This window comes from Lepus europaeus, chromosome 15 (assembly GCF_033115175.1).
Source record: "Lepus europaeus isolate LE1 chromosome 15, mLepTim1.pri, whole genome shotgun sequence".
NCBI lineage: Eukaryota > Metazoa > Chordata > Mammalia > Lagomorpha > Leporidae > Lepus > Lepus europaeus.
In genome coordinates, this window is record NC_084841.1 from 24,105,692 (window position 1) to 24,682,407 (window position 576,716).

Below are 576,716 nucleotides of genomic sequence, written 5' to 3' on the forward strand. Positions count from 1 at the left end.
ACAATGATGAAGTCAGGATTCCTGAACTCCATTTAGTTCTCTGAGTGATGACAGAAATGCACGCACTTGAGCCATTTCATGCTGCTTCTCAGGGTGCCCAAAAGTAGGAAGCTGGATCAGAAGCAGAGTTGTGTGGGACTCAACAGGCATTCTGGCATAGAATATGGGCATCCCAAGTGGCTGCTTAACCTGCTGTACCACAATGCTCACCCTATTCAAGATTTCTTTTATGGACTATTGGGCATTATTAAATGTGTTATTGCCAATGTACTTCATATGCTGTGTGCTTGTCACATCTCTGCAACACCCTTAACTAAAGTTATCCAATGTACCCTTGCAAGGAGAATTCCTACCAGGGCAACCCAACATGTGAGGCATTATGTACTAAAGCATAAAGATGAGATCATTGCAGAAGAACACTGGTTTCAAAAGCAGAATCTGGAAAAGAAAGCAGCAAAAACAACAAAAGCCCACAAGGAGAGATGAAGAAATAAATGTTTAGTAGAATCTTGTAACAGCAAGTCTGCACCACCCAACAAGACAGTACTGATCGTTCCCCTCTGTTGGACAAAATGGTGGCAGCAGCTGGGAAATGCTGTGGTACAGCACAACACATAGGGCTAACTTTAGTGCCCAGCAATATTTCCCCTTTAGCTCAATTCAAGGCATAAGCCATGACACAAGCCTACGTTTAACAAGGTCAATGGCAACTTAGGTGGGCCAGAGGGTCCCCAGACTGAGACAAGCAATATCTGATGCACTCTGGAGTAACAAACCATTTGAGTTTCCATTTAGTTTTCCACTCCCCTGGAATTAGCATCTGCAGTGTACAAAAGAGCAACACTGTCTCATCCAACTCAGGCAGCACAACAGCTGGATGTACTTGTTGGACACAGATGGCATTTGGTCTGGGGCTGGATACATTAAGCACTCATAAGGGGTAGGCATGCTAGACATGTGGGTATTTAAAATCATTAATGTTTCCCCAAGGACTTCAGTCCAGTCAGCCAAGGTGGATTTACCTCACAGGGTCATAACTGCTTTAATCAGTTTTTTTCTCGCCATGACTGCTGCCTGGAGATTATACGGAGATGGAAGTACCATGATGCATCATGAGTTTGAGCCCAGTGTTGGATAGCGTGTTCCATAAGATGGGTACTTTGGTCCTTATGAGTGCAGCAAGGATACCCACATATCACACTTAATTTTTTTTTTTCAAGATCTTTCATGATGTGACAACTTGGTTAGCTCCTCTGTTTGGAAAGGCTTACCTGAGGCCAGTAACTTTAGCAACCCAGGTTAAAGTATATAAGGCCAATCTATCTAATGTGCCATTCTCACACAAGTTGGATGGCTTAGTGCATCTGTCCATGCTTGCAGGCCAAGTGGTGGGGCTGGAGGTGCATTCACACCTGAAATTGGGTGCAGTTGCCATAAAACTACCGTATTTGGGGGATAATTCTGCACCCTTAGCTACATTCCATCCTGCCTTAGCATCATTATGCCCTTTCTATGTACAAACAGATAAGCCGCTTGGATCCGAGCCAGGGCCCACACTTTCATCAAGATATCTGTCTCCATGCATCCAGGGGCAGAGGTTTTAACATGAAAAGATATATGATATATAATTAATTGTATCCTAGATTCACGTAGCCATCCCTGTGTTTGTTGCCACATCATGGTTTCTCAGCAAGTCTTTCCTAATATGAACATCTCTCTTCTTGCCATTGTACCAACTACCATGTAAGTCCTCAGTACACTGCCCAACAACCAGTGGCCATGGCTCATGAGTTTACTAGTTATACCTCCTACAGTCTTGCCCATTGCTTGCTCTGATTTCCCCCATCTAAAACAAGAGTATAAGAGACACATTTTGCCACGGTAGCAGCCCAGACACTCAGGTTCCCCCTACTGGACCATCTGTATCCTAAGCATTTTAGATATGGAAGCCACCTCTGTTGCACTTGTGAAATCAGAGGTACCAGGGCAGCCACCAGGAGTGGACAGGCAGTGTCATCAGTCATCATGTCCAGTACTGTTCTTCGTTTGGGAGACTATAAGGTGTGAGATAAGACACTTTGTTGTTGTGAATACACACATCATTGATTCATGGTAGGGATCTGTGCCACGGCAGATTGGGGCTGGGAAAACTGGTCTTCCACTCACCTCTTGATGGGTGGGACAAAGTGCACTGTAACTAGAGAAATCTTGGTTAGTGTCCCCAACTGTAATAGGGCATTTCACACTACTGGGAACTGTTGCTCTCAAGGGGTATATCTAGTTTCCTTTCCCTTCCAGAATTACCTTTGAATCCTTGTTTCTCTGGCCAGAGTGCCCAACTATGCCATCTGCTACACTGTTGGCATCTAATTGCAGTGTCACACTAGGTGGAAGGGTTCCCAAGTTCTGTGTATGTTCTATCAAAACCTTTCTGTTTTTGAAGTCTTTCTGTTTGCGGGCAGCCCACGTCCCCCCCCCCCCCCTTTTTTTTCATTTATTAAACTTTTATTTAATGAATATAAATTTCCAAAGTACAGCTTATGGGTTACAATGGCTTCCCTCCTCCCATAACTTCCCTCCCGCCCGCAACCCTCCCCTTTCCCACTCCCTCTCCCCTTCCATTCACATCACGATTCATTTTCAATTCTCTTAAATACAGAAGATCAGTTTAGTATATATTTATTTATTTTTTTTATTTTTTTTATTTTTTATTTTTTTTTTATTTTTGACAGGCAGAGTGGACAGTGAGAGAGAGAGAGAGACAGAGAGAAAGGTCTTCCTTTGCCGTTGGTTCACCCTCTAATGGCCGCTGCGGTAGCGCGCTGCGGCCGGCGCACCGCGCTGTTCCGATGGCAGGAGCCAGGTACTTCTCCTGGTCTCCCATGGGGTGCAGAGCCCAAACACTTGGGCCATCCTCCACTGCACTCCCTGGCCACAGCAGAGAGCTGGCCTGGAAGAGGGGCAACCGGGACAGGATCGGTGCCCCGACCGGGACTAGAACCCGGTGTGCCGGCGCCGCAAGGCGGAGGATTAGCCTGTTGAGCCACGGCGCCGGCCAGTTTAGTATATATTAAGTAAAGATTTCAACAGTTTGCCCCATATAGCAACACAAAGTAAAAAAACTACCGTTGGAGTACTAGTTACAGCATTAAATAACAGTGTACAGCACATTAAAGACAGAGATCCTACATAATATTTTTTTTAAATTAATTAATTTTCTATGCCATTTCCAATTTAACACCAGGTTGTTTTTTTTTTCATTTCCAATTATCTTTATATACAGAAGATCAATTCAGTATATAATTAGTAAAGACCTCATCAGTTTGTACCCACACAGAAACACAAAGTATAAAAATACTGTTTCAGTACTAGTTATAGCATCACTTCACATTAGACAACACATTAAGGACAGATCCCACATGGGGTGTAAGTACACAGTGACTCCTGTTGCTGACTTAACAATTTGACGTTCCCCTTTTTAATTACCTGATATGATGGGCATAAGCACTGAGCTACATTGGGGACTGAATCTCAGCAAAAGCCCAAGAATCACACAAAGGCCTTTGTCCTACATGGGATAGGGAAGGTTTGTACTCTATCAAACACCATTCCAGGTTTAAATAGGTATCACTTAACCAGATTATCCCAAGAAACTTGATGGATGATCCTGGACCTTGAAATTCTGGGAGATTAATTGCCCATTCTCTTACTTGGAAGTAGGTGCAAAGGAGATCCACTGTGTCCTCTAAGAGACATAACTGGCACCAGTTAGCAGAATACCACAAATATAATGAAACCGAGCACAGACATTAAGAACTGGGTGAAGTTCTTAACTACTGTGCTATGACAGATTGTAGGACTATGCATATTTTCTGGGGACAGGACCTAGAAATTCCACCATTTTCCCTCCCATATGAAAATGAACTTCTCTTGTGAATCTGCCTGAAAACGGCATAGCTTACTGTAAAACAGTAAGAACATAACAAAGAGAGGACATTAGTCTTCCTAATGCCTGGGTAATATTGGACAAGCGCATGTATGGAGACACTATTTTTATATTTCTTAATAATCTATGATAATCCTCCAAGTTCCATCTTGTTTTCTTTAAAAAAAAAATGTGTATTTACCTTCATTTTATTTCAAAGACAGAGAGAGAGAAAGAGACAGACAGAAATTTTTCATCTGCTGGTTCACTTCCCAAACGCCCACAAAAGCCAGGAATGACCAGTTCAAAGACAGGAGTCCAAAATTCAATCCAGTCTCCAACGTGGGTGGCAGGGACCCAAGTACTTGAGCCATCATTAGTTGTCTCCTGCTGTGTACATTAGCTAGAAGCTCGATCAGAAGGACAGGAGTCAGGACTAGGACTACATGCAGGCATCCAAGTAGCATCTTTACCACTGCGTCAAATGCCCACCTCTGTGTTGCATACTTTCTATACACAGTTGGTGAATTCAGAGGTGTTGAACTCTCCCACATAGAGGGCCTGGTGTGTGTATGTATGTGTGTATATACTTATATGTATAGGTATGTGCATACACTCTCAACATACGTGTATGTTTTTACACAAAATTAGATCAGATATAAACTTGATTATCTTGTGTTGAAATATTTCTAGAATATGCAGTTTTGTTAGAAATGCATTTGGAGATAATAATGCACTTTCTCAGGTAGCAAAATGACAAAATCTTATGATCAGATTTCAATTTGAAGAGGGCTTAAAATGTGCTATTTTTAACTAGTTAATTTCAATTATATTACAGGAATACCAATAACTCAATAAAATTCACAAAAATCTAAGGTTATACTAATTGAAAATTTATTTCTCTATAAGTTTGCTTGTAAAGAATATTTCTGGGTATAGGGAGAATTTTAAATTTAATCTTACATTAAGATATTGATCAATTTAATGAAAGGAGCAACTCCCATTTTCCATATTTTATTTCTTACATTAAAATCCAAGCACATAGTTCTATGGCATTGCCCTTCATTTGTTCTTCTCAGTTGGAATGCATGGCTAATCTCTCAAGGGAATGTTCTTGCTATTTATTATTGATTTTATAGCTCAAAAATGTAAGTGGGCAGTGAATGGCTGGATTTCAGATTAGGAAATAACCACTTAGAAGAAGAAACCAGCTGGACACTTGTGATAAATTGCTATTTTCTGTCCGAATTTTATACCTAGTTATAGGTAGTTTGCAGAATTAAGCTCCATATGGACAAAATGTTACTGAGGGGATACAACATAACCTGTGCATGGTTACAGATGCTTCTCTCATTCTTTTGGGACACATTGTAGGAGAAACATGTCATAATCAGGGATTTAGAAATAATGAAAGATTTGGCTTTCATCTGTTTTTCATGGATTTACCAGAGCTGAGATAAAGAAAACAAACATACACAAATGTTAGCTGTGATAGCATTAAAGCAGACTAAACAAATGCTTCCTCAATGTGATTACACACACACACACATGCATACAGAGAAATAACCCATACTAGCTCCACTGATAGCACTGCAATTCCCAGTATGGAAATAGTTTTAATATTTTAACTAATGTAGAAATAAATTATCCATTATAAAACAGAAGGATCTTGATCAATACAAATTGTTTTTTTGACTTTATACTTTTGTCACTTCAGGCTGCTAAAACAGAATATCACAAATTGAGTGACTTTAACAACAAGTACTTATTTCCTACAGTATCAGACATGAGAAGTTCAAGATCAAGGTTCTGACATTTCTGGTGTCTGGTAAAGAACTCTTCATGTTTTTAGATGGCTGTCTTTTGTTAGTATCTTTGCATGTTGGAGAAGAGTGAGAGGAAGAGCCAGAAAAGGATAGAGTGTGTGCATGCAAGCAGGTGTCTTCTTGTAAGGGTACTAACCCCATTCATTAGTGTTCCATTCCCATGATCTAATCACTCAGCTAAGGCCCTACCTCCTAATACCAGCACATGACCAGTTAGGGTTTCAACGTACAAGTTTGTCAGGGACATAAATAAACATTCAATATAAAATAACAAGTATTTAAACATAAATAATGCAGATTTCCCAACAGCTGATCTATAAGAGTCTTCTGATTGATTATACTAATTTTTATAGATTACCAATCTTTATTTTTTATGATTTATTTATTTGAAAGGTAAAGTTACAGTGAGAGAGAGAGAGAGACAGAAAGAGAGAATGAATCTTCCATCTGCTGGTTTACTCCCCAAATGGCTGCAAAGACCAGAGATGGGCCAATCTGAAGCCAGGAGCCAGGAGCTTCTTCCAGGTCTCCCAGTCTCCCAGGTGGGTGGCAGGGACTTAAGAACTTGGAACATTTTTGGCTGCTTTCTCAGGTCCAGTAGCAAAGAGCTGAATTGGAAGTGGAGCAGCCAGAACAGGAACCCATTCCCGTATGGGATGGCGGTGCTGCAGTTGGCAGCTTTATCCACTGTGACACAGTGCAGGCCCCTAGATTACCCCTAGATTACTAATCTTTAAAGTTAATAGAATGAGAGCCAACATTGTGGTGCTGTGGGTTATGCTGCCACCTGCGATGCTGGCATCCCATACAGGCACTGGTTTCTAGTCTGGCTGCTCCACTTCCAATTCAGCTCCCTGCTAATGGTTTGGGAAAAGCAGTGGAAGATGGCCCAAGTGTCTGAACCCCTGTGACTGATATGGGTGATCCAGAAGGATTCCAGGCTCCTAGTTTTAGCCTGGCTCAGCCCTAACCATTGTGACCACTTTGGGAGTGAATCAGTAGATGGAAGATGTCTCTTTGTCTTTCTCTCCTTTTCTTTCTTGGTAATACTTTCAAATAAATAAATAAGTATTTTTAAAAAATAAAATTAATAGAATGTATTAGCCAGGTTTCATCCAGAACACTGAAAATAAGCCTTTAAAACTGATAATATTTAATGCAAGGGACTTATTATACATAGAAACTTATTATACATAGAACTGAATGACCAAGTACGATAGAGGCAGCAACACAGCGATTAGCAAAAACATGAAGTCACCACTATCTATAGGCTAGAGAGACAAATGTGGCCTCAAGGCTAGTTCAGGGTTGCCAGGATACTGAGGCCAAGTCACATCCATCTACCTGGAACCGTGCCCACACAGAAGCTGCTGGAGAAGCTTCTGGAAGCAGAGAGGGAGTGGAAAAAAACTTGGCTTCTCCCTTCCCAGCTCTCCAGTTGCAAACCAGTACCACACCCACAGTGGCTAATCTGGCCAGAAGACAATTAACACATTGGAAACACCCTCTGCTGGAAAAACCTCCCTGTGATTTTCATTTCTGGGGGAAAAAAAGGCAGGGATGCGGGAGAAGGAATCGTTTGAGAGTAAAAAGGCACAGAAACATCACAGATATTCATCATTTTTATATTATAACTTGTCAAACTTCAAACTATTTAGGATGCAATAGATGGTATTTCAGATAAATACAGAGTTTGATTGTTAAGCTATAAAAAACAGAAAAAGAGTTGGGTCACTGGAAACGGACATGCCCTGGAGTCGAAGGGCTCCAGGTCAGAGCCACAGACCTTGTTCTCTCCAAGCTGAAAAGCCCTTCACTCACCCCAGCTTCCAAAGTAATCACTGCTGTCAAGGGGATTGCCAAGTAGGGTCAACAACATTGCAGGCAGAACTGTATATTAACTAATAAATGTTTTCCTTTTAGACATGCCACCTACCTTCTCTTCAAGCCAGCTCTCCTCCCAGGCCATCTAGGTAATGGAAGTCAACAGGGTACCTCCTTTATGATGTACCACATGTGAAGAGATAGATCTGAGCCTCATAACTGACATGGCCTTAAAGCCCACCTGATAATTCTCAAGCCCTTTCTGTAAATTTCTATTTGCCTCTCAATGAAAAAAAAAACTTGCTCATGGTTTAGACTCCTTTCTTAGGGCCTCTAATAATGACTCTGTCCTCAGCTTGAGATCCTGTGAGTTTAAACTGCTTGTTAGATTCATTTTCTTCTGACTTAAAAAAGTAAAATTCTGGGTGGCCATGCACATGAAACCTCCGATAGAAGCAGTGTCTGCAAGCTGGCACTGCATCCCCCTGGAGAAGCCACTTCCTGCTGAGAAGCCACCTCCTGCTGGAACCCTGTCTTGGACTCCCCTTCCCAAAGATGCCCCTTTTCAGCATGAAGCAGCCACAGCAATCATCATCCAGTTCCCCCTAACAGATGTTAGGGCTTCCATCTTCCAGGAGGTGGGAACGTGAGGAGTCAGATGGGATAACAGATAGTCAGGGGATCCCAATGGAGGCTGCCCTCCTTCCTTCAGAATCTCCAAATTTACCATGAGAAGAACAAGGGAGCTCTTCCTGAGCACACAGCTTATTGTGAAAAGGCCAGGCAGGATGGAGAATTGTAAATGAGGCCTTTTGATGGTTTTTGTCCCCACCTGGCAACTGAATGCCAATCTGAGTGTCAAGTTTTTTTTTTTTTTTTTTTTTTTCCCCTTCAAAATTGTACTTTTAAAGCCCACTGCCACCAGTCCCTTTGGGTTTTTCCTTTCTTGAAAGCCCCCTTCCACACTGTTCTGGCTGGAGGTTTTTGACTCTAACAAATAATTTTAAATCTCAAAAAATAAAAATAAAAAACAAAAAAATTGAAGCAAAAAATTATTTTACCATCAAAAATGTTAGATACATTCCATGTTAATGTCAACCAAAAAACCTCAATTTTAATTGTAGTTTATCAGGCAAAGATAGTGATTATGCTAAATTATCTGCACACATATAACATACTTTACATATTTTATTTTTACTCATCAATGTACGTTAGTGTTTATGTGATCATCTTTTCATAAAATTAAATATGGGAAAATCACGATGGGTTTTTAAAATATATTTTGTTCAATATAATGATTCTGTGAATTATATATTACTGTGTTTGAACTGAGAAAAAACAGGAGCTTTGTTAAGTTGCTATTTAAGCTTCATTTAATATTTATTTAGGAAATAATGGCTTAATCATGTCAAAGATAGACCATAGGTTTGATATTCTGAAGACTTCACTATAGGTGTCAATCCATCTACAAGTTAAAATGATAAATACAACAGCATCTCTCTAAACAAATACAAAACTTATTTTCAGTGACACATTGTAATTAAAAATCACATTTGAGTCCATGGGAATAGGATCAGTAAAAATAAACTTGTGGTATTTTTCTCAATTTATTTCCTTTATTCCCTGGTGTCTCACCAATGACCCATTTCTTTCGGAAATTATTTTCTTGAAAAAATCTTAGAAATTTCAAGAAGACTATTTATGAAAAGAAGTATAATTTTTACATATTTCTTGTATAATAATCACCATTAAATAGCAAAATTTGCTTTTATTGTAAGATGACCCAGAACATTGTGCACAATCACATATAACAACCACATCTAGGCTACCATGATTTAGCACATACATCAGTTCTACCACACTTTAAACATATACTCACCTCCTTGTAGACTACCAGGTTAACCTTGAAGACACTGAACTTGTGGACCATCTTGGAATAATCTAAACAACGACATGTGATAAACAACTATGATAAATTGAACAAAACCAAGACACAAGTTTTTCTAAAAACATTAAGACAAGAAATATTCCCAGGCAGCATCACTGAAGCAGAGTTCTTAGGCAGACTTCCTGGCAAACATACCATCAGAACAGAATATCCCAGATTTTTCTAGATTGTTAGAATTTAAGGGTTCTTAGAAGAATGCCCAGCCTTGCTAGGACTAGAGAGGAGGACCATTTTGGGAGCTGTATTGGTGGAATGGTACTTCTCCAAAGGAAGAAGCATCTGTCTGTGTCTTACACACCACTGTTTTAATGAAAATAACCTCCTGAACTATGAGAGGTTTGAGGAAAACTAACACCCTGCAGTATTCCTGAAACTAGATATGGGCAATATTACAGCATGAGGCTTGAACTATTCTCATACTGTCATTCCATCCTTCATATCAGCAATACACAACATGAATTCAGATCCCCAGAATACATGGGATCTAGAATTCAGGAGCTTCTCTCCACTAAAATATAACTACCAAGCCTAGAACACTGCTTCCTGAGAAACAGAAACTCTGAGTAAACCCTGAGTTTCTTATTTGCACATCTAAAGACAATGAAAAAAGAGCTCCTTAACATCTGGAAAATGTATCCATTTTTATTCACAATTATATATTTAAAGTAGTTTAGAAACATCCTACATTTTCACTTTAGAAGGAAGTGATCTTAATCTGTCATCTCTTCATTATTTCTAGTTTATGAAGAGTAAACAAATTAAAAATCCAAATATCATCTGACAATCAGCAAACTGGGAATATTCTGTTTAGAAAGGATTTGTATTATTAAAAGATTAATCAGGGTGTTCTCAAAGTGACTGTAATGTTTTGATATGAAGGAATTTAAAGGAAAGGAAATTAAAACCTCAAAACCTCAAAATCAGAGTTTAGGGGCTGGCATTTTGATGTACATTAAACTGCAGCTTGCAATGCCAACATCCCATATTGGAGCACTGGTTCTAGTCCCGGCTACTCTGCTTCCAATCCTGTTCCTTGTTAATGCACCTGGGAAATCAGCAAATGATGGTCTAAGTACTTGAGCCCCTGTAAACCCCTAGGAGACACACATGGAGTTCTGGGCTCCTGGCTTCTGCCTGGCCAAAGCCCCAGCCGCTGTGGCCATTTAGGGTATGAACTAGCAAATAAAGATCTCTGTCTCTCTGTCTCTCCCTTTCCCTTTCCCTTTCAAATAAACAAAAACCAATCTAAAAAAAAAATCAAAGATCTGGTCCAGCACTGTGCCACAGCAGGTAAAACCGCTACCTGCAGTGCTGGCATTTCATATGGGCACAGGTTCAAGTCCCAAACTCTCCACTTCCAATCCAGCTCCCTGCTAGTGTACCTGGGAAAGCAGTGGAAGATAGTCCCATTTCTTGGGCCCCTGAAGCCACATGGGAGGTCCAGATGAAGCTTCTCTCTCTCTCTCTCTCTCTCTCTCTCTCTCTCTCTCTCTCTCTTTTCTCTCTCCTCTCTTCCACTGTCTCTTCCTCTCACTAACTCCTTCTAATAAAATAAATCTTTTGAAAATTTAAGATTATTTCACACTTTCAGGTGGAATAAATCTTCAGTAAGACAATTTTGCACATAAAATTTCAGGTTTGATGATGAACCAGAATAGATATATCTAATGGAGAAGAAAGAGGAAGAAGCAATGTAAAGAACTCAAAAAAAAATCTCAACTTTTTTCTTGTTATTCATATTTTTCTTTAGTTTATTCTTTTTTTTAAGATTTTATTTATTTATTTGACAGAGTTACCGACAGAGAGAGGTAGAGACAGAGAGAAAGGTCTTCCTTCCGATGGTTCACTCCCCAAATGGCTGCAACAGCAGGAGCTGCACCAATCCAAAGCCAGGAGCCAGGTGCTTCTTCCTGGTCTCTCAGGTAGGAGCAGGTGTCCAAGCACTTGGGTCATCCTCCGCTGTTTCCCCAGGCCACAGCAGAGAGCTGGACTGAAAGAGGAGCAACCGGGACTAGAACTGGGGCCCATATGGGATGCCAGTGCAGCAGGTGGAGGATTAACCTAGTGCGCCACAGTGCTGGCCCCCTTTAGTTTATTCTTTATAAAACAAATTTTAAAAATTAAACCACGAGCCGGCACTGCGGCTCACTAGGCTAATCCTCCGCCTTGCGGCGCCGGCACACCGGGTTCTAGTCCCGGTTGGGGCGCCGGTTCTGTCCCGGTTGCCCCTCTTCCAGGCCAGCTCTCTGCTGTGGCCCGGGAGTGCAGTGGAGGATGGCCCAAGTCCTTGGGCCCTGCACCCCATGGGAGACCAGGATAAGCACCTGGCTCCTGCCATTGGATCAGCGCGGTGCGCCGGCCACAGCGCGCCAGCCGCGGCGGCCATTGGAGGGTGAACCAACGGCAAAAAGGAAGACCTTTGTCTCTGTCTCTCTCTCTCTCACTATCCACTCTGCCTGTCAAAAAAAAAAAAAAAAATTAAACCATGTACTCACATAAAACAGACCAATATGAAACAGATACAAGGCATTTGATTCATAATGACACTATATAAGTAATGATAAGATACACCATATTCATATCTTGTGTTACATATATCTACAGGAATACACATAATTTTAATAGTTTATACCAATTTTTAAAATATACCCTCCCAAACTTAGTTGTCCAAATACATATGTATGCCAACAAATTCTCATACAAAAAGTGACTACTCTATCTAATTCCAAGTTGATAGGTTAGACCCATTCACAGACACATACACATTGTAGTTGCAGTATTTCATTTGTGCTGTAATTGGAGTAATACAAAAATACATGTTAATATATATGTGCAATCGATTCCTGCCCACATACACTCACATAAACACTTCCAGAAGATCAAAATAATGGTTTATTAACTGAGTGAATTAAGCATTGTAGGAAAAAATAACTTTTGCAATAGCCATGTTAGAGTATCTCTCATGATCTAGAGATAAGACAATCACACTTCAGTGGAATATGAACCCGATTATGTGTGAATAGCTTAGCATCATCAAATTGTAGATGTTTTCCTCTTGAACTCTACTGTTAATGTTATTTAGCTACCAATTCCAAGTACCATGTTTCTCAGCTACAATTTTCAAATGAGAGGATGTGAATAGCCCCCACTTGAACGGGGCACCTATTCATTATACACCATTCAAAAGTTATTGAGCCTCCACTACACACAATGATAGCACAGAACAGATTGTTAATTACCAATCTCAAGAGAGCACTCCCACTGCATGAAGGATTTCAAAGATCATCACTATGCCAACCACTAAGAAGAGGAGTCCCAACATGTCTGCCCACTTCATTTTAGCAACTGGTGAAACAGGACACAGTTTAATCAATTGGTGAGACACAAACACTCATGCAACATGTTATATGAAGCAGGTTCATTTCTTACAGATAGGCATCAAGGGACAAAAAAGGAGCCTGCAATCCATTATGAGTCAATCGTAGAGCACTTGAGAAAGCTACTCAGGGCAATTCAGTTTCACTTAGAGTATTCTACTGGCACCACAGTTGAGGGACCCCAAAAGTCACCACAACCAGGTTATATACTTCAGGGGCAATGGTATTCACTTGGCAAAACTTTGAAAGACACCCTGCTTCCAGGAGAGCAAGGAACAAATCTTAGGCTATCTTGGGTCTCTCCTCCCTGTCTCAAGATGCCGCATTCCCAAGGATGGGCAAGAACCACGCCGAGGCTATTTCAGGATTTCTCCCAATCTCAAGATATTTCATTCCAGCATATCAAGTTATTCTAAGAGCCACATGCAGGAAAGAGAGAACTAGGTCAGTCTAAGACTTCCTGAAAATCTGTCCTGAAAAAGGGTTAGTAAAGCAGGCAGGGCATAGCCACAAAGGGGGGTCAGCAGGGACATACAGAACACAGGGCTGTCCAGGACCTACTCGTGGGGAGCAGAAATGAGCTCTAATTATGAAAGAGTAGAGATGAGAAGTCTATATATTCAAATAGGTATCCACTACATAGATATAATAAGATAAAATAGAGGTGGATATACAGATAATTACTAAAAGACTACATCAGGCAGTCTGCATACTACAGCATGGTTAGTTAACTGGACACAAGAAAAGAATTTGAGGAGAGCAGTGAGTGAAGTTTCTTGCCAAGCTATCCTAAAAAAAAAACACTTCATGGATAGATATTTGAAATCAATGTTTTCATATTCTTTCATTCATTCATCTGTTAGTTGCTGTTGGTAACAGAATTCAAGGTCAGTGGTTTCAAATTCATCTTCCTGAAGGACCTGATGTTGAAAAATGTTTCTCTAAGAAAATTTCCTTCTTTAGCCTAGCATAGTCAATTTACAGGATGTAAGTATCATACTTCAGGTCTTTGTACATTGTAAAATTTTACTAATAAACTATAATTCTAAAAAAAGATCATAAATTATTGTGTAGTTTAAACTTACTTCTCTTATCACTCTTGTTAGTAGTTCCAAGTCAAGGAACACTTGAATTTGAGGAAACAATTGTTGAATCTCATGTTTCTATCACATAAAACATTCTACTAGATTGGAGAATTAGTAATAACTTCATATACTGATAAAACACCATTTACTAATGCTATGAACCCTTTTGTGCAATGCTTTATTGGTAAAACAGTACTCCACATAGCTTTTTACCATATTTTCACTTCATCATAGAGGGATCTTAGTATAATTAAAGGGATATTATTGCATCATTAATAAAGGGGAATTGAACCATTTATTAATTAATTGAAATGGTTAAGTAATTTTGAAACTTCTACCTCCCCATTGCCCAACAGCATTAACAGAATTAAAAGCCACAGAACTGGACTTTTCCAATTAAATAAATCTAAGGCACTATAAGCTATGAATAATAAAGTAACATTTTGAGGTCACTGTCAGTGCACGTAAAAAATCAAACAGTGACTCATTTTTCTCAACAAAGACAGTTTTAAACAATAATCACAAGATAGCTGAGTCTGAAATACTAAAAGAAATATGATAAAAATATAGTCTTTAATAAATTTAGAAAGCTCATAACATTGATAGAGAAAAATATAGCATTTTACCTCCATAAACAAGGGTTTTTTTTTTTTTTTCAGAGACACACTGCCAAATGAAAAATAGGAAACCATAAAAATTATACAGGGAGTAACTATTTACTTTATAAAAAACAATTGTGGCCGGCGCCACAGCTCAATAGGCTAATCCTCCGCCTGTGGCGCCAGCATACCGGGTTCTAGTCCTGGTCGGGGTGCCGGAGTCTGTCCCGGCTGCCCCTCTTCCAGGCCAGCTCTCTGCTGTGGCCTGGGAGTGCAGTGGAGGATGGCCCAAGTCCTTGGGCCCTGCACCCACATGAGAGACCAGGAGAAGCACCTGACTCCTGGCTTCGGATCAGCACAGTGCGTGGGCCGCAGCGGCCATTGGAGGGTGAACCAACGGCAAAGGAAGACCTTTCTGTCTCTCTCTCTCACTGTCTACTCTGCCTGTCAAAAAAAAAAAAAAAAAAAAAAAAACAATTGCATGCTCCCAGATAGGTAGGAAAGGTAATGGTATAGATATTGATAGCCTAGCCTCACCAAATTCCAAAGAAGGTGAGTAACACAACCAAGAGGACAATAGAGTTCAGTGGGATAAGATTTAAGACAAAGATCTGAGTGGCATTGTGGCACAGCTGGTAAAGCCTCTGCCTGCTGACACCAGGATCACATATCAACACTGGTTTCAGTCCCGGCTGATCCTCATCCTATCCAGCTCCCTGCCAATGCACCTGGGAAAGTAGTGTGCACCCACGTGGAAGGCCAGGATAGATCTCCTGCCTCTGGCCTGGCTTAGCCCTGGCCATTGTAGCGATGTAGGGAATGAACCAGCAGAGAGAAAATTTCCCTCTCTCTCTCTCTCTCAATTAATTAATTAATTAATTAATTTAAAGGTCAGAGTTACAGAGAGAGGGAGAGAGAAGGAGGGGCTATGTTGGTGTGGTTTTAATTTGCATGTCTCTGATGATTAGTGATCCTGAACATTTTTTATGAACCTAATAGGTCATTTCGATGTCTTCTTTTCAGAGATGTTTGTTCAGATTCTTTGCTCATTTTTAAACTGAGTTTTGTAGGGTACTGAGTTGTCTGAATTCCTCAGTTTTATTTGATATTAACCACTCATTAGATGCATGGTTTATCTTTTCTCCCACTCTCTTGTTGTCTCTTTGTTAATTTTCTCTTTGTTGTGCAGAGCTTTCTAGTTTGACACAATCCCATTTGTCTGTTGTGCTTTTTTCCTGTGATTTTGGCTTTAAAGCCAGAAAAAATAACTGCCCAGACCAATGTCATGGGGCCTTCTCCCTATGTTTAATCTAGCAGTTTCAGTTTCAGGTGTTATATTTAAGTCTTTAATCCATTTTGAATAGACTTTTGCAAATGGTGTGAGTTAAGGTCCTCATTCTTCTACATGGGAATATTGGTTTCCCAGCATCATGTATTGAATAATGTCCTTTCTATTGTGTGTTCTTCTTATCTTTGTCAAAATCCAACTGTGGGTGGGTGTTTGGCATAGCAGTTAAGATGCTTACATCCCATGTTAGAGTACCTGGTTCAACGCCTGGCTCCAGATCCCAATTCCAGCTTCCTGCCAATGCACATCTTGGGAGGCAGCCAGTGATGGCTCAAGTAGTGGGGTGTTGCTACCCATATGGGACACCTGGAGTGAGTTCCTGGCTGCTGGCTTCAGCCTGGCCCAGTCCTGGCGGTTGCAGGCATATGGTAAACCAGGAGAAGATAGAATGTTTCTCTCTCTCTCTCTCTCTCTCTCTCTCTCTCTTTCTCTCTCTCTCTCTCTGTGTGTGTGTGTTTCTGTGTCTCTATGCCTCTCCAGTAAGTAAATAATTTTTTAAATACACATTTTCTTTTAAGAAAAAGCAATTGACTGTAAACATGTGACTTAATGGGCTTTCTAACTTGTTCCACTCATCAATGTTATAGTGCTTTCATTCTGTTTTGGATATAATGCCTCTATAATATGTTTTTAAATCATGAAATGTGATGCGTCCAACTTCGTTCTTTTTGCATAAGATTGTTTCAGCTACTTGGGTGTCTTGCTTTTCCACAGACATTGTCTTATAGTTGCTAGAATGGGTATGAACAAAATAAATGAAAGATGAAAGGTGTTACGGATAATGTAAAGAAAACAGAACTCTTCCACACTATTGGTGGGGATGTAATTAGTGCACAAAGTACGGAAAACAGTACAGAGATTTCTTAAAAAAACTAAAAACAGGGGTAGGTATTTAGACCAGCAGTTATGAAGCCACACCCCATATGGAAGTACCTGGGTTTGCTTCCCAGTTCCAGCTGCTGATTCCAGCTTCTTGTCAATGTAGACCCTGGAAAACAGCAGTAATGATTCACATAATTGGGTTTCTGCCACTAATATAGGAGATTTGGATCGAGACCCTGCCTGCTGGCTTCAGCTGCAGCCCAACCCCAACCATTGCGGGGGTTTGAGGAATGAACCAGAATATAGCAGTCTGTCTCTCCTCTCTCTCTCTTCCTCTCTCTCTCTTTCTCCTCTCTCTCTCCTCTCCTCTCCTCCCCTCTTCTCTCTCTCTCTCTCTCTCTCCTCATGTGTCTCTCAAATAAAAAAGTTTTAAAAATGTCAAATCTAAAAATATAATTTCTGTACAATCCAGAAATTCTACTTTTGAGTATATATTCAAAGGAATTAAAATCACTATGTTAAAGAGATACCTGCACTCCCGAGTTCATTACAACATTAAATCACAACAGCCAAGGTATGCAGTCAATCTACATGTCTAGCAATGGGTGAATGGATAAAGAATATGTGGAAGATGCACATAATGGAGCATTCTCCAGCCTTAGAAATGAAGGAAATTCTTTCATTTGAGACATAATAGGTAAACCTAGAGGATATTATGCTAAGAGAAATAAGCAAGGAATGAAACACAAATCCATATGATATTGCTTATACATAGATCTGAAAATGCCAAACTCATAGATACAGCAAGCAAACTGATGTTAACCAGAGAATGAAGGTGGAAAGGAGGGCTAGGATGAGGAGTTCTTGTTCAAAGGGTACAAGGCTTCAGGAAGATAGGAGGATTTTTTTTTTTAAAGATCTATTCATTTATTTGAAAGGCAGAGTTACAGAGAGGCAGAGGCAGACAGAGTCTTCCATCTACTGATTCCTCCCAAATGGCTAAAACGGCTAGAGATGGGAAGATCTAAATCAAGGAGCCAGGAGCTTCTTCTTGGTCCCCCACAAGGGTGCCAGGGCCCAAGGACTTGGGCTGTCTTCCACTGCTTTCCCAGGCATATTGACAGGGAGTTGGATCAGAAATGGAGGAGCTGGGACTTGAACTGGCAATCATATTTTAAGAAAAAGCCACCACTTAAGAAAAAGCCACACTGCTGGTGGTGGCTTTTACCTGCTAAGCCATAGCACCAGCCCAGGAAATTTTTTTTAAAAATTTATGTATTTGTTTGAAAGAGTTACCCAGAGAGAGAAGAAGAGGCAGAGAGAGAGAGAGAGAGAGAGAGAGAGAGAGAGAGAGAGAGAGGGAGGTCTTCTATCCTCTGGTTCACTCCCCAAATGGCCACATTGGCTGGAGCTGTGTTGATCCAAAGCCAGGAACAGGAGCTTCCTGGGTCTTCACACATGGGTGCAGGGGCCCAAGGACTTGGGCCATCTTCTACTGCTTTCTCAGGCAACAGCAGAGAGTTAGATTGGAAGTGGTGTAGCCAAGACTCAAACCAGCTCTCATATGGGATGCCGGCACTGCAGGAGGCAACTTTACTGCTACACCACAACGCCAGCCTCAGGAATGAGTTTTAAGAACTGATAGAATTAAAAAGGAGAGAATGATCCATCATGGGAAGTGGGATACACAACAGACTCATAGAATGGCAGATATCCTAAACAGCCCTCTGGCCTCAGAATCAGCCCTTAAGGCATTCAGATCTGGCTAAAAAGCCCATGAGAGTATTTTAAGCATGGAAAGCCAAGACACTCTGGGAAAAAAAAAATGACCTAAATGGAAGATCTCTGTGAGTGAGATCCCAGCAGAAAGAACAGTCCATCAAAGAAGGAGGTACCTTTCTCTTAAGGGAGGAGAGAACTTCCACTTTGACTATGGCCTTGTCTAAATAAGATTGGAGTTGGCGAATTCAAGAGGCTTCCATAGCCTTGGCAGCTCATGAAGAGCCTCGGGTGATTACTGACATCATAAATAAGAGTGTCAATTGTTAAATCAACAATAGGAGTCACTGTGCACTTACTCCCCATGTAGGATCTCTGTCCTTCCTTAATGTGTTGTACTATGTGAATTAACAGTATAACTGGTACTCAAACAGTACTTTATACTTTATGTTTCTATGTGGGTGCAAACTGTTGAAATCTTTACTTAGTGTATACTAAGTTAATCTTCTGTATATAAAGATAATTGAAAATGAATCTTGATGAAGAATGTGATAGGAGAGGGAGTGGGAGATGGGATTGTTGCAGGTGAGAGGGAGGTTATGGGGGGAAAAAGCCACTATAATCCAAATGTTATACTTTTGAAATTTATATTTATTAAATAAAAGTTTAAAAATAAATTAAAAAATAATTTAAAAAATTTTTAAAAGTGGAAAAAAAAAGATCTGTTGCACAGCAGGATGACTATAGTCAATAATAATGTATCATACACTTCACTATAGCCAAGGGACTAAATTTGAAAGCTTCACCACATAAAATAAGATGGATTTGTTGATTAGCTTAATTTTTTCACTTTGTATGCCATAAATATATATAATTGCATTTTATCAATTTAAAATAATATGAAACGCACAGAAACAAAAGCAATTAAAAATCAAGTGAGAAGGAAATAAAGGATTTCATAGGGAAACATGGCCTGGAAATTAAGCTTCCTGGTGTTAAGAGAGTAGAGGCTGGGTTCCAAAGACTTCATGAAGTTTGTTCTTGGAGGATGAGTTAGAAAGAAACAGAAAGTGAGTGGGGCAATACAGTTAGGGAAGGGAGGTTTCCAAACAAATATCTTTGCATGCAAAATGTTAGGAGATTAAGAAAGAGAAAATGAGATTTGTTTGAAGACATGAAAGAAATTCAGGAGGGCTGAAGCCTAACCACTTTAAGAAACTTTAACTTTTCCCAAGAAAGATGGAAATAACTGAGTTTTCATAAAGACAACAAGTTTGATGAGGCTTCCAATATAATCATGGACAAAACTATTTGGACAGAGGGATGATGAGCTGGGAAAGAACTGTTAGTTTTCTCACAAAGGTTAGTGAGCTGATGAAAGCCAATGGAACAGCAGCAAGGAGGAATGAAATGGGTCGAAACAAGAGATGCTGGAGAATGTCTTGAATGTTATTGGATACAGAGAGTGAATGAAAAATAAGAGTAAAAACTGTGATACACAATAATTACTTAGGCAACCTACTGGAGTCTCTTTGTTAACAATGAAATGCTGGGGAGGAACAATTTGTATTCTTATCATTCCCTCAAAAGTATGAGGAACAACAAAAGCAACAAGGCTAACAGATTTCTGTTTTAAATTAAGAGTTAAATAATATAAAAAAGTGGCAATTATTCAACTGTCATATAAAAAGAATATAAGTAAAAAAGAATAATGTCAGAGACACCATAGCACAAGGTAAAAGATTCCCCAAAATAAAAATATATATGAATTGTCTAATGTGAAAGGTTAATGAAGGAGAGTTGAAGGCTTGAGTGTCAATTTTGACTTAGTTAATGTTATGCAAATCTTACAAAAATCCTGCAAAGGAAAACCCAAAAGGAATTTAAAATTAAACAGCTTCAACATGGTAAAACCATCTAAATTATGTTCTGTGAAATCCATCTAAGAAATACCCTGAAGAATATGTATTCCTGTGATATCCTAGGTGACCAAACAAGACAAAACAATACTGGAAAGAGTAACCCTGGCTAAAATAAGGATATACAACCAGTGAGACATAGTTCCCCTCCTCAGGAATCTAATGAAAAATGTTTTCTCATACTAAAGTGAGATGCATATGTTTGTCAAACAGTAAATCATGTCAAGCATGTGTTTTTCTTTGATCTTTTAGGTAGGAAAATGTTGTATATGTTATGTGGGAATTAGTCTATCTTTGAACATTCACACTTGGCAAACAAAGATTGGCAAACAACAAGACTGATAGCTCTCTGGCATATCAAGACTGTCAAAGAAGAAATCTCAAAAAAATTAGACAAGAATCTGTATTGAATATAAGAAAGTGGGGAACTTTAAAAGAAAGGATTATTTCTTTCTGTAGTAATGACAAAAATAAAACCATGTGAGTAGATTTAATGTAATGGAATTTCTTCTTTCAATTAAGATTAGATTTTATTTTTGGTTAAAGCAAATATAAGAATTACAAAATGATAATTAAATTGAATTGGTTGAATATTCAGTGAGTTTTAAGTGTCTACCATATACTAGGCAAAACTCAGGATACAAAGACAAAAGATATTCTCTTCATCCTCATGAAAATTGGAGTTTATCAAGGAACTAGTAAGTAAATAAGAAATATGACTTATGATTGAGTAAAGACAAGGATGCATGAAAGTATATGGAAAAACAAGCAACCTTATGTATCAGGAATATATTCTGAGAAAGAAAAATTATAACTGAGATTTGCAGGATGCATCAAAACTAACCAATGAGAAAAAGGAATTAATTCCAAGCAGAGAAAACAGACTGTATAAGGTGCCAGATAGGAAATTTCATATGTTCCAAGTTAAATAACAGAAGAGGGCCAGAGGCAGGTCTTTGGCACAATGATTAAGACACTGCTTGGGTGCCTACATCCCATTATCAGGGTGCCTGTGTTGGAGATCTGGCTCTATTTGTTATTGAAGCTTCATGCTAATGTATACACTGAGAGGAAACAGGTGATGGCTCAAATGGCAGGGTCCTTGCCATCCATATGGGTGACTTGGATTTAATTCCTGGCTCCAGGCTTCTGGCTTAGACCTCCCAAAATCCTGGCCTTTGTGATTCTTTGGGAAGTGCAAAGGCTGAGAGATCTTTTTTTTCTTTCTTTCTCTCCCATTTCTTCTCTCTCTCCTTCCCTTTGTGTGTATGTATGTGTCTATCTCTGTCTATTGATTTATCTCTCTCTTTCTCTCTCTTGCTCGCTCTCTGCCTTTCAAATAAATATAGAAAAATATTTTTATAAAAGAGGAGAGAAAGGGAATAGAGGGAGATGTGACTCAATGAGGTGAATACATTCGACACTAATGCCATACATACAGTAGTATGTTTTATCTATTATACTATAATTAATCATGGTTCATTGTATACTTTCTCAAAACAATGACAAAAATACCCCCAAATATCTTCCCTTAGGGCTGGCATAGGACTGCTCAATTTCTGAACCGTAAATTTATTCATTATCTGTCTGGAGTTAAAAAGGTAAATAGTATTTCTATTGCTTAGCAAATAATGTTCAGTGCCTTATTCTCGTTGTTTTGTTTTGTAGATTTATTTTCCTAAAAGTGAAAGGTCATCAATAAAATCTCTTGATAATATATGTCAAACTCCTCCTCTCGAATCATGTATCTTTTTAATATAATTCATATGTTCCAAAACCCATCACAGGCTGAAAGAAAAGAAAATGGTAACAAGAATGAAAGAAAGGACAAAGGGATGGAGGGAGGGACCAGAGAGGGACAGTGAAAGAGAGAGGAGAGAACACTATTTAAGCAAAATGAATTCTGTCTCTAGTAAAAATATCAAACTATTAACAGCTTATCATGAAGAGGGTACTTGCTTAACAAACATGTATTTGTTTACTTGTCTGGAAAGAAACCTGGAAGAAAGTGATTACTGTTATTGGATTAGTGTCTCAAAAATATAAGAATCAGCATCACTGGTTTTCATGTCTTTTCCCTTATTGTAAAAATGTAGATAAAGGCTACCATGCTGGGAATTTTGAGTACAGCTATGGTTAGAAAAGAAAATAGAAAAGACAATACCAACCTCATCTTTCCTTTTCAGCAAAAATCAGAAATCTTTCCATAATACTCCCAGAGGACTTCTGTTTGTGATTTATTGGCCAGAAATGTGTTACATGCTAGTGCTTGGTTACAGGAAAAGTGGGAAAATAATTATGGCTTCTCTGAATATTTTATTTGTATTAGTCAAGTGAATCAAGTGAAAAGATACTGGGAATGAATGTAGGGTCTACCATTAAACTTTAATACAATAATGAAGGACTCGGAAATTTACCACAGGAAAGGACATTTTTGAACTTACAAGGACTGAACACCTGTATTTCCAATCCTCAATCCTTTTTTGGAAAAATGTTTTAACCTCTTTGAACTTCAATACTTTCATGGAAGGAAAGAAACAGCATGCACAAAGCAACACAGCTTGTATTGTTAAGATCGGATGAGATATTGCATATGAAAGTGCTGTGTGAGCTAAGAGGACTATAAAATACTATTTATTATTATGGTGGGACTGTGATAGGCTTCAGATGTGGATATGGGTAGCCAAATAATTCATAGTAGGAATGATTTTACTTCTACTTTCTTTCTGTTGGATGATCTATAGGCCAGATAGCCGATACAACCCATTCTAATGAAAGCAACCATGCCTCCTATATTTTTTCACCATTTTGTTGGTCTATTTCAGCCACCAAATCCAACTCCTAAAAATTAAAATCAGAATCAAAATATATTAAAGTCATCATTTTTCTATAGGAAAAATGAAATATCTCTAAATATTTATCCTGAAAAGTACTCATTGTGGTCATATCAGGACTCATTGTGGTCATATTACCAGTCTTTAAACAATTTGAAAGCCTACAACGGGGAGAGAGAGACAGAGACAGAAAGAAAAATAACACATATATACACAGAAGTCAGAGGTGTGGTGCAATGAGTTAATCTACCTTTGGCAATGCCAGCATCCATACTGAAGTGCTGGTGAAAGTCCAAGCCACTGTACTACCAATCCAACTTCCTGCTAATGTACCTGGGAAGGCAGCTGATGGCTCAACTATTTGTGCTCTTACACCTTATGTAGAAGGCCAGAATGGGGTTTCTGGCTCCTGAGTTTGGCCTGGCCCACACCGGGCTGTTGTAGCTATTTGAGCAGTGAACCAATGAGTGGAAGATTCTCTCTCTCTCTTTCTCTCTCCCTCTCCCTCTCCCTCTCCCTCTTTCTCTCCACTTGTCAAGTAAATAAATGAATCTTAAGAAAAAAAGGAAGATTTTGAGAGTTTAAACTTTTACATGTGACCCTAATTATTTCAGAAAAGAAATGATAGAGAAATGAATTCCATCTTACTTATATGGGGAAAAAAAGTATGGAACCCAATGTGGCTACTGAAATTTTTTAAAGATGGAACCAATACTTTGTCCTATTCCACATGCTGTTTAATCAGCAATGTAACCTTGCCATACCAGCTGTCAAGACATAGAATCTGTTTTTCCAGCTTCTTTATTCTGGTCAGGTTCTGTGACTTCTTGGGAAAATAGGGCATAGCAGAGTGTGGGATGTGTAACTTCTGGTGGTGGTAATAACATCTTTCAGCTTCCAGTTGAAGCTCCTGTGACACTTGATCTTAAGAAGCTCCCACTCAAATCCCAACCATCACAATTTAAGACGCTTAAGTCACAAGGAGAGGCTAAATGTGGACTCCCTAATTGAAAGTTCTAGCTGAAGGTGTCAGTCAACAACCATTTCACTTGGCAGCCATAAGTGTACACCTATGTACAACCTGGGCAAGTTTTTGGATAGCCTTCAGGTCCCCTGAGACTTGACAAATACATGTGAGAAACCGGACTGAGAACAATGCAGCTGAATTCAATCAACATATAGAAAAACAAGAGAAGGCACTGAGTGGTTCATTATGTAGCAAGAGATAACCAGAATAGTCAAGGATAATCAGTGTAGGAAAGGCTGTTTGGAACAGCATCAATTCAAAACAATTTAGTACCATATGCCGGACACTATTCTCAGGTACTTAATACACATTATGGCATTGGGTCTTCAAATAATCATCTCAGGTAGGTACAATTATTATCCTCATTACTGTAGATAAGTAAACTGAGACACACTGAACTTCAGGGGTCACCTGGCTTAGTAAATCCTTAAGTTATACTCTACTGAGATTCCTTTATACAGGTTAGTGGAGAGAAAAGGTAAAGTTACCTCCACTATTCAAACTCTTATGTATTAGGTTCTTGTTTCCAGCATGACCAATTTCTATGTGTGTCTCTGGATGAAAGGAGGAGAAAGGACAAAAGAAGTGAGGGATACAGAAGGATGAGAGAAAAGGTGAGACATATTGTTTTATGCCACAGTGATTGTGCTGTCATGTAAGAGTATTTCTCAGTGACCATTCATTAATTCTTTCAAGAATTGTGTGACATTTTAATATACACTAGACACTATTTAGGCTCAGGATGTAACAATGAATACAAAACAGAACAAAACACAGAGCCCACTGCCTCAAGGTACTTACATCCTCATGAATAGTGAGTCTCTTGCTAGGAAATGGACCTAAAATCATTAGAAATCAGAAAACACCTGAAAATCTATTGAAGGCAAACTTCAAGAATTAGGAAGAGCTACAATAAAAAGCTGTTAAGTTTCATTTTTGCCCCAAGACTTTCTGATTTTATTTTGCAAGGGACTCATATCCACTTTTTATGGTTTGATAATCTAGGTCAGATAGATACAGTCCTGGTTAGCAGGGGAAAAAACTGTTGGCGGTATCTTTTAATTCCAAGGAGCTTTCTGTGATTTGAATCAGGGATATTATTTTGTAGGGTGTTTCACCATCAGACTGCTCTTTCCTCCCCCGATGGGGTTGACCTCAGAACCAAATGACATATTTCTTCTTAGTATCTGCACTGCCACAGAAGTCCCTAATGACACCACAGCTATAGAACAAGGAGACTCAAATAATGTCTATTTTTGGAGGAAACATGAGCTTTATCGCTTTTTTGAAGGTGACATAGGAAAGTAGGGCAGGACTAATCACAGGTAAGATTGGATTTTGAAAAAGAAAAAAAAATCTTTTCATAAAACAGAGAATGTTATAAGAGAAATGATTCATAGAATTTGTAGGTAAGGGTAAGAAATCATTACTAACAGAGCAAAATCTTCAATAAGAGCAGTGAGAGATCTTTTTACAATGAAATAAGGCATTTTTAAAATAGCTTCAAACTGTTTTATTTCTTTTTAAAGTAATTCCTAAGGCCTCCCCACACACACTCAGTGAATAAAATATTATATTTTAGCTCATCTGAAGTGCGAGGATTGTGTTTCATAGGCAAAACATTGTTTTCCGTGATCTAAAGTTAATTTCATTGTAAAAGACTCCCCTAATAATTCAAAGAGTTTCTTTTTACAGCGAAGACCCTTTGATTCAAGTTATAGCAGCTTTAGATGAGCCAAGTGGCAGGAAGGAAATTCTACCATGAATGCTGCCGACACAGGGTTGCGCTCCATGAGGGCCTGAGGCAAGCCTTGTCAGTGCTCTGAGCTAAGATTTCTTTTACTTAATCTGTATGGTTTTTATCATTTTTGGTGAACCTGATTCTCATTCCATTCCACATCCTTTGAGGCATTTTCATTCAGAGAGCTCACACTGACTTCATTAAGAGGAACAGCCAAGCACAGTTCCACTTGGGCCCTGAAAGCTTCTACTGCCTTGAGACTCAGAGCAGCAAGCTTTAGGAGTATAATGTAGCATCCACAAGCACAATGCCTGGACAACTGCTACACACAGAGAAATATTCTTGTATGACCTGATTTTTACCCTTAACTCTGTCTGACGCATATCCTCCACGTAGAAATAGCTGACATTTCTAGGTGGGCTTTTTCCCCCCTTTTATTCTGAAGATTACCAAAATATGTTAGTCTAGATATACTTTTTAGATAAGGGGAGTTAAAGAAATGGAAGAGGGAAATCTAAATTCAGAGCTAGGTCTTTATTTTCCAGTGAAAAACAGCAATTGCTTATTTCAGGGTCAGCTTTGTACTAACTGGATAATAGAAAATTTACTTGTGCCAGGAAAAGCCTAGAAAATTCCTTATTGAGTCATCCTGCTCTAGTGGAGAATTCCAAATACTAAAACAATTCCCAACATGCCGGGGCCACAATGCAGAATGACTCAGTGCAATCAGATGTCCTAAAAGTCAGGCTAGAGTGAAAAGAATCTACTTTGGTTGGTCTAATTATTGCCCCAGGCCTGGATCTCCCTAGGCATATTATAGACAGGACCTCATTTCTCAGCCAGCCTTGGACTGCTGTCATCCCTCAAGGGACACTTGAGGAGTATCCTCACTCAGGAATGATTTAAGAATATTCCTTTGCCTACTTTACAACTAACTAAAACTCAACTTCTCTATTGTGGTTTATAATATGTCAGAAATCTGTTTGTTCTTGTGGAAGGTAGTATAATGAACTTAGACCCAGTAATCATTGCGCCGTGCAAGCAGAAAAATCAGTATTCAGCCGACTAATACCTGCAATTTTGCTGCATACTTTATATTTATTAACTAATTTAATCTTGCAACAAACTTATGATTCAGATGTTCTCAGCTCCATGGCTCACACATGCACACATGCCCATACACATAGATAGATACACACACACACATACATATATACACACAAACAAATCTTAGGGGTAGTAAATACTAACTCGACTATTACGCATATTGAGGGCAGCGTGAACATTAAGATGTGAGTCTATAGGAGTTTTGAGACCATTCTCTCCTAAGGTTCTGTCCTATTTTCACTTTCTGAAAGTAATTTAACTTTTTAAAATATCTTGCTTCTTCACCCATAATGTGAAGATAAAATACTTTCCCTTTATGTAATTTTTATAGAGATGAAATAGAATAACATATGCATAAATCTGCTTCAACCAATCCTAGAAGACAGCCCTTCTTAAATATTAGCTCATTTCCTTAACTTTTTTCACTGAATGAGTCCAGAATTTCACATTACACTTCACTTAGAGGCATAGCCAATCTCTTTGAAGTGACTAAAATTTTAAGTCATTCTTTGAAAATGCCTGTGCCTACTTAAGACATGGATCTATGGATTTGTGTTTTTCATTATTTCTAATGCTCATTATTTTCTTTCAGTCTGTCAGTTTTTAGTTCCACATGCGTTCTCGGGCTACACAGTCTATTCCAGGCCCTGTAGGTGGCACTGGAGCTGGAAAGATGAAAACAAGCTCTTCATTCAAGACGTGGCTGTCTTAGTCTGCAAGTCTGGAAAACAGACATTTGCAGTACAATGTGGAAACCACTATAATGAAAGAAGGAAATCACAGAGCAGAACCCTAAGTTAATACTCACAAAATCTTCAAAGGTTTTGGGGAGGAAGAGTGAGCAGGAGGTAGCCAGGCAGCAGAGGAGGAAAGGTACTGCCAGCAACAATGTGAGCAGAGCAGCAGAATCCAGGAACTGTAAGTAATTCGGCTCTGTCTGGATCTCATTACTGACCTCTGATGGAATGGACAACATCCAAGAGTCCATGCAGCCCATGTTGATTTGGACTGGTATTTCTTACTCACCAAGGAGTGCTGACAGCGGGAAGTGTCTCAAATTGGGTGGAAAGTAGTGATATTTGTTAAAAAGCCCATGGGAAGAAGGTAGTCACTATCTAACATGTGAATGTAGTCAGATTAATATGGAGAAAAGATTGCAATCTTTACCTTGTCTGGCAAGGAGAGGTAGAAGAGATAATATAATCAAGGAATAATAATCAACAACAAAAGCTCTCTCAGTTCAGGGAACAGAATGAATGCAATCAGAAGCCTCATACAACACAGGCTTGCAGAAGAGTGGCAAAAGGCAATAGGTCCACTGGACCATGTCAGATACATCCCACATACTCACAGTACAAACCTCTTCTGGCTGCCTCGCTGGCTGCCATGGTCAGCTGTTGTGCTATATTGAAAAGCAAGGGATGCAGTACTCAATGAGAAAACAGGAAATCCAAAAGTCATGTGCTTTAGATTCGGAATCAGATTCAAATTTCAATTTGGCCAGCAACTCTGTGAGCCCTAGAGCTGTTAACTATAAGCCAGTCCCAGGCTCAGTTTTGTCATCTGTGAAAATAAGCTTCAGACACTGTATGATGAAGATTTTGTGAGTAGCAAAAATAAATAGAAAAGAATTTTGCAAACTGAAAAGCATTGCATATTAACATGGGAAAATACTTAAATCTGAGCACATTTGATACACAAGAATTGCAGTTTGTATTGCCTTAAAAATATCCATTTTGAGAATTTTTAAACAGAAGAAATCTACTATGCATATACAGAATATTTAAACCTTTATGGCTTATTTGCTTTCTGAATATAGACTTTGATTTTGAGTAAAAGAACCAATTTGGCTTCCATTGCATTACTCATTTTAAGGTTAACTTTTGTATTTTCTAAATTCAGTTATTTGTACTGATTCTGTTTTCAACATCCATAGTGCTTTTATTTGCTAACTCAGTTATTTTTAATACAACTGGAATATCTAAGAGCAAATCAATATATTCATAACAATGTCTTCATGATTTTTATATCATAAATGACAAAATAAACCTATAGATATAACAAAAATTGATTTTTAAGAGTTAGACATAGACCTCTAAATGTCTCTATTATTGGTTTGTTGCTTCTGAATGGGAAACAGCAACAAAGAAATTTAAAAATCATTCAAACTTTGTATTTTATTTCCTTAATAGATTTGCCCAAGGCAAAGCTGACACTGTCAGATGTCTGTTTAAATGCTTCCAATAGCTCACCATTGACTTAAGAATTGAGTCCAGGCCGGCGCCGTGGCTTAACAGGCTAATCCTCCACCTTGCGGCGCTGGCACACCGGGTTCTAGTCCTGGTTGGGGCACCGGATTCTATCCTGGTTGCCCCTCTTCCAGGCCAGCTCTCTGCTGTGGCCAGGGAGTGCAGTGGAGGATGGCCCAAGTGCTTGGGCCCTGCACCCGCATGGGAGACCAGGAGAAGCACCTGGCTCCTGGCTTCGGATCAGCATGATGTGCCGGCCGCAGCGGATATTGGAGGGTGAACCAACGGCAAAAGGAAGACCTTTCTCTCTGTCTCTCTCTCTCTCACTATCCACTCAGCCTGTCAAAATAAATAAATAAATAAATAAATAAAAATTAAAAAAAAAAAAAGGATTGAGTCCAAATTCCTTCACTTGACAACCAAGGTCCTCCTCATGATCAGGTCCCTTATCTATCTTTCAACTCATCCATACCACTGATCAGCCAATGTCCTAAATTCCTAGGCATTCCAGATTCCTGAAGTCCCAGATGCATCATACTCTATGTTTCCTCCCTGAATTTATTTTGGCTGCTCTCTCCCTAGAAAGTCATCTTTTCAACCAATGATTTCATATTTATCTGAAAAATAGCTCCCTGTGTTAACCTCCAGAAATTCAGTCAATGACATTAACTTTCTATTTATTTTCTGGCTTTTCTCCAATTCCACCTCTTTAGCTTTGTTTTCAAACTTTCTTCCTAGGACAGCAGCACAACCACTGTGGATCCCAGTTCTCCACATTCTGTTGTCATGCATCTCCCCAGATCTCCAGCAAAAATCCCCAGAGAATCTCTTACTGGTGCATCTCTGGTCAGCACATATCTCAGAACCAATATTTGTGGCCACAGGAAGAATGAACTTTCCTTCCTGACTCTGAATAATATCATTATATCCATTTTGGTGGGAGGGGAAATACCAAGACTGTTATAAATATACAAAATAGTATGGAAGAGAGGAAGGATGATCTGGGTCCTCAAAAAAAGGTACTCTGGATGCTAACATTGTGATGCAGCAGGTAAAGCCTCCATCTGCAACACCAGAAACCCATATGAGTGTTGGTTCATGCCCTGGCTGCTCTACTTCCTATCAAGCTCCCTACTAATGACCTGGGAAAAGCAGCAGCAGATGGTCCAGGTGTTTGGGGCCCTGCCACCCACATAGGAGACCTGGAAGAAGCTCTTGTTTCCTGTGGGGATATTTGGGGAGTGATCAAGGAATGGAAGACATCTCTCTTTCTCTTTCAAATAAATTTTTAAATATAACAATTGTATAAAATAATAGAATAATTATATCATCATCAATCACTTCTTTTGTAAAGTCAATAATATTTCAAGGTCAAGGAACTAAGAACCTCTTATTTACTGTCACTAGTATCTTTCAAGCTCTATTTTTTAGTCTTTCTACTTCATTTTCTTATTGGACAGAAGAGATAATGTTTTAGCTTAATATGTAAATATTAGAAATCCAATTATCATGGTAATGGTTAATTAAAGCACTTTTAAAGTAATACTTGCTCACTGTGAATATAAGTAATTCTAGCATGAAAGAAAACAGAGTTACAACAGTAGCAAATATTGGAGATAAATATTTCTAAAAGAGAACTACAAGGGTGGGGAAAGAAGACAGAAGAAAAAAGAGAGACAGAAGGAGTGAGGAGGAATAAGAAGAAAACACGAGAGAGGAGATACAGAAAAGAAAGAAATGAAGAGAAAATAGAGAATAGCTAAGGAAGGGGAATCTTTTTAGAAACTACATTTTTGTCTCTTTTCATGCTACATATCAAACTTGAAACATTATGGATCAACATTCACAGATTTTCTTACATACCTATGACCCCAAAGTTGTCTTATTCTATTTGACGGAAGTTAGAAATAAGAAAATAAATCCTTCCTTATGCACAAAGTTAATTACATAGTTTAGCATGGTTATGGAAGGCATCAAGTTTTCATTGACTTGTAAATTGAATTCTTTTGCATGAATCACCCAGAAAGTACTAATTAGAACTTAAAGTTCTTGTTTGTAAATCATAGGGATCCTATAAAATATGCTTTTGCCTTAGAGAAACATTTCCTAACGGCCACCATATGACCAGAGTGTGGAGCAGATGTTCTCAAATGGGCAAACACAACCTTTTACAGTTCAGAGCAGCCGGTGAATAGCTGGGGTGGTAAAGCCCTATTGGGTTTCTGTAAGTAAGCTCTAGGAAAGGAAAATGTTTCCCACTAAGTGGTCCACTAGGCTTTTAGTTAGGTAAGCATCTGTACTCTGAGGTCTTGGACCCTGAAAGTAAATAAGTTTAAATACCTGATTCAGCTAAGAAAACACTAAAATGATCCACTTATACTTGGAGGAAATAAGCAGAAGCCAGGACTAAGATTCAATTGGAACTCAATCTTTATTGATCTGTATGTAAATTGTAGGCTAAGAATGGCTGGTCAGGGTCTCTTCAAACAAAGGATCTCTTCAAACAAAGATTGTTATGCTTAGCACTGGGAAGCCATGTGGCAAGGCTGTAATATATAATCACGCTCTAAGAGGCCTGGAGTATTGAATATGTTTAATGTTCTTTCTGAAAACACCTCTGCCATGTGTACATTGACTTCGCCAGACTTCCTAAGCTGATGTTGCTGTCCATTGTCCTGATTTGGAAGTTTCATCTAGATATGTGTCCTTTGCGCCTGCTAACTTTGGTATCTCTAAGCTTAACTGTGATCATCTGGAGCACATCTCAAAATCTGGGCATGAGAACATTTTTCTGATTGCAGTAGATTCTGTATCTCTTCTACTTGCCCCATGCAGTAAAATATTATTTTTAAATCAAACTGAAATCGAATCAGAATGTAAATGTTTAGAATGTATTCTTCAACTTCCACTTATTTTCCCTTTGGCCTTGATGGATTCTCTACATTTCCTGATATCTGCCATTTTCCTTTGTATTTTTTTCACTCATAACACTAATAATAGAACTGATCTTGAATACTCTCCCATAATCTCTTCAGTTACACTAAAACCAGATGATATAATCTTTGGGTTCAGTAAGAGAATGGATCTATTTTATATATACTTTGAATAGCAAAGGTCAGAAATATAACCAAAAAGATTTTTTAATAATCTTAACTCTGTCTTCCCTTCTGCATTTCCAGCATAGCTACCCCACACATCAAGAGCAAAGATTTAGTTCAAATGGCTTATAAGCTCCATTTCTTATTTATTTGCCCCCTTCTCAAGTGATTGATGAGTTTCTCCTATGAATCCTAGTATTATTTGTTCTTAGAAGAGCATGTTTTGGATGAAAATAATTTTACTCATCAAAAAACCAACTTGAAAATAAACCATGAAACTAAAATAGGTATTCTCAGGTTTTTAAGAATCATGTAATCTGTCCTGTATTTTTGAGACTCCCCAAAGTTCAGAAACCAAAAGCAAAAAATCTAACAATACATAACATAAGCATATCATACCTTCTGTTTTCCTACTGGTCCCCATAATTTAGTAAAACTCTCCTTAACTCACCAGACAAGAACAGCGTACACGTTTGTGGTTTCAAATGACAATATCAGAACAATGTACCTGTATCATCAAAGAGGCACAGCTGCCAAGTTCATAATTACCTTATCCTGTAATCTGAATTTGTCTTCAGTCTCTCAAGGTTTCAGGAGAAAAGGAGATACTAGATTATCTTTTCTGGCAGTATTTTCCCTACCGTAACAAAGTAAAAATTGCTATTATCCTAATAATATTCCACTTAAAGTTTAAAGGGAAGATTAGGTCTTTTTTGGGGGAAAGAATCTTGATAAAGCAGTTAGTGAGGAATGTTAAGACCCTAAGAGCATGGATGGCAGTAGGAGGAGCCCCAACCAAGGTTTAGGTTGAGCAAGCCTACCTGAGTGGATGAGGAGCACCACTGGAAACTTCCTGAGAATGAGGGACCAAAGATTATCTTAAGATAATGGGGTTCGACATGAAGTTATTTCCATTATGAATATGCTTTATATTTTCCCAAACACCCCAATTCTACTATTCCTGCAGATACTTTGAGAGGTTCATGTTTTTGGTGAGGCCAAAGTCTATTTCGTGTCTGCACCAATTCCACTGAAATGAAAGCACGTAAAAAAAAGAAAGAAAAGAGAAAAAGGAGCTGGAAAACATGGGCACTGAATTTCCCTCAACTTGCAGAAGGCTTGAGGCTTTCTTTGGCCTCTGTTGGGTATGAAGGGTATGAACAGATGTCCAAGCACATCTCATGGGATCATAAAATCCCATTTGACATCTAGCTTACACTTGATTATCTCATTTCCTGGCTGGCACCATTTTTCCATCTGTCAAGAGTTTTAATAAATAAAACACTAAGGTGTTTTATGAGAGAGCTTCATCCCAGCCTGTCTGGGAATGGTATGCTTGTAACCTCTCACTTCCACTGCTACCCTTAAGACAAATATAACAGGGACTAGATAAGGAACAGCCTTAAAAAATTCACTATGGCTTTATGAATCTGTAAAAATAAACCTCAACAGATACAATATGTGCATAAGCAACCAGGTCTATTTTTAGACAACTGAAAGTGGAATGAGAAAACAATCGATTATTAACTGGGCCATTTTATCATCATAGTCTATGTCACACTCAGTTATATGTGTCATAGACAGTTTGTCATGAACAAACTTAAGGTTGAAGAAAAAATAGGAAGTTTTTCAGTCAATGCAAAGAATTGAGTTAATATTCTCCGAATTAATGAAAAACAATAATTATTGAAATAATTATGACATCAGAAACCACAGCAGAAAGCAGACAGGGAAAACCTACACCTTAGTCACCATATAAAATTGGAAGGAGCGTTTTCCATTAGAAATGGGGGGGGGCATAAAACACTGAATCACTGTTAAACTACCCATGATACAGACTTGGAGGAAAAAATACCCAGCCCACCAGCACGGAGGGTTAGAGCGCTTCTGAGACAAGGGCTGTAAAATACTGAGAACTCCCTAGAGTGGGGAGTAGCCTAGGAACAAGATTTTATTAATTGCAGGGTTTATTAAGCATGAATCAATTCTCTGTACCTCCTCATATAACTTGGGCTTATAGGAATTTTTTGGTCCATAATAATTTTTACAAGCCTTTATCTCTCAGGCCATATGGAGAATGGGATGGAGAGTAGCTCTTACTATATATTTTCTATGAATGAATATTTTATACTTAATAATGTCTTTGCTGTTATAGTGAATTTGTTCCTTTGTTTTCCTTAGTCCTTTTTTTAATTTCTGAATTTCAAGATATAAGAAAGGAAACAGAAAAAAACAAAGGTTGTTTCTCATTCCCAAGAATTATTTTCCGCTCCTATGTGTATCCCCAGTAACTAGCCAGCGTGTATAGTATATAGTAGATGTTCAACAAATATTTTCTGAGTGAATGCCTATATTATTCTTTTGGGCCCACATGCTATACATGCTCTGTTTCTTTCCAGGATTTCATTTCTCCTCGTCTCCACTGAGCTCTGTGTCTTGGGAATGAAGCCAGGCAGCAGGAACTGTGGCAAGGATCCCTTGCCCTCTAGATTACCCTTGACTTTAGCTGATTGGAGGTACCTCAGGGACCCAAGGGTGTGAGAAAGGTGAAGTCTGGTGTTTATTTTCTATGCTCTCTCCTTGACAGATTACAGCCAAAGATCACAACTCCTGCAAAAGTGAATACAACGATTTTCTGTTTCAGAAACCACTTCTCCCCTGAGGGTTGCTAGTCCCAGAGGGCTTCAATGTGCCTTAATGGAATTCCTAAATCCTGTCCATAACTTAGGAACTATTTTCTTTATTGAATTCTTCTCAATGACTCAATTGAATATGTCATCTCTTTCCTGCTGGGATTCTAATAGAGCTTTATAATTTATAAAATACTATCAAAGTTCACATGGTAGTTAAATGAAAAATTCAACTTTTGAACATTTAATAAAAATGACAGCTGAGTCTGTTGATCATCTACATACCTAAGGCTTTTTTTAATTGAAGGCAGAATCAATTTTCATTTATTCCTCAAAAAATGTTTAAGCAGTTTTATTGAGCTAGTTATGATATGAGAGCTTTATTCTGTTAAGTGTGCTCAGAGGTGTTTCATGGCTAGCAACTGCAAAAGCTATAAAACTATCTTTCTGTTTAAAATGCATATTAAATTATAATTCTGTGAAATTTTTTGCTTGAAGTAAGAATACTAAGAGAAAAGGAAACTATATAAAATGTATTGTTATACAGTTATTTAGATCATCTTATATTACAGCAAATTTTTACTAAATGTAAAAGCTGCAAGCTATATATTATTGCACATGATTGAATCAATGTGATTATGTGCTTTTGAGTATAACAATAAAATATGTATGTAATAAATTAAAAGAATACAATTACTTTCTAAATAGCTACTTCCTGAATTTTCTCTTAAGTAAATTATTTGACTGGAATTTACTTTGCATACCATATCTTTGATAGTTAGTTTAAAAAGCTATATTAAAATCTACATTGATTCAACATTAGAGAATGTCATTTATATTATTTCTGAATATGTTTAAATTTTGATAAATCAAGCAGAAAAAGAATCACAGCATTTTCCCATTCATCTTCATGTTAGTTTTTGCAAATACAAAACTAAACAATTAGTTGTAAGGGAAAGGACATAAGAAACGAAAACTAGTAGAGGAGAGGAACTTCAAACTATAATTTTCCTTCTTTCCTCATTGTATTTAAACATCAGAAATCTCTATGCCGGATGGAAGTTTTAAAACAGGGTTACAGTGGACTGGATTAAACTCAAAATGCCACTCAGCATCACTCTTGTTGTTAGGTGGGTGAAATACCTTTTTTTTCTGGCATTATCATTTGTTCATACTTGCCAATGTGCTTTTTTAAAAAAAAATTTTTAATTAATTTATTTTATTTGAAAGGCAGAATTTCACAGAGGCAGAGAGAGAGAGAGTCAGTCCTGTATCTGCTCGTTCACTCCCTCAAATGGCTGCAACAGCTGGAGCTGGGCTGATTCAAAGCCAGGAGTCAGGGGCTTCTTCCAGGTTTCCCATGTGGATGCAGGAGCCAAAGGACTTGGGCCATCTTCCACTGCTTTCCCAGGCCATAGCAGAGAGCTGGATTGGAAGTGGAGCAGCCGGGACTTAAACTGGCCCCCATAATGGATGCCGGCACTGCAGGCAGCAGCTTTACCCGCCCCAGAAATGTGCAAAAGCAGGGTGGGAAATGGAGATGGTAGGTATGGCAGTACTCATATCTTTTTCAATTATAAAAAGGCACTCTTGTTTTGTTTTGTTTTTTTTTTTCTTAGTGAGTTGCTCCTTTTCACTTTTCCTTGCATTCTGGTCTGTGAACTTCTTGCTCCCACTAAGCCTAGATTGAAATATATATTATGAATGATCTAAGAGCACAACTAAGGATGCAATAGCCAGAACTTTTGTGTCTCATACTGGTGCACCCTGTCATTAAAGATCCATTGACTAATCTGCCAGCATTTTTGGTGTCACACACTTATCACCTTATAAATCTCTCTGTTGTAAAAAACCTTATATACATTTGTCAAACTGAGTTTCCTAAGAAATTAATTTTACAATGTAAGAAATCAAACTGGTTCTTCATGGTTCATTGCTTCTAATCTTAACTTCTCTGAATGAGTGGTCTTCATTATAATCTTAACTTTTTGTAAAATTCCCCAAAGCTGCTTGATTTGGTTGCTGACTTTGTGATCAACCAAATGCCTGCTACTTCCTATCCAATATCCCTGCCCAGAAATCAAGGACAAAGAGAGAATTCTAAAAAGAGTAAGAAAAAGGTGTCAAGCCATATCTAGGGAATCCCTATTAGACTAACAGCAGATTTCTCAGAACAAACCCTACAGCTCAGAAGACATTAGGATGATATACACAGTCATGAAAGAAAAAAAAAATTGTAAGAATACTATGTCCAGCAAAGCTACCCTTCAGAAATGAAGGGGAAATATATAGCCGTTCCCACATGACCAATGAGTGAGGAAATTCACTACCACAAGACCAGCCCTGTTAGAAATAACTGAGGGAGTCCTACACTGGAAGTGAAAGGACCATAACTACCATCATGAAAATACAATGAGGTCCAAAACTCACAGTACAATGAATACACATGAGATATACAGAGCAAAAGCAAACGTTATCACAACAGAAAATTACCAATCCTCAAAGATAAATAATAAGAGGTAGCAAGGAACAAAGAGTATATAACTAACAAAGTGACAGGCATGAATTCTTACTTATCAATGATAACCTTGTCTATAAACAGATTAAATTCCCTCGATCAAAAGATGTAGACTGGTAAAATGTATAACAAAAAAAAACAGACCTAACTGTATGCTGCCAACAAGAAACTCACTTCACTGGTAAAGACACACATAGACTGAAAGTGAAGTATTGGAAAAAATATTATACACAAATTGAAACCAAAAGTAAGTAGAAGTAGCTATACTAGTGTCTGATTAAAATAGATTTTAAATAAAAAACTATAAAAAGAGATAAAGCAGGTTATTATATATTAATAAAAAGATCAATTCAATAAGAATATATAACTACAATGCTAGTTGGAGACTTAAGCACTCCAGTTTTTTTTTTAAAGATTTATTTATTTGAAAGTCAGATTTACACAGAAAGAGAGGAGAAGCAGTGAGAGAGGTCTTCCATCCATTGGTTCACTCCCCTTTTTAGTTCTGTCTATTATTGTTTACATACACTTAGTCCTATTTATATGATCATTTGATCACTTGATCATATCTATATAGTCACTTTACCACTTAATCCTATCTATTTGGCCTAACAGACACTTAATAACATCTCATCTAACAGCCTTGGAATGCAAATTCTTCTCATCAACATATTAAACATTCTTCTCCAGTTTATACCCATGTTAGACATCAAATAAAATCTCAGTAAATTCTTTTTTTTTTTAATTTTGACTTTTTCATTCTTTTTTATTTTTATTTTTTATTTATTTATTTTTTTGACAGGCAGAGTGGACAGTGAGAGAGAGACAGAGAGAAAGGTCTTCCTTTTGCCGTTGGTTCACCCTCCAATGGCCGCCGCGGCTGGCGCACCGCGCTGATCCGATGGCAGGAGCCAGGTGCTTCTCCTGGTCTCCCATGGGGTGCAGGGCCCAAGCACTTGGGCCATCCTCCACTGCACTCCCTAGCCACAGCAGAGAGCTGGCCTGGAAGAGGGGCAACCGGGACAGGATCGGTGCCCCAACCGGGACTAGAACCCGGTGTGCCGGCGCTGCAAGGCGGAGGATTAGCCTAGTGAGCCACAGCGCCGGCCAAAATCTCAGTAAATTCTAAAACCTGAAATCATATCACATAGCTTCTCTTCACAGAATAAAACTAGAGATCAAAGCATAAGAATAATGAAAAATTAAAAAAAAAAAACATGGAAAATGAACAACGTGCCCTTGAGTAACCATTGGGCCATTGAAGAAATTAAAAGATAAATAAAGATTTTCAAAGCAAATTACAATGAAAATAAAAATTATCAAAACCTGTCAGAAACAGCAAAATCAGTATTGAGAGGGAAGTTTATAACAATACATGCATAAATTACAATTTCAAGTAAGCAACGTAATGATTCATTAAAGGGATGCAAAAAGTAGAAATGAAACCCAAAATCTGTAGAAGGAAACAAATAAAAATCAGAGCAGAATAAATGAAATCCAAGCAAAAAAAAATACAGAACATCAACAAAATGAAAATCTAGTTTCTTAAAAAAAGATAAGGAAAATAGACCTGTAGTTTGCCTAACCAAGAATAAAAGAGGTAAATGCCAATACCCCCTTCATGATATATATCTTAATAATTTAGATATAGAAGAAATCCCTCAACATAATAAAAAATTAAGTCAATATTATAACAAAAGGGAAAAGTTGAAAGTATTTCCTATAAGATATGGCATAATACAATGATGTTCACTTTCACCATTCCTATTCAACTTATTGTTGGAAGTCTTAATAAAAGCAAGTAGATTAGAGAAAGGATATTCAAATTGGAAAGGAAAAAGTGTGGGTTACATGAATTTTATCCATAGAAAAACCTAAAGACTTCATAAAAAAGCTGTTAGAACTGATAAAGGAGTTAAGTAAAGTTCCAGAATGTAAAATAACACAGAAAAGAACATCTCTTTACATTCCAATGACAAGCTTACTGAAAAAGAAATCAAGAATGCAATTCCATTCACAGTCCCCTCAAAACAAAATATGTAGTGATAAATTTAACTGAGTGAATTATCTCCACAACACAAAAAATTATAAAACAAATTACAAAATTCAAAGACACCAAAAACTGAAAAACTATTCCATGTTCAAGGATTAAAAGAATGAATGTTAAAATGGCCATACTTCCCCAAGTGATCTATATGTTCAATGTAATTCCCCATCAAAATATCAATAAAAATTCATTCTCCATAGAAATAGAAAAATAAATCCAAAATTCAAATAGAAACACAAAAGCCCCAGAATAGTCAAAGCAGCTCTGAGCAAAAATAAAACTAGAACCATCACAGTAATGTATTTCAAAGCATATTACAAAGCTATAGTAACAGGGAGATTGTCAGAAGATGGTGGCACAGCAGCTGGAGGTTCTGAGTCGTGTGGGGAAAAACAGATAATTAGCTAGCAGAGGGGATACAAGCCGATGCTGGAATCACAAGTTCATGAGGAGTGGCCCAGGAGCAAAGAGGAGGGAGAGGTAGCAAACGTGTGAGTCCATGGAACTGCGAACAGTAGCAGGCGGGGAAAGTTGGTGAACTGCACTGCATTTGAAACTCGAGACAGGAAGAAGAACAAATTGTAGCGGAACGGGCAGAGAAGTTGTACATGCCATGGTCCTCCTGTGTCTCTCCCGCTCCCCTCAATTGGACCTACAGACCACAGGGAGAAGTCATATTGATTGTTTACATTTTCAAGTGCAAGCAGAGGACTGCCACAGCTGCCTCCCATGCACACAACCATCAACTGTGGGGGCCACCTCACAACACAGTCCACCTGGGAACAAGGATCACAACATTTCAGAGGGATTTCCTCCCCACCATGCAAGCTGTACAACAAGGAGTAGTCCCAAACAGTGAAAACCTGAGCTCAACTCAGGCACCAGGGAGAAGCGCCCTGGCTCTAGTAGCGGGGTTTAGTGCACCAAAGCCCTGGTCTCCATCAGGATCAGAGGTAAACTGAGCTCCAGGAGGTGGGGCTGTGTGCTTCCACCTGCAACACACAGACACATAGCAGCACATAGCAGAGGGAAATCAATTCAAAAACTAAATAAAAACAACCAGAAATCAACCAGAAATGCTGAAGAATAAAGGAATAATCCTGAATAAGGAAGACCTTATGAATTCACCAGAGGACTGATACAATTCCTCAATAATGGAGGCTGAAGAACGCATAGAGGATATGCCAGAAAAGAAATTCAGAAAATTAATAGATTACTTAGAGCAATCAGAAACAAATTCATGATTAAATGAAAAGCACTCCCAAGAAACTGAGATTTTAAGAGAAGCCAGAATGAAATAATGGAATTGAAGAGTTCAATAGACCAAATAATAAATGCAGTGAAATCTCTCAACTATCAGCTATAGAATAGATGAAACAGAAGAAAGAATATCAGAACTAGAAGACAAACTTCAGGAAATAATATAGTCAGATCATATACAAGAAGAAATTAGAAAACTAAAAATCATGGTTGGAGAGTTACAAGATTCTATCAAACAACCAAACTTATGGATCTAGGATTTCCAGAAGGTATGGAAAGAGTGAAGGGATTAGAAGGCCTTCTTAACAAAATAATAAAGGAGAATTTCCACAATTCAGAGAAAAAAAGAGACATTCAAGTATAATAAATACACAGAACTCCCAATAGGCAGAACCAGAAAAGAACTTCATTATGACACATTGTAGCAAAACTCAGCTCAGTGTAACACAAAGAATAGATCTTAAAATGTGCACCAGAGAAAAAACAAATCACATTCAGAGGAAACCCAGTTAGACTAACCCCAGGCTTCTCATCACAAACACTACAGACAAGGAGACAATGATGAGACATATTCCAAGTCCTAAGAGAAAAAAAAAAAAAACTGTCAACCCAGAATACTGTACCCTGCAAAACTCTCATTTATGAATAAAGGAGAAACAAGGATCTTCCACAACAAGCAGAAATTCAAAGAATTTTAACTACATGCCCAGCCCTACATAAAATGCTCAAAAATGTTTTTGACAAAAAATACAGAAACAGGAACATCACTACAATAGAAGATGAACACAGAAAAGGACCCATCAAAAGCACGAAGGGAGGAGAGAACTTCCACTTTGACTATGACCCTATCGGAATAAGATCAAAGTCAGCGAACTCTAAAGGCTTCCATAGCCCTGGCAACTCATGACTAGAGCCTAGGGAGATTACTGACGCCATGAACAGGAGTGTCAAATTGTTAAATCAGCAACAAGAGTCACTGTGTACTTACACCCCATGTGGGATCTGTCCCTAATGTGTCGTCTAAAGCCAAGTGATGCTATAACTAGTACTGAAACAGTATTTTTATACTTTGCGTTTCTGTGTGGGCACAAACTGATGAGGTCTTTACTAATTATATACTGAAGTGATCTTCTGTATATAAAGAGAATTGGAAATGAAAAAAAAAAAAAAACAACCTGGTGTTAAAATGGAAATGGCATAGAAAATTAATTAATTTAAAAAAAATTATGTAGGATCTCTGTCTTTAATGTGCTGTACATTGCTATTTAATGCTATAATTAGTAATCCAATGGTAGTTTTTTCACTTGATGTTGCTATATGGGCAAACTGTTGAAATCTTTACCTAATATATACTAAACTGATCTTCTGTATACAAAGAGAATTGAAAATGAATCTTTACATGAATGGAAGGGGAAAGGGAGCGGGAAAGGGGAGGGTTGCGGGTGGGAGGGAAGTTATGGGAGGGGGGAAGCCATTGTAACCCATAAGCTATACTTTGGAAATTTATATTCATTAAATAAAGTTTAATAAAAAAAAAGTACAAATGAAATCCAAAATACAAAACAGGACAATTTAAAGAAGCAAGGCAGGGCAAAGACAGTATTTAACAGTAGCCACACTGAATGTAAATGGTCTCAACTCCCCAGTTAAAAGAAAGACTGGCTGAATGGATTAAAAAAAGTAAACCCATCTGTTTGCTGTCTACAAGAAATACACCTTACCAACAAAGATGCACACAGACTGAAAGTGAAAAGATGGAACAAGATAATCCATGCAAACAGAAACCAAAAAGAGCTGGTTTGGCCATCAAATATCAGACAAAATAGACATTAACAAAAATTGTTAAAACAGATAAAAGAAGGACACTATATTATGATTAAAGGATTGATTCAATAGGAAGAAGTGACTATTATAAATGCACATGCACTTAATTACAGGACACCTGGATATTTAAAAGAATTGTTAAGGGACTTAAAGGGAAATATAGACTCAAATACAATAATAATGGGGGATTTCAATACTCCACTTTCAGCAATGTACAGATCAACCAGACAGAAAATCAACAAGGAAACAACAGAGCTAATTGAAACCACAGACCAAAGAGACCTGGCAGATATCTACAGAGCCTTGCACCCCACAGCCACAGAGTACACATTTTTTTCTCCAGTGCATGGATCTTTCTCTAGGATTGACCATATGCTAAGCCATCAAGTGAGTCTCAGCAAATAAAAAAAAATCAAGGGGCCAGCGCTGTGGCTCATTTGGTTAATCCTCCACCTGCAGTGCCGGCATCCCATATGGCCACCAGGTTCTAGTGCTTGTTGCTCCTCTTCCAGTCCAGCTCTCTGCTTTGGCCTGGGAGAGCAACGGAGGATGGCCCAAGTGCTTGGACCCCTATACCCGCATAGGAGACCAGGAGGAAGCACCTGGCTCCTGGCTTCAGATCAGCACAGCGCCAGCCGTGGAGGTCATTTGGGGAGTAAACCAATGGAAGGAAGACCTTTCTCTCTGTCTTTCTCTCTCTCTCTCATTGACTATAACTCTACCTGTCAAAGAAAAAAATTAAAAAATGAAAATCATACCATGCATCTTCTCAGACAACGATGCAGTGAAGATTGAAATTAACAACTCAAGAATCTCTACATCATATGCAAACATATGGAGGATGAACAACATGTTTCTGAACAAACATTGGGCCATAGAAGAAATCAAAAGAGAAATAAAAAAAAATTCTGGACTAATTGGGATTTATCCCTGGTATGCAGGGATGGTTCAACATTCGAGGATCAAACAATATGATACATCACATTAATAAATTGAAGAATAAAAACCATATGATTATCTTAATAGATGTAGAGAGAGCATTTGACAAAATGCAACACCCTTTCATGATGAAAACTCTTAGCAAGTTGGGATTAGAAGGCACATTTCTCAGCACAATCAAGGCAATTTATGACAAACACATGGCCAGCATCACATTGAATGGGGAAAAGCTGGAAGCATTTCCACTAAAATCTGGTACCAGACAAGGATGCCCACTCACCACTGCTATTCATACAGACCTGGAAGTTTTAGCCAGAGCCATTAGGCAAGAAAAATAAATCAAAGGGATACAAGTTGGGAAGGAGGGCACTTTGAGAAACAATGACCTGAACAGCCCTTGTCTTGACTGTCAAGGAAGTTTCTTCTTTTTACTATTTTTATTTTTTATTTACTTATTTCTTTTCTTTTCTCTTCTTCATACTCTATGTTGAATTCTTTATTTAATATAAAGTTAATCATATCTATATAAAGTCAATTGAAAATAGATCTCAAGGCCGGTGCCACAGCTCAATAGGCTAATCCTCCGCCTGCGGCACCGGCATACCGGGTTCTAGTCCCGGTCGGGGTGCCGGATTCTGTCCTGGTTGCCCCTCTTCCAGGCCAGCTCTCTGCTGTGGCCTGGGAGTGCAGTGGAGGATGGCCCAAGTCCTTGGGCCCTGCACCCACATGGGAGACCAGGAGAAGCACCTGGCCTCCTGCCTTCGGATCAGCAGTGCGCCGGCTGCAGCACGCCAGCCGCGGGGCCATTGGAGGGTGAACCAACAGCAAACGAAGACCTTTCTCTCTGTCTCTCTCTCTCATTGTCCACTCTGCCTATCAAAAAGGAAAAGAAAAGAAAATAGATCTCAGTGAAAAATAAGAGGGGGAATAAGTGAGGGAGAAAGAAGTTTCTAATTGTAAAGTTGTAAAATTTCATCTTAATTGTTAAAGTGATCATATTAAGTTTTAAAGAGACCATATAAATAACATCAAGTGCCTGGTAATAACAGAAGACAGAATTAAAAAGGAGGGAATGTCCAACATGGGAAGCAGTCCACACAGCAGACTCACAGAATGACAATTGCTTTATGTAACACTCTCACCTCAGAATCAGCCCTTAAGGAATTCAGGTCTGGCTGAAAAGCCCATGAGAGCAATGCAGTCATGGAAAGCCAAGACACTGTGGCAAAAATATCCTACATGAAGGATCTATGAGAATGAGACCCCAGTGGAAAGAAGGGGCCATAAAAGAAGGGTGTACTTTTCTCTGAAGGGAGGAGAGAACTTCTACTTTACTTATGGCCATGTCTGAATACTGACAGAGTTTGTGGTCACAAAAGGCTTCTGTAGCCTTGGCAGCTCATGTCAAGAGCCTCGGGTGATCACTGAGGTCATAAATAAGAGTGCTAATTGTTAAATTAATAACAGAAGTCATTGTGCACCTACTCCTCATGTAGGACTTATGTCCTTAATGAGTTATACTATGAGAATTAACTGCAAAACTTTTTCTCAAACAGTAGTTTTTACATTGTGCTTATGTGTGCAAACTGTTGAAATCCTCAGTTAGTATAGAGTTGGTCTTCTGTAAATAAAGTTCATTAAAAATTAATCTTAAAGAAGAATGGTATAGGAGATGTAATAGGTGGTGGGACTGGAGTTGGGGAGGGAAGGTGGTTATGGGGTAAAGCCACTATATTCCTAAAGTTGTACCTATGAAAATTGTATTCATTAAATAAAAGCTTTTGAAAAAAAAAGCTATAGTAACCAAAATGGCATCAAAACCAACTCATAGATTTTTTTTAATTTTTTTAAACTTTTATTTAATAAATATAAATTTCCAAAGTACAACTTTTGTATTATAGTGGCTTTCCCCCTCATAATCTCCCTCCCACCCACTACCAGCCCATCTCCAGCTCCCTCTCCCATCCCATTCTTCATCATGATTCACTTTCAATTATCTTTATATACAGAAGATCAATTTAGTATATACTAAGTAAAGATTTCAACAGTTTGCACCCACACAGATACACAAAGTAAAGTACAGTTTGAAATCTAGTTTTACCATTAATTCGCATAGTACAACACATTAAGGACAGAGATCCTACATGGGGAGTAAGTGCACAGTGACTCCTGTTGTTGATTTAACAATTGACACTCTTATTTATGACATCAGTGATCACCTCAGGCTCTTGTCATGAGCTGCCAAGGCTATGGAAGCCTCTTGAATTCGCCAACTCTGATCTTATTTAGACAAGGCCATAGTCAAAGTGGAAGTTCTCTCCTCCCTTCAGAGAAAGGTACCTCCTTCTTTGATGGCCCATTCTTTCCACTGGGATATCATTCACAGAGATCTTTCATTTAGGTCATATTTTTTGCCACAGTGTCCTGGCATTCCATGCCTACAAAACTCTCATGAGCTTTTTAGCCAGATCTGAATGCCTTAAGAGCTGATTCTGAGGCCAGAGAAGCACATAGATTAATAGGAAAGAATAGAGGTCCCAGAAATTAATCTGCATTCACAAAGCCATCTTATTTATTATAAAAGAATCAAGAAATGCAATGGAGAGAGGGGCCAGCGCTGTGGCACAGTAGGTTAATCCTCCATCTGGGATGTCAGCATCCCATATGGGTGCCTGTTCTAATCCCAGCTTCTCCTCTTCCAATCCAGTTCTCTGCTATGGGAAAGAAGTGGAGGATGGCCCAAGTGCTTGGGCCCCTGCACCCGCATGGGAGACTGGGAAGAAGCACCTGGCTCCTGGCTTCAGATTGGTGCAGCTCCAGCTGTTGCAGCCATTTGGGGATTGAACCAATAGAAGGAAGACCTTTCTCTCTGTCTCTCCCTCTCACTGTCTATAACTCTACCTCTCAAATAAATAAATAAATAAATCTTTAAAAAAATACAATGGAGAGAGTACAATCTTTTCAATAAATGGTCCTGATAAAATTTGATGAACATATGCACAACAATAAAACTAGATCCCTACTTGAAATGATTAAATTACCAGAAGAAAGCATAAGAGAAAATAAGACATCAGTGTAGCTAAAACATTTTTGCCCACGATCCATGAAGCATGGTCAACAAAAACAAAAATAGACAAATGAGAGTATGTCAAACTAAGAGACTTCTGCAGAGCAAAGCATCAACAGAGTGAAGAGACAACCAGTATGATGGGAAAGAATATTCACAAAATATTCAACCAACAAGGGTTATGCAAAGTTAAAAAATGATCTCACTGAAGACAGTGAAATAATGCTCAACAGAGTTTGAAGGGCAAGGGGGAAACAGAAGGAAAGATGTCAGATAAGTGGCACCAAAACACAGCTGGATAACAGGTATTTGGTAATGAAGTATCAGCTGTTCTGTAGCCTGGTAACATAAACTTCAAAAATCTATGATACATTGAAAAATTACTACAAAATTAAAGTCCAAATTTTCTCAACACTAAGAAATGATTAATGTTTGAGGAAATAGAAATGCTAATTACCCTGACTGGATCATTAGACATTGTATACATGTATCAAACTATGGTGCTATACCTCATAAATATGCACAAATATTATGTGTCAAACCAATTTGTGAGGAACTCTTTAGTCTGGTGGTTAGGATATCCACATCCCATATCAGAGGGTTTGGTTAACATTCCAGCTCCTGATTCCAGCTTCCCAGTAATGTAGACACTGGGAGGCAGTAGCTCAAATTGCTGGGTTCCTGCCACTTATGTGGGAGACCTGTACTGCATTCCTAGCTCCTGGCTCCAGCCAGAGGTCAGAGCCCCATCCTTTGCTGTCACATGGGGAGTGAACCAAGACATGGGATCTCTCTTGCCCTTGCTCTCAATCTATGTCTATGCATGTGCCTCTCAAATTCATAAAGAAATTTACAAATTTAAAAGACATTAAAGCTTCATTGAAATATTTTAAAAATAATATCTCATGTAGTGGATCTGGGGAGACTTGAGGAGAATGACTTAAGCAAGTAAACGATTTATTATTAGGTACAGGATTCTTGAAATTATTGACCTTTGACTTCAATAGCAGTGACATAAGAGATGCAAAAGCCACACAAAGCCTGAGATCTTTTGGGATTAAAGAATTGCAAAGCCTTCAAATTGAAACTTATTTTTAATGTTGTTTCCCTTTGGCCATAGAAGGTTGTCCATAGCTACCAATTATTTGGTATTATCTAAGACTTTCTTTGAGGGATGAAATGAGGTCAGATTTTACAACTGTTCCACATTCACCTGAAAGGTATGAATTTAATCTGCTTATTGCTGGAAGTACTACATGCATATGTACACACACACACACACACATAAATGTGATGAGGATAGTTCATTGTGCTGCTCAAATTCTCCAAATCTCAAATGCTTTCCCAGTTTGATCTTTAAGTTATATTAAAATTTGTTAAAATTCCTAAGTGGAGATTTTTCAGTTTCTTTTTTTTTTTTTTGTACCTATTAGATTTTTAGCTAAGCATTCAAGACTGTGTTTACAAGGTATTCTTGGCTCTTTTTGTCAGTGAATCCCAGTGATGTAGCACTATGACAGGACTGTGTCACAGGCATCAGATACATTGGACTAGAAACATGCTCAAGAACTACTGGCATGGTTGATGCCTAGCAAATTACTGGATAAGCATGATGAGATGGTAGAAATGATGTCTGCATTGCTTACATGTACAACTGTCAAGCAGTCTTTCCTCTAAGGGTTTGAGGACAGCAAACTACAGCCAGGACAAATCTGCCTAATCCATTGTCGAATATCCAGTTCCCAACTTAACTTATGAAAAGAATGCTTCAGGGCCTGCACTCTGGTGCAGCGAGTTTAAAGCCCTGGCCTGCTGCGCCAGTTTGGGTCCTGGCTGCTCCACTTCTGACCCGCTCTCTGCTGTGGCCTGAGAAAGCAGTGGAAGATGGTCCAGCTCCTTGGGCCCCCTGCTCCCACATGGGAGGCCTGGAAGAAGCTCCTGGCTCCTGGCTTCAGATCAGCTCTGCTAAGGCCATTGCAGCCATCTGGGGAATGAACCAGCAGATGGAAGACCTCCCTCTCTAGCTCTGAAGTGTGGGGAAATCAGCAGTACCAGGAAAAAGGATAGAGAAAATAATATACAGTAGTATAAAAATTATATTTTAGCACATTTTGTGTTTTGGCATTAGAGTACTTTATATTGCTTATATTGATCAATGTTAACAATCTTATAGTAGATTTTCATATTTCTTTTTTTTTATTAAACTTTTATTTAATGAATATAAATTTCCAAAGTATAGCTTATGGGTTACAATGGCTTCCCCCCTCCCATAACTTCCCTCCCGCCCACAACCCTCCCCTTTCCCGCTCCCTTTCCCCTTCCATTCATGTAAAGATTCATTTTCAATTCTCTTTGTATACAGAAGATCAGTTTAGTATATATTAGGTAAAGATTTCAACATTTTGCCCATATAGCAACATCAAGTGAAAAAACTACCATTGGATTACTAATTATAGCATTAAATAGCAATGTACAGCACATTAAAGACAGAGATCCTACATAATTTTTTTTTTCAAATTAATTAATTTTCTATGCCATTTCCATTTTAACACCAGGTTGTTTTTTTTTTTTCATTTCCAATTCTCTTTATATACAGAAGATCACTTCAGTATATAATTAGCAAAGACCAGATGTCCTAAAGAACACTCTGGCCTCAGAATCAGCCCTCAAGGCATTCAGATCTGGCTGAAGAGCCCATGAGAGTATAGCAGGCATGGAAAGCCAAGAAATCATGGGAAAAAAAAAAAGACCTAAATGAATGATCTCTGTGAGTGAGATCCCAGTGGAAAGAACGGGGCCATCAAAGAAGGAGGTACCCTTCTCCGAAGGGAGGAGAGAACCTCCACTTTGACTATGACCCTATCGGAATAAGATCAAAGTCAGCGAACTCTAAAGGCTTCCATAGCCCTGGCAACTCATGACTAGAGCCTAGGGAGATTACTGACGCCATGAACAGGAGTGTCAAATTGTTAAGTCAGCAACAGGAGTCACTGTGTACTTACACCCCATGTGGGATCTGTCCCTAATGTGTCGTCTAAAGCCAAGTGATGCTATGACTGGTACTGAAACAGTATTTTTATACTTTGCGTTTCTGTGTGGGCGCAGACTGATGAGGTCTTTGCTAATTATATACTGAAGTGATCTTCTGTATATAAAGATTTTCATATTTCTTATAGTAGATTTTATAAAGAAAAACCAAAGACCAAAATACCTAATAATTTATTCAATTTTAAGTAACTACTAAGAAGCTAAGGCAAAGATAAAAAATAATGTCAATATCATTCAAGCAAATATATTGTAAAGTTGATGATTTGGTTTATTATTGTTGCATTGGCAGCCATGGGGTATCTCAATAAATTGTCTTTGAGTGACCTGGAAGAGAATCTAGGGAGCAGAGTCTCACTTTAGAATGTAAATTGTCAGAAGACAGGGGAACATCCATCATTTAATCTCAGTAAACCTGACTGATAAGGAAGAAACACCAGAAGAGAGATAAGGCTTTAATTGATAAAGAAGTAGCAGTAACATATTTTGGATAAGTAAGGAGGAGTTTGATAACTTGTAGGTGATATAGTGACCTCATTTTTATCTATGCTTAGACATAATTATGAAGTGGCCTTGCTTTATCTCCTTTTATCATGATCTCAAAGTAACCTTGTCTGTGGTTAGTATTCTGTGAGAGTATTTATGGCTGGTCAGAGAAAAATCAGACTAGCTATGAGTCAGGCCAGCTTCTGAAAGTCAGGGATTGCTCTGTTTTTTGTTCCTAATGAGAACTCAGATCATATTTATTCTAATTACACCATATAAAGAAAATGGAAAGAAAGTTGAGGAATGATTTCACATGTCTGTTTTCCACCACTCCATTTACTATTAATAGTGGCACAGTGAGTAATATCAGATAACAAAATGTTCTGTTTCTCAAAAGGGAAAAATAAGAGTCAACCAAACTTAAGAATTCTATTCTGAACACAGAATGCTCAACCAAAAAGAGATATTCACCAGTTACTTTTTCATCGAAAGACACTTCCTTTTACCATAGGAAAAAAAACAAAAGGAACCTTGTAAAACAACATAGAAGTAACATTTGACAAAAGCTGTCTACTTAGGTCTGAACTTTTCTGCCTTCTCTCCTTTTAAAATTCTAGAACACATGGTAAAAGAATAAAGGTTGACTCAGATGGCTATAAAATTAAATAGATCAGAGGGTAAGGTGAAAAAGCAATGATCTGTTCTTCCTTACAATGGAAAATGGTCTTTGTGCTTCATTAATGCAGACAGCTGTCATTTATCTGTGACAGAAGCCAGAGGACATAATCCCTAAAACAATATATCCAGTTAAATATGGAGATAAATCCAGAGGACCTAGTTTAGTGAGAAGCAAGTAACTACACAAATTTTTGCATGAATTATGTACCATGTTATTTGGCAAAATTTGATGAAATTTTAAAGAACATATTCCTTCTTGCCATTAAGAGTATTTATGGACAATATGGTTTGATGTTTGGGAAAAAATGAAGGTGATAGTATTTATAGAGTGATTCCATGTTCTACCAAAGGCTAATCTGCGACTTATCAGCTATGCGAAGTGATCAAATGACCTTTCAGTAACCTTCAATTTCTTAAATAATAAAAAATACTCACCTCACCATCTTTACAGACATTTCTGGAATCACATAAGAAAATATTTATACACTGCAAAAAGTCACATATCTCTAAATTAATCCTTACTGATTTATTCACAAATAAGGGATATTTTTATACTTTCACAATATTTCCTTCAGTATGACTTTACACCTTAAACTCAGTATGATCAATATTGGATAGTACTTACTGAGCATGGGTTCACATGCCAAATGTTTGAACCTCACATGCTACTTTGAAAAGTTAAACACAATATCGTTTGCTTTCTGGTACAAATAAGCAGAATAAAAGTATGTGAATTAAATTTTTAAAAGCAATAAACAATTTATTCATTACTCTACTGTTTACATGTTTCAGATGTTTAAATTAGGACCCAGTTCAAATAAGCAAGGAATGATTAAATGATAAAATCATGGCGTAGCTAACTTTCTAAGGAACTGTTACTTTTATGAAATATTCCTAGACCATGGGGATCAACAGCAAGCCAATTTCACTGAATTTAAATGCAAAATAAAATCATAAAAATTTGACTTTTACATTCTATTGTTCTTCAAAATTATTATAATATTATTGCATTTTAATTTTAGAATTCCTGAAGATAAAATACAGACAATGAATAAATTCTGAGGTCATCTGTGATCAATATACATAGCCTTGGAAACACTGCTGTCCATAACAACTCTAGTGTCAATACACTTTTGCATACCTTTGCACAAATCATAACACAAAGATGATCTCTGTTATGGCAGAAATTTTAATGATGGTTTAAGACCAGTTTGGCACAGACCTTCATCTGTTCCTTTTACTAGACATCAGGTCAGAGCCAAAGTTTAGATTGCAACAGGTAGTTAGGAAGCAATTTCTCACAGAAAGATGTCTACAAACTTGTTTACACGATGTTCTTTGTATCTACTTTAAAAGCATGATATTAGATTCCTGGCTTTAAATTTATAACACCTGTTCCTGATTATAACTTCTTTTGCCATTAAACTTTTAAGTCTTTTAGTGATAGATTTCCCAGGAGTTGTTTCATGATAGGGACCCTTTAAGACAACATCTCCATTTCTGAAATTAACACTTTAATTTTAGATATAATTCCTCCTCTCCTGAGTTATCTAAATAATGGAAGCCCATGATTACTTAATTAATACGAGTATAGTATTAGCTATCATTACACTACTCTGTTATTTGAGCTGAGAAAATACAGCTGTTGACTCAACCTACAGGTGCAACCTTGTTCTTTTTTCTCTGATACATATAACAGCTGTGCCCTTTAGTTCAACTCCGCACTGTTCAAAGGGGAATCTTCTACAGAATCAGCTCTTGCTGGAGGCCATTGTTTAATTGGCTACCCTCTCATCCAGATCTATCAATTCTCAGACTATACTTCACAGGTGCAGTGACGTGGAGGCATAGCACTATTAACAGAGAGTCTCAGGAAAATGATTGTGGTTATGATCAAAAGATAAAGAAATATGTTGTTTTCTCTGATCCTATTCTCTGGCAAGTTAGAGCAGAAGAGGCAGTAGAAGTGATTTTAAATGATCCCTAATATTGGATTTTTGCTGCTGCTGCTCCTGCTGTTGGTGATAAGAAGTGACAGTTGTGGTATCAGTAGCATCTTAGTCACACGTTGATAAGTGGAAGATTCTGGAGTTTATTCCTTCAATAGAGATTAACTGAATACCTTCTAAGGGCCAGAATCTCAGCTGGAATTACTACCTGCCATTATTCTTTGCAAACCATTCCCGCCCAAATACACAATGACAAATTGATAAACATTAAGTAAGAAACAAAGTTAATTGTACTGCTGAAGCCGAGTAAGATAGAGAGGTAAGGGAATATCTGCAAGCTGGAATATCTGGATACTACACCATAATACTATCTGGAATCATGTCATCACTCTCATGATGTGACTTTATATGTGGGTGAAATTATTTACCACTGACTTAACTTGGTAACTGTGATCCCAAATGGCATTTATAAGTAGCATCAGTAAAGTGATGGATGGAGCAATCTTCTGAATATTACAGTCCATTATTGTTGGTAGCTAAAGTAATTGTGGAATTTGAAGTAAATGGACTCTCCTTCTGGAATCAAGGAATGAAGTTATCAAAATATAAGCAACAATTAAAAATGGAATATCATCCCTGAATAAATGTTGCAAAAAATTAACCGTAAGAAATGCAAGGAGGAGAGCTGAGTGTAGACAAATGTTCAGTCTTCTCAGAGTAGAAGAATATGCATTTGATTTTAAAGAAAAGGTAGAGATAAAATTAAGGGAAAAAATCTATATCTTTAGTTTCTATTTCTTGATTTGAAAGTTCCAAGTCAATACTAGAAGGATCAATTTATTCTAGACAGCGTGCATGGATTTTAGAATAAACTGTACTAAGTAAAAGTGGGATGTTATATGTTAAATCTTTGAAACCCAGTCACAGGTATCTGAATCTTCCATACAACTTGTATACAACTAACCAGATATGACTTTTCTGGAACAAATGTATTCATTTAATGAGCACATGTACTCATTAAAATGTGTTCACTAATAAATATAATTGTTGTGCACTGGCTTACTTTGATAAGTAAAACAAAAGAATTCCTGTCTTCACGGATGTCTTCCAATACAATGAAAAAAGTAAATAGTAAAAATAATAAAAAATAATTCTATATTTTTAAAACACGTAAGTGATAGAAAAGAAATAGGCAGGTTTCTGTGAGGAAAATTCTGGGTTGAAAGAAGGAGAAGATAGGATAAGAAGACATTTCTCAGGAGGAAATATTTAGTCAATGAGGAAGAGGCAATTTTTAAAACAGAAGGGAAGATTGTGCATGCAAACACCCTAAACAGGAGGCTTTCTGAAGCCCTTGCAGGAAAATTTCATTTCATTTTATTTATTTTTGCAATGGCTCTGAAGTCATGCAGACCTTGTAGTGTTTGCAGAGCAGACACGAATCCAGTACGATGAAGTGGGAAAACAGCAAGAAGTGAGGGTGTCAAGATTGGCAGGGGCCTATTAGATTCAATAACTCTAGAATAAGTGAAATTGAAGGTACTTTCAATAAATGAAAGGTGGCAATATCAAATGTATGCTATCAAAAGCACTACTCTAGAGGAAGGAAAGTGGTAAAAGGCAGAATCCTCATCAGGGGCTAGCACAGTCATCAGAGCAAGAAACAATGTGGGCTGGGTCCCAGTTGAAGGCCCAGAAGTAGTTTTAATATTTATATTAGAATCAAAGTCCACAGGACTGGCTCAAAGATTGTATGTGGGGGATGCATAAAAGGGGTACCAAGGATTGAGCAAATGGGAGAATGAAAGTGCCATGGAAGGATTCCATTTCATGGGAGAAATCAAAACTGAGTTTTCAGCCACTGTGGTGGTCTGAATGTATTTCTCCCCCAAAACGTGTATATTGAAATGAAACCCCAGAGGGGATAGCATCAAGAGGTGGGGCTTTGTAGAAATGCTGGCATCACGTTAGTGCAGTCCTCATGAATAGGATTCATCCTTATAAAACAGCCCTGAAGAAGCTCATAAACAAATATCAGAGATGTACAGCGGTTAGCAAATGGTGGTCCAGGCTTGACCACTCAGAAATATAAGGGTTGAAGAACCCTCAGCTATTGTGGATTTCCCCTATGATTGTCACATGGCTGCTCAGTCTCAGCCATCAAATTTTTTTTTTTTTTTTGACAAGCAGAGTGGACAGTGAGACAGAGAGACAGAGAGAAAGGTCTTCCTTTCGCCACTGGTTCACCCTCCAATGGCCACTGAGGCTGGCGCACTGCGGCCGGCGCATTGCGCTGACCCAAAGCCAGGAGGAGCCAGGTGCTTCTCCTGGTCTCCCATGCGGGTGCAGGGCCCAGGGACTTGGGCCATCCTCCACTGCACTCCTGGGCCACAGCAGAGAGCTGGCCTGGAAGAGGGGCAACCGGGACAGAATCCGGTGTGCGGGTGCTACAGGCGGAGGATTAGCCTATTGAGCCGCGGCGCCGGCCAGCCATCAAATTTTGTTTCAGAAACAGGAAGGCATCACCAAAAGGAAAATAAGTGTTTGTTTTAGGAAAGCAAGAATTTCCCAGATGCTCAAATGTCTATTTTTTTGATATTAGGTCAAAGAGTCATATAATCATGGATAAAGCAAGGAATGCCAGAAAATGCAAGAATTTGACAAGACACTTTGCTGCTAAGGACATAATCATGGAATAGCTCACACAGAGAGAAGGATGAAAAGATACTGAATAGGCAATTAGCAGTGGCTGCCTAATGAAGCAACAGAATAATCATCTCAGAGATGAAGAAAGAATGTATTGGCAAATTTCAGAAGGATTTTCTGAAACTACTGGCGTCTAGGGTGATTAATTTCAAGTAAAGGGTGATGATGATATGTAGAAGTACTTCCACTGAAGCTCCAATTCAGCTCCCAGGTGCAGGCACAGACAAGGTGAAGAAATCAGACTGCCAATGGTTAGCACTTTAGAGCCCCAAGAGGCAATACTGTTAGAGTATGTATGTCTTAAAAGAATAATTGAAAGACTATGTTCAAGATTGGAAGTAGGGCAAGCAATGTGGGAGCAGTCTTGCAGTGCTGGCAACCCACATGGGTACCAGGTCAAGTTCCGGCTGCTCTACTTCAGATCCAGCTCCCTGTTAATGCATTTGGGAAAGCAGCGGAAGATGGCCCAAGTCCTTGCACCCTTGCACCCACATGGGAGATGCAGAAGAACCTCCTGGTTCCTGGCTTCAGCCTAGCCCAGCCCTGATAGTAGCAGCCATTTCGGGAGTGAACCAGTGATGGAAGATCCCTCTCCTTTCCACTACTCCCCTATCTCTCATTCTTTCTCTCTGTAGCTTTGCCTTTCAAATAAATCAATCATTTTTTTAAAAAATGCAAGTAAAAACATAAACAGTAAGAAAATAATGGAAAGCAGGTGATGATAGAGGTGCATTTTGAAATATAAGTTGTGCCAAAGGAGAAAAGAGAACAAGAAATGACTACAGAATGAGATATTTCTGAGCTCACTGGGTTAGAGGTCAGAATGTTATTCAATTTATCAATAAATCAATAAATTGTTGTATGATTGCTGAGCAAAGAAGAGGGAGAGAAAATCGTGACTACAGAGAGAGCTGTTTGCAATTCTGATTTTGGAGGTCAGGATTGAGAATGTGGAGATGAGTGACTAAAACAAAACCAACAAAATGGTCATGAGAAAAAAAAGACCATGAATCTATATTTAAAAGAGTAGTGATACACAGAGATTGAGACCAACAAAAATTAGGACAGTTGTTGGACTGAAATAGAAAAATGTGAATTAGAGCCTATGAGGTTGAAGGAATAATGGGAATCTCTAGAATGTTTGCAGATAGCAGTAATGAATAAGGGACAGTGCAGAATTTTTACAAGGAGAAGAAATGGTCTGGACACATATCAGGAGCTGAGAACACACATTTTCCATCTTATAGCTGTACATGGGGCATAGCAGAGAATACAACTAAGAGCATACTTTTAAAAGATCATGGGAAAATGGAAGTTGAGTACTGTGGCAGTGTATTAAGCTGCTGCTTGGGACAGGGGCATTCCACATCAGAGTCCCTGAATATTCCTCTCATATTTGAGTCCTGAGTACTCCACTTTTGATCCAGTTTCTTGCTAAAGCACATCCTGGGAGTCGGCAGATGATGACTTAAGTAGTTGAGTCCTTGACTCCAGATGAGGTTCCAGGCTCCTGGCTTCAGCCTGCTGCAGCCCTGGCTGTTGCAGGAATTTGGGCATTTGGGCATTTGGGCATTTGGGGAGTGAACCAGCAGATAGAAAATTTCCTTCTCCCTCTCCCTCCCTCTCTTACTCTCTTTCTTCTCCCACTTCCTCTTCCCTCTCCCTGTGTTGCTGTTTCCAGTAAATAAAAATAAACAAACATGTTTAAGTTTGTGAAAAATGAAATTAAAAGGAAAGTTTATTTTTTATGCAAAATTAAAATCCATGCATGGCTTTTCAGTAAAGTTCATGAGAAACACATACTATGAAAAACCTATACATGAATTTCAAAAATTTTTGTACTAAAATAAGCATATCTTTTAATTCCACTTTCCAAAAACTCTTTGAAGTACCCTCATAAAACCTTCACAGAGATAGAATCTGTGGAAGCAGTTTCCTCGGGGAATTCTCTTCTCTTTTAAAGCCAAGATATGAAGAGAAAATTCTCAGAGAAGGTTAAGGCTATAAGAGACTTTGTTGATTACAGAAATACAGACTCAGTCAAATATTATAAATGAGGGGCACACTGGGTTAGGCAGTTGCTTCCGATGATGGCATCCCATATTGGAGTGGCAGTTCAAATCCCAGCTTCTGACCCAGCTCCCTGCTAATTTGCCTGGGAAGGCTGTGGAAGATGGCCCAAATACTTGTTTCTGCCATCCATGAGGGAGATCCAGATGGAATCTCTGGCTCTTGGCTTCAGCTTGGCCCAACCATAGCTACTACAGCCATCTGGGGCGTGAACCAGCAGATGGAAGATCTGTGTGTGTATGTTTGTTTGTGTCTTTGTTACTTTGCCTTTCAAATAAATTAATAAATAAATCTTTTTAAAAATTAGAAATTACTTAACTATATAACTTCATTAGTTATAAACACATTTAAGAAGAAAAAAAGCTGAAAGATTTATTTAAAGAAATATCAGCACTTAAGAAGTAAATTATACACTTATATTTAATGACTGAATTATTTAATAAACATATACAAAGTTCAGCTTCCTTTTCAAACCTTAAAAAAACTTTAGTAGCTCTCATCTGTTCTTTTTAACTTTTGAGAGACTGAATAACACTGAAAATTTTTGATCAGGCAGTACTTTCAGGAAATCACTTGAATGACATACATTAAATTTCCTTAGATTGATAATTCAAAAAATGAAAGGGTGGGCATTTGGCTCAATGGTTGATGCTGCTTGGAATGACTGCATCCTATGCCAGAGCACCTGGCTTCCAGAACCAGCAGTTCTTTGGATTCCAGCTTCTTGCTTTGCAGAACTTGGGAGGCAGCAGATGATGGCCCAAGTACTTGCACCTATGTGGGAGACCCTGATTGAGTTCTGGGCCCCTGGTTTCAGCCTGGCCCAGCCCTCACTGTTGTGAGCATTTGGGAAGTGAACTAAGGGATGGAAGATCTCTCTCTCTCTCTGTCTCTTTCGCTGTATCTCTATACTTCTGCCCTAAACTAAAATGAAAACAAATGATTTTTTAAAAAAATTTTAAAGGTACATTAATATCCTGGTTTGTTTGTTTGTTTATTTATTTATTTATTTTTGACAGACAGAGTGAACAGTGAGAGAGAGAGAGACAGAGAGAAAGGTCTTCCTTTGCCGTTGGTTCACCCTCCAATGGCCGCCGCGGCCGGCGCACCGCGCTGTTCCGATGGCAGGAGCCAGGTGCTTCTCCTGGTCTCCCATGGGGTGCAGGGCCCAAGCACTTGTGCCATCCTCCACTGCACTCCCGGGCCACAGCAGAGAGCTGGCCTGGAAGAGGGGCAACTGGGACAGAATCCAGCGCCCGGACCGGGACTAGAACCCGGTGTGCCGGCGGCGCAAGGCGGAGGATTAGCCTGTTGAGCCACGGTGCCGGCTAATATTCTGTTATGTTCTATGAACTATATTAGATTCTTGAAGCATATACATGAATAAAATAATATTCTTGTGTTCATAGTGCTTATATCCTACAGATTATAACACAATAACCACAAATAAATTCATGAATTATGTTACACATTAAAAAAAGTAAAACAGAAAAACAGACACAGAAAAGCAAACAACAGAGATTCACAGTAACGGACTGCAAATTTAAATGTGGTGTTTAAGTAGACTTCAACAAAGAAGCAACAAAACCCTGAAGGAGTTGACAAAATGAGGCAAATATATATAAGGAAGGGGTCCAGGTGAGGAGGGAGGCAGGACAGAGTAGGGTCAATGCACTGGAGGGGAATGAGAAGCCAGTGTGTCTGGGCAGAGAGACTAAGCAAGGATCAACAGAAGATTCAGCAGGACAGACACCAGAGCCACATTGCACTGGGCCCTTAAAAGACAGGATTTTATTCTCAATAGAGTGGGAGATTTGGGGGAGAGAATTGAGATGGTTTGGCTGGGTGTTATGCTGAAATGATAGAGACTCTAGCACAGACTTACAGAAATCAGTAGGCATGGAAGTAACTCAATGACAGTTTTTAAAAAGGATGGTGGCATTAAGTGGAATGCAAATTGCCAACATTTAGGATCTACTTGGAAGGTACAGCCAGGAGATCCCCAGGAATTTGAATGTGGATGTAAAATATAAAGGAGAAATAGGTGATTCTGATGTTCCACATCTCACAGACAAGAATGGAAATATCACCAAGCATAGATAAAAACACACTGGCCACAGAGATCAGATACTTTGTATTGTACATATTGAGTCTGAGACATTTCTTAGACATCTAAGTGTAGACAGTTTACTTTTCCTTTTAAAATGAGTATGGGCCGGCACTGTGGTGAGTGAGTTAAGCCATCGCCTGCAGTGCCAGCATCCCACATGGGTGCCAGTTCGAGACCTGGCTGCACCACTTCTCATCCAGCTCTCTGATACGGCCTGGGAAAGCAGAAGATGGCCCAAGTCCTTGGGCCCCTGCATCCACGTGGGAGACCTGGAGGAAGCTCCTGGCTCCTGGCTTCAGATCGGTGCAGCCCCGGTCGTTGCAGCCAATTTGGGAATGAACCAGTGGATGAGACCTCTCTCTGCCTCTCCTTCTCTCTCTGTGTAACTCTGACTTTCAAATAAACAAATAAATCTTTTAAAAAATTAAAAAATAAAAAAAATGAGTACCTATCTGCTAGTATTAGGCACAGAAGATTCAAAGATGGTACAAAACATGGGGCTTAAGGAAGTCACACTTCCTTAAAGCAGATGTCAACAAAATTCTGTGACTTGATAGCAAATATTTTAACAAACCTTTATATCTCCTTCAGAACTACTATATCACAATAGAACAAGAGCAACCATATACAATACATAAATCATTTATCATGGCTGTGTCCCAAAAAAGCTTTATTTGGAAAATCGGGAAATGGGCGCAATTTTACCTGCAGGCTGTAGTTTGTAGCTGCTGCTTTAAATAGAAATTTAAGAGAAAACTTTGACTCTCTAATATTTTCCCAGATTGTGGATGTATATCTCTAGTTGTACCCAAAGTTATTTTAAGTGATACACAGACATGACATTAAATAGCCTTCCATAGCAAAGTGATATTTTGTTTAACAGTATTATTCTTTAATAGTCTTCTATCAGATTATTGATTGTATCACTGAAAATGGTTAATTTGGTACAAATATGACCTATACCAGCTTGATACTCGATAATCTCCCTTTAAAATATAAACATAGGGGTTGGTGCTGTGGTGCAGTGGGTTAAGCCATCATCTGCAGTACAAGCATCCCATATGGGCACAGGTTCGAGTCCTAGTTGCCACTTCAGATTCAGCTCCCAGCTAATGCACCTGGGAAAGCAGTGGTTGATGGTCCAAGTCCTTGGGCCCTTGTACCCACATGGGAGTCGCAAAAGAAGCTCCTGGCTCCTGGTTGTGGCCTGGCCCAGTCTTGGTTGTTGTGGCCATTTGGGGAGTGAGCTAGCAGATGGAGCCTCTCTTTCTCTCTCTCTCTCTTTCTCTCTCTCTCTCTCACCTCTAACACTAACTTTCAAATAAATAATTATTTGATAAAATATCTATACTATCTACATATATATACATATATATATATGAACAGAAAGTCTTTGGTTTTAAAGTTTTTGGTTTTTAAAGCTAGAAATATAGCCAGAGTTTAATAATGATTTGCTAAATCTACTTATCAGGTTTCTAGTATCAGTAATTATTTACACCATCTAAAGTGATATGATGTATCCACCTTAAATAGATTTAACTAGGAGTGAGTGGTTCAGCAGTTAAGATACTACTTTAGCTGTCCACATCCCCCACATGAGTGCATGGTTTGAGCCCAGGCTCCATTTCTGATCCAGCTTCCTATGAATGGAAATCCTGGGAGAAAGTGGGTGATGGCTCAACTTGATTCTTTGTCACCAACACAGGAGGCTTGGATTGGATTCTAGGCTCCAAAAATCACTTATCATGGTGTGGGCCTCTGGGGAGTGAACTAGCACAAGGAAGATTCCTCTCACTCTTTGTCTCTGTTTCTCTGCCTTTCAAGTAAAGTAAAAATAAATAAATAAAAACGTAAATAGACAACTAAAAATTGTAATTTTATGAAAAAGTAAAGCACAGTGGAGGTAGCATTTACATGTAATAAGTATATTAAAGCTGGTTGGTGAAGCTCTCTTGCAATGCAACCCATTCAATGCAAAAGGGGAGAAAGAGGCAGACTGGTTCCTTGGAATTTCCTTTGTTCCCACAGCAAGCAACTGACAGAACTAAATTTAGAAGCCCTGCATCTCGCCCAGTACTTTATCCACATCACCAAAATGGCCTGGTTTCCTTATTCTGGAATGAAATTGTACAATTATTAATTAGCTGCTTGCCTAGAAAAACCACTGTTAACCTCAAACTGCCATTTCCTTATTAGGTCATAAACATAGGAGACAATAGAAAGAGTAACGATTTCTTTTCCTTGCAAACAAACAGTGTGTCTGGAGGTGGATGTGCCAGGAAGCAAATGAAGCTGAAGTTGTCAGGTCTTTCACTTTTCAAGGCCCTAGCAATTTCTTCAGTTGGCTTTTTTTTTTAAGGATTTACTTAATTATGTGAAAAGGCAGAGTGACACAGAGAAAAGGAGAGACAGAGAGACCTTCTATTTGCTGGTTCACTCCTCAAATGACCACAACAGCCAGGACTGGACCAGGCCAAAGCCAGGAATCAGGAGCTCCATCCAGGTCTCTCATATGGGTGGCAGGGGCCCAAGTAGTTGGTCTACCAGTTGCCTTCCCAGGTGCATAACAGGAAGCTAAATCAGGAGCAGAGTAGCTAGGACTACAACTAGCGTTCCAGTGTGAGATACTGGCATCACATCAGTGGTTAAACTGCTGTACCACAATGCCAGCCCAACTTTGTCATATGTTTTGCAGAAATATTTGTGTACATGTGTTCTTACACATACCTTCAAAACTGCAAAGGCGGGCCAGCACCGTGGCTCACTTGGCTAATCCTCTGCCTGCGGCACCTGCACCCCGGGTTCTAGTACAGGTTGGGGCGCCGGGTACTAGTCCCAGTTGCTCTTCTTCCCGTCCAGCTCTCTGCTGTGGCCCAGGAGGGCAGTGGAGGATGGCCCAAGTGCTTGGGTCCCTGCACCCGCATGGGAGACCGGGAGAAGGCACCCAGCTCCTGGCTTCGGATCAGCGCAGCGCCGGCCGTGGTGGCCATTAGGGGAGTGAACCAATGGAAGGAAGACTTTATTTCTGTCTCTCCCTGTCACTGTCTATAACTCTCTATCTCTCTCACTGTCTAACTCTGCCTGGCAAAAAAACAAACAAACAAACAAACAAAAAAAACTGCATAGGCTTCATGTTCCACAAAACCCAGATCCACTTTTCAGTGTACCCATTCCTATGATAATTTCATCGCAACTTCAAAGAAAAAGTGATCTTGTCTGCCAAATAATAAACCTCTCCTTACCTATTGTTTTTCAGAAATTTTTAAATGTTGGGATCCCTAACAGATATCAAAATCTCCTTAGGAACAAGGAATTCCCAGTGAGTATTTATGAGTAGGGATGCCCACGCCAAGGCATTACCCTATTTCCAATTCCAGCTTCCTGCTAATGCACACCCGGGGAGGCAGGAGGGGATGGCTAAAGTACTTGGGTCCCTGCTACCCGTGTGGAAGAGCCAGATTGAGTTCTAGGCTCTGATTCAGCCTGGCTCAGCCCTAGCTATTGTGGGCATTTTGGGGGGAGAACCCACAGATGGAAGATTTCTCTCCTGTCTTTCTCTCTTTCTCTTTCCTTCTGCTTTTACAATATAAGTAAAATAGGAAATTCAACTTGGCTTAAACACTGTTAATGTTTTTCTGTAATTTCTTTTTTCAGATTTCCAGGTAGCTCCCTGTACTGCTTCTTGGCTTCATGCCACTCTGCTCAAATGTCACACCATGAAGAGCCCTGCTTCAATACTGCGTATAAAGTACTGTTGCCCAATCTTGTTCCCATATCAAGTATTACTTTTTGTTATTACATTTATGATCACTGACATATTTCATATTATTTATTTATCCATGTATTGTGTCTCTCCCCCATTTCAGTGAGAACTCCATGAAAGAGCAGTCTGCATCTGTTTTGGAATAAAACAATAGAATAGAATATTGCTATCACACCACTGTATAGAACAGTGCCCTTTACACAATAGAATAGCAATAGAAAATTGTGCAGCAGATGAATATTTATAGAACATCTACTCTGGTCAGGACTGCGTGAAGTACTGGGGGGTGTCTTCAGGGGTAGCCTCATCACAGATGTTTACAACTAACTTCTAGTGACACAAATACTCAAACACAAATACAGGTGCTAATGGAGTGTGAGGCAAGAGCATCAGCTTACCCTTTGAGGCCACAAATTCTCTCTGAGACAGCCATGTGTCTTTTACATACCTCCAGAAGTCAATGTCCAGCACGTGGTCATTACACACAAGGCAAAGAAGACAGGAGCACTTAGCTCTCATTTCAATTCCTTATAAACAGAAACTTTTCTTAAGAGTTAGAAAAATGCCGCCACACCAAACGTGCTGCCTCAGAACAGGCTGAATTTTTCACGTGACAAGAAATATTCAGACAAACTGTTGAACTGGCTAATGCAATGAATAAAGGGTTAGATTACTTGGACTTCAATTTTTTTTATTAACTCAAGGAGTCTATATTTCTTACTTTATTCTTTCAATACATAAACATTTATTAAGCACCTATAAAATTGCAGACACTGAAAAGCTGAAATTAGAGAGTATCTTGTGAATAAAGCATGTCTTAATGGAACTCAGTTCTTTCTCTTATGCCTTACTTCAGCTCACAGACAACTGCCAACCAATCAGCATTAAATCAAATGCCTCCTAACCCTGACTCTGAACTTATTTCCCATTACAAATCAACTCTACCCTATGATGTGATTCTGTGTATTTCTCTGAAACACATGGGCAGGAATATGCCTCTATATTGTTATAAACCTTCCCAGTCTCTGTAGGCCCTTTCACTTGTACAGAAAAACACATCACTCTGGGGGCTCTAGTCTGTGCTAGTGCCAGAAACAAATTTGGACATCCCTTATAAGACGCAGAAACTGGAACTGTGTTGGGGATAAAATGCTTCCTCATGTAAAATGAGCATCTATTGCAGGCTCCTAACCTGCACATTTCCTGGGTCCTCTGCCTCCATGACCAAGAAACAAGGATTCCACCTCAATTTTTGGTTTCAGTTCCACCTGATATTCATACGATAACTGCTGTGAGCTCCAGCCTTCTTGATGAGGGCTCTTACCCAGTGTCTAACTCTTGCCAGCTAGCATCCAAGGTAGGATGGAATCCTGGATCCCAATTTCCTTACTCACAGCTGCTGGATTTGGACTCTATCTAAGGAGGGCTGAGATAAGCCTGTGCAATGGGGATCTACAGATGAGAGCTCAACTGGACAGAATTGTGACCTGGAACAAATCCAAACTGAGCCAGAGGGGCCAGTGAGAGAGAAGGGGAAGAGGTGAAAACTGGGGCCAAAAACGGCAAGAAAAATAGAGGCATTCGGGAGCTAATTAGGTACCAGAAAATGAGAATGAGGCGGGAGGAAAAGTCATGTGGGGAAACGGAGTGAGAGAAAACAAGGCCTTTGCCATAATGAGGGCTGGTGTGCCCAGTTTGTCTATTGATGGGTGCCAGCTTCACGGCTCATTGGTGGTTTAGCAGAGGATGTGAGGCAAACAGCTGGTCTTGTTCCAAAGTAGATTGATCATCCCAAAACAAAAAACTGACATCTGTGATCAGGGAACATCACAACTGTCTGATAAACCCACTTACCTTTCCCCTTAGATATCAAAACCCAATTCTAAACATGCACACGTTCATCACACTCTACCCCTTAGCCCACTAAGTTTACTTGGTTGTTCTGGTCAGAGTAAGTCATGCTGCTGGGCCAGTTTGTGCAGACTTGATCCCAGCTTGCTCCTCTTCCTTATATGTTTGCTACTGAAAACCCATGTGCCTGGAGACCAAGCCTGCACGACAACATATTTTACCCTATCCACTCAAAAGTCTTCTTTGTGCTTCTCTTCTGCTTTCATGACCTAACTCAAATTTTGCCTTCTCCATGTATCATAAGTCACTGTAACCGTGTACAGGTGGCCTCTCCATCTACTGAAAATGATAATCCTAACTGGAAATATCCATTAAGTTTCTTAACATTTATATAGTATCTACCATGTGCCAGGGGCTAAGCGTGCTGTAAATAATAGACCATTTAATGAGTTAAGCATTATTGAAATTCCCACTTTGCACAAAAACTGAGTCAAAGAAAGCTTAAATACCTTGCCAAAACCCTCAGTTAGTAAGATCCAGGGCCAAATTTCAACTGAGCCCATCTCACTATAGCGACCATGCCTTTAACTACCTAATATTCTAGGTCGCTTTTCATTTTGGATTGTAGATTAAACAATTTGTAAATACACAAAAAGTAAATGCTAGATTTACAGCTTTTGGCTTAACTTGTTATGCCACAGCGCTGGCCCTCATTACAGCTTATGAAAGTATGGATTGCGGCTGGTGCTGTGGCATAGAGGGTAAAGCTGCCTCCTGCAGTGCTGGCATCCCATATGGGTGCCGCTTTGCATCCTTGCTGCTCCACTTCCAATCCAGCTCTCTGATATGGCCTGAGAAAGCAGAAGAAGATGGCCCAAGTCCTTGGGCCTCCGCACCCACGTGGGATACCTGGAAGAAGCTCCTGGCTTCTGGCTTCAGATAGGTGCAACTCCGGCCATTGAGGTCATCTGGGAAATGAACCAGCAGATAGAAGATTCACTCTCTCTCCCTCTCTCTCTCTTTCTGCCTCTCTGTAACTCTGCCTTTCAAATAAATAATCTTTAAAAAATTATGGATTGCATATTTGTCTTTCATTGACACTTTATACAAATAATACATAAATATAACACATGTTACTATCTCCATGTGCACATAGTCTTTATATACATGTATATATGTTTTATACATGCAAAACACCAACAAATGTTTATTGGCTATGGTGATATTGAAAATAACATCCATGAAATTAAAGAGTTTAAATTCTATTGTTTAATTAGCAGTTACTGCAATCAAAAATAAGATGACTCTAACCTATTTTTCTTTGAAGCATCCAGATAATTTTCACATGCCACCTTCTATTTATATAGGCATCTTTTTAGTCCATTTGCTAGCACTTTGGGATGATTCATCCATGAAAATTGCCATACAAAATAAAATTTGATATCTTTCCCTCTTGACAGTAAAGCTTATATAAACAAACCATATTTCCCTCAGACAGAGGGCTAGCTTTGATTAACCCATGGATTAGGGGACATACAATTTTTACCTCCACCATTAGTGGCCACTCTCGTAATTTCCAGAATCTTGTCCATTGCTCTCGATAGTGTGAATAAGGACAAGCATACAAAATCACTTGACAAAGATGGATAAAAGCTCTCCTAGCAGAGTGTCAAAGAATAGATTGAGTTTTCCTTCATGAAAATTGTAGAAGGAAATTATAAGCAATAGGCAATTTTCAGGTTGTCAAATATCCATAATCACTATGATTTCTAAATTTAATACAATGTAGCTGTGATTATATTGCTTTGCTGCCTGCAAACCTCATAGATTTTTGCTTAAACATGCATTTTACATTTATGAAAATGCACTAGAAATGATGCAGTCAAATTTCAAAATTAGTTATTTTAACTTCTAATACATAGTTTCCATTCCCTTTAACATGGCTATTATAAGGCTATTATAAGGATTTTTACCTTATTACCAAAGCTAAAATATTTAAACATCTGAAAGAAATACACAAATGTTTCTATATAAAAAGAAACAGTGTTCTTTGGAAAACATGAATTATATAAACTATAATTAGAGCTTCAAAATTGAAAGTGTTTAAGATTACAAATTACTGTGTTAAAAGATACTGAAACATTCAAGGGGGAAAATTAAATGCCAACTAACTAAATTAATTCTCTCACATCCCAAGCTGTTCTCTCTCCTCATGTACTTCCTCTTCCATCATTGATGATCATTTGACATTAGAACCAATTTCTACAATGAATTTATATTATAATATATTCAAGTTTGATTTTCCTGATTCTCTTACCATTATAGGTGGCATTTTCTACTTGAAAGTATAATTTCTATTAGCAATCTTCAACTTAATATGGTCCATTAGAAAAACTAAACCTATAAATAATACAAACTGATTCCTACATTTTCAAGCTAAATTATAAATAACATGTTCATTTGTGAGGATGATGATGATGATGATGATGATGATTTGAGAGGAAGAAAGCAAGAGAAACAGAGAAAGAAATCCTTCCATTTGCTGGTTCACTTCCCATATGCCCACAGCTGCAACCCAGAGAGATGGAGCTAGTTTTCCCAGTGAGTGGCATAGACCAAAGTAAAGCCTTCACTGGTGCCTCCTAGGATCTGTATTAACAGGGAGCAGGAATCAGGAGCAGCTGGTAATCAAACTCATGCAGTCAGATATGGGATGTATATGCATTAACTGGAACTCACAATTGCTAGGTAAAGTGTATAGCCTATTTTTTTTTTTTTTATAATTTCAGAGAGAAAGAAACAGGAGTACTTTTTTTTTTTTTTTTTAAACAAAATGGGCGGCCGGCACCATGGCTCAATAGGCTAATCCTCTGCCTGCGGCGCCGGCACACCGGGTTCTAGTCCTGGTCAGGGCCCCAGTTTCTGTCCCGGTTGCCCCTCTTCCAGGCCAGCTCTCTGCTGTAGCCAGGGAGTGCAGTGGAGGATGGCCCAAGTGCCTGGGCCCTGCACCCCATGGGAGACCAGGAGAAGCACCTGGCCCCTGCCTTCAGATCAGCACGGTGCGCCGGCTGCATTGGAGGGTGAACCAACGGCAAAGGAAGACCTTTCTCTCTGTCTCTCTCACTGTCCACTCTGCCTGTCAAAAAAAAAAAAAAATGGGCTTTGTGCATTTTTAAGAACATATCATAGAGATCTAGAAATTAAATAAATTTTATTAATCTAGGTTTATACTACTTAAATATACCTGGAGGTATAGGGATAGGGATAGGAATAGAATGGGGCTTGAACTTTCTAAAAGAGTAACTCTAAATATAAGCAATGAACACTTAAATAGATAACTGCCAAATTATTACTTTTTTGGGGCTGACTGGTCTGTTTTTTTTTTTAATCTAATTTCAATTCTATTTCTGAGTAAATCTTTGAGTAGTTTTAAAAATTCAGGGGAGGATATTTGGCCTAGTGGACAGAACATCAGTTAGGACATTCATGTACCACATCAGCATACCAGGGTTCAACTCCCAGCTCCACTCCAATTCCAGCTTCCTACTGCTGTGGACCCTGGAAGGCATCAGGTAATGACTCAAATAGTTGAGTCTTTGCCACCCATGTGGGAGATCTGGAGTGAGGTCCTGGCTTCTGACTTTGGCTCGGCCCCATTCCAGCTGTTATGGGCATCTGGGGAGTGAATCTATGGATGTTAGTGTGCTCTCTCTCCCTCTCTCCTGCTGTCATTCTCTCTGCCTCTGAATGAAGATTTAGAAATAAGTTTTAAAATCCAGAAATGATTGAAAGTTCTAAATCTACACAGCATAGTCAAATGACTATACAGTTTACAATTTTGGTTTGGGACTATAAGATTAGGACCACTACACTGATTTCTAAGAAACAAGTATACTTCATATTGAAAGAGCACAAAAGTTCATTTAATTCTCTTATACTTTCAAAATATACTTAAAGGAAAAAATAATGACTCAATTTCAGAAATAAAGATATGTGACTAGATTTTTCCAAATTAAAATTGATGCAAGCTTGAATTCCTGATGTCCTTCCAATCAGATGCTTTTGAAATCTATTATGAGCCCATTGTAAACATTTGTCACAATGTTATGTCACAGGTGTCATTAAGCCCGATTCTCCATTAATATCATATCCCCCAAATACATGTTTTGATCCAATACTAGAGCAAAAGTATCTGAATACAAATGCCCCATTTAACCAATGGGAAAATCCATTTTGCAGACTGAAAAGAACATCTTGTTTAGGCACTAATGGAATAGGGCTGAAAAAAAAAATAACAGCAGAAGCAAAGCCAACATCAGATATTCCAGTTGGTTCAGATTATACAATTGTGAATGAAAAATTAAAGCTGAAAAAGCTTTCTGCTCAATGACGACTAATACTGTTATTCCCAGATCAGCTGCAGACAAAAGCAGAGCTTTCAAGTGGAAATTTTAAACAAGTGGTATCCAGACCATGAGGTATTCTTTCAAAGAATTGTAAGAAGCAACAGGCCAGCGCCGTGGCTTAACAGGCTAATCCTCCGCCTTGCGGCACTGGCACACCGGGTTCTAGTCCCGGTTGGGGCGCCAGATTCTATCCCGGTTGCCCCTCTTCCAGGCCAGCTCTCTGCTATGGCCCGGGAAGGCAGTGGAGGATGGCCCAAGTGCTTGGGCCCTGCACCTGCATGGGAGACCAGGAGAAGCACCTGGCTCCTGGCTTTGGATCAGCGTGGTGCACTGGCCACAGCGGCCATTGGAGGGTGAACCAACGGCAAAAGGAAGACCTTTCTCTCTCTCTCTCTCTCTCTGGCTATCCACTCTTCCTGTCAAAAAAAAAAAAAAAAAAAAAAAAAAAAAGAAGCAACAAAACATGCCTTTTCCAGTATGATCTTGAAGACAAAACCCAATACAAGGAATGCTTACCAAAAGTAGTTGTTCAGTCAATGCAAAAACAGAACAGTCAAGAGTATAGTCATGGTAAGCTTTTTGGAATGCTCAAATCATTTTGCATACTGATTTTCTGGAATGTTAAAGCATAATAACACCTGCCTACCAGGACAGTGGTTAGAGAACATTAGTCAAACTTTTAGGGGGAAAAATCACCTTGGAAAGCTTCCACCAGAGTACTTCTCTACCACAGTAATGATCTTATTCATTGCTCTCATCAAATAAGGGAAATGAGAATTTTGATGAGAAGTCACTAGGCATCCACCTTTCAGTCTGATTTGACTCTGCCTGCTTGTTGTTTCCTAATCTTAAAAAATCTTTAAAGGGCATCCATTTGTCTTCAATTTTTAATGTAAAAGGAAATTCATTGGTGTGGTCAGACACTAAGCTGTGTGTTTTTTTTTTTTTTAACAGACTAAGTGACAAATATCATCTAAAATAGTGTCTTAAACTTGATGGAGTTTACAGTGATAAATAAAATTTTAATTTTTACTCTTTAATTCAATTTTCCAAAGAATTTATTGTTCTTTGTATTTTCATGGCATATTTTTCACCTCTGAACTTACTTAATTCGTCATTTCTTATTTATTGATTTTTATGTATTTATTTATTTTATTTGAAAGGCAAGGACAGAGGCAGAAAGAAATTTTCCATCTGCTGATTCACTCCACAAAATTTGTCTTCTCCCTTCTCCATCTTTGGGGACCTCAAAATTCAAATACTTAATTCATTAATGGTTTCAAGGGCTATATTCCTTCTTTTCTCCTTTTTATTTCCGACTGGGATAGTTCATAGATTCTGCTTTCAATTTCAGATATTCTTCACTCTGCTTCACCCAATTTGTGGTTGTTGTGGCTTTTAACTGCATTTTCATGTGACTTACTAAGTTCTTCATTTCCAAGATTTCTGTGTTTTTTTTTTAAGTTCTCTTTATTGAATTTCACATTCATATTTTGAATTCCTTTCTTAATTTCATTAAACTCTCTATCTGAATTTTCTTTTATTTTGTGAGTTTTCATCTAGTCAATCTTTTGAATTCTTTATCAAGTATTCCATGAATCTTTTCTTTGGTGTCTGTTGCTAGAGATACTGACTTCCTTTGAAGGCATCCTGTAACCTTGAGACTTGTACACCAGAAGGATCAGTTCTCTCTAACACTTTTATAAGGTGGTTTTCACAGTAAATGACATTTTTCTAAAGATGTGAGTTAAGGTGTTTGGTGGCCTTTTTCTTTGCTGTATTAGGTTTGGTTCCAGTTGGATGCCTTAACGTAGTATTCTTTGGGTGTGCTGTATATGCTTGTGGTTCTGAGAGCCCTTGTGACTCTGGGAACCACATAGGAGAAGGAGTATTCTAGTATCGCAGGCAGATGGGGTAAATACAGCAATGGTGTTGAAATATGCACTACATGGCCGCTCTGCCAATGGGAACGGTAAGATTTACCTCAACAATAATGGCACTGAGTATGGTGTGTGCATGTCCATGGGATGGTGGTACCAGAAACAAGTGTTAGGTTTTCCCTCAGCAGTGGCAGCTTTGGGTGTGATGTGTAAATGCTCCCACTGATCAGAGTCATAAGCTACAAGCAGTCTGGTAATTGTAGCAGTGACTGTGTAGCATAGAACACAGCTCCTAGTGTAGTGACAGCTACAAGGAGTGTTTATCATTGAATTTGTGCCCTCAGCCCAGGGCCAAATCCAGGTGAGCCATGATGGCAGCTGTGTCAAGTGAGCTGGACTGAATGCGAACCCTCTAACAGCAAACATAGAAAGCATTTAAAATAGAACATATGGCCTTGGCTGATGGCAGGCCAGCAGTGTGGCTCTACCTCTAGTATGTTGTCATTTTACAGTATCCTGGGCTCTGAGGAGTTTGGAGGGAGACAACGCAAGAAACTTCTGTGAAGTATAACTGTGGTGCACACTCCAGATTGCTTCCCTATGTGGGTTCCAAGACTGTGACATCTTTGGAATACTCTGTCACTTGAGTTGCTGGCTTCTGTAACAATGGGTCCAGCTAGAACTCTATTCTTCATCTTTTCCCCTGTAATGGGTATTTGTCCTGTGGAGGGAACTGGGACTACAATATCTAATGTGACATATTCCATTTTCCATGCCACTATCTCAGGTCTCCATGTTTTATAGGGTTTCTCTATATTTTGATGGATTCCAGTGGAACTCATGTTGAGATATCTTTTTGATTTCTTTTCCTGGTTCTTCATTGTGGAGGAAGAAGTTAGCACTGAGCCCTCTAGTAAGCCATCTTGCCAGTGTCCCCTATCTATTACAAGTTCATAAAGGAGAGAACTCATACCATACATTATTGTAACTTCAGTATCTACCATAGGAAGTATATACAGATACCCAATTATAAGTACTTAGTTCCTTGTATTATTCATCAAAGGAAAATAGTGATGTTCCTCCATTTAAGTCATTTTTCTATGTTCCTATTAACATAACTCGATACTGTTTTAAAATAGCAGGGAGAGGATAGTGGGAATAGTAAATTGATATATATATATGTTGATTAAATTACACATGAAGAGATGAAATAATGAAAACTCATTAAACCAAATAGTTGTTCCAAATATTACCTTTATTGAAGTAAGACACAAAAATCATAATATACTAAATACTCTGTTGGCATGTAGGAAATATTTGTGTAAAGAAGTCTTACTCCAGCATTGTAGCTGGAGTAAGGTTTACAAAATATCCCTGTGAAATGGTACTACCTCAAACCAATCAAAGTTAAGCAGCACCAATCAAGAATCAATTTTCCTGGTTTAACAAATGTCCAAAATGTTTACTGTCACTCTGAATTTATATTCGCTATTTAGAAATGTTTGCAATGGAATCTGGCACACTGAGCACAGCAAAAATATAACAGGGTTATAAGATGACAGTTTTATGGAAATATAGTTATTAAATCAGAGTTTTTAGAAGTATACATACAGATGTTATAATGATTATGGAAAAATGTTAAAACATTGTATTATTTGTTTTAGATGGTACTTTAACAGCTGAGTAAGGTACACTGTATTAATGCAAATATTTCTAAAGTCAATATTTAAAAATACTAGAATCTTCTACATATTAGAAATATTGGCCAATATTTCTATGTGAAATGTAAGTTAGGACAGAACAGTGAAAGTATATGGAGAGATGTGTCTTCCTTCATTTCATCATCACTTAGTCTTTGACACTCACTCTTTCACTGGAATCTCTATAGGCTAAAAGACAATCTGGGCTCCTTTCCCACTTTCCTTCAAAGGTGTGCTGAAACTCATAGACTTGATAGTACCTCACTGAATTTACTTTCTCCCTTAAGCTAAATAGTCATTAAGGCCTACTTTTGTGAACATCAAGAGAATCAGTACAACCTGGTGCGCATGATTCGGTTAGCTGACTCATAATAGCTATTCCCTAACCTACTGAACTAACTTTCAAGTAGCAGTCTTTTTTTTCCCTTTTTAATGTGTGTGTTCTTGAGGCAATGGCTTTTTAAATTTATTTTCTAAGCTTTCTCCCAAGTCTTAATCTTATCACATCAAAGAAAAGAAATGAGACTGTCTTTTTCACTGGAGGCTTTCTCAATAGATACCTGGAAATTTATGATTCTATAATCAATCAATCAGGCTCAACTGCATAAAGCCAAAACCTAACAAAATAATGGTACCTAAATTTCTACAGTGTTTGATAGTTTACAAAGCATCTTCATAGATGTTATTTTATCTGATCATCACAAAAAAAAAAACTTTGGGATGGGCAAGGCAGATAAAATAACTATTTTTCAAATGAGTCACTATATTTGCACAGCTAATGCACTGGCAGATTTAAAACTAGAAAGCAATTTTCAAATCCTGTATGTCCAACCTTTTTTCCCCCAAACATAGTTCCTATTATATGTGGGGAACTGCATAAATATCTCTCTGGTCTTATATATGTTTATAAATGCTGGTATGGAAATATAAGGATTCTCAGTGTTACTCAAATAAATTGGTAAATAAAGATTTTATGTCTTCTGAAGTTGGTGATATATAAGGAATGAAAACTAATTCATCTTTCCTCAATATAATTAATGTTTCCAACAGCAAAACTAATGAGAAGATTTATTTTCAAACTATAAATATTTAGTATAAGGTCTTGTTCTCTAAGTTCCAATTTTGCATTTACTTTCAATACAATAAATCAATGTTATAAAGGCTTCACTTTACGGAGAAAATGTATCTACTGAGTAATTTCAGTGAAAGGATATTTCCATGTAACTTCTTTTAGCTTTTGATACCTTAAATATTTACACATCATGCACAAGTACATTGCATATGCTACTCATTCCTGATGCCTTATCATGACAGTTGGATGTTGATGTCATGGAAACACGGATGCTCAAGTGTGTAAATATCACCAGAAAAGCACAGAGTAAGCACAAATGAGAAATCACAGTAGAGCACTGTGCAGCCTCTTCCCATGTACCAGTCTGGAGCCATACATAATGTAGCAGGGTACCTGTATACCACAGACTCATGAAGAAGTTCCAAACCGGAACTGGACAAGATTCAGAAAAACCTAAATCTAAACCCATAAAGACTTAGTGGAAGCCAATTATTCATACTTAAATCTGAGGCCAAGAAACGAACAACCACCAACGTAGTAGGGGGTGGGGAGAAGGGATCACTTTGACTCTGCATTTCCTAACTCAATGAGAGTTTATAATGTCACAGGAAAGAAGAAATATACAATTATGCCGTGAATTGGTTTTGATCAAAAGAACCAGTCTGGATAATTGAGGCCTTGTGATCTACTTCCACTTGAATTGTCCTGAGTGCATTCAATATAATATGCAATTATGCAACTCTCTACTTCATTTCTAGTCATAGATTCATTGCTAAGTGTGCATTAGGGTTGTGAGATTATATTAATATAAAATGATTATAGACATCATCAAAGTTAACTTCTTTTGAGCCCTTATTTTTTCCAAGTTTATGGTTTAACACTGTATCTTGTCTGTCTCTACATTAAGGAAAAACTCAAACTTTAATCAAAGACTTAAAATTGAATTAAATCAGTCTTCTCCATAGCAGATTGATTTCATGTTGCTTTGATGCATCTAATTAGTTATGTTTCAGATACAAACGTGCAAAGATATTTGAATTCACTAGGCATCACAGGCTTCTCAAAAATTGAGTCCAAAAGTCATTTATTGACTGTGTATACATCTGGCCTTTCTCAAAATTACTTGTCATATCCTTAAAAATTTCTTACAAAATAACTTTGCATTTCTTCCTCATGAAAAAAGTAGGATGTAAAAAGGGAAAAAAAGTCTAGTATATTCATTTTGGGTGAGTCAGAAGTCACACTTCATAACAAAGACAACTTTATGCTATTTCTCAGTGGAAGAAAATACAAGGATTTATCTCTGTAGGTTTCATGACAACACTGCCAATTTTATTATTTCCTCAGGCTTTGTCCCTATATAAAAGTATTCAATAACTCAAAACTAAGACTTGAGCCATTTACTTATTTTATTATGAAGATCAAGCTATATTATTATTATTATTATTATTATTATTGGATTAGATTCCTTGGGGCTGTGAAAAAGCTTCCTGAGAAAAAGTTTAATTAACTGCACTGACTCAATGGCTTGTTTATAATTCATTTTCTTGTTTTATTTCAACAAACATTGAGCACATGTGTATATTAGGTCCAGTAACATGAGTTTGAGTTGTACAAATGAATACTGTCTTGCCCTTGACTTCAAGAAATCAAAACCAGCACAAAACACACACACACACACACACATATCAACGTAGTACAACAGTGGTATGCACAAGATGCCATCAGAGAACATATGAGGGGCAATATTTCAGTTTGAGGCAAGGATAGTGAGAGACTAGAGTTCAGAAGGCTTTTTGGAATAGATAAAGCCTGAGACTTGTTTTGAAGCATAAGGCACAGTTTGAGCTTGAACAATCTTTTCATGAGAATCTCCTATATTTTATGCTCCCCCTTACCCACTTTACTGCAGTCTCAAAAAAAAAGAAAAAAGGCTTTACATCACCATCTTGGATCATGGGCTTAAAATAGATAACATAGAAACATTGTTCAGACTGGGAGTGTTTCATGTGCGATGTGGTATTCAAAATCACTAAAACAGATGCTTACAGCTGGATTTTTTTTGTTCCATTCACATCTTAAATAAACAGGCATGCCAGAGACCCTCTTCCCAATCATTCACCTCATTATTAGAAAAAAATGGGACATAGCTGGCACAATGGCTCACTAGGCTAATCCTCCACCTGTGGTGCCGGCACCCCTGGTTCTAGTCCCAGTTGGGGTGCCAGTTCTGTCCCGGTTGCTCCTCTTCCAGTCCAGCTCTCTGCTGTGGCCCGGGAGTGCAGTGGAGGATGGCCCAGGTCCTTGGGCCCTGCACCTGCATGGGAAACCAGGAGGAAGCACCTGGCTCCTGGCTTCAGATCGGTGCAGCGTGCCGGCCCTAGTGGCCATTTGGGGGGGTGAACCAGCAGAAGGAAGGCCTTTCTCTCTGTCTCTCTCTCTCACTGTCTAACTCTGCCTGTCCAAAAAAAAAAAAAAAAGGAAGAAAAGAAAAAATGGGACATGCACGCAGTTGTTCACTATTCTCACAAACAGGATCTCTAAAAATTTCACAACTGGTAATTCCTGGGGAGACTGTTTAATTTACTATCCAAACCAGAATCTGAGGAGGAAAGGGAGTACTATTTATCGTTTTGCCATGACACATATAAACTAAGGCTCTTCCAGACAAATGAGGGCATGTGGCTACTTAATTACTGCCATAATGGTCATCAACTACAGAATTATGAGAAGGTCACCAGAAGCTTGTAAGACAAGGGAAGCTTTCTCCTCGAAATTCCTGCTGTAGGAGGCTTGGTGCCAAGCAGAGACTTTTCTTTTTCCTTGGTCTCAGACAGCATGGACTCACAAACACACACTTGAATGTGTTTTGATTATCCCTCCTCAACTATAAATGTGAATCAACAAAGGATAGTCTGGGGAGTTCATCTCACATGAATAGACATATTGGAGTAGGTCAGACAAGGCATGCTGTGGAAGACTGCTTTTGCTCAGCCTGTTGGAGATTACTGACTCGGAGCTACTCACTTCCTTCAGCAAAAACATTCCTGCCATTTGTCACTCTGACCCATCTCAGCTGGGTCATTTTTTAAAGGGTGTTCAAGTTAAAAAGAAACTCTTGTTGCTTATATAATAAAGGAAACAAAAAAGTAGGGAAAATAAACACAAACTCAAAAGTCAAAATGGATTGTTTGAAGCTTTTCTTCCTTAAGTATCTTGAGACACTGAAAGACCCAAGTGGAGTCAAAGATGAGTAAAGAAAACAGGGAATCTATTTTTAAAAAAACTATTTTATTAATATAAAGAGAACACATTTCATGTACTTCATGGATATAATTCTAAGCATATAATGATACTTCCTCCCCCCTTCCTTTGAAAAGAGGCAATTTAGATTGTACTTTTAGCCTACTTCTTACTTCTCTTATTTTTTTTTACCCATTTCATTGCCTCTTTGGTGTTAGTCTTCACTCCCTCTTGATAACAAGGCAACTCCAGCTGACAGAGAGCTCCGCTATTGACTGAGATGTTTTCTTCCTTTATTTTCAGAGGAATCTCAGAGGTAGTCATAAGTCATGAAGATTCTCTACTGCCTCCCAAAAAGACCAACTGAGTTGGTTTTAGCCTGTGGGTGAATTATTACCTGCAGAACCTCATGTTCCAAATTAATTATTTAGCATTAATTCAGAATCTTTGATTTTTCACATACTGGGGATATCAAAATGAATTAGGCATATTTTGTGCCACTGAATGAGTTTCTTATCATCACTTCAGGGGATAAAATGTCAAAAGCAAAGGCTCTTGTTTTCTGGAGTTTCACTATCACAAATCAGGAAAATCCCATGAGCTAGATATGAAATTGGGAGATAAACATGAAATTAGGAATCTAATAATTCTTAACATTGCCCTAGGGTGACAACCTATGAAAAGTTAGACTATGGGAGCATAGTTAGCATTTTATGTGCCAAATATGATGAGCTATCATATTACCCTGTGAAAATCATGTACGCTTAAGAGTTCTTATGTCAGTCATCTCACAAATACAATACCTATGTAATTTATAAAGATAGTGCATCATTCATTGATTATTTAGAAGGACCTTTGGAAAAACTATTTTCTCCTCCTCTAACCCTATTAATTGAAAGTACCCCATGGAACTCAAGTTTACAAATTCAATTAATAATATTAAATACTATCTTAAAATTTCCTTTTAGTTTATATTACATGGTGTTTATTATTTTTAAATAAGTGATATTATTTACATGGGTCAAAACACAAAAGGATACAAAATAAAGATTTCTCCTACTTTGTCCCCCATTCAATTCCTTTAAATCTGATGTTCATTTTGTATCTCTCCTTCCACCCTGTTTTGTAGTTATATAATCCAGGCAAATATACATTACCCTTTGATAGGATTAAGAGTCAAAGGGATCACATAAAAAAGACTAGTGTCTGCTAATACTAACTGATAGAATTACAAAGGAGAGAACAATTCAACATGGGAAGCAGGATACACAGCAGACTCATAGAATGGCAGATGTCCTAAATAGAACTCTGGCCTCAGAATCAGCCCTTAAGGCATTCGGATCTGGCTGAAGAGCCCATGACAGTATTTTAGGCATGGAAAGTCAAGACACTCTGGCAATAGAAAAAAAAAGAGGACCTAAATGAAAGATCTCTGCGAGTGAGATCCCAGCGGAAAGAATGGGCCATCAAAGAAGGAGGTACCTTTCTCTGAAGGGAGGAGAGAACTTCCATTTTGACTATGGCCAAGTCTAAATAAGATCGGAGTTGGAGAACTCAAAAGGCCTCCATATCCTTGGCAACTCATGACAAGAGCCTTTGGTGATTGCTGATGCCATAAACAAGAGTGTCAATTGTTAAATCAACAACAGGAGTAACTGTGCACTTACTCCCCATGTAGGATCTCTGTCCTTAATGCATTGTACTATGTGAATTAACGCTATAACCAGTACTCAAACAGTACTTTACACTTTGTGTTTCTGTGTGGGTGCAAACTGTTGAAATCTTTACTTAGTATATACTAAATTGATCTTCTGTATATAAAGAGAATTGAAAATGAATCTTGATGTGAATGGGATGGGGGAGGGAGCGGGAGATGGGATGTTTGTGGGTGGGAGGGAGGTTTCGGGGGAAAAAGCCACTGTAATCCAAAAGCTGTACTTTGGAAATTTATATTTATTAAATAAAAGCTAAAATATGTACATATATATATATTACCTTTAAAATTTATTTATTTATATTTGAAAAATGTAGATAGCTAATAAATGTTCTGCCATGTATTGGTCTACTCCCCAAATGTCCACAACAGCAAAGGTGGGAGCCAGGAACTCAATCCAGATCTTTCACATGGTCACAAAGACCCAGGTACTTGAGCTGTCGCCACTGTCTCCTAGAGTGTGCATTAGAGCAAGCCAAATCAGGTCAAGGGCTAGGGCCCAGGGACCCTGATATTGGATGTGTATGTATCAAGCAGCATCTTAACCACTGTGCCAAAATATATATTCTTAATGATTCTTTAACTTAAAAGAATAATATACAACAGTTCTTGCCTCTGAAATGTTAGTTCCTTATTTTTTTCTCTTTTCAAATTATGTAAGTCCCAAGTTTTAGCTCTTTCTATGATTTTTAAAAACTTCCTTCAGACTGTTTTGCAATCACCTTTCTTCTTTTGTGAATTTAAGGCTGTGGCAGAGACTCAACTGTTTACCAGTTCTGTCTCATCATCCTCCTGTGTCGTTCCCTCAGCTTTATACTTCCCAATCTTCCTTGCAGTGAGACAGGCCCATGAGAGGGACCAACCAACAGGACATGAAGTAAAGTGATGCAATCTCTCCCCTGTGTGTGTCTTCCCTATTTTCTAGTTGCTGGAATGTGATAAAGAAGGCCAGTGATATGACAGAACCACAAAATTAAAGAATCATTGCTGCCTGAATTGGTAGATTTATCTGAAAAATCTTCACTAACCATTACAATCCATTAGAAAAGAAATAAACTTTGTTACTTGATTTTCATTACATCAATGAAGAAAATATATTTACCTATCCTGATATTTAGAAGTCATAGCATGTTGGTTGGATTGGGTACATAATAACTAATTTATACTTTATGCATAGCCATAGCACTCTATTTCTTAGACTCTATTTACATGCTCTATATGATAAGTGATGATAAAATTAGCAATTTTCTTGTTTCTTCTTCATTTCCTTCTCTTCTATCATATAACATTTTTCAATAGTAATATTTTATTTTCCTTTAGATATGCTTTATTATCTTCTTACTATAATTTATTGAATAGAAGCAGCTCTTCTTTCACATATTAGCATTTCTAAAGTTGAGATGTGTCTTACCACCAATGATCTCAGTGGTAGATCTTAAAATAGAGCTTTCTACTAGTGACAACACCTTAGATTTGTTAGAGATATTTTGAACTCTATGAGATTTCTGATATTCTATTGAAGGGGGTTATAAAATGACAATTTCATATTATTTGACCTAATACATTTTTCTGACTCTAAATTAAAGTTTGCCTCTCAGTTATTACAAAGGAAGCCATTATCAAACACAGTTCTTTCCATATTCTCTCCTTCTTCCTTTACTGATTCTGCTAAGTAGAATCATTCCTCCTCTATTATAACAACTAAGATTTATATTCAATACCACCACTCTAGTCTCCTCTGCTATTTGATTCTTTGCTCTAGCATTAGACATATTCGAGTTGTATTTGCTGAAGTTCTTCCAGTTGATTCTCACCACCTACCAGACAGCTCTGCAGTGGTTCCCTCCTCTTTCTCTTTAGAGACAAATTGCTTCCCAGAAGCATTGCATCATTCTGCAATTGCCTTTCCTTTGCAGAGATAAACTGAGTCAAAAAAAGGTTTTGGAATCTAGGCTTATCTAGCTGCAGCAACACTGTGAAAACAAGGATAAAGCTTTGTGAGTTTTAGGAGGTTTTATTTGCTTCTATTTTCTGAAATCTGCTTTCTTGAATCCTCTCATTCCTCTCTGTGCCTCTTCCTTTGAATTCTTTTTTCATGGCCTCCACCGGATCTCAGATGATGCAATTCTCACATATATTTGCACTATGTGTGTTATATCTGCTCCTGGTTCAACCGTAAAGGAAATTTGTAGGATTTTTGTTTCTTTATTTTCTGTGCTCCTTATTGTACTTCTTATTTCCAGGGGGAGGATTAAAATGTTAATTTCACTGCAACTGTATTCACACTAGAAGTCAACTTTGTATATTTCAGAGCATTTCTATATCCATAGATGTGATGATCCAAATGTAACAGAAAGTAGAATTTTATGATTTAGAATTAAACTGAATTCACTTGAATAAGATAAATGTAGTTTGGAATAGCAATACAGAGCTAATCAATCTCAAATCTTTGTGTTATATGACAATTCTGGGGATACGCACTTGTGTAACTGATTTAAGTTGGAAATAATAGTATGACATTTTTCTTGAAATTATTTAGTACTTGGGTAAGCAAACTCAAAATAGTTACTTTTTAAAAAAGTATCTTAAAATATTACATATATTTTCTCAAGTGCTCAATAAGTTTCCAAATCAAAATGCTATCCTGCCTATGGAAAAACAGAGTGCACACCTGTTTTTACTAATTTGTTCCTTTAAACCATCAGGGTAACAACTGAAAAAAAGTATATTTGCAGTTTCTCTAAAGGAGATTATCCATAAAGTTGTTATTTTAACATTACTAATCTCTCAAACTTGAAACATCCTAAGAAAATATCAACCTACTTCTCTACTAAAAATAGTGAATATCAATTAAGGTTAAGAGTGTATCAGTAAAACTAGAAATAAAAATCCTTAACTTGCTATATCATTAATTTTTCAGCATTTATTTTTTCTTTGGAAACAATCCATCAATAGAAAAATTAAAACATACAAATTTGAAGGAATCTGATTGCCAGAGTTTTATGCAATTTTAAACATAAAGGATTACACTGCCTCATAGAAAGTAAATAAAAAAAGGTGGTTTATTTTCCAGACCCAGGGTCTAAACTATTAAAGTATTACTTTTTGTTTGTTTCCATCATTTACTGCCATAAACATGTAAAATTTACATTATCATATAGTGTAGATTGCTACAGAAATCCCCAATACTCTAGAAAACACATTAAAATATTATGATGTATGGGCATTTCTTCTCAGAAACTCATCTTTATTGCTTTCGGCAGAATAATGCAGCTACTTGACTAAAGAATAGTTTCCATTTCAAGAGAGCACACATATTCAGGATGAGTGCATAAAGATTAGTGAGGAAAGGAGGATTTATGAAAAATAATTTGTGGATAATAAATGTCACATTCAAACCAAGTGAATAATCTGTTACTACTTCTGGTGCAGTCGTGACACATAAATGGCCTGAATTATACCAGCCCCCCTTTCCATGACCATACCAGACATTGCTAAGTGATGGCAGCAAGTGTTCTTCTGGGTTTTGATGCAGACACAAAACCTTTTTCAAAATAGCTTGGCCAGTAGCCACCTCCACGGGATCAGATGGAACTCATCTCCCAATCCCATCTAATGTAGCACCCTCTGCATTCTTCTTAAACTAACCAGTCATACCCCCACTATATTTTTGAAGACATACTTGAGTGTCTTATAAGATTTATTTAAATTTTCAAATATATAATGAGCTTTTTTTTACATCTTTCCTTGAAGTTCTAAGGTCTGGATTAATTTCAGTTAATCAAACCATTGTCAGGTACAAGGCAGACTCCATGACACTGCTGCCTTAGATTTATACCAAGAGCTCAGACAGGGTCTGGGGAATGGACACTTCCATTTCAGTCTAGTATTCCAGCCTTGGTCTTTCCCTGCTATGATGGCTCTGTGGCTGGAAGAGTACATTTCAAGACCCCAAGCACACTGTAGAGCCTTGAAGAGTGTAAAGCAACGAAATAGAACAAGGCCGGCACCACAGCTCAATAGGCTAATCCTCCGCCTGCGGCGCCGGCACACCGGATTCTGTCCCGGTTGCCCCTCTTCCAGTCCAGCTCTCTGCTGTGGCCAGGGAGTGCAGTGGAGGATGGCCCAAGTGCTTGGGCCCTGCACCCCATGGGAAACCAGGAGAAGCACCTGGTTCCTGCCTTTGGATCAGCGTGGTGTGCCGGCCGCAGAGGCCATTGGAGGGTGAACCAATGGGAAAAGGAAGACCTTTGTCTCTCTCTCTCACTGTCCACTCTGCCTGTCAAAAAAAAAAATAGAACAAAAACTTGACTCAGCATATTTGGATTCTAGCCCTTCTGCTGCTATGCATACATATTATTAACTTAATTGTTCTTACATTGGCTCTTCTCTACATATGGTGTTAAAAATCTTTCTCATGGCCTTAAATGAGGACTGACTGAAATGATACATGTTAGAATGTCTAACAAAATTCTCTCCTATTTCAATTTGAAAAATTTCAGTTCAAAGTGAGGAGGAATCAAAATTTGCCACTATTTTTCCAGTAGTGTCTAATCCAGCCCTCTTCAAAATACCTAAATTTATGACATAATGACATAAGGTATTATAATGCAAATAATAAGTTACCATCTATTGTGCATGTATTACCTGCCAGAAAATAAAATGTATTTAATGCTTACAATTACTCTAAAATTTGGTTAGTCTGATTATCTTCATTGTACATACAGGAACAATATGGGACAGAATGGAACAACATATTTCCCCATGATTTATGACTTGCAATGCTTTGAATCCAGAAATTTTGTCTCCTTGACCTTAATCACTATAATTCTTAATCTCTACACATAACTGGGATTCATTCCAAACTAAAAATTATTTCATTTTTCTATAAATATCCTGGGTTTATTTGGTGGGAAAATGGATGAGGTGAAAAATCTGTACTCTCTGGTGCAGCAGGTTAAGCCACTACATCAGATGTCCGCATTTCATATTGGTGTGCCTGGTTAGCATCCTGGCTTCTCTGCTCTGACCCAAGTCCCTGCTAACATGCACCTTGAATTACAGCAGATGATAGCTTGAGTACATGGGAGCCCTGGACTGAGTTCTTGGCTGCTGGCTTGTGCCAGGCCTGTCCCTAGCAGGTATTTGGGGAATGAACCACCAAATGGAAGATCTTTCTCTACCTGTTTCCGTCTCTCTCTGTCCATCTCTGCTTTTCAGATAAAAAGAAAATAAATATTAAAAAAAAAAAAAACCTTTGAAGTCTCTAGAAAGGAAAGGAATCTCACTATGACAATGACTACAACTGTTACTATTATTCTCACTGTTGCTTTTATATACTGGGATATAACCAAGTTCCAAAGAAAGGTTTGGACAGAATGTATCATTAGACACCTAGGTCGCATCAGCCTCCAGAAACAAAACATGTCTGTGGAGGCCAAGAAGTGTAAGCTGAATCTCAGAATGGCTCATTTGACTAATAACAGAAAAAGAGTTGATTATTCTAAAAAGAAAATCTGCTCTTTTATATTTGGATCAAAAATGATGTGTCATATTTTCAGGAAATAAACTCTTTGTCATAATTTAGTGGCATGTATCTTACTTGTTTCTGCTTTCTCTCCCATATACGTAGAGAAAATCAAAGACAGCTCCTTTCCTTATCTCAAAATCATTGGTAATAAAATATCATAAGGATCATATAAGCCCTTTTTCTATCCTTTTTTCTTTGCACATGAAATCTAACAAGATCCAGCAATCAAAGATTTGGGTTCTCCCTGTGTTGTTAGTGAAAATAAAAGTAAAAGACCTTTGAATATTTTGACATCTTCTATGAAACTAGAAAAGGATTTTGATGGAATTTTACCCCCAACACACTTCCTTCTTGATAATACCTTAAATTGTGGGGGGAATCTTCTGTAATCCTCTTTTTTATTTCCTAAAAATAAACAGCTTAGACTTTGTTTATGTATGGATTTGTTTTAAAGCTAGAGCTACAGCTTGCTTATATTACAGCAGTGGAAAAAAGAGACATCTTTCTCTGTTACTATACAAATAATATGACACAGCTGAGTTCACCTCAAACAGGTTCTACTACATTTAATATTCTTAATGTGAATGTGAGCCTTGCAATAGCTACATATAATCATTCCTATTTCATCCAGTATTTGTACCCTGCCAACTTCTGTACCATGAAACATCTCATGGTCTATTGTATATGAACCTATTGTTCACTTGTTTTCATTCTTTTTCAAAAGCCAAAAAAATATTGAACACCACAATGCATTCAGATGTTGAGACACCTGTTCTATTCTGATGTTTTGACATGAACAATCTGTGGATTTGTTTTCATTGCACAGAGAATGAATCAGCCTTGTCAGAAAACTATTGTTCTAGTTTTCCTAGCCCCTTCATATCACACATCTATTCGCTTTATACAGTAGTTAGTTTCTCTTAATAATTCTACTCAGGTTTTCATGACTGCTTTTGATATTGCTACTGCTGCTACTTCAGCACTGTAAGTATAATCAATAGCTGGATGGACCAAAAATTAAATCATTTAATGGATTTCTGGTTGAGTTCATTTGGGTCACTAGGTTTCCACTCCTGCTGGCAGCCAGCATGATTTTATATCCCTGTATTGTCATAACAATACATGTTTCCACTTGGCTGCTGTACTATGGCATGTCATACCGAGGCAGTTTAACTGTATTGTTGCAAAGGTACTCGATATCAGCTGTGATCAAAACATCTGGAGAATGCTGGTGGAGAACACATGGTTTCCTCCCTCCAGAGAGAGTCATTATAAGAAACTATCCTTAGTCTACAGGCTTATACGTTATCTGCTTCAGTGTAAGCCTTACAGTGTGAATGTATGTATAAAGCAGAGGCACTATGACAAACTCACGGCCTCAACTGAGTACTGTATAACCCTTAATTGCACCACAGATGTGTGCTGATAAACTCTATATACAGAACTAGCCAGAACAGAAATAAGTCAGATAACATTACCAGCCACATACATAAGCAGATTCGAACTGAAGGTTCATAGCTACTCCTAACTTGGTTATTACATTTTGTTTTCAAAGGAAACGTAATGTTCATGAAATGGCAGATTCACTCCCTTGTTTTTCAGATGGTTCTTGTAAGTAATTTGACCTGAAGAGAAAGGAGTCAATTAAATGGTAACTTATAACCTCTAAAGTCGACCTCTGACCAATCTGCTAAGATATCTCACAAGGGTTCCACTGTTGTCTTGTGAAAAGTCCTTTCATAAAGCCTAGAAGATATAAAATAGACATGTATGTGTGCCCCGGATGAACCCTCACTGCCTAAGAGGCGAGCTACAGCCTTGAACCGCATCTCACTGCTCCTCACTAAATGTGCCCATCAGCACCTTATTTGACCCATGACTTCTACCTCTGACCACAGAGTGAAAAAGAGGATCTCGCTCTCATGCTGTTCTTCTCAACTCATACATAGTTGGGAAGAACAAGGGCTCAGAATAGCCAGTATCTATCAGTAAGGAAGCATATGTTCATTCAAGAAGTCCAAGGCTCTCAGCAAGGGGCATTTTTACCTTCTTCCAACTCCTCAAATGTCTGGAAACCTTTCTGGGCATCATAACTTGGGTAAGGATACCACTGGCATCTATTGGGATATTGTTTGTCAATAGTGTGAAACATGCTACAATTCACAAGACAGTACACAAAAAGAATTCTCCAGCCCAGATGGTCAATAGTAACAATGATGAGAAATCCTGCAGTAATGCTCACCCAGTGCATGAAGTTTTTTGCCAGGGATTAACTTCACACAACACCTGTTTATTTGGTTAGCAGCTTTGAGTTCATGGTAGTAACTTCACTTCACAGATAGCCAGTCACCACAATCATGCACCTCTGTCACAGTAAACCCCAAATGGCATGTTTTTTTTTTTTCGATTTATTTATTCATTTGAAAGTCAGAGTTACACAGAGAGAAGGAGAGGCAGAGAGAGAGAGAGAGAGAGAGAGAGAGAGAGAGAGCATGCTTCCATCTGCTGGTTCATTGCCCAATTGGCCACAACGGCCGGAGATGCGCTGATCTGAAGCCAGGAGCCAAAAGTTTCTTCCAGGTTTCCCACGTGGGTGCAGGGGTCCAAGGACTTGGGCCATCTTGTACTGCTATCCCAGATCATAGCAGAGAGCTCAATTGGAAGTGGAGCTCCATATAGGATGCAGGTGCTTCAGGCCAGGGTGTTAACCCACTGCACCACAGCACCGGCCCCCAAATGGCATATTTTATCCTAAGGCCCATTTTCTCAGGACTCATGTCCCTAGTTCTAAAGGTCTAGTTTTGTGAGGGTTTCTGTATTATTATATTAAAATACATTTCCATAGTTGTGATACTTTGGTGGAGAAAGTAATACAACTATATATTCAGATGTTTAAACTCAATTTAACTCTCTCCATCTCATAGTTTTCTCTCACACATACACACATATATCATACATAGTGCTTACACACACACACACACACAATATCCCTACACAAATAATCCATAGTTCCAATAATCCTTTGAGGGTGTCTGATTATGATTTTAGGGAAGGAAGGAGATACTTCTGTTTGATAATATTTTATATAAAATACATTCCCCAAATTGCCATTTCTTCACTGTACTTAAGCTTCTTAGCCTACTAAAAATCCTGGTGAATAATCAGTGACAATCAAGTTCATTATATACTGAAGAAACAGTATATGTAATCAGCTGATTTCTTTTTTTTAATTATTTTTTCTTTTTTTTAACTTTTATTTAATGAATATAAATTTCCAGTGTACAGCTTATGGATTACAATGGCTTCCCCCTCCCATAACTTCCATCCCACCCACAAGCTTCCCCTCTCCCACTCCCTCTCCCCTTCCATTTGCATCAAGATTCATTTTCAATTCTCTTTATATACAGAAGATCAATTTAGTATAAAGATTTCAACAGTTTGCACCCACATAGAAACACAAAGTGAAACATACTGTTTGAGTACTAGTTATAGCATTAAATCACAATGTATAGCACATTAAGGACAGAGATCCCACATGAGGAGCAAGTGCACAGTGGCTCCTGTTGTTGACCCAACAAATTGACACTCTAGTTTATGGTGCCAGTAACCACCCTAGGCTGTCGTCATGAGTTGCCAAGGCTATGGAAGCCTTCCAAGTTTGCCGACTCTGATCATATTTAGACAAGGTCATAAAAGACAGGGTGAGGATAGTAACCAATGATCCTAAGAGTGGCATTTACCAGGTTTGAACAATTATACAGCATTAAGTGGGGAAGAGGACCATCAGTACACACAGGTTGGGAGTAGAGCCATTGGTGGTAGAGTAGAGGTTATGATTACAAAGGAATGAGGCCCAAGTGTGCTAGACAGGGTCTAGAACAAAGGACAGAGTCATTATTAGAGGAGCTAAGAAAGGTGCTGTCTAAGCTACAAGTAATTTTTCTGATTGAGAGGCAAATAGAACCTGATAGAAGGGGCTTGATAATAATCTGGTGGGCTTTAGGCCTTGTAAGTTAAGAGGCCCAGACCTATCTATCTCTTCACATGGGGTATATCCTAAGGGAGGTGTGAACCTCCTAGGGGAAGGCACTCTGTTGACTTTCATTACTTGGCTGGGCTGGGAGGAGAGCTGGCCAGGTAAAGGCAGGGGGCATCTCTAACAAGAAATTTACAGTTCTGCCTGCAATGTTGCTGACCCTACTTGACCATACCCTCAGCTGCAGTGGTCACTTTGGAAGTTGGGCTGAGTGAAGGGCTTTTCAGCTTGGAGCCAATAAGATATGTGGCTCTGACCTGGGCATCCTTCGACTCCAGGGCAGGTCCATTTCCAGTGATCCAACTCTTGGCAGAGCTGCCATGGCTCTTCACAAGTTGACTTCTGCTGAAGCCCAGGCTTACCACATTGAAAGCCACTGCAGTGGACTGGCCTGTTGGGTCTCCTTGAGGGCAGATCACTGTACAGATCAGCCATTAATAGGCCTGCCACCCATTGCTTCTGATGCCTAGCTTTCTTTTCCTCCTGGTTTGTGTTAAAGCAGACCAGAGGATGCAAGTCAAGGGAGCGCCCATGTCCCATCTCTAATCTTCGGTGGCCTGAACTACAAGTCTATAGTCACAGGCATATTCTGTAGTAGTTTTTCTAAGGTAGACAATGCCCATGAGGAAAATTATATTCTCACTTAAAAACTTTCTTTCCCTTTGGTCTGAAAGGGAGGTTTTTTCTACTTACTGTATACTTGGCTGATGGCGAAGTGAATCTAGCTATGAGATTATTATTTAAGTTCTTATTTTGGCTATGCTATTACAGAAAAATGTTAGCCATCTCTTTTATAAGGTCTAAAGATTAAATTGTGTGTCCTACAGATTCCTTCATAATAGAATTAGTTTCCTACCTTGAAGAGAATAGAGAAATGAAAGAACAAGTTGGGCTTAGAATAGAGAAATGAGGGAGCAAGTCCTAGATCGCTTGCTGACAATAGCAATATCACATGAATACTTAGCAAACCGTTTCAACCATTAGATAACAACTTAAGAAAACATTTACCAGAAGGTCCAATGCCTTCTATAAATTTTAAGAATCATGTATTTGAAAACACCTCTTAAATATCTAACATGGTGTAGTTTGTTTAGCCAGTAAACTTAAGCACAACCATCTAAAATGTTTTTAGTTTCTTTCTACCAACAAGTCTAAAACATATGATACACAGATTCAGGTCCCACAAATTAAAATGTATCTTTGATTGATTTTAGCAGCTTAAATTTATGGACAATCTTATCTATAAGCCATTTAAAATAAAACTCTTAATAAAATTTCCTATGTGGACATACAATATGTACACACATACAACATAGCATAATGGACCAATATAGCAATTTTAATAATAGCTTTTAAAATCTTTAACTCTTTTTGTAGATTGCCAATTGATTTGAATTGCTTTTTGTTTTTAGATTACTTTAACACATTGCTTTAACAGAGCATCAGAGTTTAATTCTATGTCAAAGAGAAATTGAGCTTCCTGTGATCTTTTGCTGGGAGGTTTCCTTCCTTTACCCTCTTTCATATTGGTGACCATGTTTCTGTGTTTCTGTGTGTAACACATCTTTAAGCATCTTTTGCAGGGCAGGATGAGTGGCAACAAATTCTTTCAGTTTCTGTTTGCTATGAAAAGTCTTCATTTCACCTTCTTTCACAAATGAGAGCTTTGCAGGATATAGTATTCTGGGCTGGCATTTTTTCTCTCTTAGTACCTGGGCTATGTCTCGCCATTCCCTTCTAGCTTGTAGGGTTTCTGATGAGAAGTCTGCTGTGAGTCTAATTGGAGATCCTCTAAGAGTAATCTGACGTTTCTCTCTTGCACCTTTTAGAATCTTTTCTTTATGTTTCACTGTGGTGAGTTTGATTACAATGTGTCGTGGTGAGGATCTCTTTTGGTCATGTTTATTAGGGGTTCTATAAGCTTCCTGTACTAAGATGCATCTGTCCTTCTCCAAACCTGGGAAATTTTCTGCTAGTATCTCACTGAAAATGCCTTCTAATCCTTTCTCCCTCTCCATGCCTTCAGGAACTCCCAGAACCCAAATGTTAGGTTTTTTAATAGTACCTTGTAGATTCCTGACAATATTTTTTAGATTTCTATTTCCTCTTCTTTTCTTTGGTTTGCCTGTTTCCTTTCCTGTTCTCTGTCTTCTAAGTCTGATATTCTCTCTTCTGCTTCGCCCATTCTGTTTTTAAGGCTCTCTAATGTGTTTGTCATTTGATCTATTGAGTTCTTCATTTCATTGTGGTTTTTTGTCACTATCATAGTTTCATGTTCTACTAGTTGTTTCATTTCATTTTGATTCCTCCTTAATATTTCATTTTCACGAGAGAGATTTTCTATCTTGTCCATTAAGGATTTCTGTAGTTCAAGAATTTGTTTTTGAGAACTTCTTAATGTTCTTATCAGTTTTTTGAGATCTGCTTCTTGCATTTCCTCTATCTCTTCATCTTCATAATTTTGGATTGGGGTGTCTTTTTCATTTGGGGGCGTCATAGTGTCTTCCTTGTTCTTGTTACCTCGGTTTTTGCGTTTGTTGTATGGCATGTTGGAGATATTTGGTTTCTTCACTGTGGTGTTTTTTCTTGTTACACTATGGCTCTATATTAAGTGGACTGTCTGCTTTCGGTGGAGCCTTAGAGGCTTGAGATAAGTGTGGACTGAGAGCTGTGTTTGGTTCCTCAGGGGGTTGAGGGTGTGTCAAAGATGACACTCCCAGGTTAGGTGTGGTAAATCTCTCTCTTTTTTTTTTTTTTTTTTTGATTCAAAAGGGAAGTAATTCCGCACAGCTGAATGTAACTGGAGGTAGTTAGCAGGTGAATGATATACCCACAGGAGCCAGAGATCGGAAGCTCTTTCCCAAGGACCACACAGGGAATCTCTGCTGCCCTCAGTGTGGGCTCCAATTCTCCTGCAGTCTCCCACTGGATTGCCAAGTTAGATCCTAATCTCCTGTTATTTCACCCCTCCCCCCAGAGTCAGGTGTTTCTGCTAGGCTCAGGGCCGGTGCAGACCTGAGGTCGCCCTGCTTATGACGTATGTCCAAAATGGCGCCTGCTCTTTGTCTTGCTCGCCTTTAAGGGGTGAGCAGAGAGAGAGAAACTCGTGTCCGTATCGGTCACTTTTTTTTTTTTCCTCTCTCTCTTCTAGTTATCCTGGTGAACTTTTCCCCACGTAGTTTCAAGCCTCGTTCCCTCTAGTCTCCTCTTTCTGCTTGCCCGCTGGTGTCTTGGGCTATTGAGGTTCGGCTCACCTCGCGTTCCAGCACTGGTGTGTTGAGTCTGCCGCTGGTGTCCCGAACTTGGGCTCCCACGCTCTCCACGCAGGTCCACTGTGAATCACTAGTTCCGGAAGAGTTTCCTCTGCTGTTTCTTCCCCTACTCTTCCTTGACCCTGCAGTATCTCCACTTTTATTAACCTGTGTGTCTTGCTGAACTATCAATGTGCTCCCTTCCTATTCCGCCATCTTGCCGCCAAAAATCGTAATCAGCTGATTTCTAACAGAGTCATCTTGGACCAGGAAAGAATGAAGATCACTCACTTAATATACAATCCTTCCGGGTCTCCCTTGACAAATTCTCCAAATTTGGCCTCAATAACAATCAGATTCCACCAACTTCCAAATGCACACCTTCTGGCTAGACCACATCGCTGTTCTCCAAAACAATCTACATATTGTCAATTCAGCATCACCAGTTCAAATAACAAATCAGAAACTAAATGCATGAGCCCCGCTGCACTCTATTTTTCTCCACCCATAAGTTAAAAAAAAAAAAAAAGTCTTGTCCATGTATCCTATCTTAGAGGTATTTTTCCTGTGTTAATAAATTTTTTCATTTATTAAGTTGTAGAAACTAAAAAACCTGGAAGTAGTTCTTGAGAGAACTCTAGCCTGTCCCCATATATCAAATCTATCACCCAGTACTATAAATTCTCTGTTCATTATTATGTTTCGCATCCCACTACTATTCATTGTTGCTCCCAATACTACTGAAAGCCAAGCACCTCGTATCTCAACCATGCTGGTTTCCCAGGACCTTGGAGAAAGGCACAGTCCTGGCTTACTGTGTACTAAACTTCTGTGCTTTCCATGCTCTACCAGCTCAATCTGTTTTTTCGTCTCAGTTGACCAGGCTCTTGGCCACCTTGAGGCAGTTTATTTAACGTTGCCTCTGCTTAGAGTGTTCTCTATCCAGTACTTTAACTTTCCTTTTCATGATTCAGACTTCAACTAAAATTTCCCTTCTTTAAGTATTTCCTCATTCTTGCTCACCACACAACCTTAATAGCCACAAACTACATAAAAAATATACTGCTCTGGGAACAACTTTTTTCATTTGATTTTTTATCAAAAAGGATAAATTACTGTTCAATGGAAGTGTGGTTTCTTCCACTAAACACCAAACTCCATATTCTTTCCTTTGTTCCAGTTGCATAGAACACAGTCAATATCTTTTTGTTGGAGAAAAAGAATGCTTGTAATTTAGTTATAACATAATTATATGCCAAACTCATGTATTTTGTTAACAAAGGCAAATGTCAAAAAAAAAATTCTTTCCTTCCATTCATTCTTTGCTTTTTAAAGATTTCATTGTAATTTTCAGTTTATGAAGTCAAATGACATCATTTATCCATAGAATGTTGTAACTCAGAATGCACAGGTTATAAAGTGCTCACAAACAACTTTAAAATCATATTCAGAAATCTTTGTGTAATATGTGCTTTTCCTATGAAAAGAATTCAAAGCTTTCAGCAGATTGTCACTTTGATACAAGAAAGGTTAAAAATGTTATTAATGTTTAACATTTTAACATTTACTGTTAAAATATCACAGTTACTGGAGCTACCAAAAGTGGGTGACAGAGTTAATGATTGATATTATCTCTAAAATATGTTTCTGGCATTATTTGTGCTATATAAACACTTGGTTTATGAAAAGGGTACATGAAATAATCAGTGGGAAAAATAATCGTCTTTTTTTTTCTAAAGATTTATTTATTTTAATTTCAAAGGCAGAGTTACACAGAGAGAAAAGGAGAGGCAGACAGAGTGAGGGAGGTCTTCCAGCCACTGTTTCACTCCCTAATTAGCTGCAACGGCCAGAGCTGCGCCGATCCAAAGCCAGGAGCCACGAGCTTCCTTAGGGTCTTCCTATGCAGGTGCAGGGGTCCAAGGACTTGGGCCATCTTCCACTGCTTTCCCAGGCCATAGCAGAGAGCAGGATTGGAAGTGGAGCAGCCAGGTCTTGAACCGGTGCTCATATGGCATGCTGGCACTGCAGGCGGTGGCTTTACTCGCTAGGCGACAGCGCCAGCCTGAAGAATGGTCTTTCAATAAATCATTCCAAAGAAGCTGAATATGGATAGATAAGTGATTGATAGCTAGCTAGCTAGATATGTAATATCTACTCTATCTATAGATATTTTTATCCACAGAGAGTCATGTATATAATCACAAAAAAGCAGCCTCACACAATATTCCCAAATCAATTTCAAATGTATTGAAAATATAAATCAAAAATATTACAAAATTTCAACTGACAACATAAAAAATATATTCATATGGGTCAGCACTGTGGCATAATGGGAAAAGCCACTGCTTTTGATGCCAGTATCCCTTATGGGTGCCAGTTCATGTCCTAGATGCTCTATTTCCAATCCACTCCCTACTAATGGCCTGGGAAAAGCAGCAAAAATGGCCCAAGTGTTTGGGTCCCTGACACACATGTGGGAGACCTGGATAAAACTCCTGGCTTCTGGCTTATCCTGGCCCAGCCGTGGGCATTGGGACCATCTGGAGAGTGAACCAGCAGATGGAAGATCTTCCTCTCTCTGCATCTCTCTCCTTCTGTCTCTCTGTCTCTCTCTCTCTCTGTAATACCTTTCAAGTAAATAAAAGTTTTAACTATATCTATATATATACATATATATATTCATGACTTTGTGATAGCAAAATAATTTTAAATAGGATAGGATGCAAAAAGCATATATCAAAAAGCAATATATTGGGGGCCAGCGCTGTCACTCACTTGTTAATCCTCCACCTGCGGTGCCGGCATCCCATATGGGCACCGGGTTCTAGTCCCAGTTGCTCCTCTTCCAGTCCAGCTCTCTGCTGTGGCCTGGGAGGGCTGTGGAGGATGGCCCAAGTGTTTGGGCCCCTGCACCTGCATGGAAGACCAGGAAGAAGCACCTGGCTCCTGGCTTTGCAACAGCATAGGGCCGGCCATACTGGCCATTTGGGGAGTGAACCAATGGAAGGAAGACCTCTCTCTTTCTCTCTCTCTCTCTCTCTCTCTCTCTCTCTCTCTCTCACACACTGTCTATAACCCTACCTGTCAAAATAAATAAAAAAAGAAAAAAAGCAATATATTAAAAAATAAAAGCTTTACATTAAAAGAATACAACAGAGTGGGAATAAGCTTATTTTACATTTCATTCCCACAAAGATTTATATATAGAATACATAAAGAACTTCTAAAAAATCAATAAGAAAAACAAAATTCCATCATACAAATGAACGAAGACATAGAGAAGCACTTCATGTAAAAATGATATCCACATGGTTGAAGAATATATGAAAAGGCACTCAACTTCATTGTCATCAAGAAAATGTTCATTTATATGACAATTCCAGGAAAATCTCACTTGGAGAGGTAAAATTAAAAATACTGACAATATTGAGTATCAGAGAAGAACTCAAACAGCAATTTATACTTCAACAATGCTGATAGATGGGAAAGTTGACATGATGCCTTTGGGATGTATCTTGTAAGGAAGTATATACAAATACTCTATAACTCAACATTTCTACTTCTAATATATACTCAGAAATGAAAATATACATCTTAAAACACATACACGTGGAAGGTCATAGCATTATTTTTATAAGCCAAAACTGAAATATATTTTCCATCAACAGTAAAATAAATACCTTATATATCTAAGATCTCTAAAATAATCTATAAAATGGAAACATACACATCAATTTAAAAGAACCACTGCTACACTGAACAATGTGGATTAACCTCAAGAAGAAAATGTTGAACAAAAGAAAGAAGACATAGTGTATGACTCCACTTACATAAAACTTTAAAAAGTAATGAAAAATTATCTATGATATCAGAATTCAGAATAATACTACCTGTAAAGATGAGGGTTACTGTGAATGGGGAGGGTGAGAAAAACAAGATCACAATGAATTTACTTATGAATCCAGATGATAGTTTCATGGATTTACTCATTTTCTAAAACTACCAAGATGTATATTTCATAGTGCGAACTTTTCTCTATATATGTTATACTTACACAAATAAATTTAATTTTTTTGAAGGGAATACATGTGACCTAAGTGGAAAATGTATTCATAGAATAAACATATGGCACGGACTCATATGGATTGGCTACCCTTTTTATTTGAATCATAAAAAAATGATGATCAAATATGTAGTCCCTAGAGAAAGTGACTGATTTAGGAAACAATTTCTCTTTCCCTAGCACTTATACCTGTAGCTAGAGTATGCATAAAAGAGAGGGAGAGAGGGAGAGAGGGAGGGAGAGGGAGGGAGAGGAAGAGGGAGAGGGAGAGGGAAAGATAGGTAGGTGGGAGGGGGAGAAGGAGAGAGGGAGATGGGAGAGGTAGAAGAAGAGAGGGAGAGGGTGAGAAGGAGGGGGAGGAGGAGAAGGAGAGAGGAAGAAGGGGAGGGAGAGAGGGTAGGAGAAGGAGAGGGGGAGAGAGAGAGAGAGAGGGAGGGAGGGAGAGGGAGGGAGAGGGAGAGGGAGAGGGAGAGGGAGAGGGAGAGGGAGAGGGACAATAACCAAAAAGCCAGGAAAATCTCAAGGAAATGAACTTGTTCCCCTGATGAATTTTAGTTACTCCGCATATAACTCTTCTCATGTAATATTCAGGTGAGCAAAAGAAATACATCGTTTAATTATGTTTTTCAATTTAAGAGGAGACAACTATCTCTAATAAAAGCTGAGAAAAAATTATCTAATGAAAACATATTCCCATATACAGAAAAATCATAAGACTAGATAAAATTATAAAGGTATAGCCTAACTCCCTCTTTCTACTGATATGATCATTGAGTACCTCCACCCATTATAACTACAGAGAATCAAGAGGATTCTGTAGGTCCCTCCATTCTGGCACAGAAGAACTACCTGCTTCTCCTCTCTCATCTCTATCCTCATGTTGCATCTCTCGCTAACAGAAGGTAGTAAATATATCTGAATGACTATAGTATAGTGGGGAAGTGATATGGATTCCCAGCTGCTAGAATTTCATTCACCAACTCATGCAAAAAAAATACCTATTAAGTTCCAACTATGTGTCAGACACTGAAGTAGATTCTTCTCTTCCAGGAGTTCTTGCATTCTAGCTATGAGTGAATGAGTGAGGGAGAGGAAATGGGAGGGGAGGGGAGGGGAGGCGAGGGGGAGAGGAGGAGGGAGGGAGGGAGGGAGGGAGGGAGAGAGAGAGAGAGAGAGAAGGAACCAAGAATTCAGTCCTTTAGTCAAGCACATTACAAGAAGGGCTGAGTGTTTAAGATAAATAATATTTAGCATGTGAACTTCTAAACACTTCCCTTTAATTCTCAGAGCAACTCTGTAACATAGGTGTGTTTCCATAGGTATGACAGCCTAAGTGATTTGCGCATTTGGCAAGTGGTATGGTCAGAAGGCAAAGCCTGTATGCAGATGGCAGGCCTTTAAGGTACTTGCTCTCTAGCAAGGAGCACCATTAGACAGGAAAGAAGTTCTGAAGGCATGTAAAGATGGAACAGAGTCAAAAATTGAGATTAGAGAAACACACTGAGGCCAGATTTTGCCTGGTGTTATAAACTATGTGACAATTTTAGACTCCTGTGTAAATTGGGAATCACTGAGTGACTTAACAATGTGATACAGTTTTATAATTTGTACTTCTGAAATCTCACTCATTACGCTTCTGTCTGGAAAATGAATTTAAAGGACTTAGGGAAGAAACAGGCCAGCTTGGGGCAACTGTCATAATCTAGGAGATACACAAGAATATCTCCAAAAAGGTGGCATGGATGAAAAGAGGAAAGAGTAGATGATTGCAAGATATATTTTTGAAAGCAGAGCAAACATGATTTATTGATGAGCTGAAGATATGGGATGATAGTAGAGCCCACAGTGACATGTAAGATTCAAGCTTGAACAAGTGGATGGATGGAGTTTCTGACATACGCAGTGGTCTGGTAAGACACACCAGCTGACAAATGAAGACTTCCTTTTTGCAATCCATGTTTACTTTGAGGTGCTTGTGAGACATCTAGAAAGAGATGTCAAGGAGGCAACAGCAGATCTCAGGGGAGTGCTTGAGGCTATAGACACAAAGCAAGAAGTTACCAGCCTACACAAAGAATATAAAGCCATGGACACAGTCACAGTTACCTAAGAAGACAGTAGACAAAGAAGAAAAAGCCAAAGGTATCGCAAATAAGAGGGCCCACAAGAGAGGTGTTAAAGGAGAATGAAGTGATCAATGTCACCTTACTAGTTTGAGTAAAGTGAGGAGAAATAAAACACTATTAGATTTGGCAATATCAATTTTGTGGAATGTTAGAGTCTAAAACAGACTGGAGAATGAATGGGAGCCAATAACATAGAAACAGGAAGTATAGGCCATTCTTTCTGCTGTGAACAGTTATCACTGTCATTGGTCTAAGTTCTTCCTCAGGGTCCAGACTCTAGAAACCATGTTTCCTACTCACAAATACAGAAAGATGTTTCACACTAGGAAAATGGAACACAATAATCACATAAATCATAACAATAAAAAATTGTTTTTCTGTGCGTAAGAAATGAATAAGGAAAATTATTTATAATAAATTATCAAAAATCAAGGAAATATTTGTAGCTCCTTTACTATTCTGATTGGTATAGTATTTCATGCAGTACAAAACAGGATACATATTTATCAAGTTTGGTCATGGTATATGTAGATATTCAATCACTCCTCCAATGTTTATTTCCTACTGTGATCCTGGCACACAAGTAGATCATAGAATTCAAAGACATAGATGTGAACAAAAAATAAATCCTGTTCTCAAGGAGGTAATAGTTTAGAGGGGGAAGAGAGAAGAAAACTATTATGGGTAGTGTAATTTCATATCATAATCATAACATAAAATATGATATAGCAAAGTGACAAGCTAAAAAATATGTTAAAGCATGGATTTACTTTGATATTTGGGCCTATCCCTTGGGTCTTTCAAAGAAACTGTCAATCACCTGAAGTAGGACCATTTCAACGGCCATTTTGAACAATAAGTAAAATTATGCTAACAGTAGGCTCACTAAATTTTAAATCATTATAGTCTTTTGGGAAGAGGTATTGCTCTATACATAATTATAGCATTTTAGAATGGATTTTTCTTGATGCTAAAAATATATGCACACAAATCTGCATCACTGCATTTCCTGGTTTATTTTACTTAAACTTTTTGAACAAGGAAAGATTAAAGAACATTAATGAATAGGAAACTTTTAATTCTGTTAACTAAAATATATACTTTATGAAAAGGAATAGCTGTTTTTTAAATATTATAAAAATATACATAATTTACATAAACTACAACTATCTTTGCAATTTATCAAGAATGCAATAATTTATATTCAATATGAATCCTAATGAATTCTGTTTCTTTTTAGAAAAGTATAATGTTCTAAGGCATTGGCAGCCTTGGCTAAATTATTCATCAGGGAAAAGCATGCTTTATCCCCATCAATCATTTTAAATAACCTAACCTTTTCAGAACAACCAAGGAACACCTTTGGATGTGCAGGTGGAAGAATAGTGGGGTAAGAGGTTCTGTGTTTCTATGCAGTAAAATTTAATAGAGCAGCTTCTGAAAATATGAGACAAAAATTGGAAACAACCTCAATATCTATCAACATGAAAACATACCAATAAATTGTGATACACCCGCACCCTGGAGTACTAAATAGCAATATATATTTCTACAGATACATGGGTGGATTGTGTTGAGCATTGTGTTGAGTGTATATTGTATGATTCTGGTAACATGAAGTTCTAGATCACGTGAAATGAATATATGGTGATAGAAATATGAACATGGTTGCAACTGCTTATAAAGAAGGGATTACTTGAAAAAGTCACAAAGAAACTTTCTGGGATGGCAAAGCATTGCATTTTATACAAATATGTGGTCAAATCTTATCAAACTAGAATCCTTAAAAGCTATACTTTTTACTACACACAAATAAATATTCTTCAGGTAACAAAAAACAAACAAACAAACAAAAAAACCATTTTTCTGGTAGCTTAGAAAAGAGTATTTGGGAACAGACTTTTTTTTTTAACTTTTATTTAAGGTATAAAAATTTCATGTATTTCCTATATACAGATTCAGGAACACAGTGATAATAGAATGATAATAGACCAGGTAGCCCATACTTTTAAAAAATTCCTCTTTTGAATTTATAAGTGATTATATCTTCTGAAATCCTCTTTTTGAATTTATTATTTTTTTAATTAAAAGAACAAGAATTACTGAAGATCCTTTAAAATACCATATCAAGTTTTAGTCTTTCTATTAACAGAGCTATTTAAAATTCTTTTTCAGGAAGATCAACTGACACTTTGATGTTTATTTTAAAGATGCAAAATTCCCCCATTTGAAAAAAACAGAAAAAATCCTGCATCAACAATTTTGGAAATAATGAAGGACCTCATTTCTCATTTTGACTTCTTTCATTCTCTTCATGGAACACTTAACTCAATTAAAGTTGTTGACATGCCACAATCCAATTTTTAATGTCATGATGCAGCAATTGACCTCTTTTGCTCCAGGGTGTTCTTTTATTAATCACATTTATATGGCACATGTTGGCTCAAGCCTCGGAGTGACAGGGCCCTCATGAGTGACTGTTAATTAATTGATTTTACCAGAAACATCTTCTCAGTAGAGCAGGACACGGAATGTTGAAACAAACAGTGGGATTTAATGTTTTGAAACTCAAATGTGCTGCACTCATTAAAAATTAAGTAACAGTGGACAGTTCTTATTCAATTACCATTCATTGGATATGAGATTAAAAAAATGAAAGGGATTATGGTTACTAGATATTTCTGCCTAAGGAAGGTCCTGTCTGAATTGAGAGTTCCAGGACAACACTGTTTTCCATGAACGTGGTTCTCAAATTGGCCCTTTGGGTCACTACAGCAAAGCTCAACAGGTGTAGAAGGCCATCAGTAAGCTGTACTATAATAAAATTACCAGTTCAATTTCATTTCACATATCTTCAAAGAATTTTCACATGTGCTTTACTTAAAAAAAAAAAAGATATGCATACAATGTGGTACAGCCGGGAGGGTTATTATAATTTTTTCATCTACAAAGACATTAGAACACCATGAATGCAGATTGACCTTTTGCCCCATACCAATTTGCTCATCTTCTCACCAGGACAGCAAGTCAATTGCATATGTCCCCTGATGGGAAGAGCAGACTTTAGCATGTCTGATATATGCTGCTTAATTTATAGGTTGGAGAGCTCAGAGAAAAAGCAGGAAAATGGAGTTTGGGCTACAGAAGAGATAAAAAGAAAGATCACTGTCACAGCCCAATTGACTTTGTAAATAATGCTGGGCTCCCTGTGGGGGGATTCATTGTTACCACTGAATTTACATTTTAAAAATCTCTAGCATTTCCTTGCTGGTGAAACTTTAACCTGAAACATAAATCCTACCCAATTACAACATGTGAAAAAGTGATTGTTGGCTAAACAGTAGATTTCAATACACAGAACATGGTACTTTATCTTTGTATTACTATCATTGTTTCCCCAACTTTGTTGGATTTTAAAATTGCTTTACTTTTTTTAGGCAAAGACCTAGTCTCCATGATATAGGTACTCATTATTTCTACATAATAATGCTGATGTTTGTGCAAATAAAAAAGAATCTTTTATAGGCAGCCAAAGGAAAGTAAAACTGTAAATCGCCATGCTTTTTTTCCAGAGAGTATATTTCTATTCCCTTACCTCAACTGCATTAAAACAATTTAACACTTCTCTTTTCAGACCCACCCAGCATGATTCTCATCATTTAGGTGGTTAGAGTTTATTGCTTGTGCATGGAACAGCAGTCTCACAAATTGTATACATAATCTCCTTGTTTACAGATTGGGTCAAGATCAGTGTCATGATGTCTAGGAAATAATTTTTCTGAATATCTGAGACACCCTCCACAACTACTCCAAGAACTAATAAGAATCTTAAAGGTGTATCAGCCACCTTTCGGGGATGCATTAAAACATATACTTACTTGCAGCAGGAGAAGAAAATCTTAGTAGATACCACCCACGGAGGGACTCTAGTCTAAGGATGACATACAAGAACACAGAGACCTTTGAGCAACTCTGAAGCTGGTTAGAAAGATAAAATGCACTCCATTAAAATAGAGAAAAACATGGGAGGTAAAGACATCTACAGTGGGAGAATAGTGCAGGGAAAAACACAACCACGTGCCTTTATGAGAAAAATATAGCTTGAGAAAAAGACTGCTATGGAATAATTTTCTTATAGAAGTGATAATTGAGATTTTTTCAAGAAAGTAGTTCAGGGCTGGTGTTATGGCACAGAGGATTAAGCCATTGCTTATGACACCAGCATTCCATATCAGAGCACCAGTTCAAGTCCCAGCTCCTCTATGTCTGATGCAACTTCCTGCTAATGCACATGAGAAGGCAGCAGATGATGATCCAAGTACTTGGGTCCCGCCACCTATGTTGAAAGACCCAAAGAGTTCTTGGCTCCTGACTTCAGCCTGGCCCATCCCCAATTGCTGCAGACATTTGGGAATTGAACCAGCAGATGAAAGGAAGATCTCCGTCTCCCTCTCTGTTGCTTTGCCTTTCAAATAAATAGATTTTTTTTAAAAAAGGTCGGTCAATAATGACACCAAAGAAGCAAAATACACAAGCAGAAAGAGAGCAAAAGCAAGGAGATGAGAAAATGCTCCTGGATTGTGAAAATCCTTTGTAAATGCTGAAACCTTACATGAAAGCAAAAGTTTATGTTTTTTTGAATTATATTGATGCTGACAAAGGAGGATGGCTTGAGTGAGATGAGCACATGCACCTGGGAGCAGGTGGATGGATTAAAATAGGTAAGGTTGGACCATTCACTCTAGAAAAGACAGGAAAAGCTGATCTTAAATCTTCACAAAGCGTTAGGAAGCTCTTGAAAATTCTTAAATTGGAAGAAAAATCATAAGAGCCCTGCTTTATTTATATTCATCCATCAGCTGTGTACAAGATGCATCACAGTGAGAATGCCTTGGAGGCAGGGACATCAGTTATGAAGCTCTTGCAGCAATCTTTGAAATCATAAAGAACTTGGAATAGTCACCAGGCACTGTACTGGACTCTGGGAGTAGACGGATGGTAGGGACACTGCCCGTTAAGAACCTTGTTGAACTTCATTCTCCCTGCAACTTGGCAGTGAGAGTGTTATGATAGAGTTGCTATGGAGGCAAGGGAAGAGTCACTTTAGCTCAAGCTAAGTGGGAAAAGGAAGGTCATTGGAGCAGGTTATGCTTTGAACTCACTTTTGAAGTTTCAGTACAACTTACTAATGGCAGGAGGAGAAAGACTGTGATATGATATGGAGAACAAAGGCAGGCCGCTAGGTCATATTATGGGGCTCAATATTGATTTTATAGATGAAGGAATATCATTGTAATTATAATAGCAGTATAGTCAGATTCATGTTTTAAAAGTACCTGTCAAGCAAATGTTAGGATGAGGCAAGATTGGGAAGAAGGAACCTAGTTAGGTTACTAGAATAACAATCCTGATGAGAAGAGAGTATTAGGCCTATGCAGAAATGGTAGTAACAGAAAAATAAGGAAATTCCAGATACATATGAGATGCGAAATAAAAGGGTTGACTGGGTTATATGGTTGATGGGATAGGAAAATTAAAGAAAGAAGTATTGGAGCTGGTGTTGTGGCATGGCAGGTAAAACCACCACCTGCAACACCAGCATCCCATTTGGGTACCGGTTTAATTCCCAGATGCTCCACTTCTGACCCAGCTCCTTGATAATGGCCTAGGAAAAGAAGTAGAAAATGGCCCAAGGGCTTGGCCCCCTGCCACCTACATGGGAGACCCAGAAGCTCCAAGCTCCGAGCTTTGGGCTGGTCCAGTCCAGCCACTGTGGCCATCTGGAGAGTGAATCAGCTGATGGATGATCTGTGTCTCTCAGCCTCTCTATCTCTCTGTCCTCTGGCTTTCAAATAAATAAATACATCTTTTAAAAGATAAAGAAACAAGTATTTAGGATGAGTGCTGACTTTTGGTCTTTGTCAGGTGGCTCATGGCTGATGTGTTTGTAATCTTCAGAATACCAGGGGATGATTCGAGGGAGGGAAGAACAGCAAAATCTATTCTCAACGTGTTTGATGTGCAGTATCTAGGAGGCCCAGATAGACAAGATGGGCTATATAAATCTGAATCTCAGTGCAGTGGTCAAGGTAGGATCTATAAATCTGGGAATTGCTAGTATTTAGGTAATTTTCAAATGATGAGTGAGAAGAGATATCTAAGGAAAAGTAGGAACCTGAGAAAGGCAGTGGGCAGATGTCAAAATTCTGGGAACCGCAGCGAAGGGATGAAAGAAAAAATAAGAAATGAAGAAGGAGACAGACAATAAACTGGCAAACTTCTAGAGAGAAAACTAATAGGACAGAGACACGTTGGAAGCCGAAGCAGAGAAACTGCAGGAGTCCAGCAGAGAAAAGCCTGCACTTGATTAATAGACAATGGAGGCTGATTTGATTCAGAGGGGTTACTGGAAAACTGAGTCCTAATTCCTCACCAGGACTTGAGTCCTGGGAACTGGGATGAATACACTCCCACTGAGTGAAAAAAGCCTTTGAGGTACATGAGCTTAAGAGACACCTTATGGGCATGAGTTTGTTGCCAGTCTTCATTTGCCGGCCTGCCAATTGATGCGGGTCTACAAAATACTGGATGGCTTGCGACTCAATTGCATTAAAACTCAGCTCCATCCCTGTGTTTAAGGATTGTTAGGCTCAATCACGGAACTCTTAACAGTTGGTAGACTTCACAAATCAGAAGGAACAAGACAATTTCCACGAAAGACTGTGAACCTTATAGTTGTTTCCTTCCCTCACTTTATAATGGTGTCATTAGTTAGACTTCCAGACACCACATAAAGTGAAACCACTCACTCAAGCTGACACTTATGCAGGCTAATCAAATGCCTGTGAGGTATAGCAAATAACTAGCCATAGTATGTGAAAGAAGTGAACAAAATCATAAAAGACACTCGTAATATCTTGTACAGAGCCAACAAGTAAGGCTTCTCTCGGCAATGAGATCAATTTGAAGGTGAGTATTTATGCAGGCAGTTCAATTCCTACTGAAGTGCCTGGGATGAACTACACCCACATCAGCCAGTGTGTACCAGCAGTGTGTACAACATCCTAAAGACAGAGCAAGCCTTAATCAGCGACAGTATCAACACACACTCTTTTCCTCTTGCACTGACAAGAACAGCCATCTGACTGCACTTTCCCACGTTTCACAGAGTCGTGCAGGTAAGGATGTCATTGAAACTGTCATATTGAAGGGGAACGTGGAAGGCAGGAGTATGCCACACCAATCAGGAGGTGCTGCAGGTGGTGTCACCTTTCCTGCAGCATGTTTCCAACATCAGTGAAGGGCACTCACATGTGTGTGACTATAAGGGGAACCTCCTGGTGGCCTTACGTGAGTGTCAAATGTTACTTTGAGGACATCCCCAGGGTATTGATCTTTGTTATTAAATCAAAGCTGGACCCAAAGATAGTTTTACGGCCTTGAAATTGTATGGATCTGTTTATATTCATGGGCAGTGAAGAAACACTAAACAATACCAAAAAAAAGGAATATCTTAAAATGCACTGTGAAATTGGCCATGTGGCACAATGTTCTTAAAACAAAATAGAACAATTTTCTTTGATCTCCACTACTTCCTTCATATCTAGCCATCAGTAAAGCCAAATAGAAGAAGTGTTAAGTAAACTACACAAACCACTTTAGCCTGTAGAGTTCATGGGTGCAAGATGTTCAGTCACTTGAAAATAATGCTTTGCACTTCAATAGCATCTTTAGGTCGAGGGTCTTGGAGTACTGACAAACATGAATTACCCCTACAAAACTCTGTGAATCTACCCACACTTTGGACTGGCAGTAGCATGCCCCACTGCACTGCAAGTCATTGGCAGAGGCGGAAATAAATCACAAGATTCTTTTGCTGCCTGTGCTCTCCTCAAAGCATGGTTTGATATTTCTGCCTCATTTTGAATGACTGGTTCTTCAAATATTAGAAGATGCGACCTCAAAGACAGGACATTTCTAAAAGTAAAATGTTGACTCTGAACACAAAATTTAGAAAACACTATATGACTCAAACTATTACCTTTCAAAAGAGTATGTCCAGGGCTCTGTTTAAGGGTTTCTCACAAGGTTGCAATCAAGACTCTACTGGAAAGGATGTGTTCCAGGCTTCCATGGAGGTGTCATAGGTTAATGAATTAGATTCAGCTCCTCACTGGTTATTGGACAGAGGCTTCCTCAGTTCCTTGTGATGTGGGCTTCTGTGTGTTAGTGTTCTCCAGAGAAACAGAAATTATTTTCAATACAGCATTATTTTCAATACAGTGTGTGTGTGTGTGCGGGGCGGGGCGGGTGGGGGAGAAGATGTAAATTTTAAGGACCATGTTCATGCCATCATGGGAGCTGAGAATTCCAAAATCGACAAAGCAGGCTGGCTGGAGACCTAGGGAAGAGCTGATGATGCAGCTGCAGAACAAAACATTTGCAGTGGCAGAACCTCTTTTCCCCAGGGATCTCACACTTCTCCCTAAAGGCATTCAGCTGATTGGATGAGGACCACCCACATTATGGAGGATAATCTGCTTCCCTCATGGTCAACTGATTTAATGATTCATCACATCTAAAATGTATCTCTTTTTTAATTTTTTTTTTATTTGAAAGGCAGAGTTACAGACAGAGAGGGCAACACATAAATTTTCTATCTGCTGGTTCACTCCCCAAATGACAACAATGGTCAGTGCTGGGCCAAACTGAAACCAGGAGTCAGGGGCTTCATCCAGGTCTCCTGTTGGGTACAGGTGACCAAGCACTTGGGCCATCTCATATTGCTTTCCCAGGTGCATTAGCAGAGAGCTGGATTTGAAATAGAGCAGCCAAAACACAATCTGGCTTATTTTGCTATGCTACAAATGCAAGCACCTAAAAAATATCTTAACATCTGTACTGTTGATGTTGACTACAAACTGGGCATCATGACTACATTAGGCTGAATGTTTCCATTCTCCCAAAATTCATTTTCTGAAATTCTTAAAGCCAAGATGATAGTATAAAGATGTGCAGCATTTGAGAGATGATTCAGTCATGAGAGCAGAGCACTCATGAATTTGATTAGTGCATTTATAACGGAGACCCCTGGGAGACCACTTGCCTCTCTGCTATGTGATGTTACAGTGAAAAGACAGTCCCGTATAAACCAGGACGTGGACCCTCAATTAGACACTGAATGTGCCAGTTCCTTGATCTTGGACTTCCTAGCCTCCAGACGTGTAAGAAACAAATATGTGTTTATAAGCCACCCCGTCCACGGGTGCTTGTTACAACTCTTGTAATGGATGAAGACAATGATTTAACCAACTTGACAAATAAAATTGGCCATCACACTATCGAGCAAGACAGCTTTCCTTCTTGAGAGCCTAGAAGCCAAGAAGTCAAGTGAGAATCTGGAGGAAAATTGAGAGTTGCAGTCTTCATAGTCTAATCATGGGTATTTTGCTGTATTCTATTGGTAAAGAGTCATGAGATGCAACCCATATGCAAGGGAAGATCATTCAAAGGCATGAAACCCAGAGAGGAAAATATCAGCGGTCAACTTAAAAGTCTGCCTATCATACTAACCCAATTTTAAATATCATTATTTATAAACTTTTGTTATTAACCTCTATCTTATTTGAAAATTAATGCTAGTTTATAATTTAGAGTAGAAGCTAAAATTCAAAAAACAAACAACAGAAAGAAGAAAGAGAAATGTCCATGTATCAGCTATGCTGCAAATATAGTGTTATAAACCTTTATACTTTTGTGAAACCAATGGTTAAGAATGTAGTTTTAATGATCTGCGATTACTTTAAAATTCACTGTATATGGGTAAAAAAAATAAAGAAGAAAACCTAATGTGACAATCATTTTTTAAAAAGGAAGCACCAAAATGCTACAAAATTACAGAATTTACAGAAAACACTTTTTAATATTTTTTCCTTATTATGGTCCTTTCAGGCAGTTGAGACTGTTCTGTAAGTACAAAATAAACACTGACTTTATCATCAGGAACAGTAGTTGCTGATCTTTAAATATAGTCTTTAAATATAATATATATTACATAATATATATTATATATTTAGTATATAATATATATTTATATATAAATATAATCTTTAAATATAATCTCCTGGGACTGGTGCTGTGAAGCTACCATCTGAAACACTAGCATCCCACCTGGTGCTGTTTTGTGTCCCTGCTGTTCCACTTCCAATCCAGCTCCCTGCTGATGTGCCTGGGAAAGTAGTGGAGGATGGTCCAAGTGCTTTGGGCACCTGTACCAGTGTGGGAGACCTGGAGGAAGCTCTTCACTCCTGGCTTCAGCCTGGCCCAGCTCTGTTGCAGCCAGTGGGAGTGAACCAGTGGATGGAAGATAGCTCTCTCGGGCTCTCTCTCTAACTCTGCCTTCCAAATAAGCAAAAATAAATAAATAGATAAATGTAATATGCTACAGGCATAACTCTTGACATATCATTTAGAAGAGTGAAGTTAATAACTAAATGCTAGAAAAGAATAAAATTTGAGAAGACATGATGAGGTAACATCTTAATAGTAGGGACTCCATTTTGGAGCACCTGAGACCCCATCCTGGGAAGGCAGCCCCTTCCCCCACCATGAGACTCTGGTCTGAAACTATGATCTAAAACACTCAGACAATAGCGGTCCACTACATCACACTTTGCAAACTGCATCACACTTGGCAAAGCATAGAAACCCCCTAGCATGCTCACTCAAGCTTGGAAGCGGATACGCTGCACCTGGGTTAATGATAAAAATGTAATTTGTCTATGTCCTACATATGATTTAAGCCAATACCAGGATTAATGTCAAGATTATAACTGAAATTGTTAAATTGTAACTGTATTGTTAAGATTATAATTGATATTAGTTTCCCATAGGTTTTAGGCTAGCTTGACCCCAGTATCGATGTATTCCCCCCTGATCCTAGCAACCATGTATTCCCCTTCCAGTTTTGTGGCTTTTGCCTTTATAAACCCTGGTGCTTTGGGCTTTGGGGTCAAGAGTTCTTTAGGGCATGAGCCTACTCTCAGCCACTGGCAATAAAGGACCATCTAATTTTATCAGAGTGTGGTGCTCCTCCATTTGTATTTGCTCAGGTACAACAATGTAGTTCTCAGACGGTCTAAACTGTGGCAAATATAAATAACATATTTGTCACTTTAACATTCATTCATAAATGTATAATCCAGTGGCATTAGACACACAGGGTTGTTTATCACTACTATCTATACCCACAACTTTTCATTATTCTCAATAAAAACTCTGAACTCTTTCAATAGTAACTTCCCTTTTTTTTCCTTCCTCAACCCTTGGTAACCTCTATTGCACTTTCTGTCTCCATGAATTTATCTAAGCATAATGTTTCCAAGCCCATCAGTATTGTAGCACTTACCAAAAAATCATTCTTTTCTATGGCCATAGGACATCCCATTGTGTGCTATATTACATGTGTTTATCCACATATCTGCTGAGAGACAACTCAGATTGTTTCTAGCTTTTGCCAATTGTGAATAATGATACATTTGCTCAAGTCCCTGCTTCCAATTCTTTTGGATACATATATAGGAGTGGCATTCTTGGTTAATATAGTATGTTATGTTTAATTTTATAAGAAACCACGGCTTCAGTAGCGAGAGGGGCTGAGAAAGTGATGACACCGCCGGGGTGCGGAGGGAGTCCCTGAAACTTCTCCCAACAGCCCCAGGGCCAATCTCCCCTCAGCCCACTCCCCTCTTCGCCAGCTCCCAGGGACCCCCGAGGCGGGGAGGGGGTGGGGAGACGGACCGACAGACAGACGGCCGGGCACCCACCCCAGCGGGCAGGCAGGCAGGAGGAAATTAAAAAAAAAAAAAAAAGAAAAGAAAATAAAAAAAAAGAAACCACCAAACTGCTTTTCATAGCATTCCCAGACTTTTCAATTTCAAGAAATAAACAAACACATGCATACAAGCCCACAAATTACAATCAATATGAAGTTTTTAATTTTTCCAGAGAAGCAAAGATCTTAAAAATATATAAATAAAACTCTTCCCTTCTATTACCACATATAACAAAAAAAAAAATGTTACTACCAAAAAAGGCAAGAAAAGCAATCTCAGAATAAATACAGTTTATCTTTTCACATTACTGTCGTCTTACCTTTTTTAATTTTAGTATTTTTAATAATAACATTTTGCTCACTGCTAAAAGTGATTGTGAATTAAAATCTAGAAATTTCCCTTATACCACAGAAATCTTTATTAAAAGGTAAAAGATTTATACATGCTGAAGAGAAACCAGAGTGCAAAATTTCCTCTTTTTTAATCCTCTAAAATCTGATATTTTTCTTAATACTTTTGCCAAAATACTATATATGTGTCCAGTCTCTCCTGCTTTTTTCTGTGTGGCTAATCACTTGCACCAACACCTCATCGTTCCATACCACCCTGCAGGTGCAGGAATGGCACTGCCATATCTGTCCCTGTGTGTATCACAGTCCCTGCCACTCCCACAGCTTCACTCTGGTGGCACTGTAGGTAGTTCCAGGCTTAAATCATCAGCTCTTTCACACTTCCGATTTGTTCTAACAGTTCCTGGGCCAGCAGTTTTCTTTCACAGCATCAAAAATGCTTAAAGTGTAAAGTAATGTATTCCCATACTTTTGCTGAATCTATTGTTATCTCAAAATTACACAGTGTTGATTTTGAGTAATCCTCAGCTCTTCACATGTAGGTTTTCACTCTTAAGGTTTAAGTGACAGAAATGTCAATCTGTGAAATTATAGTTAAAATTGGCAGTGCCCACCCCAACCTCTCAAAATCACTTAATTGAGAAGCTTTCCAAATTAGATACTCCATGAATACACACCAGATATCCTAACTAAAAACTTCAGAGAAAGTGGTCAGAGATATTTAATCTGAGGGAGAAAAAAATTGCCAAGGAGTTTTGATGTCCAAGAGGACTCTGAAATCTATAGTTTAACAAAAATGATCCCAAAAAAGGTAAATACAAAAATCTGAATGAAATATATTGCTGGAAATACAATAAATGTCCCCATGCAATTGCTAGTAAGCATATCAATGGATTAAGTCAGTTAATGAATTGACCAAGTATACCACCTTTGCAGGGTTTCCCATTGAGTGATTGATACCTGAGCAAAACAGAAATATTGAGGGGAAAATTGACTTACATGGGCTTCAGAAAGTGAGACCTCTGATTAACTGTTCAAAGTTATTTATGGAAGGTGTCCATGCCCCACAGAGCACTTCACTAGAAGGTAGATGCACTATATAAAGAAGAACAACCTGTGAGGATATGAGGAGGTGCTGCTCTGGAGACAGGACACAAACTAGCAAATGCAGATGGTGGAGAGCCAGCTCCAGAGCTCGGGAGACATTTTAGGAGACAATTTTCCACGGGTCTTTCACATTTCCACACATATATCCTCTGAGCAGAGGCATGGACTGCATTTTTTCTGGATCATCTTATTGAAGATATTTGTTTAAAAAAAAAAAAAAGTCTTGGGAGATACAGAAAGGGTCTCCACCCAGACCAGAGGGCAGATCTGTTTCCTGACCAGGCTAATAAAGATAACATTTTAGTATCTTAGTACCCACTGTGTGCAGAGCATCCTCCTGGATCCTTTGCATGTCCTCTGTGGGACTGTTGGTTGTGGGGAGCCAATGCTAATGTGACACTCATGCTCCCTGCTTTAGGAGTCTGTGTCTTCCACCAGTGTCTACTGAAATTGTGGCAGGCTAACTTTCTAACTTGCCATTTGTGTAAGATCTCCAACCCGTCACAGTTCTTGACAGATTCTTGCATTTCTAAGTTCTGCCTTATAACTGGTATCATATCTCTACGCCTTCATGCCATTTCTGGTTTCTTTTGCTGCCTCCCAATAAAGAATTCTTATTCTACCTCCACTGTAGCACCAGCAATTTTCTGTACAATATGAGAGCAGAAACTTCAAATGAAATGACTTTGCCATTGAGCTAGATTTTGATTGAACACTGTGGCAGCAGACTGTGCATCAGTAAGTGGAAGAGAACTCCCAACACTGTCCTTTGCTGCATAAAAGTGAATGGCTGGTAGTTCTGGTTCTTCATATGAAATTTGTGGTCCTCTACTTAATGCTGAGAACCAAAGATGCTTCACATAGGTTTATATGGAAATTCCCATATCTAGATAGTGGTCACTCAAATTTTAAGAGCTTGGACCCGCTCTTTACATTGGCAACAGAAGCAAAGTAGCTTTTTAAAGTATCAAGGGCATTAGGGAGCTAAGGACAGGGCTGAAGAATTTCAAGTTTAAAATACTTCCACATGGGAGCTACACTGTCATGGTAGCCTTGATTCTCAGAGATAAAATCCACAAACAATATTTCTCCTTTAATCTCCACATCACCACTGTGAAAAGCAAAAGGGCAAACATTATTTCCATGCTGTAGAAACTGATTGGCAAAGCAGTAAAGTAATACACCTGCTGTTATGTTAATCATTGGCTAAGCTGAAATTCCCTTCTCTTTCCAACAGTTTGAAAGCTATTCATTTTAATGCTGAAAAAAGGGAACACATATATAGCTTCAAAATCTTTTTAATCTGGAGACCAGACTTGAAAAAATTCTGACAAGTGGAAATTCTACTTGTCAAAGAAAAATAAACATTGTATTTTTTTAAATAATTCTCTAAGGCAAAAGTTCCAGAGCTGAAAATGGGATATCTATAAGGAATAGTTAGGTCAAAAGTTAATTTCTATGGAACTGAGGAATTAAAAGGACAACTCACTATTCAGTCAACAAATATTTACAAAGTGTCTACAATGAAACCAGTCCTGATGGATGCTAGGCATTTGGTACTAAAGAAAATGCTTGATAACAATCTGGAGCACCTGATAAGGAGGTGGTGCGCGTTTACTGCAGAAGAAGTTAGCCAGGTAAGTGGTGGATATGCACAGCATAATCAATAGGTGGAAAAAACAGTTTCCAGAAGTTATATGGCTAAGAATCCAAAGAGGCAACCGTGCTGGTTATGACAATGGTGGAGAGAGTTGACTTCAAAAAGCATTTAACATGATGGTGGAGTCATGGTGACATAGTATGCATATATAGAATTCCATAATGTTGGAATAGGGAACAGTGTACTGCACTAGGTTAGGGATAAGTGGTAAAAATTTAAGAAAAAAAAGTGTAGGAAGTAAATTCTCAGGGGAGAGTTAGAAAACTACAGTGGACATTCTAGGGAAGGAAGAGGCATGCCTTGGATCTACATCCAAGGTATGGACATCCAGCACAAACATGGACACAGCACACAGCTCCAGCAGCCAGGAACCCAAGAAAGCATGAGCTTCAGAGACTGAGGTGAGACCAGGCTGCAGGAACCACTGCTGCTGCTGATATAGCTGGAGGGAAAGCATGGCAGGGGTCCATCCTGCAGCCCTAAGTGAGAGAAAGTACCCATGGACCCAGTGGAAGTAAAAGGGGTATGTTTATCTTACCACATCCACCACACAATGGTACCCTGCAACCAGAGGAGAGAGGGCAGGCACCATTTGGGGCATAAGCAACAATCACGGAAGCCCTTGTGTGTATGCATAGCAACTGGCTGAGACAAGAAGGCATCTTCTCAGTAATACTGGCAGCAGCAGCTCTGGTGCAACCGGCAGGGAGAAGGCAACATTTGGACAGAAGCTCTTATGTACACACATGATCCAGAGATTCTAGCAGAGGGAAAAATCTAAGTTCCACACTGACATTGAGTCTGGCTAGAAGGACTGACAGGGGGGCTCAGTACCCATGTAGGACTGTGAGGTGCTCCTACCCGTTCAACATATCACAGGCTCTAGGGCTCAAACCAGATAGGTGGAGCACCTACAGACAGCTGGTTCTGGGAATGTTTGCCTCTTTGTGAACCAGAAAGCCTAGTAGGGCAAAGCAGATCCTCTGCACCCTGTGACTGCAGAAGCCATGTGTGCTGATACTGTGGGGACTTTGTGACTGCACAAGAGACTGCAGGTATAGCTGGGTCTCTGTGCAATCTCTGTGTGGAGCTCCACATTCTCGAAATTTCATGATTGTCTGGTAAGGGTCACTGTAGCAGGATCCATGCTCACAGTGAGGACTGCACAGATCCTATGTGCAGTTCATACAGCAGTGAAGGTGAGTATTGGACCCACTGAAGGCTAACACCCAGGCACTGATCACTTTGGAAGAGAGGAGGTGAGGGTGTGATCATACCAACACAGATGATCATACCCCCCTTTCTGTTAATAAGAGGAGATCTGCCACATCCAACTTGGGTAACACTTGGATACTCACTCCACCTAGGAGCACTGACCAGAGCTCCCTGGCCACACCCAACACACACTTCTTGGTATTCACTGAAAGTGCAGATATTTCACTAACCCACAGGGGCACAGAACATAGATAAAAGCCTTCGGAAGAAAAAACAAACAAGTATCTCCATAAATGTATAAAATTCAAGAAACAAGAATAAGGAAGACAACATGACACCCCAAGAGGAACACAGCAATCCTTCAATATTAGAATGTGAAGATGAAGATTGATGAATTTCCTGAAGTGGAATTCAAAACATTAACACAGGATTACTCAGAAACAAACAGAAGGAAATCAATGAATTTAAGAAATCACACATGACATGAATAAAAAGTTTTCCCATGAAATTGAGATTTTAAAGAGAAATCAAAATGAAATATTAGAAATGAAAAATTCAACAGATCAAATGAAAAATGCAGTGGAAAGCCTTAACAATAAACTTGGTGAAGCAGAAGAAAGCATATGTGAGCAAGACACAAATTGGAAATTTTTCAGTCATTTCAAAAAAAAAAAAAAGAGGAAGAAGGTATTAGAAAAATTAAAAACAGTGTTGGAATTTACTATATACTATCAAAAGACACAACACACGAGTCTTAGGAGTTCCTGAAGGAGTGGAAAGAGAGAATGATATAGAAGGCTTATTTAGTAAAATAATAACAGAAATTTTCCAATTCAAAGAAAGAAATTGATATTGAAGTATAGGAAGTATATAGAACCCCTAATAGACATGACCAGAAAAGATCTTCACCACAACACATTGTAGTCAAACTCTCCACAGTAAAACTTAAAGAAAGGATTCAAAAATGTGCATTAGAGAAATGCCAGATTACTTTCAGAGGATCTCCAATTAGACTCACAGTAGACTTCTCATCAGGAACTCTACAGGCTAGGAGAGAATGGTGAGATATATTCCAAGTCTTAAGAAAAAAAAACTTTCAACCCAGAATACTGTACCCTACAAAGTTCTAATTTATGAAGGAAAGTGAAATGAAGACCTTAGATAACAAACAGAAATTGAAAGAATTTGTCACCACTCATCCAGCCTTAGAAAAGATGCTGAAGGATGTGCTACACACAGAAACACAGAAACATAGTCATCATTATGAAAGAATGTGAATTCAGAAAACCTCCTACTACAAGTACAAAGGAAATCCAAAGTAAACAATAGGAAAATAAACGGAAAAATGGCAGGGCTAAGACGTTAGTTATCAATAGCTACCTTGAATGTTAATGGTCTAAATTCTCCAGTTAAAAGAAACAGACTGTGAATGGATTAAATCACAAAACCCATCTATTTGCTGCCTAACAGAAACACACCTCACCAGCAAAGACACATAGAGACTGAAAGTGAAAGGATGGGAAAAGGTATTCCATGCTGACAGAAAGCAAAAAAGGACAGGAGTAACCATCCTAATAGCAGACAAAATAGACTAACACAAACACTGTTAAAAGAGACAAAGAAGGACACCATGTAATAATTAGTGGATCAATTCAACAGAAGATGTGACTATAATAAATGTATATGCTTCCAAATTCAGGGCACCTGGCAATTTAAAAGAAATGTTAATGGATCTAAAGGGAAACATAGACTCTGATACAATTGTAATGGGAGACTTCAACACCCCACTTTCGTCAATGGACAGATCAACCAGACAGAAAATCAACAACAACAACAACAACAACAAAAAACCAATAGAGCTAATCAACACTATAAACCAAATGGACTTAACAGATATCTACAGAATGTTTCATTCTACAGTTGCAGAATGAACATTCTCCTCACTGGTGTATGGAATTTTCTCTAGCATTGACCACATGCTAGCCCATAAAGTGAGTCTCAGCAAATTCCAAAAAATTAAAATCATACCAGGCATCCTGTCTGATCAAAATGGAATGAAGCTGGAATCCAACAACTCAAGAATCTCTAGAACATGTGCAAATACATGGAGACTGAACAACATGTTCCTGAATGAACAGTGGGTCAGAGAAGAAATCAAAAGAGAAACCAAAGAATTTCAGGAAATGAATAATGGTGAAAATACAACATATCAAAAACTTATGGAGCCGGCGCCGCGGCTCACTAGGCTAATCCTCCACCTGCGGCACTGGCACCCTGGGTTCTAGTCCCGGTCGGGGTGCTGGATTCTGTCCCGGTTGCTGCTCTCCCAGTCCAGCTCTCTGCTGTGGCCCAGGAGTACAGTGGAGAGTGTGCATCCGCACAGGAGACCAGGAGGAAGCAACTGGCTCCTGGCTTCAGATCAGTGCAGCACGCCGGCCACAACGCACTGGCCGTATCAGCCACTTGGGGGGCCAACCAATGGAAAAAGGAAGACTTTTCTCTCTGTCTCTCTCTCTCTCACTGTCTAACTCTGCCTGTCAAAAAAAAAAAAAACTTATGGAATACAGCAAAAGTAATATTAAGAGGGAAGTTTATAGCAACTGGTACCTACATAAAGAAATACGAAAGACAGCAAGTAAATAAGCTATCAATGAATCTTAAAGACCTAGAAAAACAACAACAAACCAAATCCAAAAACAGTAGGAGAAAAGAAATAACTAAATTGGAGAATAAACAAAATTGAAACAAAAAAAGTATAAAAGATTTGTGAGACAAGGAGTTTTTTTTTGAAAAAATGAAAAAAATTGACACACTGTTGGCAGAACTAACCAAAATAAAAGAGGAAGAAGACCTAAATCAATAAAATCAGAGATGAAAAAGGAAATATAACATTAGATATCACAGAAATAGAGAGATTCATCAGAAATTACTACAAAGAGTTGTATGCCAACAAATTGTGAAACCTAGAAGAAATGGATAGTTTCCTGCACACATACAACCAAAATTAAGTCACGAAGACAAAGAAAACCTGGACAGACCAATAACCAAATGGAAACTGAATCAGTAATAAGGACCCTCCAAACAAAGGAAAACCCTAGTCTGGAGAGCTTCATTGCTAAATTCTACCAGACATTTAAAGATGAACTCATTCCAATACTTCTCAAGCTATTCAAAACAATTGCAAGGAAGGGAATCATTGTAAACACCTTCTAAGAAGCCAGCATATCCTGAAATCCTAAACCTGAAGAAGATACAAAACAGAACTATAGACAAAATTCCCTGATGAACACAGACACAAAACAAAATATTTTGCCAATATAATTCAATAGTACGTCAGAAAGATCATTCACTCAGACTATGTGGGATTTATCCATGATATGCAGGGATGGCTCAACATTCACAAATCAATAAATGTGATACATTATGTTAACAAACTGAAGAACACAAACCTTGTGATTATCTCAATAGATGTAGAGAAGGTATTTAATAAAATACAACACCCATTCATGATGAAAACTTTAAGCAAACTGGGTATAGAAGAACATTCATCAACACAATCAAGGTGATTCAGGACAAACCCACAGCAAGCATCTTATTGAAAGAGGAAAAATTGGAAGCATTTCCACTAAGATCCAGAACCAGACAAGGATGCCCATTCTCATCATTGCTATTTAATAAATGCCTGAAAGTTTTAGCCAAAGCTATTAGGTAAGAAAAAGAAATGAAAGGGATACAAATTAGAAAGGAGGAAGTCAAACTCTCCCTGTTTGAAGATGACATGATTCTATATATAAGGGATCCAAAAGACTCCACTAAGAGACTAGTGGAACTCATAGAATTTGGTAAAGTGGCAGGATTTAAAACCAACACACATAAATCAATAGCTTTTGTATGCACAGAAAATGCCACAGCTGAGAAAGAAATTCCAATGCCAATCCCATTCACAATAGCTAGCAAAAAAATCAAATAACTTGGAATACATTTAATCAAGGATGTCAAAGTTCCCTCCAATGACAATTACAAAACAGGAAAGAAATAAGTAGAAAAAGACACACAACAAATGGAAAAATCTTCCATGTTCATTAATTGGAAGATTCGATATAAGCAAAATGTCCATATTATAGAAAGCAATTTACAGATTCAATAGAATGCCAATCAAAATACCAAGGACTCTCTGATAAAGAAAAAATGATGCTCAAATTTATGAGGAAGTACAAGAGGCCTGAATAGCTAAAGCAGTCTTATACAACAAAAACAAAGCCTGAGGCATTACAATACCAGATTTAAAAATATACTACAGGAAATATATTACCAAAACATCCCAGTACTGGCATAAAAACAGACTGATAGACCAATGGAACAGAATAGAAACTCCAAAAAATAATCCATGAATCCAGTACCAACCTATCCTTGACAAAGGAGCTAAATTAACCAAGGAGAGTCTCTTCAACGAATGGTGCTGGAAAAATTAGATCTTTGTGTGCAGAAGTATGAAACTAGACTCCTGCCTTACACCTTACATAAAAATCAGCTGAAAAAGGATCAAAGACCTAAATCTACAACCTGATACCATCATACTACTAGAGAATATTGGAGAAACTCTCCAAGACATTGGCATTGGCAAAAACTTCCTGGAAAAGTCCTCCAAAGCACAAGAAACCAAAGCCAAAACTGACCAATGGGATTACATCAAGTTGACAAGCTTCTGCACTGTAAAGGAAACCCTCAGCAAAGTAGAGGCAACCGACAAAATGGGAGAAATTACTTGCAAACTAGCACTTGATAAAAGATTAATATCTATAATCTATAAAGATCTCAAGAAAATCAACAACCCAATTAAGAAATGGGCAAAGGACTTGAACACGCATTTTTCTTTCTTTTTTTTTTTTTTTTTTTTTGACAGGCAGAGTGGACAGTGAGAGAGAGAGAGAGAGAGAGACAGAGAGAAAGGCCGTCCTTTGCCATTGGTTCACCCTCCAATGGCCACCGCGGTTGGCGTGCTGCGGCCGGCGCACTGCACTGATCCGAAGGCAGGAGCCAGGTGCTTCTCCTGGTTTCCCATGGGGTGCAGGGCCCAAGCACTTGGGCCATCCTCCACTGCACTCCCGGGCCACAGCAGAGAGCTGGCCTGGAAGAGGGGCAACTGGGACAGGATCCGGTGAACACGCATTTTTCAAAAGAGAAAATTCAAATGGGCAATGAACTAATGAAAAGTTGCTCAGAGCCTCTAGCCATCAGAGAAATACAAATCAAAAACACAATGAGGTTTTACCTCAACCCAGTTAGAATGGATCTCATACAGAAGTGAACAAGCAATAAATGTTGGCAAGGATGTGGGAAAAAAGATACCCTAATCTACTATTTGTGGGAATGTAAACTTGTGCAGTTACTATGGAAGGCAACATGGAGATACCTCAGAAATATGAATATAGACCTACCATATGACCCAGCCATCCCACTCCTGAGAATTTACCAAAACAAAAAGAAATCAGCATATGAAAGAATTATTTGTACCCCCATCACAACATCTAAGATATGGAATCAACCCAGGTATCCATCAATTGAAGACTGGATTAAAAAATGATGGTAATATACATTATGGAATACTACACAGTGGGAAAAAAGGAATGAAATCCTGTCTTTTGCAACAAAATTTATTCAACTGGAAATCATTATAAATAACTCTATCCCCAAAAAGACAAATACCATGTTTTCCATGATCTGGGGTAACTAATAGAGTACCTAAAATGTAATGTATTGGAGTGAAATGAACATTTTGAGATTCGATGATATTTACAGCCCTGTCTCTACCCTTGAAGAATAGTATTTTTTTTCTTTTCATACTAATTGTTGAACTCTTTACTTAGTGTTGGGTACCTTATGAGTATAAAGTATACTGAAAATATATCTTTGTAAAAATTGAGTGGGAATAGGAGAGGAAGGAGGAAGATGGATTGGAGCATGGGTGGGAGGATACTGTAGAAAGTACCATTATGTTTTTAAATGTGTATATATGAAATAGATGAAACTTGTCTACCTTAAACAGAATTTTAAAAAAGAAAAAAGAATGCATATATCAAAATTAGTTTTTGATGCAGTTGTAATATGTGATGTGTGGATTTACAACATTTGAGCAAAAACAAGGCAAGTGTCCTAGTCCAATTTGTATTGCCATAACAAAATAGTTCAGACTGGGTTACTTATAAAATGAAAGGATTTTATTTGGATCACAATTCTGGTGGCCATAGTTCTCATAAAATTTCTCTGGATACATCTCGACCTAGAAAAGAAGCAGAAAGGAAGCCACCTGTGTGCCAAAGGTGCACATGTGCAAGCCAGAAAGTAAGAGACTAGAGAGGGGTCAAGCTTGCTCTTTTGGCAACAATTCATTCATTTGGGAACTATCAGATCTGATCCACTTCTCCCAAGACAGCATTAATTCCTATTAATCCCTTCATGAAGGTGCAACTTCATAGTCTAATTACCTTCCACTACCTCCACACTGCCACCCTGGAGACCAAGCTCGATTCCTCAGGGAATAAATCATATCTAACACATAGTTGTATGTTGTCTTGTTTGATCATCTGTAAATGTCAAAAACTTTAAGGATGTTTTATGCTACACATATTTCATAGACCTACCGTGGACTTAAACATAATGTTGGGGCCAGCACTGTGGTGTAATAGGCTAAGCCTCAGCCCACAGCTTGGGACACCAGCAGCAGAACCTACACACCAGCACTGGAACGCGAGGTGAGCTGAACCTCAATAGCCCGAGACACCAGCAGGAAAGCGGAAGGAGGAGCCTAGAGGGAATGAGGCTTGAAGCCCCGTGGGAGAAAGCTCACCAGGCTAAGACAAGCAAGACAAAGAGCAGGCGCCATTTTGGACATACGTTAAAGTGGCACGATTTCAGGGCTACGCCTGCCCTCAGCCAAGCAGAAAAAGCTGACTCTGGGGAGGTTAAATAAAAGGAAATTAGGACCTAGTGAATGGTGGAGCTAATGAACTGAGACTGTGAAAAAAGAGACGGTGGGTGAGAGAACTCACAGAGTTCACGTGAGTACTCTCCAGAGATGCTACAATTCGGTAACCTTGGCAACCCAGTGGTAGACTGCAGGAGAATTTGAGCCCACATTGAGGGCAGCACAGATTCCCTGTGTGGTCCTTGGGAAAGAGCAGGTGAATGTTATACCCACAGGAGCCAGAGATTGGAAGTTGAATACATTCAATTCTACTCAGCTGTGCAGAATTACTTCCATTCTGAATAAAAAAAAAAGAGAGAGAAAAGAGAGAGATTTACCATGCCTAACCTGGGAGTGTCACCTTTGGCATACCCTTAACCCTGAGGAACCAAACAGAGCTCTCTGGCCACACCCATCTCAAGCCTCTAAGGCTCCATCAAAAGCAGACAGTCCACTTAATACAGTCATAGTATAACAAGAAAAAAACACCACAGCGAGGGAAGAAGAATCCAAAGAATATCTCCACAATGACAAACAATAAATGCAGAAACCAAGGAAACAAGAACAAGGAAGACATTATGATGCCCCCAAATGAACAAGACACCCCATTATGTAGATGATGAGATGCAAGAAATGCAAGATATGATTTCAAAAATTTATGATAAGAACATTTAGAAGTTTTCAAAAACAAAAAATCTCTCTCATGCAAATGAAATCTTAAGGAGGAATCAAAATGAAATGAAACAACTAGTAGAACAGGAAAGTGTGATAGTGAAGAGAAATCAAAATGAAATGAAGAACTCAATAGATCAAATGACAAACACATTAGAGAGCCTTATAAACAGAATGGGAGAAGCAGAAGAGAGAATATCAGACTTAGAAGACAGAGGACAGGAAAGTATACAGTCAAACCAAAGAAAAGAAGAAATTAGAAATCTAAAAAATATTGTTGGGAATCTACAGGATACTATTAAAAAGCCCAACATTCGGGTTCCAGGAGTTCCTGAAGGCATGGAGAGGGAGAAAGGATTAGAAGGCCTTTTCAGTGAGATACTAGCAGAAAATTTCCCAGGTTTGGAGAAGGACAGAGACATCCTAGTACAGGAAGCTCATAGAACCACTAGTAAACATGACCAAAAGAGATCCTTTCCACGACACATTGTAATCAAACCCACCACAGTGAAACATAAAGAAAAGATCCTAAAATGTGCAAGAGAGAAACGTCAGATTACTCTCAGAGGATCTCTAATTAGACTCACAGCTGACTTCTCATCAGAAACCCTACAGGCTAGGAGGGAATGGTGAGACATAGCCCAGGTACTAAGAGAGAAAAACTGCCAGCCCAGAATATTATATCCTGCAAAGCTCTCATTTGTGAATGAAGGTGAAATAAAGACTTTTCATAGCAAACAGAAATTGAAAGATTTGTTGCCACTCATCCTGCCCTGCAAAAGATGCTTAAAGATATGTTACATACAGAAACACAGAAACATGGTCACCAATAAGAAAGAAGGTAAAGGAAGGAAACCTCACAGCAAAAGATCACAGGAAGTTCAAAGCATATATTAGAAAATCTTTGGCAAATGGCAGGGCAAAGTTACTGCTTATCAATAGTCACATTGAACGTTAACAGCCTCAACTGTCCAGTTAAAAGACACAGATTGGCTGATTGGGTTAAGGAACAAAACCCATCTTTTTGCTGCTTACAAGAAACACATCATTCCAACAATGATGCATACAGACTGAAAGTGAAAGGTTGGAAAAATATATACCATGCCAACAGAAATGAAAAAAGAGCGGGCGTAGCCATCTTAATATCGGACAACATAAACTTTATCACAAAAACTGTCAGGAGAGACAAAGAGGTGCACTATATAATGATTAAGGGATCCATTCAACAGGAAGATATACCGATTATCAATGTATATGCACCTAATTACAGGGCACCAGCTTATTTAAAAGACTTGTTAAGGGACTTAAAGGGAGACTTAAATTCCAATACAGTAGTACTGGGGGACGTCAATACTCCACTCTCAGAAATAGACAGATTAACTGGACAGAAGATCAACAAGGATACAGTAGATTTAAATGACACTATAGCCCAATTGGATCTAACAAATATCTACAGAATTTTCATCCTACACATAAAGAATGTACATTCTTCTGAGCAGTACATGGAACCTACTCTAGGACTGACCACATATTAGGCCATAAAGCAAGTCTCAGCAAATTCAAAAGAATTAGAATCATACCATGCAGCTTCTCAGACCACAAAGGAATGAAATTGGAAATTAGCAACTCAGGAATCCCTAGAGCATATGCAAACACATGGAGAGTGAAAAACATGCTCCTGAATGAACAATGGGTCATAGAATAAATTAAAAGAGAAATCAAAAACTTTCTGGAAGTAAATGAGGACAACAGCACAACATAACAAAAGTTATGGGATACAGCAAAAGCATTGTTAAGAGGAAAGTTTATATCAATAGGTTCCTACATCAAGAAATTGGAAAGGCACCAAATAAATGAGCTTTCAATTCATCTCAAGGATCTAGAAAATGTGCAGCAAACCAGATCCAAATCTAGTAGGAGAAGAGAAATAATTAAAATCAGAGAAGAAATCAACAGGATTGAATCCAAAAAACCAAAAAATCAGCCAAACAAGGAGCTGGTTTTTTGAAAAAATGAATAAAATTGACACCCCACTGGCCCAACTAACTAAAAAAAGACCCAAATCAATAAAATCAGAGATGAAAAAGGAAATGTAACAATAGACACCACAGAAATAAAAAGAATCATCAGAAATTACTACAAGGACTTGTATGCCAGCAAACAGGGAAATCTATTAGAAATGGATAGAATCCTGGACACATGCAACCTACCTAAATTGAACCAGGAAGACATAGAAAACCTCAACAGACCAATAACAGACAGAAATTGAAACAGTAATAAAGGCCCTCCCAACAAAGAAAAGCCCAGGACCAGATGGATTCACTGCTGAATTCTACCAGACATTTAAAGAAGAACTAACTCCAATTCTCCTCAAACTATTCAGAACAATCAAAAAAGAGGGAATCCTCCCAAATTCTTTCTATGAAGCCAGCATCACCTTAATTCCTAAGCCGGAAAAAGATGCAGCATTGAAAGAAAATCACAGACCAATATCCCTGATGAACATAGACGCAAAAGTCCTCAATAAAATTCTGGCCAATAGAATGCAACAACACATCAGAAAGATCATCCACCCAGACCAAGTGGGATTTATCCCTGGTATGCAGGGATGGTTCAATGTTCACAAAACAATCAATGTGATACACCACATTAACAGACTGCAGGAGAAAAACCATATGATTCTCTCAATAGATGCAGAGAAAGCATTTGATAAAATACAACACCCTTTCATGATGAAAACTCTAAGCAAACTGGGTATGGAAGGAACATTCCTCAATACAATCAAAGCAATATATGAAAAACCCACGGCCAACATCCTATTAAATGGGGAAAAGTTGGAAGCATTTCCGCTGAGATCTGGTACCAGACAGGGATGCCCACTCTCGCCACTGCTATTCAATATAGTTCTGGAAGTTTTAGCCAGAGCTATTAGGCAAGAACAAGAAATTAAAGGGATACAAATTGGGAAGGAAGAACTCAAACGATCCCTCTTTGCAGATGATATGATTCTTTATTTAGGGGACCCAAAGAACTCTACTAAGAGACTACTGGAACTCATCGAAGAGTTTGGCAAAGTAGCAGGATATAAAATCAATGCACAAAAATCAACAGCCTCTTTATACACAGGCAATGCCGTGGCTGAGAAAGAACTTCTAAGATCAACCCCATTCACAAAAGCTACAAAAATAATCAAATACTTTGGAATAAACTTAACCAATGACATTAAAGATCTCTACGATGAAAATTACAAAACCTTAAAGAAAGAAATGGAAGAGGATTCCAAAAAATGGAGAAATCTTCCATGCTCATGGATTGGAAGAATCAATATCATCAAAATGTCCATTCTCCAAAAGCAATTTATACATTCAATGCAATACCAAACAAGATACCGAAGTCATTCCTCTCAGATCTGGAAAAAATGATGCTGAAATTCATATGGAGACACAGAAGACCTCGAATAGCCAAAGCAATCTTGTACAACAAAAACAAAGCTGCAGGCATCACAATACCAGATTTCAGAACATACTACAGGGCAGTTGTTATCAAAACAGCAGGGTACTAGTACAGAAACAGATGGAAAGACCTATGGAACAGAATAGAAACACCAGAAATCAATCCAAACATCTACAGCCAACTTATATTTGATCAAGGATCCAAAACCAATCCCTGGAATAAGGACAGTCTATTCAATAAATGGTGCTGGGAAAATTGGATTTCCATGTGCAGAAGCATAAAGCAAGACCCATACCTTTCACCTTACACAAAAATTCACTCAACATGGATTAAAGACTTAAATCTATGACTGAACACCATCAAATTATTAGAGAATATTGGAGGAACCCTGCAAGATATAGGTACCGGCAAAGACTTCTTGGAAAAGACCCCAGAAGTATAGGCAGTCAAAGCCAAAATTAACTATTGGGATTGCAACAAATTGAGAAGTTTCTGTACTGCAAAAGAAATAGTCAGGAAAGTGAAGAGGCAACCGACAGAATGGGAAAAAATATTTGCAAACTATGCAACAGATAAAAGGTTAACAACCAGAATCTATAAAGAAATCAAGAAAATCCACAACAACAAAAGAAACAACCCACTTAAGAGATGGGCAAAGGACCTCAATAGACATTTTTCAATAGAGGAAATCCAAATGGCCAACAGACACATGAAAAAATGTTCAAGATCACTAGCAATCAGAGAAATGCAAATCAAAACTACAATGAGGTTTCACCTCACCCTGGTTAGAATGGCTCACATTCAGAAATCTACCAACAATAGATGTTGGGGAGGATGTAGGGAAAAAGGGACACTAACCCACTGTTGGTGGGAATACTAACTGGTAAAGCCACTATGGAAGTCAGTCTGGAGATTCCTCAGAAACCTGAACGTAACCCTACCATACAACCCAGCCATCCCACTCCTTGGAATTTACCCAAAGGAAACTAAATTGGCAGACAAAAAAGCTGTCTGCACCTTAATGTTTATTGCAGCTCAATTCACAATAGCTAAGACCTGGAGTCAACCCAAATGCCCATCAACAGTAGACTGGATAAAGAAATTATGGGACATGTACTCCATAGAATACTATACAGCAGTAAGAAACAACGAAACCTGGTCATTTGCAACAAGATGGAGGAATCTGGAAAACATCATGCTGAGTAAATTAAGCCAGTCCCAAAGAGACAAATATCATATGTTTTCCCTGATTGGTGACAACTAACCAACCACAAAAAAGGAAAACTGTTGAAGTGAAAGGGATACTATGAGAAACAGTGACTTGATCAGCCCTTGTCCTGACTGTTGATGTATAACTTAATACTGCATCCCATTTAGTATTTTTTTGTTCTACTTAATACTATTGGTTGAACTCTCTAATTAACATACAATTATTCTTAGATGTTTAAATTTAACTGAAAAGTGATCCCTGTTAAATATAAGAGTGGGAATAAGAGAGGGAGGAGATGTACAATTTGGGACATACTCAAGCTGACTTGCCCAAAATGGTGGAGTGAGAAATGTGCCAGGGGATTCCAATACAATCACATCAAGGTTGCATATACCAATGCCATCTCACTAGTCCAAATGATCAATTTCAGTTCACAACTGATCATACTGAGATGATAGGTCTAAGAGTCAAAGCAATTACACAAACAAGACTAGTGTCTGCTAATACTAACTGATAGAATAAAAAAGTGAGAGAATGATCCAACATGGGAAGCAGGATACACAGCAGACTCATAGAATTGCAGATGTCCTACCTAAAGAGCACTCTGGCCTCAGAATCAGCCCTTAAGGCATTCGGATCTGGCTGAAGAGCCCATGAGAGTATTGTAGGCATGGAAAGCCAAGACACTCTGGGGAAAAAAAAAAAAAAAAAAAGAGGACCTTAATGAAAGATCTCTGTGAGTGAGATCCCAGTGGAAAGAACGGGCCATCAAAGAAGGAGGTACCTTTCTCTGAAGGGAGGAGAGAACTTCCATTTTGACTATGACCTTGTCTAAATAAGATTGAAGTTGGCGAACCCTAACGGCTTCCATAGCCTTGGCAACTCATGACTAGAGCCTAGGGAGATTACTGATGCCATAAACAAGAGTGTCAAATTATTAAGTCAACAACAGGAGTCACTGTGTACTTACTCCTCATGTGGGATCTCTGTCCTTAATGTGTTGTCCAATATGAAGTAATGCTATAACTAGTACTGAAACAGTACTTTACACTTTGTGTTCTGTGTGGGTGCAAACTGATGAAATTTTTACTTAATATATACTAAATCAATCTCCTGTATATAAAGATAATTGAAAATGAATCTTGATGTGAATGGAATGGGAGAGGGAGCGGGAGATAGGAGGGGTGCAAGTGAGAGGGAATTTATGGGGGGGGGAAGCCATTGTAATCCATAAACTGTACTTTGGAATTTATATTTACTAAATAAATTTTTTTTAAAAAATAGGCTAAGTCTCTGCGTGTAATACTAACATCCCATATGGGCACTAGTTCAAGTCCCTGCTGCTCCACTTCTGATCCAACTCTTTGCTATGGTCTGGGAAATCAGAAGCTGGTGGAAGTCCCTGGGACCCTGTACCCGCATGGTAGACCCAGAAGAAGCCCCTGGCTTCTTGCTTTGGCTTGGCCCTGCCTTGGCCACTGTGGCCATTTGGGGAGTAAACTAGCAGATGGAAGACCTCTCTCTGCCTCTGCCTCTCTGTAACTGCTTTAGAAATAAATAAATAAATCTTAAAAAAAAAACATAATGTTGACAGACTCTTAGAGAGTTTTGAATACATGTAATATACATAAAAATTGGGGGCAGACTTTTGGTCTAGTGGACAAGATGCCAATTAGGATGTCTGCAGCTAATATGGGAGTGCCTGGGTTTGATACCTACCTCCAACTCTTGATTCCAGCTTCCTGCTAATGCAAACCTTAGGAGGCAGTGATGATGGTTAAAGTAGTTGGATCTTTGCCATCCATGTGGGTGACCTCAGTTGAATTCCTGGATGCTTGCTTTTGCTTTACCCAGCCCTGTGGGCATTGGGAGAGTGAGTCAGCATATGAGAACGCTCTCTCCCAATCCATTTCTCTTGCTCTCAAACAAATAGATAGCTTTTTAATTTCGTTTAACTTGGGTGGATCAATGTATATCAACAATCAATCTAACAGTTATAGAATATTTCCAAACCAACATGTCAAATTGTTGTTACATATAAACATTAGAATTGAGCTGGATGCCAATTGATTTGAATTGCTTTTTCTTTTTAGTAACCTCAGTTAACCATACTTTCTCTCAGTTGGTACTGTTAATACATTATTGGCTTCATCTGTTTACAGAGCCATCCCAAAGTACTGAATACAATAAAAGTGGCTGGAAAAAGTCCATAGGAACCTATAGGAGGACAGCTAAACACAGAACCAACAACGCTTTAGTTTTATGAGCAGCAGATATTCAAATTTTTGAAAAAAGCACATATTTAAATAACCCATAGCTCTTAATAAAAATTCAGCTGTTTTTGAACAATTAGAATTTAACAGACATCAAGAGAACATAATAGATTACTTTAACACATTGCTTTAACAGAGCATCAGAGTTTAATTCTATGTCAAAGAGAAATTGAGCTTCCTGTGATCTTTTGCTGTGAGGTTTCCTTCCTTTACCTTCTTTCATATTGGTGACCATGTTTCTGTGTTTCTGTGTGTAACACATCTTTAAGCATCTTTTGCAGGGCAGGATGAGTGGCAACAAATTCTTTCAGTTTCTGTTTGCTGTGAAAAGTCTTAATTTCACCTTCATTCACAAATGAGAGCTTTGCAGGATATAGTATTCTGGGCTGGCAGTTTTTCTCTCTTAGTACCTGGGCTATGTCTCGCCATTCCCTTCTAGCTTGTAGGGTTTCTGATGAGAAGTCTGCTGTGAGTCTAATTGGAGATCCTCTAAGAGTGATCTGACGTTTCTCTCTTGCACCTTTTAGGATCTTTTCTTTATGTTTCACTGTGGTGAGTTTGATTACAACATGTCGTAGTGAGGATCTCTTTTGGTCATGTTTATTAGGGGTTCTATAAGCTTCCTGTACTAAGATGCCTCTGTCCTTCTCCAAACCTGGGAAATTTTCTGCTAGTATCTCACTGAAAATGCCTTCTAGTCCTTTCTCCCTCTCCATGCCTTCAGGAACTCCTAGAACCCGAATGTTGGGTTTTTTAATAGTATCCTGTAAATTCCTGACAATATTTTTTAGATTTCTAATTTCTTCTTCTTTTCTTTGGTTTGCCTGTTTCCTTTCCTGTTCTCTGTCTTCTAAGTCTGATATTCTCTCTTCTGCTTCGCCCATTCTGTTTTTAAGGCTCTCTAATGTGTTTGTCATTTGATCTATTGAACTCTTCATTTCATTATGATTTCTAGTCACTATCAGAGTTTCTTGTTCCACTAGTTGTTTCATTTCATTTTGATTCCTCCTTAATATTTCACTTTCACGAGAGAGATTTTCTATCTTGTCCATGAAGGATTTCTGTAGTTCAAGAATTTGTTTTTGAGAACTTCTTAATGTTCTTATCAATTTTTTGAGATCTACTTCTTGCATTTCTTCGATCTCATCATCTTCATAATCTTGAATTGGGGTGTCTTTTTCATTTGGGGGCTGAGAGAAAGTATGGTTAACTGAGGTTACTAAAAAGAAAAAGCAATTCAAATCAATTGGCAATCTACAAAAAGAGTTAAAGATTTTAAAAGCTATTATTAAAATTGATGTATTGGTCTATTATGCTATATTATATGTGTGTACATATTGTATGTCCACTTGGGGAAATTTTATTAAGAGTTTTCTTTTAAATGGCTTATAGATAAGATTGTCCATAAATTTAAGCTGCTAAAATCAATCAAAGATACATTTTAATTTGTGGGACCTGAATCTGTGTATCATATGTTTTAGACTTGTTGGTAGAAAGAAACTAAAAACATTTTAGATGGTTGTGCTTAAGTTTACTGGCTAAACAAACTACACCATGTTAGATATTTAAGAGGTGTTTTCAAATACATGATTCTTAAAATTTATAGAAGGCATTGGACCTTCTGGTAAATGTTTTCTTAAGTTGTTATCTAATGGTTGAAACGGTTTGCTAAGTATTCATGTATATTGCTATTGTCAGCAAGCGATCTAGGACTTGCTCCCTCATTTCTCTATTCTAAGCCCAACTTGTTCTTTCATTTCTCTATTCTCTTCAAGGTAGGAAACTAATTCTATTATGAAGGAATCTGTAGGATGCACAATTTAATCTTTAGACCTTATAAAAGAGATGGCTAACATTTTTCTGCAATAGCATAGCCAAAATAAGAACTCAAATAATAATCTCATAGCTAGATTCACTTCGCCATCAGCGAAGTATACAGTAAGTAGAAAAAACCTCCCTTTCAGACCAAAGGGAAAGAAAGTTTTAAAGTGAGAATATAATTTTCCTCATGGGCATTGTCTACCTTAGAAAAACTACTACAGAACATGCCTGTGACTATAGACTTGTAGTTCAGGCCACCGAAGATTAGAGATGGGAAACGGGCACTCCCTTGACTTGCATCCTCTGGTCTGCTTTAACACAAACCAGGAGGAAAAGAAAGCTTGGCATCAGAAGCAATGGGTGGCAGGCCTATTAATGGCTGATCTGTACAGTGATCTGCCCTCAAGGAGACCCAACAGGCCAGTCCACTGCAGTGGCTTTCAATGTGGTAAGCCTGGGCTTCAGCAGAAGTCAGCTTGTGAAGAGCCCTGGCAGCTCTGCCAAGAGTTGGATCACTGGAAATGGACCTGCCCTGGAGTCGAAGGATGCCCAGGTCAGAGCCACAGATCTTATTGGCTCTAAGCTGAAAAGCCCTTCACTCAGCCCAACTTCCAAAGTGACCACTGCAGCTGAGGGGATGGTCAAGTAGGGTCAGCAACATTGCAGGCAGAACTGTAAATTTCTTGTTAGAGATGCCCCCTGCCTTTACCTGGCCAGCTCTCCTCCCAGGCCAGCCAAGTAATGAAAGTCAACAGAGTGCCTTCCCCTAGGAGGTTCACACCTCCCTTAGGATATACCCCATGTGAAGAGATAGATAGGTCTGGGCCTCTGAATTTACAAGGCCTAAAGCCCACCAGATTATTATCAAGCCCCTTCTATCAGGTTCTATTTGCCTCTCAATCAGAAAACTTCATTGTAGCTTAGACAGCACCTTTCTTAGCTCCTCTAATAATGACTCTGTCCTTTGTTCTAGACCCTGTCTAGTGCACTTGGGCCTCATTCCTTTGTAATCATAACCTCTACTCTACCACCAATGGCTCTACTCCCAACATGTGTGTACTGATGGTCCTCTTCCCCACTTAATGCTGTATAATTGTTCAAACCTGCTAAATGCCACTCTTAGGATCATTGGTTACTATCCTCACTCTGTCTTTTATGACCTTGTCTAAATATGATCAGAGTCGGTGAACTTGGAAGGCTTCCATAGCCTTGGCAACTCATGACGACAGCCTAGGATGGTTACTGGCGCCATAAACTAGAGTGTCAATTTGTTGGGTCAACAACAGGAGCCACTGTGCACTTGCTCCTCATGTGGGATCTCTGTCCTTAATGTGCTGTACATTGTGATTTAATGCTATAACTAGTACTCAAACAGTATGTTTCACTTTGTGTTTCTATGTGGGTGCAAACTGTTGAAATCTTTATACTAAATTGATCTTCTGTATATAAAGAGAATTGAAAATGAATCTTGATGCAAATGGAAGGGGAGAGGGAGCGGGAGGGGGGAGGGTTGCGGGTGGGAGGGAAGTTGTTGGGGGGGGAAGCCATTGTAATCCATAAGCTGTACACTGGAAATTTATATTCATTAAATAAAAGTTAAAAAAAAATAAATTAAAAAAAAATGAAAAAAAAAAAAAAAAGAATTGAGCTGGATGTAATTGCTTGTAAAAATTACTTCACAAATGGGAAAATGTCCCTAAAGTGGCTTTCTTCAATTCTAAAATGTGTTATATAATCTAAAAACTATATAATGTGTTTTAGTCTATTTGTGCTGCTGTAATAAAAAATATCTGAGACTTGGTATTGTAAATAATCTAAATTTATTTCTCATAGGTCTGTAGTTAATTTATCCAAGATCAAGACACCAGCAGGTTCAGTGTCTGGCAAGGACCCTCTTGCTGTATGTATCCTCATTTGGCAGAGGAGCAAAAAGAGGCCTAAGCTAGTTCCTTCCATCCCTGTTGTAAAGTGGAGTCTCCATCATTTAAACACTTCCCAGAAGGTCTCACCTCTTGGTACCACCACAGTTGTGATTACATTTCAACATGTATATTGGAGGGGGCACTTTGAAATCATAGCCCATCATCTATCCATGATGCTTATTCTGTGGGTTGGGTCAATAATCACTACTTAGAGATACATGAAGCCTCGGTCTTAGGTAAAATTTCTAATTATATTCCATCTCTAGGATTACTGTGAAGAAAGTGAGATTTGAAGGCTGAATTCTACCTTTTTCTTCACCCATTCCTCCTTTTGCCTATGCCACATCCTAGTAACAATATACCTGAAGGCTTGTCCTACCTGTTCTGCATTTCACATTGCTGAAGCACGTGGGTATACCATCTAGTCGGGACCCTATACTCCACGCATGTCCCTTCTCAGACTTATTCAAAACAATATCTGTGATTCCTATGACATATAAATAATGCCTCTTTTTTTTGTCCTGACATAGACAAAAGAGATAGGACTTGAAAGTCTGGCACAACTAAGTCACTGGCTAAAACCTGTCCCAGGGACATACGAACTCCCTTGTACTTTGACTTCAGTGTTTTCTATGGATTGAATTATTTCTCTCAGAGATTCCTGTGTTGAAGCTCTAAGCTCCAACATAATGACATTCAGAACTGAAGCTTTTAGGAAGTAATTAAGTTTAGATGAAATGAGGATGGAGCTCCATCATAGGATTTGTGCCCTTATGAGAAAAGGCAGTGGAGAGTCTGTTCCCTCTACCTCTACCTGCCCTCGCTCTTTCTCTGCTTTTTCCTCTCTGTTTCTCCCATGGGGAGACACAGCAAGAAATCAGTTATCTACAAGCCCCAAACGGTCCTCCCTGGAGACCAACCATGTTAGCCTCTTGAACTGGGACTTCCAGCCTCCAAATACATTTCTATTGTTTAAGCTACCCTCTCTATGCTATTTTGCTGTGGCAGCCTGAGCTAAGTCAGGACTGCATACTAGCACAGTGGCTGCAGTACTGCAGGGAAGTCACCCAAAAGGAGTTACAGATGCTATATATAAGCATGAAAGAAGCAAGAGATATGCAAGAACAAACAGAAAAATGATTCCAGGGACCCCAGGCAGAACACTGACACACATACTACACAAGTTCAGGATTAGTAACAGCAAGAGGAACTCGATAACAAAGAAATGAGTTTGAGTGATCACACAGACTACATTATTTACAGTTTGTCTTACAGTACAGGATGGAAGCAGAGTAGCTGCCTTCTTGAGTTTAAAGAAACATACATAATGGGCTGTGGGGCCCACTGGTGCAGTGGTAAAAGGTGTCTAAAATATGATGCGATCTCGTGATTTTATAGTTAACATACAAATTGTACCAAGTCCCAGTTCACTGCATGGGTATTACCCTAAATATATCAAGATTTTCAAAACCGTCATGTCAATGCTTACTGCAGGCAGTCTGGTTTTGTCCAAGGTTGAGGACACTCCTCGCGTTTAATAAGGAATGGAAACAGATGGACTAATCCTCGGCTGGTGTCTAGTTCCGTGCAAAATCAAGTTACACCCTTCTTCACCTTGTTGTGTCCTCCAAGGCTGACCTATACAAAATTTATCAGCAAGCCTCCCTGTCCTTTCACTTCTAAGCATTTTTAGCCATTTGGAGGGGAAGGGAGGCAATAGGAGGGCAGGAAAAGTGTAAGTCAGTGTACTTATTCCTCTTATTCTCTGCAAGGTGCATGAGTCCAGAGGGCTATTCTACAGGGAAGGGCACCATTCATCTAAGGCAGCTCTCTCTCCACAACCTATTACTTGGTTCCAAGACTACACAGAGTAAATACCCCCATCTTACTCTACTCTAGTTATTTTAATCTCTTGTTCATTTAAAAAAAAATCCTGCTGACACCTTTAAAAACTATCTCAGAATATCAAATATAGCTGTGTATTCCACTTGACTAATAAAGACCTTCTATGAATGACAGTATCAGAAATCAAGAGTTGTGTGGACTGGACTTATTTGTAACATATTACTAACATAGAGTATATTTAAAATAATACCAGAGCCACCAAAGCAACAATAAAACTAATTTTTCAGTTTTAATATTACCATTAGATAATATGTTAATATCCCTAATATCTAGAATTGCATATTATTCCAAAACACATTTGCATTAGGAAAACATTTCTAGGGATCATTTAGCAATGATAGCTATCACCAAAGAATAATGATCTCTAAATTTTCCATAATTATTATTTTCATTCACAAAATATACTGGTTCATTGAGGCCACCAACCCTTATGATACTTATGTAATTGTATCTCCTCAATATCATTAAAATTCATTGTATGTTAAAGTACTTACTGGACCAGAGTCAGGATCCAAGTTCAAAAATATTTTTGAAATACAGGATTAACCAGATTTATATATTTTTATTGCTGTCATGCTTCCCAGAACCTACAGGGCATAGTGCTACAGTGCACTGTAAATTTTCATGAGGAACTACACTGCTACAGAACACCTTCCAGATAAATTTGACCACAGAAGTTTTGATTAGTTTCATAAAATACCTATTAACATGTCTCTTGTAAAATGAGGATTTGGCAGAACTCTTTTTTGAGAAATACTGCACAAGTGAGAATGGCCCTCAGTGCATACATCTCAGCCACCTCCTGGGCTGTCAGCAACTGGGAGGTAGAGACTACATCACTGCCACCACTTTACTCCCTGCAGTTCCTTCTGTCTAAAGCAAGTCCCCTTGTGATTCTCTATCACAGCTTCTACTTAGTCAATCTTAGCACTCATCACTACCCACAGCATTATTTGTGTGTGTGTTTATTTATCCTATTCCATGTACCCCTGCTAGGCTTATTATGTAAGCACCATGCAGGCAGAGACTTGGTCTATTTTGAACACTGCTGTCTCCCAATTGAAGAGAGCTCAACATTCGCTAAATATTTGAAAGAATAAAAGACTCATGCAGAACACAGGGTCAATATGTTGCCAGTTTGGTACAATTCAACATAGAATATGTAGAATGACTCACTCAAACCACCAGTCATTAGTTCCAGAACAGAAATGCTCTGCTTAATATGTAGAAACAGGGAGCTAGCTTATTACAATGAGGAAATTTTGTTTTGTGGCTTTGACTGTATTTACAAACATAAATATTTTAATTATACATCGCATCCACTAAACCACATGTGATCTTTTTGTAGAAAGCAAAGTAGGGAAAATATCCATAAACTGAATTCTATCACCTCTACCATTTCCTCTGATCCAATTATATAATTTCCTGATCTGTCTACACAACAGCTGCTTCTGAGTGTTAGCTATTCTAACATTTAAAAAGAAAGAAAATGGTTAGATCATTAGATTTTGTTCATGCATGCTTCATATATATTGATGATAAGACTGATTGTGAAATGATAGTTCAAAGGATATGAGGCAATGGAGCAGAGAAGTATATATTGAAACTAGCTTTTATTTATTTATTTTTGACAGGCAGAGTTAGACAATGAGAGAGAGAGAGAGAGAGACAGAGAGAAAAGTCTTCCTTCCATTGGTTCATCCCCCAAATGGCCACTATGGCCGCCACACTGTGCCGATCCGAAGCCAGGAGCCATGTGCTTCCTCCTGGTATCCCATGCAGGTGCAGGGCCCAAGCACTTGGGCCATCCTCCACTGCACTCCCGGGCCACAGCAGAGAGCTGGATTGGAAGAAGAGCAACTGGGACAGATTCCAGCACCTCAACCAGGACTTGAACCCGGGGTGCCAGCACCGCAGGTGGAGAATTAGCCTAGTGAGCCACGGTGCCAGCCTCTAGCTTTTATTTTTAATAGGACTTTACAGGCTATTTTTTGTAAAAACATTCATAACAACAACTGCTTATGTTGGATGCTGTAGGAGAAATGAATGATATTAAGTATATTATACAGAATGTACACTGTAATATTTCATAGCAAACAGCAGTCCCAAGGGCAAGGGGGTACTGATTCAGGTGAGCAATATAGTGAATCTTACATATTAGCTACCAACTTTCTGACAAGTTCACATATGCCAGGAACTATGCGTTAAAAATGTGGCCCGTGAGGCCAGCACTGTGGTGCAGTAGGTTAATCCTCTGCCTGCAGTGCCAGCATCCCATATGGGTGCCGGTTCTAGTACCGGCTGCTGCTCTTCCAATCCAGCTCTCTGCTATGGCCTGGGAAAGCAGTAGAAGATGGCCCAAGTCCTTGGGCCCCTGCACCCGCATGGGAGACCAGGAAGAAGCACCTGGCTCCTGGCTTTGGATCAGCATAGCTCCAGCTGTTACGATCATTGGGGAGTGAACCAACAGTCGGAAGACCTTTCTCTTTGTCTCTCCCTTTCACTGTCTACAGCTCTACCACTCAAATAAATTAATCTTTTTTTTTTTTTAAGGGAAAGGGTTTATTGGGGAACACCCTACAGACCAGAGTGAAGGGGTGGTGAAGGAAAAAGAAAGAAAGAGAGTATGAGAGAGAGAGAGAGAGACAGAGGAGAGAAGAGGAGAGAGGAGCCAAGAGAAAAGAACCAAGAGCCAAGAGAGCACGTGTTCAGGAACAGGCCCTTTTAAAACTTTGCCGGAGGGCGGGCAGGGAAGCAGGAGCAGTGAATCCCATTAGGATGGGGGTGGAGCCCTGTTATTAAACCAATTATTCTAAGCAAGGCTTTGATTCATTACAGCAAAAAAAGATTGGCCAATGGATTTTCCAAAGAGGAATGTACATCAGTACTAACTTTATGTTTATCTTTAAAGGTAAGATTGAATAACACACATAATGGCATAAAATACATTCTACTCTAAGGAGCTTGTATGTATGAAGCTTCTAAGACCATCTTTTTTAACTCTAGTAAAGCACCTTGCACCTTCCAACTTTCCCCTAGTACTGTGATCTTTATTATCAACTCTACAAAATTAATTGGAGGAAATTATACTTGTATTAATAAGTATTACCCAGAAGAAAACAATAATGAATGAAGGGACTTAACCTTGGAATTGGATCACCCAGTTATGCCTGCTAAGAAGTTCTACCATCTGCTATTATAAGCTAGAGATCAGGAAAGTGTCCAAAAGTCTGAGAACCAGGGAACCCATTAAGTTCCAGACCAAACACTTAAAAGTTAGGAACTCCAATATCTGGGGATAACAGTAAGGTATTCCATCACAATAAGAGTGAAACATCACCCTTCTTCTACCTTTTTATTCAAATGTGGCTCTCAACAGATTGGATGGTGTCCACTGATATTCATGAAGATGGATCATTACTTAGTTTTCTGATTTAAACATGAATCTCTTCCAGAAACACCCACACAGACATTCCCAGTAATAATGTTTTGCCAGCTATCTGGACATCCCTTAGCTTAACCAAGTTGATGCACAAAATTAATTATCACAGTTATAAATCTCAACATTGTTTCTATACTAGTATTTCAGTGAAAATCACCAATTTTACTATATCAAATGCTTCATATGGGTAATGAAACTCTAAGTAGTCAAATGTCTCCATTGAGCATGTTAGTATATTTTAAAATAGTTTTACTGGCTGCAAGGCAATTCTAGGGACTTCTCCATGAAGAACACAGCAGCACACTCCAAGGAGTGATGAGTCATTGTAGGAATGTCACAGCCACACCAAAAGGGCAATCTAGTGACTTGTGACCTCACTTGCCGCTTTCAGAGGCAGCTGCTCAGAAGTCTGGACTTGAATTTTAGTTTCTGGGCTCATCAAGCTGACCAGGGACTGTCCTTGAGTGCATTTATGGTGGGAATCCATTTGACACTGAATGAGATTTCCATCTGGGATTATTAGCATGTCTCTGATGCAATCAATGCCACCACAAAAATCAAATGCTACCACAAAAAAAAAAAGTTAAACCAGCAGCATCGTTTCAAGGAAGAGAAAACTGCATTTTCTTGGGCAAAAAATGAACCAATCAGTAGAGAAGAAGGAGGATATATAAGAGAGAAACGTAATACTTTCTTTCCTCATGGTTTCCACTTTACTTGACTTCTGCCCCGTTGAAGAAGCAAGGCAGGCTTAACATATTTCCTCTGCTTCGACCTACCTGATCATGGTTTAGAGTTTATACTTTTTCCTTTTTAACTTAGTAGATCTGAGGTAGATCAACTTAGTGCTAAGCCTAAGCCCCAAAAGCCATATCTATCCCACACCACAGTACCAGACACCAAGATATCTACTCTTAACTACACTTGCTTATATTTAAAAATCAGCATCTTAATCTGTCTTAACAGTGGAACTTGGGGAGCAGTTTTTGACCTAGTAGTTAATAAGCTGATTAAGATACCTACATCCCAGAGTTCCCCAGGGGAGGATTCTAAGATAGTAGAATGGGGAGGGAGCTTGCTGCTCTCGTTTAGGGGAAGATAGTTTTTAAAAAAGTAGAGAGAATGCAATCCCAGGAAAGAGTTAGAAACAAAACTGAAGAGGAAATTCCACACAAGTTAGAACACTGTGGATCTACCTGGAGGGTGTGGCCACGCAGAACTCAGGACCCCAGCAGTCCCATCTCAGCACCAGCTTTGGAGCGTGAGACGAGACCAGATTGCAGTAGCCTAAGCCACTGGCACTAAAGCTGTGGGAAGGGCCTGGCTTGAGCCCTGTGGGGGAATGTGTACATGTCAACATCTAGGAAAAAAAGGGGGCACATTTCTCTCCCCATGATCACCAAGAACCAGCATCTTGTAACTAGCTGAGAGAGGGTGGGCATCATTTTGAATATACATAACAGCTGCACCAGCTTGTGTCTGAAAACACAGCAATCAGTCAAAAAGAGAAGCCTGAATCTGGCTGGGAGAATGGAAAGGGGGCTTGGTGCACGTGCCTGTGGTAGCCTTGTGTGCTGGGGCTGTGAAAACATTGTGGCTGTGTGGGAGGGCACAGGGTGTGGCTAGGTCTTTGGGCAGTCAGTGTGGATGGCTCCACATGCTCGGGGCTCAATGATTCCCTGGTGAGGGTCATTGCTGCGGGATCCATGCTTATATTGAGGACTGCACAGATCATTTGTGTTGTTCTTATGGCAACGTGGATGAATACTGCAACCACTAGAGCTAGCTCCCAGGCGTTGGTTTCCTTGGAGGAGAGGAGGTGAGTGAGACTATGCCAACAGAGCTCAACAAACCTCCCTTTAATACAAAAAAAGAGATTTACCATGCCCATCTTGGATGTCACCATGGATACTCCACTCACCCTAGATCACTGAACAGCACACACCTCAGGATATTCAATGAAAGAGCAGACACTCCAATAACATACAGAGAAGATCTTCACCACAACACTTTTTAGTTAAACTCTCCACAGCAAAACATAAAGAAAATTTTCTAAAATGTGCATTAGAGAAATGCCAGATTATTTTCAGAAGATCTCCAATTAGACTCACAGCTAACTTATCAGAAACTCTACAGGCTAGAAGAGAATGGTAGTATATACTAGTCTTAAGAGAAAAAAAAAGCTGTCAACCCAGAATACTGTACCCTTCAAAGCTCTCATTTATGAATTGCATTGAAATAAAAACTTTCCATAACAAACATAAATTGAAATAATTTCTCACCATACATCCAGCCTTACAAAAGACACCTAAAGATGTGCTACACACAGAAATATGGTAATCACTATGAAAGAAGGGGAATGTAGAAAATCTCCCAGTGAAAGTACAAAGGAAATCCAAAGTAAGCAATAGGAATATTTATGAAAAAATGGCATGCCCCATTCATTACACATTGAATGTAAATGGCTTCAACTCTCCAGTTAAAAAGATACATATCGGCTGAATAGATTAAAACACAAAGCCCATATATTTTGCTGCCTACAAGAAACAGATCTCACTAGCAAACAAACATGCAGACCGAAAGTGAAAGGATGGAAAAAGATATTCCATGCTAACAGAAACGAAAAAAAAAGAGCTGGGAGAGGCATCCTAATATCAGGCAAAATAGACTTTAACAAAAAAATTGTTAAAAGAGACAAAGAAAGGCACCATGTAACAATTAAGGGATCAATTCAACAGGAAGATGTGACTATAATAAATGTATAGGCACCTAATTACAGGGCACCTAGCTATTTAAAATAAAGGGAGAAATAGACTCCAATAGTATAGAAATGGGGGTCTTCAACTTTCAGCAAAGGAGAGATCAACCAGTCAGAAAGTCATCAAAGAAACAGAGATAATTGACACTATAGATCAAATGGACCTGACAGATATCTACAGAACTTCTCATCCTACAGTTGCAAAATACAAATTCTTCTTACCAGTGCATGGAACTTTCTCTAGGATAGACCACATGCTATCTCATAAAGCAAGTCTCAGCAAATTCAAAAAAATCAAAATCATACCATGCATCTTCTCTGACCACAACAGAATGAAGCTGGAAACGAACAACTCAAGAATCTCTAGAACAGATGCAAATACATGGTGACTGAACAATATGCTCCAGAATGAACAGTGGGTCATTGAAGAAATCAAAAGAGAAATCAAAACATTTCTGGAAATGAATGAACAATATAACATATCAAAACATGTGATACAGCAAAAGCAATGTTAAGAGGAAAGTTTGCAGCGATTGGTTCGTATCATGAAACTGGAAAGGCAACAACTAAATGAGCTATCAATGTATCTCAAGGACCTAAAAAAACAACAGCAAACCAAGCCAAAAATTAGTAGGGGAAAAGAAATAATTAAAATTACAGAAGAAATATGGAAGCACCTGGCTCCTGGCTTCGGATCAGCGCAGCACACCAGCCACAACTTGCCAGTTGTAGTGGCCACTTTGGAGGGTGAACCAACGGAAAAAGGAAGACCTTTCTCTCTGTCTCTCACTAACTCTGCCTGTCAAAAAAAAAAAAATTAAATTGCAACAAACTCTAGTGATATAATCAAGTTGATAATGAAAGTTCTCCCTGAAATTTCTGACATTTGACCTTTTAAAATATACAGGTTTGGGAGGCAGAGCCAAGATGGTGGATAGTGAGGACGTGCACCAGTAGTCTAGGAAAATATAGTTTCATAAAAGTGGAATTACTGTAGCCTCAGGAAAAGACTCAAGAAAAAAACTGCAGAGGAAACGCTTCCGGATCTAGTGGATGTGACACAGAGGACCTACAGGGAGCCCACTGCATGGAAGCCCAGCCACAGGAGCCAAGCCACAGAATCTCACTGGTGCAGGAATGGGAGGTAAGAAAAAAACCTCAGAAACCCGAGACATTGGTGGGGAAAGGCAGAGGCCTGAGGCCCCACTGGGCAAAGATCACGAATAAATCAGGGGAACCAGCACCGACACTAGCCTCTCTCCCCACTCACCTAACAAAGCCAAGCAAAACAAAGAGCAGGAGCCATTTTACATATGTAAAGTGGCAACGAGTACACAAACTCAGTAACTTTGGGACTATGGCAAAACTTGAGAACACATTGAGGGCTGCATAAACTCTTTGTGTGGTCCCAGGGGTAGATCAAACGAATACTCACAGAGGCCAAATTTCAACTACCCTCAATTCCACTCAGCTGTGCGGAATTACTTCCCAACTGAGTCAAAAAAAAAAAAAGAGAGAGAGAGAGAGATCCAGCAAGGAGCAAGGGAGTGAGCAATCTGGGTGAGTCACTTTTTGCACAGCCTTAAACCTGAAGAATCAAGCAGAGCTCTCTGGCCACACCCATCAGAGCCTCTAAGGATCCATCAAAGCAGACAGCCCACTTAGAGGCATAGTATAATGAGAAAAAAACACCACAGCAAAAAAAAAAAAAAAAAAAAAAAACACACACATAAATTATCTCCAACATGCCAAACAACAAACGTAGAAACTGAGGTAACAAGAGCAAGGAAGACACTATGACACCCACAAATGAACAAGACACCCCAATTCGAGATTATGAAGATGAAGAGATAGAGGAAATGCAAGATGCGGATCTCAAAAAAATGATAAGAACATTAAGAAGTTCTCAAAAACAAATTCTTGAACTACAGAAATCCTTAATGGACAAGATAGACAATCTCTCTCATGAAAATGAAATATTAAGGAGGAATCAAAATGAAGTGAAACAACTAGTAGAACATGAAACTGTGATAGTGACAAGAAACCATAATGAAATGAAAAACTCAATAGATCAAATGACAAACACATTAGAGAGCCTTAAAAACAGAATGGGTGAAGCAAAAGAGAGAATATCGGACTTAGAAGACAGAGAACAGGAAAGGAAACAGTCAAATCAAAGAAAAGAAGAAGAAATCAGAAATCTAAAAAATACTGTCAGGAATCTACAGGTTACTATTAAAAAACCCAACATTCGGGTTCTAGGAGTTCCTGAAGGCATGGAGAGGGAGAAAGGATTAGAAGGCCTTTTTAGTGAGATACTAGCAGAAAATTTCCCAGGTTTGGAGAAGGACAGAGACATCCTAGTACAGGAAGCTCATAGAACCCCTAGTAAACATGACCAAAAGAGATCCTCACTACGACACGTTGTAATTAAACTCACCACAGTGAAACATAAAGAAAAGATCCTAAAAGGTGCAAGAGAGAAACGCCAGATTACTCTCAGAGGATCTCCAATTAGACTCACAGCTGACATCTCATCAGAAACCCTACAAGCTAGGAGAGAATGGTGAGATATAGCCCAGGTACTAAGAAAGAAAAATTGCCAGCCCAGAATATTATATCCTGCAAAGCTCTCACTTTTGAATGAAGGTGAAATAAAGACCTTTCACAGCAAACAGAAATTGAAAGAATTTGTTGCCACTCATCCTGCCCTGCAAAAGATGCTTAAAGATGTGTTACATACAGAAACACAGAAACACGTGGACATACAATATGTACACACATATAATATAGCATAATAGACCAATATAGCAATTTTAATAATAGCTTTTAAAATCTTTAACTCTTTTTGTAGATTGCCAATTGATTTGAATTGCTTTTTGTTTTTAGTAACCTCAGTTAACCATACTTTCTCTCAGTTGGTACTGTTAATACATTATTGGCTTCATCTGTTTACAGAGCCATCCCAAAGTACTGAATACAATAGAAGTGGCTGGAAAAAGTCCATAGGAACCTATAGGAGGACAGCTAAACACAGAACCAACAACGCTTTAGTTTTATGAGCAGCACATCATATATAACTGTGGATGACAAAAGACTTTAAGTCGCAATGTTTAAAATTATAAACTCATCAACCAACAAGAGGCACTTGCTTACTTCACAGCATTTTTGAAAGCACCTGTAGGATTTTACAAGTATTTAACCCTTTAGGCCTCTGGGGCTTTCTCATTAAGATAACTATCATGTCTAGTAACACAAGATCATTAGACTTTTTAATTCTCAAACATTTATATTAATAGCATTTTCCATTATAGAAACTTAAAATTTAGTACCATGTCACATCTTGACAGTACTTCTAATATAATCCAAATTATATTAGAATATATATATATAATAAATATTGCTATATTGGTCTATTATGTTATGTTATATGTGTGTACATATTGTATGTCCACATGGGGAAATTTTATTAAGAATTTCATTTTAATCGGCTTATAGATAAAATTGTCCATAAATTTAAGCTGCTAAAATTAATAAAAGATACATTTTAATTCATGCGACCTGAATCTGCATCATATGTTTTATACTTGTTGGTAGAATGAAACTAAAAACATTTTATATGGTTGTGCTTAAGTTTACTGGGTAAACAAACTACACCATGTTAGATATTTAAGAGGTGTTTTCAAATACATGATTCTTAAAATTTATAGAAGGCATTGGACCTTCTGGTAAATGTTTTCTTAAGTTGTTATCTAATGGTTGAAACGGTTTGCTAAGTATTCATGTATATTGCTATTGTCAGCAAGCGATCTAGGACTTGTTCCCTCATTTCTCTATTCTAAGCCCAACTTGTTCTTTCATTTCTCTATTCTCTTCAAGGTAGGAAACTAATTCTATTATGAAGGAATCTGTAGGGCACACAATTTAATCTTTAGACCTTATAAAAGAGATGGCTAACATTTTTCTGTAATAGCATAGCCAAAATAAGAACTTAAATAATAATCTCATACTAGATTTACTTCGCCATCATCGAAGTAAACAGTAAGTAGAAAAAACCTCCCTTTCAGACCAAAGGGAAAGAAAGTTTTAAAGTGAGAATATAATTTTTCCTCATGGGCGTTGTCTACCTTAGAAAAGGTACTACAGAACATGCCTGTGACTATAGACTTGTAGTTCAGGCCACCGAAGATTAGAGATGGGACATGGGCACTCCCTTGACTTGCAGCCTCTGGTCTGCTTTAACACAAACCAGGAGGAAAAGAAAGCTAGGCATCAGAAGCAATGGGTGGCAGGCCTATTAATGGCTGATCTGTACAGTGATCTGCCCTCAAGGAGACCCAACAGGCCAGTCCACTGCAGTGGCTTTCAATGTGGTAAGCCTGGGCTTCAGCAGAAGTCAGCTTGTGAAGAGCCCTGGCAGCTCTGCCAAGAGTTGGATCACTGGAAATGGACCTGCCCTGGAGTCGAAGGATGCCCAGGTCAGAGCCACATATCTTATTGGCTCTAAGCTGAAAAGCCCTTCACTCAGCCCAACTTCCAAAGTGACCACTGCAGCTGAGGGGATGGCCAAGTAGGGTCAGCAACATTGCAGGCAGAACTGTAAATTTCTTATTAGAGATGCCACCTGCCTTTACCTGGCCAGCTCTCCTCCCAGGCCAGCCAAGTAATGAAAGTCAACAGAGTGCCTTCCCCTAGGAGGTTTACACCTCCCTTAGGATGTACCCCATGCGAAGAGATAGATAGTTCTGGGCCTCTTAACTTATAAGGCCTAAAGCCCAACAGATTATTATCAAGCCCCTTCTTTCAGGTTCTATTTGCCTCTCAATCAGAAAACTTAATTGTAGCTTAGACAGCACCTTTCTTAGCTCCTCTAATAATGACTCTGTCCTTTGTTCTAGACCCTGTCTAGCACAATTGGGCCTCATTCCTTCATAATCATAACCTCTACTCTACCACCAATGGCTCTACTCCCAACCTGTGTGTACTGATGGTCCTCTTCCCCACTTAATGCTGTATAATTGTTTAGACCTGGTTAATGCCACTCTTAGGATCATTGGTTACTATCCTCACCCTGTCTTTTATGATCTTGTCTAAATATGATCAGAGTCGGCAAACTTGGAAGGCTTCCATAGCCTTGGCAACTCATGACGAGAGCCTAGGGTGGTTACTGGCGCCATAAACTAGAGTGTCAATTTGTTGGGTCAACAACAGGAGTCACTGTGCACTTGCTGCTCATGTGGGATCTCTGTCCTTCATGTGCTGTACATTTTGATTTAATGCTATAACTAGTACTCAAACAGTATGTTTCACTTTGTGTTGCTATGAGGGTGCAAACTGTTGAAATCTTTACTTAATATATACTAAATTGATCTTCTGTATATAAAGAGAATTTAAAATTAATCTTGATGTGAATGAAAGGGGAGAGGGAGTGGGAGAGGGGAGGGTTGCCGGTGGGAGGGAAGTTATGGGGGGAGCCATTGTAATCCATAAGCTGTACATTAGAAATTTATATTCATTAAATAAAAGTTAAAAAATTTAAAACAAAAAAGAAAACAAAAAAAAAAGAAAAGAAAAGAAACACAGAAACACGGTCACCAATATGAAAGAAAGTAAAGGAAGGAAACCTCACAGCAAAAGATCACAGGAATCTCAATCCATATATTAGAAAATATCTTTGGCAAATGACAGTGCAAAGTTACTCCTTCTCAATAGTCACATTGAATGTTAATGTCCTGAACTGTCCAGTTAAAAGATACCGATTGGCTGATTGGGTTAAGGAACAAAACCCATCTTTTTGCTGCTTACAAGAAACACATCTTTCCAACAATGATGCATACAGACTGAAAGTGAAAGGCTGGAAAAATATATACCATGCCAACAGAAATGAAAAAAGAGTGGGCGTATCCATCTTAATATCAGACAACATAAACTTTACCACAAAAACTGTTAGGAGAGACAAAGAGGGGCACTATATAATGATTAAGGGATCCATTCAACAGGAAGATATAACGATTACCAATGTATATGCACCTAATTACAGGGCACAAGTTTATTTAAAAGACTTGTTAAGGGACTTAAAGGGAGACTTAGACACCAATATAATAGTTCTGGAGGACTTCAATACTCCACTCTCAGAGATAGACAGATCAACAGGACAGAAGATCAACAAGGAGACAGTAGATTTAAATGACACTATAGCCCAAATGGATCTAACAGATATCTACAGAACATTTCATCCTACATCTAAGGACTTTACATTCTTCTCAGCAGTACATGGAACCTTCTCTAGGACTGACCACTACTAGGCCATAAAGCAAGTCTCAGCAAATTCAAAAGAATTAGAATCATACCATGCAGCTTCTCAGACCACAAAGGAATGAAATTGGAAATTAGCAACTCGGGAATCCCTAGAGCATGTGCAAACACATGGAGATTGAACAACATGCTCCTGAATGAACAATGGGTCATAGAAGAAATTAAAAGAGAAATCAAAAATTTTCTGGAAGTAAATGAGGATAAAAGCACAATATACCAAAACCTATGGGATACAACAAAAGCAGTGTTAAGAGGAAAGTTTATATCAATAGGTGCCTACATCAAGAAATTGGAAAGGCACCAAATAAATGAGCTTTCAAGTCATCTCAAGGATCTAGAAAATCTGCAGCAAACCAAACCCAAACCCAGTAGGAGAAGAGAAATAATTAAAATCAGAGAAGAAATCAACAGGATTGAATCCAAAAAAACATTACAAAAAATCAGCCAAACGAGGAGCTGGTTTTTTGAAAAAATAAACAAAATTGACACCCCATTGGCCCAACTAACTAAAAAAAGAAGAGAAAAGACCCAAATCAATAGGATCAGAGATGAAATGGGAAACATAACAACAGACGCCACAGAAATAAAAAGAATCATCAGAAATTACTACAAGGAGTTGTATGCCAGCAAACAGGGAAATCTATCAGAAATGGATAGAATCCTGGACACATGCAACCTACCTAAATTGAGCCAGGAAGACATAGAAAACCTAAACAGACCCATAACTGAGACAGAAATTGAAACAGTTATAAAGCCCCTCCCAACAAAGAAAAGCCCAGGGCCAGATGGATTCACTGCTGAGTTCTACCAGACATTTAGAGAAGAACTAACTCCAATTCTTCTCAAACTATTCAGAGCAATCGAAAAAGAGGGAATCCTCCCAAATTCTTTCTATGAAGCCAGCATCACCTTAATTCCTAAGCCGGAAAAAGATGCAGCATTGAAAGAGAATTACAGACCAATATCCCTGATGAACATAGACGCAAAAGTCCTCAATAAAATTCTGGCCAATAGAATGCAACAACACATCAGAAAGATCATCCACCCACACCAAGTGGGATTTATCCCTGGTATGCAGGGATGGTCCAACGTTCGCAAAACAATCAACATGATACACCACATTAACAGACTGCAGAAGAAAAACCATATGATTCTCTCAATAGATGCAGAGAAAGCATTTGATAAAATACAACACCCTTTCATGATGAAAACTCTAAGCAAACTGGGTATGGAAGGAACATTCAACAATACAATCAAAGCAATATATGAAAAACCCACGGCCAACATCCTATTGAATGGGGAAAAGTTGGAAGCATTTCCACTGAGATCTGGTACCAGACAGGGATGCCCACTCTCACCATTGCTATTCAATATAGTTCTGGAAGTTTTAGCCAGAGCTATTAGGCAAGAACAAGAAATTAAAGGGATACAAATTGGGAAGGAAGAACTCAAACTATCCCTCTTTGCAGATGATATGATTCTTTATTTAGGGGACCCAAAGAACTCTACTAAGAGACTACTGGAACTCATCAAAGAGTTTGGCAAAGTAGCAGGATATTTCCCTGATGACCTAGATACACACACACACACAAATAGTCATCAATCGAATCCAACAACACATCAGAAAGAGTGGAATTTATCGCTGGTATGCAGGGATGCTTCAGCATTCACAGATCAATAAATGTGACACATTATGTTAACAAACTAAAGAACAAAAACCATAAGATTATCTCAACAGATGCAAGGAAAGTATCTGATAAAATATAACATCCACTCATGATGAAAACTTTAAGCAAACTAGTTATAGAAGGAACATTGCTCAACATAATCAAGCCAACTTAGGACAAACCCACAGCAAGCATCTTACTGAAAGGAGAAAATTTGGAAGCATTCCCACTAAGATCCAGAACCAGACAAGGATGCCCCATTGTTATTCAATATAGTCCTGGAAGTTTTAGCCAGAGCCATAAGGCAAGAAAAAGAAATCAAAAGGATACAAATTCAGAAGGAAGAAGCCAAACTTTCCCTATTTGCAGATGAAATAATTCTATATAGGGGATCCAAAAGACTCTGCTAAGAGACTATTGGAACTCATAGAAGAGTTTGGTAAAGTAGCAGGATATGAAATCAACACCCAAAAATCAATAGACTTTGTATGCACAGAAAATGCCATGGCTGAGAAAGAACTCTAAGATCTATCCCATTCACAATAGCTACAAAAAAATCAAATACCTTGGAATACATTTAACCAAGGACATCAAAGATATCTACAATGAGAATTATAAAACATTAAAGAAAGAGAGGAAGACACACAAAAAAATGGAAAAATCTCCCATGTTAATGGATTGGAAGAATCAATATCATCAAAATGTCCCTGCTACCAAAATTAATTTACAGATTTAATCCAATACCAATCAAAACATCAAAGACATTCTACTCAGATATAGAAAAAATGCTGAAATTTATATGGAAACATAGGAGACCCCGAATAGCTAAAGCAATCTTATACAACAAAAACAAAGCTGGAGGCATCACAATACCTGACTTCAAGACATACTACAGGACAGTTATAATGAAAACAGCCTGGTACTGGCACAAAAACAGATGGATAGACCGATGATGGAACAGAATAGAAATACCAGAAACCAACCCACACATCTAAAACCAGGTTGTCTTCGACAAAGGAGTCAAAATAAATCCCTAGAGCAAGGACAGTCTCTTCAACAAATGGTACTGGGAAAACTGGATCTCCTCATGCAAAAGTTTGAAGAAAGACCCCTACTTACACCTTACAAAAAAATCCACATAAAATGGATCAAAGACCTAATTTTATGATTTGATACAATCAAACTATTACAGCACATTGGGGAAACCCTGCAAGACATTAGCATAAGCAAAGAGTACTTGAGAAAGACCCCAGAGGCAACCACAATCAAAGTCAAAACTGAAAAATGGGATTACATCAAATTGAGAAGCTACACTGCAAAAGATACACTCAGCAAAGTGAATAGTCATCCAACAGAATGGTATAAATTATTTACAAACTATGCAACTGATAAAGGATTAATAACCAGGATATATAAAAGAAACTCAATAATAATAAAACTAACAACCCAGTGAAGTAAGGAGTAAAGGACTTAAACAGGGATTTTTTCAAAAGAAGAAATCCAAATGTCCAACAGCACGTGAAAAAACGTTCAGGATCACTAGCCATCAGGGAAATACAAATCAAAACTACAATGAGTTTTCACCTCACCACCCTTAGAATAGCTTTCAGAAATCAACAAACAACAAATTCTGGCAAGGATATGGAGGAAAAGGTACCCTAGTCCACTGTTGGTAGGACTGTAAACTGGTGATCCACTGTGGAAGACAGTATCAAGTTACCTCAGAAATCTGAATATAGACCTACCATATGATTCAGCCATCCCAGTCCTGGGAATTTACCCAAGGGAAATGAAATCAGCATATGAAAGAGTTATCTGCACCCCATGTTTATTGCAGCTCAATTCACAGTAGCTAAGATATGGAATCAACCCAAATGTCCATCAACCTAAGACTGAATAAAGAAAGTATGGGATTTGTACACCACAGAATACTACACAATGGTTAAAAAAAATGAAATCTTATCATTTGCAAATACATGGGCAAAACTGAAAAACATCATACTTAGTGAAATAAGCCAGTGCCATGAGGACAAATATCACATGTTCTCCCTGATCTGTGATAACTAATATGGCCCTAAATGGCTATCTGCAGAAGTAAAATTGATACTTTGAGATGTGATGACTTTATACTGCACTTGTCTCAACTCTTGAGGAACATTTTTTTTTCTTTTGTACTATTTGTTGAATTTGTATTGTATAATTAATCATTGTGTATAAAGTTAATTAAAAATATATTTTAGTAAAAAATAAGAATGGGAATAGGAGAGGGTAGAGGAAGAAGGGTGGGAGTGTGGGCATGGAGGGAAGAATCATTATGTTCCTAAATTTATATTTATGAAACGCATGAAGTTTATATACCTTAATTAATAGGTTTCTGGGGGAAACAAGATACCTACATCCCACATTGGAGTGCCAGTGTTCAAATACTTGCCTGAAAGTTCTGACTTCAGCTTCCTGTTAATGCAGACCCTGAGAAGCCACAGTGATGGCTCAATTGATCAGGTTCCTGCCACTCATATGTCAGACCTGAAATTACCAACCAGTCTCAGCTTTGGCAGGTTTTAGGCCTTCATAGTGGAGTAAACCAGCAAATGGGAGCTCACTTCCTTCTTTCCTTCTTTTCTTCCTTCCTTCCTTCCTTCTTCCTTTCCTTCCTCCCTCCAGCCCTTCTTTTCTTCTTTGTTTCTTTCTCTCTGTCTCCCCCTCTCCTTCCCTCCCTCTTCCCTTCCTTTCCCCTTTTTTGTTTCTTTCTATCAGCTATCTCTTTCTCTGAAATAGATAAATTTTAAAGTGGAATTTATTAAAAATAGCATGTTATTTTCAAAAAATAAGATAGGCGGTTTATAAGTACACAGTTACAAATTAAGTTATAGATAAGTATAGCTTTGGAAAATATTTGTATTATAAATGAACTATTTTCATACAGTATCAATAATTTGACAGCCCATTTTGAGTTTTACCTAGTGTGATAGAGATTTTATGAATTCTATTTGAATGAGAAATACTACTTTTCATATGCTAAGATGTGCCACCATTCATTTAAATGCCAATCCAATGAGGCTGTCATCCACTCGTGCAGCTACATTTAAATTATCTAAACAGGATTGCATCTTCTCAATAAATTCTGATATTTAAAAATGAATTTCTTAATTTGTTTTGAAATACCCTAAAATCATTAAGAGTTTTATGGCCTTATTCTCTTTATATAATTGAAACAAATGTGAATTATTTCATGAGGAGAGGGAAAAAAAAGCACGTCAAGTAGCAGCAGGCATCCTGGCACTTAGATAAGGATTCACGTGCCCTGGTCTGTGACATACTGTACTTATTGTCTAGGATTTGTTATTCTTGACCTCAAATGTTTTTCTCTACAAACACTTAAAGGCAATAGATTTGAAAGTACATTTTCCCAACTGGAAATTCTCTTCCAAGAGTACTGTTTCAAAGATCTGTATATACCTGTATAAATGGCCATGTTAACATGTTAGCTCAAAAAGTGAACCCTAATTTATAAACCATTCACATAATATCACCATTTTTCTAAAATTATTTTTATAATTACTGCAAAATCAAGTCAAAAATAAAAAATAATCTCCAGTAGCAATCAACATATTTTGAGAAATTATGACTAATATTATTAAGAATCTATCCAAAAACATGATAGCCCTTTACAAATGCAAGTACTAAATACATAAGATTGGAGATATATGCCTACAGTTTCACAAACTCTGCTAGAGGTTGCTACTGTTTATTAATCTGACATGTCTGCTCTGAAAATGTATAGAAACTAAGGGTCAATATAATATGCATACTCCCTTTCACATAACATCCGTGTTTAAGTAGAATTTGAGTATTAATAGAAAACATCTTTTCTTTCTCAACAAGCAGGTTCTATTTATTCTTCCAAGTAAAGGAGACTCCAATTTGAGTTCTGTGTTTTATGGTTGGTTTCTTTGAAAACTTCCAACAAACTTCAGAAAATTAATATGTATTGATACAATGGTTAATCATGTGCAGCATTAACAGAACTGAGAGAGAGAGGCAAAGCATGGCAGACAGTTCCATAACATTTGAAACCCTTTTTGGCGCCAGCGCTGTGGCACAGTAGGTAAAGCCACCGCCTGCAGTGCCAGCATCCCATATGGGAGCCAGTTCAAGTCCTGGTGGCTCCACTTCCAATCCAGCTCTCTGCGATGGCCTGGGTAATCAGTAGAAGACAGCCAAATCCTTGGGTACCTGCACCCACATGGGAGACCCAGAAGAAGCTCCTCGTTCCTGGCTTTGGATAGGCACAGGTCCAGCTGTTGCAGACAACTGGGGAGTGAACCAGTGGGCAGAAGACCACCCCCAACTCTCTCTGCTTCTGCCTCTCTGTAACTCTGCTTTTGAAATAAAATTAATAAATCTAAAAAAAAAGAAGCCCTTTTGACCTCTCCAGTACCATCCTTCATATCCTTGCCACCATTGGTATCATTCTTACACTTTCATACCACACAAAACATAAATTCTGTTTTGTCCTTCTGGCCTGACAACCATTTCTCGTGTTCCATGGATATTCTTTAGCCCTACGAATAGCCTTCAATATGGATGAGCCTCCAGTCCAGCTCTCTGCTGTGGCCCGGGAAGGCAGTGGAGGATGGCCCAACTCCTTGGGCCCCTGCACCCGCATGGGAGACCAGGAGGAAGCACCTGGCTCCTGGCTTTGGATCGGCACAGGGCGCCTGCCGTAGTGAGCATCTGGGGAGTGAACCAACAGAAGGAAGACCTTTCTCTCTGTCTCTCTCTCTCTCTAACTCTGCCTGTCCAAAAAAAAGATATAAAGGAAGAAAGACAGGCAGTGTTGCAGTGCTGCAGTGCAACAGATTAAGCATGCAACACTGGTGTCTCATATTAGAGTCCCGGCTACTCAGCTTCCAATCCAGCTTCCTCCTAATGTGACTAAGAAGGCAGTGGAAGATGGCCCATGTCCTTGAGCCCATGTCACCTATGTGGAAGACTAGGATGAAGTTCCTGTCTCCAGGCTTCAGCCTGGCCAAAATCTGGCTGTTGCCACCATTTGAGGAGTAACTCAATGGATAGAAGTTCTCTGGGAGTCTCTCTGTCCCTCTTTATCTCCCTCTCTCCCTCTCCTTGTGCATGTGTGACTCTGCTTTTCAAATTAATTGATTAAAGTAAATAAAACAAGAGGACACTGAACCTTCATATAGCAATAAAACAACTAATATTGGGGCTGGCGCTGTGGCGCAGTGGGCTAAAACCCTGGCCTGTGGTGCCAGCATCCCATATGGGCACTGGTTTGAGCCCAGCTGCTTCACTTCCAATCCAGCTCACTGCTAATGTATCTGGAAAAGCAGCGGAGGATGGCCCAAGTTCTTGGGCTCCTGCATCCATATGGGGAACTTGGAGGAAGCTCCTGGATCCTGGCTTCAGATAGGCTCAGCTCCAGCCTGTTGTGGCCATTTGGGGAGTGAATCAGTGGATGGAAGACCTCTCTCTCTCTCTCTCCCTCTCTCTCTCTCTCTCTCTCTAGCTCTCTCAACTAAATAAAATAAATCTTTTTTAAAAGAAACAACTAATATTCCTTTAAAGCTTCTTATGGATCTGATGTGCTAAGATTCTCCTTGAAGCAGCCACAGAAGAATTGAAGATATAGAAAACATTCATGCATTTGTACATTTAATTTTTCATTCAAATGAATGGGAAAAATATTTGATGTACCAGTGTAAAGCTTCACACAGAGTATACTATGATATCCAAAAGATCCATGATCACTACCTTTAAAGAGCTCACAGGAAAACAGTCCCACATAGAAAGTAGCAGGGTTGTGACTTTAACCTTATATCCTCACAAACACTAAAAAATATGGCCTTAACTGTATATTCTCATTAGAGAACACACAGGGCCATTCATATCCCTTTCTACCTAAGTAATTGATCAGGTGGTAAGAATTCGAGCCAAGATCCTTGTTCAAAGCAGTTATGGGCAGTTATGAATTTTACTCCTCGTTGTAACTTTGTAGTTCTTGTCTTAGAGACCCAATTTCCCAATCCCAAATGACCTAGATGACTGGGTGATCTTTGAGTCCCATCTAGCTATAGAATTTTAGATTTTTTGATGGAATTTGGTTCTATATAACAGATGGACTCAGCAAGATTTTTAGCTGAAGCAACCTATGAAATATGGCCTGTCCATTCACAATTCAGGACTTGGGCAAAGCAGGGTAGTTTACCAGGTAATAGGGTCAGTGAAAAAAAAGGGACTCATTCTGTGACACATTTACTTTTATAATATAATTCTGCTCTAAAACTGGGCATCCATTGTGATGATCATAGTATGCCATCTTCTCGTATGGTTAGAATCCTCTACTACTGTAAAGGTAGCAAAAAGGAGGGAGGAAGTTAGAAGAAAGTGGTAGAGGATGTGAGGGAAAAAGAGATGGACCAAGAATCCCATTTATTGAACTATGAAATAAATAGAAGAATACAGGGGTACTGCAAATGGATAGGGAGGTAAGAAATGAAGAAAGTGAACCAATATAAAAATGTTCTTCCTTAATCCTTTAACTTATATAGGATTTCTGAGCTAAAGGGTATTTGGGAAATTAGTATTATGGAAAATACATAGACCTTGAATTCAGACAGAAATAAGTTCAGGACCTAGTTAACTGAAAGCTATGTTTTACTTTAACTGAATCTCCATTTTTATCTAGAAAATGGGAATAATACTATCCATTTGAAATTTAAATACACTATATATATATATATATATATATATATATATATATATAATGACATTTAGAGGCTTTTGCAAATTAGGTTTCCAGATTATTTTAACTCAGAAAACTGCAAATTGGGGTGATTAAATCATCTTCTCATGACCCCATAGCTAGCTAGTGTTTGAGCAAACCCACTGGGAAAATAAAAAAGAATGCTGTTTCCCCACAGCATCGTTTCTTTTCTTTTTCCTCTCAAATCAAGACCCTTTTCCCATTGCAGAAGACCCCGAATGCTAAAGGTGTTAATCTAAACCTCATAGTGAAAGAGATTTTCTAAAAAGTGAGTTTATTCAGTACTGTATCCCTACCACTGCTGTCTCACATACTTGTATTTGACTGGGGTTCTACATGAAGACTGACAAAAGTCACACAGGACCAAAAAAGCATATCAATCAATATAGTATCTGTTGGCATTTTTTTCTCTTGCAGGCACTTTATGACTCTCTAAAGGTCAAGTGTTTTAACCTAATACCTTTGTGAATATTAGTTCATTAGCATTCATGGCTGTCAAACCTTCTCTTATCAACATTTTCTATGATTTCAAAGATATATTTCTAACAGTGCTTAGAAGTATCAGCCAAATATAACCCTACCATGGAAGACAGTAAATTTAGAGAAAATCTGTCTGGATGTGAGTTTAGGATGTAGTTCCCCCATACTAAAAACCTGCCTCATCTCTCCTCACCAACAACAACAGGGCACTAGAAACTAAAGCCATTGACTCCCAATCTACAAATGAAAAACATAACTATATACACCTTTTTGTTTTTAACAATGAAGTTAATAGTGTCATCACCTTTTGTTAACTTAGGTCCCTGGCTTAGTCATTTATAAGTTCTCTCTTCTCTACAGTCAATTTATTTCCTTCCACTGTCTCCTTTCTGTCAACTTCCAAACATGAACAGACCCCTTCCATCTCATAACACCTTCACCCTATATCTGCATCCAATGTGCTCTCATACTTCCTGATCTCTGTCCTCTCCTTGTCCTGTGATCTTGCTGTTTTCAACAAGGTTCCCTTCAGTCTTACCCTTCTAAAACACAAATCCAACTGTATATATATATATATATATATATATATATATATATTTAAAATTACCAGTGCTCACAGGCACATGTCCAAACTTCACAACATGTCCATTTAGCCGTAACTTTTATTATCTTCTTTTCTTCCTTTGCATCTAGATTTGGATGCATTAATGGAACCTTAGTTAGGCAGCACTTGTTGAAGTATGGATCAGATTCTCTCTCTATCCCATAGTCAGGGCAATGACACTGCCTGACAGTTGTCTGTAATTCTTACATGAAAAGAAACAAGATCCAGAAGAGTGAACCTGGTCTATCTTGCTTTTGCCATATCTTCAGCTTTCAACTCAGAAACAAGTACACAGTAAGTTCCTTCCCCCAAAATTGCTACTATATTACCCGTTCCTTCAAGGAATCAACTATTTTCTTATTGAAACTGCTTCGGTTTCATGCCGGTGCCATGGTACAGTAGGTTAATCCTCTGCCTGTACCAGCATCCCAAATGGGCACCGGTTCTAGTTCCAGCTGCTCCTCTTCCAATGCAGCTCTCTGCTATGGCCTGCGAAAGCAGTAGAAGATACCCAAGTCCTTGGGCCCCTGCACCTGTGTGGGAGACCTGAAAGAAGCTCCTGGCTGCTGGCTCCTGGCTCCTAGTTTCAGATTGGTCCAGCTCTGGCCATTGCAGCCATTTGAAGAGTGAACCGGAGGATGGAAGACCTCTCTGTCTCTGTCTCTGTCTATAACTCTACCCTTAAAAAAATAAATAAAATCTTTTTTTTTTTTAAGATAGAAACTGTTTCTGTTTATCACCTAACTACACTTCCTCCTGGTTCACTGCTTGCTTCACCAGCATATTATTTCTTTTACCATGCTCCCTTTGCCACTCTGAACCCAGTCTTTTAAAAAAAGAATGGGACACAATACATAGAAGTGAGGTCTGAGAGGAAACACAGGAACTCACGTTTCCCTAAGTGTTCTTTTCTTATGATTTTTACTTTTTTTCTTCCTCACTCTGATTTGGGGATTTTAAGTCCTTCTTTCACATGTACTTCCTCAAGACTTCAATGACTACTTTTTAATAAATAATTCCATATCTGCAACTCAAGCTTGAACTCTTCTGAGTCCTATATTTGCATCAGTATCTGCTATTAAATTCAGTTTTCATCAGCCCCTTAAATTAAAAATGCACCTAGAAACTCAGATTTTTTTAAACAATTTGACCTCAGAATTGTGTTCTTCCAATCTCTTCCTTATACATGCAACAGTCAAGACTCTTTCTTGGGTTTCATCTGATATGTTCTTGACTTTTTGTCTTTTGTTTCCCTAGTGTGGAAATCCCTCATTTTATATACACCATTTAAAATGGTCATATATCATTATTTTGGGTTACCCAGTACCTGTGAACATTTGGATTCATTTGCTAGAGCTGACATCATGAAGCACCATGGATCAGGTAATCACTGACAAGTTCTCTGCTGCCTTGTACATGGACATCTCCTGAATCTCTACATGCTCTTTTCTCAGAGCAAGCCTGTATCTTAGTCTCTTCTTCTAAGTACACCATTCATATTGAATTAGGGCTCACTCACAATGACTTCATTAAACCTAAATACCTCTTGAAAAAGACCTATGTTTAAACACAGTCGCATTCTGAAGTACTAAGAATTAGGATATCAACAGATAAATTTTGGAGGGGCGCACTTCAGCTATAACAACACTTTTCTGAATTTCAGTGGCAGTGGTGGTTTGGGGATGAAGTGCCTACCTTATAAATCACTCCCTATCTCTGTTGAATTAAAATTTCCAGTTTCCTTGCATGTGACTTGAGCTCACTGAAAAGCTAGAGATGCAAAGAATGGGGTGCTCTGTGCAACTCAGCCTGGGAAAGACAATACAGATACATCTAGCTTCCAGAGGCAGCAGTACCAAGATTCTAACTCGGTACCTAGAACTCAACAACAGTGTGAGTGGTATTTTTCCAGAAAAGGCCATGGTACAATTTGGTGTGTTGTGCTGGAGGGATGGCCTCCACAGCCAAGTATGAGGACTTCTCAGAGAATTCATATGTTACATCTCCTCAAATTTCTGTTTAGCTTAACTAAGTGTCTATTGTTGGCTATTAAGGCCTACAACTAATAACCTGCATTTTTTTAAAAAAATGTATTTATTTATTTAGTTATTTGACAGGTAGAGTTATAGACAGTGAGAGGGAAAGACAGAAAGAAGGGTCTTCTATCCACTGGTTCACTCCCCAAATGGCCACACCTATCCGAAGCCAGGTGCTTTTTCTAGGTCTCCCATGTGGGTGCAGGGTCCCAGCACTTGGGTCATCTTCTACTACTTTTCCAGGCCATAGCAGAGAGGTGGATCAGAAGAGCAGCCAGGACTAGAACTGGTACCTATATGGGATGCGCACACCACAGGCAGAGGATTAGCCTACTGTGCCATAGTGCGGGCCCCCTGCATATTAAAATGACTTACATAACCCTATCCTGACTGAAGTATTGCTATAAAAAAATGACCAGGATCTATCCATGACTAATATTAACTTCAGAAACTATCTTCTTTCTTCCTGCTTTCAATAACTATAAAAAAAAAAAAAAACTCGGAGACTATTATAAACATCCTAATTTCTATCTTACCAAATACAACTTTATCCAATCTTTCTAACTCATTTTCACTCACTACAATAAAACATGCTTATTATCACAAGGTGATATTTAAAATACTTTAAATATTTAAATTTTTTTTAGCCAACTCACTATCTCATCTTAAAAGTTTCAAAATCGGGGCTAGTGCCATGGCTCACTTGGTTAATCCTCTGCCTGCGGCGCCAGCATTCCATATGGGTGCCAGGTTCTAGTCCCGGTTGTTCCTCTTCCAGTCCAGCTCTCTGCTGTGACCTGGGAAAGCAGAGGAGGATGGCCCAGGTGCTTGGGCACCTGCACCCACGAGGGAGACCAGGAAGAAGCACCTGGTTCCTGGCTTCAGATCGGCGTGAACCAATGGAAGGAAGACCTTTCTCTCTCTCACTAATTCTGTCAAAAAAAAAAAAAGTTTCAAAATCTACTGCCTATGGAATTAAGTGCATGTGCCTCTTTCTTCTGTGCCATTCAAGTCTTCTACATTTTAACTCAAATGTACTTCACCTTCCATTAGAAAGAAAAGTAAAAAGAACAATCAAAATTCTTTCTCAAAAGCCAGTTAGGGGAGATCCAGTATTGTGGATCAGTGGGTAAAACCACCACCTGCGAATCCAACATCCCATATGGGCACCGGTTCATGCCCCAGCTGCTCCAATTCTGAGCCAGCTCCCTTCTGATGGTCAGGGAAAAGCAGCAGCAGATGGCCCAAGTACTTGGATCCCAGATGCCCATGTGGGAGATCTGGAGGAAGCTCCTGGCTCCTGGATTTGGCCTGGCACAGCTCTGTTTTTTGCAAGCCATCTGGGGAGTGAACCAATGGATGGAAGATCTCTGTTTGTCTCTCTCTTCCTCTCTCTCTCAGTAACCCTGACTTTCAAGTAAATAAATCGTAAAAAAGTAAAATTTTAAAAAATTTTTTTTAATTTTTGACAGGCAGAGTGGACAGTGAGAGAGACAGAGAGAAAGGTCTTCCTTTACCATTGGTTCACCCTCCAATGGCCGCTGCGGCCGGCGCACCGCACTGATCTAAAGCCAGGAGCCAGGTGCTTCTCCTGGTCTCCCATGCGGGTGCAGGAACCAAGCACGTGGGCCATCCTCCACTGCCTTCCCAGGCCACAACAGAGAGCTGGCCTGGAAGAGGGGCAACCGGGACAGAATCCGGCGCCCCGACCGGGGCTAGAACCCAGTGTGCCGGTGCCACAAGGCGGAGGATTAGCCTATTGAGCCATGGCGCCAGCCTAAACAAAAAATTTTAAAAGCCAGTTAATACATATAGTTTGTTAGCACACAGAAAACTCTGTGGGCTTGTTTCCCCATCCCCCACTTACACTTGGGAAATCTAAAACGAAGAAAATTAACTAAAAGGTCTAAGGTCACACCAGTAATACTATAACTAGGATTGAAATCAAATGTCTCTAGCTTTGTCTCTCAGCAGCTGGTTCACTTTTCTGTTTCCCATATACCTCCCAGTCAGTGAGCTTTTGCTTATTCTGTGTTGTGGCCTCGAGTATTTAACAAATTTCTCCTTTGCTTAGTCCAAGACTTCCTGCCTCAGTGAAGAGTCTTTGATGTCCAAAGTTGATTTTTCTCCTCATAATTAGTACAGTACAATGGCATTTCAAAAGTTCATGTGCTGGGGCTGGCACTGTGGCAAAACTGGTAAAGCTGCTGCCTGCATCCCATACGGGTACCGGTTCAAGACCTGGCCATTCCACTTCCAATCCAGCTCTCTGCAATGCCAAGGGAAAGAAGTAGATAATGGTCCAAATCCTTGGGGCCCTGCACCCCTGTGGAAAACCAGAAGGAAGCTCCTAGCTCCTGGCTTCAAATGGACCCAGATCCACCCATTGTGGTTTGGGGAGTGAACCAGTGGATGGAAGATCTCTTTCTCTGCCTCTGCCTCTCTGTAACTCTGCCTTTCAAAATAAATAAACAATTCTTTAAAAAAAAAAAAAAAAGTTCATGTGCTCACCCTTATACATGGTAGCTAAATTTAAAAAAATCAGGAGACAAAAAAGAAACAACTGTTCATGTATATCAGTGTTGCTGCAAATATAGTTTTATCAAACTTTGTTTTATGTGTTTGCCAAACAAATTGTTAAGAATGATATATTGCTGTAGTTTTAATGATCTGTTATTATTTTAAAATTTATCATAGATGAGTAAAATTGACATCCTTTCATGTCATTATTGTTTATAGGCCTTGTCTATATGCCAGGTCTTTTCATTTTTTGCTTGTTGAACTCTTTATTTAGTGGAACATTAAGCCTTTGAGTATAAAGCAAATAAAAAATACGTTACCTCAAAAATTTAAAAAGAAAGCAAGAAGAAAGAGAGGAAGGAAATATCATTATATTCTTAGAATTATATCTATGAGCTACATTAAATTTATTCTCTTTATGTGAATGTCACAATAAAAAATGAATCCAAAAAAGTTCACAGAAAATAGAATTAAAATTGATTTATTTTTCTGCCAAAAATATTAATATCCATGCACAAGTTTTTTCACAATATACCTTTTCCATAAACTTGGTGCAGTTCCTTTATAAGTATTATCCTTACTACTCTCTTTACTGTTTTAAGATGTATTATTTCATATTAATTGTTTTATTCACATTTATTTTTCTTCCTGTATGTGAGAGGCAGATCTTACAAGTGGGAATACATCCTTGGCATGTCTCCCACGGACCTTGTGCTGTGCACTGAGGGACAATTACTTCAAGCCGTATTGTTAAATAGTCCCCCAACAGTAGGACAAGAAAAATACTAAAATCATGTTTAACATTAATTTTGATCATGATATGGAAGTGTATGCCAGATGCCTTGAATAACTAAGCATCTTACTGCTATTTTAGAAAGGAAAGAAATTTTAGTACATTTTTATCATTTACCTTTAATTGTAGGAGCACATCTTTTCTCAGCAGTATTACTGGTAATTCCAGCACAGTATCTAACAAATATCATTTCTATTGGTAGCCAGGGTAATTTTGGTTTAACTGAAAAAAATTGGCCTGTGGTCAAGGAGGGGAAGGCAATGTACTGCAAATTTAGAGCAGATCATTTAAAAAAAATTTTTGAAAGCAAATGGATCCTCTCATCACCTCTGTATCATAAGCAACTAAAAGGAAAGAACTTTCACAGAGATTTGATATAGGTTTTCCAATGGCTATTAAGGCCAAACAAGTAAGAATACAGGCTCATTAGAAATATTTTATGTTTCTTGCTAATCTACAGAATACAACCATATGGAACTAGTTCTTCAACCTCAGTAATTTGATATTACTCTTCAGAAGACATCAGAAATAAGTTATTCAGACTTATTTGTGCATGACTACATCAAATTTGCTTTTTAAATTTTAAATGGCCATATTAAATGGACCGATTACTATTCTCATTTGTGTAGAATTCCAAGCTCCACTGTAGCCTTTGTGTGGACATAAAGCATGAAAGAATGACTACTGTGACCATAAAGGTGCCTTTTTAGTCACAGTAATATAAGTGTCCTTCCAATTGCCAGTATCAAATTCTAAATTAGAGATTTGTAAATATCATCAAAACTTAAATGTTTTAAACTTCTATGTAAGACTATTGAAGCTACATATCTTAATTACACAGAAGTTTTACTCTCTATTTTGATTGTATATCAGAGCACCCCTTAAAAGGAGTGAAAAATATTCATTCTAATTGCCATTAGAGCTTCTACAATTGTAACCTAGAAACAGAGGCTGGGAAATTTCAATAAATTTCCTCTTTTATTCATGATGTAGCTCGTGTCCACTTAAATATTTGTCTGGTGTCTTTCTATGTCTAATTGATGTGAGTAGATTGTGGGAGAGTGAAATTGTACATTCTGGGAAGTCTTGGCAAATAATTTTCCCTATAATGTACTGCAATATGTTAGGGTACAATGATGGAAAACTGAAAATGCAAAATTAATTATGCCTGAATGAAGTCTCCTATCATACATATCTAGCCTTTATTAGAAGGCTGGAGATTCAGAGCAATCATATGAAAATCATATAGAAACCTAAGTAAAAACTCTTAGCATAATGATTACTTTAGGTATATTTCAATTGCTTATAATCTATCAAATAGGTAAACTTAAGGTGGTCAATATAAATGCATGTGCAGACCACAGTATTGTGGCAGTTAGAAAATGCCTCTCAAGGCTTGAGTTGGAATAAAGCTGATTCGTATTTTTTCTTTAACATGGACATATTTTTTTAAGCAAGTCCTTATACCTCTATTGATGTTTACATAGCCTGGTTTCACAAACAAGAGTGTTTGAAAAGTTTATGTAGGAGCAAATATTTAGTCCAATGGTTAAGCAGCTTGCATCCCACATCAAATCACTTGGGTTATATTCCCAGTTCCAGTTCTAGAATTCAGCTTCCCTCTAGCGCAAAATTTGGGATGCAGGAGTGATGGCTCAATTAATTGAACTCCTATCACTCACATGGGAGACTAGGATTGCATTCCCTGCTCCAGGCTACAGCCTTGGATCAGATCTAGCTGTTGCAAGCATTTGCAGAGTGAATCTGCAGTTGTGAGTTCTCTCTCTCTCTCTTGCTCTCATTCTCTCTCTCTGTCTGCCTCAAGTAAACTTTTTACAAAGTTTATGAGAAAAAATAATTAAAAGGTAACTTTTATTTTGCTACAAAAACACTTTAAAATCCATGAATATTTTTGTTATTTTCATAAAATTTTGAAGTATTTTGTGTAACTATTCCAACCAGGATAAATCCAAACCTTTCTTCTCAACAGCATTCCAGGAGAATACCTTTATAATGCGTAGCCCAATACCTACATTATTCACAAAACTCAGGTACTGTCATTTACACCAGAGTTCCTTTTTGTTAATTTTTCTTAACATTTAACTTTACTAAGAATTGTCTTACATTGTTAACTATTTCTGTCATGCATCCAAATGTCACCTCTTAAATAACGTTTTTCCTCTTTTTATATAGTGTTGGGATTTTTCCCAAAATGCCTAGCACAATCTGCAGCAAAAAGTACATTCTTTTTTGACTTTATTATACTCTCAATACTGGTGGGTGAGCCAAATTTCTGGATGTTGTTGCTGCTGCCTTGATATTCACTGAGATTTATAAGTGAAGTTAATAAAAACCTGTCAAGGAAACCAGAACAAATTTTGTTGTGGGGCCACGTGTTTGTGTTCCACACTCATATTGAGGTTGACCATCAGTGAGGAGGTCTTCAGGCTATCTGCATGTAATTTGAAGTCATGTTGAATGCCACTATGCATGTATCCTCCTCAAGCATAGACTGGATTTATAGATTTGTTTTCATCTTTTATCAGGGCATTGTTTTATATCATATTGCTGAAATGGCAGGATGGTAATGGTTTTCTTTTCTGTGTAGTTAATGGAAAATTTTTACTGCTTTTAGATTCCTTATATAACTACATTTCTTCAGGCTTAAGCCCATTTGACTGTCCCTGCTCTGAAAAATGATGTGTAGGCCCTCACAAGTCTGTGTGGGAGCATTTCTTGATGACTGTCTCTGGATCTTTTCAATGATACCAACAGCATATTGAGTCCTAAGAGCTTTGCCAAAGGTTTGAAGCACAACATAACAAGAGTAGCTCTTGTTCTATGTTGCATGCTCATTGAAGCAAAGGAATATGTGTATAATAAAACTGAACTCACTGCACAATTTAACTTGAGTTTAATAATAATTGGATCAGGAGAATATCGTCAAATATAATAGGCTGTTGAAGCTGCTGCTGTGGCACAATAGGTTAATCCTCAGCCTGAGGCACCGACATCCCATATGGGCATCAGTTCTACTCCTGGCTACTCCTCTTCCCATCCAGCTCTCTGCTATGGCCTGGGAAAGTAGTAGAGTATGGTCCAAGTCCTAGGGTCCCTCCACCCATGTGGGAGACCCGGAAGAAGCTCCTGGCTCCTGGCTCCTGGCTTTGGATGGATGTAGCTCTGCCATTGCGGCCATTTGGGGAGTGAACCAGTGGACAGAAGACATTTCTCTCTGTCTCTCCCTCTCACCATCTGTAACTCTACCTCTCAAATAAATAAATAAAAATCTTTTTAAAAAATTAAAAAAATATATAGTAGGTTGTCACACATTCAAGAAGCCACTTAGAAACTTGATGATACAACAACCCAAGCTACCTCTCACTACTGCTTCCAGGTGAAGTGTTTTTGTGAAGTTGATTAATACTACATCATCTTCATTGCCAAACACATATTGAGAACCCATAACATTAGGTAACACTGAAAATTTGCAATTAGTTCTTGTTCCCATAGTAATTATAGTTTACTTGTAAAGTATAGTCCTTGATACTTTTTTTCTCATTAGTCCTTCTGCCAAAGGAAACATCTTCTAGATTAGAAAAGGCTTAATGTGGAAGCTGTACTGCTAATAGCATCTTCTAACAAAATCACTGAATAACAGAAAAATGGAAATCTATACGAAGCACAACAAGTTGAGTCCCTGCATTTGTTTTCTAAAAATGGTAGCAATTCTCTCCATTGTATATGTTGAAGACAAGCTCTCACATATAAGGGATCAACTTTGACTCTGCTGTCAAAGTGGTGGGGAAAGTTTGGTTAACAGATATTAAACTACAGTTTGATTGGAGAAAGAAGGTCTAGTGTTCTACTGCATGGTGGAGCAACTATAGATGATGAAGGAATTGTATTTTTACTTTAAAAAGATAAAAGAAAGGATAGTGACTGTTCGTATAAAGAAATGATCAATTTTTGAGGAAATATTGCTATTCTGATTTGAATATTAAACAATGCATAAATTTATCAAACCATCCCATATGGGGTAGGCTGTCAGTTAAACATTCATATCCCATATTACAGTGCCTGGTGTCAAGTTCCAGAACCACACTTGAGTCCATATTCCTGCTAATGCATATATGGACAGGCAATGGTGATGGCTCCAGCAGCTGGGTACCTGCCCCTCAATGTGGGAGACTCAGGTTGCAATCATGGCTCTTCCTTCATCCTGGCCCAGCCTCAACTGTTTACGGGCATTTGAGAAGTGAAACTGTGGATAGGAAATATTCTCTCTGTATGTGTCTCTCTTTTTCTCCCTTCCTTTCAAATAAATTAATTTTTAAAAAGCAAAATATCATGTGGTACCATCTATACATAATATTATATATCAGTTAAGAGTTTAGAAAAAATTTAACATTTTTATATCTTAGCAATAAGTTATTCTTCAAAAGTCACTGGGAAAGACATAAAGGAAGTTAACAGAAATTAGCAACAATAGCAATGTTATGTCATTTTCAAGGAGACGTTATTAGAACTCATGAACGACCATAGCAAAAAGGTTTTTTTCTCTATCCAGTGAGTTCTACCACATCAAATTTAAGTTCATTTTTTTCTTTTTCTTTCAAAATGTGAAGATCAACATCTAAACCAATTAGGAGAAGTGTTTATAAGGATCAAGAACAAGAATAAAGATTTTATTCTTTGATGCTCCTGAATCTCATGTCATGTTATAAGTAGAAAAGGTAATGGAGAGTACTCGTCCTTAGCCAACAAAGGGAAATATTCCAATAAATATAACTAAAGCAGCATTTTCTGGCATAGCAGCAAGAAAAGTACTTACTAAGAAATGTTACGTTTTTTTCTTATTTGCAAGTTAACTGTTCTATGAGAAAGCTAGTTTGTAAGAGAAAATTAATTTGCCAATCACTAAAATATTTCTTCAAACAACTAGCTGATAACGTCTTTCTGCTTAAATGAGGACTATTTAAAGGAAGGTTTTAACTGTGTGACTTTTTGATTTCCTCAACTGGGAATGACTAATGCCATCTCTGAAATTATTGTGAGCCAGTGTTTTTAGAGTAGTGAATTGCCTATCCCAGCATGCACACGTTCCTAAGGAAGTCAAGTTTGTTGTGACTAGGAACATTGAGAAGAGAGTCCTTGACATTCTGCTTCATTAACCTTGCAGAGTGCCAGTGCCATGCCATGCTCAGATGGACTGTTTAAAGACTGCTGCTGGATAATGCTGCTGCTGATGATAATGATGATGATGATGACAATGACCACTGGTAAGTTAGTTGGGGACCTTCTGCTATCCCCTAAATATGATTTCCTCCAGTTGGTCAATCATTTTCCTTGTCCTACTAATGATAAAGGGCAATTAAAGTGTATACTAAAAATTCTAATACCTTCTTAAAATATTAGTAAGTGTACAGTTGACAAGGATAATCATTACTCAGGTTAGAGAAGTTCATGTAGACCAGTATTCACCAAAAAATGCATTCACATTTACAGAGTTAAAAAAAAAGAAATGGAATTTATGTTGTTATAAAATAATTTTTTTGACAGGTGGAGTTAGACAGTGAGAGAGAAAGACAGAGAGAAAGGTCTTCCTTCCATTGGTTCACCCCCAAAATGGCCATCACAGCCAGAGCTACGCCGATCTGAAGCCAGGAGCTAGGTGCTTCTTCCTGGTCTCCCATATGGTTGCAGGAGCCCAAGCACCTGGGCCATCATCCACTGCCCTCCCGGGCCACAGCAGAGAGCTGGGCAGGAAGAGGAGCCACCAGGACCAGAACCCAGTGTCCATATGGGATGGCAGCACCATAGGCAGAGGACCAACCAAGTGAGCCATGGCTCTGGCTCCTACAAAATAATTTTAATACAAATTATAAAGCAAAATATTCCATCTTCATTCCTCCTTAAGAGCCCTGCTCACTTCCTCAACCACTTTTCAGACACCTTGCCAAAAACAGAATGATTAAAAGTATATGTGTCCCTCAATCAAAAGGCATGTGAGAGCATTTCAGGTATAGAAAGCCAAGACACTGAAGCAAAACATATCCTACATGAAGGATCTCTGTGAGTGAGACCCCAGTGGAAAGAAGGGGCCATAAAAGAAGGATGCTTTAAAGAAAACAATAAAATAATTTCTAAAATTTTCCAAACACATTGATTTGTAGCTATTCACTTTTTATGACAACTGTGTAAAGTGGTTTCCTAACAATTTACTATTCTGATCTGATAAGAATAAAATTGGAATGCAAAAAACAATTTCTCTAACACACATATGAATCACTAGAAAACATGAGCTCAGGACTTCAACACAGTAATTTAATTGTCACCTTCCTTCATTCCACATTCTCAATAACCTAACATATACCAATCTCTGTTCCAGGGAGCAAAGATGACAAGATGAGAATATAACCCTTTTCCTTCGGGATTGACAATGTTAGAGATATATAGTCTTATTGATAAATGATTACAACACTCTAAGTGCTAAAATAGAGGCATGTACAGGATAAAGTCTTTTGATTTTCCAAAAAAGATTTTTTAAAAAGGCTAAACATTCAACATTTCAGCCAAATATTGAAGGTTCAGCTGGAACATTACAATTAGACAAAAGCTAAAAAGGGAGAGGAGAGGTAGGCTTTCTAGAAAGTGGTCAGAGCTGATGCAAGGGTACCACACCAAAAGAAAAACATTAAATACCACAAATTCTGGTATTTTAAAATTAAATTAAAATCCACACAAACCACCTAAGCCCTATATACCAAAAGGCACCACTAGGGTATTAGCTGGAGTCAGAGAATAAATAGATCATGAAATTTTTGTGTATTACCCCAAGGAGTTTGGACTTCATATTATTTACAGTGAGGAGCTAGGTTGGGGTTTCAGTAAGAAAGTGGTATATTTGCGTTTCAGAAACTAACTCCTTAGTATGAAAGAGAACAGAAATGCTGAACTGAAAGTACAAAACTCCAAGGATTTTTTTTATTAAACTTTTATTTAATGAATATAAATTTCCAAAGTACAGCTTATGGGTTACAATGGCTTCCCCCTCCCAAAACTTCCCTCCCACCCACAACCCTCCCCTTTCCTGCTCCCTCTCCCCTTCCAATCACATCATGATTCATTTTCAATTCTCTTTATATACAGAAGATCAGTTTAGTATATATTAGGTAAAGATTTCAACAGTTTGCCCCCATATAGCAACACAAAGTGAAAAAAAATACTGTTGGAGTACTAGTTATAGCATTAAATAACAGTGTACAGCACATTAAAGACAGAGATCCTACATAATATTTTTTTAAAAAATTAATTAATTTTCTATGCCATTTCCAATTTAACACCAGGTTTTTTTTTTCATTTCCAATTATCTTTATATACAGAAGATTGATTCAGTATATAATTAGTAAAGATCTCATCAGTTTGTACCCACGCAGAAGCACAAAGTGTAAAAATACTGTTTCAGTACTAGTTACAGCATCACTGCACATTAGACAACACATTAAGGACAGATCCCACATGGGATGTAAGTACACAGTGACTTCTGTTGCTGACTTAACAATTTGACACTCCTGTTCATGGTGTCAGTAATCTCCCTAAGCTCTAGTCATGAGTTGCCAGGGCTATGGAAGCCTTTAGAGTTCGCTGACTTTGATCTTATTCCGATAGGGTCATAGTCAAAGTGGAAGTTCTCTCCTCCCTTCAGAGAAAGGTACCTCCTTCTTTGATGGCCCCATTCTTTCCACTGGGATCTCACTCACAGAGATCTTTCATTTAGGTCTTCTTCTTCTTTTTTTTTTCCAGAGTGTCTTGGCTTTCCATGCCTACATCTCATGGGCTCTTCAGCCAGATCCAAATGCCTTAACGGCTGATTCTTAGGCCAGAGTGCTATTTAGGACGTCTGCCATTCTATGAAAACTCCAAGGATATTTTAAGAGATTTTCTTGCAATTTCTGATTCCATGCATAAAGCATGGTGTGTGGTACAATCTCCTTCAGGACTTGCTATGGAGAGAAATAAAACAAAGTATTTACCCTCTGATCACTGCTCAAGATGGATAGAATCTTTTTTTTTAAATTTTTTTAAATAACTCTTTAATCATATGCACATACGGGGAATAAAGGGCAGCACCAGGCTGACAGGGAAAAAGAGCATTGTCTCGATGTCTGCTTGGCACAGTTCTGAGATCACACACACAAGTGGGAGTGGGCTGGGAAGTAGAATAAGAGAGGACGAGGAGACAAAGGCAAGGAGGGAGAGGCAGGGCTTGCAGTAGTCTCAGTCAGTGGACTCCAACACAGATTCACTCAGTGCAAGGTCCCAGTAGTGTTCAGCCCCGTGCTTTTTGAAATGCTCACGAGCCATGTTTTCTGTAGGGCACTGTTTAAATTTCATCTCTCCAAAGCTCCGGTCTTTGGCAGTACCCTCCAAGACTAGTACACATTTGTTGGTTTTCTTCACAGCTTCTTCATCAGATTCCTCATCATCATCTCCCTTCGTGTTAGATGTCTGTTCATCCCACTTTATCCGATGCAGCATAAGACACTTAAATTTCTTCTGGGCCTTGGGGCCCCCTTCCACTACTACCACGTTGACATCCTTGTGGAGTACCATCACCCCTGTCAGGTACAGCTGCCCAGTATTGGCCTCAGTCTTGAACTTCTTGGCTGGGTTGCTCAAATTTCGAACTCTATATACAGATATGTGTACCCCCTGTGAAATGTCTTCTTTAAGCTTTTTAATTTTCTTGACCTTTCTCTGTTCTGCTGTAAGTTTTCGGGCAGCGTTGGCTTCTTCATGTGCTTTCTGTCTTTTTGCCATCTGAGCTCTGACATGGGCTTCTACCTTCGTGGGGTCTTGAACAGCTTCTGTTCCTAACACTCGCATCAAATTAGAAATTCTCACTTTGGGTTCTGGAGGAGGCATCAGGCCCAGCCTGACTTTCTCTTGTAATTCTTTCTGTGCGTCCCTCCTTGTTTGCCTCCGAAGTTTCTTCTGTTCCTTCTTGGTAAGATATACCCCTAGAGTAACTGGTGTGTCATTGTCAACTGGAGGATTGAGCTGAGCTGGATGTTCAACAAGATTTGTGATTCCAAAATAATCTTCTCTCTTGGGATTTTCCTCTGTAAGGTCAAAGCCATTGGGGATGATGTAAGAGTCCCACCACTCAATTTCAGGAATATCTCCTTCCTTTAACTCCTTCTTGGGAGCAATGAGAGCAAGCCTAGTTGAAGTATGGATGCCTATTTTTCAAGCTGCCTGTGAGATCTCTGCTTGAAGCTTCTCCAGTTGAGCCTTTGTCCGTAATCGTTGAGCAATCTTCTCAAATTTGCCCTTGTCGTGAAATTTAAAAGTACGTCTCTGGCGCTGGGAAGGGGCAATTGAGACTCGAGGGTCAAAAAAGGTAATGGACTCCATGTCTTCAGATGGCTTTTCTTTTAGCTGTTGCTTGAACTGTTCCCTCTTCACAGCACGAATATTGGCCTTCAGGGTAGGCATTCGATGTGTTAGCTCAATCTCCTTGCCTGTCGCATCCACAGTGCGAACTTGTTCATCTAGGATTAGTGGTTTAGGTTTCGTTTGGTCTTTTAACTCTACTTTCGGGGGAGCAATGCCCATGGCATGCAGATTAGCCAGGCCCACCATGTTAGCATTTTTTTGTCAATGAGACCTGGCTTCAGTGCCAGCTGGGCTTGGATTCGAGTTTGTAGTTCAGCTGCTTTCCGTGCCTTCTCAATGGCATCATTCATGAAAGTGGCAGCCTGGGAGGGTTGAATAGTGTTGCCAACTGGAAGTCGCTCTGGTTGGGAGGAAGAAGGAGTCTTTGGCTGAGGTGTAGGGGGGCTAATAAAGCTCAGCTGTTTTTTTCTTTCTTTGATTTGTCTTGTCGCTGCCTCCATCATCTGTTTGATCTGGAGCTTGGTCAGTAGGCCAGGGCTCTCTGATGGAGGCCCAGGGATCACCTCCAGCTCTTCTTCCTCCTCCTCAAAGCAGGGTATTCGTCGCCTCTTTACTCCTGAGGATTCCTTGGAGATCTCAGAGTCATCACCAAACACCTCCTTTAGTTCTCGCTTTCTACTCCTGTCACTGCTAGGCTTGGAATGCCTAGAGCTTCAGCCTTCCTCCACAGCCTCAAACAATTTGTCCACAAATCGAAGAGTAGAATCATCGAGAAAGGGTTTCAGATGGTCGGCTGCCTTCTTCTTGTCCATGCCCTTCCCCACACAGTTCAGTGCTGCTGTGACCACTGTAGGCTCTGAGAAACCCAGAACCCTCTTCACTGTCTTCTCTATCCATGATTTCAGTTCATCCAGCTCCCTCTTAGACAGCGCCATTGTTTGGGAAAGGGAAGAACTCAATACTACACCTCACAAACTTCAGCCCCTGAGACGGAGCCCGAATGTTACAAGATGGATAGAATCTTTAAGATCATATATCCCACAACAATTTTATTATTAAATTGTTCAACTATTAGTTTCTCACATATTTATTGAACATCTACAAGATACCAAACCTACTCTCCACGGTAAAGAAACACACAGCTTACTTCATCTGGAAAATAAGAAAAGAACCATGAAACTAAATTGACATTTAAAATAGTGATACATGCCTGGTGATAATGCATGTGCTCCTATAAGAATGTTATACAGGACCCTCATTTGGATGTTGGTCTTGGGAAAGTTGTATTAAAGACTGATTATTAAGATATGAAGAGCAATTATGCTTTGATTACATGAAATGTGAAGAAGAGAAGTAATGTGCTAAAAGCAGGACAGGGAAGAGCAAGCTACATCCCAAAAATCAAAGATAAAGGCAAGTTAGGGATAGGTGAGTGTGGAAGATGGAGGTAAGGGAGATGCTGGGGCATTTGGTGGCAGCAATAAGGAAACTGTGGCATATAAGTAGCATAACCAAGGACAATCTATTTAATTTCAAAGTCAAACACTGATTCTATAAGTCCTAGTCAATGCATTGCCCTTTAGAGCCAAGAAACAACATCAAGTGAAATATATACAAAGGTACCTCAAAAGGTTTGTGGGAAAAATTAATTGAAATATAAGCATTTTTAGTTGCAAAAAATTGAAATTAATGAATAGCTTTTCATAATATACATTTTCCATGAACTTTTTTGAAGATCTGGAGGGGGGCAGTGCTTAGGAGAGAGACTTTCCTGTGATTCAGCATTCTCTCGTGTCATCTACATTGGGAAAATTTTTTGCTTCTAGTCTGAGTCATTGTATATTTTGGTATTTCATTTTAAACAATGGATTTTACAATCTCATGTTAAGTTGTAACAAGTCCTTCTGCCCTGGCAAGCCATGTCATTCTCCTGACCTTCCTACTAACAATTCAAATAAAGAAACAGCAGTAGAGACTATGACCTAAACATCAGAGGTTCACCAGGATTATGAACAGGAAGAAAGAAAACAGGATATGTGGGACTAATAAGTTATTCATGAATTCAAAGTCTACAATAATTAAAATACCTACTTTCTACAAATAAGCCATTAACTGCAATTTTGCTACTATTTAATGATCTAATTCACACTGTTTCAGGAAGTTTCTCTTAATCTATGTATATGATTATGTAAATCAATGTTTACATTTTTGCATTCTTATAGACATGCAATAAAAATGCAGTGCATAAATAGATTGTTCCCTGGTTACCAGAAAATGTTTATATAAAAGAAGCGTGTATTTATTGTAATGATATAATTCAGGGTTTGGGGATCAAAGATGTTAAGCAATCCTTATTCCCAGCATTTTCTCCATTACTTGAGAGCATGATAGAACAATACCCCAAATGTTATTCCCTTTATAATGCATTTCCTAAGCTTCTTCCCAAATAAGTATTGTAAAAGTGGTAAGTTTCCATGACGTGGAGAGAAATGTGTGATTTTTTTTTTTGTTGTTCAGACAGCTTTTTGATCAAGTAACTCAGAGGAGGAATTTATTTTTCACCACTTCAAGCTTGTCATTTATTTAGTCCTCAGTGGGGAATAGTGTCTTTGCTTTGGTGGAACTGAGCAATTTGTAGAGGAAAGGATAAGGTCCCTGTAGTAAGTTCTGAGGCCAATCTTTTATAGATCTCTGGCACAGGCAATGATTGATTACCTCCAAAGGTAAATACACTTAGTTTGTAATCCTATGTCTAAGTTAACTTAATTTTTATATCTATCTTTTTCCTTCTTTTCTGAAATAATAATGTCGATTCTGTCCTTGAATAATATAAATTCTGATGGCAGCCAGTGTAGACTATCTTATACCAATCACATGTGCACATCTGTGCATTTCTTTGAGCTTTAGTTCCTGCAAATTTAATGGCAAAAGAAAAGGAAAGTAGTTTTGGTTGCCTTGAGTACAATTTATATCTATGGCCTTAAGTAATGAACTCTATATTATACATAAGAACAAACTACAATGGAAATATTTTAATGATGAACTTATCATATAAGATTTCCATTCAATAAACATTTGGGGCCTAAATATTTTCCTAAAAGCATTGTGTTTTCCTCTGCCAGGGTGGGGTGGGGGTGCTGGCATAGAGGGGGAAATCTGGAAATAAATAGTGCCAACAAGATGTATACTAATAGATGGACAGAAAATTTCTACATTGTATATACACTTGTAGAGAGTTTATATGATAAAAATAAACAGTGTCCTGGGTATGGAAACCATCTACCTAATGCGTAAATTTAAAAAACTGCTTATATCGTTTTTCAGGTATTTTTCCAAAGGCTGTTATTTGTGCATTCAGTACTTCAGTTTATCTACCTTTGAGGGTAGGTGCATTAATGAATTGTCATATAAATAAATGCCAGAATTAATGAAAATTATTTCCTTTCTCTCCATCCTTTCCCCATGTTTGGAAACAGAAAAAGGAGGATGTAATAAACACAAGAAAAATATCAGTTGTTGGAACCAAAAAGGAGGAAAGCAAAATGAAAGGAAGAGATAAAGGTTTAGAAAATAGTAGGAGAAACAAATAGCTTCACTGTGTAGCAACTAGTGGAATATTACCAAATTTTTCTCAGGAAAAAATTCCCCAAAATCTGTGCAAAGAAAATCTCCTGACCACTTTGAGGGGAGACAGAATTAGACGTAGCCACAACACAGTAATGACTAGAGCGATTCCATTCAGAGTTGTGTCCACTCACATGGACCCTTCATCAAAGAAACTCCTGTTTCTAGTTTCTTATAACAGATTTATTATATCAACTAAGGGGCCTTATGGAAGGTGACAACAATGAGATTCCCAGCACCTTCAGCCATTTTTTTCCAGAAATTCTAATGATATTCTTAACTCAGGGGATAGATTAAGCTCAACCGTGTATATCCATTTAAAGGGAAAGGAAAACTATTTCTTGGATCTATAAAGCTTGAGACTCTTAAATCGATATCTAAGAATCTCTAAACCTACTCTGTATGTAAGCAATCAATCCACAAACTCCTAAGAAGAAATGGAAAGCTATATGTGGCTCTGTGATGAAAAATCACTCCCAACAACTTTAATCTCTTGCAGTAGAAGAATATATCCTATTTTTCATGACTGAGAGTCAGTCTCTAGATATTTTTTCCCATGAGGGTCAAATTAACAGATAAAAATGATCTCCTTTACTCTAAATTCAGGGGATAACTGATGCAGGAAGCTTGATTTCAATCAGAGTGCCCTATGGGCAAAATTCAAATATCCATTTGCCTCCAATCAGTAGTCACACAGATCATAATTAGCCAGGCATAACCTGCTTCTGATACCCTTTGCTGAGACCTACCTCTTTAATCTCTTTTGCACTTTAAAATTTTAAGACGTCGTCTTTGTAGTAAATTAATAGTGTTTGGCATTTTTTTAAAGATCCCATTGTTAATGAATAAGTGACCATTAAAGTAATAATACTTAACACCAACAACAACAAAAGCAAATTTGAGCTTTAAACTAGAAAAGGGTATCAGTCATAAGATTAGTCATTCAAGTGATCTGGAACATGAAAATATTGTATTGTATTGTATTGTATTGTATTGTATTGTATTACTATAAAAATTAAATTCCTCTAGAAAATTTCCAGACTCAGAAATTTTATATGTATCCTATTTAATGATATAATTTGATGAATGTTGGCTAATGTCCTAAATATCCACAGTACATCTGTATTTTAAGAAAAAAGCTGTTTAAAATGTAAAAAACTTTAAGATTCAAGAAATCAGTTTCAAAGGAAGAATAATGAACAGATGGTGAGGAAGGTATTGAGACCTATCAGGCTTTCCTAGGGTTTCCTGAACTGTTTCCCTGAGACAGCCATTGTGTTTTTTCATAAGATAGTGTCAAAGAATAAGCGCCTCCATATGTAAGTTTCTGAAATAGTAGCCAAAATTCTGAAGCAAAATATAAAGTATTTTAATAATGAACTAATTTACTAAATAGCTTAACACCTCAGTAAATTGTGAATAGTCTATAAGAATATAATTTGTCACACATCCCCATTCAAATGCATAAATTCCATTATCTTTTGAAAAGGAATCTGGGGTCTGTATAACTAGTGAGATATATACAGTGATATCAGAAAAGAATTCTCTGCCCTCCATGGAACCCAAAAGTCTTTATAAAGGAGAAAAGGTAAGATTGTCGCTTGAAATTCTAACTAAAAAAATCAATACAGGATGGATGGAAACCCATATGTGCAAAGTTACAATAAGCTAAATTTCTCCCTGGAATGAGCAAAATTTGAGTAATGAGATGATAAGAAGGCAAACTGTCAGGAACCCAGGCACTTATGAGACAGAGTAAACATGTATACATGCATACGTACATTAAAAACAATAGCACTGCCTTTGCTCAAGCAAATTCTTCATTCCCCAAGGACTTGACTTGCTTCATCAGTGTCTCAGGCATGTATTCTGAAGATTGGTCATCTATGCTACTTTGCCAGATCTCTCAGTACTCACACAATTACTAATCCTTTCTGTTCTAATCTCAGTACTACTCAGGAACTTGTATTCTAACGGAGCTTCTTAAGAGGCATGTCTTGAAGAAGGAAGATATTGGCAACAGGATGTGTGTCCAGGAACTTCTTATCATAAAGGAAATCAACTGACATTCTGGTTTTATATATCAGCCTCTATGAACATAGTTAACATGAGTCTAGAAGGATAGAGAGTCACTGCCATTACTCTCCCAAACCAGGATTCTGAACCAGCAGGCTGAGAGTCAGGTTGAGGAGTACCCTGAATTCATAAGGTGGGAAGCATCTAACCCAACCTTGTGAAATTCTAACTTGACCTGGATAAAGGTGAAAGAATTGGTAGGAAGACAAGAGTGAAGTCCAGTGAGCCTAAGAGTAATGTCAACATTACTGGGAGTGATGTGGAGGAACAGAAGGAGGAAATCCTAGATCAAGTTTGATGTAGTGGACAGAAAACGCTGATCTTATTCATGCTCTGAACCTGATGTCTTAGCTATACAATAAATATCATAATGTCCAATACACAAGCTTTTATTGATTTATTTTTATTTGGAGGAACTAAATTAAATAGTAGCTGTTATCACAGACATGGGTGTTTAATACACAATTAATTTTCCCCTTATAATTGTATTCCCAATATTCATCTTAGAGCATCATGCCCCAATCCTATGGAAAATGGTAAAACAGGCAACATGAGTTTCCATACCATATCTTCTCTGTAAAAATACCTCTTTTCCTTGTGAGACTGCTCTTCTACCATTAATGGAGAGAAGCAAAATGGATACAGCAATTTGTTCTCAGTTGTTGGTACCCCCTATTACTATTAATAAGCATTTCACTGAATCTAAAGACATTTGAAATCTTTTTGTCCAACATGTAGCTCAGCTCAATCATTAGACTTAATCTAGCAATAGCATAATTGGTTCACTATTTTGCAAGTCATTGTAAAATATTCAGCTGGGAGACAGCAGTATTGAGCTCAGAGGATGAATGGCTACTTTGAAAGGCAAGCATTTAGAAAATGACATTTCAACCAAGAAATCCTACTTTTAAAGCAAACACTAAGGACAGCAGTTATCCAGTTTTCCCACATGTTCCCAGGAATATAAACATTGCTAGAGATACCAAGAGGCAATTGTCCTTGTGCTAATCTTGGTTTCATCAATGTTTTCCTGGACAAAAAAAAATGGAAAAAGTATAATTCTGTATCATAATTTTGGACATGTGTTATATAATTTTAACTGAGTTTGAGATAGATTAGTCTGTTGATATTACATCTTGTTTCTATTACACTGTATCAATTTCACTTAAGTAAGGGAACTGGCATAATAGGCCACATTTTTTTCAAGAAACATAATTAGAGAAAAATGACAAATAGGAGTCGTAAGTATTTGATGACTCTACTGTACAGAGCACAAGTAACTTGAGGAAATCCAGTTTCAAAGTTATAATTTAATTTAAATAACAGTCTAGTGACTCTCGCCCCAGGAAATTTTAAAAACAGGTCGCAACAATAGTGAATACAGATTCAAAAGACGACTGGTTCCTGAAATTCTACAAAGAAGGCAGGGTGAAGCCTTAAGGGAATATCTATATTAAGGTCCCTGTATGAAGCTATGCCATGTCTCTACATAGCATGATGAACTCTCTTTCAAGTGACTTAGTTGAAGAATAAGTTACTTTATTTCATAATGACAGTTAAAATTGACAGGAAACCTACTATGTGTCTGGAGCTGGTTATCAATTCATCCAGCTACACAATGGCCCAATGAGACAGATTTTCTTATTATCTCCATTCCACTATTATAGACATAAAAGCATTGAATATTAAGTGCCAAGCCCAAGTATACTCAGCTTGAAATGACAAAGCTGAAAATTTCTAGAGCTGAATTCTCAACCAAGCTATTATAGTTTTCCTTTAAATATAAACATTCCTGCTCTCACACTATTTATATGTTTCTAGGGGCAGGAAAGAAAATGTACTTCCTATAAAAACCACCTGGTGAAAACAGCATTGTTTCTAAGGGAAAATAGGATTGGATCAGAGGATTCAAAACTCATTGCCCTGAGATAGCTAATAAAAACAGTATCAATCCTAATACAATCACAATTACAAGTACATCTTAAATATGCTTGACATTGGTATCTAATATCAGTCTCTGCAACTTGCATCGAGACCTATATATTTCCTTGAGATATACTTCCTAGAGTACAATTACAATAGCAATATGTTCAACAAAATCAAAAATATTGTTCAGATTGTTACCTATTTTGTTAATATACTGTTTTAATAAGGTATGTCAGCACATCCTTCATCTAGATTTGCATCTTTCTGTAGCTTAACTTTAGTGGAATGCAGGCATGGCTTACATCACAAGAGACACTTTTATAGAATTGCAGATATTTCAATACAGACTTCGCACATTGCATAGGCTTTTCTTTTTATTTAAAGATTTATATTTTATTATTTATATGAGAGAGTTACAGAGAGAGGCAGAGACACAGAGAGAGATCCACTGGTTCACTCCCCAGATGGCCACAACTGCCAGAGCTGGGCTGATCTGAAGCCAGGAGTCATGAACTTCTTCCGGGTCTTCCACATGGCTGCAAGGTCCCAAGCACTTGGGCCATTTTTCGCTGCTTTCTCAGGCCATTAGCAGACAGCTAGATTGGAAGCAGAGCAGCCGGTGCACATATAGGATGACCGCTCCTCCTGTGGAGGCTTAGTCTACTGTGCTCCAGCACCAGGTCCAAGGCTTTTCTTTAGTTGTGACAAACTTCACCACCAATCACTTAAAAAAAATCATCATTCTCACAGGGTGGGTGTTGTGATGCAACAGGTTAAGTCACTGCTTCAGATGCATATATTCCATATCAGAAAGCCTGTGACTGAGCTGCACCTCCACTTCTCATCCAGGTTTCTGCTGATGCATCTGAAAGTCATAAGATGATGGTCTAAGTACCTGGGTTTTTGCCATCCCTGTGAAAGAATGAGATGGCGTTTCAAGCTCCTGGCTTTGGTAAGGTCCACCTCTGGCTGTTGCCAGTATTTGGGAAGTGAACCAGTGAACAAGAGATTCCTTCCTTAGGCCTTTCAAATAAATAAATGAAACGTTAAAGTTAACACTTTCAGAAAAATAACCTACACATCAATATCTCTTTACCTTAGACCAACAACACTCACAATCTTAGGTCACCCTGCCGTTGAACAAAATACCTGAAACTGAGTAATTTACAAATAAAAAATGTATTTCTCCTGTTTCTGGAAGCTGGGGAAAATAAGATGATGGTATTGACAGGTTGGGTCTCTGAGGAGGACTGCTATCTGCTTCCAAGATGGTACCTTTTTACTGTACCCTCACTTGACAGAAGGAAAAAGGAATATGTGTTCATGCAGAAGAAATGGAAGGATTAGGCAGATCTCAGCCTCTCTTGTAAAGGCACACATCCCATTCATAAAGGTAGTACTCTTATTACTTAATCGCTTCCCCGTTCCTCCACCTCTTAGTACCTCTACAATGGGAATTAATGTTTCAAACAATATTTGGAGGTGATACATATATTCAAACCACAGCTTTCCCCTAGTTATCAAACAAGAAGTTGAAATAATTGCAAAGGAACACATATTATAGAAAAATAAACATGACTTTAACTAGTTGTGATGAATTCTATTATTCTATGTACAAAAATGGCCAAACTACTTGAGCTTTGTCACATTTACTCACCATTAAAACTATCCTGAGGGGGCTAGCACTGTGGCACAGCAGGTTAAAGCCCTGGTCTGAAGTGCCATCATCCCATATGGGTGCTGGTTTGAGTCCCGGCTGCTCAACTTCCCATCCAGCTCTCTGCTATGGCTTGGGAAGGCAGTGGAGTATGGCCCAGGTTCTTGGGCCCATGCATCCACGTAGGAGACCTGGAGGAAGCTCCTGGCTCCTGGCTTAATATAGGCACAGCTCTGGCCGTTGAAGCCAATTGGGAAGTGAACCAGTGGATGGAAGACTTCTCTCTCTCTCTCTGCCTCTGCCTCTGTGTAACTCTGCCTTTCAAATAAATAAATAAATCTTTTTTTAAAAAAAGGACTATCCTGAACATAATTCTTTTCTTCACCTCCCCCCTCAAAATATTTACTGAACATCTACAATGGCTGGAGATAAAGCGGGTCACCAATTGGACATGAACTCTCCCATCAGAAATACTAGAATTTCTCTTTAGTTTTTTTTTAAAAAAATTCTTTGACCAGGATATCACTATTTTAATACAGAAATATGGATTTTGGATAATTGCAATAACCAGAGAATGAACAACCTTTTCATATTCTGAATTTTCTCCCAGTCGATGACAGCCCTCTCATTGCACACAAATACATGTATCTAAAAATTCAACAGACAATTTCAATCTAAATATACATTCTTCAACCCACTTATTTTTGTTTAATATCACTGTGAAACACCTCATCTATCTGACATATTACACAAACACAGTGTTCTATGAGATTTAATTGTCCTAGAAACTGAAACACATCCCAAACTTGGAAATCCTATTTTAAACAGAAAGAATCCTCCTAAGAGTATAATACTCTAGGATTCCTGATCTAGTTTATTAAATAAAATTCAATGTCCCCCCAAAATAACCCTGCTAACTAACTGAAGAATCTCAGTTTATCCATGGCATTCTCACCCTACTTAACATTTTTAGTTTTTTATTTTTAAGATGAAAACTACATTTCCATTTTTTCCCCAGAAACCTTTTATTAGGGAATACAAACTTCATGAATTTCTTAAGTATAAATTTAGGAACATAGTGATTCTTTCCACTGTAACCCACTCTTCCACCCACATACCCACTCTTCTTCATCCTCTCTCTCCTATTCCCATTCTTATCTTTTACTATGATCTATTTTCAATTAACTTTATACACATATGATTAACCCTATATCAAATAAAGAGTTCAAAATAGTACAAAAAAATTGGTCCTAAATGTTGAGACAAGGGCTGTTTAAAGTCATCATATCTCCAAGTTTCAATTTTACTTCTATAGATTGCTTCTTGAGTGCTCTATTAGTTAGCACATAAGAGAGAAGGTATGGGCCGGCGCCGTGGCTCAACAGGCTAATCCTCCGCCTTGCGGCGCCGGCACACCGGGTTCTAGTCCCGGTCGGGGCACCGATCCTGTCCCGGTTGCCCCTCTTCCAGGCCAGCTCTCTGCTGTGGCCAGGGAGTGCAGTGGAGGATGGCCCAACTGCTTGGGCTCTGCACCCCATGGGAGACCAGGAGAAGCACCTGGCTCCTGCCATCGGAACAGCGCGGTGCGCCGGCCGCAGCGCGCTACCGCGGCGGCCATTAGAGGGTGAACCAACGGCAAAAAGGAAGACCTTTCTCTCTGTCTCTCTCTCTCTCACTGTCCACTCTGCCTGTCAAAAAAATAAAATAAAATAAAAAAAAAAAAAAAAAAAAAAAAGAAAAAGAGAGAAGGTATGGTATGTATCTGTTAGGGACTGGCTTATTTCACTAAGTATTATGTTTTCCAGTAGCGTCCATTTTGTTACAAGTTCCAGGATTTCTTTTTGCTGCTATATAGTATTCCATGGTGTACATATCCCATAATTTCTTAATCCAGTATTTAGTTGATGGGAATTTGAGTTGATTCCCTATCTTAGCTATTGTGTTTGAACTTCAATAAACATGGGGATGCAGACAGCTCTTTCATGTGCTGATTTCATTTCCTTTGGGTAAATTTCCAAGAGTGGAATGGCTGGGTCATATGGTAGGTCTATATTCAGATTTCTGAGGTATCTCCAACTGTCTTCTTCAGTGGCTGCACCAGTTTACATTCCCACCAATAGTGGATTAGGGCTCCCTTTTCCCCCACATCTTCTCTAGCATTTGTTGTTTGTTGATTTCTGTATGAAAGCCATTCTAATTGGGGGTAAGGTGAAATCTCATGTGGTTTTGACTTGTATTTATTTCCCTGATGGCTAGTGATCCTGAGCATTTTTTCATCTGTCTGTTGGACATTTGGAATTCTTCTTTTGAAAACTTATGTTTAAGTCCTTTGCCCACTTCTTAACTGGGATCTTTTTTTGGTTGTTGTTGAGTTACATGATCTCTTTATATATCCTGGTTATTATTCCTTTATCAGTTGCATAGTTTGCAGATAAATTCTCCCATTCTGTTGGTTGCCTTTTCACTTTGCTGAATTTTTATTTTGTAGTGCAGAAGCTTCTCAATTTGATGTAATCCCATTTGTCAGTTTTGGCTTTGATTTCCTGTACTTCTGGAGACTTTCCCAAGAACTCCACTTTTACCAATGTCTTCCAGGGTTTTCCTAATGTTCTTTAATAATTTGATGGTATCAGGTCCTAGATTTAGGTCTTTAATATATTCTGACTGGAATTTTGTGTAAGGTATAAGGTAGGGGTCTTGCTTCATATATCTGCATCGGGAGATCCAGTTTCCACATCATCATTTGTTGGAGAGATGGTCCTTGCCCCATGGATTGATTTTAGCTACTTTGTCAAAGATAACCTGGTTTTTTAGACGTATGAGCTGATTTCTGAAGTTTCTATTCTGTTCCATTGATCAATTCATCTGTTTTTGTACCAGTACTAGGCTGCTTTGATTGTAACTGCACTGTAGTGAGACTTGAAACTGAGTATTGTGATGCCCTGACTCCGTTTTTGTTGTATAAGATTGCTTTAGCTATTCAGGGTCTCCTATGTTTCCATATGAACTTCAGCCTCATTTTTTCTATATCTGAGAAGAATTTCCTTGGTATTTTGATTGGTTTCACATGGAATCTGCAAATTGCTTTCATTAGTATGGATATTTTGATGATATTCATTCTTCCAATCCATGAACATGGAAGATTTTTTCATTTTATATATCTTCTATTTCTTTCTTTATTGTTTTGTAATTTTCATCAGAGAGAACTTTGAATCCTTGATTAAATGTATTCCAAGGTATTTGATTTTTTTTTTTGTAGCTACTGTGAATGGGGTTGATCTTAGAAGTTATTTCCCAGCCATGGTATTGTTTGTGTATACAAAGGCTATTGATTTTTGTCTGTTGATTTTATATCCTGCGACTTTACCAAACCCTTCTATGAGTTCCTATAGTCACTCAGAATATCTTGGATTCTCCATATATAGAATCATGACATCTGCAAATAGGGATAATTTGCCTTCTTCCTTCCTAATTTGTATCCCTTTGATTTCTTTTTCTTGACTAATGGCTCTGGCTAAAACTTCCAGGATTATATTGAATAGCAATGGTAAGAGTGGGAATCCTAGTTTTGTTTCAGATCTCAGTGGGAATGCTTCCACCTTTTGCCCATTCAATTGGATGCTGGCTGTGGGTTTGTCATAAATTGCCTTGATTATGTCAACAAATGTTCCTTCTTTACACAATTTGCTTGAGGTTTTCATCATGAAAGATGTATTTTATCAAATGCTTTCTCTTCATCTATTGAGATGATCATACGGTTTTTGGTCTTCAGTTTGTTAATGGGATGTGTCACACTGATTTGTGAATGTTGAACAGTCCTTGCATTACAGGGAAAAAAATCCCACTTTGGGTGAATGATCTTTCTGATGTGTTGTTGGATTCTTTTGGCTAGTATTTTGTTGAGGATTTCTGCATCTGTGTTCATTGGGTCAATTGGTCTGTAGTTCTCTCTGTTGTATCTTTTTCAGGTTTAGGATTTAAGGTGATGCTGGCTGCATAGAAGGAGTTTTGGAGGATTCCCCCTCTTGCAATTGTTTTGAATAGATTGAGAAGAATTGGAGTTAGTTTTTCTTTAAATGTCTGGTATAATTCAGTAGTCATCCGGTCCTGGGCTTTTCTTTATTGGGAGGGTCTTTTTTTTTATTAAACTTTTATTTAATGAATATAAATTTCCAAAGTATAGCTTATGGGTTACAATGGCTTCCCCCCTCCCATAACTTCCCTCCCGCCCGCAACCCTCCCCTTTCCCGCTCCCTTTCCCCTTCCATTCATGTAAAGATTCATTTTCAATTCTCTTTGTATACAGAAGATCTGATTCAATTTCCATCTTGGTTATTGGTCTGTTTAGGTTTTCTGCATCTTTCTGGCTCAATTTAGGTATGTTGTATGTGTTGAGGAATCTGTCCATTTCTTCTGGGTTTCCCAATTGCTGCATACAGTTCTTTGTAGTAATTTCTGATGATTCTTTTTTATTTTTGTTGTATCTGTTGTTACATTTCCATTTTCATCTCTAATTTTATTTATTTGGTCATTTCCCTCTTTTTTTGGTTAGTTGTGTCAATGCTGTTTCATTTTGTTTATCTTTTCAAAAACTCAAGTCTTCATTTTGCTGACCTTCTGTATTTTTTTTTGTTTCAATTTTGTTTATTTCTTCTCTAATGTTAATTATCTCTTTATCCTACTAATTTTGGGTTTGGTTTGCCACTGTATGCATGATAGCTCATTTATTTGGTGCCTTTAAATTTCTTGAAGTAGGCATCAATTGCTATAAACTTCCCTCTTGCTGCTTTTGCTGTATCCTGTAAGTTTTAATTTGTTATATGGTTGTCTCATTTGTTTCTAGAAATTTTTTTATTTCTCTTTGGTTTTCTTCTTTGACCCACTGTTCATTCAGGAGTATGTTGTTCAGTCTCCATTTTTTTCTTTCTTTCTTTTTTTTTTTTTTCATACATTCTTGATACTCTTCAGTTGTTGATTTCCAGCTTCATTCCATTGTGGTCAGAGAAGATGCATGGTATGATTTATATTTTTTGGAATTTGCTGACACTTCCCTTATGGCCTAGCATCATGTGGTCTATCCTAGAGAAAGTTCCATGTACTGATGCAATGATAGGATGAAAAGCTTTGTAGATATTCATTAGGTCCATTTGGTCTCTAGTGTCAATTAACTCTGTTGTTTCCTTGCTGATTTTCTGTCTGATTGATCTGTCCATTGCTGAAACTGGGTTTTAAAGTTCCCCTTACTATTGTATTAGAGTCTATGTTTCCCTTTAGATCCATTTCATTTCTTTTCAATAGCCAGTTGCCCTTTAATTAGGCACATATACATTTATTACAGTCACAACTTTCTGTTGAATTGATCACTTAATCATTAGATAATGCCCTTCTTTGTATCTTTTAACTGTATTTGTGGTCAAGTCTATTTTGTCTATTTTAGGATGGCTACACCAGCTCTTTTTTGGCTTCTGTTAGCACAGAATGTCTTTTTCCATCCTTTCACTATCAGACTGCCTGTATCTTTCTTGATAAGATGTGTATCTTGTAGGCAGCAAATAAATAGGTTTTGCATTTTAATCCATTCAGCCAGCCTGTTGGAGAGTTGAGGCCATTTATATTCAAGTTGACTATTGATAAGTAAGGAGTTGGCCCTACCATTTTTCCATTAATATTACTATTGTTTACTTTGGATTTCCTTTGTACTTTTACTGGAGATTTTTTGTCTTCACCTTCTTTCATAGTGATGACCATATTTCTGTGTTTCTGAGTGTAGCACATCCTTAAGCATCTTTCCAAGGCTAGAAAAGTAGTGACAAATTCTTTCAGTTTCTGTTTGTTATATAAGGTCTTTATTTCACCTTCATTCATAAATAAGAGCTTTGCAATGTACAGTATTCTGGGTTGACAGCTTTTTTTCTCTTAAGGATTGGCATATATCTTGCCATTCTCTCCTAGTCTGTAGGGTTTCTGATGAGAAATCAGCTGTGAGTTTAATTGGAGATGCTCTGAAAGGAATCTGGCATTTTTCTTGTGCACATTTTAGAATCTTTTCTTTATGTTTCACTGTGGTGAGTTTGATTACAATGTGTTGTGGCGAGGATCTTTTCTGGTCATGTCTATTAGGAGTTCTATGAGCTTCCTGTACTGGGACCTCCTTTCTTTCTTCAAATAAGGGAATTTTTCTGTAATTATTTCACTAAAAAGGCCTTTCTAATCCATTCTCTATTTCTACACTGCCACTGAGACCCATATATTGTGTTGTTTGACAATACCCCATAAATCTCCAACACTGTTTTTTAGTTTTCAAATTTTTTGTTTTTCTTTTGTTTTTGTCCGACTGTAAAATTTTCAGAGATTTGTCTTCTAACTTGGATATTCTTTATTATGCCTCACTGAGTCTGCTGTTAAGACTTTACTCTATATTTTTATTTGATCTACTGAATTCTTCATTTCCAATATTTCATTTTGATTTCTTTTGAACATCTCAATTTCATCAGAAAAATTTCCATTCATGTCATGTATGGATTTCTTTAATTCATGCATTTGCTTCTAATTACTTCTAAATAATTCTACAATCAATTTTTTGAATTCTGTTTCCAGCATTTCTCCAATCTCTTCATTTTTACATTCTTGTATTGAAGTGTTGTTGTGTTCCTTTAGGGGCATCATGTTATCTTCCTTATTCTTGTTTCTTGAATTTCTGCACTTATTATTAGGCATTTGTGGAGACATTTTTTTTTCTTTCTTCTTCTTTTTACCCCTGTGATGGTTTTTATATTTGGACTGTGCCTCTGTTGGTTGGTTGGATGTCTGCTCTTTCAGTGAATGCCCTGAGGCATGTGTTGGATGTGGTAATGGAGCTCTGTTCAGTGCTCCAGGGCAGAGGTGTGTCCAAAATGACACTCAAGTTGGCCGTGGTAAACCTCTTTCATTTTTTTTTTAATCAAAGAGGAGGTTTGTTCAGCTCTGTTGGCACAGTCTCATGCTCACCTCCTCTCCTCCAAGGAGACAATGCCTGGGCACTAGTTACACCTGGTACACTATTCCTCCGCACTGTCACAAGAACCACACAATGGATCTGTACAGTCCTCAGTGTGATCACAGATCCTGCAGCAATGATTGATTCTCAACAGGGAATCAGGGAGCCCTTATCTTGTGAAGCCACCCACAGTGACTGCCCAAAGACCCAGCCACATCTTACACCCTTCCATGCAACCACAATGTTTTCATAGTCCAGGCACATAGGCACCCATAGTCATGAGCACTCATCCCCCTGTCATTTCTTGACTCAGGCATCATTTCTTGGCTGGCTGCTGGATGTGCAGCCACAAGCTGGCACAACTGTTATGTGTGCCCAAAAGTGGCACCTACTGCCTCTCAGCTAGTTATAGGATGCCAGGTCGTGTGGTCGGACAGGCAGAGAGAAAAGTGTTCTCTTTTTTTTTTCCCTCTAGTTGGCAGGTACTCTACCTCCCACGGGGCTCCGGACTAGACCCACATCAGTCTCTTCCTGCAGCTTTATTACCAGTGGCTTGGGCTGCTGCATTTTGATCTCACCTCACTCTCGAAAGCTGGTGCTGAGGCTCTTGGCTTCTGGGGTCCTGAGTTGTGCATGTTCACACCCTCCAGATAGGTCCACATTGTCCCTCTAATTTATATGGCGTTTCCTCTGCAGTTTTCCAATTCTTTCCTGAGATTGCACACCCTCCACTTTTTTTTTTTAACTATCTTCCTCTACACTACAGCAGTAAGCTCCCTCCCTATTCTGCCTTCTTCCCTCCTTACCATTCCAACCTCTACAAGCTGACTTCTGAGATGAGGCAAGTGCATTTTATACAGCACAACGTTCAGTTGGGATGAAGTATTTACCACTTGTGCCAGTTCAGGTCTTTAGAAACATCAGTTCCAACATGGCGTTAGATACACTTGAGAGAACTAGTGTGTCAATCACTCATGAAAGTCAGAGGGACAAAGAACAGAAGTAGGTAGAAAGAGCTTTCTGGTAACAATGCAGATCTAACATCCATGAAAGGAGAAATATAAAGGAAAATTGTGTAGGGATAGACTCATAGCCCAGTACCATATTGAGAAAGTCTCAGCCAGGCTAGAAAGGAGCCCCCTGTGTATTAGGAGAGTCCTACACTAAGAGGACTATTCCCATTCTAGTATCCCTGCCATGTTCAGGCATTGCTAGCAAGTTAGCTGACACATGGCCTCAGCATGTAGGCTGTCCATCAACTATGCTCCCTACAGAAGGCCCACTTGAGCAGTGCACATCTAAAGCTTCCATACCACCCAGAACTTTGGGAAAATTAGATATTTCTATCAAGGGATTATGGAGAATAAAATGGGAGTGTCTACCGCTTGGGAAAGCAAATCTCAACACTTTTGGAAGGCACCAGGAAGTACTGCTATAGGGAGGCCTCAGTAATTCTATTAACAGATGCACGACAGCCAGCTCACTTCTGATTCCCAAGACACGACAAGTCACCCTTTCAAGCAATCCTATGACACAATTAACTTTTACCTACTTTTTTTGGAAGGTGTCACTGCTCTCAGATGCTCAACTACCACATTTATACACAGTCTAATCAGAAAGGCATTTATTGCCACCAACTACATTCCTATTTTATTGGCATGAAGACATGAATATGGAGCTACTGAGATAAACTTTGAAGAAGACAGATACTTAAAAGATCAAGGAAGAAAGATGGAAGAGTAGGAGTTTTCTATCATCACCACCACTCTCCCCCAGAAGAACTGATTTTAATGACTACCCAAGAAAAAGCGTACCTTGGCAGAAGTCAGGAATCGAGCAAAGAAGTTCCAGCAGAACAGGGCAGCCAAAATCTGAGAATAAATGCATCAATGAGGGGAGAAAGAATGGTTTGACTTCACCTCTTTTGGTCTTCCTGAAGGAACACAATTCCACTGCCCACAATTTGTCCCAAGGGGAAAAATTAGAGTGCAGTGAGTGAGCTCCTGGCTCCTCCAGCCACGTGACATGCTTTATTTTCCTTGCAGTACACAGAAAATTAGGCCTAGCTGATAGAGCTAGAAGCAGAAAAGAGAGGGTATGGACCCTACTAATTGCTCCATGGATTCCAGAAGGATATAAACCCATGATCCACTTGAGATCCATGATCTGTGGATTCCCTCAACTGATTCCAAATGCTCTATGAGCCTCATCTCCCCCTCACCGAGGCCAACTCCACCAGTACATCCATGTGGGCAGCAAATACATCTGAGACTCTGCAGGACAGAGTATTTCAGGGCAGCACCCGACATAAAACAAACAGGCAATCTCTGAGTACCTAGTCCATCTTTGTGGGATCAAGAAGGCATATACTCTTAAGAACTCCCCCAAAAGGAAACAAGAGGTGTAGAATTGTCACATTCATACGAACAGTATGAAATGGTCCAACTCCCTTACCAGACTGATCAGTCAAAGTGCTTCTCTCCCAAAGCCAACCAGTAAAGATAAGAGGTGATTCCTTCTTCAAATGTAAAATAACAATGCAAGATTTCAAGGAACATGAAAAATCACAGAAATATGACACTACCAAAAGAATACAATGGAATTCCAATAACCAACACCAAATAAACGCATATCTCTGAATTGAATGTTAAAAATTTTTAAAGAATCATTTTTTTAAGATTTTGTATTTATTTATTTGAGAGGTAGAGTTACATACAGTGAGAGGGAAAGACACAGAGAAAGGTCTTCCTTCCGTTGGTTCACTCCCTAAATGGCCTCAACAGTCAGAGCTGCGCCAATCCGAAGGCAGGAGCCAGGTGCTTCTTCCTGATCTCCCATGTGGGTGTGGGGGTCCAAAGACCTGGGCCATCTTCTACTGCTTTCCCAGGCCACAGCAGAGAGCTGGATTGGAAGAAGAGCAGCCGGGACTAGGACCAGTGCCGCAGGTGGAGGATTAACCTATTGCACCATGGCGCCATCCCCTAAAGAATCATTTTTGAGGAAGATATAAAGAGAATGTATAGGGACAACTAAAAAATCAAGGGGTAGGTAGTAGTGGTACAGCAGTTTAATCTGCCACTCAGGAGGCCTACATCCCACATCAGAGTGGCCAGCTGTAGTTCCATCCACTCTGCTTCCCATTCACCTTTCTGCTAATGCATACTCAGAGGCAACAGATGATGGTGCAAGTGTCTGGGCCCCTGTCATCCACGTGGAAGACCCCAGATGCAGATCTAGACTCCTAGCTTTGGCCTGGCTCAGCCTTGGCAGTTGTGGGCACTGCGGGAGTAAACCAACAGATAGAATATCTCTCTCTCTAGCCCCTCCTTCCTATCTGCCTTTCAAGTGATGAAAATAAATATTATTTAAAATTATTCTGTACTCAATATTTTTTTTAAATTTTAAATAAATCGTAAAAATAATATATGAATGAAACTAGAAGTTTAATAAAGCAATCAAAATAATTTACAAAAGAACTAAAGATAAACTCTGGAATTAAAAAATAAATGAATAAAATTTTTAAGATGTAGCAGAGAATATAAACAGCAGACTTGATTAAGTTGAAGAGAAAGAATCTGTGCACTTGCAAACAGGTCACATGAGCATACCCACAAGTCAGAAAAGTATGTGAAGGAATACAGAAATCCAACAAAATTAGTGAGATATCATTAAAAGAGCCAACATTTCATATTAAGAGAATGAAAGGCAAAAAGATAAACAAAAAAAAAAGACAGCTTATTTTTAAAAATAATCATTGAAAATGAACATAATCCAAATCTGGGGAGAGCTATAGAGAAACAGGTACATAACCTGCAAAGGTCTTCAAATAGGTTCAATGCAAAGAAGATTTCACCAAGACATATTGTTATAAACAGTCCAACATCAAAGACAAAGAATTTTGAAAGCAAGAGAAAAAAGGCTTCTGATATACAAAGGAACATTATCAGGCTATCAGCTGCTTTCTCTAAAGAAATCATGCATACCAGGATAGGGTGAAATTATTTATTCAAAGTGCTAATCAAGAACATTTGCTGAGCATAGCTGTCCTTCAGAAATAAAGGAATTATAGACTATTCCAAACAAACAAAACCTAAGGGAATTTATCATCTATGGACCTGCCTTAAAGAAGTTCTAAAAGAAGCTTTTCACACAAAAATGAAAGAACACAACTTAGCAACATGAAAATAAAGGAAATTGTAAAATCCTGAGGTAAACGTAAGTATAGTGTCAAAATCGGATACTTTAATGGGGCAATGATGATGTGAAAATCACTTATAACTTTAGTGTAAAGGTTAAAAGAAAAGTATTTTAAATAACAATGGCTATAATAATTTGCAAATGGGCACACAATATAAAAGATAAAAACTATGGGAAAGAGGGATGAAAACATAGTTTGGTATGCAAAGTTGCTATCAACTTAAAATGGACTATTAAAATGATAAGTTTTATGTAATCCTCCTGGTAGCAACAAAGCAAAAATCTATACTAGACACTCAAAAAAAAAAAGAAAGAAAAAAAAACTCACAAAGAGGATAGCAAGAGAAGAAGAAGGGAACAAAAAGATCTATAGAATAGCTAGGAAAAAAATTTAATAATAGTAAAAATGTATCTATCGCTAAATAATTACTTTAAATGTAAATGGTTTAAATTATTAAATCAAAAGATATATAGAGTGACTGAGCAGACTAAAAGGAAAAAGATTTAAAAAATGTGCTACCTACCAAAGACTGACTTTAGCTTTAAGAATACACATCACGATGGCCATGTGGCACGGCAGGTTAAGTCGCCGCTTGGGATGCTTACATTCCATATTGGGGTGCCTGGAATCACTTCCAGCCTCCATTTCCGATCCAGCTTCCTGTTAACTTGCACATACGGAAGCAGCAGGTGATACCTTAAGTATTTTGTTTTCTGCCACCCATGCGGGAGACCCAAATGGTGTTCCAGGACCCTGGCTTTGCCCTGGCCCAACCGTGGCTGCTTACGGGCATTTGGGAAGTGGCCCAGTGGATGGAAGATCACTCTTTCTCTTTGCTACTCTACTTTTCAAATGATAAAGAAACAAACAAAAGAGTCATTGGATGAAAGTAAAGAGCTAGAAAAAAATATTCCATGCAAATGTTAAAAGGAATGGTGGTTACACTTATGTCAAACCAAACAGACTTTCAGTCAAAAGTGGTAATACTTAGTATAGAATTGGTATTCTGTATATAAAGTGAATTAAAAACAAATCTTAATGAAAAATGGAATGGGAGAGAGAATAGGAAGTGGGATGGGCATGTGCGTGGGATAGCGGGAATGCTGGGAAGAAACACTATATTCCTAAAAGCTGTACATATGAAATTTGTATTCATTAAATAAAAACCTTTAAAAAAGTGGTAATAAAAGTCAAAGAAGATCACTATCAAAAGACAGTCAATTTATGAAAGGAGTCAATCCAGCAAGACAATATAACAATTATAAATATATGTGCTGGGGCCGGCATTGTGGTGCAGTAGGTTAATCCTATACTTGTGGCTCTGGCATCCCATACAGGTGCCAGTTCTAGTCCTGGCTGTTCTTCTTATGATCCAGCTCTATGCTGTGGCCTGGAAAGGCAGAGGAAGATGGCCCAAGTCCTTTGGCCCCTGTAGCTGCATGGGAGACCCAGAGGAAGCTCCTGGCTTCAGATCTGCTCAGCACTGGCCATTACATCCCTTTGGAAAGTGAACCAGTGGATGGAAGAACTCTCTATTTCTCTCTCTCATTGTCTATAACTCTACCTCTCAAGTAAATAAATAAAATCTTTAAGAAATAAATAAATAAATGTGCAATTAACTAAACATAGCAAATATTAACAGATCTGAAGGGATGCATTGACAGCAATATAATCATGGATTTTATATATATATATATATATGTAATATATATTATATATACATACCAATATGCTAATGGATAGATAATGCATATAGGTAATCAATAAGAAACAGATGAGAACTATACATTAGACCAAAAGGATGTAACATACATGTCCAAAACATGCTATGCAACAGCAGCATAACACATGTTCTCAAGTTTACACACAACATTCTCCAAGATAAAGCACACATTGGGTCATGAGTCTTAACAAATTTAAGACTGAAATAACATCATTCATCTTTTCTCAAGCAGAAAATAATGATACATGTTGAAAAATTTTAAAAATATGTAGAAACTGGACAATGCACTACTGGACAATGAATGGGCAAATGTCAAAAACAAAGGGCAATATTTTTAAACGAAAATTGAAAAAAAAAACTGATGGGATGTAGCAAAGGCAGTTCTAAGAAAAAAATTTATAGTAAAAAGTACCTATACTAAAAATAAAGGCTTTCAAATAAACAACTAACATCAAACCTGAAGTAACTAGAAAAAAGAAAAAAGCCTAGAAAGAAGGAAATAATATAGACAGGAACAGAAATAAATGAAATAAAAGCTACAGAGATAATGGAAAAAGTGGATTAAACTTGGAGTTTGCTTTTTGAAAGGATAAAAGTAATGATGAACTGTAGCTAGATTAATCAAGGGGGAAAAGGACGGAAAGAAAGAAATATAATCATAAATTAAAGAGGACACATTACAACTAACAGTACACAAATACCAAAGATCTTAAGAGAATACTTTGGTCAATTACTTGTAATTGTTAGATAACCCAGAAGAAATGATAAATTCTTAAAAACATACTGTATCAGGATCAAATCAAGAAGAAATAGAACAATGCCACGGCTGAGGAAGAACTTCTAAGATCAATCCCATTCACAATAGCTACAAAAAAAATCAAATACCCTGGAATAAACTTAACCAAGGACGTTAAAGATCTCTACGATGAAAACTACAAAACCTTAGAGAAAGAAATAGAAGAAGATACCAAAAAATGGAGAAATCTTCCATGCTCATGGATTGGAAGAATCAATATCATCAAAATGTCCATTCTCCCAAAAGCAATTTATACATTCAATGCAATACCAATCAAGATACCAAAGACATTCCTCTCAGATCTGGAAAAAATGATGCTGAAATTCATATGGAGACACAGAAGACCTCGAATAGCCAAAACAATCTTGTACAACAAAAACAAAGCCGGAGGCATCACAATACCAGATTTCAGGACATACTACAGGGCAGTTGTTATCAAAACAGCATGGTACTGGTGCAGAAACAGATGGATATACCAATGGAACAGAATAGAAACACCAGAAATCAATCCAAACATCTACAGCCAACTTATATTTGATCAAAAATCCAAAACTAATCCCTGGAATAAGGACAGCCTATTCAATAAATGGTGCTGGGAAAATTGGATTTCCATGTGCAGAAGCTTGAAGCAAGACCCATACCTTTTACCTTACACAAAAATTCACTCAACATGGATTAAAGACTTAAATCTACGACCCGAAACCATCAAATTACTAGGGAGCATTGGAGGAACCCTGCAAGATATAGGCACAGGCAAAGACTTCTTGGAAAAGACCCCAGGAGCACAGGCAGTCAAAACCAAAATTAATATTTGGGATTGCATCAAATTGAGAAGTTTCTGTACTTCAAAAGAAACAGTCAGGAAAGTGAAGAGGCAACCGACAGAATGGGAAAAAATATTTGCAAACTATACTACAGATAAAGGGTTGATAACCAGAATCTACAAAGAAATCAAGAAAATCCACAACAACAAAACAAACAACCCACTTAAGAGATGGGCCAAGGACCTCAACAGACATTTTACAAAAGAGGAAATCCAAATGGCCAACAGACACATGAAAAAATGTTCAAGATCACTAGCAATCAGGGAAATGCAAATCAAAACCACAAAGAGGTTTCACCTCACCGCGGTGAGAATGGCTCACATTCAGAAATCTACCAACAATAGATGCTGGAGAGGATGTGGGGAAAAAGGGACACTAACCCACTGTTGGTGGGAATACAAACTGGTTAAGCCACTATGGAAGTCAGTCTGGAGATTCCTCAGAAACCTGAATATAACCCCACCATACAACCCAGCCATCCCACTCCTTGGAATTTATCCAAAGGAAATTAAATTGGCAAATAAAAGAGCTGTCTGCACCTTAATGTTTATTGCAGCTCAATTCACAATAGCTAAGACCTGGAACCAACCCAAATGCCCATCAACAGTAGACTGGATAAAGAAATTATGGGACATGTACTCCATAGAATACTATACAGCAGTAAGAAACAATGAAACCCAGTCATTTGCAACAAGATGGAGGAATCTGGAAAACATCATGCTGAGTGAATTAAGCCAGTCCCAAAGAGACAAATATTTGTTTTCCCTGATCGGGGACAACTGAGCACCAAAGGGGAAACCTGTTGAAGTGAAATGGTCACTATAAGAAACAATGACCTGATCAGCTCTTGTCCTGACTCTAGATGTACAATGTAATACTTTATCCTTTTTAGTATTTGTTGTAGTTGTTGTTGTTGTTCTAGTACTAGTAGTTGAACAATGTAATTAACACACAATTATTCTTAGGTGTTTAAATTTTAACTGAAAAGTGATCCCTGTTAAATTTAAGAGCAGAAAAAGAGAGGGAGGAGATGTACAATTTGGGTCATGCTCAATCGGACTGCCCCATATGGTGGAGTTAGAAATGTGCCAGGGGATTCCAATACAATCCCATCAAGGTAGCATGTACCAATGCCATCTCACTAGTCCATGTGATCAATTTCAGTTCACAATTGATGGCTCTGATAGGTCTAAGAGTCAAAGGGATCACACAAACAAGACTAGTGTCTGCTAATACTAACTGATAGAATCAAAAAGGGAGAGAAAGATCCAACATGGGAAGTGGGATACACAGCAGACTCACAGAATGGCAGATGTCCTAAATAGCACTCTGGCCTCAGAATCAGCCCTTAAGGCATTTGGATCTGGCTGAAGAGCCCATTGAGAGAACTGTAGGCATGGAAAGCCAAGATACCATGGGGGAAAAAAAAAAAAAAGAAGACCTAAATGAAAGATCTCTGTGAGTGAGATCTCAGTGGAAAGAACAGGGCCATCAAAGAAGGAGGTACCTTTCTCTGAAGGGAGGAGAGAACTTCCACTTTGACTATGACCCTATCGGAATAAGATCAAAGTCAGCAAACTCTAAAGGCTTCCATAGCCCTGGCAACTCATGACTAGAGCCTAGGGAAATTACTGACACCATGAACAGGAGTGTCAAATTGTTAAGTCAGCAACAGAAGTCACTGTGTACTTACATCCCATGTGGGATCTGTCCTTAATGTGTTGTCTAATGTGCAGTGATGCTATAACTAGTACTGAAACAGTATTTTTACACTTTGTGTTTCTTTGTGGGTACAAACTGATGAGATCTTTATTAATTATATACTGAATTGATCTTCTGTATATAAAGATAATTGGAAATGAAAAAAAAACCTGGTGTTAAATTGGAAATGGCATAGAAAATTAATTAATTTTTTAAAAAAAATATTATGTAGGATCTCTGTCTTTAATGTGCTGTACACCGTTATTTAATGCTATAACTAGTACTCCAACAGTATTTTTTTCACTTTGTATTGTTATATGGGGGCAAACTGTTGAAATATTTACCTAATATATACTAAACTGATCTTCTGTATATAAAGAGAATTGAAAATGAATCTTGATGTGATTGGAAGGGGAGAGGGAGCGGGAAAGGGGAGGGTTGTGGGTGGGAGGGAAGTTATGGGAGTGGGGAAGCCATTGTAACCCATAAGCTATACTTTGGAAATTTATATTCATTAAATAAAAGTTTAATAAATGAAAAAAAGAATGGATGAGAGATTTCTGTCTCTCTGCCTTTCAAATAGATTAATTAAAAGATTTTAAAGAAAATAGGTGCATGGATTAATCTAGGTACATTATGCTACATGAAATAAGTTAGGATAGATTTTGTCTCCTGCTTGCACATGGTAAAGCTTGTTGCCATCATATAATTTCAATTAATTATTCCATAAGTAACTGAGTTTCTCAAGCAAGAAAATTTTGAATTCTGAAGTAGGGCACAACATGAAATCTTCTAAGAAGTAATTGGTAGAACAACTGACTGTAAAACATAGGGTAAAAAAGAAGAGATTCAAAATCTACTTTCAGAGGAGAAAGGAGAGGTCAGCCCAGCCAGGATCCTGTAACCCAAAGTCATAAAGTTGCATATGATTCTACATTCAATAGAATGCCATTGAAAAGACTTGAGTGACAGAAATACAAGATTGGATTTAGATTTTCAATGAATCACTCTGGCTACTGTATGAAGAATGCATTGGAAGGAGTATAAAAGGGAAGCATGCACACCAGTAAAAGAACAACTAAATAGGCAAGAGAGAGGCAGATATAAGAAAGAAGAGTGGAAATAGAATTGGAGAGGCCAGCACTGGGCTCACTAGGCTAATCCTCCACCTGTGGTGCCGGCACTCTGGGTTCTAGTCCCGGTCGGTGTGTCAGATTCTGTCCCAGTTGCTCCTCTTCCAGTCCAGCTCTCTGCTGTGGCCCAGGAGTGCAGTGGAGAATGCCCCAAGTCCTTGGGCCCTGCACCCGCATGGGAGACCAGGAGAGGCACCTGGCTCCTGGCTTCGGATCAGTGCGGTGCACCGGCCACAGCGGCCACTGGGGGTTGAACCAACGGAAAAGGAAGACCTTTCTCTCTCTCTCTCACTGTCCACTCTGCCTTTCAAAAAAGAAAAAGAAAAAAGAAAAAAAAAAGAAATAGAATTGGGGAAAGACTGATTCAAAGATACTGGTAGAATCAACTGGTTTGGTGAGGGATTCAAAGGAGTGAAAGATAATTCCCAAGTAATCCTGAATGCACTTGGCATCATATACAACAGTTTCTTTCTCCTTCTTACATCCAATCATGGAACTCTGAAAGAAAAGAAGGTCCCAATGACATGCTATTTGTCATCTTTCCTTTCTCAACCCATTTTGTTAAAATGCTTGGTTTCAAATTGCTTCAAACTTGGTGTTGGTACATCTTTGCCACTCTTTGTTCTCATGTTACAGAAGTAGAGAGCAAAAAAGTGTGGCTTTAATTACTTACATTATATCTTATTGTTCCCTCATGTGCATTGAAGCAATATGACATAAATTTGTGAAGAAGAAAGAAACACATCAAGGGTCAAATACCACAGATGTTCCAAAGACAGCTCAGAACATCACATAGCTGGTTTTGGCACTTGTTATGTGCTGCACACTGGACTAGCCTAACTGCTGAATCTTCAAAATTTTCAGGGCAGGTAAGTTTGATTCTCCCCAATTACAGAAGGAGAGAGGTGAAGAGGTTAAATTCCATACTGCCAAGCAGAAAGAAGAGTCAGCCTCAAAGCTAGAGGAAGTCCTCGGAGATTCTTAATCTTAATTACATGTTCATTATTTTTGGAAGGAAAAAAAATTACCATTAATTGATGTCTGTGAAGTGACTGAAATTCAGGGAGGGATTTTGAGAGAGTAGAATAGAAAAACACTACAGGAGGAGACATTTCTGTTTCTTGTTATCTGTACTCCAGACCCTGTGGTGTGCAGCCTTGTTTCTTAGTAACTCTGGAAGGTCTTGTGAGTAAAGTGAATAGAACTGCATCAGCTTGACAAAACAGATGATGCTCTCCTTATTAATCAAGATGGGGGAAAATAATTTTGCTGACAGAGCAGTATTAGCTTAATGCATGCTTTCAAATTAGAGCTGTGAAGAAATTCGGTTACTGCAGTGAGCAAACTGATGGATAAGGGAACAGTTAAAACTGTGTAGGAAACCTGATATCCGATCCATCCACACTGATGCACAGTGAAAAGTGTGCTTTTTCCTTCTGCATCCTGAGAACATTGATATTCTAACTTCAATGTGTACCAGTGGTGGTGCTTATTAAATTTGTTTAATCCACTGTGCTGTGCCCAGAGATTCTATTCTGGTAGATCAGAATTCAGTTTATCAGAATTCCATGGGGGATTCCATTGTGATTGGAATTGCAAGGTTGAAGTCCACCATAATGCTGGGCACATAGCCTGAGAACTAGAGCTGCCTGACTAGGAGAGTGCCCTCCTCTTGGGTAAATCAGGTGGATGTGCTCCAGGCATCCCACGGGAACACTTAAAAGCGTTGTCCATGCTACCTGTCCTGTGAAACAGTTCCTGAGTTCCCCCAAGCTAAATGAGCTCCATCTCCCTTCCCAAGCTCTGTTCAATACCTTTATTATAGCATTTATCAAATTATATTATAATTAGCTTCTTCTGTGAGCACTCCCCCTATCAAAATAATGAGCAATGTGAATATGGCTGATTCATTTTTATCTTGCTGGCATCTAGCACGCTTCTCGGCACAAAACAGACTTTCTACTGGATTACAATTTGCAGGAAAGACCAAAAGTACTAGGACTTATGCAGTTAAAGTATGACAGGTTTGGTGATTATTTCATCACATGAGTGCCCAGAAAATTAGCTTCCTGAGTTTTTTTTTTTTTTTTATTAAGCTAAGTGAAAGGGCAACTTAGTTGCTCAGGATGCCTTAACAAAATAACACAGATGGGATATTTAAACAGCAGAAATTTACTTCTCACAGTTTTAAGGGCTGAGAAGTACAAAGCCAATGTGCCTTCAAGGGAGAGTTCATTCTGCGGTAGACTGCTGCAGGCTTGCTGTGATCACACGACCTCCCCTTTGTGTGCTCCTGGGGAGCGAAGGAAGCAAGCTCTCGGGTCTCTCTGCTTATAATGGCACCAATCCCCTCATGAGAGGACCACTTTCATGAGCTCACCTGACCCTAATTACCTCCCAAGAGTCCCATCTCAAAATACTATCACACTGGGGCTTAAGAGTTCAACACAGGACATTTAGGAGGACACATTCAACCCATAACAAAGGGTAATAAGCCAGTTGTCTGATGCTTGCTGTCCAGTTTGAGATTCTTCCCTTAATATTAAACCACTCGGAGTTCCAGATTCTGCATTTGTAATGTGAACAGTTACTTTCCCCATCAGAGTTAAGTTGAGGCAATTTGCTGAAAGGACTCTGAAAATGGCAAAGCATTACACATCTTTAATTTGGAGGTCGCTGCCATTTGTAAAAAGACTCCTAACTTGGTAGCCGCACCACACACACAAACTCAGCAGGGCTGGCATTCGGTGAAGCTTGCATTTTCTGTCTGCTTAGAGATTTTAACCATGGTGAAAATTTTATTAATTTATTTGAATGATTTGATAAACATAATTTAATCTGTGTAATAATTATCATTAACTTTGTGGGCAAACTCTTTAATGAGGATGCTGAGGGAAATTTTGTGCATTGCATTAGCTTCTGTTTATATTTTTTGGCAGTCATTACACATGGTTGGCTCCTCATAGTGAGGCTTATGCTGACCTAAAATCCTATCTATCATCCCAGTCATATGCCCAGGGCAAATCATACTCTATTTTTTTTTCCTGGAAGGAAAACAAGTGTCCTCTGCAGGCTTATGCAGTATAGGGGATACGAAAGAGGATATCTATTCCTCAAAATGGTAGGAAGGTGGAGGAGAGGAAAAGACTGATTTGGAGATAGATGAATTCCTGGTCTCACTGAACTAACTCCTTGCCCAGTTAAATGACTTGATGCCTTGGAAAACACTGAGAAAAGACAGGAAGAGTCTTCAAGTCACTACACTGTAATGAGTTAAACTGTGGTGGTGATGGTCGTTGGATGCCATAGGAAACTGGAGGGCACTGCAAGAACAGTGCAGCTGTGTCTAACCTTTAAAGTGTAGCCAGTATCTTCTCCCAGTGACTCCTCTCTTGTGTTTCTGTCTCCGTGCAAACTGTTCTTCCCCTCATTTGACCAATCTCTGTTGCTGAGTTGTGCATAAAAGAAAGGGAATTAATGTCTTGGAACAATTTCCACAAAACTGTTTCGAATGTTGTCATCTCAGCACGCTGCACCCCCAGTCTCCCACACTCTGAGATTATTCATTTATGACACATTTTGAATGGAGAGAAACACAGTCAGTACAGTTAGCACTCCTGCACCTGCAGAACAGACACAATGATGGCTTCTGATGCATAGGATTGGCCACTTGAAGTGCCACACACTCAGATGGACACAAACACTCCCAAGTACTACTCGCTGAACACTTGCCTTGCTATTTCTATTTAAGGATTTTTATTTATTTATTTGACAGGTAGAGTTATAGTCAGTGAGAGAGAGAAGACAGAGAGAAAGGTCTTCCTTCCGTTGGTTCACTCCCCAAATAGCTGCAATGGCCCGAGGTGCCCAATCCGAAGCCAGGAGCCAGGTGCCTCTTCCTGATCTCCCATGCAGGTGCAGGGGCCCAAGCACCTGGGCCATCCTCCACTGCTATCCCAGGCTATAGCAGAGAGCTGGACTGGAAGAGGAGCAACCAGGACAAGAACCAGCGCCCATATGGGATGCCGGTGCCGCAGGCAGAGGATTAACCTAGTGCACCACGGCACTGGCCCTTGCCTTCCTGTTTTTATTTTTATCCAAAGTGCTTCTGTGCTCCCATAATTTTGCCTGATCTCAAACTAAATCGCAATGACATGAAAGGGGAATCAATGAATTAAAAGCATTGTTAAAGCAAGATCAGAGTTTAAATTTTAAGACAAAGGCATAATTATAGGTTCTAGATATTTTACTATTTCCACATGTTTTCACATGTTCATCAAGTGCTAGAAAAGTAAAGTGTCCTAATTTGGGAAAATCAATTCCAAATTTAACTTTCCCTTACTTGTTATTCTGCATCTGAAGGATTTTTTTTAAGAATTAAAAATTAGAAAACAGGTAGCATTATTCTTATTATTAGAATTTTTTATTTTTAGCCTAAGTACCTGAGTTTCTGTCATGCATGTGGGAGACCCTGGATGGAACTGCTGCCTTCAGCCTGGCTTCAGCCTGGCTTCAGCCTCCCCAGCTGTTGTGGCCATTTGGGGAGTTGAACCATAGGATGTAAGATCTCTCCACTCCCCTTCCCTCACCTCCCCTCCTCTCTCCCTCCTTCCTTCTTCTCTCCATCTCGCTTTCTTTTTTTTTTTTACTTTTATTTAGTGAATATAAATTTCCAAAGTACAGCATATGGGTTACAATGCCCTCCCCATAACTTCCCTCCCACCCGCAACCCTCCCCTTTCCCGCTCCCTCTCCCCTTCCATTCACATCAAGATTCATTTTCAATTATCTTTATATACAGAAGATCAGTTTAGTATATATTAAGTAAAGATTTCAACAGTTTGCCCTCACATAGCAACACAAAGTGAAAAAATACTGTTGGAGTACTAGTTATAGCATTAAATAACAGTGTACAGCACATTAAAGACAGAGATCCTACATGATATTATTTTTAAAATTGATCAATTTTGTATACAATTTCCAACTTAAAACCAAGGTTTTTTTCATTTTCAAGTATCTTTATATACAGAAGATCGATTCAGTATATAATTAGTAAAGATCTCATCAGTTTGCACCCACAAAGAAACACAAAGTGCAAAAATACTGTTTTAGTACTAGTTATAGCATCACTGCACATTAGACAACACATTAAGGACAGATCCCACATGGGATGTAAGTACACAGTGACTCATGTTGTTGATTTAACAATTTGACACTCTTGTTTATGACATCAGTAATCTCCCTAGGCTCAAGTCTTGAGTTGCCAAGGCTATGAAAGCCTTTAGGGTTCGCCAACTTTGATCTTATTCTGATAGGGTCATAGTCAAAGTGGAAGTTCTCTCCTCCCTTCAGAGAAAGGTACCTCCTTCTTTGATGGCCCTGTTCTTTCCACTGGGATCTCACTCACAGAGATCTTTCATTTAGGTCTTCTTCTTCTTTTTTTTTTTCCAGAGTGTCTTGGCTTTCCATGCCTACAATACTCTCATGGGCTCTTCAGCCAGATCCAAATGCCTTAAGGGCTGATTCTGAGGCCAGAGTGCTATTTAGGACATCTGCCATTCTATGAGTCTGCTGTGTATCCCGCTTCCCATGTTGGATCATTTTTTTCCCTTTATGATTCTATCAGTATTAGCAGACACTTGTCTTGTTTGTGTGATCCCTTTGACTCTTAGACCTATCAGAGTGATCAATTGTGAACTGAAATTGATCACTTGGACTAGTGCGATGGCATTGGTACATGCCACCTTGTCCATCTCCCTTTCAAACATACAAGATACATGTCAGCCATTTTTGGTGCTACCCAAGAACATTCAGGCTCATATGAATCAGAGAAAGACCCTTATTTGTTTGTGGCTGTTGTTTTCCATCTAATCCTTAGAGGAGGATATTGAGATCTTTGGATACATTAGCTGTAATCAGACAAGATTGTTAATGCCTGTGTTTACATCGCCTGACATCTCACACAGCTAACAACAAGGCCTCCTGGTATTATAGTGGATTCATTAAGACAACAATAATAATAGGAGACACTTAAAAATATCTGTTAAATGAATGCAAGAATGAAGGGCAGGTCAGGGAAACAAGCATGAAGATCAGAGTAAGAATGGCATTTTAACTGGTCCAGGGTAAAAGATTAACAGTACAGTTGTGGGAATAGGGGCAAGAAACACAAACTTGTAGAAAGAAGTGAGATTCAGATGGAAAACCAGATAAATAGAAAACAGGATTGTGAAGTCCATGGACTGAAGAAAACATTGCAGTCTAAGAAGGAAAGACTCCTTTCACACATCATACCTGTGACCTCAGAGGCAAGGATAAAAGGTAAGGAGCAAACATACCTCACTAGCAAAAAGCACGTGAAGGAGAAACTCACCACATACCCTCTGCTGACTCTGTAGAACTGCCTGCCAGCAGGTGCCAGGCTAGTAAAGTATAAATCATAATTGAAACTGAAAATTAATTATAAAATTCTGAACAATTTAAAACCAATTTCACTAGTATTATACCATGAAACATGAAGCATTATGAAGACTCCTGATAAGGGAACAAAAGAGAGGAATAAATGCTGCATAATCATTTGATACCAGAGTCAGGTTCAGCAGTCACACTCAGCACAGAACCCCTCAACCCCATGGTTTCCAGTCAAAATCAGTGGGACTATCCCAACTGACTTTCTAATCATGGGGACCAATCCTGAAAAAGGTAGACACATACAATCTCAAAAAGAGGACTTTTTTTAAACCATGCTGATCCAAAGACAGATGAACCACATCATTTAAAAGCATTCTAGGTTTATGGACCTCTTTCAACCCACACTGGAGTTGAACACTTACACTGATTTGCACAGTGTTCATCTTCTACATTCAGCTTATTCTTCTTTCTCTTTTGTAATAGTGTTGAAGTATGATTCATTATATTCCTAAAGGACTCCTTCAATCACAGCTCAGGCCCCAAATGCTAGTATGTCATTGGCTCTGTGAAATGAGTTTGCTACACGCTAGCATGAGCTAACGCTACCTATATCATTCAAAATGACTGTCTCACAGTCATGGATGTGGTGGCTCCAATTAACCTGTTCCATAAATACTTTTTAGGGAAGTCAGGCCAAAGAGATTAATGTATTTCAATTTGGAAATATTGTTTGAAATTGACTGGTCCTGGGAGAGATTAGAAATACTGCAATTGACCACACACACACACAGTCATGAACTTATTAAACTGGCAATGTAATAACTGAGAAACTATTCCTATATTCCATTCCACCATCTGCTGAAAGCCAAAGCAGAAACTTAATAGGATGTATGTAAATTGAAAAAAAGGGGATAGAGGGCAACAGAATTTGGAAATACATCTGTGGTGAAAGATTTATGTGCATTATAATCCCATAGTGACTTCAAAGCAGATTGATTTAGAAACTGTATCTACATACTTCCTAGTTACTATGTTTTGAAAATGCAATGAATGGTTCATTGGACAGTTCTTTCGTAAAGGACACTGAATATGAAAATAGAAATTCAGTTTACTACTATTCTTTCCATACAACCATAGAATAGTTAGACATAATTGAAAAATATTATATCTACAAGAACCACTATTAATGGGATCTTAATGAGACCATCTTAATAAACTACAAGACTGTCTTAATGAGCTAAAGGGAATTATCTTGGCCAAATATTTCAGCAGACCCATCACAGAGTCTAAAATCAAATAAACAAATTTCGAATAATCCATTATTAGCCTGTAAAAATGATTGCTTCCAAACAATTCATGTTCATGGATTAAAAAATAACTGGGAGTGGGCATTTGTTGCAGCTATTTTTTAAAAGTTTTTTTAAATTTATTTTAGAGGTAGAGTTATAGGCAGAGAGAGGGAGAGACAGAGAGAAAGGTCTTCCATTCACAGGTTCACACCCCAAATGGCCACAATGTCTGGAGCTGGGCCAATCTGAAGTCATCTTGGCCCAAGCAATTGGTTCTTCTTTCACTCCTTTCCCAGGCCATAGCAGAGAGCTGGATCAGAAAAGAAGCATCTGGGACATGAACCAGCACCCATAGGGGATGCCAGCACTGCAGGTGTAGGCTTAGCTTATTACGCCCCTGTACCAACCCTTGTGCAGCTCTTAAGACACTGCATAGGATTCCTGCATCCCATAAGGAGTACCTGGCTACAAGTCTCCACTCCATTTCTGATCCAATTTCCTGTCAACACATAATGGGAAGCTGCAAGTGATACCTAAAGTCCTTTGGTCCCTGCCACTGGACTGAATTCCTAAACCCTAGATTTGGCCTTGCCCAGCCCCAGATGTTGAAGGCATTTGGGGAGTGAATCAGTGGATGAGAAATTTCTCTCACTTCTTCTTCCTCTTTCCTTTCTCTCTCTTTCATAAAATGAACAGAAATATCTGATACTCATTTAAAATTTCTGACCCTCATTTAAAAAAATTTCTGACTCATTTTAAAATTTCTGACCTTCATTTTAAAAAATTTCTGACTCATTTAAAAATTCTGACAATAAACCTCATCCCCATATAGCTGCTCTTCCAAGAAGAGCGTTGTGTGTTGAAGTGTGTTGAAGGGAATTCCCTCTGTAATTTTAATTTGGCAGCAAAATTCATAAATAAAATAATTACTGATTTGATTTTTATTTTACTTCATATACTTAATTTTTCCTTCACACTTTTAAAATAATTGTAGTCTTGAATTCCATGTGCCTGGATATTGTTGGGTAGGTTCTGGGATGTTTAGGTTTGTCAGCCAACTCTGTCACTTCACTTTGTTAACTAACTGAGAAAACCACTTACATCTAAAGTTCTGAACTGATAACCAACTGAAGATGCTAAAAGTATAAAAGTGTTTTCCGGTGCCCTCCATGAGTTGTAAATTTCAGATTATAAAAGAAGATCCTTAAAACTCAGAAATATCCAAAGAAACTAAATCCATGTGGACTCAAGTTCCCCAAATTTTTGCCATTTCTAATGTAATATGGCTACTAATATAAGAAACAGAAAAATACTTTAATAACATCAAATCACCTCTACCATACAAAAATAACAGTGCAAAGTCAAACAAAAGCTCTAGTACATGCCACAATTAATTGTGACATTCTGTTCATAATATCAATCACTTTCAGTTTGTAAGTGTGCTGAAAGCTGTCATTCTTAACATTTTTTTCCTTCTGAAATACTTGCTAAATTCATGGTAAATTCATTTCAAATCTATTGTACTGTTATTGTCTCTAAACCATTATTAAATAACAAATTTATATTTCTGGGTTCAAAATCCATACAAATATTTCAAATAATAAAAGACTATCATAAATTATTTTTCATTATGCATTGAATTGTCTCTAAAAAAGGATACATTGAAGCCCTAACCTGCAGTACCTCAGAATATGATTTTGTTTGGAAATAGAGTCTTTGCAGAGGTAATCAAGTTAAAAATGAGATCATTATAGTGGACCAAACTCCACTATGATTCGTTGCTCTACAAAAAGGGAAAATTTGGACCCAGAGCCAGAAACACACATACAGAATACTATGTGAAGTGACATCAGGAAACACTTGTGAAAATGGAGGATTAATGTGATGTATCCACAAACCAAGGGAGACCAGAAATTGACAGCAACCCATCAGAAGCTAGGAAGAGCCAAGGAAAGATTCCCCTTCAGGTCTCAGCAGAAACATAGCACTGCTGACCACCACACAATAAATTTCTGTTGCTTTATCAAAGCTACCCAGTTTATGATACTTTGCTACAGCTGCCCTAGGAAAGTACACATTTTCCATTGCAAAACTAGTGTCAAAGTCCAGAAATAAATCCAAGCATTTATGGTCAGTTGATTTTTTGATAAAGGTGCCAAGAACACATGATGAGCAAAGAACAATCTCTTCAATAAGTAGTGCTGGGAATATTGGATATTCAACACGCAAAAGATTGAACATATACCTTTATCTCACACCACATAGAAAAATCAACTCAAAGTGGATTAAAGACTTAAAGGTAATACCTAAGCCTATAAAAATAGGGGGAAAGCTCCAGGACATTGTTCTAGGCAATGATTTTTCTGGTTATGGCAGCAAAAGCAAAAATAGACAAATGATATTACATGAAATTGAAAAGCATCTACATAGCAAAGGAAGCAATTAACACAATAAAGAGCCAAACCGTATAATGGGAAAAAATTGCAAACTATCCATCTCATTTGGAATATCAAAAATATATAAGGAACACAAACAACTCAATGGCAAGAAAACAACACAATTTATAACTGGAAAAAGGACCTAGGTAGATATTTCTCAAAACAATACAGACAAATGGTAACAGGCATATGAAAAAAATGTTCAACATCACTAATTATCAGAGAACTGCAAATTAAAACTACAGTGATATAGTACCACAGACCCATTAGAATGGCTATAGTAAAGACAAAGATAACAAGTGATTGGATGTAGACAAAAAGGAACCATAGGTGGAAATATGAATGGAAAATGACATAGAAATTCCCCTCAAAATTAGTAACAGAACTGCCAGATGATATAATTATCCCACTACTGAGTATATAACCAAATGAAACAAAAGCAGTATATTGAAGAGAGGTCTTCACTCTCACAGTTATTACAGCATTATTCACATTGGCCATGGTAAGAATCAACCTAAGTATTCACCAAAGAATGGACAGATGAAGAAAACTTGGTATGTATACACCATGGAATACTATCCAGCCTTAAAAACGTTCATTCTATCATTTGTGCCAACATGGATGAACCTGGAGAACATGAAGTGAAGACAGCATAGCACAGAAAGACACATACCACATGATCTCACTTTGGGTAGGATGGGATGTTGATCAAGGGTATAAAATTTCATTTAGATAGGAAGAGTAAGTTCCAAAAATAGAATAGTTAAATACAGCATGATTTCTGGGTGTCACTAGTTTCCTACAAAGCAGGTTTTTTTTTCAAGGAATTATACAATTTCCCTAATCAAAATGTTGAGAGGGTCAGGGGAAAAAAAAGAGGTAGCAATGTCACAACACCTGACAACCTCATACTATTCACTTAGAAAAAATAGAAATTAATATTATGTATAAGTAGACTATTAGAATAGTTAAGATGAAACTGGCAACAAAACTATTATATATACAAGTTCAAACAGATCCAAATTATAGAATGTTATTGCCTAGATACTTAGAGGATTCCAAACCACAAAGCTATCACAAGTTGCCATGGCAGATCAAAACCTAGGTCATCCATAGATAGAGGGACTTTATTTTTCTCTTTATCATAGATGTACTTTTAAAAATAGGCAAACCTAACAAATAAATACATGTATACAAAATATCCTCCAGGGGCTAACAAAACTGATTCCATGAACTTGGTCACTTTTAACACACCACTACCAGTAATTTCACAGAGGAGGGGAATTGCCCATTCTTTTCTTTCAAAGTAAGTTTTACACGTTTGCATAATTATCCTCCCACTTCCTTACAATTCTCATGTTTGCAATAATTATAAGGATGTTCAAGGAGTCTGCTTGCATGCCAAATGATAAAAACAAAGCTGGCACGGGAACTAGCATACAAGGGTTTAATACAAGCTATCACAAGTCAAGGTCACGCTTGATCTCGGCTCCCAGAGGTGCTAACAGGCAACTTTGAATGGATTCAAATTATGGGCCAGATCATTAAACGAGCTGACTGACTCACTCATTCTTGCTATTAATAAAGAATTCATCTTGGAGATTTTCCGCACGGCTGTATGGATAACCTGAATTTATGTGGACCTCAGCAGTTCAAAGCCTGAATTCATTTTCTTGAAACAAGCAGAATCTGAAGTTTATTAGCATGGAAAAGAGTTCTCTTTTCATTAGATTATTCTGAAGTGCTGTCCATTACATAATATGCCACGCATGTGGAACCTTTAGAGTAAAAATTGTGATTGCCACTCAATGGAGGAGTATTTCTAAGATGTGACAGATTTTATAACTGTAAAGAAGGAAATATCTGCCTGTCTGGCTCTCTTAGCCTTTCCAACATGCTCTTTAAATTAAAATTATAGCACATAGAAAACTTCATTACCTGTTTCAGTTGTAGATAATTGTTTCTCCTCTTTGACTGTGTGCCCTTTTCAGGATAAGTTTCCTGGCCTATACAGCGCCAAACAAGTGGTAATGGGCTTCCTTTGCTTCCCTGCTAGATGTCTCAAGGCAATTACCTGCACACTGTTATAAATTAGGTATGAGAAACATTGACCTACATTCAAATTAAGTTTGAAGTAATTTTTACTTATGTTATTTATAAATACAAAGGAAGTTAAGTAATTTAAAGTTATTTCCTGCCAAATTTTACTTAAAAGATGCTAAAGTAATCAATGGCAATGAAATAGAATCAATTTCATTGAAATGAAATGGCTAAATTTAAAAAGAAATGATGAAAGATTGGCTCACGGTCCTTAAAATTATTTAAAAATTGAAAAATGACTCAAGGGTTTATGGACTTCTTTTTCATACTCTCATTTACTCATTTTTAATCTGTTTTTGAAATAATGATTCCTCTGAGTATTGGTCATGTCTCACTCAATATGAGTGCAAAGATAGCATCTGTGTTCAAATAGCTCACCATTTAATAGTGCATACAATATTTAAAAATAGTACAGATATAAAGCAATACTTTATTGTCTTGTGTTTAATGTTGGAAAGGACATATGAAAATGTACACTGGTGGTGTCAGAGGATGGGTCTCAGCATGTGACAAGAGAGCAAGAGAAAACCCTCACAGAACAGGACAATATTGGCCAGAATCTTAAATGATGAACATGGTTTCCATAAGAGGGAGATGTAAGGAGGGGCAATTCATTCAAAGTGAATCATCATATAATACAAAACTGATCTTAAAAGAGTTTGACTTGCTTACAATTAACAAGAAAAGGGCACAAGGAAATGGGTAAAGTCATGGAAGAATTAATGCAGAAGACAGTAGATCTCCTTTAGTTGTCAATCGATGCAAGTAAAAGAGTTTATTGGGGTCTGCCTAATATGTTTTTTGTTATTAAAAGATAACTCTGGGGGCCGATGCCATGGCACAGTAGGTTAACCCTCCACCTGTTGCACTGACATCCCATATGGGTGCCGGTTCTAGTCCTGGTTGATCCCCTTCCAATCCAGCTCTCTGCTGTGGCCTGGGAAAGCAGTAGAAGATGGCCCAGGTGCTTGGGCTCCTGCATTAGCATGGGAGACCAGGAAGAAGCACCTGGCTCCTGGCTTCAGATTGATGCAATTCCAGTCATTGTGGCCATTTGGGGAGTGAACCAACGGAAGGAAGTCCTTTGTCTCTGTCTCTCCCTCTCACTGTCTGTAACTCTACCTCTCAAATAAATAAATAAATAAAAGTAACTCTGGGGTCAGATATTGGCATAGTGTCTACATCTCATATTTCAATGCCTAGGTTCAATACCCTGTTCTGGCTCCAGACTCTAGCTTCCCGTTTAATGCAAAATCTGGGAAACAGCAATGATTGCTCAAGTAACTGAGTTCTTTCCTCCCAGCTGGGAAATTTAGATTGAGTTTCCAGCTCTCCCTTTGGCCTGGCCCCACCCCAGACATTGTAGCATTTTGGGAGTTCATCAGTAGAGAGGAAAGTACTCTCTCTCTCTCTCTCTCTCTTTTCTGTTTTTTTCACTTCCTCTCTCTCTTACTCTGTATGTGTGCTTCCATTTCTCTGTCCTTCTCTGTGTCTTTCTGCCTTATAAATAAACAAACGTGAATAAAGTCAACATGTCAGAGCAGCATAAAAAAACTCTAAAAGCTTTTAGTTAGTAAATTAAATATTTCTACTTATCTTCTTGACTAGAACGCACAAATAAAGTTTTGTGAGCAAAATATGTCCATAAAACAAAATAAGAACAATAAAATCAGTAGCAACAGTAGACCAGAAATATAAGAACAGAAATAAAAGGAAAAACATTAAGAGACTGCATTTTTGTAAGTGTAGTAGGTTGTTAGAGTTGCCATATCAAAATACCACAGTCTGGGTGGTTAAAAAGACAAAATTTACTTGTTCACATTTCTAGAGGCTGTAAGTACAAGACTAAATTGCCAGTACATTTGGTTTCTTTTAAGGTTTCTCTCCTTGTGTTATAAATGGCTATCATTCTGCTGTGTTCTAACCAGTTTGGGCTATTATATCAAAATACCATAAACTATGTGGCTTAAAGTCAAAATTCTACTTCTCAGAGTCCTGGAGGCTGGAATCCCCAGATCAGGGTGCTGGCATGATCAGGTTCTGGTGAGGGCCCTCTCCCAGGTTGAAACTGCTGACTTCCTGTATCCTCAACAAGGCTGGGAGCACAGAAGGGAAATAGGATCTTTCATACCTTAAAAGGCACTAATCCCATCTTTTGAGAGCTCTATTCATGACTTCATCTAATCTTAATTACTCTCCAAAGTCCCTATGTCCTAATACCATCCCATGAGGATGGGATTCCAACATATGACTCAAGAGAATACAGACACTGAGTCCATAACATTGTCTTTACTCTGTACATATCCCTGGTGGATCATCCCCCAATAAGGAAGCAAATCACACTGGATGCCATACCACTATGACATTATTTGACCTTAATTATCTCTTTAGATGCCCGGTCTCCAAATACAGTCACATTCCAAGGTAGTAGAGGTTAGTATTTCAACATTAAACTTGGTGGACACTACTCAGACCTTAATAATAGAGTAAGGCAAGAGCCTCTAAGATGAGAGTTTACTGCTAAAAGGGTTAGAGTTTGATTGGAAGCAACTCATCCCTTTGCCTGCTGCAATCAGTTTATACAGTGAGCATTAAGCAGTTGCAAATAAACTAATAAAGAAGTACAGCTGCTAAGATCAAAGAGGCCTTCATGATAGGGCTATGCCAGATAAAATATAGGATTCCCAATTAATACATGAATTTCAGATAAACAATGGATAATGTTTTATTATTATAAGTATTGCCAAATCACACTTTGCAAAGGGTATACTTATAATTTTAAAGTACCAATTATTTCTCCAAAATTCAAATTTAACCGGATGCCTTATATGATTATTCACTAAACCTGGTTACTTTAACTAGATTCCTCATCCACAAGATAGCACTGAATCAACACTATCAGTGCTCTAAATATAGAGCTTTATGTCTAGCCAAATGATCATTCAGAAAAGTTAATCCCACTAGCTTTTATTTAATAACTAAACAATATATGTAACAAAATGGACAGGTCTAAATATTAGAAACTAAAACTAATAATTTGACATTAAAATCACAAAACGTATCAACTCAAGAAGTAGATGAGAAGGTTGAGCAGAAAATGAGGACAAAAGTGTATCTTATATTTCTGCCTTAGTGACAGGCAGAGTGTAAGAGATGGATAAAAAACATGAAAATCTGCATGTAAAAAATAAGATTTAATTTTATAAAAATATTGATTAGATTCTTCCTGTTCCTTGAATGGCCAAGCAACCTGCTATGCAGTTTTTGACCCTTGCTACTCTGAGACTGTGTAATACTCTTCCCAGATGTCTGTATTCTTTCATCTCTTTCAATACTTTCATGACAGATCACCTCCTCACAGGATCTTCTGAACCACCTTCTGTAAAATTATAACAACCCAGATACTCCCAATCTTTCCCTTTCCCAACTTTAGGTATTTCCTTATCATTGACTAGCACAGTGTATGGTATATAATCTAAGCTCCATGAGAGCTGGCATGTAGGAAGCACTGGATAAACATTGTTCAACTAAATGGTTAAACCAGATTAACAGAATTCAACAAACCACTAAATCAGAGTATAGTAGTTAAAGGAGTGGAGATGGTAGGAGAAAAAGAGGAGCCAAAGATAAAAATAAAAATAAAATAAATAGCTGGCTAGATAGCTAGGCATTTTGAGAAGAACCAGGTATTGGAAATATGACAACACATTTAGTCTCCAAGTAAAAATGTCTAATATACATTTGGCGATATGAATCTACAGTGAACAAAATTAATGCTATGCTGGCAATTTGCATTTGGTTGTCAAATATAGCTGATAAGGAAAAAAAAAACATAGATGAGATCAGATTGCTCAAAGAACCTTTGTAGACTGAAAAGAAGACTAAGGATAGAAACTCTAGAACCACAGTCTTTGACAATTCCTGTGAAAACAACCAAGGACTACCGAGAGTGATCAGAGTCAGAGGGACCATCCATAACACTAATTATGGTAGACACCAGGATCAGTGTTGGAGAAGATTATTCACTGTCAAGGGTTGCTGCAGAATCAAGGAAACTGAAAAGTAAAATTATAAGTCATCAGTAATTTTAATATGATTGGGAGATTTCTTGAAAAACATCCAATCCTCCGCTGGTTCCCTTTGCAACATGATCTGCAACCCCTCCCTTCAAGATACAGTGTCTTTTTTCTTCATGTCTTGAATGTGTCTTTTTGCCTTGTGAATTGTGCTGGAAACAGCAGCCTGTCACTTGCAATCTGAGATCTTTACTTCCACTCATTCTCTTAGAATCTTGCCTTCCAGACTCACAACTGACTACAGATATAACCATACCTCCAACTCTGTCTGGAAGAATCATCCAGGCATCCAGATGCTCCATAGATTTGTTTAGAATCAAAGTCACTAAATCCTGGGCTGGTATTTTATATAGCAATAAATTACAGGTATGAACAGTTAAAGTAGGACTACTCTTTGAAGAATGCACTGGGATAGCAGAACAAAGATTTGAAGATATAGATACCAACTGTAAGATACTCCTAGAAAACCTGTGTGAGAAAGAAAGAAGGAAGAAAGCTGCAGCCGAGTATTGAATTTATGAGCTTCATCATTACTTGTTCTCAGGCTATGAAAAAGGAACTGGTAGACAATGAAAGGTCTTGTTTCAAAAAGGATAAATACATAATGATGAAGAAAGGCCTGAGAGAAGATGGTAAAGGATGACACCCAGAACACAAGAGAATGAATTATCCTTGGGAAGGGACTCCTCCATAGCAAGAGGAATGAGAATTTTGGCTTTAGGTGCAAACAAGCTTACGGACATTTGAAGGGAGTTTAGGGAGGTTAATGGTATATGACTTTGTTTTCCTTTTATTTAAAGATTTATTTTATGTATTTGAAAGGAAGAGTGACAGAGAAAGAGAGAGAGAAACAAAGAGACAGAGATCTTCCAACCACTGGTTAACTCCCCAAAAGCCATAACAGCCAGGACTGAGGGCAGGCTGAAGCCAGGAGCCTGGAATCCCATCCCTGTCTCTCACAAAGGTGGCAGATGCACTTGGGCCATCTCCACTGACTTCCCAGGCATTTTAGCATGGAGGTGGATTAGAACTGGAGCAGCATAACTCAAAAGGGAAGAGAAATGAGGAGAGGGGTAGGAGGAAGAGGAGAAGTGAGGAGGAGGAGGAGGAGGGAGGAGGAGGGGTAGAAGGAAGGAGGAGGGAGGAGGGGGAGGAGGAAGGAGGAGGGGGAGGGAGAAGGAGGGGGAGGAGGAAGGAGGAGGGAGAAGGAGGGGGAGGAGGAAGGAGGAGGGGGAGGGAGGAGGAGGAGGGAGGAGGAAGGAGAGGGAGGAGGAGGGGGAGGGAGGAGGATCATTTGGGGCCATTTGGGGAGTGAGCCAGCAGATGGAAGTTTCTGTGTGTGTGTGTGTGTGCGTGCGCTCACGTGTGTGTGTGTCTTCCTCCGTGTAACTCTTTCAAATAAATAAATAAATCTTTAAAAAAGAATAGAGCAGCCAGGACTGAAACTAACACTCCAATATGGGATGCTGGCATTTCAAGGGGCAATTTAACTTGCTGTACCACAGCTCTGGCTCTTACAGGCTTCATTTCTTCTGTGAAAAAAAACAGCCAAGGAGAAAGATTATCTTCAAGATAGAGCAGTGATAGATTAGGGAACTGAAAACAGGGTTCTCAAGTTTGGCACTACTGACACTGAGGGCCAAATATGTCTCTGCTGTGTGAGGTTATCCTAAACACTACACAACAGTTAGCAGCACCCCTTGGTCTCTGCATATTCCATCCCAGGAGCAGCACTCCCAGTTGTGACAAGGAATATTGTCTTTGTACACTCTCAAATGTCTGTGGGGAGGCAAAAGCACCTCCAGTCGAGAATCACTGGCTTAAGGGAATGGGAGAGTGAGAAAACTCAGGCAAAGGGAAGGTGAGATAATTGAAGAATAACATGTACAGGTCTGGGGCATCGCAAACAGTTCTTAATTGATGAACCTTAAATAGTCTGAAAATAATTCCGCAACTTTGTCAAAATCATGAATGAGTTGTCCCCTGAAAAACACCAAGCTTTAGTACTGTGTCTACAGTCAACATATATACTCATCTTAAAGTTTCTTTGTGCTCAAGAGCTGATCTGCAGGATTTCTAAAAAGAGAAGCCTATAGCAAATACTTGGGATAAAATTAAATCTTCTCCCAAAATAAAATGCAATTTTCCTGGTTTAACCTTCTCCCTTCATTTTACCTGTCAGTTCCCAAACTCTTTGTTCTCCGTGTGCAATAATGAGTCAAACTTTTATATCACAGGCTTCTTATTAAGACTCCTTTTTGTCCAATCCCAAGAAAGCCCCTGCGGAGCACTACAATCTGGTGTGATTTGTAAGAGGTGTAACTGTGGCTTTTGGAGCCTTTTCCAATAGCTTGCATACAAGGTGACAGGTTTGAATATTAAGAGAAAGAGAGGTGATGCCCACACACATGGCTGTAAATTGTGCCTTCATTCATAAAACCACTATACTTTGCTATATTACTCTGCTATCCATTCATGCAAGTGTGGCATCTAGGAAACAAATTTGGTGAATAAGTGAAAACTAAATGACAGGGACAGAGGTACACATATGGAAATCGAGAAGAGATATTTAGTATGCAAATTCTCAAGTCTGTACATTCATCCATTTAGTGATCAAACTTTGGAATAAATTGTAGAGCAGTAAAAGCTACTGACTTTCTCCTCTATTCTGATTTTGAAAGCCTGGGTGGCAGAAGGATGGGAGTGGGTTCCCAGCAGAATTACAGAGCTCAATAGTATAATTGTCAAAATCTCTCCTGAAGAAGGCGAGCTATCTGCATTATCTGTTTTGGGGAAAGTCTTTTCTTTGTTGATGGTGTCTATTTTCAGAATTGGCATTTAACAAATATGTTAATTAAAGCTGAAGACTACATACTATAATGTTGGGCATGCATTTCCTGACAAGTCCTATTGTGTTTTTATGCTAATATTCTTCTTCAGCAGATAACATTGTTCCTGATTCAGTCAAATCAAAATGTTGAATCTGGCCACAGTATCTATGTGGTTTTTTCCCCTTGCTTCACTTTGATTCTGGGGGAGGCAAGAACTAAAAAAGTAAAAGTACTCATTTTATCTAAAACAAACATAATCTCTCATGGAGTTTTTTACTGAGAGGAAGAAAAAATAGAGAAGAAAAAAGAAAAGGAAATAACAGAAAAGGGGGGAGTATATGTACTTGTTTCATGTTTCTGGGAAGAAAAGTGGAACTCTTAGTTACATTCACAGCTTGTAAGAACACCCTAAATAGAGATTCTAGTCAATGGGCAATTTCCATTTTTTTATGTATAGGTATGCATTTCTCATCTTCCATAACACAAACTCATACAACATAAGATTAAGATAAATTGAAGTCTTGCTCTTTCCTTCTTAATTTACTTCCTTATTCCATATACAAGGAATCTGTTTGAACACGAGAGATTTGACCTAAATTCCGTTGTATAAAGAAGGTTGCCTGAAGTTTACAATGAGAAAATAAGGGAGAAGAGAGACGTGTATTTGATTTCCCAGAGTTCAAATCTAGGAAATATTACCATAAACACTTTGATGATCATGACAGGAAGTCTAGATAACTAATCTCTGAAGCAATCAGAATTCAGATCTTCCAACAATTTTATAGATCAGAATGACCTATTTTAATTAATTATTCCAGATACAAAGAGACAGCTGCTTTACACGGAAGATTGTAACTGTTACCTGCTTTCAGGACTAGGTTACCGTGAGTAAACTGCTCTCAAAACCTCACTGTATGTGATTTTTGAGTGATACTTAAATTGGAGAAAAACTATGTAGCCCTGCTGACAGCACAGCATATAACAGAGTCACACTGCTTTCACTCGAATTCTAGCTCCACTGCTTATTAACAGATACTAGAAAAACCATTTAACCTCTTTGTGCCTCAATTTATCTTCTTTAAATGAGGATAGGGGTTGGTGCTGGGGCAAAGCTGGTTAAAGCCCCAGTCTGCAGCACCGGCATCCCATATGGGTGCCAGTTCCAGTCCCAGCTGCTCCACTTATGATCCAGCTCCCTGCTAATGTACCTAGCAAAGCAGCAGAGGATGGCCCAAAGTCCTTGGACCCCTGCACCCACGTGAGAGAACCAGAAGAAGCTCCTGGCTCCTGGCTTCGGATCAGCTCAACTCCAGCCATTGCAGCCAGTTGGGGAGTAAACCACTGGGTGGAAGTCCTCTATCTCTCTCTGTGTCTCTTGTTCTATAACTTTTAAATAAATAAAACTTCTAAAATAAATAAATAAAATGTGGACAGCCATACTACATTCACAAGCAATCCATACAAACCTATAATTAGCTGTATAGCTATTATGATTGTTTATAATAGAAACTGAGGATATATGTAGTTCATAAATTAAAAGGATACCATATTGTGGAAACTCAACATTATATTTCTTTTTTATTATTTTTATTTAGTAAATATAAATTTCCAAAGTACAGTTTATGGATTAAAATGGCTTCCCCCCCATAATTTCCCTCCCACTCGCGCCCCCCCATCTCCTGCACCCTCTCCCATTCCATTCACATCAAGATTCATTTTCAATTATCTTTATATACAGAAGATCGATTTAGTATATATTAAGTAAAGATTGCATCAGTTTGCACCCACACAGAAGCATAAAGTGTAAAATATTGTTTCAGTACTAGTTATAGCATTACTTCACATTGGACAACACATTAAGGACAGATGTCACATGAGAAGTAAGTACACAGTGACTCCTGTTGTTGACTTAACAATTTGACACTCTTATTTATGGCGTCAGTAATCTCCCTAGGCTCTAGTCATGAGTTGCCAAGGCTATGGAAGCCTTTAGGATTCGCCAACTTTGATCTTATTCCGATAGGGTCATAGTCAAAGCGGAAGTTCTCTCCTCCCTTCAGAGAAAGGTACCTCCTTCTTTGATGGCCCCATTCTTTCCACTGGGATCTCACTTGCAGAGATCTTTCATTTAGGTCTTTTTTTTTTTTTTCTTTTTTTCCCAGAGTGTCTAGGCTTTCCATGCCTAAAATACTCTCATGGACTCTTCAGCCATATCCAAATGCCTTCAGGGCTGATTCTGAGGCCAGAGTGCTATTTAGGACATCTGCCATTCTATCAACATTATATTTCTTAAAGAAGCATTATAGGAGCCAGCACTGTGGCACAGTGGGTTAAAATCCTGGCCTGAAGCACCAGCATCCCAAATGGGTGCCACTTTGAGACCCAACTGTTCCACTTCCAGCTCTCTGCTATGGCCTGGGAAAGCAGAAGATGGCCCAAGTGCTTGGGCTCCTGTACCCATGTGGGAGACCCAGAAGAAGCTCCTGGCTCCTGGCTTTAGATGGCGCAGCTCTGGCCATTGTGGCCAATTGGGGAGTGAACCAGAGGATAGAAGACCTCTCTCTCTCTCTCTCTCTCTGCCTCTCCTCTCTCTGTAACTCTTTCAAATAAAATAAATATTTAAAACAAAAAAAGAAGCAATTATAATCCAGCTTCATTCACATTGCTTATCTGATTCACTCTAATTGTTAAAAGTGAACTAACTTTAAAATAAGCAATAATTGTTAATACTTATTGCTGACTTCAGATGAGACTTACCCTGTTCAAAATATGTTTTTTTCAGATGTCACTTAAGGGTCTCAATAAACCTAGGGACTGAGTACTTTTCTCATATTTTCATTTTGCAAGTAAGAAAACTGAGGCATGGAGAACTTGCCTGAGTTCAGTCAGTAGGTGGCAAAGGGAGACCCCAGTTCATAAAGTTAGGTATCTTCTGTCATCTCCTTAATCAGTATCCTGAACTCCAAGTTTCCCAGCTTAAGAAATACTATTGTTGTTATTTATTAGTCACATATTTTTATTCAACTGATTTGGTATGTGGTACAGATCTAAATATGCTGAGAATTGAATGAATAAATGCATGAATAATAATGTATGAGGACTGAATCAATGAAGGAAGTATTATCTTCTTTGAACCTAAGGAAGGCAGGATAAAGAATTATTTCCACAGGTATCCCAGGCATTAGCTTTTATCTAACTCACAAAACAGATCTTTAGCATTCTTAGTAATGTCATTTTCATCCTTTATGTCAGCACCATTTTTCATATCAATAATTGACTTCCATTGTTATGAACTAAAAACCACCATTGGGAAATTTTTTTTCTAAAATGGCCAGCACCAGAAATGGTTGAAAAGATTTAACAAACTCAATGGAATTATATATACATGAGAATTAGCAATTAATAACATATCTGGGTTCTTTTTTGAAAAACATATTAAAAAATTAAAATTATTAAGTCAAAAGACTTGATAAAATAAAAATCTATGAATGTCTAAGGATGTAGTTTTATCCATCAGTTTCAGCCATCATTAGCCAAACTGTCTTCATGCTTTCGGAAGCTAAACCATGTCTAATGGTATCTTCACTAATAGCGGAAAGACATTTGAGTAAATTCATTTTTTAAAGGATCATTGAGTGCCTTAGCTATCTAAACCGGAAGCCCACAGTAATCAGAGAGAAGCATTGCTTGCCTTCTCCTATGGTTTCTTCATTAGCAGTACTAATAATGACAATAGTTAGTTCATAACTAGTACATTGTTAAGACGATCCCTGGGGTGTCCTTATACACTCTATTTAATTTTGGCTTCCGGTTCGGTCAGTTTATTTTGCGAGCCAATTGCCTCCCTGCCATTCCCAGCTCTCCAGAGTTTGCCTAACTTATGGAAATCAAGCTGTTTTCTTTCTGCTTCATGCATCACTGCTAACAACAGCCAAATAGCTGAACACAGAATTTAGTCTTCAGTACTTAGGCTAAGTGAGCATCTGAAAATATATAACTTTATTTTTTTTAAATCAGAATTCAGCCTTGTGGTTTAAAATGTTAAAAGAATGGATGATCTGGGCCAGCACTGTGGCACAGCAGGTTAAAGCCCCGGCTTGTTGTGCCGGCATCCCATTTGGGCACCGGTTCTAATCCTGGATGCTCCTCTTCCAATTCAGCTCTCTGCTGTGGCCTGAGGAGGCAGTGGAACATGGCCCAAGTCCTTGGGCCCTTACATCCATGTGGGAGACCCAGAAGAACCTCCTGGCTCCTGGCTTTGGATCAGTTCAGCTCCAGTCATTGCGGTCATCTGGGGAGTAAACCAACAGAGGGAAGACCTCCGTCTCTGTCTCTACCTCTCTCTGTAACTCTTCCAAATAAAAAAAAAAAGAATGGATGATCTTAATCACTTTTAGCCCATATCTCTGTATTTGCATTTTAGTAGGTGCATTTGGCTTTCTCCCTTTGTTACTAAATAAATGATCTCATATCATTTTGAAGCATCTGGGCAGCCCTAAATATGGCTGTTTGTCTACAATACTTCAGTCTACCTTGGATGTCCTTTGCCCCTAAAACAGGGACCCTGTGCAGTGTCTTTGATGCAGATACTAGATACTACCAACTCCTACTCTCCCATAGTCTCCTAGCTTGCCTCCTTTAGCTTAACATTTCCTTGCCCTACTTTTACTAAATTTACTCAGTGAATTGAAGAGGTGGTATAGCCAGCACTACAGTGTTCCTGAACACAAAACTTATGGGGTCATTTATCACCATTACAGATAACATGTTAATATCCAATTTTGCCTGAAAGGCTGTTTTTCCAGGAACACCACACCCCAAGCAAGAAGTAAATATCACCTGACTGAGGCCCACAAAATTCCCAAAATAACATGATATCATTGACCAGTGGCAGTCCATGAACACTATAGACCAGCTAGGGACTTGCACATAAACTGAACATACACTACTCAACCCCAGCTTCAACCTATAAATGCCTTTGCCCCTCACCATTTGAGGAGCCTATGAATTGAGCAATAGCTGCCCAGCTACTTGCTCTGCACTTTAGAAAAATATACCTACATTCATCTGCCACCCTGATGTCAGTGATTGGCTTGCTGTTCGTGGAGCAAGCTGACCCAGTTTGGTGGGGGGAGGGTCCTGTAGCAATTTTGGAGTAACCAGTTTAGGGAGTGTTCTACTATACCCCTCACTACTCCACACACAATAGGCATCTAATAAATGTTCATTAAATTAATGGCAGCCAAAAGAACCTAATGTGTAGCTCATGCTGTTGCACAAAGATATGGGCACCAAGAAATTCACTTATAATTCTACATTTTTTTTTATTTGAAAAGAGACAGATAAAGTACCCATCTACTGGTTTACACCCCAAATGCCTGCAATGGCCAAGACTGGGCAAGTCCAATGGTGGGGACCAAGAACTCAGTACACGTCTTCCACATGGGTGGCAGGGTCCCAAACACTTGAGCCACCATCTGCTGCCTCAGAGTCTGTGGTGGAAAGAAGCTGGAATTGGAGCTCAAACAAGGAATTGAGTTCTGGCGTTCCAGTATGGAAAGAAGTGACATTATGGACATCTTAAATGCTGAGCCAAATAGCCACCCATTTACTATTTTTAATGTCAAATTTACCACTCCCAAATAATGACAACAGATAGTGCTATTTATATAGTTCTTGGGCAGTGAAATTAATTCAGTTTTCCATTGATTTAGTTTACAGACTAGACACAACAAATTATAGTAATACAATTTCTCCAGTAATTCCTTCCCTATGTCAATTTTTCATTTCTCCTTGAATCAATGCACACTTTATATACTCAGTTACTACAAAAAGTTCATGGAAAATGGAATTAAAATGTTTATTTTGGGGGCCCGCACTGTGACATAGCAGGTAAAGCTGCCACCTGCAGTGCCAGCATTCCATATGACTCTGTGTCAGGTCCTGCTACTCCACTTCCAATCCAGTTCTCTACTATGGCCTGGGAAAGCAGTAGAGGATGGCCCAAGTCCTTGGGCCCCTGTACACGTGTGGGAGACCTGGAAGAAGCTCCTGGCTCCTGGCTTTGGATCAGCGCAGCACTGGCCATTGCAGCCAATTGGGGAGTGAACCAGGGGATGGAAGACCTCTCTCTCTCTGCCTTTCCTTCTCTCTCTGTGCAACTCTTTCAAATAAATAAATCTTAAAAAAAAAAAGCTTAGCATATGTTCTGATATGTTCTAGATGTTATGTGAAAGAAAGGGTTCCTGAAGTTCATGTTGTGGATCAGGAGTTGAAAAACTATCAGCATTCTTTCATCAAAAACAAAACTCTGTATCTCTAAAGCACAAGCTACAGCTCATCGATGAATCTTGGCTCTCACATGTTGTAAGTGAATCCCTTGCATCCATGAGTACTATAGATTCTTCCCCGTGAGCATCTTTCTCCTCTTCCTATGCCACAGATAGTATGATTCCAGCTACCACGGTCTGTCTGGACCACCGGAAACCCTCCAGAAGGTCCTTGCACAGCCACCCCACCTACCATCCCAACTGCTCTCCACTCTGTAGTCAGAGAGGACAGTTACTACTCTGCTTAGAGGAGTCCACAACCTCTAAGTGTTGCCAGGGTCTGGTCACCTGTGTCTCCCCAACTCTGTCTCAGGATACTCTGCTTATATCCTGAACTCTCACCCTCCGGGCCCTCTCAGTTTCATCCTATCACAGGTGATTTTTGGATGCTGCTCCCTTTACCTGGAGCTTCCATGGCATCTTCCATCTCCCTCTGCATCAACCAGCTGCTCTTCTTCAGCTTTAGACTGCACTGTGAATGTCTCAGGAAAAGCTGAGACTCCAGAAGACACTGTACCCTAGTGCATCTCTGTAAACTATTTACATCACTGCAATTTTGCCACTGTGTGATTGGTATCCATCTCCCCTGCTACTGGCAGGATGGAGAACTTCACAGAACTTTAGATTCACAATACTTAATACAATTTTGAGCATATAGGATACACTGAAAGCGTATATGTGAATTTTCTGAAAGTGAATGAATAAACAGTAGTTACTGTGTTGTTTGACTTCTGTATCACTTAAGCATTTTTATTTTTAAAATTTTTGTTTATTTATTTTAAATTTATTTGGGAGAGAGAGAGAGAGAATCTTCCACAGACTGGATCACTGCCCAAATGCTGGAAACAACTGGGGCTGCACTAGGCTGAAGTCAAGAGTCCAGAACTCATCCGAGTTTCCCATGTGGGTGGCAGGGACTCAAGTAGTGCTTGAGCCATCCTTTGCTGCCTTCCAGGGTTCACAATAGCAGAGAGCTGTGTGGTGAGCAGAAGTGGAACTGGAAATTAGGCACTCTGATGTGGGATGTGAGCATCTCAAGTGGTGTCTGCATTGCTGGGACAAAGGCCTGCCCCTCCCTCAAGCACTTGGGCACTTGGCAATTCAGGAAAACCAAGCAACATGTATTAAGCAGACATTGTGTCTGTTATTAATTCAGTGAATCACTGGGACACTTTTTCAACATGCCAGTCATAAAATTGTATTTTTTTCTTATTAGAAATTTATCTATACAAATGACACAATCTCTGATATCAGGTAACAAACAGAGTGGACAAAAATTAACACAGCACATAAGTACATGTACTTTGTTAGAAATGAGCAGAAGGGTCAGTAAAAACTTACATTAAAGGTCCCTGACTTCATTTTTGTTAAGGAAGAGTTTCCTGGGAGAAATAACTTTTTAGCTGAACTTTGAAGGATAAGTAGAAGCTATCAATTGAATATATATTAATAATGATGGCAATTTTGTTATTATATTGAATTACTTAAGTAGCATTGTTTTCCTTTTAACTCATCTTCCCCTCCCCCCGCCACCTGTTAGGCTGGACTATTTTTCAGAATGAAGAATATTTCTATGTATCTAACATATCGTTAAACATATGTTTATACATGATTAGATAAGCATCATGATTTCTCTCACTAATGTTAGGTCACTGAAGCTTTGCAATGTCAGAAAAGGAGACAGAAAAGGGCACTTGAACGTTTTCCACAATGTGCAGTGAGTTATTGAGTTTGCTTAGCTCAAGTGGTCTCCCATAACCCTAATATTTGGAAAGACTTTATGTGGCTCTTACTTGTGGGTATTCATGGATATATTGCCTATTAGGAAATGCTCAGACTGAATTACAATTTTTTATATGTTCCTTTCTTTTTTTAGTCTTGCCTGAAAGCTTTACAAGTATTTCTGCTATCATTCTTATAACTCCTGAATATAGATAAATAAACTTTCTTTGGTCCTAAAATCTGGGACTTTTCATAGGATACAAATAAGGGGCCAGAATGTTTGAAATAATGTTTAATTGATTTTGTCTTCAGGAACGATGTGTATTTAGCAAATTGAGTTGGTAATCAGACTTACAACTCTCTCTTTCCTTTTCTTCTTCCTTTCTTTCATCTGTCACTCTTTCACCCTCAAAATAACAAACATTTAGAAAACTACAAGTGGATTATTTTAATTAAAGAGGGAGCAATTTTTAATTACTGAAAATTAAAGCAGCACCAGGTATCTTGATTCCTAGGGCCATCCTCTGAACCAATGTATGGATGTTTAATTGATCTTGATAGAGTGCAAGATAAAATCTTTCCAAGATCATTGCTGGCTAGGGAAGAAAGAACAACTTTATTAACTGTATTCTTATATTACTTCATTGCGTTTACTCTCTGAGAATATTGCTCCACTGAAATTTATTGTTAAAGATGTTATGTTTATTATTTTTTGTTTTGCTTCTGACTGGTCGCATCTCCAATTGTTTTCATACTTCTGTGTTTCCCTTTCAGATATATTATTTTCTATTAAGTTGTTTTTCTCCACCTACCTAAGTGAGTTTTGAGGAGCTAAACACTATCTATTCACTTAATCTCTCTTCAGAGTTCATATTACCAAGACCCTATATTATTTTTAGAACTACTTCTGTACTTTTCCACACTTTTTTGTTTGGATGACATCCAAACTGTTTTAATATCCCAAATGCAGTTTTCTCATGTTTGGTAGAGTAGCAGTATAACCTCTCATTATGGAGTATTTCTGTTTAATCATGTTGGGGTAGTGCTGACCTTTACTTTTCTTCTTTTTTTCTTTAAGAACACTACTTAGCTTCAGAAGCACTTATGCCAAGTGCCCAATTAAAATGAAGAAATACATATTGTAAAAGAGAAACACACACACGCAGCTGCTTACTCATTGTGGTGTCTCTTATCTGGTAGTTTTAACCATTTTAAATCTTAGCAAAAGCTGCAAAGTAGGAAAGGCTTCTGAGTTGGACTGGTTGTTCAAGCCATACATCCTAGAAAAGTCTGTGGGCAGGGAGTTAGGTGGCTACACGCTGAACCAGACTCTCAGGGTTTCATTTAGGGCCCTTCCACATATTTATGAGTGAGTTTTCTAACATCTCCATCCAACATACTGGAAATAGCCAAGTAGGAATGAGAGTGGAAACAAAGAGCATATACATATAAATAATGAACGCATTGCAAAATTTACTGCATCTTGTGATCGTTCTGATTATAAAAGATAAAAGCATTTTGTTGACATTTTTGCATATATTTTATTAATGGTATAAATGGGTTTTGGTTAAGAAGAATGTTTTTAGTGTAGACTTCAGGAGTTCTTTTTGAAAAATAGGGATATTGGAAGGCAGAAATGTGAGCCATGTAGATAGTTCTTTTTATTAAGAATACTTTATAATCAGAAAATATGATATATTACCACATCTCAAAGACTCTGAAGATTCAGTTATTAATTATACATAAAGTGCACTGAGTACTTATCAGCTCATTATCTTTCCTAATTCAGACTCAGAATTACATTTAACAAGCATTTTTAGCCAATTCTCCCCTCAGAGATTTGAGAGAGTGGTGGCAATTGAACTACTGACCTATGGGAATTATATTTATTTGTTTTAAAAAAGATACATTACAACTAATATAAACATTGACAGTCATTCTATTTTAGGCATAATATGATAATGAAAAATGAGAATGTTTTAGTATAATCTTTGAGTAACTTTGGTCCACATTTTAAGGAGTTTGCACACAGGAAGTATTCTAAGACTAGCTACTGAGGTGTTACAAGTGATACAAGGTGATATAAGGGAGTCATGAGTGCTGGAAATGGGAGGGTCAGAAGGTCCTCTTTCCAAGTGCACTGGTGGTGATGAATATACTCTGAGCATCACCAATCTGTTGTCTAGTTTCACATGTTGTTGACTCTGTCAGCCAGCAGTGTGCCAGACTCTTTATGATGTAAACCCCATGTCATTTGAAATAACAAATATACTTTCTCACAGACAAGCTTTTAAATGCTCTCACTAGTACTAAATTTAGATAAATCACACCCTGTGACAGTCCACTACCAACCAGGCCTCTCAATGCTAGCTCTTCCAAAGGCACATTACTCTATGTACTGCCACCATCTCTGCTTCTCCATGGCCCCAGGAGGCCCTTTTGAGCACCACACCAGTACTTTAATAGCTGGATAAGCCTCTAAGATTGTTGATGGTTTAGTGAAGACAGTCTTCACAGGAACATGTGAAAAAAAGTTTGGCTAGCACAGATGTGCAGCCTAAGTGTCCATCTTTTAAAATGTAAATATTTTTATTTGCAATTATTAATTCTATTTTGAGCCCAGTGATACTAGTTGTTAATTTAGAAATTTAGAAAAGAGAAAACCAAACCAAACAGAGTAAGATGCTTTGTTGCTTTTCTTTGATATTGATTTCTTCTACAGTAAACATGCCATATTCATTTTGCATGGAGATTCTTCTAACCTTCTGCTCCCCCTCCGTAAAAGAAAACAAAGAACATTTAGGCCAAGTATTTCTTCAGTGTAATAGCAAATACAGAAATAGAAGAAAGTGTCTTCTCTCTATGAGTTTCTTTGAAATGACATTCAAGAAACAACCTAATTTTTGACAGTGTTTTTGATCATCCACAGTAGTAGATTAAGATAGATGCCCTCTGAGGTCAGGTGTGTATTTTGACTTGCCAAGTTTTGCACCATCGCAAGTAGATGAACCAGCCAGTCCATCTACAGAGCTGGCAGCATGCTTCTTGCCTGGATGCTGCCCTAGACTCGATTTGGCAGAGGGGAAGCCAAGTGTGGGATTGCTGTCAGCTCCGGGTAATGTGTAGTTGCTGCCAGTGTGTGTCGAGAAATCGGAGTATGTTTCCTGGAGACACCCCAAAGTTAAAAAGATTTTATGTTCCCCTTACACCATTGAGTTGAGTTCAAAGAAGTTGTCAATGTCTGTTTGATATCAGCAGTGTGGTCTTGTCGGGCATGGCTGCATTTTAATCATTTCATGGATATTAAGGGCTTTAGTTCCAGTTTATTCCTGCCTGTCTCTTCCTTCCAAGATTCCCCTTAATCTGGTTCTCGATAGGAGGGACTTGCCTCTAGGGGACAAGCAGAAGCAAAAGATAACAGGAAAGCCCACTATGCCAGGGTGTATCAGAACATGAAAGGTCAGACCCTACATTGCTCTAAAAATAAATCTATCTCTTCCCACAGGGTCAGTAAAACTTCTATCATTAAAGAAGATCTTCACTTTCATTTTATTTTCTTTCTCTCTAGAAAAATATGCCAATATGTCCTAAACTGTGGCTGATTAAATACTAATAGGGTTCAAACCTCACAAGCCCACTTTAAACACCTTTAGAGGGATGACTGATAAGATGTCTAGCGTTGCAATAAACACAGTGCCACTGCAGGCCTTCCAAAGTGTGGTTTTATATTAATATCACCATCAGTATCATTATTATTTTTCCTCCCTTTCTTCACTTTGCATAAATTGAAATTCCTTCAAAACTTCACCACCATGTTATTAAAGTATCTGTATACCTACACACAAAGGGAAAAAAAAAAGCAAATGATTTTTTCCCAGAAGAAAGTGCTGCCGAGAAGCCAGTGCTTTTGTTGTTAATCTGAGAGCCATTGTTCCCTAACAGATTCATACCCTAGGCAGGACTGCTGTGGAACAGTGTGCATAAAACACAGTGAGTGCTCACCTCCTGCGCCTCGGAAAGAAGTAGGACCATCGATGTCCATCAGACAGGAAAATGCGTGGGTCTCAGCATCCACTGCTTTCCTACACAACTGGAGTTGCAAAGCAAATTGCATGCTCTTTAACCCTTCTGTCTGCCCACTGTCGGGGAAGAATAGAAAAAATCCCAAGTCTGCGTCTTCCTCCTGCTACACTGTGTGTGTTAGCTGACTGACAAGACCACTTCCCAGTGTCACCAGAAAATATGTCTGCTCTACTCTTCTGCATGATAAATACACACATGCACGTCAATTTATATATATTAGAAACGCATGTAAACATATTCGTGGGTGATCTATCATCTACCTTTTAAAAAATACCCTCTAGGGAGATGTTGACTAAAAGTGGTTCCAGAAAGAACCGCCTTCAGTGTCAAAGGCATCCAGTAGCTTTAATCTGGCAAAACTTCTGTATGAAGTTTAGTGTGTATGTGGGATGGGGAGAAAGGGAGGTGCTTTGGAGGCTTTTGAATGCGTGTTTATATTCAAAACAATGTAGAAAGGATGCTTTCAATAGGTTTTTTTTTTTGTTTGTTTTTTTTTTTTTTTTTTGGCCTTCAGAGAGATCCCACAGATTTGACTTCAGATAACAGCAAAAGTGGGGGAAATTTCAACCAGTTGTCTGGGACCCCAGATTCCAATCTGGACATGTGCTTCCCAGGGTTTAGAGTCCATTTTTGACATATTGGTGGCACTGTTTGGGGAAAAAATATTATAGGATGGCTGGAGCCACCTCTACTTGGGTGTTTTTTGTTTTCGCTTTTGATTTTTTAGGCTTGGTGCGTTTCTTTGTAAGTCAGAAATAAAAACAGGAATACTTACCATTCATTTTGAGATACTATAATAAAGCAATTTTATTATAAATTATACTCTTTAGAAGGTAATACTCCAAGGTTGTTAGTTATTAATCTTTGTTTATGTTCCTGAAATTTGTTTTTTTAATAAATGCTACATTTTAGCAGATTAAAATGTTAGCAAAAAGCATTTGTGAGAATTCTTTGGAAAATATGTGCCTGATGTAGAATCATCCTTGTCTATCAAATTTATGTCAGTCATTATGAATAATTAATTATAAAATAAAAAACTTGAAAACTTTGAGAAATAACAAACTTTTCCTTAATATATGGTCAATCAATAAAAAAATAAGTACACATATACACATGTATGTACACACACACACATATATATATATCACTTTATATTAGATAAATTATGACTATACTGATTTCCTAAATTTCTTCGGAACTAAAATGGAAAACTCAAATGAATTGTGATTTATAACTGTTTTTTTATTCATTTGAATAAATACTCATATGGAGTTTTAGATGTTTAATACTACATAAATCTCTACCCATGTCCTTTGAGTCATTCAGCTATATTTTAACTTTTGCTTCATGATCCTGAAGTTGACTAAATTTGAAGGGACTAAGCAGAATCAGAATCATTACTCCATGAATCATTCTGAAGTTTTAAACATCCTTGTCCCCGGAGCTAGGCTGGTTCACTGGTTACGGAGAGCTTTTGATGTTGTCTTGACTTTAATGAACTATATTTATAATAAACTATAAATAGAAGTAGTCATTACTTATTGGAGTTATTATTCCTACAGATTCAAGCTCTTCCCAAAAGCTCTTTTGCAACCCAACCCAAGTGCCCTTTAAAGGAATTGGAGGTCAAATATCTTTTAGCAATAGTTGGCTCATCACTGTCTTTCCCATACAAGAAATACACAAACATAATATTACCTTACTTACAGATTAATAATGTTGCTCAAAATTGATTCAGAGCTATTCCTGAAAAGCTATGATATTTTAGTTTGGATTCCAAGGTAATCTTACACACAATAAGCAAAAAAGCAGAAAGCAATTTTTTTCTTAAGAAAATAAATGAATACTTTCAAATAATTTAACTCAAACCAAGTTTGTTCCATAGAGGTGAATTGTAATTTAATTTTATTCAATTAAATTCTGTTCTAATATTTGCTTAGTCAGCTATCTATTGGGCATTTTTCCCCCTAGGAATGTGCTAATCTACTAACAACCAGAGAAAAATCAGTTCCAATCTTTGTTAGGCTAGGTCTGAGGACTTGCAAAATTCTCTCAAGAATCATAAAGTTGTTTGTTTTTCCCTCCTGTTCACCATGCTTAAAATCTGCTCCCAGTTCATTGTATGAATAGAGAACTCTTCCTGTTACTACATGCTAGTGCTGCTCTAAATTTTCCTAGTGCTAAATATTTATTTTGGTGATTTAATGTGTTATGCTAGTCTGCAGGATGAGAAATAAAAAGTAATAACCAAGAAGAGAAATTGCAGATTTTAAAGATGGAAAGAAAAATTTAGACAGTCTTCCTTCCCTAGAGGCTGAATACAACAGTATTTGCTTTTCATTATTTGCTTTTCAGGAATGTGCCTGATTCTGTTAACTGACAAAGACTCCACTGTCAGAAAGCCTTTCTAAAAGTTAATTATATTTTTTTGGAAAAAAAAAATCATTACTATTTTGCTCAATACTCTTGAAATTATTTCCCTTATCTGACTGTATAGTTTCAGAGATGTTTTTGATTTCTGATTTACCTTATCAGTTAAAATATTTTTTCAAATCTGCATCTTATCTGGTTAATCTTATTTATTCTGAAAAGAATAGACTAAATCCACTTAACTGTCCACTTTATTAAATCTTTGTTATAATTTATGTTCCTCTAATAGAATCAGGACAGAAGGAAATTAAATTGCCAAAAAAATATGGAGGAGCCTGCAGCTTTCATAGTCTGTTTTACAAAGTTTGAAATCATTTCATGTTTAATGGGGGAAAAGTAACATTATAAAACTTCATGAAAATGAAAGCCAAAATGACATTTCCTTCTATTCATTTCAAAAGCAACATAATGGTAAATCACTGGATACTCTGGTTAGAGATTTTGATTTCTTTCTAACTTTAGAGAATAACTTCCATAGTCATGCAAAAGTTTTAAGCAGAAGGCTTTTTGGTTATGATTTTGAAATCAATTGCAGTAAGGCAGGGACTAGACTACTTTATTTCCCAGTATTTGTTCCCTGGATAGAAATAAAGTTTTATTGATTATCAATATGATAACTCAATACATACAATTAATTTGGATCATTCAAGCACAAAAGCAATACTCTATTTTATTCTATAATTAGCCAACAGATTTACCTCTTCTTTCCATTTCATTTTTCATGGTGATCCTACTTAGAACGATATACAAAGATACCTTAAAATGGTTTTGGATAATAGAAGTAAAAGACATGTTTATTTTGGTGGAAAAAAAAATTTGAAATCCATGCCTATGAGAGATATTGAAAAAGTTATTGGAAAAATGTGTATTATGAAAAAACTGTGCATGAGTTCCCATTTTTTTGCACCAAAATAAACATTTTTAAGATTTATTTATTGATTTATTGATTTATTTGAAAGGCAGAGCTACAGAGAGGCAGAGAGAAAGAGAGACAGGGATAGAGAAAGAGAGATCTTTCATCCATTGGTTCACTCCCCAGATGGCTGTAACAGCCAGAACTGAGCCGATCTGAAGCCAGGAGCTTCTTCCAGGTCTCTCACATCGGTGCAGGGGCCCAAGGACTTGGGCCCTCTACTGCTTTCCCAGGCCATAGCAGAGAGCTGGATCAGAAGTGGAGCATCTGGAACTCGGACCAGCGCCCATATGGGTTGCCAGCACTGCAGGCAGAGGCTTTATCAGCTATGCCACAACTCCAGCCCCCATATGCTAAGTTTTTATATCACATATATGTACACCCACACCCAGTGATGGGCAGCCCGCATCTAACAGACTATTTTCTTTTTCTCTGATACATACAGAGTTCCCAGATGCCTGCGACAGCTGGGCCTGGGCTGGCTGAAGCCAAGAGCCAGGAATTCAATCCAGATCTCCCAAATGGATGGAAGAACGTGAATACCTGAGCTATTACCATTGTCTCCCAGAGTCTGCAGTCAGAGTCAGGAATCAAACTTAGGTACTCCGATATGGGTCATGGGCATCTTAACTGCTAGGTTAAATACCTATTCCTAATGAATAGAACTTATTAAAAGCCAAAATACATTGTATTTAGTCAGGTCAATTAACATATCAAAATAATCAAGGATCTTTGGCAGATGAACACTAGATCTGTTAAACAAAGAAAAATTGGTGGTGTTTTTCCCCCTTATATGCTAAGGATGCCCTTTTGTGAATGCCTGAAGTCAAAGTCATTGTAGCATTGTAGCATCTCACAGCCACGTGACAATGAAGAGAAGGAGCCCTTGGGTCACTGATGCCATTGCTGAGTCCTCCCTGAAGCCACAGAACAAGGCATTACTTGTTATATCATTTTTCTTTGTTTACAGCAGTTGTTAAATTCCACCAAAGTACACTTCTGAGGTTCAAGTGCAAGGAAAACATGATTCACAATATTCAGATAAAAAGAAAAAAAACTCATCAGAAACAGTTCAGGATGTGTGACACACCCAAAATTCTGGATGAGAAATTTTGTGTGCGCATAATTAAATATTTTATTTGATTAGCATATTTTATGGAAATCTAGGATTGAGAGAGAATCCCACATGTAATAAACCCTTTTGAAAGTTTCTAGATATTTTTGCCAATAATGTAAAGGAAAGGCCTAAGGAAATAGGAGTTTCATGAAACTTCTCTTGACTGCCTTGAAACACTTCCTTTGTTTAGACTCCCATGCTGTGTGTATATCTATTGTTCATCTGTTCTTTCACTAAAAAGAATGCACAATCTTAGAAAGATCGTGCATTTTGCTTTGTTTTCTTTTGTTTTCACCAGTAGTATCAGAAATCCTATCAGATTCATTTAAATTTTTAAGAAAGGAGATGTGACTACATCAGCATGCAGGGGATCTGGATTCTGCACCTGGCCATTAAACAGATCTTTGCCTTAAGGAAATCACTTAGTTTCTCTGAAGTAAAGTTCCTTTATTTGAAATGTAAAGGACTGGTTAGCAACAGAATTATACATCCTCAAAATTCCCAATGTATGGAATGAAGTAACAATTCCACTCCTCTTATAAAGAATGTGGAGCACAAAGCTGTGTTTAACTTCACTCTCACACCTAGCACCCATGCCCTTCCAGTCCGCACTCCATGCATCACCCCTAATCCCTACCTGTGGGGCAAAAAGTGAAGATCACTGGATGTGATCACCTTTAGTGCACCTTCCAGCTTTTAACAATAAGTGAAGATAGGATCAAGGAGGATGGATATTCTCAACTGGACTCATTGCAAGATTCCTCCAAAAGTGGGATAACTAATAACTTCGTTGTGGTACATGGAAACCTTGTGATTGTTAGACCACTACCTTTCCCTGCCTCTGCATTCTAGGAGAGCAAAAATATCATTTACTTTATAGACTCCAAGATAAACAACCACAACCTATCTGAATTTAGAAATGTTCTAATTAATGTACAAAGTTAGGATAAAGTTAGGATAATAGATTTTCTGAGCCCCAAGAAAAATGGACCGAAACATTAAAATTCCGTTCCAAATTAGATACTCAAGTAGACTTACTCTGCAAAGCCAAACAGCATACCTTTGAGGTCGAATAGGAAAGGTAGAAAGTAATTTAATTTTGTTTAATACTTTGCAGAGAGGTACAATCATTATTTTTCTTTCCAAGGCTAAACTTTAGTCTGAATGTTATTGCAAATTATGATTCTGCTCAAACAGAGTGACAAAACTTGAGTGTCAGAGGCCCTGGTGATTTCCACATAGAACATTGCCCCTGAAGCGCAAAATACTGCGCTATTGTAATTACTCTAGTTAATCCTCACTTCAGCAAACTTAGTAGTCACTGTTCCATTTACTGGGAAACATTCACCACAGGAACCTAAACCTTCCAGAGAGGGCCAAATGCCTCCTACACATTCTGGCTATACCATACATAAAAGAAGATGATAAACACATGAGATGAATGGTACGAATAACTTCAAAAAATTCATTCTATACAAGGCATGTGCAACACTGTACTACCAAAGATGGATACTTATTCCAAAAAAGAATTTTTTTTTTTTGTCTGTTTAAGTGTTATCAGCAGGCAGAGAAGCAGAACAACTCTGAAACTATTATCTGGTTACCTGGATTTAGCATCCTTCCTTGAGCAACGTACATGACCTTTACTGTGGTTTTAAGGCTCAGTTACCCGTTCATTAGGTTGACAAACTTGTCACAAGCCTCCAGGACCATGTCAGCTATGTCAGAAACACTTAGAGGAGAGACAGTACATGCCAGGGCTCAACTGAGTCCTGTCAACCATTGCCAAAATGACAAGAAACCCTTCTGGGGACAAAGAGCTGCAGAAAAATCCAAGACCTCCCACTCAGATTCTGTTGACTCACCTGCCTGGTTACCCTTGTGCAGTTCAGAGCAATTCTTTCTCTGCTACTAGAGGCCCTGGCAGTTCTGAATGTATTTTATGATGCATCTGAAGAATCCAAAATTCTTCCAAACGTTTTGGCAGTCAAGATGAAAGCTGATTAACCATAGTTTTTGAAGTAGAAGCCAAACACTTAAGCTCATATGTTGATACTGGACAGTTAAAAATGGATGCATGCATATTTATGAAAATCAGGAAACAGAAAACAATCCAAGTAAATAAAGCTGAAAAATATCCAGTCATAAGAATTAAGTTATTTGTACCTCTACTAGGAACAATGGAATTCCAGTATCTAAAATTATAGCCATATTAAGTATGTTCCCTCATCGAAAAACTTACAATCATATAACCTGTAGATTTCTAGTTAGACACTTTTAAGTGACTCCTGTAAATGTTGCTGACATAACTGACATAGTCCTAGAGTTAGAAATAGTTTATTTTTTTAAGATTTATTTATTTATTTGAAAGTCAGAATTACACAGAGAGAGAGGAGAGGCAGAGAGAGAGAGAGAGAGGTCTTCCATCCGCTGGTTCACTCCCCAATTGACCATAATGGCTGGAGCTGCGCCAATCTGAAGCCAGGAGCCAGGAGCTTCCTCCAGGTCTCCCAAGAGGGTGCAGGGGCCCAAGGTGCCATCCTCTACTGCTTTCCCAGGCCATAACGGAGAGCTGGATGGGAAGTGGAGCAGCCGGGTCTGGAACCAGCGCCCATATGGGATCCTCAGGCCAGGGCGTTAACCTGCTGCACTACAGCACCGTCCCCAGAAATATTTTCATATAATTCTAAATATTTTTAAATTAGAATACTTATATCCCATGAAGGAAAGAGAGGAACAAAGTAACTCAGAACAAAAAGTTGGAGGCTAGAAACACATGCCTTGATGTCTATTCCTTATATTCTCCCTGGGACTGCCAGGGTAGAAGTCTGGAAACGGCACTTCCCAGACTCCCTTGTCTGCTGTGTTCCCATAAGTTTCTCCTGTGGAGGTGCTCATGTGAGAGCAGAAGAAGACAAGAAGACAACAGAGGCGTTATTGATTGTGTGGGCTCCTTGGATCCTACTCAAAACAACCGTAACAGTGAGGGCAGGCTCATTAGGCTCCTGGTAATACCACTTCATCCCTTTTCCTTCTCTACTCTGTCCTCCACAGAGTAGGGTGGGCATTTGGCACGTCAGCTAAGACTCTGCTAGGATCACTCCCATTCCATATTGGAGTGCCTGGGTCCAAGTCCCGGCTCTGCTTCTGATCTCAGTGCCCTGATAATACACGTAACGGGAGACAGTGTTGATGGCACAGGTCATTGAGTTCCAGCCACCCAGTGACTTGACTTCAGTTTGGCCCAGCCATGTCTGTGTGAGGATCTGGGAAATAAACCAACAGATGGAGGCAATCTCTACCTCTCTCTGAGTCAGTCAGCCTCTCTCTCTTTCAAATACAAATGTTTACAATAAAAATCATAAATAAGAACCAATAGAGTGATTCTGTATCCTTGATTCAAAATGGTTGATAAGATCCTCCTGAATCACTCATATGCTACCAAATTAATAAGGGGAGAAAAAAATGCTACCATTCTACCAGTCCCAAAGTAATTTATTATAAAATTGTCTCATACTCATTGTATCAAATGCTTAGTGTAAAATTCCCCAAGCACCCTTAGGAGGCTGACTGTATACAGAGTTTATTTACATTGATGAAATGGCTTTTTTTTTTACACATGACATATATATGTGATTATTATTAGTATCATCTCACATAGCAAACTCAAATATATTAAAAAAAATTGCCTTTGGTGATCAGAAAAGATGTCAGTGAACATAGAATATCATATGTGAATTTTAAGGATAAGCTAAAAATCAATTTGTAGCATTACAATATATTTTGAAAATAATGCGACCTCAGCAACTTGATTGAATGATTCTTTCAAAGATGACTGGATCAATTCATCCCTAAAGCTAAAAGACAGAGCTGAAAATAAATGGGTCCAAAGAGCAAACAGAATCAGAAACAAGACATAAAAACATCATGAATTTGAGTTTCTGTGGTTTTATGTCACAAGTCTGAAAAAAGTTTCACCATAAAATTCTTCTAGTTTAATTACTTTCTTCAGCCACTACTTTTCCTAAGTCAACCATGTAGCAGTTGGCATTAGAGGAAACTATAAAAATATTTTAAAAAGTGGCAAGAAACTTGGATGTGTATTATTCTTAGACTTAAAATATCTCAACATAGAGCTAAAAGAACCAGTGAAGAGCTAATAGCCATGACATAATTTGGTTCAAGCTATGCCTTCACTTCAGGCTTAGTGCTATTTGTCAGCACTACTGTTGCCAATCATAAATAAGTTCAGTACTATGTTCTCTTCATTTGGTGCTCATGAGAGCATGTAAAGATATGCATAACTCTCAGTGCAATTGTTCCCAGTCCCCTCGCCTTTCACTTGGTATCTAACACTGCATGAATCAAGGAAAATAACCTGATAACTATGAGAGGGCCGTGCAACATGGTGCAAACAAGGGGATATCAAGAATCTTCACTAGAGAAGTTCCAACCCAGCGAGGAGCACAAAAATCCAAAATCACTTCTAGTTTCAGGGTTTTGGTTCAGCAGGGTTGACCACATCTCATTCCCGAATCTTGGACATCAGAGCACTGTCCAGCAAAACTGTACTCACTAGCTTTGACTTTTATCTTAAAGACAGAGAGACAGAGACACAGAGACAGACAAACAGAGCTCCCATATGTAGTTCACTCCTCAAATGTCTGCAATGGCTAGGACTGAGCAGAGCCAAAGCAAGGATCCAGGATCTCAATCTATGCTACCATATGGGTGGCAGCTACCCAGTTACTTAAGTCATCACTGTAGCCTCCGAGGTCTGCATTGTCAAGAAGCCAAAGTCCAGATCCAGAACCAGGAATAGAACCCAGGCACTCCAATACTGGGCACGGGCACCTAAACTACTATGTTAAACACCTGCACCTGCACTCATTGCTTTAACACATGAAAAGCCTCACAAGAAATATGGCTCCAACACACATTATGGCAAAACAGAACGCATAGTGTTCCCAAAGCTTTTCATGGTTTCATTATGCTCCCCTCATGAGGGAAAAAAACGTGTTCATCATAGCATTATTTAAAATTGTGAAAAAACTAGAAAAATGGTATGTAAATAAGAATGAAATAACATTATATTACAGAAAATTTTGTGCAGCTCTTAAATATTGTGCTTCCAAAAGTTTCCAAGGGTAAGAAGGAAGTTATCATGCTACCATATCATGTGAAAATGACAAGAGATAAAACTGATTCAAGATCTCACTTATATCAACCCAGATATGGAAAACATTAATAGTGACCGCTTCTAGATGGTAGAGTGAAACATGTTTTTTCAACATCTTATTTTTTTCTGTTCAATCTGAATTTTCTATAGTAAATATACAGTTATTTTTATAGTTGGAGGCTCAAAATTCAAGTTTCTTAAAGAGCAATTGACCTTAATAATATGAATAATGAATTAACTGAGGTTCTTCCCACCAAGAAATTCTGCCTCCCACAGTTCAAAAGGAGAGCATGATCTAAGAAGCTCACAATAGGGAGGTCCTTTTCCTTTGTCAGCACTGGTCATCACAAAGCACAACCTTATAACGGCCTAGCCTAGCAACACTAAAACTCCCTGTGAGCACAAACACCATGAGGAGGTGGCCTTCATTTCCCACTTGCTAGATTCTACTTACTTATCCATCACATACAGGCAACATCTACTCAAATTATCAAGGCAACTTTTTGATGAAAAATGATTAAAATCATTGGCATTTCTGCAGAAATATTCATGATATAATTACTTTTTTTACTCAAATCAATGTTATGTTTGAAGAATATAGGGGATACTATAGGACTTGTAGGAAAATCATGTTTCTTTTAAATAACTCCTATATAATAAGTTGGGCTATTCATAACTCTTCCTACAGTATTATAAGAGAAAAATCTGACATTGCAACAAAAATTTAGGTTGGCAATCTGCAATTATTTTGATTTTGTGCAAACACTCTGTATGCAGAGAGCTACTGTGGGGATAATACATACTTAATATTGGAATAGGCCAGTGCCGTGGTATAGTAGGCTAAGCCTCTGCCTAAAGCGCCAGCATCCCATATGAGCACCAGTTTGTTTCCCAGCTACTTCCTCTTCTGATCTGAGAAAACAGTGGAGGAGGGCCCAAGTGCTTGGCTCCCTGAAAACAAGTGGGAGATCCTGAAGAAGCTCCTGTTCACTAAAGCCAGGCTGTTACATAAAATAAATGTCTGAAGTCACCTGTGAGGAAAATAAAAGGCCAACTTAAGGTTAAGACCAGTTTTGGGGGCCAGTGCCATGGCTCACTTGGTTAATCCTCCACCTGCGGCTTCCCATATGGGCGCCGGGTTCTAGTCCCGGTTGCTCCTCTTTCAGTCCAGCTCTCTGCTGTGGCCCGGGAGGGCAGTGGAGGATGGCCCAAGTGCTTGGGCCCTTGCACCCACATGGGAGACCAGGAAGAGGCACCTGGCTCCTGGCTTCAGATTGGCGCAGTGCCGGCCATAGCGCTCATTTGGGGAGTGAACCAACAGAAGGAAGACCTTTCTCTCTGTCTCTCTCGCTCACTGTCTATAACTCTACCTGTCAAATTTAAAAAAAAAAAAAACTAGTTTTGTCCTGAAATCTATCTGAAGATATGCTGCCACTTTTGTGTGATTACTCCATTGGATTAGCACTATTAGCCCCATCTCACAGAAGAGATAAGTGCGGCTCAGGAATTTTAATAATTTGTTGCAGATCACATGGGTCCCAAATGTCACAAATCCTCACTAATGTCTACCCTGGACTGATAGCCAAAGAATTCTAGAAAATGAAGCAGACATTCTTTTAATCTTGTTTTCCAACTATATCTTCACAATTCTCCATCACTTGTTTCTACTTTGCCCTTATGTATTGAGTTTGAGTTTGTTCTCTAATCACAGACTGTTTCTCAACACATAACCCTCACACCACCAAATATCTCACTCTCTCCCTCTTTAAAAAGGGGGAAAAAAGCTCCAAGGACCAGCATTGTGGTACAGCAAATATTGTGCTGGACTAAGTCCCAGCTGCGCTGTTTCTGATCCAGCTTCCTGCTAGTGAACCTGGGAGAGCAGTGGCAAATGGTCCAAGTACTTGGGCCTCCATGACCCCCATGGGAGACCTGGATGGAATTACCGACTCCTGGCTTCAACCAGCTCCAGCCCCAGCTTTTGGGGCCATTTAGGGAGTGAACCAATGGAGGGAAGCACACATGCTTTCTCTGTTGCTCTGCCTTTCAAATAAATAAATCTTTAAAAAAAATCCAGGGGCCAGCTTTGCATGTAGTGGGTAACACCAGCATCTCACATGGGCACTGGTTCACATCCCAGCTGGTCCACTTCCAATCCAGCTCTCTGCTAATGGCCTGGGAGACTCAACAGATGATAGCCAAAGTGTTTAGGGTCCTGCCACCCACAGGGGAGATCCTGATGAATTTCCTGGCTCCTGGCTTCAGCCTGTCCCAGTGCTGGTGGTTGTGGTCATATGGGGAGTGAACCAGTGGGTAGCAGATTCTCATATTCATATATTCTCTCTCTTCCTCCCCTAAAACTCTCAAATAAATAAATAGAAAATCTTTTAAAAGAATAAAATTTTTAAAAATTGTTCCATAGGCAGGCATTAAGCCTAGCAGTTAAGACACTGGTTAGTTATTGGCCAGCGCCTTGGCTCAACAGGCTAATCCTCCGCCTGCAGCGCCGGCACACCAGGTTCTAGTCCCAGTCGGGGTGCCGGATTCTGTCCCGGTTGCCCCTCTTCCAGTCCAGCTCTTTGCTGTGGCCCGGGAGTGCAGTGGAGGATGGTCCAAGTGCTTGGGCCCTGCACCCCATGGGAGACCAAGAGAAGCACCTGGCTCCTGCCTTCGGATCAGTGCAGTGCGCCGGCTGTGGCGGCCATTGGAGGGTGAACCAACGGCAAAGGAAGACCTTTCTCTCTGTCTCTGTCTCTCTCTCTCTCTCTCTCTCACTGTCCACTCTGCCTGTCAAAAATAAAAATAATAATAATAAAAAAATTTTAAAAAGATACTGATTAGGACACCTGCATCCCACATTGGAGTATCTAAGTTCAATACCTGGCTCCAGCTCCTGACTCCAGTTTACTGCTAATGGAGATTATAAGAGGCAGCAGTGAAGGCTCAAGTAATTGAGTTCTTATCATCGACACAGGAGACCTAAATTGAGTTCCCCATTCCTGACTTCTCCTGGTCCCAGCAATTGGGAATATTTGGAGAATGAATCAGCGGATGAGAGCTCTGTCTCTGTCTCTGTCTCTGCTCTGGCTCTTAAAAAACAAACAGGAAAAAAAGAAGAAAAGAAAAAACAATCCCAGCAAAACTTTAGATTAGAAGTAGCTCTCAGAGGCGGGAAGGTCTTCTAGGTAGCGAAACAAGAATTAAGGTCAAAGTAATGACGTTTGTAGCAGATGTAACTGAGATACAAAGCTCACATCCAAAAGCATAGGGGGAAATTGCACCTTGGCAGAGTCCAGCGAAGACCAAAGAGCTCCTGCACCTCACACGCTACCTCCAACACCCAGAGTTGTGGAAAATCTCCCAAATCCAGCTGCTGCCAAGGGAGAGGAATGAATAAAATGGTAGAAGAGGGAGTCAATACTGACCTGGGAGACTACTTACCCTAAAGTGACTAAGTTTAAAACTGGATGGGACTTGAAAAACCGAAATGATAATGTAGAAATCATGGGTCACCCTAAAATAAAATTTCTGCAACCCAGCATAAATGAAAGCTCATGAGTTGAATAGGACTTTAAAGAAATAAATGCATTGCATTTTTGTACAACTAGAGTTTGACTCTGTAAAATTAATAACTATTATAAATATACAATGCATACACATTGTATGTGCATATATATCTATTTGCACATGTAAAATTAAACACAAGACAATGGATTTAGAGATCTAAATTTAGATTAATTATATTATTTTAATTATGAAAATACTTGAATGGATTGGATTGTTGCTATCCTCAACTAAGCATTGTCCAGTCATGCCATTTTTAAATTTTATAGTAATTAGCTGATTAATATTCTTTACTTCCCTGAATAAAGACTGGGATTCTGCATGTTACTGCATGAATAAATTAATCTATGCAATATGCATAATTTTCTCCAAATATTTATTTTCCATATTTTGAATATCCTTCATATGCATAAATTTCAAAAACTGTTGCACAAAAATAAGCTTATCTTTTCATTTTACTTTCTCAATAACTTTTTGAAGTATCCTTACATAGTGCAGTAACAACTAAATGAAAGAAAGTAAGCATTTTGGCAAGTTGGTGTTACCTGGGATGTGGTCTGACTCAGTTTTTCACTGTGTTTGCTGTTGGGTTCTTCAATGAATTCTCTCTTTTACTTTTGCCCCTGATTCCTGACTACCTCTGGTACATATCCTCTTCCTTCTGCCAGTCATCATTTTCAGGAGCTACCTCAGTGCAGTGATTGGTAATGTGTACGTGTCAACCATGTGATAACGTGTAAATTATATTCTTCTTTACATTTAATACTGACTTCATGTTTAACTATTCACTGATTATTAATGACAAAATAGTGGAATGTGTTTACTCAACATATCACATGCTTGTAAAACTCCATTCCTATTTATTGGAGACACAGGACTTCTTATTTTTCTGTCTATGTTTTACATAAATGAAGCTTGTAACATCGATGAAACACAAAAGTCTTAAAAAAGGATACTATAATTAAACAAGCCAACTCTTAGTAACTTTAGGCATTAAAGGGATATGACAGGAGCCAGCACTGTGGCGTAGCAGGTAAGGCTGCTGCCTGCAGTGCCAGCATCCCGTATGGGCGCCAGTTCGAGTCCTGGCTGTTCCACTTCCCATCCAGCTATATGCTTTGACCTGGGAAAGCAGTGGGGGTTGGCCCAAGTGCTTGGGCTCCTGCACCTGCATGGGACACCTGGAAGAAGCTTCTGGCTCCTGGCTCGGATAGGCATAGATCCAGCTGCCGCTGCAGCCAACTTAGGAGTGAACTGGATAGAAGTCCTCTCTTTGCCTCTCCTTCTCTCTGTAACTCTTTCAAATAAATAAATAAATAAATCTTTTAAAAAATTAATCCACATACATAAAGTGCCCAGACCAGACACTGGAGAAAGAGTAATTTCTTCAAGAAATGGTGCTGGCAAAATGAGATGTATATTTATAGAAGAATGAAATTAGATCTCTACATCTTATCATGTATGAAACTCAACTCAAGATGAATCAAAGACCTAAATTTAAGACCTGAGACTATGGAGTTGCTGGAATAAAATGTAGGGGAAGCATTTTGCATCATAAGTGTATGTGATGACTTCTTGGATAAGACCCCCAAAGCACAGGCAACAAAAGCAAAACTAAAAAAAAAAGGGACTCTATCAAACTTAGAAGCTCCTGCATATCAAAGGAAACAATAGGATGAAGAGACATTTGTAAGCTACTTATCCAACAAAGAATATCCAGAATACATCAAAACCTCAAAAAACTCACCACCACCAACAACAACAACAACAAAATCCAGTTAAGAAATATGCAAAGGACCTCAACAGACAGTTCTCCAAAGAAGAAATACAAATGGCCAACAAATATATGAAAAAACACTCAACATCACTAGCCATCCAGGAAATCCAAACCAAAACCACAATGAGGTATCACCACACCCTTGTCAGAATTTCTATTATCCAAAAGAATGCTGGGAAGGATGTGGACATAGGGTAACCTTTAATCACTGTCAGTGAGCAGGTAAATTGGCCTAGCCATTGCAGAAAACAGTATAGAGAGTTCTTAAAAAAAAAAAAAAAAAAAAAAAAAAAACAAGAAATAGACTTGCCATGTGATCCATCAATCGCCCTACTGGACATATGGACATGTACCCAACAAATATACCTGCACCATCACGTTTATAGAAGCACTGTCCACAATATTCAATATATGGAATCTACCAAGGTATTCATCATCAGGTGAATGGATGAATATTATACACACAAAATGGAATATTATTCATCTATAAAAATGAAATTATCATTTGTATTAAAATGGTTGTTACTAGATGACATTATGTTGAGTGAAATAAGCTGTATACAGAATGCCAAATATCACAGGTTCTCCCATATATGTGGGAAGTGAAAAAATGAAAATAGAAATGCCTCTGTACATCAGTTTTGCTACAAATATAGTATTTTGTCAAACTTCATTTTAAATCTTCGTCAAGCAAATTGTTAAGAACTAAATACTACGATAGTTTTTTTACGATTTATTTATTTGGAAGTCATGGTTGAGAGAGAGAGAGAGAGCGAGAGAGAGAATCTTCCATCTGTTGGCCGCAACAGCGGGAGCTGGGCAGATCAGAAGCCAAGAGCCAAGAGCTTTTTCTGGGTGTCCTATGTGGATGCAGGGACCCAAGGACGTGGGCCATCTTCTGCTGCTTTCCCAGGGACATCAGCAGTAAACTGGATCAGAAATGAACAGATAGGTCTCCAACTGGTGCCTGTATTGGATGCCGGCCTTGCAGGCAGTGGCTTTACCTGCTACACTACAATGTAAGCCCCCATAGTATAGTTTAAATGACACATGACTATTTTAAAATTTACTTTATATGAGTTAACTTGAACATCTTTTCATTCAATTATTGCTTATAGCCCTTGCCTTTATTCCTACTGAACTATGGTCTTTTTTAATTTTCATTTATTGAACTCTTTAATAATGCAGCACTAAGTTTTTGATTATAATATAAATAAAAAACTGCTATATCGGGTCCAGCACTGTGGCATAGCTGGTAAAGCCACAGCCTGAGTGTTGGTATCCCATATGGACACCAGTTCGAGTCCCGGCTACTCCACTTCTGATCCAGCTCTCTGCTACAGCCTGGGGAAGCAGTAGAATATGGTCCAAGTCTTTGGGCCCTTGCACCGTGTGGGAGACCTGGAAAAAGCTCCTGGCTTCAGATTGGCTCAGCTTCGGCCCTTTTTGGCCATGGAGGGGTGAACCAGTGGATAAAAGATCTTTCTCTCTGTGTCTCTCCCTCTGTCTATAATTCTGCCTCACAAATAAATAATCTTAAAAATGCTTTATCAATAATAAGAAACACATATATAAAAGAAAATGTAGTATATTCACATGATATATTATTCAGCCACAAAACAGAATAAAGTCCTGTCATTTATGGCAATACGGATGACCCTGATGAACATCACACTAAGTGACAAAAGTCAGGCACAGAAGGACAAATATTGCATGTTCGCATGTATATATGAAAGCTACAAAAGTTGATCTCATGGAAAGAGAAAATAGAATAGTGGTCACCAGTGACTGGGAAAGTATGGGAAGTGGGAAAATGGAGAGTTGTTAACAGGTACTGGTGTGCAGCTGGATTAGAGGAATGATTTCTAATGTTCTATAGCAATTCAGGGTAACTATGGCTGGCAACAATTAATTGTGCATTTTAAAAGAGCTAGAGGAAAGATTTTGAATATTCCCAACACAAAAAAATGATAAATGCTTGAAGTAATGTAGATGCCAATTACCTTGATCTGATAATTACATACTATATGCATCTATTGAGAAATAACAGTGCACTCAATAAATATGTATAATTATTGTGTGTTAATATTAAAGAAAGAAGTGAGGAAATTGAGCCACAGAATGGCTAAGAGTCTTGTCCAAAGACTCAGAGCTAACAAGAGGCCTAACCAGTGTTCACACTTCGGCAATCTGAATCCAGCCCGCACCCTTGAACACCCATAAATGTGACACTGTAGTCATGGAAATATGGTCACACTAATTCTCCCTGCTAGTGTAGTCTATTTTCTTCAATAAGATCCCAGACTTTTATAACACCTTCTTCATTTCCACAATTTTTCTAAGGAACATAGTTAAATAAATTAGTGAAAGTAGTAATAAAGCTTATACTTCCTTATGTTTCCAGATATCGTAAATCTGTTTTCCTGCAATTTTAACAGTTGGAAAAAAAAAAAGTACAGAGAAAGATGAATCCTATCCCCAATATGCTACATCCTCAACTCTGTATATGGCAGTCCAATATCCCCAAGAAAATGTCTTCCTCGCTAGACCAGAACTTTGTAAGTCAAGTCTGTGTACATGTCCAACGTGTCTGAGTACAGTACTTCAGGATGAAATGAGATTTTGTATGTTGTGCAGCAGAACGCATTTCCTATCATGACTGTAGAAAGACTGTGTGCTCTGTCCAAGAGAGTGTGGCTTACATTCCTCATGCTGACTTTTTTGACAACAATATCCTGAGAAAAATACTGTGGGTGAAAAAGTCCTGGAACTTTCTATGTGTTAATAGAATTTGAAGTTTTCTATTCAAACCATTTCTGCTGTGGGGAATTATTTAGTTTAGTTCTGTTCTGCTCTCTGTGTCACATGCCAGCTAAGATAAACTACAGCCTGAAGAGAAGGCAGCTTTTGCTCTTGGTGGAAGGAGAGCTGTATCTGGAGTCAGAGGCTCAGGAACTAAATCTTAATTCTGCCACATACTGGCTGTGAGCTGTCTCTGGCCTGAAGAATCTTCATCTATTCAAGAAGTAATACAAACATCTCCCTCACAGGGCAGGCAGGTAATAAGGAAACTCAGGTATTGGGTAGGGCAAATTATTATTTATAGCCAATATTGGTTTTAGTAATAAGTAGAAGAAAAGTGGCTAATAGCCAAAAGTTTAAGTACCTAAAACTTAGTAGCTAATTGCTTAATGATTAATTGCAATAATGATTTATATACACATAAACTGTATGTTTATGATATGCAACCAGTTACAAGTGGCTTTCCACTATCTCCATTTTCTCTAAAAGAATTTAAATAATGATCTTTGGCTATTTCCAAATATCTGGACAACTGGTTCACTGACTGCCATTTTTAAAAAGGCTTTTCTTGCATTATTTTGAGACTGTTATATCCAAGAAATATTATAGTGGAAATTTCATGATAATGAATCCAAATTTTTAGCTAAGAGATTTAAGAGACAAATAAATACTTTCTGAAAATCCTCACTATATTTGGTATATTTGAGCATGACATTCATAAAACCAAATCATGCATTTCTACAGTGTAAGTCAAGAATTCGGCTTTTATGAACTTACCATAAATCTGACAGAAGAGAAATAAATTGTCATATTTTTAGGCAATCTAGACATGTTACTTATGTGAGCAGGCCAAGAAATTCTGTTTGAATGAACTTGGCTGAAAACAGACTCTTACAGAAATGAAAACCCTTTGATGTGCCTTTTGGAAAGTCTGTTTATAGCACTTCCACATGAGAAAGCACAATGTCAAAAGTGTTTCTCAAGACAAGGGTGGTTTGGTCACAAATGAAATGAAGGAGCAAGTGAAATTCCTACTGACAATCCTCTAGCTGCGCTTTCAGAAGACTCTGCCCACACTGTGGGAAACCCTTCTCACCCCCACCAGCCACACTACTCTCAGTAACCTGTGCCCTGTCAGGGAGAATTCATTTCCTATAGATTGGGTTCTAAAAGGAAACAGTGACTAATATGTTAACCCCTCTAGGTTACGTACATGTGAATAATGGAGGCAGTTCCTGTGCTAGAGGAAGGGAGTTCAACCAGTGAAACCTCTCAGCTTGGGAGATCTTGTTGGGCAAACTAGATCCTCCTCCCTGTCCCTCTTGTGACCTCATTTGGATCTGAAGAGCTGAACATCTTTAGGGAGAAGATGTAAACCCAATGTCCAGGATGTCTCAGTAGAAAACAGGACTTAAGACACTAACTCTTTTACTAGCATTACCTCTGGTTCAAAAGCAGATAAAATCAGACTCCTATGTAAATATATCCTTTTCCTAAATTATTTCCAAAGGGAAATATTCAGTTCTTTATCAAAATATATATTGATGAGATCCGGCTAACAAAAAAAAAATCACCACTTTAAATTCATCTATAGATAGTTTGGCTGGGTACCGGAGCCAGAAAATGATTAAATGGTAATGTATAACTAAATTTTAGGTGATATACATGTAGGCAACCACCCCCCACCAGAATTTTATACACTTATAAAAATACATTACTTTTAGCATTGAATGATACTTTTTTAAAAAAACTGACATATTTTAAGGAAAAATATGTTGATTTTTTTCTCATCATTTTTACCACAATTATACATATGAGAATTGAATTTCTTCCCAAATGTCATAGAGACATCCTATTAAGAGGTCTTATTGTTAAAAGAAATGGAAAAAAATAAAGGCCCCTACAGGGAAAAAGATTGAAATGAATGCATTACCTCACACACGAATCTAAAATCTTTTGCTTTTGATTGAATTTTACCAACCAGCTATTCTCACCTCCATTTCTTTAGTCTTCATTTGCTATTAGAAATTTTTAATTTGATTTGATCATTTATAGATAATTGGATAAATGTAGTTAACAAATATATAATTGTGGATGTTTTATGCTCACAAATATACAATTTTTTAAAATAAAGAAATATCTACTGGAATCTGCAAATCCTTTTCAAGCAGGGTGAATTTCTGAGGAAGAAGTATGGTAATGTATAGACGGTTATCACCCAAAAACAAACATCCATTGCAAATGCCACGTTAAACAAATGAAACACAGTAAATTAAGTGGAACTACTTTCTGTAACATTTTATGCCTCCTTGTGTTAATTTTGAAGAAGGCACCATAGTGAGGCTCATTTCAGCATGAAGTCACATTATACAGATGTACTACATTTATTTATTTTTCTTTATGAAAAAAATATATAAAACTTTACAGCCTGCCCCAGTTCCACATGGGGACGGGCATAAGAAGCTTTCCTGGGCTTCACTCCCCCAGCCCTCTAAATCTCTTTTCCAATTTTGCCCTCAAACCACCCCCAGGTTTCAACTTGTGAAGCTGGCAAACAGGAGTCAAGAGAGTGGCTGTCCTCTCTCTTGCTGTTTCTGCTACTTACAGCCCATCTCCCCAAACACCCTCTAGGATGTGATTCTCTCAAGAATGCCCTCACTTCTGTATCTGCATCCTCTTTTGTAGGCCCTTATCCTGAGCTTTCAGATACAAGCTAAATGATATATTCAACTTAAAAAAAAAAAAAAAGGAGGCACTTCCCCCTCACCTCCTTCCCCTCTGATTGCTGACCTCTGCAACTCCTTCCCTCCACCAACATCCTTAAAGAGCCGCCTCCCTCAGGGCTACTCACCACTTCCACTCCCTCCCCTGCCATTTAACTCCCACCTCATCCTTTGCCCACAGTTTGCTATCACTGCCACCCTAGTAACCGAGCACAGAATGAGCTTTTAAAGGGCAAATTCAAAGCTCCTTTCATCCTTAAATAACTTGACCTCTCACAGTCTGAGGCATTGCCTACCAAGCCATGCCTTTCTTTTCAGAACTCCCTTTTCCATTTTCTCCCAGTTCTCCTACATTTCTGACCATGTATTATATGTCTCCTGCCAGACCTCCTTCCATGGTCACTCCCACAAAGGTGGTTCCTTGGGGCTCTATCCTTGGTCTCTTTTTCTCTTTAGAAATTCTCTTCCTAATTCTGAGTATTCCACTTCTATCCCATTCAGCCAACCCTCCTTCCTGTATGCACCTTGACAAATCTGTTGCTTCTCTGGTTTCTTTCCCTGGATCTCTTTGCTTTTCCATCTGTAACATCATCAATAATAGCAAACATATATAAAGTTTTTAGATGAATAACTGAGACAGCACATGAGTGGATATCAATAATTAATCACTACTGGTTTGACAATCTCTATAGGTAATCCTATCTAAAACGAACCAATAATCCAGTAACTCTCTAATGAATTCTGCAATCCCTCTATTCACTGCAGGGCTTGGATCTGTGCTCTCTTCTATTCCAAACCTTTATTAGGAATAATCTGTGTGTGAAGCACTCTTCAGATGTACTATACAGAAGTTGGACAAGAGAAAGAGAGGAAGGAGGAAGGAGAGAAGGAGAGAAGGAGAAAGAATGGAAGAAAAGAAGCAAAAAAGGAAGGAAGGAGTCTTTGAGATTAAATTGTTCAAAGTCTATTGGGGAAACCAGAGGAGTAAACATGGTTATTATATAATATGACAAATGTGAGGATAAACAGGTGTAAGATCAAGGCATGGCCATTCTTTACCTCAAGTTAAAACCCTGGAAATCATCTTCTGCTGTTCCCTATCAGGGGATATAAAATGGGAACCACTTAATGGGATAGAAAAGAAGCCGAGTCCTAAGACATTCCATTCTTAAATAACTCTTGTAAACAAACCATTTTTACTGCCACTTTTATAACTTCATATCAGTAACCCCTCTTATACACTACTTACTCTTTGGGTTGTCTTTCTAACTTGCAAGCTGAATCCATTTTGTCCCTTTTTAAAGGCACCACCTACACAAAATATTAATTCTGTAGAAGACAGAGAATGATGAATTTATCTTCTAGTTTCAAATGATCAACATATGTACTATACCCAAGAACTGCATACCTAGAAACACCATTGGCTCCTCTCTGTTGAATGCCTTTACATGTGCCTGTGCCTCTGCTTCTTGAATCTCTCTCCCCCCATTGGATGGTCAAGAGTAGTCTAGACTTAAGGCCAGCCAAATAATTACTGAAAGGGGGTAAGTATTTAAGAAATCAAAGCTGGGTTAAGCTGTAACAGAGTCCACATAGGCAACACCAACTCCAAGACCAAAGTCAGGGTGAAGGGTGATGAAGATATTGCATCTTGGCAATGGCCAGGTTAAAAAAGAGAGATGTATTCTAGAGTAGGCAGCAAGAATTTATTTATAGCTCATCCTTTAAAGTTAGCTAGTATCTAGCATATGAATGGATTTGGCGGTTTGGTTAAAAATAGCAGCAAACCATTCACATATAGCTCATAACATTAGCAGCAAACCACTCACACATAACATATATACGTATAAAGCTTCTTCTAGGGAAATATTACTAATATTTTACACATCTTACCACCACTTTTTGTGAATGCTTCTCCAAATTATTCTCTTAAGTAGAGTTAAGCACTTCAATCTTGCAGACTCTCTTTGTTTATTTCTTATCAAATGTATGATCATTCACTAGTTTTATATTTATCTTCTCATTTGACTGAGTTTCAAATGTAAGAAACTATTTTGTCCATAACAGGGATTCCATAAATATTGGTTAAAGAAATAAATTAACTAATGTCATGCTTTTTCCATGGGCAATGGGTTAATGTTGCAGACTGTTAACATAAATCTTTTCCATGAAAAAAAATGAGCTAAAAGTACATGCCTGGTTTTGAGATTGAATGTCTGACAAAAAGCCACCTCTGCGATTTGTGATATCAATTCTATCAAGAGTTGCCAGTGGGAAGGCATGTAGCCTGCCATACCTAATATATACTAAACTGATCTTTTGTATATAAAGAGAATTGAAAATGAATCATGATGTGATTGGAAGGGGAGAGGGAGCGGGAAAGGGGAGGGTTGTGGGTGGGAGGGAAGTTTTGGGAGGGGGAAGCCATTGTAACCCATAAGCTGTACTTTGGAAATTTATATTCATTAAATAAAAGTTTAATTAAAAAAAAAAGAAAAGAAAAGATAGTGTTAAGATGACCACATCCTACAGCACAGTGCCTGTGTTCAAATCCCGACTCTGACTTCTAATCTTAACTTCCCAGTAAAACACACCCTGGAATGCAGTGGTGACGGCTCGAGAAGCTGGATTCCTGCCACCCACATGGGTGATGTGGACTAAGTTCTTGGCTTCAAGCTTCAGCCTGGGCCCAGTCCTGGCATTTGGGGAATGAAACAGCAGATGGAAGACCATGCTTTCTCTCTAGCACTCTCACGCTCGCTCTCTCTCTCTCTCTTCATCTCTCTACATCTCAAAATAAAATATAATAAAATGTTACCAGCATGACTTCCTTCTCAGGATGCCTGGAAAGGTAACAGGACTTCTGAGGTAAGCCATGCCCTTAGTTTAAAATGATAAAGCTGTTCACGTCATTATTATAAATAAAAATACAAAGAAAATACAGGTTCAAGTTGAAGGTAAAAATGTCCAAAGTTAAGTAACTCATGTAAGTTTTGTTGTGGTTGTTGTATATGGCTTCTTTCCCCTTCTCACACATTGGTGAGCCTCTAAAGGATAGTTAGTTCTTGGTAGCAAAACTGCAATCATTTCCCAGCCTTTCACACGTGCTTTGGGTGTTCACTTACTGATCTTGATGATGTTGTGTGAAACAACTGTGCTAAATTAGACTCAACTCTTCTACAGAACTTCAGTAGGGAATTGTAATATATCTGCATAATATGATGTTGGGATTGAATTGGGGCATCCTGTAATAATCTTTTTAAAAAATTATAACCAACAGGAACAAACTGTTGGAGAAATGTCCCCTGAATTCCCTCAACTAAGCATTTAACAGATTTCCACTACTTGGCATCACGTTCATTAACATCCACGCCATTGTGTGTAACCTCATTTGTTTCAGTGTTTGCTTTGGATGTTCTTTGTTGAAGTATTTTTGTTCCTTTTTCTTACTGCTTCTTCTGCAGCTTTAACTGTTCCTTTTGATTTCAGCACAATAATCTAGGAAGAAATTATTTATAAACATAAAATTTAGATTTTTCTAAAAAAATTTTGTGAAAGATACATCTACTGGATACAATGGCTTTTCCTCATTTCTCAGATTTACTTCAAAAGTGGAAAGACAACTTTGTCAATACCTGCATTTCCTGGTGTGAATTGTTTGCTTCCAAATGAAGTCTACTCTTTCTGTGTCTAACTACAATCTGAATGATTAGTCAGTAGGAGGTGTGCTTTAGGATTTTTTTCTTTTTTTTCTATTAAAGTTGATAGGCTTGATCATAAGTATCTGCAGTCTCTTATTTGGTTCTCCATGTGATTAAATTGTACAAATCTCTGAGAGCTCATGCATACAGGACTCAGGGATAAAAGCAAGAGAGAGGCTGTCTTTGTTTGAACAAACTTCCCTGACTCATACGCGTGTGTAACTTACGTCCTCAGATTCTTCATTGTGTTCTAAATAGATGAAGAGATGTCATGGATCATCATAGACCTAAAATATTTCTATTCTACTTTAAAATTTTGTCATTTTCATCTGGTATCCATGCAGACTGACTGGAACAGTAGATGCAGTTATTTTTGTTGAATGGATAACGACAGAATGGAAGCAGATGAATGGAGAGAGGAAACAACAATTTCTGGATTTTCCTTCTAACTTATTTCCTTAATATTTCTGCAAATCACCAGAAAATACTCTGAAACTCTCTCTCAATAAAGAATGCCCTTGAAAAAAAAATGATCTACATGAAGGATCTCTGTGAGTGAAACCCCATTAGAAAGAAGGGACCATCAAAGAAGGATGTACTTTTATTTGAAGGGAGGAGAGAACTTCCACTTTGCTTATGGCCCTGTCTAAACACCCTCAGAGTTTGTGGACTCAAAAGGCTTCCACGGCAGCTCATGACAAGAACCTCAGGTGATCACTGACGTCATAAATAAGAGTGTTAATTGTTAAATCAACAAGGGGAGTCACTGTGCACTTACTCCCCATGTAGGACCTCTGTCCTTAATGAGTTGTACTATGAAAATTAATTGCAAAACTTGTTTTCAAACATTCCTTTATACTTTGTGTGTCTGTGTGGATGCAAATTGTTGAAATCTTTACTTAGTATAGAGTTGATTTTCTGTATATAAAGTTAATTGAAAATGAATCTTAGTGAAGAATGGGATGGGAGAGGGAGTATGAGATGGGACGGGAGTTGGGGTGGGAGGGCAGGTATGGGGGAGAACCCCTATATTCCTAAAGCTGTACTTATAAAATTTGTATTCATTAAATAGAAGTTTTCTTACAAAAAAAAATGGCCTAGATCTTTCCCAGATTATGCTACTTAAACATGAACATGCATCAGTCAGTTTTACCATCACCATTGCTGTAGGTACAATATGGCTCATGGCCATTCCTGTTAACAAGTAAGAATTTACATTGTTAACAAGTAAGAATTTACAAAACAAGATTCTTAACAATGGCACTACAGACATTTTGGACCTGCTCCTTCCTTGCTGGGAGAGATGGGAGGAGCCTCTGTCTACCAGACACAAGATCCTCCATCCCATAAATAAAGAGTACTCCCAGATGTTTCCAAATATCATGTTGGGGCCAGGGCAAATTGCCTCCAATTGCAAGCTACTGGCTTCTATTCGCACTTATCTTTGTCCAATGGTCATAACCCCTCACAGATTTCCCAGTGGGGTGGCTGACCTTTATTAATGTTCTCCCTAAGAGTGAATGAAGAGTTCTGTGGACTTGCCAGGGGATCTTTATCAGAGCAGACTTTGCTGTGCAGCCCAATTCCACCCTCCCTAGGTCACCCATTCTCCCACGTGCAGAACTCTGAGTTGCTCATTTTTTTTTCTGGTTGCCTTCTCCAACAGAAGGGCCTCCAGCCACACATCACTGGAACTTAATTTTGAAAGTATCAATAGGGCCCAGCACCATGACTCACTTGGCTAATCCTCTGCCTGTGGCGCCGGCATCCCATATGGGCACCGGGTTCTAGTCCCGGTTGCTCCTCTTCCAGTCCAGCTCTCTGCTGTGGCCCAGGAGGGCAGTGAGGATGGCCCAAGTGCTTGGGCCCTGCATCTGCATGGGAGACCAGGAAGAAGCACCTGGCTCCTGGCTTTGGATTGGCACAGCGCCGGTCGTGGTGGCCATTTGGGGGGTGAACCAACAGAAGGAAGACCTTTCTCTCTGTCTCTCTCTCTCACTGTCTATAACTCTGTCAAATAAATAAATTAAAAATCTTTAAAAAAAAAAAAAGTAAGTATCAATAAACAGATAAGAGTATGTTATTTCCCTGTAATATGGTCTAGGCCCTACCGTTGATGACATTGCCAGGCTCGATTCACAATACTATTGGCTTAAAGAGGATCATGATGGAAATCCTATGAGGCAGAATAGCAACATATGTTGAGGTTCGGAATTTAGATTCTGTATTTCGACATCATGGATAGAATCTCAGCTCTGTAACTTATCAGATATCTGTAACAAATAACCACTGCCTGCTTTAATCATGGCCATTTGTAAAATGAGAATAAAAATATTCCTCTTTCATGGAACCACTGCAAAATTTAAGTAAGATACTTCTTGGGAAGCCATTTAAAATAATGTTTGAGATGTATTAGCTATTTTTTCTTGTTTTTATAATAATAGTTTATCTTATAATGGTATCCCTTATACACACTTATAAGACAACACGCACATATATATACAATGAAAACATTTTATTGCAGTCATTAAATTTGTAATTAAATAAAAAGTCTTTTTACATATTGCTTTCTCTGGTTTATAATACTAGCATTTTTTATTTATTTGTATTTACATGTCAATCAGCAAATGCTTAAGCAGCATGCTATTCTAGCATTTCAATATGTGTTTTAGGGGGCTGGGGTTATGGTACAGCCAGTTAAGCTGCCACCTGCAGTGTTGCCATTCCATATGGATGCTGGTTCAGGTCCCAGCTGCTCTACTTCCCATTCAGCTTCCTGCTAATAGCCTGGGAAAAGCAAAAGAAGATAGCTCAATTCCTTGGGCTCCTGCCGCTCAAGTAGGAGACCCAGAAAAAGCTCCTGGCTCCTGGCTTTGGCTTGGCCCAGCCTTGGCTAGCCATTACAGCCATTTGGGGTAGTAAACCAGTAGGTGGAAGATCTCTCTGTCTCTCCTTCTCTCTAACTCTGCCTTTCAAATAAATAAATAAATATTTTTAAAAATGTTTTTAGAGATGAAAACACTCAGAGTTTTGTTGTTGTTGACATGATTGGCATTGAGTCAAGCTATATTATGAGTGTCCTAGTTTTCCTGCTCCATATTATCTTATCCACCAAGACATTATTCCTCAAACAGAAAGTTTTTTTTAAGTTTTATTTGTGTATTTTTATTTATTGAAGGCATATTGACAGAGAGAGACTGACACAAAGAAAGAGATCTGATGATTCATTCCCCAAGTGCCTGTAACAGCTAATTGGCCAGTCCAAAACCAGATACCTAGAACCCCATCTGGATCTCCCATGTGAGTAGCAGGATCCACAGATGTGAGCCATTATTTTTCTGCTTTCCCAGGATATAAAATTAGCAGAAAGCTGGAACGCAGAACAGACTGGGGACTCAAAGTGCTGTCTTAACTGCTATACCAAATGCCCGCCACCAGTTGGATCGTGCTTTTTGAAAAGAAATACATATATGCCAAAGTAGATATAGAAATAATTTGAGAGAGGAAATAAACGGTTCTTAATGGTTTCTACATTATGGTGGGGAACACAGAGAAGGAGAAAGAACATGGTGATGGGAAGGATTTCATGGTCACTAGGAATTATCCTATACTGTGGATGAAACGGAGTTCACAAGAAGGAATTATTTTTGAAAGGAAAATGATTGAGTCCAATTTAAAATTATGCAGATGGAAACAATTTAAACTTGTATAGATTGATGCTGCTATCTTGATCTTGGCTCCCAGTAAAGAATGACAGCATTCTCCATAAATTGAAGAAGTGGACTTAAAAAGGAGCCCAAACTTAACTAAATTTTTGGAAGCCCAGATAAAATATTTGGATGATTCTATTATAGTACGAATTATTTCCTATTAATAGTCTGAAATTCCTAAGAAAAGGTATATTTTACTTTGATTAACATAATTTAAATTGAAAAAACCAAAGGCTGGCCGGCACCGCGGCTCACTAGGCTAATCCTCCGCCTTGCGGCGCCGGCACACCGGGTTCTAGTCCCGGTCGGGGCACCGATCCTGTCCCGGTTGCCCCTCTTCCAGGCCAGCTCTCTGCTGTGGCCAGGGAGTGCAGTGGAGGATGGCCCAAGTGCTTGGGCCCTGCACCCCATGGGAGACCAGGAGAAGCACCTGGCTCCTGCCATCAGATCAGCGCGGTGCGCCGGCCGCAGCGCGCTACCGCGGCGGCCATTGGAGGGTGAACCAACGGCAAAAGGAAGACCTTTCTCTCTGTCTCTCTCTCACTGTCCACTCTGCCTGTCAAAAAAAAAAAAAAAAAAAAAAAGAAAAAAAGAAAAAACCAAAGGCATTTTCACCCATGGAAAATGAGAATAGATTACTATCACTCTTTTAACTATTTTAATTCTTAAATATAATTAACCTATAAAAATCAATGCAATGAATGACATTTATGGTTTTCCAAGGCTGAAGAGATATTTGCAGTATCACTTAATAGATATGGAAGCCAAATAGCTAATTTAAATGATCTGAGGACTGGATCCTACAATTAGAAAAGCAAGGACTAAACTCGGGTTCTTCTATTCCAAACTTCATTCAAATTATTTCCATAGACTCATTATGGATAGACAATAAATATTTGTGTAAAAAAATAAGGTATTGGCCACCTTGCCTATCACATCTAAGCAGTGACAATCTCAAGGGCAACTCTCTGGTGTCTGAAAAGTGTTAAAGTATTGCTTTCATCAAAGATTTTGTAATAGGATGTTTGACAAACTGCATGGGGTACCTTGTCTATTAAAATCACAAAATGCCATTTAGGCAAGAATAGTGAATAATATTCCAAGGGTCTCACATAAACTTAAAAAGTGGAAAATAAAAGGGGCACACAGCTGGGCTATGCTTCCTCCTGGGCAACAGCTGGTCTAGATTTGAAGACAGACTATTCCTAGGAGATAGGTTAGGAGTAAGTGTCATTATTCTTGTTTATCCGAATCAAAACAAAAATCAGAAAAAGATAATGATACTTACACAAAATCACACAGACAGTCCACAGGGAACAAATGGAACTCAATTGCTACTGGCCACTCTTTGCAGTAGGCTTTGCTATCACCTATTATAAATGTGTGAACAACTAAATAGGAAACGGCTCAAATGCAAATTAAATCTCCTTTACTTACTGTTTTCCCTATGAAAAAGAACCTAAGTCAGAGCTTAGTTATAAAGTGACTCACTATGGTGCGGGGTTTAGTTAATACTAAGCTCATGCTTAGAATTAAATTCAGGAGCTTTTTCTCTAAAATTCTTGAAGCTGCCGGCGCCGCGGCTCACTAGGCTAATCCTCCGCCTTGCGGCGCCGGCACACCGGGTTCTAGTCCCGGTCGGGGCACCGATCCTGTCCCGGTTGCCCCTCTTCCAGGCCAGCTCTCTGCTGTGGCCAGGGAGTGCAGTGGAGGATGGCCCAAGTCCTTGGGCCCTGCACCCCATGGGAGACCAGGAGAAGCACCTGGCTCCTGCCATCAGATCAGCGCGGTGCGCTGGCCGCAGCGCGCCTACCGCGGCGGCCATTGGAGGGTGAACCAACGGCAAAAGGAAGACCTTTCTCTCTGTCTCTCTCTCACTGTCCACTCTGCCTGTAAAAAAAAATAAAAAAAAATTAAAAAAAAAATTCTTGAAGCTGTTCATACTACAAACTTGACCCACCATGAAAATTAAGCCTAAGAAAATGGCCACAGACAGAAATAGCAGCTCTTTAATGGAAAAAAAAAAAAAAAAGATTTGATTGGTTGATGGATTGATTTGAAAAGCCAAATGACAAAGAGAGATCTTCCAACACCTGGTTCACCCATAAGAGCTAGGGTTGTTCCAGGCCAAAATCAGGAGCCAGGAATTCCATCCTGGTCTCCCACACAGCTTGCAGGGGCCCAAGTACTCGGAATCGGGCCGTCTTCTGCTGCCTTCCCAGGTTCATTAACAGGAAGTCTGATCTGACGCACAGCACCCAGAATTTACACCAGCACTCTGACAATAGGATCCTGGTGTCACATGCAGCAGCTTAACCTACTGTGTCATGAAGCCAGCCCCACAACTGATTTAAAAAGGTTAAAAGTCACGCATTTATTCCCCCTATTATTTTTCTAAACCTCTGTATAGAACATTTTGTCACTGTCCACCTGTGATATTACTTGATCACATCTGGAAAATAAGATAATAATAGTATTGTCTCATAAGTTGGTTGTAGGAATTAAATGAATTAATATTTTAAAGCATTTACAACAATAGATATTTGTTGTTAGAAGATAAATAGTTCATGTTTCCATGCTATGCTGACAGTGCATCTAACTACAAAAATTGCATTTTTTCAGGCTGAGGCTATTGTCTAAAGACAGAAAAGTAAAGGGAAATATTGAGATAGAGAAGTATTTTTAACAGAGGTCATGAAAGAGTCTAATCATAAAAGCTTTCCTGTACGGAATGGATTTTTTTTTTTTTTTTGACACAGGGTGAGAAGAAATGACTTCCTCTATAAATTCCAGAAAAATAAAAGGACATAATGAGTAATTAACTAGGATACATAATTAAGTGCAAACAGATCAGTAGATGCCTCTTGTTTTAGTTTATCCTCCAGGAACATTCCCAAGAAGTGACATCTTCTTACACAGATTCTAAAATGCAAATTAATTGTTAACTCTGATGGCCTTGAATCCGAGCAGAAAGTGACACAAAAGTGTGAAGCTTTCTTGAAAGTCCCCGAGGGTTTAAAGGTGTAGAAAGGATTGCATGTGTATAAATAGTACAAGGAGGCTGCTGCATCGCATTTTCCCAAATTAGAAATTGACAGGACAAACCCAAGAAATAGCCGTTGGCGCTAGTTGATATTCAAGGTATGTGGTGCGCTAAGGGGGTATGATTCAGAGCTGAAATAGTACTAGACCTACTCCATGCTTTCAGATCAGGAAAAAAGGGTTAGAGGCAGGCCACCCTGCTTGAGTATTTTTGAGGTCTCAGTCTAAAGTAAAGTATTTATTTAAGCCATGGTACTGAGCTTCATTTGAGTGTTAAATGGCTCCACCATGCTATGTAAAGATCTTCCCAAATATAAAAGGTTGTTATCCTTACAATTACGTTATTTTGTGGTCATAAAGAGGATTATAGGAAAAGGCCATGACAACTAAGTTCTCCAGACGAAAAAGCAAACAGAATTGTTCCTGTTTGCAGCTTTGCTCGATTTTTTTCTGACCCACAATTGTATTAACCAAACTAGGGATCTAAAACGCAACGTGGAAGTTACAAATGAAGCAAATTACACCTTTCCTAACTTCAGTTTGCATGGAGGCGACACTGTGCCAATGAACATCCGGCTTTCAGTACTAAAATATCCCAATTGAGAGACACTTCTGTAGATACAGCTACATAAAGCCCACTGAACAGATTAAAATACGATCACCATAGAAAATGCAAAGATACTGCATGCCAGTTATTACAACATTGCGGAAAATAAATGAGATTCCAAATTCACACTAAGATTTAAACACGGATACTCCTTTAACTGACTTGTAACTTTGTGGACATCTTTGAACATGTTTAGCCACAAATTCTGCACCTATAATACAGTTGTTATAATATCAACCACTTACCTTTGGGAAGAATAAATTAGGTAATATATGTGGAGCATTTATAAGGTAACTGTTCAATAGACAAAAGCTATTTATATTGACCTAAAATGGGAAAAATCCAGTTTCCATTGACCACATTAAGCTTTTTCACAACGCATGTGAAATGATTCACAGGTTCTGTTGAAATTAAATAAATGTGCCTCTCTTCTTTAATTAAAGGGAGATAATATAAATCCCTAGATTAGGGACTCCTACCTACAGGTATCTGTATTTAATATCTGTGAATAGTTCCAATAGTAATTTTCTCTGTTATCATCTCTACTGAATATGTTACTACACAGGTATGATTTCACTGCGGTTTAAACCACCTTTTGAGGTGCTTTTCCTTGTGCCATTTTTGTACAAGGCATTTTCCATCGTACTTGAGTATGGTTCATTTTAAGTTCAGGAAGCAATGGTTTCTCTCTCTTTCTCTTTCTCTTTCTTCTCTCATCACATGAGCTATGCACTTATAGTCAGGTGATCCAGCTTTCTAAAAAGCTCAGCAGCATGGGACAGTAGAGGCGAACCTGGATCTTATCTTTGGCCAAAGTAATACCCTCAGCTTAAGGGTGAAAATATCCCCACAGGTAAATTAACACGTAAGCTCAAGGACAAGTGTCTCAAAGTTCATCATGGATGAAGCAGCCCTTGTTTTGTTTTGTCATTTTGTTCTGTTTGGGAGGTGAGTAGCTATACAAACAGCCTTTTCTATTGGAAATTAGGGACCTAATTTCTACATATTATATTGGCGTAATTAGAACACTATCTGTAACAGTCTGAGATATATAGAATTCTCAGAAATAGCTTTTAAAGCACAATTACACAATTTCCTCAAAGCAAACCATTGAAGCGGGAATAAACATTGAAGTACAGAAAATTAGCAGGACTATTTTATCTGATGTAACTTTTTTCTAGTCTTCATGTCATATTTTTCAGGAATTTGGCTTACCATATTTCCATATATGCTACCTTATGTAACCAATAATGGAAAGCTAAATTATAGAAAACACATTAAAAACACTGGCTTCTGTAACTCTGTATATCTTTCTAATTAAGAAAGATGATGACTGAAATTAGAATGACACAGAACCCTGCGCATCAATCTCCTTGCTATTGTAATTGGATTATGGATTGATTTCTGCCCAGGTTGGGAGTGACAAAATCCTCACCTAAAAAGCAACCTTCAGTTTATGAAACAGGAGCGCCAGTAGACAAGCAACTATTACCATGTCCAATGCAGACTTTCTCTAAACATGTACAGAGAAAGTACCTTACCTGGTCAGATCTTGCCTCAGTGGTCCTTCCTGGACTCAGCACTGGTCCAGTCTAGACTTTCCAGTGGCTTCACATGGCCTGCAGAACAAAATAGTCAATGTCAGGGCTCTTTTGCATCTTGTCTTGAATGACTGTCCATTCATTTGTCTTATTACTTACCTTGCTTCCAGTGTGCATTCCAGCCAGGCTTTTTCCCCTATCCACATGCCCAGTGTCTTCCTACCAAATAAGTATGCTTATTTGCCCTTGACTTCTGATGGCATTACGTCCTACTAAACCTACCCTGAATTAAAAATGCATTTCATATACCTATCGTAATGAATATCTTGGCTTGCAACACAACATACACTAGAGTGCTGGTAGTTTCCCCTTGTTATCATGTGACTTATTGGGAGCTGTGGCTGCTGTTGCCCAACATTAAAGGGTATTGCACTGTATGTCTTAGCCTGCGAAAGGATCAAAAGTCAAAATACAATTTCTACTGCATGTGTATTGCATTCACACCATAGTAAATTTGAAAAATCTTAAGTCAAACCATCATAAATCCAGAACTGTCTATATTCACATTGCTACAATTACTGTCCACATTTTGTGCCTTCTCCCTTTCTCTGGAATAACAAATGCTTGATAGATCCAACCACACACAAAACATGCAAGACCTATTCCAAGTACCACAGCTTACAATAAATTCTTCATTGTTCCTTTTGGTTGAAAATAACATCACCACCTTTGAATTCCCCTACTTTCGTATGTCTATCTACCACTAAATTCTGCCTGCTCTACCTTAAAGATGTCAAGATTGAAGACCAAGACTACATTTCTTCTCAGCTTTATAGCTCTTATGAAGCCCCAACAGGTTATACACCTATTGAGTATTCATAAAATAAATTTTGCATTCAAAAATATATTTGTAAATTAGCTAGTCAAAATACACATTTGAGATCTTTATTTAAGATACTTTTGGAAACAATCTGTATAATACTGCCTGCATTAATTTAGAAAGAGGTTAAATAAGGATAATGGAAGGCAAATAAGTAAATAGGAGTAATCAAACATCCAAAAATTGATACTGTGAAATAGAGTAAACACTTTACATAATTCCACCTTATAATACAAAGCACTGGGTGTACTTCATAAGTACATAAATGTGATATACTAAAACTAAGATGGGCATGTCAGATTTTATTTATTTTGATTTTGATTTAATATTATCAAAATCACTAGGAAATTCTCCTAAGTATAACTTAAAGCAGTGGCTATCACTTTACTCCAAGGAGGCAGAGCATTTGGAATTAAAGCAATCAAAATATTTAAAGTTAGCCTCAAAGATTCCATAACTCAGACATTTTCAAATAAACCAATTTAGAAAATAAAATATGCTGACACCGAGAGAGTATACAAACAACGTTAAGGGGGTTAAACTTTGAACCAGAAAATGCTTTCTCTGAGGATTCTATGAAATTTAAAGCAGGTTTTGGGACATAGAGAGAATGGAGATGGATTGAAATTGGGACAGAGAGAGCTAGTAGTATGGTGCAGTGGATTAAGCCACCACTTGCAACACCAGCATCCCATACCAGAGCTCTGGTTCAAGTCCCTGCTCTCAGCTTCTGATCCAGAACCCTCCTAAATTACCTGGGAAAGCAGTGGAGGATGTTCCAATTGCTTGGACCCTAAGAGATAGCTCACTCACTCACTCACTCACTCTGCCCCTGTCAAATAAACAAACAGATTTCTTGAAAGAATTTGGGGTAGAGAATTCCATACAAAGGGAAGAACATAAGCATAGATACTAAGAAAAGAAATTTCCCAGAATTGTTTGTTTTCCAGAAATAAAAGTACTAGTAGTTAATAACAGTAACACCAAATATCTTTTGAGATCTCTAAGCTCTTTGCAAGTCTTAGTTTCACTTAATTTTACAAGAGCCTGTGAGATGAGAACTAAATTCCCCTTTAATCAATGACAAAAATGAGTAGATAGACACTGACAAGGATAATCTCAAAGATTATTGAAATTGTACTGCAAATGGAGAAGGTCCATTTACAGTACAATTGGAGAAAGTCATGTATGGAGAAGATCATGCATGATCTTAGATAGCTGGAATGAATTAGCTGGAGGAAGATGAAGATGGAAGAGAATACAGCTGAGGAAAATAAGACACCATTGAGAAAGGCAGGGAGATCAGAAGTTGTAAGAAATGTGTACAAGTGCCCAGAGCAGGAACAAGAGAATTCTGAGCAGCTAGTTATGTTGAAGAGTGCCATGAGTATAGGTTGGAAAATTTGACAAATAGATCATAAAGAGATTTTGTGCCATGCTGAGTGTTTCTTTTCTAGAGAGCCTTCAATGGGTTGGAACAGTAGAATGATAGATTTTCATCTTAGATATGTGATACAGCTATATGGAATATAGATTTGAAGAAAATTAGAGCACAGGAAGGGATGCCATATCAGGGCATTGGCCTCAATGTCCCAACACAAAGTGATGAAACATGGATCTAAAAGGTAATTAACATGGATCTAAGAGGTAATTACAGATAAGGAAGGAAGATGTGCACATTGCATTATCCAAAAGTGAGTGGCACAATTCCCAGCCCCCTTCCCCCCCACCCCCCCGCCCAACTCCCAATGTGACTTTTGAGATTTCTAACATCAAAGATCAGTATTATTTCCCCCTATACAAGAGCAACAGAAGTAACACTATCGGGCATCTGACATACAGTGTGCTGCAACTTACACCTGTTTTTGTTGTTGTTGTTTTTTTTTTTTTAGGATACTAGGGCTGGGAACCCAGCTGCCATATTTTAAGGAAATTCAAAGTACCCTTACATGGAGAAACACTGTAAAGGACACAGATAAAGGCCAGACAGCAGCCCACCTGAGATCACAGCTGAGACACCCTATCAACTGCCACACACATGTGAGTGAAGATGCCTTCTAGTGAGTCCAAACTGCAGCCCTAACATCTTCCTAGTAGGCACCCAGACACCAGGAGATGGATGCTACTGTTTTAAGCACCAAGTTTTAAGCACCAAGTTTTTTGCAATAGTTTGTTACTGGAAGAAGAGGGAGTTGATAATTATTAGAAGACAAAAATCAAAAGGATGTGATGGTTTCTGAGAGCTTTAGTTTGATTGACCACAGGCTCTGGTAGAGACTTGGCCCAAGAAAATGAGGGATTTGAATCAGTTGTCTCCAAGTTATATTCAAGTCAGATTATTAAAAAATGACTCAAAGGGAGAAGTGAGTAACTTGCTCTCCTTTTAAAATATAAGAAATCATACTCAAAATTAATCACATATTAACTGAGTTAATAAATAAGTTCCATTCTACTTTAAGCAAGTATCTTACTTAGATGTTCAAAGAAGCATGCTGAAAATTATCATTTTAGGTGGACAACATAGTTTCTTTCCTAAAAAACTATAAATATTTCAAAATACTTAGATTTTAATTTGAGGAAGTTTGAAGGAAGATTTATTCCTTTTTATGACTCTCATATATTACAGAGAATTTTAGGTCAAGTTTCCAAATGATCTGTCCAAATCTACTGTAGCAAGATTCTTATCATGTATGACTCAGAAACAATATGGATATCCATTTCTTAGGATGCAACACTTAAATGAGTGAGCAAAATAAGAATAAAACTATCAAAGAAAGAAATATTTTTGAAAATAAGTGGTTGCATAATTCTTGAATTGTTCTCAATAAGTCTTGTTTTCTTTTAGGGTTGGGGGATGGTGGTTCACTTCCACGGGATGATCGCCCTTATTTCATCAAGCACTAACATCTACTGATGGCTTATCCTTAAGGAGATAAGTACACTGAAGGCCTATTTTCTTCTTGGCACCAAAATACCTCCAAATGATAGTGGGCACATGACAAGTATCTTACTGAAAAAATTACTCAGAATTTCTCTTTGTACAATTAAACTAATGCAAACCAAAGGAAAAAGTGTCAGGAGTGGGGCAGGAGATGGTTGCCCAGTTCAATGCAAAGCATTTGTATTAAATTTTCTGTTTGACTAATTCTATTATGAAGGAATCTGTATGATGCACAATTTTATCTTTAGACCTTATAAAAGAGATGGCTAACATTTTTCTGTAATAGCATAGCCAAAATAAGAGCTTAAATTATAATCTCATAGCTAGATTTACTTTGCCATCAGCGAAGTAAACAGTAAGAAAAAACCTCCCTTAAGTGAGAATATAATTTTCCTCATGGGCATTGTCTACCTTAGAAAAACTACTACAAAACATGCCTGTGACTATAGACTTGTAGTTCAGGCCACCGAAGATTAGAGATGGGACTTGGGCACTCCCTTGACTTGCATCCTCTGGTCTGCTTTAACACAAACCAGGAGGAAAAGAAAGCTAGGCATCAGAAGCAATGGGTGGCAGGCCTATTAATGGCTGATCTGTACAGTGATCTGCCCTCAAGGAGACCCAACAGGCCAGTCCACTGCAGTGGCTTTCAATGTGGTAAGCCTGGGCTTCAGCAGAAGTCAACTTGTGAAGAGCCCTGGCAGCTCTGCCAAGAGTTGGAGCACTGGAAATGGACCTGCCCTGGAGTCGAAGGATGCCCAGGTCAGAGCCACAGATCTTATTGGCTCTAAGCTGAAAAGCCCTTCACTCAGCCCAACTTCCAAAGTGACCACTGCAGCTGAGGGGATGGTCAAGTAGGGTCAGCAACATTGCAGGCAGAACTGTAAATTTCTTGTTAGAGATGCCCCCTGCCTTTACCTGGCCAGCTCTCCTCCCAGGCCAGCCAAGTAATGAAAGTCAACAGAGTGCCTTCCCCTAGGAGGTTCACACCTCCCTTAGGATATACCCCATGTGAAGAGATAGATGGGTCTGGGCCTCTTAACTTTCAAGGCCTAAAGCCCAACAGATTATTATCAAGCCCCTTCTGTCAGGTTCTATTTGCCTCTCAATCAGAAAACTTAATTGTAGCTTAGCACCTTTCTTAGCTCCTCTAATAATGACTCTGTCCTTTGTTCTAGACCCTGTCTAGCGTACTTGGGCCTCATTCCTTTGTAATCATAACCTCTACTCTACCACCAATGGCTCTACTCCCAACCTGTGTGTATTGATGGTCCTCTTCCCCACTTAATGCTGTATAATTGTTCAGACCTGGTTAATGCCACTCTTAGGATCACTGGTTACTATCCTCACCCTGTTTTTTATGACCTTGTCTAAATATGATCAGAGTCGGGGAACTTGGAAGGCTTCCATAGCCTTGGCAACTCATGACGACAGCCTAGGGTGGTTACTGGCGCCATAAACTAGAGTGTCAATTTGTTGGGTCAACAACAGGAGTCACTGCGCACTTGCTCCTCATGTGGGATCTCTGTCCTTCATGTGCTGTACATTGTGATTTAATGCTATAACTAGTACTCAAACAGTATGTTTCACTTTGTGTTTCTATGTGGGTGCAAACTGTTGAAATGTTTACTTAATATATACTAAATTGATCTTCTTTATATAAAGAGAATTGAAAAAATTTTTTTTTTTAATTTTTGACAGGCAGAGTGGACAGTGAGAGAGAGAGACAGAGAGAAAGGTCTTCCTTTTGCCGTTGGTTCACCCTCCAATGGCCGCCGCGGTAGCGCGCTGCGGCCGGCGCACCGCGCTGTTCCGATGGCAGGAGCCAGGTGCTTCTCCTGGTCTCCCATGGGGTGCAGAGCCCAAACACTTGGGCCATCCTCCACTGCACTCCCTGGCCACAGCAGAGAGCTGGCCTGGAAGAGGGGCAACCGGGACAGGATCGGTGCCCCGACCGGGACTAGAACCCGGTGTGCCGGCGCCGCAAGGCGGAGGATTAGCCTGTTGAGCCACGGCGCCGGCACGAAAATGAATCTTGATGTGAATGGAAGGGGAGAGGGAGTGGGAGAGGGGAGGGTTGCAGGTGGGAGAGAAGTTATGGGAGGGGGAAGCCATTGTAATCCATAAGCTGTACTTTGGAAATTTATATTCATTAAATAAAAGTTTAAAAAAAAAAGAAATAAAAACACTTCTTTCTCATAAAAAAAAAAAAAAACATAATTTCTGTTTGAGTCTTCCATGTCTTCTCTGGTTCCTTAAAATCCCCAAGTACAGCAATGGTCAATGCCAAGCTTCTTTGAATAATAATTATTTAGCAATATTTATTGGGTAACAAAGATGCATACTTAGGGTGAGAAGGAATGATTTCTTTCATTACCTATCCTTTCAGGGCCAAGGAATCTATAATAAAAGAAAGATGATAAAGACAAAAGCATACAAGTTTTGTATGACATGGGAGTCTTTAGAAATGAAAAACCAAAGAATCAGAAAGACCAATGTATTTACTCTTATTTTTATTTTCATTTTATGTGAAAAGGAGAGAGAGACAGAGACAGAGAGAGAGAGAGAGAGAGAGAGACAGAGACAGAGAGAGAGAGACAGAGAGAGGGAAAGAGGTATTTCATTCTGGTTCATTCCACAAATGCCTATAACAACCAAGGCTGGGTCAGATTAAAGTCAGGATCCAGGAACTCAATCCCAGATCTCTTGATGTCAGGGTTATGATGCAATGGGTTAAATCGCTGTCTGTGACTCCCATATCACATACCAGAGCACTGGTTTGTGTCCCAGCCCCTCTGCTTGAAATCCAGTTCCCTACTAATGTGCCTGGGAAAGCAGCAAACATGGCACAAGTACCTGAGCCCCTCCACCCTGGTGGGTGTTGGATGATGTTCCTGGCTCCTGGCTTTGGCTTGGCCCAGCCATGGCTTAGAAAAATCCAGATATTCCATGTGAGTAGCACAGACCCAAGTACTTTAGCCACCAATCTGATTCCTTCCCCCAGGTATGCACTAACAGAAAACTGAAATTGGAAGAAGAGCAAGGACTCAAGCCCAGGCACTCCAATATGGGACACAGACATCTCAAGCAGAGTCCTAACTGCTACAATCAAATGCTGTCCCCTATATATTTTTATGCGGTTTGATGAAAAATAAACTGGAAAAAGATGTATGACCTAATGGTAATAAACTAGGGGAGAACTTAGAGAGGCCTGTTCATTTAGATTCCCTTCTGTGTTCCAATATCTTCAGAGATAAGGACATTCCTTTCCTCTGGTTCTAGGAAAAGGGCCTCTCAAATGACCATTTTATGACCTGCTTCAGAGAAGAAGGGTAGAAGAAAGCCGGAGAATGATCTACCTGCTCCTGCTATTTTCTCAAATTCAAAGCTGCCGTATTTTGGGGTAGCATGTCCTGAATTCTATCACTTGGCAAACAGAGAAAAATCACACTTGCTTACTTCAATAAATATCCTGAGAATCTGTAATACTGAACAAGACAAAGAATTTACAGGAAGCAAAATTTCTGTCTCTGGTATCTTAGAGTATCATTATCATAATCTCTCCGTCTGATGTCCCAGGCTAATACCTTGCTTAAAACTATCTCCAAACAAATTCACTAATATGATTTGGGAATTAAGTTAATGATTTATGGTCAAAAAGATACAACAATCAAAATGATTAAATCAGTAGACCCATGTAAGAAGCAACATCAAAAATATTTTAATCATACACAGTTTTATGTAGGAAGCACAACATATACATTCTGTGTGTGTAAGAGAGAGAGAGAGAGAGACTATGCTCCAGGAGCTTTCTAATTTTTTAAATATATGATAAAGGAATGCGACAATGCACTTTCTATCCACATGCTTATGCAAAACTTTCAGTAGCACATTTTTTAAGTAATTGATTGCCAATACCGTATAATGTCAAAAGAAATACTTATTTGTTGGTAAGCTAAGTGGGCAATTTAGGTCATACATATTCATAAGGATTTGGAATTGTTCCAATAAATGCTACACCATGTAGAAAGAAAAATGGCTCTGCATTAAGCATATTTTGGTAATTGGTAATGCAACCTTCTAGCTCCCCTGGGAAAGCTAAGGGATCATCTTCTAAGTCATGGTGATTACTCAGGCCCTAATGCACTGACTTTATATAATTAAATTTTAAAGTAAATTCAATAAAATGCTCAAAAATTTCAGACAATAGGTATTACTACTGCAAACAGGATAGCAAAACAAAAAGGATTTTCACCTGTTTCTGCTATGTTTCTTCTATAGTCAAACTTTCTATGTACTTAAAATGAGCATATATGTTTGCATGTGCATATATTTTGTCCCACAGAAAGTAACCTCTTTTAAATAAGAAAATGCAATAAATTGAACAAGAAAGGAAAAGAAGAAAAAATGGAAAGAAAGAAGGGAACAGCAAAGGAGGGAGGGAGGGAGAAGAGAGAAGGATGGAAAGGAGGAAAAGAAGGGAAAAAGTGAAAAATAAAATAGGCTTTTAAAACACAATTCAAACTACAGGTTACTTGGGCAGATTTTACACATAAATAGCTCACTATTATCCTTTTTTCCTCCCAGAAAATAACTGGAACTGTAGTTTAAACTGTTAAAAGCAACTAAGACTTTAAATGGCTTAACCAAACTGGTCTGCCAATCCAATCAAATTAATGCTAAATAAAATGTTTTGGGGATAATTTTATATGAAAAATCTGAATAAAGAACTGAATTTTTATTGCATTCATTCACTGAACACTGTGCTAAGAAAAATGTTGCAAATATAACTATGCATTATAATAGAATAGTGTTATTTGAGGGGATGGAGATGAGTAGACTTTTATTCTTGCCTTTGAAGAGAATTCTTTGACAAGCTTTGTATTAGTCAGCTTTTTATTACTTAACTAAAATACCTGAGACCTGCTTCTTGAGAATGAAAATGAGTATTTTGGCTACAGTTGGGGGTTCACAGTACAAGGTGGGGCAGCCCCATTTTTCTGGAATCTCTTGGAGGCTAGCAAGGGCAGAGCATGTCCAGAGGAACAAATATGTAAGTCAGGTAGCAAAGAGACACAAAGCAGCACTCTTGGCTTATACAACCAGTCCTCTCATGAGAACTGCCTTCTGAGGGCATATCCCCAATGACTAAAGATCTCCCATGGGTCCACACTCAGAAAATATAATCAGATCAGTCTCCATCTGATTAACATAGGACTTGTGGATTTAAAGGTCTACATTAGCTTGGGGAATCAAGTCCTATCAATCCATGAAAAGCTTCGATACAGCCCATTTGTCCATGACAGTGCTCCAGTGTCTTTACATCGGGGCCATGTGTTGTTGGCCAACAATTAACTGAAAGGAAGAGATGATAGCGAGTTCTGTCCAAAATTTCCAAAATGCATACACAGACGCAAACTCAATACCCCTACGTATAACTTGGACTCAGCATCTTGCTTACAAAGGATAAAGGATGAAAAATGAAGAACAGGGTATTAGTTTCTTAGAGCTGTCATAAAAATATCACAGATTAATTGGCTTCAAATCACAGAAACTTGTTGTCACAAAGCTCTGCCATCTAGAAGTTTAAAGTCAAAGTGTCAGTAAGACCATTTATTTCTACAAAATATGTAGGGGAAAATTTTCCTTGCCCCTTCCTAGATTCCAAGAAGGCTGTCAAAGCTGGTTCTGTAAGTGCACCACTCCAAACTGCCTGTGTCATCAAAAAATGTCTTCCCTGTCTGTCTCTCAAAGTCTTCACAGATGTTTCACATGTCCCTTTCTTCTTTTTGTTAAAAAAAATTTAAAATTTACTTTTTTTTTACTTTTATTGAAAATAATATTTTATTGTATGGATAGTTATTTTATTTATAAATCAGTTTATGTACACTGGATTCCTTCCATATTTGGCTGTTATGAATAATGTTGCTATGAACATTTATGTGTATGTTTTCACATGGACATCAGGTTTTTTTTTTTTATTTAATAAATGTGAATTTACAAAGTGCAACTTTTGTATTGTTGTGGCTTCCCCGTGCCAACCTCCCTCCCTCCCGTGACCCTCCCCTCTCCTACTCCCTCTCCCATCCTGCCCTTCATCGAGTTTCATTTTCAATTACCTTCATATACAGAAGATCAACTTAGTATATACTAAGCAAGGATTTCAACAGCTGCACTAACACAACCGCACAAGGTATAGGGTATTGTTCGACTAGTAGTGCTGTTTTGAAGTTTCATAGTAAAACACATTAGGACAGAGATCCTACGTGGGGAGCATGTACTCAGTGACTCCCGTTGTTGATTTAACAATTGGCACTCTTTTTTTTTATTTTTTTATTTTTTTATTTTTTGACAGGCAGAGTGGACAGTGAGAGAGAGAGACAGGGAGAAAGGTCTTCCTTTTTGCCGTTGTTTCACCCTCCAATGGCCGCTGTGGCCGGCGCATCTCGCTGATCCGAAGCCAGGAGCCAGGTTCTTCTCCTGGTCTCCCATGCAGGTGCAGGGCCTAAGGACTTGGGCCATCCTCCACTGCCTTCCCGGGCCATAGCAGAGAGCTGGCCTGGAAGAGGGGCAACCAGGATAGAACCCGGCTCCCCGACCGGGACTAGAACCCGGTGTGCCGGCACCGCAAGGCGGAGGATTAGCCTGTTAAGCCACGGCGCTGGCCTAACAATTGGCACTCTTATTTATGACATCAGCAATCACCCGAGGCTCTTGCCATGAGCTGTCTAGGCTATAGTTCAGAGTTCACCAACTCTGAACTTGTTTAGTCAAGGCCATATCACAGTGGTTCCTTCTTCCCTTTGGGGAAAGGCGCCTCCATCCTTGATGGCCTGTTCCTTCTGCTGGGGTCTTGTTCACCAGGATCTTTCATTTAGGTTGTTTTTGCCACTGTGTCGTGGCTTTCCATGCCTGTGAGACTCTCATGGGCCTTTTAGCCAGATCTGAATGTCCCAAGGGTTGATTCTGAGGCAGGAGTGCTGTTTTGGGCATTTGCCATTCTATGAGTCTGCTGTGTGTCCTGCTTCCCCTGCAGGATCATTCTCTCCCTGTTAATTCTATCCTTCATTATTTGCTTACATTGGTCTTATTTGTAAAATCTCTTTGACACTTACCCTATCTTTTTGATCGGTTGTGTGCTTATACTTATCACTTTACCAAGTGCACTGGCAAAAGATTTACTTTGAAAGTCAGAGTTACAGAGAGAGGGGAAGAAATGGGGGAATCAATTTTCCATCTGCTGGCTCACTCCCCAAATGGCAACAATAGCCAGTGTTGTGCCAGGCTGAAGCCAGGAGCTTCATTTGGGCCTCCCATCTGACTGGCAGGGACCCAAACACTTGCAACATCTTCCACTGCTTTTTCCAGGCCATTAACAGGAGCTAGGTCCAAAGTGGAGCATCCAGGACACAAACCAGCACCCATATGGATGTCGGCATGGCAGGCTGTGGTTTTACCCATGTGCCACAATGCCTGCCTCCCTTTCCTCTTCTTCTAAGGACCAGGAATGTTGGATTAGAGCCCACCCCTATTGATCTCACCTTTAACTTCACTAAATCTGCAAAGATTCTACTTCCAGACAAAGTAACATCTATAGTTCCTGGGGGTTAGAACATTCAACAGATAATTTTAATCAAAAAACAGAGCAACTGTATCAGGCACAGAAATTTGACAGAAGTAGAGAGTAGAATATTCTATACTGAAGCATGAAAGGGGTATGGGAGGAGGGATGGAAAAGGATTGTTAATGGATACAGGATGGGGTGGAGATAACTTTTAATGCTCTACAGCACAGTAAGAAGATAGTTGACAATAATTAATTATATATTTAAAATAGCTAGCACGGAGGATTTTGAATGCTCCCAACACAAAGAAACAATAAATGTCTGAGGAGATGGATATGTTAATTACATTGATATAATAATTGCCTATTATATACATGTATTAAAGTATCTCACTAGGGCACATAAGTATGTTCAATTGTGAGTCAATTAAAAATATACTTTAGGATTGCTTATTTGTATTTATTGGAAAGGTAGTGTGGCAAAGAGAGAGATATTACATCCCCTTGCTTACATCCCAAATGTCTGTAACAGCTGAGGCTAGGCCAGGATAAAGCCAGGAGCAAGGTATTCCACTTGGGTCTCCCATATGGGTAGCAGAGATCCACTACTTAAGCCATCATCTGTTATCTCCCAGGGTGTCCATTAGCAGGAAACGCAACTTGGAAATGGAGGCAAGACTCAAACCCAAGCACTCAGATATGGGGCATTTCATTCCAAGGGTGGCTTAACCTACTGCATCATAACACCCACCCCCAAAAAAGTACATTAAAAAATAAAAAAATGAAACCTGGCAAACAAAATTTAACCAAGTGATTCATGTTGATATCATACAACCTCAGATAGTATCTGAGGAGAAGGCACTGCTTCCCTAAGACTCATTATTCCAGGCTAATCATAGGACATATCTCTCGAAGGTTCCAAGAAGGCAGAATAGGGAAAAGATGTTCTGCTTTGACCAGAAGAAAGTAACAGAGGAAAAGCAGAGGAAGTGCATTCCAAGGGGAAGAGTTGGAGAGAAGTTTGCAGTGAAAATTCTACAGAAGGAAGAGGGATGCTGTGGAGCAGTGTGGAAACTGGGAATGCGCAGCAGTGAGTGGGGACACCACACACAGCAACAGGGGACGAGGAGACTCCAGTGTCTGAGACCGAGATGAGAGCAGACAGTGGCAGCTTGTGCCCCTGTGATAACGCCTGAGGGACAGCCTTGCAGACCACACTGACCTTGAGTCCGGCCTGGAGCCCTAGAAGGGGCAGGGTACACCCCTAATCCAGCAAAAGAAAAGCATGTTTCTTTCCCTCCTTGCACCTGCAACAGCGTCCAGCAAACAATGGGGAGAAGGTGCCATCTTGACACTAGCAGAAGCTGTGGAGGTTCTCCTGCATGCCTGTGTCAGGGGGATTTTACCAGAGGGGAAGTCAGCATTCCCCAATCACTTTGAATCTGGCTAGGAAGACTGACAGGAGGCTAGGCACCCTTGTACAGCTGTGAGGTGCCACAGCTCAGCATATCACAGACTCCAGGGCTCAAACTGCCAAGGCAGAGCACTCACAGGCAGCTGGATATAGAAACATCTCTGTTCTCTCTGTGGATGGGGCATGCTCATGGGGCTAAGTGTATCCTCTGTACCCCGTAACTTGTGGGAGATATGCATGTTGTGACTGTAGGAATTCTGTGACAGGAAGATAGGGCCCAGTGCATAGCAGGGTCTTTGGGAAATCATTGTGTCTGGTGTCAGAGGCTCAGAGCACCCCCAGATGGTCTGGCATGGGTCATTGATGACAGTTCCTTGCTCACACTGAGGACCACGCAGATCTTTTGTGTGGCTCATGCACCAGGGTTGATAGGGTTTGTACCCATTGTGGGCTAACCCCAGTCACTGATCACCTTGGAAGAGAGAAGGTGAGGTTGTGATTACACCAACATGTGTGATCACATCCTCTTCTCTGCTGACAATAGAGATCTATCGTGCACAACATGGGTGACACCCTGGATTTTCAACCAACCCTTGAGCATGGATCAGAGTTCTCTGATCTCACCCAGCACAGGCATCTGGGTATTCATTGAGGAGCAGACATTCCACTAAACCACAGCGGCACAGTTAAAAGATAAATTCCATCAAAGGACAGAACCAACAAGTATTTCCACAAATGCCTAAAATTAAATACAGAAATACAAGAAACAAGATCAAGGAAGACAACACGACTCCCTCAAAGGAACAAAACAACACTTCAGTATTAGAATGTGAAGATGAAGTGACCAATGAAATGACTGAAAAAGAATTAAAAAGAATAATCATAGGATTGCTCAGAAGCTATCAGAAGCAAATTCTTGAGTTACAAAAATCCATACATGACATGGAGGAAAAAAATTCCCATGAGATAAAGATTTTGAAGAGAAATCAAATTGAAATACTAGAAAAAGAAATCAATATGTCAAATAAAAAGTCTTAACAATACACCAGGTAAGGCAGAAGAATATCTGAGTATCGGAGCTAGAAGACAAATACTTGAGAATATCTCATATTAAAAAAGGAAGAAGAATTAGAAAAACTAAATACAGTATTCAAGATTTGTGAGATACTATCAAACAACACAACATACAGGTCATAGGAGTTCCTGAAGGTGTGGAAAGACAGAGGGGATTGAAATATTAACAGAAAACTTCCCAATTTGAAAAAAAAAAAAAAAAGATGTCCAAGTACAGGAAGCACATAGAACTCCTAATAAAAATGACCAGAAAAGTTCTTCAGGACACTTTGACACATTGTAGTCAAACTTTCAACAATAAAACATGAAGAATAAAATGTGCATGAGAGAAAGTCAGATTACCTTCAGGGTATCTCCAATTATACTCACAGCTGCTTTCTCATCAGAAACCCCATAGGCTAAGCAGAATGGAGAGACATAGTTCGAGGCATAGAAGAAAAACTCAATCAAGCATTCTGTACCAAGCAAGGCTCTCATTTATGAATGAAGGTGAAATAAAGACCTTCCTTAACAAATGGAAATAAAAAGAATCTGTCACCACTCACCCAACCTTCCAAATGATGCTTAAGGATGTGCTCCAAACAGAAACACAGACAGACAGTCATCACTGAGAAAGAATTTGAAGGCAGAAAAATCTAGTAAAAGTGCAAAGGAAATCCAAAGCAAACAACAGGAATATTTACAATAAAATGGCAAGGCCAGTTCGTAACTTGTCAAAAGTCACCTTGAATATAAATGGCATAAATTCTCCAATTAAAGAGACAGACTGGCTGAATGGACTTTTAAAAAAAGAGAGGCTAATATATTTGTGGACCTAAAAAAACACATCTCACCAAAGATACACATAGACTGAAAATGAAAGGATAAAAAAAGATATTCCATGTTAATGGAAATAAAAAATGAGCAGGTGTATCTAACCAAAAGTAAGCAAAAATAGACTTCAACACAAAAATTGTCAAAAGAGAAAAGAAGAACATTATATGTTAAGGAATCAGTTAAACAAGAAGATATGACTAATGTATATGCACCTACTTTCAGGATGCCTGGCTATTTAAAACAAATGTTATAGTTCTACAGGGAGATATAGACTCCAATATAATAGTAATGGGGGACTTTAACACCCCACTTTCATCAATGAACAGATCAACTAGATAGAAACAAACTAGATAGAACAAAAACAACAGAGCTAATCAACACTATGGACTAAATGGACTTAACTGACATTTACAGATCATTTATTCCCAAGTTAAGGAATACATATTCTTTTCATAAGTGCATGGAAATTTCTCTAGGATAGACCATATGCAAGGCCATAAAGCAAGTCTCAGCAAATATTAAAAAAAAAAACTTAAATCATACTATGTATCTTTTCTGACCACAATGGAATTATTCTGGAAATTAACAACTTAAGAATCTCCAGAAAATATGCAAACATGTGGAGACTGAACAACATGCTGCTGAATGAACAGTCAATCACAGAAAATGTCAAAAAAGAAATCAAAAAATTTCTGGAAATGAATGAAGATGACAATACAATATATCAAAACTGGTGCGATACAGCAAAATCTGTGTTGAGGGATATTTATAGCAGTTAGTGCCTACATCAACAACTCAGAAAGGCATCAAATAAATGAGCTATCAATGCATCTCAAAGACCTAGAAAAAGAACAAACCAAACCCAAAATTAGTAGGGGGAAGTAAATAAACTTAGAAAAGAAATAAACAAAATTGAAACAAAAAAAAAAAAACAAAAGATCAGTGAAATGAAGAACTGATTTCTTAAAAAAATAAACAAAATCAATATACCATTGGCCCAACTAGCAGGAAAAAAAAGACCCAAATCAATAAAATCTGAGTTCAAAAAGGAAATGTAACAACAGACAACACAGAAATAAAAAGAATCATCAGGAATTATTAAAAACAGCTATATGCCAACAAATTGGAAAATTCAAAAGAATCGGATAGATTCCTGGACACAATCTGCCAAAACTGAGTAATGAAAAGAAAAACTAAACAGACCAATAACCAAGATGGATATTAGAGAAGTAATAAAGACCCTCCCAAGAAAGAAAAGGGCAGGTCCACATGGCTTCCCTGCTGAATTCCACCAAACTTTTAATAAAAAACTAATTTCAATTCTTCTTACTACTCAAAACAACTGGAATAGAGGGAATTCTCCCAAACTCATTCTATGAGGCCAGCATCACCTGAATTCCAAAATCAGAAAAAGATATAACAGAGAAAGACAACTATAGATCAATATCACTGATGAACATAGATGCAAAAATCATCAATAAAATACTAGTTAACCGAATCCAACAAAATATCAGAAAGATTTTCCACCCAGACCTAGTGAGATATACCCTGGTGTGCAAGGATGTTTCAATATGTACAGATCAAAAAAACGTGATATACCACGGCCAGCGCTGTGGTACAGCAGGTTAAAGCCCTGGCCTGAAGCGTCAGCATCCCATATGGGCGCCAGTTCTAGTCCCAGCTGCTCCTCTTCTGATCCAGCTCTTTGCTATGGCCTGGGAAAGCAGAAGATGGCCCAAGTCCATGCGCCCCCGTACCCATGTGGGAGACCCAGAAAAAGCCTCTGGCTCCTGGCTTCAGATCAGTGCAGCTGCAGCCACTGTGGCCATCTGGACAGTGAGCAAGCTGATGGAAGACCTCTCTTTCTGTCTACATCTCTCTGTAACTCTTTCAAATAAATAAAAATAAATAAATAAATCTTCAAAAAATGTGATAAACCACATTAACAAATTGAATAAAAACTGTATGATTATCTTATCTCAATAGGTGCAGAGAAAGCATTGGATAAAATACAACATCCGTTCATGATAAAAAGCATAAGTAAATTGCAGATACAAGAAACATTTCTCAATACAATCAAGGCAATAAACAACAAACCCACAGGCAGAATCATATTGAATGGAGAAAATTTGGAAGCATTTCTAGTAAGATTTGGAACCAGACAAGCATACCCATTTTCACCATTGATATTAAAAAATAGTCCTAGAAGTTTTAGCCAGAGCCATTGAGCCAGAAAAAGAAATCAAAGAGATACAGATTGGAAAGGAGAAAGTCAAATTATCCATGTTTGCAGATGACATGATTCTATATACAGGGGAACAAAAAGACTCCACTAAGAGACTGTTGGAACTAATAAGAGAGTTTGTTAGAGTTGCAGGATATAAAATTAACATACAAAAATTGTACCCTTTTTATGCTAAGACAATGCCATGGCTGAGAAAGAACTTCTAAGAACAATCCCATTCACAATAGGTACAAAAAATTAAATACCTTGGAATAAATATAATCAAGGGGGTGAAAGGTCTCTATGATGAGAATTACAAAACATTAGAGAAATAGAAAAAATACAAAAAAATGGAAATATTTTCCATGTTTGTAGATTAGAAGAATTAATATCACTAAAATGTTTATACTACCAAAAGCAATTTACAGATTAAATGTGATTCCAATCAAAATAACAATGATATTCTTTTCAGATCTAGAATAAAACATGCACAATTCATATGGAAACACAGAGACTCCAAATAGCTAAAGCAATCTTAAACAACAAAAGCAAAGCCAGAGTCATAGCAATACCACATTTCAGGACATACTATCCAGTAGTTACAATCAAAACAGCCTGAGGTCACTAAAAATAGGCATGCAGACCAATGTAATAGAATAGAAACTGAAGAAATCAATCCTCACCTATAACCAACTAATCATGGACAAAGGAACTAAAATCAATCTCCGGAGAAAAAGACAGTCTCTTCAACAAATGGTGCTGGTAAAATTGGATCTCTGTATGCAAAAGTATGAAACAAGACCCCCCTATCTTACACCCTATACAAAAATCAACTCAAAATCGATCAATGATCTAAATCTACAACCTGATACCATCAAATTACTAGAGAACACTGGAGAAACTCTGCAGGACATTGGCATAGGCAAAGACTTCTTGGAAAAGACCCCAGATGCACAGGTAATCAAGGCATAAAAAGACAAATGGGATTACATCAAGCTAAGAACATTCTGAACAGCAAAGGAAACACTCAACAGAGTGAACAGGAAACCAACAGAATGTAAGAAAATATTTGTAAACTACGTACTGATAAAGGATTAATATCCAGAATCTATAAATAGCTCAAGAAACTCAACAATAACAAAACAAACAATCCAGTTAAGAAATGGGCAAAGGACTTGAACAGACATTTTTCAAGAGAGAATATTCAAATGGGCAACACACACATGAAAAAATGCTCAAGGTCATTAGCCATCAGGAAAATACAAATCAAAACCACAATGAGGTTTCACCTCACCCCAGTTAGAATGGCTCTCATACCTCTCATACAGAAATCAACACCCAGTAAGTACTGGTGAAGATGTGGAGGAAAAGGTATCCTGATCCACTGTTGGTGAGAATGTAAACTAGTACAGCCATTCTGGGAGACAGTATGGAATTACCTCAGAAATCTGAATATAGATCTACCATATGACCCAGCAATTCCACTCCTGGGAATTTACCCAAACAAAATCAAATGAGCATATGGAAGGAAGAGTGATCTGTGCCCCTATGTTTATTGCAACTCAATTCACAATAGCTAAGATATGGAATCAACCCAATGCCCATCAACCGATGGCTGGATAAAGAAAATGTGGTATATATACACTATGAAATACTACTCAGTCACATAAAAAGAATGACATTTTGAGATTAGATGAATGTTTACAGCCCTGTCTCTACCTTTGAAGAACAGTTTCTTTTTTCTTCTTACTGAATTCTTTACATACTGTAGGGTTAATCTTACAAGTATAAAATAACTGAAAGTAGGATATTCTTTAATTTTTAAAATAAGAAAGGAAGGAGAGAGGGTGGAAGTATGGGTAGGAGGGAGGGTAGGGTGCAGTGGGAAGTACCACTATGTTCACAAATCCATATATATGAAATACATGAAATTTTCTCACCTTAAAAAAAAGAAGCACCTCTCACAAATAAAATTTAGGAATATGCTACAAAACAGCTGACCAGTACTTGTCCAAGATGCCAAGGTTGTGGAAAACAATGAAAGGTTGAGAAACCATCACACATCAGAGGACACTAAAGAAACATGAAGAGTAAATGCAATGTGGTATTTTGAATTAGATCTTGAAACAAAAAATAACAACATTAGCATAAAGACTAGTGAAATCCAAAATATAGTCTGTAACTTAATCAGTGTTGATGCTGTTAATTTTAGCTTCTCAGTATTAATAAAGGTACCATGGAAAATAGAGGAAACTGGGTGAACTGTATCTGAATTCTCTTTACTAACTTTGTGGGTTTACTGTAAATCTAAAATTGTTCCAAAAATTTCCTAAGTTGATTTTTAATTAATAATAATGAGATTTAGGCTCTTTTCTATCATATGAGAAGCAATCATGTATGTCTTCAACTTATAAAGGTGATATAATTAGATCGGGGGGGGGACATTTCCTCTCTCTATTCAACAGAAGTGTTCCCTTCCAGAAGGGAGGCAAGCTTCAGATAGCAGCAAGTTTATAATGTACAAATGTTATCAATACTTATATGTTCAAAGGAGACATTGTACTGCTAGCATATACAGTAGGCAAAATCTAGATCTTTGAGCAAGAAGAGTTGTCTCAGATTTTCACTCCAAGTTATAGTTTTTTCAAGAGCTATTTTACATAGTTCAGTTCATTGATCTCTAAGAATAAAGTTTGTCACTATGGAAGGGTCACAGTGAAGATTAAAGAAAATTATATTAATGCCAACTACATCATAGATTCTAAGTATTTGGGGCCATTCCCCTGGAAAGAAAAAAAAATGTGTTAACACTGTAACATAGGCAACAAGTTAATGTTTTTTAAAAAGATTTATTTATTTATCTGAATGGCAGAGAGGAGGAGAGAGGGTGGGGAGGGGGAGTGGCTTCCATCCACTAGTTCACTCCCCAGATGGCTGCAATGGTCAGAGATGCGCCTATCCAAAACCAGGAGCTTCTTAAAGGTCTCTCACATAGGTGCAGGGGCCTAAGGACTTGAGCCATCTTCTACTTCTTTCCCAGGCCTTAGCAGAGAGTTGGATCAGAAGTGGAGCAGCTGGGACTTGAACCGGAGCCCATATGGGATACCAGCACTGCAGGTGGTGGCTTTAACCACTATGCCACAGGGCCAGCCCCAAGTCAACTTTTCTTTTTTTTTTTAACTTTTATTTAATGAATATAAATTTCCAGTGTACAGTTTATGGATTACAATGGCTTCCCCCTCCCATAACTTCCCTCCCACCCACAACCCTCCCCTCTCCCGCTCCCTCTCCCCTTCCATTCACATCAAGATTCATTTGCAATTCTCTTTATATACAGAAGATCAGTTTAGTATATATTAGGTAAATATTTCAACAGATCAATTTAGTATAAAGATTGCAACAGTTTGCACCCACATAGAAACACAAAGTGAAACATACTGTTTGAGTACTAGTTATAGCATTAAATCAAAATGTACAGCACATGAAGGACAGAGATCCCACATGAGGAGCAAGTGCACAGTGACACTTGTTGTTAACCCAACAAATTGACACTCTAGTTTATGGTGCCAGTAACCACCCTAGGCTCTCGTCATGAGTTGCCAAGGCTATGGAAGCCTTCCAAGTTTGCCGACTCTGATCATATTTAGACAAGGTCATAAAAGACAGAGTGAGGATAGTAACCAGTGATCCTAAGAGAGGCATTAACCAGGTCTGAACAATTATACAGCATTAAGTGGGGAAGAGGACCATCAGTACACACAGGTTGGGAGTAGAGCCATTGGTGGTAGAGTAGAGGTTATGATTACAAAGGAATGAGGCCCAAGTACGCTAGACAGGGTCTAGAACAAAGGACCGAGTCATTATTAGAGGAGCTAAGAAAGGTGCTGTCTAAGCTAAAATTAAGTTTTCTGATTTAGAGGCAAATAGAACCTGACAGAAGGGGCTTGATAATAATCTGTTGGGCTTTAGGCCTTGTAAGTTAAGAGGCCCAGACCTATCTATCTCTTCACATGGGGTATATCCTAAGGGAGGTGTGAACCTCCTAGGGGAAGGCACTCTGTTGACTTTCATTACTTGGCTGGCCTGGGAGGAGAGCTGGCCAGGTAAAGGCAGGTGGCATCTCTAACAGGAAATTTACAGTTCTGCCTTCAATGTTGCTGACCCTACTTGACCATCCCCTCAGCTGCAGTGGTCACTTTGGAAGTTGGGCTGAGTGAAGGGCTTTTCAGCTTAGAGCCAATAAGATCTGTGGCTCTGACCTGGGCATCCTTCGACTCCAGGGCAGGTCCATTTCCAGTGATCCAACTCTTGGCAGAGCTGCCAGGGCTCTTCACAAGCTGATTTCTGCTGAAGCCCAGGCTTACCACATTGAAAGCTACTGCAGTGGACTGGCCTGTTGGGTCTCCTTGAGGGCAGATCACTGTACAGATCAGCCATTAATAGGCCTGCCACCCATTGCTTCTGATGCCTAGCTTTCTTTTCAAGTCAACTTTTCAATCAATGTTGATGGTGCACATCTAATGAGACATTCTAAAGGCAAGTAACTAGCAACTGAGCCACCTATGGCCTTTGCAAATAATTATTTCTCCATCCAGCATCCTCTTAAACACCAACTTATTTTGGTGCCAAAAATTTTCAAACCCTTACACAGTGTTTCCATAATACACATTTTCCATAATCTTTCTGAAGGCTTCTCATACATCCTCCACTGTCCAAGAGGAGAAATGAGGTTTTTCATTTTGCAAAACAACAACAATAGCTCTGAACAATGTCAAATGTTTTACAGATATTCCTATCCGTAAGGGAGGCAAGCTTGAGAAAATGGTAAGTCTCAAATATGCAAATGTTACTGATGACTTACATATTCAAAGGGAGCATTATACAACTAATGTAAACAAGGGCAAAATTCAGGTCTTGAACAGCATTCAAAACATGAGACAGACAAAGCTAAATCAATTAGAAAATTAATATATGTGAGAAACTTTAATGAATTTGAAGAGAGGGTGATGGAGGGGCCAGAACACTGGAATGGGAATCAGATAACCATTTCTCCAAGTTTCATCTCCAGGATTGCAGGATCAGGGATGAGTTTCCCACACAAATAGCTTTCACTCTGCTTTTTTCGACTGAGAGCTCTTTGTAGGTTTTATTCACCTCTAAAACCCAGAGCCTCACATTAACACAGAGCAGGCAATGCATTCATCTTGGCCAATTTAAAATGAAATTTTTTAAGTCTCTGGTAAAATCAAAGCATTAGTTTCTGATTACTGGGAAACTTTATCTTACCAACATTTCTTGTATTGTTTTTCTCTTTGTTTTCTATTCTTTTTATTCTTCCAAGTGTTACAGATAACCTTGGCCCATTGTAAAAACCTATAAGACATTCTCCCATCACTAGTTATCTGTAAGTATTTAAATATGTTTTCATGTGCTTATTGCACAACCACTATGACAAAGTAATCAACCAAAGTAAGTCTTTCTGTCTCCTAAGATTATTACATCCATTTATGGTTAACTTCACTGATTTCAATTTTGTCTTCAAAGGGATATTCAATGAAATACTTGTAGTCAAAATGCACAGGCATGTTTAGTGGGGGAAGTGCCTTGGTATTCCACATGAGCCCAGGCTCTCTTCACAGAGGCACTTCCATCCTCTAAAAGGAAATGAAAGGGGGGAGGGGAAAAAACAGAGCCAGGGCAGACTTTTAAAGAATCTAGTGGGTCATGGATGTGCTGACCTTCCCGGAATGACATATTCTTAGTTTGAAAAGGTATATGAGCTGTGGATAATTTGCAAATGAATGCATCTGCAAATGAATGAATGCATCAAATACAATGACAACATTGTGTCTAAGATTATACCATATTGCTCATTGCAGCAACTTCCAGGAATTTGTTTCTCTACCATCTGCATCAGTTCTACTCCTCTACAGGACACGAGGCCCTGAAAATCGCAAGCCACTAAGAATATCTTGTGAAAGAGGCTGTGTGAACAGTTATTATGAGCCTGTTACTTCTTTAATACCTCTTTTAATGAAAAAAGAGAAACCTACATCAGAAACAGCACTTAAAATTCAGTTTGGAGAGGTTCCTGGACTCTACTGAGTAGCTTTCCTCCTAATCTTTTCTTCTTTGTTGTAATGTGTTTTGGCTAAGAGAAAGCTAAATTCTCACACCGATGTCCAAGGGCAGTGGGTGGGTGGGGAAAGATTAAGAGAGTGAATGGATAACTTATTTGCCTCGATTTTATAATGCATGTTTTATAAGCGTGATGTAGTAGTACCATTTAATGTTGACATTATCCAAAATATATGTTTGTACTCCATCAAACTACTGCTGTCATCAAAACTTCTTGTTTACAATTTAGTTTTACTTGTATGTAATTAATTATATTTCATATATATATACATATATATATATAATTTGACAATCATGTCAAAACTAGCACTAATGTGGCTGACTAAAATATCTCGGACTGAATGTCAATGTAACTAATTGTCACAGTTGGACAAGGTGAAATAGATTGGGAAAATGACAGGGATGCACCATTAGTTGCCATCATGAACAGTTCCTATTAGTTCGCTACAGAATAGTATTTTTTACTTCAGCAGACTCCTGAGCTTCAAATCCTGAATTTATATCCTGGGCCCCACAGGTAAACTTTCGAGGACATCTGTGTGTTTCTATAATAAGATCAATAGCATCTGCAGCACGTATTTTCCCCTTTGAAATTTGTGTTCAAAAGAATAAATAATGTATTGAAAACTAAAGAAAGCACAGAAGCAGGATCTGGCATTGCTTTGATAAAATTCCACCAGGAGTCTGCAAAATGGGCTCGACCAACTGATCACACTATCCAAATAAGCCCAAATAAGGCTTGATTTGTGACAAATCTGGAAACATTTAAGGGGGTGATGGTGTCTAATCAGCATCCCAGGTATTTGTGTTGCATCTTTACTGATTCATCTTTCACTGCTGTTAGGAATACCATCACGCAGTGTTGAACACAGAACTGTTCTGAGTTCCCCTATTCAAAAGTAAGGGCAGAGAGCACTTACTGAAGTAGAGTTTAACAAAGTGTCATCACCACCGATTTATCAAGAATGGTTATGTTTCTGTGTTACAGAATAAGGCAAGCAGAAAAAACTCTTACCAAAACTCCATGTAACAATGTTTGGTCCCTCTTTCCTGTTGATGTGCATAGTTTAGATGATTTACTAAATCATTTGCAATCTGTAGTCCCCAGTTTGGGTACAGATGATTTCTCAAAAATTTTTCCAGTTTTCTGGAAGTTAAATGGCTGACACAAGCAATAACAACAAACCCAGAAAACACAGGTAAACAAAAATATTTTTCTGCATTAATTTCAGTTAAGATTCTGTTTTCTTTCAAGTTTAGTTCAAAACAGATCTCATTTGTTAATTTCATCAAATCCATAAAAATGTAAAATTCTAACTATATGAAGGCAAAACAGTCTAACAAAATTATGATTTATCTTTGCTAAATTACCAGTGTGACATGGCATTACTTTGTCTAAATTAAGCAATTATGACATAATGGTTGAAGAATGTTGCAGTGAAAAAGTCATCCATTCTTGCTATTTTACAAATACAGGAACACTTTTAAATGAGCCCAATATGTGATGTTCTAGATCAGTCAAGAAAAACTACTATCAAAATTATACATTAATTTTAAAAGAATGCTGTATAACTTGCAAGCATTAGGAGTTTATATATGTAAACACATGATTAAACAGCTAGTTTAGCTTGGTTGAAAAAAATCATACTTTTAATATTTTTTCTAATAAGTAATTTACAAAACTTATCTATGAGATAGGTGTTCTGCTTACTGGTTGAGATGCTCATGTTCCATATAGAGTGCCTGGCTGTACTCCTGATTCTACCTTCCTGCTAATGCACACCCTAGGAGGCAGAGGTGATGTCTCAAGTGACTGAGTCCTCACCAGCCACATGGAAGATCTGAAGGAGCTTCCCAGTTCCTAAGCTTCTGGCTTCAGCCAGTCCTGGTCTTAGCACCTTAGCAGGCTACTAGGGATCAAACCAGTGGATGACAGTCTCTCTAGATAGATAGATAGATAGATAGATCTGATTCAAAATAAAAAAGCAAAAATTTCAAAATACAGATTAAAAATTATTGTGTATTTTATACTGCATTCATGAAGCTTCCCTTAAAATAATGAAATTTTCATTTTGTATTAGTTAGAGGATTCATATAAATTTTACTTGTGATATACAGCTCATGTTTTTTTTTTTAAAGCATGATTAGATTGAGACAGGGTATATTGAGAAAAAAGGGAGAATTTTCCCTAACATATTTATCAGATTAATGGACACCGTATATAAAACTACTATCATATTTATATTGACAAAAGTTAAATTTCCATGAACATTTAAAATTTTTAAATAAGTAAAGGATGGTGTTTAATGTAAAATGTATCTCTCTTCCTTTAAGGCTGAAACACTCTTACTGTTATAAAATGAAGTTAAATGTTTAGAAGCAAACCCTCTCATTGTGTAAGGATCAAAAATTAAGTTTGAAGACTGAAATATATTGCGCTTATATTTCTCATAGATGCTCTGTTGACTGACATGGGGAAGTGACCACCACATTGCCATTGGGTCAACTTTCTACGTGGTTGTTAATCCAGTGGAGCTGATGCAGGATGGTACCCTGGAGACAGAGAGATCCACTATCCAATGAGAAGAATGCAATTGTCTTTTCTCTGCATGAAATGTTAAAGCAATGTGAGTCCTGGGGCTGTCACACACCCAAGGGACCCATCTCTATCCATGGCTGTCAGCCAGAGAACAAACCTGACACTGGGAAAATAAATGTATCCATTTGGTTTTTAGTTCCAAAAGCTCCATTGTCATTTGGACTTCATTCATAATAACTCATATTGCTTTAGGATTTGTTCCTTTGATTGGTTCAATTCTGAAGGGGGCTGGGAAATGTTAACAGTCCCCTCTTTTCTGAAGTTTCATCTTCCAAAGTCTTACCTGAGGTCAACTGAAGTCTAAAAATATTCAATGGAAAATTTCAGAAATAAATAATTCACATTTAAATAATTTTATTATAGTAATATACTATAATTTAGAACTGTTCTATTTTTAGTTATTGTTGTTAATTTCTTACCATAACTGATCTGTAAATTAAACTTTTATTCACAGTGATGCATGTATGTAGGTGTGTGTATGGTATAAGAAACAAGCACAACATGTGCAGAGTTCAATTCTATGCACTTTTTGAGCTTCTACTCGGAGACTCTGAATGCATCCAAGACAGATAGCAGAGATTACCATATGCCACTTCGACATAAGGGTAACTTTGAGCTCAAGGTACTTTTTTGAAAAACCCAGCAGATGCAGGAAGAGAGGCAGGACCCTCCCCCTTTTTTCCTAAAGGCAGGAGATAAAATGCCCATATGGAAGATGTGTAGCAGGAGGAAAATAACACTCTTATCAAGATTGGGAAATTGACAATCAGAGACTTCCATGCAAACACACCTTACAAAAATTACTCTTTTCTGCCCTTCGCCTCCCCTCTCATAGTTTGCGTTCCACCTGGTCTAATAGCATTTAACTTTTGCCACATCTTTGGAGCATTTCTTTATGAAAGTACCTGTGTTACACAGCTCTTACATTCAATACATTTGCACACTTTTCTCCTGTGACTCTGTCCTAGGTCAGTTTAATTTTCAGACCCAGTTAACAAACTCTAAGAAAGTAGGAATAAAACTTCGCTGCTGCTACACACCCAGGAAGTTACCATATTCTCATTTTCCACAACCTGCTTTGAATTTTTCTTAACTCTTTCTGTGTACTTTTTAAGATTTTATTATTTGTTCTTATTCTAAAGTTTTCTATTTTATGATAAACATTTCATGATGTCTGATATTTGTTCCAAATTTTAACTTTCTTCCTAATTTTATTTAATGTACCCTGAGTCAAGTGGAAAACTGAGGGACCTGGACTCTGGCTGAAAGCATCGAGTTTACAATTGCTTCTCCGTCTATGGTTGCTGAAGGACCAGGTTTTCCCATCAAACCCAAACAGATTAAGCAATGCTTCTGTAAAATACAAGACAACTAAATTGCTGATGAAAGAAAGGAAACCAGGGCAAGCAACACTCAAACCTAAACTGTGTTACATTTAACCTATATAATATTACTCTTCAAATTGTTATACATTTCTGAATGTTTGCTCTGAATTTTTGTATCTTTTCACTGTCTAGTGCTTACATTTTACAAACCAGCCCCAGTCCCTAAGTCTGACCTATGATTACTAGACATGAGCTCGCATTTCTTTCCAGCAAGCCCTTCTGTTCTGCCAAGTCTGATTTCCCTGTTAAATGTTCCCCTGGTCCTCTGTACTTACTTCTCCATACTACAAAATAACTCAATAGTGAGTATGTGGCTAGTCCTTTACTTTGTGTCTCTCTTGCCCAAGGGACACAAGCTGGCTGATGTTTATGCAGAAGTATACAGAGGTGGATTGACTTTGAAGCTAATGAAATATCAGATTCAGGTCTCATTTGCCTGCAGAGACGGAGGTGAGTGGTGGAAGTGCCAGCGTTCCAGGCGATGTGTGCTGCAAGTTGCAATCAGGAAACCCAACTGTATGAACAGTTTGAGCAAATTTCCTAAAACCTTTCATTATAATAACTACTCTGGCTCTTTATTTTTATAGTTGAAGTGTTCAGTTCTTTTTCTAAAAGTGAATCTTGATGAAGAATGGGATGGGAGAGGGAGTGGGAGATGGGATGGTTGCAGGTGGGAAGGAGGTTATGGGGGGAAAAGCCACTATAATTCAAAAGTTGTACTTTGGAAATTTATATTTATTAAATAAAAGTTGAAAAAATAAAGAAATCCTTTAAAAGAAAAAAGAAAAAAACTTTTAAAAAATGAGTTTCAAGCCCCACAAACTCTAGATCTGCCCTACACTGAAGGCTTTATCATGGATAAGCAGCACAGTGCCTTGCCTGCAGAAGGCAATCTGCAAATGCGCACTAAGCACCAGGACATGAGTGATTGTCCACTAGCTGGGGGAGAGCTCTTCTGCAAGATTCCTGGGAGAGTGCACCACAAAGGCCCTACTCAGTCACCTCCAAACTATTTTACAGCAGCCTTTTAGTAAAAGTATTCCTAGTAGGCTTCACGTTTAATCTACCCAAGCTTTGGGAGGATTTTTAAAGGAGAGTTTTTGAAGCTATGGATTGTAACCTCTTAGTAGTTTGTAAAAATCAGTTTATTGGTGGCTGCATCAGAATGGGTTAGGTTTATTTTTTTCCCACCAATGGAATGGAAGGAATCGAATGGGATGATTAAAAAAAAAACATATAACAACAGCATGACACAGGAAGGAAGGGTGAGCGATATTTTAGAAAACCTTTGTGTCGATGATATGTGTACATGGATGCATGCACTAATGGCAATCATAAAATGTGTTTTTTGGGCTGGCACTGTGACATCATGAGTTAAGCCAGCGCTTGCATCATCAACATCCCATATCACATCTCCAGTTCTACTCCTGGCTCCTCTGCTTCTGATCCAGCTTCCTGTTAATATGCTTGGAAAAACAACAGATGGTAGCCCAAGTACATGGGCCCCTGCCACCCACGTGGGAGATCCAGAGTCCCAGGTTCTTCACCTACAGCCATTTGAGGAATGAACCATCGGATGAAAGATCTCTTTTCTCTGTTTCTCTCTCTCTGTATCATTCTTTCAAATAAGTAAAATCTTTTTAAAAGTGTGCTTTTTATATCTTAAAAAAAGTACAGTATAGAACTTGCCTGTGGCTTCTTCTGATCAAGAGGGATGAATCCAAAATATCTTTGTTGAATCACCCATATAAATATTTGTACAAATCAGAAATTCTGATTTTCCAGATCCCTCAGAAAACACACTAGACTTGTTCCAGAACCTTGAGCATTGGATTTCTGTAAGATGCTTCCTGAAGTGTTTTGAGTATCTCTTGTACCCCATTTCTTCATCTCCCAAAATAATAAAACAGTTTGCCATTGTGGCAAGCTAGAACTCATTCTCTGTTTATTCTCTTCCTTCATATCCATTTCCTGTGATGTCATCCACAAGAAGCATAATCACAAAATCCATACAGTGATGGCTTCTGCCTCGGCCAGTCTCTTGAGTTCCAGACACTTATAATAACCACTTTCCAGGCAAATACACCTGGCCACCCACCTCTCCAGAAGCAGAGGTGACTGTTGTCCAAGTCCTATTTCCCATCTTCTCTCCACATAGATCAATGGCACCCAACAATCAAAGCTGAATACATGGGAGCTATTCTAACACTCTCCATCATCTCTAATCAATAACAAAGATTGTCTGTTATAACCCTTTAACATTTCCCAAAACCCTCCATTTCTCTCTAACCCCATGACTGTTGCCGTCTTGATTCTTCTAAATGATCTCCCACCCTGGGTCTCATCCCTGTGCAGTCTCCGCTTCCATGACTCCACATTGATTTTTCCAAAATACAAAATTGATCATGTTATACTCCTGGCTGAAATGCTTCAATCAATTGAGGGGATTGCTCCAGAAGGAACAAACTTCAGGAGTAAGTAAGTGTGTGAGACTCTATAAGGAATCTATCTGGCCCAAGTTATTTGGTAACCCAAAAACAAAATGGAAAAAAGCTCAAAAAATACTTTATCCATTACAGTACAATGTGATGGAAACATATAAAATACAGACACAGTATAATCTGTCACCCAGAACAAATTCTCCCATGGCCTAAGCTGCCCTTAAATAAACCTACTTAATACAGGCATGAACCATGGGAGTGAAAATAGCGGGAACATCAGAATTTCTAAATGGATATTTCAAGTATCAGCAGTTTAACATTTTCTCTGAGTTTTATTATGGTCTTTATCAAGTCTGACAGGAATAAAGAAATACTAGCAGAGGAATAGTAAAATCCATTGAATACCAATGGTATTATTCTTTCTGAAAAGTAAACTTACAAATGTTTAAATAAAAACATCATCAGCTTTTTCTTTTAATTTTGTTCTTCTGTGAACCAAGAAGGAATAAAATCATCTATTCATTCAAGATTTGTTGGACGTCAGTTACATACTCAGCATGGCATAAGTACTAGAAATTTTAAAAATGAATGTCATGACCACTGCCTTCCAGAAGCTCAAATTGTAGTGGGGAAAGTAAGTGAAAACATAATGAGTGGGCCGGCACCATGGCTCACTTGGTTGATCCTCCACCTGCGGTGCCGGCATCCTATATGGGCGCTGGGTTCTAGTCCTGGTTGCTCCTCTTCCAGTCCAGCTCTCTGCTGTGGCCCAGGAGGGCAGTGGAGGATGGCCCAGGTGCTTAGGCTCCTGCACCCACATGGGAGACCAGGAAGAGGCACCTGGCTCCTGGCTTCAGATCAGCACAGCGCCGGCCGTAGCAACCATTTGGGGAGTGAACCAATGGAAGGAAGACCTTTCTCTGTCTCTCTCTCACTGCCTATATCTCTACCTGTCAAATAAAAAAAAAAAACCCATAATGAGTAAACAAAATACTTTTTTTTTTTTTGGACAGGCAGAGTGGACAGTGAGAGAGAGAGAGAGAAAGAGAGAAAGGTCTTCCTTCCATTGGTTCACCCTCCAATGGCCACCGCGGCTGCCACGCTGCGGCCGGCGCACCGCTGATCTGAAGGCAGGAGCCAGGTGCTTTTCCTGGTCTCCCATGGGGTGCAGGGCCCAAGCACTTGGGCCATCCTCCACTGCACTCCCGGGCCACAGCAGAGAGCTGGCCTGGAAGAGGGGCAACTGGAACAGAATCCGGTGCCCCGACTGGGAATAGAACCCATGTGCCGGCGCCGCAAGGCGGAGGATTAGCCAATTGAGCCACGGCGCTGGCCAACAAAATATTTCTATAGCACTTACTATGTGCTAGGCACTGTCCTAAAAGCTTAATATACATTAGCTTATTTATTCTTCACAACAAGCTTACAAATTACATCCTATATTATCTCTACTTTACTGATGAGGAAAACAAGACACAGATTATCAACTTGCTCAGGGCCACAGAGTTATGATGTAGTAGAACCAAAACACAAACACATTCACTCTCATGCCACAACACTTCACTACTTATAAGTAAATAGAAAAACAGAAATATGCTCCTGCTGTAATAACACAATGCAGATATATCTAACTCAGATTTATTAGAGAAGGGTAGACCAAGTTCTTTTAATAGTAACAACAGCTAATATTTATCATTTATCATTTATTTGTATTAATTATACATTATCACACATTGTGCTTACTTACTATCTTTAAGTATTTCACTTGTATTGACCTATTTCAACCTCACAATATCACTAGGTCAGCTCCATTATTATTTCTATTTTTCAAATAAACAAAGGGAAGGGTTTTGTAGCTTCCAAAAATGATACAGCTACTAAGTGGCTGAAGATTCTGTAGTAAGCAGACTACAGCTTGGTATTAAAAGTTAAGTGCAGCCAGCTAAGCCACTAGACAAGTGCCCAGGGATCTGGCCAAAGAAGATCATCTATGCAAGGATGTGTGTGAGCCACACAGAGAAAGGCAATTGTTCTCAGCAAAGGAGGTGATGAAGCACAAGGCATGGAGAGAGTAATAGAGCTGACAATGGAGAGAGCAGTCTGCCAGGGCTGGATTTCACCTCTAGACAATAGGAGTCCTTTGAGGACTCTAGACAACAGATTGACAGACAAGTTAAGTATACATTACAATTAAATCTGGCCTGTTTGTCTTCAAGCATCAGTACATAGACAATTGTGGATGAATTTGAAAGGGAACAAAGATGGAGATCTAAAGTAGAATAGTGGTAGGCATTTGGTCTAGTGAATAAGACACTGCTTGGAACACCTGCATCCCATACTGGAGTGACTAGGTTCAAGTTCCAGCTCTGCTCTCAACTGCAGCTTCCTGCTAATGTATACCCTTTGAAGAAGCAGGTGGTGAGTCAAGTAGTTGGGTCCCTGTCACCCACATGGAAGACACAGATTGGGTTCTTGACTCCTGGCTTTGGCTTGGCCCAGCTCCAGTTGGTGCAACCATCTGAGGAATGAACCACTGGATGGGAGGGCTCTCTGTCTCTCTCTCTGCCTTTCAGTCACCATCACCAACATCATCATCATCATCATCATCATGATGTGGAGCAGCAGCCATTGGCTACAGAATCAGCAAGATGTGAACCAGTAAGATTGGCACATTCACACAATGATCCCTTCCCTTCATGAAGGTTTACTTTACAATTCATATCTCCAACCCTCTACAGGCATGGCCCTCCTTCTATTCTGTATCATTAGAGTAATCTTCTTACAGCTTACCACTCTCTTTACACTTTTCTCTCCAGCTACTGGCTCTCAGAAACCTGGCATTTCATTACTCCGCCTCACTGCTCTCACAGGATTTTTTTTTTTTTTTTACTGACAAAGCATAAAATGATCAGAAATTCCAGTAGTACAAAAATGACTGGCCTTTCCAAAAGCCTACTTCTGTCTCTTGTTGGAAAATAAGAAATTACAGGAAGAGTTCTTGATTTGTCCCCACATATGTCAGATGGTTTGGGTATTTGAGTGAAGAACTTAACTCTTTATTATGTCATCTAATTAACCTAATAGTTAAAACGTAACATATTATGTCCCTGATAACATACATTATGATAACTAATAGCTAAAACACAATTTACAAACAATATAAACAAGGAAAAATAAATACAGAAGTACCAAACGTGAAGCAAATTTTTAAAACATGACATCATGGTCAAGATCGGCTTTATTGATACAGCAGTTTGGTTTAGCAGTAAAGATGCTGCTTGGGATGTGTGTATCCCATATCAGAGTGACTTGGTTCAAGTCCCAGTTCCTCCAATTCCAGTTTCCTGCTAATGTGCACCCAGGGAAGCAGAAGCTGATGGTTCAAATAATTGGCTCCCTGCCACCCATGTGGAGACTCAGATTGAAATCTGGGCTCTTGGTTTTAGCTTTCTAGCCCCAGTTGTTGCAGGCATTTAGTAAGTAAAGTAGATGGAAAACCTTTCTAATCTGCCTCTGTTTTTCAAATTAAAAAAAAATTCACAGAAAATATCTATTTCAAAAAAAAATTTGCATTATTTATTTCTAAGATATAACAAGAAATCCAGTGGAAGGCAAATCAAGAAAGAAATGAAAAACCTAGATGTTATGGAATGAAGAGAACTTGGCTCCCCAAATTCATGCAGATGTTGAAACTGTGATTTTTATATTAAGAGATAATGGACTAAAGTGATCAGTTAAAGTGCATAACTGATCATAAAGGTAGAAATAAATGTCAAGGGGATCACATAAATAAGACCAAGTGTCTGCTAATAATAATTGATAGAATTAAAAAGGAGAGAATGATCCAACATGGAAGCAGGCCACACAGCAGACTCATAGAATGACAAATGCCCTAAACAGCACTCTGGCCTCAGAATTAGCACTTAAGGCATTCCCATCTTGCTAGAAAGCCCATGAAAGCATTTCAGGCATGAAAAGCCAACACACTGGCAAAAAACATGACCTACATGGAAGATCTCTGTGAGTGAGATCCTGGTGGAAAGAAGTGGCCATCAAAGAAGGAGGCACCTTTCTTTGAAAAGAGGAAAGAGCTTCCACTTTGATTATTGCCTTGTCTAAATTAGGTCGGAGTTTGTGAATGCAAGAAGCTTCTATAGCCTTGGCAGCTCATGACAAGAGCCTCCTGTAATCACTGATGTCATATGTAAGAGTATCAATTGTTAAATCAACAACAGGAGTCACTATGCACTTGCTCCCTCTGTCCTTAATGAGTTGTATTATGAGAATTAACAGTAAAACTAGTCTTCAAACAGTACTTTATACTTTGTGTGTTTGTGTGGGTGCAAACTGTTGAAATCTTTACTTAGTATAGAGTTGATCTTCTGTATGTAAGGATAATTAAAAATGAATCTTAATGAAGAATGGGATGGGAGAGAGAGTAGGAGATGGGATGGTTTGTGGGTAGGAGGGTGGTTATGGGAGGAAAACCACTATAATCCAAAAGTTGTACTTTTGAAACTTATATTTATTAAATAAATGCTTTCTTAAAAAAAGGAGTTGACAGACTAAAGGTTGAGTTTTGATCTAATTATGACATCTAAGAGGTGGGAGATCTTTGGGGTATTGGAGGTTTGCTGCCAGAAGGTAGCTATCACAAGAGGGTTGGTTATTTAAGTTGGGTTTGTCCTAGCTTTTGTCCCTGCTTCCTGGGTTACCACGTAATAGCTCCTCTGCACTCTGTCTGCTATGGACAGTGTCTACCAGATGTCAGGCTAATGGGGCCGCCAGATCCTGAACCATGAACCTCCAACTGTTGCCAAAATGCACCTTTTCTTTGCCAAGAAGCTCCTGAATTTTATTTTAGTTAAAATAATGGAAAGCTAATACAGAAAACTGGTACCAGAAAAGTGGAGTCATTACTATTAACTACACCTGAAGACAAGGAAGAACCTTTAGAATTGGTTTAAAGAGAGAGATTTAAAGAATTTGGAGATCAGGCTAGAGAAAATCTAGGATGCTCTAAACACGGTGCCGTGAGCCATTCTAATGAAGGCTCCAAAGACCAGAATGTGGAGAGAGATGTGGACAGTACAGGCCATTCTGGGGAGGCTTCAGACACAAATGTGAGTCCTGCTGCGAATTGGACTAAAGGCCACCCTCGCTACACTGTGGTAAGAATCCTGGTCATTTTGTGTCCTTGATCTGAGACTTGGTGGGAAGCTTGTTTGGAGGAGGAGATTTCAGGATAGCAAATTATTCAAGCAGCAACACGGGTGTTGTTTGTTAGTTAAATGGTACTGTCTTATCTGAGGCACCATTTCAAGCCCTGGACACCATCTTGGGCTCTGGCCCAGCAGCCACCCTGTACACTAAGTTCAGCCTCTCCAAGACCCAGCCTGGCTTACTAGAAGTCAGTGAACAAATGGCCCAACCATGAGCAGCAACTCCATCCCCACCCTAATAGGATGCATTGCTTCCACTGCCCTACCCCCTGCAAAGCTATAACAGGACCTGCCTCCCCACACAGGCTCTCTCGACCCCTTTCCCCTTTTTTGCCCCCTCTTGCCCTCTCCTTCCAGCCTGTTGAGTCCCGCCCCCCCCGCCCCCTCCTCATCCCCCACCCCACTCCCAACCTACAATAAACCTTTCCTTTAACTCCAGTGTTTGGTGTGTTTTGTGGTGGCCTCTCATCATTGGCAGCTGTTAATAACAGTGAGGATCAAGAGCACAAGGGAGCACAGCAGAAAGATTTGGAAAATTCACAGCCTGGCCAGGGAGAAAAGAGAAAGCTTGTTGGGGACAGAAAAGTGAGGTAGAGAACCATTTGTTAAAGAGATTAGTGCAAAAATAAAAGGGAGCCATGTGCTAATGGGCAAGACAATGGGAAAAAGATCCTGAAGGCATTTCAAAGGTCTTTGAGTCAGACCCTCCCATCACTGTTCCTTAGGAAGCTTAGAAGTTCAATTTGTTTCAACGATCTTCTAGAGAGGAATCCTTTCAGCAAAGAGCCTAAGGTACCCTGGGACCAGCCACATAGTTTGGCTTATGGGACCTGGCTTGGCTCTTGCTGATGGCAGACTTTGCATTAGCCATTATGATGTTGGCTTTGCAGGCATGCAGAATTCAAGAGTTATGGGGCCATGGCGGCTTCAACTTGGATTTCAAGAAAAAGTCACAGGCAGAGCTGTGCTGTGGGATTGGAGCCCTTGCTTAAGCAGTGGGTAATGAAGCTGTGAGAGCAGACTTGCCGAAGAGAACCCCGAAAAGCACTGGTACCACCAACATGAGACACCTGCTGAGGAACGCTTACACAGTGTGACAGGCCAGCCTGGGAATGCCACAAGTACCATCACGCAGCCTCAGAGAGCAATGGAGGCATTTAGGCCTCCACCTACATTTCAAAGGATATTTTCAACAAACTGAGGGCCCAGACAGAGATCTGTTGCAGGGCCAGAGTCACGGCAAGGAGATCCACTAGGGCAATGCCAAGCAGAAATTCCCAGCAGGACAATGTGTACTGGAGCTTCAGACACAAGATTTATGCCTATGAGGACTGAAGCATGGGCTGCAACCAATACATTGTGCCCAATATGGAACACAGACATGGAATTCTAGGAATTAATGTTTGTCCTGCTGGTTTTCAGTCTTACCTTGTCCCAATCACTCTTGTCTGTTTCCTTGTCTTCCCCCTCCTTTGAATGGAAATGTATACCCTACACCTACTTTACCATTCTGTCTTGGAAGTATATAACTGCTTTTTGGTTATACAGCTAAAAGAGATTACTTTGATTCTCAGATTATTATATGAACTATATTTGAATTAATGTTGGACTGAATTAAGACTTTAGAATTTCTTTTTTAAAAAAAAAAAAGCTTTTATTTAATGAATGCATTTTTCATAGGTACAACTTTAGGAATATAGTGGTTCTTTCCCCCATACCCACCCTCCACCCCGACTACCATCCTACCTCCTACTCCCTCTCCCATCCCATTCTTCATTATGGTTCATTTTTAGTTTGATTTTATATACAGAGAACCAGGTATCCCACGTGTGAGCTTGGCATTCTAGGCAGGAAGAAGGGAAAGAGAAAAAGGCACGGGTCCCCTTTCATCTAGAAAACAATGGATATCCCAAGAAATCCACCCTACAGACTTTTGATTCCATCTCACTGTACAGAACTTGTCTCAAAAGCATGGAGAAGTGACTACATGATGTGGAGTAAGTGTTGACTCCACTAAAGCTTGAGTTCCATTGGTAAGAGCGGATAATGAGTAAGTAATGAGAAGGCTCTGCCACCATGGGAAGCAGTGGCACTTAGGGGAAGGATGGGGAGCCAACAATACAAGACATTGTGTCACGAGAAGCTTGTGAACAAGCAGGACAGGACAGTGTGACAATCATCAAAAGCAGCCTCAAGTTCCAACAAGAGGTTGACAGAAACACCTCTGCCGCTTTTGAAAATCAGCACATCACTGGTGATGTCCGAATATAAATGGAACCACACTGTCGCAGGAAGAATTACAACAGTTCGGTACATTAAAAACAACTCACTTGGACACTAAAATAAACAACATCTGTACACCTGGTATAAAGATGTACAAAGAAGTTAGAGAGATCATTTTTCCTAAAGGGGATGGAGAAACAGCCACATGGTCCCACCAAAGGGGGCCAGAAGTGATGCTTTCTAGGTTCTTTACCTAAATTTACAGAACTGGTCCCCACATGAAGGATATGGTACAGAGAAAAAAAGGGACTTTCTTTCCTTTACAGTCCCCATTCCATAAATGATGCTACCATCTACCCCAATGATAGAGAAACAGAAAAGGGTCACTCCCCTTCAGTTAAACAGTCTGTCACCATTAGCTCTTTCTTTTTGCCTGTGGATTAAAGAACTTATATGTACAGCCATAATTGCAAGGTAAGAGATCAATGTTTCAAATCAGATGATTTTACAAAGTGCATACTCTACTTTTACTAGCTGTCATCATTTTTATCCTAAATAATTATTTCTGTATTTTTAACACATTCTAAAGGAAAAGGCATCCTTCTAAATTCCTGAGAGCATATTGAGGCCAAAAGAATTTGCTTTTGATTATTTTAATGTCTCTTTTGGGAGAAAATGAGCATCTTTGAATAAGCAGGAAATTTGAAGAGATATTATATTGATTTTTTAAAAGTTATGCTGCATAAAGTGTCCTAACTTTGAACATTTAAATACCTACTGTATTAACTAATTATTCAAAGTCCAATTTGTCACCACAAGTTTATTTTTAACCTAGAAATCTTTTAATAAACTCTCATGTTAGAGATAAAAATAAACAGATTTTTTAAAAGATCTTTTCTTAGTAACAAAAGCTCAACCAGCTCCCCCAATTCTGAGTCTGTTAAATGTATCAAGTGTGGAGCACTGACTTATTTAACTTAATATGGTAAAATAAAATGGAATCTTTGTGAACTAATTGTTTTCAGAGATGCCTACAATAGGTACAGTCTGTTGGGATTAGGTTCTTAAAGTACTCTGATACCCAGAATGTATTTTCCCTTTATCATTTTTAGAAATATTTTGAATCTAGTATCTTTACTAGTAGCCCCTCGGGGTAAAATTAAATTCAGTTATGAGAAACAAGTTATTTTTAAAATATCTATTAGAAGGGGGCTGGCACTGTGGCACAGCAGGTTAAAGCCCTGGCCTGAAGCGCCTGCATCCCATATGGGCGCCTGTTCCAGTCCCAGCTGCTCTACTTCAGATCCAGCTCTCTGCTGTGGCCTGGGATAGCAGTAGAAGATGGTCCAAGTCCTTGGGCCCCTGCACCCACGTGGGAGACCCGGAAGAAGCTCCTAGCTCCTGGCTTCGGATCGGTCCAGCAGTTGCGGCCACCTGGGGAGTGAACCAGCGGATGGAAGACCTCTCTCTCTGTCTCTACCTCTCTCTGTAACTCTGTCTTTCAAATAAATAAAATAAATATTTTTAAAAATCTATTAGATTAAAAGTCTAAAGTATGTATGCTATATTCCAACCTCGAACCTGCTCCTGCACACAGATTCCTCTGAGAGGGTCTGAATATACTCTATTATAAGAGAAATAATCAGACAAGATGAACATATCTGTTGATATTCAGACCCTGGAAGGCAGTAGGGTCTTTCTAAATGCTTAAATAAACAAAGTCATGAAAACTAAAAGGAAAGGATACATTTCAGCACATGATAGGAAGTACTTGTTATCATCAGGAATGCCCAACTTTAACATTAATTAAATAGCAAATTCCTTTTTAGTTGATAGCTTCATATCCTTAAAAATCACCTTATCAGGGCTGGTGCTGTGGCGCAGCGGGTTAAGCTGCCATCTGCTGTGCCAGCATCCCATATGGGTGCCAGTTCAAGTTCCAGCTGCTCTGCTTCAGATCCAGCTCCCTATTAATACACCTAGAAAAGCAGCAAAGGATGACCCTAGTGTTTGTGCCTCTGCCACCTACATGGGAGACTCAGAAGAAACTCCTGTCTTCAGTCTAGCCCAGCCTTTTCTGTTGCAGCCATTTGGGGGAGTAAACTAGTGGATGGAAGGTCTCTCTCTCTCTCTCTCTCTCTCTCTCTCTTTCTATCTCCCTCTCCCCACCCCACTCTCTCTCTGAAACTATTTCCAATAAATAAATCTTTTAAAAAATCAACTTAACAATATTTCTATAATTTATCAAAGACTGATAAAGCAAGCTACTCCTTGCAAAACCCCAAAATTCACATATACATTATATGAATATATATATATTGTTTAAATAGATGGCACTCCACTTACTCAGCACTATAAAATAGTTAAGGAGCTTACACCTTCATTGGATAGGAAAATGAGCTTTTCTTGATGAAGTAATGTGAACTACAGGAATGTAAATTATGAAACAACAGTGAGAGTCAATTTTAAGGAGAGAGTTATGCCACTTAATGATTGGCCAGACCTACTGTATAAAGCAAAAGAAATTAAATGAATTTCCAAGACTTCAAAATCGTGTGACCACAGGATGGGTGGAACTCTAGCTGAGAGGAACATGGAGTCAGCTTTTGGAAAAGTCAAGAAAGAATAGTTTCTACATGATGGCATGAAGCTATTAAGCATAAGTTTTATCACCCCAAGAAGACTACAACCTTACTAAAGTCCTAACTCTTTCATATTTTAATTGTAACCCACATTAGTGCTGAGTTTTCACAGAGCAGAATTCAAAACATACTTACTGAATCAAATTAATCATGTTTTACACCATGCATTGATTCCTCTCAACACACATCTAGCCAGATTCTCAGTGAGTAAATTGTACCATTGGCAAGAGAAAGGCACTGGAAACATGCATTCAATTTTGCTAGCCACTAGGATATTATTTAGAAAATTACAGCTTCCGTGGTTGAAATGAGTTAATATCTTGCCAAATAGAAAGAAATGTGTTCTCTCCATGTTGCCAACAGATTAACTTAAATGCTTGTGGCAAAGACTACTGAACCCATTCAATCAGGATTATATTTGACCAGCACTGCAATTTCATCAAAGGGTATTATAAACAAGAGCAAAAGAAAGATTCTTGTTAGACATCATTAGAGATATAAATAAAAACTAAACCAACAAGAGAGAAAAATATTACAGAATGTAAAGTTTGAGCTGAGTCTGTAAGAACATCTTTCAAATTTTAACCATAGAATGTCTTCACTACAAATGTTTGGCAGATAAAATACTCAGATATTCAAAATATATAAAATACTATATTGCCTGTTCAAATTTGAGTTTTAATATGGACTACAGTCCATGTTCAAGAAGTGTTTAGTGAATGCACACCATGCATTATCCAGTCCATGACTTAACATTCCAAGTCATGGAAGTTGTAGTTTCAATAGGGAGAAAACAACCCCATAAATGTAGGAATGTGCACATCTACAAATTCTGGAAGTGTCAGCAGGAAAAGCCAACATGGCTACTCACTTGAGACACAAGGTTTCTGTCCTGGACTGAAAGGGTCCAGAGCAACATCTTACCTTTTCACCTCGTCATTGTAATTTATTACAAATTTTGGAATGAAACTTGAAGAATAAGTAGGAATTAAACAGGTAAATTGGAATGCTGAGAATGAATCTGGTTGAAGAGACATCCAGACCAATGGAACACATGAAACAGTCCAGGGTGAGAAGGAGAATGATGCATTTGAGGAACTCCAAGAACACCAGAGTAGCTGGGAGGAAAGAGCAAGTGGAAACACAGGAAGAAATGAAGAAGACCTCACATGGTCATACAGCTTCCATGCTATACGTATAGTCAAGGTTTCAGCCCTTGAGAACCATCAGAAATGCTTCTGTTTTGAGGAAATAAACACTATCAGATTTGCTTCTGTGGAAACACCCCTCTGTTTGCACAGCAGAAAATATGTAGATAGATGGGTAACTAGACAGATATAGTTAGGAAGCTATTCGCAGACAAGAGATGATGGTAGCTCTAACTTGGGGGGGGGGGCTTGGGAATAGAGGAAAATGAATGAATTTGAGAACTAGTAATTAAATTTAATGCTAGGATGTAATAGATGCTATTTTTTGATAGGTATGAACAACATTAACAAAACAACTTCCTTTAAAGGGCTTTGATCTTAGTTTGGGGAAAATACAACACATATATCAATAACAATATCATAATAGACAATAAAAATAAGTGGAAAGTATTCACAAAGTGTACTATATGTATGCATGTGTATACATACCATACAAGATCCTCTTTCCAAGATCTGACTTTTTAAAATTTCATTATCACATTTAATATTGTACATTTATTTTATGTTATAACATTTAAAGCTGCATTTGATTTTTTTTATTTCAATAACTAAAAATTATAGGAATGAAACACAAAGAAAAAAAGCCTCTAGATCTATTTCAGCCAGCAGTTTTCACCAAAGAAATCTGAACTAAAACAGAGCAATTCATGGGTATATTTCCTACATTTTCATAATAGTTTTACAATAAGTATTGTTGTGGGCAATGGGGGGCCCTAGCTGGGCTTATTCCAGACTCTCGCCTCCACATGTGAAGTAAATCAAGGTGGAGGTATAAAAGTATACAGGAAAGTAGGATTCATTAAAACTCAAAGGTATATCGAATAGTGCACACTTAACTACTAAGAGTGGACAAGTTTAATAGGATAGAGAACGAACAAACAGAAAGACAAAAAACATACACACAAAAACCCTCAAAAAGTTTTGGGCCGCACTTTCATATTGTCAGGAGGCATAGAAGGTAACATCTGGGATAGGGTTGAATTGAATATTCACAGAGTATGTAGGGGCTCAGCATCACCCATTTCTGTGTCATGGAATCAAGTGCGCTGTGGGAGTGAGAGGGCCCCCCCACCATGGTAATTTTATTATAATGACATAAAGGTCATCACAGAGAAACATCCTGCAGCCATGCTGGATAATTTCATCTGGTGCTGGTTCCATATTTGACATTGTGGAACCTGTGATTTCTACTCTGGGAAAGGTGGAGTGGCTTGGTGTTACATGGATGGTGTCTTTGGGTAGCGCACATAAATTGGGGTTGGATGGTGCAGATTGAGCTGAGATGTGGGCTGGGCCAGGCTGTCAAGCAGGGACAAGCTCTGGCCGCTGCACCTGTTGGCCAGAGCTGCCCCTCAGTGGGTAGGTCAGTGGGTCAGCTGGGGTCTGTCAAACCAAGAGTTGGCTGGGGCTGCCAAACCTCAACTCCTTTCTCTAGCTATCTAGCTTCTCACAAAACCAGAGAAAAAGAATCTCATCCAGTTGTCTCTCCACATTAAATGTTTTAGTCTGAAAAGAGATAATGTCCAAATACCTAATGTATGATATGCAAATACCTAAATCATCATTTTAAGAAAAGAATGTGGCCTGCACTGCGGCTCACTAGGCTAATCCTCTGCCTGCGGCACCAGTACACCTGGTCCTAGTCCCGGTCGGGGCACCGGATTCTGTCCCGGTTGCTCCTTTTCCAGGCCAGCTCTCTGCTGTGGCCCAGGGGGGCAGTGGAGGATGGCCCAAGTGCTTGGGCCCGCACCCCATGGGAGACCAGGAAAAGCACCTGGCTCCTGCCTTCGGATCAGCGCGGTGTGCTGGCCACAGCGTGCCGGCCACAGCGGCCATTAGGGGATGAACCAACAGAAAAGGAAGACCTTTCTCTCTGTCTCTCTCTCTCACTGTCCACTCTGCCTGTCAAAAAAATAAATAAATAAATAATAAATAAAAAGAAAAGAATGTACTATGCATATATATACATATGTTATTCCTATAGAATATTAAAATGACTTAGTATTATTAATTATTTTCTGTCTTGCAAAAATATACAAGGTTGAAAATATATATGATGCAATTTATTTTTAATCCTGACTGGCAAGATAAGGAGTTTTCATTTCATACTGTATCATAGTGAAAAAAATCATCAGAAATATTTGGCAAGCAAACAGAAGGCACGTGATAAGTGTAAGTTGGTTAGACCATTAAAGATTAATTCAATGTTCAATCATTCAAGAAATATTTATTGAGTGCTCCTACATATCAGACAAGATTTTAAAAAGTGAGTCATGAGCCAAATGCCTGAAATACCACTACTGCAAATCATAAAAGTCAAGCCAATACTTTGCATTCTGGTTTCTCTACCCAGAAAGAAATGTTATGGGCATTTCTTGAGAACATTCTATATGACTACAGGAGACAATACAGATGAAACCAGCATGGTAAACTTCTAAAGGAAAGAATTAGTTACAACACTCTAGGACAATAGAAATATTTTTGGCAAGGAAAACTGAGATACATAATGATTATGTGCATTCACACACACACACACAAACACACAGAGAGAGAGAGACATCACTTTTCTTGTGATAGTTTGAGCTGGCTAATGCAGAATTTTTCTCATGCATTTCCCTTCTGACTAGCTAATGCCAAATGCTAGAGGTATAGCTGGATGACTGATCAAAGACATTAATAGTGGTTGCTAGGAGCTATGGCTTGTGGAGCTCACATTCTAGCAGCTAACAGGTAAAGAACTGTTGTTGAAAAAACCAATGAAGTAGCACTGTAAATTCTTAGGAAGGGATAAATCTTAGATTCACCAGAGCAAAAGGTTATAAAACAACTATGCCTACTGTAACCACTATGTGTGTGATGTCTGTCCACCATCATAGGCAATCCCATATAGTTTCACCTAAAGGGCCTGAAAGTATAGGGGGAATTCACCTCCTTAAGGCTGAAGAATTTCCCTGAAATGTAACTGAGGTAAATTAAACTACAGTAAATTAAACTAGAAAGAGGCTTAAAACCGAGGCAAATTAAACTAGAAAGAGGCTTAGAGATGAAATCTACATAGTTTTTAAGCTGTGTGAAAATATAGTTAGGAAGAAATTTATCTGGGACCCTGAAAAGCTCAAATATAAAATATTCTTCAGTTGGTGGGGCATATCCTTCCAAGTCTGAACCTAGGCAAACACACAAAGCCTGATAGACTATCACCATTATATGTCACGGTGAAATTTTAATGGCTTCAAAGTATTTTATGAATATTTCTGAAGGATTGAACTGCTTGTCACAGTGTTGACATGAAGTCATTCAAATGTTCGTCTATAGTAATGAATACTGGCAAAAGTTAAGCACAAAACAATGAACTGACAGAGCAGATATTTTTCTGCACAATTTCTGCTCATCACAAGTCACCCGTTATACTTGTAAGTCACCCATCCCACTCCACCTTCAAAAATTTCCAGCAAGTCTGCAGACACTGATGATGAACGATAAGTCCTGGTATGTTTAAGGCCAGAGAACAAAAGATTAACCACTTCATCAGCGCCCTGCTGATTTCAAGAAACACATCAGTGTGAAGAACTCTTTCTGAAAATAAGCAAACTTATGCACTGTCAATTGGTATCAGGCAAGATGTGGATCTTCCAAACCTGTGGTCTTGATTATTAACTTTTTAAAAGGTATTAGGTCTAACAAGTGACCTCAGATGAGTTCAGTTACAGTGAGCTCCAGCTGATTCCCAAAGTGATATGAATCAGGAAATGTCTAAACTCTGGGTAATCCCCAATGACAGCAGTCACTTCAAAAGAACCTTTGCAGTGTGCCTGATTCCTAACTAGGATTTCTGTTTATGATCTATGTAGACATGACAGCTTCTGATGTCACTGTGCAAGCTGAGAAAAGCTAGAATACTTAAAATGTACCCAGGCCAACGGGGGGGGGGGGGGAGTGATCAGAGGGAGGAAGCAGAACATTTTTACATTTATGGAATGTAATAGCTCAATTGCATTTTATGAAAAGTACGTAATTCTTCCAAATCAAATATACATCTCTTTGAAATAATCCCATATATGAGGATATTTCGAAAAGTTCATGACAATAGAATCCAAAGATAAATTTATTTGGGTGCAAGAAATTCTGAAATTCAAGTATACATTTTTCACAATCTTTTTGATGACCACTTATATGGATGGATTTCTATTATCTTCTGCATCAAAATAAACTTAGCTTTTAAAAACAATTGTTAAATTATATATTTGAGAGGCAGAGTTAAAGGGAGAGAGACACAGAGAGTTCCTATCTACTTGTTCACTAACCAAATGCCTACAATGGCTAGAACTGGGCCAGGACAAAGCCAAGAGTCAGGAACTCAGTCCAGGTCTCCCACATGAGTGGACAGAGACCAAACTACTTGACTCATCATCACCTGCCTCACATGATTTGCACTGTGAGGAAACTGGAATCTAGAGACAGCAATGGGAATGGAACCCAGGTATTCTGACATGGAATGCTGGCATCTGAAACACTAGGCCAATACCCATCCCTAAACTTATCTTTTAGGGCCAGCATTGTGGCTAACCTAGTTAAGTTGATGTCTGCAATGCCAGCATCCCATATGGGCATATGGATTCGAGTCCTGGCTGCTCCATTTCCAATCCAACTCCCTGCTAATGCTCCTAGGAAAGCAGTGGAAGGTGGCCCAAGTGCTTGGGCCCCTGCACCCACGTCAGAGACCCTGATGGATTTCCAGGATCCTGGCTTAGGCCTGGCCCAGCCCTGGCTGTTGCAGCCATTTGGGGAGTGAACCAGAGGATGGCAAATTGCTCTCTGTCTCTACCCCTCTCTCCTTCTAACTCTGACTTATAAATAATTAAAAAAAAAAAAGAAAAAACTCCCAGCCGGTGCTGTGGCTCACTTGGTTAATCCTCTGCCTGTGGCTCTGGCATCCCATATGGGCGCCAGATTCTGTCCCGGTTGCCCCTCTTCCAGGCCAGCTCTCTGCTGTGGCCCGGGAGGGCAGTGGAGGATGGCCCAAGTGCTTGGGCCCCTGCACCCGCATGGGAGACCAGGAAGAGGCACCTGGCTCCTGGCTTCGGATTGATGCGGTGCCGGCCATGGAGGCCATTTGTGGAGTGAACCAATGGAAGGAAGACCTTTCAATCTGTCTCTTTCTCTCACTGTCTATAACTCTACCTGTCAAAAAAAAAAAAAAAAAAAACACCACCTCCTCTTTTAACTCCTTTTCCACAAACTTTTGTTAAAGAGGCCTTGTATTCAAGATAACCTTCATACACATGATACTGCATGCTATGTCTTGTGCATCTTTTATTCAGTTGATTTCCAAATTCTTAAGTTTGGTCACTCTGGATTTAAAAAAATAAATAAAATAAAAATGCTAAAGGTGACAACTCGATCCTTTTTCATCACAATTACTCAATTTTTGCCAAAAAACTTAGTTAATCTTTCCTTTTTTTAAGTTTTACTTAAAGTATACAAATTTCATGTATTTCCTATATTCAGATTCAGGAACATAGCAATACTTCCCACCCTCCCTTCCTCCCATACACGCTCCAACTCTTCTCCCTCTCCTATTCCCATTCTTAATTTTTACAAAGATCTATTTTCAGTTTACTTTATACTTACAAAATTAACCCTACACTAAGCAAAAAAAAATAAATAGTATGAAGAAAAAAAACACTGCTTGGGGTTGGCGCTGTGGCATAGTGTGCTAAGCTTCTGCCTGTGGTACTGGCATCCCATATGGGTGCCAGTTCACATCCCAGCTGTTCCTCTTCCAATCCAGCTCTCTGTGGTGACCTAGGAAAGCAGTAGAAGATGGGCCAAGTGCTTGGGGCCCTGCATCCGTGTGGGAGACCTAGAAGAAGCTTCTGATTCCTGGCTTCAGGTCAGCTCAGCTCAAGCATTGCAGACAATGGGGAGTGAAGCAGTGTTTGGAAAACCTTTCTATGTCTCTCCTTCTCTCTAGATTTCAAATAAATAAAATCTTTAAAAAGAAATAAAAGGAAAAAAACAAAATACTCTTCCTCAACAGTAGAGACAAAAGCTGTAAACAATCATTGAGTCTCAAAAATTTAACTTAACTTCTGTAGATTACCTTCTGGGTACTCTATTAGTTACCATAGATCACTACACACACACACACACACACACACACGGTATCCATCTTTTGGGGACAGGCTTATCTCACTAGGTATAATAGTTTCCAGTTGTGACCATCTTGTTGCAAAAGACAGGATTTCATTCTTTTTTTTTTTTAACCACTGTGTAGTTTTTCATAGTGAATGTATATATCATAATTTCTTTATCCAGTCTTCAGTTGATGGACATCTGGGTTGATTCCATATGTTAGCTATTATGAACTGAGCTGCAATGAACATAGGGGTATAGATAGCTCTTTCATGTGATGATTGCATTTCATCTGGGTAAATTCCTAGGAGTGGAATGGCTGAATCATATGGTAGATCTATATTCAGATTTCTGAGGTATCTCCATACTGTTTTCCACAGTGGCTGCACCAGATTACATTCAAACCAATAGTGGATTAGGGTACCTTTTCCTCTACATCCTCACCAGCATTTGTTGTTTATTGACTTCTGTATGAGATCAATTTTAAGTGGGGTGAGGTAAAACCTCACTGTGGTTTTGATTTGCATTTCTCTTATGGATAATGACCATGTGTGTATTTCCTCTTTTGGAAAATGTCTGTTCAAGACCTTTGCCCATTTCTTAACTGGATTGTTTGTTTTGTTGTTGTTGAATTTCTTGAGCTCTTTCTAGATTCTGGATATTAATTTTTTTCAGTTGCATAGTTTGCAAATATTTTCTCCCAGTCTGTCAGTTGCCTCTTTGCTTTGCTGAATGTTTCTTTTGCAGTGCAGAAGCTTCTGGGCTTGATGTAATCCCATTTGTCAATTCTGGCTTTGATTGCCTGTGCTTCTGGGGTCTTTTCCAAGAAGTATATGCCAAGGTCTTATAGAGTTTCCCCAGTAATACAGAGTTTCTCTAGTAATTTGATGATATCGGGTTGTAGATTTAGGTCCTTGATTCATCATGAATCAATCTTTGTGTAAAGTAAGGGGCTTATTTCATAGTTTTACATGAGGAAATAATCATTCTCTTTTATAAAAATATTTTTAAAGTTTATTTGAAAGGCAGAGTCAGAGACAGAGGACAGGGGTGGGTGGGGAAGGTGGTGACAGAAATCTTCCAACTGCTGGTTCACTTCCCAGATGGCCCCAGTGGTCGATGTACCAGGCCAAAGCCAGGGACCAGGACCTCCATCCAGGTCTCCTACATGTGTGTCAGGGTACTTGTGGCATTCTCTGCCACCTTCCTAGGCACAAAAGCAAGGGGCTGGATCAGAAGCAGGGCGGGCAGGACTAAAAAACATCCAGCACTCTGATATGGTATGCCAGCGGTGATTAACCCACTCTGCCACAACATCAGCCCTTAGCTAATCATTAGCAGGAAGCTGCAATCAGAGGAGCCAGGCCTCAAACCCAGGCATTCCTATCTGGAATGTGGACATCCCAAGTAAGGGATTAACCACTGAGCCGAATGCCTGTCCCTATAGCTTGGTTGTTTTCAAGTTCTTTATCTTATAAATATTTCATCCTAAGAGGCTGCAATCCTTAAAGACCTGAGGATTATAGAGAACGTTACTCAAAATACTTCTGCAATTTGTGGGGTGAACAATGATTGCTTCAGACAATGGACAGAGTTAAGAGGTATAAGCGGTCATCTTATTTATGTTTTTATTTCTGCCGCCTGGGAGCCCTGGCAGAAGAAAGGTGTAATAGAAATATAATTTATTAATAATAATTTGTTTCAGAACTATTTACAGTGAAAAAAGAAGAAGAAAGGATCTGTGAAAAGCCATAAAAATTCCTGACAAGGTGGCTTGCTGATGGTGTTAAGTATTTACAACAAGGATAAAAGGATAGCTCTTAAAATTGTTTTTGTGACCAAAAAACCACATTCTCAGAGCCAAGGTTGACAGCTTCTTCCAAGCAGATTAAATAATTTTGCACGGTACAAGTTTACTAGACAAAGTTTCTGTCTCGCCCTACACACAATAGCAGATTATGCAGCCCTTATCTCCAAAATGCCTCGCTGCATACTTACTCATAAAATTCCTTTAGAAATAAAAGGAAATCTGATACAAGGATGATTTAGAAATAGTAATTTGAACTTGAGCAACTCATTTATTTGAATAAGCCATACAAAGGCCAGGAAATATTTATTTTGACTGCATCAGAAGTGACACGGATCTTAGAGGTGAGCACGCTCTCACCAGTCCCTTGCTGAGTGGCAAAAATGTGGGAAAGTATTTCCTGTGAGAAAACGGAAGGGAATTTTGTTTGTTTAACCAAGAGTAGAAGAACATTAAGAATTTGCTGAGTGTAAGTACAAAAATTGTTTTCCTGTCTTCTCTTACTGTTTTCGTACTCAGAGGCATGGTCTTAAGACAACCCCGGCTGCACAGCAGATTACCTATGCAGCTGTGGAAAGCTGCAGTGCCTAAAGCCCTTTCCCAAATTCTCAAAATAAGTCTGGGTTGTTGGTGGTAGGTACCCAGGTACCTTTGATTTTGAAAGTTCTCCAGATGTTTCCAGTACATAATCAGGGCAAAGAACCAATCAATTAGGGGATATTAACAAAGTTGAGAGAAGCTGAGATTTTCACAGAATTAAAAAAATATTTTAGGCTAGCTTTTCTAAAACGAGGATATTGACTGGAGTCAACATCATCTGGACAGATGCTTTGAAATGCACAGCACAGGCCCACTTTCTTCACAGCTCTCATCCAATCCAAAACTCCCCATGACATTCATGCAGACTCTCCTTGACCAAACTGTAGTCAGGCTTCTCTTACTACTAGGCACTCACACTTTTAGCAAGAAACCTACTAAGCCAACTGAAAAGTGTCCACCTCCTTCATGATGGAAACTTCTTATAATCTGATCAAATTCTTATCTCATCCCTGGTATCTGATCAGCCTGCCTTCAGCAACAATCCTATTTGGTCAACTTAGAATTCCCCCTACTTTTTTACAAATTATTTTTTAAATTTTATTTATTTACTTACTTACTTATTTGAAAGGCAGAGATAGAGACACATAGAGAGACAGACAGAGACACAGAGAGATTTCCCATACATTGGTTCACTTCACAAATACAGCCAAGGCTGGATCAGCTTGGAGCCAGGATCTAGGAACTCAATGTTGTGGGGCACAGAGACCCAACTATTTGAGTCATTACCTGCTGCCTCCAAGGGTGTGCACTATCAGGAAGCGGGAAATAGGATCAGAGTCAGAACGTGAACAAAGATACTCTGATGTGGAGTGTGGACATCCCAAGTGATGTCTTAACAGCTGAACTCAACACCCACACTCCTACCCTTGATGCCTCCTCTTACAAATTTCCCATCCTCTGAATATCCTCTCAACCTGCTCCTTAGCTATCAATTCCTACCGACCTTGTTGTCTTTGGGATTGAGTCGAATCTCTCTTTCCTCTAGGGTGGTCTTTATGGGTGCCACTGAGATAGTCCTGAATAAAGTCTTCTTATCATCTTAACAAGTGTCAAAATAATCCTTTCGTTGGAACATGACCTTCTGAAACACTGATATTGACAGTCTTCCTCCTCTTAAGTCCACATTGGAATTCAAGTCTATATGTCACATGGGTGATAACAGTTTACAACATATTACCACTCAAGGAGTATGAACTTGAATGTCATTAGGGTCCAAAAGAAGAATGTAGTAGAAAACCGTCAAAGAAAGGACATGTGATTCTTTCCCAAGAAGGATGAAAAACTGTGGCCCAATTATAGACAATGAAGGAGTAAAGTCGCTTTGGGATAACAGAAACACAGAACTATATAAACATATAAACAGTTTGATTGATGGATTGTTAGTAACAAGGAATGTGTTAAAGAGACAGAAAAGAAAGGCAGCAAAATAAGAAAAAGAAATACAAACCACCACTTTTCAAGGGGCTATGATTTTGGAAGGGAAAAGAACTGGAATTGGATCAGGGAAGAGAAGGTTAGGTGACAGATTCCTGAATCAGGACCTGCAGGTATTAACAGCTTTAATGAAAGTGAATCACCTTAATTAAAACATGTTAACAATTGCCCTTGGAATTTAAGATACAAGGATGCTGGCTGGCACTGTGGCATAGTAGGCTAAGCTTCTGCCTGCAGTGCTGGCATCCCAAATTGGTGCTGGTTTTTGTCCCAGCTGCTCCATTTCTGATCAAGTTATCTGACAATGGCCTGGGAAAGCAGTAGAAAATGGCCCAAGTGCTTCGGTCTCTCCACCCACGTAGGAGACAAAAAAGAAGCTCCTGGCTCCTGTCCACAGCTCAGCCCAGCTTCAGCCATTGTGGCCATTTGGGGAGTGAATCATCAAATGGAAGATCTTTCTGTCTCTCCCTCTCTCTGTCTAACTCTACCTCTCAAATGAATACGTAAAATCTTCAAAAACAAATGCAAGCATGCTGCAGCTAGTAAAACCATTCACCACTGCAGCAGATATTAACAAGTAATTCATCCTCCTACATGCTATAATTATATATTATAAATAGATAATACAGGGAAGTCACTTTGTAATGTTTTTCACATAAAGGTATATCAAAATAACATTCAAATACATCAAATATTCAAAATTTTTCAAGAATAAAACAAGAAGTTCCTATTCTTTTTTAGTTATATATTTAAGTTATAAATATTTCCTTTATTTTTAGGAACATAGTGGCACTACTTCCCCCCACCCTACCTCCCACCCATGCTCCAATCCTCCCTTCCCCTCTCTCTCAGATTCTCACTCTTAATTACTACAATGATCTTAGTTCAGTAAACAATGATCGTATAGTTAACCCTACCTAGGTAAAGGAGCTCAACAAATAGTATAAAAGGAAAACAATACAAAACAAAACAAAAAATTGTTCTTCAACAAAAGAGACAAGGGCTATAAACAATCATTGCTTCTCAAGATGTCTATTTTCACTCCAATATGTTATATTTTAGGTACTCTATTAGTGACCTTGGATCAGGGAGAACATATATCTGTCATTTTGGATCTGGCATATTTTACTAGGCATAATGGTTTCCAGTTGTAACCATCTTGTTGCAAAAGACAGCGTTTCTTTTTTTTCCCAGCTCAGTAGTACTCCATAGTGTAGATATATCATAATTTCTTTATCCAGTCATCAGTTGATAGACATCTGGGCTGATTCCATATCTTAGCTATTGTGAGTTGAATGGCAATGAACATGGTGGTACAGATCACTCTTTCATATACTATTTTCTTTTGGTTTGGGTAAATTCCCAGGAGTGGAATGCCTGGATCATACGGTAAGTCTATATTCAGATTTCTGAGGTATCTCCATACTATCTTCCACAGTGACTGTACAGTTTACACTCCCACCAACAGTGGACTAGGGTACTTTTCTCCCCACATCTTCATTAGCATTTGTCAACTGTTGATTTCTGTATGTGGGCCATTCTAACTGAAGTGAGCTAAAACCTCATTGTGGTTTTGATTCGCATTTCCCTAATTGCTAGTGATCCTGAGCATTTTCTCAAGTGTCTATTGGCCATTTGAATTTCCTCTCTTGAAAAATGCCTTTTCAAGTCCTTTGCCCATTTCTTAAATGGACTCTTTGTTTTGTTTTGTTGTTGTTGAATTTCTTGAGCTCTTTATAGGTACTAGATGTTAACCCTTTATCAGTTGAATAGTTTGAAAAGATTTTCTCCCACTCTGTTGGTTGCTTCATCAGTTTGCTGAGTGTTTCCTTTGCAGTGCAGAAGCTTCTGATTTGTCAATTTTGGCTTTGATTGCCTATGCCTCTTGGGTCTTCGCAAAAAAGTCTTTGCCTATGCCAATTTTGCCAAATTCCCTCAATCTTCTCTAATGATGTGAAGGTATCGGGTCATAGACTTAGGTCTTTGATCCATTTTAAAGCAGATTTTTGTGTAAGGTATAAGGTAAAGATCTAGTTTCATAGTTCTGCATGTGGACATCCAGATTTGGGTCTTCTCCTTTTTTTTTAATTAGTTATGCCAATGTTGTATCAATCTTGTTTATTTTTTCAAAAAACCAGCTCTTCATTTCACCAATTTTTTGTATTTTCTTCTTTTGGTTTCGATTTTGTTTATTTCTTCTCTAATTTTAGTTATTTCTTTCCCCCTACTAAATTTGGTTTTGGTTTGTTGTTGTTCTTCTAGGTCCTTGAGATGCATTGATAGCTCATTTATTTGGTGCCTTTCCAATTTCTTCATGTAGGCACCACTTTTTATAAACTTCCCTCTTAATACCGTTTTGCTGTATCCCATAAATTTTGATATGATGTACTATCATCTTCACTTGTTTTCAGAAATTTTTGCTTTTTCTTTTGACTTTTTCAATGACCCACTGTTCATTCAGGAGTAAGTTGTTCAGTCTCCACATGTACTCATCTGTTCTAGAGATTCCAGAGTTGTTGATTTCCACCTTCATTCCTTTGTGATCAGAGAAGATGCATGGTATAATTTGATTTTTTTGAATTTGCTGAGACTTGTTTTATGGCCTAGCATGTGGTGAATCCTAGAGGAAGTTCCATGCACTGGTGAGAAGAATGTGTATTCTGTGGCTATAGGATGGAAAGTTCTGTAGATATCTGTTAGGTCTATTTGGTTCATGGTGTCGATTAACTCTGTTGTTTCCTTGCTGATTTTCTGTCTGGTTGATCTGTCCATCGCTGAAAGAGGAGTACTGAAGTTCCCCATTACTACTGTATTGGGGTCTATGTCTCCTTATAGATCAATTAACATTTCTTTTAAATAGCCAGGTGCCTTGTAATTAGGTACATATACATATTATCACAGTCACATCTTCCTGTTGAAATCATCCCTTAATCATTACATAGTGCCCTTCTTTGTCTCTTTTAACAGTTTTTATGGTAGTCTATTTTGTCTTATATTAGGATGTTAACACCAGCTCTTTTTTAGTTTCTGTTATCATGGGATATCTTTCTCCATCCTTTCACTTTCAGTCTGCATGTATCTTTGTTGGTGAGATGTGCTTCTTGTAGGCAGCAAATAGATGGCTTTTGTTTTTTTAATCCATTCAGCTAGTTTGTATCTTTTAACTGAAGAGTTAAGGACATTTACATTCATGGTGACTATTGATAATTAACTATTTGGCCCTGCCATTTTTCAATAAATATTCCTATTGTTTACTCTGGATTTCTTTTGTATTTCTACTGGGGGATTGTCTGCCTTCTCATTCTTTCATAACGATGGCTGTCTTTCTGTGTTTCTGTGTGTAGCACATCCTTATTCATATTTTGTAAGGCTGGATTAGTAGTGACAAATTCTTTCAATTTCTGATTATGGAAGGTCTTTATTTCACTTTCATTTATAAATGAGTGTTTTGCAAGGTACAGTATTCTGGGTTGACAGTTTTTTTCTTTTAAGACTTGGACTATATCTTACCATTCCCTTCTATCCTGTAGGGTTTCTGATGAGAAGTATGCTATGAGTCTAATTGGAGATCCTCTGAGAGTAATCTGACATTTCTCTCATGCACATTTTAGAACCTTTATGTTTTATTGTGGAGATTTTGACTACAATGCACCATGGTGAAGACCTTTTCTGGTCATGTCTGATAGGAGTTCTATATGGTCTACTTAGATGTCCCTTTCTTCAAACTGGGGAAGTTTTCTGAAATTATTTCAATAAATAATCCTTCTAGTCCATTCTCTTTCCACACCTTCAGGAACTCCTAAGACCTGTATATTGGGTCATTTGATGGTAACCTATGAATATCCAACACTGATTTTGAGTTTTTTATTTTCTTCTTGTGTTTTTTGGTCTGACTGTGGGATTTCCAAAGATTTATCTTCTGATTCAGTTATTCTTTCTTCTGCCATGCCGAGTTTGCTGTTAAAAAGGTGTTTTCCATCACCCTTTTTATTTGATCTATTGAGTTCTTCATTTCTATTATTTAATTTTGATTTTTCTTTAAAATCTCAATTTCATGGAAAAAAATTTCAATCATGTCACATATGGTTTTCTTTGGTTACTGGATTTGCTTCTGGTTGCTTTTGAGTAATCCTATGATTAATTTTTTGGATTCCATTTCTGGCATTCCTCAGTCTCTTCATCTTCACATTCTAATATTGAAAAGCTGTGTTTCTTTCGGGGAGGAGTCATAGTCTCTTCCTTATTCTTTCTTCCTGAATTTATGCTTTAATTTTTAGGAATTTGTGGAGTTAATTGTTCACTTCTTTTTTCCCTCTGACAGCTTTTATCTTTGAGCTGTACCTCTGTGGCTTAGTGGAATATCTGTGCTTTAAGTGAATACCAAGAAGTGTGTGGTCAGTGTTCCAGGGTGGAGCAAGTATCCAGGGTAACATCCAAGTTGGGGGTGGTAGCTCTCCTCTTATTAACAGAAGGGGGGGATGGTCACATCTGTTGGTGTGATCATTCCATCACCTCTTCAAGCTAAGCAGTGCCCAGGTGTTAGTCCCTAGTGTGTTCAACACTCATCCACAAAAATGATCTGCACAGCCCTCCCAGTACACATGGCTCCACCTGCAATGAGTTGCGCTGACAACCAAAGAGTTCTGAGAGTGTGGCTCTGTACCCAGAGCTTGTCCAAAACCCCAGCTACACCCTGTCCCCTCTCCCACAGTCACAGTGTTTTCACAGTATCAGCACCCAGAGCTCCCAGGGTCATGGAGAGCAAGAGAGTCCACTCTGCTGCCCTAGCCTGTCCTGTCCACAGAGAGACTGAGGGGTTCCCAGAGCCACTGCCCAGGTGCATTTCACCTGGTCAGGTTGAGTTCGATCCCCTCAGCTAAGCCAGAGTCACTGGGAATGCAGATTTCTTCTCCAGGTAAAATCCCTGGATCACAGCAGGCACATTACCACCAGGTACAGCTCTACTCCTTTGACAACTGTGCTGGGTGGGTACAAGAGTCCCTGCGGGCAGCATTTCCCGGCAGTGGAGCAGGCTCCTCCTCCCTGCCCATTGCTGGGTGGGCATAGTGCAGTGGAGCTGGTGCTGTTGCCCCAGTGAATAGGTGGGGACAGACCCTACCAGTTATCTCAAACTGCTGTGGTTGCCCCTGCTGACACTTCCCTGTGGCTGCTGTGTGTGCACAGGAGATCAAGATCTGGAGAAGCTGCTACCTTTTAAGTCTGAAATGGCACCACCTTCTCAAAGCTAGAAGGGCACTGTTGTGGAGGGGGAAGAAGTGGAGAGAGAGATGTGTCGCATTTTTCCTCCCTCTGGATGGGCAGTTGCCCAACTCCCCCTGAGGGTTCCAGGCCAGACTTAGACACGGTTTAAGTTTCTATTCTTATGGTATTAATGTGCCTGAAAGTAAGTTAACCAAATAACCTTGCAAGCTCTCTTTCATTTCTAAATTTGTCTTTTTCAAGTTCATCAGTGAGCTTATGGAGAACCTATTTTTGGACTTACTTTATAGATGTAAAAATAGAGGAAGTAATAGTAAATGGACTTCCCAAGGTGTTAGAGAGGATGTCTATCTGAGTTAAAATTATAATTTATGGTCCCTTAATTACCCAACTAATTACTGAGCCTGCTGTTAAAAGCACTAAGTTATACTTTATGAATATGAAGTTTGGTGCACATTTCCTCTGATATCAAGAGAATTACATCAAATAGAAAGCCTGCTCTACTTTTTATGGGTATTTAGAATTGAATGTTGCATCGATTATGTGTGGTTTTCAGAGACATGCTGCCCACAATATGCAAGATAACTTACTTGTACAGGATTAATGCACATAGTTGTGAATTCTTTGATCTTTGACCTTTCTGTGCCTTTCAGATTATTTTCAGGATGCATTAAGGATTAAAACTACCTCACTATAAACCAGTTTGAAAATCAAGCAAGGTAATTACTTACATGACACAGAAAAAATGGACAGAGTTACATTTTATGGAATACATTTTGCTCTTGAAGTCTCAAAATGAATGTTTCTCCTCTTCTAGCCACTATTAAAGGCTCTGGATGGCAATGTACAGGAAAGCAGTGTGAGCTGACAAGTGACCCAATCTGACCTGTGTTTAGCAGGGAGCACTCTGGTTGCTGCTTGGGGGATGGTGTGGGTGTCCCCCAAGAATTCCTATATTGAAATCTTAATTTCTAGTAGTTCACAATATACTTCAGAGGTAGGATCTTTAAAGTCAATAAAGTAAAATGAGACCACTAGGGTGAGCCCTAATATAATATGAGTGGTGTCCTTATAAGAAGAGGAGGTTAAGACACAGACACACACACAAGAAAGAACATGTGAAGTCACATGGAGAAAACGACAATGTACATTCCAAAGAGAAAGGTCTCGGAGGACACTAACTCCATCCACACATTAACTTGGACTTCGTGCCTCTAATTCTGCAAAATATCCCATTTGCTTAGATCATCCGGTCTGTGGTAGTCTATATGTCAGCCCTAGCAAACCAATACAAGAACAATCTAATGGAACCACAGAAAAAGTGAAACTGCCCAGGTATGTTTTAATTGTTCTAAACCTGCAAGAGGAAGGGTGAATTCAGAAAATGATTCTCTTTCCATCTTCTTCTTTGGTTAAAATTCTCTAAATGAAACATGATGATCACACCAGCAATGCAATATTTTGCCTAAATATTCAAAAGAATAGCTGAGGACTTTATAATGATTTTATTCCCTTTGAGACACAGTTATATGTAGGATTAAAGTTTTCTATAAAATAAATACGTGAATGTTTTGAATCAACTTTTAAAACCAGAAGAAAAAAAATGAAAGGAAACAAGTCCTAAGAGCATGAGCTATGAGGAATTTCATAGACAAAGTCCAGAAACATAGGTGATTTTTTTGAAACAGCCTTCAAAAGTATGACTTCAAAACACTATTTGTACAGTCATAGCTGGAAGAGTTGGGTTATCATTATTCTCATTTTGCTACTTCTGAATCTACCCTACATTATGGCCATGGAGCTTTTTATTCAAGAGATCAATAGAAGAAGACAAAGAAGAATAACTGTCCCAGCAGTTGACATAGCTTACAATTTTCTCTCTGTCATCTTTATTTTGGATTCACTTTTACCCATGATCTTCTGAGTTAGGAGTTTAAAAAACTGGAGTTATGAGGGGCAGGATTGGAAAAGTAGGTCTCAGAATGACTCTTGTCTTTGAAGCTCCAAAAAAACTAAAACCAGTGTCTCCCTTCTTGTTATTCCCATAGCTCTCAAACCAACCAACTAACAAGGAAAAGGGAGAGTGGGGGAAGACATCTCCCACACAGCTGGTTATACATTGATAAATAAATCCAAATTTTTTACATGCCAGAATGTGACCACTGGGGATCGTCCCTGTAAAACATTAACCAACTCTGTCTTTATTGAAACAAGACAATGAATAATAAGGGAAGACTTTGGCTCTAATCTGAAGCCATAAAACAAACTGTATGTGGCATGATAATTCAACAGGAAGGAGCTTACTGACCCTTCATAGACTGGCAGCTCTTTCAATTAAGATGACTCCTAAGAGAAAAGGTAAGGTTCTTACAGGTTCAACAGCAGGCTGTCTAGTTAATATTAAAGTTGAGTATTAGTCCACTGAGTTTAAAGAAAATGAAGTAAACACAACTAGGGGAGAACAGAACTCTCAGAATAGTGTAATGGAATACCAGAAAATCAAACAAACATGTCTGAAACCCGGTGCTATCACTGTTAAACTGCTGGACTATGGAAAAATCAACATTTTTATGCCTCAATTCTCTGTATATAAGTGGAATAATAATAATATACATATCCCAAAGAGATTTGTGAAGATAACATGTAATGCGTTAAGTGCAATGCCCATTACATAGAAGATAAATACTATATTCTTATGTCTTCCTTTCTGCCTTTAACATGAGTTTATTTATAGCATTGCCTATACCCTCAACTGGTATTTATAAAAAATATGAGAGCCAGACACTCTTTTAAGTTTGCTAAAGTGCTCTCCAAACTCTGTCTTAGGAGGTCAGTGTGACCTGAACAAGATTCTAATACACACTTCACCTTCACTGCCATTTCTGTCTTTCCTATGGGATACTGTAGTTGTCTAGAATAGGAGACTAGATCATTGAAATGGCTGTCAGAAAACACACAAGAAAAAGGAAGTATTAATGGCAGTACTTGAAACATTGATATTAATATGCTTTATCATCAACTAAACATCAAAATAAAAAATAAATAGGACAAAAATTATTTGTAGTTTGTCTTAGTCAACTCAGGCTGACAAGAAAATGCCATAGATGGGTGGCTTAGGCAGCAGAAATTTCTCACAATTCTACAGTCTGGGAAGTCTAAGATCAAGGTGACTCAAATCTGTTTTTGGTGAGGGGGTCTCTTCCTAACTTGTAGACTGTCACCTTCTCCCTGCACCCCAACTTGACTTTCCCTTGGTATGCGTATGCATTGGGGTGGAGGACCCCATATTACTTTCTCTTCCCCTTGTAATAGTTGTAATTCCACTATGAGACATCCACCATCCTCATTATCAAAACGAATCTCGGCTAGTGCCGTGGCTCACTAGGCTAATCCTCTGCCTGTGGCACCAGCACCCCAGATTCTAGCTCCAGTTGGGGCTCCAGATTCTGTCCCGGTTGCTCCTCTTCCAGTCCAGCTCTCTGCTGTGGCCCGGGAGTGCAGTGGAGGATGGCCCAGGTCCTTGGGCCCTGCACCCGCATGGAAGACCAGGAGGAAGTGCCTGGCTCCTGGCTTCAGATCAGCGCAGCGCGCCGGCCGCAGAGGCCACTTGTGGGGTGAACCAACGGCAAAAGGAAGACCTTTCTCTCTTTCTCTCTCTCATTGTCTAACTCTGCCTGTCAAAAAAAAAAAAAAACTAATCTCATTCCCTTTGGAAGGCCTTATCTCCTACACTATCACGTTAAGAGGTAGAGCTTTGACATTATGCACTGCGGTAGGAGCAATGGCAAAATTTAATGCATAGCATGTTTTACAAGCAAATATCTTTTCCTTATATGTTAAACAAATAGAAGTCATTTTCCTAAAAAAAAAAATTCTAAGAGAGTTTCACGTACTGGGCTTCCAGTACTGGGCTGTAAGAGGTAGTCTCACTTCAAGTGAAACCTAAATGAAAATCAACAGGAATAAGGTTCATGAAAAGCACTGAAGGACTTCCAAATTTTAGGGAATCTGTATTTTCATCTAGACACATCATTTAACATAAGCTCAAAGAACAAATAATGACACTTGAAAAATGTCATTTCCAAAACAGAAAATGGCTTGGGAAAGAGTAAATATGAGTAAGAATATCAAATGCCACCTAATTTTAGATCTTGTAGCAGATATAATTAAATCTTACCACTGGATTGGGAATGAGGAAGAAAAGAATGCAAGTGTGAAGAACAAAATGATGTAATTGGGAGAAAGGAGAAGTATAAACAATGGGAGCCAATAGCCAAAAGGCAAAAAATGCATGAAAATAAAAATGTCAAAAGAGATGAGTTAGAAAAAAAAAAATCCATGGGGTGATTTGGAACTAAGACTAGTGATATAGGTTAGTAGGAGACTTTGGAGCTTGAAGAAGTATTGTCACTACTCTGAGAGAAGAAAATATGACTGAGACCGAGACGGAGGAAAGAAACTTAGAATGTGGCTACTGTTGCACCAAAGGAACCAGTATGAAGATCAACCAGCATTCCAGATGCTCCATCATCTCCTGGCAATCGGCAGACAGAACGATGACCCCAACAGAAGCAGCAGAGTAGTGCCCAAGGATATCTTGGCCATTGTTTTCCATAAAGTTGCCTCCTGGGGATGGCTATGTAACTTACATGTCCTAGTGCAAAATGAAAATGTGCAGTTGTTGCTGGAAGTAAGAAAGTGCATCTTTGCTTCTCACAGGCCTGTGGTCCCACCCCACAGCAGAACGGTGCAGCCCAACAGATTGCTAACATCCACACTGGGCTGCACTTGATATCTGGATAGGGAGGACAGAAGCAACTTGGCATTGCCCTCCTGGAAAGAACAGAGTCACTGCCTAATTCCACTCTGAGATTTGCCTGCTACCTTCCCTAAGTCAGTACCCATGTGCCCTCCAGGAGCAGAGGTCATGGGCAGGATGAAGACATCTCCCACCAACAGGGCCTGGAATGTAGCAATCATTGTGATTCTTCAAGAATCAAAGCTTTCAGGGCAGGCTCTCTGGTTCCATTGGACTTAGAAAATACAACCTCAAAGATCGACTTATTAAGAAATTTAAGCTGCAACCACAAAGCAAATAAATCCAAAACACAGGACTCTTCTGAACATGGGACTCTGAATAACTGCACTGGCCACCGACCCTGAAACTGGCTTGCCTATTGCATTTTCCATTTGCAAGAGCCAGCTGCCTGATCACAACCAGCTTTGTTACTCAGTCCTCCTATCCTACAGTAACCATCTCAATCTCCAGCTCCTTTGTGCCATCATCCGTCCCCAGTCCTTGATAAAGCCTCCTCTGACTATTTGCCTTGATCGCATTCAATTGATTAGGAAAAATAATCTGGGGCACCTATAAAATTGTACAAAGAACAGAGCTATTAAAATTGCTTTATGAGGCCGGCGCCATAGATCAATAGGCTAATCCTCCGCCTGCAGCGCCGGCACCCCAGGTTCTAGTCCCGGTCGGGGCCCCGGATTCTGTCTCAGTTGCTCCTCTTCCAGTCCAGCTCTCTGCTGTGGCCAGGGAGTGCAGTGGAGGATGGCCCAAGTCCTTAGGCCCTGCACCCCATGGGATACCAGGATAAGCACCTGGCTCCTGGCTTCAGATCAGCACAGCGCACCGGCCACAGCGGCAATTTGGGGGGTGAACCAATGGAAAAGGAAGACCTTTCTCTCTGTCTCTCTCTCTCACTGTCCACTCTGCCTGTCAAAAAAAAAAAAAATTGCTTTATGAACTGTTTCAGTCCCTATGTCAATAATGTGAGTTGTTTTTCCTTTTAAAATTACTTATTTTATCATTATTGTCCTTACAAAATGACACGCAGAGCACAATTATCTGGCAATACTGAGGACAGAGGAGCAAAAATCTCTCAAATTTTCCTACCTAGAATTACTTCTGAGTGTTAACTACTAAGATTAGTTCTTTTTAGTTCTACTGATGGTAACTGACACAGAGATAAATAAAATACTTATACCCTGACTTCATGCTTTGCCAGCAGTAACAATGAAAATCAGCATGTTCAAAATCCTCTATCCCCTTCCTAATCCCTCCTTTATACTTTAGATCATAGTCGCCCACTGTTCTGACATGCATGTGGATTCATCCTCTTTTTTTTTTTTTTTTTTTAACTCTTAAGTTTTTCAAATAAGCATTCTGCGTAATGGTCTGGCTTAAACGTGTTCAAAATTTAAGTTTTTGGAAAATGTTTGATAGACATTTTGAAATAGAGACGAGAGGGGCCGGGGCCAGGCCTAGCCAGTAAAGCTGCCGCCATCTCATATGAGTGCTGGTTCAAGTCCCAGCTGCTCCACTTCCCATCCAACTCTGCTATGGCCTGGGAAAGCAGTAGAACATGGCCCAAGTCCTTGGACCCCCGCACCCGTGTGGGAGGCCCAGAAAGAGCTCCTGGTTGCAGATTGGTTCTGCTCCAGCCATTGTGGACATCTAGGGGGTGAAATAGCAGATGGAAGATTCCCTCCCTCTCTCTCTCGCTCTCTCTCTCTCTCTCTCTTTGCCTCTCTGTAACTGTGCCTTTCAAATAAATACTTTTTAAAAACAGAAAATTACAAATTGACTGTCATTTTTGTTGTAATTTTAAATCATGCCCTCCTTGCCTTCTAGCATCCAGAATTGCTAAGATTATTACTCTTTTCTGTCATAAACAAATTATCTGCATGTCTCCAGAAGCTTTCAAGAATCAATTTTTTTTCTTTTAGAATTTTGAAATTTAGACAGGATGTTCCTAAACTTTTCTTTTTTCATGAATTCTTAGTAGTTTTCTTTTTTCATGAATTCTTAGCAGTTCACCTTAAAACATTCCCAAGACTTGGAGTTACTTTTATTGGGGGAGAAAATTTTATTGGGGGAGAAAAGTTAATTTTAAAAATTATTTCTTCCTTATAAAACTTACAGTTAAGATTTGTAAAATTTTCTTTTATACTTTTCATCTATAAATTTTATTTGATATTTTGGGAGATTTTGTCAACTTCATCTTCCACATAACCAATTTTGTGTTCAGCCATACTCATTCCATTATTTCAGCCTGTCCACTACATTTTGTACAATCAAATGATTTCATTCCTGAGTGTCTCACATTGTATATTTGTCCATTTTTTTTGGAAGTGGTATCTTCTGAAATTTCAGTTTCTATGTTCAGCATTGTCTCTGTTTCCTCTGTGGTCCTTTATCACATATCTTTATCTTTATGCTTCCCTTCATGCTATTTGTTTTCCTAAAAGCCCTGATGCTCCTGATGTCTGTGCATTGCTGAATGAAGTTATTGCTGATTAAATTAAGTGACTGGCCCGGGGGTTCTTCTGTATTTATGTAAGTCCTGCCCCTGTAAAAGACAACCTCTCTAAAGCAGAGAAAAGAGGACAATCAAACTAGCAGGTGCATAATTTCCACAACTCCATGGGCACCAGTTTAATATTGGGCACTAGCTCAATTTCAGTATCCTGGCTTTGTGTGCTTGGGTTGGAGGAGGGAGACTGTAGGTTTGCATTCATGTGAGTCAGTTATAGAGGCTCCAAAGTTCCCTGAAGCTCTGCCAAGCTTCCTCTCAGGCCCCAGCTCCAGGAGTTCAGGCAGGTTGGGAGCCGCCACATCTTTAGGGAAAACAGCCTGCAGGGCTGTAGTAAAGCCATGCGTGGGAAGCCTCTTTGAGCAAGCAGGAAGACAGGTGTTCCTAAAGCAGTTGCAAATCAATGTCCCTGATAATTTTCTCTGACCAGGATTATTTGTAGATGCTACGCTTCTTACCGGAGAGTTTTTCTTAGGGTTTCTCCTGATTCTTCTGGGGAAAATAACGCTTGCCCTTGGTCCCTTTCACTGCAATTCTCTCATTCCTGATTTTTCCATCACTCTAACTCCATCTGCTTCCTATTTTCATGGAATCCCTCAAAATGAGGTTTTGTTTTCCAACGCAATCTTAATTTCATTCTTTTAAAAACATAATTTCTATCATTGCAATGACATCTTCTACAGGAAGGAAGATAGATAGACATGCTCTGGTTCTGGATTTGAACTTCCAACTGCTTCATTAATTTTAATGTTAACTGGCATAATACCTGACCTTATATTAATACCCATTAACATTTGAGTTGGGTAATTTCTACAAAATCCCTCTCAGAAACTTCTCCACTTCAGCCAGGGGAGGAAATCCAGTCATGGCTGTGATTTAAACATTTGCTTTCATCTACTATGTTGAAAAAGTTTGAAAGTGAGTAAGACAGATCCAAAGCACAATTGAGATGTTTCCTGTTTGGAAACAGGAGACTAAATGTGTCCAACAAAAGACAGTGACCTAAATTAAGCTGACTTGGGGGAGAAAATAAGCTATGTCTTCCCTAAGGGTAAAAGCATTAGAATGAAGTAGTTATTGCAAGAGGTGGATGATAGGATTGCCTCTAAGTATAGAGCAAGCTAGACAGAGTAGATTAAGAGTAAGTTATAAAGAGATACTGGTTAAACCTCTGTACATTTGGGAGATATTAATATCTGATTGTTCTTCAAAATGCCGACACTGGCTCAAAGAAGCTACAGTTAGACGTACCCTTATTAAATTAACAGCTTACATTTTCAAGGTGCCTCATTACTATAATTACTCACAACAGATCAGGAAAAAAATTCTCACACATTCCTGTGAATCAGCATTAAAAACAGAGATTTGAATCTTCAATCCTACAGGATTTAGTACCTCGATCTCACATTACATGAATATATGTCCCCACAAAGAAAATCAACATATTTCTCTTTTGGATGCAAGATTCTACTAATTTTGAACATGGTCCATATAATTCAATTTAGCATTATAGTTTCCAATGAATACATTAATACAGTATACCATGTGAAATAGCATAAATTAATTGTTAACAGGTTAAAAATCAGCACAATTTTTAAGAAGCCTATCAAACACTGAACCATTCATGGAGGTATTTTAAATCAATAAAACAATAAATATCAAGTTATTAACTTCAGAAAGTCAATACTTTCCATTGCATTATCATGGAAATTAGGTCATTTAAGTGTCAAGTGTGTGTGGATTCAATTTGTATTGTCTTTTAAGTTGAGAGAGAGAGAGAGAGAGAGAGGAGAAATTTCTTTCTGTCTGCTAGTTCACTCCCCAAATGCCCACAATAGCCAGGGCTGAACAATGATGAAGTCATGAGCCCAGAACATACTCCAGACCTCCCACATGTGTGGCAGACCCAAATACATGAGACATCATGTGCAGCCACCCAGGTGCATGAGAGCAGCAAGCTGGTTGGGAGGCAGAGGAGCCTAGACTTCAGTCAGACACAGACGCAGACATCCAAAGTGGTGACTTAACTGCTACAGGAAACACCTGACCACTTTGGATGCCGTGTCTCTTATGGGAGATGATGTCTTATCTATTTGGGTCTGCCGCACATGTGGGAGGCCTGGACTGAGTTCTGGGCTCATGACTTCAGCATGGTTCAGCCCTGACTATTGTGGGTATTTGGGGAGTGAACTAGCAGATAAAAGGCGTTTCTCTCTCTCCCTCTCTCCCTCTCTCCCTCTCTCCCTCTCTCTCTCTCTTCCCCTCTCATAAATAAAATAAAAATTTTAAAAAGTAAACAAAAATTTTAAAGCATAGAATCTAAGGGTTTTTTTTTTTTAAGATTTATTTATTTATTTGAAAGTTGGAGTTACAGAGAGAGAGAGAAGGAGAAGCAGAGAGAAAGAGAGAGGTCTTCCATCCACTGGTTCACTCCCCAGTTGGCTGCAATGGCTGGAGCTGTGCCGATCTGAAGCCAGGAGCTTCTTCCAGGTCTCCCATGTGGATGCAAGGGTCCAAGGACTTGGGCCATCTTCTACTGCTTTCCCAGGCCATAGCAGAGAGCTATATTGGAAGAGCAGCAGCTGGGACTGGAACCAGCGCCCATATGGGATGCCAGCACTGCAGGCAGTGGCTTTACCCACTACGCCACAGCGCCGGCCCCAGAATGTAAGAATTAAAAGCATAATTTTAGCAGTGAATATTCCTTAATATGAGTATGCAGAATGTTCAGCTTGTGATATTTCTTTTTTTTTTTTTTTCAGAAGATAACACAATAAAAACTCATGGCTTAAATGTCAGCTTGACCATATCTTCATATTCAAAGCGAAAAGAAGATAGCATCAGGGATTCGCTAGCTACAAATTTATCTGATTCGTCTTGATCCTTTTCTCCTTCTCCCCCTGTCCTCCCTTGCAAAAGTTTAACTTCTGTGCTGACAACTTGGATCACCATCACTCAGTTCACACGGACTCGCTTCTCTCATCGTGCCTTCCCTCCATGGTTGATCTCCGTCCCTTGTTTCTCCTGAGAGTATCAGCATGCCTCCACACGATAATTTACTTGACAAAATCCTTATTCACGGAGCTTTTATTTCTAATTTTTTATGGTGTCTCAAAAGAACTCAGTGAATATCTTGCTTTCCATACAATATGCACCCCCAAACAGAATTGTGCAATGAGAGCTTGTGATATTTCTACAGAGAGTTTGGTATTATTTTGTTTGAATTGCTAAAGTCATACTTTCATCTTTCTTTGGTCGTGTTCCCAGGAACTTCTGATATATTTAAAACAAATAAATAATTTGTATCTATTATTTCAGAGGAATGAGATGAAATTAGTCTTTTCTCTGGGTCAACATGTGCTCTATGAAAATAGGATGAATTGCAGATGACCCAAACAAAATTGGAGACTGGCCAATGGAAAGCAAGTAAGTCTACTCTTTGATATATCTGACTACTCAGTAAAGAGGAAGAAAAAAAAGTAAAAAGTAACTCAATTTTCTTTGTCAATATCTTCTTTTATGAGGAAAAAATGATGAAAATCAGAATCCTTCCTACACCTGAAAATAGAAATCTGATTCAAGACAGTCAGAAAACTAATTGTAATCTAGTACAGAAACGTTCCTTTCTTTACCCATAAGCATAAATTTTAATTATGCTGACATCTCAGAAAAAATTAGATAAAAATTTCCATTTTTATACAATCACTGTAGAATAAGTTAAAACTTGCACCGGTCTAAACTTCATCATGATACTACAATTTACATTTTCTGGGGCTGGCACTGTGGCATAGAGGGTAAAGCACACACTTGCAGTGCCAGCATCCCATGTGGGCACCGGTTCAAATCCCGGCTGCTCCACTTCCAATCCAGATCTCTGCTATAGCCTTGGAAAGCAGTGGAAGTGGCCCAAGTCCTTGGGCCCCTTCACCCATGTGGGAGTCCTGGAAGAAGTTCCTAGTTCCTGACTTCGGATCAGCATAGTTCTAGCAGTTGCAGCCATCTGGGGAGTGAACCAGCAGATGGAAGACCTCTCTCTCCCTGTCTGCCTCTCTCTCACTCACTTGCTCTTGCTCTCACTCTGCCTCTACTTCTCTAACTCTGCCTTTCAAATAAATAAATAAATTTTTTTAAAAATTCAAATGTACTTTGTATTTTTTCAGTTTGTTCCATGCCATGTATATGACTAAAGCGTTTATTTTCCTGACACTTGCTCATTTCCTTTAACATGGTAAAATAGAAATTATGCTTTGAAAGATGCAGGTCAAATTATTTTAAAGAGTTATAGTTCAATCAGAAGAATTTTTTTTTTATTCTAACAACTGCTACAACCACTTTCATGTGCTGGGGAAGAGGGGAATACTTCAACTGTCTGCTATCATTGAATTATCTACCCAGATCCACCATTAAGAATCAATCTTTATAATGCTCCATATTTTAATCACTTCATTTGACACAGGAGGACAACTCAGGACCTGAGAAATTAGGAAGGGCAGCTTCCTGTCCCACAGCCAGCTGTTTTATCTAGACGCAGAGCCGAGACTAAAACTCAGGCCTCTGATTTTTAGTTTGATTAGCCTTTCCACAATATTATACTCTGTCTCCTTAATTTACAAAGATTAAAGAAAAATATTAAGTGAGATGGGAAAAAAATTCAAAGTAACTGAGAGCTTCTAAGGAAGCGTAGTTGTAGATTAGCCTTAAAAAGGAAGAATTTTTTCCCCCATTGCATTTCTTATGAAGTTACAGTTTAGATTTTAGGTTGGATAATTATGTGTTTACCTGTAAAATATCATCATCACATTGCTATCTTGATGACATATAGACCGATTAAATCCCAAAACTCAAATTCCTTTGTTTTTGTTCATTCAATGGCTGTTCACATTCTATTTTTCACTGTGTAACCTACTTTCCAAACCAATGTTACTGCCATAAATAGATCAATGAACCCATCGTAATAAATCATTACTAGGTTTTCAAAAACTAAATCCCAAAAGGCTATAGATAGAGCATAATTCTTGAAGAACTAGACATACAAGAGAAGCCAGTAAAAGATAAGTCCTTCTTTGGAAATGTTTACATGGCATTACAAGCAACACAACTACTGGTTGATAGGCGACAACACATCTCTAAGATAATTTTATCTTGAATTCTGATGGAACATAGAAAACTAAACAGAGTTCAAATAAGTCATTTGGTTGCCATTAGAGAGTTTACCAGGATTCTGGGCAAAGAAAGTATCTTGGATAAAGAGTTGTGGAAACAGAGCACCCAGTGAAAGGGGATGAGAACATGGCACGGCTCACCCGGTAGACTTGCTCACCTCTCTGCAACCCACTTTAAATTTCACATTTGAGCAATCTTGTTTCAGTTATTTACTCTCTGCTATGAGGTTTTAGGCATCTAATAGGTAAATAAATAATGCATTGACTGCTGTGGAGACAAAGATCAGCGTGGAAAATAGGAAGCCACGGATTCAGTGGAGGAAACTCTAAGAGGGTCTCTGACCCTTTCCAATTCAGTAAGTCTATTAGCTCAACGTCTGAAGCCAAGGGGAGACTTAATGAAATCCAACAGAATTGAAACCATGAAGAGAAGAATTGTGGCAACAATGGTATTTTATCTAGTTCGCCCTTATTGAAAAATCCACAAGTAAAGGTACTATAGAAATACAATGAAGGATTTAATTCAGTAAGTTTCTGTAAAAAAAGAAAAAGGCAAATAACAAGATAATATCATAGAGGATTCATTCTTCGAATAAGAATTTTTTTCTCATGTCCCTGTGATCTGGAAAGAAGTGTAATTTTCAGCCATTCACCTTTGTTTTGTTTTATTTTTAGCCATTGATTTATGATAAAAATAAGCACTGAAGAGGAACTTCAAGTGGTATCTTTTGTTCTTTGGGTTTTATTTAAATAGAGAACTGTGACTTTAACCCCACCAAATGTCTTTACTACGTAAGTCAATAAAACTAAAACCTAAATTGCTTTTAATAACTGAAGCAGTAGTCCTACACACAATACTTAGCCAAAATGTAAATTAAGTGAACTTAATATCACCATTTTTGGAAATATCTCTTCTATGAGTCATAGTAACAAGATAGAAAAGCACATGGAAAATAAAAGTCTTAAAAATACACAGGAAAGGGGTGAGCATTTAGCCTCACGTTTCACACATCACTCAAGACTCATGCATCCCACATTGGAGTGCCAGGTTTTGCTGGCTTACTTGTTCTAAGATTTATTTATTTATTGGAAAGTCAGAGTTACAGAGAGAGAGAGAGACAGATAGAGTCTTCCATCTGCTTGTTCAATGCTCAGAGGTTCACAACAGCCAGGTGTGGGCCAGGCCAAAGCCAGGAACTGGTAGCTTATTCCAGGCCTCCCATATCAGTAGCAGGGGCCTAGGCATTTGAGCAATCTTTTACAGCTTTTCCCAGACCATTAGCATGGAGCTGGATTGAAAGTAGAAAAACTAGAAAACCAGCACCCATGTGGGATGTTGCACCCATATGGTACGCCGGTACTGCGGGTAGCGGCTTCACTTGCTATACCGCAATGCCAGGCCCCAGAGTGCCAGGGTTTGATATCCAGCTCCAGCTCTCAACACCAGCTTCCTATTAATGCAGATCCTGGGAGGCAGCATGGATGACTCAAGTAGTTGGCTCTCTTTCACTCACCTAGGAGACCTAGACTGAGTTCCCAGCTCCCTGTTTTGGCCCAAACTAGTCTTGGTCACTGTGGCCATTTGGAAAGTTAACCAGCAGATGAGATCTGTGTGTGTCTGTGTGTGTGTTGGTCTATCTCTGTCTCTCAAATGTTTATAAAAATACACATGCAGTGCCAGCATCCCACATGGGTGCTGGTTAGTGTCCTGGCTGCTCCTCTTCAGATCTAGCTCTCTGCTTATAGCCTAGGGAAGCAGCAGATGATGGACCAAGTACTTGGGCCCCTGCACCCACTTGGGAGGCTCCTCGCTCCTGGCTCCAGATTGGCCCAGCTCCGGCCATTGCAGCCATCTGGGGAGTGAACCCATGGATGGAAGATCCCTCCATCTCTCCCTCACTCTACATAACTGTGACTTTCAAATAAGTAGATAAATAAAAATAAAAAAAAATTTAAACATAACAAAAAACCAATAATTTCAAGACAAAATTCTTGGGGCCTGTGCTGTGGCTTAGTGGGTAAAGCTGCTGCCTCCAGTGCTGGCATCCATATGGGTGCTGGTTGGGTTCTGGCTGCTCCACTTCTCATCCAGTTATCTGCTGTCCAAGTCCTTGGGCCCCTGCACCCGTGTGGGAGACCCAGAAGAAGCTCCTGGCTCCTGACTTCGGATCAGTTCAGCTCCAACCGCTGCAGCCATCTGAGGAGTAAACCACTTGGTGGAAGACCTTTCTCTATGTTACTCTACTTTTCAAATAAATAAATAAAACCTTTAAAAATACAAGAAAATAAAGTGAGTTAAAGGAAGATCACTTTTCCTGAAATAAATTTCATAATATTAGAAAAACAAGGTATGCCCCCCAAAATTTACTTTAAATAAAAATACACTTTAGAATTCAGTAACATAAAAATGAAGTAAACACAAGAAATTACTCATAAACACAGTAAGAATAGAATAAAACTCAAACAAAATTAAATCTGTAATATGGAGAAAAAAAGAGCAAGAATTCAGGAGAAAACTAAATAGAGTAGAAAATAGCAGGGAAGATCCTGGGCACAGAGAGGAAGAACCATGGGGATGTTCAGTGAAAACAACAGGCTTCTTGGCAGAAGTTTAAAGGGTAACTGCTCAGGGATAGGCATTGTGGTACAGGTAGACCACTGCTTGGGACACCCTCATCCCTTATCAGTGATGGCTCCAGACCCAGCTCCTATGCTTCTTATCCAGCTTCCTGCTAATGTACCTGGGAGGCAGGATACAATGGCCCAAATACGTGGGCTCCTGTCACCAACTTGGGAAACCCGGGTGGAGTTCCTGGCTCCTGACTTCACAATAGCCCAGACTTGGCTATTGCAGGAATTGGAGTGAACCAGCAGGTAGAAGATTTATTTCACTTTCACTTTCACTATCTGTCTCTCTCATAAATCAAATAAACCTTAAAAGAAAATAAGGATAAACACTTCAGAAGTGATGGAGATATTCCAAATCACAAAAAATTTAAAAATCTGAAGTTCTGCCTAAGTAAACTTAAAAACAAAAGTCAACAGAAATAGCGCAATAAAAATTTGAATTTAAGCATAAATGAATCATCCAGGAAACATCTTGCAAGGAAAATAATTAAAATAGTATCAGCCTCAGCCCTCTCTCCAGAAAAAATAAACTCCAGAAAGTAATTATAAGTATGCAAGCTTCAATGTCCAAAACCAGTATCTCCTGGGTTAATTTTATGCTAGCTAAACTACCTTTAGTATCAAAAAGACAATTGGTGAGCTGGCACTATGGCATAGTGGGCTAAAGCCTCCGCCTGTGGTGCAGGAGTCCCATATATGCGCTGGTTAGAGTCTCAGCTGCTTCTCTTCAAATCGAGATTCTGCTAAGGCCTGGGAAAGCATAGAAGATGGCCCAAGTGCTTGGGCCCCTGCACCCGTGTGGGAGACCCGGAAGAAGCTCCTGGCTCCCGGCTACAGATCCACCCAGCTTCAACCGCTGCAGCCATCTGGGATGTGCATCATTGGATGGAAGATCTTCTGTCTGTCTCTCCCTCCTTCTCAATGTAACTCTGCCTCTCATAGATACATAAAATCTTAAAAGACAAAAAGGCAACTGAAAGAGATTCTAAAATCTGATTTGATATTTGTCATCTTTTTTCTTCTGTAGAAATAATAATTTGGGGACACAATTATTAAATTAAATTCATGTTTAACTGAAATTTAAATGAATAGATGCCTTGTATTTAATCCAGTTAACCCAGGCACAAGCATATTGAATTAGGGGAAGAAAAGAGACAGATTAATATGCTGAAGGTTCTTTTTTTTTCTTTTTTAACTATGAATTCAGGCTGCCATGCAGAACTACTAAAGAATTTTTAAAATAGCTAGGAATTTAGGCTACCACATAGAAACAACTATAGAAGCTACAACACTGGCATCAATTAACAATCTCTCAAGTAACTCCAAGTCCAGATCCCTGCCTAAGGTTCTACTGTCCAGAATTCCCGAGAACTTAAGATTTGTCCAACACATCCAGGGACTGATTAAAACAGAGAGCTTTACTCTGTACCACAGTCAGCAATTCGGAACCACATTTCTAAACTGTTCTTATGACCAAGGGGACTCTTAGGCTGTGTCACTGCCTCATCACAGACAATCCTGAATCTATCCCTCACCAGTACACATATCATCTCTGTTCTGGAATTCAAAGTAGAACCTATGCCCTCCTCTCCTCAAATTGAATATTCTGCCAGGTCCACGGCTCACTTGGCTAATCTTCCACCTGCGGTACCGGCACCCCAGTTCTAGTCCCAGTCAGGGCGCCAGATTCTGTCCTGGATGCTCCTCTTCCAGTCCAGCTCTCTGCTGTGGCCAGGGAGTGCAGTGGAGGATGGCCCAAGTGCTTGTGCCCTGCACCCCATGGGAGACCAGGAGAAAGCACCTGGCTCCTGGCTTTGGATCGGCGCAGTGCACCGGCCGCAACGCACCAGCAGTAGCGCCCATTTGGGGAGTGAACCAAGGGAAAAGTAAGACCTTTCTCTCTGTCTGTCTCTCTCTCTCACTGTCTAACTCTGCCTGTCCAAAAAAAAAAAAAAAAAAAAAGTTGAATATTCCCAAGATGGCAATGTCAGGGTCTGCATCTCCTGGTTGGAACTGCTTTTCTGCCTTCTAAATCCCAGGCCAGGGGACTGAGGGATTCAGCATCTTTTCTTTGTTTTTTGATAGCTCTGCTTACCAACACTTGAACTTCTGTTCCCAGTGTGCACTGTTACACATTCTCCTGACCATGCTAAACAATGAAAAGAAAACCTCTAACCAATGGTAGCAAAGCTCCTATCACAGCAAAAAGCATGAAGGACAACAGCAGCTATAAGTGTGCATGAAATTAACTAAACTAAATTCCAGGAATGTCCTTTAATTACTATAAAAATAGCTTTAGAATTCACATTTTATTATATAATAGGAGAAATAAAAGCTCTGATATTACTTAAGATTTGTACCTTTTTTTCTAAGGTTGCATTAAAGTTATGACTTGCTGATATATAATTTATAATGCAAATATGAAAGATTCAAAAATCTCAAAAAATTCAAATGCTTTGTATAATTCTATATATAGCTAATTGATTACATAATTATCACTAAGAACCTATAAAATTTTCAAGGGCCTTTTGAGTTTTAATTCATTCAGTATATACTCCTCACCTTCTTTGTACATCGGACTATGCTAAGATCTTCAGAGATACCAAATGTGTGACTGCAATATAAGTATTTCTTTAAATTACAGTCAAATTAACAAAATAAGTATACATGAAGATATGCATAAAAATATCAAAATGTAAAATATCCATGACAGGGCAATGTTTTTTAAATATTTCAACTAACTCCAGCTTTTAACATCTCCTACACATGTGCTTAAACAAAAAGGTATTATAGATGAAAATAACTAAGAATGAAGAATCTAGCAGTGCAGGTGCACTTGGTCAAGTCTTCTGAGAGGTGCTCTTGGTGACCCTGAATGTGCATGTCCTCTTTCCCCTTTTGCTCAGCCAGGCTTCCTGAAGTCACAGTAACTCCAGTGTTTGCTACAGAGCTGTTAGAACTTTTTGTGCCATTTCTCACATCTCACACCTTTTTATGGCTGATGAGTTTGTCTTCAAATATCTACATTCTCAATTCTATTCTGTCAGGTTCAATTAACTACTGCTGGTAACAATATTGGATACCATGACCTACTTGCTCCCCCATCTCCTTAGTGACTGTCAAGTGGAACAAATGCACACAATCAGAAAATAAAGACTGAAGAGACTACCTGAGCAGAGGACCAAACAAGGAATGTCTACTCCCAAACAGGGTAAGCAAAGGATTAGGATGCTGAGAATGCCAGAGTCCCATATCAGACCTCCCTTAACTGCTTCTGTGTCTGATGCTCTCCGTGTACCCATAAGGACCTCCAAAATTTTCATGCATAGGAAGCTGCGTCAAGCCTTCTGTTAAACTAGGTTATCCTTTTGCTGCTATCAAATTGTCTTCCACTCTCCATTATCCACTCAAAATCTGTAGGAAAGTTCTAGAATGAACAACCATCTAAAGAAAAAGAGTCATTAGCAATTGAGTCAATTCTTTGAGTTCTAGAAGTTTTAATTTTAAGGACAACTGGAAAAGTTCATGTCATCGTCTATAGTGTGATAAAGGACATTTGTCTACGACCTTCAAAAATAGATGCATCAATTTCAGGCATGGAAAGCCAAGACACTGTGGCAAACAATGTTCTATATGAAGGATCTCTGAATGAGACCCCAGCAAAAAGAAGTGGCCAAAGAAGGATGTACTTTTCTGTAAAGGAAGGAGAGAAATTCCACTTTGCTTATGGCCTTGTCTAAATACTGACGGAGTTTGTGACCCAAAGGCTTCCATAGCCTTGACAGCTCATGTCAAGAGCCTAGGGTAGTCACTGACGTCATATATATAAGAGTGTTACTTGTTAAACTAACAACAGGAGTCACTGTACACTAACTACATGCACAACCTCTGGGCTCAATGAGTTGTCTTATGAGAGTTAACTGTAAAACTAGTTCTCAAACAGTTGTGTGTGTGTGTACAAACTGTTGAACTCTTTACATAGTACAGAACTGGTCTTCTGTGTACAAAGTTAATTGAAAATGAATCTTAATAGAGAATGGGACTGGAAAAGGGAGAAGGACAAAGAGGAGAGGTAGTAGTGTGGGTGGTAGGAAGGGTATGTTGGGAAGAATCACTATATTCCTTAAGTTGTACTTATGAAATTTGTATTCTTAGAAAGTTAATTAATTAAAAAATAGAGGCATAAAAGGCCAAATTTAATGTTTTTATCTAAACAAGCCATTTTTATTATTCTGTCTCTGTGCTGTGATCACACACTGGTGGTCCCTATGTAAATATTCAGTTAGAAATCCACTGGATCAGGTTAATATCCCAAGTCAGTTAAACTGTGAGTAAATCCCAGGCTAATCCTTAGTGTTAAGCAGAAAAATATAACTTTATACAACAAAATTTCACATTAGCTATAAAATTGCAGAATTTTAAAGTGCTTGTTGTTTAATGTAAATAACCAAATATAATTCATTTTATTCAATAACATGATTTTGATCTAAATTATAGTACAACTATATAAGCTCCTCACAGCAAGATGCTACAACAGTGGATAGAAAACCAGTTTTATATGCAAATTTCTAAACTCCATTGACCATATTTCAAAGCAAAATAAACAGAAGTCAGTCACCTTTGAAAATAGCAGTTTGATTTTTATTCCATTCAAAAAGTAAAAAGACATTTGATTTACAGATATATCTACAATATGCCACAATAAAGAGATGCACAGGTTTGATTAAAAATAACCTAAAACATGGAGTTTCTATATTTGAAAAATTATTTTTATGAGAGCACTTGGGTTTATAGATAGTGTCTAACTTATATAAGACAATATTTGGTAAGGTTTTCTTTACAAAGCATCAGTAAATGCAAAATTTCCACAAGGCTCCTATGTTCAATATAGCAAAACTCAAGGGTTTTAAAAGAAGCAAATGCAGGGTTCTCAATCAATTAGCTACTTCTGTTTTGTAAATGTGAACCTCAGCTTTTTAAAGGATGGAACAGTGAAAAGTTCCTAAGAAGGAGTAAATAGATTTTGAGGACCTGGACCTCTTTGAAAGGTCACCCCAGGAACAAGGCATGTAGGCGCCTGCCAATTGCAGTCACAGACAACATCCTACTGTGATGTTAATAAAATGAAGGATACCAGTACAAAAAGCCACAGTAATTACTGGGAGAGGCAATACCACTTTTATTCATGGATTGTCTCTCCAGGTAGCCTCCACTTAAAGGCAGGAGTTTTTGCCGTAATAAATTCACATGTAATTAAACAATTCTTTAGAACTGTACCCTTCACTAGTAGGTCAGAGAAGAACCATGATAGGAACAAATCACCATCAATTGGGGAAGTTATTAGAAGATTCTGACCACTAAGTCTCCTTACGCTTTTGTTCTGCCCTTCAACAAAGTTGTTTTGCCACCAACTTTTCACAAATATCGATGCAACTGATTTCCAGAAACAGTAGATAGATTAAAGGCATAATAGACTAATGGGATTGTCAGGGTACCAGGAAGTGAAATATAGAATATAGCCATGGAATTGCTATAATATTCATTCTGTTCTTTGTTGATTCTCTTCTGCAGGAAAACCATGTCACAAAAGACAACACTGACAATTAGCCAAGTGTGAAATTCTGCATTTAATCATCCTAAATTTTCAAAAACATTGTATGATTGAGTTTACTATGATTTTCTGAATAAGTGACTGAAAAGCAAGAGTGGTTTGCTGAATCCAAGAATCCATGAAATTCTCAAAGAAGTGCTTGTGCAGAAGCCTGGCATGAGCGTATTTCCCCAAATGAATCAAGCGAGAAGCATGGGGAGTGTCAGGAAGTAGGGATTTTTTTTTTTTTTTTACAAAAGACACAAGCATATATTTAGATCTCGCAATGGTTTAACTAACCGATATGGAATGAAGCAATGCAGAACAGATCAAAGTCTGAAAATATGGGAGCATGTAAGTTATGATCGAATGCTACATAATAGTGGCAGAGCCCTAGCTGCAGGTTCTGGAAAAAAGTTAGGTAAAATAAGCAAGTGTCCCTGACCTTACAGTGACTCATTTCTAGGACACCATTTCAGCCTCTGCATAGGATTTGCTTAACATTTTCCTGCTTTCCAGAGCTTAAAAAATAGAATTTTTTTTCTTCAATGATAGAGAAAGGTTGAGCCAGTGAGATGTAATCTGCTATAGATAATAAGCAAAAAGAAGTGCTAAATATGCCATAGACTCTCTCCCACAATTCTTCATGAATGGCCTCTGTGATTTATAATTGCTTCAAGGAGCCAGGCACCAAACTAGAAGCTGGGGGGAGGGATGAAGTTAGGGAAAAGATGTCAAGGGAACCTCATTCTTAAGGCAAGTTTCTTACTGCAAACTATGGCAAGGAAAGCACATCCAGATGATATAGACACACAGAACATTCTGAGAACAGAAAAATATTGAGAACGAAAGAACTGTTCACCTAAACCAATCCCTCCTCATAAGCAGAAAAGGATCCTAAAACATCCAGGGTTTTACAGCACTCAATGCTTCAGTGGTGAAGAGCCCTCTGCTCTTGACGAGCCCAGATCATTTTTGGACAGCTGTGACTGTGAGTAAAGACTTTTACCCAGTCAGTAAATGCCCCCTTGGAGCTGGTGTTGGGACACAATGGGTTAAGCTGCCACCTGTGATGCTAGCATCCCATATGGGCAAGTCCCTGATACTCCACTTCCAATCCAGCTCCCTGCTAATGTACCTGCAGAAGCAGCACAGGATGACACAAGTTCCTGGGCCCCTGCAACCCACATGGACCCTGATGAACTTCCTGGCTCCTGGCTTTGACATGGCTCAACCATTTAGGGAGTGAATCAGCAGAAGGAAGATTCTCTCTCTCTCTCCCTCCCTCTCTCTCTATCTCTCTCTCTCTCTCTCTCTCTAACTCTGCCTTTCAAATAAATAAACCTTTTACTAAAAAATATGCCTCCTTATGTCTCCTCTCCAGTGGTTTATTTGCTAAAACTTCATCCAAATTGCTGATGTGACAGGGTAGGGTATAAGACACCTCCTTCAGGTATTCAATAATCACCTGTTTGATATGCATTGCTTAATCAACTAAGGTTCACCCAATTGTACTGTTCTCTGTGTGCAAGTGGCTCCCTGAAGTCTCTGGGTAGGATATGAGTACTACAGGGTTACAACCAAGCTCTCAAGCTCAGAAGGAGGATTTGGCAACGCTGTTTGATGCGATTTCACTTTGGCTGTGAATTATTAGCACTTTCTCTTTTAAGTACCAGCAGACCATCTTTTCTGCAATTTGGCTGGGGATAACGGAAGGCTGCCAAAACTGATTTCATACACTTCTCAATATAGTCCACAGCTAACCCAAGGCCTACTGAAAAAAAAAAATAATAAAAAATAAGAAGATCAAATTCAGCATTCTTATAAAGTTGTAATTATGTCACAGCTCCAACATTTGAGAGGACAAAATGATGTGCCACTCAGCGTGTCCACAGGGGATGAAGTCTCTTATGAGAATGTTTATACTTTTAGCAATGCTTTAGCACATCTTAAAATAACAATAAAATCCCTCAGTGTGCAAGAGGATCAGTATTTGAAGATACAGGTTTTATACATATCCACATAGAGTATGCCTACCAACCACTGTTTTTCTTCAGTCTCCACCAGCTTCAGCATCTCTACTCTCAATTGTTTCTAAACTGTCATGATTTCTTCTTATTAGTCCCTTTAATTATATTCTCTTCATCCAACTGTCTTCGTTAGGGTTGCCTTTATTTTCTCTAAACCCTTTCCTTCAATAACATGATCTAAGGTAGATGCTGTGGTGCAACAGATTAAGCTACCATTTTGGGTGCCCATATCCCATACTGCAGTGCTGGTTCATGTCCCAGTTCTTCTGCTTTTGATTCACTTTGTTGCTAATACATCTTGGGATGCAGCAGATAAGGGCCCACCTTTCCTACAGGCATGATTTAACTTATTCTTCATGGTATAACATAAATGACTATTCACATTTTTAATTGGCAATAGGAAAAAAATGTCTATGGAAAATGAAATTAAAAGAGAACATTTTGGGGATGTTAAAAAGATTTTGCAATCCATGCATACAAGAGGTCTTCAAAAACATCATAAAAAATGCATGTTATGGAGAACTTTGTGTGGACTTAAGAAATTTTTGCACCAAAATAAATTCATCTCAATTACACTTTCCCATGAACTTTGTGAAATAACCTCATACATATCTCATGTAATTATAGTTGCTATACAGATGCTTATACCAAACCCTAAGCTTCTTGAAGGCAAGGGCTGAAGCATATTGTTGTTTGTATTTCTATGGGATAAATAAAATTTTAGTTGAATAAGATGCAATAGAAAATGAAAAACTCCATTTCTGATGAAACAGTCCAAGTGCTGGTGCTTACAACTCAATCACTGATTATGTAAAGCAAATGCTTTTTCAAATGGACATTTGGTGTGCATGCTTACAAAGCATGCATGGTTTATCCATCCATGGCCTGTGCTTAATGCTTCCTGGGTACCCTAAGGGTTGATAATCTTTTAAAGCACTGCACCAAAGTTAAAAGCATAACAAGTGTGCACAGATAATGGCATTTAAAGCAAGACTTTCACCTTTCTCTTAGAATAACCCTACTACCAAATTCTCACAGCAAAACAAAATATTTGTCAAAGTTCATGTGATTTCTCAGTAAAATATTTTGCAAGCTATGAAATATAGCCAACTCTGAATAAATTGTTGCTTAGCATCCCAAGGAAAAATGGAGATCCAGTATCTTTTCATTGTAAATTAACATAGAAAATTGTGTGCCCTGCAGTATTTCTTGTTTTTCCTATGTTCCAATGATTAAATGCTCCAAATGTTTGTTTAGAATGGTCTGAATGTGGGTCACAGTGTTACAGTGATAGTTTATATGGAACCACATAGTGCCTGTGATAGTTTGCTGGGACATGATTTAACACTGCATTCCAAAATGACAGATGAAGCAGAGTTTTCTGTGAAAAAAAAAAAAAAGATTTGTGGCGAGAAAAAGGAGCATGAAAACAAATGAACCAATAGGATAACATCAAAGAGAATATTCCTCCAGGGGTATATCTTAGATAATAATGAGGAAAACATCATTGGAATAGGGTAGACTGAGCTTCGGTCATTTGCCTGGTTTAGGTGCTGTGTGCCTGGTCCATGCTGGATATTAGAAGGAAGTTGGTCTAACAGCTATTTAAGTCTCCATTTTTTTTATAGAAAACTTTTATTTAATAAATTCTAAAAGTACAACTTTTGGATTATAGCAGTTCTTCCCCCCTTAATCACCCTCCTACCCACAAACCATCCCATTTCCCATTCCCTTTCCCATCCCATTCTTCATTAAGATTCATTTTTAATTATCCTTATATACAGAAGATCAACTCTATACTAAGTAAAGATTTCAACAGTTTGCACCCACACAAACACACAAAGTATAAAGTACTGTTTGAAGACTAGTTTTACTGTTAATTCTCATAATACAACTCATTAAGGACAGAGTGAGCAAGTGCATAGTGACTCCTGTTGTTGATTTAACAATTGACACTCTTATTTATGATATAAGTGATCACCTGAGGCTCTTGTCATCAGCTGCCAAGGCTTTAGAAGCCTTTTGCATTCACAAACTCTGACCAATTTAGACAAGGCCATAATCAAAGTGGAAGTTCTCTCAACCCTTCAGAGAAAAGTACCTCCTTCTTTGATGGCCCCTTCTTTCTACTTGGGTCTCACTCACAGAGATCTTCCATGTAGGTCATTTTTTGCCACATTGTCTTGGCTTTCCATGCCTGAAATGCTCTCATGGGCTTTCTAGCCAGATCTGAATGCCTTAAGGGCTGATTCTGAGGCCAGAGTGCTGTTTAGGGCATTTGTTATTCTATGAGTCTGCTGTGTGGCCTGCTTCCATGTTGGATCATTCTCTCCTTTTTAATTCTATCAATTATTATTAGCAGACACTTGGTCTTATTTATGTGATCCCTTTGATTAGTCTCCATTTTTAAAGTGCAAACATTTATTTTAAGACTAGCAGCTTCCTCACTAATGAATCTTCTGAATCCTTCTGCATAGATAGCTTCCTGTTAGGAATGAACGAAGTCAATTAGTGCTTTTCTGTACTCTTCCCCCATTTTCAACTCAAAGATTCTTGAAAATGATATCTGAATCACATCATTACTTTTCTTTGAATAATGCATATTTTGATAATGTGGGAAATAAATGTGCATAACACAGCAGATGATGTACAAGGTAACATGAGTATAAAACACACTCATTAAGGAAAAAAAGTTTATCAGGTAGACTCAGTAATATGGATGGGACAGAGAATGAATATGTACCTATATGTAATGGAGGAAGTATTTCTTTCATCTTTATGCATCCTTTCTGGCACTTAAGTGTACAAGTATTATCCTTTGAAGCCAATGAGCACTGTGTACTGGATTTGGAAGGCATGATATTGCGAACAGTTAGAAAGGAGTTTCATTTTCTAAAGTTATAGATGAATGGCTTAAGAGTGTATAACACAGCCGACATCGCAGCTCAATAGGCTAATCCTCCACCTTGCAGCGCCGGTACACCGGGTTCTAGTCTCGGTCGGGGCACCGGATTCTGTCCCGGTTGCCCCTCATCCAGGCCAGCTCTCTGCTGTGGCCCGGGAGTGCAGTGGAGGATGGCCCAAGTCCTTGGGCCCTGCACCCCATGGGAGACCAAGAGAAGCACCTGGCTCCTGCCTTCGGATCAGCGCGGTGCGCCGGCCGCAGCGCGCCGGCAGTAGCGCCCATTTGGGGAGTGAACCAAGGGAAAAGTAAGACCTTTCTCTCTGTCTCTCTCTCTCACTGTCCACTCTGCCTGTCAAAAATAAAAAATAAAATAAAAATAAAAATAAAAAACAGTGTATAACACAATAGGTAAGACTGAATGCTGAAATAAATATGGAATTACACATGCTGTTTTATGGCCTTGGGTTTTTAATAATTATGCCTTTTCCTCTAAACTCCTTAGGGCTCATGTGTAATTGAAATAACTTAAAATATACAAAAGATCAGTGAAATGAAGAGCTTGTTTTTCAGAAAAATGAACAAAATTGATAAGACACTGGCTGGCCCAAATAACCAAAAAAGGTGGTGGGGAGAAAACCCAAATTAATAAAATCAGAGATGAAAAAGTAGATGTTATAACTGATGTCACTGATAAAAAAAAAACTAAGAATTATTACAAACAGCTCTATGTCAACAAATTAGAAAATCTACAAGAAATGGATAGAATTCTGGACATAAACAAGTTACCAAAATTGAGACATGAAGACAGAAAATCCACATAGAATAAGCAAGACAGAGGTTGAATCAGTAAGAAAGACCCTCCCAACAAAGAAAATCTCAGAACCAGATGGTTTCACTGTTGAAGTCTCCCAAACTTTTAAAGAAGAACTAATTAAGAACTAATCCTAATTCTTCTTAAACCATTCAAAAAATTGAAAGGGAGGGAATCCTCCCAAACTCCTTTCATGAGGCCAGGACTACCTTATCCAAAACAAGAAAAAGATGCAACAAAAAAGAGAACTATAGACCAGTAACCCTGATAAACACTGATACAGGAATCATCAACAACACACTTGGTAACTGGGATTCAAAGTTGGCTGAATAGGAAAAAGACATGATAAATATAACCAGGGGAATATAGCAGAAAAAAAAAAAAAGCAGGAAGTGCATTCCCAGGGGAGAGTTGGAGAGCATTTCGAAAAAAGAGGAAAGCCACAGAGCAGCATGCAAAGTGCAGATATGCATCAGTGAGCCTGGACACCATCTCTGACTCCCACACCTAGAAACTGGAGAAGCCAGGTTCTCAGAGCAAGGTGAGAGCAGACTGCAGCAACCAGCACAACTGGTAGTACTGTAAGAGAGAAAGCCTGTGGACCACTCTGAAACTGGCCTGGAGCCACAGCAGGGGGCAGGGTACCCTCTAATCCAGCAAAGGAAAAGCACATTTCTTTCTCCTCATCCCCTCACAAGAGTGCCCAGCAATTAGAGGGGAGATGGCACCATCTTGACACGATTAGAGGCTGCAGCAGCTCTCACAAGCACAACCAGGGCATTTTAGCAGAGGGAGAAATCTGCATTTCCCATTGCCTTTGAGGCTGGCTGGGATGGTGGACAGAGGGCTGGGTGCTCACTAAGGATTGTGAGGTGCTACCATCCTGTTAACATATCAAAGGCTCTGGGCCTCAGACTGCCAAGGCAGAGGTAGCTGGCCTTGGAAATGAGTCTACACTCTCATGGATGGGGCAGGCTTGAGGGACAGAGAGGGAATCCTCTGCACCCTATAACTATGGGAGCTTTGTGCACTGTGACTGTGGGAATCCCGTGACTACATGATAGGGCAAGTGTTGTAGCTGGTCTCTGGGCAATTACTGTATCTCATGTCAGAGGCTCAGAGCTCACTGGCTGCTTGGGGTGGGTCGCTGCTCGAGATTCCGTGCTTATGCTGAGGACTACACAGATCCTTCATGGGGTTCATGGTCAGCATGCATGAGGGCTGTGCCCATTGTGGGCAAACCCCAGGCACTGATCACCTTGGAAAAGAGAAAGTGAGATTATGATTACGCCAACAGATATGCTCAGGCCCTTTCCCTTGCTGACAACAGAGGAGATCTACCAGCCAAACTTGAGTGTCATCTGGATTTTTGCCACATTCTTGAGTACTGACCAGAGTTCCCAGCACACGCCTCTAGATATTCACTGAAGGAGCAGACACTCAACTTAGGCACAGAGACATAGATCAAAGAAAAGATCCATCAGTGGAGAAAGCCAATAAGTATATCAACAAATACTTAAAAATAAATGCAGAAACAAGAACAAGGAAGTAACACAACTCCCCCAAAAGAGCACAGTAACACTTCAACATTAGAATGTGAGGATAAAGAAATTAATGAAATGCCTGAAAACGAATTCAAAAGAATGGTCGTAGGATTACTTAGAAGCAATGAGAAGCAAATTCCTGAGTTAAAAGAAATCCATACATGACATGGAAGAAAAATTTTCCTGTGAGATTAAGATTTTGAAAATAGGCCAGCGCCTGCGGTGCCAGCCCCCTGGGTTCTAGTCCCGGTTGGGGCGCCGGATTCTGTGCCGGTTGCTCTTCTGCCAGTCCAGCTCTCTGCTGTGGCCCGGGAGTACAGTGGAGGATGGCCCAAGTCCTTGGGCCTTGCACCCACATGGGAGACCAGGAGAAGGACCTGGCTCCTGGCTTCGGATCAGCACGGTGCACCAGCCGCAGTGGCCATTGAGGGGTGAACCAACGGAAAAAGAAAGACCTTTCTCTCTGTCTCTCTCTCTCTCTCTCTCTCACTGTCTAACTCTGCCTGTCAAAAAAAAAAAAAAAAAGATTTTGAAGATAAATCAAACTGAAACACTACAAATGAAGAATTCAGTATGTAAAATAAAAAATACAGGAGAAGGCCTAAAAAACAAACTTGGTGAAACAGAAGAAAGAATATACAAGCAAGAAGATAAATCTTTGGAAATATCTCAGTCACACCAAAAAAAGAAATTAGAAAAATCAAATACAGTATTCAAGATTCATGGGATACTATCAAATAACCCAATATACAGGTCTTAGGAGTTCCAGAAGGTGTGGAAAGAGAATGGATTAGAAGGCCTATACAGTGAAACGGTAACAGAAAGCTTCACCAATTTGGAAAAAGAAAGGGATGTCCAGGAGAGAGGAAGCACATAGAATTCCTAACAGACATGACCAGAAAAGATCTTCACCACAGCATATTGTACTCAATGTTAAACAGTAAAACATAAAGAAAAAATTCTAATAGGTACACAAGAGAAATGTAAGATTACTTTCAGAGGATCTCCAATTAGACTCCTAGCAGACTGCTCATCAGAAACCCTACAGGCTAGGAGAGAATGGAGAGACATAGTACAAGACTTAAAAGAAAAAAAAACTGCAAACCCAGAATACTGTACCCTGCAAAGCTCTCATTTATATGAATAAAAGTGAAATAAACATCTTCCATAACAAACAGAAATTGAAAGAATTTGTCACCACTTGCCCAGCCTTACAAAATGATGTTTAAGGATGTGCTACACACAGAAACACAGAAAGATGGTCATCATTATGAAAGAATGTGAAGCCAGTAAATCTCCTAGGAAAAGTACAAAGGAAGTCTGAAGAAATCAGTAGGAATACTTACAGAAAAATGGCAGAGCCAAGTCATTACTTATCAATAGACACCTTGAATGTAAATAGCCTTTTAGTTCTCCAATTAAAAGATACAGTCTGGCTGAACGGATTAAAAAACAAGACTTATGTATTTGCTGCTTGCAAGAAACATACCTCACCATCAAAGATACATGAAGACTGAAAGTCAAAGGATAGAAAGAGGTATTCCATGCTAACGAAAAACAAAAAATGAGCAGGAGAAGCCAATCTAACATCAGACAAAATAAACTTTAAATAAAAAAATGTTAAAAGGGACAAAGAAGGGCACTACATAAATATTAAGGGATCCACTGATCAACTCAACAGGAAGATGCCAGTATAATAATAGATGCACACAGTGCCAGGGTACCTGGCTATTTAAAACAAATGCTAATGGATCTAAAGGGAGACACAGACTCCAGTACAATAGTAATGGGGGACTTCAACACCCCACTTTCATCAACTAGAAAGAAAATCTACAAAGAAACAATAGGGCTAATCAACACTATGGACCATATGAACCTAACTGATATTTGCAGAACTTTTCATCCCACAGTTGCAGAATACATATTCTATTCATCAGTGCATGCAGTGTTCTCTAGGCTGGACCTCATGCTAGGCTATAAAGCTCTTGGTAAATTAAAAAAAAATTGATATATATAGGTTGGCACATGCTCACTCGGACTTACCTCCAATGGAGGAACTAGAAATGTGCCAGGGGATTTCAAATCAATCTTACCAAGGAGGCAGGTACCAATGCCAGCGCACTTAGTAAAGTGATAAGTATAAATACACAACCGATCAAAAGATAGGGTATGTGTCGAAGAGATTTCACAAATAAGACCAGTGTAAGCAAATAATGAAGGATAGAATTAAAAGGGAGAGAATGATCCTGTGGGGGAAGCAGGACACACAGCAGACTCATAGAATGGCAAATGCCCAAAACAGCACTCCTGCCTCAGAATCAATCCTTGGGACATTCAGATCTGGTTAAAAGGTCCATGAAAGTCTCACAGGCATGGAAAGCCATGACACGGTGGCAAAAAACAATCTAAATGAAAGACCCTGGTGAACAAGACCCCAGCAGAAGGAACAGGCCATCAAGGAGAGAGGCGCCTTTCTCTGAAGGGAGGAAGGAACCTCCACTGTGACACGGCCTTGACTAAACAAGTTCAGAGTCAGTGAACTCAAGGGACTTCCATAGCCTAGACAGCTCATAGCAAGAGTCTCGGGTGATTGCTGATGTCATAAATAAGAGTGCCAATTGTTAAATCAACAACGGGAGTCACTGGGTACATGCTCCCCACGTAGGATCTCTGTCCTTAATGTGTTTTACTATGAAACTTAAAAACACTACTAGTTGAACAATACCCTATACCTTGTGCGGTTGTGTGAATGCAGCCTGTTGAAATCCTTGCTTAGTATATACTAAGTTGATCTTCAGTATATGAAGGTAATTGAAAATGAAACTCGATAAAGGGAGCGGGGAGGGCCATGGGAGGGAGGGAGGTGGGGGGGGGGAGCCACAACAATACAAAAGTTGCACTTTGTAAATTCACATTTATGAAATAAAAAAGAAAAAAAAGAAATTATATCATTTATCTTTTCTGACCACAGTGAATGAAACTGGATAAACAACTAAGAATCTCTAGATCATATGCAAACACATGGAGACTGAACACACTCTTCAATGAACAGTAGATCACAGAAAAAATAAAAAAGGAAATCAAAAATTCCTGAAAAGAATGACAATAAAAATATCAAAATTATAGACACAGTAAAAATAATGTGAAGAGGGAAGTTCATAGCAATTAGTGCTACATCAAAAAACTAGAAAGGCATCAAATAAATGAACTATCAATGCATCTCAAGGATATAGAAAAACAAATCAAACCCAAAATTAATAGGAGGAAAGAAATAATTAGAGAAGAAATAAACATTGAAACCAGAAAAAAAAAAAAGATCAGTGAAATGAAGAGCTGGGTTTTTGAAGAAATAAATAAAATTGATACACCATTGGACCAATTGACCAACAAAAATGAGGGAGAAGACTCAAATCAATAAAATCAGACATGAAAAAGGAGATGTTACAGACAGTACCATAGAAATAAAAAGAATCATCAGGAATTACTACAAAGAGCTGTATGCCAACAAATTGGAAAATTCAGAAGAAATGGATAGGTTCCTGAACACAATCTACCAAAATTGAGGCACAAAGACATTTAAAACCTAAATAGACCAATAACCAAGCAGAAATTGAATCAATAATAAAGATCCTTCCAGCAAGGAAAAGGCCATGACCAAGTAGATTCTCTGTTAAATTCTACCAGACTCTTTTTTTTTTTTAACTTTTATTTAATGAATATAAATTTCCAGTGTACAGCTTATGGATTACAATGGCTTCCCCCCCCCATAACTTCCCTCCCACCTGCAACCCTCCCCTCTCCCGCTCCCTCTCCCCTTCCATTTGCATCAAGATTCATTTTCAATTCTCTTTATATACAGAAGATCAATTTAGTATAAAGATTTCAACAGTTTGCACCCACATAGAAACACAAAGTGAAACATACTGTTTGAGAACTAGTTATAGCATTAAATCACAATGTACAGCACATTAAGGACAGAGATCACACATGAGGAGCAAGTGCACAGTGGCTCCTGTTGTTGACCCAACAAATTGACACTCTAGTTTATGGCGCCAGTAACCATCCTAGGCTGTCGTCATGAGTTGCCAAGGCTATGGAAGCCTTCCAAGTTCGCTGACTCTGATCATATTTAGACAAGGTCATAAAAGACAGAGTGAGGATAGTAACCAATGATCCTAAGAGTGGCATTAACCAGGTTTGAACAATTATACAGCATTAAGTGGGGAAGAGGACCATCAGTACACACAGGTTGGGAGTAGAGCCATTGGTGGTAGAGTAGAGGTTATGATTACAAAGGAATGAGGCCCAAGTGCACTAGACAGGGCCTAGAACAAAGGACAGAGTCATTATTAGAGGAGCTAAGAAAGGTGCTGTCTAAGCTACAATGAAGTTTTCTGATTGAGAGGCAAATAGAACCTGATAGAAGGGGCTTGATAATAATCTGGTGGGCTTTAGGCCTTATAAGTTAAGAGGCCCAGACCTATCTATCTCTTCACATGGGGTATATCCTAAGGGAGGTGTGAACCTCCTAGGGGAAGGCACTCTGTTGACTTTCATTACTTGGCTGGCCTGGGAGGAGAGCTGGCCAGGTAAAGGCAGGGGGCATCTCTAACAAGAAATTTACAGTTCTGCCTGCAATGTTGCTGACCCTACTTGACCATCCCCTCAGCTGCAGTGGTCACTTTGGAAGCTGGGCTGAGTGAAGGGCTTTTCAGCTTAGAGCCAATAAGATCTGTGGCTCTGACCTGGGCATCCTTTGACTCCAGGGCAGGTCCATTTCCAGTGATCCAACTCTTAGCAGAGCTGCCAGGGCTCTTCACAAGCTGACTTCTACTGAAGCCCAGGCTTACCACATTGAAAGCCGCTGCAGTGGACTGGCCTGTTGGGTCTCCTTGAGGGCAGATCACTGTACAGATCAGCCATTAATAGGCCTGCCACCCATTGCTTCTGATGCCGAGCTTTCTTTTCCTCCTGGTTTGTGTTAAAGCAGACCAGAGGATGCAAGTCAAGGGAGTGCCCGTTTCCCATCTCTAATCTTTGGTTGCCTGAACTACAAGTCTTTAGTCACAGGCATGTTCTGTAGTAGTTTTTCTAAGGTAGACAATGCCCATGAGGAAAATTATATTCTCACTTTAAAACTTTCTTTCCCTTTGGTCTGAAAGGGAGGTTTTTTCTACTTACTGTATACTTTGCTGATGGCGAAGTGAATCTAGCTATGAGATTATTATTTGAGTTCTTATTTTGGCTATGCTATTGCAGAAAAATGTTAGCCATCTCTTTTATAAGGTCTAAAGATTAAATTGTGCATCCTACAGATTCCTTCATAATAGAATTAGTTTCCTACCTTGAAGAGAATAGAGAAATGAAAGAACAAGTTGGGCTTAGAATAGAGGAATGAGGGAGCAAGTCCTAGATCGCTTGCTGACAATAGCAATATCACATGAATACTTAGCAAATAGTTTCAACCATTAGATAACAACTTAAGAAAACATTTACCAGAAGGTCCAATGCCTTCTATAAATTTTAAGAATCATGTATTTGAAAACACTCTTAAAGAACTAACTCCAATTCTTCTCAAACTATTCAAAACAATTAAAGGGGAGGGAACCCTCCCAAACTCCTTCTATGAGGCCAGCATTACCTTAATTCCAAAGCCAGAAAAAGATATAACAAAGAAAGGGAACCATAGACCAATATCACTGATGAACACAGATGCAAAAATTCTCAACAAAATACTAGGTAATTGAATCCAACAACACATCAAAATGATCATTCACATGATCAAAGCAGGATTTATCCCTGTTATGCAGGAATGTATCAACATAGGCAAATCAACTGATATATCACATTAGCAAATTGAAAAATAAAAACCGTATGATTATCTCAATAGACACAGAGAAAGTATTTGATAAAATACAACATCCTTTAACAATAAAAACCATAAGCAATGTGGGTATAGCAGGAACATTTCTCAGTACAATCAAGGCAATGTATGACAAACTCGCAGCCAGCCTATAATGAATGGGGAGAAACTGCAAACATTTACACTAACATTCAAAACCAGACAAGGATCCCTACTTTTACGATTGCTATTCAATATAGTTCTGGAAGTTTTAGCCAGAGCCATGAGGCAAGAAAAAGAAATCAAAGGAATACAAATTGGAACGGAGGAAGTCAAATTATACCTGTTCACAGAAGACAGGATTCTATATATAAGGGAAACCAAAAGGCTCCACTAAGAGACTATTGGAACTCACAAGAGAGTTTGATAAAGTTGCAGGATATAAAATTAACACACAAGGGTCCCATGTTGTGGCATAGTGAATAAAGTCACCACCTGCACTGTTTGCATCCCATAGGGGCGCCAGTTCAAGTCCCAGCTGCTTTACTACTGATCCAGCTCTCTGTTAAGATCTGGGAAAGCAGTAAAACATGGCCCAAGTCCTTGGGCCCCTGAACCCACGTGAGAGACCTGGAAGAAGCTACTGGCTCCTGGCTTCAGATTGATTCAGCTCCAGCCTTTGTGGCCATATGGGGAGTGAACCAACAAATGGAAGACTCTCTCTCTCTCTCTCTCTCTTTGCCTTTCAAATATATAAATCTTTAGAAAATTAACACAAAAAAAAAAATCAATAGCCTGGGTCCAGTGCTATGGCATAGTGGATAAAGCCACTGCTTGCAGTGCCAGCATCCCATTTGGGCACAGGTTCGAGTTCCAACTGTTCCTGCTTCTTATTCAGATCTCTAATTTGGCCTGAGAAAGCAGTGGAAGATGACCCAAGCCCTTGGGCTCCTGCACCCATGTGAGAGACCCAGAAGAAGCTCCTGGCCCTCTGGCTTTAGATTGGCACAGCTCCGGCCACTCCAGGCCTTTAGGGAGTAAACCAGCAGATTTAAGACCTCTCTCTCTCTCTCTCTCTGCCTCTACCTCTCAGTAATTCTGCCTTTCGAACAATAAAATTTAAAAAAATCTTTTTTAGAAAATCAATAGCCTTTGTATACATGGACAAGGCCACAGCTGAGAAAGAACTGGTAAGGTCATTTCCATTTGCAATTGGGTACAAAAAAAAATTAAGTATCTTGAAATGAATATAAGAAAGGAGGTGAAAGGTCTATATGGTGAAAATTAGGAAACATCAAATAACAAAATAGAGGACACAAAAAAAGAAAAAATCTTGACTGCTCATGGATTGAAAGAATTAATGTCAAAATGTCCACACTACTGAAAGTAATGTACAGATTCAATGCAATCCAAGTAAAAATGTAAGAAATTCTTATATGTAGAAAAAAATACACTAAAATTCATATGGAAACACAAGAAACCCCTAATACCTAAAGCAACCTTTTTAAAAGCAATCTTAAACAACAAGAACACATCCAGAGTCATCACAACACCAGATTTTAAGACATGTTATGTGGCAGTTATAATCAAAACAGCCTGGTACTAGCATGAAAATAAACATGTAGACCAATGGAACAGAACAGAAACTCCAGAAATCAATACACACATCTACAACCAACTAATCTTTGACAAAGGAGATAAAATCAATCTCTGAAGAAAGGACAGTCTCTTCAACAAATGGTGCTGGGAAAATTGGATCTGCATGCAGAAGTATAAAACAAGACTCCAAACTTACATGTTACACAAAAATCAAATGAAAATGGAACAAGGAACTAAATCTGTGACCCAATATCATAAAATTACTAGAAGAAAACATTGGGGAAATTCTGCAAGACAATGGCATAAGCAAATTCTTCTTGGGAAAGACCTGGGAAGCAGAGGCAATCAAAGCTAAAATATACAAATGGGATTACATCAAACTAAGAGGCTTCTACACTGCAAATACTTAAAGTCAAGAGACAATTGACAGAATGGGAGAAAATATTTGCAAACTATGAAGCTGATAGTGGATTAATATACAGAATCTATAAAGAGGTCAAGAAATTCAACAATAACAAAACAAACATTTCAATTAAGATATGGGCAGAGGACTTGAACAGGCATTTTTCAAAAATAAATTCAAATGGCCAAGAGACACATGAAAAAAATGTTCAAGATCACTAGCCATCTGGGAAATGCACATAATATTTAATTGGGAAAAGCTGGAAGCATTTCCAATAACATCCAGAACCAGACAAGGATTCCTACTTTCACCATTACTATTCAATATAGTTCTGGACATTTTAGCCAGAGCCATATAGGCAAGAAAAATAATTAAAACTGATACAAAAGGGAAAAGAGGAAGTCAAATTATCCCTTTTTGCAGCTAGCATGATCCTATTTATAGGAGAACCAAAAAAGTCCACTAAGAGACCATTGGAACTCACAAGAGAAATTGGCAAAGCTGTAGGTTACAACATGAACACAAAAAAATAGCATTTGTATACAATTCCATGGCTGAGAAAGAACTTTTAAGATCAGTACCAATCACAATAGTTGCAAAAAAAATTAAAATCTTGGAATAAATTTAACCAAGGATGTGTAAGATCTAGACAATGAAAACTGCAAAATATTAATAAATAGAAGACACAAAAAATGGAAAAAATTTCCATGTCCCTGGATTGGAAGCATTAATGTCCTCACAATGTCCATACTACCAAAAGCAATTAACAGATTCAACACAATCCCAATCAAAATACCAAGGACATTCTCAGATCTAGAAAAAAAATCCTAAAATTCATATGGAAACAAAAGAAAATCCAAAAATCTAAAGCAATCTTAATCAACAAAAGCAAATTCAGAATCATAACAGTAACAGATTTCAAGACATGCTAAAGGGCAGTTATAATCAAAACAGCCTGATACTGGCATAAAACCAGACATATAGACCAATGGAAGAGAATAGAAACCCCAGAAATTAATCCACACATTTACAACAAACTAACCTTCAACAAATGAGCTAAAAGCACTCCCTAGACAAGACAGTCTCTTCACATGGTGTTGGGAAAATTGGATCTGCAGGCACAGAAGTATGAAACAATACCCCTACCTTATACCTTATATAAAAATCAACTCACAGTGGATCAATAATCTAAATCTATGACCTGATACCTTCAAATTGCTAGAGGAATACACTGGAGAAATTTGGGAAGACATAGGATTAGGCAAAGACTTCTTGAATAAGACCTCAGAAGCAAGGCAATAAAAGCAAAACTAGGCAAATGGGATTCCATCAAGCCACAAAGCTTCTATATAGTAAAAGAAACACTCAACAAAATAAAGAAGCAACCAACAGAAGAAAATATCTGTAAAGTATGTGTCAGATAAAGGATTAATATCCAAAATATATAAGGAACTCAAGAAGCTCAACAAAAAAATCAATCAGTGCAGTTAACAAATGGGTAAACAATATAAATAGGCATTTTTCAAATGATGAAATACAAATGGTCAACAGACACATGAACAAAATACTGTACCATTGGCCATCAGGAAATTGCAACTAAAAGCCACAATGAGGTAACATCTTACCTCAGTTAGAATGGCTATCATCCAAAAATCAAAAAATAATCAATCCTGGCAAGAATGTGGAGAAAAAGGTAACCTAATACACTATTGTTCGAGATGTAATCTAGTACAACCATTATGAAAGACAGCATGGAGATTCCTCAGAAATTTGAAAACAGATCTACCATATAACCCAGCCATCCCATTCCTGAGAACTTAACGAAAGGAAATGAAATCAGTATATGAAAGTGTTACCTGTACCCTCCTGTTTACAGCAGATCAACTCACAATAGCTATAATACCAAGTCAACCCAGATGCCCATCAGCTGATGACTAGATAAAGAAAATGTGTACAGATACACAATGGAATACTATTCAGCCATTAAAGAAATCCTTTGTTTTACAATAAAATGGATGCAACTGGAGACCATTACTCTTAGTGAAATAAGCCAGTTCCAAAAAGACAAATGTTTTCTCTGATATGTGGTAATTAATATAGAACATAAAATAAAAATACCCAAGAATGGAACTGATATCTTTGATCTGATTATTATTTATAGCCCTTGTCTTTTTTCCTGTGAAACAGTGTTTCTATTTTTCACTTCTTGAACATTATTGTTAGTGGTACATTAAGCCTGTGACTATGAAGTAAATTAAAAGTATGTTATTGCAAAAATTAAAGGAATGAAATAAAGAGGGAGGAATGAAAGGGGATTGAGGGAGGAAGGGAAATACAGCTATTTTCTTAAAATTGTATCTATGTTATACATAAAATCTGTTTTACCTATATTAATAAAAAGGAGAATATATTAACAGAGAAAAAAAGAAATAGTATTTACTGACAACAGCCACATTTTCCATCATAGACAAATGAAATAACTAGTGGAAAAGGAGGACAAGCACAATATTTAAAAGTTTCAGATCATGATGCATAGAAGGATAGTTTGGTTAAAAATATATCTCAGGGATACAATAGTAAATACAACGTACACAATATGGAACTATATAAACACAGACCTTTCTATTTAAGAACCACCTTAGGTGATGAGAATGAGTGCTCCTGCCATATGCCATCAGCAACACTCTGAAATGTGATGGTGCTGAATTTTTAAACTTTATCTTACTAGTCTTTAGTTATAAGAATGGAGGTCAGTTCAGTCCCGAAGAGACAGCAGTGATGGCTTAAGTAGCTGGATTTCTGCCACCCACGTGGGAGACCTGCATTGAGTTACTGGCTCCCAACTTTAGCCTGGCCAAACCCCAAACACTTCTGGTACCTGTGAATTAAACCAATGATTGGAGATCTCTGTCTCTCTGCCTCCTAAATAAAAAAGAAATTAAAAAATATCTTTTTAAAGGAAGAATGGAAGGAAATCTATATTGGGCCAGTGCTACTGAGGTCACAGCCCCCTGGACTCCTCATTCAGCCCCCAGACACAGGGTGATTAATCTGATGCTATTCCACTATGTCTTCCTCTCTCTCTACTTCTGAAGTGGGGAGTTATGAATGCTTAAGACGAAAGAGCATCATCATGTGTTTCTAAGCAAGATGTTCCTGTGCTTTCTGAAACCGACTGATTTGCATTCTTTCTCCAACGAGACAGCTTTCCTAATCTGTTTGTGGCTGTTGCAGGCACCCCTATTCTCTACTCCACACATCTTTCCAGCTGAGTTTTAGGCATAGGTTGATTCCATGTCATGAACAGCATGGAACCAAATTCCTTATGGATTTGCAATAAACATTAAAGAATAATATTATCAAGATCACATACATGAGGAGGAAGCACAGATGTTAAATCTCCAGCCCACTGCCATTTCCCTTCATAACCACTTGGCAGTTGTGCAAATTAGTGTAACTCATGAATGCCTTGCAAGGAAAAGAAAGAAGTTTAGTGGGAGTTGTGGCTCATTGACTTTACTGGGAGCGTATGACTCAAATCCTCTGAGTTTTATAAGGTGATGAGTTAGGTTAGGCTAAAGCAAACCTTGGAGCATAATTTGATTGGTTTTTCCTCCATCAGTGATGGATACTTGATAATCACTTTCTGCCTAATATATCAATATATCAACTGCAATTCAATTTTAATCTGTAAATAAAGTTAAATCAGGGCTATGAGGAGATTACACGCGTGCATTAGCTACTTAGAGGTGTCATTACTGTCTGTGGTTATTGAGCTGAACACAGTCATTTGAGTTTCTAAGTTCCAGTTTTAAAGAAGATGAGACAGATTTGCTGAATGTTCTTACAAGAAACACCACACTCAGAAATTTCTACCTGCCTGAAATTACAAACATAAATTGTATGATATCAGAACAAATAAGGATTTCTAGCCTCAAGCACCAAGTGACATTATCTTCAGATTGTCAGTAGGCATGTAGGGAATACAATATGGAATAAGCTAAGTGCTCCTCACACAGAAGGGGAAAAAAATGGGCCAATATTCCCTTCTCAGCCTGAGAAATTAAAGCAGGGAAAAAGTCCAGTCTGTCAACCTGCTATGCTTTACTGTGCTCACAGCTGGACCCTATCACAGGGGCAGTGTTACAGCACCTAGCATGTTATAGGCGCTCAGTAAATATCATCTAACACCATTAACCAGTCCATGCACGTGGCCAAGCACTGTAGGCGCTAAATCCCTGACATAATGGGACACGTCTATATGAATGTGAAGCACAGCAGGCCACATCAAAGCAACTGTCAGCCCTGGAGATAAGAAAGAGGGGCTGGCCAAACCTGCACAAGAACAGTAAGCTATGGAACAGACCAGAAACGATGGAGACTGGCGTTTAGCTCTGCATGCACAGATCGATTCCTCAGCCTTCTGTGACTGAAATCAACTAAGACAATCCTGGAGAATCCTTTTATAACAGTCATGTTTGACTCAACACACTGTTGTGTCAAGCTACTGAAAGGTAAACATTCCAGAATGGTGAATATTTTCCATTTCAGTTGGGTTACAGAAAGTCAGGCATGTACATTCTGAAGAGGAATATATATGTGTGTGTGTGTGTGTGTGTTTATGGGCATGTATGTATGTATGTATTTTTCATCACATGAATAAAAGAAGTTAAAAGAAGTCACCTGGAACACCTGCTAAAGTCCTGAACTTAGCACATTTCTACTTCAAATTAAACTTGAACAAGACTCTATACAGATTTCAGAATATTAACCAGACTTTAAAAGAAAAATCTGGGCACTGTATTTTTAAAGAAAATGTAATTTCCTTATGTCTTGGTTAACTTTTGTGCTGTCAAAACCACTTTTGAATTTGAATTAATCATTTAAACTAAATCATCAAATCTTAGACATTATTTTTTAAGTTTCCTTGGTTACATTATGGGGAAAAGCTAAACAAAATGGAGCTCACCACCAGGATACTAGACACTAGTGTCAGCACACTGAAAATCTAATCCCGCTGCTAAAGCAGCAAAGAAAACAAGCACTGATTCACAAAGTCTATAGCCCGGGAAAATGGGAGAGAACAGAAACAGGAGGGGACTCAAGAGAGCCACAAATTGTCCTCAGCTGTTTTCTGAATTGCACGTTAATACGGATTCATGAGTAAATCCTGAGTGTATTTGTTGGAGACAAGTGCTTTCTACTTCAGGGAATAAAAAAGTGAAAGGAAAGGAAATATACACATGTATATGATGCACGTTACATAAACACATGTACACAAGTATGTATGTACTACATATACAAGTACATAGAGTGCAAACAAATGTCTCAGAGTTAATGGTTCAGCAAATCACAAGGTTTGAGGGGCTCACTCCACAGCCTTCAGGATAGGGTATGAGAAGTATCTTACATCCAGCTTACCCACAGAAACCAGGACTTGATGCCACTAAGTTCATGGTCAGACTCAGTTGTAAGAAGAACCTCCTATCAAAATTTAACCAAAATACAAAAGCAACATTTTCAAGATTAAATTAAAAACCATCTCACCAGATGGGCCCTGAGCTGGGTCTCCTGAATTGTCAAGGGTCTCAGGAAGTTCAACTTGGCACTGTTTCACTATCAGGCATATTCAGTTTCCCACCTGGAAAACACTGTTGGAACCCAAAATTTTACTAAGCCAATAGCAAGGCATAGCTCACCCCTTAGTTTTCTGTTCATCGGGGGGATGAAGTCCACAGCCAGAACTACTCCTCTGTTTCCACACTCCTGCAACCACATTCAACCAGCATGCTTCACGTGATCACCACGTGCATCAGGCCCACTTCCCATCACCCTCAGCACCACCTCTCCACCCAGCTGCAGTCATCATCAGCCACTAAACACATCACTTATATCTCTGCCTCTCCACCATGATTCCCAGTCTTAGGAAAATGTACCATTTTTCAAAGTAAGGTAGGTCTTCATTTCACATATGGTAGTTTCCAGTTGACTAGCATATTAATCTTGCCAGAAAAATCTACAGCTTTAACTAATTTTGGAAAACTGGTATTTAGCAAATTCATTCTGATTTTGCTTATCTGGCATTCCTTACCTTTGTGAGCAACTACAGCTTATATTCAAAAGTCTTTCATTCTCCTTCCTGGGAAAAGTGCCATATGCAGAGAATCAATATACAATCTCCTTTCAGGGAGAAGAATATGATAATGCCCTCTGTTTCATGACACTAGCCACCCATCTTTGTCAAGTGCCAAACATTAACAAAAGTGGAAATGTCATAGTCCATCTGTAGGATGGAACAAACTGAGAAAGGGTTCTAATTTCTTTTTACCATTAGATAAGTGGACTCAACCCTGATGTAAGAAAGTTAATCAGTAAATGACATTGAAATCTTTCCCCTGGAGACCTCCATGTTGCCCACATGTTTTCCCATCACTAGAAATAATGATTGCTTGCTGATAGTTAATGCTGCTACATATTTATTTTTCCTTAAAACAAACAATGGAAGTAAGTCATTGGCTGAATAATACACAACAGCTTAATTAGTTTCACACTCTGGAATTTAAGAACTGCAAGGGTCTGAAGAGAGTATTTTATTTAAAATAACCTTATCAATTGTGGTTATGCTTGCCTGTATAGAAAAATACTTCCCAGAAAGGCTAATAATGTTACTACTGGATGGCTTAAAGCATTAGAAGTTCTCATTTTTTCTTTTATCAAAAGGTGAGTAGTCACCCATAGGGAGGTAGGATGGGTACTTCTACTAATTGCATTTTTCATGATGACAAAATACTCGTTTGCAACTCAAAACGAGTAAATAACAACAGATTCAGAATCTGACTTCATTTTTCTTATTTTTTAAATCCTTGTTTTGCCTAATAGGGACGTCAAGGACTACAGGTGAGACTCCTATTTTATTGCTTTAGGACTGAGATCAAGTTATCCCCAGTCTTGATGTGTTCTGTTGGAAAATGATTCTTCATGGGTCTCACATTTTTGTGTATCTTTCAAGCAGGAGCACTAACTGCCTTTGTTGCATATAGTTTCCTCCAACAATGTCTGTATAACGAAGAGTCTCAGAAGATGAAAACAATGTCTCTCCGAGGACAAAAGGCAAGCTATCCATTATAAAAATTTGGGCTTCCTAAGCTTAGTTAAGAGTTTGTCTCACACAGAACAACCCACTGATGTGTCACTTGGGCTTGGAGTACAGATGCTGGATGATCTATAACCCTGGGTATGTCAACTGCTGTCCCTTGTCTCTGACCCAGGAGACTCCTTCCTTCTGCCAGTAGCCATGAAACTGCATCAGGCCATTTATTTAGCTTGCTAGGAGGGTAAAATCTCAGATCTTTCACTGTTCTATGGGTACTTTACTCAATGAGTTTAAAAATATGTTTTGTTCTCTAGGAGATTATAAACTACAGCATATCACATTTGTAAGTTTTAAAAAATATATATGATTGGAAAATCTTGAAACTGCATTTGAGCACTTTAAAAAAATATATAAAGAAGCCGAGGTACAGTGGTCAGAAAGTCTATTTAGCAAAGAGTAAAACAGAATCATCAGCAAATTAAGGAAAGATGGAGCATCCTATAATCCTGAAAGATATATGTTTATTTCACTTTTCTATGACTAGGGATTTAGAGACAGAATTGATATTTTATCCCCATAACCTGTAACTCAAAGGCTCCTAAACATCTTGTCTTTCATGTTTATCCATGGGATAATGATCAATCAGATCGAAACTGTTTTTCTCACCTCCTGAGTTCCCCAGTTTTTCCAAGGCTTACTTACCCTGCTCTCTCCTGAAGTCATCCCTTAGGTTCAGAATGGGAAGGTGCCAATATGGCAACAGCTGTTTCCAATAACTTAGAAGACTCAAATTTCAATCACACTTTACCAATGCTGAGTCATTTGCCTTCTTCAGCCAGCCTTTGGGGAACTCAAATTTCTCAAACTAATTAAGCACTTAATACACAGCTATAAATTAATCACATTGAAATGGTGCTAATTATTTCATTAGCTCCAATCCAAATCATCACTTATGGAAACTAAACTGCTAAACTCCTTCTTTATTTAAACTATTGATTTAAGATATGCTATAAATTACATATGCTGAAAAATAATGATTGCATTTCTAATTTCTGGAAAATTGAGTATACTATGGAGGGAGTGTGTGTTGCTGATCGATATTTTATTTCCTGGGGCATATGTAGCAGTAACTGTAATTCGTAGCCACAAGAATAAAGTGAGGTCAGAACAAATTTTCATCCCACTGGTCCCATGGCAGACTGATGAGCAGAAAAGCTCTATGCTCTCCACTTTTTTTTCCCCTTTTTCCTGAACATCTTGACAGGCAGGCTGGTAGATAATCCTGTTCAGAGTTAATGTGTAGTAACAGGATGGAGGGCAACTGACTTAAGAGGCTTGCATCTGGGTCGGGACATATCGATGCCATATTTAAAGATGTTCTCTCGGTTCACCTCTGTGAAGATAAATGTCTGAACAATGAGCTTAAAAGGAAAAAAAAAAAAGAGAGACACTCAGGGATGGTGATGGATTGTCAAACTGTGGAAAAGAGCTTTCACCAAAGAGACATGTTTGCTCTGTAAGGAGGCACAGAGTAAAGGAGAAATGCAGAAAATAATTAAAATATTTTTCCTTGTCTGGGCTGTGCTAGCTGGAAACCAGATTCTTAAGAGAAAGCTCAGCTATTTTAACTCATGAAGAGCAGCACTTTTGAGCAACTGGGATGATAGAATTCACCCTCCTGTGCCCAATAAATGGACCTAAGGCCAAACTCTGTAATTCATTTGGCAATTCATCATCTATAATCCTGTAAAAAAAAAAAAAGCATCTATAATCATAAAATGCCACTGCAATGTTTTACCTGCATTTAACCTGAAATTTACTCTTGTCTCAACTAGAATATAAGAATTTTTAGAGTAAGTGGCCATTTACTGCATCTTTGGGGGTTTGGGTTTTGGTGGGTTTTTTTTTGGGGGGGGAGGGGATTCATTTTTTCTCCTTACAAGGCCTGGCTCAATGTCCTTTCATCAGGACAGTCTTAACCAGTGTGTGTTCAAGTGATTTGGAGCAGCATTTGAGAATTTGGATTAGTAGCCTGATGGTGGAATTTAAGCTTTTAAGCATGAGAATTTATAGGTGGGATACAGCCTTCCCTTAACAGCCACCAATTATCCATTATATTATCTGAAGCTAATTTTAGAGCCAGAGGAGACAGACAACAAGAGGGTGATGTGGAGACTGTGGAAGCAAAAATGCCTGAACACCGGTATCAACAGCCCCTGGTTTCGTGGAATGCTGGGCTCTTCGCTGTTCTGCCAGTATATGGTTCTGCTCTATTGAAATGCTATGCGGTCTGGTTTTTGTCAGTAAATAAATATATTAGCAGTGATCTTAAAGATGTTCCTCCATGCAATAAGCTGCCATACTGCATTGTCAGAGTATATAAAACATCTGGAGTTCTCTCTGAATAAATCTGCATGACTTACTTTATATTTCTCTGGGAATCAGTATTTCCTCCTTTTTAAAAAATATTTTTCTTTCTTAACTTTGGTGACTTTGTTTCAGACATGCCACTCTCTTTCAGCAGGTGCTTTTCACAGATCTAATACGCATTGAAGTGCAACATGCTAATGTGCTGATGATGAGATTAGATAATTTATAGCATAACCATCTTTTTCCACAGGTTATAAGTTAATTGTACTGGAAGACTCATGAAAGCAAGCACTGTATGTCTTTTCTTGAGAACCAAACACCTAGAAGTTTCCTAACTCCTTTGTGCATTATTAATATATCCGTGAATAAATGAATGTGTTAAACCAATTCTATTGTATTTTTAATTTTAAAAGACCTCAATTAGCCTATTTTACTGGATAGACTTTTGCTACACCTAAATCATCTTGGGAGTGTTTCTTTATAAGTCATTTATTTCCTGGAATTCCTCCAAACCATGAGCTCTCTGACTCTGACAACTTCAAATATCTTTAATGATTTCTTTAAAGAGCAATAAAACGGCAGGCTACTAAAAAGGAGATAACTATACCAAGCCTTCTCATGAATGGACTTAGCAAGCATTTAAGGAGCTTTAATATCAGTCTTCCACAGCTAGATTTATAACACATCCATTTTCTGAATCTCTTTGACTTGGCTCCTAAAGCCCCTAGGCACAATTTTGCAGGGAGTTCCTATGACGCACATACATTAAACTGAGAAGCAGGAAATATGATTCTCCTACAGGCTGATATTCGCCGACTTTGATTATTCTTCATAGCAAGTCAGGTTAGGTTGGCAGGTCATTATCTGATGGATGCTGCCAACTACGGGGTGAAAAAAACAGGGCAGGGGGCTCTTACACTGAATAATGGGGACACAAAAGCCACAGGAAGAGGCTTTTAGACTACCACTAAAAACTCAAGTTAGTGTCTTCAGCATTCATTCCTGCCTACACACTGAATATTCATTTGTGCCTTTTTAGGACATTTGATGAATCTATACTTTATGAATAAAGTGACATGGTAAAATGAGGTAGTCAACTTTTAATTTTGCCTTTGAGATTGGCAGAGTGATCCTTTGAGGTCCTCAGGTCTCCCTGAATAGGTAACAATTTTTAAATGATACAGGTAGATTAGCCTTGAATGAGTTATCTGTCATAGTTCAACCCATAACAGTACACAAATCAAATATCTTACCCACATCTGTACAATTTTTAAGACAGTTTTGCTATCACACTTTGATATGCATATTGACAAGCCCAGCAGCACTCCCTCCAAAAAATGCTTTACAATTAAATACGGTTATAAATGAAACCCAAGGGTTACCGAGGCTTATAGTTGGAACACACCATGTAATCATCTTGCCAATCCTCTCTTCCACTGTATCTCTCATTATATAGAATCCCTGACAAACTCTGGTTTAATTTCCCAATACATAGGGAGCTCAGTAGCTGGAAAGATAGCCTTTATTACTAAGCAGTAGTATAAAAAAATCATTTCTTGTTCAAAACAACTTCTACTCAAGTTTACATAGTTTGCAATGCAGTTTCATATATATCATCCCATTCTACCCTCACAACACTCAGGCCAACCAGGAATTATTAATTCCAATTTCCAGAAAAGAAAGCTCAAAAATATTAAAAGTAAGCTTTCAAATATCAAGCTATGTAACGAAACAGGATACAGATCTGAAAATATATGCCTTTGGTATCTACCTTCACCTCCTCCAAAATGCATGCCTGGATTGAGGTAAACATTGCTTATTTAGATTGATGAGGCTCAGAAATGAGCACCTCTTTTGGCCTGGAAAGGTCAGGGGAGTAATTGCTACCCCCAGGATACATATGACACAGGAGCTGCTGTTCCTACACCAACCAATAAGGATTTGACATGTGCAGTTCATATCCAAAAAAGAGGCTGGCATTATGGTGCAGAGAGTTAAAGCCATTGCCTGTGATGCTGGCATCCCATATGAATGCTGGTTCAGTTTCAGCTGCTCCACCTCTGATCCAGCTCCTTGCCAATGTCCCAGGGAAAGCAGCAGGAGATGGCCTAGTGTTTGGACTCCTGCCACCCCATGGGAGACCTAGATTGGGTTCCAGGCTCTTGGCCTCCACCTGGCCCAGCCCTGGCTATTGTGGCCATCTGGAGAATGAACCAGCAGATGGAATCTCTCCTCTCTCTCTCTGGAACTCTGCCTTTCAAATAAAATAAATCTTTATAAAAACTCCATAAAGAATATATTACTGACATCTTCACAACTAAGGACAATAAATGTAAACCAGTAAGCTGAGTAATGGAAAAATGACCTTTATGTGAGGATCTTCTAATAATTCATAAGCCAACAGGCAATAAATGATATCTCAAGTGCAATCATCAGCTTAAAGCAAACTTCAAAGAATAGATTCCATATTTTGTAGTATTTTCCATCATCATAGATATTCTTGAATGTGTAAGTACAATTCCACTATTCAGCTGGAAGTTCCACATACAGAGCCCAGTCACAAGCTTACTGATTTTCCATCTCAAGATACAAAAGAAGTCACTTCGTCAATTAGAGTACAATGACACTAATGAATGCACTCTAGTTGTTCCCTTTCTTGCAAGACTTTCTTATCTGGCAGCTCCAGTGATGTGATGAGAAGGCGATTTGCAAGTCTGATTTGGAAGTTTTTGATCACAAGAGACTAGGGAGTATAAAGTTTCTGCTTACAGTCTCAGGGACATTACAGAAAATTAGCTGTGGTAATGCATTGAAATTATTCAAATAGAAATAGACTCTCAACTTTGTGATCATTCCTTTTTAACTTGCAAAAAGACCGGGATGTAAATGAAAACTCTTACGGCTATTCTCTAGAGACCAATAGTTAGTAACTGAATCTCTTCAAACTTCTGCATTATTCAGGTCTTTGGTCAATGGGCAGCAATAAAAATAGAGATATTTTCAGATTTTCAAATCTTCTATTCATCTTCTTGATGAATTTGAATCAACAATTCTAAATAAGTCCTAATAATAAATTGGCAAGGTTTTCTATACAAAAATATAAGCTAACTGCTTTGCTTCATCATTCTATGCATCCATCTAGCACAATCCATGAGATTATTTTCCCTTATTACCTTGATTTTTTAAGACATTGATCATCTTGTAAAATAAGCACATCATTAATAGAAGTGTTATTTCTGATCTCTGTATATGACAAGATACAAAACCCTACACAAATGCTCTACTAAGCTAGCTACAGATAGCATTGAAAGCATTATTCACAAAAGTAGACATAATGATAAAAGCAATCCACTGATAATATTATGGGTTAGTGAATGTGGAAACAGTCAGAAAAATATTTATTTGCTTTATGATGCACAAAAACATATATATGCAACCTATTGGGCCCTGAAAGACAGATGCATACAATGTAGGCTGTTCCACTGTGGAGCACATTCCATTAGACCAGTGCTGACGCTGAACATCATCAGTTTTTGGAGGAGCTACCTAAACTCACTTTCCATCTGGTTGATTGAGAGCACTGCCAGGTGGGGACTGACCAGGTGCACTGACGGAGAATAAGATGTCAGAAAGGTAAAAGGTAATTTGTTTTCTCCTCTGGGGTAACCTCGATATGTTCTTTTTCTCCAAACTGTTAAGTTTCGAGAAATATGCCTACACCAAGTTTTAAATTATTAACAAGCACAACATTCATGTGCCATTGAATGTGGATGCATTTAAAGGTGGGTGAAGATCAATTTTCTGTACCTAATTTTTAATTGAGTCTAATGACCAGAAATGACCTAGAAGGGCTTCAGCCTTGAGAGAAAAGGTATTAAGCAGATCTGGGGAATGAGATACTGCTACTTGCATGGATATTTTTTTATTTCAGACTCTGTCCCTGGATCTGCCAACATGACAATGCTCTTCAATAATAAAAAAGACATGTTCCAAGCTTTTGCAAAGATGACACCTGCTTGAGTGACAGCCTATTCCTGCATGCCAGTTCCTCAGCTCTAGTTACACAGCAATCTGTCAGCCACTTAGATGACAAGCACTCTTAAAGACTTAACCATTAAAGAGTTAACATACACATTTTTTTTTTAATCTGGTAAAATGAATGTCTCTCCATCATTCAAGGGGTAGTAAAGTTACTATACAAAATAAACAACACTATTCAAAGGTTAATTACTTGATTAATGCGCACCTTCCCACAACACTTACTCTTTATTTACAGATATTAGAATCTCCAATTATATCTTGCATTAAATCTCCTTGTTCATTTCCTTTCTTTGGCCCAAGAAATAATTTCTGATGGGTCCTAAATACAGAAATCAAAATATTACCCTAATTTTTTGTTATTTCTGTGCTTACTGAAAAATCTCCTTTCACTGTTGACACACAGAGAATGTGATGACTGAAAGTGGATGAGCCATTTCCACTCCCCTCCAGGTGAAACCTGGAAATTATTTCTCACCATTAAGTAAAAAACATTTTATTTTGAGTTGGCATGACAACAACATAAGAATTTCTGATTTTCTCAGACATCTGGAAAACCAAAATATTTTAGCACAAGACACCTAGTCAATCTTTTACGCTCTCATTAATGTTAAAAGTGACTATGTGGGGCTGGCACCGTGGCTCACTTGGTTATTCCTCCACCTGTGGCACTGGCATCCCATATGGGTGCTAGGTCTAGTCCCAGCTGCTCCTCTTCCAGGCCAGCTCTCTGCTGTGGCCCAGGAGTGCAGTGGAGGATGGTCCAAGTGCTTGGGCCCTGCACCCACACAGGAGACCAGGAGGAAGCACCTGGCTCCTGGCTTCAGATCGGCACAACGCCTGCCATAGCAGCCATTTGGGGAATGAACCAACAGAAATGGAAGAAAGACCTTTCTCTCTGTCTCTCCCCCTCACTGTCTATAACTCTAAATGTCAAATAAATTTTTTAAAAAAGTGACTATGTGGACAATTCCACAGATATACAAATGTGCTCCATTGAGTCAAATTAATAGTTCACCTTGTGTTGCTTTTCTAAAGCAACAAGAAAATCATGAAATAGTGTCACAAACACAGATGTTTGGAAATCATCGTGGACAGTATGGGCAAGAGTGTCATGTATCTATTCCTTCTGAAGATTTTCGACAGATCAATGGTAACATTACAGACTCAAGACTGCCTGTTGTACTACTGTGGATAGGATCCTTAAATAAATGTGGTCTTTTGCCTTCTCCCCAAAACTTCTTGAACAGAGGGTCAACTCAAAGGTTTGAGCAAGCAGGGAGAACTTTCATGTTGTATATGGTATTTCCATAAGAAAAGACCTCTTACGTCATTAGGTACAAAATGGTGACAGAACAGAAAATTTTGAACTGGAGAGAAAGGGTAAAAGAGGATGAGAAAAAATGTTAAAGGGAGAGAGCAGAATGAACAGGAAAGTATTGGATATGTTTCCAAAGCAAACAACAAAGTATAGTCACTTTGCTTTCTATATCATATGACAAATTTCTTTATCTAATAAATACAGTGAAAACTTTTTATTTTTATTTTCCTACAAATTAACTTGATTTCCCCTTTTATTCTCAAAAATAATAAAGAAAATGGATATGTCTAAATTAATGGTAATGAATGAGGGGAAAGTCTACCAGAAAATTAAGAAATGCTCAGAGACATATTTTATAGATAATTATAAAAGAAATTTGGAAATACAATAATAAGTGTTTTGGAAGAAACTTTTATATTCAACAAGCAATATAAATTGTAATCATTCATCTTGAGGCATTTATAGAAAGAAATAAACCCAAGAGTAGGCTCACTGATCCTGTTGTGTTTGTTTTCCATTGCTGTGTAACAAATTACCACCAACTCAGTGGCTTACAACAACACACATTTATTACCCCACAGTTGCTATAGTTCTGGAATCCAGATACATTTCCAGTGTTACCCCTGCTCCTGGCAACTACAGGACTGTCTCTCAGCTTTTAGAGACCTGCAATGTGATGCTCTCCACAGAAAGTTCATATCACAGCAAATGGTTTCTCTAAAGCCATAGGAAAGGTCTCACTAGTGCCTGCTAAAAAGAGAACCAGATAGATGATAATCATGATGATGACCATGATGATGATGATGATGATAGATAGACAGATAGATGAGATATATTTACCAAATTATGGCAGTAGCATTCCACTATCTTTGCCATATTCTGTTGGTTTTGCATGTCATAAGCCTCACCTACACTCAAGAGAAGGGCATTTTATGGACATGACCATAGGGATAAGATAACATTTATCTACCACATCTGGGTATATTTCCCCATAAGCTCAAAATACAGACTCCTCACACATCCAAAGGGCCTCTTCCTGGCAAGCAGCTACCTACTTGAATATTAAATCAGTCCCACAAAAATATTTATTTTGGTACTGACCATTACTAAAAAACAAAATAAAAAATATTCCAGTGTTCACTGCTATGTACTTGTTCACGAATGCAAAACATTACCAAACAATGGCATGAGCCTAATTGATGATGATGTTCTCAAATTACTGCCGGCTTGATGATATTCTGAGATCTCTTCAAATGCCTCCCTAATGTTTCCTTCCTCTGATAGGAATGGTTCATTACGTGAAGAGAGCTGTAAACATGCAATGAAGTGATCTTACCAGAAAGAAAGTTAATCTCTCTATTCAGACCCAGGATGGAAAGGGCTGAAACCCAGCGTGGTGCTTGAATAGGCTGTTAAAAAGACAAGAATGTCCACATCTAGTTAAGTGCTGAAATAAACTTATTTAACATGTTGTTCTAGGAATTGTCAGAAATGACCTTTTATTCAGCTCACTGAAATTAGTAGTTGATGAGTTTGCATGAGGATTTTTTTATTTTTTAGATTTTTATTTACTTGAAAGACAGAGAGACAGATGGGGAGATATCATCCATTCACTGGCTTACACCTCCAGTGCCTACAACAGCTGGGAGTGTACCAAGCCAAAGCTACCCAGGAGCCTGGAACTCAATCCAGGTTTCCCACACAGGTAGCAGGGACCCAACTTCTTGGTGCATCATCACCTGATGCATTAGCAGGAAGTCAGACTGGAAGCAGAGCCAAGACTTGAGCTCAGATTCTCTGATATGAGATACAGGCACACCAAGCAGCATCTTAACTGTTGTACCAAACCCTCACCCTATTTTTCAAATGGTGCATATTTTTCATAACTATTTTAATTAGTCTAAAACAAAGAAATGCACATCTATTTGCTTTGGTTTCAATATAAGCCCAAAGCAATTTTGAATCTATATAAACTACTACTAATTGGATTTCCTTGTTGTCGTCCATCAATGAATTAATCCGTAATCAATGAATTAATCCATAGTGTATCATCCGTGATTTCTAATTTAGCTTACATTAAAAAGGGGAAAAAACAAAAATACTAGAAAAGTACATATTTCTAAAGAAATCTTCTAGATTTTGCTATATATTTTACATGTATTTTGTTCATACCTATTTGGACAACAATTTTTAGCCACTCATATCTACTGAATTTTTCAAAAGCATTTAGCATAGTTGTCAAGAAGATCAACTTCCTTTCATTCCATATTCAGATTTTATCAGTAAAAATGTAACTGATTTGTTGGCATGGCATAATAGGTTAAGTCACTGCTTGCAACAGTGGCATCCCATACTGGAACGCAGGCAAATCCCAGATGCTTTACTTCCCATCCAGTTCCTTGCTAATAATCCCAGAAGACAGTAGAAAATGGCCCAACTGCTTGTGCCCCTACCATCCATGTGGGAGCTATGCATAAAGTTCCAGGCTCCTGGCTTTGGCCCAGTCCGGTTCAGCCATTGTGGCCATTTGGGGAGTGATCCAATGGATGAAAGATCTCTTTCTTTCTCTCTATCATTCTGCCTTTCCAATAATAATATATATCTTTATATATGTATATATCCAATAATAAATAAATCATTAAAAATACATAGTAGGACAGTGATTCCTGCTTTAAGAAAAAAAGGCAATTCATTTGTCAAAACATCATAATCAGTTCAAATATTAACAGGTTTAAGATGAAGTGCAACCTTTGTTAAAGATCCTATGTGAGAAGAGAATAGTCTGCTAGCCACAGCACTCAATGAATTGGGCAATAAGTTGGCATGCTCTAAGAAGGAATAAAGAATGTCAGTCTGAGGGATTGGTTAAGAGAAAGTCATTTAAAAGTGTTTCTGCTCATCAAAGATACAGTCAATATGCACACATTCAACAAATATTTATGGAACATCTATTATGTGCTAAATAATAAGAATGAGTGCTTGCTACTCCACACAGGGAAAAACATGATCACTGCCCTTGAAGATTCCAATACAATTACTTCGTAAGACACTACGGCATTTATGTAATGTTTATCACATACGGAGGGTTGCTATTGTCTTTAACCCTAAAAAGCTTTTGGTGTTAGCCTGGATTCTGACAGGTGCTAACGAATGGTGAGAAATGCACTGAGGTCCTAAGGTTATTGCTTGATGATTTATGACTCATCAGTCCTTAGTTGAAAGTGTCCTGTCAGATTCATTTTTTTAACACCAACAAATATGAGGTTGAATTGTAAAATAGGTTCCATTTAATCCAATTTATTTTATGTAGCTGTGCTCAAGGATGCATGAAGGGGCTTCAGCTATGAAAAGTCTTTCAAACAGTAGCACAGATGGAAATTCACTCTAGAAAAACTGCAGAGGTGTATTCCACTCTTCTCTCTTGCACCATGTACATAATCTGTCACCAAGTCATGTCACTCAAAACTGTCCATTCCCCAAACACACAAATATACCATTACTTTAGTACATTCCCCTTAATGTGCTGAACAATTATTTCCTTCTTACTGCCTCCAATATTCTACCTCCAGCCCATATCTGTAGCGCTTCCAGACTTCACAGAGTAGCTCTGACCCTTATTATTTACAGATAGTTCCCTGTGGATCTCTGCATTCCAAAGAATAGTGCCTGTGCATTACCAAATGGGGTAGAGAGCTACCATATTCACCAGCATCCTCTATGATTTTTCCCACTCATGTAATTGAGTTCCAGCTTTTTAACCCATCTCCATTCCAAGTATGCCAACTTTTTTTTAATAGATAATTTTCTATTCTTGCAATTCTGTTGTGTTTTTGATGCATCTTTTGAGTTCCCTAAATTCTTGGCAAACTTCTATTCATCAACTATTCATCTATTCATCAACCTTACCTGAATATCTTATGCAGGGTTTTCCACAAATGTTTGGGCGGCACTAATTTTATTGCAAAAGTATTTACTGAAATCCCAAATGTTATGCCGAATTCTAGGGATTCCATGGTAAACAAGAATGCAATAATATACTATTTTTATTTATTTATTGTTCTTTTTATGTCCTGAGCTCTTTCAGAGAAGGCATCCTATCTGAACTTATTTTTATATTGCTTCCAACTACCTAATGCAGTGCTAACACATCAGAGACTGTACATAGATTTGTTGAATAAGTGACTGGAAAACAATGCCATTAAATACAATGATAAAGTAGTTTCTTAATCTTATTAAAATATTTTCCATGTATCAGCTTCAGCATTTTAGGAAATAATTTGAGGCAAAATTCTTAAGTCCTACAGCCTTCTCAGCACTTTGGATTTTTTATTGTAAAACAATTTTTCTATACTTATAGAATTAAAATAAAAATCAAAAGAGATAAAATATGTCTTCATTCTATCTTCAGTATGTGTTGAAGCACAGAAATTATAGGAATTAATTCCATCACTGGGTATTTGTTTCAGAAAAATCTGGTGTATAACAACCAGGGACTAAAGGCAGAAAGAAGTAAAGAGGAAAAGTCTATGAAAAGAAAGAGGATAAATGCAAGATTACATAGAATTCTATTTACTGGGCGACCTAGAGACAGAAGCGTGGTCTCAGGTTACCATGAGGCATATATGGGTCTCCACAGCTCCAGTCAGTAGTAAGGGATTTATATATTAAGCTACACAGAGGTGGCCCATGCTAATTAAAGTCCTCCTGGACTTTCTCAAGAAACATTAGCATTCCAGGGGCCAGTGCCATGGCTCACTTGGTTAATCCCCCACCGGAGGCACCGGCATCCCATATGGGTTCTAGTCCTAATTGCTCCTCTTCCAGTCCAGCTCTCTGCTGTGGCCCGGGAAGGCAGTGCAGAACGGCCCAAGTGCTTGGGGCCCTGCACCCGCATGGGAGACCAGGAGGAGGCACTTGGCTCCTGGCTTTGGATCGGCACAGCGCCAGCCGTGGTGATCATCTGGGGGGTCAACAAACAGAAGGAAGACCTTTCTGTCTCTCTCTCTCTCTAACTCTGTCAAATAAATAAAAAAATAAAATAAAAAAGAAACATTAGCATTCCATTCCAGGCATTAGATAAGGCATATTCTAGGGTCTGACCCAGCAAGACAAAGACAGTAAGACAGACAAAGAGCACCCATCTTCTGGTTTACTTGTTGCTGGGAGCTGTGAACTCAATCCAGGTCTCCAAGTGAGTAGCAGGAACTCAATTACTTGACCCATCTGCACCACCCACTGCCTCCAAGACTCACTGGTGGGAACCTGAAGTCAGGAGCCAGAGCGGGGAATCAAGACTAAGCAGTTCAGTGTGGGACACAGGCCGCTTAACTACTAGGAAAAAATGCCTGCTCCCGGCAGATTATCTTAATGATTTCATTTATCCCATTAGATTTGGAGTGACTCTTAAAATTATCTAAATGGCAAGATGACAGGACCAAAACGGCTGTGGTCAAACTGAACCCTATGGGATTATAAACATATGGTAAATAATTAGATCAAAACCGATTTTCAATGACTTGGTTGTTTCTTAGGCAACATTTTTAAAATCACATTTCCCCTTCCTAAGTCTTGTATTCATGCTGGGATAGAAACTAAATTAATCCCACCTCTTAATGCAAATGTAAAGTTTTTATATTAATTTCAATTCCGCAGCTTTATTTCTTTACTTCTTACAAACCACGTACCATTCACTGTTATGATATGTGCTCTAGTGATGGTATAATTAATGGTAGTATACAATGATGGTTAGAACTTGTCTGTTCATTTTCTCTCTTAGTCAATTGAGATTTACATCAAAGCTTTTAAAGATAATTGAGGATCATAACGTTCTGTTTACTCAATTTCTTAAAAATCTCATCTACCTTTGATTGCTATCTGGCAAACCTTTAATTATAGGTGTTAACATAATTGTATGTATTAATACCTGGCCATGGGTGTAGCTAGCCGTTTTGAAACAATTTTTTTTAAGAAAAAGCAGACATGAGGAGGAGTAAAAAGTCAATATCACTAAATTAATTTATTATAAAAATATTTTATGTCATTTCTGGACATTTTGCCAGAAAACTCCAGTGAAACACTATTTGTAAACACTAAGATATTTTTATTAACTTGGAAACATATAATTACCCCAATGAACCTTGCCAAATGTGTATAACTCTTCTGAATGCATTGCTTAAATAACAATTTGTTATGTGTTTTGTTTACTTGCTAAAATCCCTGAAGATGTTGGGACATTTTAATCACTAGCACTTACTATGGCTATTAATTTTCTAAGGTTATTTTCAAACATTTGCATCAGTGTTCCATGGACACTTGAAAAGCAGAATTATATAATCTGGGATTTTGTTGAGGGCAATCTAAAGTAATTCAAAACCCAAAAAGTGTGTCATAATAGCTACTTGGCAAGAGAGATGGGGTGACCTTTCTAAAAAGAGCAGTTCCTGACAATAATATTTTGAGGGCATGAATTATATATGTTATCTAGGAATTAAAATGTGTAATATTATGCATGTTGAAAACTGATGAGTTGAGAACTGATGAGTAGATGGTACCCATTGGGAGGAATGAGTACCCATGGAAACGTAAAGCTGGGATTTCCCTGTCTTGTCTGAAAGACAATGGAGCAGCATGGAGGGAGTACACACTGGAGGAAGGATCCAGAGGTGTCAATGGTCCCAGTAAGTCTTCAGGGGTAGCTGCATCCAAGACCTTTCCTGACCTGCCCCTTGGTGGACAGGCAAAAGCCTTTATGTAATCCAGGATTCTAAATGAAGGACAACAGGCATGTGCGTACATGCATACACACACACACACACACTCACACAGAGAGAGAGAGGGAGAGGAAGAGGTAGGGAGGAGGGGGGAGAGAGAGAAAGAGAGAGAGAGAGAGAGCTGCTAACTGACCATCCCGGAGCACAATATTGACATATCAAAGGGAAAAAACCTGCTCTCAAATATTGACTGTCATCACACTGCCCTAGCTTACAATTCTTACAGCTCGGATCACAACATGGTTCCTAGGCAGATGTGCTGGTGATCATCTCAGCTGGACCACAGCTCAGAGTTCTCTTCAAACTCTTTATTTAATCAGAGTCAGCCACCCATGATTCTTCAGCCTCCACCACTCCTGCTGCAGACAGAGGGGGTAAAGGAGAAGCATTGGAAAGCACTGAGGGTGGGCTGCTGCTCTGTGGAATGCAGATACCAGAGAAGGGAACAGAAATAAATAAAATCTCACTGATTTTTACCACCTTGGGTTCTAAGGTTTGAATAATAAAAATTAAATTTTCAAATGTGTTCCTGTCTATTATTTAGTAACTGGAGCCTGTAGGTTTCCTGGATGAAGTTTAGAGGTAAGGCACAAACGCTTTCTTTCTAACAGCACTACCCTCAGCATCAGTGATAACCACATAGGTATCAACTGCATTATTTATATGTAAATCTGTGTTTCTAAAATAAGTAAAAATATATTTACTTCAGTTATTTCGTATCCCAGGCATTAGTCACATTTTTTTTTCATTGAGACCAAATGAAAATCAGTGTGGATTAGCTGAAAAAGAATTTATGGAAAGATACCAAGATAGATTTCTGAATCAAAGGAAGAGATTGCCAACAGGAGAGCACCTCTTACATAGAGAAACTCCAAATGACAGCAGCATATCCACCAGCACAGTCCTTTCCCCGTGACCAAGGTGGGGGGGGGGGAGGGCATTAAAACTGCTGTGGGGGTGGGCAGTCGGCTTAGCAGCTAAGATGCCACTTGGGACAGATACCCGCATCCCATTTCGGAGTGTCTAGCTTTGAGTCCTGGTTCTGTTCCTGATTCCAACTTCATACTAAAATGCACCTAGGGAGGCAGCAGATGATGGTCCCATTACCTTGTTCCTGGCCACCCATGAGGAAGACCCCAACGGAGTTCCACCTCCTGAACTCGGCCTGACACAGCTGGCGCTGTTGTAGGCATCTGGAAAGAAAACTCATAGAATCTCTCACTCCCTCATGCTCACTCTCTCTCTACCTTTCAAATAAATTAAACACATACATAAACTACTATGCAGGGGGAAGCCCCCCATAATGCGTGGGCAACCTTTCCCTGACATCTTAGCATCACAGTCTGCTAACAAGCATAGGTATGTTTAAGAGACCAAAAAAATAAATAAATAAATAACCCCCCCACTCATTACACACATGCAAAGATATAATTAGAAGAAATTTTGCTTACATTCACACAAATTCTGGGTCATAAAATCAATTTAACAGGACAAGTGACTATGCTACTTACAATCCATCTATATCTTTTCATTTCCTAATTTCAGTCCCACATACTATTTTCTCTTCTATGTAGTATACCTACCATATACATTCCTACATAGCATATCTCCATTATTCTCTAATAAAGGTAAAAGAATTCCTAAGAAGCTGTTCTGCAGCCATGAATTATACTCAGATGCTCAAAGAAAATGGAGCCTCTTTCTTTCTCAGAATACATTTGAGTATCTCCATGAGCCGCTGGACTGAGGGGTCTGCTAGCAAACTTTAAATGTGCTAATTCAAAGGAATCACATACCAAATGCATTAGGATAACTGCTTGGGTTGTTAGATTTTTAGAAGTCCTGTTCTCTCTTTCCCCTGTTCCAGTTCAAGATGGCCCAAGGTACAGGTCAATGGAGAGTGGTAACTAGATCTACACTGGTCCCTGCTGGAGAACAACTCAGCAAATCCATTTCCAGGACTGGTGGCCAACAAAGCAGCTGGTCCCACACAGTCACCCAGCAACACAACATGTATACCCACAGCCGTTGTCAGTCCATGATCTTGGCTGCTTGCCACCTGGCAGGTTATCCACATTCTACAGAATCTGAAACCCAATCCCAGGTTTTATTGAGTCCCTAGTCCTTCACCATCACTGATTCACCAATTCGCCCACTTCCTCTGGGACACCCTCCTACTGCCTTGCTGAAACACTGCAAAGATGGGGCAGCTGCCTGGGGGGAGCATGCCACTGGTTTCTACAAACTCCCCGAAGTCTCAGCTTTTCTCAAACTTTTAGAAATATGAGGATGCTTCAGAAAACTCAAGGAAAATTGAATTAAATGAGAATGTGCATTTTTCCACAATTTTTGAAGCACGCTGTTTAAGCATCCCCCAAGTGATGGATGGCAGGGCCTCGGTGAGCCTGACAAACCATTCACCTGGGATGCTTCTCCTCTCACAGTTCTCATTGTTGGATAGGGCGGGCTTCTGCTTCCTCCTTGGTATTGTCAGTTCTTTCTACACTGCAGAAGAAATGCTGTGATCTAGACATACTACTTAAGGGGAACATATTTTGGATTAATAGATTCTTCTGAAGTTATCTCCATTTAAGTGATATAAAATGACCATCTCCCAATCTCCAGTGTGCACCCTAAGCACCAACTACTTTAGACCTTATCTTTCTGATGATTGCATCCCCACTGGGAATGTTCTTCCTCCCTTCCTCCACCTGAGCAACTCTCCTTTGCCCTCAAATACACCTCCCCAGATCACCTTCCCTGGTTTATCCAGATCAGAATACATCACTCAGCAGCATGTTTCAAAGCATCCTATATATTATGTTTCTGTCTCTGTCTTCTCCCTCTCCGCTCTCAAATGAATAAGAATTTTTTGATTAAAAAAAAAACAAAAGCAGAGGATGGGCAGGGGTGGAGGGAATAAGGCATCTGGCTGAGAATTTAATACGTCCAAGTCTCACATCGGAGTACCTGGGCTCAATACCTGATGACTCTACGGACACTACCTTCATACTAATGCAAACTCTGGGAGGTAACAAGGATGGTTCCTACCACCCACATGGGAGACTTTATACGGAGAGTTCTTGACTTCTAGCTTCAGCCCAGTGCCACTGTGGGAATTCATGGAGTGAACCAGCAAATGCAAGCACACTCTCTACCACCTCTCTCTCCCTCTCTCTTTCTCTCTCTTTCTCTCTGTTTCTGACTCTCAAATAAAAAAAATAAGTAGCAATACAGGGGCTGGCACTGTGGTATAGTAGGTAAAGCTTCTTCCTGCAGTACCAGCCCCCGCATATGGGTGCCTGTTCATGTTCTGGCTGCTCCTCTTCCAATCCAGCTCTCTGCTCATGGCCTGGGAAAGCAGTAGAAGATGCTTGGGCCCCTGAACCCATGTGGGAGACCTGGAAGAAGCTCCTGGCTCCTGGCTTTGGATCTGTCCTGCTCCAGCCGTTGCAGCCATTGGGTGAGTGAACCAGTGGATGGAAGACCTTTCTCACTGCCTCTCACTTTCTCTGTCTATAACTCTACTTTTCAAATGAATAAACAAAATATTTTATACCCTGGTCCACTGTTGGTGGGAATGTAAACTGGTGCAGCCACTGTGGAAGAGAATCTAGAGATAACTCAGAAATCTGAACATAGGCCAACCAAATAATCCAGTCACTGCATTCCTGGGAATTAACCCAAACCAAAAGAATCAGTATATGAAAGAGTTATCTGTACCCCCAGGTTCACTGCAGCACAATTCACAATAGCTAAGATATGGATCAACCCAGATGTCCATCAATTGATGAGTGAATAAAGAAATTATGGTATATATACACCATGGAGTACTACTCAGCTGCAAAAAAAAAAAAAAAAATGAAATCTTGTCTTGCAACAAGATGATTGCAACTAGAAACCATTATATTTAGTGAAATAAGCCAGTCCCAAAAAGACAGATATCATATGCCTTCCCTGATCTAAGGTAATGAATAGAGTACCTGAAATGTGATGTACTGGAGCGAAACAGACATTTTAAGAACCAATGATTGTGGCCGGCACCGTGGCTCAGTAGGCTTTAATCCTCCGCCTGAGGCACCAGCACCTTGGTTCTAATGTCGGTTGGGGCACCAGATTCTGTCCCGGTTGCTCCTCTTCCAGTCCAGCTCTCTGCTGTGGCCTGGAGTACAGTTGAGGATGGCCCAGGTCCTTGGGCCCTGTACCCGCTTGGGAGACCAGGAGGAAGCACCTGGCTCCTGGCTTCGGATTGGCGCAGTGCACCGGCTGTGGCAGCCATTTTGGGGGTGAACCAATGGAAAAGGAAGACCTTTCTCTGTCTCTCTCTCTCTCTCACTGTCTAACTCTGCCTGTCAAAAAAAAAAAAAAAAGAATCAATGATTGTTTATAGCCCTTGTCTCTTGTCTCTTTCATTGAGAAACAGTGTTTTGTTTTGTTCTGTATTGTTTTCTTTTTATACTATTTGCTGAACTCTTTTACTTAGAATAGGGTTAACTATATGTTCATTAAGTGTACTGAAAATAAATTATTGTAAAAATTAAGAGTGAGAATCCATAAGGGAGGGGGAGGAAGTGTTGAACAAGCATGGGCAGGAGAGAGGGTAGGAAGAAGTGCCACTAAGTTCCTAAATCTGCATATATGAAATATATGAAAAGTGTATAACTTAAATTTAAAAATTGTTAATAAAAACTTTTAAAAAATAAAAAATAAATAATATGGTTTATAAAGCACACAGCAAATTGTTCTCACAGAGCTAGAAATACTGTCAATATCATACTAAACAACAGAAATATAACCTAAGTCACAAATCCAAGTTGAATTTGCATTTAACATTTTCTAATGGCCATATTTTTAAAAATTAACAATAAATGGGTGAAATTAATTTTTATATATTTATTTATTCAAAAGGCAGAGTGAGAGAAAGACAGAGAGATCTTCAATCTGCTGGTTCATTGCCCAAAGGGTCTCTCAGTGACTGCGGATGGGCCAGGCTGAAGCCAGGATTCTATCCAAGTCTCCCATTTGGATAGCAGGGGCCCAAGTACTTGAGCCATCTTCCACTGATTTCCCAAGGAAGTAGGAAGGAACTGGATTCAAACAAGAGTAGCCAGGACCCAAACTTAGCATTTTAATATGGGATGCCAGCATTGCAGGTAATGGCCTAACATGCTGTGCCACACCAGATGAAATAATCTTAACAATATAATTCTATTATTTCATTGTGTCATTAATATAAAAATTATCAGTTTTTTTTTTTGGTTCTGAATCTCTGAAAACCACTGTGTATTTACATTTTCAACACATCTCAATCAGACTAGTCACTCTCCAGTACTTAGTAGGCACCTGTGGCTAGTGTCTACAACATTGGCCCCATTAGATTCTGTTCTGCTGAGTCTATGTGAGCCTGCCTGGCACTGGTAGATACTTAGGAAATGTTTATAGAACAGAGTGCTAGGAACAGTTCTCTCTAACAAACAGTTGTAATTCTAGGGGAATATTAAACACTTCTGAGATTCTAGTTTCAGGAAAGAAAACTGATTCAGTATTAATTAGGTCATTCATTATGTTTAAAAAAAAAAAACCAAATGCAAAAGAACAAAGAAGAAATAAAGCTAGTACAGTATGACTGCCACTTACTGACAAACACTCAGAACACTGCAGAGGGCTGTTCTGATAGGGGTAGGAGGCCGTCTTGTTCGTCTTTGTCTTTCTGTTCTAGCTTGGAAGAGAGACATTTTGGTGGCATGGTGGCAAAAGTTAGAGTAAATGAGACATCTTGCTGGCACTAGCAGAAGACGGTGATCCAAAATGTGTTAGCTCACATGTGGGGTAAGCTCATAATTACAGACCTGCTTCGAGAGGGCAGACGCCCAAAACTTCTGAACACATGGGATTTTCCCAGAGAGGCATTGAGTCTAAAATGTAAAGTTGTTTGAGACTATCTCCTGGCCACATTGCATGAGTCCTCTTTGAACCTCTACAGTTAGGACTCAAAGGGTTTCAAACTCTAGAATAGTTATATTTAGTTTAAAAAAAAAAAAAGCAGCTAACTATGAATAGAACAGAAACCATATACACTATTAGAGGACTCTTCATGTCTTGGTTTTTATTTTACTCTCATTTTAAATTGTTGATTTCCATTAATATTTTCCTAGACAATACTTTAAAAATGCTTGTGCTGTCCAACAAGGTCAGACTTTTATATATAAAAAGCAAAAATTAGTAGCATTAAATGGCTTTATCTGGAAAGTTTTGAGTCTTTTATTGGAAATTCCTGACATAAATAAGCGAAGAGCCATCCACAGGTGAGTATTCTATCACCTGCAGCTGCCGACTTGGCCCTGATTCTGCACAGGAGTTTCAGAGAAGTCTTAACAAGTTCAGCCTATTTCATTTCTAGATCACATCACAGAATTTGTCTAGTAAATGCCCTTATAGTTTTAGTAATAGTGTTTGATATGCTTTGTTCACAAACACCAACATTTATTCAATTCAATGGAGGAGAAAATCCAGTCATTGTTTGGGTATTATATATTCACAAACACTTTGATTAAAGTATCTTTATTTTAAAAGAGCAGCAAGGTTCCTATCTTGTTATTTCTTAAGCCTGGAACTTTTAGTCATTGAGAAAAAAAAAAAATGAGACCTGGAGTAGCATCAACATCTACAATCTAAAATTCCACTCTAGCAAGACGTTAGCTTTCACTAACAGCGAGAAGCAAAACAGATTGACTGAAATTCCACCGTGAATTTCTTAAGGTCTCCGTTACCCTTCTTCTCAGCAGCCCTGCTACCAAGGATAATTGAGAAGTGTTTGTCCCTGGCAGTTAAATGAAGAAATCTCAGCCTTTACCTCCCACCCAGCACAAATTGCTGCTCATCCTCAGTTAAACAGCTATTTACAAACATGATTTACCTGCTTACGCACCAAGCTCCATGCTGTATATTACAGTGACATTCTTTTGAAAATGTCTTTCCAAACTAGTGATATGGAAACTGGCCTCAGTAATAAGTGCCCTCCTGACGGAGGTTAATTACTGGAGGGAAAAGCTCTCTCAGAAACATATCATCGGTTTTTGTTCCATAAAGCATGCTTGCATCTAGAATGCAAGGTACTAAGGAATTCAGAGCAAAGGAACATTTGTGTTTAAACAAAGTCAAAGACAGAAAAGGGAAAGAGAAGGAAGCAGTTAACCAGGAAGGTCTTACATCACCATTTTATCCTATTGCTTATGATTTTTGCCCTAAAATCTGGCCATCTTAAGTGGCCTTATTACTTTGCACTCAATAGGAACTAAAAATGGAATGGTGTGGGCAGTCAGAGGAAAATCCAGAGGTGCCACGGGAGGTGTACCATCCCATGGGTGGCCTTCCAGGAGGCTCGGTGAAGACTGCCTGGAAATCAGTAACAGATGGGGAAATGATTGCTTAAGTTTAGGCCTTTGGAATAATTAAAAGGTCCAGTATATTAACACAAACTACATGACTGATGTAGAGGAAGTAACTGAAGGAAAGTTTCCAAGAGACCTAAATAAAGGTCTATGTAGAAATAGCATGATTAAATCTTTTTCAGGTTTAAATAACAGGGTTTGACTATCACAGGAATTGCTCAAGTCTCTTCCAACGTTTTATTTCGCCACATTCTCCTCCTGTAATCATTCTCTTTGAGTTGTCCAATAGTCACACCTGCTATACCCGGGACAATGGGGTTGGCAAGGTAAAATAAGACCAGGTTTTTTTGACTAGCGGCAAGATGGCAGAATAGGCAGGGAGCACACTATTAGTCCGGAAGAGAGACAGTTTAATATAAGTGGAGATACTGCAGGATCAAGGAAGAGTAGGGGAAGAAACAGCAGAGGAAACTCTTCCGGAACTAGTGATTCACAGTGGACCTGCGTGGAGAGCGTGGGAGCCCAAGTTCGGGACACCAGCGGCAGACTCAACACACCAGCACTGGAACGTGAGGTGAGCCGAACCTCCATAGCCCGAGATACCAGCGGGCAAGCAGAAAGAGGAGACTGGAGGGAACGAGGCTTGACACTCCGTGGGGAAAAATTCACCAGGCTAGCTAGAAGAGAGAGAGGAAAAAAAAAAGTGACCGAACGGACACAAGTTTCTCTCTCTCCGCTCACCTCTCAAAGGCGAGCAAGACAGAGCAGGCGCCATTTTGGACATACGTCATAAGCAGGGCGACCTCAGGTCTGCACTGGCCCTGAGCCTAGCAGAAACACCTGACTCTGGGGGGAGGGGTGAAATAACAGGAGATTAGGATCTAACTTGGCAACCCAGTGGGAGACTGCAGGGGAATTGGAGCCCACACTGAGGGCAGCAGAGATTCCCTGTGTGGTCCTTGGTAAAGAGCTTTCAATCTCTGGCTCCTGTGGGTATATCATTTGCCTGCTAACTACCTCCAATTATGTTCAGCTGTGCGGAATTACGTCTCTTTTGAATCAAAAAAAGAGAGAGATTTACCACACCTAACCTGGGAGTGTCATCTTTGACACACCCTCAACCCTGAGGAACCAAACACTGCTCTCAGTCCACACTCATCTCAAGCCTCTAAGGCTCCACCGAAAGCAGACAGTCCACTTAATATAGAGCCATAGTGTAACAAGAAAAAACACCACAGTGAAGAAACCAAATATCTCCAACATGCATACAACAAACGCAAAAACCAAGCTAACAAGAACAAGGAAGACACTATGACGCCCCCAAATGAAAAAGACACCCCAATTCAAGATTATGAAGATGATGAGATAGAAGAAATACAAGAAGCAGATCTCAAAAAATTGATAAGAACACTAAGAAGTTCTCAAAAACAAATTCTTGAACTACAGAAATCCTTAGTGGACAAGATAGAAAATCTCTCTCGTGAAACTGAAATATTAAGGAGGAATCAAAATGAAATGAAACAACTAGTGGAACAAGAAACTGTGATAGTGACGAGAAATCATAATGAAATGAACAATTCAATAGATCAAATGACAAACACATTAGAGAGCCTTAAAAACAGAATGGGCGAAGCAGAAGAGAGAATATCAGACTTAGAAGACAGAGAACAGGAAAGGAAACAGGCAAACCAAAGAAAAGAAGAAGAAATTAGAAATCTAAAAAATATTGTCGGGAATCTACAGGATACTATTAAAAAACCCAACATTCGGGGCAAGATGGCGGAATAGGCAGGGAGCACACTTAGTCCGGGGGGACAGAAAGTTTAATATAAGTGGAGATACTGCAGGGTCAAGGAAGAGTAGGGGATGAAACAGCAGAGGAAACTCTTCCGGAACTAGTGATTCACAGTGGACCTGCGTGGAGAGCGTGGGAGCCCAAGTTCGGGACACCAGCGGCAGACTCAACACACCAGCGCTGGAACGCGAGGTGAGCCGAACCTCCATAGCCCGAGATACCAGCAGGCAAGCGGAAAGAAGAGGCTAGAGGGAACGAGGCTTGAAACTCCGTGGGGGAAAAGTTCACCAGGCTAGCTAGAAGAGAGAGAAAAAAAAAATTAAAAAAGTGACTGATACGGACACAAGTTTCTCTCTCTCCGCTCACCTCTCAAAGGCGAGCAAGACAGAGCAGGCGCCATTTTGGACATACGTCATAAGCAGGGCGACCTCAGGTCTGCACCAGCCCTGAGCCTAGCAGAAAAACCTGACTCTGGGGGGAGGGGTGAAATAACAGGAGATTAGCATCTAACTTGGCAACCCAGTGGGAGACTGCAGGAGAATTGGAGCCCACACTGAGGGCAGCAGAGATTCCCTGTGTGGTCCTTGGGAAAGAGCTTCCGATCTCTGGCTCCTGTGGGTATATCATTTGCCTGCTAACTACCTCCAATTACGTTCAGCTGTGCAGAATTACTTCCCTTTTAAATCAAAAAAAGAAAGAGAGATTTACCACACCTAACCTGGGAGTGTCATCTTTGACACACCCTCAACCCTGAGGAACCAAACACAGCTCTCAGTCCACACTCATCTCAAGCCTCTAAGGCTCCACTGAAAGCAGACAGTTCACTTAATATAGAGCCATAGTGTAACAAGAAAAAACACCACAGTGAAGAAACCAAATATCTCCAACATGCCAAACAACAAACGCAAAAACCAAGCTAACAAGAACAAGGAAGAAACTATGACGCCCCCAAATGAAAAAGACACCCCAATTCAAGACTATGAAGATGATGAGATCGAAGAAATGCAAGAAGCGGATCTCAAAAAATTGCTAAGAACATTAAGAAGTTCTCAAAAACAAATTCTTGAACTACAGAAATCCTTCATGGACAAGATAGAAAATCTCTCTCGTGAAAGTGAAATATTGAGGAGGAATCAAAATGAAATGAAACAACTAGTGGAACAAGAAACTCTGATAGTGATGAGAAATCATAATGAAATGAAGAGTTCAATAGATCAAATGACAAACACATTAGAGAGCCTTAAAAGCAGAATGGGCGAAGCAGAAGAGAGAATATCAGACTTAGAAGACAGAGAACAGGAAAGGAAACAGGCAAACCTAAGAAAAGAAGAAGAAATTAGAAATCTAAAAAATATTGTCAGGAATCTACAGGATACTATTAAAAAACCCAACATTCGGGTTCTAGGAGTTCCTGAAGGCATGGAGAGGGAGAAAGGATTAGAAGGCATTTTCAGTGAGATACTAGCAGAAAATTTCCCAGGTTTGGAGAAGGACAGAGGCATCTTAGTACAGGAAGCTTATAGAACCCCTAATAAACATGACCAAAAGAGATCCTCACCACGACACGTTGTAATCAAACTCACCACAGTGAAACATAAAGAAAAGATTCTAAAATGTGCAAGAGAGAAACGTCAGATTACTCTCAGAGGATCTCCAATTAGACTCACAGCAGACTTCTCATCAGAAACCCTACAAGCTAGAAGGGAATGGCGAGACATAGCCCAGGTACTAAGAGAGAAAAACTGCCAGCCCAGAATATTATATCCTGCAAAGCTCTCATTTGTGAATGAAGGTGAAATTAAGACTTTTCATAGCAAACAGAAACTGAAAGAATTTGTTGCCACTCATCCTGCCCTGCAAAAGATGCTTAAAGATGTCTTACACACAGAAACACAGAAACATGGTCACCAATATGAAAGAAGGTAAAGGAAGGAAACCTCACAGCAAAAGATCACAGGAAGCACAATTTCTCTTTGACATAGAATTAAACTCTGATGCTCTGTTAAATCAATGTGTTAAAGTAATCTATTATGTTCTCTTGATGTCAGTTAAATTCTAATTGTTCAAAAACAGCTGAATTTTTATTAAGAGCTAAGGGTTATTTAAATATGTGCTTATTTTCAATTATTTGAATAATCACCTTGTAACAATGATCAAATTTGGTCTATGTTATGTCATGATTTTAAGGAATCTTATTTCAATCAGATATTTTGGATTTTGAGCCTTCTTGGCATTCTTGACAGGCATTCAAAAAATCAAAGTTTCAAACAATCTGGTCTCTGAAATTTCCAGTAAATCCTGGACTTTGGTTTTTCCAGTTTGGGCCCAACTGAAAAAATCGAAGGACCTATGTCTCTCATCTTATAGAGACACCAACTAATCAGGCTATTTGGATTATATTAGAAGGACTGTCAAGATGTGATGTGGTACCAGACTTTAAGTTTCTATAATGGAAAATGCTATTAATACAAATGTTTGAGAATTAAAAAGTCTAATGATCTTGTGTTACTAGACATGATAGTTATCTTAATGAGAAAGCCCCAGAGGCCTAAAGGGTTAAATACTTGTAAAATCCTACAGGTGCTTTCAAAAATACTATGAAGTAAGCAAGTGCCTCTTGTTGGTTGATGAGTTTATAATTTTAAACATGGCGACTTAAAGTCTTTTGTCATCCACAGTTATATATGATGTGCTGCTCATAAAACTAAAGCGTTGTTGGTTCTGTGTTTAGCTGTCCTCCTATAGGTTCCTATGGACTTTTTCCAGCCACTTTTATTGTATTCAGTACTTTGGGATGGCTCTGTAAACAGATGAAGCCAATAATGTATTAACAGTACCAACTGAGAGAAAGTATGGTTAACTGAGGTTACTAAAAAGAAAAAGCAATTCAAATCAATTGGCAATCTACAAAAAGAGTTAAAGATTTTAAAAGCTAGTATTAAAATTGCTATATTGGTCTATTATGCTATGTTATATGTGTGTACATATTATATGTCCACATGGGGAAATTTTAAGAGTTTTATTTTAAATGGCTTATAGATAAGATTGTCCATAAATTTAAGCTGCTAAAATCAATCAAAGATACATTTTAATTTGTGGGACCTGAATCTGTGTATCATATGTTTTAGACTTGTTGGTAGAAAGAAACTAAAAACATTTTAGATGGTTGTGCTTAAGTCTACTGGTTAAACAAACTACACCATGTTAGATATTTAAGAGGTGTTTTCAAATACATGATTCTTAAAATTTATAGAAGGCATTGGACCTTCTGGTAAATGTTTTCTTAAGTTGTTATCTAATGGTTGAAACGGTTTGCTAAGTATTCATGTAATATTGCTATTGTCAGCAAGCGATCTAGGACTTGCTCCCTCATTTCTCTATTCTAAGCCCAACTTCTTCTTTCATTTCTCTATTCTCTTCAAGGTAGGAAACTAATTCTATTATAAAGGAATCTGTAGAACGCACAATTTAATCCTTAGACCTTATAAAAGAGATGGCTAACATTTTTCTGTAATAGCATAGCCAAAATAAGAACTTAAATAATAATCTCATAGCTAGATTCACTTCGCCATCAGCAAAGTAAACAGTAAGTAGAAAAAACCTCCCTTTCAGACCAAAGGGAAAGAAAGTTTTAAAGTGAGAATATAATTTTCCTCATGGGCATTGTCTACCTTAGAAAAACTACTACAGAACATGCCTGTGACTATAGACTTGTAGTTCAGGCCACCGAAGATTAGAGATGGGACACGGGCACTCCCTTGACTTGCATCCTCTGGTCTGCTTTAACACAAACCAGGAGGAAAAGAAAGCTCGGCATCAGAAGCAATGGGTGGCAGGCCTATTAATGGCTGATCTGTACAGTGATCTGCCCTCAAGGAGACCCAACAGGCCAGTCCACTGCAGTGGCTTTCAATGTGGTAAGCCTGGGCTTCAGCAGAAGTCAGCTTGTGAAGAGCCCTGGCAGCTCTACCAAGAGTTGGATCACTGGAAATGGACCTGCCCTGGAGTCGAAGGATGCCCAGGTCAGAGCCACAGATCTTATTGGCTCTAAGCTGAAAAGCCCTTCACTCAGCCCAACTTCCAAAGTGACCACTGCAGCTGAGGGGATGGTCAAGTAGGGTCAGCAACATTGCAGGCAGAACTGTAAATTTCTTGTTAGAGATGCCCCCTGCCTTTACCTGGCCAGCTCTCCTCCCAGGCCAGCCAAGTAATGAAAGTCAACAGAGTGCCTTCCCCTAGGAGGTTCACACCTCCCTTAGGATATTCCCCATGTGAAGAGATAGATAGGTCTGGGCCTCTTAACTTACAAGGCCTAAAGCCCACCAGATTATTATCAAGCCCCTTCTATCAGGTTCTATTTGCCTCTCAATCAGAAAACTTCATTGTAGCTTAGACAGCACCTTTCTTAGCTCCTCTAATAATGACTCTGTCCTTTGTTCTAGGCCCTGTCTAGTGCACTTGGGCCTCATTCCTTTGTAATCATAACCTCTACTCTACCACCAATGGCTCTACTCCCAACCTGTGTGTACTGATGGTCCTCTTCCCCACTTAATGCTGTATAATTGTTCAAACCTGGTAAATGCCACTCTTAGGATCATTGGTTACTATCCTCACTCTGTCTTTTATGACCTTGTCTAAATATGATCAGAGTCGGCAAACTTGGAAGGCTTCCATAGCCTTGGCAACTCATGACGAGAGCCTAGGATGTTTACTGGCGCCATAAACTAGAGTGTCAATTTGTTGGGTCAACAACAGGAGCCACTGTGCACTTGCTCCTCATGTGACATCTCTGTCCTTAATGTGCTGTACATTGTGATTTAATGCTATAACTCGTACTCAAACAGTATGTTTCACTTTGTGTTTCTATGTGGGTGCAAACTGTTGAAATCTTTATACTAAATTGATCTTCTGTATATAAAGAGAATTGAAAATGAATCTTGATGCAAATGGAAGGGGAGAGGGAGCGGGAGAGGGGAGGGTTGCGGGTGGGAGGGAAGTTATGGGAGGGGGAAGCCATTGTAATCCATAAGGTGTACACTGGAAATTTATATTCATTAAATAAAAGTAAAAAAAAAATGCTATAACTAGTACTCCAACAGTATTTTTCACTTTGTGTTGCTATGTGGGTGCAAACTGTTGAAATCTTTACTTAATATATACTAAACTGATCTGTATATAAAGAGAATTGAAAATGAATCTTGATGTGAATGGAAGGGGAGAGGGAGTGGGAAAGGGGAGGATTGCAGGTGGGAGGGAAGTTATTGGGGGGGGGGGAGCCATTGTAATCCATAAGCTGTACTTTGGAAATTTATATGCATTAAATAAAAGTTTAAAAAAAAAAAAAAGACCAGGTTTTGGAGGATTTCCAGCCCAGCTTTGCTACTTACCTATTCCGTCAAGACCTGGGGCCTTAGCACCAGCCTGTATGCATGGGGATATGCACTACCAGTGCACAGGATTTCTGAAGAGATTTAAATGAGATAATGTTTATGAATCCTCTGACCACCAGTAAAGGATCTGAGGATATTTTCTCACCTTCCTACCTACTTAACCTCTTTGGTGTCCCCAGCCTTCTTTTTTTTTTTTTTTACAGGCAGAGTGGACAGTGAGAGAGAGAGACAGATAGAAAGGTCTTCCTTTTCCATTGGTTCACCCCCAAATGGCCGCTGCGACTGGCGCACCACGCTGATCCGAAGGCAGGAGCCAGGTGCTTCTCCTGGTCTACCATGGGGTACAGGGCCCAAGCACTTGGGCCATCCTCCACTGCACTCCCGGGCCACAGCAGAGAGCTGGCCTGGAAGAGGGGCAACCAGGACAGAATCCGGCGCCCGGACCGGGACTAGAATCCAGGGTGCCGGCGCCACAGGTGGAGGATTAGCCTACTGAGCTGCGGCGCCGGCCCCCAGCCTTATTCTGAGCCATAGTTCTCTGCCATCTCAACACCCTGCCAAGATTTACCCTACCATTTTTAACACTGTCTGCTAAGTATCACTTATTCCATTCCATAGGCTTTGCTCAATTAAGTGTGTTAGATGTTAGAACCACAAAGACTCTTTCCCCACTAAACCAGCAAGACTGTGGGAACTAAAATTCCAGTTTTGAATGATCAGGGATAGTAGTTCTTTCCCTCTGACTCTTTCGAGCCCTAATTTTTTTTAATATTTATTTTATTTATTTGAAAGAGTTACAGAGAGAGGTAGAGACAGAGAGAGAGGCCTTCCACCTGCTGGTTTTCTCCCCAGATGACCACAACAGCTGGAGCTGCACCAATCCAAAGCCAAGAGCCAGGAGCCAGGAGCTTCTTCCTGGTCTCCCATGTGGGTGCAGGGACCCAAGGACTTGGGGCCATCTTCTACTGCTCTCCCAGGCCATAGCAGAGAGCTGGATCGGAAGAGGAGCAGCTGGGACTAGAACCAGTGCCCATAAGGGATGCCAGCGCTTCAGGCCAAGACTTTAACCTGCTGTGCCACAGCACTGGCCCCCCGAACCCTATTAAGCCTTTCAAACAAGAAAACCTGGAGAGAAGGGGCTGAAGGCAGCAGATAGAGACTGCATAAAATCCAAGATATTTTATTTTTCCTCCCTCCATCTGCTCCCAGTTGTTGCCAGGAGACACCTTAGTAGTGGGGAGGGGAAGACTGCAGGAAAACAGCTTCTCTCTTAATAGAGTTTAATGTTTTTTCAGGAGGGTAAAAAACTTAGCATTTTAACCCTATTAGAAAAATCCCTCTGCTGTAACAGTTCTTGTCCAGAATGAAAGATTTCTTAATGGAATTTACTATGAATTAATTCATTGAGTTTTTAGAAAAGGCTTGTGTAGATTTTAAGAGTTACAATTTTCCCATTCAAATGTTGTGCTAGTTTTAACCTGTCAGGTTATAAATATCCAAGTGAGCTCTTCTCTATTTTTAAATGAAATTTTTTTCAATCAGTTGCCCTAAAAATACAGACAGGATACAAAGCCAGCCAAACCTAGTAAATTCTCCCAGTGGCAGGTTTTCCAGATAAATCATCTCTCTATAGCTTATGTATTCATTAGGAACCTGAAATAATAGTAAATCCATGTAATTGCTATAACCATTGTAGGATAATTAATTAGATTCATTTACTTATTCAGTACCACATGAAACACCTTTGTAATAAATACTAATTACCTTTGCAATGTATGCTAAGGACAAACAGTGCAGGTATAGGTACACGTCATCAACACATAGAACTTACTCCTTTGCTCTAAGGCTGTGCCTCTCAGAATGCAGTCCTGGACCTGTAGCATCAATACTGCCTGGGAACTTGTTAGAAATGCAAATTCCCAGCTCCTGGCCCAGATCCATCCGATCAGAAAACCTGCAGGGCTGATGCCCAGCAATCTGTTTTAAATATTTTATCTATTTATTTACTTACTTATTTAGTGAGAGGCAGAGCTAGACAGAGAGAGGGAGAGACAGAAAGGTCTTCAATCCTCTGGCTCACTCCCCAAATGGCCACAACAGTTGGAGCTGAGACAATCCGAAGCCAGGAGCCAGGAGCCTCCTCCAGGTCTCCGACGTGAGTACAGGGGCCCAAGCACTTGGGCCATCTTCTACTGCTTTCCCAGGCCATAGCAGAGAGCTGGATTGGAAGAAGAGCAGCTGGGACTCAAACCAGCGCCCATATGGGATGCCGGCGTCATAGGCGGATGCTTAATATGCTATGCCACAGCACCAGCCCCAGCAATCTGTTTTAACAAGGCCTCATATTTGGGAACCACTTCTCTAGGATTCATTTATTGACTTAAAATACTTTTCTTATTTTTAAAGATTTATTTGAAAGAGTGACAGAGCAAGAAGGAAAGAGGGAGAGAGAGTGTGAGAGAGAGAGAGAGATTCCATTTGTTAGTTCACTCTCCCAGAAGGCTGCAACAGCTGCATCTGTGCCAGGTTGAAGCTGGGAGCCCAGAACTACATCTAGGTCTCCCACATGGGTGGCATAGGCTCAAGAACTTGAGGCATCTTCCGCTGCCTTCTCAGGTGCATTACCATGGAGCTGGATTAGAACCAGAGCAGCTGGTATTCAAATTAGTGCTCCGATATGGAGTATCATAAGCAGTGGCTTAACCCTCTGTGGCACACACCAGCCCCATGCTTATTTTTCTTAACAACATCATATCTAAATATCTATGCTTTGCACACTTAACAAAATTGAACAGGTAAAAGAGCTACTAGGCTGAACTAACACAATTTCTTCCTCTGAAGCCTTGTCTCCTAGGTAACTCCAGCCTACCTTTCGGACACTGTTCAGTGTGGTCAAACCTCATGACTCTGCTGCGTCCTCTCCACATACCTACAATTCCCCTCATCTTGGCGATGACCACACTTTCTGGTGACTTTTCTGTGTGGGTACAACTTACATAGTAATCTCCAGTGGATCTACAGTATCTACTGTGGTGTTTAATATATGTGATCAATATAATTAATGAATAAATAAATAACAATGACATATATGAGCAGGTAGATTCAGTTATGAGATTTACAATTTAGGTGTAACATTGGTTATATAAACTGTTTCAGAAACTCTGGAAGAGGAAATAAAGACTATTTGAGGGAGAATTTTAAGGTATTTTTCCTCTATCAATTAGCTATCTTGTTGCAGGTCCTTTACATGAACAGAACTCAGAGATACATCTATTTTGAGTGAATTTTTTTCCTTTTTTACTTAATTTTATTTAATGTATGCAAATTTCATATATACAGATTCAGGAACACAGTGATACCTCCCACCCTACCATCCCACCCACTCATGCTCCTATTCTTCTTCCTCCTCCTTCTCCTATTCCCATTTTGAATTTTTACAAAAATCTATTTTCAGTTAACTAAAATCATAAGATCAACCCTACACTAAGTAAAGAGTGCAACAAACTGTATGAAGAAAACAACACTGTTCCTCTAGACTAGGGCTGTTAAAAATCATCGAATCTCCAAGATTGAATGTAATATTTAATCCTGAAGAAGTTTTTCTTCTGAATCTTCAATAATAATCTCAACTAGGACACAGTTTGATTTTACCAACATCAAAAAGGTAAATGAAAGCAGTAAGTATAAGATATAGAAAAAACAACAACAACGACAACACTGGACTTGCATTCCAATATCGATTTCAGTCTTATTTCTATTACAAATAATTTTTCTTCATACTTTGGGGAGTCAATTCACCTCAATTATTTCACCTGCAAGGTGGGATTTAATAATATCTTCCCATCCACAATGTTAGTGAAAAAATCAAAATAAACGGTAAATATGAAATTTCTTTGTAAATTTGAAAGCACAATAGAAGCATGAGACATTATTATCTGTTATCACTTTGAAAATTGCCTAGTTGGGTAGTCAAAGATTAATTTGCTTTTTCAGTGGAAATGGAAAGTCCACAAGGAGACAGGGACATTTTCTCTGTGGTGCAAGATCACAGCTAGTAAAGTCTACTTTGACAGAAGATAAAAATACAGAAGATTTGGTACTTTCCCTGGTAGTCTAACTGGACTTCACAAAAATACTTCCCCCCAAACTTGTAGGCATTAATACTGCCAAACTGCTCTAACAGCCTTTGATTAGTAATTGTAATAGCATACTGAGTTTTTAATGAGAATTCTAAACTAAACCAAATAAATGAGTTCTCATTATGCTCCAAATTATTTTGAAAAATCAAATAGAATAAGAAAAATTATGAATCTGAAAGTTACATAGAAACTAGAAAATAACCTGGAAACAATCTAGAGTTTATTCATATACTAGGTCTAGCAATGACTTGATTCTCATTCTACCCTTCACTGAAGTCTATCACCATGTCAAGTTTAAGCCCCATTTCTGCCTTAGAGCTTCCCCCAGCTCTGTCATCCCATGACAACATTTTGCTTCCACCAAGTTCTTCACTGTTCTGTGGCAGAAATTGGCAACGCTCACCAAACATCATCATATAACCTGTGTATCCACACCTTCTTCAGATGGATCATCATCTGGCCCATGAACTTGAGAGCAGGTGATATGTGGAGAGCTACTGGGCCTCCTCCACTTCTCTTCTCACTTGTTGAGCTACTGTGGAAGTATTTGGCACAGTGGTTAAAATGGCAGTTGGGAAGCCTGCATCTCATATTAGAGTACCTGAGTTCAAATCTGGATTCTGCTCCCAATTCTAGTTTGCTGATAATGCACACTGTGGGAGGCACAAACAATGGCTAAAGTGGTTGTGCCCCTGCCAGCCACCTGAGAGACCCAGACTGAGTTCCTAGCACCTGGGTATTTGAGGAGTGAGCCAGTGAATGGGAGCACTAGCTCACTCACTCGCGCTCTCTCTCTCCCCCTGTATGTGTGTGTGTGTGTAATAAAATAAATTAATAATCTTTTTAAATTTAGATGCAGTCTCAATCCTGGAAATCTACATGGAGCAGAGATAACCCAAAAACTAGCCCTGACTTATGCATGAATGAGAAGTATACTTTTATCATGTAGCCACTAAATTTACGGATGTATTTATATATCACAGCATATCCTTGCCTATCCTTACTAACAGAAATATGTAATAGACACTGCACAAATCTGCAGTTTACTATATCTTACTCCACAGTGTACTCAATTTCAAAAATTTAACAGAAATGAGCATCTCATATTTTGTCTTCAAGGATCTATAGCCTAATAAAGAACACAGACATAAATAAATGGGTTGAAATGTAGAGCTACATGTTCCCACGGATGTATGCATATGATAAGGAACAATGTACAATAAAAGAGCATTTAACTTTCAATATAGGTATAAATCCAGAGAAGTTTACTAAAAGAAGTAACAAAAAGTATTCATTCCAATGATAAAATGTGGTGCACACCTGCTTTGTACCAAGCACCAAGCTGGTTGTTACATTTTAAATAGTGGAATTTACAAGAGGAAAATAGGAATGTATTCTGAACACAGGAAGCAGTATGCATAAAATCAGGGAGATCTGAAACAAGCAGTTTATTCAGAATCTACATATGACTAACAGGTATAAAATGAGTCCAGAAAGCTGACCAGTTCCACAAGGGTTTTCTAAGTACCATGATAAGGCACTCTGATTTTAAGCCGTTGGCAATGGAAAGAAAGCAGAAGACATATCTAATCCATATGATAGAAAGATCACAGTCTTGTCATTTTTGTTTAGGAGATGATCATAAATTTGAGAGATCTCAACCAAGAGGCTATTCTGAAAGAAGAGGTGAGGGATTATGGCACACAGCCATGCGCTGGTAAATTTTCAACAGCATGCTCTGCAGAGGAAGAAAACCCTGATTTATGGCCATTTTTAAGCTCCAACATGATGTCACTGTACACAAAGCAGGGATGAGATGGTCACAGCTGTACAAGCCAGCTCCAGCACACAACTGCCATTGAATGCGTTATTGGAAGCCTGTTAAAATCAGAAACCTGCAGTAGAAGCCTAATAATGATGTAAAAGGTTAAACTAAGGGATTTGTAGAGGGTTTTGAGAAAATAGAAAATACTCTGAAAGTAGACTAAATAGGGTTTGGTGGTCCATTAGCAGGGAGAGTAAGAGGAGAGAGTAACAAAAGCCAGCCTCCATGCTTCTTGTTTAAGAGATCAAAGATGTGATACCACTTAGCAAGAATGATGGAAAGGAAGAAGAGGTTTGCTGACAATATTCAGAAATTTGTCCTTTGAACTTGCAAAACTTCCTGTTCCCATAGATACTACAGTGGCAACTCCAGGAACTCTATAGAGTTGTGAGAAGAATTATCTCCAGGCCAGCAGTGTGGCTTACTGGGGAAAGCTGCAGCCTTTGATGCCAGCATCCCACACAGATGCTGGTTTGTGTCCCAGCTGCTCTACTGCTGATCCAGCTCCCTGCTGATGGCCTGGGAAAAGCAGCAGAAGATGGTCCAAGTCCTTGGGCTCCTGCCACCCACATGGGAGACCTGGATGTAGCTCCTGGCTTCAGCCCGGCCCAGCCTTGCCTGTTGTGGCCATCTGGAGAGTGAACCAGCAGGTGGAAAATCCTTTCTCTCTCTCTCTCTCTCTCTCTCTCTCTCTCTCTCTCTCCCTCTGACTTTCCAATAAATAAATATCTCTAAATAATAATCATAATAATTTTCTCCTTCAAACCCTCATATTTAGGTTAGATTTTTAGAACTATTCCAGAAAAATCAGTAAATTGATTAGCAAAGATTACTAGGAAACATAAAACACTTCAATCACCCTCAAATCCCAAGATGATAAAAAGAAGGGGAAAAAACACCAGAAATAAGTACATACTTCCTATCACTAAAGGAAAGGATGTTGTCTAAATGTTTAGATCAGGTTCCAAAGATGAAACTGAGTGAAAAGTCCTAAAATGTCTCTTCATTCTTGTAGTCTTCACTTTCTAATCCTACCTCTGGGGAAGACTGAGGGAATCTTGCCATATTTGTCTTCTTCACATAAGACCAGAATCAGTTTTAGAGATAATGGTTTCCTGGGTAGCTGTTCAAAACCAGAAAGTGGGACAGTAGAGACCCAAGAGGGATTTTTTTAAAGTATGCTTATTATAGCCCACCAGGGATATTATCTGGAAAGGCAACAAAAAGTCTTTAGAGAGCAGAGAAATGTTCATTGCTTATTTTATATATCTCCCAAAAGTTCCTGAAGGCTAATTCTATTCTCAACCAGAGTTCAAAGTCTGACCACCAGACAATGTGGTTTGAAGCAGAAAAGTAGGATGGAACAATTCCTATTCTTTGAAGACCAGAGAAAGAAGGATCATTTCAGGAACTTGCAGTACACACACCAATCTCTCTTTCTTTCCCAACACCACTGCAATCAAAGAATTACGCTGAATGGAACTTAGAAAACCTTAGAGGAAAATTAATTTGCTTCCTTTCAAATTAAATTTTTTCCCCATGTAGAAGGCTCATTTTCATTGCTCTAAAGCATACTGAAGTCAAAAAAAATGAGTAAGTGCAAAACAGAGTGATTCCATGTATCTGGAGTGGCTAAACCTTTTGTTCTTGTTTTGCTTCCAATGGGAAAACAAACACGTATGCTTTAAACCACAGGGCCTAAAATGGTACAAGTTATAGGTGATGTCACCAAAGACCACAATAGTAGCACCACTGTGCAATTGTCCTTCTCTCAGCACAAGGTGCATTCAGTGAGCGCTCACCCACCATGTTGTCCAAGGTTATTAAACAAATCTTCCCATTTTTCCTCTTGCATTCTCCAGCCCATCTTTTTAAAGGTGGCCAGGATTCTTTATATTGAAAATCTTTATACTTATAATTAATGGTTATAAACTGACTCTGAAATAATTAACGGCTTTCTAGAAACTGTGCAACCATGGTAGAGTTTCAAAATAAAATTTATTTGATTAACAGGCTTAGTGGTTTCAATCTAAGTTATTTGATGACAGGAATTTGATTGTAATTTCTTGGGTCCATGATATCATGAAGCCAAATGCCTTGCATATAATTGACACTCATTCTTTTTTTTTTAAAGACTTATTTATTTGAAAGTTCAAGTTACACAGAGAGAAAAGGAGAGGCGCAGAGAGAGAGAGGTCTTCCATCTGATGGTTCACTCCCCAATTAGCCACAAGGCCGGAGTTGTGCTGATCCGAAGCCAGGAGCCAGGAGCTTCTTCTGGGTCCCCCACGTGGGTGCAGGGGCCCAAGGACTTGGGCCATCTTCTACTGATATCCCAGGCCATAGCAGAGAGCTGGATCAGAAGTGGAGCAGCCGGTGCCCATATGGGATGCCAGCACTTCAGGCCAGGGAGTTAACCTGCTGTGCCACAGTGCCAGCCCCCATTCATTCTTCTTTTTAAAGGTTTTTTTTTTTTTTTTTTTTTTTTTTTTGACAGGCAGAGTGGACAGTGAGAGAGAGACAGAGAGAAAGGTCTTCCTTTTGCCGTTGGTTCACCCTCCAATGGCCGCCGCGGTAGGCGTGCTGCGGCCGGCGCACCGTGCTGATCCGATGGCAGGAGCCAGGTGCTTCTCCTGGTCTCCCATGGGGTGCAGGGCCCAAGGACTTGGGCCATCCTCCACTGCACTCCCTGGCCACAGCAGAGAGCTGGCCTGGAAGAGGGGCAACCGGGACAGGATCGGTGCCCCGACCGGGACTAGAACCCAGTGTGCCGGTGCCGCAAGGCAGAGGATTAGCCTAATGAGCCGCGGTGCCGGCCTCATTCTTCTTTTTAAAAGAGACTTATTATCACCACTCAGAACTTATTGTTTCAAGTGAAAACAAAGGAAAGTGAAGAAACTTCCTTTTGGCCTTATAATATGGCTCCCAGAACCAGAAACCAAAGACAGGCATTAGCTGAGTTGATGGCTGGGTTATGAGAAAGATGAAGCCAAGAGAGCTGTGAGATCAAGTGGACATTAGCACTAAACTTTAAAAGGAGAATGCAACTTTTAAGCAGCATGGGAGTGAGTTGTGAGCCTCCTGTGATACATGTCTCCAGAAACCCCATTGATCTCAGCATGATTGACATTTATGAGGATGACCTTAAGGTGGGTGGGAGGCTGGTGGTTTTCGTTGCTAGTCTGCTGCTTCCACGACTTAAAAGAAAGTAGTTTGAGGTGTCAGTTGCTGCACTGTTAATCTTCTCTGGGCCAGCGTGAGCTGAGCACTAAGCTGGGATTCCTACCTGGCTCTGACAGATTACTAGAAGAGTCAGCTGCCCTCTGAATGCTGGCGCTTTCGGATGTAACTTACTCATTTGCTGCGACCTCCACTTTCCTCCCCAGATCGGCTGCTTTTCTCATCAGGGCGACTGCCAGAATGCTAGCATCAGATCTGCTTAATGTCACTCTCCTGTAAATGGACCACAGTAAACATATTGGGCAGTCTACAAGAAGCGCCAGAGATGAACAATTTAGCCTTAATATCTGTCAGTGAGAGCCGGGACCATCTGGACAAGGCGGCTAATGATCAGCATTAGAGCGGCATGCATTGCTAGGCTTAACTGTAATCTCAGGGCCTCAGTTTAACAAATGTAAAGGGAACTGAGAGGGGATTTGGGCAATATAGCCAAAGATCCTCTGGGGCCCTGAAAGAATGAGATGAGATTGGGTCTCATCTGGCCATAACTAAAATGTCTACACACTGTCACTCTCAAAAACCGCCACAGTCTCATTCAAGGCAAACGTGGTATAAGATTAGGGTCACTTCACTGCTCTGGGAATTTAAATACTCAACCTGCCTCTCTCCACTGCACCTTTCCCTCAAAAAAGAGAGAGCTTTTCCTCTGAGGTTCTTAGATACCAGAAATCGGCTCTTGATCAAAGAGGATCAATAAATTCTTACAGGGCTCCCATGGAGAAGACTGGAAAAAGGAGCCTCTATTTATTTATTAGCTTGAGCCTTTGAATCAGTTCTAGGAAGAAGAATGTAGGAAGGGTAGAAGCTTTTATCCAGACAGAGGTGAAAGATTGCGATCTATTGCAAATAGTTCTGCAGGTCAAAGGGAAGTGGCCCCAAATCATGAAAATCCATTTCCAAAAAGTACATGTAATGCTTCTAGAAACTAATGCTACAATAGTGTTTAGTGATAGGTCATTTTATTTATCATGGTGCAACCGAGTTTCCAAAGCATTATCCATTTGACTTCCAGGCCAGTGAACTAATAGACAAAGTGAGGCTGGCTATATCTTGAAAAATAGTGCTCCTTTTGTTATAGGTGATGCCAACCCAAAGTGGAATTAGTATTTTAGTGGTTTCATTTGCTTTTTCCTTTGAGATTTCCATCATCAGAAACAATAGTATAAATAATCACAACAGAAGTTCAACTTCATATATAGAGTCAATACCATCAGATTTCAAAATTGTACTTTTAGGCTTGCAATTGGACATCAAGTATTTATCAGTGCATTTCACAGAGTGCAGCCCCTGAATCATTCCAGCAACATTTACATGGAAGAACCGCATGTCATTTGCATATATCAATGATAGGGAACACATTGCTTGCCTGCTGCCACCGCCCCTATGGCATCTGCATGGCACACTTTATTAATTGACTATAACCATCCTGTCCAATGATTGCAGACAAAGCTTCACAATCCTCTAGCATACAGTGCCACTCATTGTGTGACTATCTGATATTATATACAGTATTTTTTTTGGAGATACTCTAAATCCTAGGGGAAAATATTTGGGGTGGGATAAAGGGTAGAAGAAAAAAGGAAAGAGGGAACAAAGTAGTAAATTGATTATTTAGATTATTTAGTCTTTGTTATGTGTACTTCATATGCATCACTTTATGAGTACTTAGCTCTCATAGAAACCTTTATATTCATGATTTACCAACAGGTCAAAGGTCAAGAGTCAACAGCACCTCAAAGTCCTCACAACCCCCTTCCATATACATGCACACATCTGAGTCACTCCGTCATGTAGTCATAAGATTATAATATAAATTAGTCTTACTGTTATATAAAGAGCAGAATAGAGGTCTTGGAAAAAAATCATTATTTTTAAAGCTATATCATGTCCCCCAACAGTTAAATCAGATATCAAAAAACTGGTGAGGGCCAGCACCGCGGCTCACTTGGCTAATCCTCTGCCTGCAGCGCCAGCACCCCCGGTTCTAGTCCCAGTTGGGGCACTGGATTATGTCCCGGTTGCCCCTCTTCCAGTCCAGCTCTCTGCTGTGGCCCCGGAGTGCAGTGGAGGATGGCCCAGATGCTTGGGCCCTGCATCTGCATGGGAGACCAGGAGGAAGCACCTGGCTCCTGGCTTCGGATCAGCACAGTGCGCCAACTGTGGCGGCCATTTGGGGGGTGAACCAACGGCAAAGGAAGACCTTTCTCTCTGTCTCTCTCTCTCACTGTCTAACTCTGCCTGTCAAAAAGCAAACAAACAAAAAAAACTGGTGAGATACCAGAAGGCTTCAATGCAGCCTTCATTCAACAAAGACAGGAAAAGCAATGCCCACTCACGTGCCTGTGACTAGATGGCCATCTTCACACTATGTCCCAAGAATTCAAGACTAAACTGAGGAGGAAAGTAAATTGCCAATCAGCATGTCTACCTAATGAGTCTCCCAATCCTTCCTGAAAACTCGTAGACTCTACTTAAGGACTTCAGGTTTTTGAGAACGTCCACTCCTTATCAACACTACATCCTCCAATCCCAGCTTCTGTGATGGATACAGAGCTGCCTGAAAGTCCTCCAGCGTAAAAAAGCCCACTTCTACCAGTAGCCTAACAGCTGACACCTTTCCCTTGGGATACCAAGGAGAATGAGTTCCTCTTCTGTTTCTCAAAGGAATCAACATTGTTTTCTTTTAAATTTCCTACACTTTTGCCATTCTAAAAGGAACGATGGGTCAGGTGTTTAGTGTAGCAGTTGAGATGTCATTGGGGATGTCCAAATCCCATATCACAATGTCTGGGTTGGAGTCCCAACTCTACTTTTCAATTCTAGCTTCCTGCTAATGCATACACTGGGAGCAGCTTCAATGACTCAAGTAACTGGGGAGAGACCCAGATCGAAATCTTCAGTCTGGCCCAAGCCTGGTTATTGTAGGCATTTTGTTAATGATCCAGCAGATGGAAGGTCTCTTTGCATTCTTCCTCTTCCTCTCCATCCTCTTACTCCCCTACCTTCTTTTCCTTCCCCTCTTCCCCCTCCCTTTCTCCTCCCTCTCCTTCTCCTCCTTCCTCTCCTTGTCTCTCTCTCTCAATCCCCTTACCCCATCCCATCTGTCTCTCTGCCTTTCAAATAAAATGGAAAGAAAAGTTTAATTCTTTAAAAAAGTAAAAAAAAAAAAAAAAGAAAAGAAAAGAAATGTTACTTCAGGCCGGCACCGTGGCTTAACAGGCTAATCCTCCGCCTTGCGGCGCCGGCACACCGGGTTCTAATCCCAGTCGGGGCACCAATCCTGTCCCAGTTGTCCCTCTTCCAGGCCAGCTCTCTGCTGTGGCCAGGGAGTGCAGTGGAGGATGGCCCAAGTTCTTGGGCCCTGCACCCCATGGGAGACCAGGATAAGCAGCAGCCATTGGAGGGTGAACCAACGGCAAAAAGGAAGACCGTTCTCTCTGGCTCCCTCTACTGTCCACTCTGCCTGTCAAAAATAAAAAAAAATAAAAATAAAAATAAAAATAAATAATTAAAAAAAAAAAAGAAATGTTACTTCATAACATTCATGCTTTTCACAGCAGACCCATGCAGGTCTTCACCAGTGAATTATTTTTAAAGAGAGAGAATCAAGGCTCCTCGACACAAGACAACTTATTCTATGACACATGGTTAGTGGAGATCAGCTCAGCAGTTAAGCCCAGATTTCACCATATCCTCCAAACCATGGAGTTTTACTTACATGATGGTAGCAATTAGAGTTCTTTGAACACAGAGATAGCTATGGTCAATCTAAAAAATGTTTGGACTGCTCTCTCCCAATTGTGTTTATTTATCATTAGTCCATTCCTGGCCAGGTCAATCAAAATAGTTTTAGCATAGTTTTAGCACCATAACCATCTTCTTAATTCTCAAATACTAATAAATCACATTTGTAGCCCTTCATATCTTAATAAGGATATCTATATATTTTATCCCTTAAAAGTAATGAATAGTATTCACTTCTTAATGGTCAGGAAGGAATTAAATAATTAAATTAAATATCCTGCTCAATATCACAGATAAGGAAAAACTTAAGACTTGAACCTGAACTTGTGATGACAGTTCTGAACTTCCTTCTATTAAATTATTCCATAAGTCAGAGCTTGAAATGTGCCAGAAGACAGACACTGAAGATAAGGTGATGGAAGTTGAAAGGGAAGAATCAGGAATGAGTTACTGATGTGGTGTCATCAGAAATGTTTTGAAGGACAGACAGTATTTTAATGTGTAGATACAGGTGGAAAGAATTTCAAGTGAAAATAAGGAAACATAAAAGGGCTTAACAGAAAACAATATATGTAAGAAAGGACTAATGTGTTCTGTGCATCTGGAGCAAACAGCCTGCAATGATGTTGGGTGGGAAATTAATAAAATAAAAATAGGTTAGCGCCCAATTGTGAAGGAGCACGTAACTCGTGCCAAGACCTTTGGACGTTTTTCTTTGGGTAAAGGATTTTGAAAGGAACTATGCTGAACAGGTTATGTTTTCAGAAGATGCTTTACTGGAGCCAATAAAAGCAGCACATTGAAGATAGTTAAAAAAAAAAAAAAAGAAAAAAAAAAAAAGAAGGAAAGAAAGAAATGAGATGTCCATGGTTTCAATTCAGTAACAAATTAGGTGAGCCTGAAATCAAACAGAAGGCCTTCTGGGAATGGAGACACTACAGAAGAAAGATGGGAGCTAAGAGAAGGGTTCACGAATGCGCGTAAGGTCCTGAGTTTGAGTATCAGGGAGAACAGTGAGGGAATTAGCTGAAATTGGAGATGTCAGTGACTTAAGAACAAAATAAATAAGCTTGGCTTTGAACTTAAAGAATATAGGTGCCTACATACAAAAAAAGTGGTTGTAAGTATGGCATTAGAGTCCATGGAATCAAATTAGAGTACAGAAATTCTGGAGAGATTATTTAGGTGCTAAGAACAGACAGCAAGGAGTAGTGTACTTGGCTTTGCAAATGGTACACAAAAGGAGGGAGTTTGGAAAAATCCTGTTGAAAACCTGATGTAAATGTGAAAGCCGTTGTGGACTTAAAGAGCTTGGGTTTTGTGCAAGTGAGTCATGGAATATAGTATCTGGTTGTGAACATTTGCCGTCAAGCTAATACTAAGAACAGGAAGAAGGTGGATGCGGGCCTGTTCTGTGAGTGTGCATATTAAAAACCATGGCTGCTGGCCTCCTAAGCAGCCTGCAAACTCTCCCTCTCAGTTACAGTGACAGCACTCAGCCACGTGGCACATTTTCATCCTTGGAAAGAAGTCTATTTCCAAAATTGGGTTTTTCTCCTAAAAGGTTTCTGAATCCTGCAAGATAATTAGGAAGTCGTGCCTCAAAACAGAATCTGACGTAACCCACTCTGCTTTTGCTTTCAAAGAGTGGTTTTTCAGAGTTTGCTGTACTCTCAGGCTACAAAGCAAGATAAAAATGTATTCTTTTTTAATTTCAAGGTAAGAACTGTGACTGTGCCTGGGTTCAATTCCTGGCTCTGGCTCCTGACTCCAGCTTCCTGCTAATGCAGACCCTAGGAAGCAGCAGGGATGACTTAAGTAACCGTCACCCTCAGGGAAAGACCTGGATTGAATTTCCAGTTCCCAGCTTAGGCCCTGTTCCAGCCCCAGCTGTTGCATGTATTTGGGGAATGAACCAGCTCTCTGTCTGCCTGTCTCTGCCTCTCAAATAAACAACAACAACAAAAAATTTATAAAGGAAAGAAAATGCATTTTATTTCGAACAAAACAAGGTCTTGAAATTTTTTAAATTCAATCTCAGAGGGAACCTGGAACACCAGGTTTTTACAGGGGAACTACAGATAAGGATGAGCTTAACACAGATTTTGTTGATACTGCAAAGCTTCGAATTGCCAGAATTTTTTTTCATCTATCTGAAGCAAACGCTAAGTGAGAAGTGACAGGAGGCTACGCCTTCACAATCGGTCTGTGCCCGTTGGACAGGAGTTTGCTATCAGGACTCCAGCATGCTTCAACGGCAGAGGCCAGGGCAGAAGAGGGAAAGCTGTGCCTGACCTGGGAATGTTTAGAATCTCAGAGGAAATAAGGACATTGCGGCACTGGCCCTTCAGTTAGATTATAAAGGCATCTACTTTGTAGCACAAGCCAGCAACCCTCTCTATCCTGGAAATGTAACTGCTGTTGCTGTCTCCTCATCGCCGCCTCGCCTCTCTTCACTTTCCTAAATCCTCCCCATCATTCTGAAGCCAACACAGCCCCATCTCATCTGGGAAGATCTGTTTCCCCATTCAGCCCACGCTCTTCTCTTTCTCCTCTAACTTTCCATCATCCCCTAAATACAAGCTCACGTGGCACTTGTGCTTTATGAGCTAGCCTTTCCAAGCATTGATAGTTTGCCTCCCATGTAAGCTCTGAAGTTGCTGGAGGGAAATAACAGCATCCCGTCTTGCTTTGTGTGATACCAACAGGTTGAGGCAGAGTTGTGGTGTAGCAGGTTAAGCCACTGCGTGCAATGAATGCCAGCATCCCATATCACAGTCCCAGCTACTCCACTTCTGATCCAGCTTCCTGATAGCATGCTTGGAAAGGCAGTGGATAATGGCCCATGTACTTGGGTCCCTGCCACCTATCTGGGAGACCCAGATGGAGTTCTCCCAGATGGCTGTCGTGGCCATTTGGGGAGTGAATCAACAGATGGGAAATCTCCCTCTGCCTTCTCTGTCACAGTCACCTTAGATCTGGAAAAAGACAAGGATGTCCACTTACACCAGTCTTATTCAGTATAGTATTGGAAGTAATAGTAAGAGCAATTAGGGAGGAGAAAGAAATCCAGGCATCAAAACTGGAAAGGAGAAAGGCAAAATATCCATACTCACAGATGACATGATGCTGGACATGGAAAACCCTAACACTCCACCAAAGAGCTGTTAGAACTGATAAACCAATTCAGTAAAGCTGCAGGATACAAAATCAACATACAAAAAATAGTAGCATTTTTATACAGTAACAATGATCTCTCTGAAAGAGAAATCAGAAAAGAAACTCCGCCGGCGCTGCGGCTCACTAGGCTAATCCTCCACCTTGCAGCGCCGGCACACCGGGTTCTAGTCCCGGTCGGGGCACCGATCCTGTCCCGGTTGCCCCTCTTCCAGGCCAGCTCTCTGCTGTGGCCAGGGAGTGCAGTGGAGGATGGCCCAAGTCCTTGGGCCCTGCACCCCATGGGAGACCAGGAGAAGTACCTGGCTCCTGCCATCGGATCAGCGCGGTGCGCCGGCCGCAGCACGCCTACCGCGGCGGCCATTGGAGGGTGAACCAAAGGCAAAAGGAAGACCTTTCTCTCTGTCTCTCTCTCTCACTGTCCACTCTGCCTGCCAAAAAAAAAAAAAGAAACTCCATTCATAATAGCTACAAAAAATCAAATATATAGGAATGAATTTGCCTTTCAAATAAAGAAATCATTTTGAAAAATATCAATAATCCAGTGAGCACCATGTGCTTGACTTCTTAATATCTCTTCTGAGAATACATCAATTTACATATGATCATATGTTAATTTTTCAAATTCAATTGAATCTAAATGTAAAGATAAATTATTTTTCCCTTGAGTAATAAATCAGATAACCACTTTCAAAAGCAAATATTTTCTAAAATCAGGTAGGAAATGGAAACAAATCAATCCCAATAGGCAGAAGGCGAAGACTGTACAAAAAGAGTATTTACTGAAATCTATATTTTTTAAAGTTTATTTCTTAATTATTTGAAAATGAAGAGAGACAGATCTTCCATTAACTTGTTTACTCCCCAAATGCCCACAACAGCTGGTCTGGGTTGGGAAGAAGTCAGAAGCCAGGAACTACCTAGATATCCCACGTGATTGGCAGGAACCCAAGTTCTTAAGCCATCACCTGCAGTCCCTCAGGGTGTGCATTAGCAGGCAGCTGGACCTGAAGCAGAGGTGAGACTCAATTCTAGGCACCCCAATATGGGATATGAGCATCCCAAGCAGCAGCTGAACCCACAGCACCACAACACTCACCCCTGAAATCTACATTTTAAACTTTGCAACTGTCCATGTATTAGGAAAGGGATTCCTTCTGGGCTAATTGGAAACTGAAGTGAGCTAAGAGTAACAGGTAGAATAAATCAACAGGAAGTACAAGGTGATTTTTCAAATAGTGCACTGACTATGCACAGCAATGACATGTGGGGGCTATGCCCCTTCCAAGTGACTGAACAGTTTTCAAGGTTTATCATTAAAAGCCTTAGATAATTCTGTCTATTCTATCTGCAAACACCCTTTTTACCTTGGCACTGGGCAAGTCTAAAAACTGCTTGATTACAGAATGGAATTTTATTTTCCCTTTAATAGCCAGATTACACAGGCCACTTGAGTACAGAGAAAAGGTAACATTACTTCGATTTTTTTCTATTCTTTTTTCCAATTAAATTATAAGAGAAGATTTTTGCTGTCCTTGTTGGATTTGGGCTCCTGTCCCCACTCAGGGCATGCAGGGAATGGCCTGGAGGAAAAAAATGGGACTACTATCTAATTGGAAGGCAGCCCATGGGCTCACCCCTTTCCCATGCTCTGGAGGCACTAGTTAGTGTAGGCTAGCTTCCCACTTCCCCACAGTGCTCCTTAGATTTCATAGAAAGCAAGAAGGAAATACAGGATGATCAGAACAAATGGCAGAGCAATCATAACAAATGGAGTGCTAGTCTAAAATAAGAAGCATTTCTAAGAGCTCACAATTACCCCTCAGAGTGGGAAAAAGATAAAATGACAAAAAACCCAAAACAAGTTTATGTTTTTACCAAAACATGTGTCTGATAGTTGACAATCAAAAGCTGGTTATTTTTCTAATAGGTTTTCATTGTGAATTCAAACTAGCTTGTGTTCCTTGAAAATCCAGGGAGGGAAATGTAATGGTTTTCTATTGCCATTATAAAAAATTGCCACAAATGTTTGCAGATGAAAGTAACAAAGTAACACAGAGTTATTGTTGAACAATTCTGGATGTCAGACAAAAGACTACAATCAGGACACCTGCAGTACTGCCCTGTGTGTCTTCCTTCTGGAGACTAGGCAAGAATCACTTCCCCTTTTTCTAGTTTCTAGAGGTTGTCTGCATTTCTTGCCTCATGATCTCTTCCTTCGTCTGCCTAGTTCATCACTACAACCCCTGGTCCTATCTCCTTCTTCTCCCTGACTCTAACCCCACTGCCTCCCTCTTCGAAAAATCCTTGAGATTACACTGGGCCTTCCTAATGAGTCCCATATAATCTCCCCATCTCAAGATCTCTCACCTCTGCACAATCCCTTTTGTCATAAATTTTACACACTAATAAGATTCGGGGTCAAGACAAGCTTGTCTTTCACAGGTGATTTCTCAAAGCACCATAGTAGCCAATTCAATCTATGACCAAGCATATAATACAGAGAATTTATATAATATACAAGTAATCAATATTTAGGTACAATTAACAATCCAGGTCTCTTAGTTAAGGCTACTTTCACAAAATACCACAAGCTGGGTGGTTTATAAACATAGGAATTTGTTTCTCACAGTTCTGGAGCCTAAGAACCCAAGATTGTGATGCCAGTATGGTCAGGCTCTGGTGAGGGCTCTATTCCAGGTTGCAGAGCCCTGACTTCTCTTTATATCTTCACATGCTGAAAAGAGATGAGAGCCGGCTGGTCTCCCTTTTATAAAGTACGAATCTCACTCATGAGGTCGTCACTCTAATGAACTAATCATCTCTGCCCAAAAGCACAGCCCCTGATACCATCACCTTGTGGGTTAAGGTTCCAATATGTGAATTTAGAAGGGGACACACTCAGTCCATAATACCAGGTCTTCAAGAAAAGTGAGCAAACGATATTCTGTGTTGCAAGGTGACATGTAGCTGAACTGCAGAGATTTCCAGAATATTCTCTTCTTTCTAGCCCCAAGTGCCTTTTTTTTCTTCTTCTATGTTATGAGGGTACAGAGAAATACAGTATGAAATATAAGGGAAAATGGCCGTGCAAGTTGATTTGTATGTGGAAAAGTTCTCTTCAATACAACCTAAGCAAAAAAGGAAAAATAAATCAAAGGGGGAAAAAAGAAAGAAAACTTTAAAAAAAGAGAGAAAGCGAGAGGACTATGATGAAATGTTTCAAACAGCCAAAGTAAAGCCTATTCTTTTTTACAGAATTGAATTCTCCTATCTTTCTGTCCTGGATACCTCTTTCTCCAAACACACTGCTGTGGTGGAGATATAAGCTCAGGAAACACTAAGCAAATTCCAGCAGATTAGCAAAGGTGATTTAGATATATTATGTTGATTTAGATATCAACGTGCCATGAGAGATTACTTTCAGTGATCACAGCAGCCTGGGTATTAATCAGCTAATGTTTGCAGCTCTTGGGGGGACAGAGGTGGTAGATATAAAGTAAGAATTATAAAGGGAACAAAAGGAGCATTAGTCAGATAGGTAGGAATAAGTAAACATCATAAATTAGGTTAATAGCAGGACTCTACATCTTCCTTTCCCTCCTACCTTGAAAAAACCTTAAATCTGAAACTTAATACACTCTGTGCATATTCACATATATATTCATTTAGCACATGCTCTATTCAATATTAACTAAAATCAATTTCCACAGTCTTTAAATAAAGTCCAGGATAAAGTCCAAATAATGTCTTTAAATTTTAAATCTGTTTAAAATTCTGAGCCTAATTCTTATTCTATTCATTTGGAAGACCAAGGTAGTAGACTCTATGACTGCAAACAAACCTCTTGTCTCACTTTCTTCTTAAGATAAAACAAAATATTTAAAATAGCTAAAAACCATGATTCAGCAAATCAAAAATTACATATGCATCTTTTTTACTGTATAGTAAATACAGTTTCCCCATTGGTGACGATTATCCTATCCACACCAGAAATCCACTTGGAACATTTTAACTAAATGTAATTATTTTTAAGAAGACATGCTGGTTCAGGTCACATAAGAAAAGACAAGCAATGTCAATATTATGAGGTCTAATAGCATTGTCTCATAAACACAATAGCTAGTAAGAGCTGGTTGGCAAACCACAATCAAGGGTCCAAATCAGGCCAACCACCTGTCTATCTACATAAAGTTTTATTGGAACACTGCTATACTCATTTGTTTATTTGCTGTCTATGGCTGGTTTTGGGCAACAGTGACAGGGTTGAGTAGTTGGAACAGAGACTGTAGGCCCACAAACCCTAAAGTATTTACTATCTGTCATATATACAGAAGCAGTTCCCTAACCCCTATCTCATAAAATAAAATCATGCAAGACTACAAATTAAAATCAAGTAAAACTGTATAAAGCACAGTTAAGCTGATTAATTATTTCATGGCATATATTTCTTCACATGACATATACAATTTTGTACCTCAAGGAGGGTGTTGTGGTCCTCACTTGGGACACCCACATCCCATATCAGGGTGCCCGATTTGAGCATCAGCTTACTCTACTTCTGATTCAACTTCCTGATTACTGCTCCTAGGAAGCAACCAATGATTGTTCAAGTACTTGGGACCCTCCCACCCACAAGGTAGACCCAGATGGAGTTCTGGATCCTAGCTACAGCCTAGCCCAGGCCTGGCTGTTCCAGCCAACTGAGGAGTGAGCCAGAAATCTCTCTCTCCCTCTCACTCTCTCTCTCCTTTCAAATAAGTTAATAAATATTTTCAAAAATAATACCTGTTTAGCAAATAGTCTGGTATATGCGGAGCCCTCAAAAAGTTTGTGGATGGAAAATGTGTATTTAGCCTAGTAATTACAGATGTCAGTTAAAGTACAATACCCCTCCATCAGAGTACCTGGGTCAATTCCTAACTCTGACTCCTGATTCTACATTCCTGTCAATGCCAACTCTGGGAGGCAGTGATAATGGCTCAAGTAGTTGGGTTCCTGCCACCAATGTCAGACGCCTGGATTGCATTCCCAGCTCTGAGATTCAGCTGGTCTAGTCTTAGCCACATGGGTGTATGGGAGCTCTCCCTCAAATAAATAAATAAATGAAATGAAATGATAAGGGTTTTTTGCTACAAAAAATGTTGAAATACGAGCATAGTTTTTTCATAATATGCATTTTCCACACACTTTTTGAAAACCTCTCTATTTCCTTCATTGGGTTTTCTCTTCTGGATAGCAGCTATCTTCTGGATAGCTCTTAGTTTTGTTATTGTTACATCAAGTAAGATTAGACAGCATTACGCAGTAGTAATAAACAATCTCCCAGATCTCAATGACATGTAAGAACAAGGTCTTATTTCTCATAGTCCCTGGGTCAACTGCTCTCTGGGAACCATGCTGGTAGGGACTACTCCTTGGAGAGTCACTACTCTCCTTGGAGAGTCACCCCTTCACTGTGGCAGAAGGAAACAGAATACTGCGAAGGGCAAGCTGTTGAACCTGCTGAAGTTTTCACTCAGAAATATAACACCTTCACTCTGTTCCTTGCTTAAAGTAAGTCACATGGTAATGTCTAATTTCAAAGGGCATGGGAAGAGTCTACCAAATACCAAGAAGAAAGAGAGCCAGAATACCTGACACAGGCTTTTGTGCCATTCTTGTAACCTGCCAAGATCAATCTGAAAGATGCAGTATAAATGCTTCCCGCCTTGGAGACTGCACCAAATATGGTACCACCATAGACAGCAAGACACTGTGCTTCCACAATGATTTACCAAAGCATGTGTTCTCTGGCTCTAAGTTCATAGAGTATTGGTAAAACTACTAATCCACTTTTGCAAATCCTTTGACAGTGCTCTCTTTAACAGTATGAAGAAGTATTTCTTCAACTAAAATATTAGTTCTCATTTTCTGAAGTATTCAGTGTTTCTAAATTCCGTTTATTTGCTTTCCAAAACAACTCTTTGGTTCTTTCCAATATTTAAAAACAGTAGTTGAAGTTGATCTTTAAGTCTTATTTGTGTCTATAAAAATTTACTTGCCACCATGAGTAAAATGCACTTTTCTAAAAATCATTTGTCCACTTTTAAAATGAGCATTGAAATAGTGGTCTATTTTAGTTTCTGGTATTACCTTCCTGCATTTTTGAAAGAAAGCAAACAATTCAAATAGAACTCACAAATGATGTGCCACATTCTTTTCATTTAAAAACCTATTAAAAGAGACTGAACGTGGCTTTACTTAACAAATTGCATTTACATATTAGTTACTTAACATAATTTCACTTTATTGGAACAGTCAGACATGATCAAAAAATTTGTACCAAGACTCATTTTTTAAAAGTTACATCTTTAAATCATATTAACTAATAAAACTTCCAGCGCTTCATCTCAGAAAAAGAACATCAAGATGACAAACAACTTTCAAATTTCAAAAATATATAAAAGGAAGCTTTCTGTTTAAGGTAGCAAGAGAATCCACAGAAAACCCCTTATGTTTAGTGAACATTCCTAAACTCTTCTTTGCCATGGATGGTTAGCATGTAAGTATGGGAACTACTGTATACTATCAATGTTTGGCATTTTTTTTTTTTGCAATAATGGCTCAAAGGTAATAACATACCAGTACAATATAGATTGTTTTCTTGGTTAGATATAAATTGGTTTTGTTCATAAAAGATTATTTTCAGTCTGAAAGTCTTCACTATTGATAAAATAGACTGTGGATGGGCTCCCTTAGCTGGAGGAAGCATATGCATAAGAAACTGCTAGCAGTGAAGGTGACATATGTCATACCATGTGCCAAATACCATCCTAGATCTGGAAGTGACAATTTTCTCATGTGTTCTGGCACTTGGAACTCTGTAGCTCGGGATTTATTCTTTTCCATAAGAGCTCAAATGGTGTCATGTGTGTTTCTGAAAACCTTGCTAGGAGGTTTTCTGGCAATTATATTTCTTATTTGATATCCTTTCATCAATATGTTTGTGAACTATTTTCATAGTACCTCTCAAATGTCAAGCATGGAACTGAATTTTCTACTCTATAATCTTCAGATTTCTAATGAACATGTAACCACACACCCTTGTACACATAAAACAGATAGGAACTTTTGCTTCTTTATTTATGAAACTTAGCATCGCTGGAAAATAGGACTAACTCTACGATCTCTATGTACCTTACAATTCTGGTCAATTCACAAAAAATCCATATGCTAAATGGTCAATGACCAGGTATTCTAATGATATTCTAATGAATCTATTCTAAAAAGCAACTACTTATAAAGCTCAAAGCAATTTATAATGGATAGGATGGCTTCTGACATTTTGAGGATTTCTGCAAAGTCTTAGTTGGCTGATTTTTATTTCAGGTTTTCATATGGAAATTTTTCAGTTTATGCTAATCTCTCTCCAATTCTCTTCTATGTCATTTCTGCTTTTCAAAAATTTTGATTCATTTTACCAACTTTCCAAGTAGCCTATCAACATCAGTATAGGATTTACAGTAAGTAGCCAAAATTTAACATGTAATGTGGTTGTCCTTGACTGTGCCTCATTCAAACTTCTCCTATCTTTTTAGCATGGTTAACCCTCCAAGATTTTGAAGATTTAATTCATGTTTTTTATTCATTTATTGCTCTTTTCATTTATGTTCTCTGTCCTTCCCCTGTTATTATAAGTTGTAGTGATTCCTCCTGCATCCTCACCCTTTGATAGCCTTGCAGGTTTTTTATTGCATCTCTTTGCAAGAAATTACAGGTCAATCTATCCCACTCATTATAAACCTAAATTTTTTGTGAGACTTGATTATTTTGGGGCACTTCTGATTTCTTTCACATGTTTAAAAGTCATTTACTTTCTATTTATTAGGTATGTTTAATATCCTTAGGCCAATTCTCTCAGCTAACACATAGGCCTTAATTTGTGTTTCTTCCAATAAAGGCTTAAGTTTCAATATGATATGGTTACTTTTGTCCACTTATGAGTATACAATATTTTTTGGTAAACAGATAAAATTGTCACTCTGAATATTTGAAGACTTGGCCATTCAGTTAACTGATCACTTATTGAATTTGTTTTGGTTAAATTTTCCTGCTTCTCTAGACCATGGATATTTGTGATGATGAGGAAGATGGAAGATGTGTTTTATGTATACAAACACACATTCACACAATGTCACCATATTTTATTACCTGTGCAATTCAAACATCCACTCTAAGTTTCAAGGATCGTCTTTCTCTAGTATATACAGGGAAGGTAAAGTTTCATTTTCTTATTAGTTGTCTACTTGGAAGTAGTTCCCATAAGCAAATATGCTTCCTCACCATTTCCTGTCTTCACCCTGGATCATGGCTATCCTCAGCATTGGTCAGCGATGGAAACACCTGGACCTAGCCATTCCAAGGGAGGCTTTTCTCCTCTGGGTGTAGCAGAAATGTGTGGGGTGGATGATACTTCCTTCTACAATCTCTGCCCTTCAGCACTTACAAAGAATTGCCATGTAGGAATTAGAAATGTGAAGCTGACCAATGAAGGTGAATATCCTAAATCCTGAAGGTAAAAGACAATAAACCTTCCAGAGGGAGTATGATCAACCTGGCCCTCTAAACTCAGTCAAATCAAGTAACACTACCCTGCTCCTAAGATATTTCAATTCCTCACCCTCCACCTCCAGTATCTTCATCCTCTGTGGTACCCAAGCCCAGTTGTTCATTCAAATCACCCAGAAAACTTTTTTTTAAATGTTATTGCCCAGTCTTTGCCAGAACTTACCATGCAATTGTTTTGTGGGGCCTAGAAGTGGATTTTTAAATGTAAAGCTCCCCAGGTTCTCCTAATGTGCAGCTAGGCATAAGAACATATATCCACAGAAACCTCCCCAAACATGTCCACTCATCTTACATATGATCATGGCAACATTCCTGAGGCACACAGGGGTAAACAGGAGAGACTGCTAGAGGTTGGAGGCAGTGTAGTGGTTCTAGGGGACAAACGCAGTTGGAAGCCCTTAGCTGGCCAGACCCCACCCCAGCCATCCAACCAGCAAACCTTCGTACATGTAAACCATTTGTGGCATTCTCATTTATTTGTCAGAATGGGGTTTGGTTGCTATGAGCTACAGAAAATCAGGAGAGTGTCCTTAATTTGATCAGGATGACTGTGGATACCCCAAGTCCTGTGGCATTTCTACTCCAGTGCCTGGCAGGCTCAGATCCTTCTGGGATGTTTCATATGCACACACTTTTTAATTTATCACAGACTTGCTCTTAACATGAACATATGTGTATGAACCATGTAAGAGTTCCTCCTACCACTCAGCCTGACAGGCTCAAAGGACGTTTCCAATAAACACTAGCCAACAGGTTAATCTATACATACTGATGCACTACCATCAGTAAAAGCCCATCATCAAACTCATCAAGTAGTGAAATCTGAGGAATGGGGGAGAGACTAGAGCCTCTGAGACAATAAATGATTAATCTGGCGAGCTGCTTTCATACTTGGGCAGCCAGGCAAAAGTCATTCATTCTTCCCTGACTCATATCAGAATGAGGCTGCAGAGCAGGAGGCCCAACTTTGGGGCCCAGATGCCACCATGCCATCCCATAGGAGGCTGAACCCACCACTCGGTTTAAGAGGAATTAGCAGCAGATTTCCCTGGATTGAAATAAACTGGCTTCACGGTGCATATGTATAGCACAGGCTCACACAATGAGATGCCAAGTTGAAGGCAAGAAATAAGATGGTGATGCTGAACAGACCTGCCAGACGCCTTTCCCCTGACCAAAGTAGGAGACCCCTTGTTGCATTCGTATACCACATTAGGTCCTTGCATATGGTCTGGACAACAACACAATGACACAAGCCAGTTGGGTAAGCCAACTCAAAACTTTTGAGGGCTAACTGTCATGACTTTATCTTGTGCCTCCTTTCTCTCTCCAGATTCATCTTTTTCACCTATTACAGTTAGACTATGCAGAAGATTTCATATTTCTATGGAGAATTATGTTACTTTTCTTCCTAATCATTCATCTGCAAGAAACAGAAGACTAGGGATGCCTGGAGTAACCCTTCCCGCAAAAAACATAAAAATAAAATTGACTATGGGAAGCTTATTAATCTTTCCTCCTGTGTTAACTTCAGACTTTGGTGTCCAGGTGGCATTACCATGCATGTCATCTTACTCCTAAATTGTGGCATAATCAGAGCTGGGCTTAGCTGATAAAGAATCAGATGAAGAATTTTATTCACTTGGAGTAAGCAACATCACCTTTCATTTTCCAGGTTTCAAATGTTACATAGTTTATCGAAAGTTGAGGGACCATGAGTCTTATTCAATCAGAGTATTGACTCAAGGAATTGATCCTTTCTGTTTGTTAATGTTGGCCCTTGCCCTGGTTTCCCTAATGGAACAGATATGGCTCAGGTTGAAATTACTGGTGGGCTATATGATAGAAGCAGACAAATTCTACAAAAATATGAGATTTCATGTAGTACAGGAGTTGTCAGCTCTGTAGGATATCATAAGGATCAAACGTGAAACTGTCTGTAACCAAACAAAATATGAGGTGAGGTGAGTGTACTCTGTGCAGCCTGGCTTAGTTCACTCCTCTGGAGCTCATCAGAGAACAAGGAGAAGCGGATGTTGCCTTAGCATCCTTTCCCAACCTGAAGCAGCTGTGACTGCAGAAAAGAGAAAATTGAACTCGTATCTGCCTAGGAATGAGGGGCCAGCTTGGGGAGAAAGATAGGAGCAATCCCACAAAGCAGGAGTTGCCACGATTGACCCAAACTCTCACTGATCTCAATGCAAAATGCAATATTAAAGAACCCAGAGGTTAATGTGTCCTCAATTGTTAAAATTATCTAATGACGTTCTGCAAAAAAGATTCTCTTGTTTTTGTATAGACAAACAAGCCCAGGACAGAGGTAGGATTAAAAAGAAGCCCAATTCTGAGGAGCAATTATTAGAAACCTGTGGTTGTGATTCCAGTTTTCATAAGCAAGAAAAGCACCCTCTCTAACAGAAAGTTGGAGTCATGATCTTAAACATCAAATCTCTGATCAGTTTAGGAGACTTTAAAAAGAGTTTTTGGAGAAATGAAATAAAAAATTATAAGTATTTTATTGCAAACAATTGAAATCCTTGCCTTCAACTTTTTTGAAGAACCCTTGTATGTATCTAAAAGATCCCATGGAAACAGACCTCTCAACCTAGAGGAATGTATGCGACATTTGCCTCTAAATTCCCAACAGAAGCTGAACTGGAATGTGATGCATGTGACATAGCAGAAATTATCTATTGCACGAGCAGTGCAAATTTACATAGAAGGGAGCCAATGGATCACAGAGTTCACACTCCAGGTTATTTTTATTCTAACCAGGTAGCCCAAAACCTTTTAATTGTCCTGGTCAGAAACTTACTAGTGACACTTTTAGAGTGCACTGAAATGAAATGGAAACAAGGAAATTTGCCTTTTGGCCCCCTGACAGTAAGCGGCAAGAAAGTTTAATTTTGGAAGACCTGTTACAACAACTAGAAATGCACTGGGGACATGGGGGAAGCCAGGTCCATTTGCTCAAGACGACAGGTACATAAATGTTCATTCAAACACTGTAGGAACTCAACACTGGAGACAGACTTAATGCCCATCAATTGGTTAAATGGACAAAGTGAATATTCAATAGAACATAATATAGGAATTACAACAAATAAACATAAGCCATGTGTTTCAGAATCATAATATTGAGCAGCACAAAAAATGTAGTTTTGGAATAGTACTTTATACAATGCCATTTACATAAAATTGGAGTATTTATTTGTACTTATATGTGACTGTTTAGGATATATGTGTTTGATAATGATAAAATACATGCATGGAGATGATAAACAACAAATTTATCTTGAAGGAGGCTGGAAAATAATTGGGAAGAGAGAAGCAGGGGAATCTAGGTGACTAATTGTTTCTGCCATGCTTTTGGCTTTCAAAACAACTGAAACAGGTTTGGAGAAAACGTCAACATTTGATTGAACTTGCTGATGAACAGGTATTCACTGTCATTTTCTATGCTGTTCTACATGTATGAAATATGCCACAAAAAATATACCAGAAAACAGCATGTATGTTAAGAGGAGGGAGGATTGTAGGACAAGCTAGTAATATACAAGAAAAATAGGACAAGAAGCAGAACAAAGTTATTTCTGACAATCAGAAGATACTGCTTCTTGGATTAGAAATTAGGCATGGTAAAAGAGGACGTCCCTTGAGGAAACTCCTATAGACTAAAAGAGTTGCCATATAATAAGAGATCATACTACAGTTTTCAGTATTGTGTCATAAAATGCATCATAAAATTAAACAAGGATGAACCTCAAAATATGTCATCAATGGGAATCCTTTTTTACAGGCAATAAAATTAGCATGACGCAAAAGTTGGGAGATGTTGCGTGGGCAGATCTGTCAGAGAGGAGAGTTGGATTAGAGAAGGCAAATGTGTCAGAATTATTAGAAAAAGAAAGTATGAAGTTAGTGTATAGGTCACCAAAATATTTTAGAAAAGCAAATACATGGAGAAAAATCGGACAGAAATATAGAAGTTCTGCATTTTTGCAACCAAAAAAAAAAAAAAGAGAAGACAGGAAAGTAGGACAGGGTTCCAGTTTCCCAGAAAGGCTGTTCCATGCCAGCTCCCTTCTGCTTGCGATGGCTGGGCTTCTCCCTTTCTCTGGCATTTTACTAAGGAAGCATCTGAAAGGTGGTAAGTAGTTTTCCAAGGCATTGGAGCATTTATATAAGGTGGCTCTTTCACAGAAGGTAGGAGAAATCATTAGCAGGGAAGTGTCAGGAAACAAAAGGTCTGCGAGGAGACAGAAGAAGAAATCTGACCCTTCATTGTGGTGCAGCAGGTTAAGCCACTGGCTTGGGATGCCCACATCCTGTATCTGAGTGTCTGGTTCAAGTCCTGACTGTTCCAGACTTCCTGTAATGCACCTGTGAGGTCACAGGTGATGGCTCAAGCATTTAGGTGCCTGCCACCCATAAGGGAGAATGGATGCAGTTCCTGGCTCCTGGCTTCAGCTATTCCCGGCATTTGTGTCTGTCACTCTGCCTTTCAAACAAATAAACAAATAAATTAAACAACAACAATAAAAAAGGCAGACTCAGGCCCTGATTGTGGATCCAGGTCATCAGCTCTCCCTCAGCATTGCTTGTCCTGGCGCCCTGTGTAAACCTTGTCCTGGCGCCCTGTGTAAACCAGCCAGTGACCCAAAGCACACACGCAACACAGAAACGGAAGTCAACATGGACCTTTCCATAAGGACTCACGAGCACACAGAGTTAGGAGGGGAAGTCTGGAGAGAAACTTAGAAACAACACTCATCTTCTATGGAAAGACTCAGTGTGAAGTTGTCTCTGCCTCCCTCACTACTCCCTCAGTCCCCACTATTCTTCTCCTAAATGGAAGAGCACAGGTTATGAGACAAGAGCCACAGTTGCCCCAGCTCCACTGCTAACCCTGTGACTGTAAGGCTGAGAAAAGCCTTTGGACTCCATCAAAATGCCACAAGTAGTTAATGCTAAATCTCTTGTTAACATTTCTGTTTATAGGTCACCACCTGGAAAAATAAAATTAATTGTTTTCCTGGTATAAATTCTTGAATAACTGATGGTCTCCTCCATTTTAGTCAGTTTAACTAAATAAAACAGGTTTAAGGAGATTTGTTTGCTTCCTTGCTTGCTTGCTTATTGGTCTGGCAAAGACTCTTTGGGTGTATTTCAGATTTTTTTTTTTTTGCTCTGATAAATAAATTACATGACAACGGGGAAAAAAAAATCAAAGAAACTTTCCTAAAACATAAACTTCCCATTGAGTATATTTTGAACATTTAAAAAAAATCTTCCCAAAAATTCCAAAATGGTTTAATTGCATTCAACATAGCCCATAATATGGCAAAAGGCCAGAGTGATTGGAATTGAGTGAAAACAGGGTACTCACTCAATTCTTTTATTGAAAGACACACACATTAAGAATACTTGAGAGCAGAGAATGTTTGAGTTAGGTGCTCTGGTAACAAAAGGCCATTCTGGTTTAGCATTTACTTCTATAGGTCCTTAATGCTGACTCAATATGAAAAGTACCTAGACAGCTTTTACAATATTCTGATGCCAGGGCACCACCTCAACCAATTAAAGTGGTCTCTTTGGAGTTAGGGATTAGGCATCTGCAACTTACAAAAACTCCCTAGGTGACTCTAATATGCAGTGAGGGTTCAGAACCACTGATTTAGACATTGCTGTCCCAATTAATATTTAAATAGTCACAGCCCGTTGGCTCCACTAATCCAGTTGCATTACCACTGGCACATAAAAGATTATTTTTTAAATACCATATGAAAAGGAAGATCAATGGACTCATGAAGTACGAGTTACTCTGTAATCCTTCTGATGAACTGTCCATTCTGGGAGTCCTCTTGTGTTTTAATTCATTGCCTGGGCTTTTGTAGAACTGAAAGTGTTAATCCTTTTTCACAGACTCCAGAGCAAACCTGGATATTGAATAATCCACTGAATTGTGTGTTTAAAACCTTTGCTTCATTAAGTCACCAGATATTCCTGGCAGCAGAAGAGTGGCAAGATGTCAACCTGAGCTTTGCTGAGCCAAAAAGAATTAGCTTTTACCGTATTTCTAAAGATGAATGTGCTCTTAGAGCATGTCCATTAGCCCTGGTAGTCTAATGAATGTGTATGGCTTGACAGACACAATAATTGGCATAGTTCAGAGTGTAAGAGAATCAATTTGATGAATCAGAATAAGGTCAAGTGAAAGAAGAAACAAGGATTTAGTTTGCACATATTTCCAACCCTAGCAACAAGAAAGATTAAATAGTAAAAAACAAGATTAGGGAGACTTTGATAATCCATCAATGTGGAGCCCTCTCATCTCATTAACACTAATCAATAGAAAGGTGGCTGTGCTATAAAATAGTGGCACTCAGGTTCCTTTGGAGTCCCTGGGTTTCCTAGCAGATTTTTTTTTTCCCTTTAGAAGTCTAGGAATCTTATCTAGTGTAGCTAATCTCTGGAATTTCTGGTCTTATCTCCTCATTACTACCCAATGAGATAGTTCACTTAGAGTAGTATTGAATTTTATTTTCCCATGGGTTGACCATCAAAATTTTTCTCTTAAAACATCAGCCCTGACCTTAAATGTACCAAGGCTTTCTCTGTTGGCTCTAGAAACATTTATAGCACTCAGAAATAATTCTTCTGATTGAAATGTATTTTGCTTCCACTCTTCAGTGAAACAATAAAGGTGGATTGCCGAGCAAGCTCTTTTATTTCTCCTAAAAGGACCTGCTGTGAGCTACAAAAGAGAAATACAAAAGTAAATCGCCTAAAACTAACATGAGACCCATTCACCCATGCTGGGTCCTACTAAAAGAGACTTCCTTCTTTCCTGGCAATAACGTAGGGGAGTCTAATTTTTAACCAAGCTTGACATGTGTCTGAGACAAGACTTTAGTTATGCTTGGCTTCTTCTTCTCAGGAGTCTCTTGTTTAATTTAACTCAATGACTTTGGACTGTGAAGGAGGAGCTGTTTCTAAACCTGAGTTAGATGAAAGGAATCTAAACAGAAACCTAAAGCCATTTCTACCTCCTCTGGGTTCTGACCTTACCATAATGAAGAAAAACAAATCAAGCTAGGAGAACAGGATATCTTTCCCTGATAAAATCACAGATTTGAGGATTAAAAAAACGGAGCTGATTGTCAAAAGCTATTTGAAATTTTTGAAATGTGTTTCTGATAGTTGATAACTATCTCATGGCCCATGTTTAATACATTTAAGATAGACTTGGAATGAAAACACATGCAGATATAAACTTGATGTGTGTGCTACTGACAGGGAGGGTTGATGGGCAAAACTACAAGTTATACTGCATGGGCAGATAAACTGATATAGGCTACATTGAATCTTGAGATACTCACCTCTTTGTTTTTTCAATTTGTCAGCTTAAAAAAAAATTCTGTGAGTTCTCTATCCACAGCATTACAAGACACACAGATGAATTATATTACCCCTTCTACCTAAAGACCACAACTTCTGGTTAGGGAACCCAAACTACCATTAAAACAAGCTACAAATCATCAATGGGCAAATAATGTGGATCTATGGTTAAAGGAATTATGAATGATGGAGTCCAACACTTTCTCTGCAGTGTTTCACCAATTTTGTTTTTGTAGTTTTTATTTTAGCTTTTATTTTTGTTTGTAATTAACAAGTAATAATTGTGTATATTCATGGAGTACAATGTGATGTTTTGATATTTGCTTACAATGTGGAATGATTAAATCAGGCTAATTAACAAATCCATCACCTCACATAGTTACTCTCTGGAGATAGAAGCATTTAAAAACTATTCCTTTAGCTAGTTTGAAACATACAATATTTTATGATTTGTTCTAGCCATCATTCTGTGCAATAGGTCTCCAAAGCTTACCCTTCCTAACCAACTGAAATTTTGTGTCTTTTGACCAACTTCTCCCCTTCCCCCAAGTTTTTTTCCTTTAAGTTTAGGGTCAATTTAACTTGCTCCTTTTTAGGAACTGGTACTCATACCATTGGGAAAATTCCCTCTGTTAATTATTCTTCATTTTATGACAGATGAACCCAGTCTAATTCAATCCAAAATTCTCTGATGGCCTTCAGGATATTTTTACCCTTTTCACAATAAGAAATACATTTTATATGATCAATCCATACACACTACAGTCTATAACTGATAGAAAATATCAATGAAACTGTTAGAAACTTTACAATGCATGATGCCCTCTGATAGTCTAGATTTGATTCAATTCTATTATATTTCCTTTTAAAAATTCCTGCTGATCATGACCTGCTGAATTGACTTTATACCTCACTAATAGATCATCCTGCTAGAGTTGGAAAATATTATACCAGAGTCTGGGGCCTAGTGAAATGATCATGGATTTAAGGATCACACATCACACTTAAATAAATTACAACTGGTTTTCTGATAGGAGCTCTAAAATTTTGAGTTGGTTTTAAAAGCAACTATATGCATGAGTCATAGAAAAGTGTCTGAATAAGTCCCTATACTCCCCATACTTTTTGCTTGAGTAAATCAGAAACTTGTTTTTCCAAACTTGAAACATTCTGGGCATTGCCTCCAACTTCTAATATTAAAACAGAAGCTTTATTAGACAAAGCACTATCCTACTGTTACTACTTAAGGTCAATCAAAAACAAAAAAAGTGACCCTGGTCATAATTTGTCTGCTGGCTTCCTTGTCTGGCATCACAAATCCAGGTGCAGACCTTTGCAATATACTTCTCTTACAGATGAAGATCTTTAAGACATTTGGCCTTCAGATTTCAAAATTATGGCTGCCCTTGTTGAAACTAAAGTTAGAAAGAAGAGAAAGATAAAATAATCTGTTTTGATGCTGAAAATTAAATATAGTACTCAAATTAAGGGCATAAATCAATGAAACATTAAATTACTGTCAGTTTAAGGGCAATAGAAATTCACTGTTAAAAAAAAAATATGGGCCAAACGTATAACCTTGCTGGTAAGACCCTGGTAAAAACACCCATACCCTGTACCTGGGTTTTATACACATCTCAAACTCCTGACTCTAGCTTTCTGCTAACGCAGACCTTGGGATGCAATGATGATGACTCAAGCAACAAGATTCCTGGCATTCATGTGGAAGATCTAGACTGAGCTTCAGGCTCTTGGCTTTGGCCTGGCTTACCGCTGCCCACTGAGGGTGTTTGGGGAGTGAACTAGTAGATGGGAGCACCCTTTCACTCTCTCCCTCCCTCTCTCCCTCCAAAAAATTCTTTTTTTCAATATAAGCACATTAGAGATACTCTGTTTAATTATAGGAAAGATATAGTTTGTCTCACTATTTGCTTAGGGAATGCAATTAATCAGTTGCATTAATTCTAATTAATTGAATTAGTGGTAGACCTAGATTTTTTTTATCAAGTGTTTACAATATGATATCTCAGGTAGAAAATGTAAAGGAAGTTATTTTTCATTCAATACATATTTATTTTCAATACATATTTATCATAGTGGTACCCACTGTGAACCAAATAGTATTCCAGGCTTTGAGGAAGCAAACAAGCTAGACATGGCCATCAGTTACAAAAGTTTGCATTTCACTGATTGAGGGCATCGAAGAAACAACAACAATAAAGTACGAGCATCAGACAGTGATAAGTGTACACAGAGACTTGAAAGAAGTATAGTCCACTTTCTGTTGCTATCACTGGGTAATTAAAAGAGATAAGAGGTTTATTTAGCTGATGGCTCTGGAGGGTGGGAAGCCCAGTGTATGGCACAGCATCTGCTCAGCCTTAGGTGAGGGCCTTCTTGGTGCATCGAGACACACAGGAGGACATCATGCGGTGCAACACAACAAGAATGCATCAGCTCATGGCTGGTTCCTGCACTGGTGAAGCCACCAGCCTCACTGTGGAGGCCCTGCCCTAACGGCCTTCTCTAGCATTAAACATCTCCAAAAGTCCCACCTCCAAATACCATCAGTATATGAATTTGGAGGTTCAGCGTCCAATACACGAAACTGGGGGGACACACGTAACCAAACAGGGATGATCCTGTGTGGCTACCACAGGTGAACTGGCTGGAGAGACCCTCTGCAAATATGACAGTGTGACCCACAGCTGTGTGACAGTATGGGGTTGTCATGGAACAATGGGAGAAACAGCATGCAAAAAGGGAACAGGCCTGCAAGAGAAACCAGAAGGAAGCTAGTGGGCCTGGATTTGATGTGCAAATCCAGGAACTGTGTGAACCGAGGTCAGGGAGGAAAGAGGGATCAAATTATGTTTAGATGTTGTTTTCAAAAATAAAAAGCCTTTAGAGTGTTTCAGGAAATGTTAACTTCCACATTTAAAAGACCACCCTGATTGTTGTTGTACTGAAGAGAGATGAGAATGAAAGCTGGGAGATCAATTAGAAAGCTACTTTGGTAGCCAGGAGAAAGCTGACATTAACTTAGACTAGGTTGGTTGGCAATGATGATAGCATTATTATTACCCCATGATAATGGATGAGGTAGCTGGCCTGAGGGTGAAGGGTGAAGGCAAAATGATGCTACAGTAAAAAAATGATATGTGCAGGATGTCCTTGTGTGGAAACCTCAAGCATAAAGCAGAAAACACAGGGCTAGAGGATGTTTCACCTCTCATTCCTGTGTGTTGTTGAAAAGCCAACAACTGAAATTCAGGCATTGTCTTTACACTGAAAGTCTCAGAAACAGCCATTGTTCTTGGAATCTTTGTGAAAACATGCTATCATACATGATACAGTTCATAAATGAGAGTAAAGTTAAATCTTTCATGAAAGAGACTTGGTTCCATCAAAAACTCCTTCACCACAACAGAATGAGGGAGTAAAACGCTACAAAGGAACTGAGAGAATTAAGAAGGAAAAATGATTACAAGTAACTAAGAAGTTTCTGGAAAATCAAGAATGAAGGGGAGAAAGAGTGAGAAATCAAAAAATGTATCCCAGTGCTCTAGTCCAAACTCTCCATAACCAAACAGGCAGCAGTAGCGCACTGGGACTTCTGACCTGAGGATGTTACTGCAGAACAGTCCCTAGAGATCACGGAGACTTCCCAAGTGATGGTGGAATTGAACTGAACTGAGTTTTAAAAAGAAGGGATCCTTCCCTTCATCCTCACTAAGAGCTTTATTGGGGATTTCAATTCCACACTAACCACAAAATTGGAAACATTAGAATAATAATTTAATTTCCAAAGTGCTTAGGAATAAGGATTTGCCATTCATTTCTCTCTGTGGACTTATCCTCTGGAAGTTTCTCTATGGACTTCTTTTGTTGGTCAATAAATAGGGATATACTTTCTTGTGATAGATTAAAATTCATTCAGAGTTGAATTTTCACAGTTGGAGGGGTTTGCACCTTAGGTTACTGTAGAAACCATTACTTAGATTACCTTTAAGTTTCATTACCTTAGTTAAATAAATCATCCCAATTCCTTCCTTTTCTAGACTCACATTTTTATAGTCTGAAACCACTCTTCCTTAAGGCATATTCTTCACCCTTCCCCTACTTTGGCTTGCTGCATTCTACCTTCATAGTAACAGGAATTAATTTTAATCAGAATGTCTCCTCTATAGGTTTCCATAACATCAACATTGTAGTAATGGAGCTTTTTATTCCAAAAAGGAATGTAGTTAAGTTTCCTTAGGCCATGATGTACATAATTTCCTTAAAATAAGCTTTTATAAAAGCCAAAATACTCTTTGTCTTTTTTCCCCCATGGTACTCAGTTGATCAAATTTGATAAATACTTTCAGGTCTAAAGCATTTATATAACCACATTATTTCTTGTCAACTTCTGCCTGACTCATTGCTCTTGGCTTGTTCTTAGGACTAATATCTAAAAAGGCTCTGACTATAGAGACTAGAAAACTATTAAGGAGCAGCTTCTTGTTAGGACAAGAGTGAACTGTGTTACTCAGCTGTGCAATGCTGATCTCAATCAGTATGTCAGGAATTAAACATACTAGTTTCAGCTTTCTGCCACAGTTGTTGTTTTTAGAAAAACTTCTCCCACCTGTACTTTGTGATTGGTTTTTCAAAGGGTAAGATTAAATAGACAAGGACAATTTTAGCTCTCTGAAAGCTGAATTATACAAATAGTTGCTTAATTGGTCAATTCTATATGCAGAAGTGATGAAAGAAGAGGGAGATCCCAATAAATAAAATCCAATTTTTAAAAAGAGATTGGCAAATATTAACTCAAATTGTTTAATTGCCTCTACATTTTGCTGAGAGTATAATAACCCTGAATAAAAGTTTGGAGAAAGGATATCCCAGCTATCCCTTGACCACTACTCCCATTTCACGGTCAATGGGCTCTTACCATATTTGCATAGATGTCAGTGGCAGGCAACATAAATTAATAAATAATATAAGACAACCAAAAACTAATGAATAAAATAAAATCATAATAATTATTAAAAACTACAAGCTTTTTGTATATTATAGTTTCCACAGTTATAATTCATAATGGAGATTACCTATCCCCTTGTCTTTAACTAAAGAAGATGTGGTGTCTGCCCTCCAGGGAAGGCTAATTAACTTATATTAGAGGAGAGAAAATCTAGCTGATTTTCACTGCCCCCTTACACACAGATGATGGAAAAGGGGAGACTGATAAGAGCCAAAGGAGACTGACCACTATCAGACACTGAGCACCAGGGAGTTTCTGAACATGCAGAGTTGGGCTTAGAAAAACCCAGAATGCCACCGTTATTCACACAGGAAGATCTGTGGGGGGTGCAGGTATTTCCAGAGCCCAGGAGAAAACAGAAAGACTGGCTGCAATGCAAATGAGACTGTAAGAGAGAGTTACTTAAGGATTTTAGAAGATATCTGATTTTGTCCAATAATTATAAATAATCTTACAGCGTTTCTTACATTTTTTCAAACTGTCCATAGGGTGAGAGAATGAAGGAAAAGGAACCATGTTATACTGTGGAAACCAAGTCATATTACAGGGCAGCACACCTAGAGCACTCAAGTGACTGATCAAACTGGAGGCTGCGGCTGAAGCTAGAAACGACCAAGGCCACCTGGTAAGAATGCCAGAGTTCGATGATATATGTACTGGGGTTCATCAAACCAATGCCACCTGAATCTACAGAGGAAAGAACAAGGAGGCAGAGGAGGAGGAGGTAGAGCAGAAAGGAAAGGAGGGAGGAAGGCACAGTTGGTGCCTCGCTGAAATTTCAATATTTGTCTCTAGGATTTTTGCATGAAGGGAGTCCCCTTAATAAAATACAAACTTTCTGGCAAGACCATCTGACAAACATAGCATCAGCCCACGGAGTGAGCAGTCTGGACTTTTTAAATTGGCTCTCCTTTAATAAAGACTTATTTAAGCAGATATATAATTATGATTGGTAAATTATGATCCATATGCCATTAATACCCATTTGTTTTTCTCCACTGATTCATTGATTTCATAAACAATAATTCTGTTCCTCCCACTTGGTTTTTCTAACTTTCTAGTCAACACTCCATTGACATTAAAAGAATGTTAAATACAAAATCACTCTCTTCATTCATCCTGTTGCAATAGTGCAGCTGATATGTCAAAGTTAAAATTCAGAAATCCTATTGCAAGATTACTTAAACTTTGCAAGCCTAGATAGGAGATACACACAAACACACACACACACACACCAGGGTTGATCTATTTGCTTTGTATTGACTTTTAGGGTTGGGGAACAATGATTTGACATAATTTACTCTGCAAATAGCTTTGTGTTTTCCTATAGCAAAGGAGCTGGCATAGTGCAGCTTCTTAACCAAAATAATAATAATAATAATTTGTTGGACTCATTTGCTCTACATAGCAGATGCTGTACAGCTCAAAGAGGCTGAAATGTTTGCTTTTTGGTCCTTCACAGGAAAAGTTTGCAGACACTTGCTATAGCACATTATTAAAAGCATTACTGCCGTGGCCTTCATAGGTGCTTATATTCAGGTTTCTTAAGGTTAAAACTGCCTGGAAGTTTGCCCTCTGCCCCTTCTGATCCATTCTGTACTCTTCAGTGGGCTCTTGAACAATAGAGCCCCAGAGTCCTGACCTCAATGGATACAACAACAAAGCTTGCTTTCCCTCTGTGGCTTCCCATTGGATCTGGGCATCATCAACAGGCAATCAAAGGGTGGGAGGTGGGTGTGTTTTAAAGCATTTCCTCCCGCGGGTGCCTTCCTGCCTGGCAGCTGTGGGGAGGACTGCATCCCTCCATGCTCCTGTCTGGTGGTCCTCTCCAAGGCTGCGGCACTCTTTCTGGGTAATGATAACTACCCCTCCCCTGACCCCTTCAAACCTGCCATAACATCCTGCAGGTCTTTTTGGGGAAAGCGGACATCCCTGTCCTCATATGTACATTTGTGCTTTGTCAAATTCTCATGTGTCACCCCATAGGAGCAGGCCTTTCCCTTCAGGGATCCTCACTGTACCCTACAGTAAACTTCCAACGCCCTGGTAGGTGAGGACGCAGAGGCTGTACAGTTCCATGACAGCTGAGAGACTTGCAGAAACTGTGTTACTTCCCTGGGCCTTCTCTGGAAGAGGGGGATGATAACCCCTATGGGAAGGAGGTGCTAAGACTATCAGGGGTATCTAATAAAGTGCTTCACTCGAGGTCTGGCACTTAGGAAGTCCTCAATAAATGACATAAATGGCAACTATTCTTCTTTGTCGTTGTATCTATCACATTCACAAAGCTAAAAAGTAATATTTCAATAATTTAAGTAAACTGCACTGGAATTTTAATATTATTACATGTTATTTTAATATCCTACCAACATTTTTTTTTTCCTCCAAGAATCTTGGTTTAAACGGCAGAATTCAATCAGTAGTTCTTAACAGGCAACAATCTCTTTCCCACCCATCAGACACTGGCAATGTGTAAAACTTTAAGTTTTTAAAGTTATTTTAATAATTTGACTGAAACAAAGAAAGAGAGACTGACAGATCTCATCTGCTGGTTCATTCGCCAAATGACTGCAATGAGCAGGCTGGGCCAAGGCCAAAGCCAGGGGCTGGCAATACAATCCTGGTGTTCCACATGGGTGGGAAACCAACTACTTGAGCAATCACCTGCTGCCTCCCAGGGTCTGCACTAACAGGAAGCTGGAATTGACAGCAGAGCCAGGATTCAAACCAGGCCAAACACACACCTGGAGACATTTTTTTGTTCAAACAACACGGTAAAGAGTTGGGAGACCAGCAGCTACTGGTATCTACTCAGGGAAGCTGCTGAGCATTGTACATTGCACATGACAGTCCCCCAAAACAAAGACTTCTCTGTTTCAAAGTGTTCAGAAGTGGGGCTTCCATTGTGGCGTGGCGGGTAAAGCCACTGCCTGCAACAGCGGCATTCCATATGGGTGCCGGTTTGGGTCCCAGCTCCTCCACTTCCCATCCAGGTCTCTGCTGATGGCCCAAGTGTCGGGGGCCCTGCCATCCACGTGGGAGACCTGTAAGATGCTCCAGGCTCCTACCTTCAGCCTAGCCCAACACTGATCTGTACGGCCATCTGGAGAGTGAACCAGTGGATAGAAGACTTCTGTCTTTCCTTTTCTTTCTATAACTCTTTCAAAATAAATAAATAAGCCTTAAAAAAAATCCTTAAGTGCTCAACTGTCCTGCTTTAGAGGTCATCATCAGGCAGGGCAGGCCAGGGGCTGAAGACAGAGTAGAGTCCAGCTGAGCGTAGTCCACAAACTTCCCAATGTGGACATTCATGCTACATCAGCAGGAGGAAAGAGCGTTTTCCTAACATTCTAATACCAACAGGAAGGATTTATCATAAACAGGCAAATTCATAAAAATAACTATTTAAAATGTAAGCAAATAAAAGTCTTTTAAGAGTTTCACCGCCCATTAAATATGAAAGTCAGCAAGTGGTGCCAACTCTCATTTTTAATAATTTAAACATGGAGGAAAGCAATTCAGCTGCTTGCTTATCACCACAAAAACTAAGCATAAAACAGGTGGCCTCAATTATTCTTTTTATCTTCTTCCCCATCCTCTCCTCCATCCTTCATCCATCATGCAACGGGTGGGCATTGCCCTGCTGGGCTTCTAACGTGACTGGGCATATCTGCAACCAAGGTGTCCAGCCCAAGCAAGACACTGGCCGTGACAGTATTCATTGTACTCTCCCCTCTAATCTAATCAAAATCATTAGCTTTAACTCTTCCTGACTGAGAAAAAATGGCTCATAGACCAACTCTTTGCTTACTGAACTCTTTATTAGCTCCAATTTTTATCAAATAGACATTACCCAAATATTTACTCCAATAAAATACTACTAGCATGGAAATCTCTCAAGTGAACACTCAGAAAAACAAGTATTGAGATGATTTTCCAGATAAGTGCTTTTTTGGAAACTGATACTTACCATGCAACTTTAGGGAAAAAATACAATAAAACCCTATTATGAGTTGCCTGCCTTTACCACCAATCCAATTATACTGTGACACAAAATTATATTTCTGCATTAAAATGAAATATACTTTACTTCTCTTTCTATGATATAAAAAGTATATTGAGTTATTTTCCTTGGGAAAAGTGACTTAATGGTGATAAATCACACTTGACTACCTTAAAATTAATTCCTGATATATTGCATTATGTTTAAATATGTGAAATAAAAAATGTGGAAAAAACCTATTTTTCGTATTGAAAAACTTCTATTTTCTATTACTGTGTTAATGCACAGAGCTAGAGCAGTTCACATATTATAATTACATCTTTTTCTCTCTCCAGATTCTGCAGAGGATATGCTAAATTTTTGAAGCTCAGAGAGACCTTTGAATAGGTTTATAAGGGTACAGCTGAAATGCAGGAGTGAATATACAAAGAGGTAATCCACAGGGTCATGTTAGACTTTGTCTCCTGAGAGTCACTTCCAATGGCACCAGAAAGCTTTACATAAAACAGTACAAACACACAACAGCAGGGTGACTGTCTATGATCAGAGAATCTTAGCGATAGTGTGCTGCTGAAGTTCAAAGCACACAGAAAACAGAACATACAATGGTTTAGGTTCTAAGGAAGAATGTTCTGCTATATATAAATGTTGACTGAAAAGTGGTATTTTAGTAATTTCATGAAAATCAAAAATATTTAGTAAACTGAACCTGTATTATTCCCAGGTCAGCTCCTGTGGCTCCAAAAACCACCCTACCCAGTTCCACATGTATGAAGAAGTTATGTTTGTGTAAACATACTTTGCAGTATGATCAGCGTTCTTTCAAGGAGATAGTTTATTGAATAGGTTTTTCAACTTCACATGTGCACATTCTTGAAAGACTAATGGATCCTTCATTAAAGAGATCACAGGTTTTCAGGTGTCATGCTTGAAGACACACAATGAATTGGTCATTAAGGGAATTCAGCCACGCAGAAAGGACAGGAGAACAACTGGTCGACCCTGCTAATAACTCAGACAATGTTAGCAGAACAGCTTTCACTCAAGACTGGTTTATGGTCACAGAATAAGCATTAATTTTTCAGAAATAGCAAATAGGTGAAAGAATCAACCACCTCAACAGGAAGTGTGTCCATCTCCTGGAAAAAGTTTGGATACTGGTATTTTTCATCAAAACATACCTCTTCTCATGTGGCTGCTACCCCACCCTGTTTCTTTTGGCTGTAAAATGTTTTGCATCTTAGACATAAGCCTAAGTAATCTCAAGTAGGTAACCAATTACATCCTCATTCAATCGTATGCATTCAAGAGAACACACCTTCAAGATTGTGATGATATTTTGAAACATAAATGCATGGTGCATTATCTTAATTGCTTCAAGTGGACTGTTTATCTTATGCTGAGTCAGTTTTGACTCCCTTACTAGTAATGAAAGACACTTTGCTAGCCCATTGTGTTAGGTTAATCAGGCCTTACCATGAAGCTCTCAGGAATGAGTGGATCTGAATTCTTTCATCTGAGATTATCGAAATATTTCAACTCAAGACTTTTCTGTCTGGCTGAATGGGGGACAGGAATCAGGGAGGAAACCAGTTACTGCCAGCAATTTCACAACCTGCCTTTTTGCCCCTTTGCCATTATCATAGGGAAAAAGATTCTGGTAGAGGCTGTTCATTCAAGGATAAATGACAATTTACTAAGCCTATGGAAAAACACTCTGGTTAACTTCTTGATTAATTCTGAGAATTTTTTTCACCTTGTGGGGCTTCAAGGCCAAATAAGCCTTAAAGGAGGTCACAGGAATGTAAGAACATAAGAAATGCCATAATAGGTCAAATTAATGAGCCAGTTAGTCTGATGTGCTTTGTCTGAGAGTGGCAGCCAGGTACATTTTGTGCATGTTGTCAACTTTAAAACATCTGAGGTTACAAGCGGGAGTGTTTCTTAAATCAGATTTCTATTTCAATTATCTATGATTTCCTTTATTAATCTGTAGTATATCTTACCCCATAAATTCATTTAAACTCATCAGATGATATTTTAAATCATGCACTACTTTTGTATAATGAGCCTTATAAATCTGTGAACTCTAATTTCGCCTGGACTACCTGTTACACATTTTCAAGGGTTTCCTGGGTAAAGTATGTCTGAAGCCAAAAGACAAGCAACTGTGATTGCATGCACTGTCTAAGTGAGGGCTCTGTTAGGGTTGATTAAATGTTAAAGTCTCCCAAACACGGAGTTACAGACTGTCCACATAAAACTCCTACTACTTTCTGCAAGCTTTTTATTGTTGCCTCTGGGCCAATAAGTTCTATCCCATAGTCCACTCAGATACTTTCCATTGGTTACTGTCTTTGTTTGGGCTGCTGTAACAAAACACAGCAGGTTAAGTGGCCTTAGCAACAGACATTTATTTCTCACAGTTCTAGAGGCTGGAAAGAATAAGGTGCCAACCCTTTTGGTTCCTTGTAAGAATATATTTCCTGGATAACAGTAGTCTGCCATTAGGTGTCTTCAAATGGGAGAGAGAGAGAGGGAGAAATTAGAGAAAGAGAGAGAAAGTATGCGAGTGAGCTCTGGTCTTTTCTTCTTCCTGTCAGGGTACTAAATCCTATCATGGGGCCCCACTCTCGTCTAAACCTAATTACCACCCAAAAGCCCCATCTCCAAGTCCCATGACATTAGGGATTAGAGTCTCAACAGAGGAATTTTGGAGGGATACACACAATCAGTCCATAACAGTTTGCCTATTTCCTTCTTTTTACAAGAATAAATGATCACAATTCCTCTCATGAAAAAAAGCAGCATTGTGTTTCAGGGCTTAACAACAGAAGCTTGACTGCCAAGGATTCGGGGTGTGCAGCGGACATGGGTATGCGAGCAGCTGGGCTGTGGAGATGTGTTTTAATTGACAACAAAGAATTAGCAATTCAAAGACCCATTGAAAAGGCAAAAATAACGAACAAAAATTTGTATTGAGTTATTTTATACACAACAACAGCAACCAAAAAACTCTTGGGTATAAGATCTGTGTGGCATGTTTCCCATATGTAAAATCTCAATGACACAAAATGGCATTTTACCAGCTTGAAAGGAAACAAGTGGCTGATTTAAAAAGAGAGGGAAGGGGCATCTACATACAAAGCTGCAGAGGGTGCTTATGACAATCTCACAGTCCCTGCTACACTGTCTTGCCTTTTGCCACACACTCTTGTAGCAATCTTTGGCTAGTCTAGAAGAGAATGGTCCAAACTTGGAGCTAGGAGTGTGAAGCTTTTTTTTCCTTATTGTATAAACAAAGAAACTGGAACTCAGCGATTTAAATTTTTTTTCCCTGAAGCCACCTAACTGTTTTTTTGGCAAAAATAGGTCAGGGATGTGAGTGTGTCAGCTGCCAGACAACCATGGGGAGCAGAGAGGCCCTACTGCATGGGATGGATAGGATCTGTTCCTTAGGACTACTTAAGGTCACGGGCAGGACTGCATCTTCTTTTCAACAAGACGTTGTTTTCTTCTAAACTCGCACAGTACATGCACTTATTTAGTGTGTAATTAAAAAGAAAAAGGCAAAACAAATACACCTAAATCCTACCTTCATTTCTCAATCTACCAAGTAATCCAACAAATTATTTACTTTGGGATTACTTGGGTTAAACAGCATTCCCTGCATACTGTATGAGATGTCTTTGATTTCGAGCTTGCTTTAAATAAATAGTCCCATCAAAATAGAATGGCCTCAACTTTCAGCCCTGGGAATAAACAAATAGTTTCAATCAATGATGCTGAGACAACCATTTAACATTTTTCAAGAGGCTAAGAAAAGAAATATTTTCATGCCTACAACATTAAGTCAGAAATAGCCTTTGGCACATATTTAGTTTGGTCTTTTCAAAGGTTGTGGGAAAATATGGGGGGGGAAATATAAGCAAAACTAGCAAGGCTACCATGACAACAGCAAGTCGTCAGAGTCAAAGCTAAAACCTTGGAAATCTCAGAGGGAAGGAGAGGAGGGTCCCGAGGACAGTCCATCAAGGAAGAGGCATCAAGCATAAAGAGAATTATGGCTATATGGACAGATCCTGGAACACATATTTATTGTAATGGTCTTCCTGTGGTGTGAAATTTTTATCAAAAGGGCACTGTTACTAGGGAGAAACCATTTGCTTGATATTATAAGTGTTTTTTCCTGTATTGAGCCCAGTGTGGAAATATATGTCTTACATTTTTATTTCTATGGGCTGTCATTTGTTTTTGTGTAGTACCCACAAGAAGCTGTATGTTTGAGAGTAAGGAAAAAATATGTAGTTTCTTAATTGAGTTTGCCAAAGTAGCTGAGTCAGGACTCTGGAGTGGACATCAGGCTTCCCAGAGTCCTTTCTCTCTCAGCATGATTGTTTTTCTCTTTAAATTATAAGACTTAAATACTTACATTCATTTGTTCAACCAACAGATACTTACAGATAATTACTCTGTGCTGGTCATCCATAGCTGTTAGGATTGTGGGGTTGAACAGGAAAGAGAGCAAACATTACATCCTGGTTGACAGGAACAGGAAATCAGACAGCAAACATGTGAACCAATACACAAACAAGGAAATGTCTAGACAGGATGGCCAACTAGTACTGAGGCCTTGAGTGAGGAGCGAGGATAGCCTGAGTCAAGAACAAGAGGAGGTAAGTCTGCCAGGAACACAGTCTGCCGATGGGAGTGTGGGCGTGAGGACGTTTGAGATGTGGGTGGAGATCAGACCACTGGGAAAGCACAGAGGAAAGTTTTAATTCTTGTCCACATCTATTTCTCAAACCTCTGCCAGAATGATCTATAAACTTAAATAATCTCTTACCTGAATTGTTGCAGTAGGAATTAGATTCTCCATTCACAATGAATATTGAAAATGAAACTAGAAAGATATCATGATGGCTAGGACGTGGGATATAAGGCACAGGAGAAGGCATAAAAATTTGTAGAGTTTTGGCCTGAGGCAGTGACTTACTGGTGGTGCCTTCCGCTGAGATGGGCAAGACAGGGAGAACAGACGTAAGGGAATTCTGCCTGATACTAGATTGGGAGTGTCCACTAGACATTCAAACAACATGGTCAGGTGACCAGTTCTCACAGGGATGGTGATATAAACCTGGATATCATCATCTGTCACAAAGCAATGGGCCTATGTGAGACTACCTGATATGCAGAGAAGAGACAGAACCCAAAGCTAAGTAGTTTTTTGATGGAGAAGAGATTAGGGTGTGAAGGAGTCACAACGAGACTCAGAATATATCACAATAAGAAAAAATATTAGGGGGCAGGCGTTTGGTTCAGCAGTTAAGTCACCACTTGGGAGGCCCACATCTCATATCAGAGTGCCTGGTTCAAATCATGGCTGCTCTGCTTCCAATTCGGCTTCCTGCTAATGAGCACTCTGGGAGGCAACAGCAGTGTGGTCCCTGACACCATGTGGAAAACCCGGATTGAATTCTGGGATCCTGGCTTTGGCCTGGCCCAGTCCTGGCTATTGTGAGCTTTTGGGGGAGTAAACCAGTAGATAAAAGGCCTCTCTCCCTCTCTCTCTCCCCTTCTCTTTCTCCCTCTGTGTGTGTGTGTGTGTACCTTTCAAGTGAAAACTAAAACAATTTAAAGATAACTCAAAACAAAAGAGATATATCAAAGAAAAATAATAATACAGAATAATCAACTAAGCCACTTATGACTTAGAGGTTCAGTAGTAGAAATTGGATTTGGCAACTGGGAGGTCATTAGTGATGTTTAGGCTTCCCTGCTGAGCCAGAGGTGACTACAGTTTTGAGGGAATTGGATTAAGAGAGAGGCAGAAGGAAAAGAAGTGGAGTCTAGGGAAACCCTCTCAAACAAAGAAATAGAGTTTTTTTCTACAAGAACCTACTGGAGGCAAATAGAGAGGCAAGAATAACATTTAAGATCATTATGTTGACTGAAAAAGATTCAGAATGTATAGTCCTATCAAGTTTATTTGTACTTCTCAGTCTTCTTTTTAACTCTATTTGGAGTTTGCTTTCTCTCCTTTTCCCTGTATAAAAACTTGGGAATTCCAATGACTTTTCTAAGAATCTCAGTAATTCTCAACTCCTAAAGCAACCTTAAGTCATAAAACACGATTTAGTAATTACAATGTCTGGTACTATTTAAGAGTCAAAAAGTCTCCAATTTCATTCAATGGGAAGTCTTACATATAAATTATGGCTCCATGGGGCTGGTGCTGTGGCATAGCAGGTAAAGTTGCAGCCTGCAGTACTGGCATCCCATGTGGGCATCAGTTCGAGTCCCAGCTGCTCCACTTCTAATCCAGCTCTCTGCTATGACCTGGGAAAGCAGTGGAAGATGGCCCAAGTCCTTGGGCCCCTGCACCCATGTGGGAGACCTAAAAGAAGTTCCTGGCTTCTGGCTTCAGATTGGCCCAGCTCTGGCTGTTGTGGCCATTTGGAGAGTGAACCAGCAGATGAAATAAATTTTTAAAATAAATAGATAGATAGATAGATAGAGGCTCCATACAAAAAGTCTGTACGTAAAGGTTTACTCTTGAACCCAGTAATGCCTATAGAAGTAACACCCTGTAAATTCTCTGGATGAACCAAGGAATTTCGGAAAACAAAGTGAGTTCATTCTCTTTCTCATTGCCCTCTCCCTCCCACAGCTGCCTGCCTAGCATTAGAAGGCAGAGGAGAGAATAGGTTGGAATGAAAAAGCCAACGATGAGTGAGTAAAGTGTTTACAGGATTGACAGTTGCAAGCTGGTTCTGCAGCCTTTGGCTTCACCAGTGTTAAGGTCAAATCTTTTGTGGAATTTTGCATAAGTTCCTCAGAGACTCCCTATCACTTGTGCCTCTCACTTGTATTTCCCTGGCCAGTAAATGCACCCTACTCTGGCAGTTCCTCCATTTCTCCCGGCCATCTCCAGCACCTACTCTGCTGAGGGTATTCCAGTCCTCGGAAGATGATCCCAGTAGATCAGATCAACAATGACCTTGAGCACTCTTCTCTCACTTGTGGCCCTCAACAAATTCACAAGAAACCTGAATGCATTCTTGCTCAACTAGATCATGGGAATAGAGGTAGACCTTAGGCAGTACCCATGTTTCTTCACTCTGCCTTTCTATACTCTTCCATCATCATCTTCTAAGCGTTTCCATATGGGGCTGCACACTTGAGTTCATTACGACATCAATATGCTTTCAAGGGTATTGTTGAAGGTCTTCTCACACACCACAGAGAAGCCATGTAGAGAGGAGGAAGACTCATCACAACAGGCTGTGTTCAAAGAAATCTTTTGCAAGAACTGTTTTATAATCTGACCCCTTTCTACCCACAAAGTGTGTGTTGCATTCAAGGATTGTGTAACAACTGCTCCAAAACTCTTTTGGAAATTCTACAAATGGTTTCGCACCTACTCTGGAATACAGTATCTACAGATGGTCTCTGACTTAGGATGGTTTGACTTACAATCTTTCAACTACACGAAGGTGAGAAAGCAACAGACACTCAGTAAAAGCTGTACTTCAGATTTTGAATTTTCAATCTTTTCCCAAGCTAGCAATGTGTGGCCCAGTCCTCTCTCATGGTGCTGGGCAACAGCAGCCGCAGCTCCCAATCAGCCATGCAATCATCAGGGGGAAACAACCTGTGCTTAGCAGTGTTTTGTGTTGCTCAGCTTTGATGTTCGGCAGGTCAGCTGTATTAAATGCATTTTGGACTTAGAACATTTTCAACTTAGGATGGGCTTCTAAGGGAAAGTAACACCAACATAAGTCAAGGAGCCTGTGCATTTTATGATAGGGCTCAGCTGTGACTGTAAATTCAAATCCTGTTCCAGATTATCTTTTAACACAGGATAATCTACTGCAAGCTCATAGGATTGTGTGAATAATTAAAAGGGAAGAATTGACTACTCAGGAAAGAACTGTCTACACAAGGAAACTTCCTGTAATAGGAAAGAAGGGATAGAATCAAGAAAACCAGAGGATGGTTGTGATTATGGTCTCTCCAATATACCAGTACTCAATTCCCAACGGAAACTTTTTGAAATCTAATCTCAATCTTTAAACAAAGCAAATTCAAATGATATGCCTGTACAAGCTATACTTACACAGTAATACTTTACTATCTTTATACCTATAAAGATATTATGAACATTTAATCTTTTTAAGTGATTTTATTGTGCTTCTCTTTATTGACAAACACTGGAAAGTTTCATGGTATCTACAAAGTTACTACAGAAAAGTAAAACTGGGACAAAAAAAGTAAAATGGGACAAACTAATAATTTCTTATCTGAAATTCAGTAAGCTCTGAAAAACTTCAAGTGTTTGCATAAATTGTAGTAACTTGAACTGAGGATAGGAAGTTTATGGTCTCTATTTTACTGTGAATACATGTATTTTCTTCTGGGAAAATTTCAAATTGTTTGATTATGAATTTTTCCCCAGACCTTGCTGATATTACCTTTCTGAAATTTGGGGAAAGGAGAATCCAAATTCTTAAGCATTTCTGGCCCCAAGAGTTTTGGATGGGAAATTGCAAACCTTTCAGACAGACAAAAATGTAATAATTTTGAGATTTGTAAGAATGTATGCACTTAAAGAAGACCACATTTACAGAATCCAGTATAAAGCAGACACTCTGAGTTGGAGCAATAGTAGGAAGACCTCTTTTGTAACCTTGTCTTACCTCTATCACCTGTAACACTCAAAGACGCCAAGGAGCAAATTAAAACAAGATATAGTGCACTGTCTCCAAAGAAAGCTCGGCTTTTCTGCTAGCTTCCTTATTTCATCTGGCTTACAACATTAAGCATGTTAATAACCAGAACACTCTTAGAAATCATTTGACCAAGCCAGCTTTCAGATCCCTGGAGTTCAAGCAGAACTTCACAGTAAATCTATTGTAGTAATTCAGAGTATCTATTACAAATACAAAGAGAATCTAAATTTAATCTGTCTCGGAAAAAAAAAAAACACATTTTAAAATCATTGGAAAGGAGGATAAAGTTTACGGATCATAATCCTATCCTCACTGAATTTTGGCTGACCATCAAAATACCTTTTGATACCACAAATCTGTTCTAATCTTTAAGAAGCTCTGCACTGGACCAAAAAGATTTTCACAAGTGATGGTGCTGAAACTTGGTGTGCAGTCAACCATTGTACTTGGAGTCCTGCATCAGTCCCTGGGTTATCACCAAAGGAAAAGAATTATGACCACACAGATGTCTGAGTCTGATGTGTTAAATCTGACTCACAATAAAATTACAGAGTAAACAGGCATGTGTGAATACTGGGTTAATATTTCTTAACCTGAGTCACAGGGAACAAACATCTTCCAAGCCTTTTAATGACAAATAACCTATCAAAAAGAGCAGAAAGCTGTACACATTGCAACTAGTTGCTGTTTTATTTATTCCTCTGGCAGCCCGACTGTGGTGGAAACAGGATATTAAAAAAATGTTCAATAATAAAAATGTAATTTTGGTTAGAAATGGATAAAATTTCTAAATATTATTAGAACTCATGACTAAGCATCAAGGTTATGGTGATCAGAATAACTTCTAAAATGTCATAAGCTCAAGGAATATATTCTAAGTTTATACTCAGGTGCTAAGTACAGTTCCTCAAAAAACAGAAGCATAGGAAGAGATTACCATGTGAATATTCCTTCAGTGCCTGTATGTGTACAGCATCAAAAAAATATATATTTTCTTTTAAGGTGACTGATATTTGTTTAGGTTTTATGAAGAAATAAAAGACGTAAGAAAACTCTCCCGCTTCTGTATACTAATCAAGTGATGTGCACACCAGTGACTGCCTTAGCCTGACACGCTAGGTTTTCATTTTTTTGCTGTCCTTAACTCATGTTTTATATTTTATGTGTAATTTTTTCATCTATGTTTTGATTTTTTAATAGATTCGACACCTTCCTAGGAGTAAGCATTTCATCCTGTTTTTTTTTTCTGAATTTCCAGTGTTCAGCATTCATAAAAGTATAAGAGACTTAGCAAATAACTTATTAAACATCTTTAATAAATATGATTAAAAATAAACAAAGTTAGTTATTCATCAAATAGATGATGTGCAGTTGACATCAGGTTTTAGATTTTAAAACTTTAATTCATTAGGGGCCAGCACTGTGGCATACTGGCTAAAACCGCTGCCTACGAATGCCGGCATCCCATATGGGAGCCGATTGAGTCCCAGCTGCTCCACTGCTGATCCAGCTCCCTGCTAATGTGCCTGGAAAACCAGTAGAAAATAGCCCAAGTCCTTGGGCCCCTGAACCCATGTGGGAGAGCTCCAGGCTCCTGGCTTTGGATAGGCCCAGCTCCAGCCATTGTGGCTATTTGGGGAGTGAACTAGCAGATGGCAGACCTCTCTCTCTCTGTCTCTCTCTCTCCCTCTCTATAACTCTGCCTTTCAAATAAATAAATAAAATATTTTAAAAAATAAAAAAACCTTTAATTCATTAAAATAAAAAACTAGTGTGAATATAGAATCATCAGGTGTACCAGAGTAACACAAGACCGTCAGAAGCAGTCTTTCAGAGGATTGATATATTCTTTTCTAAACTGGGGGATGAAACATACTTCACTAGCTTCCCTTCTGATATCTTGACAAAATAATGTGAATTAAGAACGTAACACTGGCAGCCCAGTTGTAGCGGTTTGTTTTCATACCTGATGCTCGACCAGGCTGCCCGAGTCTGTGTCACATACTCCATGATAGCAGCTCTGAGGTCAGAGCTGTTGTTACAGTTCGACTTGCCAGACTAAAGTGGAAAACGTGTGTTTCAGTCAAGCTCACTAATTTTGGTTTCCAGTTTACTGTACTTCTTTCATAACAACAAATATTTGTACATAAAAATTTTAAAGGCAGAACCAATGGAAACAATGGTAACATTTACTCAGCGGCCATTCCCGGTTCCTCTTGGTATGACTGAAAAGAAACCTGCAGCTTTAAGAGAATACTCTAACTCCATAAATTTTTTTCAATTCCCAGGTGGAAACGGTAAGCAACCTTCTGACACCCTTTGTCCTTTCCTCAGACGATAATGCTCTCGGATTCTATTTAGGTGTGTGTCTAATTCATTTTTCCAGTTTAGCACAACTTGCCCTGAATCATTTCCCGTACCGTCTCTTGCTGTGAACATGGACACAGCTCTGCAGAAGCCCCTGCAGTCCAGTGATTGTCTCCTTGGACTGAGCATGCTCACGTCCAGCCCTGTGCAGCCAGGACGATGTCTGCCCTACCAGGAAGTGGCCTTAACAGAGTGACAATAAACAAACCAAGGAAGGCAACGTAGGAGCAAGAAAAGCAACTCCCCAGCTAAGGAAACCTAGCTTCAAAATTCCCAGGAAAAATAAATGCATCCTTTATGAGACAGTCCTATTTGAAACTTTTTTTAAAGACTTTCTAAATGACATTTTATAAAATACAAGTTCAGCCTTGCACCCTGTCTCTATTGTTTAAAAATCTTTACTGTTGAAATTAAAAGAAATTAGGGAATAAAAGTCTGTTCTTTATTAAGAAAATAATTTAGAGTACATCCATTTCTTGACCTCACTACTCATTATATTTCCATTAGGAGCATTACTTTCCACTTGGCATACTGGTCACTTGAATGCTAAACTTTCGCTCAAAAGGCATACACCCACGTTTTATATTTTAATACATACTAAATGAAAATTATTTTATTTTGGCTTACATTTCCTTAAACCGATTTTGAAAACAGCTTTTCTGCTATGTCCTTGGGCCTAAAAAACCTTCCTGCCACCCAGGGCTGTTCTGATCCCTTCCCCAAAACTCACTCCCTTAATGGCAGCCATGACATTGCTGTGATTTCCACGTCTCTCTCTCACTCTTGCTCTCTCCATCTCTCTCTCTCTCTCTCTCTCTCTCTCTCTCTCTCTCTGTGTGTGTGTGTGTGTGTGTAATCTGCTGGTGGATAGGCTGACACCAATGAAAAAATATGAATACATCAAATGATTGTTAAACACATTTAAAATGACATCATTTGGGTTTCCTTGTTACTTTTTTTTTTTAATGTGCACTCAGCGCAGAAGATGAAAAGGATACACATTTTAAAAAGCTGTCAAGAGAATGTGGAGGCAAGCTGTATCTCACTGATTAGAACCGGGTTAAGGATTTTTACTGTATCACTACTTTCTGGACAATAAAAGTAATATATATAGATAACTTAAAAAAACACTATTTAATCACCTTAAATTTCACACATACCAGTAAATTTCTTACTTAAAATGCACAGAAATCTCCTTGTCTTCATGCAATAACTCACTTATTCCTCTGCCACCAGAGTTCAGCATTATGTGTACTTCCTGAAGACAGAACAGGTCGGAGGGAGGGACAGCTTATAATGGTTAAAGTTTATCTCTTAATACCCCTATCAGTGTCCCCAGCTGAAAACCAGTCCACAGCATCACAAAATAATAGTAAAAATGGTTTATGTGTTTTGCAAATGCAGCTTCAGGAAGTGTCCTGTAACTCACTTTTCCAATTCTTTCCAGTTGACACACAAAACCATGGCAGGCTTCAGGGCCAGTCACAAAGATGCCAGTCCCCTGCAGCCTTGTGGGAGGTGGGTACTTCCTAGCATGTCATGTGACTTGCTGGGGCCAATGAAATGGGAAAACAGCATTCGCTTTTCACTGGGAGGTTCACATCAAGGCAGAGCTTCTGTGGGATTCTGGAAACCCTTCAGTGGTCATAATGATCAGTGCCTCCCCAGCCAATCAACAACATTTAACTTTAGCAAGAAATACACTTTGGGGCTGTTAATTCAGTGCTATTTTTAATTTATGCAATCCAACTTAATCTACCCTAACACACCCTCTTATATAGAAACCCAAGGGCTCCCACAGGAGACAACAAAAACATTATAAAACGTCATAATAAAGTCAGCAAACAACATAATATCTTTATTCAAAATAGCATAAATCAAATATCCCCCAAAACTATAAAAGGCCATTTGTTCTTTAATTGCTATGTATTTATTTTTATTTTATTTGAAAGACAGAGAATGAGAGCGAGAGAGAGAGACAAGGAGCAGAAAGAGAGATCTTCCATTTACTGGTTCATTTCTCAAATGCCAGAAACAGGCCAGACCAAAGCCAGGAGACTAGAATTCAATTCCCATGAGGGTGGCAGGAATCCAAGTACTTTAGCCATCCTCTCAAGTACTACTGCCTCTCAGGGTTCACATTAACAGGAAGCTGGATCAGAAGCAGAGGAATCAGGACACAAACCAGGCGTACATGGGAAGTGGACATCCCAAACAGCAACGTATCAACTTCCTACTGCAAGACCAGTTGGCCTTAATTTTACAAATAAGGATTCATTGTTTTCCCCTTTTAAAAATAAAAGAAATAGAGTTTTAATTACAGTATAGCAATGGTTTCAGCAAAGGGGCTAAAATATTATTCAATAGTAATAACATTTCCACAGCACCATAGAACAATTAAATCTGTGTTTTGGAAGAAGTTCATTATGATTGAGGGAAATCTGATTATGAGGTTCCTGCTTTTGTTAAGTGTGTCATACAGCGAGTAATATGACAATTCTGATGTCACACTGATCAAAATATACTTTGTAAAATAAAAGCAGAGTAAGTGAAAATATTACCCAAGTATTTAAAAGGAAATTAAGTATTAGTTTTATCAAAGAAAGAAAATTATTTCATTCTAGATGCTCAAAGGCATTATCTGTTAGGGGAAAAAAAAACCAATAGCTCTGTGTTAAGACTACTTGTCAAAAAATCCTAGAAATATCTCAAAGCAATCATTTGGAAGTTAAAGAGCATTAGCCCAAGGTCTCACTGTATAGTCACAGTAGTTGGCAGGGTTGCGAATCCACTCTGAATGGTGTGGCTTCCCCAAGGCTCTCAGGAAAGTAAAATCACAAAGAAAGTCATCAAGTGCTATCACCTACAAACTATGAGATATGACAATGTCATAAATGGACTGATCGTTCTACAAAGCCTGACAAACAACACTTCCCAGTTTCAGGCATTGTAATTAACAGAGAAATGTGTGAACTCGACAAAATCTTAGGACACAGGGTCATCCAGTAACATTTGCAAACTCAATGGAAGGAGAAACATGTATTCTCTTGGCAAATATTAATCCTATATAAAAATATGTCTGTGTTTATGTGTGTGTGTGTGTGTGTCCTACACAATAGACCATTCCTTGACAAGTATATATTGAGGACATATGTAGAATTTTCTGCCCTTGCCACCATGGCTGGAATAAAGATGTCTGAAAGATCTCCTGTGGTCTCCAAAGCTGCACAGCCAATACCATGCCAAGCATTCTCAGCCTTTGAGGCATGATGTACATTCTCAAAAGCATTCTGCAACAAGCTCAGGCTTTGACTGTATTAAAGATTTCATAAATGCTTATTTGAATGACTAAACAATGGTTCAGCATTAACCTCCTCAACGTATGTCTTATGAATAAAACTCAATTCCTGGAAATTTGCCATTCTTCCTTTGGGATATGCAAAAAGCTCCAGCAATATAGATTCCTTCCTCTACAGCATGATGAGTTTGTTACAGGAACATTGTGAATATTTTATAATAGTCATGATACTGCAATTAAAGTATATAATCAATGTATAACACAAGGATGCTCCAAAAAGTTTATGGAAATGGATATTATGACAAAACTATGCATGATTTCAATTTTTTGCACCAAAATAAACTGATTTCAATTCCACTTTTAAAACTGGTTTGAAGTACTCTTATATATCAAAAAAGCGAATAGCTGAGCTACAAATGGACAAGAGTTGAAAAGGAGTTCAGGTAATAATTACTCTAAGCACAAACAAAATATTTCATAAACTTTGGAGTAAGCTCATGCTCATTTTTTTGTTAATTAGAAATAATGATTACATATATTTAGTAGTGTGGTCTTTAACTTGTATAATCTTTCTATATCAAATACAATAGTGGAAAATAACATTTATCAAGTTCAGCCATACAGCATATTGTATGTACATGTGTTTATTTATTTATTTATTTTATCTTTCGTCTTTTCTACCCTTATGAAAAATAAAGCATATTGGGGCCGGTGCTGTAGCACAGAAGGTAGAGCAGTGCCAGCAACCAATGGGTGCTGGTTCAGACCCAGATGCTCCACTTCCGATCCAGCTCTCTGCTATGCCCTGGGAAGTCAGTGGAGGATGGCCCAGGTCCTTGGGCCCCTGCACCCATGTGGGGGACCCAGAGGAGGCTCCTGGCTCCAGGCTCCTGGCTCCTGGCTTTGGATCTGCTCAGCTCCAACTGTTGCAGCCATCTGGGGAGTGGACCAGAAGATGGAAGATCTCTCTCTCTCTCTCTCTCTCTCTCTCTCTCTCTGCCTGTGTCTTTCCAATAAAATAAAACAAAAAAAAATAAATAAAGCATGCGTTCTAGATGTTTAGGTTATAAATAATTAATTAGCAAAATCTACTCAAATTGGAATACAAATTAATTATCTCACATATCAAGGAGATTTGACAGGTTAATTTAGTTGATCACCAATGTCCTCAAAAACTTCAGGTCAATTCAAATTTTCTTTGAGTCACCCTTGCCATCTTAGCTTTGTTAACCATGATTTCAGAGGTTATTTGGTCTTCCAAGTAGGCACAATATATTTCTAAAAAAGAGGAGGAACGTATCTTTTCTGGTACGTGTTTTCACCAGCAAGAAAATCTCCTCCAGAAACCTTCCACGTGCTCCTCATCTCTACATCTCTTTAGCTACACTAGAACACATGCCCATTCCTCAACTCTTCATTGGCAAAGGGAAGGGGGTGTCCCATGCATGTTTTAGCTGATTATGAATTTTAAGAATCTGGAACCTCTTCTCTGAGCTCATGGCTACACAGAAAACAGCAGACTCCACACCTTCAAAATTAGAAATTGTTCAAAGAAGCAAAAAGTGGACAAGGAGTATAAGAAAACAAGAGTGCCTAATTTAGATATTTTCTTTTTCACATGGAGTCGATTATATTATTCATAGATTACAGATTTGAAAAATCCATCTACTAGCTACAATTCATTCCAAAATCAATGCCTTTTGTACCTTTTCAGTTATCCACTGACATAGGTGGGGCCACAAAAATTTTGAGACACCCAAGATGCAGGTTCGTTCCCATCTGAGATCAAACAAGAAAACTCTGTGTTCCTTATTGTTTTAGCTTCCATGCTGTAAACAGGTGTCCTTTCTGAAGTCTAGCCATATTGTTTAAATTCTTGTGCCTTTTTTTGGTGACTTCACCATTTCAGATGGCCCCCATTCATGGTGCTGAAATGCTGCATAGCATTTCTAAGGCCAAGAAAGCTATGTTGTATGTTAAGCAGGAAACCTGTGTTTTAGGTAAGCTTTGTGTAGGCAGGAATTGTAGAGATGTTGATTATGTGTTCTATGTTAATGAGTCAATGGTATATAAACAGAAGCATACATAAAACAAAGCTATGTATTGATCTGCTGACCAAAACATTATGACCACAGGCTCATGGGAACACCAAGGAGCAATGGTTCAGTATTTTCCAATTCAGTGTTCCCAATAATTTTACAGATAATAACTACCACGGGGGCCAGCACTGTGGCTCAGCAGGCTAAAAGCCCCAGCCTGCACTGCCGGCATCCCATATGGGTGTTAGTTCAAGTCCCAGTTACACCACTTCCAGTCCAACTCCCTGCTAATGCACCTGGGAAAGCAGTGGAAGATGGCCCAAGTCCTTGAGCCCCTGCACACATGTGGGAGACCAAGAAGAAGTTCCTGGTTCCTGGCTCCTGGCTGAAGATCAGCTAAGCTCCAGCCACTAGAGCCTTTTGAGGGGTAAACCAGCAGATGGAATTCTTTTCTCTCTCTGTGTGTGTATGTGTGTGTGTGTTTGTGTGTGTCTACTGCTGTGTAATTCTTTCAAATAAAAAAACAAATCTAAAAAAAAAAAAAAACTACCACAAGTAATGGGAACCAACAATACAATAAAACTGTGATGTAACTAGGTCAAGCCACACAGCCATAAATAGCAGACCAGACTTCAAATCCAAATTCTATCAACCTTGTTAAGGACTTTAGACTTCAACTTGAGAGCAGTGTAAAGACATTGAAAGATAATTAAGTAGGGAGAAATATGAACAGATCTGCATTTCTGGCACATCACTCTGGATGTAACCCAGAGAACAAATAGAAAAAGAAGGAAGATTGGATTTAGGAAGATCAGGTAAAATGGCTATTGCATTAGTCCAGCAAGAAGGGATGATGGAGAGGTGATAATGGAATTGGAAGCCGGGGACTTAGATATCTAATTGTTTTCCTCTGAGACAACATAAAACAGAATCCCACAAAGATGCAAACATCAGTCACTAAAAGAGGATGTAAGATAAGCATAATATAAAAAAGGAAAAGTCAAGTGTGAGAGGGAAAGAGGTACAGAATAGAGACTTTAAAAGAAGAGGACATCTGATTTCAAAACATTACTGGGTATCAACTAGGGCTGGCCCATTTTCAGATTCTCATCTGAAAATCTTAGCAAGAACCTAGTTCATGGCCTCTATTAATACCAGGACATGAAATTTTAATAAGTGGAAAACTGGAATTCATAAGGCCTCTCAGTTGCATCCAATGGGGAGTTGACCAGTCATCTATGATTTTACACATCTCTTAGTTGAGACAGAGTTACAAATACAGATTTGATCATTGGGATATAGCATATAAACATGTGACTCTCCCTGGAGGACTTTCTGTTCCCAAAGTAATAACTGAATTACAATTGAGTTATAAATATGATATTCCCACCTGTGACAAATATTAAAATTTTACTGCTATAGTATTTAAAGTAAAAGTATATCCCCAACCCCCTAAAGCTTTCAGAACTACTGCACATTTGAATGTAGGTAAGTAAAAATGAGAATTAGGATTCTTAATTTTTACTAACATTTCTGTTGGGACATTTTGGGATCTTGAAGTTTTGTCAAGTCTCCATGGAATTGTGTGAAAGAAGTAAAGTGTAGGGGGAAAAAGAAACCTGAGGTGAGCTCTGGACTGCTAGGGCATGTAAAATGTCAATACCCTGTGTGTGGTCACTTCTTGGTTCTTATGATAATAATTTTCATTACCTTGTGATATGAACATTATAATATATTGTGCTGTACAATATTCAAAACATTAATGTTAATATGTGGCCACAGGCACATCTTTACATGCCATATGTTTTAGCCATGTGCTGGATGTATTCCCTGATAAACACACTCTTAAATAACCCACAGCACAATAAATAAACTGTCCTTTCAGGAGCTGATAAATGCCTTCCAAGAAATACTGCCTGTTAGAAAAATCGTCAGTGAGAGCAGAAATAAAGAAATTATTTTAGAATATTTCCCAAGTATCGAAATTGAAGACAGGCACATGTATTCAGTTTGATTCTTCCTACTGTTGAATATTCTGCATGGGATTCTGCTGAGTGTTCTTAAATGTTTTGTATGTTTATGAAGGTAAATGCTAGCTGCGGTAACAGGTAAGTCCCAACTTCTCTGTGCATGAACACAACAAAAGCTTACTTCTTATCTGAGAATCAGTAAGTGGTCTTTTACATGGTCACCCGGGGCCTGCACTTCCTCCATCCTAGACCTCTGCCTTCTGTTGGCCATGAGAGCCCCCTTCACTCAGCTGGAGGATGGTGAAAGAGACCATGGCCTACCTGCTTCTTAATCACACTGACTTGGAAGTCACTTCTCTCTGTTTTTCATAGTGAGAATGAATCACGTGGCTCTACTAGGAAGGTGGTGAGGGCCTGGAAATCTGTCCTTGCCCAATACCGTCTCTTCGTTGGATAGGACTACAGACTGTTCAGTGTGGTGTCCCTGCCACAGATGTCATTTGCATTTCTTGCCAATATCCTTTGCCTTTAAAGATCTAAAACTGGTTACAGAGGAAGTGAAATCATCATACACATGCCATAGGAAATGAATATTTTTTGTTATAGAACAGAAATATCTGTTATGACTCTTTTAAAGCACTAAAGTAGACTTCAATGGCATATGGATCCCTATATAAAATAGTGCTGTTACTACTGCTAACCAAAATAATAATTGAAAATTTGGGTGAGAAAAGGATTAAAAATTTCAGCATATGCAAAGAATATTCTTCCTTTCCCATCCTATTATTCACCCTCTTGAAAGCTTTAAGTTTATGACAAAACACATACCCCATTTTTAAGAGAGATGGTACAGAAACACTTAGGACTGCTGGAAGAATACTTAATCATCAAGTTAGCTTCACTTAGCATCTTGTCAGTCCAGTTCCAGCACAGTAACCTCCTTTATTTACACTTCTGCAGATTTTGTCAAACTGCTGAGATTCACACCAACACACATGCACTCCACTGATCAAACTACCATCATTTCTACAAATAGTCATATGACTTTCAGCAGTTGTGGAATCTAAGATTTGCTTCTTTTCCTCCGTGCTAGAGAAATTAATAATGAAGCAAGGAAAATCAGTGTATACAACTTGATTTTCATATAAATGGGGCAGTAAATTTCCAAAATATTCCTATTAATTAGAAATACAAAAACTATCCAGAAATGCTCCTGCAGACAATGCAAGGAAAGCAAAAAGGGAGGGCTCACCCATGAAATGAGGCAGATTACCTTGTAGGGAAAAGGCAGAAAGAAAGTAACATGTCTTTGGACACAAGTTTGGGCTCTGCACCCCATGGGAGACCAGGATAAGCACCTGGCTCCTGCCATCGGAACAGCGCGGTGCGCCGGCCGCAGCGCGCTACCGCGGCGGCCATTGGAGGGTGAACCAATGGCAAAAGGAAGACCTTTCTCTCTGTCTCTCTCTCACTGTCCACTCTGCCTGTCAAAAAGAAAAAAAAAAAAAAAGAAACGATGTTGCTCGTCAGCCCTAGGATCACAAGTGAAGAAATAATGCCAAGATGTTGATAACTATACTGCATCATTAGTGAAGAATGTTCTGGCTCTTGAAAGACCAATTAATTGACACAATAATACTTCTTTTTAAAAGCCTGGTTATGATGCAATGGAGTAAAGGATGTTTCTCATGAGTATTTTCTAATAGGCAGATGGTGTATGAATTCAGGTAAAGACCTTAGGGTGACTCCAGTGTTTATGAAGCAACCATATGGAACAGAAGGAAAATGAGACAAAATGCTTTTTGCCTCAGTATGGAAGTTTGTCTATGGTTCACATGTGACTCATATTCACCAAAAAGTGGGATCGATCTGTATCTCTGCCTCCTTCACATTGTCCGGAAACTGTTTCAAGCCTTCATTAGAAACACGATAGAAAAAGACATCTCTGTAGAATAATGAGATTCTGTTTCCCTGATCTCAATGCAGCCACCCCAAGTCCAAGTCTCATATAATTCGCAGCGAGAGTGCAACATGCATTGAATTGAATAGTTTCAGATTAAAAATGTCATTTATTGGTTTTCAAGATAACCCTTACTTTAACAGCTCGATTTGGCATTCATTTCTTTTTAATTTAAACTGAAGGATAATTAATTTTGTCTTAAGATTTTCATGCTACTTTCTGGGAATGATTGGAGCCACCCTGGAGGGTGATGAAACTGAAGTTGGGGATCACAGCTTTCGTCGTTAGAGAGGAAGAGGCAATTTTCACAAAATCAGAATCATTTCATTAGTGGGTAGAGATGGTCTGATTTTCAAATCTAAAGAGCTGCCCATAGGCTCCCTCTTCTTCTGAAAGAAACCGTGGAAAATTGCTGCCATCGGACAAAGAAAGAGTGGGAGATGTCTAGCAGCAAAGAATTGTACTTATAAATGTAAGAGTACCTCATTGTGCACATCACTTAATGTAAATGTATGGTGTCTGTATTCAGTGCAAGATTTTTTCTTTGCCAAAAGTTATAGAATAATGTATCCTATCATGGAGTTACTAAGAGGTCAGCCAGAAGCTAAGTACAATGCGAGAGGGAATGACAGAGAAAGAAAAATGCATAGCAAAATAGACACTATTAATCTATTGGGAAGAGTTGCTCCACCATGAAGCAGAATCACCTGTGATTTCCACTTTGTGAATTGTTAATAGGACACCAGGTTGTAGTGGTGACAATAGTCATCTGTGACCAGATTCACTCCCTGGGTTCAAATTAACAGCCACTCATAAATTTCTCTAGATAAGATATATAATGCTGTCCAAAACACAGACTACTGTTAAATTATCTGTTAAAAGTAACTTGCAGAAGCTACAGTTTTAAAAAAATTAAAAACCCTAATTGAGAAACAGGAATGTTATTTCTAAAAAACACACATTGTTTTCCAAAACAAAATATGCTCTCTATTTAAAATTTTTGTATTGAGCCATTTTAAAAAGCATGCTTACACGGAACTTGTGGAATTCAAAGTAAATTTCACACCTGGCCTGGAATCTCAGATCAGGCATCTCTGGGAGTTCAGGAAGGTAAAATTATATTCTCTTTACTATTTTATAAAGAAGGAGGCAGTGAGGAGATAGATTATGTGGCTTATTTCAAGTCACAGGCAGCAAAGTGCAGACCCAGGAATCAAAATTCTACCAACCAGTTCTGTCATGGGAAGGGGCTGTCATTCAAACACGAGGTCTAATGTGCCCTTTTACCTTCCAATATGTCGAAAGCATGCATGGCCTGGGCAAACAGAGCCCTAATTCATTCTTAAATTTGCAAGGTAACAAGCCTAAAATGAATTAAAAGGCATATCATGCCATGGCCTTGGGAAAAAACATCCTCTCTCATTGCCATTACAGAGAGAGACAAAATCATATCAAAGTAAGCTAGACAGTTAAAAGGGAATAGGAAATAAAAAGGAAGTGGCCAAGCGGTGCTGGTGGCAGCTGTCTGAAAGGGAACATCAGCAGGATCAAATAACAGAACTTTCTTAGTTGATTCTTGAAAGCCTAAACTAAAAAAAAAAAAAAAAGAGAGAAAAAGGGGAAAGAAAAATCATACACACTGTTACGCTGAATCTAAATACACATTCGCATGCACTCAGTTTCGTTTTCGAAGGTATAATGGCCAGTCTCTCACAGCACACCAGATTAAGCACCAAAGCCAGCTGCTGCCTTTGAAGTCGGCGTAGACAGTCACTTACATGGCCTAGTTTGAGATGAGTTGAGAGCTCACATCTCGTCATGCCTGGCATGGGGCCTGAAATCTCCTCCAGGAAAGCCATTTCTGAAGATTCAGGCTCCAATGCAAATATGAGACAAGGCAGGGATAATTCTAATCTAGATTTACCCATTATTATAAGTCATGATATCTGGGAAAGAATCAAGCACTTTAACAAGCAGAAAAGAGAAAGCGGTAAAGAGAGGTCCAGAGGAATTTACTGCACCTGTCATTAGGAAGCTCAGCAAATTGCTCTATTTGGTACAAAGACTGTCAGCTCATGAGTCCTGGAGAGCAGCCTGCTAGGTGGTGTAATAATGAATTCTACAGATCTCAATGGGTTCCAAAGCAGCATGTTAAGTCATGGGTCTAACCATACGCAATTGATTATCTGTTTAAAATCTTTCAGAGTCCCCTACCCGTCTAGCCACAGGACCCCCTTCCCTGCCCTGTATCCCTTCAAGGCCACTTTTACTCCTCTGCCCTGTCTCCTTTCCAGACCTCATGTCTTATCTCTCTCCTCTGCACAACGCCCATTCCCTACACTGATATGCTCTGGATTCCAGTCACGTTAAATTTTGTGAATAGGACATATTTTCTTATCTCTGGAAATTTGTACCCATAGTTTCTTACACCTGTAACCCATGCATCAAAATAAATAAATGAAATAATAAAACCTGCATATGGCAGCTCATATACAAAATCCATAAAAAAAACTTACTTAGCCCACTTCCCTAAAACTAGAAGGACGAGAATGGAAGGGGGATTATTTTGACCTTTTGAATTTAAAAATATTAGCTTGAAGCTGGGCTTCTAACTTGAAAACAAATAAACCAATAGGGTCAAAAGCAAATAGAAATTCACCATGAAAATAACCAACCAGAATATCTGTCCTATCAAAGTAAACCTTTCTTTAGGAACAAATCCTGGAAAAAAATAATAAAATATTGCAAATTGACTAATTAAGATTTTTTTTCTAAAAAGTGTGTGTTTTTACCTCAGATTATTAGGTTTCCATGAGGTAGCCCATTTTCTATACTTTATAGAGTACCTTTTGTACCTAGGAAAAAGTCGTTATCTGGAAAAGAATGAATAGACAATGATGGCTCATTCATTACAATTGATTCTAATTATAAAGAGTGATGTACAGAAGGAAAGTAGAGATACAATGACCTGACTTTTATTTATGACTCTGAATTTGACCATGGGCAGTGTTTTAATTTAAAAGAATTCTAATTAGGCTGTTGGTTGCAAATTTAAAATATGTGTAAGAGCTGTCTATTACTGGGTCTATTTTTAAAGTACCAATAGATTCATCAATGAAATAATATGTTTTTATTTCCCTTTGACTGATAGTAAATTAGACTGCCAATATCTAGAAATTTGAAAATTCAAAATCCAACATGTCCCAAATTCCAAAACTTTTAGAGTGCTGACATGATGGCACAAATAGAAAATTCTACACCTGACCTCATATGATAAGTGGCAGTCACAACACAAACACAGTGAAAATACTGTGTAAAATTACACTCAGGCTATGTATATAAGGTATCTATCAAACAAATGAATTGCATGTTTAGATTTGGGACCCATCCCCAAGATACCTCATTATGTATATTCACATATTCCAAAATGATTTAAAAAATTCAAAATCCTAAACCCTTCTGCTCTGAAAATACTTCAGATAAAAGACATTCAAACATATGAGAAGTAAAAGCTCTCCAAAATGTTGTTATGAAGCCACTGGGGAGAGCTGGCTATCCTTCACCCATTAGAGACTGAATATCTCTGCTTTTCAGTTTTCTGTAGCTACAGACACCACCCAATTTGGGATGAGTAGCCGGAACATAGGTGTGATTTCATCAAAATGTCCTTGGTGCCTCACCCAGCATTTCAATTTGAGAATTGAAATCCAGTTTCTACACTTAAAAAAAAAAAAATCAAATCCACCCTCTAAGGAAATTTTTTTTACAAAACATCTTGGCACCTGCAATGCTGAAAATAGAACCAGTTCTATTTAAGAGAAAGTAACAGCAAATCGGGGATTTGTGCAATGGCAATAAAGTGCAGTTAAGTGTGGTAGTGCCAGGTTTTAGTCCAGAGACAGGAGGTTTTATAGCACATTATAAACTCCTGAAACAGGAGGTTATTAGGGGATCAGTTCCCTAACTGTGTGGTTCTAGCAGGCTCTGCTCCATTGCACTCTTTATTCTCCTGCTGGGAGCTCCGTCTTCCAAGGGGCAGAGCACATCCGTCAGGCTGTTTCGGCTGTGAAGGCACTTCATTTATTCTAGTGTTCTCTTCATCTTATTCCCTTGCCCCTGCTCCCCCGCACCTCAGAGATCTACAGTTCTCTTTGGCCTCTTAACCGGCATAATGGATCACCAGCTGAACTAGCATCACATAGCCATTCTTACTCGGAAATCACTTCTCTCCTGCCTCAAATGTTCTTCCCTTGCATTCAGTTTCTTTCCCTTCATTGCTCTTCTCGCTGTGTAGTTGTCTATATGCAAAGATGTAACATTTGGTCAAAAACACTAGCTTGCTTTATGAGGTTGTCTCTTGAGCACTGATCCTAGATCTTTTCCAACTGACAGTAGACAGGTAGACAAATGACATACACATATCCATGGTGAAAACCCTGGATAAAGAATAGTAAGTACTGGGGTTGGTGTGTGGTGCAGAGGCTGAGATGTCACTTGGATTGCCTGCATCTCAATCATAGTACCTGGGTTTCAAGGCACTATGCTTCCTACTCCAGCAGCTTCCTGTTAACGTGCTCCCTGGGAGGTCACACTATATGGTTCAAACAGTTGGGTCCCTGGCACCCATATGTGGTACTTGGATTTAGTTCTGGGCTCCTGGCCTAGCCCCAGCTGCTGTGGGCCCTTGGGGAGTGAATCAACACATGGGAGAATTGCTTTCTCTCTCTCTCTCTCTCTCTCTGCTTTTCCCTCTCCCTCCCCACTTCCACTTTCAAACAAATGAGAGAAACAAAAATTTAAGAAGTGTTACTATTATTAAATCTCTCTTATGTGTGTCCCTCATAGATTATTACTCAGCTATTTGGAAAATGAGCTTTATTGTTAATATTAGAGGCCTCCCAGGGTGACTGGAAGACAATTTCCTAAACACAACATACTGCTTTAGAGGAAACAAAAGCAACTAAATTTTGAGAGCAACCAAGGAAAATAGCAGATACCAAAATTCCCAAGACAAGGCAAACTTGAGATCAGTCACCTTGCTATACTAATGTCTGGATCTGTTCCACACTACTTTCATTAATTAATGATGATAGGGTTGGTCTAACACATCCAGGAAGAATCAAAACATGTACTAGCGGAAGCATTACTAGGTCCTGACTAGAAAAGGTAGACACCAGTCTCAGATCTACACTGATGGATCAAATGGCTTTGGGTAAATCACCAAAATTCCTAGGGCCTCCACTGTATTAATAACAGGGTGGAGTAGACACTAGGATATCCACTATAAGTCTAGTCCTTTGGGAGGAAATTTATACCAGCTCCTCCAGTGCTTATCACCTAATTCTGTATGTTGTTTTCCCTCCTTATGCTGCTTTCTGTTCCCCCTCTGTACATGTTATTTCCATTCCCTTTTGTTGTTCTTTAATTTCTTCCTCCGGAGCCATTATCTGTCTCTCTATCCACCGCCCCTCCATGATAAAGCATCCCTCTTTCTCAGTTCAGTTTCAGAACAACCCCATGTAGAGGCTGTGAGTTCCTCTGTTTCCCTACTGTATCCCAAACTGAAGATCCATCTGGAAAATAATTAACCCAACCATCAGAACAGCCTCTGAGGATGAAGAAAGATCTTATGAATGAATTAAGACCCCAAGAATACCTTGATTCACCTCCAGTCTTTTCCCAATCGAGAGTTACGGAATGGATAAAATTAAAAACTCAGAATTCATAAATTTATATCACCAACATGGAAGCAATGTAACTAATCCCAAGAAAAATGTCTTTCTTTTAAGAAAACATTTTGAGAATTTCTTTGGATATGAAAGTGGAGCTTCCCCTACTCCCTGAACTGAAAAATTGAGAACTAAATTGCCTTTGGAAAGATATTTTAAGTTTCTGTTCTTGAAATATAACAGAAGAGTGTTCCAGAAATTAAGAGAGAGGATATGTTAAGGCATCTTAAGGAAAATGATTTCTAAACACAAATTTTAAGAAATATTTAGACCCCATGTTGAATATGTTTTAACGATTTGCCCCATTCACCACCCCTGTCATCAGCTCCTGCAGTACAAGTCTGCTGCCCATAGCAGCTTTGTGCTACTGATACTTCTGGAAAAGGCAGAGAGGTGGCATATGTTGGGTGTAATAGGAGAGAAGAACCTCTGGAGAGGTGACCATTGCAACACTTGGGGAGTGAACCAGCAGATAAGAGTCTCTCTCTGGCCTGCGCCGCGGCTCACTAGGCTAATCCTCCGCCTGCAGTGCCAGCATCCCGGGTTCTAGTCCCGGTTGGGGCGCTGGCTTCTGTCCCAGTTGCCCCTCTTCCAGGCCAGCTCTCTACTGTGGCCTGGAAGTGCAGTGGTCCCAGTTGCCCCTCTTCCAGGCCAGCTCTCTGCTATGGCCTGGAAGTGCAGTGGAGGATGGCCCAAGTCCTTGGGCCCTGCACCCGCATGGGAGACCAGGAGAAGCATCTGGCTCCTGGCTTCTGATCAGTGCGGTGAGCAGGCCGCAGCACGCTGGCTGTGGCGGCCATTGGAGGGTGAACTAACGGAAAAGGAAGACCTTTCTCTCTGTCTCTCTCTCTCACTGTCCAATCTGCCTGTCAAAAAAAAAAAAAAAAAGAGTCTCTCTGTATCTCTCTCTGCCACCCTCTCTCTTTCCCCTCTCCCTTCCCCTCTCCATTTCTCAAGTAAATAAATACATTAAAAAAACTTCATCAACTACAATATTAGATGTTGCAGGTGTATTTCTGGAACTTCTAATCTATTGTGCTCAGCTCTATATTTTTATAGGCTGAACATCCCTAGTATAAAAGTCCAAAATCCAAAATGCTCCAAATTCCCAAATTAAGAATGAATAGGCTGACGCCGTGGCTCAACAAGCTAATCCTCCACCTTGCGGCGCTGGCACACCGGGTTCTAGTCCCAGTCAGGGCGCCAGATTCTGTCCCGGTTGCCCCTCTTCCAGGCCAGCTCTCTGCTATGGCCCGGGAGTAAAGTGGAGGATGGCCCAAGTGCTTGGGCCCTGCACCCCATGGGAGACCAGGAGAAGCACCTGGCTCCTGCCATCAGATCAGCGCGGTGCGCCAGCCGCAGCGCGTCAGCCTCGGCAGCCATTGGAGGGTGAACCAAAGGCAAAAGGAAGACCTTTCTCTCTGTCTCTCTCTCTCTCACTGTCCACTCTGTCTGTCAAAAATTAAAAAAAAAGAATGAATACAATGCCACAAGTAGAAAATTCCACCTCATGAAATTGCCTTGTGTACAAAATTATTAAAAATATAACATAAAATTATGGTATTACATTAAACACAAATACATTTATGTATTTAGATTAACCATAAATGAATTTCATGTTCAGATTTGGAACACATCCCCAAGATGTCTCATTATGTATATTCAAATATTTCAAAATGAAAGAATATCCAAAAGACTTCTGAACCCAAGCATTTTTGGTAAGGGATCACCTGCACCTCTACCACATTATTTCAGATACAATACAATATTATATTATAGTACTGAGAAAGCCTTCTCACTATTCTTTTCTTCTTTCCTCTTTATTCATACATTTTTTCATCCAAATCAATTTTGAAATCATTTGTACTTTCAAAAAAAAAAAAAATCCAGTTCAGTCTTAAAAGAAAAAAAGTCACTGAAGTGGAAATCAGATTGAATTATCTGAAAATGTAGACAAGTTTTGACAGAGTAGAATCGGCCAAAACCTATGCTTGAAATTTGAATTTCAACCCAAGCTATAAATTTGGCAAGCTTTTTAACCCCTCTGAACCTCATCCTCATCCCAAAATGGAGCTAAGGAAAACTACCATAGTAGGCATCAGGTATGTCTTTGCGCTAACCACCACTGGACTCCATTCCTGAATTTGAAGAATTCCTCACTCAAAGTTCTTGTCCTCTTGATAGAAATTTCATAATGACAGGTCTTCACTCTACCACTCTCTCTCACAGCAATGCAAGGCAAGAGAGTCAAGAATGAACTATGAGTTAATTTAAAATTCATCTCTAATATTTTTGAAAAGAGGCAACTGGAATCTTCTGCCTCCTAAGACTCAGAACAGAAAATCTATAAGCATGTTCCTGAGACAGAAGATGCCCAGTTTTGCATCCTCAGTAGACCCTCCTGACAGTAGATGGATCCTTGGCTCATCACCACGAAGGGACCTGGTAGGTGTCAAAACGCACACATAGAATGCCACCACCAACACCTTCACCCACAGCCAGTTCTTGTCTGCTCCAACATAACTCCCAAATTAATGGATTATCTCCCCAATCCCATCCCCCTTCCACTCACAATGCACCAGTATAGTATTGAGTGGATCACAGCACTCTATCAAACTGTGTGCAAAGTTCCACAGACACTTTGGAGCAGCAAAACTTTCCCTCAACCTTCCTCTTTGTGTTCACTTAACAAATGATCATAGATGCTACTCTGCTGCCCAGTGGGATTTTTTTTTTTTGTATCAATATATGAGTGTGAAGTGCAATTAGCCATTGAAATAAAATTGGTAATGAATGCTAATTACTTCATTCCATGGGTTTTTGGGTAATGTATTCCAAGGCATTCCTCATTACTTTGAGAAATTGAGAGGTGGCTCTATAGTGATCTACAGAAATTCTGAAAAGTACTTAAAAGCATCAGACATTAGCTGGAGCTCTGTATAATTGGATCTGTTCTGCACCCCTTGAATATAAGTTTTCTTGATGCAGCGCCCTGAATGCATAAAGAAAAAGAGAACATGGAGAGAAGAGCAGCTTCAATCTGCTTTGCTGCCGTTGGGATCTTTTGGGTTCTGAATTCTTTTGGCAGCTCTAATGCAACAGAAGAGCTTTTCCTTCAGCGACTATAAAATCCCTGTTTAGAATGTTTCTCTCGCTCATTTATGTGAATATTGCCAATGGCTACTTTTCTCAAAATTAATTCTCACCCTCAATAATGATGTACAGAAGTTTACTGATGTGCTGATAGTAAATATGAGTAACTGCAAACAGCTCTCTGTGCCACACAAGAAAAGTACTTTCTCTACAGACCCAAATATTCAGGAACCAAACACAAGCAGTTTCACTATATACAGTAATAAATATTGAAAAATTTAAAAATGCCACCCATGTAATTTATTATATTCTGTTTTTATCAATAATTCCTGTCTATCATCACAATAAAGGCAAAATGAAAACACTCAGTGAGTAACAGGGACAGAACACACCCAATAGAAAAAGGATGCTGAATGGTGGGAATACAGAAAAGAAAAACAGAAATTTTTTTTTCCTCTCAGTCATAATCAATGTCTGAAGCAAAGCTGAACTCCAGTTTCAGCTCTGCTACCAAGTAACCTCAAAATAGCTATTTGCTGTCTGTCAGTATCCCCCATCTAGAAAATGAAGAAGCTAGTCAAATTTTTACAAGCCCTTCCCCCCACACCCACACACTTCCAATTTTTGTTTTATAATTCCTGACCAACATCTAATAAATTTCAACAATCTAAATCAAATTTAAACCCCTCTTACTCTTTAGCAGTAGGGATTCTAAAAAGCTCACTTTATTTGAAGTTTTACCCCAACTTTTAAGATCATAAAAACAATAGATTCCATCTGAAAATTCTAGTCAGGAATCAAAGCTTGTATCAGGTAATATACACTTTGCTTTTGTGCCAAAAGTATGTGAGGTGGCACTGGTGGGGAGTCACTTCTGGTAGACAGCAGCTCCCCTAGTGATCTCCCTACCATCTCCGGCAGGGATGGCTCAAAAAAAATGGGCACACTTTCCTAAATCCCATTCTGACCATATGATGTTAAAGACAGGTTCTGTCACCTCCTTTTGGAGCTGTGGATATTCCATGATCCAACAGCCACGATGTCCGATGTCCGTGTCCTCACTAGGACCTCGCTTCTCATTAGTCTATGCTGGAGCGCCTCAGGCTGTGGATGAGAGGCTACAGAGAATGTAACATGTGCCCATCTGCAGCCTGGAACACCAGTACAATCAGCTCTCGCTCGGGTCTCCAGGAGCACCGGACGATGAATAGCACTATGTGGAGTCATATTCTGTTCTATTCTAGTCCGTTTATTTCTGATGAGCTCAGGAGCAAGTAGATTGAATACATGAAGGTCAGCCAGCATCATGGCAAGGGGAGAGTGATGAGAGAACAAACTGAACTTCCAGCTCTCAGCACTGGTTAATGGGAAAAACAGAACCAGAACAGATTGGGGCAGTTCACAATGAATGGCTGCCCACTACAAACTAATACATACCTGTTCCTGTTTCTTTCATTTTCACCTACTACTACTGATAGAATACTTTGAATGAACCTACCAGTCCATTAATCTGTTTTTTTTTTTTAAGAACCAAAACATGCATAGGAGAAGGGTAATTTGTCTTTTCTCTCTCTCTCCATCCTCTCCCTAAAAACAGAAAACATCACCCACAAGAGAAGCAGCAAAAAGACAAGGGAAATCCGGTAGGGAATAAATTGGCTGTGCTGAAACATTTGTAATTAAGCATGATAACCAATTACAGAAATACCTGGGGTAGTTCAGTGGTTCACCCTCCCTCATCAGAGGTCTCCTAATCAATCTGAAATAACCAGACGCTGCTATAGAAAATAAGCAAGATCACAGCGTCTGCTAATGAGTCTCAGAAATGGATTTCTCTGCATGAAAATGTTCATTGTCAGGAAAAAGACTGTTTTCACAATCTTGCAGGTCATTTGCATTTGCATTTGATTGGAGCAGAGTCTTTGTTCTTTTCTCCCTTCTCTCATTCTTTGCAACAGTACTGGGTATTTTGTTGTTGCTGTTCTGGTGATTTAGTATATTTGTATCAGCGTGTTGCATCAAGCCCTACAAATACACCAAAATAAACCTTTTGTGAAGTAGCTAGTATTCACTGCAATTATTACTTGATTTCCCTATCTTGAATGGGTTTCCTGGAATTTAAATTTGCAGTGTATGACATGGGGAGAAACTGTTTGACAGAAGTTGCTGTGGTGAAACTGAAAGCAATATGAACACCACATAGTATATCATCTGCAGTAGCATTTAAACTTTTCTCAAAAATAAATCTGGGCAACCCTATCTACAGAGAGTTGAGCTATAGTGGGCAAGCATTTTGAGGGCTACCAATCAAGAAGAGAAAAAGAAAGAAAGGATAGACCTTTCAAAAGATCTGATAGGTCATACATCACAAGTCTAATGTGTTTCTGCCATTTTCAGAGAAAAGATACATGGGGAGGAGAGGTGTATGCTTGTAAGAGATGAGATCATGAGACTTTTGATTTCCTCAAAGTAACATTACTTAGATACCGGTCCTCAACAGACCATATGAAAAAAAGAGAATCTCTTGGTTGCATTCATAAGTCTCTTAATAAACTCATAACTATTCATAATTCTTAGCAGTGTACGATTTAAATATCCACTTCCAAATTGTATTATGAGGGAGGATGCTCTGTCTCCTTTCTCCCCTCTTTCTTTCCTATGCCATCCTTTTATACTATGGAACACTCCGTCACCCATCTTTTCCATCTCCCATCCCCCTGATTTCTTGCTTTGCTCAACTGTTCACAGTTCCAGCTCTCTGCATATATTCACAACACTTGCATGACTGGACGTGTTTCTGCTCTTTACGTCTCCCTTGCAACCAAGACGTCTCCCTCACGACCAAGACATCAGCCGTTCCAGTGCGGGCTCAGCCTGGCCGTTTCTGCAATAAGCCTCCCCGTGCCCTTTTCCTAACACCTGCTTCCAAAAAGGAAAAACTGCCACACCCACAAATTTGAGTTGTAATTGGAGAGTTCCATGGCTTGTGTTAATTTACCCCTCCCAGTTTACTACAATTCCAGATTAAATAAATGTCTGTCTCAAATTATTACAACTCTTGTTTATCTTTTTTTAATGGAGAAAGTAATTAAACTTTTCCAGGTTAGTTAGGCAACTATAAGTATTCTTTACACCCTTCTAAGGAAAATTACCTAGAATTATCCTTGGTAATAAATATAAGAAACCAGGCAGGCGGGCCGGTGCCGCGGCTCAATAGGCTAATCCTCTGCCTGTGGTGCCAGCACCCCGGGTTCTAGTCCCAGTTGGGGCGCCGGATTCTGTCCCAGTTGCTCCTCTTCCAGGCCAGCTCTCTGCTGTGGCCCGGAAGTGCAGTGGAGGATGGCCCAGGTGCTTGGGCCCAGCACCAACATGGGAGACCAGGAGGAAGCACCTGGTTCCTGGCTTCGGATCGGCGCTGTGTGCCGGCGGGTAGCGGCCATTTGGGGGCTGAACCAATGGAAGGAAGACCTTTCTCTCTGTCTCTCTCTCTCACTGTCTAACTCTGCCTGTCAAAAAAAAAAAAAAAGAAACCAGGCAGGCACTTGGCCTGGGAAGATGCCACTTCGAACCCCTGTGTCCCGTATCTAAATGCCTGGGGTTGAGTCCTGGCTTTGCTCTTGATTCCAGCTTCCTGCCAATGCACACCATGGGAAGCAGCAGGTGCTGACTGAAGTAGCTGGGTCACTGTAACTCACATGGGGGACCTGCATAGAGATCTTGGTCCTTGACTTCGGCCCAGCCCAACCCCTGTTGCTGCAGGCATTTGGAGAGTGAGCCAGCAGATAGATGATGTCTCTCTGTCTGCCTCTGTATGTATGTGTGTGTGTCTGACTCTCAAGTCAATCAACATTTTAAAAATAAAGTTTTTTTAAAAGTACAAATCCCCATTTCTTTCAACCTTTTGTAAAATTGTTGGGTTCGGTTTTTGAAATAGTTTTGTTTTCTCTGGGTAACATTCTTCCTTTGCTAAGAGTTCCCTTTCTCCCACCCTCTCCCTCCATAATACAATGCACATGCACATAGGAACCCTAAGGGAGCTAGCAGAATACTAACAATTAGAAATGAAAATGCATAGCTCTGCTTGCTGTGCTATTTCTTCAGCTCTTCTGAGGGTTGCTGTCTGCATCTCTGCTGAAAACAAGCGTCTTCCCAAATAGATCCTGCCTAACCACACTGGGTACAGTTGACCTCCTCTGTCCGGGCTGCCACTGTCCTGTGGCAGATATTCGTGGAATGAATCAGTGGATGGAACATCTCTCTGTGTATCTGTCTCTCTGTGTTTCTCTGTAACTTTGCCTTTCAAACAAACAAATAAATCTTAAAAAAAAAAAAAGTTATTCCCTTAGAGCTAGCCACAGGTGCTTGCCCTATAACTTCTAGATACTTATGCTAATCAAACCTTTGGGATCACGCAGTCTCAGATAAATCTCTTTTCCTCATGATGGTGCATCCACTATTTTAAAAAAAATCACACTTACTCTTATAATAGAAAAATATTCATTTAATTACATGGATGTAAGATCCTTTTGCATTCTCTAACTACATTCCAGTTTGTCTACATTCCTTTGAGAACACAGAACTCAGAATTATACATAGCTTTCAGATGGAGTCTGACCAATTCCAACGGGGAGATCTTCAGCTCCTTCCTCTTAGCCTCCAAATAAGGCTAAGATTTCATTGCCCTGTGTGGCCATCCTGGCACAGAAGGCTCTTCTTGCGAATCTTGTACATTCAGTTGCTAACCAGGAAGACTTTTGCTTTTAGGGTAGGACTTTACATTTATCCCTATTAAATTTAATCCTATTAAAAGAAGCTTGTCAAAATGTTTTCAGACTCTGATTCTGTCATCTAATACGTCTGCTATCCATTCCAGCCTCAGGTCATTTGCAAATCTAATAAGCATACATTCTGTGTATTCATAGACATCATTGATACATGAATTTAGCAGGAAGTGCCTAAACGCAGAGCTCAGCAACCCACTGTTAGAATCACCTTCAGGCTGACATATTCCAGTTAATCAGCATCCATCGAGGAATTCTGTACAAGGTGCCATGCTAGGCATTGCAAGGGAAGTAAGGCAGTTAAGTTTACCCCTTCCTAACAGGGAAGTTTTAAATGATTCTGAGCACAAAGAAGACAGATGGGAAAAATGTTTCTGGAAGCTAAGCCTAGCTGTGGTGCCCACTAGGAACTGATAACTTAGAACATTAATATAATATTACAAATGAGAAATAGAAAAGCCTAAACTACAATATTTATTTAAGATGGCAAATTATTATTCATAGATGAGATCATTGTTATCAATTTATCTTCTGTGTTTCTATTAAAAATAAACAACCCTACTAAGTTTAGAGATGAGGCTAGGATTAACCTTTATTCAAGTCAATAAGAGATGGATGGTGAGTTCTCTCTGTGCCATGTACTGGGCTGGAGGATGGGTAAAACAAGATACTCAGGCCGGCGCCGTGGCTCAACAGGCTAATCCTCCGCCTAGTGGCGCCGGCACACCGGGTTCTAGTCCTGGTCAGGGCCCCGGATTCTGTCCCGGTTGCCCCTCTTCCAGGCCAGCTCTCTGCTGTGGCCCAGGAGTGCAGTGGAGGATGGCCCAAGTGGTTGGGTCCTGCACCCCATGGGAGACCAGGATAAGCAACTGGCTCCTGCTTCTGAACAGCGCGGTGCGCCGGCCGCAGCGCGCCAGCCGTGGCGGCCATTGGAGGGTGAACCAATGGCAAAAGGAAGACCTTTCTCTCTGCCTCTCTCTCTCACTAGCCACTCTGCCTGTCAAAAAGTAGGAAAAAAAAAAATGATACTCAGACAACTGACTTATCCCTTCATGTCACTCAAAAGCCAGACTTTTACAAAACATAAACACAATCAACCATATGTTTGATACATTATTTGAATAATGTACCTGTGGTTAGAGAATACTTCCCAGAAAAAAGAAATTAGTACTGAATCAGGAACTTGAAGGGTAAAATTTCGTTCACTGACATTCAGAGTTCTTCAAGATGGAATAATGGAATCAAGCATAATTTAATAAATCTATGTCATCTCTGAGTTGCTCCACATTCCAGAGTAAGAAAACTCAAGTAGATTGACTATTTCCCTATTAAGTATAAGGATTTCTAGCTCCTAAATTTGGCCAGTACTTAAAAATTTTAGGCAAGAGAAAGAAGCAATTATATACAAAAAAATGAAAGGATGAATTTCTAGCATTCTTAGGAAGAACTCACTATGAAAATGATAAATGTTTGGCTGAAAATAGAAACCCAATGGAAATAAATGAGTACTCCCTTTTCCTGTATTTTGTGTCCTTGGAATCTCCTTTTTATGCCTTGCCCTAGGCTAATTTGTCTGGAGCAAAGTTCATTCAGGATTTGCACAAAAGAACAAAAGATGTGATCACCAAGCAGGAAGCTTCTGAATACATGCCCTATGTCCATAAAATCCAAAGGCTCTGGAATGTCTGTCAAGGCAAGCTGTAACTTTCACTTCCTGGGGTGTACATTCAGAGGAAAGAAGAGGAGAAACAAGGGAAGGTGAGCCTTGCAGCCCCGCAGTAAAGCAGTAACTCCGACTTGAAAGCTGGCAAGTAAAGCATGCCATTGAGTCACCAAGGATTCTGACAAGCTTGTTGTGACCCAGGCCATTCACAGACTACTCACTGCTTGTGCACAGCTTCTTTCTTCTCGTGCAGCATTTATAAAGCTGGGTGGCAGAATGTCTCTAAATATAAGCTTAAACCACAGTACCAGAGTGCTGTTCCCACTGTTACCTTAACTCACCCCAAGATATTTGAACAAAGTTTGAGGAAACCTGTTCTAAGGTTTTTTTTAAGTATTTGACTCATTGTTCTTAAGTTTTGCAAAGTTGTCATTCATCTCTGGCAGGCACGCTGAAATTTAGTCTCATGTTTTTTACTTTAATGAACTAATTTGATAAGCATCATTAAGACCAAAAAAGTTTAATACAATCCAATCAAATAATTCTATAGATAGCTATTAAATGTCAAAACATTACTAAATAGTTTAATGCAATGGGGGAAAAGCCACAAGAAACATACATTAATCTCCTAGACTTTTATCGAATTTTTTATGAAATGATATGCAATTATTGAATTTTGGAAGAAATATGTAATATTTACTCGAAAACCTATTGTTTCCTCTGCACATAACTAATCAATAACCATTTCCTTTTAACCAGATTCTATGTTTTCTACACAAGTCACAGTTAATTTGAATAGTGTTATCCTAGTCTCTATTTCACATTGAGTTCTAGCCAGGAAATATTTTTTGAGATCGTTCTAATATGCCAGGTATCCTCTTAGGTCCTAGAAATTCAGATAAATATCAAAATTCCTTGCCTCAAAGAAGATACTTTGTCAGAAAAGTGAACATGCAGGGAAATAGTAACTAGTCAATATGACTTATGAAAACACAGAAGTAATATTGGTATAATACCTAGCAGAGAACACTATATAATGACCAGGGCAAAAGGATGCTGGGATTTAGATACACCCATCTTGAAAATCTGGAACTCCAATCTGACCATTCCTGGTCATGAGGCATCATCCTTTTCCCTGGCTGTAATTCCACACCAATCTGATTCACACACTGTCTGGAGAGAAGAATCCCAGCTGAAAAAGAGGTTAGGGGATTCAAACTTGGTTCTGGTAGAGTTGGATTCTCCTGTTAGACTGGCAATGCCTCCAGTCTTCAAGATAATGACTACTACAGTGTAATGACCCTAGACCATAAGGATAATGGCACCTCCAAAGACTCAATGATCCAATGCTGTGACATTCTAGGTCTCCATAACCTTTACAACATGCATACTCCCTCTTATATATCACATATCTGGAAGATCTGAGAGTAAGTAGAGCATGACTGGATAAAGGGAAGAAGGTAGCACAATTTTGTGAGAGTGGAGGGAAAACAAGAATCCAGGCACCCAGAAATCTTAGACCCTGGACGATCTGGAAGGAGCTTTGCACTTGAAATCTTCCTCATCCCCTAGTGCAGCTTTCCTACATACTACCAGCACCTTAAATTGAACTGATTGATGGGGTCTGATCTGCCCAGTATATGATTTGACTACAAGTTGCTCACCATTCCTCTTACCAAGAAGTCCAGCAGAGAGAGTAAGTATGGCACCTGATCAGCAAAAAACTACATGCTAATACCCCTCCAATATCTCCTACCATGACTATCCTATAGGGCAGACCATGCATCTGGCTAGTGGTGTAGACGAACAGTAAAAACTGAACTGACTGTCCTTCAGTAATTCCCTAAAGAAGCAAGAACTCAACTCAGTTATTTGAACTGGAAAATCTATGGCTCACCAGAGGTCCAGATGGCCACCCTGGAGGCCCTGACTTTCTGACTTTACGTTTCTGACTTTGCAAAGGTATCCCGTGTACCACTGGGACTGTAATACTTGTGGAAAGCTAAACATTTACTTGTCTCCCTTCCCCATAACACCATGATTGCACCTTATAGATTGGCATAAGATACCTTTACATGTGAGAAAAACACCACCAGTGGATTGTAGCTGAAAGATGATTGTGAAGATATTTCCAATGTGGAGGCAGACTTTGTGACTCAGGAGAACTTTTTGGAGGAATAACTGATTTGCCACTTACATTGCGGGTAATCACCCCTGTGATGGGAGTCATCTGATTGGAAAAGTGTATTCAAAATTTATCCCTGACTTAAGTGAGCAATAATGCCACCTCAGCCCCATAATGCATTCAGGCCAGCCTCAATTCACTGGTCAGGACTGTTATAAATGACAGAATTACCCTAGCCACCCCCCTTATAAGAAAGAGTCAGCACAATCACTAATTCATCATGATGTGCCCGGATTATTGCCTTGGGCCAGATGGAAAGTCACTGTAGAATCTTTTCTTTAAAAAAAAAAAAAAGATTTATTTATTTGAAAGGCAGAGTTACAGAGAGGCAGAGGTAGAGAGTGAGAAAGAGAGAGAGAGGTCTTTCATCTGCTGCTTCACTCCCTAAATGGCTGCAACAGTCAGAGCTGAGCCGATCTGAAGCCAAGAGCTTCTTCAGGTCTCCCACGCAGGTGCAGGGGCCCAAGGACTTGGGTCACCTTCCACTGTTTTCCCAGGCCATAGCAGAGAGCTGGATTGGAAGAGGAGCAGCCAAGACTTGAACTGGTACCCAAATAGGATGCCAGCACCATAGGCAGTAGCTTTACCAGCTATGCCACTATGGTGCCAGGCCCCACTACTTATGGAGAAAGTTACCTGGATTTCTTTTATTTATTTATTTATTTATTTATTTATTTATTTTTATTTTTGACAGGCAGAGTGGACAGTGAGAGAGAGAGACAGAGAGAAAGGTCTTCCTTTGCCGTTCGTTCACCCTCCAATGGCCACCGCGGCCAGTGCGCTGTGGCCAGCGCACCACGCTGATCCAAAGCCAGGAGCCAGGTGCTTATCCTGGTCTCCCATGGGGTGCAGGGCCCAAGGACTTGGGCCATCCTCCACTGCACTCCCGGGCCATAGCAGAGAGCTGGCCTGGAAGAGGGGCAACTGGGACAGAATCCAGCGCCCCGACCAGGACTAGAACCCGGTGTGCCGGCGCCACTAGGCAGAGGATTAGCCTGTTGAGCCACGGCGCCGACCAGTTACCTGGATTTCTAAGAAAGGCTCTGATGGTTTGAGGGACATGCTCTACTGATAGGCTGCAGGACTGTCGAGGACATAATAAAAGTAAATACTGTAGAGTGGCTTTTCAGTAGCATAATTAAATGGTAGATTCAATGGATTTGGTACTGTAAATTCTTTTAATAAGAAGTGGTCAATGACTGACAAACGTATTTGTCAGGGTTCTCCAGAGAGATGCAACTAATAGGATATAAGAAAATACATTGCAGACACACTGAGAAACAATGGTGAGACAACTATCTGGGCATCTGAGCCTCAGTCAAGCTAACAGATAAAATTAACCATCACAGTATATCCATGGAATTCGTGTGAGAAGCTAAAACAGTATAGAAGCAAGGCATTGGTGAGACAGACTTGTCTTGGCATGTATTACCACTAGTCTGGACCTGGTGTGCACCCACAAAATGCACAAAGCCTGGTGACTGTGACACCATATGTGACCCACCTGAGGGGGCCTAAGCTGCAGAGAGGTAGCCTCTATCACCCCTCCTACAACCTTGTACAGAGAACAAAGAGTCATGGGACTGGTTTAGGACTCAATGCCAGGCTGATAAAGCCCAGCATGGAGCAGATCCTAATGGTCCCTGTCCTCAGGCCAGTGCCTGCAGACAGAGCCTTTGGACCTGCTTCAGCGCCCAACAGAGCTCTATGGTCCTGGCTGAGAACCCTCTACCCCTGCCAACATCATCAGCGGCTGCCAGATGCAGCATCAGGGGGTGAGCCTGTCTCAGCAGCAGACAGACCACGGCAGGATGAACTGTGGTTCTCCCTGTAGGTTATACTGGCCTTGATGGGCTGAGGGCTCCAGATGTGATCTAGAAGTGTAGATTTATGGACACAGCACAAGGAGTCTGAGCCTAACACAGGCCTAGCAAGAAGCTTGTAGAGATGCACAACCCTTTTTAGGTGCTTCCCTAGTTCATACTGAATAACACAGCAAATTTGAATTTGGAAGGTATTGTAAGACAGAATCGGTAAAACCATATCAATGAGCTGGAGGGGACACCAACCTCTTGGAGCCAGGTGAGAGGAACATGCAGCAGCCATGCCATGGGTGACACTGCCCGAGGAAGAACCCCATGGGCCCCACTGACTCTGAGCTCAGCAGGAAGAGCTAATAGGGGACAGGTGGCCACCTAACCCCACAAAGGGATACGCACTGCTTTCCTCTCCTAGCCCAACAAAGCCACCCAGAGACTAATAGGGAGGAAGGGATATCTGAATAACACAAGTAGAGGCTGCTGTGGCCAGCGCGTGACTGGACAGTTGTCAGAGGGATAAAACCAGATGCCCACTGACTTTGCGTCTGGCCTGCAGGCTGGATGGGGGGCAGGGCACCCACTCGGGCCTGTGAAGCATTCACTACTTCTCACTCTATCGAGGCACTTGGATTCAAATTGCCAAGATAGGCAACTTCCATCAGGCAGGAAACTGGCTCTGAGGACACCATGGCTCTCTCCATGGACAGGGGAGGCTCACAGGGCTGAGAGTGGATCCCCTGCTGCCTGTGACTGTGGGCATTTTGTGGCTGTGAGACAGGGTGTGGGCTTTGGCTGGTCTCTCAGCATTCACTGTGTCTGGCTCCAGGGGCTCAGTTAGCTGAGTGCCTAGAGAGGACCACCACAGAGGATCCCATGCTCACACTCAGGACAATACAGATCTTTTGCTTGGTTCATGTGCCTGCATGGGTGGGGGTTGACTAACCTCAGCAAAAAGGGCCTGAGGCTGTGATCATGACAGCTGACACAATACACCCTCTGCTACTGAGGATAAAGGAGATCTACCACAGCAACCTGGGTGTCACTCTGGACTCTTGCCCCACCCTCACGCACTTTGCAGAGCTCCCTGCCCCACCCCCTTCCAGCACACACCTCTGTGTATCTGCTGAAGCAGCAGAAACTCCACTAAGCCGAAGAGGAATATTTCAAAGACAAAAGCCCTCAGAGGAGAAAACCAACAAGTGTTTCCACAAATGCCTACAAATAAACAGAAATACAAGAAACATGAAAAAGGAAGACAATAGGATTACCTAACAGGAACACAACAACGCTTCAATATTAGAATGTGAAGACAAAGAAATTGATGAAATGCCTGAAAAGGAATTTAAAAGAATGATTGTAAGATTATTCAAAAACATGGAAAAACAAACACATGATAAAGAAATCCATATACGACAAGGATAAAAAAATCTGCCGGAGATAGATATACTGAAGAGAAATCAGCTGAAATATTAAAATGAAGAATTCAATATGTCAAATAAAAAATACAATGGAAAGCCTTAACCACATACTCAGTGATGCAGAAGAAAGAAAATCTGAGATAGAAGACAAACCTTTGGAAACATCTTAGACAAAAAAGGAAAAAGAAAAAATTAGTACAACTGAATATAGTGTTCAAAATTTATGCCATTCTATCAAATGACCAAAAATATGTCTGTTAGGAGTTTCTGCAGGTGTGGAAAGAGAGAATGGATTAGACCTATTCAGTGAAATAACAGCAGAAAAATTCCCTAATTTGGAGAAATGAACATCCAAGTACAAGAAGCACATAGAACTCTTAATATATGTGATCATGAAAGATCTTCAGCACCATATATTATAGCCAAAGTTCCAAAAGCATAAAGAAAAGATCCTAAAATATGCATGAGAAAAAATGCCAGATTACTTTCAAAGGAACTCCAATTAAATTGACAGCTGATTTCTCATCAGAAACCCTACAGGCTACAGACACAGGCCAAGTCCTAAAAGAAAAATAATTGTCAATGCAGAATACTGTATCCAGCAAAACTTTCATTTATAAATGAACGTAAAATAAACACCTTTCAAGACAAACAGAAATTTAAGGAGTTTGTCTCCATTCATCCAGTCATACAAATGATACATAAGGATGTGCCACAGAGAAAGATAGTCAGCATCATCAAAGAATGTGAAAGCAGAAAATCTCATAGAAAGGCCGGCGCTGCAGCTCACTAGGCTAATCCTCTGCCTGCGGTGCCAGCACCCCGGGTTCTAGTCCCAGCTTGGGTGCCGGATTCTGTCCCGGCTGCTCCTCTTCCAGTCCAGCTCTCTGCTGTGGCCTGGGAAGGCAGTAGAGGATGGGCCAAGTGTTTGGGCCCTGCACCTGCATGGGAGACCAAGAGGAAACACCTGGCTCCTGGCTTTGGAGCGGCACAGCGCGCCAGCCGTGGCGGCCATTTGGGGGGGTGAACCAACAGAAGGAAGACCTTTCTCTCTGTCTCTCTCTCACTGTCTAACTCTGCCTGTCAAAAAAAAAAAAAAAAAAAGAAAGAAAGAAAAAAAAAAAAAGAAAAGAAAATCTCATAGTAAAAGTACAAAGAAAATCCAAAACAAATAATGGGAATATTTATGGAAAAAATGGCAGGACCAAGTCATTACTTATCAATAATAACCTTGAATGTAAATGATCTCTTTCTCCAATTAAAAGACAGACTGGCTTAATGGATTAAAACAAAACAAAACAAAACAAAACAAAAAAAAACCAAGACTCATCAATTTACTGCCTACAAGAAACACAATTCATCAACAAATATACACACAGACTGAAAGTCAAAGAATGGAAAAAGATAGTCCATGCTAATCTGAAAGAAAAAATGAGCAGGAGTAGTCAACCTAATATCAACAAAATAGACTTTAACACAAAAACTTTTGGACAAAGAAGGGCACTAGGTAAAGCTCAAGGGATCAATTCAACATAAGATCTGACTACAGGACACGTGTATGCACCCAATTCTAGAGCACCTGGCTATATAAGTACTAATGTACCTAAAGAGACAGAGGCTTGAATACAACAATAATGGGGACTTCGACACCCCACTGTCATCAGTGGACAGATCAACTAGACAAAAAATCAACAAAGAAATAACAGAGCTAATCTATACTATGGAACAAATAGACCTAATTGCTATCTACAGAACATTTCATCCCTAATTGGTATCTGCAGAACATATGCCTATGGAACATGAAAAGAATGTATATGAAATTGCATGAAACTTTCTCTAGATAGACCATGTGCGGGGCCATAAAAGAAACTTAACAAATTAAGAAAAATTGAAATCATACAAAGTATCTTAATGAATACAATGGAATGAAGCGGAAAAGTAACACTTAAGAAACTCTAGAAAATATGCAGACACACAGAAACCGAACAGCACACTCCTGAATGAATAGTGGATAATAGAAGAAATAAAAAGGGAAGTAAAATTCCTAGAAATGAATTAAGATGACAATGAAGATGATATCAAAATTTATGGGATGCGGCAAAAGCAAGATTAAGAGGAAAGTTTATAGAAGTTAGTGCCTATATCAAGAAAGTAGAAAGGCATCAAATAAGCTAACAATGCATCTCAAGGATCTAGAAAAGATAAGAACAAACCAAATCCAAAATGAGTAGGAAAAAAGCAATAATGAATGTTACAGAAGGGATAAACAAAATTGAAACCAAAAAAAAAAAAAAAGACTCAAAAGACAAATGAAATGAAATTAAGAGTTGCTTAAAAAAAACAAAATTGATATACCATTGACCCAACTAAGAAAAGGAGGAGTACTGCCACATTAATAAAATTAGAGATTAAAATTCAGATATTACAATAGATATCACAGAAATAAAAAGAAGCATCAGGAATTGCTACAAACACTTATGCAGAAGAAATGGATAGACTTCTGGAAACATACAATCTACAAAAATTGAGTCATGAAGACATGAAAACATAAATAAAACAATAAACAATACAGACACTGAATCACTAATCAAGACTCTCCCAAAAAAAGAGAAGCCCAGGACTGGATGGATTCACTGCTGAATTCCATCAAAATTTTATCTCATGATAAAAGAAAAATCTACACAAATTGGGTATAAAAGAAACGTACCTCAACACAAGCAAGGCAATACATGACAAACCAAGGCCAGCATTATACTCAATGGGAAAAAGTTGAAGCATTTCCAGAAGGATCCAGAACCAGACAAGGATGCCTACTCTCACCATTACCATTTAATATAGTTCTGGAAGCTTTAGACAGAGCTATTAGACAAGGAAAAAAAATAACAAAGGGATAGAAATGGGAAAAGAGGACATCAAATTACTGTTTGCAGGTGACATAATCCTATACATGGCAGAACAAAAAGATTCTAATAATAGATTTTTGGAACTCTTAAGAGAGTTTGGCAAAGCTCCAGGATATAAAATCAACACACGAAAATCAAAGATTTTGTATACATAAACAATGCCATGGCTGAGAAAGAACTTGTAAGATCAGTTCCATTCACAGTAGCTACAAAAAAATCTAAATACCTTGGGATAAAGTTAACCTAAGATGTGAAAGCTCTCCACAGTGAAAATTAGAAAATATTAAGGAAAGAAATAGAAGAAGACCCAAAAAATTGAAAAATCTTTCATGTTCATGGTTTGGAAGCGTTAATATCATCAAAATGTCCATACAATGTTCAATCCAATTTAAATATTCATTGGGATCCCAATCAAAATACCAAAGATGTTCTTCTCAAACTTGGAAAAATTCACTCTAAAATTCATATGGAATCACATGCGGCCCCAATAGATAAAGCAGTCCTAAAAAAAAATACATCTAGAAGCATCACAATCTCAGATTTCAATATATATTACAGGTCAGTTATAATCAAGGAGGTACCTTTCTCTGAAGGGAGGAGAGAACTTCCACTTTGACTATGATCTTGTCTAAAAAAGATTGAATTCAGTGAACTCAAAAGGCTTTCATAGCCTTGGCAACTCATGACAAGAGCCTCAGGCAATTACTGATGCCATAAACAAGAGTGTCAATTTGTTAAGTCAACAACAGGAGTCACTGTGCACTTACTCCTCATGTAGGATCTCTGTCCTTAATGTGTTGTACAATGTGAATTAATGCTATAACTCATACTCAAACAGCATTTTATACTTTGTGTTTCTGTGTGGGTACAAACTGTTGAAATCTACTTAATATATACTAAATTGATCTTCTATATATAAAGATAATTGAAAATGAATCTTGATGTGAATGGAATGGGAGAGGGAACAGGAGATGGGAGGGTTGCAGGTGGGAGAGAAGTTAGTGGGGGCGGGGGGGAGCCACTGTAATCCAAAAGCTGTACTTTGGAAATTTATATTTATTCAATAAGAGTTAAAAAAAGAAATTGACATTTTGATAGTTCATTATTGTTTATAGCCCTTGTCTATATTCTTGAGGAACAGTGGTTTTTTACTTACTACTTTTTAAATCCTAATTTAGTGGAGGGTTAAGCTTGTGATTATAAAGTAAACTTAAAGTATGTCATTGCAAAAATTAAAAGAAAAACAAGAAAAGAAGGGTGGGAGGGAGGGAGGGAGGTTAGGGTGGGAAGTATCATTATGCTCTTTAAATTCATATATTAAATACATGAAATCTATTCCCTTTACATAAGTTCTAAATGTTTAAAAAATATAACAACAGCAGAGAAATCCTTCAACTGAAAACTAAGTGAATTTAAAGATATAAGGCATCAATAAAAGAATAGATCAAACAGAATAATAAGTGAGCTTGAAAACAACTTATTTGTAAATATGCAGTTGGAGAAGGAAAAGGTAAGAAATCTTAAGGGAAGAATGGAATAGCATGAAAAGAGTAAGTATTCAAGTTATTAGAGCTCAAGTGGGACCTGAGAATGCCAAAAGGATAGAAAGTATTTTCAAAGACACAACATAACTTCCCAAACCTAGAAAAAGATACAACTATCCAAGTACCAGAAGGTCAAAATCACGATTCAACCCAACCAAGTCTACTCCATGAAAATAATAATCAAGTTATCCAAAATTTTTAAAAAGAGGTTGGCAGGGCCGGCACTGTGGCGTAGTGGGTTAAGCCGCCACCTGCAGTGCCAGCATTCCATATGGGCACCAGTTCAAATCCCAGCTGCTCCACTTTCAATCCAGCTCTCTGGTAAGACCTGGGAAAGCAGTAGAAGATCTCCCAAGTCTTTGGACCCCTGCAGCAACATGGGAGACCCAGAGGAAGATCCTGGCTCTGCCTTTGGATTAGCACAGCTCCAGCCACTGAGGCCAATTAGGGAGTGAACCAGCAGATGGAAGACATCTCTATCTCTCTCTGCCTCTTCTTCTCTCTCTGTGTAACTCTGACTTTCAAATAAATAAATAAATCTTTAAAAAAAAAAAAGAGATTGGCAAAGTTGCAATAGAAAAGAAACAAATATATAAAGGACTCCTAATCTGCCTGACTACAGACTTCTCAGCAAAAACTTTGCAGGCCAGAAATGAATGAGAAGAGACTTTTACAGCATGAAAGGAAAAGCACTGCTAGGCAAGGGTACAGTATCCAACAATGCTATTCTTCAGCGAGGAGGGAAAGTTAAAGATATTTCCAGACAAGCAAAAGCTGAGAGAATTTATCACTTACAGCAGACCTGTATAATGTCACAGGGAGTATTTCAAACTGAAAGAAAGAGATGCTAACAAGTAAGAAGAAAACATCAGAAGGTAGAAAACACATAAGATTAAGTATGCAAACAAGTTTAGAATGTTCTAATATTGTGAATATGCTATGTAAACTATTTATATCCTTACTGTGAAGACTAAAAAATTATCACTACATTAAAACATGCAGAGACAGGTAATATTTAAAGAGGTCAAAGGTAACATCAACAATTCAAAATGTGGGGAGGAATGAAATATAGATGTAGAGTTCTTTATTAGAATCTCTTACCTCTTTTTGTTTGTCTCTATTCCTATCGTTATAAACAATGTTAAGTTGTTATTGTTTCAAGATCAAGATGAGTATAATGAGCACATTATACTCAAAGTAAGATTTTTCTAAGCCTCATGGTAACCACAAAGCCAGAGCTGACAACAGAACTACCAAAAATAATAAGCAAGGAATCAGAGTACACCACAAGAGATAGTTACTTAACCAAAGATGAAAATTGTAAGAGAGGGATTTTAAAAAAAGAAACTATAATAAAAACACAAACTAGAATCAAAATTCCAGTGGTTAACTTTACCTATCAATAATTATTTTAAATGTCAATAGACTAAATTCTCCCTTTAAAAGACATGTGACCAAATGGATTAAGAAACACAGCTGGAGCAAGCACTGTGGTACAGTAGGTTAATCCTCCTCCTGAGATGTTGGCATCCCACATGGGTGCCATTTCTAATCCCAGCTGCTCCTCTTCTGATCCTGTTCTCTGCTGCCCTAGGAAATCAGTGGAAGATGGCCTGAACACTTAAGTCCCTGCACCCATGTGGGAGACCCAGAGGAGGCTCCTGGCTCCTGGCTCCTGGCTTCGGATCGGCACAGCTCTAGCCATTGTGGCCATTTGAGGAGTGAACCAATAGATGGAAGACCTTTCTCTTTCTCTCTGTCTCTCCTCTCACTGTCTGTAGCCCTCAAATAAATAAATAAAATCTTAAAAAAATAATAAGAAACACAGTCCAGCTCTATGTTATATACAAGAAACTTAACCTCTGAGGATAAACATAGACTGAAAGTGAAGGATGGAACAAGATATTCTATGCAAATTGAGCCAAAAAGAAATCAGGATTTGTTATATTGCTATCAGATAAGATAAATTTTAAGTTAAGAATAGTATAAAGAAGCCAGGAAAGTCTTTATATAATGATAAATGGCTTAATCTAGCAAAAGGAAATAATATTTATAAAATACATATACATTCCCTACTTAAGCACCCAAATACATAAAGACATAAAGCAAATATTGATAGACGTAAAGGGACAGATAGAGCCTCACACAATTCTAGTAGGGGACTTTAGCACCCCACTTTAGGAAGTGCACAGATCATCTATACACAAAAACACAGAAACAGTAGAGACAAATTGTACTCCAGAACACTAGCTCTAACAGACATCTACAAAACTGTTCATTCAACAGCTGCAGAATAGACATTCTTCTCAACAGCACATGGAACATCTCTAGGGCTGATCATAATGGTAGATCAGAAAACAAGTGCAAAGAAATTTAAGAGTAGAAATCATACTGATTATCTTTCCTGACCACAATGCAATGAAACTAGACATCAGTAACAAGAAACTGGAAATTATAAAAATACATGGAAACTAGACAGCTTATTCCTGGATAATCAATGGACCAAAGAGGAAATTTTTGAAATGAAGGACAGTGGAAACACAATATACTAAAACCTCCTAGATACAGCAAAAGCAGTACTATGAGGGAAGCTTACAGTAACCAATGTCTGCATAAAAAAAAAAAAAAAGAAGAAAGAAATCAAGTAAACAACTTACCATTGCACCTCAAAAAACTTGAAAAAGAAGAACAAGTCAAATCCACAATTGGTAGAAGGAAAAAAAAAAAAAAAACTGTGAGTGCATATAAATGACATAGGGACTATAGAAACTATAGAGGGGCCAGCATTACGGCATAACAGGTAAAGCCGTTGCCTGTAATGCCAGTATCCCATATGGTCACCAGTTTGAGACCTGGCTGCTCCACTTGCAATCCAGCTCTCTGCTATGGCCTGGGAAATCAGTAGAAGATGGCCCAAGTCCTTGGGCCCCTGCACCCACATGAGAAGACCCTGAGGAAGCTCCTGGCTCCTGGCTCCTGGCTTTGGATAAGTGCAGCTCTGGCCATTGCGACCAATTTGGGAGTGAACCAGAGAATGGAAGACCTCTCTCTCTGCCTTCCTTCTTTCTCTGTGTAACGCGGACTTTCAAATAAATAAATAAATAAATATTTTTTAAAAAGAAACTATAGAAACAATATCAAAAAAATCAATGAAATGAAGAGCTAGTTCTTTGAAAAGGAAACAAAATTGGTAAACTCTTAGCCAGAATAACCAAGAAAAAAGAATAGAATCAGAGATGAAAATGGAAACAATGTGACATCATAGAAATACAAAGTATTGTTAGAGATTACTGTGAACAATTATATGGGAACAAATTCAATAATCCAGAAGAAATGGACAAATTATTGAACACATATATCTTAACAAGATTAAATCATGAGGAAGTAGAATACCTAAACAGACCAATAATGAGTAGCAGGATTGAATCAGTAACAAAAAAAAAAACTTCCATCAAAGAAAAGCCCAGGACCAGATGGCTTCACTGATGAATTCTATCAAACACTGAAAGAAAAATTAATAACAGTCTTTCTTAAATTACTTCAAAAAAACAAAAGGAAACAGAATTCTTCCAAATCCATCCTATGAAACTGGCATTATCTTAATATCAAAGCCAGACATACAATAAAGACACACAATAAAAAAAAAGGAAATGGAAGATACAGGCAAATATTTTGAGAACACAGATGCAGAAATCCTCAACAAAATATCTATAAATTATATTTAACAGCACATTAAAAAATCATGGACCATGAAATCTCTCCAGGGCACAAGAAAGGTTCAGCAAAGAAAAATAAAAAAATATATATATAATAACCTCATCAACAGAAGAAGGACAAAAATCATATGTTCATCCCATAGATGCAGAAAAGACATTTGATAAAATTAAATATCCCTTCAAGGTAAGATGAAAAAAAAAAAAAAAACTCTGACCAAATTAGGTATAAAAGGGACATCCTCAACATAGTAAAGACCAAGCATAACAAGCCAAATAGCTAATATCATATAGAGTGGGCAAAAGCAGAAACTTTCTCTATAACATCTGAAACAAGACAAGTATGTTGACTTTCACTACTTTTATTCAACATAGCACATAGCACATTAAGTCCTAGCTAGCGAAATTAGGCAACAGAAAGAAATAAAGTACATCCAAATTATAAAGGAAGAAGTCAAATTGATACTATTTGCAAAGACTCCACCAAAAAGCTGTTAAAACTAATAAAACTCAGCAAAGTTGCAAGATACAAATCAATTTACAAATACCAGTAGCATTAACATAGACCAGTAGTGACTCATTTGAAAGAGAAATCAAGAAAGCAGTATCATTTCCAATAGCTACAAAAAGAAAAAGAAAAAAACTGGGAATCAATTTAACCAGAGCTGAACAATTTCAACATTTCAACAACAAAAACTATGAATTGTTGGTGAAGGAAATTGTTGAGGATACAAAGAAATCAAAAGATATCCCATATTCATGGAATGGAAAAATCAATAAACCCAAAAGTGCATATTTAAGCTAAAGCAATTTACAGATTCAATGCAATTTCTATAAAAATTCCAATGATATTTTTCATATAACTGGAAGAAAACACTAAAGTCTGTAATGAAAACATACACACAATCCACAACCTGAATAGGAAAGTCAAAGAGATTTGAGCAAAAAGAACAAAGCAAGAGGCATTATACTGCCTGACTTTTAAAATATATTACAAAGTGGCTGGTGCCGTGGCTTAACAGGCTAATCCTCCTCCTTGCGGCGCCGGCACACCGGGTTCTAGTCCCGGTTGGGGCTCTGGATTCTATCCTGGTTGCCCCTCTTCCAGGCCAGCTCTCTGCTATGGCCCGGGAAGGCAGTGGATGATGGCCCAAGTGCTTGGGCCCTGCACCCGCATGGGAGACCAGGAGAAGCACCTGGCTCCTGGCTTATCAGCGCGATGAGCCGGCCGCAGCGGCCATTGGAGGGTGAACCAACGGCAAAAAGGAAGACCTTTCTCTCTGTCTCTCTCTCTCACTGTCCACTCTGCCTGTCAAAAAAATATATATTACAAAGCTACAATAATTAAAACAGCATAGTATTTGGTATAAAAACAGATTAATAGAACAACAGGACAGAACAGAGAAGGAAGGTTCCTCAAAAAACTAATAATAGCATTGCCATATGATCCTGCAACCCCACTCCTGGGGTTATATCCAATTAAAATGAAATCCATCTGACAAAAAGACATCTGCACTGCCATGTGTACTGCACCACTATTCACAGTATCCAGGAAATGGATACACAACATAAGTGCCTATTCATCGATGAATGGATAAAGAAAATGTGTCACATCTATACAGTCAAATACTCCTCAGCACAAAAAGAGTGAAATCTTGCCAATTTTAAGAACAGATGGAACTGGAGGTTATGTTAATAGAAATGATATAATCACAGAAAGACAAATTTTGTGTGATCTCACCCCTATGTAGAGTCTGAAACACAGGTGATCTCATAGAAGTTAAAAAATGTAATGATGCTTGCCATAGGCGAGGGAAGGAGATGTAGCAATAAGTTCATTGATGGGTACTAAGTTATACTGAGATAGCAGAAGATAGTTCTGGGATTCTATTGCAGATTAGGGTGACTATAGATAATGTAAATGTGTTGTTGTTCATTTCTATGTTTAAAAAATCTAGAAGGTCAGATTTTGTATGTTTTACTAAAGATAAATGTTAAATGATTGAAAGGATAAATATATTTTCCTGACTGGATATTATACCATGTAAACATATAACAAAACATCACACAGTACCTCAGAAACATGTACAATTTTTACATGTTTGTTAATTTTTTTAATTCAAAAAAAAGTGGAGAAAAAAGAGAAGTAGAAAAACAAAGTTTTATAGAATTATTTTTAGGCCATACCAATTATTTTAGGCCATGTCAAAATGTCTGTATCACATTGTACTTCTTAACTTTTTGAAACTATTAATCATTACTGTTTACTATGTACCAAGAAAATTACTGACTGTCTTAGACAAAAAAAAAAAGTAGACTGAAGAACAAAATGCTTAAATAATTATTCCCAAATAACATTAACTATTAAGCGACAGAGACAATATGTGGCTTGGCATTCTGTTTCCAAATGTCATGCACTTAACTACATTGCCACACAACCTCACCATTAGTTCATTCATTCATCCATTCATTCAACAAACTTTTGTTAAACACCTCCTAACAGGCACTGGTGAAGGTGATGAATCTACAGAGATAAACAAAATATACATTTGTATTCTCATATAATTTATATTCTGGTGGAAGAGACAATAGATAAGTAATCAAATAATTATATAATTATAGATTAGGTAAAATTTCTATGAAGTAAATGAATGGAATGAGTGAGAGAGAAAAATAGGATAGTATCCAGCTACAGGAAACTCACTCTGTTAGTATAAAATTAGGGTCACATATTCATTAAGAAACTCTAATGGAAATGACTTTTAAAAGCTGCTTTTTCTCTGCTATTGAGGAACAGTTTTTGTTTTTTTTTTTCCTTCATACTATTTGTTGAACTCTTTTACTTAGTGTAGGGTTAACTTTCCAATCATTAAGTATACTGAAAGTAGATCTCTGTAAGAATTAAGAGTGGGAATGAGAGAGGGAGGAGGAAGAATGGTTGCAGGGTGCGCAGGAGGAAGGGTAGAGAAGAAAGTCTAGACTGTTGAGGAACAACTTACTATTTTATTCCTTTTAGTATTTTTGTTGTTGTGGTTGTTGTTGTTGCTCTGTTTGTTCTACATAAGACCACTGGCTGAACTCTGTAATCAATGCACAATCATTCTTAGGCGTTTAAAATTAACAGAAAAGTGATCTATGTTAAACATAGGAGTAGGAATAAGAGAGGGAGGAGATATATAGGTGGGCACATGCTCACTCGGACTTACCTCCAATGGTGGAACTAGAAATGTGCCAGGGGATTTCAAATCAATCTTACCAAGGAGGCAGGTACCAATGCCAGCGCACTTGGTAAAGTGATAAGTATAAATACACAACCGATCAAAAAGATAGGGTATGTGTCAAAGAGATTTCACAAATAAGACCAGTGTAAGCAAATAATGAAGGATAGAATTAAAAGGGAGAGAATGATCCTGCGGGGGAAGAAGGACACACAGCAGACTCATAGAATGGCAAATGCCCAAAACAGCACTCCTGCCTCAGAATCAACCCTTGGGACATTCGGATCTGGCTAAAAGGTCCATGAGAGTCTCACAGGCATGGAAAGCCATGACATGGTGGCAAAAAACAATCTAAATGAAAGACCCTGGTGAACAAGACCCCAGCAGAAGGAACAGGCCATCAAGGAGAGAGGCGCCTTTCTCTGAAGGGAGGAAGGAACCTCCACTGTGACACGGCCTTGACTAAACAAGTTCAGAGTCGGTGAACTCAAGGGACTTCCATAGCCTAGACAGCTCATAGCAAGAGTCTTGGGTGATTGCTGACGTCATAAATAAGAGTGCCAATTGTTAAATCAACAACGGGAGTCACTGGGTACATGCTCCCCACGTAGGATCTCTGTCCTTAATGTGTTTTACTATGAAACTTAAAAACACTACTAGTCGAACAATACCCTATACCTTGTGCGGTTGTGTGAATGCAGCCTGTTGAAATCCTTGCTTAGTATATACTAAGTTGATCTTCAGTATATGAAGGTAATTGAAAATGAAACTCGATAAAGGGCGGGATGGGAGAGGGAGCGGGGAGGGCCACGGGAGGGAGGGAGGTTGGGGGGGGAAGCCACAACAATACAAAAGTTGCACTTTGTAAATTCACATTTATGAAATAAAAAATAAAAAATAAAAAATAAATAAATAAAAGAATCCCTATGTTCCTAAATATATATATATGAAAAACATGAAACTTATACAACTTAAATAAAATTTAAAAAAAACAAGAATTTTTGTCTCCTTCACAGTCATAAAAACTTTAATTTGTCTCCTTTGTATTCCTTGATGTGAATAGTTTATTCTATTTATTTACTGAGGAGTTAAAAAGGAAAAAACAAATATGGCTGATTGCTTTTATTCATGATGAGATGCTACATTCTCTAATGATTCTTTAGGGAAAAAATGGACACAGATATGCATGTGTGCACACTTATGCTTGAGTATGTGAATATGTGGGTATATATAAATATGCATACACCCGTACACATGGATTTCAAAATTTCTTGCACCAAAATAAACATATATTTAAATTCCATTTTCAGTGAGCTCTCTGAATTACGTGTGTGTCTGAGTGTGTGTGTGTCCTTATCTTATCCATCTTTCTATAGTTATGTAAGTCTCAGAATGAGATCATAAAAAGAAGGATAATGTTATGGAAAGTTTTACTTGTTTCTTACTTAAGTCACCTGTTTAAAAAAAGATTTCTCACTACATAAATAGACTTGAACAAATACTGTTTCCTTCAGAGGTTTTGCACTGTTCTGGTACAGAAGACTGGGAAAGTCCACATGAGTTTGGGAAACAAAGTGGTGCACTTTGAAGCTTGCCTTGAAACAATTACATTTCTATATAAAATATATACATAACACAAAATTTTGTTAAATTTATATTTATATATTCATAGATAGGTATGATGTATGCAGATATATACACATGTTTTACACACAGGGTCCCCAACTTAAGGTGGTTCAACCTCTTTTTTGACTTTATGTTGATGTGAGAATGTTATATATTCAGTAGAAACTATACTTTGAATTTTGATCCCTTTGATCCTGGGATCTTGGAATGCTGGGCAGTGGACACAGCCAGAGTTTCCAGTCAGCCCAGCTATCAAGAGGAAAAACAACCAAGATGCTACAACGAATGCTGTGTTGTTAAGGTAGGACATTCAGCAGAGTGGGTTTTTAAATATATGTTGAGGGGCTGGTGCTGTGGCGCAGTAAGTTAACACCCTGGCCTGAAGCACCATATGGGTGCCGATTCGAGACCCAGCTGCTCCTCTTCCAATCCAGCTCTCTGCTATGGCCAGTGGAGAATGGCCCGAGTCCTTGGGCCCCTGCACCCACTTGGGAGACCAGGAATAAGCTCCTGGCTCCTGGCTTCGGATCGGCACAGCTCTAGCTGTTGCGGCCAATTGGGGAGTGAACCATCGGATGGAAGACCTCTCTCTCTCTCTCTCTGCCTCTCCTCTCTCTGTGTAACTCTTTCAAATAAATAAATAAATCTTTAAAAAAATTAAATATATTTCGAACTTATGATGAGTTTATTACTAACCTCGTCATTCATCAAGGTACCCATCTATATGTACATACATATAAAAATATACATATGAAATTTTAAAATTTGTTCTTATTCATTTATTTTGCTTTATTTAAAGGGGAGAGAGAGAAAGAGGTGGGGGTGGGATTTCCATCTTCTGGTTTACTTCTCAAATGCCCACAACAGCCAGGCCTGGGTCAGACTGAAGCCAGAAGACTAAGACTCAGTTAGGGTTTCCTCTATCATGGGCAGAGACCCAAGCATTTGCACCATCACCTGTAGCTTCCTAGAATGCTCATCAGCTGGTAGCTGGAATCAGGAATGGATCTGGGACTTGAACCCAGGCACTCAGAAATGAGATGCAGGTATCCCAAGTAGCATCTTAGCCACTGTGCCAAATACCTGCCCCATGGGATGTGAAATTGAAAGCAGCAGAGCCTATCCCCTTTTCCACTGAGTGCCATATGATCATCATCCAGACTGCCTTTCATCCTGTGAGGTGAAAGCATCTATTTGAAACTCTAATTTTGTAGAGTTTTTTTTTTTTTAATTAATAGGCTATTTTTAGAACAGTTGATGGGATTCAGGATGCGCTATCTCAAAATATGACATCTCTGCAGTTAAGAAAATAGCAGAAGCAGGAATATATACCTGACCTTGTGCCCTTATCTCTTGAAGCAAGAAATAAAAGAATCTCTGACCTTACTCCAACAATGGCCTCAAGACCCTCTTCAAGGGGTGTTGACTCTACAGCTAGAGGAAAGGAGTCTCACACAGGGACACACAGAAGAATTCTGAACAAAACAGCCTTCTAAGTCCCCCAGTTTATTCCCCACTTATGCCCTCCAATCACACTTTTGCATGACTTCCCATAAAAATACACTGCTTTCTCTATTTTGAAAAAGTTTTCTTTTCTGAAGGCTTGCGTGTCATGCCAAACTTAGATGAATTTGAAAGCTTTTTGTTAGTTGTTACAGAGGTTTCATCCACGAACTAGCAATAGATGAGAGGAGAGAGACCTTTTCTCCCCTACCCAGTTTTTGCTTTACAGAGAAACAGGTGTTTCTAGATCCCTCCCTCTCCACTCACTCCCACAGTCTTCCCTAATATTAACATTTTGCATTAATATGGTATGCTTGTTACAACTGATAAGCCAATATTGATACACTATTATCAAATAAGCCCATAGTTTGCATTAAAATGTACTCTGTTACACATTCTATGTGTTTTTCCAACTGCCCAATACCATGTGTCTCTCATTACCCAATGATATGAACTAGGTTTCATTGTCCTAAAAATCCGCTATGCTCCATCTGGTTACCTCTTTCCCAGTCCTCTCAATTGCTGAAAACCACTGATCTTTTTCTTTATCAGTAGATATGTCTTTCTCAGATTGTCAAATGGTTGGAATGATACAGGGGATAGTCTTTTCAGACTGACTTCTTTCACTGAGCAGTATGCATTTAAGGTCATTTTATGGCTTTCCATAGCTTGATAGCTCATTCACTTCTGTCATTGAATAATATTTAATTGTACGTATATGTAACATTTATTTATGAACTCACCTACTGAGGAACATCTCGGCTGCTTACAAGTGCTGGATATTATTAATAAAGTTACAGAATACAGGATTTTTTTAAAAACTCTTTCCAAACTTATAAGCCACCTAATGAAAATCCCTCTGGAGTTGTGCTATTGCTCTTTATTTTTAGAACACGGCAAGGAATAAACAGAAACTTTTAACAGTGACCTTTGTTTCACAGAACACAAAAATTTAATTTTGAACTGACACTAAGGAACTTGAGTATAAACTCAATTATTTCTATCTAAATGCTATTAGATTGCCTGAGAAATTTATATTTCCTCTCATCTCAGGACATTTATAATGATACCTCATAAACTAAAAAAAAATTGTATATAAGCAAGTACTCACATGTCATGTATATAAATACACTGATTCTACGTGCACAGGAGAAAGATACTTTTCTCTAAAATCTACCTATTTGTGAAAAACATCAGAAGAACACTTGAATCATCACACTGAAATTGCCACTTCTGTACACATTAATTACATCAGTGTCCAAGCCTAGAAAATTCAAGGTAACAATTCTACAAAATTAGAATTTCATTTATAACCTATTGACAGCCTCAATTCCTTGTTTGTTTTTTTTTTCTAGGAAGTTCAAACTCAGGCCTCACTATCTATTATTGATAGCTGTCAATAACATACCATTATTTTATCTTGTAAGTCTTATATTGATTCCTCCACCCAATGTCAGCTGCACTAAAAATACTAGTTCTAAATTAAAGTGACAGATGACTTCCTTCTCAATAAACACGAAAACAAGACAAAGGAAGCTGAATTACTGAGTTCCCAGAGGCACACCGTGGTGCGTGGCTTTGCTCCTTGTCTAACCACACCAGATACAGAGCGGTTTCTTCCCAATCCCTGAAGCATCTGAGTTAAGCTTCAGTGCTGTGCCAACCCCAGCAAGCAGGCACGGGGCTGCCCTCTGCATCAGTGTGTGCCGCCTTCAGCCCCTCCATTATGAGTGATTTAGCTCAGCCCCATTTGTCACCAGGCGGCTTTGCACGTACATCCCCTTAGCCTGGATCTAAATGCTGCTGCAAACTTTATTATTTCACATTGCTTTTCACTTAAAATAATGTCCGCATAATTCTGTTACTAAATCACATATAAATCATGTTTAAACCAAGCCTACTCAGTGGCAGCACTTTCATGTTATTCTCATAATTTTGGGCCTTCCCTACCCCACACCCCACCTCTTGATTTCTAGCCAAAAAAAAAAAAAAAAAAAAAAACTGCCCTACTTCCACAGCTGACATTAAGGACCTTCCTGCCTAGAATCTGAATTACCACTACTAAATCTCATGAACTTATCCCCAAATTGTTGGTTTTTAAATAGCTAATTTTTACTCCCACATATAAAATTTTGACACAAATATCCACTTATGTGTCTACGTCTTTACAAATATGCCTTGGTTTGCAATTTTAGCTTTTTATGTCTCTCTCTCTCCTTTAAAGGAAAGATACAAACACCTGACTGATGTGAGGGTTATTTTTCCTTGAAACTTCTTAAACAACAGGTGAGCTCTTTCAAGACCTGTCCAGGTGATCCTTTTCCTTAGCATTCTCCATCCCTTTCAGGTGAAAAGGGGTGGTACCAGACTGTAGAGAAGGTCCAGGGTAAATGAGTCATTTCATTTTGCAAAGGTCAGGAGATGCCAAAGAACTGAAATATTGAAGAGTTTTGAATATTAAATTGGCCAATTAAAAGTAACATTTTGTAAAAATTAATCTTCCTAATTCTTTCTCTCTAGGTGTTATTACAAGCTTAGAGTGGGTAAAAACCATAAATCACTCCCCATCACTAATCTCTTAAATTAAGATTTTATTTATGATTTCCCTTTATAAAAACAAAAGAATTTCTTAGAAGACATGACAACAGAAGGGTGGACATTTGGATTATCTGTTAAAGTGCCACTTAAGTTGACCAAATCCCTTATCAGAGTGGCAGATTTGAGTCCAGCTCCACTCCTGGTCCAGCCTCCTGCTAATGTGCATCCTGGGAGGCAGCACATGCTGGTTCAAGCAGCAGGTCCCTGTGACTCACATGGGACCTAGACTGAATTCTAGGCTCTAGTTTTGGGCTAGCCCAGCCATGTCTGTTAGCAAGCATTTGGGAAGTAAACCAGCAGATGAAAGATCTCTTTGGGTTTGTCTCTCTCTTTGTGTGTGGGTGTGCGTGTGCGTGTGTGTATGTGTTTGCCTTTCAAGTAAAAGGACAATAAATAAATAAAACATTTTAAAGAGGAATGACAACAAAAAACTGTGGATTAACAGAAGAGAAGTTCACATACAATCTGGCGATGAAATATTTCCCATGTGGGAAATATCATCTTGAAATTATAACTACAAGTTAGGATGCTGGTCATGCTAAAAAGAACTATTTAAATACGAAAGTATAACTGTCTAGCTTGATGTATGCTGCATAAAAGCAAGAAGCAAACCCACCCCAAAGGCTGTAACTGGGAAAATGTCATATGAAGTACAGAAAAGGGAATAAAAGCAGGAAAGAGAAAGTAATTTTGAAAGCAATTTGGTGCTTTCGAAACTAATTCCTTACTCTACAAAAAAATCAGAAAACAGATTTCCATTCTGATTTATATAACACTTAAGTAAGGAGAACAAGTTTTGCATTCTATAAATTGGAAAAATTTTGACATACTTCTTTGTTTCAAGGAGACATGAATTGTCTCCTTGATTCAAATGCCAGTTTGACAACACAATCTATTAAAACTATTAACACAAGAAATTTGAATCTATAGAAATGCAAGAAAAGGGAAATGATGTTCTCATATTTAAAACCCTAAAGAATTATTAAAACACTGAATTTCAAACCTAATGCTTTAAAATTATTTTTTTTCAACTAACCACCACTTCACAAAGTTGATATTTATTTAGGGCTATTTTATAGTCAGTAATAGATATGGACAGGAAAAGAACTCAGAGGTAAATGGCTCTGAAACTGAGCATCAGCAACCAGAAGACAAATCTCCCAAAAACTGAATGATCATCCTTACTTCTACTTATCTCCCAGGAAAAGGCATTCCTCAAACCCATGTTGATGCTTAGATCACTCACGGTGGACAAATATGACTTGCTTTTTTATTGATGAGACTAATCTCCAATGACCATTCCTGTTTTACATGCTTTGGGAAAATGAGTGTTGACAAACAGTGTGTGTGGTATATAATTATGTAGGAAAAAACCTATCTCACAGAAAATGTAGGAAAAAATCCTATCTCACGGAAAAGCCCCAAATATCAAATCCAAACAACTACCCATATTCCCATCAAATCTACTTATCTATCTTGGCCTCTTCAATTCACTTCCATTTTCAAATATTTTCTCTTGCTAACTACTTTCAATAATTGAGGTAATACACTTGTCAATATTTTCCTAAAGTTGTACAGAAATGCACACAAAGAATTACCAACATAATAAACATGTTTTCATACAGCAATATAGCATAAATATTTGTTATTATATATAGCTTTACCTATTCTTTGTGTTGGTTACATAGAACCCAACTGTAAAGATATGATGTCATTTGTTTTACTATTTTCTTATCAATGAACATTTGTGTTAGTGACAGGCACAAACTGTAGGGAACCAGACCGGAGGAACCGTGCCCCTAAGATGGCGCCGACTCCCTGCTTCCGGGTTCTTCCTCATCTCAGGGAGTTCCCGCTCTTGCTCGCTCCTTCCCGCCTTAGATTTCCCGCTCTAGCTCGCTCCTTCCCGCCTTGCCACGAGATTGTCCTATCCCCGCGCTTCTAGCCTATCACCTGATTTGTGACGTGTATTGTGCATATAAAACCCTTGCTACGCGGGTGTAAGGGAAGTTCCTGCCCAGAAGAGATCGAAGCTGGATCTCCTGCTTGCCGAGCAATAAAGGAACCCCGTGCAAAGTGTTCGGTCTCTGTCTCTTGCTGGACGAGGACGGCGCCGAGCAGCTGGTGGCCCGTACGGGGAACTTCCTCTACGTTGCCCGGTAAGTAGAAGGTAAGCGAGGTCAGTCTTACCGTCTGGGCCCCGCGAGTGAGGTATATCTCGTGGTTGGAGGGTGGACGCACCCTAAGATAGCGGACGTGTTTCCCCGCTTTAAACTGAAAGAATAGCAGACTTGTTTCCCCGCTTTAAACTGAAAGAATAGCAGACTTGTTTCCCCGCTTTAAACTGAAAGAATAGCAGACTTGTTTCCCCGCTTTAAACTGAAAGAATAGCAGACTTGTTTCCCCGCTTTAAACTGAAAGAATAGCAGACTTGTTCCCCCGCTTTAAACTGAAAATAAGATAGCGGACGTGTCTTCCCGCTTTAAACTGAAAATGGGAAATTCATCTAGCCATTCAATGTTGCTTAATCCGTTAAAAGCATTATTGCGTAGCAAAGGGATTAAGGTTTCTAAGACCACACTTGTCAGGTTCCTTGGAAGTGTTGATTTCTTTGCGCCGTGGCTCACCCACGAGGGCCAAATAACTCTTGAGTCTTGGGAGAAATTAGGAAAGGATCTCCGGCGCACAGTTAACGATCCCCAGGAACCCGATATCGACCCCGTTGTTCTCCCCTTATGGGAACTACTGCGGGCGTGCCTCCAAGAGGAGAGGTCGGTGGGAGCGGACCGCCCGACTCTTACGGCGGTTCGCGAGGCTCTCGAGGAAGTTCGTTCTCAGAGCTCGGACGGCGCCCGGGACCTCATACAATTTAAGGACACGGGATGCCAGACTTCCTCACTGGCCTCAGGCTCCGAATGTGGCTCCGCCTCCTCTGAGTCTGAGGGGGAAGGGGACGGCGATCCTAAATCCCCGCCTCCTACGTATGCGCAGCTGCGGCAAAAGTTAAAAGATGCCTGTTTACGCCCTCTAGTGCCTACGGCTCCTCCTATCGATGTCGTGCCCGCCCATCAGATTAAAGACGCAGCGCCTCCTACTGGCGGTCATGTAGGCGTGCCTCAGCCCCATCTAACACCCGTGCCGCCATGGCCATTAAACGTCCCAAATGTGCCACCTTTTTCAGGCAGACAGTTTCATCAACAAGCCTGGAAACAGTTGCGAACTGGCGCTCCCGCTGCCCCCGCTCAGGCTTACCCTGTTTTGGCTTTGGGCACGCGAGAGGCCCGGCACGAACCATTGGACATGACAGTATTAAAACAACTTAAGGCTGCGGTCCATGACTATGGACCCACAGCCCCATTCACATTGTCACTCCTTGAATCAGTCGGCCAGTCCATTTTAACACCTAGCGACTGGACCCAATTGGCTCGGGCCTGTTTAAGTCCAGGCGGCTTTCTTTTGTGGCAATCTATGAATACAGAGTGCTGTCATGACCAGGCAGATGAAAATGCTGAGGACGGCCACCCTACGTGGAATGCTGATATGCTTTTAGGGCGTGGACCTTATCAGGCTGACCAGACCCAATTCCCTAGACAAGTATACAGGCAAATTTCCAACTGTGCCCAACGTGCGTGGAGGCAGGCGTCCAATCCAAGTGACTCAGCTAGCCACCTCACCAAGATCGTTCAGGGCACGGCCGAACCCTTCGCTGATTTTGTCGCTCGCATACTTGAGGCTGCGTCGCGTATTTTCCCTTCCGAGGTTGACGTTCAGCCACTGGTCAAACAAATTATTTTTGAGCAGGCTAATAAAGAGTGCAAAAACATTCTTCGACAATATAGACATAAATCTCTGGACTCCTGGTTAAAATACTGCAGAGATACCGGTGGGCCACTTACTAATGCGGGCCTAGCTGCGATGCTGGCAAAAGTCAAAGAAAACAGTCCAAAATCTAAATCGACCCGACCCCCCATATCTTCAGGACTTTGCTTCCAATGTCATCAACCGGGTCACAGAAAACGCGATTGCCCCAATCTCAGCCATGGGTATTCCACGGCACAGCCTTCAGGCATAGAGCCTTGTCGCCGTTGCCGCAAGGGCCCTCATAGGGCAGAGGTATGCCGTTCTGCTTTCGATATCGATGGCAACCCACTTACAGGTAGCGCCCAGGGGCCAAAAAACGGCCAGAGGGGGCTCCCCAACCCAGCGAGGAGCCCCCAAAATCAAATCTACTCTCAGGTTCCACCTCCCGTGTCTGCGCTACACCCAGTGCACCCTCAGCCCGTGCCACTCACGGGTCCGCAGGCCTGGACCTCCGCGCCACCTCCCCTCTCCTCTTAACTCCGGAGATGGGGGTACAATTAGTGGAGAGCGACTGCTCCGGTCCTCTGCCCCCGGATTCGGTTGGATTAGTGTTGGGTCGGTCCTCCGCCGCCCTCCGAGGGCTAGCTGTGATCCCCGGGGTAGTTGACTCTGATTTCACTGGTAAAGTAAAGATCATGGTTCAGGCCCCTCAGGGACCTTTAGTAATCAATCCTGGAGACCGTATCGCACAAATGTTATTACTGCCCAGTCTTCACTCTTTAATCCCAGCTAAAAACCACGTTCGCGGCGCTGGTAACTTTGGGTCCTCTGGCATTAATTTTACCGGCTTACATATGCTTTTAAATGAACGTCCCACTTTAGTGTTGCAGATCAATGGCAAGGACATTAAGGGACTTTTAGACACAGGAGCCGACAAATCCATTATAGCAACAAAGGACTGGCCTAGTACATGGCCTACAAATGTGGCGGAACAAACCTTGCAAGGACTTGGTTTTGCTCATTTCCCAAAAATCAGTGCAGCCTTGTTGTCATGGCAGGATAGCGAGGGTCATAAAGGACAGTTTTCTCCATTCATTTTACCTCTACCCATTTCCCTTTGGGGGAGAGACGTCCTGGCCGAAATGGATGTTGCTTTGGTCACCACTTCCCCTGCAGTACGATCTATGCTACAAAATATGGGTTACGTCCCAGGCAAGGGACTCGGTGTCCAGCTCCAGGGCCACCCTTCCCCCATTGAACCAAAACAAAGACCAAGTAAAGTTGGCCTGGGTTTTTCCTAGGGGTCACTGTTTCGCCTCCTAAACCAGTGGAGCCTTTACCCATCTCGTGGCTAACGGACGTACCCGTCTGGGTTCCACAGTGGCCCCTATCTCAGGAGAAACTGGAGGCAGTCAACACTCTGGTCTTGGAGCAGGTCAACGCTGGTCATTTGATCCCATCCACCTCTCCATGGAATACGCCTATTTTTGCCATCCGCAAAAAATTAGGTCAATGGAGACTCTTACATGATCTTAGGGCAGTCAACGCACAGATGCAGCCTATGGGCCCTGTGCAACGTGGTCTTCCTCTGCTTTCGGCACTTCCCAACCAATGGCCTGTTATTGTAATAGATCTTAAGGATTGTTTCTTTTCCATTCCATTGGACAAAAAGGATACCCCACGTTTTGCTTTTACTGTCCCCACCCAGAACCAGGAACAACCGGACAAGCGTTGGGAGTGGACAGTCTTGCCTCAGGGTATGACTAATAGCCCCACCATGTGTCAAGTCTATGTAGCCCAAGTACTAAAACCTCTTAGAGACCGATATTCCGACTGCAGGTGCCTACATTATATGGACGACCTACTGTGTGCAGCCCCCACAGCAGAGAGGCTCCTGGCCTTATACAGTACACTCCAACAAGTGCTGGAAGGGGCAGGGCTGCATATTGCACCTAATAAGGTGCAATTGTCGTCTGTAGTTTCTTATCTTGGGGCTATAGTCGCCCCTACTCAAATTAGACCTCAAAAAATTCAAATAAAAATCAATGCTATCTCCACTCTAAATGACTTACAAAAACTTTTAGGGGATATCAATTGGATTAGGCCCTACCTTAACATTCCTAATGCTGCATTGCAGCCCCTCTTTAATATACTTAAAGGAGACCCGGATCTTGCTTCCCCCCGAACCTTCACCTCTGAGGCCAAACAAGCACTGTCAATTGTCAACGATGCCCTTAGTAAAGCTGCCCTAAAACGTTGGGACCCTGCGGGAGACCTTACTCTTTGGGTCCTCGACACCCTTAAACAGCCCACCGCGGTCCTATGGCAGGATGGGCCTCTCCTCTGGATCCATCCCTCAATGTCATCTACTAGATCTATTAGTTACTATCCCGTGGCAGTGGCGGAGATAACTCTCCTAGCCATTCAGAGGGCTATCCAACATTTTGGACGCGAACCATCCACCATTGTTGTCCCCTATTCCATGGAACAGGTACGTGTGCTAATCGCTTGTACTGATGCTTGGGCGGTTTTAGTCTGCTCCACTTCCGCAACTATTACAAACAGAACACCCTCTGATCCTTTGCTAACCTTTGTTCAGTCTCACCCAGTTATTTTTCCAAAGTCCACATCCCAAAAGCCCTTACAGGGAGCCCCAGTAGTGTATACCGACGGTTCTAAAACAGGAGTCGGTGCATATGTTGTTTCAGGATCTGTGCCAAAAACATTCCAATTCGCTACTAACTCCCCCCAGGTAACTAAACTTCTTATAGTTAACCAAGTCTTCTCTGATTTCCCCGGACCTGTCAATATTGTGTCTGATTCACGCTATGTGGTTAATTCTGTGTCTATCCTTGAGGCCGCAGGACTAGTCAATTCTTCATCCTCCGTAGCGACAGTTTTCCTCACCCTGCAAAAATCTATTTGGAATCGGTCTGCTCCTTTCTTTATTACTCATATTAGAGCTCATTCTTCCTTACCTGGACCCATGACCACAGGCAATGCTATAGCTGATCAAGCCACACGCCCCATTTGGATACTCCAATTTTCTTCCCCAGAAGAGCAGGCTATCCAGTTTCATTCAGAGTTCCATGTAAACGCAAAAACCCTTGCCGCCAAATTCGGTCTTTCTCGTGCTGCCGCTCGCGATATTGTTCGCCATTGTGCCGCATGCCCTACTTTAACCCCTGTGCCTTCGGTGGGGGTTAATCCCCGAGGATTACTACCAGGACATATCTGGCAGATGGATGTCACCCACATATCCGAGTTTGGGACCTTAAAGTATGTTCATGTGTCAGTTGACACCTGTTCCCAAGTAATTTTTGCTTCTCTGGAGACGGGTGAGCGTACCACCCATGTCATTAATCACTGCCTTGCTGCATGGGCAGCCTGGGACAAACCAAAAACTTTAAAAACAGATAATGGTCCTACATACACAAGTAAATCATTCCAAGATTTCTGCACCCGTATGCAGGTACAACATAAAACTGGAATCCCTTATAACCCTCAGGGACAGGCCATAATTGAAAGGGCTCATCGAACCCTCAAGGCTTTTCTCTTAAAACAAAAGGAGGGAATTGCCACGGGCAAAACCCCTCGAATGCGCCTCTCCCTTGCACTGTTTACTATAAACTTTTTGAATTTGACAGATCATTCTATGTCCCCCGCTGAGAGACACATGTTAAAGGAGCCATCTTCACGAGGCTATGTCCGTTGGAAAGATGTCCTCACGGGAAAGTGGTACGGCCCGGATCCGGTATTATGCTGGAACCGAGGCGCGGTCTGTGTCTTCCCACAGGAATCTGGAAGAGAACCTCTCTGGATACCGGAAAGATTGGTCAGAAAAACAGCCCCGCCGCCACAAGATACACCTCTATCACCTACGGACGACATCTCCCCCGAGATAACCGAGATTACCACGCTCTCACAGGACGACAAATTGCAACAAAACAACGAGACGTGAGATGCACCCCTTCCGCTTCTTCATACTGGCAGCGGCTTTGCTCCCTGGCTCTTATGCGGGCTTTAACTCCAACCCCACTGCTTTACTGCAGAACGTAGGCAACCCTTGCGACTGCAAGGGGGGGACCAGCAACACCGTACTGCAGCGTACTCACATCGCCACAGCTGATTGTGGGGACAAAACTGCATATCTGCCCCTCCAGGGGATCCCCGGCCTACCACGCGGCTACATATGTGTGCCCAAACCCCGCGTTTCTGATCCCCATAGCAAAAACCACTCCTGTCCTTGCTTGACCTTTCAAGAATCCATGCACAGCTCTTGCGATTCCTCATACTTCCAATGCACTTCTGGCGGTCAGTCGTACTATGCCACCCAGTTACAAAGTACTCGCAGGTCCTCTAGTCCTGACCATTTGCCACAGGTAGTCCATTCATCCCCCTACCTCTCAGCCCCCTGTGTTGGTACGCCTGGACAGTGGGCGTGCTGGCGCACTACGGCACCCGTGCATATCTCTGATGGCGGAGGCCCACAGGACCAGCTCCGCCACCAACAGCTAACAAAGCAATTAAAACCCTCGTCCCCCCATCCCTACTCACGCCTCACATATGGACAATGCCTCCATCAGGCACACACCTTCCTCGAGTTGTCTTGTTCCCCCTCTCATTCATTGGGCTGTATCACCCATCCCTGACGGGGAGCGAAAACTGGGTATGCGAGACCAAAGGTACTGCAGCAGGAGTCCACCCGGGGGTTCCGGGGGTCCTGGGAGAGCATATGCATATGCATGCAGGTTCAATTCCCAGCCTGCCCCAGCAAAAGGGAATAAAAACTGATCCCTAACGGAGACATCAGGGGTTGTGGCCAGGCCCTTGAAGTTCCGTAACTAACGGATCACAAGCACGCTGGGTATGCACCTCTACTCTCTGCCTAGTAAATATTCTCCCGGCCCTCATGAGCCAGGGCCGTCGGGGATGTGATTTGTGCAAAAACAAAAGGAGGGAGATGTAGGGAACCAGACCGGAGGAACCGTGCCCCTAAGATGGCGCCGACTCCCTGCTTCCGGGTTCTTCCTCATCTCAGGGAGTTCCCGCTCTTGCTCGCTCCTTCCCGCCTTAGATTTCCCGCTCTAGCTCGCTCCTTCCCGCCTTGCCACGAGATTGTCCTATCCCCGCGCTTCTAGCCTATCACCTGATTTGTGACGTGTATTGTGCATATAAAACCCTTGCTACGCGGGTGTAAGGGAAGTTCCTGCCCAGAAGAGATCGAAGCTGGATCTCCTGCTTGCCGAGCAATAAAGGAACCCCGTGCAAAGTGTTCGGTCTCTGTCTCTTGCTGGACGAGGACGGCGCCGAGCAGCAAACATATGCCTTTGAGTTCAAAACTGTAAATAAGATTCACCAAGATGATATTTTTGGCTCTATGAAATGTGCATTTAAAATTTTAATAGCTATAACCAAACTGATCTTGAAAGGTATTACAAATTCACTTTAAAACTGCAGGGGATGCGAAGGTCATTTTCATGCCACAGACCATCCCAGTATAGTGCTGCACAAAATGTCTTCAGCTTTGTCCATATTATCCCAGTCTGATAGCCAAAAACAGGTGGTCCTGTTTCAATTTTCATTCCTTCAATTAGTACTTAGATCATGCAACTTTTTGTGTTTATCAGTCATTTCTAGTTCATCTCTTAATTGCCTATTTATATTCTGTGTCCATTTTTCTATTAAGTGAATAATTTTTTCTTACTGTGTAGGAAGAGCTACAGATATAAGGAATATTTGCTACACACAACTATTCTATGTGGTACAAGTATTTTCACATTAGTTGCTTGTATTTTAATTTTGTATTTAGAATTCCTGATGCACTCCAATCTGTCCATGCTGCCTTCTTTATGGCTTCTGGCTCCTGTGTCTTACTAAGAATGCCACTCCAAATTCAAAACAGTTTCTTCAAATATTTTATAGCTGCTAGATTTTTTTTATCTGTCTATGCTTGTTCTGTGTATACGGTGCGACAGAAGAATTTATTGTATTTGTATAAGAATTTGTATTCTGCCTTGAATGCCCAATGGTCCAAACAACTCATGGATATGAAATATCCTTCTTAACAAATACTAAGTTTCCTCTTGTAGCAATTTTTTTTGGGCCATTGTCTAGTTGAGTTCCACTTATCTGCTTATCTATTTACCTTCCAGTCTCATCTCATTTTGTTGTAGTAACTCTTTTGTCTCTTCCAATACATAACTGATTATCATTGTTACAATTTTTTCCATATGGACTTTCATATCATCTTTTTAGATGCGGATTGAATTATTTTTAACATACTCATTTAGTACAGGCTGACATCTTCACATCATAACTTTTTCCCATTCAGACTAGTTTCTTAAGAACTTCACTATATGAAGGACAAAAATGATAAAAATAAAACCTCCTATGGATACTGAAGGACAAGCATTGGTGAGCACAAATCTTAAGTAAACTTTCCAAATCAGCAGTATGTAATTACAAAGAAACTATGAAGAGAACTCCATTTTAATTCTGGACTTTGCTCTCAATAAAGAGACACATCAGCCATTTTAAGGACTTTTTTTTTTCTTTTTCTAACATTGCTTTTGCTTTTATCCCCCAAGAAGTGAAGGTGTTGAACTAAATTCAACATATATGAAGATTTAGTCACAGATAATAAAGGGAAATGAAGACATTTAAGAAAGGTTTCATTTTAACTCAGTTTGTAACAACGAATTGTTTCTTCCTCTCTGCCTAGCCAATGGGATGACCTGCTGCAATGAGCTCAATAAACGAGCAATGGTGCAAGAAGACAGAGCCTTTGGTCACCTTTCCTTCTGACCTCTTTAACCCTGTTGCTGAGACTATCAACCAGGGAGACAATTAGTACCAGTCACAGTCTCGTCTTGTGACATGGACAGCTATGCACGAGAAAAGAGACCAATTCATTTCATCCAGGTCGCTGAACAATTGCTGGATCATAAAGACTTTTAGTCACTGCCAAAGTGAACTCCATTTGAACCACCAGCCCCAGTTGTGTGAGTTCATCTATCACTGCCAGGCCAACTGGTCACCCATACAGACATTGCATTAAATGCAATAGCCTCTGAAATGATTTATAAGTTCTCTTCTAAATACATGTCTCTATCTTGGATGTGGAAAAAAATTACATAGAAGGCATGCATGGATGTTTTATATGGCTCCTGCCTTCTCATTCTAATTTGTCTTATGAAATACATCATTATTCACTGTATGTAGTTCTGAAACTCAAATCATAGATAATCTTTATTTCTCTTCTACCTCAATTTCTCTTGGACCTTATATTGCTTATTTCACATAAATAGAACCTAGAGAGAAAAAAGAAAAGAGGATTCAGAGTGAAAATTCATGCAATGGCTACTTTATAAGATAGAAGTTTGCAATATCCAAGTGTCAAAGCTACAAATGTTTATACAACTGATACTTGGTCTCATCTAATATCCAAGTGTCAAAGCTACAAATGCTTATACAACTGATACTTGGTCTCGTAGATGAAAGTTCATAAAGTAGCTAATTGTCCAGAGTGGTTTCACAAAATAATAGAAGCCAGAAAAGTCTCAGATGCTGTGTGGGGCTGGCAGAGAATGTAGCTTGGAGACTGGCTATGCCTTCTAAATAAGACATGAGGTGTGCATGGGATAAATTTCTGAGCCATCCCTGGGGAATATCTACCAGTGAATCATCTTCCTGAGCACTGGGTTTTTCTGCCAAGCAACATAAATGAAGACAAACCCGTCCTCTAGGTAAAAGAAACAATGAAGTCTTCCGATTTCTTTTTGTATAGCTAGAGTTCATTTTGAATGAAGAGCAGATTCTGAAGCTGAGAGTAAATATTTATCACATATCTTAGTCATTGCTCCATATTTTTAAAATGTAAATTAATTTCATGTTCTGATCCAATGAAATGAGACACCTCAACTTGGTGCAAGTAATCAATGAAGTTGCAATTAGTAGTTTTCTGGCCACTAAGTCTGTGTGGCCAGATGTCAATGGACCATCCAAAGATGCCATAAGGATGCACCAAAAGATCCTGTTTTGGAAGTCTCCTTGGTAAAACACAGAACCAGAGCTGGTAACATCCATGATAGAGAAGGGAATCACCTTCCCGCAGCCAGGAGCACCCTGATTAAATTCAGTACGCAGTGAGGCCTCAGCTCCAGAAACCAAAGGGAGCAAATGCCATCTTCCTCGTTATGGTCGTATTCTTGTAACAAATCACCCATTTACGTAATGTGAAGCCATGTTTATTATTCTCTTAGTTCATCTCGAAGGATTCCTCTGAGAAAACTGATATAACATAATGCATCTTCCAAGAGAAAAAAATGATTTGTCAGTGACAAGAAAGCCCAAATTTGAAGTTAGAAAGAATCATAAAATCCAACTCAACCATGCTGTATTTTTATAAGATTAAGTTCAAAGAAATAACTGAAAGTTACTCCGTGCAGGAAGACTATCTGTAAGGACTATACAAATAAACAACACTGTGTATAAACCTGAGATTTCCAAGGTTTTAAAATACTACTCCATAACGCAGCTATGAAAGGCTTGAACAAGTTAACTGAAAGGAAGCTTACAGTTGCATATCAAGAACATATTACACGAGGAGTGAAAAATAGCCTTTAGTAACTATTGCTTGGAACAAAAAGCAACACCCACTGAAAAGAGCATAGAATTTATACCATAAATAAAATACAAAGCCTCAAATACAAAGCTGTGAGAACGGCAGAATCATTTTACCTGCTTAATGGAAAGTATATTCAGGATGTGTATTGTTTTTACACTTGCTTTCCCTCCCCTGAATTTATTACTCAAGCTTGTGTTCCTGTCCCAGGAGAGAGAAATGACCCTCCTCTTAGTGCCTTCCCATTTTAGTTTTCATCTTCGATAATGCGAGAATAAAGGCATAATGTGGAAAAGGACTTAAATATGACAAGTGATTGAAAAGAATGACTACGTTGGGGCCGACACTGTGGCGCAGTGGGTTAACGCCCTGTCCTGAAGCACCAGCATTCCATATGGTCCAGTTCAGGACCTGGCTGCTCCACTTCCGATCCAGCTCTCTGCTATGGCCTGAGAAAGCAATGGAGGATGACCCAAGTCCTTGGGCCTCTGCACCCGCATGGGAGACCTGGAAGAAGCTCTTGGCTCCTGGCTCTTGACTCCAGATCCTGGCCATTTGGGGAGTGAACCAGCAAATGGAAAACCTCTCTCTCTCTCTCTCTCTCTCTCTCTCTCTCTCTCTCTCTCTCTCTCTCTCTCTCTCCCTCCCCCTTCCTCTCCTCTTTCTGTGTAACTCTGACTTTCAAATAAATAAATAAATCTTTAAAAAAGAAAAAGAAAAAAGAAAAGAATGACTAGGAACGTCACGACAGAAGAGCAAGATTGTATTAATAGGCTGAATTGACTCTCCTTGATCACTTCCTATGCCTTAGAAACTGTATTGGGCGCTTTACACAGATGATCTCAACCTTAAAACAAAAGAAGATGAAGTTTTAAAGTTTACCAAGGTCATGAACACAATGCAATAATTTCAGGTACAAAAGCAGTATGTAAGAACAGGACAAATCACAAAAGCACATAGAAAACCAGTGCTTTTCAGGCAAGAATCAGCTGGAGAGCAACTAATTTCACAAAGGCCTCTTACTAACCTCCCATAGGCAGGCCAAAGCAAGACATTAGGTGTTGGGGTACTAACAGTGTGAAACAAGACAACTAAGAAAGGAAAACTGACACAGTGACACTATCAGAACACATATGAAGAATGAGTACCGAGACTTTTTCTCTTACAAACTGCAATGGCAATGACACCCAGCAGTGTAGAACTCAAAAGCACACTAACATTTTATTTTTCAACTAACTCATAGCTTCTGTGAAGGCTGGAACAATGTCTCATAGGTCCACTATCCCCTGCACAGTCTGGGACACACTCAACCAAGGCCAGTTTATTAGGTATTGATATAAAAAAAAAAGTAGGAGATGCTGGTATGCTTGAAGCATCAATGCTTGGGGTGTTTCAAATTTAAGATGACCAAATGGAGCTTCTAATGACCCTAGTTACAAGGCATGATTTATCTTCAAATGCACTCTGCACAGTGCTAAACACCACCTCTAAAGTCCCAGTCCCAGTGTGAGGACACAGCAAGAAGGAATGAGGCACTTTATATTATTCCAGTACTTACCATCAGCAACAGATTATTGCTTTAAGTGCAGTGGATATTCCCCAATGGAAACCTAGGTTTCTTATCATAATGGTCTTACTTGATGTGGTTCTTGTTTAGCACTTTTATCTTCTTTAACTCAGAGGGGCAGTCAGTTGAGAATTAATGCCATGCTACCAAGAAATACTCTTGGTGCTATATGGCCGTGTTGCTCCCAGTCCTGTTAGTTAAGTCCTTCCTGGCTCAGCAAGCTTGTTACACAATCGACAGCCAAAGGGAGAGACTCATGCCAAAACCCAACAGCCAGGGATGGTTCTACAGAGCTAACATTTACTAAGTGCTCCTAATGTGCCTGTGAATCTTCCAAGCTCTTTGTAGATTGATTAATTCTATCTCAAACCATGAGGAATGGATAGATGAATTCTTCAAGGATCTCCAGTTTAAGAGCAAGAAATTAAGGCAAGGAGACATTAAGGAACTTGCTGGATGTCACGTAGCCATTAAGGGCAATGCTGGGATTTGATCCAGGTTCTGTGGTCCCCAGAGTTCACCTGCCAGCATGCCTGCAGGGGTCGCTGCCACATCACTCTTGCTTCTTGAAATCTCTAACAGCTCACCTTCGATTCTCTTTCAACCACTTGCACAGTATTGGGGTCCTGGGGACTGCATTCCCTCCATCTCGGTCTGCTTTCTGTTGCTAATAACACAGTACCCGGGCCAGTGCTATAGTGTAGCAGTTAAAGCCGCCGCCTGCAGTGCCGGCATCCCACATGGGGGCCAGTTCTAGTCCCTGCTGCTCCGTTTCTGATCCAGCTCTCTGCTATGGCTTGGTAAAGAGGTACAAGATGGCCAAGTCCTTGGGCCCCTGCACCCACATGGGTGACCCGGAAGACACTCTTGACTCCTGGCTTTGGATTGGCATAGCTCCGACCATTGCAGTCATTTGGGGAGTGAACCAATGGATGGAAGATCTCTCTCTCTTTCTCTCTCTCTCTGATTCTCTGTAACTCTGCCTTTCAAATAAATAAATAAATCTTAAAAAATAAATAAATAACACAGTACTACAGGTTGGGTATGTTTTAAAGAAGTGGTATTTATTTCAGCTCATAGCTCTGAAAGTCCAAGGTAGAGAAGCTGCATCTTGTGATGGGGTTCTTGTTGGCACCGTACTGCAGGGCATCACATGGCAAGAGATGGGGGGAGTGTGTGTGTGTGTGTGTGTGTCGTCCTCTTTTAAAGCCACCAGTGTTCAATCTTTGGGGCTTCACTCTAATGACGATCATTTCCAAAAGGCTCCACTTCTAAACATCATTATTGGATTAAATTTTACTCTCCTAATATCTCACAATGAGGACTAAACTCCAGCATGAGTTTCGGAAAGCGCAAGCCATACTCAAATAGAAGCACCCCCACTTATCTCTCCTTGCCTTCAAGCCTTCCTTTTCACTTCATCTTGAACTCCATACACCCACCTTCCCCAGCATACTTCCACCGTCTGCTCATTACTATACCCTGTGGAATCCCCTGTTTAATCTCCAAACTCTTCCTCAGGTGCATTTTCCTAAAAACAGAGGCTAGATAAAGATGGCATTGGCCAGATGTCAAAAATGCAAGCAAGTCTGGTACAATTTGGCAAGCACAATATACAGGTATTTCTTCACTGCCTCACCAAGGGTAAAATAGCTATTCGTGAATATATTTCAAGGGCCAGAGAATACTAACATTACGTAAGAGTGTGGAAGTAAAGTTTACAAGTAGGGATTTTTAACAACACAAACATGATAAAAGCAACTCTGCATGCCTGTTGAGAGTGAGGCCTCCATGCCCTTCATGTTTGGAAGAATATGTCCCTGGTATAATGAATATCACCCCCAAAAGTCACTTTGAAAAATTCTGAGACTGCCTTCCAGACTCATTCATAAAGAGTGTAAAAAATTTACTGTCCACTGCAGTCAGTGTCAATGACCACCAAAGGATGATAAATTCATTCTAGTATCCTCCCCAGCTGGTGATGTGGGTTGGGCTGCCAAGGGGAGAACTGTACTGTGGCCAGACTCTGCAGGCCAGCAGTTTGGGAAAATTATCACGTCTCTGGATAGTGTCTTAAGATTTCCCCTTTTCCCCCTTCCCTGGCTGATCCACTCTTAGATATAAACTTAGAAGTGCAGCATTATTTTATTTCTACATTTCTCACCCAAAATGTTAGTGTTTGCCTCGTTATTATCAATTCCACTGTGAACATAGGTGGCTCCATAAAATATAAAGGCAATAAGGGGGAAGGTTGAGGTTGCTGCAGGGTTTGATGTCATATTTACTGGGCAGGAAACTAGACTTATGATTGTCAGGTGTGTTTTTATTGTTCAACTTGCAAGGAGATAAAAGGCTGTGAGGCAGGTTATCTGTGAATGATCAATTCCAAAACAGGCTTCATATTTTCTCTTCCATTTCACTCAAAATTAAGAAGAGTGACCACATAATTGTTTATCTTCCAAGCCAGAACACTTGTGACAGTAAATGAAGGCACCATTCATAATCAAATCAGCACAACAGGCATATTGGAATTTTCCCAGGCAAACAAGAATGGACAATTACCCTAAAAGTAGGCAATCCTCCCACAAATTGTTTTTCCTACTTGGAACTGAGGTTGGTAGAGCCTCCTATTGATGCTCTTCCCTGGCTGATATTTTGCTGCTTTCCACCCTTGTCACAGCGTCTCCTTCACTCCCACTGCAGCCTCCATCTCTTCTCCCTTGTATGGTTACCTATGTGGGTATGCATCAGCTGGAATTGAATATATTTAGCACCTCCCTGGTGAACTTACTTACACAACGTACCCAGTCATCATTTGGGTTCTCCTTTCAGAAACCAAAATGTCATTTAACTGCAAAGTTTAGTTGCAACTATTGTGTCATTAACTGAGCAAGCTCATCACGTAGTCAGAAAAAGTGACCAAATAATTCATCAATCATAGTTAGCCCCATGGATGGATGGAGTTTCCAGTGCATGAAGTTAGGAAAGTTCTAGTACCTGGAAAGGTGAAAATGAGCATTGGGCAATTGTTTTGTAGAATTGAAACACCAGTGGATTAGTCTTCAAAATCTTCTCCTCAGGATCCAAAGCATGGAGAGTTAAAGCTCAAGAAACGTAGGACGTCTACTCTGAGTACAGTTCTCATGGCATCCAGCGGCCAGGGTACAGTAGTAATGTAATTCCCAGTGATTACCAGGGGACAGTTATTTTAAATTTAACAGCTTTGTAGAAATAAAAATGCCTTCAAAACTCAATGGGGATAAACCTCTAAATGATTACAGATGGCTGACCCCTCACAGAACTCCTTGAAACATTACTCATGGAAGGATGGAGTATTTGAACTCAAATGTAAAGATACCTAATGATCTGTATCAATGGGAATCAACTAACCCACATAAATGGGTTGTTCAAATTATGGAAGCATACCTTTTCATATGCCAGACTCCATCATCAATTCAATCATCAGCTTCTTAAAAAAAAATGACTATAAGCTTTCTAAGGAAAAGTGATTATAATTCAACTTTTCTTGAACCTGAGAGCCATCTGTGTGAAGCTACATCATGGCTATTTCTGCTGTAACACCCTCAATATCTGCTTTTTCTGTGGTGGCTGTTTTATCTCTCCACTCAAGGTCAGCTGTCATTAAAACTTCCATTGTCGCTAAACTTCCTTACAGCATCATGTCACCTCCTGCCCTTCTGATTTATTGCTGTAAAAACTGCTAAGTGGTCAAAATCTAGATGTAGAATATAATTAAGGATATCTTGCTAAGACCATCATTTGGATACCAAGTCTTTATTTTTACCTGTTTTGAATTGGAACAGCATTACCAAGCATCCAAAATAAATCTTCTAAGTGGAATGAGTCTATCATCTCTTACTAAGTTTTCTTCTAATCCTTTTTGTGAAAAAAAATCTGATTGTGTTCTCTTGTTCATTGTCCATTTCCTATCTTTTTCTGGTTTTACATCCCTCTGCATAGTTAACTAAATCCAAGCCGTATTTGTCTCCCCACCACCACCTTTTTTTCTTAAAGAGATCACAAGGATAAGAGTCTTTAAAAACAAGCAAGGGAAGTCCATTTCCAAACATCTGGTCTGTTCCAAAGAACCTCAGACAATGAGTCAGGTCTGCCCATGCTGGGGAGTTTGCTAGTTAGCTGTTCCATCCCAACCGCACATTCCACAGGATAAAATTCTTGTGCTCAAGTAACGTCTTGTTAAATTCCCGATTGCCTTAATATGAGGCACTCCCAAGTTACCTTTCTTTCTGAGTTATCCTGAAATAGCACCAATAGAAAGTCCAGAACACTGATTAAAAAAAAAAAAATGATCGGCTGAGTTACAGGATTCTCTCAGCATGAACTTGACTGTCACCATCATCTCTCCCAACCTGTTCAAACCAGAATGTCATCAGCAAAACAAAGCAGAGCGCAAAAGTAATTACCTGGCTAATTCAAACAGAAATAAATGCCTCTTATTTTTGGCTACATCACTGGGGGAATCCAGGCGAAAGTGTCTCTGCTACCTGGATTATCAAAGCAATTACCACCAACCTCGACTTCATTCCGAATTCTGTCAAAGAACATCCACTCTTCAAATTTATAAACAATGGTATCTCTAAGCAAATTACTGAGGCAACATTTAAATCCAACTGCCGATCCCTCAAAGGTGAAATTCATAGCATTTTATTCCACAGCCAGCTATGCAGAGAAAGGAAATGGCTGAAAGAAATACTAAAATCCCAAGCACAAATTTGCTATAGAATTAATATCACAATTTGTCACTGATAATGAAAGCATATAAAACAGGTCCTGACAGCATGTTATTTCTGTGGCAGATCATTCTTTATAAAACCCAAACGAGGTTTTCCCTTGCAACTGTAGAAATTATTTTTCCCTAAATTTACAAAGCAAAATAATATTAATATTGCGGTTAGTAGCCATCTGCTTCATGAGAATTCTGTGCAATCATTAGTCTAAACTGATGGCATCATGGCAAGCTGCCACGTCCCCAAGGGCCACCCTCTAAAACCCGCCAACCTCCCAGGATCAGTCTCTTTTCCAAGAGGGCAAACCACAAACTGGGAGAGCCATCTCCCTGAACTCTGCTTCTAGATACTGAACCCCCCAGTACTATCCCACCCCAGTCTACATTCAGAGTCGTGAATTAGATGGGCAGTCAGATGGAGTCAACAGGAAGCAACACGTGGACCTGAGGCTTTTGGGTCTGACGCCAAGTCCAACAGAGCAGCTAGCAACCTGTGTTCCAGTCGACATCAGTGGTTTTCACTACAAAGTCAGGAAAGGATCAAGCTGTGAAGAGTTCAGCTTATCACGAAATCTCACTGCAGTCACTGCAACTTTTTAGTAAACACACACACACACACACACACACACCAGAGACAGAAGCAGAGGGATTCAAAGTAGGTGTGAACTAAGTAATATTTCTCACACGGCTTCCCCATAAAAACTTGCACCAGAAATATCTGAATGTAGATGGTTCCTCCGATAAGCTATGTACTCTCTTGCCATTTTTAATAGCCTGTTCTAATGATTTTCATTTAGAAATGCAAAAGGGTGCTGTATTTTTAATGTTTAATCAATCTTCAAGAACTCTGTATGTTTGTAATCACGGGCTGTATGAATGCTTGCAGAATAAGTTACATGCCCAAAAATGATTCAGAATACAAGCCATAACTGTTTTTCTCTGGGATCATAATCACATAATCATTTTCTTTTGGAGTAGAGTAGATGCTCCAAGCAGGAGATGGAGAGAAGGAGGAGGAGGTTGTTTGAATTGGAGTCAGTGTAGAATGTCACAGTTAAATGTAGTCTTTGGATGGCTGCATCCAAACATTTTTCCTAAGGTAGAACTTTATGGGAAAACCTGAGTAGAAGGACAGGAGACTGGCATGTGATGGGATTGGAGTCTGCATATACACTGTGTACACATTAAACACGTCACTTTGAGAATATACTGGCTTTCCATTCAAAATGGTGCTTTTTGTTGAAATAAGTTTCAACATGTAGATGGGTGCTACACACATTTGTAAAAAGGGACACAGATAAAAAAAAATAACCAATGAAATTATGAGCTTTAAGCACACAATATAACTTGCGTGCTCATGGACAAACTATCACAGATTATTAAAAATGCCAATAGGAAAAAAAATACATGAACACATAACATTGTTCTATTTCTTGGACTAATTTGACGTGTCCCATCCATTATTTAAAATTAAACTCTTAGGAGAATCATCCACAGAACTCTGAATGGCCATGTTATCTTGTAGGATCTTTCCCCTTTCTCGTGGTATCTTAGAGGAGCTAAAGAAACTGAGCAGAGGGGGCTTTGTGCTTCTTTCTTCTTCCTCTTTAAACAAATCTCATATTAAAATGAAAAAGAAGTGCAATAATTCTTAGTAAATGAAGGGCTGAGCTGTGAGGATCAGGTAGGACATGGGAAGGTCCCCTCCCCTATATTGGGGATGGCAGGAATACTAATTGACTTGCTGGAATATTCTACAGGAAGGCAGTGTTTGAGCTCCAAAGGCCATAGTTTACTGCTCAGAGCCAACCACTCCAGAACAACAGCCCCAATGTGTTGTCTGGTAAGTTCGTTCTTCCCTCATTCTTAAATAAAAAATTATCATTCTTTGCAAAATAAACAGCAGACTAACAGAAATTTTACTCTCCCTTCTGTTGCACACAATTCCTCACTGGTTGCCATTTGGGTCATGTTTATACCTAGGACTAGAAGGTGTCACCACAACCATTTAAAACAAATGTGATACTTGGACCTCATTAAGTATATTGAGTTCCAGTCACACTTAAGATTTGAGTTCTGCTCTGATCACTTCCTAGCTGTGTGACTTTGCACAAGTTATTTAATTTCTCTGAGGCACATGTCCCTTGTCCGTCAAATGAGATTAATATTGACCTTGAAAAATTGTCATGAGAATAAAACAAGTCAACTTATGAAGCATTGACTGTAGTTCCTGGTATATCATAGGCATTTGATAAATGAAGTAATTATTGTTGTTCAAAACCATGAAGTTCTGATTTTTCTGAGAATTATACAATCTGGTTTCTAAAGTAGAGACAATAAGACTGCCCATATAAATTTTCAAAACTGAGGGATCAGAACGTAGAAATTTTCATTCTTTACCAAGATTCTGACTGTAATTGTTGAACATAAAATATTCTTCTTTCTGTCCAACTTCAAACTATAGTTTCTTGATCAGGATCCTTTATAGTTTTTATTTTTTATTTTATTTTTCTGAAGGACAGAGACACAGAGAAAGAACCGGAAAGACAGTCAGAGCTCATTCACTGATTCACTCCCCCAAATGCTAGCAATGGTCAGAGCTGGGCAAGGCTGAAGCTGGAAGCAGGAACTCAATCTGGAGCTCCTACCTGGTTCGTTGGCAGGGATCCAACCACTTAAGCTATCACAGCTGCCTTTACAGTATGCATTAGTAGGAACCTAGAATCAGGAGCAAAGCCAGGACTCAAATCCAGGCATGCTGATATGGGATGTAAATGTCCCAAGCATTATTATAACCACTATGTCAAACGGCCAACCCCTGTTCAAGACTCTATCTCTTTACATTGCCTATTCTACTTGAAAGCATGAAGGTTAAAAATATAGGCAACCCTCTGTTACACAGAATTGTAGTCAACATACAAGTAATAATGAATATAATGAATCTGAAGCATTGTATATGGTGGAAAGTGCAATGTAGCGCAGGCTGTCACCACTAAGCATCAATCCAATTGGTGGATAGGAGGATGAACCATTCTGACATGTGAGTGCCCAAGTTCAAAGCTCCACTCTGCCACCTGCCAGCACTGTGAGGAGGCGCGGTATTTAACTTTCCAAAACCCCCAGGCACAATAACAGTAAATACTTCACACACTTGAGAGAGTCAAAAGAAGATAAACAAAAACTTTTTACACATTGCCTGGCATATATAAAGTGTTCAGTAAAGGTTAGTTATTAACATTAAAGATGATTGTGCTTCATGGGCCTTTCTTGGCTGCAAAACACTGAGTTCCTTTTCTACTTTATAATTGGAAATTTTTCATCTGTGTTGCTTTCATTTTCAAAAAATACTAATCGTTACCACCTTTGATAACCACTAAAACATCTCAAAACATCCTTCAAGTGTCTTTATCTGCATTCTTAAAACATTGTGGGTTTTGATACTTTTTAAAGAAGTGTCGCACCCCTGGTTCTTAATGAGCTTAGTGAAATCTACATAATAATGTTCATGGAGATATGTGATTATACTTACAAAGACTTTATGGTCATAGAAATAGTAATAATCGCTTTCCTCAAATTCTTAAAGTTCACAAAGAAGTGCCAGTTCACATCACCGTTTAAAACCAATTAATAAAAAGCCATTTTAAAATATTCAATGTCTCATTAAGAAAAACTGGCTTTCCCTGTGGTTCTTCTTCAAGACTATTGTTTCAAGTCAGTAATGGGCAGCAAGTGTTCAACAGAAAAAGCTTTCCTTTGTCCCCCTAGTGGCCACACAAAATAACAACAGGTAAAAAAAGACTTCAAGGGCCAAAAAGTCTATTTTACTCCTTAATTGCACAGATAAACAAGCAAAAGCCCAGAGGGAAGGACTTGACCAAGAACACACAATTCTTCAGCAATCCAATATGAATTTGAAAAGATTTTGGGAACATTCTGAGTGTTTTAGTATTATGATGTCTGCACTTAAACATTGTTCTTTTTAAAAAGTCTTACCAAATGGCAATGAGAATCTTTATTCCAGTTTAATTTTTCCTTTTAAGGGAGTTATAGTAGTGTCTCCTTATCTGCAGGGTCTTTGATCCAAGACCCCCTTTGTAAGATGCCTGAAACCATCAATAGTACCAAACCACATATTTACCATTTTTTCTTACACATACATAGTTATGATAACGTTTAGTGTGTAAACCAGGCACAGTAAGAGATTAACAATAGCTAATAACTAAACGGAATAATTTCAATGATATACTGTAATAAAAGTTATGTGAATGTGGCCTCTCGAGTCAAGACAGATATTACTATTTTCAGAGAGTAAAAAAAAAAAAAAAAAAAAAAAAGCATGCAAAATGCAACTACAGATAAAGGAGGGCTACTGTAATAAGTACAGTTTCCCAAGGGCAAAGAAAAGACCTCAGCTGGGACCAAGAACTCTGCCTGAATCCTCTATGAAGGGTTCCTTTTTGAGGAATGTAAACTGCCTGAGGGCCAAGTGCACAAAGATTGTTCACAGAAAGCCCAGCAAGCACCCACCCCTGTGCAGATGGCCAAAGGGCCCATAATGAATAGGAAGTGGACATCAAGAAATAAGTTAGTGCTGATTTTTCTCAACTATAGGGAACCCCTAGACAGGGAAAAATTGAAGGCAGATAGCATATACATACGGCAGGGGATAAAACTGAAAATGCTCTTGGTTTGAAAGAAAAATTTGATTTATTGGTAACCCTAGTTAGCCCTCAAAATGTAACAGAAGTACATGTTGGTTTGGGCTCAAAGGCATTACAGAATTGAAACCATTATCCAAATATTTTGAGGCCAATAATAAAGAAAATAGTGATATAATATCCAAAATATCCTTCTCTTAAAATCAGAAATTTCAGATGATGGCAAGTTTTGATGTTCACATCACTGCACATAGATTCTGCAGTAAAATCTATGAATCTGAAAGCACCTGCATAGTACTTAAGAGTACAGAAACTCACTTTGAAGTGTGCGTTAGACTGTCAGCTCTGGCTCATACTGGCTGTGTAACCTTAAGCAAATTACTTTACCTCCCAATCCTCAATTTTCTCATGTGCAAATGAGAATATAATAAAATCTAGTGTGAATACTCTCAGAAGGATTAAATGAGATAATATACACAAAGAACAAAGAACAAGTACATGGTACAACATATGCATTTGGTCAAATCTAGCTATTTTCTTATCTTACTCATTTTCTATACCCGAAGAAGGAAACAGATGGGCAAATAGGAGGCATGCAAGTTCAGTCTCTCTTCCTCTAATGAGATGTATGGCTTCGGACAAAGCACTCCACCTGTGTGACCTTTGCTTCCTCATCTGTGAACATGAAAGGGCTGGGTTCAAACTCAAGAACTTCCAGTTTGAGAATGACGTAAAAGAACATTCAACTCCACATCTGAGGCTTGAGCTCATTTCTAACATGTGTTTATCCAAAATGCGATGAAACACCTTCAGGGATGGGACTCATCTCTAGCCTAAAGCACACATTTCATCTCGAACAGCACTAATAATTTGAAAATCCTTCCATATGTTGAGCTGAAATCCACCATCTGCATGTCATCAGATCTAACATGCCATGGCAGGAAGTAGCATCATCATTTTATGTGCCACTGAGAAAGAAGAGTCACTGTCAATTATACCACGACATGATGCATTCTTGTCATGTCAATTGTAAGAGGCATCAAAGTTTCAGAGAGGTTAACATGAAAATACAGTACCTTAGAATCAACAGAATGCAATATATTCTGTGGCTTTGTCATCTAATGCTAACTGATGCTTCTGGCACATTAAAGATTAATCTAACTCACTTCCATAAAACGGGTCTTCAAGTATTTGAAGAGTACTCTTGACAAACTTGAACCTTCCCTTTTCCAATCTGATTGTCTCAAACCATCTCGAGTTTGTCTACTCAATCCATTCCATTTTAGCTGAATCTCTGCTATTCATATATGCAAGCACCAAGCACTGTTTTCAAGCACCAGGTTTAAAGTGATAACCCAAACAAATATTCTACTTTCAATAATTCAATGGTTATAGTCTAGTAGGTGAAGAAGACTATGTAAATAATGAAGTCTAGCCAAAATACTATAGGAATTTTATAAAGTGCATTTGAAACACAAGGAAAGGGGCAAGAAAGAAATGGGTATTTAAGTGTGATATCCAAAGAAGAAAGCTGTAGGTGAAGTCTGGTCTATTCAAAAGAGAATACTTACACCTGCACAGAGGATCTTTTTTTCCCATCTTCTTAATCTTTGTCTTTTTGGCAGCCATGATCTACTGTGAAATTCTGATTTTCTCACAATCTACAGAATCTCCAAATATTTTGAACTTACACTGCTATATTGTCCTCTCCACTACAGCCTGTCATTCTTCCCATCAAATACTTCTATTTGAAAAGAGAGCTGGTGGATAAGGAAAATTATTTTTCTCCCTGGAGAGAAAGTGTAGGATTTTGTGTTTATTCTGCTCTACACCACTTACTTAAAAGAATAAACTGACACTATTTCCTCTAAACAAGGATATAACCCTTCATTGCCATGATACAATCCTGGTCCCCAGAATCCACCAGACTTGAGTCATGCATAACTGATCAGGTAGATTGGTATTCTACTACAAGGCAGTGAATAAAAAATGAAAAGAATTCAGCAAAATTGGAGTCCACTCTACTTAGCCTGAAATTCCCAAAGTACTAAAATACCCTATTTGGTCAATAACATTTTGCCGCTGTGTGTTTATCTCATTTGGAAATCTCCCAGCTTATTGTAATCTACCTATAGTGATGAGTCAGATATACCGATCAAGAGGGAAATGTCTTAATGCATCCTAGGATCCAACCCACTTTAAATATGGTATTCGAAGGTCTCCCAGGATTAGAAAACCTGGATAAGCACATGAAGTTTGTGTGAATTTATTTTAGCTTGTATTGAGATGTTTAGGGCTCTCACAAAAGGGGAATCCCATTGAGGTTTCCTGTCTCCTTTGTTTCAGTTCAATAACAACCAGAGTGGTTAAAGTTTTTTTTTTCCCCCCTCTTAAACACTGGTGCAAGCACACACACACTCACACACACAAGACAGAAGTAAGGGAATGGGCATTCATCCCTCCATGAAATATGTTCACCTGTGTACATCATGATGTGTACTTCATAAGTATTGTAATGTCTGGGGTTTCTCCATCAACACACACAAGGGAAGTTAGAGAGAAGATTTGGATTGGTGAGTCAAGATCACCTATGCCAAGATTCTTAATTAGGCACATGGTTTAAAATTTTTTTTCTAATCAAGAATAATCGTTAACAATCATGAGAATGTTTTCATCGGATAATCATTGCACGCAGATGTATATTACTGAAAAGAAAGTCAAGGAACTTGTAATTATTTATTTATATGCAGCCCCATTATAAGGATAAGATAGCCTCTTAATCATCTAAAGAGAGATTTAGTGGAAGTTGGAAAATCCTTCATCAAAATTAATATCCCTAGTAATGGTCTACGAAGGAGAATTTTTTTTAATTGAAACTTGCAAGCTATAATGGGAGATAAGTACAAGTAATTTTGAGTAACACATAAAATAACAAAGTAGCCTAAAAATAGAGAGATGTTTCAGCTGTACCAAACTACTACACAAAACAAGAGAATAAGGGACTCGGGACTTTTTTTGAATCATCATCCCAGTCCACCAGGAAATCCATAACTGCTCCCCTCACTGTAACCTGGAGAAACCAGTGTGGACCATGCCATTCCTTCCTCCCCAGATGACCAATCTAGGGGAGCACCTGCTGAATCAGAGCTACAGTCTAAGAAATTGGAAAGGAAGCAGAAAGAGAGCCACAGGTCAGCCTGAACCATCAGTGGTACTGCTCGCCCTGCCCTGTAGACTGCAGGACAGCCATGGTTTCGATGTCGTTTGAACCCAAGGTGTCCATGTGCTGGGGAGCTTGGTCCTCAGTGTGGCAATGGTCAGGCCTTGAAGGGACAGGGCCCACTGGAAGATCGTGTGACCATGGCGGGAGACTGCCCTCGTAGATACAAAGGCAAGTGGGACCCTGCTTGGTTTGTTCCTGTGAGAATGAGTTGTTAGGAAAGAGCAAGGCTGGCCACTCCTTCTGTCTGGCTTCAGTGCATGGTCATGAGACTCCTCCACTCACACTTCTGCCATTGTGACGCTGTCTTCCGCGAGGCCCTCACCAGAGCCCAAGGAGACGGTGCCGCCTGATCTTGGACTTGTAATTTCTAAAACTGTGAGCTAAATAAGTCCCCTGGTGCAGAACTCAACTTCGGGTATTTTGCTTCAGCAACAGAACATAGACTAATCCAAGGGCAGAGGCAGCAGGTGTTAAGGGAGATGAGAGGAGAGCAGGAGACAGTCATGAGAAAACAGTGCTCGTGGTGGAGTGCTGCTGGCTTCGCAGCATCTGCTTCCAGGCTTTTCCAGAAGCCCTGCGGAATTCTCACTCTTAGTTTCATGAGAAAATCCTATAGGATGAGAACAAGGACTATCTCATTTGTTTAACTGTCACTAGTCTGCTATATGTCTTGGTGTACTACAGAATGAACTAGAAACAGAAATTACCCAACACCAGGTAATCATTTAAACTTATTGACTCAGATTTTTGTGAAGTGAGGACAAATTCCAGATATTTATATCAATCCTGGAATTGAAAATGAGAAACTCCAAAAATCACATAAAATTCATCAGGATAAAAAGTGTTATCCTTTGTGGAATTTAAGGCTGCCGGCTGAGCTGTTCAGAAGCAAACTGATCGCCTGTCCACTCTTAAGAAAAAGTAGTTGTTTTAACCACCTTTGATGTGTAGCTTAATGGGCTTTGAAGAATAGCATACTGCAAACAATTAGAGATTTCCTCTGTGACATATTAACTGGTTCAATGGATAGAAAATCAACTTCATTGTCATCCTCCTTATACCATAAAAACCAGCCAATCTGCCATCCTTCTGTTGAAGATAATCTTAACACGTACTTATTTTTATTGATGTATTTCTATGTTTTGAAGCTATTTACTAATCTATCGCATGTTAATAAATTAATAAATCATGTGTTCACTTAGAATTTATGGGTCTGTATGTCTGCATACACACTTGTGCATGATTTCACTGGGAATATTTTCCTCCTGTGTTTTTCAGTTTTGCTGCTTTGGATATATTACTTAACCTCTACTTCATCATCAATCTGTTTTCTCTGTCCTAATGGGGAGAAAACAAGTACACCATGTTGAAAGAAATATTAACTACAATAGCCTGCAGAAGTGCTGTGTAAGCAGTAAAGGACTATTCAGACATAAGGGCTAGTGTTTCCAACTCAATGTGTACGAAATTCACAATCTGAGGAATGGGCTGTGCATTAAAAGTGGCTCTCTTTTTCCCTATCCTTTTTCTGTAACACTTTCAATGGTTTCCTGAATAAAAGATGTTCAGCCTCTTTTTGTAAATGTAGGTGGCAATTCTTCATTAGAGGAAGGTCTTTTCAAGAAAGAAACTCAAACATCTTCCTACCATCCATGTGGGGAACATCTGTGCTAAAAACCATTCCACACACACACTTCTTTGAAGCCCTGGCTGCCTAGAGGAAATACTTTGATTTTGGCTCTATTTAAATGCCTGAACTTCTATTGGAGAAACAAAAGCTTTCCTAGTAAGAGCTCAGTTGGGAACAAGACCAACCTCCAACCAGTTTAACCACTGGGAGGCCAAGGAGCCCGGATGGAATTTCTTAGAGCACAGAGCAGGAAATCGCGTTGAGAACTTGCAGCAAGCAGGAACAGCAGGCTTGGGATGCTCCTGACCCCGGGTGCAATCACTGTGGTGATTAGATTTAATTTTCCTAAGCCAACAGTGCCTGACTCCATCATGTCTACGGCTCCTATTTAGAAAATCGTGACTCTCATTTAATAATACCTTGACATCAGTAAGATTTTTTGCAGCCTAGTCCATTCCTATTAGAAAATGCTTCGTTGTAACTGTAAATATGGTCATCCCAACAGATTTGTGTACCAAGGAGTTTAATTTGGATCTTATCTTACTTCGGTAACTTTCCAGAAATAATCTCAAAACGTTGAGTGGACTTTGAATACCATTAAACATTCCTCTTCTACAAGTCTTTCGTATCCTTATGGGAATTCATTTAGAAAGATGGCATCGGCTGTAAGCCACGGGCAAGGCTGAAGAGTTTGGGTTTGGGGTATTTTTGCAAGCCCAGGAGACCAAAGCTTCGCGCTACAACATCCCGGGGTCACTCCCTCCGAAAGGATAGCTGAGATTCTGGGGCTCGGTAAAACCGCATCTTCCTGGAAGGAGAGAAGGATAGACCAGCGCGAATCCGCGTCTGCTCGCGTCTGGAGGACGCCTGCTTAGGTTAAAAGGAACAGCTCTCCGTACTGCTGGCGCGGGGGGCCGGGGTCTTTTCCAAGTGTGCGTGTTTTGCGTGCAAACGCGCAAAGCTGCCGGCTCTCGGCGCGGCGAGGGGCCGCGTCCCTGGGAACTATAATTGCGTGGTCGGTGAAAAAAAGAACATCAGACCATTGCTGATGCCAGCACGAGGTGCGTTTTGGTGGCATGAGACGGGAGAGAGTCAGAGTCACACAAGTTCTGAGGATGCCTTAAACACCACCCCCTACCCCACCCCAGAAAAAAAATAAGAAAAGAAGAAGAAGGGGGCGCGTGGGGGTGCGGGAGGGTGGCAGGGAGCGCCTGCTCCGGACTTCAAACACTGGGAGTCGTTCTGTGCAGGGGAGGCGGCGGGCGGGGGCAGGCACTGGGCGTCTCTAACAAAGTACTCCTCTCTCTGCTCCCTCCCACTCCATTCACTTGCAAATCAGTGTGTGCCCACAAGAGCCAGCTCTCCGGGGCCCGTCACCTTCCCATCCCGAGAGCCGCAGTTGCAGCCGCGCCAGCGAGGACGCCGGAGCCGGCGGCCGCGGCGCCTGGCAGAGACAGGAGCAGCTTGCGCGGGGCGCGGGTCCCCACGGGCGCCGGACGGACCGCAGAGGTGGGTTGGTGGGTTCGGTCTCGGTCGGCGGCGCCGGAGCTTGGGCATGCATGGGCTTTTTGTTTTGTTTTTTTTTTTTGTTGTTGTTGTTGTTTTTATTCTGTAGCATTGACGGAAACCAGAGAGAGAGAGAGAGAGAGAGAGGCGAGCCCAGTCCGCTTGGTGGTGCCGCGCGCCGGAGCGGGGAGGGAGGCTCAGCCTGCTAGAGCCCGGGTCCAGGTCCGGGCGGGTGCGCGGGTCGGGCTGCTCGGGGCGCCGCTACCCGGGGAGGCTGGGCGCCGCCGCTCCCTGGCCTCTGGTAAGAGCGATCCGTGCAGGGGCTGGGGCTGGGCTGGGGCGCGTGCAGCGGGGCCGAGGAAGAGCTGAGCCTGCCGCCGCCTTGCTTTCTCTCTCTCTCTCTCAGCCAGCGCGGGCTGGCAAAGTTGGCCGGTCAAGGACCAAGGGCTCCCGTGCACCCAGGGAGCCGATTGGGGCTCTATGTATTCTCCACCTGCCCATATCACAAGGGTCTATGCGGCGACTGCTGGGGCTGGGTAGCATGTTTTGGCTTTGAAGGTAACGCAGAAAATCAGGTAGTCTTGAGAAACCTCTGGAAGGCTCCCAAGAAGGAAAACTTCAGCTACGGAGGTGATGTGTGGCTGAGAAGGAGCTCAAGAAAACTGTGAGCTTGCATGTTCCGGGCTGTGCTCCTAAAAGGCAGAAATGCTTAGGTTGCAAGCACAGTCCAACACTGGACTCGGAAAATGGAGCACGCTGCCCAGGGAAAAGTCATGTGGAAGAGGCAGCTCGCCCGCGCTTCGGTATGGCTGGTCAGGCACACATCGAGGCGGGGAGTGTGGTGGGGGGATGCCTTCCCCGCGTGGCTGGAGAGCAGAGCCAGAGCGCAGGGTTGCAGGTGGCGGGTGCAGGACCCGTGGAGTCTCCGATGCGTTCATCTCGAATTTAATACAAGGAGACGTCGCACTGTTGTGTGCAGCACCAGCTGCAAAGCCGGATGACTTGTTGGGTAGTTAGCTGTCCTCCTGCCAAGTTACCGTCGATCTCCAGGAGGGAGATGCTGGAGAGGCCAGCGTGCTGCTGAGACATGTTGTCGCTGCTGCAATGAAATCCATATTTTATGGGGAGTTAAATGCAGGTCTCTGTTCATGCGAGGGGCTGGTCACCTCAGTTAACTACTGCCAGGAACATTCAGGAACCAAGTTTCATCATCTGGAATCTCCACTCGCTTCTTTCCCACTCAACTTTTGTTTTGTTTTTGTTTTGGTAAAGATGTGGTGATGGTGACAGTCACACTACAGAGGTGTATGGACCCGTCTTCACTTTCACTTATGGGAACACATCATATAGGAGAGGGAGATTTTCCTGCAAGAATATAGCTGGAGGGGCTGGGGTAGACCTCTGTGGCTGCTCTGCATCGGGGTGAGGAGCAAAAGATGGGCGTGCTGAGCAGTGAGTGACCCAGGGCGAGCCAAGGCTCCCCAGTGTTGGAAAAGGAACGTGGGGTTAGAGCTCATCAAAGCACAACCCTACTAAGAATGAGTAACAAATATGCTCCTTTGGACTGTGGCCAAGGGTTGCTTATTTCCCATCCTCTCTTGCTGACAGCCTTACCTGAAAAGGAAAACTCTTAGAATTCTACTTTGGCAGAGGAAAAAAAAAAATCTCTTCCAGTTTCACTTGAGCATCATCCTTTGTGCTGGAGCCCTGGCAGGGCTCTGCGCTTGCTATTTTACAGAACCGGAAAACCAGCTGTAGGAGGCAAGGGGATGTGAGCGAGCAAATGTCTTCATGATGTCATAAAGACGAGGGCAAAGAGTATGCCCGAGGCCAGATTTTTCAATGCAGAGCTCAGAAACTTAAAAGAAATCCCACAATCGATTGAAAAATACAATTGCATCAGGTTGTATCTCATCCCCTTTTGCTCTTTGGCATGTGCTAATTTAAAAGGTATGGGAAGGGTGGAGTAGATGGCATATCTTTCCCCTGCCTAATTTGAGGGATCCTGTAATACTTTTGAGGCAGAGAAGTTACCAATAGCTTCAGAAAAACATAAGAGACAGTAACAGAGTTGTGGAGGGAAATGGCAATGGTTTAGTTCCACTGTATTTGTCTACAATTATCTTTTGCTGCCATTATGAGAAAATGACAGGCTGGTGTCTCTATAGGGACTTTTAGTCCCGTTACTATCTGGCTTTTACACCAATTTATTGCAATTACATTTCTCAATGCTAACTCTGCAAAGATAATATATGGAAACACTCGTTTCCCACCAAGTTGCCTACGATCATAAAACCATGTACCTTGCCTTCTCCACCCACCACTTCCATCAGCTTTGCAAGAAAAACTTAACTGTGAGACACTCTTCCACTTTCAAGAAAGAAAAAAAAAAAACTATCTTGCAAAATGCTGCTTGAGATAGTTGAAAATAGCTAAAATTTCTGGAAAGCACAGCTACAATCACAGGGCATCAAGTGACACTTCCTTATTGTATCCCTAATTAGATATTTAGATATCTGAATATCTAATTAGGACTGACTGGGTCAATGTTCTATATAGGGATAAATAAAAGGGTGGAGCGGGGGGAGGGGCATAATGTGACAGATATTCTGAGTAAAAAGCTCGTATCTTCCTTAGGTATTGGATCTTAAATCGTGTGATTCCCTGTTCTGGCCCCTATTTGCCTTGCAGTCACAAATGCCAACTTACCAAGGCAGCAGTCTGAACTACTGAAACTTCTTTTAGTTGGAAGGGACCTCTAGTGGGTCACTCCATGCACTTCCCCTGTAGATCAGCTGCAGCATGGATTTTATTTGGGGTACTAAGATTATAATAGCATTTACTTCATAGACAAGTCAGCATCTCCAGGCACTCTCGATCTTTGTGCCAGGTCAAAATCATTATTATTGCTCTCTTTTTCACAGTTCCCCTATTTTAAGAAAATCACAATATTTTTCATGGTATCTGGATTTTGGTAGCTGCTCCATGATTACAAATGAAAGCAACAGTCAACTCATAAATAATCCACAACTATCAATATGAGGCTTTTTTATTGCTAACCTTACCAAGACTCTATCCCTAATTCTTATTTACTCAGTAATATTAGTGACATCATAGTTTCTACTCAGAAACTTCCATGTGAAGAACCCAAAACCACTAGCGAAATCATTGCAGGAAAATTATAATTATCCTTTCAGAGATCCATGAAGATTTACAAGTTGTGTTGAATAGAACAGCTAATTTAAAGAAGCCTTCACTCAAATACGCATATGTTACAATTCCCAAGGATATTCAGAGACATGTATCACCCTTGTTCTGTGGGCTTTTTAAAAATATTTCTCTCTTTGATTTATCACAACACATTTCAGGTACCTACTCCTTAGAAAACTCTGCCTGGATCTTGGAGTAAAATAAGTTCTGTAGGGTTGAGTCAGCCCCTTCTGCTGACAGTCTGCAGGTTTCAACTTCCAATTTAAAAATCTGTTCTAAGGTTTGAAATGTGTTCCAAGTAAGATAACATCCAGCAGAAGCCAATTGCCTTGTGCTGCTGGCTTAGTCACTGCAGCCTATTCTTTGGGGTCCATCAGAATTAGGGGCTTGCTTATAAAAATAACAAGCAGTGACTCAGTCTGAATCGCGGGTTTTAAAATAGTTATCAGCCTAGCTAGTGTCTCCTAAGCCTACCTTATTTGCTTCACACAAAAAGTGAAACTGTAGGTGATCAAACCTCCTCTGGCTTAAATTTTTTTTCTGAATAATGATTCTATATACAAAGACTCAAGAACATTATGGTAATAGGAGATTCGCAGAAAGAAGAGAGTTAAGCACATGCACGCACACAGCACCCTGTTGCGGAAATGTTCCAATAATATTAGAGAAGTAATATGAAAATCTAGGGCTTGGGTTAATTTTCTTTTCTATTTTCTTCCCTCCATTAAGATTTTTATTTTATTTTGAAGACATATGAGAGGCTGAGGTGCTTTGCTAGACCTAAACAGCAATACTGGCACGGGCATTTGGCCTAGTAGTTTAAGTGCCCACATCCCCTACTGCAGTGCCTGGGTTCGATATCTGCCTCCAGCTCCTGACTCCAGTCCTGGGAGGCAGCAGGTAATGGCTCAAGAAGCTGCATCCCTGTCACCCACATGAAAGACCTGGATTGAGTTCTCACTCCTCGCTTCTAACTGGTTCTGCCCCAGATGTTTCTGGCATCTGGGGAAGGAACCAAAGGATGAGAACCTTATTTTTCTTTCTCTCTCTCTCGCTTTTGCTCTCTGAATCTCCAGTTTTTTTTTAAATGAGGTGTAAACGGTGCTATTTTTGCTTGAGCTTGCTTCTTACAAAGTTAAGCTGGCCCACATTTTTAAAAGTTCCTATTCCTAAGGAAGCCCCTCTTTGTCAACACAGGTACCGGAGGAACTGGAGGTTCCCTCTAATTGACTGTAGAACAAAATGTATGCAGTCTTTGTAATGTTATCACCTACAAAGCAGGAAGACAAGAGGAAAGTACAAATAACCCTCCCAAGTAAAACGGAGGCAGACTCCTTTCCCCCATAATGGTTGGATGGGAGGGAACCAGCTATTGCCAGCATTCTGACTGTTCAAGAATGAACTACCCAGGAAGTTCACAACTCTTCCAACAACCAAAATGTAGTGAAGATGACTGCTCTATAGGGTAGACATATGGGCAACTGGCACTGTGTCCCCCACCCCTGCATATCACCAGGGATTGTTTCTCCCACTTTCACCTGTTTAATAGCTTTGTACAGCACTGTTGGGTGCCTGTTTCTCCTGTTAGATCACCTTGGAGAAGACTTAAGAAGAGAAGCTTAGTGAAAACCAGAAGGGCACTGCTGAGTTTGATGTGCAGTGTATATGGGCAGCATGGGCAGAAAGCTCCGCCTACTACACACAGTGCTATCCTGTGGTTGAGAACAATTTAGGATGGAAAAAGGAGCCGAAAGCCAGCATACCACAGGGCATGATCTATCTTAATATTTTGTCATGTTGAAGGATCACTGTGTTTTCCTCTTTCTATAATTTCTTACGTTGGTAGGTCTAGCCAAAAGTGCTTAAGAGATCTCATAAGTTACAGGAAAGGAAAGCAGCAAGAAAAAATTAAATTGAGGAGGTATCCAAGTGAATAAAATAGAGATGAGGAGGTAAATTTTTACATGAAAGGGTAATGACAGTTGGAAATAGAATCAAAATTGCCATCTTTATATAGTATTCATTTTCCTCTTTATAAATAGTGCTACTATGAAATACAATTTTGTAAACATGATTACATCATGACATGTTTATAAACATTACTTCTTTCTATCATAGAATGTAAACTTGAAAATTATCCTTTTAAAAAAATCACTATCTAAAAGAGGTGATCCTGGATGTATCACAAATTAATCAGAGGATTGTAGGTTTTTTACATTTTTATTTATTATTTCAAAGGCAGACAGAAGGATTTCTTATCTGCTGGTTCACTCCCCCAATGCCTGCAACAGCCAAGGTTTAGCCAGGCCAAAGCCTGGACACTCAATCCCAGTCTCTCCCATGTGGATGGAAAGTATCCTACTTCTTAAGGCATCATCTGCTGTCTCCCAGTGTCTACATCAGCATGCAGCTGGACTGAGATTCAAACCTACCTATTCCTTTGGGATGCAGGCACACAAAGCAGTGTCTTAATCTCTGTCCCAAATGCCCATCCCCAGAGGAGAATTAAAAAGTGATCAGGAAGAGGTTTACTTAGTGCTTTGAAGAATATAAACTATTTTCCTTCTATTATCTTTATTATCTTGCATGTTTAATAGATATATTTTGTGTTCTTCTGATGCCTGCAACTCAAAATATACAGTAGTGATACAAACTAAATACCTTATTTGTCATCCAGTTAAATTCATGTATGAGGTATCTCCTGATGAAAGACTGAACTAGCAAGGCTCCTGTTTCCATACCTGGTATAAATATGTATTCAACCATGATTTAAAAAAAAAACTTACTGACCCATAGGCTCAGAATTTTTAGACATCCAAATAATGATGATAATAGATAATAAACTGCCGGCACCGTGGCTCAACAGGCTAATCCTCCACCTTGTGGCACCGGCACCCGGGTTCTAGTCCCGGTCGGGGCACCGGATTCTGTCCCGGTTGCCCCTCTTCCAGGCCAGCTCTCTGCTGTGGCCAGGGAGTGCAGTGGAGGATGGCCCAAGTCCTTGGGCCCTGCACCCCATGGGAGACCAGGAGAAGCACCTGGCTCCTGCCATCGGATCAGCGCGGTGCGCCGGCTGCAGCGCGCTACCACGGCGGCCATTGGAGGGTGAGCCAACAGCAAAGGAAGACCTTTCTCTCTGTCTCTCTCTCTCACTGTCCACTCTGCCTGTCAAAAAAAAAATTAAAAAAATAAAATAAAATAAAATATAAATAATAAACTAACCCTCACTGACCTTTTTTTCGTCACATACTGTTCTAAGTATTTTGCATGGTAATAATTATCCAGTAAGTCTGAAGGGAACAAATACTTGTATCCTCTATATTTAACCCTTTTTTTTCGGTTTGAAAGTACAGGGAAACTCCATTTGATTCAAGTACATAATGAATGTCCTGTTAGTAAACACTCATAAGGACTTAAAAATACATGTGTGACCCCCTCTGCAAAATAGAGTGTAGCGGAGGACATGGGAGTGGCTAGATGATTTCAATCAGAGTAAGACAGATTTTTAAGGTAGAAGGAAAGGTTTTAAGTTACTCATTTTTGAAAAACCATTTGCAAGCATGAGTTAGAGCTTATAAATGTGGTTTAAAAGTATTGTGTGGCCCATGTCTGAACATAATGATGATTCTTTTACACCTGGCTTTGCAGAGAATGCTTTCTTATGTAGGGGATTCTTCAAGAAGGTGGAAAAAATGAGGTATCACAACCTCATAGTCCTTTCTAGGGCATCAGTCCATTCTCAGCACATTGACATCCTCACTGTGAACAAGGCATTTGGGACTCTGGGTAGAGCTAAGATGTAGGTATTCCTTCTTCATGTGATAAGTAAAAGTAATTAATTTCTTCTTTTATGACCCCTATTTTATTACTATCAGTGTTTGTTCTGAATGATTTCTTTAACAAATAGAATTTTATCACACACACACACATGCACACACACACATACACATACAATCCCACAAAATAAGGAAGGAGGGAAAGAATGAAGAAGGGGGGAAGGAGAAACCCTCTTAACAATACAGTCTATTGTATGTGGTTGACATTGACAAGCCGTTTTCATTGTACTCTCTCCTTTCTATTACCGCCATTCAGAAAGTCATGTAGCTAATCCAGACTTCAAGGAAAGCTCAATAATCAGAAATATAATCAGACACTGTGAGACACAGGAAGGAGCTTGGAGATTGCTTTCCCCAACACCTATCATTTGCATTTGAGATAACTGATAACCAGTGAGATGAAGTGACTTATCCATGGAAGTACTAAATTCATTTTATTCTTTTATCTATGGCTCTCTCTTTTGTAGCTTCATTTCTACTTGCCAGATGACACTTCTTTTTTATCATCTCCATTTCATTCTGCCATTAAAAATTAGAGAGGAAATTTAAATCTATAATATTGTTATCTATACGTGTTCTATGAAGAGGAGGTGGAAAATGCAGAAACATAGGTGAAAATAACTTCATTTTTATAAAGCTCCTATTGCAGAGAATAATTGAAATTTTCCTTCAAAACTTTGACTATTGCTTGGGGAATATATGATGAAGGCTGGGCCTTTGTTCTGTTTATAATGGCTTGTTGGTAGTTTTGAGGGAACCTTACTTAAATCAGTGACTCCTCAGGATATCCCAAGTGTCTATCTTTTGAAAAATTTCAGTGGTCAGTGGTCAGATATGAAAAATGATGCCAATTTATTATGTTTTTAATAAATCTCAATTTGATTTACAGGACTAATTCAGGGCACTTTCCACTCCTTTGGAGCTAAAAATGTCAGTTCTCTCATGAAAGTATGTGAACAAATTATGTTGCTTTTCCCTTGGTAAAATTAAAATCTGACAAGCAACCCAATGTCAAGCATCCCCTCTTTAAAAAATTAATTTGTGAATGCACCATGAAATCCAAAAATCTGGTGATTAATGGGTTAATAATGAATGACATCATGCTGAAAAATGATTGGCCTAGTTCTCCTTCTTACTTAGATGAGCAAAAAGTAAAAGGGAATTAGAATTATATTTAAATTGCCAAAAATACAAGCTAAACAAAAAACATCAAACCAAAAGTTTTACTGGGTATCTTAATTAAAACCTGCAGAGACTGATACTACTGTTTGAACTACAATGATCTCTGGCAATAATAACAGGTTCCCTAAAAAGTTCATTGGGCAAATTTGTCATGAAAAATGAATTTGCCCACTTGATGACATAGAAAATTATTCAGTGGGAAACAAAAAGTTTTAATTTTATATCTAGCTCAATAAGCTAAAATCAGAACAGCTCACCTTAATCATAATTTGTAAAGAGGGTGTCATTTTTTCCTTAAAAGTAATTTCATATAATTGTGGGCAAAACGTTTATAAGATGTTGATTTGCATTTTAAGGCATACATTTTTACTTCAAAAAGCAATTTCCTTCTAGCATATGATAGACTTGAGTCATGAAAATGAGCTTATCATCTTTTAACTGCAAACCTTAAAACTCCTTTTGCAGTGTTAAAAAAAATATTTCATTAATCTATTATTGTCCACTTTATAAACTGTTTGAAACTGCTCAATTTCACTTTCAACTCTAAGCCCTCCTTAGCAACAGGTTCTAATTTAACACCAATCAAAATGATGTGTGGTCAGACTAAGAAAAAAAAAATGCAAAATGATAAAATCCACCATGACTGTTCCATTACTGATGAATCCTAATTTGAACCAAGCCGAGCTACTCTATCTCCCAGCAATTACTTCCATATTACACTACTTGTTCCAAAAGCATCTAGTTGGGATTTTGTCAGTGTTTCATAAAGAATGAATTCTATGAGGGTGGCCTTGTGCTAGATATCAGTGCCAGTTTTACTCTCTGTCTAGAGAGACAGAGAGAGAGAGAAAGAGAGAGAGATGTTTGGGGCAGGTCCTAATTAAGATAGCAGAAGGAAGTGGGGTCACTTACTGGTCAGTGTCCTCAATAGGAGGTGGCCCCAAACTTCCAGATACAGGAAGTACCAGCTCTGTAATAACTTTTGCATTCATAGAAAGTATGCTTACTCAAAGGTAAATTGCCTTTGAAATAAGACTGCAGGCATGCCAAATATGGGTCCGTGGTTTACAAATTTTGGTTCACAGCGCTTTCTCCTCTTCCTCAAGTTTGCTTTTAATTCATAGAAACTGCACTCCAAAGAGCAATGTGGTTTGTTTTTCTTAGAAAACTCCCTCTCCCGTGAATTTAAATGGGCACACAGTTCGTGTTCTGAACAACAATGAAATTAGATTAAACAGGTGTCCAGGGAAGAAGGGTAGACAAGACAAGCTGTCTGTCGATGAGCTGATAAGCACCCTCTCCTGGAACGAACACTAAATAGACAGTTACTTTATTTAAAATGTGGAGTTCAAAGCCACATCAGAGTAAAACGTTCTCAAGCGACTGAGTTTAATGTGCTGTAATGAAAGAGCTTTATGTAGTGGACAGAGATAGGAGAAATTACTGAAACCTTAGGCTGGTTTAATTGGGCACCTTAGAATACAAACTTTGCTTTGTGCCTGGGATGCTCTGAACTTTAATAGAGCATATGTTTGCTTCTTAGTTTGTCACTAAACTAAATGGACTTTTAAATGCCTTATTTTTCCTTTCTCTTTTTTTTTAAAATGTTTTTTCATCATTGTTGGTTAAAGAAACCAATCACAGAAGACAAGAGCCAAACTTGCCCTACTTTATAACTAAGAAATAAGCATAAATATCCACTATGTCATGAAGACAGACTTTAAGGCAAGGAGTGGAATTTGGACTGTGCCTTTAACACAACAATCCCAAAGAAGCTGCCATCGGGCTTGACAGCTAAGGTGATGCTGTGTTCGTGAAATATCTTCCAATTTAGGTTTTACCTGATGGACAAGTGTTCCTAAGAATCATATTCAGCCAATACTTTTAGAAAATTCATTATTTGATTCCTTGGACACCAAAAGCCCATCTGATAGAAATATAAGATGTTTCATGGAATCGGTAAGTCTGGGGTGGGGAGAAATGAGAAAATGGTTTTAAAATATTGCTTCTACATCTTAAAGTCAGAGATTCAAGTAGCTGGAAGTACAAAGTCCAGGCTCAGCAAATGCTTACTTGGTGAAATCCTTCACTATGAATGCACTTCGAAAAGTTCATGGAAACACAGAGTTAAAAGATAAATTTATTTTGCTAAAAAATGAATTTTGAAATTCAGTGCATAGATTTTTTTTCCTAATAAGCATTTTCTACAAATTTTTGAAGCCCCCTTGTACCAGCAACAAAAGATAACATAAATATATATTTTTCCAATTTACTTCAACTTTACTCATGCCAATGAAACCAACTTATACTTCCTATTCCAGGCAAACAACTTTTTTATAACTTGGACTTCTTGAAAAGGAGCCTATTTTAAAAGAAACCCCATCAGTGGTGTGCCGAGAGCCAGAGTGACTGTGTGCAAACAGGACTGGGCAGCTTTCAAACCCAGCCACCAGGCCTCGTCTCTCCTTCCTGCAGGCGGACTTTTTATTAAAGTTGGTATTAAGCATTGTTGCCTGGAGCCTGATTAACAATTTATGCCTCCCTAAGCAGATTAGCAGAAGTCTGTCATTTTGATTTTTTAATTCTTAATTTGTGTTTGGAAACAAAATGTACCTCTGAGTTTATATTTTCAATAGCCTTTACTTTTCAGAATTCAAACCTAAATGAAACATTGATCTTTCTGAGATACTTTCTGCTCCCCCCTTTTACAGCAAACAGTGTCCAAGAGTATCACTATATATTTCTATGACAAATAAAACAATTGCTTATTTGCTATGAAAATTGTTTTTCATCTCTCATTCAAATAATCCTATCTGTTATTTTAAGATTATTTTGAATTTTATTATTTAAGGAACAAAAAGAAGAAAGATGACTGGGAAAATGGAGGAGGCTAATAATAAAAGCTAACATTTAGAGATCACTTACAGGATTTCAAGCACTAGGCTAAATGTCTTATATAAATTTAATGTTCACAACAAGGCTCAGAAGGAAATACTGTCAATCTTCTCAATGTTAAAGATAAACCAGGGAACACAGCGGTTAAATAACTTGCCCAAGATCACACAGCTAGTACTCATTGAAGTTAAAATTAAAATACTGGCAGTCCTGAGAAACCGTACTATTTTAACTATTATATTCTTGCATCTCTTAATGCTTAATATGGAAGTACATGTATATACATACATATTAACCATGTGTGTGTGTTTATACAACCTCAGATAATACACAAGAAAATAGATTGGGTGATTCAAAGGCATGTATCTCAAATACAAAAAAACCTTCAAAGGTATGGGGTAATATATGAGAGGTCCTCAAAAAGTTCATGGAAAGCATATATTAGAAAGAAATTAGGCGTGAACTTCAAGAGAGTTTTTGCACCAAAATAAACACATTTTAATTCCATTTTCCACAAACTTTTTGAGTTACCATTATTTTACCAATCATGTGTATACATTTCTCAGGACTCAAAAATAAAGTCAGAAAGAAAACTCCTCTTTCCATTCCATCCCTCAACAGGTGTATCAGCGTATCCTATAATAAGTGGTATCAACTAATTATAGTCAAAGCAGCAGATTTCAGCCTCACAAATGCCACTTAGCTTTAGGCCTGGCTCTTCACTTTAATCTGAGTCAGCCTTGTAATCACTTATTGTTGGTCCCAAGGGAAACGTGTTTAGCGTGTCTGGAAGGTTTGGAGTCATTGTTCATTAATATATTCATCCTCTAATATTTATTGAGAGCCCCCTGTGCTCAACGCTAGAGAGACAGTGGGTAACAGAACAAACATACACTAGCAATTTAGGGGAAATAATTAGATTCTTTCTTTATACTGTACAAGACCAGGAGTACCAGCCTTTGTATATAATGAATAGGACAGAACAGGATACTCGGTTGATTAGTTTTTCCCATATTTACATCTTACACGAATACAGAAATTAGCTTTTAGTTCCAGATACATCATGATTACAGGGTTTCTATTCATTTTCAGGTTCAGCTTTTGACCTCCTTCTGGTTCTTGGAGAGAACCACTATACTCATCTCCACTACCAAAAACTTAATATAGTTTTATATTTCTGATGGTGTGTCTCAGAATATTTTCATGGTATTTATTCCACCATCCCTACAGTTTCCCCAGTGATTTGTGCCATAAATCACAAAGCCATATGCATACTGGTCAGCAGAAACACATTTCAGCAAGAAGTCATTCTACACAAGAAGATTTGTGGAAATGCAGGATTTAGGTGATGGGATTTCAATCTAATAACCAGTTTTGTGCAATAGTATTGGGTGCCACAGATAATGCTTTTGATGTCAGGTAGGGTACAAAATGTATTCAATATTAAAATTACTGTTTTAAACTGCCAGTTAGAAAATTGATTAAATTACTCAGTCTGCCAGGTTTGAGTCTCTGAGTCATCCAATAGATTAGGGTTGCTGAATCTGGAGTTTAATGCACCCAAATCTGGTGCACATTCACCTGGTGTAAACTGGTACTGACCTTCTGGTTGCTGACTCGGGTGTCCTCACTCATCTTCATCTGCCCAAACCTTAGAGGACCTCCAGGAAAAAGGTCAAGGGTCACTTTCTCCAAGAAACTTTCCCTGACCTCCACCTACCTGTCCTGCTCCTGGCTTAGATTTCTCATGATCAAGTAGTAGCCTTTGCCTGGTCTCGGTGTAACTGTACAGCCATCTTGTCAGAAGTCTCTGCATGACTGGCTAGGTCTGACCCATCGCACTCTAAGCATATTGAGAATACAGCCACCAAGTCTTACTTTTAGCACTGTTTTTGATGGATGGCAAGAACTCAGTGGATGCTGCTTACAAGAACAAACGGAGACTGCTCATTATGAAACTCTGGACTACATTTATATGCTTTTACATTATTCATGTTGAATTTTAGGTTTCTTTTCTTATAATCTGATTTCCTTTGGATGCATTATGGGATACACTTAGGAAGCAAGAGAGTCCATGCCTGCCTCAAAGACTGCCCAAAGATGAGTCCACCCAACAGAAGGGAGATGTGCATGAAATGACCTTGGTGCCTTTGGCCAAATGTCTGAAATAGTTACAGATCCCATAACTGCTGGGTCCCCTAACAGAATAACTGAGTGTCTTATCTGAAAGTTGACATTGCTTTGGTCACTTACCCCAAGCATAAAATTGTTTAGTTTTTATTTACATGGTCATGTTGAAAACTGTGGCTGTAGATTTTTTTCTCATAGATTTAGGCAAGTATGACAAACCCTGGTTATTTTTTGGCTTATTATCTACCCTTGGTAGACTATCAAACTGAATCTACAAAACCATCTGTGGAACAGTCTTATGTATGTGCTTTATGAATCGCTTCTCAGCCTTTTGGCTAAGATCAAATGTATGTGCTTTACGAGCAAAATCATTTTTCTCTTAAATTCTTACCTTGAAAATATTTCTTGACTTTCTACAGGAAATCTAATATCAGATTTTAGGTACCTTGTTGTAACCTTGAGTACAGCTGTACAAAACAGATTGAATTAAATCCAACTGATTATATAGTCCTGTTTCATTCCTTAAGTGGCCGTCAGTGCATGGAATAGGATCTTCATGAATATTGCTTGGCAATGAAATATGCAGTTCAGCCTAATTCTGTTCTAGCATGCCAAATGTTTTGTAAAGTTGTGAGATGAAGTGGGAGAGGTTTGGATGATGTTCCTTATACTTCCCCCATCTAATGTGATATCCCTCAGCCTGAAGTCAAAGGCACATAAAGAGCTTTAAACCTAATCAACAGAACAGAACTCAGGATTTTTGTGGGTTTTTTAAAAAATATAAATGGCTTCCCTAGAATAAAATCTAAAATAGGCATCATTGCGCCTTCTAGCAAGTTTTCCCGTTGTATCTGACTATGATGAAAAATATTAATTCCAAGAGGAGTAGAATTGGAACACTGGTTCCCAACATTGTTTTTCTGCCCCTCCACTAGCCCCTTGATTAAGCCCTTCCAATCAGTAACCTCTCTCATTAACAGGAGTAACCTAAACTGGCTAAGGGCAGTCCTCTCCCACACTGCTCATCCCCAACCTTAAAATGAGAAGTGCAAAAATTAAAAAGATTTTGGAGTGGTTAAGCTAGTGGGAGTAAAGGGTAGGCCAATAAGTAACCCTATTAACAGGGAAAGGTAATCAGAAAAGCAAGTTACAGCTTTTACGGTTAGCATCCTTAAGATCTGATTACAGCTGTCTTCACTGTCTTCAATCAATTAGTATGGATAAGAAAATCCCATCTCAAACTGGATTTCAAAATCAATAAAATTACTATTTTATAGAAGGGACAATCCATAGGAACTCAGGCTCCAAGTGATAATAATGAAAAACTCAGGATCTTTCTGTCTTCCTCCTGCTATCCTGGTAGGCATCAAAGTCATTCATCTGGTGATTTCTCTCAGTTTCAAGTGGCTGCCAGCAGCAGCTGGAGCTGCCTCTTTCTTGTTCTTGTCTAGCAGAAAAGAGAAAAAAAAACTCTCTCACAGTCAAGGATAGCACGCTTCAGTCCCATTGAGCCAACTCAGGTTTTGGGACCACCCTCAATACAATCTTAATTGCTGGGAAATCCTAGGTACTATCTGGCTTTTTATACTAAAGATCCATTATTGGGATCAGATTTCCTTAAAGCCTGTGCATGTGTGCTTGTGCACGCAAGCACACACAGAGAGAAGATACCTGAACAAAACTGGAATTTTGTTAGGAAGATGGGAAAGGAAGCTGGGGAGTGAACCGGCATAGTCCACCACAAGTTAGTCACTTAGAGTCAAGATTGCTCTTAGTTGAAATGGAAGCATTATACGAGTGAGGGATTCACTGGAATTCAGTTTAATAAACTACAGCTTTAGAGGTAACAAATAACAAAATTAAACCCACCTATACCTGCAAAGTGGCAATTTTGAGCAGTCCTTAACCATCTCAGTGGCCTCTCTTTCTATCTTTAGTCTGTGCATGAAATGGGTTTTTAGTGTGTTTGAGAATAGACTGACTAGAAATGCATCACTGTCCAAAAAGAAAACATTTTTCTTCATCTAGGGATTTGAAGCTTAACTAGCTGGAAGGGAAATATAATTTCATTTTGTTCTCATAGTCTCATTTAGAAAATAACCTTAAGAGATTCAAAGGACAGCAGACCACGTGTGCACTTGCCTTGTTCCCGGGGGGCTTGGCTTGGGCTTTAGTTTTCCCAGCATCTTCTGAAGTGTTTTCTTAAGCAACATTTTTGCCTTTAGCCCTATCTTGACCACTGGAGCTTTAAGAAACTTTAAAAAAGTGTTCTTTAAAAACAGTGTCACAAAACAATTTTCTTTCTTCTTTCTTACTATAAATATCTCAAGTCCCTCTTTTAGAAGACTTCTTTTTTCCTTTCAGATTTTATGTGAAAGATAAATATGCTGAAATGCAGATGTTTATCAAAATAGCATAAGAATTAATTATAAAACATAAAATGAAAAGCTGGCAGAATTCTACACCTATTTTATGAGTAGTTTTAGGCAAAAATGAGGTTTTTGGGTTGTCTTTTTACAAATGCATTTATATTGATGTGACATATGGCACACAAAAAGGATGTTCCTGAAATGGAATAAAATCTTAAATCTTAATTTTTTTTCTAATCTTATTTGTATCCTTTAGAGCTGACCTTGCCACAGTGTGAGTTCATCTCTTTACAAATGTAACTGTTACATAAATGTCTTACTTTTTTTTTTTTTTGGCCTAACAATTTGGGTCAAAATTTTAAACCATCACCATAAAGTCTTAATATTGAATTAGGAAATAAACTATACAAGGACACTCCTAAAGTTCATGGGAAGTGAAATTAAAATATGTTATGTTGGTGGATGCAAACAAAAAATTTGAAATTGTTATCTACAAAGAGTTTTCAAAAAAGATCAAGGAAATTGTTTATTATGAAACAACTATGCATGATTTCAAAAAACTTTTATACCAAACTTATACCAATTTATCTTTAAGTCAATTTCCAATAAACTTTTTGAAGGACTCATATATGAAATTGAAAAAAGGAGGCATCTTTGTCATTGAGCTTTTTTTTTTTTAAGATTTATTTATTAATTTGAAAGGCAGAGTTACACAGGGAGAGAAGGAGAGGTCTTCCATCCACTGGTTCACTCCCCAATTGGCCGCGACAGCCAGAGCTGCGCCAATCCGAAGCCAGGAGCTTCTTTTGGGTCTCCCATGTGGATGCAGAGGCCCAAGGACTTGGACCATTATCCACTGCTTTCCCAAGCCATAGCAGAGAGCTGGGTTGGAAGTGGAACAGCCAGGACTTGAACCAGTGCCCATATGGGATGCCAGCACTGCCTGTGTCACCCTTACCCACTACGTCACAGCACCGGCCCTGTTGTTGAGCTTTTTTTATTTATTCTTTTTTTTAACTTTTATTTAATGAATATAAATTTCCAAAGTACAGCTTATGGATTACAATGGCTTCCTCCCCCCCCCCCCATAATTTCCTTCCTACCCGCAACCCTCCCCTCTCCCGCTCCCTCTCCCCTTTCATTCACATCAAGATTCATTTTCAATTATCGTTATCTACAGAAGATCAATTTAGCATATATTAAGTAAAGCTTTCAACAGTTTGCACCCACACAGAAACACAAAGTGTAAAATACTGTTTGAGTACTAGTTATAGCATTAAATCACAATGTACTATTGTTCTTATACATGCTAAAGGCAGTCCCAGGTTGACTGTCTAGGGACAATGACTATGCAGTCTGTCAGAGGCCCTGTCAGATATTTCTCTAAGTGCAGCATCCTCTGATAAAGTGAGGATGATGGTAGTTCTAACTTTATCAAGGTATTGTGAAGAGACATGAAAATAATGCTGAAAACAACTTTGGTATGATGCCTAGCATGTAGGAAGCACCACAAAACATCAAATGTTTCTTTTGTAGCTGCTGCTGTCATTGTCATCACTGCTTTTTTCAAATTTTCAGTCAACTTGGGGATCTTGGGTATTTTCTTTCAGCATCCTGCTTTTATTTATTTATTTATTTATTTATTTTTTAATTTAAAATTGGAATGGGCCACAGCATCATTTCAAGTCACAGTGTAATTTGCCACCGGGGGCAATGTGCCTGTAACTCTACTCCATAAAATGTGTTTCAGCTGACACGGTGAATGTGCCAAATATGGCTGAAATCCAGGCTTTCCTCAGAGCCTCTTCAGTGCTCCTCCTCGGGAAATGTGCAACCCGAGCCTGGCTCCTCCTCTGGGCTTGTGAACGTGTGAATCTATGTAGCCAAGATGAAGTCAGAATGGGAGATGTGACTTCTGTTACAATTACTGTAACCAGGGTGCCAGCCCACCCCAGCACATGCGGTGATGACTCAAGAAAGCAAGAAATCACAACGGTGGCATCAAAAACACATAGCGCACAAACAGCACAGCACAGCTCCGCTAACCAGAATTTCCTCAAATAAAATGGGGAAGTGAGCTTATGATTCTGGAGATCAAGGCTACCAACCGGTCAAAGCTGGTTTTTAAGTCCAAACTGTGCCTCTAAAAAACCTCCCTTTGCCATTCCCAACTCCTGTTTGTCCAACAGCTATTCATTCATTCATAGTCACTCATTCATGGGTTCCTCCTTATTTTCAGCAAGTACTGGGGGGTTACCTACTGTGTCTGAATTACAGCAGATACAATGATAACCATATTCCTTTTCCTTCACTGTGAGCTTTTACATCTCCTGGAAAATTCTCTAAAAGGACTGGTAGAAGACATTTTGAATGTATATTCCTCAAATCTGAAACCACAAGATGCAAGCTACCTCCTGAGTAGGCTAACAGATGATAGGAAAGGATGTTAGAATCCATGGAAACAATGGAGGTAGAGAAGGAAGGCAAACACATCAGAAAGTCTTCCAAGAAGCACAGGCTGCAGACATGCCAATGTGAGGCAGAGTGCAATTCACCGCACGGATGAAAGGCTCAAAATTAAAACTACAGTTCTAGATATCACACAAGGGAACTAGCTCTTGGTGTCTCTATCCCATGTGGATCTCTGTGGGAAAACAGAGGCGCTGCTTAGCTCCATAGGTGAAGAGCTCAGGAAAGCATGCTGGGCTGTAGGTTGCTGGGAAAAGGAAAACAGCAGACTGTTCAGTATAAGAACCAGCCCAGTCTGAGCAATAAACCGCGGCTTAAACAGGTTTACCCGGGATGTGATTGTAAGTCTTTTTAACAGCCTGTAAAAGTCTTTTTTTAAAGCCTTTTTGGAAGTAGTTTCCTCTTTTCCTGTTGTGGACTGTCAGTTGGCAGATGCCGTGGGGTGCAGTGGGGGGATCTGCTTTCTAAAAAGCTCTGAAATAATGCTGGTTAAAAATCCCTTCTAAAGCTATCTGCAGAACAGTGCCCTGCCCTCTTCTCTTGTCCTGCCCAACCCTGTCTGATTTGCCAATTATTTCCTTCAGAAACTCTTCTCGTTCTCTGACACCTGTGCTGACATAACACCCCTGTCCTGACAGGCAACTGCCAATTCTCACTGAAAAATGATTGTTAAACATTTCAGCACCAGCGCCCAAGAAGAGCTCCCTCCTCTGCCCACTGGCACCATAGAAACCACCAGTGTTCCTCCTATGAGCCCCAGAAGCCGTCTGCTCTAAGACTCACTGGCCCTGTGACCTGCCTGGGTCCTGGGACAGTCAAAGAGGGGAGGGTCCGTCTTCAAAGGACCACAACTTTCTAGAGGAAGCCTTGAGGAGCTGAAAGGTGCACAGCAAGGAATTTGCACCTTAAAAAAAAAAAAAATCAACCAGGCAGCAGGCAGGGAGAAAGCTAAATACACCGGGCAGTGCTGCTGACTTCACAAAGAGGTCATGGGGGCATGTCATGCAACTTAAGCGCTCTTGTTTTTAATATCTCTCAGGATTAAATTCTGCAGGCCATTTTCATACATCCTAAGGAGAACAGAATACCATCCATATATTGTTAAAAGGCATTAATTAGGTTTAGCTCTGACACCCAAGAGTAATAGTCTCTGACCTAACGCCCCAACCTCCAACCAGGGGATTTAGATGAGGCTAATGGCTGTTGCACGATCGGATCTGTGTCACATATTGAATACAGGTCAAAGGCTGACTGCTTCCTGCAGAAAACAAAAGTAACCTTTCCAAGGCACCGTTTCATATTAGCATAAGCCCACATGCTCGGGATCAGGAAAAAATTACGTTGTCTCTAAAAGAAATCACGTTAACAGAAGATCACATTTGAAGCTAACAAGTTTGGCAATGGAACTACATTTCTGTAAATCTTTTTTTTACTGATTTCAGATACATTTTGACCATAAATTAGTGGGGGGGAGGGGCTGGGGATGTGATCATGCTCTAGTACAGTTCTGAAAACTTAAATGAACTGCTAACTGCAAATCATTTTGCATAATTTTCCTCTTGCTACTTTCAAGGTGTCTAGTTTCAAAGTGTTTGAAACTTTGATAAGGAAAGCATTACAACTGATATTAGTTCATTCATGAAGTCCAGTATAAATGGATCAAGACACGTATATGAAGATTAGACTTAATTGTTTTTTAGCTAGCCGCTACAACTGAAATTACAGTCCTGCTGCTGAGACAATATCCTACACAATTTCAGATAAATTGGCAACTCCTTTCTACTATAATTCTTGCTGAATATTCTCTTGAATCATGCCTATCATTAACTTTAATATATATTCAACTATAATTACAAGAAAAGTCTTTTAGTAAGCACCAATCAACTAGTTAGTGATGCTTTCTGTGGCACTTTACTTTTTATTGAAAATACTTAATGAATTTTTAAATACTTTAAATACAGTAGCACATAGAATTAGATACTACATTTATTGAGCCATAATAAACTGCTGTGGGTATGAGTACTATTCAACCCATGCTTAACTATAGTTCCTGCACTGGATCCCTGAAATAATTTAAGACATTTAATTTTCTGTTTTTGCTAATCATGCTTTTAGAAATGCAGAGAAAGAAACAGGTTTTGGAGTAACACCAAAACCTACATAATAGAAAATGTAAAACCAAAGAGCTTAGGGCCAATTCAATTCTACCATATAAAATAATCACTGGTTAGAGCAAATCAGTGCTTTGAGGATATAGCCTAACAGGATACAATTCAGATACTTAGGTAAAGTCGAAATTCTATGTATGGTGTACAGGACTCATTACTCGTTCCAAAGCAATTATTTTAATGCTTTTATCTCTAAATTGAAGAATATTTCCATATGTGGAAGGATCTTCAAAAGCTCATAGATGAGGCAAGTGTTCTGCCTAGCATTTAAGACAGCAGTTACAATTTCACATTGGAGTTACTGGATTTAATACCTGATTTTGACTCCTGCCTACAGCTTCCTCCTAATGCATCTTGAGAGGCAGCAGTGATGGCTCAAGTATTTGGGCTTCTGCCAATCACTAAGGAGACCTGTATTGAATTCCTAGCTCCCGGCTTTGGCCTGGCCCAGCCCTAACCATTGCAGACAATCTGAGAATTCAAACAGTGGATGGGAGAGCTCTCATCCCCACTGGTATCTATCCCTCAGCCTCTAAAATTAAAAAATAAGGAAATATATATTATGAAAAAACTATGCATGGGTTTAAAACATTTTTGTACCAAATAAGCATTTTAAATTCCATTTTCCATGAACGTTCCAGAGCCCCTTGTACATGCAGATGAAGAGCAGTAATTAGATTTAGGAGGCACTGTCTTCATCTAGGTGCTCACTAGCAAAATGAGCTCAACAGGTCACTCCATCACACTGTCCCTCAACATCCTCCCTCTTTAAGTTACTGTGATGATTAAGTGAGATACATGCATGATCAAGCCTTCTTGGCTCAACAAACCTGAGCCATTTTGATATTATTGCTCCTAGGCTGCAAAATTTACCCAAGGAATGAAGTGTCTCCTGAATCCTCACACACACCGTGTATATCACACATGTCCTAAGGAAACCAGTCAGATCCCTGCATAGAATCAAACCTGGGTCATCTAATTTGACAGTGGACAAGAAAGCTCTCCAATTGTGCCAGGAAACAGATGACATAAAACTTGAGTTCTCTGGCAATGACTGCATTGCAAAACACAGTCACCTTTGTTAAACAAGTGGAAGGTTCTTTGGATTTTCAAAATCCACATCCTCCTACATAAGAAATATAAAGGGGTCATGTTTATGATTGCTCCCAAATAGACTATTGTATTATTTAAATCATTCATTTGTGCACACAGTCAATATAGGTTTAGAACATATAATACATCTCACTGCTTTTGAAAACTGGGTTGTATTTTTATTTGACAGGCAGACAGAGATAGGGAAAGAAAGTGATCCTCCATTCATTGGTTTACACCTCAAATGCCCTCAACAGTTAGGTCTAGACCAGGCCAAAGTCAGGAGCCTGGAACTTAATCTAGGTCTTCCACACAGGTAACAGGAACACAAGTAACTCAGCCTTAACCTACTGCCTTTTAAGACGTGTATTAGCAGGAAAGTGGAATCAGAAGTAGAGCCAGGCCTTGAAATCAGGCACCCCAATATGGGATGCCAGCGGTCCAAGTAGTGTCTTAATTGTTATGCCAAATGTCTTCCCCTTTTTTTTGCTTCTGGCGCAATTATTTCTTGGCTTGAGAAGTTTATTTCTAATCCATGTTTATTTTGATGACTCAGTTGTACAAAAATATTACAGTAAATTTCTTGCTGAAAAAGAATATTGGGGCCAGCATTATAGCACAGTGGGTTAAGCAGCCACTTACAATGCCAGCATCCCACATCAGAGTGTTGATTCAAGCCCTGGCTACTCTGTTTCTGATCCAGCTTCCTGATAATACTCTGAGAAGGCAGTGAAAGATGAATAAAGTAGCTGGGGCCCTGACACTCACATGGGAGGCCAACATGAAATTCCTGGCTCCTGGCTTCAACCTGGCCCAGAACTGCTGTTGCAGCCATTTGGAGAGTGAACCAGTAAATGGAATATTCCTCTTTCTTTGTCTCTCCCTCTCTCTCTTTCTGAAGCTCTGCCTTTCAAATAAATAAGTTAAAAAAAAATGTTGACACTCTAACAGGAGAGAGTAATCTACAGCTCTCAAGCCAAATCCATTCACTAATTTTGAATGCCTTACAAGATGAGAATAGTTTTTACATTTTTAATAGCTGAAAAAAATCAAAAGAATAGTATTTCATAAGTACATTATATGTTATATTAAATACAGAATTCACATTTCAATGCCTATATATAAAATTTTATTGGAACAAATCATTTACGTATTATCTATGGTTCCTTTCACACCACAAGAGCGGAGTTAAATGCACACTAAAATCTTTTAGGAAAGATGAACATCTTTACTATTGCCACTTCTATAAAGTGTCTACTGACTTCTTTTGTAATATAGCAAAGCCTTTTAAAAAATTGCACAAGCAAATCCGAAAAATTCATTTGAAGTCAGTTGTCCCTAGAAAGCAATAATAAATGGCAGTTCGGGTGCTAGACCAGCCCACAAATGCTGATTAACTTTTAATTTATTTAAACTATGGTGTTAAGAGTCTGAATGATGAAGTCTGAAAATAGACGGCTGTAAGCAGGAGGGAAAGATTCTCATAGACTTTTCTGGGGGAAAGACTGCAGCTGCAGGGGCCAGCACCATGGCGTAGCAGGTAAAGCTGCCACCTGGGGTGCCAGCATCCCATATGGGCGCCAGTTCTAGTCTGGCTACTCCTTTCTGATCCAGCTCTCTGCTGTGGCCTGGGAAAGCAGTAGAAGATGGCCCAAATGCTTGGGCCATGGCACCTGAGTGGGAGACCAGGAAGAAACTCCTGGCTCCTGGCTTTGAATGGAGTGCAGCTCCAGCCATTGTGGCCATTTGGGGAATGAGTCAGCAGATGGAAGACTTCTATCTATCTACCTACCTACCTACCTACCTACCTACCTACCTACCTCTGCCTCTCTGTAACTCTGCCTTTCAAATAAATAAACCTTAAAAAAAAAAAAAGTGTAGCTCCACACATGCATAGCCTTAGGGCCTTTCTCCACAGATGTTCTCACACTGTTTAAGCAGAGGGACCTTATACTGTGCATTTTTTTAAAGATTTATTTATTTATTTGAAAGGCATAGTTACAGAGAGGCAGAAGCAGAGAGAGAAAGAGGTCTTCCATCCACTGGTTCACTCCCCAGGTGGCCTCAACATCCAGAGCTGCACTCCATCCGAAGCCAGGAGCCAGGAGCTTATTCCAGGTCTCTCACGCAGGTGCATGACACTGCCGGCACCCATATGGGATGTGGCAGTTTTAACTGCTATGCCACAGCACTGGCCCCTACTGTGCATTTTATATTCCTTACAGTACTCATGCAACAGCATTTATAAGTGCACAATATGTATGTATTAAATGAAGTGGGATCCATTTGTTCCTAGATTTGGATATTGAATGGCCAATGTGGCCTCAATTTGCCCACACAATCCTTTGTTTCTTATTTGGTAACATTTTCACAAATTGAGACACTGTGCCTGATTCTGGGAAGGGATACAATATACTATATACACAGGTTACAGTTAAGAAAATAAACCTGAGCCCCAGTTCCAGCTTTGCCTCTGTTAACTAATATTTTAATTAACTTTGGATTTAGGACATGGCTTTCTGTTTTGCTATTTAGTTCACTTGCCAAAATTTAAATCAGTTTTTGAGAGTAGGAAAAACTTTGTTATCTGTATTTATCTTAAATACTGGTATAAATTGAGTGTACCTAGAGCTGAAGCTGGCATTAGGTATTTAGAATGTCATTCCTTAACTAGAAAAAGTATTGGGGTTTTTTTTTTATGGTTATTTAAGTCTTTTAAGTTTAATTCATTTTACAACCAAATTGTTAAATAGTGATCCTCTTATTATTATACATGTGAAATTTCAGAGAATATGTAATCACAGACATACCAACTTGAAATATATTTACAATATTTTTGCATTGAATTTTTAAGCTTAATTATAATATATTATCCAATGAAGCAATTAGACATTTTATAAGCAAAGAATTTCACAAAAACAACTAAAAAGGACACAGTACTCAATTGCTGTATTTAAAATTATAACCAAAAGAACACTATACCTGAAAGAGGTTTATCTTGCATGTCTCAAAGATTTATAGTTAATTAAAGTAAAACATGGGTAGTAACTCCAAATGCATTGCAGTTTCATCCATTTAACAAAGAGCTTATTTTACTTGTATAAACTGTAGATGTGAGAAAGCCCAGGGATTCCCACCCCCCGTTGTTATAGAAATTATACCTACTCCAGTTAATTTTGATAGAAAGGTTCTACCTGGTTCCTTCACTTTTCCCCATATCCCTCAAGGCTGGATCCTTTCTGGCAGTCTCATATTCAGCCCATGAGAGCCCAGTCATCTCTAGCTTGAAATACACACAATCCAGCTCCTATCTGTTCTGTCTACTCCCAGAACCAAAGTCCAAGCCAACATCTCTTCCTGCAAAAACCTCTAAGTTGCTTGCCTGCCTCCCTCCCTCCCTCTCACTCTCCCACTTCTGTGGAACCGAGGCTCTACAGAAAGAGTTGTCTGTGAGATTTAAATCAAAACATGTCACTCATGCTGCCTCTAAAGCATCTGTGGTCCCCATGGCACTCACCTGCCCTGATCACACACCACCCTTCTTGTCTTGTATACTGCACTTCAGCCACGTTTAACCTCTTTTTCCTCTTCAGATGTAACAGGTAATTTTGTGTGTCAACTTGGCTGGGCCAGTATGCCCAGATATTTGGACAAACATTCCCAATATCCAGTGAAGGTGATTTGGGCATGGGTTTAATATTTAAGTAGGTGGACTTTGAGTAAAGTGAATTACTCTCTACAGAGTGTCTGTGTGTGTAAGTGTGAGTGTGTGTGAGAGAGAGAGGAGGAGAGAGCAAGATGGAATTCTGCCAGCAGATGGCATTTGGACTCAACCTGCAACTCTTCCTTGAGCCTCCAGCCCACCACCTGCCTACCCCATCAGATTACTATTGATTCATCAAACCTCCATCCAACACTGTATCCTTAAAATCTCTCTCTCTCTCTCTCCATCTCTTCCTTGCTCTCTCTCTCTCTCTCTCTCTCTCTCTCCACACACACACACACACACACACTCACAAACATCCTGTGGGTTCCATTTATTTGAAAAACCCTGACTATCATCCTCCAAACATGCTGAACCTTCTGCCATTTAAGTACCTTGGCTCTCGCCATTCCCTGTCATTGGAACTCCCTTCCCAGACTCCGCATACAACTGCCTACTTCACCTCATTCACATCTCAGCTCAAAGCCACTCACCCCAGATGCACCATCACATCTCCCATTTCATTTCCTACTCGAAACTTCTCTCACGGAAATCACGTCTGTCATTTGTTTATTTGTATGTTGTCTCTTTCCCCTGGTAGAGTCCAAGTTCTGAGAGAGAAAAGTTCTGTTCTATGTTGTTCCCCACTGGGTCCCCAACACCCACAATAATGTGTGAGACACAGTAAATATTGACTACATCAATAAATAAACAAAGGAATTAGAGAAGCATTTCTGTTAAAGTCCCAATGATTTCCTATGCACTACCAAGCATTGGAATTTATTCACTTCAAGAAATCATTCACCTGTAGTCCACACTGTAAGCAAGAAGAAAACCAGTTAAATATCGCATACAATATATGTGATTTTTCACACATAGAGTGCTTACGTCTTTTAAAATTTTTTACATATTTATTTTCATTTTATTTGAAAGACAGAGAGAGGGAAAGAAAGAGAGAGACAATTTCCATCTCCTAGTTCATTCCCCAAATGCCTGCAACAGCCTGAACAGATGCAGTACAAAGCCAGGATTTCAATCCAGTCTCCCATGTGGATGTCAGGGCCTCACGTACCACTGCCTCCCAGAGTGTTCATTAGCAGGAAACTGAAACTGGAAGCAGAGCCCGGACTTGAATCCAGGATGCCGGTGTCCTGAACAGCATCTTTACCACCATACCAGACACCCACCCCAGTACTTAGGTCACAAATGGGAAAACTCAGATAAATGAGGATACTAAAGTTGTCTTAAATTTCTCCCTTTTTTTGGCATAGTGTAGTCTACTAAGTCTCTGAATAAGTCACAGCCAGACCTTTATTCTTCCTTTGTTGACCTCTATAGTTAAAAACAGGTCTTTATATTTTCCTATGACAAATCTTCCCTGTTGGAGAACAACAGATTGTCTTGTCAGCTTATAGACATAGCTTTAAAGCTCTACCTGCGAACCAGGTTCTTTTTTGAAGTAATGAGACAATATTGTCCATATTACCAAAATCAAAGCAAATTCTTGATTTTTTAAAATCTGAGAACTCAGGAAGCAGGACCAGTTCCAACAGATTTGCTCACTCCATTTAAAGGTGTTTGGAATATTTTAACTTCATAAGCACATTATATCACACTCCTTGAATCTTAAATCATCTTATAGTATGATTCTTAAAGTTAGCGTAGGTGATTAAAGTAAAAGGGCCACATTCTTATTCATTTATTCACTCGTCTGTTCATTCCAATTATTTTCTTTTTAATTATGAAGCATTGCTAAGCACCAGGAATGAGCTGGGTGAGGAGTATACACTGGTGAGTAAAACAGACATAATCCCTACCCTGGCGAAGCCTACAGTCTGGTAGAAAAGGGAAAACAGGCTAAGCAAATATGTCAACAAACAGATATTTATTTTTAAAGTGTAATATAGATGTGCTGTGAGACAGCAGTGCTGCAAGAGGGCAGAGACTCGCTGGGAAAGCGTATTCTCGGATATGGGAGCCATCAAGGCCTTTTACGCCATGCTATCTGATTTTTCAGCCTGAAGGATGGAAATGAGGAAGCCAGGAAAAACGCACATGGTAGGGAGATGGAGGTTTGGAGAGTTCCAGGAAGAGTAAGGACGGATGGGAAAAGTGCTTGCTCCGGCAGCTGAAGGAGTCTTTTCATGGGGCATAGTCCCCAACATCTTCTGGATGCTTTTTTTTTTTTTCCTTTAGCCCTTGGCTAAGACACTGCACTGTCTTGTCTGAATTCTCATCCGATCCTGGACACGGGGTGTACAGGGGCAGACATCTGAATGGAAACCATGTAGTTTGTCATGCAAATTGAATCTCTTGAACAGCATTCGATTTAATAGATGTGCCTCTTGTTCATTATGCAAGCACAGCCTGGCTGCACATTGACGAGGTCCTTTGTCAACTGCACAACTCAGTTTGTCCCCAGTCACTCCTCGCTCACTCCTCAAGCCTCCAGCCCGCTGACAGACTCCTTTAGAAAGCCAACACTTCTGATTGGATAGATGGAATCAATAGTTCATTTATGTACATACAGAAGCGCTGATTCTGTAGGCCAAATCAGAAACCTCCTGGTTTTACACTGGTCTTACACTCAGCCTATAAACATCTAAGTCATCTGAAATCAATTTCAGTCCTATCCTGAAAGAATTAATGCAAAACCTCTCCAAGTCACAGAAGCTTGGAAAGATGAGGACAATCATTCTCCAGATTCATAGAAAATTTATCTCATTGATGAATTTTACCTATCAGGGGGTGTTTTTCACTGGCCTTTATTAAACATTTTATTAAATATACCTGGAAGAAGACCGTTATCGAAGATCAATGACTCATGGAAGGAATTGGATTCGGAAAACTTGGCTGAGTCATGATAAAAGTTGGTGACTTGTGTGTGCTTGATCTGATGACTTTGTGCCATCTTGTTCTTGATTTCATCTATTCATCATTTGTTCATCTATAAAATATGATAAGTACCATCTCTCTAACGAAAGGTATTAGTTAACAGATTTAAGCACATTAATCAGTTAATCGAAGAAAAAATATTGTTTCAGGTGTTAGGGAAAAAGCTGTTAAAGATAATACGACGTGATGGGCAAGCTTGTATTGTAGAGAATTATACGACAAACTTGAAATTCCAGCTTGGTCACACGAGTTACGAGATTTTTGAGACAGGTATTTCCTTGAGTTCTTCAAACTACAGTTTTTCTACCTATAAAAGTAGAGATCAAAGCTGCTAGGTTCCCAGTGTGGATTATGTGAGAAGCCGGTTGCAAAGCCACTGGGGACGCCTTGTTCTCAGAGAGTAAGCTCCTAGTACACGCTCGTTTGCCTTTCTTTTACTTACTAGCATTTTCAATAAAACCATAAAATATCTTTTCCCATTGTGCTTTTAAGAGTAGGAGAAACTTCTCAAACCAGATTTTCTATAAAAATCCTTACAAAAGAAATAAATCTGAAAATAACACAACTGTTTTTGGATAGGAATGTTCACCACTTCTAGAGATGTTTTATATTGGAAATATATGGCTTTAAACAAACGATATACAATGACCAAACTCTGACAATCAAGTGACTATTCTATGATTCCAATTTTTCCTGACTCTAAGGATGTAATCTTGTCATCATGTAAAAGTGATTGATACAAATATAAAGTTAGCCCTGCATATAAATCAGAGAGTGAATTAGATATAAGCCTCTTATTTTCTTATTTGTCATACATATCAAGGTGTATGCATTTTTATTTTGCTTCAAATAATTCTACAGAGTTTTTTAATTAAAAAACTTTCCAGAGAATACATTGAATGACCTTAACATGAAAGTGTTTTCTTTTGATGATTCAGATAGCAGGGCAATCAGAGTCACTTTTCAGGTGCCACGCTCAATGTTTAGACTTTGGTGCACTTCACCTCACTCAAATCTCTCCATCTTTATCAGTAGACTCATAACACAGAGGAGAAACAGATTCAGAGAAGGTAAGAAATGTACTTAAGGTAAAACAATTCATTAATGACTGTTTTAAATTTTTTAGTTTTCTTCTTTATTTGAAAGGCAAAAGGAGAGAGAGGAAGAGGGAGGAAGGGAGAGGGTAAGAAAGAGAGAGGGGGACAATGGTTTATGACTCAGGTGCCTACAACAGTCATGGCTAGGCCATGCCAAAGACAAGAACCCAGGAATCAATGTGGATTTTCCAAATGGGTGGCAAAGACCTAGCTACTTGAGCTATCATCCTATGTACCTCCCAGGTGCACATTTGGAGAAAGCAGGATTTGAAGTGGAGGAGCCAGAGCTCAAACTAGACACTCCAATACAGGATACAGGTGTCCCAAGAGGCCTCTTAACCAATTTGCCAAATGGCCTTCCCTCAGTGAAGGTTTGATAACCTATATCAAAGGCCACACCACTCTACTCATTAATTTCACATGGCAGCAATAAAATTAAGCCAATCTAATATGAATTTAGGTCATCTGCCGTTTTACTATATTGGGCACTATCCTAACACTGTATGATCATTAGATATTTGAGGGACTATGTTTTCTTTCAACATCTTCGTATTCTGAAATGGTGAAATCTTTTGTCCTTTGACAACACCAAGTCAGTCTCTCTCTCTCTCTCTCTCTTTCTCTCTGCCCCCTGACTCCACCCCATTTTCCTTGTAGCCATAACTTCAATCTCTCATAACAGCGTTTCAATGCGTCCCATTCTTTCTTGCAGTTGACTTATCTGCAAGCTCGCGATGACACACATATCTTTTGAGCAGCGGAGATTTGTCTAGAAGCCCTTTTGAAAATGAACCAGATTTTAAGGAAATAGATTCATAGTGAGGGATAAAATTTGCTCTTAAGATTCGCTTGATATACTTTCCTCTCTCTTTTGTTAAACTGCTTTGCTCACATTTCTCTTAGTATTTATTTCTCCTTGAAGAATTTGTTGTCACAAAAATTAATTACTTTGCTGCTAATAAAATTAGGGTTTCAGAAAAATGGAAGCTTTGTAACATTATCCCTCCTTCTGGGAAACACACTTGTGCTCTCTAATGTGGAACTTAGGAGTTTTATAAATCCAGCACTTTGTTTAAATAGTTTAATGAGATTCTTATTTTATTCTTTTTTGTAATTATTGTAGAATGTGTGCAGCTCTTGGTGATTTGATTCTTAAAAAACTAATTAGTGTGCTATAGAATGATTTGTCTTTTGTTAATTTCCATTAACATTACATTTTGGTGTGGGTGGTGTGTGTTGCAGTGGGTTCCCTGTGGGCATCACTGGATGAAATGCATATTTAACTGTGTCCAATAGAATCATTGCTAATGAATGAATGAGTCAGAAGAAAACAGAATGGATACTTTGATGAGCCTTTTATTTGAGAGACTGAAGTTTTAAATCCTAAAAGGAGCAAATAACTGCATTTATCCAAATAATTCATTTTTTAAAGCTGTCCTTTATGACTGAGTGAGTTGCCCCACTGCACAAAGAAGGGTCTATTAGTTACTTTGATTATATCAGTAGCAGTGACAAATGACAGCAAAAGAACAATTATCAACTTTACTAAGTGCTTATGTGGGCCCAATATCATGACATCATCTCATTTAATCTTAACAGTGACCCCATATGCATGAGTTTTATCCCCATTTCACAAAAGAGAGAACTTAAACTTGGAGAGGTTATGTAAATTATCTAAGTCACATCAACAGACAGTTAAACTCTGAGTGCACACAGACAAAACTTTACCCACTCTCACTTGTGGTCTTAGTCTTTGTAACAAGGAATCTCACGATATTTATCTTTCACTCTAGCTCTCTGTATTGTTTAACTTGTAATTTTAAGGCAATGGCTCACAAGTAAGGGTGATTTTGACCCCGAGGGAACATGTGGCAGTGTCTGAAGGCTCTTGGGGCTATGACAACAGGAAGGAGCTACTATATCTAGTGAGTGGAAGTCAGGGACTCTGCACAACATCCTCCAATACATAGGATGGCCCCCACATCAAAATATCTGGCCACAAAGTCAATACTACTGAAACTGTAAAACCCTATTTTAAGGAGCTGCCCAATGAGTGCTTTTATGGTAATCATGTCTTCATATGGCTTTGCTTCTGTTCTAACTGCTCTTTAGTGCATAAGTGACTCTCGGCTTTGTTTTTATAGGGACACAGCATAAATGCAGAGGGCCTATGTCATCGCTTAGGGAATCCAAAGATGCAAGCCATGTACTCTAAGGGCTTGATAACATGATTACTTCTGCCTCAGACACAACCTAGGAGCCCATTCTAAACATACACTACCTGTGTTACATATTCAAATGTTCTCAAATGACACTGCACGGTGGGTACATTTTCCTCTCTTGAATGAATGCTTTTACAAAGTAGGTACACAGATTCATTATCTTTGTTGTTTTCAGAAAGTGTTTAGGATTGCCAATATGTTGTGAAAAATTAGGGCTTCAATGAAGAAAGATGAGATAGTGAAATCCCACAATTCTCATTTTTAGGCAATCAAATTACTCTGTGAAACTAATTAAGGATTTTTGGAGTGTTCATGTCCCTCAGAATCACATGGTAAGAAATGCGATCTTATAACCTTTCAAAATGGGGAGTGTGTTCAAACTACATAAGTTTTATATATATATATATATACATATATACACAAAGATATACATTATATGTATACATATATGTGTGTATATGCGTGCACATATACTTTCAATGCCCAATGCCACATACTATATATTAGTACAGAAGTATTTACAAGCATTTATTTTAATAAACAAACATGCACATTTCAGGGCTGTATGCTTTATAAGCATCCGGAGGTAGCCGCTCTACATGTTGCAGAACAAGAGCATTTCTTGTTTGCATCAGAAACAAACACTCGCATGCCTTCACCTGATAAATCTCATGGGCTAAGGTTTCAGCCAAGGTTCCTCCTGAATTTCCATCTCCACAGCCTTCACCCCTGACCTTCTAAAACATCAATTACAGAGAGCCTTTCTCAGTCACAGCTGTGGCTGTGCATCTCAGACCAGCCCTGCCTGTCACCATGTTTGGGTTCCATGTTGACTCCGCCTCTTGAGTTAAGGGAGTCTACATTAGCCATCTACATCTGAACAAGCAAATCTTGGGAACCCCAGAAAAGCCAAGAATTCAGTACCAGCTGCCTCCTGCTACTGTAACACACTTTCACAAACTTCAGACTTAAAATAAAATAAATATATTGTTGTACAGAAGTCTCACTGGGCTAAAATCAACATGTCAGTAGGTTTGTGTTGTTTTCAGAGGTCCTAGGGGAGAATCCATGTACTCACCTTTCTTGCTTCTAGGGGTCACCTGCATTGCTAGGCTCATGGTCCCTTCCTCCATCTTCAAAGCCAACATTATAGCATCTTCAAATCTCTCTCTTTGCCTCTGACATGTGCCTTGTCATCACATCTTTTACTAGCCCTCTTGTCTCCCTCTTACAAGGATCTGTATGATCACACTGAATCCACCCCAGAGATCCAGGAGAATTTCCCTAATTGATTTTAATCTCATCCGTAAAATGCCTTCTACTGTGTCAGGTAACATAGGTTCTAGGGGTTGGGATATGGACATAATTGAGAGGCCATTATATTCCTTGCCCCCGGTCCTCAATGCCAAGGCTGAGGAAGTGAATCAGTCAAAGAAGAAAGTCATGCTGACTTTGATTCCAAACTTTGAGGGACAGAGAAAGTATGATCCTAGGGTCACATGTATCTAGATCCCATCCCAGCTTAGCCAATAATAAAGCTATAAATTTTAGCCATGTGATTTAATATCTCCATGATTAAACAATGAAGAAAATAATACCTCCCTCATAGGGTATTAAAAATAAAAATACAAAGGTGCACAGCATACAGACAGACTCTCAGTAGGTATGCAGCAAATGTTAGGATTTTCCCCATTTTGGTTCTACAACTCTAATCTCTTGTAACGCTAGTTGTATGACATTTCCAAGGTTAGCAAGTACTCTCACCTTGTCATCATGCTTAATCTCATTCTCTAAAACTTGAATCAATTCAAGGTTAGAGACTTGGTGACCAAGGACGCAGGGGCAAAGGAAAGATCATAATCACAGTAGTCCTCCCTTAGCCATGGTTTTGCTTTGCAAAGTTACAGTCAATCATAGCCCAAAACTGTTAAAGGAAACTTCCAGAAATAAATAGCTCCTAAGCTTTAAATTGTGCATCATTCCTGGTCGTGTAGCGAAGTCTCATATCATCCAGGCCAGCAAGTGAACCATCCCCACTACCCACACGGTATATTCTACCCTCTCATTTGGTCACTTAGCATCCATCTCAGCAGGCAGACTGTCAGTGATGCAGTGCTTGGGCTCAGGTAACCTCTGTTTTACTTAATAATGGTCCAAAAGCAGAAGAATAGTGATGCTGGCAATTTGCATAAACCAAAGAAAAGTCACTGAGTGCTTCCTGTAACTGAAAAGGTGAAATAATAATACTATATTTGAGAAAGACACGGGCCACATCACATAGCCCTTTATTATGGTATATTGCTATAACTCTTCTGTTTTATTATTATTCTTGTTAATCCTTACTGTGCCTAATTTGTATATTAAACTTTACCATAGGTATCTATGGTAAAAAATTAGTGTACAAAGAGTTCAGTACTAGCCATGATTTCAGGAATCCACTGGGCGTCTCTGAACATACCCTCCTCAGATAAGAGGAACTACTGTATTTGACTCCTAATTTTGTGTTTTCCAGTTTTATGTACCAGCCCTCTTATCTACTTCTAGTCACCATACTGATTATTAATTTTTGTTTTCCCTGCATAGGTTGGTGTACAAGAAATGAAGCATATTGCCCATTATCTTTGTGAAGTAAGCAGTAAAGCAGAGTGGAAAGAGGAACTGTAGGCTCAGGAAAATATTTTCTCTCAGGAGCTGTTAGGCATTTGTAACAAGTTGTTAAAGCAGCTTGGCTCTTACGAGTACACGGCTGCCAATTTGGAAGCTTTGATAGGTCTCTGGTTCCCTTGATATTATTGGCTAAACCAATAAGTGCAGTTAATTTTTTATGTGAAAAGGATTGTAACTCTGAGAACACTTGAGAGAATTCAAGAAATTCCAGAGTTCCACATAAGGAAATCGCCCACCATCATAGTCACCGAATACACACTTTCCCATTACATTAGGTTATGGGAAATAGGAAGACAGTTCTCTTTGTGTTGTTGTTTTGCCTAATTGTGATTGTTAAGGGACAGCATAATTACGGCCTGAGGCCTTCATCCTGGGGGATACAAGCACTTTGCTATCTGCTCTCCTGGCTGGTAATGAACAGGCCAGTGACTTGGATCCTGGTATGTCAATTAGGATTGAGTAGTGTTGTCTGTTTCATAATTAAATTCTATCTTCCATATCCTTTTAACACTGTATTGGCATTTAACTGGAGGATGCTATTTCTGCCGCCACCACAGCTTGTCTCCACAACCAAGTGAGGACAACAATAGTCTCTCTCACTGCAGAATACCCCAGTTGAACAGACTGCTTTTTCTCTGGCACAGAAAGAGCCCTGAAGTCCCAACTTCCAAGCAGTAGTTAAGAATCCAGGGGCCTGTGCAGCCCTCCAGGGTCTCATCAGGTGAGGTTTAGGGTCTCCCATTGCAAATTAAAAGCTCAGCTTAGCCTAATGGAAGAGAAATCCTCCCTGTCCAGCGGATGATTTCTCCACAGATGTAGGGAACTTACTGAAGGGCAGCTGGGTGTGCAGAAACAGAGCAGACACACAGGCTTGTCTGTATAGCCATCACACACAGAAAAATCTTACAGAAACAAGAAGCCTGGCCCATTTCCACTCACTTGACAGCAAAAACACCTCTATGAGTATGCAGTACACTCTTTCCATTAAACATCATTATTATATACTTCCAACTTATTTGTTAACAGGGAACTCAGGGGCATTAAATTAGGCTTTCTCTGCAGGTCCATCTCTTTGTTTCCTCTTTAAAAAAGTGTTTAAGGAGGCCAGTTTTGTGTGTGGTGCAGCAGGTTAAGCTGCCGCTCGCGACGCCGCATGCTGCGTCACAATGCCAGACTTCTGACTGCTATGTTTCCAATGCACTTGGGAAGGCAGCAGATGATGGGCCAATAATTTGGGCCCATTTCACCCATGTGGGAGATCAGGATGGAATTCCTATCTCCTGTCTTTGGTTTGGCTCAGTCTTGGCTGTTTAGGCATCTGGGGAGTGAATCAGTGGATGGACGATCTCTCTGTGTGTCACTCTACCTTTCACATAGTTAAATAAAATAAATAATTAAATAAATGTGTTTTTTTTTTTTTTTTGACAGGCAGAGTAGATACTGAGAGAGAGAGAGACAGAGAGAAAGGTCTTCCTTTTTGCCGCTGGTTCACCCTCCAATGGCCGCTGCAGCCGGCGCATCGCGCTGATCCGAAGCCAGGAGCCAGGTGCTTCTCCTGGTCTCCCATGCAGGTGCAGGGCCCAAGCACTTGGGCCATCCTCCACTGCACTCCCTGGCCACAGCAGAGAGCTGGCCTGGAAGAGGGGCAACCGGGATAGAATCCGGCGCCCCAACCGGGACTAGAACCCGGTGTGCCGGTGCCACAAGGCGGAGGATTAGCCTGTTAAGCCACGGCCCCGGCCTAAATAAATGTTTTTTAAAAGGTGATAAGACTATGAATTGATGTACATCATGACAAAAAGAGAAGACATTTGTAGGCAAAGAAAAAAAATCTCCATTAAAAAAGTGGAAATAATTTTTAAAGGCTAACTTGTGATTTAAAACAAAAAACAAAAAAAAAAACCCTCTTCTCAAAACAACAAATTCATTCAGTTTATTCAAAATCAAAATAATGCTGAAGAGAAATCTGAGATGCATACAAAGGAAGCTTAAACACCTAACATATAATTCAGGTAAAAATATGGTATTTTCATCAAGAAATAAACAACTGTGAGAAATTTCATGAATTGTGCATGAAAAGATTAACAGGAATCTCTGTACAAAATGCTTTAAAACATGTTAAGGTGAACAAACTTTAAGATCTAAGCATATAAATAATACACAGCAAGCACACTGCGCTCTTTTTAACTTTCTCCTAATCATGTGATTATATTTTAATTACAGTTCTCATTTGTTGAAAGTATATTCAAATGCAATATTTCCCTTTCTTCTGGATGGCAGCTTCTATTGCTGTATTTTCATCTTTAGATGACTCAGCCTATAATGATTTAGGGGCCAAATGTTCAAACTCTTTAAGAGATCACTCATGATGCAATTAAAGTTAAAATATGTGCATAAAATTGATATTTTTTAGAAAATCATTTGTGTCTCTACACGGCGGTTTAGAAATAGGGAGAGGAAGAGTGGCATGGGGCCTCCAGAGCTGTGTCTTCTCTGGCTTCTGAGAATTTATTCCCTTTCTGATATCCTTAAAGACTATTGCTTTTTCAGCCCAGAATTCACATGGAAAATATGTGAAGAGACTCTAGCTCATTTTGAATATTATGTGGACACTTCCTCTGGAGCTCAGTCACTAAAATGAAGAGTCAGAGGGGGTTATAGACATATAGACATGTCCAATCCTAGAACTCTGCTTTTGGAGGAAAAATATCCACTCAAAGGAGTGTTGTATGCCTCTCACAAGTACGTTCCTTTTTAAATCACCCTGATTTGTTTCTCTTGTTCTATGGAGGCTCTTTGGTATCTTTCCATCCTTGACCCCTAAGTCAAATGACTTTCTCACACTTCACAACTTAGACATTGCCATTTAGCCCCTACTTCTGGTCTTACAGTACTTTATTTCCAACTCTTTAATTAGAAATAGTTAATTTGACTTCTTGTCTTAAGGCAAGGAGAAAATGAGTCTTAAACAGTATTAAGTTCCCATAAATATTTCACTTTATGCTAATTCCAGGCTTCCAGCTGAGCTGTTTGAAGTTCTCAAAAAAAAGTGTTTCTGTTCCCCTCAATTAAATACATAATAGGAAAACAGTAAAATAAGGATCCATTTTACAATCCATAGTTCATTTTTTCCCAAATTTTAACTCTGGACAGTTAAAATTTGTCTTCAAAATTTACATAAGCCAAGCCCAGTGTTGGGTGTTCTGTCCCAGGACTGAGAAGACCTGAGCCTTGGCGAAATCTTAGAGCTCCCTCAAGTGGACACATGTTTAATGCACCCTTAAGCGCTACAAAATATTGGCTATTACCCACCCCACCTCCCCACCCCCAACACCAGGACAGAAACATTGAGTTGTCCCAATTTAGAGCAAAGGGAGTTTCTTTTTTAAGCTAGAAATATTCCAAAAAGAAATGAAAAGTCAAACAAGTTTGTCAAGTAAATGAATGAGTGGTCACTGAAAAAAATATTGAGGCAGATGTTTTGCTTATGTGTCTTACTCTGGGAGTGTAAACTGGAATAATTGGATTATATTCCAGTCATCTGGATAAAATGATATTTCTCAAAGGCACGGCAGAAGCAAAAATCTATATAGCACTTGGGCTATGTGCCACATATGCCATGAGCCAGGCACTGAGTTCTTGAGAGCTCTGCATAGCTTCATTCATTTAATCCCCACAACACCCCTCTAAAGAAAGTACAGTAATCCCTCAGTATTCTTAGGGTATGGACTCCAGAATAAACAAGATCCCAGGATGCTCAAGTCCCTTATTTATAAAATGGTGTTGTATTTGATTAAACCTATGCATATCCTCCCATCAGCTTTCAATTGTCCCTCATTCACTTATAGGACCTCAGACAACAAAATGCCATGTAAATAGTTGTTGTGATGACTTAGAGAATAATGACAAGAAAAGAAGTCTAATGTGTTCAGACAGATGCAGTGATTTTTCTGAAGATTTTCTGTCTACCACTGGCTCAGTCTGTGGGTGCTGCATCCAAATAAGGAGATACAGAGAGGGCTGACAGAACTTTAATTCTCTCCATCATACAGACAAGGAAACTGAGACACAGAGAGCATCAATAACCTTTCCAAGGTCACTGAGATGGATGCCATGAGCACACGGACAGTCCAGAGTCGACCGTGCAGTGCTGTTTCTTCTCATGCAATAGACAATTTTCAATTCTGATGGCTTTTGAATGAAAAAAGTGGCAATGGTGAAAATTCCAAAACTTCTTTTTCATAATGCTGTTCTGTTTATGGTATAAACACTTAACATCTTATTTTAAATATCATATCATGAAGCCTCAAAATGGTTCTATCTCTAGCCTAATGACATGTATATTTAAGGGTACATTTTTATTCTTTATTAATATGTTACTTCTGTCCAGTGTTTTAACAAGAATTTATAAAACACTAGATTTTTAAACACATGCAAAAATATGCTAAAACAGTATCAGAAAAGAATATTTGTGAATCTGTAAATTTCTGTGGACTAAGATAAAATTTGGAAAGAATGTTTTTCTGACTGCAACATGACTTTAGAGTCTTATACATTGAGTTTATGTGTGTCTGCCACACCTAGTCAATGCTGTCCATTGATTGTTTTAACCTGTTATAGGGCCATCTTCCACTGCTTTGCCAGGCCATAGCAGAGAGCTGGATCAGAAGTGGAACAGCCCATATGGGATGCCAGCCCTGCAGGCAGCAGCTTTACCCATTACGCCACAGTGCTGTTCCAAAACATAGTTTTAGAATACAGTGTTCTTTCATGTATGTTCTTTTTTCTTCTTCTTTTCTTGCTTTGTGTGCCATTATCTCAACCCAAAATTAGAAAAATTTTGCTTTTTCAGTCAATACATTACATCAGATCCCACAACAAGAGAAGAGTAATTTTATGATCTGAGCGGCTTCTCTGTGCCCATATACTTGTAAGGAAATATTGTATGATTTCATTTCAAAGTCGACAGCTATTTTGCTATCTGCCATCATGGCACATTTTGAGTTTTTCTCTATTTGATTTCCAGTATTCTCCCTCATTCTTCCGTCTCCGGCTTGCCATAATGACAGCAAAAAAACTAACTACGCATACAGTTTCTCTGCAAGCAGCTCTGGATTGTGCGGGGGACAGTGCCAAGTCCTATGCATGACTGATGCATGAACCCTTCATTTCAGAGAAACAAGCCCCAAATGAGTCATTTATTTATAGCAGTGAAAATCAAACGAGTAATTTCTTGCTTTCAGGGGACAAACGAAAGACAGTCTCATTTCTAAACATATTTTCTGGTTTTTTTAACCCAAAATGAAAGGCCAAAACCTGAATACAGGTATACTATAACACATGCAAGAAGCAATACTTTAGTTACATTCTAGAATATTAAGAAAATTAAGGAATTTAATTTTTTTATAAAATAACTATTTTATAGTTTTTGTATTCCTTTGACCAAAAGGAAATTGTGGGCATTCTGAGACAACAGTTCAACTTATTTGTATTAACTTTGGCATATTGGTTTTACTAACATGATTGATATCTGCATTTTTATTTGCTCTTAGCTGCTAAGAATTTATTATTTCTTGACATGCCTTTTTGGACTATCAAAAACATTCTTCAGATTGTTGAGTAAGAGCCAGATGTCTAAAAATATGTAGTAATTATGAGGTGTAAGTTTTTATTAATGGTTTAAATACATACAGCAATTTTATACTTTGGCCAATGATGTTTATAGTCCATATTCAACTGGCTAACTGTTGTCTAATCACAGGAAATTTTTTTTATTTATTTATTTTGACAGGCAGAGTGGACAGTGAGAGAGAGAGAGAGACAGAGAGAAAGGTCTTCCTTTGCCATTGGTTCACCCTCCAATGGCCGCCGTGGCCTGCGCACTGCGCTGATCCGAAGTCAGGAGCCAGGTGCTTCCTCCTGGTCTCCCATGGGGGTGCAGGGCCCAAGGACGTGGGCCATCCTCCACTGCACTCCCAGGCCACAGCAGAGAGCTGGCCTGGAAGAGGGGCAACCGGGACAAAATCCGGTGCCCCAACCGGGACTAGAACCCGGTGTGCAGGCGCCACAGGCGGAGGATTAGCCTAGTGAGCCGCGGCGCCGGCCAATCACAGGAAATTTATTGGGAGAATTCAAACTCAGCTCTAAGTAATGACAGAGCCCCACAGCCCACACCAATGATCATTGTAATTTACAGCTTACTAATAACCACCTCGATCGAGGTGTCTTTCATTGAAACAAATCTCACAACTTTATTTCTGTTGCAGTTTATGATGACCCACTGAAGTATCATACTACACCCACCAGTTAAGAAACGACAGGGACACAGTGTGAACGCAGGTGATGTGAGGCAGGGAACATGTGGCGTATTGCTTTGTGCTCTGTTTGGTTCTCAGAGGTATGCAGCCTTTTCCAGGCTCAGCCACGCGGTGAACTCTGGCAGCGTTCATGGCCACTGCTCTGTCCCATCACAAACACCGTTAAACCCTCTCCAACTTCCTCGGCTGCTGCTGTCGCTTTTAATCTACTGGAACACTAGTGGGGATAAAAAGGAAGGCCCTGCTTGGAAGAGACTCCTCTCCCAGTGTCACTGTGTCCTCTGCCTGAACTTGAGTATGCTCTGGCGATGAACCTGTTTTGATCAGCAGAATTTGAAGACCTGGTCCCTGGTGCGGGGATTTAAAGTCAATATTTGTGCCCAACGTCTGAATGGGGAAAAGGGTCCCGACGCGCTCTCTCTCCTAACTGTCTTTCATCACAGTTACTGCCTGATTCGATGTGATTTCTGATGCTTAGGGAGTACTGTGGAATCATGCTGATAAGATGGTAAAGAGCAAAATTTATCTCGTTTTGGAAGGAAATCCACATAGATTTGTACGTTGAAAAATACATTGCCATTTAGCCGCCTTATATTTTTGAACATGCAGAAATAGAGCTTTTTGGCAAGAGAGTGTGTTTGAGAATAAATGAACCCAGTTTGTTTATTTAAATCTTGCCTTGTTCCAGAGAGGATTTAACACAGCAGAATAAGATAGGTGAGTGTAAGGAATGATGTTTAATAAGTAGCTAGCGATCAGAGGCAAGTTCTTTGGGAAAAAAAATGACCTAGGGGGTGGGTTTAGGGTCTATGGATGTTATCACGAGGCAAGCAAGTATTCTTGGTAGACACAGAAGATGCTTTCTGCCCTGAGCAACCCTGTGGATGCCCCCACAGCGGGTGGATGTGTCAGCAGATGCTGTCAGGCCCGTGACTCCCCGCATGCTGGCAGCACCCTGGAATATATGGCATCCACTCTGAACCACGGTATCCCCGAGCTATTTATTTATTGTTCAGAGAGAATATACTCCACATTGCTCACATCAGAGTCAAGGGCAGGTTGAAGGCAGACAAATTCCAGTCCCTACCTGACAAAAAAAATAAAAAAGATTTCTTCACCACAAACAGTAATAAATCTGAGCCTTTCTCCATATTTAGTCTACAACCCTGAACTCAGCATTTTTGATAGGTTGGCCCCCCGGGCAACCTTACCCATATAATTAAAAATTGACTTTTCATTCTTGAGACAGAGGTAAAAGAATGGATATGACCTCTTTCTCCCCCCAGTATTTCTTTTCATGTAAAATATGTTTCCCATTCTCCATTCTTCTCTTGCGTGGCATGTGCTTCCTCTTACAAAACAGGTGAAGTAGCCGGATAAAATGAGTTTCAGGGTCAAAGACACTGAATCCATTTCTGACCCTTACATCGCTCATGGTGCAAATGCAGGCCATTTATTCAACTTCTTGGAAAGCCCAGAGTCTCAGTTTCTTCATTAGTCAATGAAGACCATCCTGTCCACCCTGGATGGGGATTGTTGCAATAGTTAAGAATGCTAAAGATGTTTAACTCCCTCCACAATGCCTGGCACATAGAAATCATTCCGTGGATGTTAATTTCTTTCTCTCTTTTAGGCTCTTCTCCTCAAGGTAAAAGCACAGGAGAAAAAAGGATATCTTCCCCAATTAGGACCACTGAAATCTTTCTTTGTTCAGATATTCTTGTATTTGGCTTTTTAAATAAGTAGAAAATTGATTTTAAAATTATCTTAGTCTTACATTTAAGGATTTTTTCAGTCTGGGATATAACTGTCAGACAGTGGCAGCTGATGATAATTTAGTCAAGTTCTATTGTGCATTTTAAGCATTCTGGAAAATAATCTAATGGGAGAACTGCTCTGCAGCTTGAGAGGAATGCTGTGTGCTCTCTGTAAGAATTGAAACACACCTACTGCAAAGGTCAAGTTCAAAGATAGAAAGGATATGCAGAGGTGTCACTTTCACGCCCACTTCGCCCCTCACCCTCTTGCCCCAAAGCTGATATACTTTCTCCCAACACAAAAGTTCTTTTGGTCCAGCAGTCTCTCTCAGGCAGAAAGAACAGTCTTTCTAGAGTCCTTCTCTTTTGTGTTTATGATTATAGGTCAAAACAATTACTATAAACATGGCGATGAGTAAGACGGTCATGAAAGGATCATAAACTTGCTTGCCTTAAATTGGATGAAAAAACATATATTTGGAATTAAAAAAAAAAAAAAGACACACATGAAAGATTTTCTTTTAAGTCTTTGAAAATACCCCCAAATTCCTCTGAAGGGCCACATCAGAGGTTTTCATCTACTTATATTTCTGTTTTGGTTAGACGAATTGATTCAAGTTAAGTAATCAATGCAATAAAAAAATATTTATTTTTATTTTATTAAATTATGGCCAGCTTAACAGTAACATTTTCTAACATTTCCATTGCTTCTATGCAATATTCTAATTGCACTGAAGTTTAAATAAGCTTTAGAGCTAATCTGGGAAACTAACTTTTCATAATTGTTTTGTTATAAAAATTTCATACTCTTTCTGTGTGATAAAAACCATTGTAAATGAGACAGAAAAGACATTTTGGAACAGAACCTACTTGAAAATTAGGAGTTATTTGTATTGATTAATGTTTCTTTTCTGTTTGTTCATTTGTCTTGAGAGCTAGAGACAAAGAGGGATGGTGAGTGAGCTCTCATCTGCTGGTTTTCTTCCCAAATGTCTGCAACGGCCAAGGTAGGGCCAGGTTGGAGCCTGGAATCAGGAATGCAATACAGATCTCCACTATGGGTGGCAGGAACACAATTACTTGAGCCATCACTGCAGCCTCCTAGGTCTGCATTGACAGGAAGCTGGAGTTAGGAGCCAGATCTGGAAACTGAACTCAGGTACTCCAATGCAGTATGCAGTCATCTTAACCACTAAACTAAATGCATACTCCCTTGATTAAAGTTTCCATGGGAGTAAAACAGAGTACAGTGTTACCATCCAAAGTATCTTTACTTAGCATTACAGAATCTCTTAGAACAGTGCTGTCTACTAGCAATATAATGAGTCATATTTTTAACTGTAAATTTTTCAGCAATCATCTTTAAAAAGCAAAGAAAAACAAGATTACTTTTAATACTATATTTTATTTAAACTAACATTTCCAAAATGGCATTTCAACATGTAATCTAGATTTTTTTAAATTACTAATGAAGTGTTTTAATTTTTCTGCACCAAGTCTTCAAAATTTGGTGTGTATTTTATGCACATCTAATTTCAGACCAGCAAGATCTCAAGTGCGCAATAGACACACGTTGCTAATGGCTGCTGCACTGGCTAGCACAGCTCTGGAGGGCTTTGTCTTTTCTCAGTGCTATACATGTACCAGATTTTATCTGATCTTGTTCTTAATTGCACTGTGAGATACTCAGAAGTTAAAAGCTAGTCTGAATTTTCGATCATACATATACTTCTCTATATACATTTGAGGAAAAACTGACACCCTCAAATAGCCAAATGTCCAAACACAATTTTGACCAGCCTGGAAAGACCATGCTGCTTCAGACTTTGTAACATAATGAGGTATATTGCTGGGAAGGTCATCTATTTCAACATCCCACGGACGTGCAGTTCTAGAAATCGTAACTATTCTTCTGCAGGGCATCACTGTGATGGATACACAGTGAAACCTGCTAAATGTGGAAATTTGGGGGAAATCGTCTGAGAATCATAGAACTGTATAGCTTGAAAGGTCCCTAGAGGACATCATCTCAGCCCCTCTTATTTTACAGTTGAAGAAACTAAGGCCAAGAGAAGTTAAAAAACTTGCCAAGGGCCACACAGAACTCATTAGGAATACAGAAAGAACAGAAACAAAGTTTCCTGACTCCGTGTTCCGGTCTATTTTATATCTTAAATGACGAGAAATGGTTTTAATTATTGTTCAGATACTTGAAATGTTTACCAAAACCATATTCCTAATCCATATTATTTCACTGCAAGATTATTTCTTCATTTATGTTCAGAAGATTTCTGAAATAACATCTAACTTATTAGAAAAATTGATATAAAGATGTGAAGTAATATAAAGAAACCTTCCTGGGAGTACATGGAAACACGCATTTGTAAATGGGTGGGTGCTGAAACCAACTTTAAAAGCAAGGTGGAGGCAGGTGTTTGATGCAACAGCTAAGACACTACCTGGGACACCTGCATCCCACACTAGACTGCCTGGGTTTGGTGCCTTCTCTGCTCCCAAGACCAGCTTCCCGCTAATGTGAACCCTGGGATGCATCAGATGATGAACATAGTACTTGGGTCCCTTCCAACCAGTTGAGAGGCCCACATGGAATTCCTGGCTCCTGGCTTTGACCTGGCCCAACCCTGGCTAGTGTGGGTACTAAACAGCAGATGGAAGATTTCTATCTTTGCCTTTCTCTCTCTCTCTTCTCTCTCTCTCCCCCTCCTTCAAACAAATAAAATTCAATACATATATAGCAAATTAAATTATATCTTTTTTAAAAGCAAGGTGGATTTAGGGTTTGCCCTGATTATAACAAAAAAGCATGAATGACAAGCACTGCTTCTCTTATCCTCATGGGCAGTTGAAAGGTGGTACCTGTGAAGAATCTGATAAGGCAAAGGCATGGTATTCATTTTCAAACTCGCTCACACAAAGGTTATCTATTAGAAGAGTCACAGAGGGATCCGCAGTTCTTTGGTGCTGGGATGAAATGCGCTTTCCAGCTTCTCCAGCCTTCACTTTATCAAGGGATGGTCTGGCCTCTCTCTCTAGTCCAGGAAAAAGGCATATAATTTTAACACAGAGGATTCTTCAAATGGTCTTTCAGAAAAATGAATAGGATTTCACCATCTTTCTCTTTTTATTCCTATGAATTCATTACCTGTGAATTTTTCTGCAAAGTGGGGGAATGAATTGGATCAGCAGGTCTCAAAGTACAGGCTGATGAACATTCAATCCACCAAGACAATCTGGGGATAAAAGAAAGTCCCGGCACTTAGAAGCCTGTGAAGTTCTGCTCTCTGGTTCACCAGCATGAGAACCATCATACACTTCAGCACAGTTAAGGTTCTGAAAAGAAAAAAAATCCATTCCCCTTTGTTTCCCAAGCTATTGGACAACCTACATAGGATCTGTAAACAACCAGTAGAACCACAGTCCTGTAGAAAATACTTTGCTGAGAAATGCTAACTTTACATGTCTTTCTCCATTTGTGGGGAAGGGGAATTGCAAGTGCAACTCACCAGACCAGTAGGGCAGGGAGGGGAGATTTCCACCAATATGTGCTCAGAAGCACCTTGATCTTAACCCAGAGACACAGATCATTTATGTTGCTGAATAAATGACACCATCACTTTATTTGTCAAGAGCAGCAACTCCATCAATAGTACCTTTCTCCATTATGAAAACCTCACTCTTCTCAGGCAGCCCACCAACTGCTAAGGATTACTCAGTAATCTTTATTAATATGAATGTGTCATTGTCACAATTATGAAATGGTGCTAAGATTCATTCCAGTTATTCTCCGCCCTCATCTGGCATCCTAGAGGGAAAAGTAGATAAATGAGTGTGCAATAGTGTCACTCTAAGCTGTGTGTGACAGAGTTGCACACTGTGAAATAAATGGTTTTATTTTTTTCCATTTGCTACATTCTTTCAAGCTTTCTTGAATCTGAACTTCTTACCCTGTCAGTGACATCTTGGATAAATTCTATGATAGTCTTGCTCTTTCCTCCTCATGGGTACAGAGAGTAGGTAGATGGACCAAGCAGGTGTCTCTTGGCTTCCTGGTCTTGGGGTTTCCTGGCCCACATTAACTGGTTTTCAATGCTGTCTATATGGCAGGCATTCAAATAAAGCTGCTGCATGGGAACAAAATGCTAGTTTTCAGATATCCAGCAAAAGCTGCCCACATGCACAGTTTCTAGGATTGGGAAACCACTCTAGCTCAGCATCTCCCAACCCTTGAGACTGCATCATCTGTGGTCATGCACTACCAGGACTCCCACATCCAGAAATCATCATTCCCAGATGGAATACAGACTAACTACACAGCTGTGGATGGGTTATCTTGTGATGTGTTCCATCGACCTATGGGAAAATCATGTTTTTAAAGAGATCTGCAGGCCGGTGCCGTGACTCACTAAGCTAATCCTCTGCCTGCGGCACTGGCACTCCGGGTTCTAGTGCCGGTTGGGGTGCCGTTTCTGTCCTGGCTGCTCTTCTTCCAGTCCAGCTCTCTGCTGTGGCCCTGGAAGGCGGTGGAGGATGGCCCAAGTCCTTGGGCCCTGCACCCACATGGGAGACCAGGAGGAAGCACCTGGCTCCTGGCTTCGGATCGGTGCAGCACGCCGGCTGTGGCGGCCACTTGGGGGGTGAACCAATGGACGGAAGACTTTTCTCTCTGTCTCTCTCTCTCTAACTCTGCCTGTCCAAAAAAAAAAAGAGAGAGAGAGAGAGAAAGACAGAGAGAGATCTGCAATTAGTTTGGGTAGTGCTAGCTGTTTTAACAGATAAATCTGAAAATTAAAAGTGGTTTAAAACAGAAGTTAATGTCCTTTTTAAGTAAAGCCCAAAGAGGATGTTCTTGGTCAGACAATGATGGCATCCAGGTATCCCAGCTCATTCTGTTGATTGCCGGGCCCTTCTCTAGAGCCCTGGGGGTTATCAGCATTCAGCCACTGAGAATGAGAGTGCAGAGGACTACCTGGGAGTTTATTTCTAAGATTTCTTTTTTTTTTTTTTTTTTTTTTGACAGATAGAGTTAGACAGTGAGAGAGAGAGAGAGAGACAGACAGACAGAGAGAAAGGTCTTCCTTCCATTGGTTCACCCCAAAAATGGCCGCCACAGCCGGCGTGCTGCACCGATCCGAAGCCAGGAACCAGGTGCTTCTCCTGGTCTCCCATGTGGGTGCAGAGCCCAAGCACTTGGGCCATCCTCCACTGCACTCCTGGGCCACAGCAGAGAGCTGACCTGGAAGAGAGGCAACCGGGACAGAATCCAGCGCCCCGACCGGGACTAGAACCCGGGGTACTAGCACCGCATGCAGAGGATTAGCCAAGTGAGCCGTGGCACCGGCCCTTTAAGACTTCTTGTTACTTATTTGAATGGCAGAGCAACAGGGAGAAACACACACACACACACACACAGAAATTTCCTATCTGCTTGTTCACTCCTCAAATGTCCTTAACAGCCAAGACTAGGCCAGGCTGAAGCCAGGAATCAGGAATTCCATATGGATCTCCTACATGAGTGGCAGGGATCTAAGTGCTTTTGCCATCATCTGTTGCTTTTTAGGGCACATTAACACAAGCTTGATCCGAAGTGGAGTAGCTGGAACTTGAACTGGCACTCTGATATGGGATGCTGGCATTGCAAATTATGGCTTAACCTGCTGCACCACAACACTGGCACTGAGAATTATTTTTGTATGAGCCTGGAATTAGCCTATAATTCTTCCCTCACAGTCCACAGACAGCCATTTGTTACATGGTCACCTGGCTGCAAAGCAGGCATGAAATTACAGGCCTAGAAATGTGTTTTGGTGACTCTAACAATTTCATCCTTTATATTTTAACACTTTCCATGGTGAAACTGGTGTCATTGAGGGAGTCCCTTAGCTCCTCTTTGTTCATATTATTACAAAGTACCAACATTTTTTCCCCTTGATCATGAGGATCAATCATCCTACAGCACAGTGACATGTTTAAAAATATATATATGATTTGTTTGAAAGCCAAGATCTAGAGACAAAGGAGGAGAGACAGAGACAGAGATCTTCCATCTGCTGGTTCATTCCCCAAATGGCTACAATGGTCAGGACAAGGCCAGGAGTTAGAAGCATCATCTGGCCCAAGTGCAGGGGCCCAAGCACTTGGGCCATCCTCCACTGCTTTCCCATGTGCATTAGCAGGGACTGGATCAGAAGTAGAGCAGCCAGGACTCAAACTGGTGCACCTGTAGGATGCCAGCATCAGAGGCAGCAGCTTTACCTGCTACACCACAGTGCTAGCCCCTATAGTGACACCTTATTTCCCTGTTGGCTTAGTGGCATTTGGAGTACAACCACCACACAGTGAACTCAGTGTGCAATTAGATGGATCTGTCCTCTGGTGGAACCAGTTCTACTTTCCACGCTGGGATCAAATCTGTGGGATTGGGAAATAAAATATTTATTTGAGAGGTAATTTCGATGTAATGATGAGAGCTGCCATTCTCCATGCATTCTGTCTGCGGAGAAACTACATCCTGTGTTAGTCACTAGATCAAGGCATCCTATCCGACAATCACCCAAGCCCTCAACGTTGTATTTCACCTGTTGCTATTGTTTAAAGCCAGCTGCTCTGGGTGGTAAAAATAATGGTAAAAAGCAGCAAATTCCATGAGCAGCCATCTGCTGATTTTTTTTCTCTTCTCTGTTCATAAGCAATGTTGAGTGCCTAAGTATGACTGTGAATATTGCAGTATAATACTACGGAGGGTATTAGCAGCAGAACCTTGTTGTGAAGGGAAAGCAGTTCTGTTCCAGGAGGGAAGAGATCTGGTGAAATTGACCTGTGACCTCACTGCTGCCTGATCCTCCCCATGGAATGATCAGTTCTTTGGGTTCGAGAGACAGTATGGACCACATTTGGACAGGATGCTCCAGCCCATTCTCTCCTTATGCTCTAAGCACCCTGATCCTTATCAGTTCATACGGTGATTCAATTGTACCACCTACTCTGAGAAAATAACCACATGTGTGTTCCCAGACGAATGGACTCATTGGGCCTACAGACAGAAGGGTTTAGCCCAAAATTCAATCTTCCCCTTATCCCAGAAGCCCTCAATCTGACCAATGTGCCACAGTAATGTCTGGGCCCCAGTGTTATTCACAGCTTAGAGCCAGTGTTTGTGCCCCCACCCTGACTCAGTCAGTAGATAGTGAGAATAAGTAAACCCAGGACCTGGAACCTCTCCACTTGCTCCCTAATGCCTGGAATGTGAGAAATGCACTAGAAAGTACCAAGTGGAAGTCAGTTGAGGTCCCTGTTTCTAATAAAGTAAACCAAAAGCAATACCATACTGTCAGTGGAGTCTCAGAGCTATGCCACCACCAAAAATGTAGGATTTGGGATCACGACATTTTCTTATAAACAAGAGACTCCGGTCAGTAGCCCTAAGTCCCTTGGGAGAAGGCTAGGGTCTATAAAGGGTCTGACGTCAAAGATACTAAACCTCTTCTTTCCAGTGTACTTGGTCTAAGAACCATCCAGAATCATGCAATTCCTTTAGTGACCTGGTCTCTGCCTGTGGGGACTCTGGTGAACGCAGTTTTTCAGCTGTACACATCAAAGGGACCTGGGCAGATCATCTGATTCAGTCCTGAGATCTCCACGATCAACTACTCACCAGCAAAGATTTCTGAGGGTCACCCCTCTCTTCCCACCACTTTGGCTGGGTTACCTATTTGGATGCCACTCCCACCTTGCCTCTTTCCCTTTCCCCACACACTGCTCTTTCCCTTTGCCACTAGTATAATCACTAGGGCAACGAGGAAGCCCATTTCAGTAGTGGCACCTCTATAATCATCACCAGCCACAGAGAACACTCTTCAGCAGTTTGCAAGGATGCTGCTGTATTTTCATGAAGGGAGCGTTCTCTGTGGCACCTGGGGGCTGGGGAAAGGAGGCTGTCCAGTTAGAGTAGGTGAGCAGTCACAAAAGTCACAAAAGCCCAGCGCACTTCCACTTCCTATCCCACTAAGTCTCCAGATTCCTTCTACTATGTTATACCAATGATCTGCAGCCTCTCCACTTAATTCAACATATGCCACTGCTGAGGCCAGTCATTCTCTTTTTTAAACAAATAATAATTATAGGCACTTATGATGTGATCTCTTTTTCAGATTAATGTATAATACTTGCACATTTTTTGGACTACAAAGTAATGTTTCAGTGTATATAACATACACAACCAGTTTTGACCCAACTAACCAAGCCAACAGAACCAAGAATTGCTGCTAAGTAGATACATGCCCAATGTGAAATTGTGCTCCTCTCCACCTGGCAAAACACTCTTGCAATCCATCATATTCCTTCAAAGCTCGCCGCCATTCTTTAATATCAGAGTCTTCTTCTCCTGGATCTTATTTTGTAATTGGCCCCATGGAGCCTTCTGAGGTCTGTTCCTAGACATAGGTCTGAGGCAATGATAGTTGGTGAGATGGGGACATGAGGAGGAACATCACCCCCTTGCAAGGAAACTGGGGTTATGGACCATCTCTAAGCCAGGCAGCATCAGTGTCAACAGGCAGAGAGGGAAGACCTGTTTTGCTAGCAAGGGAAATGCAGGGGGCAATTGGGATTTTAGAGTATTTAGGTCATTTAATTCCTCCGTGTCTCTGAAGGTCTTAGTGAAAATAGTTCTTTCAGTTTCCACTTGCAGCCCCCTCTCTCCATGGCACTCACGCCTGAATCCCTGGGGAGACACATCCAAATGGCAGCATCATGCTGACTCAGAACTGGCTTTCTCATGTGACAACTGAGACTTCATCCCTGGTTTGAGCTTGCCTGCCTGACACCTTCTCCCCAAAGAACAACTTCTCTCCCGGGAGACATCGTGGTGTGTCAAGCCCAAACACTCCGGGCAGGAAAACCCCAAGAGCTTGCCAGGCACATTCAGACCTGCTGGATCCCAAAGGAAACACAGCTCCTGCTCAAATGGGGGGTGGGGTGGGGCTGCTCCATATCCTGTAGCAAACCTGCAACTTATCCATTTTCTGTCTAACATAATCAAAGACATCCCATGCAAATGTGCGAAGGAAATGTTTGCTTCCAATCCCACTTACAGATTAGGCACCAAGTCTATAAACATCTTGTTTAAAGGGAAAGTTCACAATGCGAGTCTGATACAGTTTTAAAGTTCATTTCCTTTTATGACAATTTCAGATCGATTTGTGCATATTTGCTTTTGTGGCGAAATCAAACTCTAAGTGCCGACACCTCCCAGAGAAGTTAGACACACTGCAGTCACTTAATTTGGGGAAAGTTTATATATTTTTTAAAATTTTATCTACTATGGAGAGTTTATGTATTTTTCCTGAGTTAAGATTTGATTATGACAAGGGTGGACGATTCTTCCCAGCTCAGTTGAAACTGGGTTATTGAGATAATGTGGAGAAGGATGTAGACCCTACTCTTTTCATTGGGCAGAATTTGCAAATGAGGTAAGGGAAAATCTTAGGGGATCAAGAGCTGAAAAGGGTCTCAGAGTGAGGACTCCAAGATGAAATTAAGGAAGAGATTCCTTTGGACAGCTCTGTTGTTGCTCCCACTTTGTAAGAGGGGCTTCTCCCTTCCAAGCCTACCGCCACTTAAAGAAGACTTCAATATTAAGGTAGATCCAGTTGGACCACTGAGAGAACTGGGAAGTATGTTCCTGGCAGCTGGGGACAGAGTGGGTCTGGGTCCTGACTGACACTGGAGAGAGGAACTGCAGTCTAGACTGGGGTTTGAGAGAGGAACTGACTCATTATGTAGGTGACAGAGCCAAGGATGTACTGCCTCGCTGGGAATGGCCAGTTTGTCAGCAAACAGATGTGCGAGTGCTTCCCAGGGTTGATTGTGGTCCCCTCAGACAAGACCTGGCCTGGAATCACCTGGGGCTCTATTCAGTAGGGGTGGTGCTGCAAGAGTGATGTGACCTCAAGTAGGAGCCTGGGAGTGCCCAGGTCCTATGGAAGGAGTCCGTGGAGGCCAATCTGTATAGAACCATGTATGCCTGGAGCAAGGAACATTTTATTAACAGTACTCTATTATCTGTAAAACCTTTATTCAAAAACAGGTTTCTTAAACTGCTGACTAAGCTTACCTCCTTCACAGTTCAAATAAATTAGTGGGCAAGGTGAGAGCTGGCAGGGAACCCAGGCACCCAGACTGTGCCCTGCTGCCCTTTGGACCAGAAGCCACAGTTCAGAGGCTGTCTTGCTTCCACAAACAAGAGAGTTGCCTACAAGACAGGCGGATGCGAAACCCAAGCTTGGCAGGCTCCAGCCTATAGTTTCCACAGGTGAGGCGTATAGATGGCTGAAACCAGCATCAGGAAGTCCCCTGCCCTTACAGCCATGCTGAGCCTACTCCTGCCCTGGTCACAGCTGAATCCTCAGCACTGGCTACACCTGACTCTGGCTTGACCTTTCAGTGTTGTCCCTAGGCAGTTGGCACCATGTAAGCAGAAGACCTTGAAAACAGCCCTGCTGGCAGCCCACCTGCTGCACCCCCGCCCCCTTCCCTCAGAAAAGAAGGAAGCCAGGCAAGAGAGCAGAGGCTAGTGCAAGGGGGTGAAGGAGCCAATTTAATGAGAAACTACAAACAGACAGGGCCGCGATTCACAGTGACAGGAGGCCATGCAGTGGCAGTGCGAGACCAGGAGAGGGACAGCAGCAGGGTAGAGCCCCAGAAGAGGAAAAAATCCATTGTGATCAAATGCCTGAGCCACCCAGAAACACCAGCTTAAACAATTTTCCAGGTCCAGAAAATAAAGCATTGTCCTGAGATCTCACCATTCCTCTGCGCTAGCATCTTCAACAGCGACATGGAACAGAAAGATAAGGAATTGGGGACCAGCAGCTCAGAGTCAAGAAGAGAACAGTGCACACTTGCAGCAGGAAGCAAGCCCAGAGAGGCAGGAAGTGTCACACCCAGCTGAGTGTCAAGGTTTGATGGCTGCATGAATGTGACATAGTCTAATGACTGGATTCAGATAGCAGCCTGACTATGAACTAAGAAAAGTGAAAATTGTCATGGCATCCTGGAAAAAGTAAACATTACTTCCCCCTGATATATATCAGCAGACAGTGCTAGGTGGCTTTGCATTTGGATTTCAATCCTTTTGCCTATTATAATTATAAATTATCACTGAGTTTGCCCTAATGTAAGCTTCCTTTCCCATTCTTTTCCTTCCTCTCTCCAATGCACTTTACTGGCCTTTGTCCTGGAGGAAATTTTAGCAGTACTGTCCTACCCCTGCAGTTTCCCCACCCTGTGTGTCTCAGATCATAGATTTAGAAGGCCCACTGACTAGTATGGGAGGCCACGGGGCTTTTACTTTTAAGTCGAACAATTGTTTAACCTTTCACAATGGCAGAAAGCTGAGAACTGGTGCAAACCACGATTGTTCTTTATCATGGACTTTTATTAAAAAGGAGTGCTATATAATCTAAGCAAAGAATCCAGTTGTGTACATAGCCAGCCTCCTGAGCCATGTTTTTAATCTTCCTTCTCACTGAATCTGCAAAATTACTCACCAATTTCCTAAGACCCTTACAATAAGATTCAACCTCTACAGAGCATACAACATAATTTCTAGAGCAACTCCCCTTAATTGATCTTAATATTTTCTTAAATAACATAATATTTTACTAGGCTATCTTAATATTTGCTTGAAAGGCTCCAAAACAGGAATATGTGGAGAGCAACATAGAGACTTACATGTTACCAATCTTTTCACTAAAGAATAGAAATTTGTTCTTTCCATCCCCATCCTATCCCATTACACTCCATTGTTCAGTCAAATGAGTTAAAAGTTTAAATAAAAATGACATGAATAATCTGTAAGTGGAACCTGCTCCATATTTCAATTTGGGATGAGGAAGGTGCTAGTCAGAGGGAGGTGGTGGCACCCATCACTTGCACAGCGGTACCAGAAAGCAGTAAACGGAAGTCGGAGTTGTCTGGTCTTTCTCCGGCACACTCCAGGTGGTCCATCTCATGCCCAGCATCATGCCAGGAGCCAGACAAAGTCCTATGTGAAGGTGATGCCACAGCGTCGAATTTATAAGAAAATTTGAGAGACAAAGATGATTTTGGTACTAAAACAACTTAGATCTTTTGGGTAGAATGCAAAATATGTGTAGGTGCAGAAGATAAACTTGAAGATTTTAAAATTTCATATTTCACGTTCTGACCTCCTACCTGCTAGGGATCCTTCTAGAAAGACTTGGTTGGAGTGAACCAGCTACCGTAAAATCACCAGGTCATCACCAAAACGTGACCAGCTGTGTGTCTACTCCTGTACACTTTATCATTTCGTCTTTTCCTTATGCCACAGGGCCCAAGGATGGTCATCCTCAGCTTACAGGTGGAAAATAAAACACTGCTTAAGACTTCAATGAGTCTGAAGTCGTATAGGAAAAGTAAACATTCCAACCTGTCTCTGGCTGACTTCAAAGCCCATTCTCTTAACCAGAGCATTCCATCTGCTTCTATTCGGTGGTATATTGGTTGGTTTCCCCCAGCACTGACTGGAGAGCATAGCCTTGGAACAGGAAACAACCAGAGATGCTGTGGCAGGTGTCCTGGTGTCTCTTAGGACAATTGCAGCTTCAATCTCTCCTCATACTGCTTCTTGGCCTTTTGACTGAGATCAAGTATAATCTCTCATCAAACAGATAAAGTGCCAAAGTCATATATCTTTAGTTGTAAGCAGAAGGAAATGTCACCCAGGCAGACAGCAATCTGTTGAGCTATGAAAAAGTGACACATATTTTTAAAAAATGTTTTATTTCATTTGAAATGAAAACAAATACATTCCTGTTGCTGAGAGCACTTGAAAATGTAGCAAATTCCAAAGCACTTGCATTATAGAATTCATGGCCAAAGCATTATGGTGACCCCTATCTTATTCTTAGCAGTTGTTTTGGGCTTATAGGAGTGTGGCTTACTCTAACTGTATTAGCAAAATAAAGGATCCCTAAAACTACCCTAAAGCCCAAACAGATACAACCAGAGAAAGCTCAATAAAAAAGAGCTGAGAGAGCTTATTTATTTGCAAACATCTTGTTCTAGAGATTTTTTTCCACATGAGTCAATGGAATTCCGTCTTAAAAACTAAAGCCTATCTTATATACACTAAGGTACCTGGCCAACAGGAGGAAATTGTTTTAAAGGCTTTTATTAAATATGTGTGTTATATATTTCCTCTTTTAAGCAATTACACTATTCACTCTAGCCAAGAAAGCTTTCTTCCTAATGATATTAAAACAAGAAAAAGGATTCATTGGCATGAATACGATATTTAACTGTTCAAATTAAAAGCAGACCTCAAAGCCGTCTTTCAAAGCAAGTATTTGAAATAACTTTTCTGTGAACTAAAACTGGTAATGACTTGAGAAGGGAAGAAAAAACCCTCTGTCTTTTTTTTTTTTTTGTACTCATTTCCAACTATTCTGGGCCAATGTATTTCCTGCTAATCATACATATTTTATTTTCATCCAACTTACTTAGGAACCCTAATTTAAAAAAGAATCTTGGAGTAAAGTACTTACTCAACACGATGAAAGTCCCCGCGCTTGTGCAATTTCTAGTTCACGACAGCCTTCCCTTGATATAGTTCTTTTCATCTCTTTACTTTAAGGACATGGTTTAGACTATAATTATTCTTGAGACTCCAGGTTAACATTGCCATTAAGTCTTGGATAGGCAGATGATAAATTGAAGGCTAACAAGTTGCACTGGTCCTTTTCTCAGAATTCTTGTTTGAACTCAGCTAACATAAGGCATTATGAAGCAGCACATACACTCCAGAAATCTCACACAAGCAAAACATGTGTGCGCACACACGCACACACACACACAATATTGCCAAAAAAATCTAGACATGAGTGTTATGATACGTTGTAGGTTATTTACTTGGAAATGATTTCTGTAGACCCCATGACAGGCCATTTGGAAGGACATTCTCAATTTGTAAAAATACTTTATGAATTGTACATTTCGTGGCTTTAACGATTTGAAAAAGATCCTGGTCTCCCCCTCTGGCCCCTGTAGTGTTCCCTTAAAAATAAAGGTAATATGGAATGAAAAGGCTTTTTTTCCTCTAAAAAAAAAAAAGGCTTCTCAAAACAAAAATGAGCCAGATTTAACCATTCCATGGTATACTTATCATGTGCTTCAAAATATTGTGTTGTACATGATCAATACATACAATTTCATCTGTTAATTTAAACAATTTAATTAGCTTAAGAAAGAAAGAATCTATCCAACCACTGACAGCTTGCTTTCCTTTCCTGCCTTTGGGGTTTTTGTCAGCCTGTAGAGTTTTGCCATATTTTGCAGTTGCATTAAATCAGGTACCCTCTGTTCAGGTGCATTCCTGTTTGGTGTCATCCATGGTGTGACCTGGGGAAAAATTCACCAATATAATTTCTCCTTCACATCATACCACTGACATCAACCAACTGATCTGATGATAACACAAGTGTCCCAGGAAAATCCAAGGGATGAGTAAAAAAGGTACATACACAAGGAGAGTCTCTCTGTCTTTTTGTAATCATGCAGCCATGAATCATAAGAAAGAAACAACAGCACTTGAACATAGACCAAACTATTTGCAAACCTCAAAACTAGGGAGCGAGAATCAAATCCACATTTGAGAAAAGCATTATGAAAGATGCAAAACTACCTAGTAGCATCTGTACTTCCACTTAAAATTCAACTTCTGCTGGTATCCTCTGAGTCCATCCAGTCCTTAAATATTGAATGGAGGGCTTAACCTGGGACTGTATTTAAGTGGTGGGTGGGCTCTGCTGGGTCCTGATGAGCCTTGCACTTCCAGGAGCTGCTCTGTGGAACCTAGGCGACTGTTCCCTTTAGAGATTTCAACCCACACTCCAAGCTACTCTCTCCCAAGAGAATCCTGATGAGGGTGAATTTTTATAACCCAAGCCGAAAGAATGACCTGCAAACA

At 39.2% G+C, this 576,716-nt stretch overlaps 1 protein-coding gene across 1 annotated transcript; it reads right to left on the minus strand.

The window, feature by feature from the left end:
• Positions 1-170,303: 170,303 nt before the first annotated feature.
• On the minus strand, positions 170,304-172,607 carry LOC133774136 (U4/U6 small nuclear ribonucleoprotein Prp3-like). Its single transcript, XM_062211748.1, is given in 2 exon segments — positions 170,304-171,860; positions 171,863-172,607. Coding segments are annotated over 2 exon segments (2,055 nt in total). The 5' UTR covers positions 172,541-172,607; the 3' UTR covers positions 170,304-170,483.
• Between the last annotated feature and the right edge of the window lie 404,109 nt (positions 172,608-576,716).